The sequence below is a fragment of the Ambystoma mexicanum genome, chromosome 6q (genome assembly GCF_040938575.1).
Source record: "Ambystoma mexicanum isolate Mex_15411 chromosome 6q, UKY_AmexF1_1, whole genome shotgun sequence".
NCBI classification, from domain to species: domain Eukaryota; kingdom Metazoa; phylum Chordata; class Amphibia; order Caudata; family Ambystomatidae; genus Ambystoma; species Ambystoma mexicanum.
In genome coordinates, this window is record NC_090937.1 from 1005909493 (window position 1) to 1006486208 (window position 576716).

At 46.3% G+C, this 576716-nt stretch overlaps 2 protein-coding genes across 7 annotated transcripts; one reads left to right on the top strand and one right to left on the bottom strand.

Moving 5' to 3' along the window:
* Positions 1 to 19014: 19014 nt before the first annotated feature.
* Positions 19015 to 463703, bottom strand: FAT1 (FAT atypical cadherin 1). 6 transcript variants are annotated; one of them, XM_069631554.1, is made up of 30 exons: positions 463292 to 463698; positions 444057 to 447345; positions 340338 to 340652; positions 243535 to 243596; positions 210814 to 211143; positions 207454 to 207664; positions 196000 to 196068; positions 195479 to 195618; positions 186532 to 186807; positions 178176 to 178386; positions 153689 to 157756; positions 146188 to 146384; positions 143077 to 143230; positions 119645 to 119878; positions 118592 to 118981; positions 99654 to 99868; positions 95864 to 96001; positions 95391 to 95534; positions 84634 to 84831; positions 66739 to 67540; positions 66308 to 66439; positions 66044 to 66201; positions 53968 to 54430; positions 52543 to 52696; positions 40245 to 40355; positions 39528 to 40156; positions 31119 to 31256; positions 29255 to 29314; positions 21131 to 21166; positions 19015 to 20524 (listed from the first exon to the last, which is right to left on the bottom strand). In XM_069631554.1, the coding sequence occupies exons 2-30, from the start codon at positions 447319 to 447321 to the stop codon at positions 19896 to 19898; spliced, it is 13929 nt and encodes a 4642-aa protein (XP_069487655.1). In that variant the 5' UTR covers positions 447322 to 447345; positions 463292 to 463698; the 3' UTR covers positions 19015 to 19895. The 6 variants fall into 6 exon arrangements, 5 of the variants coding, with proteins under 5 accessions (XP_069487655.1, XP_069487651.1, XP_069487652.1 ...); XM_069631550.1 differs by lacking the exon at positions 196000 to 196068; XM_069631551.1 differs by lacking the exons at positions 196000 to 196068; positions 463292 to 463698 and adding an exon at positions 460451 to 460747.
* On the top strand, positions 401741 to 404466 carry LOC138516431 (uncharacterized). Its single transcript, XM_069631555.1, has 2 exons — positions 401741 to 403205; positions 403407 to 404466. The coding sequence occupies exons 1-2, from the start codon at positions 402388 to 402390 to the stop codon at positions 404428 to 404430; spliced, it is 1842 nt and encodes a 613-aa protein (XP_069487656.1). The 5' UTR covers positions 401741 to 402387; the 3' UTR covers positions 404431 to 404466.
* Positions 463704 to 576716: the final 113013 nt, after the last annotated feature.

The following is a 576716-nucleotide window of genomic DNA, read 5'->3' on the forward strand; positions in this document are numbered from 1 at the left end:
CCACCCAGGCCCCAGTCTGTCTGAAGGCAGGAAGCGAGGGAGGATTCCAAAACTCCATAGCCCTTTGTCATCCTCCTTGCCTGATCAGGGACAAATCCCAGTGGGTGGCTGGCTGTCCTGATTGGACAACCAGACCACCCCTGGTTGTAAAATGCAGGGAGAGAAGTTATAAGTTACTCACCGTAGTGACTAATATTCTCTTAGTCCACAGTCACCTTTCCTCCATACTGCATGGGTATCCCAAGGGACGGAAGACTGAACCTTTCACCAGAAAAAAAACACCTTCCCCTTTAAATTTAGAGGCGTGCAGGGGTGCGGCCCTGGGAGCATGCGCTGCCTTGACTCCGCCCTCTGGCGCCACACCTGAGTCCCCATTGACGCGTCGACAATAGATTTAACCTTGCCTAATGACACCAGTATTATTAGGGGGGAGGTTGGTGGGACGTATGGAGGAAAGGGGACTATGGACTAAGAGTACATTAGTCACTACGGTGAGTAATTTATAATTACTCTTATGTCCAATCCCCTTTCCTCCATACTGCATGGGTGATTACAGCTGAATGTGGCCCCAGGGTGGTGAGGAGACCCTCCTTAAGCAAATAGGTTCCTGAGAACCGCCTGTCCGAAAGCTGCATCAGATCTAGAGCTGGCATCCAAACAGTAATGCTTGCAGAAAGCTGAGGGAGTGGCCCAAGAGGCTGCCCTGCAAATGACTTGCCAAGGGACATGGCGCTGAAATGAGATGGCCGTTGCCTTGGCCCTGACTGCGTGGGTGTGCATGTTCACCAGAAGCGGCTTGTGCTGCCCCTCGTATGCTGCTTTCATGGCTGAGACCATCCAGAGTGATATGGAGGCCTGATAGCCTGGTCTTGCACCTCCGAAAGTGACAAACAGGGTGCCCGACTTGCAGAAGCCCTTGGTCCTGTCAAGGTAGAATTTCAGGGCACTCCTGACACCCAGGCAGTGCTGAAATCTCTGTGCATTGTCCTTAGGGTCAGCAAATAATGTAGGAAGAACTATTTCCTCGTTCAAATGGAAATCAGACGGCACCTTGGGCAGAAATGCTGGGTGCGACCGCAGGACTACTTTGTGTCTGTGAAAGGTAGTATATGGTACTGAGGCGACCAGCACCTGGATCTTGCCGACTCCTCGCTCCGAGGTGAGGCCTACCAGTAAGGCCGTCTTGATGGGGACCAGCCTGATGGCAGCGGAGGCCATTGGCTCGAACGGTTTGTGCGCCAGGGCACTCAAAACTATGTTCAGGTCCCATACGGGATGTGGCCTCTTGATGGGCAGGTAGAGCCTTGTGAGCCCCGCCAAATGTTCTTTTACAATCGGATTGGAGGAGAAGACCCCCTCCTATGTGTTCCTGTAAGCCCCGATGGCTGCGCGGTAAGTTCGGCAGGTGTCCACCTGCACGCCCGAGTGGGCGAGGTGCGCCAAGAAGGAGAGCATGTCATCCAGAGTACAAGCAAGGGGGTCGATTTCCTTGGAGCTGCCCAGTGGCAGAACATGGTGCATTTACTTTTATACTGGTCCCCGGTAGCCTTGCTCCTGGTGCCCTGTATGATCTCCAGATTGGCCTGAGAGAGGTTGAGGTGCCCCAGCGTTACCTAGTCAAGAACCATGCTGTGAGGGCTAGTTTCTGTGGCGCGGGGTGGCTGACCCCGTCCCCCCGCTGTGCCAGAAGATGTGCTGGGCCTGTCAGAAGGTGAATAGGTGGCATCTCCGAGTGGCTGAGCAGCTCCGAGAACCATGGCCTGGCCGGCCACCCTGGAGCTATTAGAATGATGTTGAGCTGGCAAGACTCCTTGATCTTGCAAATCACTCTGTGAATCAGCAGAGTGGGCTGAAAGACGTAAGCCGTCATGCCGTTCCACTGAATCTGAAATGCTTTGCACAGGGAGCCATGGCCCTGTCCCTGCCAGGAGGCGAACTGAGGGCACTTCCTGTTGTGCCAGGTGGCAAAGAGATCACCTAGGGGAGGCCCCATCTTCTGAAGATCTGAATAACAAGGTCGTTTAGCTGCCACTCGTAATTGTCCGTTCTCCATCTGCAGGTTGGATTCTCCCGGAAGGTGGACTGCCGTGAGGTAGATGTCATTTTCCAGGGCTTATTCCCACATGCCGATTGCCAGTCTGCAGAGTGGAGGGGATCTGGTGCCACCCTGCTTGTTGACATGGTACACGCTGGTTGAGTTGTCTGTCTGGATGAGGACAACCTTGCCCCTGAGAAGTGAAGTGGAAGGAATGCTCCGAGTGCTAGCCAGATGGCGTTCAGCTCCAACCAATTGATTTGGTATTCCTGCTCCTGTCGAGTCCAGGTGCCGTGGACCAAAAGATCATCCAGGGTGAATCCCCAGCCCTCGAGCGAGGAGTCTATGGTGATGGTGACCTGCGGGGTGGGAGGCCGGCAGGGCTTGCCCATCTGTAGGTTGCAATCTCTGGACCACCCTGTGAGATCCAGGTGGAGAGAAGGTGGAATGTTGATCATCTCGGATTGAGAGCCCCGCTCCTGGTTCCATGATGCCGCGAAGTGCAGGTGAATCCTCCTCATCCTTAGTCTCATGTGTGGGACGGCTAGTAGGACCGCTGCCAAGAGACCCAAGAGATGCTAGTAGGCCCACTGCCAAGAGACCCAAGAGATGCTGGTACCACCAGGCCCAGGTCACTTCTCTGCTGAGGAAGTGAGTGGTGGCCCTCTTGATGGTCCTGATCTTGTCCTCCGACGGAAACACTTTCCCTTGAGCACGTGTCCCAGATGAGGCCCAAGAATGTCAGATTCTACGTGGGCTGCAGCTGCGACTTCTTGAGATTGAGCGAAAAAACCCAGATCGTGCAGTGTGTTCAGAAGAGCATGGGAAGACTGGTGAATCGCTTACAGAGATGTAGCCCTGACGAGCCAGCCATCAACGTATGGGTACATGTGGAGGCCCCGAGCTGTGAAGAGGGAAGCCACAGAATTCATGAGTCTGGTAAAGACCCCGATAGAGTTGAGGCCAAAAAGGAGGACCTTGTATTGGAAAGGGTAGCCCATGATCCTCAACCATAGGAAGGAACGATGGGGCTGCCAAATCGGGACGTGCGGGTAAGCGTCCTTCAGATCCAGGGAGCACATCCAGTCTCCCTTGCACAATGTCTCCCCTATAAGAGCTGGCGCACCATCTTGAATTTTTGTAGAGGTAAGGAGAGGTCGAGGGTGGAAAGGTCCAGCACAACTCTGAAACACTTGTGTACGAGCCCGATAGAAATAAAATATCAAAACTCTGAGGCCCACACCTGGCTCTTTTTCTGAATGGTGAAAATCCTGGAGTAAAATTCCAAGCCTCGCTGGGACTTCCTCCACTGCCCGACTCTCTACGAGCGAGCGGCCTTCCGCCAGAAGAGTTGCTGTCCCAACTGGAGGGACGGGAGGAGGGAGGAGAGGCTGGGATGGGTAGGCGGTACCCCATGGATAATACAGAGAGGATCCAGGGGTCAGTGAAATTCTGTCACCAGAAATGTGCACAGAGAGCAAGCCTGCCCCCACTGTAGACACGTGGACCCGTAGGGGCGTGTCATGCCTTCTTCCCTCAGAGGATGATACGGATGAGAGACACTGGAACAAAGGAACATGTTACTTACCTTTAACTGTTGTTCTCCAGCATGGGCCTGGCATGGATTGACATGCTCATGAATATTCCCCGTCGTCAGGCTGGGAATCGTCGGTAAAGAAAAAATCAGTTTCAGTTTTGTTTCTGAACTGTCTTTCTCCTAATAACCAATCACTGGTCTCTGGGTCATACTGCCCCCAGCCAATGACTGCCCTCTACCTAAGCCACTCCTCTGGCAGCCATTTTCAGATTTGGTAGCACATAAAGTGGCAGTATTACCAAGTGAAGAGCCGCAGAGGGGAAGGAGGGAGGGTTTGCATGTGAATCCATATCAGACCCATGGTGGAGAACAACAGTTACAGGTAAGTAACTTGTTCCTTCTCCAGCATGGGGCCTGGCATGGATTCACATTCTCATGAATATAAGAATGCATAGCAGTACACATGCACAACCACGGGAGGTGGCAAAAGGCTCAACTTTAAGCATTACATACACTCTACATTAAGCTACTCTTAACTCCTCACCAGGCCCACCTTCAGGCAAACAGGTTGCGCAGCACTGCTTGGCCGACCCTGGACTCCTCCCTGGAATCCCGGTCGACGCAGTAGAATCTCGTGAAGGTGTGCGTCGACCTCCATGTAGCAGCCATGAAGATGTCCAGCAGGGGCACACCAGACAAGAACGCCGCAGTAGCAGCGATCGCTCTGATCGAATGGGCTCTCGGATGGGCGGGCAACGGTCGGTTGGCAAACTGATGACAGTGCATGATGCAGCCGGAGAGCCATCTGGAAATGGAAGCCTTCGAGAGAGCCTTCTCTTGGTTCACAGGTCCAAAGTTCACAAACAGCTGTGATGTCTTCCGAAAACTCTTTGTTCGGTCCACGTACAGCTTAAGCGCTTTAGCTACATCCAGCGAGTGCAAAGTCCTCTCCGCCGGCGACGAAGGCGACGGAAAGAAAACTGGCAACACCAAGGGCTCGTTAAGATGGAAGTCCGACGGCACCTTGGGCATGAAAGAGGGGTGCGTCCTCAGCACCACCCTCGTATCGTGAAAAGTCAAGTATGGAGGCTTACAGGATAGGGCCTGAATCTCTCCCACGCGTCGTGCAGAGTAATGGCCACAAGGAACGCTGTCTTCCACAACAGGAACTTCAACGGAGCCGAATGCAAGGGCTCAAATGGCAGCCCCATGAGCCTGGTCAGCACCACGTTGAGCTCCCACGCCGGGGCTGGAGCCTTCACCGGTGGGAACGATCCGAACAGTCCCTTCATAAATTCCTTCACCAGTCGATGAAACCACAAGGACGGCCGTCCTGTAGATCTGGTGTATCGGGAGATTGCTGCCAGATGTATCTTGATGGAAGCGTGAGCTAGTGCAGCTTTGGCCAGCGACAGTAGGAATGGTATCACTTGAGGTGCCATAATCCGTAGAGGGTTGATCTTCTGTGCACGGCACCAGACAGAGAACCTCTTCCACTTATGTCCGTAGCACTTGAGAGTTGAGGACCCCCTGGCCTTTGCAAGAACCTCTCTGCAGTCAGCCGGGATATCGTACCCTCCAAACTCTAGTGCTGCAGGAGCCAGGCCTACAAGTTCAGCGACTCCGGGTCATGATGAAGAATGGCGCCTCCCTCTCTGGAGAGAGAATCTGCATCCGTCGACAGCTTGACCTGTGGGGACGCTGAGAGGTCCAGAAGGTCCGGGAATCAGATCTGTCTCGGCCACGCTGGTGCGATGAGGATCATCCTGCACTGGGACCTCTTGAGCGGGCTGATGAGTCGAAGCAGCAGCGGCAAGGGAGGAAACGCAAACAGGAACAGGCCGTCCCAGGGGAATGAGAAAGCGTCGCCCATGCTCCTCGGCTGGGGAAACCTGCTGGCCAACCTCTGGCACTTGCAGTTCGTCGCCGTCGCGAACAGAGCGATCTGGGGTTTGCCCCATCGTTGGAAGAGCCGATCCACTTGATCCTGGTGTAGTTCCCACTCGTGGCACGAGTGCAGCTCCCTGCTGAGTGAGTCGGCGATGGTGTTTTTTTATTCCTGCCAGATGGAAGGGAACAAGAAACATCCCCTGGGCGACGGCCCAGTACCACAGATCCTGGGCCTCCTTGAATAGGGCTGGGGATCTGGTGCCACCCTGCTTCCGGATGTAGAACATTGTGGTGGTGTTTTCGGTGAAGATCCTCACGACCTTGCCCTTTAGGGACGGGAGGAACGACTTGAGCGCCAAGAACACAGCACGGAGCTCCAAGATGTTGATGTGGAGAGACCTCTCTTCCGGGAGCCAAAGGCCTCTTGCGTGGAGATCTCTGGTGTGCGCACCCCATCCCTCCAGGAATGCTTCCGTCGTCACCGTCTCCTGATGTGCCGGGGTCTGGAAGTCCGTGCCCGCCATGAGGTGTGCATGGGTGCCGCACCACTGAATCGCCCAATGGAAAACCTTGTTGAGCGGGATCTGGTCTTCAAAGCTGCCCGCCGCTTGCATCCAGCGGGCGTCGAGGAACTCCTGTAGAGGACGCATCCGTAGCCTGCACAGGCGCACTAGGTAGATGCATGAGGACATCATTCCGAGGAGGGACTTGATGGATCTCACCCTGGCCACGTCCGTGGCTAGCAGGCGCTGCACTTTGCCTAAGATGGCCTTCGTCCTTTCCTCCGACAGAGACGCCACTCGTTCCACTGTATCGAGCTTCGCTCCCAGAAACAGTGCCGCCTGCGACGGAAACCAGATGGGATTTCGGGTAGTTGATGAAGAAACCCAGCTCTGTGAGTAAGCGGACAGTCTTCGCTGTGTGCTCGTCGGCGAGTTCTCTTGTCCTTGCATGGATGAGCCAGTTGTCCAGGTAGGGGTAGATGTGGATCCCCTGCAGGAGCAGCCGCCCCGCCACTGGTGCTAGGCACTTGGTGAACACCCTGGGTGCCGACTTCAATCCGAATGGCAGAGCTCTGAATTGGTAGTGGCGTCCTTGAAATACGAATCTGAGGAACTTTCGGTGCCCTTTTAGGATGGGGAAGTAAGCATCCTCCAAGTCCAACGACGATAGGAAGTCGCCCTCCTCCAGCTGTCCCAGTGCGTGCTGGAGTGACCATCCTGAACTTCTGTGCCTTGATGTATTTGTTCAACCGACGTAGGTCCAGGATGGGGCGCCAACTGTCTATCTTCTTTCTGACGAGGAAGTATCTTGAGTATACTCCGGAGCCTCAGAGCCTCTTGGGGACGAGCTTGATGGCACCTTTTTTGAGCATTGCCTTTACCTCCAACAGCAGTTGAGGGACGTGATTTTCCATCCTGGCCACGGGAGGAATGCAGGGACACTTCTTTTGAAATTCGAGAGTGTGCCCATGGGCCAGGGCATTCAGCACCCACCGGTCGGTGGAGATGGACTCCCACACGCTGACGAACTTCACCAGCCGGCCTCCCACCGGGGTGCTTCGGTGGGGGCCCGACACTACGGCCGGTTCAATCTTGCTTGGAGGCAGCCTTGGTCTCCTCGGCGACGACGACGACGAGATCCTCTTTGTTTGCCGCAACCTCTGTAGGCCTCCTGGGACGAGGAGCGGGCCGACTGGCGGTACGTAGAGGAACCACCACCTGATCCCTTGGAGGCCCCACCGTCAGCCTCCGGTGCTCCGAAAGGGCCGTCGTTGCTGAAGGACTCCCAAGGCTCGGGCCGTCTGTCGGCCTTGATGGCCTGCAGCAACTCATCCACCGTTTTCCCAAACAGGTGGTTGCCGTGGAACGGCATGTCCAACACCCTGGTCCGCACGTCCTGACGGAAGTCTGTCGCCTTGAGCCAGCCTCGTCGTCGAAGGCAAACACAGTTGCCTAACTGGCGAAACCCAGTGTCGGCGATGTCCGTTGCCACCGTTATAGCGTGGTCTGACGCCACCTCACCTTCCTGCAGAATCTCTAGGGCCTTCACCCTCTTGTCTGGTAGGAAATCCAGTAGGGGAGCTATCTTGTACCACAGCTCCCTGTCGTAACGGGCCACAATCGCTAAGGCGTTGGCCGCTTTAATTGTCGCCGCCGAGGAGATGACGCGTCGCCCCATGGTGTCCAATTTCTTTTCCTCGCCGTCAGATGGGGAAGTGGAGGTCGAAGCCGTCACCCCCGCTGCCTTCTTGGCCGCCGCAGAGACGACTGAATCTGGCGTCGGCTGAGCCCTGAGGCACAAGGGGGCGGCGTCGGGGACCCGGTACTACTTCTCATACTGGTCCCTCTTGGCAGGCGTCGTGGACGGGTTCTTCAGGACAGCAAGTCCCTCGTCCCAGATATCATTGAGTAACAGTACCACGAGGACCATCTTTCTCTTGGCCTCTCGCCGTTGATAGAGGAAACCTTCCTTCTTCAGTTCCTCAGGGCAGAGGTGGAAGAGCTTGGACGCCCTGGCGATCATGGCGTGAAAGGAGCCAATTTCATCGGGCGGGGAAGCCCAAGGGGGTGGTGATGGAAGGTCCATCCCGTCGTCACCACCGTCGTCATCCGTCCCCGTCGTGTCCGTTGCCGTGTCATCCCTGGGATCCGGAGAGGGGGATGAAGGCTCCACGGGCCGCGAGGGCATGAAGGGCGGGGGGGATGAACTCTCCTCCGCTTTTTCGGAGGGCTTCCCGGCCAGGCCCGGTTCTGGATCGTCTGCCGGGGTTCGTGGTAATCCCGTCCTTTTCCCCATGCATAAGGTTTGGATCGCCATCAAAATGGCCACCGAGTTGTCCAAGGCTCGGTCAGTGGCTGCGACGGGAGGGCTGACCACTCCTCCACAGGGGCCTCGTCGGCGCCACCATCGCTATCTTCGACCACCTCTTCGGGATCTCTCCCGTGGGATCGTACCTTCTCGAACCTCTCGTTGAGGCTCCTCACGGCCTCCACCAGCTCCTCCTCAGAGGCTGAATCCGTGTCCATAATGGCCACTGCCCCCCCCTCTTTTTCCACCGGGGTCTTCACGGGGGTCTTGTCGATGGGCTGGAAAGAGGATTCCCTCCCCGGTGGCAGGGAAACTCTGGGCCCTGAGGTCGCCTCCACTGGTGTAGCCTCCACAGGCTTCGCCAGGGTCGCTGCGACTCCCTCGATAGAGGCCTTAGCCGGGTGAATCAAGGCCTTCACTACCTTGGGCACGCTTGCTGGGGGGGGGTCACCGCCTCGCTCCCCCTCGGCTGAATCCTTCGAGATAGACTGGGGCCTCTCCAGAAGCTTACCCGGGTTCTCGGATTTCCTCTTCCCTGAACCACAGCGTTGGCTCGTGGTTTATGGTGCTGGGGAAGGTGCACCCTGCCTGGCAGCCAAAGAGCCCGACCGTTCGGCGCTCCCGGTGCCCGCGGACTTGCGGTGCTTAGCCTTCTGTTGGGCCCCCGTCGCCGGGGCACACTCTCAGGACTTAGAAGACCTCTCCGACCTTCTCTTCTCACCTGCTGGGCCCTTCTCCAGCCAGCTGGTGAGGCGGGAACGACGATCCCTCATGGTCCGTTCCGATAGGTTCTTGCAGAACGCACAGTCCTTCTCCATGTGCGTCTTGTCCTCATGAAGGCAGTAGAGACATCTCGAATGCTCGTCCTCTTTGAAAACATTCTGTAAACCGCATCCAGGGCAGTTCCTGAACAGCTTGGATCCGGGCGTCGAGCCACCCTTGTCCTGGGCCGCGTCCATAGTAGGCCTCAGATCTTCTGGAATCCTCCAAGAAGCGTCACTCGACGAAAACTTCACCCTTGAGGGGCGTTGGAAATTCCGAAACGGGTCCCCGTTGATCGGAAGAAGAAACAGTGGAGCTAGAGGCTCGATTTAACGAAAAAAAGAGAAAATCTCCTTGAAAAAGCGTGAAAACGCAGCAAAAGCTCGAGAGCTATAGCACGAGGACTCCCAACACTTGAACGTGCGGTAAAAATCTGAAGATGGCTGCCAGAGGAGGGGCTTAGGTAGAGGGCAGTCATTGGCTGAGGGCAGTATGACCCAGAGACCAGTGATTGGTTATTATGAGAAAGACAGTTCAGAAACGAAACAAACTGAATTTTTCTTTACCGAGGATTCCCAGTCTGACGACGGGGAATATTCATGAGCATGTGAATCCATGCCAGACCCCATGCTGGAGAACCCTTACTCCCCGCCCCTGCCGCTTTTGTTGCTTGTGCCGATTTGGAGTCAGCGAGTGGTCCGGCTGCCTGGACACCAGTTCTTGGAAGCCGCAGACCCCTCCGTACGTACGCCCCTTATCAGAGCGCTGCTGTGATTGGGTGTACGATTTGGGCGTGGTCTTTGTCAGGATGGATGAAGACTTGGCTGTCGAGTTTTTCTTTTTGTCCAGATCCTCGTTCGGGGTGGAGTGCAATAGACCCCCCCCTCCCCTCGAACGGCATGTCTAATATGCATTCCTGGACATCCGGGCTGAATTTCGTTGCAGAGCCAGGCTGTCCTTCTCATGTCCATGACGATACAGATGGCACGGCCAGAGGTGTCAATGTGGGCCACGGTGGACTCCATGAGATCCTGCGCCACAAGCTTGGCCTCGGCCAGTCCCCCCTTGAAAACATGTTTGGCTCTGCGTAGTGAGTTCTGGGAGGAAGTCTGATTTCCTGCCATAACCTTTGGTTAGCAGCCGCCAGCATGGCATCAGGCTGATGAAGATGCAAGAACGCATTGGAATACAGCTTCTTCCCGTACGCCTCCAAGATCTTCTCTTTGCCTAGCAGCGCCGCAGAGGAGGTGGTTGAGGACGACTGAGGCTTGGAGTATAGTGATGCCGCAGCGATCACCAAAGAGTGGGGCGGAGGATGGGCCGATAGCAAGAGTGGCATACAGGCGTTGATTGACCGGCTGGGCAGAATGGGGCTTGAGACAAAACTTTTTTGCCCAGGGAGACTACATCGGTTTGAGTGGAATTACCGTTTTGGCAGAGGGGCGTCGCGTGAGGACCCCCCACTGCTGGTTGCTCGACCTCGGGTTGAGGCAGGCCCAGGTACTCCACCAGCCTTGCAAGACGTTTGTGGAAGGCCTTGGCTGACGAGGACATGTTCAGGTCCTCATCCTCATCTGTGTCCTGTGGGTTCCGGAGGATCCTGCGTCGGTGGAGGAGTAGCAGGAGCCGGTGGCTGCAGTACCAGGACCAGAACCGGAGGCTGTGGAGGAGGCTGGTACGGAACCACCTGAGGAATCGGCTGGGGGGCCGCAGGCAAAGGCTGCGCTGGGGCCAGGGGTGCCAGCGTACGTCCCCGATGACATCCCTGAGGATAACCCCCATCCGAGGGGACTTCATGAGATCGAGGAACCTTTCAAAGAACCTCTCTTCACAGGCTGTAGGGGTTTTAGGGGATATAGACGAGGTAGCGGGAGGCTGCTGGAGCTGCTGCATGCCCGTACAGATGCAGCGGGAACCTGCCCAGCGCAAATGACGGATAGGCTGTAGACCACGTACCTGGTTGAGGCCAGTCCCAGCTTGACACTCCTTCCTTGCCGAATTCCTGGAAAGGCGGAAGGGTGCTGATGTCTGGCACGGCTTCCATTTTGTCGAGCTGCCTGCCACGTGTCTGCGTCGTGTTGCTTGGCTTTCTGGGCCCAGCCTCCGCCAGGACTCTTGAGTGTGGATTGCGAGGTCTACCCTGCTCCTTGGGCCTAGACCCGGTGGGTGGGACACCCTCGGCCTGAGTGCCGGTAGAGCTACGTTTAGGCACCCCCTCAGATGCACCACCAATATAAGGGCGTGGACCCTTGGGTGAAGACCTGGTACAAGAACCTTCCGGTCCCTCAACACCGTCACAGGGAGGATCCGAGGATCTGGCGGCCGGTAGCTGGAGCAGCCTTGGTGCACGTGCCGGTACAAGAACCCGAGTGGTCCCTCCCACGCGGGCGAGTCCTTGGGAAGGAATGGAGAATAGAGGCCCTACCTTGGGCCTGGATCAATGTTTGACAAAGCCCTTGAGGTCCTCTGGAGGCGAATTCTGGAAGAGCTTCTTCCACCTGGCTAGTCTTCTTCAGAGATCTCGATGACAGGGCGTCTAACATTGTACAAGGGGAAGGTTTTTTTCTGGTGAAAAAGGTTCTGTCTCCCGTCCCTTGGAAGGTATGCTCATGCAGTATGGAGGAAAGGGGACAGGACGTTAAGCGTATGCAGAAGTTGTGCTGTAGTTCGTATTAAATACTGCGAACTTGGAAGCTGAAGACGAGTCGACCACTGGAACCAAAGCCGAAGAGCATGATGTAAGAAAAGCGGACAAGATGATTTCCAAAAGACCGGAGAGCCTGCTGTGTAACCAGAGCCTGCTGTAGCCCTTCGTTCTAATCGACCTGGGGATCCCGAAATGGACAACCCCAACCCAGAGCCTGGTGAGATCGACTACACTCAAGAACTGCATTTTGAGCCATCCCACGTCTTTCTGCATTACCCCTAATACCCTGGACCTTGAGCCTTCTGGCAGTGCGTGGTCTTCTGAATTACAAAACGCACTGAAACCTTGTGGGCATCCTGCTGGAACTCCAGAGACATGATTCAAGTCTGAAAAGTCCACTCACCAGAGGTCTGGGCCTTTGTAACGACGAGAATCCGACCAGCAATATTCATATCAGTGCTGTTTTAAAGGTGCTGAAACCACGAAGGGCTGCTGAATCGAAGGAATTCCGTAGCTGACTAAGTCCTCTCCTGAGTACTGCCGCAGAACGTCACCTGAAGTCCTCCCTTTTGTCCCCACAGCTGTGGCACAGGAACAAGGGTCTGCTTGGCTTAGTAAGGAGGAATCCAGCTGGAACGTTTTCTTCAAACCAGAGGTACTGTGGGTGCCCAGGGTTCTTATTGTATTGCCATAAGTCATGCTTTCTCACTTGAGGGGGTCACTTGCTTAAATTTTGGAGTAGATCTGAACTCCCCTTGCACCAGCTTAACAGCTTGTGTTCCCACTCCAGTGATTTTCCTTAACTATCTGACTTTGTGAAAGACTTTATCCAAGAAGAAGTGCATCAGAACTATTGACTTTGTTCATTTGACTTTGGCTGTCCTGGCTCCTTAAAGGCACACTTCTGACTGAATCTATTGGCTATGGCATGTCTTGTCCCCTCATAGGTTGTAATTTGTTGAACACTTTTACTGCTGAGAAAAGCTTACCAAGATTTCATTAGAGGATTCAAACTGTCTTCACATTATAATATTAAGTATGTTCTAACCTTTCGGGAAAGTATATGTAAGGTTGCTATACTTCAGAAACGTTCTGCCATTCTGAAAAGTAGATAAGGTTATTTTACTCACCTGTGAATTGGTTGCGCCTCTTCCCCAAAAGTAATGCTGTTGGCTTCACGTACCCATTTCTTTCAAATAAATGAGTAAGTTTCCCAACTGGGTTTTGCTTTCCCCGACTTGCTGTTAGCCTGTCAGAATAATTCAGCATTAGGTTTTACCTACCTAGAATAACCTTCAGCCATTTATAAAGAGTAATACTGGGTTTTGCTTTCCCTGTTCCGTTTTAGACAGACACAAAAACACTCTTAGGTTTATACCTGCCCCAATTGTTGATAGCTCCTTGAAAAAGGATATGAGTTTTACTTACCTCGAGTTAGCCGTGTGCCATTCTAAAATAAGTTAGAAGAGTTACTGCTCATCTCATATGTGTTTCACTGATCTCTAAATAACCTGTAATTGAATATTACATCCTTTAGGTTTTAATTACCTAGTACAACTGTGTGATCACAAAAATAGTTATAGGTTTTTACTGTACCTAGAAAAAGTGTTTATTCACAAAACTTACATTGTCCAGTTGACTTATGCGATTTCTTGCCGAGCATCACGGTACTAATGTTATGTTCTACTACCCTGGTATTACTGAATGTAATCTGAAAGTAACCATTGGTTTTACTCCGCAAGAGTAGGTGTGTCCTATACTGAATGTGTTTAAAAAGGTTTGACTTTCCTAGAACTACTACTAGGAGTTCCAAATAAGGTTATATGCTTTGGTCTCTGTACCTTCAAGCATTGTGTGTTTTTTTTTTAATGTGTTTATGACTTTGATCTCAGGTTTTCTATTGATTCATTTGTGCATTATAGATTCTTTGTACCGGTCTACAGCCCTCTTTCCCTCCTAAATTAAGCCTGGCTGCTCTGTCTACGCTACCACAAACTCAGGTGGTATAGCCTTATACCAAGTGTGGCGTCTTGAACTGTCTCAGTTGAATGCTTTTGATGAAGTTGGGTAGAACTTCAGAAAAACTGTCCTAACAGTAAGCAAACCTTTCCTCCAACCACGGTGTTCCCTGAGGGGATGCCCGTCGTGGTTCTTGAAGTAAATCGTCTTGCTCTTCGAGTTCTGATCCTGCAATGCAGACAAGTACTTTTCCTTCTGTGGAGGTAGAAATGGATGTACCCCTTTCTTCTATAGGTGTGGAACTTAATTTGTGTGTCTTAATATAAAACGTCCTTCGAGGAAGGTTTCACCCGACTTGAATTGGACATTTGTTATGTAATTTATTTATTTTAATTTCTAAAGCGCCCAATGGCCTAGGGGCATCGTGGCGCTGTTATAGAAAGCTTGCTTAGTTACAGTTACAAAGTATGGGAGAACAAAATAGTTGTTAAAATAATTACATTGGTTGTAGAGATTAAGGCATTACGTTGACGCAGATACAGTGGAACAGATAAACAGACATTTACAACAAATGTGATTGCAGCGGGTTCTAGGGTTACAGGAGGGGCGGATGATATTTTGTTTAGGAGACTATGACTAGTTAAAGAGCTTGGTTTTGACTGCTTTCCAGAAAGCTGATGAGGTCTCATTTCTGAGCGAGGTGGGTAGCATGTTCCAATTTTTGGGTGCAAATAACGGAAAGCTTGCCCCTCCGGCTTTGGTTTTCTTAACAGTTGGGACAAGGAGCTGGTTGGAGAGCTGGCCCCTCTTGGGTCTTGTTAGAGGTGGGCAGGTGAATGTTTTCTGCCAGGTAAGGTGGGGCTGAGAGGGAGAGGCACCGGTGAGTGATACTCAAGGTTTTATAGAGTATTCGCTCTTTGACAGGAAGCCAGTGGGCCTCATGTCTAGCCTGTGAGAAGTGCTCCCTTTTGGGAATGCTTAATGCCATTCTAAGGGCATTATTTTGGGTGATTTGAAGTTTGTTGAGGTACCTAAAAACAGAGCGTTGCAATAATCCAGCTTGGCCACTATGGTGGCTTTAGCTAAGGTGAGGCCATTTTTATAGAGGTACAGTTTGACTGTGTTTATGATTTTGGTGGCAAGTGCTGCAGAAGAGGCGAAGGAGCCGACTTGACGCATCATTGAGAGAGTGGAGTCCAGAAAGACTCCCAATGTTTTAACTGCAACTGAGGCAGTGATAACGGTATTCTAAATGTTGAATTATTTATATTTGCTGTAAGTTTGTTGAGAGTTTCCTTTGGTCCTACTATGAGGATTTCTGTTTTCTCGCTATTTAGACACAATCCATTAGCCGCCATCCATATGTTTTGATGAGTGGCCAAGTCGAGGTCATAGGAGCCAGAGAGGGGGATGAGAACTTTGGTATCATCGTCGTAGTTGGTATATGCTATGCCATGATTGTCCACGTCATTGAAGAGTGATAGTGTAAAAGGTTCCATGTCTTAAAATTGCGGCAAAAATGGCTGCGTATACTGATGATGTGGTTTTGCCGCCACAATCATGTAAAGGATGCGGGGGACACCCCCGCAACCCCCAGACCCATTATACCATGGGTATTAAATGGTATAATGGGGTACACCTTTACTGGGTCAAACCACAGCATTTTGCTGCGATTTCTTTTACCGGCGAAATTTGTGACGCAATTTTATTAGCAGATACCATGTAAAAATGTTGTATAGTGTAGGTGAGGTGCAGGAACCTTGTGGTACTCCACAGTGGATGGTGGTTGGGGCAGCGCAGGCTTGTTCAGAGAACACTCATAATTCTTCCTTCCAGGAAGGATGAGATCCAGGAAGTGGCTTCTTGTGAGAATATGGCAGGGTCCTTGAGATGCCTGCAGAGGGTCTTGTGTTCTACAAGATCAAAAGCTGCTGACAAGTCTAGGAGCAGTAGCAGCGCTGGCTTACCTTTGTCCATAATTTCTCCTAACTGGTTTTTACGGTCGAGTAGGGCCGACTCGGTTCCGTGTCGAGGACAGAAGCCCGATTGCCTCTTACCCAGGATGTTGCTGGTTTCTAGGAAATGTTGGATCTGTATGTAGGCAGTCTTGTCCAAGATTTTTAGCAAGAATGGCATGGTAGTTATGGGTCTGTAGTTATTTGGCGAGTCCGGGTCCAAAGAGGTTTTATTCAGCATAGGGAGAACCCACGATTATTTGAGGGTGGAGGGCAGAGGGAGCGACAATGCCTGAGGCAAACAAGGCATTGATGAAAGCTGGAAGGAATGAGGCAATTGAGTCTGCATTCTTTTATGAGGTTAGCAGAGCAGATATCCCCCTTGAAGAGAGAAGGCTTTCATGATGTCCAGGACTTCAGTCTCTGACTTCTCGGAAGGAGAAGCGCATTTTATCTTTGTAGTTGGGTTTTGGGAGCGGTGTCGATGATGGTGTGCTACCTTTACGAAATGCTTTGTAGTGCAAATTGATTATTTTCTGGAGGAGGTTAATTTTTTTCAGTATTGCAGATTGGATATTGGTGCACCAAGCTTCATCTTTCCTGGTTTCCTGAGTGTTGGTAGATGGGGCAGCCAATTCCTTGAATATAGCAAACAGCTCCTTAGATTCGGATTTTGCATTTGAGATTCTAGCGTTCTAGGCTACTGCTTTTGCTACCTTGATGGCTTTTTTGTATTGTGTGGCCAGTGTTTTGTATGCCTCTAACGTGGAGTGGAGAGGGGCCGCTGGCCACTTGGTAAGAGCAGAGCGTTTCTGGGAGCAAAGTTCTAGTAGTTCTGGGGTGAACCAAGAATTGCAGTGTTTATTAGATTTTGCTTTTTTTCACTCTAGCGGGGTAATGGTGTCTACTGCAGTTTTTTGGATTGTAGTGTTGTAGAGTTCTACCAGTGCTAGAGAGGTCATTGGAAAACGGGGGTTTCAGTGCCGAGGTTTCCAGTAGGGGGAGGACCCTGTCTTTAGTTAGAGGCCAAGAAGATCTGGCTATTGCGGGGGGGAGGGGGCTGGTCGCTTGGGTTTGGTATTGTTAGTGGTCGGGACGAAGAAGTAAGTTTGTGGTCAGTCCAGGGCCAAGGGTTGTTGGAACTGATATCTACTGCACAATTGTGGTTGGCTATCCAATCTATAAAAACTACCTTTTGTGTGCATCGGGTCAGTGAATCTTTGGATGAAGCTCATTTCAAGAAGTGCTTTGGGCAAGGAATTGTCATGTTTGTCTTTCGTATCATTGAAGCCAATGTTAAGGTCACCCAAAAGGATGGTTTTTGTTGAGTTTTTTTAGGTTATCTCCTAGCAGGTGTAGGAAATTTTCTTGAAAGTCAAGTAGTGGGCATGGGGGGCAGTAGACGATATGGAGGGTGATGGTACTGTTGGGTGAGCAAGAGATTTTAGCAGAGAGAGCATCTGCGTTCTCTCCTACTGAGGAGTTAATTTGTCTGATGGAGAGTGAGTCTTTAGCTACGAGGGCCACATCCCCTACTTTGCTAGTAGTTCTGACGGGGTGGAAGATGGAGTAACCTGATGGGAGTGCTAGTCATGTGGCTGGTCCTGATGCAACATTGTGCCAAGTTTCGGTGTTGCAGGTCGGTGAGGCGGTCATGAATTTCAGTGGCATGTGCCGGGAGTGAACAAGCATTGATAAGGGCAGGAGTGGAGAGGGTGCAGGTGCTACTGTATTCTTGTTCGAGGAGATGGATGATGGTCTTATAACCTTGATGAGGTTCGGTGAGGGGGTAGTGCTCCGTTTGGGGGGAGGGTGGAGTGGTTGCGCTTCATGCTTACTACTGTTGTAGGAAGGGGTAAGTGGGAGGCGAACTCCTAGAAGCTGGTTTCTCATTGGGTTGGGTCTGGGGCCGCATGGAATGAGCTGGGGATGTCCTATGCTGCCCTGTGGGCATCCTAGGCTGCCAGCTAACGGGTATGTAGGGTTGTTAGTATAGTTGGGCGTCTGGATGTGTAGGGCTGGGGGGCAAAAGGAGGGCAGGAAGGGAGTTAGGCAAATGTGTTCCAGGTTGGGCTCTTAAAAATCCAGGATGTGGATCGGACAGGAGTTGGGTTGCTGCTTTGATGCAATCGTCAAATGTTCCGATGTGTTTTTGTGCACCACCCACCATGTTCTGACGACTGACTATACTCAGGTGCCAAACTGGAGCATTCAGATGTTTTTGGTGTTGAAATCAAGCTCTCAAAACAAATGTTTTAGGTGTTTGTCCGGTTCTGTTTTTGGCTTGGTGTCTTACACTGCCTTATGTACACCAGGCGTTGTCTTCACAGCACGATCTGTTGTCGGCCCTATAGAGCTGGGGGCCGGCTGCAAGGAAACAATCAACGTTTCTTCTATACCCTGTTCTTTGGCGTCACTCTCAAAGCAGATGCCTGTTCCTTCTGCCTACAAATTTTCCGTTGTAGATTCATTCAACTTCACGCATTGCATAAGCTGCCCATCTTGTTGTACGACGTCCCTTCAGGGTCTTTGGTTTTAAAAAGCTTGCAAGCTTTGCACTGAGAGTTGTTGTGAACCTTTTGAAGACAGCTATTGCAAACTCAGTAAATGTCCTTCAAGGTAATCTGAAATTGCACCTAGGGCAGAATTGAAATGGTGTTTTCTCCATTTGGTAGCCAAGAAATGGGCAAGTTAAATGTTTAGAGTGTAGGTGACAATAGTGGGCATTCTCTAAACGGGTTTCAGTAACATTTAAATTACCCGCCCCTCAACTCATCACCTTTTCGCTGTGATCTGCCTTACGGCGTCGGAAACGTCACTGCGCTCAATGGCAATCACTTGTGGACCTCAAATAGGTCTCAACAGTTTCGACTTCATATTTGTCCAAACTTAATGGAAGAAAAAACCAATGAGTACGTTGACGCATGAAGTATCATGGGTACCCGTACATGTGGGATAAGGTTAGTGTTAGACGACCACTGTTTCAAATTCGAAAAAAAAACATGTAATACTCTGCACAAGCCACTAGATGCCCTATGCAAAGCATGTGAATCTTAGCAGATTCACAAGCCCCAGACACATTTATTAGGAGAAGGCAACTACAATAAGCAAAAGTCTATGTAAAAAGTAGCAATTATTCTTATCTGACACAGACTCAGTTGACAATTAAAAAAATAAATAAATAAAAGAAGTTGGTGTGAAAGATCAGCAACTGACATGTTCATCTGATATGTATTTCTGTACCTTTTACGGATCTGGAAGTTAGTCAGATGTTGTCACCAAGAGGATTCTTTGCACAATGTTTAAAGCAAGGAGAACATTGTAACAGTCAATATTTCACAGGGAGAGGAGCACTGCCAAAGAGAACATTCTACAGGTTAAATGAACTAGGACATGACATTTTTTAAGCACAGAGAAGCACAGTAAAAATCATATTTTATTAATAATTTATTGTCAGTAAGAAAGTGTGACTAATGGTAGTTTGCAGTAAAAATCTTTACAAGACCATTGCATCACAAATATACAGACACTATAAAAAGTTGTGTCTTGGTGGTTTTGGTTCTAAATAGATATGCAGAGGGTCCCCATTACACTTTCCATTAAGGGGAAAATGTTTACAATTCTAAAATACATCATCTTTTTTTTTTAAAAAGACATTTCCATACACCTGATCCAAAAAACTTAGATCGCTTCTTAGACTATGTACAATTTGGAACTGCAAGAACATGTTGCAATTATTATGAAATGGAAACTTCAGTGGAAAAGGGAGATCATACGGTGGAGCCCAAGTATAACGAGAGGTAAGGGTGTTTTATCAATGGCGCACTTTAAAACCACTATAGATCGAAACATAAAATTCACAAAATATCTACAAATTCTAGTTAAAATTATGAAAATCAAAACTGTACAAAAATTTACAAAAAAAAGACAAGGAATTTGAAATGAATTTTTGCATTGGGTCTTGTACAAAACACAAGTCATGCTAACATGGCCATATGGTATGGCTATCTAATTTCCCGATGACTTTGAAATGGACAATCCAAGTATAACACATGTAGGAAATGGAACAGCTAACAACCTTTATTATCTCTGCCCAAACAGAAATATCAGGGAATGGAAATGGGCAACGGACAAATGTTTAATTGGACTGCATGAAGGGGATGGCTCCATGCCAAAATGAGCTCACCGAAACAAAAGAATACACACACTGCTGCATAATAGAAATAAAAAGACAGCGTTGCACTATAGAATCTATTCTTTGACTGACGTCCAGGCACTTTTTTTTGTCAAGTTACAGTGTCAGACTTCTGTATGATGTGAGGAATCCAGAGGAGGGATCACTACATCTTCAAAGTGGCTATCATCCCCACTTTCATAGTCACTCATCATGACCTCCGACTCCATTTCCCCGCATGCTGACACATCAGAGCACGAAGCTGTAGATGTGTAAACAGACATAGACATGTTGTCCACCATAGGCTCTTCAAAGCCGCCCTCGTACCTTAATGTGTAGGAAGCATAGGGTTCTCTGTACGCACCGTTATCTCCGCTATGTGCACGTTGAGGGTCGGCCATGTCTGGAGAGTAGTGGTGATGGGGAAGGTACTGGCTCAGGTTAAATCTCTGCCTGCTTCTTGCAGAGGAACCCAAGCTACCTACAATTGGCATGTCTCTGTGCGATTCTACGACATCAAACTGATCACTGTATTCCGGCGGCAATGGTGGGAGCTCATCAGGTGCAGAAAAGTCGTCTGGTGGTGGTGGGAAGTCGCTTTCTATGTCATAGCCTCCAGGGTAATAGTCGGAATCAATGCCATTTGGATCAGTGTAAGGGGGAGCCGGATCCTCAACAACTTCATAATGTGGATATTCCTGAATGCCTGGTAACTGCACGCTCGGCATCCAGTCTGATGTGTCCCAGTGATACCCTGCAGAAACAGAAAAAATGATAAAATGACTCTCTCAAATGTTGTGTTAGAACAGAAATACTGCACAGGGCACAACAGACCTAAAACAGTTATGTGGTCATTAAAATCAGCAATTCTGGATAGCCCTCTCCCCAAACCTCATGGATTGCTTTTACAGGAATAACACCATAGCGCATACCTGCAATATTATAGTACATCAGGCACACTTGTTTAAACAAAGAGGGTTGCTCAAATAGAATTAATTACCAAAATATCGGTTTACAATTCATTAAAAGTAAAAACACATTTAGTGGATCTCTCTAGCCACCTATTTCATAACGCATTGGCTTATGCTAAAAGCAGGATGCTTAAACAATCGCATGTATTTACATTTGACATGGCCTTACTAAACGAGGATGGTTTCAAGCAAGGTAAAACATATTTTCACACATTTCCGGGGTTACAGAAAATACATGGAAGGACACACAATGCGAGGTGTAGCATGTTAATAACTTGAAGCACACTTGCTTCACAAACGGAAGGAAATCAACTTCAAGTAAGTGGCTGTGGAAACGAAAAAGCAGCGAGGGAATTTAGCATTTATAAACAATCACATGCAGAAATCACCTCTTGAATTCCTGAGGTCAGGAACAGCAAAAGACTCTTAAGAAACAGAGCGAGAAGAAAAAAGAACACATCAGAAGTTATAATTCCAACAGTAATTGACCAAAGGTAAGGGATAACAGTAATTCAGTAACAAATCAAACACACCCTCCTTCCAATAACGCATACAAAAAATGTGTTCTGCATGCATGTCATTTTCGAGGGATATGTTCAGCTGCGAGGGGGACAGCACACTTCATTCCACATTGGTGCAATGGAGAATAAGGCATGCACATGTGCCTTTTAAGCCATGCATAGATCCAGATGTTTAGTCAGAAGTGAGTTTTTGGGAACCCAGAAATGGACGTTTGCGCTCCAATTTGTCCCCACATTATTGACGAGTACTGAACTTCTTTCTAGGAGGTCATTCATAAGCTTTATTTTTTGGTTTACGGAACACGTCGGACACCCACACAGTAATGAGGTTTAGAACAGAGAGTAAGCAAAAGGGCCGACACACCAAAAGACCAGCAATCGTTTAGAGATTGTACTGCAGCTGCAGTTTTGGCAACAACACGGATAGTTGTCGATCTGCAAAATACGTATAAAGTACAAAGATACCCAGGAACCCTACATTCTCATGACACAAAGCACTTCAAGAGTCTGTCGGGTATAATTAGCACGTATAGATTCTCCCAAGTATAACTACTAAACACCCAAGTCCATCCAGTTTAAGCGGAAAGTGATGTTCTAGAAATGCCACACTTCTCATTTTATTGGAACTGAAAATGATGATTGTTCGCAAATGAGCATCAGAAAATATTTTCTTGTGGGGCCAAAAGCAAACCGCAAGGCCATAAAGCTGGGTTCATGTCTACAGTGTCTGCTAATGATAATGCACCATGTACATCTCAAAAGATCTTTAAGTAAAATTGAAAGCACTGCATTTTTGTACATATGCTTGTACAGCAAAGTTGCTGCAATCTGGAAACTGAACTGAACCTTCTGTGAACACTGGGATCATGATGGTATGATGGTACAAAGGATCATCGAGAGAAGAAAAAGACATCCAATAGCGGTGCTTGCACTTACAATGTGCCCATGTTCATTGGGACACTTTACCGGAAGGCACCCAGAGTCTGGGAATTGCCTCATTTACTACAACAGGCAGAGAGGAAAGCTGCATTGCATGCTGTGCAAGCATTACAGTAGGTCCAACAGGCACGGAACCCACATTTGGGCATACCCGTCCCACTCAGGGGGACTGCAGCAAAACAAGAGGTGATGGCTGGTAAGGCCATCATGTTTGGGAGAACTGTGGTCCGGTGTACAAGCAATGTGCCCTAGCAGTTTGGGCTCTACTGCCCCTTTTAGGGTGGGGCCATACCCAGAGCAATGCCAGATGCTAAGATTAATTCTTAACCTTCCAGCCACCACCTCTTGTTTTTTTAGCAGTGGAACATTTATAAAAACAGATTATAGAAAGCAAGTGGGGCCCCAGTCCCATGTACCAGAGTACTTCAAAAATAAATGTTCACTCTAGGTAATCAAATGCCTTTTCGGCGCCTAGAAGCACACCCACCGCTGGCACCGCCAGTTTTATTAAGTGCAGGATACTGAACAGGCGTTTCGAGCCAAAGGAAGTGGATCTTACTGGCATGAACCCAGACTGCTCAGGTTTCACCCACCTGTATTCTATTCACAATTATGTAGGACAGGATCTTGTTATTGGTGTTACGGGAAATAGGGGGGTAAGAGTGGCAGTTTCTCTCCAGGTGTAAGATGGGTTATGACAGATTGATTCATAGACCCTGGAAACTCCCTACTCAAGAGGATAAACTGAGAATATGTGGGCCCACAATTTCCGCTTATAAAATTCCATCGGTCCTGGTGCCTCCCCCGAGAGGTCCTTAGTGACCCAGTATGCCTCTTCATTGGTGGCTGTTATCTCATGCCAGGCAAGTCCGCAAAAATATATTGCAGCTAGATAGTGTGGGAATTGTTCACCAGTTTTATTGGTAGAGGAGGTATATAGGTTGAAGTAAAATATGACAAAGACATCAAGAATGTTGCCATTTCTATTGCGGGTTGCCCCATTATCGACCACGGCCACAATGCAAGTATGCTGTCTATCCTGTCCCGCCAGCTTGGCCAGGAGTCTACTACGTCCATCACCCTTGCCACAGAGCAATGCCCGATTTTGCCTTCCCAGGAACTTTACCTCCCTGCCACCCCCCACCCCTAAAAAATTGGATACACTTTTTCGTTATAATTTCCACATTTAAAAGGCAGGCATTAGAAAGCCTGATGATGAAAGAAAGTCGTACCATTAGTTGCATAGTTAGATTTTCAATAAAAATGCTATTGTCCTCTTTGCAAGAGAGTTTTGCTTCCAGCTCTTTAAGATTCCATTTGAGGCAATCCAAGTCCCTTCTAATGGTGCAAAGCACTCCTGACTCTTAAGAGGTACAGATCTCCCGGATGTGACATTTAAATGACTCCCACAGAGTCAATGTGTGCTTAGCAGAGGGCTCGTTCAGTGAAGAGTCGATTAGCGTAGCAAGGCATCTGGAGTGGACAGAGAAGGAGGAAACCTATCTGTGACACCTCCAGCAACTGGCAAATTTGAATTCACTCAAGGGGCAGAAGTGCTCATCCTGTAGGAGGGGCACCTCTATCTGATGTCTGGATAGAGTAGCACTTTCAGAGTTTTAATTGGGCGATTTAGTTCTCAAACATACCAGGTTAACAACTTAGACCCAAGACTATGGCTATGGTGCATAGTGGCACAAGTGCAAACAAAAGCGGGTAGAATCTCTCTCAGCCACTCATGCGCCTCTTAACCTGGAGCCTAGGTATTGAAGAGCCAACCCACTCCCTTCCCTCCCACCAGTTAAGCATGCCCCCGTCCCCCTGGTACGTTTGTGCAGTGTCAATATAGGAAAACAAATAAGCATTCCAGAGTAAAATAAAAGAGCGCAATAGGGCAATTTACAGCTACAATACCCCAACATAAACCAAGGGCCAGACCAAGCCCATCCTGCACGTTAATGTTGAAATAGAAGTAGGACTAAAGTAAAGGAACATATAACGTTAGTCCTACTTCTATGCCGCAGGCCCGTTGCGCAAGGCAGGGAGGGGGTGTGCTAACCTGCACACTACTCTCATTGGAGAGCGCCGGGGAGGGGAAGGAAATGGGGGCGTGAAAAGCATTTCACGCACACAATCGCGCAGGAAGTGGTGCGCCGTGACCCGATTTCGGGGTTCCGAAATCGGGTCCTGGCAAAAGGCATCTTGACCAAAACCCCGGGCGGGATTTATAAAATAAAAAAACTATCGGGACCCCGGGACATCCAGTGATTTCCCCGGACTGACCCGGGAAAACCCGGACGTCTGGTCACCCTACTTTATTGTGATGTCAAGCGACAGAGTGAAAAATCTTCGTGTCAAAACGCAAGTCCCGAGGGGCCCAAGATCCTGAAGAACCGCTGGCGGCATCCACCACGCAGACTCTAGGATGCTTGCTCCGAGGTCTGCGGCCCCAGCGTGTCAAAAAAGTTATGCACGGTTTCTAGAGAAGTGAAAACATGGACTTGCATAGAGTATTTAATATTTCACTCGGCTATCCTTGGGGCCTGCACAGAAGATGAAAAATCTGGGAAGATATGTATAGTGTCATTCTTGTAGGCCAGGGATCCCTCTCTGACCAGCAGCAGAATCGAGTGCCGGTAACGAAAGTTCAATATTCTTGCTCGGATGTGCCTAGGAGGCTCAACAGGGGTGGGTCTACCCGAGGGAACGCTATGTGTCCTTTCCACTATAAACACAGGTGAAAAGGCGTTGGGGCCAAAAACATCTTTAAGTAGCGTCTCAACAAATATCTCCACTGAGGCTGGCGCAACCTCTGTACTCACTACGGGAATACATATATTATTTGGTTGATATGTGCTTTTCAGGTATTCGTTATCGGCTGTTCGTCTTCAGCAGCACCTACGTCACAGAGACATTGTGGTACTGTGGAGGCGATCCTTTCTTTGGCAGCTTCGAGCCTGTATCCTGGTTTGTCGAGGAAGGCTTTATTTTTTTGCTTTTTATTTATTTGTACATTTAGGAAGCACGCAAAGCCCATGGACAATTAGGCACTGGTTACATGGGAGAAAAAAGCAGGAAAAGGAGGTGGGGCGATGGGAGAGGGAGGGAAAGAGTGTCAACTAAAAAAGGTTTGTTTTGGGATGTCTCCTGAAGGCGTTGTAGGAAGGTTTCTCTTGCAGGTGGGGTGGGGCTGGGGGGCTATGAGATGGTCTACTTTAGATGTTAGTGTGTCAAGTTTGGTGCTGAGGGAACCAATGCCTGCCTTCAATTAAAGGAACATTTCCATAATCTCGATGTTGCTAGTGTTGTCTTGTTCGGGATGCGCACAGAGAGCTGCATACAGTGGTCTGCACCCGTGGATTTCCTGCTAGTGGAGCTCTTGTCAAAGGAGAGCTTGCCCCATTTTAAGGTTTGTATAGATTGCGTCCCTTCCTGCTAGCTCTCAGCACCTAGGGGTCCACCCAGAACGACAAAGCATTTAATAGTATACTTTATCGTCATTGCTATAAAGATCACCCACGGCTCGGGAACATATTTGTGTTTGCTGCCATGCCCCCCCCATACCCTCTCCTCCACCATTCACGCCTCCACTCAAGGTTCCACAACGCCGTCCAAGTTACCAGCTTTCCTGCCTGAAAGCTCTCGAGAAGCAGGGTCAGCAGGTCCCAGGAGCAGGGGTGAGCTTGAACATTGAAGGAGTTGGGCCAGGTTATTCCACAACTGTGCAAATGCAGATTTTATTTGGTGAGACTCTTGCTTCACCAGCAGATTTATTTTCTCTGGTACAGTGTTGGATGTTCACGAGTCTAAAGCGGGCCTTCTGGTTTCCATTTTCCTTTCAAGGGTTTAAAAGCTTTTGAATTGTGCCACTATTTTGAAGCAAGCAGACACGGACATAACACAAAAATGGAAGTTACTTTGATTGTGTATCATACTGGTATTTAATCGCCATTTCTACAGATTACCCCTCCCCCATTGGCCTCCTTTTCTGTGGAAGAACCTTCTCGGGTGAGAAGACACTGAGGACTGGGAGGTCTATGTTGGAGGGCAAGGCCATGGAGTAGCTAGGTAATTATGAATATTTGTACTTGGCAGAATATTCTCCAAACCGCAGGATGAATATAGACTTAGTTGAGAAAAAACATATGACAATGAGTGACGCTTGGACCAAAACTACCAATGCGTGCTAACAAATTCATGCTTTTTCGAAAGTATAAATACTGAAGACCCTCACTCCTTACTAATTATTCATTCTCACCGTAGCCATCAGACAGGGATCTTGCAATATAGGACAAATATTTTGCATTGAATGAAATAAGCATAGCTTTATTATTCTAATTGGTTTAATAATCTTTCTAAAGTAACGCCCCTAGGCTAGTCACGTGCTATGTAATTCACTGGAAAATAAGGCATATAGCCCTCTCTGCTTGGAGCACAGATTTGCAGATTTCTATGGCGCCTATACAGCAAAAAGTGTTTCCGGGCGCCACAAGACAAAAGAGGGGGAGCAGAGGAGAAAAACAATGGTCCAACTATGCCTTGTGACATTCGGATCGTGCAAGTGCAGTGTAAAATTGGAAAGGGTAAGAACAGGACGAAGGGATGAGATGGGGAGAAGATGGAGAGGGAGAAGTGCTGGAGGGAGCCCAGGGCAAGTGCTAAAGGGTGCCCAGGAGGGAAAGTGCCAGGGAGAAACCATGGGGTAGGGTCAAGTGCGAGGACATGGATCGACCAGCCTCAGAAGGCTGGTCAGGGAAGGGTGCTAGAGGGCAAGTGCTGGTAGGAAGGGATGCAGGGGAAGGCTGGTTGAAGAAAGGCCCCGACCCCAGTAAGACTCATAAGGCAACACAGGCAACCAGTCGTAGTGGCAGGAGCCTAGCAGGGGAGAGGGAAGGAGGAGAAGAAAAGGAAGGTCTTGAGAAGCTTCAGGAACCCAAGGAAATCTGGCTCTAGTTGAAAAATGCAGAGAGGTCATTCCAAAGGGAGGCTCCTGCAGAAGAAAGCAGCATGATGTCATCTGCAGAGAATATCATTTTTAGAGACATGGGCAACCAAGTGTAGTGTTGGAGTCAAGTACAAACATGTTCATTCTTCAGGGAGCACCAACAATCTACTTTTAATAACACTAGGATCTATATCATTTATGAATATGGTCTCAAAAATAAAGGAAACAAATATAGAACTGTGTTCCGAACCGCAAGCATAATTCATTAGGATAACTACATTGTCTAAAGACTGTGCGTGAAACCAAAAACAGGCAAATTTAGCCATGTGTTGTAAAACATCTTTTGTATTGGCTTAATGTTGCTGATGCTGGAACATGAAGAAGTCAAGACTGACAGAAGGAGTTTGAGGTTTTACACATAAGAAAGCCAACAAGTGCAGCAAGCAGTCCTAGTCATAATGCTGGATCTGCCGAGTACAGATCGATGTGTGCACCTTGAGCGATAGGGGGCAGAGCAGATAAGGTAGTAGTGACCCTACTTGACTTTGGGCATTGAGCAAGAAAACAGGTCTAGAAAAGTGAAGAATGACACTGGAGTTAACGGGAGGGAAAGAAAAACCCAGAAGTAACAAGAACGAGGTGTATGGCTCCAGAGGACAAGCAGCATGGAAAGATGCAAATATGGTGTGAATCAGGGGTGGTGGAGAAAAGAGGAAAAATACAACACACGAAGATAAAGTACAGCATTGCTAGACAGTTCTTTATCTTGCACAAAACACACTGAATTATAGTATGTATAAAGATGGCTCCAGGAGTTGCACTAATAGCCAGCTTTTATTTATTAGAAATAAGGGCAAACTATTCAGAAAACAGCATTCAACTTGCATTCCACCGTGTATCCTGAAATCAGCCAGAAAGAACTATGCCAAGCACAAGTGGGGAAAGGCGGGAGTTCCCACTTCCGAAGTTCCTAAACTGGAGGAGCGGTACCCACAAGACAATTTAGCATGCACTAATAAGAAGTCTGGCACATGAACTCCCCAGTTGCTGGAATGGCAACGTTGCCAATCTCAAAATGAGATTTTGAAGAAGCTGGGCTCTCCGAATAAGGGCATTATTGAGAAGAACCTTTTTCCTGCAAGAAAGCGGTCATCTTTATGCTTGGCGGGGACTTAAAAGGACTTCATGTGCCTGGTCTCGACAGGTAGGCTGGACACTTAACGAGCGACAGTGAAACCAAAATGCCACAATCTATTGGGGCATACTGAACGGTTAATGTGGGTGCCGTGGAGAGTGCAAGAGAATAAGAGAGCGGGGAATGAAGATATGAGATGTGCAGGATGAGGGATTACAGACCGGGGAGTCTCCAAGAGGGACCGAATGCGAGATCTAAATGGAACCAGGTAGAAACAGACATGGAAACTGAGAACCAGAGCGACAGAAAAATTGTTGACAACCAGATTTTAGTTCCAAATCACCAAAACAAATATATCACTTAACAATGCGTATGTCACTAACCAAGATCAATGCCACTTTTCAAAGGCCTGCTTAAAAAATGTAAAAAAAATATAAAAAATAAAAAAATAGTCCTTGTAAATCACGGACACAAAATACAAAATGTGCAAACTGAGGCTTTCAATAAGCCTCAGGATTGCCAGAAATGGTCTGCACACGCGCACCATATGACTAGGCAGCTCAAACACAAAATACTATCAGAATAAAATTCAAAGTGAAGCATGGTAAGAGACGGTTAATTTTGGAGAGGACAACACAATTAAAGCATATAGGTTAATGTTACAAATAAATAAATGCAACACATACCAAAGAAAGAGCATAACAAAGTTCCCAAATGCTAATCTGGTGGAAAAACATAACCGAACTGGGCGCGTTAACACAAAGAGTAAATTACTTTCATGCAGTGTGTATTATTGTGCATGCCAGACTAGAGAACGAATTCCACTTCAGAAGAAAAAACTTGGTTTGCTTTTCAATAAATGACATGACACTTAGGATGAAAACAACAAAAGCATTTTGGAATACTATTTTGGAAATGCAAAGCTACACCACAAAACACGTATATTTAAAGCAGTATTAAAAAAATACAAATGTACCTTCTTTTCCCACCGAGTCAACAACAGCGTTGACACGGTGTATTACAGTCACAACGGAAGCTTGTGAAAGGTAGGAGAGAAGCACATAAGAAAATGAATAGAAAAACTGCATGCCAGACTGATGAAAACAGCGAAGCCAATTGACAAATTATGAATATACTTCTGCCAACGCTTATGGAAATATAAATGCATGCATCCTTATAAATGTTTCATAAACTCATCTGCCATTACTGAAGTTACTAGCAACCCAGCCACCTTCCCCATTTCCTCTCAATTCAATACTTTATGTAATGGAACAAAATGGTTGCCCAAAATTCCAAGTCATGTTTTCATTATTAGAACTGTGGAGGGGAAGAGCAAACGAACAGGTGGATTCCAAACAGCGACCCTTCCATGAAGTCTGGGCCTAATGGTCAAACCAATCTCCCGTGGATGGTAAATGCAGAAGCGAATGCGAGTGTATCGGTCATGGTTGATCCACACACCCCTCGCATTGCACACTTGGAGATGGTGATTAGGATAGACAACCTGTGCTGATGCCAGCATTACGTTTCAGTCCCAAGATAGCAGCAGTTGAACACCACACATGAGTTTGCAATGCTAGCAAGAAAGAGTAAACACGATGCATGAGACAGCGATGCACCAAATTACTTGGATGCCACATTCTGGGTCTCACTGAGAGGAAATGCAATTTTCCAATCACTCGAACCCCACACAAAAGGTTCATGTCCCTAAAGTGGTTGACAATTCCCTGTATTACAGGAACATGCTTCTGAGGACGTAAACCCCAGCAGCTTAAAGGATTGTCTTCAATGTTTTGCAAGTTATGAATACAAACACGACGAGCTGTTACAGGTTTCCCAGCAGCCAATGACAGAATGCGCTTTGCATGGGGAGGCTGGCCTGATGAAACAGCATCTACTTAACGACACATGTGAAATCAAAGTCACTTGTAGGCACATATCAAAGCAAGGAGGAACTGCTTTGAAGACAAGGTAAACAAATGCAACGTTTAACTTCGAGAGAAAACGAATTAACTTAAAACAGGCATTTTACTGCTCCAAGCTACTGAAAAACACTGCTATAAAAACAAGACCAAAAGCGTTTAAGGCAAAACACCTACAACATGAATGGAGTAATAAAGGAAGCTTAATAGAAGAAATCAAATGATGCTAAAATATCTCCACTGAGGGCTCGCAACCCATTTCAAGGTAGTTATTAGCTACATGGCCGCCAATGAGAGTTTCACAAGGCTTTTACTTGCAACAAGAAATGAAAGAAAAAAAAGAATCGGTTTTGCAAAGATCAATGGAAAAAGCTGGTGTGAATATATTTGGGTAAGAGCCCCAAGTGTGCGCGGCCACGTATAAGAATTTATAAAAGACATGAACACCATGAAATGTAAGCAATGCAGCATATAATGGGTACATCAATTCTTCCACCTCTTGCACCGCTTCCTTTATTACAATTATAGTCAAACTTACAAGTGCACCCTCCTTACACTCTGCTCTCGCTCAATGGTGATCGGATCCATATTGGAGCTGAGGCCGTAGTAAGAAGACAAAAGGAAACAAAGGATCCTTAAAACATTTGCAAGGTTTCATGCACTCTGAGGTTTAATTAAAGATTGCCACTTTTCAAAATATCTTGTCTGTTAAGTGTTTTTAACTTTCAATAAGACCATCCCTTGAATGACAAGATGGGCACAGAGGTCTGCTGCCGAGCTTATTCTTTTAAACAACAAACTTTAACTGATCCTGAACAGTACGGCTTCTTTTCAGGTCTCAAAAAAGCATTTGTGTGCATTTATAACGCAGCTAAAAGATTAAGAGAAGTAGCTCCACACTGCTGACGGTATACCTACCATTGTCATCACAGGACTCGGACTGGAAGGAGCTCAAGGACTGGATCTCGGACATACTTTCGCGAGGGTTGTATGGATAAGAAGGTTTTTCTTCCAGGGACTTCTTTGAGAGGCAAGGCTCAAGGTCGACTACTTTCGCTGTGGACAAGAGAAAAAAAACCTTACATTTACGTGCAGACAGACAAACTGGTTTGCTTGAGCTTAGGAGGTTTACATCAGTAGTTTGAAGTATAGGACAGGACTCATTATGACAAAACTGATTTTTGGTTGGCAGCGCGCAGCCAAAACTGCAAATACAACAGATCCACTTGCACACCTTTGTTTCCTTCAAGGGAATATTTTCTGCTGGCTGGCAGCTACATTTTGCTCGGACCCGCTTAGTCAGGTTTCACAATTTTTCTGCGTATTGGGTGGTGGGCCACCCTTGTAGAAAGGCTGGGTCATCGTTGGTTCAGGGTAAAAGTTCCTGAGAGACTAAATTCTGTAAATTGACGTGAAAGCAAAGATTTGTGCTCACTGGGACGTTTTTTTTCCAAATTTCAGCCCTGGTTACTTAACCTCTGGTCCCTGGGCTGGTAGGTTATTCCTCAAGCTTACCCTGTGGTCCCTGCGTCCATAGACATGGGTTTCTGCCTTCCCCCTTGTACCGCATTTTGCCATGCATTACCACGGCCCAAACACTGCTTTGCTTTTCTTCTACCAGGGGCTTCAGGGTCTCGAATCTGGAGGTGGAGCTCTTCAAGGGGGAATCCTCTGATGTCCCTTGGGGTCTGTAGCGGTCTTCTTTATGCCTATTGTGAAAAACCCAGACTTCGCCACATTTTCCCAAAACTGCGGCTCTGCCTACAGACTTTGTCCCATTATTTCCATAAGTGAAACTTTTATAGCCTTGGAAAACTCTGCCTACATTACTTTTAAGGGTACTTAATTGAACACTGGCATTTTGTTCCCATAGGGTTCCCGAGTTGCCTCACAAAAACTCAGAAATATTAGCATTCATTCCCGATTGTATCCTCATTTTTAAAGACTATGTATTACACCACTGTTCATGGAAATGCCACATGGTGGTCTGGGCTTGGGAGAGGGCATTGTGATAAATGTTAGTACACTATACCTTAGAGATATAATGGTAGGGGTGTGATGCTGGAAATGCATCGAAGGGACAGGGCCTCCGTATCCTTGTACTTTACTGCTTTTTATTATGTGTTCTGTCGTGTTTTCCGTGCAGGAGTTCATGTGGGACTCCTGGCGGTGCAGCTCTCTTTTGGTTTGGTGAACGGACCTGTGGGATACCCTTATGGCACCCATGGGTGGGGGTACAACCCTGTGCCCCTAGTGTATGTTTTTGGGCACCTGTGGGTGGCCCGCAGAGAAGGTAGGGGCTGGTGGCAGCTCCATGCTGAAATTGACAGGTGCGCGGAGTATCCTCCATTTTGGGATACCCCGGCCCTGCCATTGGGATCCGTTGATTCCTGATGGACAAAAAGATGGCCCCTGTGGCCTCTTGCTTTCGATTCCCCATTACCTTGTTTTCCCAAAGTCCTGGGAAGCCCGGACTCTGTCCCTTACCCCTGACTGACTGTTGGGTGGAAATGCCATATATGGTGTTGATGTGAAGGCCCGGCCAGACTGGCTGGAGCCTTCCCGGTGATGTATGTTGTGGGTACCTCCTGTGGGTGGGACCTGGGTGAATGGAGTGTGTGACGAATATGCATTCTGTGTTGTGGGTGTCTAGTATCTGGTGGTTGACACAATGACTGAGACACCCCTTCCCGAAACCGGTATGAATGCAGCTTGGAGTGTTGAATGGCTTGGTACTTGTCCCAATACACATAACTTGTTGTGAGTGTCTGGAGAGAAGTGAATGGCCTGTATACCTCGTGTGCCCGATTGGCTGCCTGCCTGCATGAATGCCCTTAGTCGCGATTGGATGCTTGAGTGTGACCCAGCGGAATGAATGGGAGAACAACAGTATATCTGGGGACCTCTCACTGCTAGGAATCGTGTTCAGAAGCTGAAGTCTACTACGACGAGTAACTGGAGTAACTGACGCTTGACCTTGAAGCCCTGCTTGGCGAGAAGAATTGCTGTTGCTCTCCTTCACAATCTGAAAGCTGCTGTGCCTCCAAGGACTGACCCAGGGAAGACCTGGTAAGGTGCCCTCTTCCCGAGCTACGAGGGACCATCGTGCACAGCTGATCTTTGCCAACGCTCCCTGGTAGACAGACCTTCGACAGGCTGCCAACCCGATACGGGGACTGCTGCGGAACTCCAAGGAGAAGCACTCAGACTGTTGTCCGCCACTGTCGACGACCGCCGTCGCCGACCGGAGCGGCCGTGCTCCCGTTTGCATAAGAACTTCAATTGATCATCGGACGCTCTCGTCTGCAGCGTCACCCGCTTTTCTCCCGCTGGAGAAGGCCTGACCGTCGACGCGCCGAGGATCATCCACCGGTGGGTTTCCCGCCACCTAAGGACCACAGAGACGCGAACGACTCGACGCCCCTGCTGGGGCACAGTTCTTCATCATCTCTTTGCGGTCCAGAACTATCGTCACCGAGGTGCCCCGCATGCCTCTTCCTTGCAGGACGCCAACGCTCTGTCGTCGACGAGCATCGCTAGGAACGAAGCTGCCACTTCCCTGCCGTAGTTCACCCTGTTCACCGTCGGACGCTTAACGACCCGTGACTCCTGCCTTAAAGGGAGGGCACTCAAGAAGGGCTGCTGATTCCCTGACACCTCTCGACGATCCGTGGCTTCCACCTGAAGGGGAGGCACTCAAGAAGGATTGTCGACTCATCGTCGGAGAACTCTACTCCACCAGGTACATTGGGGGGGGGGTAAAACCTTAATAGGAAGACGTAAGACTATTGAACATCATATGGACTGGGCTTGTGCTATATATCTTTATTTACAGGTTGCCCAGGTGGGGGGGGGATCTCCACACAGAACTGTGTCTAGGTAACGGGGCCAGCATTCTGCCTATTGTTTCAACCATCTTACGTTCCTGCCTATCTCTATTGTTGGTTTCCTCGTTATTGATCTGTGTGACATTTTAACTGTACAGTTGATGCACTTTAATGAGATTTGATAACACTAGTGGTACCACTTTAGAATTGTAGATATTTATCATTATTGACCTCCGAGTACAAAGTGCGTTATTGTGATCGTGTACATACCTTTGAATACTAATTATATAAAGACTGTTTTCAGTAATACAGTGTGTGGACATTCCTTTGTGGGGGTTCGGGGACTACACTGTACTTAAGAACCAGCCTGCATCACCTCCTGAGAAGCTAGGCCTTGATTGCTCGTCCATTGCTACCTTATAAAGAATCTTGGCTGGGGTCTTCTCTGCCTCTCCTCTACCATATAGAGAGCGGAAGTACATACACCCCCTGCCAGTCTTTACAAAGGGGACCTCAAGAGAAATCCCTTTCACCACCAAAAGTAAATCAAAGAACCAAAAAAGCCAGGGGAAAAAAGCAAAGAGGTTGAGAGGCCCCAGAAACCACAAAATAGGAATCCTGAGTTAACAGTCATCAACATGTTTGTGCTGTCAAATAGAAGAGATATTTACTCCCAAAGTCCATAGCACACGGTTCCTCTGTGGCACAGTGCATACATACAGTCTCCATATCCTTTCAGGTTATTGGAACCCCGATGGTGCTGTTAAAAGCATCATGCTGGTCTCCCATTGAAAAGATGGCCTATGAGAAAAGTTTGGTAAATGACAGCCCTCCGTGACCATCTGGCCTATACGCCACTGATCACACCATTCATCTCACTTGCATACTAGAAAGCTGAGGTACCACCACAAGACACTGGGGAAGAACGAGAGTAAAATAGAGGGGAAAATAAAGCGAAGGATAGTAAGATCGTAACTGCAACAAGGTATTCCCCAGACTAAAATGTTACATTTATTAAAATATTCAAACAGGACAGAGTCCTGATAAAACACAACAGGTTGGAAAATATACACTCAGAATTAGCCATTGGCTAGTGATATTGGACTCTTGGAGAGGGTGTGCGTATGTATAGAATTAAGTGGCGAGTCACTATGAATTGATAGTAGCTGCCAATGTTTGCCCCCTGAAGCTGAATATCATGACTGCTCTTTCGTAGATGTAAGCTAGAAATAGTCAGAAAGGATGAAGGTACATTTGTATTTTTTTTTAATACTGCTTTAAATGTACATGTTTTGTGGTGTAGCTTTGCATTTCATCAAAATGGCCCGGTCTTATTTCGCCATTTTCGGTTTGCAAGGTCTTCCTATGCTTTTACTCTTTGCGTGGAGCCAGGTTTGAGCCTTTTGTTCGTTGTACCTTTGGTGGGCTTCAGCCCTGAAGCCCACCTCTGGCTTCAGATTATCTGGAAGGACAGGCTGTGAGGGAGGGCCCGAAACAACCCAGTCGTTTGTGTCTAGGAATGCCTGAATGCAACCAGTTCTGATTGGCTGGCTCCCATTGTGTGATTGACAGCCTAGGCTGTGCATGAATGGGTGAAACCTGCTATAGGTCTAGGACTAGAGGCAGAGTCGACCACTGGGAGAAATACCAGATGAAGAAACCATGAACGAAGCTTACTACATCCTCCTGGATCTTTCAATTGCCCGGTGAAGCCCTACCGCTCTGCTGAAAATGCTTTTTCAATTTCGACAGATGCTTCAGAAGGGACAACTTCTTCCCTTGGGTTAGTGGGACCAACTAATCTCGAGACAAACTCCACTGGACTGTCTTCACTGACTGGCTGTGCTTCTTCGCTTCTAAAAGAACTGAGAACCAGGTGTGGAGAAAACTGTAGTAGAGTGCAATGTCTGAAATCCATCCAGAAGCTCCAGGAGTCTAAGAACCCTCCAGAAGCAGGACGACCGGAGCTCGAGTCCCCTCACCAGAGTGCAGGACCCAAAGAGTGAAGGAAGCGCAACCGGTATCAGACATCCGCGACGGTGCTGTTTACTAAGCACGAAACCGCAAAGCGCCGCTGGACAGAAAAGAGCCCATAGCTGAAGCCGACCTCTCAACTACCGCTGCAGGATCCCTCCAGACGCCCTCCCTCTTGTCCCTACAACTGAGTCTCAGGAACACGGGATCTGCTCAGCTGTAACAGGACAGAATCCAGCTGGACCACTGGGGTACTTACCGCCTCATCTTCTTAGCTGTGCTCTTCTCTGTTGGGAATTGCATCAACTTTTTAGATTTGATTCCAACTCTCCTGTCACAGGCTTAACAGCTTGTGACCCTACAAGTGATATTTCTTTGTGCGAGACTTTTATCCAAGAAGTGCCCCAGCTCCATAGACTGTTTCAAATTGACTTTGGCTGGCCTGGCTCCCTGCAGACTCTTCTAGCCCATTGACGTTGATATTGTTTGTCCCTTATAGGGAGAATTCTCAGAAATGTGCCAATTCCATCTACCTTAGAGACCCCCAGCAACTTTGCTGGATTTTGAGGACTTGATTTTGTTAACCTGGAGAGAAGATGTGTGACACAATGTAAAAGATGATGCCTATGGAGTTTGCCAGACTCTACAACCAAAAGAAACAGCTTACAAATCACATTAAAATACATGAGAGAGTGGGGAAAAAAAAAGAGTCTTACTCTCTAAAAAAAAAAAAAAAAAAAAAATCAAGTCCTCAAAATCCAGCAAAGTTGCTGGGGGTCTCTAAGGTAGAGGGAATTGGCACATTTCTGAGAATTATCCCCAACAGCGTGCCTGGTGCTGCGCTGTAAGTTTCGAAGGAAGTCCGCTGTTTCCTGCCACAACCTTGGGTTAGCGGCTGCTAGCATGGTATCTGCGTTGGCCTGACGCAGGTGCAGGGAGGCGTTGGAGTACAGCTCTTTCCCATACGTCTACAAGATCTTCTCCTCCTTGCCTAACAGCGCCGAGGACAAAGTGGCCGAGGACGACTGAGGCTTCAAATAGAGTGGTGCCGCAGCGATCACCGAAGAGTGCGGTTGGGGGTGCGTTGACAGCAAGAGTGTATCCCCCTCCATCTGCCTATACTTGGCATCGAGGTGCCGAAAGACAGGTTGGGCCGAACGTGGCTTGAGCCACCCCTTCTTGGCCAGAGCAACAACGTCCTCCTGTATCGGGATCCCCGTCCTGAAAGGGGGTTTTAGGGAGAGGACCTCTGCCATTACCCCCTCCTAAGGTTGCTCTAACTCGGGATGAGGAAGGCCCAGATATTCTGCCAAACCTGCAAGCCTGTCGTGGAAGGCCTTCGCTGACGCCGTGTCAGGGTCCTCCTCCTCGTCTGTATCCACTAGAGTGTCCGGCTGGTCCACAGCAGGAGGAGGGGTGCTGGGCTCTGTGGGCTGTGGTGTGAAGACCGGAGCCAAAGACTGCAGTGGGGGCTGGCTTGGAACTGGCAGCACTGGTGGTGGATTCGAAGGAGGCGGCAGGGCAAGCTGCACTGGGGCCTGTGGTGACAGAGCCATGGGAGGAATGACTATGGGTGCCGGTGGGGTGACCAGAGGGGTGACCGGAGGGAACAAGTCCCTGACTGCATCCCGTAGGATAGCCCCCATTTAGGGGGTTTGCATCAGCCCCAAGAACCTTTTGAAGAACCTGTCTTCGGAGGCCAAAGAGGTGACAGGATATATTGACAGAGTGGCCGGGGGCCGCTGGAGCCAGAACGCACTGTCGGGGTTGCAGGGGGACCTGCCCTGCTGATGGATAAACTGTAGGTCACATACCTGGTTGACACCAGTCCCACTTTGACACTCGTTCACCCGCCTGCTCTGTTCCTATGAGTGGCATCAGACGAGCGGCAAGTTGTCTGGCTCGACAGTCATTTTGTCAGCTGCATGCCTGGTGTCAGAGTCGTGGTGCATGGTCCAGTGGACACAACCTCGCCCAAGACTCTTGGTGTTGGAACATGAGGTCTATCCCACATCTCAGGCCTCGACCTGGAAGGCGTATCGTCCTCAGTGTTGCTGCCGGTAGTGCTGCGTGCAGGCGCCCCCTCAGCCATGGAGCCGGTATTAGGTCGTAGCCCCTCAGGTGTAGACTCGGTAGAAGAACCTTGTGGTCCCTCAGCACTGAAAACGGTAGGGTCCGGAGACCCCTTGGCCGTCAACTGGATTAACCTTGGTGCTTGTGCTGGTAACAGGACTCGAAGGGTTCCTCCCGCTTGGGCGTTTCCTTGGGAAGGAGACGCCCTTACGGGGTGCAATGGAATATAACGGCCCTCCCTTGGGCCTCGATCTCTGCTTGACAAACTTCAGATCCTCTGGAGGCGACGCCTTGAAGAGCTCCCTCCACCTAGCTAGCCTGTTCTTCAGTACGCATGGAGTCATAGCGTTACACGTGGTGCAACCTTCCCAGCCATGGTCAGGGCCAAGGCAGCGGAGCCAAAGAGCGTGAGTGTCATATGTGGGGACAGTTCCCTCGCAGGCTGGACACTTGCTGAAGTCGACATGTGCTACAGTGTAGCGTGATGTCGGAGGACCAATTACAAAGATGACAAAGACAAAAATAGAAGCGAAGAATCTGGGGAAGAGCGCGTGGAATTACATGGCACGGCCAAACCCAGGAGCGCTGGTGAAATCGGCCTGTTCCCGTCAACGCGGAAAAGGGGACTGGGGAGTTGCGCCGGTGGGCGGAGTCTGGGTAGCACATGCTCCAGGGCCGCACCCCCACACGCCCCTAAATTCAAAGGGGGAAGAAGTTTTTTCTGGTGAAAAAGGTTCCATCTCCCGTCCCTAGGAAGGGACGCTCATACAGTATGGAGGAAAGGGGACGGGACGTAAGAGTAAGGTAAGTAAATCCAATTCCACTTTACTATTCTTGGGAACTGTAGTTCCCCGAAGGAAACGTATTTAAACCATTTCTCAGTGATCCTGCACTGAAGGTGCTGTGTGTCACAATACAAAAAGTAGATGCCTATGGAGTTGGTCAGACTCCAAAAACAAAGGAAACACAGAATCCAAATCCGGTCAAAACAGATGAGTGTGAAAAGGGTCTCACTCACTTCAGGGTTAAAATTCAAAAGTCCTAAAGTCCAGCAAAAGAGCTGGGGGATCTTCAAGGTTGAAGATAATTAGCACAGAAATGTGAATTCTCCCTAACAAATACGCCAAATTCAATAGTTAAATTATGTAGCTCGGCATGGTGAAGACCACTGCAGTTGGGGAAGGAGGACTCAATCTGCATTGCCAAGGTGTACTATTAAGAGTACAAAATGGGGGTCGGGAGGACAAGTACATGGGTTTATGTAAGCAGGTCCATTTTCATATAAAATAAAACCTTTGTGGGTGAATTAAAAATCACACTGTTTAAGTATACTATATACTAACAAAAAAGTTTTTTTTTTAAAAAACAGCAAGTATCAGAGCAAAAACTACTTTCTTATCCTAGAATGACTAAATTAAACTGTACCAATGTTTTGCATAATAGAAACACTTACCATCATAGTCATAGTCCCAGCTGGGTTTCTGAATAGAATCACAGTCAGATGGAGAGTTGGATGGGGGTGGTGGAGGAAGGTTAGGCGCGACACTGCACACAGCCACTGGTTTCCGGTGTCCATGCACAGAATCAGGGTTAAAGGTGCTGAACTCTGGATGCTCTGGAATAGCTGATCCTTCAAAAGAATTTCTGTCCAGGTTGTTTCTGGAGTCACTTGGAATGCTGGGCGTATAAGAAATGGGGCGCACTGGTACTTGAGGTGGTATGTCTGAGTAAATGTTCTTGTTTAATTTTGGATCAAAAAATGGCCTTGGCAGAAACGGTGCAGTTCCAAGGTGCTTCTCTTCTTGGTTAGGATGGCGCTTTTTCTTTCTACTGACCATTTTGCGACATAGAACGAAGATCACAACAAGGGAGAAGATTCCGGCAATGAAAACAATAATACCAATTACTTCTGCTAAACCAATGTTCCAGGAGGTGGAGACATATTTATTGATGGACACTTCTGAGCAATATTTTCCTCCGAATCCTTGGCTGCAGTTGCAATGATAAGAACCATACGTGTTCTCACAGAGGGCACCATTAAGGCATGGGTTCTCAGCACATTCATCAACGTCACTCAGGCACCTGAAAATAAACATCAAAGGACAAGGTTAAATAATGCAAACATGATTGTACACATGGAAAACATAGAAACACGGAATATGCCACTAACCTTTCTCCACGGAAACCTAGTTCACATTCACAGACAGGACCGTCTAAGCTGTCAATGCATTTTCCACTGTTTTTGCAAGGATTATCTTTGCAATATGGCCCCATCTGACACCTTAAACACAATATGGAAAACTGTGTTAAGATTATAAAATCAACCCAAACAAAAGAACATTATAACTTCCAGAGTTATTTTAATACCCTTCTAGTTGCGGCATCACAACTGGAGGCTTGAACAATGTTGGGGAGTTTTACTGAAGTCCACCTATGGTAGGACTAGATGAAGACTCCCTCTTATATGTACAGAGTTCCAATTCTTAGATTTAGTCTGAACTACCCAAAAGGTTTGATAGCACTGGTGGAGCAGCCAGGTTTAATCTAGGAGGGAAGAGGGCTGTAAGAAGGCAAATCTAACTCGGATCATAGAAGGTGTATCAAGGCAACACTGACACACTAGAAGTTATGTACAAATAAAATATATTTTATATACACTAAGGTTATAGATGTAAAGCAATGCAAGTACTATTCATATTAGAATCACAGTAAAATAACAGTAGAATAAAAGGTTGTATTCTTTAAATCAGAATTGAATAAAAGGAGGCACACTTAATCAAAGTAGCGTAAAAGCAATATGAAAACTTAACAGGTTAGCAAACATTTAACTCCTGCTTAACCAGGTTTCAGAAGTTCTACCCTATGCTAGGCGAGGTCCACAGAGTCAAGGCAAGACTTTGTGATAGACTACAAACAGGCAGTTTTTGTCTTTGTCCAAGAACAGAGGAAGAGAAGGTGACCTGATCTCTAATTCAGCAATTTCTAAACGACCGTCAACTCCATCCAACTTTGCTATTCAAGCCTAGAGCACACTCAACTCGAGGCACAGGGGTAACTCTAGCTTTCATAGCAAATGTGCCCTTAGCTGCCACTTGGAGTTCAATTCTAACTTTCACCTGGCATTACTGCCTTGACACACACATTCTAAGGGTGATACACAGGAGGGACAAGCAGTGTTAAAAAAATCAATTTGCAGTGCTAACTTAAACAACCAACCTCCTTCTCCAAGTACTGGTAGCTAATCTATGCAAAGCATGTGATTCTAAGCAGATCGACACGCATCAGAAGGCATACTTTACTTACTGAAATCATATTTCTGATGCTTGTATTGGCTTAGATTCACATGCAAACACCTTTCTTCCCTTCTTGGAGTTGAAGGTTCTTGGGAAATGCATTGATATTACACACACCTCATAATCACTACCTACTCTCCACGCTTACACTTTAAACTCCCTCTTGTCAGAATCCAATAATCTGAGGGACCTCGATGTGCAAAGGATCATGGGTACTGTCGACGTCACACCAGGGATACGATTACAAACACGCCCAGTCGACATCCCCTTTCGAACTTCGAAAACTTCATATAAAATACTCTGCATCTACCACTAGATGTCAGCCTATGCAAAGCATGCGATTCTTAGCAGATCCACAATCATCAGAAATGCTTATTATCTAGTGCTCTGCACTATCACCTGCTTGTTTCATTTTTTCAGTGTGTGTTTAAGGCCTGGAATAAATATAGTATTTTTTATACATTCCTGTCTAAACTGAATTGTGTGCTTCACTGTGTAGACTCATTGTGTACCCATTACCCCACTGACTCTCTCCTGAGAATAGCCTGGACTGCTCTCCATTGTTCCTTTGACTGGGTGTTGGCTAACCTCCCAGAGTTTGTTAGGCAGAGTTTGTATGCAGTACCCTTTGGGACAACTACACAACTAGGACTAAAGGTGTAAGCAAAACCAACCTTTGGTATAAGTCTGTACTACACAGTTTTTGGCAGCAGAGCGGAGCAGCCAGGCTTATCTCAAGAGGGAGTGTGAGCTGTAAGGATTTTACACAGAGGTCTACAATCACATGTGCTCAAATACACTCTTACACTCAAGGTTTCTTGGTTAAACACTCAATTTATTCAACAGTCAGTTATAAAACATTCACTAGAAGGAGGCAGTTAAATATCATACACAAATATACTCCAGTACTATACACTTAAAGTTTCTGAGGCATTCAGACTACTTTGAAGGAGGAGCAAAATGGCATCCTGAATACTTTGAAGTAGGAGCAAAAAGGAATAGGTTATTCAGGACATGAAAGGTTACAAGTTATTCTTAGACAGTGCAAATATTTAGAGTTCACCAGAAGAGTAGATTCAATTCAATAGGTTAGGCCAAAGTAAATGGGCTAAAGTCTTGGATAGGGTAAAGCAGTTCTGGTAGTGAAACTGAAAAGTCTCGGCACAAGTTCTTAGGAGTAGTTTGTATCAAGAAGAATTATATGTTGGGTCACAAGTTTATTAGGCCTGTGAGTTGGGATTCTTTTTTTTTTATTTGATTAGTTGATAAACAACTTTACAAATATTTTTCATCAAGAAATTAGCATTTGCAGTTTATGATCAGAGAATATATATTAAAATATGTAATTAGTTATTGCAGTTCATTCAATGAATATTATTTTTTTTAGAATGTTCGTTACATTTGCAAATTTTAGAATTTCATTTCATTTTCCTTCCACTGGAATTAAAGGAATAAGAATAGCATTGTCAGTTCATTGATTAAATTACAATGATTATTTTTATAATAGCTCCAAGGTGCGATATTCTAGTGAAAAAAAAGCATCCAAAATATTCATGGTTACAATTCTGACTGAGATCTTACGTGTGGCAAATATCTCAGACCACAGTTCTTTGCTATTTCTCTCAATGTGCATTTGTGGCATACGAGCTATACGCATTAAACGTTGAGATAGAAAGGTTTTACATTCAACAATAATGTGTTCAAGTGTCTCTTTGTGCAATTCAATTTTGCAGAAGCGACAATGAGCTAATTCATCTTTCATTAGGCCTCTTCTACCTAAGATTTCATTAACTGGCCATAATTTGAGGCGAAATCTCAGAATTTTTGCTCTTCACTGGGGCGAAGGGCATTTAATGAGATAATCTGCCATGATACGCAGCTTCTTGTGACCATATAGATTTTTGTCAAAATCTTTCAGCCCAAGTCATTTTTCTTGCGTAAGCCACCAATCTATTTGATACAATCTGACCTTGGCTCTGTTTGGATTTGTAAGAAGAATGTTGATGGAGATGCTCGCATCATCCAAGGCATCTAGGATATGTGTTCACCCTTTCAGTGAGAAAGGCTGATTAGAAGTTAAGAATTAATTTGCTATGATGACAAGACTATTTCGATCTGCCAATCCCAGTAAACATTTTCGCAGAAAGGCTCACATTTTCCAAGTTACTTAGAACTCGGTCTGATTTTACAGTACCTTTACAAATGAAGAAGAAGATGCAGCTGGGGACCTCGGTTCCTGGCAGTTCCTGCAGATCTCGCTGTTCCCAGGCCTTGGGTGACTCCTACACTGCACTGGGACTTGTCAAAAAGCTGGCTACTGGCAAATCTTAATTTCCAGTAGCTGTAGTCAAGCACACAAACTGGTGTCTCCCTCCCTGGTTCTACGGTTTCCTGCAGCACTCTGAGGAAAGTCAACCAGCTCCGAGGCGAGTATCCAGGTAGCTTACGGTTCGAGTTGTCTGTTCCCACCAACTCAAAGAGAGAAGTCGTCCTTGCAGGGCTTCTCTGTCTAGAAGAACTTAGCGATTCGGACCTGCAGCAGGGCTTCACTGGGGAAACCAACGGTCCAGGAGTTGCAGCAGCCGTCCTCTTCAAGCTTGTCTTCGGTTCTTTCGTTCCAAGCCAAGAAACTTGCCTTTTATCCAGTTTCCTCCCATTCATTCCAGCCTAGCTGCCACTCGCCCAGCAGGGTGGCTGTCCTTGTCGGACAGTCAAACAGCCAATCACGACAGAGTGCATTTGGCTCTCCTAGGAGACTAAGCACAGGGAGTTTTGGACACCTCCCTCACTTCCTGCCCACCTCAGACACTCGGGCGTCAAGGGCAGACTTCGGTCCTGAAGCCCGCCAAAGGCACACAAACAAAGGGACCAAACCTGGTTTGGCGCGCTGCGACAAACACTAGAAGCACCTTTCCAAAAAGAAATGGTGAAAAAAGAAGACTGGGCCCTGTTTAAACCAAGGGGCTTGAGGCGGCATCTCGAAAAACATGGCTCCTGTGATTTTTAGCTACCAGTGTTCGCGGTCGGGAAAAATCATGGTAATTCGTTGTAAAACCACTGCCACCAGCCTTTTCAATAAGAAAGGGTAGCATTTGACTGTTACATGAGTGTTTAGACACAGGGGATACTATGTAACCCCTCCAGCACTCCATTGTAAGATGGCGTGTGCTGGGTCTATTAATTTGGAAAAGACTAGTAAAGTCAATTTCACTTTACATTCTCTGGGAAACAGTAGTTGATCCCAGAGAAGGTATTTAAACCTCCGGGAAGTCTAAAAGACATCCCTGTGTCACTGCACGGAGGGTGATGTGTAACACATGAAAAGATGATGCCTATGGGAGGTATCAAACTCCATAATCAGAGAACACAAATATAAAACACACATCAGAATACATGAAAGAGTGGGAAAAAAGGCTCACACTCTTTCCAGGTAAAAAAGTAAAGTCCTCAAAATCCAGCAAATTTGCTGGGGGTCTCTAATGTGAAGGGAATTAGCACATTTCTGAGAATTCTATGTCAAGACCGGAGGCTCCCATTATGTTTCTTTCTTTTATTCGGCAATAAAGAAAAGAGCTCAGCAGCAAGATATTTGCACCGGAATCTTTCCTCAGACAAAAGCGACCGTTTTTTCTTGCCGATTTTTCACTGCGCATATAGCAAAGATATTCTCTATTCAGCATTTAAGAACAATTACAAAGCTGAACTGAAATAACATTACTGGGCAGTGAGAGAAGGCGTTCGGAAGCCCAGAAAAGAAAAGAAAAAAAAAAGTGAGTAAGGTGCATTTATTTTATAATGGCAGAACAGTACTCGCCTCAATCAGATCAGGCTTGGTCTGAGGCTGAGGGAGATCACTGTTACATAGATGAAGTGGCAATGGCTAATAGTTTTCAGAAGGTTCTGGGATCCTCTGTGGAGACCAGTGTCAAGAAAGCTGTAACGGATATGCTCATTCCCATACTAAGTCGTCTAGATACTATGGAGGAGCATTTCAGAGGGACCTCCCATCCTGGGAGGAAGAGAACACAGAAAAGGAAGCACCTTACAGAAGGGGGATGTATACCGGCTCGCAAGAGTAAAAGCTCTACGACCCCCCCCCCCCCCGAGCCAGCCATCTAATGCCACAGCTGCCGTAACGGACGCCTTCTCAAGGCTGAAACAAGCCTTCATGAACAGGAAGGTAACCCCTTCCCATCTACCCTCTTACCCAGAGGAGGAAACCAGGGGAACTAGACCCTCAAGCCCGGAGGGACACGGACAGGGCTCGGAAGAAGAAGATCATGACAAAAACGTCTAAGAAGCTGATCTTTCTCACTCATCTTCAGATGAGGAATTTCATTTCGAGGATTCAAGACCCTCTGCATCAGGGATTGCGGTAGACCCCATCCCTAATGACACAACCGGGACCAAACCTTCTACTGAAGGTACATTTACCCCGGAAGACTTAATACACCCCAGGTCCACCGACTGGGAACCATCTTTCAAAACATCGAATTACATCCACCTTAGGCTGCGCAAGCCGCTTGATAAAGAAGTTCGTGCCAAACTATGTGCTGAATGTCCACGACCAGACATTGCGGATAAAGTAGCTCTGACTCTAGAGCCCGATTCTAAAATTACCACCTTTTTGGGTAAAAACGTTAAAGACTCCAGGAAGGGTATTGATCGCGCCTGGAAAGCCTGCCAGGGCAAAGTATTGGACATAGCAGGTCCACTAGTAAAAATCTCTGATCTTGCGAATGCAGCCATCTCCTCATGGGACCACATCAACCCAGTGATACTGTCCGGTTGGGTCCAGAGGGCTATTTGCCTCTTGGGCAATGCCAGTTGCGCCATCTCAACAGAGCGACGGAAAGGTATCCTATACAAGATAGATGCCAAATTAACCAAACTGGCAGACACAGAATACGGCCCAACGGCGCAAGGCCAGCTTTTCGGAGACCCTTTCACGAAGGAGATGACAAAATTCGTCGGGACATTCACGGCGTTAGACGAAGCACAGGCTTCAATAAAAAGAGTATTTGCAACCAAGGTTTTCTCCAGGGCCGAACGAGGAAGAGGTCGCTCTTCCGGCCGTTACTTCTTTGACAAGAGACCTCAACAATCTCGAGGTCAGCATAATTCCTGGCAAGAACGCCCCGACACTTTCTTCCCCTCGAGAGGTCGTGGTAGAGGGCGTGCCTGGAGGAGAGCGGCCAGATACCCAGCCCAGCAACAATCCACAGGTCAGTGTACTGATAACTGCGCCAGCGCCACTAACGCCTATAGGAGGGAGGTTAAGGATGTTTGCAAATGCTTGGGATACCTTATCGGGAGATGCCTGGGTCAGGGACACAGCTCGGGGTCTACACCTAGAGTTTTTTTACACAGCCCGTTCAGATATGTCGCCCCACTCCCATAGTAATGTCTATCAGACCAAACCGCCTTAGACAGCGAAATACTCAGTCTCCATCAGAAGCACGCGATTCGCCCCTGCTCAAGTCAGGGAGGCTTCTTCAGTCCCATTTTTCTGGTAGCAGGAAGCAAAAAGTGCGCCCAGTCAAACCTCAGAGCGCTCAACGAGTTCATCCTTTACTGCCATTTCAAAATGGAAGGTATACACATGCTCTGAGATCTTCTAAGCCCAAACGACTGGCTTATGCGTCTAGACTTAAGACGCTTACCTCGCAGTACCGATCCATCAAACACATCAGTTACCTCAGATTCTCCTGGAGAAACTGAGACTGGGAATTCACAAGTCTCCCATTCGGACACTCTTTGGTGCTTTGGGTATTCACCAAACTCTTAAAACCTGTAGTAGCTCGCTTAAGAGAGCAAGGTGTTCGTCTCATAATTTATCTAGACGACATTATTTTCATGGCCCAGTCACAAGAGTTCGTTCGGAAACAAACCGAACTGGCAATAAACTTGCTGCACAGCCTAGGTTTTCTTATAAACTGGGAGAAGTCATTTCTACTTCCATCCAGAAATATGGAATTTCTAGGATTCATAGTGGATACACAGAATTCGCAGCTTCGACTCCCATCAGCCAAGATTCACTCTACCAAAAGACAAACACGCAGATTCTTACAGAAGAACATGTTCTCCCTTTCGAGAACTAGCAAGAGTGATAGGGCTACTTTCATCTTCCATCCAAGCATAGCCACGGGAGGGACTTGGTCCCCACAGGAGCTGGACCTTCATATCAATTGTCTAGAGCTTCTTGCAGGTTCCTTTGCAGTGCGCTCTTTTGCCAAAGGCAAAGCGAGTTCCTGTATTTTACTAAAGATTGACAACATCTCAGCGGTAAAATACATCAACCATCTGGACGGCACCAAGTCGAGACCCCTAGCAGAATTAGCCAAAGACTTCTGGCATTTCTGTCTGGATCACCAGATTTCAGTTACAGCGGAGTACCTTCCTGGCCTCTCAAATGCAGTAGCGGACTGGTACTCACGCCACTCGACAGATTACAGCGATTGGAGAATCAACCGAGAGATTTTTCTCCACCTTCAGGAGATCTGGGGACCGATGTCCATAGACCTCTTTGCTTCCAGACTCAACTCCCAACTGCCAGCTTTCTACAGCTGGAGGCCGGACCCAGCAGCAGCTGCAACAGACGCATTCCTACAGTCATGGTCCCAGGGAATACTGTATGCCTTTCCTCCTTTCACTATGATAGCGAGGACCCTGGCGAAGGCCCGTCAGGAGCATGCAAATCTGATCCTTATAGCGCCGGTTTGGACATCTCAAATTTGGTATCTAGTTCTTCTGGAACTTTCTACGGATTCTCCAATCCTACTACCCCAGTTTCCAGATCTCCTATTAGATCCATCAGGTCAACGTCATCCTCTCCTCCTCAACAGATCTCTGACCTTAGCAGCCTGGATGATTTCAGGTCAAGATGGAGAGTTCCAGGCATGTCTGACAAAGCGATCAACCTTATCGAAGAGAGCTGGGCTCCTAGTACCCGGAAGAGATACTCCAACTCTTGGAGTATCTGGAGCTCCTGGTGTCGTGAGAAAGGATTACATCCAATTTCAGCACCTATAGAAGAGATTTTGAATTTCTTAGCATCTCTAGCGGAAAAAGGGCTCGCCTACAGGTCTGTGAACGCCTACCATTCAGCAATTTCCGCAGGTCATGACCTTATCCAAGGAGTACCAGCAGGAGAACACCACCTCGTCTGCAGGTTGCTCAAGGGTGTAAGGCTTACCGTCCCACCTCCAGCTCGCTACGACAAGCTTTGGGATGTTAATAAAGTACTGAACCTTTTTCTGGCATGGCCCAATAACAAAGAGCTATCGCGTACAGCCCTATCTGGCAAATTCACTACTCTACTCTGCTTAGTCTCCTGCAGGAGAGTCTCAGACATCCAAGCTCTAGATCTAGCAGGCAGAACCTTTTCTCCTGATGCCATTGTATTCCATATTCATAGAAGAACAAAGTGCAATTCCAAGGTGATTTCCTATCCCGCCTTTAGAGATCAACCGAAGCTCTGCTTGGTTAAATGCTTGAAAGTCTACGAAGAAAAGACGTCTCCACTCAGAACCTCCCCTAACGGGCAGCTACCGATCGCTCTGCGTAAACCACACAAAGCAGTATCAGCAACGACCTTAGCACGTTGGGTCCGGTGGACGCTAGCTCAAGCAGGGATAGACACCAAGCATTTCAGAGCCCATTCAGTTAGAGGAACCATGGCCTCTAAAGCATTTCAGGCAGGAGTTCGCCTAGAAGATATCATGAGGATGGCAGACTGGGCTAGTGAATCAGTTTTCAAACAATTCTACCTAAAGCCAGTAGATCAGCTGGCATCTATTGTGGTAAGTAAGCTTTAAACAAGCATAATGGGAGCCTCCGGTCTTCACATAGAATAAAGATTTTCCATAATAACTTACTAGAAAGTCTTAATTCTATTAAAGACTCGGAGGCGAGCATTATCCCACCCCGCGAGAAAACAACAACATGTTACCTGATGTTAATTAAAGATGTAATGAAAACATTAATGTTCTGAAATTTACATGTACCCTATCGGAATAACTCATGATTTTCTCCCACCCTGATAAGGGATCTAGGGTTGTCATATACAAGAGACTAAAATGTTCCTTTTTCTTGACAGCGACTGCAGACAAGTCCGCCTGATCTCAGCCCGACACAAGTTCCTCTTCTTCAAGTTAGCTACAATTATCTTCTACTATGGACAGCCAAGTTCGCAGCCCAGAAAGAGGAAGTGTCATCATGTTTAGGACTGTTTATGCAGGGGATCTGAACTACTATTGGTGGACTAGGTCACGTGTTGATGGCCTCAAAATGAACTGGAGCCAAGCTCCCCAGGAAATGTAGTTTCTTCAGAGACTCTTACCTTTTATGTTATGATATTACTGTTAAATTACTGTTACATTGCTATGTTTATTATATATATTTGGTGCACCTGTTTTCTGCACATTACTCATGGCACACTCCCTTTTGGTGCACAAATATCTTGCAGATGAGCTCTTTTCTTTGTCGAATAAAAGAAAGAGAAGCATAATGCTCGCCTCCGAGTCGTTAATAGAATTAAGACTTTCTAGTAAGTTATTATGGAAAATCTTTATTCTTCCTAACAGTCGACCACTGGGAAAAACACCAGACCAAGATACCATGAGCGAAGCTTGCTGCATACTCCTGGACCGTTGAATTGCCGTTGAAGCCCTGCTGCTGTGCTGAAACTCCTTTTTCTGATCGACAAGAGAAGCTCCGGAAGGGACACCTTTTTCCCTTAGTTTAGTGTGACCACCTAACCTCGAGGCAAACTCCACTGGACCATCTTCCTTGAGTGGCTGTACTTCTTTGCAGTGGCAGGGGTCGAGAAATCCATAGTCGAGAGCAATGTCTGCAATCTGGCCAGAATCTCCAGGAGTCTCCTAAGGACACTCCAGAAGCAGGACGACCAGAGCTAGAGTCTGCTCACCAGAGTGCAGGACTCGAGGAGAGAAGGAAGCCCAACCGGTATCCAAGATCTGCGGTGGTGCTGTTTACCGCGCTCTGAAAATATTAAGTGCTGCTGACCCAAAAAGAGACCAAATTGAGTCCTCCAGACGTCCTCTCTTGTTCCCACGACTGTGGCTCAGGAACACAGGATGTGCATCGCTGCAACAAAACAGAATCCAGCTGGAACACTCTTCTTCAAACTAGAGGTACTGTTCAGACTGGGGTACTTACCTTAGTGTCTTTAGCTCTGCTCTTCTCAGTTGAGACTTGCAGTGGCTACTTTTGATTGATTGATTTCAACTCTGCATTTTGTTTGCCTTCAACGATCCTGTGCAGTGCAGCAGTCCCCCGACATCCTCCCTATTGTCCCCATGACTGAGGCTCAGAACAGCAAGATCTGCAGGAACTGCCAGGAACCACGACTTCAGCATCATTTGTTTCTTCCTCAAAGGACAGCCAACCAATCAGAACTGGTTGCATTCAAAGGACAAGGGAGTTTCGGGGACCTCCCTCACTTCCTGCCCTTCCAGAAACACTGGAGCCAGAGCCGGGATTCAGGACTGAAGCCTGCCAAAGGCAAAATGAACAGAGGGCTCAAACCTAGCTTGTCGTGCAGAGTAAAACCCAAAAAAGACCTCACAAACAGAAAATGGCGAAAAAAGACGACCAGGGCCATTTTGACAGAATGGTTATTCATGGGTGCTATACTGCATCTGAGGGTTCAGCCTGCGGTAGAAAAGCACAATGGTAGGAAAATTAGACCACTGCCACCAGCCATTTAAAGTTGTGAGTGTAACATAAAACATGTTACACGATAGAGTAGGATAAGGGGCTTTTAGATAACTCCCCAGCAATCCACATAAGATGGGGTGCGCTGGACCTACAAAGAGAAAAGGTAAGTAAAGTCAATTTCACTTGACTATTCTTGGGAACAGTAGTTCGCACAAGAAAACGGTATTTAAATCTTGTGAGAAACCTAAAGGATTTTTCAGTGACACTGCACTGAAGGTGCTGTGTCACCAGGCAAAAGTAGATGCCTATGGAGTTTGTCAGATTCGAAAAGCAGTGGAAACACATAATCCAAAGCAGGTCAAAACAAGAGAGTGAGAAAAAGGTCTCAGTCACTCCAGGGTTAAAATGAAAAAGTCTTAAAGTCCAGCAAAAGAGCAGGGGGTCTCTAAGGTAGAAGAGAATTAGCATAGAAATGAGAATTCTCCCTAAGACAGTGCTACAGCCAAGCGTAGTGCCGCTCGTACCCCGTGTGGGATAAGATTAGGTGTATTCCTATATACACTAACGCAATTCATTCATGGTATCTCCTAGGGAGTCCTCTGGGTAGCTGTAAGCAAGGTACTCCTGTTTGTTAAACAGGTGGGTAACAGTATGCCTCCTGGATTAAGGTGGGTCTTTGTTTTATGTTTCTCAAAAAGAGCTGTGAGCGGAACGCCGCCACCTCCTAGGAGAAGATGCATGCTGTATTCACAGCACTTTTTGAGAAACCTGAAAGACAGACCCACCTTAATCTAAATTTCTAATCTTTTTTACTGTGTGTAATAATTAAATGGCTGATTATGATTGCACAAGTACACATCTGATAATTATGACGCACCCTTCTCATAGCAAGTTACTTGATTAAATAAACACAGTAAAACTAACAAGGAACAGAATCATTTTTTGAATGACTGATCACAGGCACTGAGCGCACACGTGTGAGGAGTCACCCTTTCATTTCTTGTACCGAACACAATAAGTCACCAGATTTACTACTATTTTCAAAGGTTGAAATGTGTACATTGAACCGCAGAAAGTCACAAAACCATCATAGTAAGAGGTTGGCAGTCTGATGCCCCTCTGAAAACTAACAGGTAACGTTAGACTAACATTTTCATGCCTGACTTGGAATCACAGTGTGCTGAGTTAATACCATATGCTCAACTTGTCCTCTGTAATGAGAAATACAGTGCCAACACAATGAAAGATTAGTTCAGCTTTACTGAAAAGCAATTAATGTCCTTATATTTGTCCAAAAGTTTAAGATTTTCTAGGCCTGATACCACAATGTGTTCAATATCCTTTGTGGATTTAAATATATTAGGATGTTCATGTGTGCATTGCTGTAAAACCATGTAAACATGTGTAGACATAACGATAGTTGCAAAAAAAAAAAATAACACTGCACGACGACAAGATGCCCCCCCAACCCCAAAAAAAGAACGGAAAACAGACCTTTGCCCAGTGTATTGTCCTCTGCATTGGCACATGAAGTCATCTTTCACCACCATGCAGGTTCCACCATAAAGGCAAGGGTTGGAGCCGCACGGGCTGGCACTCACATCACAATGTGTGCCCACGAACAGAGCAGTACACTTGCAGTAATAACCTGAAATGACCATGTCAAATCATATACTTAACAGTATAAAAAACATGTGCAACATTCATAGGCTTTTTTGAGAATTAAGTCTAAAAACGATATATTTGTTTTGTTTCTGTAAGAGAAAAAGGAGATTATAACAATCATGCAGAAGGATGGAGATGGTATAATGGCACTGTAAAGTTTCCAAACACTAAGCAGTCCTGTATTAATGTTTTCATTCCGCACTTCATGATAAAGTGCTTCTGCTTCTAAACGCTGTACTAATAGGTGTTGTGTGGGCAGAGTCAAGAGCATGACGTTTACAATGGAGAACTCCAATGTTTTGTCATAAGCTGTGCCGCAAATGGGAAAAGACGGGGGGAGCTACCAAAGAATAACAAAGGGAAAACGGATCACAGCAAAGCGATCACGAGTGGGAGAATGAAAAAGTTACAATTGATGGAAAAAGGGAGTAATCGAAAAATTGCGTGCAGCTATTTTGGTTATTCATTAGCTGATGTGAACATTTTGTAAATGCACATACTTGTGTACATTCCCAATTAAGATTGAAGCATTTGAATATAAACACACCTAGCACTAGTAAACTGTGGGTCCATTAGCAGTGCAACACAGGCACTGAAGCCTTAAACTGCTTGCAGCACTAACTGCCTTACTCCAATATGGCTGACATGCCAGCTGCTCATGTGGAGGAGAGGTTATTAGAGAGATGCCATCCCCACGAGAGGAGGGAGGGAGGCAGGGCTATTATGGTCTACAGTGCTATCTAAGCAACAATTAGCAATACAAGTGGAATACATATTAGCAACGCAAGCAGCCATTTTAGCAAACCCTAGTGGCGTATGTGTCATATAGGAAGAGAACACGTGGGGGATGTGTGTGAGAATAAACATCTGACTTTGAACAAATAAACTGTCTGAATAGTTCCCATGCATTTTGTAGGCCTTACGCAAAACTACAGAAATAAGCAAAAGCTACTAGGCCACAAGGATGCAAAGGAATTGTTAAGACTTGACCGCAAAATTGTTTTGGCAATTCTGTGATGTACTTTCCATGATGCAGTTATTTTCAATTATATATCGTATACAGTTTCAAAGAAAACAAAAGAAAAAAAAAAGAACAATGACTGCCGGCCGACAACTATCTTTCTACTAATTGGGAAACCCAATCATTAAAATCGGTCCTCTCATTGTAAATCACAAGGCTGAGATGATTTTAACATGTGCCAGCTGAATAATACACAAATTACCGCTTGGAACAGAAGAGCAACTGCAGCTTACCTCCACTGGAGGTGGGCGAGCATGTGCCCCCATTCTGGCAGGGGCTACTTGAGCAGCTGTCCATAGCAGCCAGCAGGCATCCTGGAGAGATGTCTACAGATTCTTCCATCGGCGCATAGTTTCGTGATTTGATGTTCAGGGGAAGCTCCTGCCCGTTCAGTACAATGGAATCCATGCATCCTCTGAAACCATTACTAATCTGCGGGCTCCGACCATGCCTTGTGCCCTGTTGTCGAATATGGCCACCAAAATAAACATAGTTGTCCAGATTCAAGGTCCTAAGGGTACCAGGAGCAGTGCCAGAGGCAGTGTGGACCCTGTCGAGAACAAGCCGGGCATAATTTCCATCAACCTCCAGTGACACTGTGTGCCACTGGCCATCACTGACCTGAATACTCTGAACAGAGACTATTCCAGGGCCACTGCCACAGTCAAACTTGTACTGCAGTCTCCCATTGTTAATCTAAAAAATAAAACAAAAGACATACCAGGTTTACCCTTGGAGAATAAACCGCTGCATTGCAGTGAGGATGTTTATCAAGTAGAAGTATACTAGAAAGAACAAATAGTGGACACGTACATTTTGTTTACAAAAACGCCCTCTGTAAATCATTTTCCTTGTGGGGATAAATATACCTTTCACACTTTGCCTACCCTACTTCCAACAGATAGTGGTAAAATTCAATGTTAAAAGCAGCAATACATTCTGCATTTGGATGCACCTGCCACCACTCTCGGGAAGGACTTTCCTAACCCTGTGTTCAGGTGTACCTTACCCAACAACATGCAAATAAATTCCTAAATGATCCCTGGCTCCCCTTGTGGTAGCAGAGGTCAAAGAGTCGGGCTTGTTTCTCAGGAGGGCAGTGGGTTAAACAGGAATAGAGAGTAACAGTATTACATGAATAAAGGAAAGTTCAGAGGTATTAAATCTAAAGAAAGGCATGTTTAAAGCATTGGTACAGGTTACAGGTAATTAATGTGTGTTCAGAAAGTCTACAGGGAAGTGTTCTTTGGTCTTGACCTCTTGCAAGGGTCAATCGTAAAGTCCAAATACAATTAGGACTAGCAGGTTTGATGGTTTATAATTGGTTACCTTAGGACTTGCATAAGCTCGACTGGGTGCCATCACATAAGCCATTTGCGATTAGCTGTATGTTAGGGAGATTTTTCATTTCTGTGCCAATTCCCTTTAACCTTAGACACCCCCAGCTCTTTTGCTGAACTAGGGGCTTTTTAATTTGTACTCCCGAGTGCGTGGGACTTTTCCCCCCATTCCCTCATGTGTTTTTCTGACTAGGAGTTTGTTAGGCAAGATTGTATGCAGTACCCTTTGGGTGCACTACAACAACCCTGACCTCTTGGCAATAGGAACCCAATCTTTGGTATAAGCTTGTACTACACAGGTTGGTAGCGTGTTGAGCAGCCAGGCTCATCTCAAGAGGGGTCAATGTGAGCAGTAGGGTAGTTACACAGATTCACAGTGACAAGTATTCAAATAAAAACGTACACACAAGGTTTCTTGAATACATTATAAGTTACTCACCGTAGTGACCAACGTACTCTTAGTCCATAGTCCCCTTTCCTCCATACTGAATGGGCGTCCCTCGCGAAGGACGGGAGACAGAACCTTTTTCACCAGAAAAATCTTCTTTCCCCCTAAATTTAGAGACGCGGCTCTGGAAGCATGCGCTGCCCTGACTCTGCCCTCTGGCGCACCACCTCAGTCTCCTAAGACGCATTGACAATAGATATACCATTGCCTAATGACACCAGATTATTAGGGGTGAGGATGGTGGGACGTATGGAGGAAAGGGGACTATGGACTAAGAGTACGTTAGTCACTACGGTGAGCAACTTATAATTACTCTTACGTGCCGTCCTCTTTCCTCCTTACTGCATGGGCGATTACAACTGAATGTAGCCTCAGGGTGGAGAGGAGACCCTCCTTAAGCAAACGGGTTCCGGAGAACCATCTGTCCGAAAGCCGCATCCGACCTGAAGCCGGTATCCAAACAGTAATGCTTGCAGAAAGCCAATAGGGTGGCCCATGTGGCCGCCCTGCTTATGACCTGCCAGGGGACATGGCGCAGAAAGGCGATGGCCGTTGCCTTGGCCCTGACCGAGTGGGCATGCATATTCGCCGGAAGGGGATCTATGCTGGCCCTCATACGCTTCCTTGATGGCCGAGACCATTCAGCGGGAAATGGAGGCTTTGGAGGCCTGATAGCCTCGCGCCTTCAAAAGGTGATGAATAGGGCATCTGACTTGGCAAAACCTTTGGTCCTGTCCGAATAGAATTTCAGGTCCTGTCTGACATCTAGGCAGTGCAGAACTCTGAGGCTCGTCTTTCGGGTCAGCAAAGAATGTAGGAAGGACAATCTCCTTGTTTAAGTGAAAGGCTGATGTCACCTTAAGTAGAAATGCCAGATGGGTCCGCAGGACCACCTTGTCCTTGTGAAAGGTAGTATATGGCTATGAGGCGACTAGGGCCTGGATCTCGCTGACCCTGCATGCTGAAGTGAGACCGACTAGCATAGCCGTCTTGATAGGGACCAGCCTGATGTCCGCAGACGCCATAGGCTCAAAAGGCTTGTGCGTGAGGGCACCCAAGACTAGGTTCAAATCCCACATGGGGTGTGGCTTCCTGATGGGCGGGTAGTGTCTAGCGAGTCTGGCCAAATGTCTTCTGATGATCGGGTTGGAGGAGAAGACCCCTTCCTCCGAATTCCTGTAGGCCCCAAGGGCTGAGGTGTATGTGCCAGAGTTGGCGAGGTGCGCTGAGAACGACAGCACGTCGTCCAATGAACAAGCCAGTGGGACGATATCCTTGGATTGCGCCCAGTGGCAGAACCTGGTCCATTTACTTTTATACTGGGCTCTGGTAGCCTTGCTCCTAGCCCCATGTATGATTTCCAGATTAGCTTGGGATAGGTTGAGGGGAACCACGCTGTGAGGGGCAGTTTCTGAGCGGTGGGGTGGACAACCCTGCCCCCTGCTGAGTCGGAAGATGTGCTGGGCCCGTCGGGAGGTAGATTGGAGGGACCTCCGAGAGGCTGAGCAGCTCTGAGAACCATGGCCTGGCTGGCCACCACAGGGCTATCAGAATGATGTTGAGTTGGTGAGACTTCTTGAACTTGCAAAGCACTCTGTGAATCAGTGGAGTGGGTGGGAAGGCGTATGCTGACATGCCGTTCCCCTAGATCCATAAGGCATCGTCCAGGGAGCCTAGGCGCTGCCCTTGCCAGGAGGCAAACTGAGGGCATTTCTTGTTGTGCCTGGTGGCAAAGAGATCCACCGGGGGGAGCACCCATCTGTGGAAGATCTCCTGTGCAACAAGGTTGTTCAGTTGCCACTCGTAGTTATCCGCTCCCAACCTGCTGAGCCTGTCCGCTTCCAGGTTGGATTCCCCCAGAAGGTGGACTGCTGTGAGGAAAATCTCGTTCTCCAAGGCCCATTCCCACATGTTGATCACCAGTCTGCACAAGGCAGGGGACCTGGTCCCCCCCCCCTTGCTTGTTGATGTAGTACATACTGGTCGAGTTGTCTGTCTGGATGAGGACAACCCTTCCCTTGAGACAGAGGAAGGCTTGGAGCGCTAACCAGATGGCGTTCAGTTCCAGCCAACTGATGTGTTAATCTTGTTTGTCGGGTCCACGTGCCGTGGACGGAGAGATCCTTCAAGTGGCTCCCCAGCCCTCGAGGGAGGAGTCTGTGGTAATAGTCACCTGTGGAACGGGGGGTCTGGAGGGCTTGCCTGTACGCAGGTTGCAGTCCTTGAACCACCATGTGAGGTCCAGGGGAGAGAAATAGAGATCTTGATGATTTCGGCCTGCGATCCCCTCTCCTGGTTCCACGACGCTGCAAAGGGGAGCTGAATCCTCCTCATCATGAGTCTTGTGTGGGGGGCGGCCAACAGTACTACTGCAAAAAGGCACAGATGCTGGTACCACCAGACCGAGGTAGCGCCTTGGCTGAGAAAGTGGGATGTGGCCCTCCTGATGGTCGAGATCTTGTCCTCCGAGGGGAAGACCCTCTCGGAGCGTGTCCCTGATGAGGCCCAGGAAGGTCAAAGACTGCGTGGGTTGTAGCTGCGACTTCCTGAGATTGAGAGAAAAGCCCAGGTCGTGTAGCGTGTTCATCAGTGCCTGGGAGGAGTGGTGAACTGCTTCTTGAGATGTAGCAGTGACGAGCCAGTCGTCTAGGTAGGGGTATATATGGAGGCCCTCAGCCCGGAGGAGGGCTGCCACCACATCCATGAGTCTGGTAAAGACCCTGGGGGCCGAGTTGGGGCCAAAAGGGAGGACCTTGTACTGAAAATGGCATCCCATGATCCTGAAGCGGAGGAAAGACCGATGGGGTTGCCAGATCGGGATGTGTAGATATGCGTCCTTCAGATGCAGGGAGCACATCCAGTCTCCCTTGCATAATGTCTCCGCAATAAAAGCAGGCTTCACCATCTTGAACCTCTGGAGAGGTAAGGCGAGGTTGAGGGTGGAAAGGTCCAGTACAACTCTCAGGCCAGCCTGGTTCTTTTTCTGAAAGTTGAAGCCTGATCCCCTCTCGGAGGCTGGGACTTGCTCTACGGCCTGGCTCAGGACGAGCGACCAAATCTCCGTCAAAAGAGTTGCTGTCCCAACTTGCAGAAGAGGGGGAGAGGAGGGAGGAGAGGCAGGAATAGGTAGGCAGTACCCCGAGGATACTACGGACAGGATCCAGGGGTCCACAAAGTTCTGTCGCCAGAAGTAAGTGTGAAGAGCATGTCTGCCCCCCACTGGCGACACGTGGAACCAAGTGGGTCTGTCATGACTTACCATCGGAGGCAGAGGCTGAGGAGGAGGAGGGAGACTGGAAGAAACCCTTGCCCCCTGTCCCCCTTTTTGATGTTTGCGCCAACATGGGGTCGGCAAGCATTCCGGCTGCCTAGACCTCTGTTCCTGGAAGCTGCAGAAGCCTCTAGATGAGCAACCCTTACCCGCGCGTTACTGAGACTGGGAGTACGCTTTGGGCGTGGCCTTTGTCAGAATGGATAAGACTTAGCCATCTGAGAGCTATTCTTCTTGTCCAGCTCTTCATCTGTGCTGGAGTGGAAGAGGTCACTGCCCTCAAGGGGCAGATCTAGAATACGTTCCTGGACATCCGGGTTGAACTTGGTTGCCCGAAGCCAGGCCATCCTTCTCATGTCCGTTGCAATACAGATGGCACGTCCAGAGGTACCGATGTGTGCCGGTGTGGACTCCATGATATCCTGTGCCACGAGCTTGACCTCGGCTAGCCCCGCCTTGATTGACTGTGGGTGGGGAGTTCCGGGAGGAAGTCGGCAATTTCATGCCATAATCTCTGGTTAGGGGCTGCCAGCATGGCTTCTGCATCGGCCTGTCGCAGGTGCAAGGAAGCATTGGAATACAGCTTCTTACCGTATGCCTCCAAGGTTTTCTCCTTCTTGCCTAACAGCGCCATCGATGAAGAAGCCGAGGACGACCGAGGTTTGGAGTACCGTGATGGCGCAGCGATCACCAAGGAGTGTGGCTGAGGGTGGGAGGAGAGCAAGAGTGTATCCCCCTCCATCTGCCTGTACTTGGCGTCCAGGCGGCGGTTGACTGACTGGACAGAGTGTGGTTTGAGCCAACCCTTCTTAGCGAGGGAGACTACATCGGTTGGCAGTGGAATTCCTGCAGTGCAATGGGAGGGTCACCGCTTGCAACCGGCAATCTTCAAACAAGTGGCACTTCAGTGTTTCAGCTCCTCGTGACTACCGCAAATAGCAACACAGCGGTTTTTGGCTGTCGAGATGGACTTTCCATGCTTCTGGGGTCCTGCACTTGCTTCCTGGGAGTCCGGAGTATCTTCTTGGAGGCGGTCTCTAAGGTTGAGGGGAATTGGCACATTTCTGAGAATTCTCCCTAACAGAGCTTTGGTCTCTTACTATTTAATGGAGTCTGGTAAGCTCCATAGGCATCTGCTTTTTGCATAGCGACACAGCACCTTTTGTGCAGTGCCTCTGAGAAGTCCCTTGGACTTCTAATGTTTAAATACATTCTCTTGGGTGAACTACTGTTCCCAAGAATAGTAAGATGAGTTTTGGCTTACTTTTCTTCTGTGGGTGCAGCACACACCACCCTATGTGGAGTGCTGGGGGCTACATAATAACTCCTTATCCCACTTGTCATGTAACTTTGTTACACTAACTAACTTGAATGGCAGGTGGCAGTGGTTTCTTCTTTACTACCTTTGTGCCATGCATCTGCCGGCTGATTTCTCAGCTGAAGTACAGCACCAAAGGGTGACCATTTTTCCAAAATGGCCCAGTCTTTTTTCTCTGGGGTTTTACTCTGTTTAAACCAGGTTTGAGTCTTTTGTGCATTTTGCCTTTGGCTGGCTTCTGCCCTGAAGCCCGCCTAGGCTCCAGTGTGTCTGGAAAGGCAGGAAGCGAGGGTGGGTCCCAAAACTTCCCTGTCCTTTGTCTCCAAGTGTGCCTGAGTGATTTCAGTTCTGATTAGCCTGCTGGCTGTCTGGTCAGAAAGCTCCCCTGCTGGGTGATTGACAGCCGTAGGGCTGTTAATGAATGGGAACCTGCTTAAAAGGTGAGGTTTTTGGGACTAGAGGCAGAGTGGACCACTGGAGGACAACATCCGATGAATATGTGAAGAGATGCCAGCAGAACCCCCCTGGGCTGCGAAGACTTTCTCCCTTTGCCTGGTGGCACCAACTAACCTTGAGACAAGCTTCATTTTGGAGTAACCCTCGACTTTCTGTGACTTTCCAAAGCTGCAGAATCCCCAATGCCCAGGGACCCCCCCCCCACTATCATCAAGTGCATTGTCTTTGCAAGTACGGATCTGGCCAAAACTTTGTGGGCATCTAGAGGACCCTACAAAAGCAGCAAATCTTCATCCAGAGTCCATGACTGAGGGATCAATATCTTCCAAACTGAGCTGTTCGTTCCTTGGCACGGAGAAAGAAAAAAAGGCATATAAACCACAAAAGGAGGATCCATTGCTGCAGAGTCCCTCAGCTGAGTGCGGCCGGAGTAGCCGCCAGACGTCCTCCCTTTTGTCACCATGACCAAGGAACAGCAACAAGGGCCTGCTACACTGTGACCAGAAGACATCCAGCTGGAACCAATTCTTCAATTCTGAGGTACTGTGGGGCATGGGGTATATCTACCTTTTGCCATTTGTAGTGCTTCCTAGCTTGAGGAGTACTATTTTAAACCCTTTTGAGTTGACCGCAACACACCTGCACTGCCGTCCTAACTTGTGCTTCTTCAAGGTGGCTCCTCTTGAGCTTCTGTGATTTTTCTACTGAACTAATGACTATTTTAAATCTTTTTCTAATAATAGTGCATCTGCACTTTGAACTGGCCCATTGCCTTTGGCTCTCCTGGCTCCCTAAAGCCTCCTTTTCTGAACCTATTGGCTTTTGCAGTGCTTGTTCCCTCACAGGTTTCAATGTTTGAACATTATTGTTGCTGGGATAAAAGACTGCCTGCATCCCTCTTGGAGAATCCAACTGTTTTACTACTTATCAAGTATGTTCTCATTTTTACTTTTCTTCTCTTTGAAACGCAACATTATAATGGTGATAACAAGTAGGTGACAATACTGACATCAAATGACGTCACTCAGTGTGCTGGAACATGTTTAGCATAAGAAAAATGTACTCGCCTACTTTATTGCTCTTGTCGAACTGATTCCTAACACTTGATTTAATGTTACTAGTAGTTATTTTTTTTTAACAGAGGTCTAATTATCTCTGTGTATATATAAATACATATTTACACTATAACTTTAAGTGTGTAAGAGTTTACTTGGATACCTGTATTTACTCATTTCATTGTACAGCTCTACAGCTCACATTACGTCTTTTAAGATGAGCCTGACTGTTCAGTCACTCCACCAACTTGTGTAGTACAGGCCTATATTAAAATGTAGGTTACCTAATACCAAGAGGTAAGTCTTGAAAACTCCCACACCAGTTGGGCTCTACAAATTCTTACCCAACACCCAACTCTTAATATAGGCCTGTACTAGACAAGTTAGTAGAGTGGTTGAGCAGTCAAGCTTATTTTAGGAGGAGTAATGTGAGCTGTAGATCAGTACACTAAAATCAGTAAACACAAGGATCCAAGTAAACACACAGATCGTTATATTGAAATATTTGTTTATAAATACACAAGGCAAATCAAACTAAAAAGACAGCAACTATCGACAACATTCAATGGAAAATGGATTTAAATTAATATAAGAATCAATACTGCGGGTGAGTAATTTCTTTCTATGCTACACAATTCCATCACACAAAGTGACATCAATCATGGTCAGTAATAGCACTTATATGTTTCACCTTTACACATTGAGTTTGGGAGGGAACGTTTTAGATTTAGACAGAACTGTTCCAATAGTCTTTTCTCCCAGAGGTAGTCTGTTTTTCGCGCAGAAAAAAAGTGTCACACAATTTAAAAACTATGGAAAAACCAGCACTGCCAAAGCTACAAGGGTTGAGAAGAGGAGCCTTTAGGGAACCAGGATAACCCAAGTCAAGTGGACAGTTCTAGTTCTGATGCAGTTCCTCAATGAGAATGTTCACTAAACCATCAGCAGGACTTTAAGAATCACAGGAGCTCAAGAGGAGCCTGCGTGAGGGTGCACAAGCTGCAAGGCCAGTGCAAGTGAGCTGAGGCCAACTCTGGATGGGTGAAAACAGCAGTTCCCAAGCCAGGAAGCACCAAACATGGCACAAGGTAGTTACCTCCACCCCTCCCCTGTAGCCTCTCCAAGCCGCACAGTACCTTAGAAATTAAGATGTTCAGTTGGCTTCCTGTTAGGGAGAATTCTCAAAACTGTCAATTCCCTCCACCTTAGAGACCCCCCCCAGCAACTTTGCTGGATTTTGAGGACTTGATTTTTTTTTTTGCCTGGAGAGAGTGAGGCCCTTTTTACCCGCTCATGTATTTTAATGTGATACACTATGTAATACACTGTTTCTTTTTAGTTGTGGAGTCTATCCAACTCCATAGGGATCTTCTTTACAATTGTGCCACAAAGCACCTTCATTGCAGTGCCACAGGGAAGTCTTCCAGATTTCCCAAGGTTTAAATACCTTCTCTGGGATCATCTACTGTTTCCCAGAGCGGTAAAGTGAAATTGACTTTACTTACATTTGTAACTTTCTAGACCCAGCACACACAATCTTACAATAGGGTGCTGGAGGGGTTATCATGTAAAAAATGTTATATTACTCTTTCCTCACCGAATGGCTGGTGGCAGTGGGTTAGTTACAACTACCATGGTATGCATTTACCGCAGGCTGCGTTTGAAACTGCAGTAAAGCACCCAGGGGTGCCATTTTTGTCAAAATGGCCTGGTCTTTTTCGCCATTTCTTTGTGGAAAGGTCCTTCTTGAGATTTACACTGCGTGCCAAACCAGGTTTGGTCCTATTGTGTGAAGCCTATTGTGTGAAGCCTACCTCTGGCTCCAGGGTGTCTGGGGTAGGCAGGAAGTGAGGGAGGTGCCCGAAACTCCCTGCGCTTAGTCTCCTAGGAGACCCAAATGCACTCTGTTGTGATTGTCCTTGCCGGACACCCAGCCGGCCAGCCACCCTGCTGGTGACTGACAGATAGGCTGGAATGAATAGGAGAGAAATGAATAAAAGGTGAGGCTTTTGGCTTGGAAGTTAGAGTGGACCACTGGACGAAGGAACCGAGGAACCACAGGACGCCTGCTGCAACTCCTGGACCGTTGGTTTGCCCGGGGAAGCCCTGCTGCTGTGCTGAAACTCCAAATTCGTATCGACAGAGAAGCCCCTGTAAGGACGACTTCTCCCCTTGAGTTGGTGGGACCAATCAACTCCAAAGTAAGCCACCTGGACATCCTTCTTGGAACTGGTTGAATTTTCACAGAGTTGCTGCTGGAAACCCTATAGCCCGGGAGAGGAACACCACATTGTGTGTGTTGCTTTTAACAGCGAGTCAGCAGAGTGCGGGACCCCAGACGCAAGGAAAGACGTGAGGAGCTGAAACACTGAACATCACTGATTTGAAGATTGCTGGTTGCAAGCAGTGGCCGCCCCATTGCAGTGCTGGAGTCTCCAGAAGTCCTCCCCCTTGTCCCCACAACAGAGGCCAAGGAACAGTGAGATATGCAGAGCTGCTCAGGAACAGAAGTCATATGCTCCACTTTGTCTTCAATATAAAGGTAGTGTAAAAAGTCTGATAGAACTTGCCTCTTACTGTAGAGTTGCTTGCATCTTCTACTACTCACAAGTTTAATCAGCTTGTGGCGCTACATTTGATTTGTAAGACTTAAAAGACTTTTAAAACATTGTGCAAATACTTTTCTACTTACCTACCAGAAGTGCTTTATTCTATATAAGACTTTTGCCCAGTGACTTTGGCTTAGCCTGTTTTACTGAATGACTCTTCTTGGGGGGTCCAAAAGTATTTGCCGGTTTAAGAATATTTGTGGTCTCTTGTTCTAATAAACCTTTCCTTTTACCAACTTCTAAGAGTATTCTAAATGCAAACAGTAAGATATTCAGCACCCTAGCTATTAAAGTTACCTGAGGGTGTAGGTTGTGTGTGGGCCATCCCACAAGGGTCTGGTTTGGAAACTAAGAATCTACAGTGTTGAAGTATATTTGTGTGTTACTTTCTATATTGCTCCCTTCTAAAGAAGGCTTTCTGTAACTGACCGATAAATTAATAATTGTTTTTCAAGGAACCTTGTGAGTAAGAGTTCATTTGAATACTTGTCACTGTGAACCTCTGTAACTCCGCTACATCTCACATTGACCCCTCTTGAGATGAGCCTGGCTGCTCAACACGCTACCAAAACTGTGTAGTACAAGCTCATACCAAATGTTGGGTTTCCTATACCAGTAGTTCGAATTGTGTGTAGTGCACCCAAAGAGTACTGCATACAAATGTTGCTAACACTCTAGCTTCCAAGCAAAAAGCATCGCCTTTTATGCAGGTTTCTCCCATTCATTTGCAGCCGAGCTGTCACTCACACAGCAGGGCGGCTGTCCTCCAAGGACAGCCAGCCGGCCGGCCAATCACCTTTGGATGCATTCCTGTAACCAAGGGGGATTAAGGACAGAGTTTCGGGCACCTCCCTCACTTCCTGCCCCTGCCAGACACGCTGCAGCCCACGGTAAAAACACAATGGTAGAAAAAAATAAACCACTGCCACCAGCCATTCATTGTAGAAAAGGTACCATAATAATGGTACACGAGAAACTAGACAAAGGGGATACTAAGTAACCCCTCCAGCACCCTATTGTACTCTAGTGTGTGCTCGGTCTAGAAAGTTACAAAATGCAAGTAAAGTCAATTTACCTTCACTGCTCTTGGAAACAGTAGTTTCACCAAGAGAAGGTATTTAAACCTTTGAGAAATCTAAGAGACCTCCCTGCGTCACTGCACTGAAGGTGCTGTGTGCCCCAATTTAAAGATGCCGCCTATGGAGTTTGTCAGACTCCAAAGTCAAAAGAAAGAGTCCAAATCACAGAAAAATACGAGAGAGTGGGAAAAAGGTCACACTCTCTCTATGTTAGAAATTAAAAGTCCAGCAAAAAGATCTGGCTGTCTCTAAGGTAGAGGGGAATTAGCACATTCCTGGGAATTCTGCCCAACACCTTCCACAAGAAACATTACTGCACTTGTACATGAAACCAAATCTGTTTTCACAGATGTAGCTACCATTCATCACGTTGTTATAATCTATGCAACAATAACTGACAAAATCTATATTATGGTAATTTAGCAATAACACTTTGCAATGTATGGGCTTAAGCCTTACAAGGATAGAGTATTGTGAACATGCTTAAAAACCTCTAATGCACTTTCTAAATTGCAGACGCATTGTTTGGTCATCCTAAAATGTGTCAAGAACTTTATGGAATCTAATCACTTGACATGAAGTGGCCATTTCGTTCAGTTCCAAATTATGTCAAAGGATGAAATCTTACTACTTTGATGCCCAGTTCCACATTTAAGTGCAAGGTTGAATGTTCTTCGATCATTGTGCTACTGCATGGGATGACACAGATGTGCACTTGAAAGGAGCATCTCACCTCAAGGATGCTGTAGTCTGTTCCTCTGGCATACATAACGACTGCATGAGATGAATAGGATCGTATTCTCATTGTGAGCTTCATTTCTTCTTTGTTTTCATGCTCCACTAGACGGTACTTCACATAGCTGTTTCCACTAAATGTTACAGATGAGCCAACTAATGGAATCAAAACAAATGATTGTGTAAACATTTGAACATACAAATGAAATTGTCACAATGTAAATAAAGATAAGTAAAATAGAAATTGCAGAACAAATCTCACCAGGACAAAGGCCAAGCTTGCCACCTTGGCAAACACAGGTGTATTTTGCGTCTTTTACATCTGCTATGCATTCTGACCCTTCAGGGCAGGGATTCCTCTCGCACACAGTGCTAACCAGAGGACATTTGCCACCTGAAGATAGCAGGAGAAAAAACATAATTGTACATGATGAAAAAGGAACCCTACAAGTCAAATGTTTTAAATGTCTGTTGCAAAACTATCTAGCAGTATTCCACGAATGTGTGTTAACATTGAACATCGGTGCTCAATGTTGCATAACTAGAGCAGGGACTACAGTACAGTGGCCCCCAAAATGTGTGTTTAAGATGAATGTCCAACTATGCATTTTCATGGTTTGGTTAGGAAGTCCCAAATAAAATGTGTCAATACCATTTAGCTTTGCGGGTGGTTAGGGTTTAAGCATTTCCTACCTTTGCAGAGGCAAACAGCACTCCTTTGGTGACGTGGAGTGACAAAGCTCAGTCTAGCTGTGCTGTGGGTGGACATGACGCTTTCATCGACAGTAACCTTTTCATCACAATATTTCAAGGGGCAATCCAAGCCAGCACAGATCTTATGAAAGACTTGCAGGATCCGAACACCCAACATCTCCTCAATGTCAGCGACTGAGGAGTTTATTTTGTGGACCAAAACTCTTGGTGGATGCAGCACGCTGCCAGATTTATCAACAACCAGAAGCACGTCCAGGTTTGAAGGTGGTTCAGATGCCTGCAAACTAACAATATGAATGTCATTTCTGCGCACCCCCAGAGTGTTCCTCAGGGCTCGCTGGAAGTTTCGCCAGTAATCACCAATAAACTCCTCTGGTGCCAGATTTGCAAAGCGTATTGCAATGCTCTGGTTCAGCAATTCCTGGGTAATCTGTGCAATATGGACTGTTATGTCAGCTGTTGTTGTAAATTTTCCATCGGATACAGTCACATTTAAAAGATACTGTCCCACGTCCAGCCTTTTGTGTGCAATTAATTTGCCACCTGTGCTGGACACAGAGAAAAGACTTTCCATCTTGGGATCCAAATTGTATGTTAGTGCGTCATAAACATCTTGGTCTGTTGCATGGATCTTCCCGATGACGCCACCCAAATATTCTTCTCCAAATGTTGTAATGAATATTTCAAGTGGCAGAATCGCTGGTGGATAAATGCTTTCTTCAATAACTTGAATGGCAACAAAGGTCATTGAAGACAATTGTGGTTTTCCATTGTCTTCAACCTAAAGAAGAAACAAGAAGCAGTACTTGTATTATGTATTTGATAAATAGCTTGAAAAAACATGTAGAGACACTACTGATCAAAAAAATGCTTAATGTAATAGTGAGACATTTGCAAATGTTGTTCATAGAAGAAAAGAGGGCAATACCATTGCAGTGACGTAGGATCTTGTTAGGTAAGAATTGGTACAGTCACACTGCGTGACACTACACAAGAATCATCTGCTTGGTATTGGGTAACCCACCTTTTGGTATAGGTCTGTACTACAAACGTTGGTAGTTTGACTGAGCAGCCAGGCCCATCTCAAAAGGGGTAAAAGTGAGCTGTAGAGCTGTACAAATTAAATTTGTGAATACAAATAGCTAAGTAACACTTACACTCAAAGTTTCTGTTTTAGTTATTTATCATCAATTTTTAAAGCGTTCTTTAAAAAGGCAATTCATGTAACACTGTGAATATACTTTAAAATGACTTTTCAGAATCAAAACAAGTTAGTGGATACTCTTTGGTTATGCTTCTTACACAATTCCTACACCCTGAGGTGACTTCATTCACAAGGACCATAAAAGCATTTATATATCACACTAGTTACTTCGCAGATTATGAGGTTGGAAAAAGGAAAGGTTTAAGGAAGGAAAATGTTAAACAGGTACTCAGTAGATGTGAGGGCAACTAAATCTTCCAATGAAATCTAGACAAGTCTTTCGCAGCAATAACAGTCTAAAACAAGTTACCATTTATGATGGACACAATATCAAAGTCAATGGACTAGAAGAGTCTTCAGGGAGCCAGTACAGCCAAAGTCAATTGGAGCGGAGGCACTTTTTAGATTAGAAACAGTCTTGCATAAAGTTAGAGTTTGTAGAAAATCACTTGGATGGTCACAAACTGTTAAGCCTGTGAAAAGAGTTGGAATCAACTCTAAAAGCAAGCCACTGCAATCCCCAAATGAGGAAGGTACAGCTAAAAGACAATGAGGCAAATACCCCAAGTCTAAACAGTGCCTTTGGTTTGAAGAGTGGTCCATCAGGATTCTGTCTTGCTACAGCGGTGCAGGCCTAGTGCTCCTGAGCCTCAGTCGTGGGGATAAGAGGGAGGAAGTCTGGAGAGCTCCTGCGGCGGTACTTGGGAGTTTGTCGGCAGCTACGGGCTTCTCTGTCGATGCAAAAAGAGTTTCAGCACAGCAGCAGGGCTTCACCGGGCAATTCAAAGGTCCAGGAGGATGCAGCAAGCTTCTCTCGGTTTCTTCATCGGGTGTTTCTCCCAGTGTTCGACTCTGCTCTAGTCCCAAACCCCTCGCCTTTTAAGCAGGTTTCTCCCATTAATGCACAGCCCAGGCCGTCAATCACACAGCAGGGTGGCTGTCCTGAAAGGACAGCCAGCCAGCCAATCAGGACTGGTTTCATGCAGACATACCTAGAGACAAAGGACAGGGGAGTTTTGGAAACCTCCCTCACATCCTGCCTTTCCAGACACACTGGAGCCAGAGGCGGGCTTCAGGACTGAAGCCCACCAAAGGCAAGAAAAGCAAAGGGCTCTGAGTTGCCACACAGAGTAAAACCCATGAAAGACCTCACAGAGAAAATGGCGAAAAAAGAAGACAGGGGCCATTTTGATAAAATGGCTGCCCACGGGTGCTGTTCTGCAGCTGAGGGTTCAGCCTGTGGTAGAAAAGCACACTGATAGGACAAATCCATACACTGCCACCAGCCATTTAAAGCAGTTCGGGTAACATCCAAATGTTACACGAGAATGTAGGATAAGGGGCATTAGGCAAGATTGTATGCAGTACCCTGTGGGAGACTGCACCAGCCATGTCCTCCTGGCAATAGGGAATCCAGCCTTTGGTATAAGTCTGTACTACACAGGTTGGTAGAGTGACCGAGATTTACTCTGCGTGCCAAACCAGGTTTGGTCCCATTGTCTGCTTTGCCTCTGGCGGTATTCATGAGTGAAGCCCGTCTCTGGCTCCAGGGTGTCTGGGGTAGGCAGGAAGGGAGGGAGCGAGTGAGGTGCCCGAAACTCCCTGTGCTTAGTCTCCTAGGAGACCCAAATGCACTCCTTGGTGATTGGCCGGCTGACTGTCCGGTAAGTACAGCCACCCTGCTGGGTGATCGACAGCTAGGCTGGAATTATTGGGAGAGAACTGAATAAAAGGGGAGGCTTTTGGCTTGGAAGGAAGAGTCGACCACAGGACGAAGGAACCGAAGAGCTCAAAGACGCCGCCTGCGGCAACTCCTGGACTGTTGGTTTGCCCGGTGAAGCCCTGCTGCTGTGCTCAAACTCCAAATTCGTATCAAAAGAAGCCCCTGCAAGGACGACTTCTCCGTTTGAGTTGGTGGGACCAATCAACTCCAAAAGTAAGCTACCTGGACATCCATCTCAGAGCTGGTTGAATTTCCACAGTTGCTGCTGGAAACCGAATAGCAGGGAGAGGCATGTGTCATGATGCTTACCTCCAAGGAGCCAGGTCGGACCCAGCAACCCCTGAGGCAGGCATCATTCCCCCCAGGGAAGTGCCAGCAGGCCCAAGCTGGGGCCCTTTGGACACAGTCAAAGCCACAGTTAGGCGCCAGGCTCATGTTGGACCCCTGTCCTGGCGCCTTAGGCGCCAGGCTCATAAAGCTACACATGTGTTCAAGTGTTTTAATGTGCACTTACCTGATGCAGACCATGCTGCTACATCCAGGCCCTCTTGAGGCCTGAATGGAAACTACTTTACCTGTGGGACTACTTTCCACCTGGGTGTGGTCGGGGAAGGATACATACCTGATCGGTGGAAGGATAAATACCTGGAACTTCTTCCAAAGCTATTTAAACCAAGCCCGATCAGCAACTCACGCTTCGCATTGTTCTGCTCCTCGCAGCTGGACGCTCACCGTGTCAGCTCCTGCATCTGGACTTCAGCCACGCCTGTCAGCATCCTGGGTCACCTGCAAAGGGAGATAAGAGAATTGGAGAGAAAGAAGACCTTACCTGCTAAAGCTGCATCACAGAGACATCACACCGGCGATCCTGAAAGGGAAGACATTTTTAAAAGCATTTCGCTTCGATCGCTGCAGCGCTGCATTTCACTCACCTTTCCTGGGCACCTCCATCTTCAGCAGCGATCATCCGGATCTGCAGCCACTTCCCAGTGCCTAGAGAGAAAAAGACAAGAACACAAGGTGAGAGAAGGAAGGGAATAGGAAAAGCTCAGTTTCCTTCTAAGACTTACCTGTTGGGTCATTCCCATTTCATTTCGGGTCCTGCCGCTTCCTGGCATTCCGGACCCCGGCCCCTATGGGGAAAAAAGACAAAGACATTGAATGAGCGAATGCAAAGACATTACCCGAACGCTCGTCCAGAACTTACCTGTCATTTACTGGAACTGCACTTCGGGTCGGCGCCATATCTCCGGCATTCCGAACCCCGCCCCCTAAGGGGAAAAAGACATAAGCGTTAGCGCTTGCTGCAATAAGACAATGAACATTATTATTAAGCTTGAACTTTTGAACTTGCTACAGAACTCTTACAGCGCCTTACCTGAATAGTCAAGCTTATTTGAACTCCCATCAAACCTCAATCCAGTGAAGTAACTGGGTTTCAACGTGCCCCTGCATCAGAAGCAGGATGGAGAACTCATCCTTCCAGACCCTAAGGTGAGACTTCACAAGGAATCGTGGAAGGGTATCGTGGAGGGTTGGAAGGGAGAGGGAGGCTTGAGCATTATTCCGTCAGTAGGTAATACTCCCTTTTCACGCACAGGGGAATATTCCTGTGAGCCAGAGAAGCCAGAGTAGAGGGGCCCTACCTGTCCATCCTCAGAGTCCTGCGCTTCACCATTGAAGAAGCATCAGCACTCTAAGCCAGACCTGCGCCTCCGTGGGAATCAGGTGAGCGTGACAGAACGCAAAGCCTACCCACAATTTCCCACCCGGGCGCTATGGAGACTTCAGAGACAGATCAGCTGGCCCAGCTTTTGGGGGAATTACGGGCAGAAGTGCACTCAGCCCTCCAGGAGACTAACACTCTCAAAAGAGAACTGATCCTCTCCAAGGAAAGAACAGATGACCTGGCCAAAAGGTTATTGCAGGCCCAGGAAGGGCACACTCCTTTATCTAATTCCGGAGGTACTTCCACATCAATGGGTTTGAATAACCCGGTACAAATCAATCTACCTGGACACATGCCTTTGGCCCCGCCTGAACGTTTTGCGGGGGATCCCAAGAAATATGCCGTCTTTATGAACCAATGTCGTTTACACTTTCTATGCAGACCCGGGGCCTTCCCTAACGACCAGACCAAGGTAGCCTTTATACTATCTTACCTCAGTGGCAGTGCTGCCGATTGGTCTATTCCATTGGTAAATCAGGATGATCCCATTCTCCAGAATTTTCAGGGTTTCCAGGCCAGCATGGAAAGCTTGTTTGCTCGACACTCTCAAGGACAGGCCCTTGATAACAAACTGCTATCCTTACGACAAGGTAATCAGGATCTCCTGTTCTACGTTGCCATCTTTAATAGACTGGTTGTGGAAACTGGATGGCCAGAAAACAAGAGGATCACATTGTTTCATCGAGGCCTGCGCGGAGAGCTTAAGGATGTTCTAGCTCAGATAGTAGATCCACCCCAGGTCTGCGCAGACTACATAGACTTGGTGGTTCAACTTGATCACAGACTTCAAAATAGAAAAGCAGATCGGTTCAAGTACGAAACCAGAGTACCGATCAAAACCCACGCTAACTCCAAGAGTACCGACGTATCCGAACCTATGCAAATCGGCGGTGTTAAAGGACCATTAACGCAGAAGGAACGAGAGAGAAGGCGGCAAATGCATCTTTGTCTGTATTGCGGGACTTCCGGTCACTTTCTTCGAACTTGTCTGGTTAAACCACCTAAGAAGGTGTTTGGAGCCACTGATAACGATTTATTGACACCTGATTCGGGAAACGACCTAGCCCGACAAGCGTAGGGGTCCGCTTGCCGAGCTTGAAAACAAACTCTTTGACCTCGCATTTTGTCATGCCAATGGTGCTCGTGGACCCAAAACAGCCTCAGCCGTTGCATGCAATAAAAGCATACATCGACAGTGGAGCTATTGGAAATTACATAGACCGTGAATTGGCTTCCAGGATTAAGCTCCCTCTCTGCCCGAAAGTAACCCAAGATGTCATTACTACAGTAGATGGAACCGAAATAGCCTCAGGGCCTGTAACGCATTCCACTGTTGAAATGACACTGTTGGGTCATGATGCACATCGGGAAGCAATCGTGTTTGATGTGATCAAGGCCCCACAATTTCAAGTAATTCTTGGAATTCCTTGGTTAGAAACACATATTCCCAGAATTGACTGGCGAGCAAAGAAGATAAGTTTTCCTGATTGTGAACCAACTTGTTATCCAAGAAATCCAGTTATGGGTCTAGCCTCAGCAACTTCCACCCCTGTACAGCTACTGTCAGAATACCAAGAATTCCAAGACGTTTTTCAGAAGGAACAGGCTAACACGTTACCTCCCCATCGGTCTTATGATTGCCAAATCGATCTGGTACCCAATGCTCAACTACCTTGTAGTAGGATTTATGCTCTTACGGAACCTGAGAACCTGCATTTGCGTCAGTATTTAGATCAGTACCTAGCCAATGGTTTTATCCGCCCGTCCAAGTCTTTTGTCTCCTCAGCTCTGTTCTTCGTGCCGAAAAAAGAGGGCGACCTTAGAACATGTATAGACTATCGCACCCTAAATCAAATAACGATTAAGAATCGTTATCCTCTGCCCCTGATCCCTGAGCTTATTGACCAGGTGAAAGACGCTTGTGTGTACACCAAGTTAGATCTCTGAGGAGCTTATCACCTGGTGCGTATAAAAGAAGGTGACGAATGGAAGACTGCATTCCACACCAAATTTGGGCTCTTCGAATATTAGGTGATGCCCTTCGGTTTCTGCAATGCACCTGCTGCCTTTCAGTACTTTATGAATGATGTTCTTCGGGAACTTATCGATGTCTGTGTCATTGTTTATATTGAAGACATCCTGGTGTACTCTTCTTCAGAATCCGATCACAGAAAACATGTTAGGGCAGTTCTTGAGAAATTGCGCCAGCACAGACTATTTGCAAAGCTCGAAAAATGCGTTTTTCATACCACAGAAGTTGAGTTTCTCGGATTCATCCTGACACCTCAAGGAGTCCGAATGGACTCGCGAAAGGTGGACGCCATCGTCAAATGGCCATCTCCTAGCTCGGTGAAGGGAGTTCAGAGCATGCTCGGCTTCGCCAATTTTTATCGAAGATTCATCCAGGAATTTTCCCGAACAGTCCAACCCATCACAGCTCTCCTAAAGAAAAACAAACGCTTTGAATGGAGTCTTGAGGCCGAGCAAGCCTTTCACGACCTGAAAACCAAATTCACCTCTGCACCTGTATTGAAGCACCCGCACCCAGATCTCCCTTACATTGTAGAAACCGACGCATCCAGTTCGGCCATGGGAGCTGTCCTGTCGCAAAGAGACCCAGAAACTAACCAACTACACCCTGTGGCCTTTTGGTCCAGGAAATTTTCTCCTCCTGAAATCAACTACGCAATAACCGACAAAGAGTTACTGGCTATTAAATCTGCTTTCCAGGCTTGGCGTCACTACCTTCTCGGGGCAAGACACACCATCACCGTAATTACGGACCACAGAAATTTACAGTATTTAAAGACGGCCAAAGCTCAATCTTCACGACAACTCCGATGGGCTCTATTCTTTGCGGAATTCGATTTTGTAATTACCTATCGCCATGGCTGCAAGAATGGTAAAGCAGACGCCTTATCCCGGATTGGCATGGAAGAACCCAATTCGAGTTTAGAACCTGTGCCAATCATACCTGAACAAAGAATCTTAGGCCTAACTTCATTGCAAACTATTGAGGACATCCAAACGCAAGTAAAACAACTTCTAGACTCTTCAGCCTTACTGGAATGGAGTCAAAAGGGTCCACATTACACCGTTAAGGATGATTTACCCTACTTCCAGGAGCGGTTGTTTCTGCCAAGTAAAGACATTTTAGACTCCAAGGTGTTAAAGTCAAAACTCTTCTATCTTGTTGACTGGAAGGGAGAGATCGTGGGAGCCTAGTAACCATGTTCACGCACCTCGATTAATACAAAGGTTCCACCGGCGATTTCCGAACAAGCCAAAACCCCCGGAGGGAACAACCTTGGGAGGGGCCTTGAGGGGGGGGGGGGGTACTGTCATGATGCCTACCTCCAAGGAGCCAGGTCCGACCCAGCAACCCCAGAGGCAGGCATCATTCCCCCCAGGGAAGTGCCTGCGGGCCCAAGCTGGGGCCCTTTGGACACAGTCCTGGCGCCTTAGGCGCCAGGCTCATGTTGGACCCCTGTCCTGGCGCCTTAGGCGCCAGGCTCATAAAGCTAGACATGTGTTCAAGTGTTTTAATGTGCACTTACCTGATGCAGACCATGCTGCTACATCCAGGCCCTCTTGAGGCCTGAATGGAACTACTTTACCTGTGGGACTACTTTCCACCTGGGTGTGGTCGGGGAAGGATACATACCTGATCGGTGGAAGGATACATACCTGGAACTTCTTCCAAAGCTATTTAAACCACGCCCGATCAGCAACTCACGATTCGCGTTGTTCTGCTCCTCGCAGCTGGACGCTCACCGTGTCAGCTCCTGCATCTGGACTTCAGCCACGCCCGTCAGCATCCTGGGTCACCTGCAAAGGGAGATAAGAGAGAATTGGAGAGAAAGAAGACCTTACCTGCTAAAGCTGCATCACGGAGACATCACACAGACGATCCTGAAAGGGAAGACATCATTTTTAAAAGCATTTCGCTTCGATCGCTGCAGGGCTGGATTTCACTCACCTTTCCTGGGCACCTCCATCTTCAGCAGCGATCATCCGGATCTGCAGCCACTTCCCAGAGCCTAGAGAGAAAAAGACAAGAACACAAGGTGAGCGAAGGAAGGGAATAGGAAAAGCTCTGTTTCCTTCTAAGGCTTGCCTGTTGGGTCATTCCCATTTCATTTTGGGTCCTGCCGCTTCCTGGCATTCCGGACCCCGGCCCCTATGGGGAAAAAAGACAGACATTGAATGAGCGAATGCAAAGACATTACCCGAACGCTCGTCCAGAACTTACCTGTCATTTACTGGAACTGCACGTTTCACTTCGGGTCGGCGCCATATCTCCGGCATTCCGAAACCCGGCCCCTAAGGGGAAAATGACATAAGCGTTAGCGCTTGCTGCAATAAGACAATGAACATTATTATTAAGCTTGAACTTTTAAACTTGCTACAGAACTCTTACAGCGCCTTACCTGAATAGTCAAGCTTATTTGAACTCCCATCAAACCTCAATCCAGTGAAGTAACTGGGTTTCAACGCGCCCCTGCATCAGAAGCAGGATGGAGAACTCATCCTTCCAGACCCTACGGTGAGACTTCACGGGGAATCGTGGAAGGGTATCGTGGAGGGTTGGAAGGCTTGAGCATTATTCCGTCAGTAGGTAATACTCCCTTTTCACGCACAGGGGAATATTCCTGCGAGCCAGAGAAGCCAGAGTAGAGGGGCCCTACCTGTCCATCCTCAGAGTCCTGCGCTTCACCATTGAAGAAGCATCAGCACTCGAAGCCAGACCTGCGCCTCCGTGGGAATCAGGTGAGCGTGACAGCATGCTAGATTGTGTATGTTGCTTTTAAGCAGGCCTAGAGCTTCAGAAAGATCCTCTGGACTCCCAGGAAGCAGGACTGGCTGAGCCCCTTCAACAGAGTGCGGGACCCCAGAAGCCAGGAACCGCAGCGCTGCTACTTGTGGTAGACGTGAGGAGCTGGAACACTAAACAGCCACTGATTTGAATATTGCCGGCTGCGAGCAGTGATCATCCCATTGCAGTGCAGGACTCCCCAAAAGTCCTACCTCTTGTCCCCATGACTGAGGCTCAGGAACAGAAGTCTATCTGCTGCACTTTTTTCTTCAATGCAAAAGGTACTGTAAAGTCTGAGAGAACTTACCTCTCACTGGAGAGTTGCTTGCATCTACTACTCAAAAGTAGAATCAACTTGTGGCCCTACATTTGATTCTTCTTTTCTTTAAAGACTTCTAAAACATTGTGCAAAGACTTTTCTACTTACCTACCAGAAGTGCTTTATCCTATATAAGACTTTTACCCAGTGACTTTGGTTTAGCCTGTTGAACTGAATGACTCTTCTTGGGGGATCCAAAAGTATTTGCCTGCTTAAGAATATTTGTGGTCCCTTGTTGTTCCAAGTAACCTTTTCCTTTTACTAAATTTAACAGTATTCTAAATGCCTACAGTAAGATATTAATGTCCCCAGCACCCTAGCTATTTAAGTCACCTGAGGGTGTAGGTTGTGTCTGTGGGCCATCCCAAAAGGGTCTTTACTGATTTAGAAACTAAGAGTGTAAAGTATTGAAGTGTATTTGTGTGTTACTTTTATATTGCTCCCTTCTGAAGAAGGCTTATTCTAACTGACTGATAAATTAATAATTGTTCATTCAAGAAACCTTCGGTGTAAGAGTTTATTTGAATACTTGTAACTGTAAATCTCTGTGTAACTCCACTACAGCTCACATTGACCCCTCTTGAGATAAGCCTGGCTGGTCTACACGCTACCAAAACTGTGTAGTACAAGCTTATACCAAAGGTTGCGTTTCCTATACCTGTAGTCATAGTTGTTTGAAGTGTTCCCAGAGGGTACTGCATACAAACTTTACCCAACACAAAGTTCCTTCAGCCGGCGACAAAGGCGTTGGGAAGAATACAGGGAACACCAAGGGCTTGTTTAGATGAAAGTCCGACGGCACCATGGGCATGAAGGAGGGGGTGCATCCATAGCACTACCCTCGCCTCGTGGAATGTCAAATAACGTGGTTTACAAGAGAGGGCCTGGATCTCTCCCACTCGTCGTGCAGAGGTGATGGTCACAAGAAAAGCTGTTTTCCACAACAGAAATTTTAGTGGCATCAAATGCATAGGCTCGAACGGAGGACCTATGAGCCTAGTGAGCACCGCATTGAGCTTACACGCCGGGCCTTCACCGGCGGAAACAAACGAAATAGTCCTTTGACGAACTCCTTGACCAATCGATGCGACCATAGGGATGAGCGTCCAGGAGATTTGGTGTAGCAGGAGATAGCCACCAGATGAACTTTGATGGAAGCATGGGCCAGTCCTGCCTTGGCCAACTACAACAAATACGAAGCACCTGCGGAGCAGTGACCCGTAGAGGGTCGATCTTCTTAGTACAGCACCAAACAGCGAACCTCTTCCACTTGTGCCCCTAGCATTTTAGAGTAGATGAATCTCTGGCCTTGGCAAGCACCTCCTTACAATCCGCGGGGAGATCGTAGCCCCCAAACTCTAATGCCGCAGGAGCCAGGCCTTCAGGTTCAGTGATCCTGGGTCGTGGTGCAGAATTCTTATGCAAAGTTTGAATGCAGTACCCTCTGGGAACACTGGGAACACTACAAACAACTGCAGGTATAGGCAACCCAACCTTTGGTATAAGCTTGTACTACACAGTTTTGGTAGCTAATTGAGTAGGCAGGCTTATCTCAAGAGGGTAAATGTGAGCAGTAGTGGAGTTGCACAAAAATTAACTCTTACACTCAAGGTGTGTTGCATAAACAATTATTAATGTATTTATCAGTCAGTTATAAAGCCTTGTTCAGAAGGGAGCAATGGAATAGTAACACAAATAGGTTGTATACTAATTGACCTTTTCACAATTGACCTCAGGAGAATTGACCTTGGGAGAATTTAACTAATTTAGAAGGTTAATTAGGACATTTATGCGGGGGAAAACCCCTCAACTCCCCACCCAATCCAACCCCACCCCCCGCAATCCCCTTATATTATTTATAATCCAAAACTAACCCGGTACATATATAAAATAACTAAAATAATATAAAGGTCAATTGTGCAGGTCAATTAGAACCACTATAATTAGGTAAATTGTGGAAAAGGTCAATTGTAAAAGGTCAATTTGGGTAATACCCACATACATACTTCAATACTGTACACTGAGTTTCTGAATCAGACAAGACCCTTTTGGGATGGCCCACAGACAACCTACACCCACAGGCGACTTCAATAGCCAGGGTGCTGGGGACATTAATATCTTACTGTTGGCATTTAGAGCACTCTTTAAAAGTTGATAAAAGGAAAAGGTTGTTAGAACACAAGAGAACACATTTCTTAAGCAGTGCAGATATTTTTTTTAGAGTTCACTAGAAGAGTTATTCAATTCAATAGGCTAAACCAAAGTCAATGGGCAAAAGCCTTGGATAGGATAAAGCACTTCTGGTAAGTAAATGTAAAAGTCTTCGCACAAGTTCTTAGGAGTCTTTGATGAAAAGAAGAATCAAATGTAGGGCCACGAGCTGATTAGACGAGTTGTTGAAGTTAGAAGCACTTCTACAGTAAGAGGTAAGTTCTCTTAGACTTGTTTTACAGTACCTTGGTAAAGAAGAAAAGATGCAGCTGATGACTTCTGTTCCTGTGCAGCCGTGCAGGTCTCACTGTTCCTGGGCCTCAGTCATAGGGACCAGTGGGAGGATGTCGGGGGACTCTTGCAATGCACTGGGAATGTCAAAACCCACAACCGGCAAACTTCACTTTCAGTGGCTGTTTCGCATTTCAGCTACAACAAATAGCAACAACGCAGTTCCTGGCTGTCAATGTGGATTGTCCTTGTTTCTAGGGTCCCGCACTCTGCTGAGGGGGCTCAGGCTTGGCCAGTCCGGCTTCGTGCGAGTCTGGAGGATCTTCCAAAAGCACTAGGCCAGCTTGAAAGTAACAAACACAATCTGGTGTCCCTCTCCCTGGCAATACAGTTTCTTGCACCAACTCTGAGGAAATTCAACCAGCTCCGAGATGGGTGTCCAAGTGGCTTATTCTGGAGTTGATTGGTCCCACCAACTCTAAGGGAGAAGTCATCTTTGCAGGTTCTTCTCGGTCGATACGAAGTTGGCACTGCAGCAGAGCTTCACTGGGCAAACCAACGGTCCAGGAGTTGCAGCAGGCGTCCTCTTCAAGCTCTTCTTTGGTTCCTTCGTCCAGTGTTAGACTGCCTTCCAAGCCAAAAGACTCACCTTTTATTCAGTTCTCTCCCATTAATTCCAGCTTAACTGTCACTCGCCAAGCAGGGTGGCTGTCCTTGCTGGACAGTTAGCCAGCCAATCACCACATAGTGCATTTCGGACTACTAGGAGACTAAAGGGAGTTTGGGCACCTCCGTCACTTCCTGCCTACCCCAGACACTCTGGAGCCATAGGCGGGCTTCACGCCTGCAGCCCTCCAAAAGGCGAAATTAACAAACATCAAACCTGGTTTGGCGTGCAGCAAAACTCAGAGGTCTTCAAACAGTGGCGCGCGCGCGCCCCCCCAGGGGGGCGCGGCCACATACCAGGGGGGGCGCCAGAGCCCAGCATGGAAAAAAAAAACAAACAGGAAGGGGCAGCTCCCATGGTCAGCCTGGACCATAAAACGGTCTTAGGCACCAATGAAAAAATGGCCAGCAGTTGCAAATGGAGATTCAGTCCTTTAGTCACAGACTGTTTGAATAGTACCCAAGAGGTTGTTTTTTGTTCAAATGTAAACAAATTGTGATATTAAAAGAATATTTATTCAGCGACAATGGTCAAAACTACTAGCTGCATAGTGAAGTAACTCCTCAAACTGGCCCACATTGGCCAAAAAAGTGGCCCATTTTGACTGGCCTACACCAGCATTTTGCATTTTTGGTACGGTCTTCACCCTATTATCCAATAGGCCAGTCCGAGCCTGCCGGCTCATCCATAATTGGCGAGGGGGCGTCCACCCACTGGCCACCTCACCCATTATGGAGGAGCCAAGGAGCCAGCCCAGAGAAAAAAACAGCACTCGCTCAGTTGCTTTTTCCAGCCGAGGGAGTGCTCCTGGGCTGGCTGAACTGTCAAAGGGAAACACTGTTTGCCTTTGACAGTTCAGTTCCCCAGCCACACATGATCACTGAGCCATGCAAGGCTGGGGGCGTTTTGCTTCGAAAACCTTCCGAGTCCAGCAACAATAGAAAATCCCCCTCTTCTGCTGTCCGTGCACGCGCTGAAGAGTCACCAACCGAAACTTTAAAGACTTGATGTACTTGCTCAGGCGGAGTAGGTCTAGGATGGGCCTCCAACTGCTGGTCATTTTGACGAGGAAGTAACAAGAGTACACTCCAGAGACCCAGAGCCTCTTTGGGACAAGCTCTATCGCACCCTTTTTACCATGGCCCACACCTCCAGCAGAAGCCGAGGGACGTGGTTTTCCTTCCGGGCCACTGGTGGTATATGGGGACACTTCCGTTGCAACTCCAGGGTGTGTCCGTGGGCGAGAGCATTAAGCACCCAACGGTCATGGAGATGGTCTTCCACAGACCAATGAATTTCGCCGGCCGGCCTCCCACATGGGTGCACGGGTGGGGGCGTGATGCCACAGCTGGTTCAATCCTGTTTTGACATCGAAGCGCCGCCTTGGGGACCTTGGCGACAATGACGTTGTCCTCCTGATTTGGCACAGCCCCTGTAGGTCTCTTGGGCCGACGAGCAGGGGGGTTGACGGTAGGATGAAGCACCTCCACCGAATCCTTTGGAAGAACCTTGGGATTTTCCACCGGGTGTCTGAAACGACAGCCGTCGTTGAAGCGTACCCAAGGAACGACCCGTCTCAGTGTCCGCCTTGATGGCCTCAAGAGACTGGTCCATGGTCTTCCCGAACAAATTGTCCCCGTCTAAGGGCATGTCCAACACCTTCGACTGAGCATCCTGGAGAAAATTAGTGGCCCTCAGCCAGCCCTGCCGAAGGCAAACGCTGTTGCCCATTTGACAGAACCCTGTGTCGGCGATGTCCGTGGCCACTGTAATGGCGTGGTCCGCTGCCACCTCTCGTTTTTGTAGGATCTCCAAACCTTCCGGCCTCTTGTCAGCAAGGAAGTCTAGGAAAGGGGGGATCCTGAACCAAAGCTCCCTGACGTAACGTGCCACAATGGCAAGGGCGTTGGTGGCCTTGATGGTAGTCCCTGCCGACGTGACAACTCTGGCATCCAACTTCTTCCTCTCAATGTCCGGGAGGGGAGGCCGCCGAAGAGGAGCCCGAAGATTTTCTTGGCTGCCACCGAAACCACAGTCTGGAAACTGTTGGGACCGCAAGCACTTGGGCGCAGAGGCCGGCACCCATTATTTCTTCTCATAACGGTCCCTCTTAGCCGGGGCCGAGGAAGGGTTCTTAATGAGGGACAACCCCATGTCCTAAATGTCATCCAAGAGCGGTATCGAAAGTACGGTCTTCCTCTTTGCCTCACGGCGCTGGTATAAGAAACCCTCTTCTTCTCCTCAGGGACAAGCTGGAATGGCTCCGAGGCCCTTGAGATCATGGCGTGGAATGAGCCAATCTTGTCGAGCAGTGAAGATCTGGGAGGCAGAGACGGGCGATCTCAAAACCTGCAGCAGTTATTCGTGCCAGGGCCCGTCGTCGCTGTGTCAGAATCGGTCTCATCCCTCGAGGGAGTGTTGGGGGAGAGGGAGACGAAGTGTGGCAAGGAAGCTGATGGTGGTTCCCCTGGTGGTACCGGTGCTGTGGGCGGGGCAGTCGGCGTAAGGGGCATCCTCGTCCGGATCTCTGAGCATAGGGATGCAGAGCAGCAAGAATGTCCACTGAGATATCTCCAGGTGTTTGATGAACTGGCTGTGGTGACAGAAGCGAGAGCGTTTGTGGCTTAGGCTGGTCCTCCAAGCCCTCAACGCCCTGCTGCTCATCGATCTCCTTGTCGCCATCTTCGTCGTTGTCCTCATCGGAATCCTTCCCGTAGGACCTGCTCTCGATGCATCTGGAAGATGGAAGATCTGGAGGTTGGTAAGCTCCTTCTCCGAGGAGATCTCCGTGCCCTGGAGGGCTACCATGCCCCTCCTCCTCTGCGACCAAGGGAGACTGTTTTGGTGAAATGATCCACATCATCTTCTCCGGTGTCTTTTCAATGGGCTGAAAAGAGCACTCCCTCCTAGCAGGCAGGGATACTCTTGCCTTTGGGGCCGTGCCCTGCGGATCCGCCACAGCGGTCTTCACAAGGGATACCACCACTCCGTGGATGTAAGGTTGGTATTTCGTCAGATGTACCTGGGCATCCACGGCCTTGGTCGAGCCCGCAGCCTTCACCTTAGGAGGAGGGTGTGAGCGCCGCTCCCCTTTGGCCTTCTTCGGAGGGCCTGTCTGGGTCTTCCCCCAAGAGCTTGCCCATATGGTCCGACCTCCTCTTCTTTGAAGATACTGAGCGTTGGCTCGTGATCGCAGCTGTTGGAGACGCTGTACTCGCCCTGCCCGCCTAGGAGCCTGCCACAACAGCGCTCCCAGTGACAGTGGACTACCGGTGCATAGCCTTAGGTTGGGCCCCCGTGGGAGGAGCGCATTCAAGGGTCTTAGAAGACTGCTCAACTTTCTTCTGGGCAGGGAAGGCATGCTGCTGGGACTCACCCAGAGCAGGGTCCATGGCCTGCAGCCACTCGTTGAGAAACCTGCGCCGATCGCTCAGCGTGTGGGGCACCATGCCCTGACAAAACGCAGTCATCCAACACGTGCGTCGGGGTCCTAGTGCAGGCAGTAGAGGCACAGGGAATGTCCGTCATACGAAAAGATGTTCTGCAGGACGCAGCCTGGGCAAATATTGAACAGGGACGCCGAGTTCCTCTCATCTGCCACATCCACGCAGCATAGGCCTTGAAGAAGCTTCTGGAATCCTCCAAGAAGTAAACTCAAATTTGCCCTCGGGGCACTGAAGAATCAAAAAAAAAAAACTGGTCCCCGTTAATCGGAAGGTAGATCGATGGAGCTTGAGGCTCGATTGACCGAAAAAAAAGTAGAACTCTTAGAAAAAGCGCAAAATGCAGTAAAAGCCAGAGAGCTAAGCACAAGGACTCCCAACACTTGAACGTGCGGTAAAAATCTGAAGATCGCTGCCAGAGGAGGGGCTTAGGTAGAGGGCAGTCATTGGCTGGCGGCAGTATGACCCAGAGACCAGTGATTCGTTGTTAGGAGAAAGACAGTTCAGAAATGAAAAACTTTTACCGAAGATTCCTAGCCTGACGACGGGGAATATTCATGAGCATGTGAATCCATGCCAGACCCCATGCTGGAGAATAAATATATAATTTTTATATAGTTATAAGTGTAAGTGCTTCTTTGTTGTGCCCGTCTAGCTAAGATTCAGTGTACTTACCTACAGCTCCCATGTTCCTGTTAAGATAAGTCTGACTGCTCTGCCACTTTACCAATGTCCTGAGCTAGTACAAAATGATACTAAGAGTTGGGAATCTACAAACCACTGGGATAGCCCACTAACGTCCTACTGCCAGTAGGACTCTAGGAAAACTCCCCCAACAATGGTACTTAAACAAATAGGAAATTAAAGTGTCCCTGCAGCACTCAACTGACATCAGCTTATGCTACACTAACAATATAGGTAAAAAAAAAAAGAAAAAAAAAAGAAAAAGGAGTAACCGATTTCCTGCACTGGTAGGCACGGTATAGGCCAGAGCACACCAAATGAAAGAAGCCGTTGAGTGCAGTAAAAGAGATTCACTTACCCCCATAATACCACAGTGCCAGACTATTTTCTGTTATTGTTTTCAGATGCTCTGGGTGTCTGGAACCGACAGGACCAGGTTACACCATACATGCTTGCATGCATAACCATTCAGGTAAAGTTTAAGAGAAAGCATGCATATTAGAACACTTGAAAATGGTAGACACTGTAGACTTGGGTAATGGTCTATCAAGGACATCGCTGCAAACTGAAAGGATATGCAGAAAATACATTTTTACTTTTCTACAGAAATCCAAATATCTGGTCAAATTAACTTCGAGAAACAAGTTAAAATTCCCCTTTTTCACTCTTTGCTGGCATAATTAATAAAAACACAGTGTATTACAACATTTTCCAGAAACATTAAAAGAACAAGTAGCGATCTTGTAATAATTGCACTTTCCAATATGAATAAGTGTGAAAACAGGGTCAAGCAGACTTGCCAAGTATAAAGAAACATGCACAAATAAAAAGAAAATAATCTGCAAACCTTGACGTGCAGCACATAGTGATCCTTCATTTTACGCTTCAATGCCACGGCGGATGTGATCACTCCTTGGGAGCTAATCTGGAAAGAACTATCCTCATTTCCGCTCATGAAGGTAAAGGAAAACGGTGGTCCATTGTGCGTAGAATCCTTGTCTGTCACAAGGAGCTGTAGCAAACTAAAGCCAACAGGCATGTTTTCCTTAAAAGAAGAATACATAGAAAGAAATGGAATAAGAAAAAATCCTATTGAGTCTTTTGGTTATTTGTGTAAAAAGTTATTTTACATCTTATTGTATAAGCAACTACAGATTTCCAACACTACTACCACAGAGCATGTCTTAACTAAAGCTGTTAAGCAGTGGAGAAGAAGGCATTTGTTACTTAACTTTAACTCCTATTCTCCACCATTGGTATCTTTCATAGATTCATGTGCTGTGAATATTCCCCCATCGTTAAGCTGGGAAATTAATAGTTACTCACTGTAGTGACTAACGTACTCCTAGTCCATAGTCCCCTTTCCTCCATACGGCATGGGCTTCCCTCGCTAGGGACAGGAGAGGGAACTCTTTTCACCAGAATTAAAACTCCTTCCCCTTTAAATTTAGAGGCGCACGTGAGCGTGGCCCTGGGTGTATGCGTCCCCTTGACTCCGCCCACAGGCGCCACACCTCAGTCCCCATTGATGCGTTGACAATATTAACATTGCCTAATGACACCAGTATTATCAGGGGGGTGAAGAGGATGGTGGGACGTATGGAGGAAAGGGGACTATGGACTAGGAGTATGTTAGTCCCTACGTGAGTAACTATTAATAACTCCAACGTCCCGTCCCATCCCCTTTCCTCCATACTGCATGGGCGATTACAACTGAATGTAGTCCCAGGGTGGAGAGGTGACACTAAGAAAATAAGTTCCTTAGCACTGCCTGTCCAAAAGCCGCGTCTGACTTCGATCCGGCGTCCAAACAGTAGTGCTTACAGAAAGCCAAAGGGGTGGCCCATGTGGCCGCCTTGCTGATAACCTGCCACAGAACCCGTCTCTGGAATGCGACCATCGTGGCCTTGGCTCTGACAGCGTGGGCATGCATCTTCGCTGGAAGCGTTTTGTGCTGCCCCTCAAAGCCCTCTTAATGGCAGCAACCATCCACCTTGCTACAGAGGCCTTGGATGCCTGATAACCAGGCCTTGCCCCCCCTCCCCCTCCGAAGGTGACAAATCGTGTGTCCAACTTGCGGAAGCTCTTGGTCCTGTCCAGTTAGAAGTTCAGAATGCGTCTGATATCCAGACTGTGCAAGACCCATCCAGGCCCGGCTCTAGGAATTGTCATCTGGGTGGGTTGTGATCGGGGGGGCCCACATTCCATTGGTGTGGGTCTAGGAGTACCCTCAACAAAGTGCTGCCGTTGATCCAAATTTACCAGATCCGTGATCCAGCAAAAAATGTCTTCCCAGATAAACTTTACATAGCAAAAGAGAAGCACGGAAAATAGTGTTGCAACATCAATCTACTTATGTTCCCTTCCCCATCTACTCTCCCCTTTCTGTTATATCTGATCCTCCTTCACCTTTCACCGTCCAGTCACCTTCCTTCAGCTGCCCTAACCATGTTCCCATTTACCTCCCCTCCCACCTATTCACACCAGCAGTCAGCATGATTTTCCTGGACTGGTCTGGGATAATTGAGGGTGATGCCGCCGCCTCCACCTCCTCTTCCTCCTCCGAGGGCTGAGCAGTGAGGTCCCCATTCTTTGTACCATCTCAGATGGTGTCCGCCCAACAATACCTTCCTGGGCACTGTGGCCAATCCCAGCAGTCTCCGGAGGTGATGCTTGTGGTCCCTCCATCTTGTGAAAGATAGACCCCCCACCCAGAATACTGAAGCAAGGAATAGGAGATTTTGATTCCTACAACATTACATTTTTTTCAATCTTCTTCAAATTTCAAGAACAGAACATACCATGTCCAATCAATACAGGTAGTCTTGTTGATCTTAACAATATTTTGAGCACAACAACATATCCTCCAATAACATACACATGTATACAATCCTTCCTTCACCCACCCATTCCACAACCCCCCTCCTTTCCAGCTGAACCCCTAAAGTAGTCCCACTCTGAATGTCTCCGATCAATGGTTAATGTCCAAAATTACATTTTAAACACAAAATGTTATTTTTTGTTGCATTTTTGCAGCACATTTTAATTGAGTTGAGAGTGCAAGGGAGTGCTAGGGTTGTAAGGGCTGCATCAGGAGGCAGACAGTGCTGGTTGAGGGGTTTGCGGACTCCTGGTATCACTCCTAGTGGGGCCTGCCCCTATACATCATTTTCTAGTACATACTGTTTACATACTGGTTATAATATGCAAATGTCCATGAGGACTCTTTGATGTGTTTACTTTGATTTCCTATTGAATGACACAATTGTGTTCAATAAATGTGGCCCGGCTATTTTCAAAGTTAGGTGTGTGTGTGTCCTAATCCCTGTGCTGCCCATCTATTAAACCATGAGTGAGACTTTTTGGAATAGCTTATAATGCGAACGGAATCACTTCTATGGGCACCTAATTTTAACAGATAAGGCATAGTGAAATTAAAAAATATGCCCAGGATCACACACTTTGGTCAAGTGTTAAAGCCATAATTTGAGCCCAGCTGGAAATGTAGCTACTTGAATATGTGTTGAAGTTTGGCTTTGACCACCTAACATAATACTCCATTTTATACAGATTACTTTAAAAATACACAAGTCACATGATACACCAACCTGACAATGTATTCATCATTGTAGAAACATGTTGATGAAAAGATTGGGTGGGGCATTTTGTTTTGAATCCTAAATTTCACAGATCAGAATTCTCATGTTTGCATTTTTTTTGCAAAAGGGGCCATTCATTAATTTTAATTGTTTCCACCAAGTGCTGGACGAGTAAAGAGTAAAACACAGGAGAAATTCGCCTTTGGTCTTTACTTTACCACTACGTGTCTGGAAAAGTGCAAATCACTTCCACAATTAATGACTGTGGGAGCCACCCACAATGGATTCCTTTGGACTCTGCCTGCTTTTATTCCAGGTGTAAAGGCCAGGCAGGTCCCATAGCAATCTATTGGTTTTCTGCCAACGTAAAAATACATGCTGGTGGAATACCAATCTGATTTGGTAGGGGGATCGTTTTAAGTCCAGTCTGCTCTCCAACTTCACCTGTCAAATCATACAAAATCCTTCAGCTCATAAAAAGTGGAGTTACATGCATTTAGCCCCACTTCTTATACTCCGCTTGACCTGGAAAATTATCCCCTATGACTAACTTTATTTTCCCCATCCTGAATAGAAGCCTACACGCTCCAGCATAGCAATTAATGAGAACTTACACAAATTCTCATACAGACACAAAGTGAAATGAAAGACAAGGTTATTGTTTCACAGAGCTTGTTCTGTATCCCCTTACTTACTAATCACCCAAAAATCACACTTAAATAGCTTCTTAAAAACCTATATAATTGTTTTTAAAGTGCCACAGCAATGATCACTGCCTTTTTACCTTTTCCCATCTCTAATCACTTCCTGTTGTAAATAATCGGTCTCTGAGACACGTTAAAAAGATAAGATCTCACTGGGTGGGCCTGATCAGCCCTGGCGGTTTGTAGTTGAGGGGAGAGAGTAGAGCAGGAGGAGCATTGGCATGTGTTCCCTTGTCCAAATGTTAAATCCATCTCTGATTGAATAGTTAAATACTGCTTTTAGTTATAAAAGAGGTACACTTTTTATACTTTGCCCACAACATTATAGAAAACGGTCTTTTTTTGTTATTTTACTGGTGTTCACGTTTCATTTCTGTCCCTGCCTAAACACACAGCACCCAGAATTTACATCATACTTTCCAAACAAACCCCACAACACACATTCGGTTTGCATTCAAACTCTGCAAAGTTACTCAAACAGAATGAGGTTATCAAGTCAGTTCTTATCAGTTTGAATAATTAAATGTTCAGTCAGAGTAGACTAGGCGTTCCAAACAAAGCTACATTCTTTTTAGGTCAGAGCCCCACTGGTAAGTATGCATGAGAAGATCTGAAACTGATCAATACTTTCCAACCTAGCCTTATTTTCAGGTAGGACCTTGTTGCGCCAGCTCAGTGAGGTGCAGCTCGATTCCCTAGGCATAGCAAGCAAGACACCCACATCTGGGCATATATACATTCACTTAAGGAGACAAAAGGAAGCCAACATGCATTGGCAAAGCCCACAGCTTGGGCTTTTGTTTAGGCATGGATAGGCATTTGCCAAGCACTGCCATAAGGGTACCACCTGGCCATAAGTTGGGAACAGCTGGAAAATGGTGCCAGTCACTGGGCATATGATGACATTGCCTGGCAAATGTCTGCCAATACCTATGCACATGCCAAAACTGCTGGTTGACCCCCATCATAGCTCTGGACAGCATTCCATACCATTGTTTGCATATCAGCCTTAGCCCTGTCACTAATGTCAGAAGCCATTCCCAAACTGCTAGACCACAGGGCCTAAAAATGCACGTGCTTGCTTGTGTTTCAGTGGAGAGGGAACAAGGCCTGGCAATTCAGATTGAACTGCACCTTTTGGTGGCAGCACCAAAAGTCATTTGTTAATGGCTTGTCCCCTTCTCTAATCACACAGACATACTACAGAATTATGGCATGGAATGTTGTGAAGAGCAAAGGTAGTGGAAATGTTTAATTCAAAGCCTTGCATCTATCACTTTTTGATTTTACTACACTCTCCCCTACAGAATTAAATGTTATTACTACCAACCTTATCTTTTCACTTTTACTCAAGTAGTTAATGCAGCAGAATATATTTTTTGAATGGAATTTTTGAATGAGTCAGTTGACTCACCTTCTGCAGAAATCTGTGTTCAAGCAACTTTACCTGTCATTTATTGTTTGATATAGTTAACCATTTTATTAAGCACGATGTGAAAAAACACTATATTCCCACAAAAAATAAACACTTTAAATTACAGAAACCAACATTGTGATTTTAGGTTTGACAAAATAGTTGTAGGCAGTCTGCTTGAATAATTGTGCTACCTCACTTAGAGGTGTGACTGTCCCTCCAGCTCCCTGGTCAGTTGTACTTTATTGGCTGTGGGTCATAAATCATTGTCTAGGGCAAGAAAACAAATCCTGGCTGGGCCTCCTGAAATTCAGCTTCTCAGAAAGATGTCTCCGAGGTTACTGCTGAACTTTTAGAGTGACATCACCCCCCCACTCCCTCGGTTATCAGTGGTCTATAACACCATTGACATGGCTTCCTTTCTAGGGGGAGCCAGAGGCTGGCTCTGGGGGGGGCCTGGCCCCTCTGCTGGAGCCGGGCCTGGACCCATCCAACATTGTTTTTAGGATCTGCAAAGAAGGTAGGTAGCACTATCTCTTCATTTAGATGGAAAGAAATCAACTACTCTAGGTACAAATGCGTGGTGCGTTCTCAGGACCACCTTATCCCGGTGAAAAGTAGCAGAGGGGTCTGACGCCACAAGCACCTGGATCTCGCTGACCCTACGTGCAGACGGAAGACCCACCAACAGGGCTGTTTTAATGGTAACCAAGTCTGATGTCCGCGGACACCATTGGTTCGAATGGTTTATGCGCCAGGGCACCCAACACTACATTGAGGTCCCACGCCAGCTGTGGTTTCCTGATGGGCTGGTAGAGCCTGGTGAGGCCCACCAGTTGTTGCTTAACCACTAGTTTGAAGGAGGAGACCTCCAACTCTTGTAGGCTCCTATGGCTGCCAGGTAGGTACAGCACGTGTCTATCTGCACCCCTGAGTGTGTGAGGTGTTCAGAGAAGGAAAGCACTACGTTCAATGTGCAAGTGAGGGGGTCGATCTCCTTAGAGTCCACCCAATGACAGAACTTAGTCCATTTACTCTTGTACTGGCTCCTAGTTGCCTTGTTTCTAGCGCCCTGAATGATGTCTAGGTTACGCTGTGACGGGCTCAGATGCTTCAGAGTGACCTGCTCAGGAACCACGCTGCGAGGGCCAACTTCTGTGGAGAGGGGTGGATGACCATGCCCCCCCTGCTGCGAGAGCTGGTGTGCTGGGCCCAGCGGGAGGTGAATGGGCAGCATGTCTCGGAGAACCAGGGTCTCGTCAGCCACAACTGAGCTATCAGAATGATGCAGAGGTGACAATTCTCTTATACAGATCACCCCGTGGACCAGGGGCGTGGTAGGAAATGCATATGCTGACATGCTGTTCCACTGAATCTGAAAGGCGTTGGCCAGAGAACCGGGGCCCTGCCAGGACGCAAACTGTGGGCACCTCCTGTTGGAGCAGGTGGCAATGAGATCCACCTGAAGATGTCCCCATGTGCTGAAGATCCAGAGCAGAACCTGATTGTTCAATTGCCATTCGTAACTGCCCACTCCCAGTCTGCTGATCCTGTCTGCCTCCAGGTTGGACTCCCCCAGGAAGTGGATTGCACTCAGGTAGATTTTCTCCAGGGCCAATTCCCACATGCTGACCGCTAGGCTGCACAGTGGAGGGGACCTGGTGCCACCCTGCTTGTTGATGCAATATATGCTAGTGGAGTTGTCCATCTGAATGAGAACCACCTTACCACAAATAATCGGAAGGCAAGCCTTGAGAGCGAGCCAGATAGCCTTCAGCTCCAGCCAGTATATATGAGCCAACGTAGAGCCCCAGCCTTCCAGGGAGGAGTCCGTGGTAATGGTGACTTGGGGTGTTGCCTGCCGGAAGGGGTTGCCTGTCCACAGGTTGTAGTCCCTTGACCACCAGGTGAGGTCCGCCTGGAGAGAGGGATGAATGCTGACCAGCTCCGCTTGAGAGCCCAGCTCCTGATTACATGAGGCTGCGAAGTGCAGCTGTAATCTCCTCATCTTGAGTCTTGTGTGGGGTACGGCCAGTAGGACCGCAGACATGATACCCAATAGATGCTGGTACCACCAGGCCGAGATCACTGCTCGGCTTAGGAAGTGACTTGTGTCCTCCTTGATGGCCCGGATCTTTTCCTCCAATGGGAAAATTCTCTCAGAGCTTGTGTCCCATAGGAGGCCCAGAAAGAACAGGCTTTGTGTAGGCTGCAGTTGAGACTTCACAAGCTGGGATTTTCTATCAACCTCAAGGAGTGTGAGCATAAGGGCAGATGAAGTGTGGTGCATCGCTTCCAGAGATCTTGCCCTGACGAGCCAGTCGTTCAGGTACGGTATACATGGTGGCCTTGGGCCCTAAGGAGGCATGCCACTGCATTCATAAGTCTGGTAAATACCCTGGGGGCTGAGTTGAAATTGAAGGGTAGGACCTTGTACTGGAAATGAAAGCCCAGGATCCTGAACTCAAGAAAGGAGCGATGAGGCTGCCAAATCGGGACATGTAGATATGCGCCCTTCAAATCTAGTGAGCACATCCAGTCTCCCCTGCACAGCGGCTCCGCAAAGAGTGCTCGCGGGACCATCTTGAATTTTTGAAGAGGGAGAGGTTGAGGGTGGAGCGGTCCAACACAACTCTCATGCCAGCCTGGTTCTTCTTTTGTAGGGCATAAATCCTTGAGTAGAAGCCCAAGCCTCGCTAGGAGCTGGGACTTCTTCCACTGCCTGGCTCTCGACAAGCAAACAAATTTCCGCCAACAGAGTTGTTGTCCCAATCCGTGGGAGGGGAGGAGGGAGGAATTGGTAGACTGTATCTCATGGACACTACAGAAAGGATGCAGGAGTCCGCGTACCTCTGACGCCAAGACTGTGCATGAAGGGCAAGCCTGCCCCCCACCGGAGACATATGGACCTGAAGGGGCACATCATGCCTTCTTTCCCTCTGAGGCTGGTGCACAGGAGCAGGACTGAAAGAAGCCTTTGCTTCCCCCACCCCCATTTTGCTGCTTGCGCCGGTGCTGACTCAGAGACCGGTCAGGCTGTCTAGATCTCCGTTCTTGGAAGACCCGGAACCCGCCGAAAGCCCGCTCATTGTCGGAGCATAGATGCAACTGGGTGTATGCCTTGGGCGTTGCCTTCGTGAGGAGAAATACTTTGCAGTTTGGGAACTGTTTTTTCTTTTTATCTAGTTCATCAGTGGTGGAATGAAATAGGTCGCCACCCTCGAATGGAAGGTCCAATATGCGTTTGTTAGGGAGAATTTTCATTTTAGTGTTTAATTCCTCCCTCCTTACAGAGCCCCAGCTCTTTTGCTGGACTTTGGACCCTGCTGGGTGAATGACAGCTAGGCTGAAATGAATGGGAGAGAACTGAATAAAAGGGGAGGCTTTTGGCTTCGAAGGCAGAGTCGACCACTGGTGAAAGATCTGAAGAAGAACTTTAAAAGGATGCCTGATGCAACTCCTGGACCGTTGGTTTTCCGGTGAAGCCCTGCTGCTGTGCTGAAACTCCAAATTCGTATCGACAGAGAAGCCCCTGCAAGGACGACTTCTCCCTTTGAGTTGGTGGGACCAATCAACTCCAAAGTAAGCCACCTGGACATCCTTCTCGGAGCTGGTTGAATTTCCAGAGTGTTGCTGCTGGAAACCATATAGCCAGGGAGAGGAAAACCAGATTGTGTGCGATGCTTGTAAGCTTGCCTAGAGCTCCAGGAAGATCCTCCGTCCGAGCCTGAGCCCCCTCAACAGAGTGCGGGATCCTAGAAGCAAGGAAAGTCCATCTCGACAGCCAGGAACTGCAGTGTTGCTATTTGCGGTAGACGCAAGGAGCTGAAACACTGAACAGCCACCGATTTTCAAATTGCCAGTTGCGAGCGGTGACCGTCCCATTGCAGTGCAGGAGTCTCCAGAAGTCCTCCCTCTTGTCCCCACGACTGAGGCCCAGCAACAGTGAGATCTCCAGAGCTGCTCAGGGACCGAAGTCATCTGCTGCACATTTTCTTCAATACAAAGGTAATGTAAAAGGTCTGAGAGAACTTACCTTTTGTTGTAGAGGTGCTTGCATCTTCTACCTTTCACAAGTCTAACAGCGTGTGGCCCATTTGATTCTTCTTTCTTCAAAGACATCTAACACATTGTGCAAAGACTGTCTACTTACCTGCGAAGAAGGACTTCAGCTCAGATAGACTTGTGCCTATTGACTTTGGTTTATCCTTTTTCACTGAATGACTCTTGGAGGAAATGAAAGTATGTGCCTGTTTAAGAATATTTGTGGTCTCTTGTATGCTCTAAATAACATTTTCCTTTTACTAAATTCAACAGTATTCTAAATGCCAATAGTAAGATATTAATGTCCCCAGCACCCTAGCTATTGAAGTCACCTGAGGATGTAGGTTGTGTCTGTGGGCCATCCCAAAAGGGTCTTAACTGATTTAGAAACAGATTGTACAGTATTGAAGTGTATTTGGGGGGTCACTTTCTATTGCTCCCTTCTGAAGAAGGCTTTTTCTAACAGACTGATAAATTAATAATTGATTATTCAAGAAACCTTGGGGCCGATTCACGGAATTTGTGTGCCGAAAAACAGGGATTTGTGCGCCATTCTGCTCGCAAATCCATATTTAACAAATGGGGATTTGCGGGCAGAATGGCGCACAAATCCCAGTTTTTCATGAATCAGCCCCCTTGTGTGTAAGAGTTTATTTGAATTCTTTTCACTGTGAATCTCTGTGCAACTCCCCTACAGCTCACATTGACCCCTCTTCAGATAAGCCTGGCTGCTCAACACGCTTCCAAAACTGTGCAGTGCAAGCTTATACCAAAGAGTTGTGTGCAGTGCACCCAAAGGGTACTGCATACAAACGTTGCCTAGCAATCTATGCACTCTGTCCTGGAGCCTTGCCCTGGACTGACCCAACCATCACTGGAATCCTAAAAACATGAACCTTGCAAGCCTCCTACAACAAAGCCTATGGCGAGACTCATTTCCCCCACAAATTGTGTCCCCTGTGATAAAGTCCGGTGGTCAAGAAATATGGTATCGCTATATACCAGTTGACATTTATATGGCGTAAAACACTTAAATTCACTGTGTTCATTGCTGTAGCCAGCCTTCATTGTATCCTAGGGCACTCAATCTCCAATATGTTCATCACTGCACCATAAGAATGTATAACCATGACAAGCAATAGCACTTAAAATAAATGTGTAGGACAGTTTCTCCCAGCACATTTTCAATTTCATTAATAAATTGTTGTGAATCCACTATTTTCTCACTCATTGATGGTGAAAAAAGAGCACCTCAAACAGAAGCAAAACAACTTTGTAAAATTGTAACATTTTAGAGAAAAGTCATAAAACGACATGCATCTCTGCAGCTGTAGGTTTGGTGATATCACTAAAGTAGCCCTTGCAATAAACAGCACAGTTCATAACGCAAGATTTGAGATGTGCAAAAGAAAACTCATTTAAGTGAAGCCTTCCTTTCTTTCTCGCGTCAAACAGATTTACTAAATTTACTATGTTTGGAGGTCCTGTACTACCGGCCCAATAGACCATGCTAACGACAGCCGTTGTGCTTTATAAAACCGTTAACTATTTCTTTGTTCCTTTAAAACTCTACAGCCATCTTAACATCAGGAACGTGCATGGCATAGCTGCACCTCAAAGAAAAAAAAACATTTTGAAATGTCATTATCGTATTCAAGCAAAACAGAAATAATCAACTTTCAGGTCTTTGTAACTCATCTCTAAAAAAAAAAAAAGGTCAACTGCACAAGGAATTTATTAGCCACAAATTAAAGTGTTCTATGGCTAAATTAAAAGCTCAGATATAGAACTCAATGATAAAGTAGCAAAAACAATCCCCTGCTGTATTCCTCTTTATATTTACCTGAATGATAACGCTGTAGTTCTCTTGCGAAAAAGTGGGTGGATTGTCATTTACATCCGATACGTCAATGTTGACAATGGTCATATTGGTTCGGGGAGGAGTTCCGTTGTCTGCCGCTTGAACAGTCAAGGTGTAACCTGAAATCTTATTGTAAAAGAAACCCATTCTTACTAAGATTTCTTTCAAATGAATTCACATAAAGAATCAACCATGCTAAATAGGTAAGCGTATGTTTTCCACAAATATCAGTAGTGCAGCTAAGAAATTAAAATCACTTGATGCCGGATTTAAATGTACATACTCAAAAATCTATATAACGGTTATGCACTTAAAAAAGTCTCCACATGCATTTAACTATCTTTTTAAAAACACAACATCCGTAGAGGAGAGAGTAGCGCACATAAATAAGTTTTGGGCTTTTCACTTAAGTGATCGACTGTTTAGAGGGGTGATCAGAAAGGAGCTCGACTTACTTTTTCCCTGTCCAGATGTTTTGTAACCTTGATATCACCTCTGACCGGGTCTATGATGAAGGGGTTCCCCTGGTTTCCTTCAGTAATAGAGTAGTGAATATGGTTGTACAAAGGGCCATCAGCATCATCGGACATAACCTAAGAGAAAGTGAATTCCAATTTAGAGCATTTTTAATGGACACAGACATATATACTATTATTATTGTATTTATTTTGCACGGACGCAGCTTCAAGAAGCAACAGAGCGCTGTACAGTGGTATACAACAATATAGATACACAACAGAGTGTTTTACAGAGGTGCACAGCATTACAGATGCATAACTGAGAACAGTTCAGTGGTAACATACAGCCAGGGGTGTGGGTAGGATACAAAGGCGGACATGGGAGCGGGTACAACTGTACCGGGTGCTACCGAGGAGAGGGGCGCGCATCGTCTAGCCAGTCAGGTGGCGCAAGGGGCAACGTGATGGCCTAGGTGTTGCCGAGGAGAAACTAGTTAAAGAGGTGGGTCTTGAGCCCTTTGTCCAGCACCAGTCTTGAGAGCTACTGATTATAACCAATCCTTCATCGTACAAACATCTAATACAGGGAATGGTGCAGTGTTGAGCCAAACTGGATAAGTGAGGCAGGGAACACCCCATCTGTTTCATCAGCAGAAGGCTGAAGGACCGTGAGACAAGGTGGGCAACCATATAACGTGAATGTTTTGCCATTGTGTGGTCTCTGAAGAAGTTTAGTGCCCTTATGCTCACACTCCACAAGCTGGGATTTTCTATCAACCTCAAGAAGTCTCAACTGCAGCCTACACAAAGCCTGACCTTTCTGGGCCTCCTACTTGTATGGTTCTACTTTCATTATTCAGACAGACCACCAACCCTTGAGATGGTTAATGCAGGTAAAGGGGAGAATTCTAATTTGGGCTAATTCCCTTCAACCTTAGAGAAGCCCATCTCTTTTGCTGGACATTAAGACTTAATTTCTAACCTGGAGTGAGGGAGACCATTTTCTCACATCTCATGAGTTTTGACTTGAATTGGATTATGTGTTTTTACTGTTTTTGGAAGTCTGACAAACTCTATAGGCATCTACCTTTTGTATGGTGACACATAGCACCTTCAGTGCAGTGTCACACAGAAATCCTTTTAGATCCCACATAAGGTTTAAATACCTTTTCTTGGGTAAACTACAGTTCCCAAGAATAGTAAATTGAAATTGACTTTACTTACCTTTTCTCTTTGTAGGTCCAGCCCACACCATATTATTTGAAGTGTTTTGGGGGAGTGAGGGATTACCCAACAGCCCCTTATCCTACCCTCTCATTTAATATTTCTATGTTACCAGCACTACTTTAAATGGCTGGTGGCAGTGGTTTAATCTTTCCTACCATTTTGCTTGTCTACTACAGGCTGAACCCTCAGCTGCAGTACAGCACCCATGAGTGATCATTGTGTCAAAATGGCCCGGTATTCTTTTTCACCATTTTCTGTTTGTGAGGTCTTTCTTGGGTTTTACTCTGTGTGTCGAGGCAGATTTGAGCCCTATGTTTGTGTGGCTTTTGGCGGGCTTCAAGCCCGCCTATGGTTTCAGTGTGTCTAGAAGGGCAGGATGTGAGGGAGGTTCCGGAAACTTCCCTGTCCTTTGTCTCTAGGAGTGCCTGAATGCAACCAGTCCTTAATGCAACTGCTTAAAAAGGCGAGGGTTGTGGGACTAGAGGAGGAGAGTCGACCACTGGGAGAAACACCTGACGAAGAAACCGTGAACGGAGTTTGCTGCATCCTCCTGGACCTTTAATGCCCGGTGAAGCCCGGCTGCTGTGCTGAAACACCTTTTTCAGATCGACAAGAGAAGCTCCGGAAGGGACAACTTCTTCCCTTGGATTAGTGAGACCAACTAACCCCGTGACAAACTCCACTGGACCATCTTCCTTGACTGGCTGTACTTCTTTGCTGCTGCAAGAATCGAGTACCAGGGGTTGAATAAGCCTTAGTCGAATGAAACATCTGAAATCCGGCTAGAAGCTTCAGGAGTCTCCTAAGGACCCTCCAGAAGCAGGACGACCAGAGCTTGAGTCCCCCTCACCGGAGTGCAGGATCCAAGGAGTGAAGGAAGCCCAACAGGTATCCGAGATCGGCGACAGTGCTGTTTATAAAGCGCTGAAACTGCGAAGTGTAGCTGAACCGAAAAGAGCCCGTAGCTGCAGCCGACCTCCGAAATGCTGCAGAGTCCTCCAGACGTCCTCCCTTTTGTTCCCGAGGCTGAGGCCCAGGAACCAGGATCTGTATCACTGCAACCAGACTGAAGCCACCTGGACCACTCTTCTCCTAACCAAAAGGTACTGTTCGGACTTGGGGTACTTACCTCGATGTTTTTAGCTTTGTTAGACTTGCAGTAGCTACTTTGCTAGAGTTCATTTCAGCTCTACCCTTCACAAGTGTAACAGCTTGTGACCCTACAGTGATTTCTCTTCAACCAACTCTCCAACTTGGTGCAAGACTGTTAACTAAGAGGTGCCTCAGCTCCATTGACAGTGCTCCAATTGACTTTGGCTGTCCTGGCTCCCTGCAGACTCTTCTAGTACATTTGACTTTGATATTTAGTGTCCCTAGTAGGTGACAATTTGGTTTTCATCTGGCATGTATGCCGCTACGCCCCAGCATCCCCGTTGCTCTCAGGAGGGCTCACCGTTCTCTGGCGGCATTGGTTTCTTCTCCCGCCATCAGCCGGTAAAGGGATCTCTTCCGCTTCCCTCTCTCATGGTCTGCTTTTCTTTGTTCGGCACACCTCAGTGGCTTCCAGCTGGCTACCTGCTGTTCTCTCAGCTCCAGTCAGAGGAAGACTGCTCTTCACCTTTTGAGAATGCCTCAGAGGTCTTGGCGTTCTCGCAGTGTTCCACAGCTTAGCAGTTTCTTCTTCCTCCAGTGCCGCAACACTTCGTTCCACCACACTGGTTCTGGCTTCGTGTCTCTCCACTCCGTACAGGGAGATGGAACGTTCACTTGCTAGTCGCCACAGCAGCACCCTCTCGTTCTCAGTTTGGGCTGCTTAAATCTCCAGAGCACACGTGTGTGTTTGGGAACACTAGAACGCTCATTAGGGTCAAGAGTATTTTCTATTCCACATTGCTCAATCTCTCTTCTTCCTCACCTCAGTACTTGAGGAACTCTGGGAATAGAAGTCAAATGATTGATTTAGGGATTTTGGAGGAGCAAAAAAAGGTTTTGATGGCAAGTCCTTTTTGATGGGTTGATCTGTGTAATTGAAAAAGATAATTCCTCCAGAATGGCAAAGTTGTTCCACAGATCTAATCAAAGAGGTTTCCCACCTTTCATGGCAAAGGGGATGGAAAAATAGCAAAAGGCCATTATGGTTTCAGACAAGGGAGGTTCTTCTCAAGGAAAGACGGGGAATAGCCTGCCTCTCCAGGTGAAGTCCTTTTATCTCCCTGGAGGCCGTCTCCTCTTATGTGATCCTCCCTTACATCGCAGCCGCCAGGGTCAGGATCAGGTAGTGGCTGCCGTCCCCTGTCACATGGGAGGGGAGGTTACCAACAGGCAATCAGGGATGACTCCATCGGATTCATCACATCTGGCAGTGTACACTGTCACAAAGAAGTGGATTAACAGCACTGACAGGGTCTGCTTCTTCCCCCACTTACAATCACTAATAAAAAATATGAGCAGATTTTCAGTCCAAGAAGCCAGAAATATTTGTACACATATTTAAGACAATCACATTGAACAATATATCCATTGGAAGAGAAATGCAGTTTGTTTGGAAACTAATACATACCGAAATTACTCCTTGTCCAAGTATTGCATCTTCACTGATAACTGCTGTATATGTTGCTTGGCTGAAGACTGGTGTGTTGTCATTTACATCTGTTACGTTAATGCTCACGGTTGCAACATCACTGAGGGGTGGTGTGCCTCCATCTGTCGCCTCAATGGTTAAATAATACTCATGCGAATTTTCATAATCCAGGCATTCGAGGATAAAAAGGGCACCTACAATGAATTTCAAGAATGTTACGAATTCTTTAAGAAATAAACATTTTCAAATATGTCCAGCTTAATAGCTCAAGCAACTCAAATGATCTACTTTATTTTAAAACAAAACTCAAGTCACATATGAGGCTTATGGACCTTTTGCTTGCAAGAGATAGCTGTGCCAATACATCTATTGCATCTCAAGACTGAAAAGGACTGCACTAAAGAGACCTCATGATGTGCACTAGCTCCAACTCAAGTGATATGGTATCAATGTATTAATGAGTTGTAGCTCTTAAATCTATACAGGGGTTGGACGAGGTTGGAGACAGGCCATGTGGTGTGCACAAGTATTAGAGAAGAGGCTGGACAGTTAGAATGGGACACATTAAATTGAGTATTTCAGGCAAACTAGTTCCATTGGAGGAGAATCCTAACAACCTAATTTAAGGTCACTGACTAGATACTGTGTCAGGGGGTCATCCTTTTAAGGTAGGTAAGCCGTATGGTCTTATAAAGTGCCCTTCGGCCAATAATGCTGCCATCGCTGCACATGGCTCTCTGTAAAATAACGTGGTCGGGGAGAGGGTGTTAGAGGGATAGAGGGAAGGCAGGTGCGGAAACATGTAGTGTTCATGAGTGCAGGTCAGCAGTACCTGTGTGCTGGTATGGGTTTGACTGGATTCATGGCAGGGTAGGAGTTATACACTGGGATGAGTTTGCTGTCTCAAGACAGTCTCAAGGTAAACTGTGCTAATGGGTGCATTGGAGTGGGGGTGTTATTGAATGTAAAGGTAAGGTTAAGAGTGTTAGGTAGGTTAGAACTTGTGGGTCACCTGATTGGTAAACGTGTCATAACGTTGAAAGACATTGAGGCTTTACTGAGGGCGAAGTAAAGTGGTAAGGAGAAGTGGGTCATTGCTCAGGGAAAGTCTACAGCTGTGGTGGTGGAGTCTGACCTCTGTTTCCAAGATTGTGGCCTGATGTAGTGTGTCCTAGGAGCGTTGATAAGCATCTGGACAAGGTAATGCTGGATGTTTTCTTTCCTTAAGCGGGGCGAAGTGCAGTGTTAGGGAGAATTTTCTTTTCTGTGCTAAGTCCCTTCAACCTTCGAAACCCCTGGCTCTTTTGCTGGACTTTAATTTTTATCCTGGAGTGAGCAAGACCTTTTTCCTCACTCTCATGTATCTTTGACCTGATTTGGATTATGTGTTTTCTATGTTTTTGGAGTCTGACAAATTCCATAGGCATCTACTTTTTTTATGGTGAGACACAGCACCCTCAGTGCAGTGTCACAGAGCAATCCGTTAAATTTCTCATAAGGTTTAAATACGTTTTCTTGGGTAAACTACTGTTCCCAAGAGTAGTAAAGTGAAATTGACTTTACTTACATTTTCTCTGTAGATCCAGCAAACACCATTTTATGTGGAGTGCTGGGGGGTTACTCAGTAGCCCCTTTTTCTACTTATTCCTGTACATTTATGAATTTTAGCATGCGCCACACTTAGATGGCAATCTAAACCTTAGCCTGCGTCACATCTAGACAGGATTGTGAATGTTAGCATGCGCCAAACTTAGATGGAATCGTGATCACTAGCCTGCCTCACATCTAGACAGGATATTGAAGATTAGCAAGTGCCACACTCAGATGGAATACTGTACGATAGCAAGCATCACACCTAGACAACTGCTAAGGTATTAGGATCATTGGAGAAAGGGGGTGGCTAGCTAAGGGATATTTAAAAAGGTATGGGCGGAGGTTGTCCTCATTGAGCTTCTTTGAGCTTCTCACTTGAGCTGCGGGGCAGGTGTGAGTTTAGTGGCTTTGGGTGATGGGTAGCGTGAATTCAATACAGTTGTGGTCAGTCCATGGCATGGCTCTATTGGAAATGATAGTGTCCATTATGCTTTTAATTGTTTTTCAATAAAATGGATTATGTAAACCCCCCTGGTTGGGTATAATTTGGTAAGCAACACCAACTTACCAATCCACTAACAATTTCATCCCTCTGCATACACCTCTCAAACTCTAACCAAACACAACCACAAACCTAAACACAGCAATGCACACAAACTTCACTACACTGCAAAAAAAAAAAAAATACACAGACTTGCACAACAGCACACAACGCCTACCGACCGTAAAACACCCCAAGCCCAGCCAACTGACCCACCGGGCTGAGGCTGCCAACAGCACATCACTGTTCTCTTGCACTTTTCCAGCTTATTCACACTAACTCACCCCCCACTCCTCCCCTTTTCAGAGCGGCCAGAGCGCCAGGGAACCACTCCGGTGGTGATATTGCATGGTACAAATATCCTTAACATTAACTACTTTCAATGGCCGGTGGCAGTGGTTTAATTTTCCTACCATTGTGCTTTTCTACTGCAGGCTGAACTCCCAGCTGCAGTATAGCACCCATGAGTGACCATTGTGTCAAAACGGCCCCTGTCTTCTTGTCTTGCCATTTCTGGTCAGTGAAGTCTTTGAGATTTACTCTGCGCACCAACCAGATTTAACCTCTTTGTTCGTTTTGCCTTTGGCTTCACTGCTGAAACCCGCCTACGGCTCCAGGCTGTCTGGCAGGACAGGAAGCAAGGGAGGTGACCGTAAATCCCTGTCCTTAGTCTCCTTGGTTACCTGAATGCACCCAAAGCTGATTGGCTGGCTGGCTCTCCTTGGAGGACAGCCACCCTGCTGTTTGAGTGACAGCTAGGCTGTGCCTGAATGGGAGAAACCTGCATAAAAGGCGAGGTCTCTTGAACAGAAGCCAAAGTCGACCACTGGATAAAGGAACCGAAGAAAGAAACTGTAAGAGAAGCTTGCTGCACCCTCCTGGACTGTTGGTTTGCCCAGCAAAACCCTCCTGCAGTGCTGAAGCTCCAAATTTTATATCGACTAGAGAAGCCCGGAAAGGATGACCTCTTCCCTTGGGTTGGTGGGACTAAGTGACCCCAAGACGAACTTGACTGGAACCTCTCTCCCTGCTGGCTGTACTTCTTTGCTGCTGCTGGAACCAAGGGCCAGTGGACATGAACACCAGGACCGATTGAATCTTCTTTAAGCCGGATCCAAGCTCCAGGAAGATCACGACGACCCTCCCAAAGCAGGATAACCCAAGCTCGAGTCACCTCACCAGCGTGCTGGACTCAAGGAGCAAAGAAGGTCCATCAAGTGTCCAAGATCCGCAATGGTGCCATCGACCGGTAGCTGAAACCACAAAGTGCTGCTGAACTGAAAAGAGCCCGTAGCTGAAACCGACCTCCAAACTGCTGTGCAGGAGTCCTCCAGATGTCCTCCCTCTTGTCCCCACGACTGAGGCCCAGGAACACAGGATCTGCAAGTCTGCAACCAGGAAAGAAATCAGCTGGATCCTCTTCTTCTAACCTTAAGTGCTGTTCTGAATAAGGGGTACTTACCTCTGTCTGTAGCTTGCTTGTCTCAGCTGAGATTTGGAGTAGCTGCTCTCTAGAGTTGTTTAGCTCTAACTTTACACAAGTTTGATAGCTTTTGGCCCAACCGTGATTTTCTACAAACTCATTCTCCAACTCTGTGCAAGACTTTTGTGCTATCTAAGAAGTGTCTCAGATCCATAGACTTTGCCCAAATTGACTTTGGCTGCCCTGGCTCCCTGCAGACTCTTCTGTCCCATTGACTTTTATTCTAACCGTCCCTCATAGGTGGTAACTTGTTTGAAACGGTTATTGCTGGGCACAGTTTTTATCTAGACTTCATTGGGGGATTGTAAAAGTGGTCACATGCTCTGAGAACCCGTCAACCTTTTTCCTTCCATTAACCATGCCTTTTCCACAACCTCAGAATTTTATCAAGTGCAAACGTGATATATAAATGCCAATACTGTCCTAGTAATTGAAGTCGCCTCAGGGTGTAGGAAGTGTGTATGAAGCATATCTAAATAATATCTACTTGCTTATTTTGATTCTAAGAACATGTTATGAAGTGTATTTTTATTGTTGCACATTGCTCTTTTTAAAGAAGGCTTATTTAAAACTGACCGTTTATTTTACTAGAAAACCTTGAGTGTAAGTGTTATTTGGATACTTTTCTGTTTGGATTTCGATGCTACTGCTCTACAGCTCACATTTACCCCTCTTGAGATAAGTCTGGCTGCTCAGTCACTCTACCAACTTGTGTAGTACAGAAGTATGCACTGACTGATGCCACCAGCAAAGTCTTCTCTATCCACCTTCGGTGGGACCTCAACCGTGCTATCAGGGAACTTAATCTTTTGAGTCGATTCCAGGTGGGGTTTAGAGCTGAGCTGGGAACCCCACCCAATGACTAACTGGTCACATCTCAGACATTATGTTAATCATTCCCAGGGGGGGGGGACGTCAATTTAGCTTCTCTAGATAATCCTAGGGCCTTAGATGGCGTTATAAGGTCCAGGGTCTGACACAAAATGCTTTCTTTGTCTGAGGACGGTGCTCTGCTGCCAGAAATACCTACTTGTAATGGGGTGAAACAGGGGTGCACTCTGGCACCTACGCCCTTCACCCTATACATGTGCGATGTTGAAGGACTGTGGCAGGGGCCCTCGATCACACCGGCTAGGCTGGGGAGGGTTAGACTGGAGTGGATTGCCGTTGCGGACGACTTCATACTTTTTGATAGAACTCTGCGAAGTCTTAGAGCTATGATGCAGCTTTTCTTTAGGTATGCACAGGACAATCTTTTTCCAAACGCCTCCAAGTCTAAAGTTTTGGTTCTATCAAGTAGAACTAAGCTACGGCGGTATGTCTGGACTATGGGACCGGATAATGTAGAAGAGGTCAAGACTGATCTATTTGCGCTATTTGTCAAAAAGGGTTAGTATTGAATACTGGAAAAACATCTTGGCTGATAAAGCTAAAAAAATGTACTGCTCAAATGAAGTTTTTGACAGAAAGTTTGTACATTTTCCCTGTTGCCCTTGAGGCGTTACTATCTTGCCAAATTTGAATCTATTATTCCTGTTCAGTCTCGACCTATGTTCCCATAACATGGGTACCACCTTAAAAATTCTCCAAGGAAACCTTTGGAAGGATGTACTTGGCCTTTCGATTGCCATCCCTAATGCAATCATCAGATAGGAGTTGTGTCTTGTGTCCTTGAAGGCCAGGTATGTTTGGAGACAGCTTTCCTTTTTTAGGAGAATGATCCTCCCAAGAATTCCCTTTATGATAATTTAAACAGCTATGCATGCTGGCGCTGTTCCGTCCACAGGAGTGTTCAGTGAAAGGATGAATTCAGTGCTGGCTGGCATTAATGTTCCCCGTGAAGACTTGGTGTCTAGACCAGGGCAGAATAAAAAGATCTCGTTTAGGTTGGACTGGGGCGAGAGAGTGGATTGCATTTGTTCCTATGTCAGCTAGGTGGAATACTCCCAATTTATTCATGCAAGGGAATGTCTACCGTTGTACCTTTAGACATGTCCCTGTTACAACATACGCATGAACTACATGCGCTTTAGGCTAAATCAATTACCGGTCTATGAAAAGATCAGGCACTGGAGCAAGTGGAATATTCCGGCTGCTTTGAATTATCTGAGAGTAAATGCAGGTTCTGTGGAGTTACTGAATCTCGGGAAACCCTGCAGCACTTGGTTGTTGTCTGCTCGTCCTTTGATAAGGAGCATTCCAACTGCTCCGGGGATAAGATCGCTGTCACCTCAGAAGTGTCCATGAACCTGTTTTGGTGTCGCTGTATGTGGGGAACTAGCATTTCTTTGGTCCTAGCTCTGAATCTCTTTCTTACATTTCTTAACTCTGAATTGGATAAAAAGAAATTTAGAATTGGGAATTCTTAAGGGAACAGATCCTGCTGAATAAACTGCACTGAAGGAATCTTTTTTGTTGAATTAATTTAATTTGCTTATAATGATGAATTGTGTTTCATGTGATTAATGTGTGATCCATCTAGTTTTCAGCATTTTAATTAGAACATCTATGTTCTAATATGGAAAGTTTTTTTTTTCTTTTATTGCTCATTTCATTTTAATAAGTTGTGTAAGTTTTTTTGTAAACTATTTAGGCAACAATAAAAAAAAATACATACCTATACCAATAGTTGGGTTAGCTAATACCAAGAGGACAAGTCTGGTGTAGTCTCCCTGAGGGTTACTGCGTACAATCTTGCCTAACACTGGTGGCAGGCGGTGAGGATTTGTGTAGAGTTTTTACATTGACTATTTGCTGTACTTATGCCCGTTAGCGAGAATTCTCAGAAATGTGCCAATTCCCTTCTACCTTAGAGACCTCAAGCTCTTTTGCTGGACTTCAGGACTTTTAATTTCTAACCTGGAGAGAGTGAGCCCTTTTTCTCACTATCTCATGTATTTATGTAATTTGGACTCTGTTCCTTTTAACAGTCTGACAAACTCCATAGGAATTATCTTTACATTGTGACACAGCACATTCATTGCAGTGGCACAGGGAAGTCTCTTAGATTTCCCAAAGGTTTAAATACCTTCTCTTGCTGAAACTACTGTTTCCAAGAGCAGTGAAGTGAAAATGACGTGACTTACATTTTGTAACTTTCTAGACCCAGCACACACTATCTTACCATAGGGTGCTGGAGGGGTTACTTAGTATCCCCTTTGTCTACCTTCTCATGTAACTTTTTTATGTTACCCTTTCTTCAATGAATGGCTGGTGGCAGTGGTTTACTTTTAACTACTGTGGTGTGCATTTACCGCGGGCTGTGTTCGCAGCTGCAGTAAAGCACCCAAGGGTGCAATATTTGCAAAAATGGCCCGGTCTTCTTTTTTCACCATTTCTTTGTGGAACTGTCCTTCTTGAGATTTACTCTGTGCGCCAAACCAGGCTTGGTCCCCTTTTTCGTTTTGTCTTTGGCGGGATTCACGAGTGAAGCCCGCATCTGGCTCCAGGGTGTCTGGTGGGGCAGGAAGCGAGGGAGGTGCCCAAAACTCCCTGTGCTTAGTCTCCTAGGAGACAGGAATGCACTCCTAGGCAATTGGCTAGCTGGCTGTTTGGCAAGGACAGCTGCTGGGTGACTGACAGGTAGGCTGGATTGAATGGGAGAACCGTGCATAAAAGGCAAGGCTTTTTGGCTTGGAAGGCAGAGTCGACGACGGGACGAAGGAATCCAAAGAAGAACTTGAAGACGAATGCTGCAACTCCTGGACCGTTGGTTTGCCCGGTGAAGCCCTGCTGCTGTGCTAAAACGCCAATTTCGTTTTAACTAGAGAAGCCCTGCAAGGACGACTTCTCCCCTTGAGTTGGTGGGACCAATCAACTCCAAAGTAAGCCACCCGATATCCTCTCGGAGCTGGTTGAAATTCCACTGCAGTTGTTGCTGGAACCGAATAACCAGGGAGAGGAACACCAGATCATGCGCGTTGCTTTTAAGCTGGCCAAGAGCTCCAGGAAGATCCTCCGGACTCCCAGGAAGCAGGACTGACCGAGCCTGAGCCACCTCAAGAGTGTTGGACCCCAGATGCAAGGAAAGTCCATCTCGACAGCCAGGAACCGCGGCGTTGCTATTTGCGTTAGACACAAGGAGCTGAAACAACGAAGTGCCACTTGTTTGAAGATTGCCGGTTGTGGTCGGTGACCGTCCCATTATAGTGCAGGATTCCCCAAACGCCCTCCCTCTTGTACCCATGACTGAGGCCCAGCAACACCAGGATCTGCAGAGCTGCACAGGAACAGAAGCCATCTGCTGCACTTTTCTTCAACCTAAATGTACTGTACAGTCTAAGAGAACTTACCTCTTGTAGTGTAACTGCACTTGTTCTCTGTTGGTGCGACTTGTTGTGGTAGCTCTAGTTTCTGACAGCTTCTTTACTTAACAAACCTAAACAGTGTGTGGCCTAGCTTTGATTTCTTCTTTTCTACTAAGACTTCTAAAACATTGTGCAAGACTTTTACTTAACTGCATGTGCTTCAACTCACCTAGACTTTTACCCAAATGACTTTGGTTTAGCCTGGTTCCATGAATGACTCCTTCCCTCTGACATTTGTGTTTTGTCTTCCTCCCAGGAAGGGGTGAACTAACTTTGCATTGGGGGTTACCAAAAGTACATCTGCTTCAGAATATTTAGGTGATCTCTTGTTCTGTTCTAATAATCTTTTACCTTTGACTCACTCTGAAGTCTGATTCTAAATGCAAACAGTGGTATATTAATGTCCACAGTGTCCTAGTTACTAAAGACACCTGACGGTGTAGGAAGTGTCTGTGTGCCATCCCAAAAGGGTACTTACTGATATAGAAATATTAAGAGTGTGTATTTTGGAGAGCAATTGTGTGTTACTATTATATTGCCCCCTTCTGAAGAAGGCTTACACGAACTGACTTAAATAAATTAATAATTGTTTAATGAAGACACATTGTGTGTAAATGTTTATTTTAATACTGGTCACTGTGAATCTCTGTGCAACTCCCCTACAGCTCACATTGACCCCTCTTGAGGTAAGCCTGGTTGCTCAACACGCTACAAACCTGTGTAGTGCAGACTTATACCGAAGGTTGGGTTTCTATTGCCAGGAGGTCAGGGTTGTTGTAGTGCACCCAAAGGGTACTGCATACGATCTTGGCTAACAGTCGCTGCTCTTTTTCCCTACTTAAGGAGCCCTCCAGCCGCTTGTCCTTTGCAGATGGGGTGCAGGTGAAAGTGGGCCTAGGTCACCTGGCCTAAGCACCACCCACCTTCTTACCCCTACCTCTTCCTTCCTGCTCTTAATTCTTAGATCAAGGACGTCTCTCGCCCAGGCGTCTGAAGTGAAGGGCAATTCCTGTTTGGACCTGTTCGGACCAGGAGGACCCAGAGCACGACCCCCCCTTCTCAGACAGTAGGTAAGCATGCCCAGACATGCGTTTACTCCCTCCCCCCTTCATGCACACAGGTGTTGCCTGTTTTGCTTGATTCTTCTACACTGCTCCCCCGTCCCGATACATTCTGAACTACTGGTACTTTCTGTACTCGAGTCGTCAGAGGTCAAGAATGGGACTCCATTCCTGGTCTTCTTTCGTATGAGGAAGTACCTTGAGTAAACTCTGGAGCCGCTTAGGAACCAGCTCTATCGCCCCTTTCTTTAAACATGGCCCGAACCTCCTGCGGCAGCTGAGGGATGTGTTTTTCCTGCCGGGCCACTGGTGGTATATGAGAACACTTTCGTTGGAACTCTAGTGTGTGTCCATGGGCGAGAGCATCCAGCACCCAACGGTCGGTGGAGATGGTCTCCCACACGCTGACTAAGTTCGCCAGCCGGTCTCCCACCAGGCTGCAGCGGTGGGGGCCCAATGTCTTGGCCGGTTCAGTCCTGCTTGGAGGTCAGGGCGCCATCCTGAGTGCCCGACGACGACGGCCACCTCCGAAGGTCTTGGAGCAACCCCTGTTGGCTTCCTGGGTCGACGGTAAGAGGATGAGCCCCCGCTGAAACCCTTTGAAGATCTGCCAGACTTTCCTCCAGATGAACGAAAGGACGGCCGGTGTTGCTGCAGAGTGCCTAAGGGACGGGCCGTTTCTGTGTCGGCCTTGATGGCCTGGAGTGATTTGTCGACGGTCTTCCCAAACAGGTTGTCTCCTTCGAACCGCATGTCCAGTCCCCACGCCTGGACCTCCCGTCTGACGTTGGTGGCCTTGAGCCAGCCACAACGGCGAATGGCAAACCTTCGAGATGGAGGCAGATGGAGAGGATGAGCGTGCCATGTCCGTCGCGGGACCCGCGGCAGCGGCCACCCCGGTGTAAGTGGACTTGCAGTGCTGGCCTTGTGTTGGGCCCCCTCAGATAGAGCACCCGCAAAGAACTTAGAAGCCCGCTCAGGTTGGCTGGATCCAGAGGAGGCATGCTCCTGAGAAGTGCCCGGGGTAGATGCCTTGGCTTGGAGCCACGCAGCCAACCAGACATGTAGATCCTTCATGGAGCACTTGGTGAAACCACGGCAGATCTCACAATCTTCTTTATGTGCCAGGTGTAGACAATACAGGCACTGGGAATGCTTGTCACCCGAATAAACATTCCGCAAAACCGCAGCTGAAGCACAGCTTGAAGAGGGAAGCTCTGCCCTTCTCCTCCGACACGATCCGGCGGTGTAGGCCTGAAGAACTTCTGGAAACTTCCAAGAAGAACATTCTACGATTTCTGCCCTTGAGGGGCAATGAAAGATGCCAAAAAACGGGTCCCTGTTAAATCAGACTAATAAGCAATGGAGCACAAGGGCTCAATTGACCGGAAAAATAGAAATTTCAAATTAAAAAAAGTGAAAACGCAGAGAAGCTCGAATAGCAAAACGCAAGGACTCAACACAGGAACGTGCAGTAAAAATCTGAAGATGGCTGCCAGAGGAGGGGCTGAGGTACAGGGCAGTCATTGGCTGAGGGCACTATGACCCAGAGCTCAGCGATTGGTTTAGAGGAGAAAGACAGTTTAGAAACAAAACCAAAACTTTTTTCTTTTACCAAGGATTCCCAGCCTGAAGACAGGGAATATTAATGAGCATGTGAATCTATGCCAGTCCCCATGCTGGAGAAATACCTTTTCTTGGGTGAACTACAGTTCCCAAGAATAGTAAAACTGTCTTTACTTATCTTTTCTCTTTGTAGTTCCAGCACACCCCCTCTTATGTGGAGTGGTAGCCCCTTTATCCTACGTTCTCATTTAACGTTTTTCTGTTACCCTCACTACTTTAAATGGCTGGTGGCAGCCGGTTTAATTTTTCCTTCCATTGTGCTTTTCTACCGCAGGCTGAACCCTCAGCTGCAGTACAGCACCCATGGGTGACCATTTTGTGAAAATTGCCCTGGTCTTTTTTCGCCATTTTCTGTTTGCGAGGTCTTTCTTGGCTTTTACTCTGTGCGTTGACAGATGTGCGCCCTTTGTCTTGCCTTTGGCAGGCTTCAGCCCTGAAGCCCGCCCATGGCTCCAGTGTGTCTGGAAGGACAGGATGCCAGGGAGGCTCCCAAAACTCGCCGCCAGATGAATCTTAATGGAGGCATGGGCTAGCCCAGCCTTTGCCAGCGATAGCAGGTATGGCAGCACTTGAGGGGCCGTAATCCGTAGGGGGTTGATCTTCTGTGCTCGGCACCAGATAGAGAACCTCTTCCACTTGTGACCGTAGCATTTGCGAGTCGAGGACGCCCTGGCCTTTGCAAGAACCTCTCTGCAGTCGCCCGGTATATCGTACCCTCCAAACTCTAGCGCTGCAGGAGCCAAGCCTGCAGGTTCAGCGACGCCAGGTCGTGGTGAAAGATGGCGCCTCCTTCTCTGGAGAGAAGATCCGTGTCCGCCGACAGCTTGATGGGTGGGGACGTTGACAAGTCCAGAAGGTCCGGGAACCAGATCTGCTTCGGCCACGCCGGTGCGACGAGGATCATCCTGCACCGGGACCTCTTGAGCTGGTTGATGAGTCGAAGCATCAACGGCAACAGAGGGAATGCATACAGGTATAGGCCGTCCCAGGGAAACAAGAACACATCGCCCATGCTTCTCGGCTGGGGAAACCTGCTGGCGAACTTCTGGCACTTCGAGTTTGTCGCTGTTGCGAACAGGTCGATTTGCGGTTTACCCCATCGTCGGAAGAGTTGATCCACCTGATCCTGGCGCAGCTCCCACTCGTGACACGCGCGCAGCTCCCTGCTGAGCGAGTCGGCAATGGTGTTTCTTTCTCCTCCCAGGTGGAAGGGAACCAGGAACATCCCCTGGGCGACCGCCCAGTGCCACAGATCCTGTGCCTCCTTGGATACGGCTGGGGATCTGGTGCCTCCCTGCTTCCGTATGTAAAACATTGTTGTGGTGTTGTCCGTGAAGATCCGCACCACCTTGCCCTTGAGCGACGGGAGGAACGATTTGAGAGCCCAGAACACGGCTCGGAGTTCCAGGATGTTGATGTGCAGGAGCTTCTCCTCCGGGAGCCAGAGGCCTCTTGCGTGGAGATCTCCGGTGTGGGCGCCCCAACCCTCCAGGGAAGCGTCCGTCGTCACCGTCTCCTGGTACGCCGGCGTCTGAAAGTCCTTGCCCGCCGTGAGGTGCGCTCGAACGCCCCACCATTGAATCGCCCGCCGGAACACCTCGTTGAGGGGGACCCTGTCTTCGAAGGTGCCCGTCGCCTGCATCCAACGGGCGTCGAGAAATTCTTGAAGAGGGTGCATCCGTAGTCTGCAGAGGCGCACCAGGTAGATGCAAAAGGACATCATCCCCAGGAGGGACTTGATGGACCTCACCCTGGCCATGTCCGTGGCTAGCAGGCGCTGCACTTTGCCCAGAATGGTCTTCATCCGTCCTTCCGACAGTGCCGCCAGGTGCCTCACTGTATCGAGCTTCGCTCCCAGAAACAGGTCCACCTGCGACGGCACCAGGTGGGACTTTGCGTAATTTATTGCGAATCCCAGGTCTGTGAGTAGCTGGACGGTCCTCGCAGTGTATTCAACGGCGAGTCCCTCGTCCTTGGGCGGATGAGCCAGTCGTCCAGGTAGGGGTAGACGTGAATCCCCTGCAGGCGCAGCCGTGCCGCCACAGGTGCTAGGCACCTGGTAAAGACCCTGAGGGGCAGACTTCAATCCGAACGGTAGTGCTCTGAATTGGTAGTGGCGTCCCTGGACGACGAACCGGAGGAACTTTCAGTGACTTTTGAGGATGGGAACGTGGAAGTATGCATCCTCCAGGTCCAGCGACGATAGAAAGTCGCCTTCCTCCAGCTGTCCCAGCACGTGCTGGAGGGTGACCATCCTGAACTTTTGTGACCTGATGTATTTGTTCAAACGACGAAGGTCCAGGATGGGGCGCCAGCCGCCCGTCTTCTTCCTGACGAGGAAGTACCTTGAGTACACCCCAGAGCCTCTTCGGGACGAGCTCGATGGCGCCTTTCCTGAGCATCGCCCGTACTTCCAACAGCAGTTGCGGGATGTGATTTTCCTTCCTGGCCACAGGTGGAACGTGAGGGCACTTCTTCAGGAATTCGATAGAGTGTCCTCTTGCCAGGGTATCCAGCACCCAACGGTCGGTGGAGATAGACTTCCACATGCCGACGAACTTCGTCAGCCGGCCTCCCACCGGGGTGCTTCGGTGGGGGCCCGAGGCCACGGCCAGTTCAGTCCTGCTTGGTGGTGGTGGCCTTGCCGCCCTGGCCACCTTGCCGACGAGGCGCTCCCTGCTTGCCGCGACCCCTGTAGGCCTCCTGAGACGAGGAGCGTGCCGCCTGGCGGTAGGACGACGAGCTACTGCCAGATCCCTTGGAGGCCCCCCGTCTGCCTCCGGAGCTCCGAAAGGGCCGTCGTTGCTGAAGGGCTCCTAGGGCGCGGGCTGTCTCCGTGTCCGTCTTTATGGCTTGGAGGGATTCGTCCACCGCCTTCCCGAACAAGTTGCTGCCGTCGAACGGCATGTCCAACACCCTGGTCTGGACGTCCTGGCGGAAGTCGGTCGCCCGGAGCCAACCCCGTCGTCGTAGGCAAACTCCGTTGCCCAGCTGGCGGAACCCGGTATCGGCAATATCGGTTGCCACCGTTATGGCGTGGTCCGACGCCACCTCGCCGGCTTGAAGTATTTCCAGGGCCTCGGACCTCTTGTCGTCCGGTAGGAAGTCCAATATGGGGGCCAGCTTAAACCAGAGCTCCCTGTCGTAACGGGCCACGATCGCCAGGGCGTTGGCCGCTTTGATCGTTGTCGCCGCAGACGAAATGACCCGTCGCCCCATGGCGTCCAACTTCCTTCCCTCGCCGTCCGGAGGGAAATTCGACGTTGAGGCTCCTGACCCCGCCGCTTTCTTCTTCGCCGCCGCCGAGACGACCGAGTCTGGCGTTGGCTGGGCCCTGAGGCATAGGGGAGCGGTCTCAGGGACCCGGTACCTCTTCTCGTACCAGTCCCGTTTGGCTGGTGCCGTGGAGGGGTTCTTGAGTACTGACAGACCCTCCTCCCAGATGTCATCGATTAGAGACACCGCAATGACAGTCTTCCTCTTGGCCTCCCGGCGCTGATAGAGGAAACCTTCCCTTTTCTGCTCCTCCGGGCAGAGCTGGAACAATTCGGACGCCCTGGCGATCATGGCGTGGAATGAGCTAATATCGTCGGGCGGAGAGGCCCGTGCGACGGGAGACCAGTTCCGTCGTCGTCGCCCTCACAAACCGTCGTCGAGCCCACCGCACCGTCATCTCCCGACTCGTGGGAGGATGAGGAGGGAACTGCAGGCCTTACGGGGGCGAGCAGAGGAGAGGGTTGGGTCCTCCGTCGTTTGTTCTGAGGACTTCCCGACGGGCCAGGTTGCGGGTCCTCCGGCCTGGGCCGTGGTAATCTCGTCCTTATCTCAGAGCATAAGGACTGGATTGCAAACAAAATGGCCGCCGAGCTATCCCGAGGCCTAGGTTCCGGCTGCGCCGGAAGGGAAGGCTGCTCTTCCTCGCCATCGTCGTCTTCCTCGGTTATCTCCCGAGGATCTTCCTTGCAGGATCGAACCTTCTCGAATTGGACTTCGAGATTCCTCACGAGCTCGGTTAGTTCCCCCTCCGAGGCTGACTCGGAGTTCGAGGAGGCTACCGTGCCCCCCCCCTTTTTCCATCACGGGGGCAATGACGATGGGCTGAAAAGAGGATTCCCTCCTTGGCGGCAGGGAAACTCTTGTCCCGGAGGCAGTCTCCGCTGGCGGGGTCTCTGCCGGCTTGGCCAGAGTCGCCGCGATCGCTTCGATAGAGGCCTTTGCCTGCTGGGTAGGGGCCTTCACCACCTTAGGTGCGTCCTGGGCCTTCTCCTTAGGGGGAGGGGCGACGCCTCGCTCCCCCTCTCCCGAGATCGGACGGGGCTTCTCCCGAAGCTTACCAGGGGTCTCAGACTTCCTCTTCCCCGAACCGGAGCGCTGGCTCGTGGTTGACGGTGCCGGGGAAGGTGTGCCCTGCCTGGCGACCGAAGAGCCCAACCTTTCGGCGCTCACGGAGCCAGCGGACTTGCGGCGCTTGGCCTGGTGTTGGGCCCCCGTTGCCGGGGCGCCCGCACAGGACTTAGAAGCCCGCTAGGACCCTTTCTTCTTCTTCTCACCCGTTGAGCCCTTCTCCAACCAGCTGGCGAGACGGGATCGACGGTCCCTCATGGTCCGCTCCGATCGACGGTCCCTCATGGTCCACTCCGACAAGTTCTTGCAGAACTGGCAGTCCTTCTCTACATGAGTCTTGTCCCCATGAAGACAGTAGAGGCATCGCGAATGTTCGTCGTCCTCAAACATTCTGCAGCCCGCATCCAGGGCAGCTGAGAAACAGCTTGGGTCCGGGTGACGAACTCGCGTCCTGGGCCATCTCGAAGTAGGCCGCAAATCTTCTGGAATCCTCCAAGAGGTTGATTCGACGAAATCTTCACCCTTGAGGGGCGTAGGAAAATCCTGCAACGGGTGACCGTTAACGGAAGTAGAAACGGTGGAGCTTGAGGCTTGATTAACCAAAAAAATGTGAAAATTCACCTGAAAAAGCACGAAACACGCAGCAAAAGCTCAAGAGCTAAGCACAAGGACTCCCAACACTTGAACGTGCGGTAAAAATCTGAAGATGGCTGCCAGAGGCGGGGCTTAGGGAGATGGCAGTCATTGGCTGTGGTCAGTATGACGCAGAGATCAGTGATTGGTTACTACTACGAAAGACAGATCAGAAACGAAACTGATACTGATTTTTCTTTACCGAGGATTCCCAGCCTGACGACGGGGAATATTCATGAGCATGTGAATCCATGCCAGACCCCATGCTGGAGAACCATGTGTTCAATTTTCAATGGTGCTATGGCATCTAAAGCAGATAGCATAACTTTGTTGTACTCTTCTACCAAGGTAAATGGGTCTGTATGGTCAGGGAGAGAGTTCAAAGGGGGAAGAATCAGAGGGTTGAGTTGATCAGCGGTAATATTTTTTTTTGTTTCTAGTGTGAGTGGCAGGAGCTATACTATCAATGTGTAGGGGGGTTGTCGCCTCTAGGGAGAAGGAGATCAGATGGTGGTCGGACCAGGGCAGCGGTGTTATGGAGGTGATGGATGTCTGGCAATTCTACTCTGCTATCCAGTCAAAGGTCCTACCTTTGGTATGGGTTGCCCCTGTGACCTTTTGGGTGAACCCTAATTCCTCTAGGGAGTCGTTGATCTGCATAGCGTTTGGGTCTGAAGGGTCCTTGGAAACCAAGGTTGAAGTCTCCTAAGAGAAGGCATAGAGAGGAGTTTTTGAGGTTGTCAGAAAGGATGTTGGTCAGATCTACTTGAAAGGAGCCTAGAGGACCCGGGGGTCTGTAAATGAGGTGGATAGATAAGGTCTGGGTGTCCGAAATAGTTAACTTGGCAGTGAGGGATTTGCAGGAGTCTACATTTGGTGGAGAGGCAAGTCTTAGTGCAAGGTTAGTTTTAGCAATTACGGCAAGGCCTCTGCCTCGGGAGGTGGTGCGATCTATTCTTAGAAGGGTGTAATCCTCGGGGATAGCCAACATGATCGCTGGGCCAGCTGCTGAGTGAAGCCAGGATTCAGTAATGACAAAGAAGTCTATTTTTTCTGATCTGAGTAGATCACCTATTTCTGTGGCAAGGGCTACCAGAGAGTGGACATTTATTAGAGCTTCTTTTATGCTAGTCTGTGTGGACTCCAAAGGTGGTGACTGGGTGTTGTAGTGGTGCCTTGGGTGGGTATTATGGTCTTGAGTGAATCGGCTATTAAGCTGGAGTGGGTGCTGAGTATTGGTGGCTTTATGGGAAGGGGTTGTGGTTAGGATGAGGGCCTCTTAGGTTTCCAGTGGTGTTATTAGGGAGAGGATATGAGGTTTTGGCAAACGGTTCATAGATTATGGGGAGTCTAGCGCGAAGTTTAAGGATTCTTTGGGAGGAGACTGCAAGGTCTTGTGATAAGGTCATTTTGTCTGGGGTGTTTGTTGAGGAGAGTCACATGCTCTGATAAAGGCAAAGTGAGTAGCATGGTAGGGTCTATTGTGCTAGAAAGGTATAGGACAGTGTATATTGCAGGCATATACATAGTTTGTGCGTGGGGTGGCTGGTTAGTGGCCGATGAGGCTAAAAGCGATCCATCTGGGGTAGGGTGGCAACAGTGTTTCGAAAAATACCCAAATGTCTATATGTAGTATTTCACAGTGGTCGCAGGTTAGGAACAATGTAGGCACAGGGCTAGGTTCAGAGCGTGCACAAGTAACTGGAATCAAGATGAGCATAAGTACCTAGAAGTGGTGCTATCACAATGAACACAATGGTAACAAGGCTAAGATCAGTGTGGATACAACATGGCTAGATTTAAATGATGCATAATTGTCTAGATGCAGAATAAACAGATAATATTTTGTGGGGGTCACAGGCTGGGATCAAAGTAGGTACAAAGGCTAATTTCAGAGTATGCATAGGTAACTGTATTCGAGACAAGCATAGGTGTCTAGGGGTAGGAGAGTACTGTCACAATGATTATGATGGGCACAAAGGCTGAGATCAGGTTGGACATAACATGGCTAGGTTCAAAAAAATATAAATGTCTAGAATCAGGATAAACACACAATAATACTCTTATAGGTCACAGGGCTAGGACTAGAGTAGGTACAAGGGCTATGTTTTAGAGTTTGCACAGATATCTAAATACAAGGTGAGCACAAATGACTGGATGCAATATTGTCACAGTGGTCACAGTAGTCATAGGGCTATGATTAGTATGGGCACAGCATGGCAACATTCAAGTCATTTACTGTGGCAAACGTGAGCAAGGCATAAAGGCACAAGTTGTATTGTACCGATTTCGTCAGCAGGCACCATGCGGTCGGGAAAGTCAAGTGCCGGCAGCGTTACAATGTCTTGTGGCGTGATTGCCGCGGTTGCATGGGAAGTATGCTACGCATGTAGAGGTAAGGCGTAGGATTGCAAATGAGGTAGTTTAATAGTTGGAGTTAGTTAAGCATTCGCTAGCACTGAGTGCGTGGGAAGCTAGATTGTTGCAGCGTAATGTCGCACAGGGTGGAGGGACGACTGTTTTTTAAATGGGCAACGTTGAATCAGAGCTTTGCAGGGACCAAATGCGGCACATGTTCTAGGAGCGTGGCCATACGGCCCCAGACAGGCTCACGACAGGTATGTGCCTTTGTCTGGGTGCCTTCGTGTGGGCCGGCTCAAGCCTGCCAGCTCACGATTGGTTGTTGAAAAAGGGCTGGCAACCAATGGGGTAGGCAATGGGGCCTGGTGTTGCACTTGCATTTATGGATTTCATTTGTACAGCTCACATTTACCCCTCTTGAGATAGCCTGGCTGCTCAGCCTCACTACCAACTTGTGTAGTACAGACCTATAGCAAAAGGTGGGTTAACTAATACCAAGCAGATGACTCTTATGTAGTCTTAGACAGTGTGACTAACCGGTTCTTACCCAACAGAGGCCAAAGGGGCTCCTAGCCACACTGCACAGGGTGAAGGAGCAAAACCTGGAGGAAAGCCTTTCTGCAACAGAAAGTTACAAAAAGAAATACAAGTATCCCAAAAGATAGGGTCAAGAAATGTGTGGAAAAATGACCAAACTCACTCAGGGGAACAGACCAAAAATATTTAAGTCCAGCAAAAAGTGCTGTGGGACTTCCATGTAGAGGAGATTGTGTATAACATATGAAAATCTAACCAACAGTAACAGTAGGTATTTACACAGCTCCAATCTGTCGTACAGAAACTTCAAGACACCCCATCTTTTACAATTGTCACCATTTCAAAAAGTGATAGTTTGGTAAATTCTGCATTCTCAAACTCAAAGCACACCCTCATGCTACATTTCTTCCACAATGCATTCGTTAAGTTACCTGTGACGGAATTGATGCTGAATTTTCCATGCTCATTTCCACTGACTATTAAATAGGTGATTTCTGCATTGGCTTCAATGTCCCTGCTCGTAGCATAAACCTGAAGAATTTCTGTTCCAACAGCAGTATCCTCAGAAACTGTCGTACCATATTCCCTTTGCTCAAACACTGGCGGATTGTCATTAATATCCAGAACAGATACCACAACACTCCCGAGAGAAGACAGCTTCCGTGGTGAACCTTGATCTGTGGCTTTTACAGTAAGAGTGTACACTGCCTGCGATTCCCGGTCCAAAGGCTTTTCCAGACTGATGATGCCAGATACATCATCTATGGAGAACTGCCCATCTGCAGAGCCAACCAGTGAGTAGAGAACTTGACTATTTATACCTAGAATAAAAGGAAACAAATTACTTAAATAAAAGTCATTTGACCATATGCCACAAATTTCATAAATACTTTGAAATGATGCTTAAGTAACCTGCAAAGCCTCGAGTCTAAAATGGATTACACAGACCTTTTGAGACGGTAGCACGTGCCAGAGAAACAAAACGTGTTCATTTTTGGTAGTATGTAAAATTTTATAAAGTCATGTTTAAAAAAAAAAGTACTTTTTTTCATTTTTTTTTATGTAGAATGAATTTAATTAGGCATTTTTAGCATATATCTAAAAAGCATTCAGAAAAAAGGAGATTGGTATTGCGTGGCTTCACAGGCTAAGCTCCATCACAAAAATGACTGGAAACGTCAAAAGACTTTTTGGCCACTGCTTTCCTGCCACTGAATATGGCAAAGTATCAAATTACATGCAGGGAATGAGCAGAACCCCCACCCCAGATCTTATAAATGTAACAATCATAACAAACAATTTTCGTCAAAGCAAAGTTGTGATTCGTTAAAATTCTTATCAGTAATAGAACAGAATGCCACAGTGTAAAGAAAGAGAAATGCATGCACAGTTAGACCCTTTGGTCAAAATTAAAGAGCACCAAAATATAGTAGGTCGTGTCCAGACCTCAGGAGCTAAAAGAGATAAGGTATGGTCTTCTGTACCTGCATCAGAATCTACGGCTTGTATTCTCGTGAGGAAGGTTTTGGGCTCTGTGTTTTCGAACACGGTAATGGTGTATGGATCCGCTAAAAATTCTGGAGCATTATCATTCACATCTTCTAAAGTCAGAATCACCTCCGACTGGCACGATCGTCCTCCTCCATCAGTGGCCTTGACTGTGAGATGATAAACTGCAGCTTGTTCCCGATCAAGAGGTGCTAATGTTTTTAATTCACCTGCAAGACAAGAGGCGCATTATTCATCTCTCCAAAAGAAAACTGTGCGTGATACAATACCCTTCATCATTCTCTGGTCCTTTAAAACAGATATTTTCTCCACATAATTAGGCTTGTTTACATTTCCGCTCGGTGAAAATTCAGCCCATAATTGTTTTCTATTAGTAATCACGCACAAAAAATAATCGGTACTATTCAAGTACTTCGAGAAGAATGAAAACATTTAGAATACACACAAGAACAGTTACAGCATATGGTTGAAGGGACAGCAAAAAAAAAAAAAAAATTGCATTGTGAACCAGCCCCAAATCCAGAAAGACCACAGACAGCTCCATTCTAACAGACAGGTGTATTCATTGTCTCATCCAATAAACTGTAAAATTGTAAACAAGAGTTTTGGATCCGTAACATTCCTACAGGGCTAACATACATTGCGCTATGCCTTAGTATTACATCTTGAAAACACCAACACTGCATGAGAATTTGCATAGCAGGCGCTGTAGCCAAACTGGAGTATTTTCATGATCTGCTCCTATAGATGAACGGGTCTTAAGACTAGCCTCTTATAGGGACACCAAAATAGCAAAACCAACAAATTCTTTATGATGTGATCGTTTCATGTTTAAAAGTGAGGACGCTTTCCGCTCTTTCATGTAGGGTTACCGGATAGACAATTATCATTTGGGTTGATCAACGTGCATCTTCTCTGCTACCCAGATACAAGGAGAGGATTAATGCAAGTGGCAACAATCATGTACCCTTTAGTCTTATGCTCCATTATTTAAAAAAAAATGTCTTTGTGGTCTCACAACTTCCCCTTTCTGCCTTCTGCTAGTGTCATCTTATTTTTAATATCGTCCTTTGTTCAGAAACATTTACTGTATTTCCCAATATACGCCTAGGACTAAAATATATAGCTACAAAAGGATCCTAGGGGACTCTCCTAGATCACAACAGCACATATTACAATATGAACACTACGAAATGGCCCATATGAACTGCATCATAACCAAATGTAGGTACCGTCTTAATGCTGGATATCCAGGAGCTGCCTTTAGCTCCCGATTATGCAATGCTAATTTCAATACCTGCTCAGTCACCAAAACAAACTATGCAATTACAACAATAGGTCGATCAACTGATCATAACTGTTTGGGAGAATTGTCATAAATGTGCCAATTCCTCCCACCTTCGAGCCCTCCAGCTCTTTTGCTAAACTTTGGGACTTTGAACTTTTAAATCTGTTTGTTTTCTGTCTGTTTTCTTTGGTTATGGAGTTTTAGACAACTCCATAGGCATCATCTTTTCATTTGTGTCACACAGCACCCTCACTGCAGTGGCACAGGGAAGCCCTTCAGGTTTTCCCAAGGTTACCTTCTCTGGGATAAACTACTGTTTCTCAGAGAAAGTAAAGTGAAATTGACTTTACTAGTCTTTTTAAATCCCTAGACCCAGCACACCCTATCTTACAATAGGGTGCTGGAGGGGTTACTTAGTATCCCATATGTCTAGATACTCATGTAGCAGTCCAATGCTATCCTTTCCTCTCAGAATGGCTGGTGGCAGTGGTTTTACAACGAACTACCATAATTTTTCCCAACCGCAAACTATTCGCATCTCCGGTAGCGTTAAATCGCGGGAGCCCTGTTTTTCAAGATGGGGTCTGAGCCCCCCTCTGTAAAAACAGGTCCCGGTCTCCTTTTTTCACCATTTATTTTTGGAAAAAGATCCTTCTAGAGTTTGTCTCTTCGTGCCAAACCAGGTTTGATCCCTTTGGTCCTTCGCCGGGCTTCAGGAGTGAAGACCGCCTCTGGCGCCTGAGGGGCTAGGATCGGCAGGAAGTGAGGGAGGTGACCTAAGCTCCCTGTGCTTAGTCTCCTAGGAGACCCAAATGCACTCTGTGGTGATTGGCTGGCTGACTGTCCGGCAAGGACAGCCATCCTGCTGGGTGAGTGACAGCTAGGCTGGAATTAATGGGAGAGAACTGAATAAAAAGGTGAGTCTCTTGGCTTGGAAGGCAGAGTCGACCAATGGAACGAAAGAACCGAAGACGAGCTGGAAGAGGATGGCTGCTGCAACTCCTGGACCATTGGTTTGCCTGGTGAAGCCCTGCTGCACGTCCGAATCACCAAGTTCATGTCGACAGAGAAGCCCTGCAAGGACGACTTCTCCCTTTGAGTTGGTGGGACCAATCAACTCGACCATAAGCCACCTTGACACCTTATCTCAGAGCTGGTTGTATTTTCCTCAGAGTGCTGCAGGAAACCAAATAACCAGGGAGAGGGGCACCAGCTTGTGTGCTTGATTTACAGCTACCGGAATCAAAGATTTGCCAGTTGCAGGCTTTTTGACCAGTCCCAGTGCAGTAGTCCGCTGACGTCCTCCCTCTTATCTCCACGACTGAGGCCCAGGAACAGTGAGATCTGCAGGGACTGCCAGGAACAGAAGTCATCAGCTGCTTCTTTTTCTTCATTTGTAAGGTACTGTAAAACCAGACCGAGTACTTACCTCTCGGGGTGAAAGTGCTTGAAACTTTCCCAACTCACAGTCCTAATCAGCTTGTGACCCAACATATGATTCTTCTTGCTACAAATAATTCCCAAGAACTTTTGCAGACTTTTCCGTTTAACTACCAGAACTGCTTTGTCCTATCCAAGACTTTAGCCCATTGAATTTGGCCTAGCCTATTGAATTGAATTGACTCTTCTGGTGAACTTTAAATATTTGCACGGCCTAAGAATATTGTAACCTTTCATGTTCTAATAATCTTTACCGTTTACTCCTCTGAATTGGTATTGGAGTGTATTTGTGTGTATGATATAACTGTCTCCTTCTATTGAATGTTTTATAATTGAATGGTTAATAAATTAAGTATTTTTAACCAAGAAACCTTGAGTAGAACAAGTTACTCTCTTACCTGGTAATGTTCTTTCGATGGGATAGTCCGACGATGTATTCCACATCTATGACAGTAATCACCACAGCTGTGCTGCTTCGGAAAATCTTCGGCGTCTGCGTCGATACGCCGCCCTCGAGGACCTCCTCCGACGGCCGACGTCACTGGATGTTATAAGTAGGACGCACGACGCCCGTAGCCTCACTTGTAGTTTTTTCCCAGAACGTGTGCCACCAGTCTTCTGCCAGTCTGACACACAAAGCCTTGCGGAAACATAAGCTGCAATCGAATAAGAAATTCTGTAGCGGGGAAGGCAGGGAGGGAGCGATATGGAATACGTCGTCGGACCATCCCATCGAAAGGACGTTACAGGTAAGAGAGTAACTTGTTCTTCGAGGGGATTGGGTCCTCCGACGTATTCCATATCTATGACAGACTCCCAAAGCAGTACCAATGCAAGGAGGTGGGAAAAGAATTTGAAAAACAGAAATTTAGCATGCCCAATCAAATTGCGGAGTAAAGGACCGCCTTGCCAAAGGCCAGATCCTGCCCCCGGATGGACGCGAAGGAGTAGTGACGTACAAAAGTATGTACCGAAGCCCAGGTGGCTGCATAACAGATGGTACGAATAGGAACACCCCTCTGCAGGGCAGTAGAGGCAGCCATATCCCTGGTAGAATGGGCTCGTAAGCCTACCGGTGGGCACTTATCCGCCAAGCGGTAACACTCAGATAGCCAAAATAATCCAGCGAGACAAAGTCTGTTTCGTCACAGCTTGTCCCAAACGCTTTCCAGCGTAACCAATGAAGAGTTGATCGGCCACTCTGACCTGGGACATGCGTGAAATATAAAAGCTTAACGCTCTCCTAGGATCAAGCCTGTGGAGCCTCTCCTCTTCCTTACCAGGATGTGGAGGAGGATAAAACGCTGGAAGAACAACCTTCTGGCCTAAATGAAATTCCGGCACCACCATCGGAAGAAATGAAGGATGAACTCGAAGGACAACCCTGTCCTTATGAAACACAGTGAAGGGTGGCTTAACTGAAAGTGCCTGTAACTCTCACACTCTGCGAGCAGAAGTGACCGCAACCAAAAATAGTTTTAAGAGTTAACAGTCTCAAAGGGCAGGAATGCAAAGGCTCAAACGGAGCACCCATCAGAAACTTGAGAACAAGGTTCAAATCCCAACCGGGCACCTGGAAAGGTGACGGAGGGAACATATTAGTGAGCCCTTTCAGAAATTGAGAAATTAAAGGAATTTTAAAATAGGAACTCTTCCGACGAGCGCTTAAATATGGACAGCGCCGCCAGGTAACCGATAATGGTACCCACTTGAAGGCCCCTGTGGCCCAAAGAAAGCAAAAAAGACAGAACCATGGGAATGTCGCATGCAAAAGGATCCACATTCTTAACCCTGCACCAGTCACAGAACTTACGCCAATGGTACAGGGACTTCGTTGCGGGCCGTCTAGCCGAGAGCAACACCTCCATCACGTCTTCATGGAGGTGCCAATCCTTATACCTCAACCTTTCCGAAACCAAGCGTGAAGGTTGAGGGATCTGACCTCTGGATGGAGAACCTGACCCCCCCCCTCCCGTGAGAGCAGATCGTCTCGGTAGGGAAGACGACGTGGAGGGCAGATGGACAAGTCAAGAAGGTCCGGGTACCACGTCCTCCGGGCCCACGCCGGAGCAAGGAGGATCATCCGGGAACCGAAACTCCGTAACCTCCGCAGTACTTGCGGGATGACAGGGACTGGAGGAAACGCATACAGCCGTGGGAATGACCACTCCACCACGAACGCGTCTCTTAAGGCTCCGTTTGGAGGAAATTCCCGCAAGCAGAACCTCTCGCACTTCCGGTTGACACTGGAGGCGAAGAGATCCACTTGAGGGGTCCCCCAAAGGGCGAAGATCTCCAGGAGAATCTCTTGCGCCAAGCGCCAACTCCCACTCGTGAGAGATCGCGCTCTGCCTGCTCAGAGCGTCCGCCGTCTCGTTTTCGTCTACCGCCAGATGAACTGCCGAGATCGAAACTTCCAGCTGATTTGCCCAGAACCATACCTGCATCACCTCCCTGCACAGAGAAAGTGACCCTGCCCACCCCCTTTTTGTTGAGGTAGTGCATGGCCACCGTGTTGTCTGTCAGGATCAGGACACTCTTTCCTCGCACAGACGGCAGAAAAGCCTTCAGGGCTAGCCTGACGGCCCTCAGCTCCAACAGATTGATATGGAGTTTGGACTCTGACCAACGACCGCTGACTGTCAACTTGTTGGCGTGAGCTCCCCATCCCATGAGGGATGCGTCCTTCACGATCGTCACCTCCGGCCAGGGTAGCCACAATGGAGACCCCCTCATCAGATTGCCTTTGTTGGCCCACCACAGAAGGTCCTGGGCGACCGAGGAAGGCACCTGAACAGGGACCAACATCCTGCCGGAGGACTGAGACCACTGGAGCTTGAGTGCCCATTGCAAAGATCTCATCCGCAACCTGGCCTCTGGCACCAGAAGAATGCAGGATGCCATGAGGTCGAGCAATCTCAAGAACTCGAACGCTGGGAGACTCTGGGCAAGTTGAAACTTGAGCACCATCTGCTGAATGTGAGGAGCCCTCACCCGGGGAGGAAAGCACTGCCCCAGGGACGTGTTGAGCACTGCTCCGATGTACTGGAGCCTCCGAGTTGGTGTCAAATGGGACTTCTTTAAGTTGAGGGAGAAGCCCAGCTTGTGGAGGGAGTGGCAGGTGACTGACAGATGATCCAGGACTTGCTCGGGAGAGCGCGCCCTTATCAACCAATCGTCCAGGTAGGGGTAGACGTGAATCCCCCCTTTCCTAAGGTGCGCTGCCACCACTACCATGAGCTTGGTGAAGACCCTCGGGGCAGAGGTCAATCCGAACGGCAGGACCCGAAACTGAAAGTGCGAGTCGCCATCCGCGAACCTCAGGTACTTCTTGTGCTTTGGATGTATCGAAACATGAAAATAAGCGTCCTTGAGGTCGAGAGACACCAACCAGTCCTTAAGTTGAAGGGCCTGAAGGACTTGAGAGCGAGTAACCATCTTGAACTTGTCTTTCCTGAGGAGTTTGTTCAAACCGCGCAAGTCCATGATGGGTCTCAATCCCCAGTCTTTCTTGGAAATAAAAAAATAAGGGGGATACCATCCCTTGTTCCTCTCCGCTACAGGCACCAGTTCTATGGCGCCTTTCTCCAGCAGGGATTGAATTTCCTGCGCAAGGAGCGGATCCGGACTCTTCAAAGAGAGATTCCCCGGTGGATTGTCTTGAGGCCTCTGCCAGAAAGGAAGACAGTAGCCGTGGGTTATGATCTCCAGAACCCACACATCTGAAGTAATGGCGCGCCACTCTGCAAGGTTCTGCGCCAGCCTTCCCCCAACCGGCAAACCATGGGACATGGCCTCATGACAGCTGAAGCGGCTGCGGTGTTGCCTGAGGGCAAAGAGGCAACAGCCCGAGCGGCCTTGGCACCTCGAATACCTTATTTTCCACCTCTGGCACTCCTACGGTGGCCCCTTTCACTGGCAGCTCCTCTCGCTTTACCAAAGGATGAGTAATAACGAAAGGAACCTCCCCTCCATTGCTGTCCCCTAGGACAAAAAGGCAGAGGTTGTCGAACTGCAGCGCCCAACGACTTGGCTGCAGCTTTTGAGGTCTGCAACCTCTCAAGGCTCTCGTCAGCCTTGCTGCCAAAAAAGATGTTCCCCGTCAAAGGGCATGTTGAGGAGCCGGGCCTGCACATCAGGAGCAAACCCCGACTTCTGCAAACACGCAAACCTGCGCATCATGGTGCTCGCCGCCATGGACCGGCTGACGCAATCTGCCATGTCCAAACCCGACTGAACGGCCTCACACATGGCATCCTTGCCATCCTGAACCATGGCAAGGAAACCATCCCATTCGTCCCCTTCGGGAATATGTTCAGCCGCCAAGGAAACAGTTCCAGAGTGTGCGTGAAACGTGACAAGGCACATATGCAGTTGGCCGCCTGAAGCGCCATATCCCCGGCAGAAAACACTTTCTTCGCCCAGCCGTCAAAACGCTCGTCGTCCCCATCAGGAGGGATGGTAGGATACAACACCTGCTTTGCCGGGGCTGTAGCAGCCTGCACCACCAAACTCTCCGGAGTAGGGCGCTTGGACAAGTAGCAGGGGTCGCTACTGGCTGGGCGGTATTTTCACGGCAAAGACTTGCCCACTGCCGGAAGACTCTCCGGAGCAGTCCAAGCCACCGCCACCCTCCTCTGTAGAGCCATATAAAATGGCAGTACCGGGTCAGTTGGTGGACCAAGGTCGAGGATATCCGTAAGGTCATCCTGAAGAAACTCCCCCGGGGGAGCAGACCATCCCAAGTACTCGGTGACCCTTGACATAAGGCACCGGTACGAGGAGTCAGCATGAGTGCCAGGCTCAGACCTACAAAACACATCCTCCGGAGAGGTGTCCAGCCTACTAGCATCGTGCAGGGACTGCCTCAGGTCCTCAAATTGGCTATGGCCCGAGAGAAATCTCGTCTGGCACCGTATCAGGAACCATGCCATCTTCAGAGCCCTCATCCACCACTGAAAAACTCAAGATGGCGGTAAGAAGGCACAGAACGTGAACGAAAGCCATGCTTGACCTTGGCCAGAGCCTTTCTAGGGGGTGCCACTGAGCCACGGGGTACCCCCGTCGACACAGCCTCGAAAGGCGTCGACACCGTGCATGTCCATTGACGGCGGGACACCGATGGCGTCGACGACTTCTTCGAAGGCAGGGCCTCAAAAGAGTCCGTCGACGACCTCTGCGCCACCGACGTGAAGACACCACAGGTTCACACGGTCTCGAGCACGTCGAGGACCGGGACCTGGATCGGGCATGACGAGAACGATTCCCCTTGTCCGGGCGGGACCTCTCCCGCGAATCGCGACGACCACCCGAGCCTGAAGGCGTGCGAGCAGTGTCCCTCGACTGATCACGACCGACCCCACTCGGAGGCGCGGACGGACCAGTGCCCTGCGATTCGAGAATCGCCAACATTTTCTTCCCGAAGGAAGCCCACTCCTCCGGCGTCGCATGCTTGGTGGGGTAAGCGACCCACCGAGGGACGGTGTCCTCAGATGAGGACGGGGAAGGCGACCAATGACGGCGCTTCCGGGAGTGCCTCGAAGAGGCAGAGGAGTGGCGAGACTGACTCTGGGACTGAGACCCACTGGACTTCCGACGACGAGGAGAGTCGCCCCTCGAGTCGTCCGTCGAAAGCCCCGCAGACCTCGACTTCCGGGGCTTGGACACCTTACCTACCGATAACTTCTTCTTGCGCTCCCGCAAGGCTTTAGACTTGAGCGACTGGCAGTCGACACAGTCATCCGTGTAATGGGCCTCCCCGATGCACCACAGGCAGGCGTTGTGTGAGTCCGTAACCGACATCTTGGACCCATAGTCCCCGCACTTCTTAAATCCCGGACGCGGTGTGGAAGACGAGGTAGACATCCTCATGAAGAAAGACTTCACAATACCAAACAGGTTCGAAGAACCGAGAAACAACAGAAACTCCAAAGAGTTGAGGCGCGCCGAGATTCCCGAAGCGAACACGTTCGTGGAAAAAACAGAACTGAGGCTACGGGTGTCGTGCGTCCTACTTATAACATCCAGTGACGTCGGCCGTCGGAGGAGGTCCTCGAGGATCGGCGTATCGACGTCATCGACGCAGGAGATTTTCTGAAGCAGCACAGCTGTGGTGATTACTGTCATAGATATGGAATATGTCGGAGGACCCAATACCCGCGAAAAGAGTTTATTTGAACACCTGTGATTGTAGACCTCTGTGTAACATCATTACAGCTCACATTCCCTCTTGAGATAAGCCTGGCTACTCAGCCCTGCTACCAAAACTGTGTGATACAGACTTATACCAAAGCTTGGTTTTGCCTACACCTGTAGTCATAGTTGTCTGTAGTGGTCCCAGAGGGTACTGCATTAAAACTTTGCCTAGCAATAACAAGATAGCCAAGGTAGATATACACATCTCAAAATATACCATAGCTTTATATCAGGAACTGGAAGCAGTCACCCACTTTAGGCCTTTTCCCTTTTTCTTATATAGTGAAGTGCAATCCGTGCTCTCACTTCCCCACAGCTCGCCTCCCTAACCCCCCCCCCTGACTCAGGGGTATGTTAGGGAGAATTCTCATTTCTGTGCCAATTCCCTTCAACCTTAGAGACCCCCAACTCTTTTGCTCGACTTTAGGACTTTTTAATTTTAACCCTGGAGTGGGAGCACTTTCTCTCACTCGCTTATGTGTTTGATCTGATTTGGATTCATATTTCCTTTGTTTTTGGAGTCTGACAAACTCCATAGGCATCCACTTCTTGTATGGCGACACAGCACCTTCAGTGCAGCGTCACAGAAATCCTTTAGATTGCTCTTAAGTTTTAAATACCTTTTCTTGGGTGAGCTACAGTTCCCAAGAATAGTAAAGTGAAGTTGACTTTGCTTACCTTTTCTTTGTAGGTCCACCACACCCAATCTAATTTGGAGTGCTGGGGGGGGGTTACTTAGTAGCTGCTTTTGCTACTTACTCATGTAACATTGTTAACATTACCCTCACAACTTTAAACGGCTGGTGGCAGTGGTTTAATTTTCCTACCATTGTGCTTTTCTACCGCAGGCTGAATACTCAGCTGTAGTGTACCACCTATGGGTGATCATGTCCTCAATATGGCCCCGGTCTTCACTTTTTGCCATTTCTTGTTTATTATGTCTTTCTTGGGTTTTACTCTGAGCGCCGAACCAGGTTTAAGCCCTTTGTTCGTTTTGCCTTTGGCAGGCTTCAGTAATGAAACCCGCCACTGGCTCCAGTGTGTCTGGAAGGGCAGGAGGTCAGGGAGGTGCCCCAAACTCATGTGTCCTTTGTCTCCTTGGTTACCTGAACGCTCCCAGTCCTGGCTGGCTGGCTTGCAGATCAGCCACCTTGATGTGTGAGTGACAGCTAGGCTGTGCATGAATGGGAGAAACCTGCATAAAAGGTGAGGCTTCTTGGACTGAAGACAGAGTAGACCACTGGAAGAAACATCCGACTAAGGGATCATGAAGAGATGCTTGCTGCATCCTCCTGGACCGTTGAACTGCCCGGTGAAGCCCTGCTGCTGTGCTGAAACTCCTTTTCCTAATCGACAAGAGAAGCTACGGAAGGGCCAACATCTTCCCTTGGGTTAGTGGGACCAACTAACCCTGAGACAAACTTTGGTGGAAGACCTTCCCCAATTGGCTGTACTTCTTTGCTACTGCTGGAACTGAGTGCCAGGGGTCGAGAAATCTGTAGTCTAGTGCAATATCTGTAAGCCGGCCAAACACTCCAGAGGTCTCCTTAGGACCCCCCTGAAGCAGAACGACCCAAGCGCGAGTCACATCACCAGAGTGCTGGACTCAAGGAGCGAAGGAAGCCCAACCGGTGTCCAAGAACCACAGTGGTGCTGTTGACTGAGCACTGAAACCACAAAGACTACTGCACCTTACCTTCTATTTCAATGGACCCCCAAACTTTGTGCTTTTGATCCCGACCTGTACTCTTTACAGTGCAGTGAAGCCTTAAGTTTCAATATACTGTCTTTTGCTCAACTTTTATGGGGAAACTGACATGTCCTTCAGGCTGTCAGTACTGGGAAACATGGTTTCCCTTAGTCTTGTTACTTGGTTACTACTTTTAGTAACTTACCACGTGTGGTACCTTATCATTGTAAAATGCATCGTACAATGCAGTACAATGGGGTACACATTTGCCCTAGATTAACACTCAGAGAATTTCTGGTTACTCTAGGTGCACTAAACAGACAATCTGGTGTCAGCAGTGATAATTTACCATTTTTTAATGCTTTTCATTTAGCCTTACCACGTTTGGCTACCTGGAGGGGCAGAGGTTCAGAAGGCCAACCTAGATTCTTGGAACAGGGTAACCTCTGGACAAGCCAGACAAATCAGGGTAGCTATGGCAGGTGGTCAAGACTAAGTCTCAGGAGGGGCGAGGGTGACTGAAAGACCTCAATGAGCATACAAAGCAAGGACACAAATTACTCCAGACAGGTGTTCTATTAAAAATATAGACACATGTATTACAAGGCCTTTGTAACATAGACCATAGTAAAGAATCACAGTAACACTAGATTAAACCAATACAATATATATACACACAAGACCAACGGGGTGTAAGGGGTTAAAAGCACACAATATGTTGACCACCTAGAGGGGGAGGAAAACAGGCAGTGCAAGTAATTTTTAGACCCAGTTCCACATCAAGAATACACCTAAGAGGCAGTCCAAGCCCTACGAAGAGAGGAGCCTTATGTTCAATATTACATGCACACGCTTGTGCCAATGGACAAGATAGGGTCTCTTCAAGGGTCTCTAGCAGATCAGGAAGGTGGATAAGGCGATGAAGAACAAGTTCCCACTATTCAGGCAAGACTTCCACTTGAGGGCAGAGGCAGTTTGAGAGTGCGGGATGGAGTCGCTATTTCGCAATAGCTTTGGAAAGGAAAGGGGCCCTCAGGGATCACTCGTTCGTAAAAATGGGCTCCTGCGCTAGGGGCCACCGGTTGGGGTAAGGATTACTCACCGGTCCCAGACGCAGGCAGACCCAAACTTTGCCAGTACAGTCCACTTCGGAGGCAGGTTTGAATGCGACAATCAGGGCGTCTCAACACCGTGTAGTTCCCGTGTTGCAGCGAGGATTCCCAAATGGGACAGTGGCGATTTCTCCACTGAGGGGGAGGAATCGGCCCAACGCCACTGCGGCAGGCTTCAGGGGCAAGGGGATCACAAATGCAGCGAACTTGCACAGGTCGTTGCCTCAGCAGGGCAACACCGTAACCGCGTTTACTGCAGTCCGGGCGCACTTGTCTCACTTCAGACCTGGGAATGCAAAGTGTACATTCGGTGTGAGGGTGCCGTGGACAAAGAGCTAGCAGTATACCAAGTTTCGAGGGCCTCCTCGAAACAGCGGCAGTGACAGAGCAAAGGTCCCGCATAAGCTGGTCAGCCCACTGGTTGGCCCAGGGACACTTCCGAAGAGGCTTACTTGCAGGGTTTGATGAAGGTGCAGAGAATAGTTGATCCCACTATTCCAATGGGTCGAAGTGTCTTCACAGACCTTCTAGGATGATCAGAGGCAGAGGGGTCCCACGAGACGACAGCAGGCTCAGGGTGCCAAACATACCAGCGGTTCCTTGACTCTACTTCTTGTTGCAGGATACTTGGCTCCTTATCCTTGGTTCGGTGTGAACTCAGGAGATCAACCTGGTAGTGGTGTTTTCAGCCTCCCCTTATCCAAAGTTCCCTTTGCGCCAAAACGGAGAGGACCCAATGGGAGATCTGCTCACAAACACTCACTCCATACGTGGACCAATCATGGACCACAGTGGTCCCAGGTATTCAGGACACTCCAGACTCTCTGGCACCCAGGATGTGTATTGGGAACAGACATCCCAGCCCACATCCTGGAGGCACACACACAAGGCATGCAGAAGCCCGCAAAAGCACTGGGATTCGCGGGAAGGTGTATGACCAAATAAGCACTGACCTGGTTTGACTCGACCTAGGGAAGGTGAAGGGGCAAGATGGCCAAAGGACAGGACAAAGAACCTTGTGGCATGGCCATTTTGGAGCCAGGCCACATATTCATGCCAAACGCGGTTAACATGGCGAGAAAGGGTTAAAAATAAGGGAAAACGATAGCTGCCACCAGTCCTGTCCATGACACCTGCACAGTTCATAAAAAGTCCAGCGAGAGTTTCTAGGGCCTTTGGAAATGACTAGAGACCCTAGTGTGCTGTATGGTAAGACAAATTGCACACTTGTTACATGTTGCACAAAAGCTGCAACATGTTAGGTTATGTTAGCGGTACTTGTATAGCGCACCGTCACCAACGGAATTGGTCCCCAGGCGCTCTGGCGGATCTGTAAACAGGAAGGGTGGGGTAGGGTTAGTCGGGAGGAGAGTGGGAGAAGTGGTTTACTGTTGGCAGCTTCCAGCCCGATATACACCAAGGGCTGGGCTTTGGTGCTAGTATCAGATCGGATGAAGGCCTCGAGTGCTGTGGGACAAGGTTATGTGTTGTTGATGCGGTGTGGTAAAGTGCGTGCAGATTGCTGGGAGAGAGATGGTTGTGTGGGATTAAGTATGCAGAATATTGAGGGTTGGGTTAGTGGGGTCTGTATCCTGGTTCAGGTACTTATGATTCCGTTACAGTTGTATACCTGTGGGTTCAGATGTTGCTGGTTCCTCGGGGGCCGACTCGATTTGGTGGTGTTGCGCTGATCCAACTGTATCCTATTGAGTATAGTTTGGATTGGTGGGTGCGTCTGAACCTAATCTTCAGGTGTGGGACTGGGTGGGTGATATCTATTCTCAGGTGATCTAGTGCGACCCTGGTCGGTTAAGGCTTTGAGTGGTTCAGGGTCGGGTTGTCCCAGTGGATCAGTCTTGGTGAGCGTGTGTATTCAGACATCCGTATCCTTCGGTCCTGACTGGTTATTTGATTTCCGTGGGGTGAACATCCTTGGGACTGAGGTTTAGTTGTATTTTTGTGTGGTGGGGCATTGTGCTTCCTGCTTTGTATTAGTGGACCGCGTGTAGTGATGAAAAATTCTGTTTCTCACCCATTGCATTGGGCCTGTGATGCAGTGCTTCCTTTCCCTCTCTACGTTTTGTGCTAAGCGCTGTTGACGAAGGTCATAGTTCGATCCTGGTACTCTTGATGATTCATTCTAGTCTTTCTGTCTTAGTTTGCTAGGTTTACTGCCTTTGGTCGTATTGCGACTGTCTCCCGTTTGGTCCTTTAGTATGCTGTGGGATATTTACCTCAGCCTTTCCCATTGATTGAACAGTGCGTATCGCGGTTGCTCTACATTCATTGATGTTTTTAGTTATGTCGGTGCCCCTGTGGCCAGTCTTTCTAGTTATGACGTGACGAGCCAGGTTTTGAGTAATTTCCTGAATAAATAGGTGGTTTCTTGTGTTACGTATGTACTTTGGAAGGTCATTACAGGTTTTCGGGGCTTGGTGAGAGAAGGAGGATCCTCCAAGTTTTCTTTTGTTGTAGGGCTTCGGTTCCAGGCAGATGTCCATGCTTGATCTGAGCGTTCTTGTTGCATGAGGAAAGGACTAAGGGTAAGGGAAACAAAGTCTCACAGTACTGACTATCTTAAGGGCATGTCAGTTTCCCCATAAAAAGTGAGCGAAAGCCCAGAGGAGTGCAGCTGAGGGCTGTGCTTCTCTGGCAAAGTCAGTCAATGGTGTTACAACAGCAGCAAAACGTTTGGGGGTTGACACATGGAGGGAAAATTACATACAATTATGAAATGTTTCCTAACACTGACAAAGCTTGGCCATGCCACAAGGAGTTTCGCTTGTCCTTTGGCCATCTTGTCTTTTAGCCGTCTTCCTGGCCTGTGGGGCCAGAAAAATCCTTACATGGACAGTGTCTGCGAAAAGCAAAAGCTTTTGGCGGGCTTTTTGCGTTTGCTGGCAGGATGTGGGCTGGGACTGTCTGGTCCCAAACCACAAACTGGTTTCAGTGTGTGAATGTTATGCACGAGTGTTCCCGCCCATGGTCCTAGTAGGACCACTGCAGGGGTGTGTGTGTGGGGCTAGTTCTGCTATTGGGAGTTTCTGCTATTACCTGGCTTTTAAGGATAGGAAGAGAAACCCTGCACCCACTCTGGAGAGATCCTGGAGAAACCAGAATTCTCAAAAATGTGCCAATTCCTCCCACCGTAGAGCCCTCCAGCTCTTTTGCTACACTTTGGGACTTTGAACTTTTCAATGCAATATGTCTTCTGTTTTTTTTTTTGGATTGATATTTTATTTCTTTTGCGCTCGTACACAAGTGTTTCAGAGCGTGACAAGGCAAGGGAGGGGAACAGGGGAGAACAAAACGGCGATCTTACTAGGCCCAGTGACATTGAGAACGCGCAAGTGCATGGGAGAGTGGGGAGGGGAAAAGTGCATGGAAGGGGGGGGAGAGGTGGAAAGTGCGAAGCAGAGGAGAAACAGATAAATAACAATAAATAAATAATAAAGGCAACAAACCGTGGTAATGCAGCCAGCAATTTGCAAGTGCTAGGTTTAAGGCAGCAGACAGGGTAGGTCCAATAAGTGCAGGAGAAAAAGGGGGGGCTGTATGGGTACAGATACAGACCCCAGTGCAATGGGTGGCCCGGAGGCAGTGCGGGAGGGTGGCAGGATGAGCAGGTACCTGGGCCCAAAAGACAGAGGGTGGCCAGGTGCACAGTGCCAAGAGAGAACAGATCAGCAGGGGAGAGGGGGAGCGAAGGCAGAAGAAAAGAGGAAGGTCTTGAGGTGCTTCCGGAACCGGAGATGTTCTCCTCAAGTTTTAGAGTGGCAGGGAGGCTGTTCCAGAGGGAGGCCCCAGCCGAAGACAGATCTACCCCCAGCTCGTTTCTTAGAAAAATGACTGACCCTGAGCGAGTTGGAGGTAGAGGAGCGAACAGCTCGAGAGGGGAGGTATTTGCGGAGGGATAGCTCAAGGTATTTTGGACCCAGGCCCCAGAAAGCCTTGTAGACAATGCAGAGGGTTTTGAATTTAATCCTTGCATCCACTGGGAGCCAAGGTTTATTTCTTTTGGTTATGGAGTCTGACAAACTCCATAGACATCATCGTTTACATTTGTGACACCAAGCACCTTCAGTGCAGTGGCACAGGAAAGTCTTCCAGATTTCCCAAGGTTTAAATACCTTATCTGGGATCAACTACTGTTTCCCAGAGCAGTGGAGTGAAATTGACTTCACTTATTCCTGTAAAGTTCTAGACCCAGCACACACTAGCTTAAAATAGAGTGCTGGATGGGTTACTTAGTATACCCCGTGCCTAGTTACTCATGTAGCATTTACATGTTACCCTTTTCTCTCAGAATGGCTGGTGGCAGTGGTTTTGTAATGAACTACCATGATTTACCCCAAACGCGAGCTGTTTGCAGCTCCAGTAACGTTAAATCGCGGAAGCATGTTTTGTTAAAATGGTCTCCGGTCTTCTTTTTTCGCTATTTCTTTGTGGAAAGGTCCCTCGAGTTTTTCTCTGCGCGCCAAACCAGGTTTGGTCCCTTTGTTCATTTGCCTTTAGCGAGCTTCAGGAGTGAAACCCGCCTCTGGCTCCTGAGTGTCAATTCGGACCTGCAGCAGGGATTCACTGGGCAAACCAACAGTCCAGGAGTTGCAGCAGCCATCCTCTTCCAGTTAGTCTTCGGTTCTTTTGTTCCAGTGGTCGATTGCTTTCCAGTCCAAGAGACTCGCCTTTTAAACCGTTTTCTCCCTTTCATTCCAGCCTAGCTGCCACTCACCCAGCAGGGTGGCTGTCCTTGCCGGACAGTCAGCCAGCCAATCACGCCAGAGTGCATTTGGGTCTCCTAGGAGACTAAACAGAGGGAGTTTCGGCACCTGCCCACCCCAGACACTCCGACGCCAAGGGCGGACATCAGTCCTGAAGCCCGCCAAAGGCACAAGAACAAAGGGACCAGACCAGGTTTGGTGTGAGAGAAACTCCAGAAGGACCTTTCCAAAAAGAAATGACAAAAAAAGAAGACCAGGACCGGTTTAAAGAAAGGGGCTTAAGGCGCCATCTTGAAAAACATGGCTTGTGTGATTTTTAGCTACCGGTGTTAGCGTTCGGGACAAATCATGGTAGTTTGTTGCAAAACCACTGCCACCAGCCATTTCGATAGGAAAGGGTAGCATTTGACTGCTACATGAGTTTCTAGACACAGGGGATACCCCTCCAGCACTCTGTAGAAAGATAGTGTGTGGTGGGTCTAGGAATTTAAAAAGACTAGTAAAGTCAATGTAACCTTACATTCTCAAGGAAACAGTAGTTTAACCCAGAGAAGGTATTTAAACCTTTGGGAAGTCCAAAAAGACATCCCTGTGTTACTGCACTGAGGGTGCTGTGTAAAACATGAAAATGCCTATGGAGTTATCTAAAACTCCATAATCAAAGAACACAAGAGTAAAAACACAACATACATGAAAGTGTGGGGAAAAAAAGGTTCACACTCTTTCCAGGTAAAATAATCAAGTCCTCAAAATCCAGCAAAGTTGCTGGGGGTCTCTAAGGTGGAGGGAATTAGCACATTTATGAGAATTCTCCCTAAGAGGCAGGTAGATTTAGAAAGAGGCTGTTGCAACAGTCAAACCTAGAGAGAACCAGAGCTAGGGAGACAGTGAGCATCTGGGGGAAGGAGAGGAAAGGTAGAGTCCTCTAAGGAGGTGCAGTAGAAAGTTTGACTTTGAGACATCAGCGATGTGGGCGGAGAAGGAAAGTGTGGAATCAAAGGTGACCCAGAGGTTCTTAGTCTTGCAGGTGGGGATAGGAGGGGGGCCAGGGGAGGCCGGCCAGAGAGAGGGGGAAGGATGGGGATGGTGTGCCGAAGGAGGATCTCAGTCTTGCTGGCATTCAGACAATAATAGTTGGCGGCACACCAATTCTGAATGGCAGTTAGACCATTGTAGATGAGAGAGGTAGAGGAGGTGGCCGAGAGCAGCCTGAAAATGAGTTGAGTGTCATCCGCATAGCACTAAGTTTGAGCAGAAAATGGCAATGCAGTGGGCGAGAATTGACATGTATTGGTTGAAAAGCCAGAGCGAGAGGTTTTACCCATGTGGAACACCACATGCGGAGAGGAAGATGGATGATAGGAAGGACCAAAGTTGGAACTGGGCAGGTTGATCAGAGGAAAAAGGTCAGCGAGGCCAGAACCTGATCGGCGATACCCAGGTTATCACAGAGACGGTTGAGCAGGATGGTATGGTTGACCGTGTCGAAGGTAGAGGAGAGATCGAGTAGAATGAGTACAGAGGGAATGCTAGAGTCAAGGTTGGAGAGCAGATCCTCCTCACGGATGTTCAGGGTTGCAGTTACTGTGTTTCTGCCAGCTCTGAAGCCAGACTGATGGTCATGGAGACAGCCAACAGAATCGGAATGAAGATGGCCAGCTTTTCCAGGTGTTTGCCCAGAAAGGGAGTAATGGAAATTGGGCGATAGTTGGCCGGACAAGAGGGATCAGCTATGGGTTTCTCAAGGAGTGCTTAAGAGGGGAGGGGAAGGATCCTGAGGCAAAGGAGTGGTTGCAGAAATCAGCAACGGCCGGAGCGAGGGTGTCCATGTGGTCCTTGATAGTTTTAGAGGAACAGGGATAGACCCGTTTTGACGAGGCTTTCATAGATCGGACTTGTCTAGCTACCTTATCAGGGGAGAAAAGGAAGAGAAGGAAGGTGGGGGGATGGCTAAAGGAGGGTCAGCAAGTACAGAAGGAGCGGGTAGAGGGAGTGCAGGAGAGGGTGGATAAGATGTCCTGGGTTTTTTAGATAAGATGAGAGGCAAGGGCATTGCAACGAGCATGGGAGGTAAGAGGAGGGGAAGAGACTGCAGCAGGGCTGGCCAGTTCCTTGCAGATTTTAAAGAGTTCGGCTGAGTTGTTCGACACCGCAGAGGCACAGGCTTGAATGTGGACTCTTCGTGGTACGGACAGTGTCGGTATTGCCTTTGGAGTAGGCGACAGGCCAGTTTGTCAGAGGATGAGCAGGAATCCCTCCATTTTCTCTCAGCCGCCCTACACCTATGTTTAAGTGTAGCTAGGTCAGAGTCCTACCAGGAATTGCACTTGGCTTTGGACTTCAAGCGGATCCTCATGACAAAGGCAAGAGTATCAAGAGTATCAGAAATAGAAGAGAAGAGACAGGGCTGTGTCAGGGTGGGAGTCAGCCAGAGGATGGGGGGTGGAGAGAAGGTGGCAGTAAAGGCCTCAACTGACACAAGCTTCATGGGCCGGATGTCCAAGAAGGTAGGCTTGGGGTCTGGGGAGATAAGAAGAGAGGAGGCAGTGGTCACTCAAGGAGAGAGGAGTGGACAGAGGGATAGAGAGGGGGAGGTCAGAGGCGATCAAGACATCAAGTGTATGCCCTGCAGAGTGCGTTGGGCCAGAGGGGAGGATAGGGAGGGAGAGGGACTCGCAGAGGTCGCAAAAGAGCAAAGGTAAGGGACAGGGAGAGTCGAGGTGAATGTTGAGGTCACCAAGGAGGAGGAGTTGAGTGGTTGAGGCCAGGGGGGAGGAGGAGAAGTCAGCCCACTCAAAGAGAAAATAGGTGGTTTGACCAGGGGGCGGGTAGAGAGTAACAACAGTAAGAGTGGCTAGGAGAGATTGAGAGCCTGCATACAAGGCATTCGAAAGAGGAGTACATCTGAGTGGGAAGGATAGTGGCAGGAATCCACTCAGAAAAGATCAGGGCTACACCCCCTTCAGGCCAGGTGGATCTGTGTGCGGAGAGGATCTTCTAGCCATCAGGGAGGAGTGTGTCAAAGCTTGTGACAGAGCTGGCCGTGAACCATGTGTCAGTAAAACAGGACATCGAGGTCCAGTTCTTCAAGAAGATGACAGATGTCAGAGGAGTGTTTGACAGCAGAGCGAGAGTTAAGCGTGGCAAGATGAAGAAAGTTGCCAGCCTTAAAGACCTTCCGGGGAGCGGTACAAATCAGAGGTACGCCTTGTGGAGGTGTGGAAGGAGCCCGATGTGGGGCAGAGGAGGATGGATGAGTGGGCAAGGTAGCCAAGGAGTGGGAGGAGGGGACAGACGGAGATGATAGGAAGTTGATGAGGCAAGGGAACCGCCTATCGAAGAGGTGGAGATTGGCCGGAGGACCTTGGACCATGACAGTGTCATTTAGGTAGACATTAAGGATGACTCTGGCGGAGTAGAAGGAATCCATGAAGACTTCCAAGCGAGTGCCACCATTAATGGGAGAGGAGGAGACAGGACAGAGCACAAAGATCATATGCGGGTTCCATAGATCTGGCGAGAGGATGGCAGAAAGGATGTCAGTGAGGGTCTGTCTGTAAGAGGCGCTAGAATAGTTATCAGCGATAAAGAGACCTGCGTTGGAGGCCAAGATATCCTTTTTAAACTTCTTTCCAGACTTAGTGAGAAGGGAAGGATAGTTGATAAAGAAGCAGTTGGAATAGATGGGAGAAACAGAAAGCTCCATTGGGTGTGAAAAGAGGGGGCAGAGGGAGGAGTATGCAACTGCAGCAGAAACGGAACAGTCACTGGGCTAGCAGGTTACAATCAATGCAAAATACACCCACTTTTGACTTTCAAGTTAAATGTAAGGCCAGGTAGATATGGGAACGATGTGCGAATCAAATGTTAGAGGCAAGTACAGAAAAAACATTCACTTGAGTGCATAACCGGGAGAGCTGAGAGTACAGGCAGAGAAGTGAGTACAGGAGCCAAGAAGGTAAAAAGGTTAAAATCAGAGGGAGGGAACTAACCCATGGTGAATGAGGTAGGAGAGTGATGGTAGTCCAGGGATAGCAACCTCATGGAGGGTTAGCTTGTCGAGTATGTTGAAAAATCACTGTAGGGTCACAAGCTGTTACACGCGAAGGGTAGAGCTGAGATCAACTCTAGCCAAGTAGCTACTGCAAGTCTCAACTGAGAAGAGCAAAGCTAAAGACACAGAGGCAAGTACCCGAAGTCAGAACAGTACCTTTGGTTAGAAGAAGAGTGGTTCAGCTGGCTTCTGTCTGGTTGCAGCGATGCAGATACTGGGTTCCTGGGCCTAGTCATGGGGACAAGGAGGACATCTGCAGGACTCCTGCGGCAGCAGTTCAGAGGTCGGCGGCAGCTACGGGGTCTTTTCAGGTCAGCGGCACTTGACGGTTTCAGCACGCGGTAAACAGCACCACTGCAGATCTTGGATACCGGTTGGGCTCCATCACTCCTTGAGTCCTGCGCTCTGGTGAGGGGACTCTAGCTCTGGTTGTCCTGCTTCTGGAGGGTCCTGGGGAGACTCCTGGAGCTTCTGGCCAGATCACAAGACATTGCACTTGACTACGGATTTCACGACCCCTGGCACTCTGTAAGAAGTAAAGCCAGTTGGGCAAGGTGGTCCAGTGGAGTTCGTCTCAGGGTTAGTTGGTCCCACTAACACAAGGGACAAAGTCGTCCCTTCAAGAAGCTACTCTTGTCGATTTGACAAAGGAGTTTCAGCACAGAAGCAGGGCTTCACCGGGCAATTCAAAGGTCCAGGAGGATGCAGCAAGCTTCGTTCATGGTTTCTATATCGGGTTGTTCTTCCCAGGGGTCGAATGTCTTGCGTCCCAAAACCTACGCCTTTTAAGCAGGTTTCTCCCATTCATGCACAGCCTAGCGGTCACTCAAACAGCAGGGTGGCTGCAAGGACAGACAGCCAGCCAGCCAATCAGGACTGGGTGCATTCAGGCATTCCTTAAGACAAAGGACAGGGGCGTTTTGGGAACCTCCCTCATTTCCTGCCGTTCCAGACACAATGGAGCCAGAAGCAGGTTTCATCACTGAAGCACGTTAAAGGCAAAATGAACAAAGGGCTGAAACCCCTCTTGGCACACAGAGTAAAACACAAGGAAGACCTCACAAACAGAAAACGGCAAAAAAAGAAGACCGGGGCCATTTTGACAGAATGGTCACCCATGGGTGCTGTACTGCAGCTGAGGATTCAATCTGTGGTAGAAATGCACAATGGTAGGAACATTAAACCACTGCCACCAGCCATTTAATGAAATGAGGGTAACAACATTTTTTAGACAAGTAGGCACTCCACATAAAATGGTGCGTGCTGGACCTACAGAGGGAATAGGTAAGTAAAGTCAATTTCACTTTATTATTCTTGGGAACTGTAGTTCACCCAAGAAAAGGTATTTGACCCTTAGGAGAAATCTAAAGGTTTTCTCTGTGACACTGCACTGAAGGTGCAGTGTGTCACCATTAAACAAGTAGATGCTTATAGAGTTTGCCAGATACCAAAAACAAAGGAAACATACTCCAAATCTAAGTGAGAAGAAGGTCTCACTCACTCACTCCAGGGTTAAAATTAAAAAGGCCTAAAGTCAAGAGCTGGGGGTCTCCAAGGTTGAAGGGAATTAGCACAGAACTAAGAATTATCCCTAGCAGGAAGGACGATTTAGAGTTGGAGACGAGATTGAATGTATTAAAGCAGGGTGATATCACGTTCTCTGGTGATGGCCGTCCCCAATCCCATAGGGCCATTCCTCCCGCATATGATCCTCCCTTGGTGCACCACCCCCAGGGGGACTATTGTACTGTGGATGCACCGCCCTAGCCCCATGGAAAAGGTCTCCCCCTAGTGAAGGTACGGCATCCTTAGATTCGTCACAACGGCAGCATATACCTGCAAGTTAATCCATGCCTGTAAACCATTCTTATCTACAAGCAGCTGCATTACCCTAGCGAGAGCATTAATCCTCTCGAAACTGGACTACTATAATGCACTCTATCTTGGCTCAAGTAAACAGTCTGAACAAAATTTTACAGCATAATTCCCTAAGAATTGCGCTAAGCATTCCTAGAAGACAACACATCTCAGAGGCCGACCGTAACAGTAAGTGGCTCTCAATCAAAGACAGGATACAGTTCAAAGTAGTTTCCCTTACCCACAAATGTCTAACCAATTCAGCCCCTATATACCTTATGGACAAATTTGTTGAACACACATTGGCACGTCCTATCAGGAGCCTAAACTAGTTTTGTCTGAAGGTCTCTAGATACAAGCTCAAGAAAGTAGGGGGGGAGGGGGAGAAGCAGCTTCCTGTTAAGGCAGCTCAGCTATGGAATTCCTTGCCTACTACCCTAAGAGCTGACCAGTCGTCCTTCAGCTTTAGAAAAAATACCAAAAGCTGACTCTTGGCTTAGAATCTATAACTGGCACTAGACCATCTTTGTTAGCTTCACAACACTATTTGTATATCTCTGTAAATTGATTCTTGTATATTTCTGATGCATAACTGTGTTAAATGCACTGTGTAAATGATGTATATAATTGTTTTCTAACTGTCCTATGTATCTGTTCCTACATGACTTGTAACTTGCCATTTCCAAGTAACCTGTAACACACCCAGATACCTCCGGGTTTGGAGCACTTCAATAAAGAAAAACAAACACATACAGTTGTCACATGAGCTTTCTTCTTGTAATCAAAAGGTGGTACATAAGATGTGTGTGCCTGTCGGGGGGAGCGTGATACACTGAAGTATGGGTCTGTACGTTGTGATTTGCATCATAACCAAACATTCATTCTATTGAATTTGTGTCCCTGTGAATGTGCGCCTTTTCATAATATCAGATCATATTTGTGCTTAACAGAGACACAAAGTAATTTTTTCAGCACACACACACACACACACACACACACACACACACACTTAAAAAGGTGACTTTTCTTTGAGGACAAAGAAAGGGTTACCGGTGTCTGGATTTAAGTTAAATAATTCGGCTCCATCTCCATGAAGTGTGTAGGAAATCTCAGCGTTGGAACGAATATCTGCATCAACAGCAGAAACCTGCAAGACCACTTTCCCAGCAATAGCATCTTCTGGAACAGTATCGGTGTACATAGCCTAAAGAGTTCAGAAGATTGAAAGATGAAAGCATTGTATTAAAGGTATTCAAAAATCAATTGTCAAGCGACCAAACGGAAATGCGACCCTGAGAATGATCTGACACCCAAATGCAAATTTAACAGAAAAACAGCACTGAACTCAAGTCCTTGAAAATAAAGGGCGATTGATAGTTATGCATTTGACAAATTATTCAGTGAGGAAACTATGAGCAGATAGACTTTCCCACCACTGAGAGAAGACAAGGCTGTTGAAAAATCACGCACATCTAATCCCGAAAGAAGCAATCTTTTTGTGACAACCACGCCCTAAAGTGCTTTACTTTCATAGGGATAACATATTAATGTAATCTGAAGATAAATAACAGAATTGAAAGAAACTATTTAAAATGTCTTTTAAATGTCAATCAAGCTGTATATGACGATCACACAATCAGCCTTTTTTCAAGTTTGTCCCATTTCCAAATTGCATTAATTTGTTTATACAGCACACAGCGTTTACAACAGATATGGTTTGTTGGGCAAGATTGTATGCAGTACCCTGTGGGAGACTGCAGCAGCCTTGTCCTCTTGGCAATAGTTAACCCAACCTTTGGTATGAGCATGTACTACACAAGTTGGTAGAGTGACTGAGCAGCCAGACTTATCCAAGAGGGGTCAATGTGAACTGTAGGGTTATTACACATATATTCATAGTGAAAAGTATTCAAATAAACAAGTACATTAAAGGTTTTTTGATTAAACAATTATTTATTAATTTAACAGTCAGTTGAATAAGCCTTTTTTAGAAGGCAGTGTTAGGGAGAATTCTCAGAAATGTGCCAATTCCCTGCTACCTTAGAGACCCCTAGCTGGACCTTAGGACTTTTAATTTCGAACCTAGAGAGCGAGACCTTTTTCCCGCTCTATCATATATTTTTCTGTGATTTGGACTCTGTGCTTCTTTTGACTTTGGAGTCTGACAAACTCCATAGGCATCATCTATACATTGTGACACACAGCACTGTCAGTGCAGTGGCACAGGGAAGTCTCAGATTTCCCAAAGGTTTACATACCTTCTCTTGGTGAAACTACTACTGTTTCCAAGAGCAGTGAAGTGAAATTGACTTAACTTACATGTTGTAACTTTCTAGACTCCGCAAATCTCAAGAAGGACCTTTCCTCAAAGAAATGGCAAAAAAAGAAGACCGGTGCCATTTTGACAAACATGGCACCCTTGGGTGCTTTCCTGCAGCTGCAAACGCACCCCGTGGTAAAAGCACACCACAGTAGTTAAAAGTAAACCACTGCCACCAGCCATTCATCAAGGAAAGGGTAACACAAAATTGTTACATGAGATGCTAGACAAAGGGGATACTAAGTAACCTCTCCAGCACCCTATTGTAAGATTGTGTGTGCTGGGTCTAGAAAGTTACAAATGTAAAAGTCAATTTCACTTTACTGCTCTTGGAAACAGTCGTTTATCCAAGAGAAGGTATTTAAACCTTTGGAAAATCTGAAATACTTCCCTGTGCCACTTCACTGAAGGTGCTGTGTGACACAATGTAAAAGATGGAGTTTGTCCGACTCCACAACCAAAAGAAAACCAGTGTTCAAAACTCATTAAAATACATGAGTGGGAAATAAGGGTCTCACTCTCTCCACGTTAAAAATTAAAAGTCCTATAATCAAGCAAAGTTGCTCGGGGTCTCTAAGGTAGAAAGGAATGAGCACATTTCTGAGAAAACTCCCCAGAACGGAGAATTCTCAAGAATGTGCCAATTCCCTTCTACCCTAGAGACCCCAAGCTCTTTTGCTGGACTTCAGGACTTTTAATTCCTAACCTGTAGAGAGTGAGCCCTTTTTCTCACCCTCTCAGACATTTTTATTGTGATTTGGACTCTTGACTTTAGAGAACAAAGGGACCAAACCTGGTTTGGCATGCAGCGGCCATCTCAAGAAGGACCGTTGCAACAAGAAATGGTGACAAAATAAGACCGGGCCATTTTGACAAAATGGGCACCCATGTGTGCTTTACTGCAGCTGCAATTGCAGCCCACGGTAGGAAAACGGAATGGTAGGAAAAATGGTAGGAAAAAGTAAACCACTGCCACCAGCCATTAATTGTAGAAAGGATAACATAAAAATGTTACATGAGTAAGTAGACAATGGCTACTAAGTAACCCCCCCAGCACTCTACATAAGATGGTGTGGGCTGGGTCAAGAGACAAGGGTAAGTAAGGTCAATTTTACTTTACTACTCTTGGAAACAGTAGTTTATCAAAGAGAAAGGTATTTAAGCCTTAAGAGAAATCCAAAAGGACTTCTCTGTGACACTGCACTAAAAGTGCTCTGTGTCACAATACAAAAAGGTGATGTCTATGGAGTTTGTCAGGCTCCATAATCATAGAAACAGAGTTCAAATCAGATCAAAAAACACGAGAGAGTGAGCAGAAGGTCTCACTCCGGGATAGAAAAGTTAAGTCCCAAAGTCCAGAAAAAGAGCTGGGGGTCTCTAAGGTGGGAGGATTTAAGCACTAAAATGAAAATTCTACCCAACATGGACGGAGGACAATATTCTTTTGGACTTTACAAAGACGGACCGGCACCCTTAGTTTCTTAGTTAGGAAGGGTATTCCCTCTAATGATGGGGACAGTCAGGCATTTTCATATTCGTTTGAATAAAAAGATCCTGGAACATGTCTTTCGTGTGGCAGACTCCTCCTTCCGAACCTCCACAACAGTTAAGGTAAACAAATTTTAGTTATATATTTTGCCGTTTTCAAGAAGGTTTTTCGAAAATAACAAATATGAATAAACACTATAAAGCATGTTTGCAACTAAACGAACTCCAAGTCAACATTGATTGAGGGGCATAGATGCCAAGTGGATCTAGACTGTAATTCGCCTCTTAGTTTACAGACCATTTCCAGCAGCTTTCAAAAGTGGGATTCATTAGTATACTAAATGAAATATTACCTTTTCACAAACAGGGCTATTGTCGTTTGCATCAAGAACCTTAACCTCCACCAACGCCCTGGTTGCATAACTCCCATCAGTGGCTGTGATGTTTAGAAGGTAATGGTCTTTTTCTTCCCGGTCCAGCGGCTTCCTTACATAAACTTTCCATTCGTTTTGCATGTTTTCGATGCCAAATTGCCCTAAAGAATCTCCGCCTAATAAGGAATGGAAAGAAAACGAGAATATGATCAGCACTAAAAACGTTTGATTGCATGCTCCATGCACAGGTTTTTTCACTTAAACACATCAACCTACGATATAATAATGCACACAGGTTTTAGGTTAATTGGGAACGCAACAGAGCAGTGCAAATGAAAGACACGTCTTCTCCCTTTATTGCTTGACAGTTGCTGCACAAATGTATCAAAGATTCACGAATACAGTCATAGTGAATTGCAACTTTTATTTCTGTGTTGTGTATGCGTACGTTGGGCTGTTAGGGAAAATTATTCACTTGTTTCCAAGCGTTGTGCAGGGCATTAGTCTGTTATAATGGCAGTGCATCAATTTACCCAGTCAAGCAAAACAGCAATGGCAAAATGGTATACTTACTCTGCGCCACGAAAAGAAAAAAAACGAAAACTTGAACTAGAATGGAGGAACAAAAATGACTGCGAAAAGAAATTCAAATTTCAACAACATACCCGCTCATACAAAAAGGCAATACAAAAAGCAAATACTAGGACAATTGAACCTTGAAAGCACCAAACACCCAAAAATAATAAACTAAGTAAAAAATCCAACTGGCAGCTACAGTACACCAATACCATCGAAGAAACTATGCAATGACCTTGCAGAACATTTAAAAAACAAAATCATGTCCATCCAACAGACCATACAAAACAGACCATGCGAGAAGAATATGGAACCCACCCACCCCTATGAGGAACTCCCGAACTAACTCTGAAGATTCCCCCAAATATCAGTGGAGGCATTCCTCAAACTGGTAAATCAACGCAACAAAACCGGTTCCCCCGTGGATCCCTTCCCTCTCCCACCCTCCCCCCCCCCCCCCGACATATACAAATCAATCCTCTCACAAGGAACACCCATGCAATACCAAAGGAAAGTCTTCAACCTTTCAATCTCAACAGGGAAAATGCCACAATCCTTCAAATCAGCATACATCAGGCCGCTCCTCAAAGATACAGCAGGCAACATGGAGGACCTCTCCAATTACAGACCCATCTCCAACATTCCGTACCCAGCTAAACTACTGGAAACATGCATATCGACTATTTTTATCCTGGAGTGAGACAGACATTTTTCTCACTCGCTCATGTATTTTTGATCTATTTTTGATCTGATATGAACTCTGTTTTTGGAGTCTGACAAACTCCATAGGCATCTCATTTTGTATGGCGACACACAGCACCTTCAGTGCAGTGTCACAGAGAAGTCCTTTGGATTTCTCACAAGGTTTGCATACCTTCTTCTTGGGTGAACTAGTGGTCCGCAGAATAGTAAATTAAATTGACTTTACTTACCCGTTTTCCCTATTTAGGTCCTAAACACCATGATCGACCAAAACTAAATCCTGAATACGAAAGTGACCTCTGCACCATTGGCCCCTGCACCTTGATCAACGGGACCAAGCACAGACCATTGTGTCAGATTCTGGAACAGTAGCACTGGTCTCTGGAGAAACCGGAGTAAGGGGGTTAGGTTGACACCAGTTTCTGTACCCCCTTTCCTCCATAGGGTTACATGAGCGTAGAGTCCTACCCTAAATCACTCTTTCCTGACTTTGGTCAGTGGAAGCCTGCTCAAGGATCCCTTCCCAGGACTATGGTGAGGCCTGGGATTGAAGGATTCTACTTACCCGACTTTTTGACTCAAACACTGTCATCACCAATATCTTAATAAGCCTACCTGTGAAGTATTTACTTTGGAAATGGTGATTTTTTGGCACAAGGCCCCAAACACCTTAGGGTTGGACTTTCTAAAAGCTAGGGAAGCTGTTCTATGATTATCCTGAAGTGCTCCTATTTCTACTGCATCCGAGTACTTCCTTGTGTTTCAGAGGTTATTGAATCAAATGCTCTCCTATATCTCCTAAGGGTGAATATATACATCCGTTTCACAAGGGTTTGTGTGACAATATTTAACTAGAGGTTTTTTTACTTGGTGTGCATTTTAAAAGTTCAATAAACTGTTGTATGGTCTCATACTTGTATTTTGTTTATTTGTATAGCGCACAAGGCCCGAGGGCAACCGGGCGCATTATTTAGTTACAGTCAGCTTAGAATATACAAAATATACAAGTGACATAATCGAAGGTATACAATTTACAGGATAGGGCACAATGCAATGGCAGAGACATAAAAAATAGCCCGTGGTGTCATAGAATATTGTTACAGTCAATAGTCATCCTTAGTCGAGGGTGGATAGCCAAGCTTTGGCATTACGCTTGAAGGCAGTGAAGGAAGGTTCAGCTCCGAGTGGGTTGGGTAGTGTGTTCCACATCTTGGCTGCTAGGACAGGGAACCTGCAACCTCCAGATTTTTGGAGGTTGAACCGTGGGATGACAAGGCAATTAGTGTGTGCGCTTCTGAGAGTTCTCGCAGCGGAGTGCGAGGTGAACCTGTTGGAAAGGTAGCTGGGGGCTAGGTTAGCAATACTTTATGTGCGAGTGCCAAGGCTTTAAGAGAGACTCTTTGGGTAACGGAGAGCCAGCGAAGGCTCTGTCTGTATTCGGAGATATGTGAAGTTCTAGGAATGTTCAGGGCCGCTCTAATAGCGTTGTTTTGGATGATTTGAAGTTTTCCGATATTCCGGTTAGTGCCCAGACAGAGGGCATTGCAGTAATCGATTTTGGAGAGGACAAGAGTCCTGGCTAGAGTTGTGCAATTGGCAGGAGACATGAAAGGGCGGCAAGCTGTGATAAGCTTGCATGTGTAAGATGCGGCTGAAGAGACTGCATTAGTTTGTCTGGATAGGGAGAGGGTGGAATCAAGATAAATACCTAATGTCTTGGTGTCCTTGGCCACTTTGATGGAGTTACCATTGATGCTGAAGGACTTCAATGAGGAGTCAAGTTTACTGAGTTTCTGGGGTGAACCTGAGATGAGGAGCTCCGTCTTCTCATCTTTTAAACACAGTTCATGCCGCGCCATCCAGGCCTGGATGACTTGATAAAATGGCGTGGATAGCTAAGGAGTCAATTTTGTGGTCACCCGTGATGGGAATAAGTATTTGGGTATTGTCAGCATAGTTGGTGTACGGGACGCCCATACGGTTCAGTATGTCAAATAGAGGTTTTGTGAAAACATTGTAGAGTGTCGGGGACACCACATGTGACAGGGGAAGGTTCAGCAGTGGCAGAGGGGGAGAGGACCCTCCTAGATCTATTGTCCAGGAATGATGTAATCCAAGCTGTGGCTTTCTCCAAGAAGTTAGCCGCTGATTTAAGGTGGTGGCAGAGGATTTGATGATTGACTAAATCGAATGCTGCGGAGAGGTCTAGAAGGAGTAAAGCCAGTTTTCCCTTATCTTTCAAGTCTTCTATTTGTGTTTTTAAATCTAGTAATGCAGTTTCTGTGCCATGGCGAGGACGAAAGCCTGATTGCCTAAGACCCAGAAGGTTGTTGGATTCAAGATAATCTTGGATCTGCAGGTATTCCGCTCGATCGAGAATTTTTAAAAGAAATGGCACCGTGGTGATAGGTCTGTAGTTGGTAGGAGTGTTAGCGTCCAAGGTAGGTTTTTTCGGTAAGGGAATAACCCAGGCGTCCTTGAGGTTGTCAGGGACAATCCCCGACTTGAAGGAGGAGTTTATGAGTGTAGTAATGAAAGGCGCCAGGTGCTGTGAGGCCTCTTTTATAATAGTGGCAGGGCAGGAGTCACCCTGACAGAGGGCTTAAGACTGTTAATGATGTCTTCAACTTCAGAAATAGAGAGGGGTGAGAAGCAGAACGGTTGCTGAGGTGCAGTATTTGGGTTGTAGTTAGCCTGAGGGGCAAGCTGTGCTATAAAGGAGTGTAGACGTTTTTTTTTTTCTCATCGATTTTGGTTTGGAGCATAGTAATTTTTCCCAAGAGAGCCTCTTTGATGTTTGTGCACCAAGCGCTGTCTTTGGAGCAGGTGTCTGGAGGAGTAACATTTTGAATAGCTCCTTGGTGTTGGATTGGGCCTGTTCAATACATTTACTGTATGTTTTTTTAGCAGCCAGTATGGCTTCTTTGTAGCCATGCTTGCTTTATTGGATTCCGTGGGGTGGCTTCTCCAACGAGTGTCAAGGGTCCTTTTTTCCTTACGTAGGGTTCTCAGCTGAGACGTGAACCAGGTGTTAAGGTGAGCCCGGGGTTTAGGTTTCCGTAGTTTGGAGGGAGCGATAAGATCAAGTGCCTTTAGCAGAGTCTGGTTTTAAGTGTCGACCAGGACATTAGAGTCCGAACATGCAGAGGCAAGATCATTGAGGGCGGGGAGGATGAGTGGGATAAGTTTAGCACACGCTATGTTGCGCTTGTTCCTAGTGGACGTGGCAGGTGCTAGGTTAGGGATGGGGTGAATGATTTTAGTGGGGATGCTAAATGTGATAAGGTGATGGTCCGTCCAGGCACATGGTAAGTTGGAGTTGACCTTAGGATCACAGTTAAGGTCAGCTATCCAATCTAAGATTCTGCTCTTAGAGTGAGTAGGTGCGGTGACACGTTGTGTGAAGCCTAGATTGAGTAGTAAGCTGTTGACATCATGGGCCAATGCATCGTTAGGGTCAGCGAGGCCTAAATTGAAATCACCTAGTACGAAGATTTGTGAGGTAGTCTTGGTGTTTTCAGAAAGGGTGTGGGCGAGATCCTCAGTAAAGGTAGATATGGGTCCAGGGGGCCTGTATATGTGGATGGTGATTGTCTGGTTAGGAGAGATGGCGAGCTTCGCTGTGAGGGATTCTGCTGATTTGAATTGGCAAGGAGTGGAAGGCTGGAGATTTAGCGTGGTTTTGTGGATAATAACCATACCTCCGCCTTTAGTTTGAGCAGTGTTACGGTCATTTCCGATTATTGTGTATCCTTCAGGGAATGCAAGGCATAGAAGGGGTCCTGAGGCCGCATGGAGCCAAGTTTCAATAACAGCTATGAGGTCGAGGTCATGAGTAGTGATAAGATCCACCATGTCAGGGGCATGGGCTGTGAGAGACCTGGAATTGATCAATGCTGCCTTAATGCATGTCGAGGGTTGTGTATTAACCAGTGAGGTGCATGCATCAGGGGTGGGTGCTAGCGAAGGTGTGTTCGAGGAAGGGGTGTCCATGGAGGGGATAGGCGTAAGGTAATAGGTAACTGCTGTATGCTTGATGTCAGATAGTTTGGCAGGTTGGGCCCTGCTAGAGCGGTTGTAAAAGGTGTGGGGAAGTCTGGACCCAAGTCTAGAATTTCTCAATGAGACAGAACAAGGTTGGTTGGGTGTAGGTTTCCTGGCGAAGTCATGTAGCCAAAGAGCTGGGTCATTGAGGTAAGGGTTGGTCAGAGGGCCATCCATGGTTGAGTGAAAAGGGAGTTGGTGGTGTAAGTTGACAATGGTACCCCTAGGATGTTGTATGTGCATAGTAGGGTACGTGTACAATATGTGTTGGGAGGCACAGAAGGGTGACAAAAGGACGTGTGTGTAGTTCTGTAGTGGTGCTGCTATGGGGGTGTTGCGGCTGGGTAATGCTGAGTCTGTATGTGCAATAATAGTGAACAAGAGGCAAAAGGCAAATTGGCAGAGAACAAATGCTGCACTCTGGGGATGCATAATAGCAGGGGAGAGGGCAAGAGGGTTACCAGTTACTCAGTGAACGTGCACCCGGCAAATAAAGCGTGCAGTGCCGTGCCAGTTTCAAAAAGGCAATGTAATGGGCACATACCAGTTCAGGGCAGTGGGAATACATTCAGCAGGCAAATAAGAATTCAACAAGGCAGTGCAGTAGGCATCAAAGCAGGCGACAGGCTAATCACGCTATGTACGATCTGCAAGCACATGGGCATACGCTACAGTCAAGGTGTTAAGAGGTAAAAGCCAGGCTGGTGACAAACGTTGTAGTGGGCGGGACGATCACCCAGTGTGCGATCCGCCGGAGAGTAGCGCAGTGGACCAAAATCAACAGTAAATGGCAGTGCGAGGGGTCACGTAAAGTTCTGTGCGATGGGGCATACACTCAATTGGCGTTCTGCAGGCAGGTCAAAGAACGAATACGTAACAAAGTCGGCAGCCGTGCAGAGCGGTAACAGGCCAATTAGCACAGGAGTGCCAACAATGACAGACCAAGTACCAGGCTTGAAATGATGACTTAAAGGCTGAGTACACGCGCCAAAGTAGTGGAGAGGACGTATCCGATACCATGAGGAAGGGGGCAAGGCTAATCCGCAGGGGAAAATATACACGCTAGTACATCAAGCGACGTGTTGCTAATGGACAGAGATGTGTGCCTTGTAGCCTGATAGGAGAGCGTGGCATCATAATTGATTATGTACTCGTATCGCGCAAATGATTGTAATGCTTAAGTAACAGGTTTGCACTTGGAAAAGACATTAGCGGCATGGAGTCTTACTGTCTGAAGATCGATTTGCCGGTCATGACTGTGTTAGCTCTGTGTTTCGTGGGTGAAGTGTAGACAGACATGTCAAGGCGAATTGGGCATAAGGACCTGGCGAACGGCGAGGAAGGCTGTGGACAGGCTAGGGACAGAAAGCCTTTGTGGTACTGCCTCCGTGGGAGTGCCGGCTCTCGCCTCCCGGTTTCTATTGGCCCTTACAAGCAGGGCAGCAGCCAATCAGTGGCCGCATGGAGCTCAGCACAGGAACAAAGGTGCTGGTTCTCAGAGACTTACCGGTTTATCGGTCTAACTAGAACTATTGGTGTTGCCTTGTGTGGTGGAATCATTGTAGCCATAGAGCACTCTCGCACCATTCCTGAGACTAAGAGCCTGATTCATGGAATTATTTGCGTGAAAAACGCAGATTTGCAAGCCTTTCTGCTCGAAAATCCTTGTTTGAAGTATGGGTTTTTTTGGGCAGAAATTGCATGCAAATCTGCGTTTTTCAGGCAAATAATTCCATGAATCAGGCTATAAACCTTTCCGCTATGCTACCTTCCCTTGATTGGGTTGGGCTAAACTCTACCTTCCCTGTTCACCATAACAGGGTGGCCTGCCAACATCCTCCCCAAGGCGGATTTTGGAAATCCATTTTACCACATACCTAGATACCGATTCTCCATGTTCCTCTAGAGTTTTCCGGTCCTTAAAAGGTAGAACAATACATAACCCAACCCACTTCATTCTGCACAACATGAATACAGATTGTCAGCACTCCCTTTAAATGCATTTTATTGTACACTTTCATGAAATGTGCTTCACTCCGTCCAACGAGCCAATGATATAAATAGTTCACAATGGTATACATGGAGATCAAAAATCCAACATGCAAATTATAGACTTATGTTATGAAATGTGCAGTAAGTTGTATGAAAATAAGTTTACCTGTGATGTAGTAAGTGACATGTCTGTTAATTTCTTCTGTATCTGCATCAGTAGTGCTCAAAATGGCCACAACACCACCAGGGGGATCATCTTCACTCACAGTTCCCTTGTATATTTCAGCAGTAAAGCGTGGGGGGTTATCATTTACATCTGTAATGACGACTTCCACAGTGGTAGAAGAGGAGAGCACATTATCACCGCCATCAAAAGCAACCACTGTGATGGGGTATTTATCCCGATACTCATGGTCAAGTTCTCTCAAGGTGGTAATCCAGCCAGTTTCCAGGTTAATGGTAAATAGCTCAACAATTTCTGAAAATTCCTGAGATTCTGCTAAACTATATACCACTTGTCCATTAGTTCCAGAGTCCATATCATGTGCCTTGACTTGAATGACAGATGTTCCTCTAGGCAGGTTTTCCATTATGAATGCCTCGTATGGATTGGACTCAAAGACAGGAGCATTATCATTGATATCTTTTACTTGAATGGAGACATCTACAGATGAGATGGTTTTATGCTCTCCATTGTGATTTTCTGCCAATACGGAAAACTGATACCATTTTGTTGTTTCGTGATCTAGCTTTTTCTCCAGTTTTAATCTTCCACTTTGTTTATCGATTACAAAGAATTCATCTCTATTGCTTTCAGGGGTGTTTCCTTTTATCAACGTATACTCCAAAGGCTGATTGCTATATGCTCTAATGACACCAATTTCAGTCCCAATAGGAACGTCCTCTGGAATGACTGTAGAGTAAAATGGCTCAGAAAACTTTGGTAAATGCACTTCTGGTGGCAGAATTTTTATCAATACGGAGACAACAGATTCCTTTCTTGGTGGACCACCATCCCTTGCTTTCACAAAGAAAGAATAAATCTCATCTTCTAGCCCAATCAAGCTTTCCTTTGTGGTAATGACACCAGTGAAGGAATCTATTTCCAGGTTTTCTTGGATGCTTTCCGAGTCTGCTTCAATGCTGTAAGTAATGTCAGCATTTGCACCCTCATCAGCATCGACAGCCACAATTTTTAAGACTGATGTGCCTCTGGGCACATCGGATGCAATGCTCACTTTATATTCTGTTGCACGGAATAGTGGAACATTGTCATTGACATCTGTTAGAATTACATTAATATGGCAAAATGCAACCTTTCCCCCAGCATCCTTGGCCATTAAACTAATTGAGATAACCTTCTCATTTGGATTCTCACGGTCAAGCCTCTCGGATGTAAATAGCTGCCCATTAGCTGTAATGTAAAACCTATCTTTGGCAAAATCATTTAAAATGTGGTAAGTGATGTGTCCATAGGTACCGGTGTCCTGATCTTTAGCTGTAATTTCAAGGACAAGGGTATGTACGGGTGAGTTTTCAGAAAGTTCTACTTCATATTCATTCTGGATAAACTCGGGTCTGTATAAGTTCGATCCAATTACAGTGATGTGCACTTGAGCTGAACTTCTGAAAACGCCATCAGAGACTGAGACAGTTAGGTTGTAGAATGGTTTCAAGACAGGCCGCCGTAGATTTGAGATGCTGATTACTCCAGTCATGCCATTAATGATGAAATTGGAATGCTCATTTCCCATTAAAATGGAGTAATCCAGCCTGTTGACATCAGAACTGTCGGCATCATGGGCTTTTACACAGGTTACAAAATGCTCACGTGTTGAGAGACCACTAATTTCAGCAGTGTAAACCATTTGGTTGAACAGGGGAGGGTTATCATTCAGATCAGTTACATCCACAGTGACTATGATGTCACTGCTAAGTGACGGTATACCACTATCCACAGCCCTGACGAGCAATTTGTACTGTTGAATCTTTTCATAATCTAGTGGTCCTGCCGTCATAATGAGTCCAGTCCCACTATCTATATAGAAATGATTAGAACCACTGCGGTCATTCTGCACCAGTTGGTAGGAAATGGCACTATTCGTCTCTGAATCTGCATCAGTGGCCTTCACTTGCGCGACGGACGTTCCAATTACAGATGCCTCAGACAAGGTTGCAGTGTAAGATGTAGTCAAAAATCTGGGAGGATTATCATTAACATCTTCTAAAATTACATCAACAAACAATTCAGCATGGGCGCCAGTAAGAGAGTCTGTTGCTCGAACATTCAATTTGTAAGCAGGGTGGGACTCAAAATCTAGAGGAGCCACAACATTTATAACTCCAGTGTTGAAGTTGATCATAAATTGATTGAAAGGGTCCCCATCAGTGATGCTGTAAATGACCTTAAGTCCTTCCGGGCTATTGGCAAGTATGTGCACTACAGGAGTATGCAGCTGAATGTTTTCAGCTATCTCAGCACTATAAAAAGGTTTTTCAAAAACAGGCATGGCTTTATTCATCACAGTTATTGGAACTACAGCTTCTGCAGAAAAAGGTGGATCACCTCCATCTTTTGCTACCACAGTGATGGCATAATCCTGATTGACATCATTGGGCTCAAAATGTTTCTTCAGTGCTATTTCACCAAAGGGGCCAATTTGGAAATATTCATGGTGTTCTTTGAGGTAGTAATGCACCGCTCCATTTTTTCCGATATCTTTATCAACAGCAGTCACATGTCGAATCACTTGGCCTACTTCTGCATCCACTTGAATCGCAGCATAATATGGTAAGTTAACAAAAACCGGTGCATTGTCGTTAATGTCCTCCACAGTGACCTTTATCACAACATGTGCAATTTTTAAAGGTTTGTGTTCCTCTATAACCTCTACCACCACATTGTAAATTTCCTGCTGCTCACGATCAAATGGAATACCTGTAGTAGAAAGAGCTCCAGAAGTACGACTCATTCTAAATCGAACATCTGGATTGAGAATGCGAAAGAACAGTGGTTCATTTATATGGCTCCCAACAGACGTAATGATAGCTATCATTTTAGCTTGTGTTGAGTTTTCTTGGACCACAGCATTGTAGGTGTGTTGTGTGAATTTTAGTTGGCTCTCTTTGCTTTCTTTCACATGGATTTTAACAAATGTAGTACTTGAAAATCTTCCATCAGAAGCTCTTACTGTGAGTTCATACCTGCTTCTCAATTGAGTTGTATTGCAAACGCTTATCGTCCCAGACTTAGAATCAATAGAAAACCTTTCTCCAATATTGCCATCAGTTATGGAATACAGGAGTTCCGAAAAAGCTCTTGAATCCTCATCTGTTGCATTCACGGTGATGACTTGGACACCTTTGTATGTTGGCAATAACAGTGATGTTTCATACAACTCTTGGGAGAAAACTGGGGGACAATCGTTTATGTCGATAACATAGATTGTGACATTAGCTGCATGTTCAGCAAATAAACGTGGGTTGCCCAGGTCATGAACTTGTACTGTAAAGTGGAAAATATTTGTATGTTCATAGTCTAAAGTTACCAACGTACGTATAGCACCAGTGCTAGAATCGATGGCAAAATACTGGTGGACAGATGGCTCAACAATATGATAAACCAGCAAGGCATTTGATTCTTTGTCTGCATCCATAGCTCGGATCACCAGTGGAGTATTTTTATCAGTGAGAATCACACTATTAATTGAAGCAGATTCACTGACTAGCCCAGTATAATCAGATTCCATAAATAATGGCAAGTTGTCATTCTCATCCCATAGATTTACTGAAACAGTTGCATTTGTGGATTTCCCAGCCATGTTGGTTGCTTGCACAGTAAGCGTGTATGAGGCCAAGGTTTCGAAATCAAGCAGCTTCTTGGTGACGATAACGCCAGAGTTGGGATTAATGTCGAAGGCATCTTCAATATTTCCTTCTTTTATTTCATACACGACAGATGACTGGCTATACGCGGTGATCATCACCACAAAGCTGCCAACCTTGGCACCCTCACTGATTTCAGTGGCATATGCTGGTAATGTGAATTTTGGTGCTGCATTATCAGAAATTGTAACAACAATGCGCACCGCCGTTACTTCATTCAGTGGAGGACTTCCCCGATCTGTAGCCTTTACTATCAACTTATACTCTCCTTGTTTAATTCGATCCAGTTCTTTTGCAGTTTTTACAGTACCCAGGACAGGGTCGATGTGAAAGGAATGTCCAATGTTCCCTGCAGAAGAAAAAAAAAGAATGGAGAAAAATGAGATCCAGAAATGCTGCACTGTAAAGTAGTAAGGCTTATGCCTATCCATAGTTACATCATAACATTATTTCAGGGTAATAACCAGTCCTTATCAATAGAGTCATCAATCCACTATCAAATGTAACAACATTATTAATTGTATTAAATAAAGGAAAGATTCATATTTTGTAAAACATACTGCTTCTCAATGTGTCTGGAAATAGACAAGTGAATGACCTGACCCATCGAAAAAACAGATACAAAAGAAAAACGGATAGTATAGTTCCCTTCCCACCAAACTGTTCTTAATGGGGACGTTCGGACCCCTTAAGTGCCAGGCTATTATGCAAGTCTATGCAAAAAGGACGAGCATACTCGTCCTTGGCACTTAAGTGTAAAGCAATGCATGTGCCTGCTACATTCAGAAGTACAAGAATGCTATTGGTTAACTAAGAGGTAGGAGAGACCCATGAAGATGCTGAAGGTCATCCTCTTCAATCCAAGCAGTCACTTCTTAATGGGATATCTGGCACATGAGAGTATTCCCTGCTTTCCCCGATCAGTCCTGCACCGTACCTGATGTAAATGTTCACGGCATAATTTGACAGAGAAGGAAGGTATTAATACTAAATGCAGGTAACCTAGAACAGGGAGATTCTGCACTTACGCTGTTAGATAGAAGTTAAAATGCACAAGGATCAACGGTTCTAAAATTGATGGCTTAAACCATTTTAGTTATAAACCGGACACCACGACTGTTACCACCCACGACAAGGGTTTTCTTAGCATAAAAACATTATTCAGCAACATACTTTGCTTCCATGTATTAAAGCTGCAATTAGAACACAAAATGTAAAAGGAAGCATGGAATGGTTGTGCTGTAAAGGGCTGTAATGGCCATTTTACTTAACCTATTTTACGATCTGGTTAATCCCATATAGTTCCCTACCCGAACCGGGTTAGATTGAAAATTCCTGTTGAACACAATTTTTACACAACAAGCTTGGTCCTTTTCTGAGCCTCACCTCCAAGACAAACCAGAAGTTATTTTGATGAATCCTGGGATGTCATTCCTTCTCCCCAAGAGGGAGACCCTTTCCATGAGGTCAGCGAGGGGGGCCACACCAGATAGTCCCCCCAGGGAGTGGTACCCAGCAGGTGCATCTCATGGGGAGGGATTCCCCTTCTGGGATACTGGGAGGACATCATGGGTTAACGCAGTATGATGCGCCCTCGCCCACCTTTCTTCCTTCACTTTTCCTTCCTCTGATCACACAAGTTCCCCTATGTGTTTTTTCAATAGCAATAGTACCACTAGTACTGAGACGAGGAAGATCAGGACTTACTCTGCCGAGCGGTCACCTCAAAATACTGAGACAAGGAAGACGCTCTGCAATAGAAAAAAAAACTCACAAAACCATCACACTGAGAAGTCTAGCTTTTGTGTTTCAAGGATCTTAAAAAGAGAAGAGGGACTAACATCGTCAGTCCCACCCTGGAGGTATCACGAGCAAGGCAAGCACCGCACAAACGGAAGAGCTGGACCTGCAGCTACTGACGGGGACGTTGCGGAAGGAGAGAGTGTCGATACCTGCTTGAAAGGGGCCCGAAGGCCGCAAGAGGCTGTGGCAGACAGTCCATCAGGTACGTGCCGCCGGGCTACCAGGAAGTGCGTGCGAACAGGAGACTGTGCAGAAGTAACAGTGGAAGATGGAAGGATGCCTGAAACAGTTGAGACTGGGAGCCCGTACAGAAGGTACGGGGTAGCCCGGTGACCTCAAGAACACTAAAGAAGCCAATGCAAAAGGGGTCTGGGACCCGAGAAGCCAATACAAAGGGGTTGAGGACCTGTTGGGGGCAGTTTTTCTTTAAGTCCAACTAAGGGCTTCATAAAACAATATCTAAGGCAGTGCAAAACTCCACTCTTACCACTAACACCTGAGAACATTTGGTAGCATAGACCGAGCAGCCAGGTTTATCCCAGGAGGGAGAGGGCTGTATCGCTACAAATAAATTGTATCATACATATGGTCCAAATAAACACTGAAACACTATGAATTGTAAAAATAAAAGGTTTGTTTAAATACAAGTGGGCCAAGATAAATCTTGGATAAGTACTAGAACATATCATGAACACAATTGTAAAAGCCAACTCAATACTTATGGTTTTCAAACCAAAGTATAACCTTATTTCGATTACAATTAGCAGTCAAAAGTCAGTCAAACCTTTAACTCACTCAGAATGGCAACTTAACTTGTATACTACCTACAGGCCTTAAGCTACTCAAAGGCAAGTATGGATTTAGCAAAACTAAGTTGGTCAAGTGGCACAGCGAGTAGAGCGCTCGGTTGGACATCCGTGCAGCTCCTGCTAACACAGGTTCGAATCCCGGCGGGGCCAAACTCAGCCTTTCATCCTTCCGAGGTCGATAAATAAGCACCACACACCGTGGGTAATAATAAGCAGCGCTCAGATACCTGAGCGTTCGTAGCGCTATATAAGTGCCAGATTATTATTATTATTTAAAAGTGTTTAGAACCAATTCAGGGAAAAAACAACCTAACAGGTGAGTAATTTACCATGTACTCTAACCACTCATAGTCCATAGCCCACTTTCCTCCATCCATGTGGGCATCCCCCAACATGAGGAAGGTACTGGAACCTTTGGCAGCGAAAACTGGAGCTTCCCCTTTAAATTTAGTATAGCATGCAGGGGCGTGGCCTGGTGCATAGGAACACACTGCCGAAGCCCCACCCTCTGGCACCTCACTTCAGTCACCTTTGAACACATCGGATGCTTAGATACCTGGCTACTCTTAGTACATATCAGCCCATGGTATTCTAGCGGGAAATTCTGGTGGAACGTATGGCGGAAAGGGGACTATTGACTAGGAGTACTCTAGTCACTACGGTGAGTAACTTTAAACAGTCCAGGAGTTGCAGCAGCTGTCCTCTTCCAGCTCGTCTTCGGTTCCTTCGTTCCAGTGGTCGACTGCCTTCCAAGGCAAGAGACTCGCCTTTTACCCATTTTTCTCCCATTCATTCCAGCGTAGCTGCCACTCACCAAGCAGGGTGGCTGTCCTTGCCAGCCAGTCAGCCAGCCAATCACACCAGAGTGCATTTGGGTCTCCTAGGAGACTAAACACAGGGAGTTTTGGGCACCTCCCTCACTTCCTGCCCACCCCAGACACTCAGGTGCCAGAGGCGGTCTTCAGTCCTGAAGCCCGGCAAAGGCGTAGAAACAAGGGACCAAACCTGGTTTGGCGTACAGAGACAAACTCCTGAAGGACCTTTCCAAAAAGAAAATGGTGAAAAAAGACGACCGGGACCTTTTTAAACAAAGGAGGCTCAGACACCATCTCGAAAAACATGGCTCCCGCGATTTAACGGTACCAGTGTTCGCGGTTGGGAAAAATCATGATAGTTCATTGTGAAACCACTGCCACCAGCCATTTCGATAGGAAAGGGTAGCATTTGACTGCTACATGAGTTTCTAGACAGGGGATACTAGGTAACCCCTCCAGCACTCTATTGTAAGATAGTGTGTGCTGGATCTAGGAATTTTAAAAAAAGACTAGTAAAGTAAATTAAACTTTACTTTCTCTGGGAAACAGTAGTTTATCCCAGAGAAGGTATTTAAACCTTGGGACAACCTAAAAGGCTTCCGTGTCACTGCACTGAGGGTGCTGTGTGACACATGAACAGAAGATACCTATGGAGTTGTCTAAAACCCCATAATCAAAGAACACAAGAGTAAAACACACATCAAAATACATTAGTGGGAAAAAAGGATCACACTCTCTCCAGGTAAAAAAATCAAGTCCTCAAAATCCAGCAAAGTTGCTGGGGGTCTTTGGGGTGAAGTGAATTAGCACATGAGAAATCTAACATCTACAGATATCCACTGAGCCGCAAACATTAAGTAGACATTCTGTTTTTCATTCCTCTGAAGAGCAGTGCAATTCATTCAGAATAATGAATTTAGAAACAGACTGAAAAGATATTTCAATACATGCAGGTAATGCATATCAGGTTTCCACAATACGTTTAGCAGAATAAACTTTATTTTTAAAGGCAAAACGGACTAACATTTTACAAAGTTACCAATGAAGCAGAGAAATAATTTCACAACTATTCACAACTCATTAGCGGGCATATTCCTCTCTGATTGTAATGGCTATGAACACAATGTTATTCTTGGAATAGCTATTAGTAATCCCATAAACCATTGCAAATATTTAAGGAATGTGCATACCACATGCCAAGGTCATGAACAGCTACCCAATTGCTGGCTCAGTGTCCTCCACTGCTATCAAAACAAAAGGCAAGTTTGACATTAACACCTACAGCATGTCTGGTCAGATTTTCCATGTTAAAATGCAAATTATTTTTCTGCGCTTAAAATGAGAAGCTTATTCCCATCGAGCTAAAATCAAGGTCGAACATTACTTCAAGATAAACAGATTCCTAAAACAAGGACATGTCAATGCTATCATAGTAGTAATAATTTACCAGTCACAAAAAACAATTATCTTCAACACTAATTATGCCAAAAATGCATCTCAAAATAAAGGTAAAATGTGTGACATACTGTCAAAAACTTAACAGAACCTTGCATACATTATCCAGCCCGTGTAATCTGTGGCAGAAAAAATCCTAGCAAAGCTACAATCCCAAAACTGGGCCAGACTGCATTTGTTGGCATATAGTTGCTGGTTCTACAGACAGTGGAAGCTACCCCTTATGGAGCTCCTTGCTAAGCCTCTTCATCGTCCAAAAGGGACACAGATGTAAAATAAGGTACTTACAAAGTTGTGGTTGGAATTTGAAGGCAGAAAATAGCTTCTATGCATACAGATAGAGGGATCTTTGGTGTACAAAGGAGGTAGCATCAGAAACAGTCACGAGAATGTGGTTTGCTACATTCCTCTCGTGTCCATCTCTGACGATCTAAAAAGAACTGCTGACTTGGAAGGATGTGCTGGACTCATCCTCCTCGATCTAGCGGATGCTTTTGACACCACTGACCATGACTCATGGACAGGCTTGACACTACGCATCAGCAACTCTGCTCTGCTCTAAAATGGATCTCATTCCTTTCTAATTCTTCGCAAATCATGCTCCTTCTACCTTTAATATCTACCCCTCGCCTTGTTCCAGTAAGGGTGCTCAGGGAGCAGCCTCGCTCAGGGAGCAGCCTCTCTGTCACCCCTTCTCTTCAATAAATACCTCAGTGCACTGCCGGCACTCATCCACTCTCCTAACCTTTCATGCTATAACTATGAAGATTGTACCCAGATAATTTTCAAGATCTCCAAAGTACCAACAACCCCCCACCAACCCGACTGCTCATCGTGCCTCGGCAAATGACCGCTGGATGACAAAAGGATCTATGCGATCACTTCGAATCTATAATGCTGAATCTGAAAATTTCTTTTTCCCCCAGACATTTCCCCACAATTATTTGTGGGGGGAGACTCCCCACAGCCTCCCCCATACTCATGTTTTATAAAACTATTCCCGCCCACATATAGTTGCGGGGAAATGTGCATTTCGAAATCCAGCTTTTTTGCATTCAGCATTTTCACCTTCGCAATGATGACATGGTCCCCTGTCAACCACCCTTCTCATCCCTGGCAAAACTAAAATCCTACTATGCGGCAAAACGGCACTCATCCCCCAACCGATACCCTGAACACACGCTCTAGCCCCACCTGCAGCTTCCACTTCGGTAAAAAAATCTTGGATGCACAGCGGACTCATAGCTATCACTCAGCCAACACATCAACTCAGTGGCAAAATCTTGCCACTTCTACTTATGCATCCCAAGGCATAACTTCCCTTATGTCTCATACCATCATAGCCTCTCTTCAACAATGGTCATTATTCTCTCCCGCCTAGATCTATGCCAGCTCCCTTTTTCTAGGCACATCAGCTCAGGAATCTTCATCAAATCCAACTCTAAGCGGCCAGACTCCTCCTCGCCCTTTCACCCAGAGAACAGATCACCTCCGCCCTCAGAGTACTACACTGGCTCCCCATAAGCCGAAAGGCCACCTTTAAAGCCATGTGCATCACACACCGCGCCCTCCATAATACTGGACCAGAGTTCCTACAGGACAAGATCACTCGCTACACACCCACCAGAACCCTCCGATCTGGCTCGTCACTCCTTCCCGTAATCCCCCCCTCACAACTCCACCAGAATGGGAGGAGCCGCCTTTTCTATCCAAGCCCCCACCATCTGGAACTCCCATTACACATCTGCCGCAACAAAGACTACCTCTCCTCCAGAAAGGACCTCAAAACATGTGTTCCCGGCGGCATTCTGAAACATGCAATGAAAGGGCATCCCTCCCTCTTCTCCATCACGACAGCATAACTCATCCAGCCACGGTTTATAAAAGGATTCATCACAACTACTATTCTAAATCAGGTTTATGCTTTGGCTCACATACCATAAGTATTGTGTTGGTTTTTATAATTGTGTTTATTACTTATAATAGTACTTACCTTTCTAAAGAATTCTCTTTACCTATGTATATATAAAATAACTCATTTTTGCAATACATCCTTGCATACGTGTTTCTTTGGACCAAGTGTATGCTACATGTTCTTTGTACCCATCTACAACCCTCTCTCCCTCCTAATATAAGCCTGGATTCTCTGCCATAGCTATCCCTTAACTGAGTGGTACAGGCCTGTATTAAGAGCTGGAATCCTTTATTGCACAAGGTGTAGTTTAATAAAGTCCCTATGGATGGACTTTAGAAAAACTGTCCAAACACTCTTCCCCTGACTGGAAGCAAGCTGTAGACACCGACGGAAGAGCTGGGACCACGCGGCCCACGTCAGGAAGGCAGGCCAGCGGGGAACAGCAGGTACGGAGATCCCGTAGCTGGAGTGGACCATGCTGAGATTGTGAGATGGAAGAGATAGAGTCCTGAGACCGGCCAGAGCCTGAACGGAAGCTCCCTGAAGGTAGGGACTTGACTGGGCTAGTTGGTGGGGACAGAAGGGCCTGGGAAACTACAAAGAAGGCTGGAAGTACACAAGAGAAGTGGGCTGAGAAGAAAGCCTGGGAAATAGACTTTGAACAAATAATTCCACCTGAAGTAAGGGTCTGGGACCATCTCACCAACACCCTCCCACCCCACCCAAAGTACAATAAAGAAAGTATAAGTGTTATATCGACAACAGAAGTACCTGGCAGGATAGTAAACCAGGTCTGCTATACGATCAGCACAGAAGCCTGAGAAAGATCAAGGAAGGTAGTAATTCCTGCTGCTGTTGCGAGAAGCTGGAGAAAAACCAGGGGAAAGTGGGTAATTTCCTCAGGCATTGTGAGAAGCCTGAAAAGAAGGGGGAAAAGGGGCATAACCCATGGTGCTAAAAAGACATTGGGTGTTGCGCAATAGACACCACACAGAAGGAAGTCCGAATAAGATCCAGGGGAAGAGTCCCCTGGGATAGAAGCTGAACAACTTGAGTGCGGAGACACTCTCCAAGGAACTAATAGTAAAATCAGTAATCGTGGTCCATAAGGAATGCAGATGTTTTGGGACTTTCAACTTTGAGTTGAGCCAAGAACATGTAGTCCTTCTTTAAAATGTTTTACTCAGAGCTTTGTTTGCACCTTAGAAAAGGAATTGTGACATGGTGAAGGGATCTGTTCCCTCGGGGAACAGTGCCTTCTTTTACTGGAATCAGAGTCCGCTCTCCAGAAGAAGGGAGCCATTCTTCTGCACTACGGTGACTCACCAATCCTTTAGTTTAGTTTTAAATGTAAGGGAAGGAAATCGGTTTCGAGCACAGAACAGTGAATTTTTATTTTTTCCTGGACATCCTGACAGACCCTTTAGCGTTTATGGTTGAGGCAGGGAACCCCATCTGAGAAAATAGGGAAAGTTAGTGGTTTCTCTTTCTTTTTTTAAACCAATAAAAGTCTACCATTTGTGTGTCAGTGTCCTCCTTCCACCCCCTTACAAAGGCCAGATACATTAACCATGTGTACGGCACGAAACAGACAAACTGATTAAAGCTCATCATAGAACGTGCATGCTGTAAAATTGTCAATTTGCAGTATTTACATCTATGAACAGATGGGCAGAACTGGATGTCAAATCATAGGGTCGTCGGTAAAACCAGCAGACTGCATGGATGCGCCTTCAAGGGACAGGCGGTGCTTTTCCATGGCAGGCTTGGAGCCCAATACAGGGAGCTTCAATCTGCCAGTGGGGTGGGAGTTTGAGAGGTGGGATAATAGGATTGAATAGGCAAATGTGAGAAGTAGAGCAGGGAAGAGAGGGAAAACTCATGAGGAGGACTTACAAATTAATGGTGCCAGGTGGTTTGTAGCAAGCCCTAGGTGGGGAAGAAGCTAGCCCACCGATCTGTAGACAAGAAGGAACCCAAAGAGGGAGTGGATAAGTAAGACAAACACCCCTCGCAAGGAGATTCAGAAAGATGGGTGAGGACTATGGGAGTTTGAATAAGGTATGGGTAGCTGTTAAGTATAGAAAGCCAACTTTTTACCCGAGAAGGCAAACCTTTAACAGGCTTTTATGGCTGTTCAACTTTATTTCAACTCAGAGTTTTAATTTTACACCCGACAGGGTGGGTCTCTGTTTTTATGTGATCCTTAGGACTTCAAAGTTAAGGGTACCCTCTAGTTTCTCCCTCTCTGCTAGCCTTGCAGTTTGGCAGGTACAAGCTTTTTTTAACTTGTGCATAATCGCTTTATTTGATAGAAACCATTTTACCAGGCTGGGTCATTTTTGGACACCTCCCCCTTTCATTACACAAAACACATGTGCTCTTTGAGGAAACAAATGGTGTGTGGGTGCGTGTGCACGTGCACGTATAGTAGGTCATCATTGGCCACCTGACACCGACATTCCAGACCAGGGGCTGCAGTCAGCCTGAAGCCACATCTACTTGGCATATCTCTGTCTGGGATAGTGTGCATTTACATCCGTTGTGCGAGAGCCTTTCCTGAATACAGCGTATGTTAGGTAAGCTCTTACTGTTGGAGCTAACTCTACCACACGTGAGAACCCCAGATTTTGCTGGACTGGTAATTATTTTTCACTATACCTCAGTGAGTGGGAACCTTTTTCCAAACTCGCAGATCCTTTTACTCTTTTATGGGTGTAATTTTTAAGACTCCCTAGTGTTCTTTTAAATGTATCCTTTTTGGCAACTTTTGGTATATACTCCTATTGTTACAGGGTTGCCCTGTGGGGCTCCCCTTTTACATTCTCTGGCTAACCTTGTGAGAACTACAGTTCCCAAGGTTTGAAAGGATATTTCTAGCTCTTCTACATTTTATTAGGTGAAACCAGCACACCCCAACCTTATGGGGAGTGCTGGGGAGATGCAAAGTATCCCCTTTCTCACTAGCACTGTGACAATTTTGTTACAGGGACAAGCGTACCTTAAATGGCGGGTAGCAGTGAACCTTTTTTGCCAATTCAGTGCACCTTTACTGCAGGCTGTTTGCACAGCGGCAGTAAATACACCAAAGGAGGAGTCCAAATCTCAGCAGCCCTTAGTCTTCCAGCCTGCCTGCGAGAATCTAGTTCAAACTGGGAGGCTGGCTGTCCTGAAACCACTGCCCCCCTCCCGCCCCCAAATTTGAATTTTGCAAGTCTGTTTGATTGGCTGGGTTGCTGCATAAAAGTCCAATCCTGTAAGCTGAAGAGGTAGTCGACCACAGGACCTGAATCCGGAGAGTAAGATGAAGAAACCACAGCTGCAATGATTTTCAGCGACCGGAGAGCCTGCTGTGCGTAATCGAAGTCTGCGGTTACCCTTCCTTCCAAATGACCTGGAGACTCTGAAAACAACGACCCAGAGCCTGGTGAGATTCACTGGAATCAAGACCACCTCATTTTGAGCCATCTCACGTCGTGCTGCAACCTACCCTGGGACCTCGAGCCAGTGAACAGTGAACAGTCTTCCGGATCGAGTTGAAACTTTGGCAGCATCCTGCAGGACATACAGAGATGTGTATGGAGTCTGAAAAGTCCCCTCATAGTGCTGGACCCTGCAAAGTGATGAGAATTTGAGGGGTGATATTCGGTCTTTTTCTGATTCCTGAAAGGGGCGGCAAAACAACAGCGCCACATCCAGCCGCGAAGAAACTCTTGCCTGGATCCTTCTGTCAATCCCTGCCGCAAAATACCTTCCAAAGGCCTGTCTTTTGTCTTCATGACAAAGGAATCCATCAACCAGGGTTTTGGCTGCAGATCCTGAAGTCTTGCTGCTGCAACTCCTTCAGGGCTAAGGTACCGTGTTGGTTGGGGCGTTTACTTACCGTATTCCTGTCCGATTTCTGTAAAGCTTTTTGTGGTGTTTTCTCCGATTGAGAGTCCTCTCATCCAGTTCACCCAGGCACACTGCTGGCATCCTCCTAGGAGGTCTTGTCAGAGTCCCCTGGACCCTAACTAACTCTAAAGTAAACCACTTACTTGTTTGAACAGTCTGCCACAGCAACTATGACTTTTCCTCCAACTGAACCCTATCTCACCCTGTCTACAGTTGGCACCTAGATCACTATGGTCCCTCTTCTGCCTCAGAGAACATATGCAATATAATAGGGAAGGACTGGATAATAAAAGGATTCTGCCTTGAAAAATATAACAATTGTTTAAAAGTGTACTTATGTGTGAAAGAGAGTTGGTAACGAACTGTGAGAGTAAGCAGTAACAAAAGTTCTTATTTACCTTGAATGTGTGTTGTGCTATTCTGCAAAGTATATTCAAGGTTATTTTACTCAAATGTGAATTGGTTCTGCCCCTTCCCAAAAGTAATGCAGTTGGCTTCACTTAACTATTACTTTCAGAATATTAGCGTGTAAGCTCACCAACTGTGTCTTGCTTCCCCTGACCTGCTGTATAGCCTGTCTAATCTAAGTCTGCATTGAGTTTTACCTACCCGGAATAACATTGGAGTCATTGCTTTGCCTGGTCTGTTTTATACTGATGTAAACATAGTCTTAGGTTTATACCTACCTTTAAGTGGTTGATGGCTCCTTTAAAATGTGCCTTGGGACAACATAAAATAAGTTAGAAAGTTATTGTTTACGTTAGTCTGTGTCCCACTGACCGGAAAAGCAACTGGAACAGTATATTACAACATTAGGTTTTACCTGCCTAGAATGGCTGTGTGCCATTCTTAAAAATGTTTCTGTAGGTGTAGCTCACCTTGGTCTGCCTGTTGCAATCCTAAATTAGTATGAAGAGTTCTTGGTGACCTTAGTCTGTGTTGCGCTGAGCTGAAAAACAACTGTTAATGTTTACTGCACCAAAAGGTCTAGTATAATGGTTATCCTGGTGTCTAGGGAGAATAGCTGAGGGCCAACATGCTCGCCTTGGAAGCAAGAAACACAGAGCAACACCCGTTCGATCCCCGGGTCCGCACTTATAAACCTCTGGGTATTAAGCATGTTATGAATAACCTATCATATCATAATCCCGAATGTGGTTATAGGTTTCTACTGTTCCTTGAATGAGTGTTGCTCTATTCGGATAAGTATAGGATAAGTATACTTGCAGGTTAGTTTATGAAGTGATTTCTTAACTGAGCGTCACAGTAAAACTGCTAGGGTCTACTACCCTTATATTACTGAAAGTAATCAGAAAGTAACTGATGGTTTTACTCCCCAAGAAAAGGTGTGTGTCATATACTAAATGTGTTTGATAAGGTCAGACTTGCATAGAAATACTGTTAGTTTTCTGAACAAGGTTTATGCTTTGGTCTGTGTACTTTAAAGCATTGTGTTGCGTTTTATAATGTGCTTATGACTATGACAAAGTACTTACCCCAAGCCTTAACTTGGCCTAACTGTATTTATAATATTCCTTTATAATACTTCTGGTTTTAAGTGTTTCTGTTGAACCCTTGGTATTCTACAAGTTCTTTGTACTTTCCTACAGCCCTCTCTCCCTCCTAAGATACGCCTGGCTGCTCTGTCTACGCCATCATATACTTAGGTGGTGCAGCCTTATACTAAGAGTGGAGTCTTGTACTGCCTCAGTTAAATGGTTCTACTAAGCCCTTAGTTGGACTTCAGAAAAACTGTCCTAACGTGAGCTTGGTGAGATGGCCATTGCCTTAAACCTCCACTGTTTCAAGCAAACCCCTCCTCATGCATGCCCACTCACCTTATATAGTGATTTAACTCCTGGAAGGCCTGCTGCTTCAGGACGGTCAGAAGCTCTGAACCAGCATCCTTTGAATCCAACAATGAAGCCCTGCCATTCCAAGAAAACCATAAAGAGCAAACTGTGTTGCTAATTCAGAGTGATTTAGGGGGGCTACTGGATCATAACTCCAGCTTGAAGGCCTCTCTGAAGCTCCTGGCCATGCCTTCTTTGCTGGACTCAGAAGACGGAGCTCCTTCAATGCCAGGACACCGAAGGCTATGTGCTAAACCAACACGAGTACCTTCAATCCAGGACATAATGAAAGCATTTTGGTTCTATCTCCCGGCCTTTCTTGCGCAACTGGTCACTCACCAGTCTGACGTTGCAAGAATAACTTCCATAATCGTTCTTCTCTGCGTTCTCCTCAAGCCGACCCCAGCCTCAGAAACCTGTGCCAAAGGATGACAGAGGAAACCCACACAGCAGACTGCTGAGGACTGCAGCGTCGCCACCTTTTAGCTTCTATGGCTTGGACCATTATTCGTAGAACCAACAAATCATGAATCATAATCCTTACCTGGGGTTTTCGGGCCCCTCTTGCACCAGTATTTCATAGCTGGAACATAAGGCGGATACCAAATGTGCACAATGATGGCCTGTGGAAACCGCCTGCCGACTTTTGGACTCTGGGTATTGCTTCCCTGCCTCTCCAGAGCTGCAAAGTCATTCCTTCGCTTAAATAATCTTTTCTGGGTCCCCTCTTCCTCACCAACTGTCTTCTGTTGGTTGACCTCCATGGGAATGACACACTGCTCCTTTGAACACTTTTGCAGAAGGCTCTCACAAAATATATGCCCAGATCCACACAACTGACCCCCTTCGGTTTCTTCCTATAATACCTGACCTAGATAGGAAAAGTGTTTTGCTAATCTGCGATTGCATTTTCCCTTATGAGAAAGACTCTCTACTGAACAACTTAGCAACAGTTTAAAAAGAGTTTTTAATCACATGTTACAGTGTTACATTTAGTTGAGTTTACTAATCGATTAGTGTAGTGGTTTATCTCTCTTCTATTCTAATACAAAGACTATTTTTAATAAATATATAGTGAGCACACATTCATTATTTGTGAAAATTGTACATGTTCACCACAGTATGCATCGAATCGTATAGCATCAAACACGATTCCATTTAATTATAAGCAACGAAATGGCATTCGGTCAAATGACCATTTCGTTGCATATAATTCGATGGTAGTATCGAAATGACATTACATTGGGTTAGGTTAGGGTTGGGACTAGGGTTAGATTAAGGCTTAGGTTAGGGTTTGGGGTTAGGGCTAGGGTTAGATTAGGGCCAAGGCTAGATTAAGGGTTATATTAGGGTTAGGGGCTAGGGTTAGATTAAGATTTGGGCACACCCCTCTCCCCCTATATACACAAACTTTAAAACGTTACAAGGGGCTGGCCAGTGACGAAATTTCAGCACTGGACAGCTCCATGTAACGTTTTAAAGTTCCAAAAAAAAAGCATTGAAATGCAATTTTTTTACATGTAAAATTGAATTTCCATTGAAACCAGTCCATTTATATTGGCGATGGACTGGTTTCGATGGAAATGCACTTTTCCATGTAAAAGATAGCCTGTCGAGGCTTTGGCATTCGATGAAGACCATAAACCGTTCACCACACCATGCCACATCCAGAGAGCCAGGCCGGGACTGGTCTGCCACACTACTACTTAGAATGGCTGACAAACTTGTTGGAATCACCCCTAAAGACCCTGACCACAGGTATTAAGGAACATCTCCTCAACAGACTTCCTTCAAATCCATTGAGAAAAGTTACAAACAAAAACGTTCCCGATACTGGCTGCAAATGTGCCATTTTTGGATGCCCACCACAACACCAGAATCCATGACATTTCCAGACTAGAAACTAAGCATTGGGCGAATGGCAGAACCAGAAAACAGCATTTTACCTTCCATGCATCCATAATCTGGAACATACAGACCGATACCAGATTGGTCAACACCCGTCCTCCACTTCAGGAAGGTACTGAAGGGCTAGCCAGACAAACTCTTGGGCTACTTTGTGGCAATGGCCGCTATCCAAAGCTGAAACTTGGGACTCCACGGATCCTCAGCTTATGGTGCAGATTGAGCTGCCTGAACCCTACACATCAGTTCTAGAAAAAAACCTTGCACAAGCCTTAATTTCTTTGCTTTCCACTTAAAAACGGCCATCTTTTCATAGTCCAGACATCATTGCAAATAGTATTGCATGCACATTAATAGATATGCTTTTATTCCTGAGGTTTCGGTGCAGATCAGGCAGTAAATACAAGTTATTTTATATGGCACTGCCCTTCTAGTACCCATTGATCCGAACATTTCTGTGATGCTGTGTGGGTGGAAGCAGGTTGGCAAAGTCAGATGAGTTGTTTCTTAATGCACAACTCCCTTAAACTCCACCTTTTTACTTTCAGCTAGTCTTCACCAGCCCTCAGTTCACGGATCAGGAAATTCAGACTTTATCACCATCCCAGCACAACTGGGACAAGGCTTAAAAAACATTTTATTTACCCGGTACTAGTTAGACCCTCCTCCCCTTGTTTCGTGGACTTCCTATGTCTTTGTGGGTTTGTGTAAGCGCCCTGATGCCCACAGGCTTTGGCACTCAATAAAAAAAAAACATAACATATCTGTTTGAACAGTATTCTGCATTACTTCAGAGAGATAAGTCCAGAGACACTGCAATTATGAACAGCAGTGCCAACAAAATTAGCCGGTAGAAGAAGCTTGGAGGCTTCATTCAGACCAAGACAAGGCAACACGAGAGCAATGAAACAGATATGGAGTGGATGCACAAATAGGGCACAGGAGAGGTTAGTGAGTTTTACAAAATGCCACCTTTGCTAGGACTAAAGAAGATTCACACTTGGGACACAAGGCTCAAACTAGTATAGGCTTATACCACACAAGTATGCTGGTAGCTATGGCTGAGCAGCATGCTTATCTTGGGAGGGAAAACAGGGCTGTAAGCGGTACAAAGAACTTGGAGTATACACACATGCCAAGAAAACAGACACTAGAAAAATGTTTTATTTTATATATACATACACTAAGGTAAAGGTAAGTACTATAACACACAATAAGTAACTTTAAAACAACCAATGCATTATTCACGTTAACCACTTTATAATACTTTTTAGAATGGAATTATGCAATTCAAGTAAAATCATTTTGTTTGGGGTAAGATAAATGAAACAAAACCAAAACAACATGAATAACTATTTGGCAATCATTTCACAGATGCCTAACTTTAGAAGTCCATACCTAACTAGTTATGTGTGTCTCAGTCAGTTTGGAGGGCAAAACTGGTAAGGCAGAGCTATAGAAATTGTAAAAGGTCCCTTGGTTCCAGAGGAACCAAGGGACAAGGTTAACTTTAATGGCGGGTGGCAGTGAACCTTTGAACTAATTTGGTGCACCTTTACCACAGGCTGTTTCCACAGCCCCGGTAAAGGCACCCATTGGTGCTCATTTTCCCAAAATTGCCCATGCCTTTTTTTTCTCCATCATTTCAGTGTTCCTGGTACTTTCTTGTTCCTTCCCCCTGACCTCCCGGGCAGGAAAATCCTTTGTCGATTTGATCTTCGGCGGGCGACCTCGGTCAAGCCTGCCTAGACTCTTGAGTGTCTGTGAAGGCAGGAAGCAAGGGTGGAGTCCAAATCTCCAGAGCCTATTGTCTTGCAGCCTGACTGCAAGAATCCAGTTCAAACTGGGAGGCTGGCTGTCCTAAAAGGACAACCCCCCCCCTCGTCCTGTCACCCCCCCCCTCGTTTAATGTTGCATGGGTGTTTGATTGACTGGGTTACTGCATAAAAGTCTGCTCCTGGAAGCTGAAGGGGCAGGCAACCACATGAACTAAATCCGAAGAGGGAGATGAAGAAAATGCGGCTGAGATGATTTCCAGCGACTGGAGAGCATGCTGTGTAACCGAGCTGGCGGTTACCCTTCCTTCGAATCGACCTGGGTACTCCGAAAACGATGACCAAGAGCCTGGTGAGATACTTTAGACTCAAAGACCTGCATTTGTAGCAGTGCTGTGACCTTGCGGGGCTGCAATACCCCAATACCCGGGGACCACGAGCCATTGTGCAGTGCACTGTCTTCCGAATTCCGAATCTTGCTGAAACTTTGTGGGCGTCCTGCTGGACCTTCAGCGATGTGAATCGTCTCTGAAAAGTCCCCTCACCAGTATGCTGGACCTGCAAACAACGAGAATCCGACCGGCAATAACTAACCTCGACAGTCAAACCACACTCGAACAGCGAGTGCACCGATCGGCTCAATATGCCTTTCTTGCTGGCCCTGTATCAGCAACATGATCACTGACCTAACATGTTAGCCTCAGCCCCTGACCCAGAAAACCATCTTCCTCTACACAAACATCCTTTTATTATTAATATGGTATTTATTGAGCACAGACCTAGCTTTGAGAAGCAGCTCAGCGCTTGAAAAGGTTAAACAGCAATACAGATGCATAACAGAGGAATTTTCAGAGTTAACAGAACATATATACAGCGAGGGTAGGATACAGAGGTTGATAAAGGAGAGGTACGAGTGTACACGGTGGCGGGGAGGAGAGGGGCAGATGGTGTCTAGAGAGTCAGGTGGGTTAGGGGGCAATTTGATGGCCTACGTGTTGAGGAAAGAACGGTTGTCTTGTGCTCCTGTTCTTCCTCAAACACAACTTTTAGGTATTCACTCTCACAACACCCCCAACACTCCTTGACCTGTGCACCACAAACACTTAAAAAACTGGCCAGCAACTTTATCACAATTGTCATGCAGGCCAGGAATCCACCTCTGGATGCTATACAGTTTGAAACCACTTGATCAATTATGTGGCCAAGATGATGAACTAGTTCGTGCTATGTTATACAAACCAAATTACCTATACCAAACATGTGCCAATGGGTGAAATACTGGTGTGGAAATGGCAGTCTACATGGGTGGACCACTGACAGCCTTTACCTTGGCTAGCTCTGCTTTCTCATATATGTCACGACTTAATTTCCCAATTGTATTTCTCATGTTGTAATGCATGTGACTGCACTGTATAAGACCTGTTCTTGCCTCATGCATAGGGAATCCAAGGCCCCAACCCTCTGCTCCTAAAAACTCAATTCCAGGCACAACTGCGACAGGGGCAACCTTTACTGCAGTCTGGGGGTGGGGGTCGGGGGGTGGGAGGGTGGGGTCTGTCCTTCCATCCCCTTCCTTAAGCAACCTCCTCCCCTCCTCAGTCCTTGCCTACGTTTACTGACCTGTGATACCCCCGCCCCCACCCACCTGTGATACCTCGCCCCCTTTGTCACCTTCCTCCTTGGACCCTGGGAACCACTGTGCCCATCATGGGGGTGGCGGGAGGAGGTGGTCTCTGGAGTGGGGAAGCACAGCTATGGAGAGAGGACCTGTATTTGCCTAGATGAACCACCTGCCTCCACTGTCGGTGTATAATCTGCAGCCGGGGGGGTGGGGGGGAGGGACAACTTCCTTCCCTCCCCAGTAAACCGCATCTGGTATCGCCTACACCCTGTGAACCCCACCCTTCCTCCTTGGACTCTGGGTAGAGCCGTATTCACCAGGGGTGAGAGCTCCATTACTGGACATTAATTCAGTTGCCCGGTGACACTGCAACTTCCCCCGTCCCCGAGACTCACACTTTGAAGTCATACCTAGGGTAAGTAACCCCCCCCCCGGGTTACAGTTGGGGCCACACCAGTTCTCCTTTTTTTCACCTGAATTGAAGGTAAACCTACTCTAATGCACGTATATGTTTTTTTCAGGGTCCTCCAATGACGCCCTCAAACGAGAACAGCCGAAACGTGACTCTGCTTGGGAACACTAAGTTAACATAGGCTTTACCCAAGCTCCTTGCTTTTTATGCACTCCCGTTTCACATGTGCCGACCCTAGGTAGTGGTTCAAAAGAAAAACCACTGCAATAAGAAGTCAAGCCTATGGAGACTATAAGGCAGAACTCCCCTTTATTGTTAAACGTTTGATGCACACCATTCTTTTGTGCTTCCCAGAATTCTCTTTTCACCATTGAGTTTAAGTTAGAGTGAAAGAAACCAGATGTCTCGCTTAGTAATGATCTGGACTAAAATATAGAAGGCAATACGGGACACCTCCATTATTGACCCCCCTGATCTTGTGAAGCTAATATATCTGTCCTTTTCTACTTTTCTTACCTTTCCGGTTCATTTATGTACTTTGATATTTTACCATGTGAAACGTAACATGGACATTTTTTATATTGTGTGTACTGTATGTTGATTTTCTACACATGCTTTACTCTGTACATTGTATGTTGATTTCTTTACATACCACTTGTTTCTTTTAAAACGCACACTTTGCTTTATCCCCTTTACAAAATAAAACAAACATTTGATCTTTCTCCGTGTGCATCCAGAGTGTTCTACATGTTCAATGATCGTGAAGGCATAATGAAAATTAACTCCCCAATCCAGAATAACTATATTAGAATCATTGGACAAATGGTTCCTTTCTTTACCCCAGTGGAAGGCCCTTTGACATATTTTGCCCTTGTTACCTCTGGACGAATAGGGCAATCAATCTTTGTATCACCCAGCATACTTTGTCGCCTACACCCTGTGAATCCCACCCCTTCCTCCTTGGACTCTGGGTAGAGCTGTGGTCAGCATGGGGGGGTGATCTCTAAGTTGTTGAGGGGCACCTGTCCCTGCATGTGTCACCCTAAACCCTGTGTTTCCCTGCCCCTTCCTCCTTGGATCCGGTGGACGGGCTCTGGAGGAGAGGAGGAGCCACAGCCATATAAGCGTGTTGAAAGGCTTTAGGGTCTCTTTTTTGGATGCTGGTAGTGTGTGCCGACTGTGGGGCATGGAGCACAGAGAAGCTAAGGAGGCCCTTTTACAAGGTACACTTGTTCCCTGTCTGCCTTCTCCACTCTGCCCTTTTCTCCTCCTACGCCAAAGTGCTTTATTTCTCCACCAGTAGGTGTCTTGCCCCCCCTCTCTGCCTCCCTCTCCGCGCCTCTCTCTCCCTCTGCGCCTCTCTCCCCCTCTGCGCCTCTCTCGCTGCCTCTCTCTCTCTCTCTCTCTGCCTCTCTCTCTCTCTCTCTCTGCCTCTCTCTCTCTGCCTCTCTCTCTCTGCCTCTCTCTCTCTGCCTCTCGCTCGGTGCCCCCCTCTCGCTCGGTGCCCCCCTCTCAGCCCCCAGTCTTGATCTACCCCCTTCTCCCACTGACTCCCTTCTCCTTTCCTTCTTCCCACTTGACCTTTCCCCTCCCCAACCCTGTCCTTCCTCCCTGGAGTCCCCCCCCACCCTCTGCATTCAAGGGCACTCCCCAAGCTCCTGGGTACCATGACAGTGAGTGTGCCCAGCTAGCTAGTATGCCTGCCATCAATGCCCTGCCTTGTGCCGGCAGCTCAGTGCAGACAATCATCTGTGCCCAGTGTGCCTAACTTACTCTGCTGGCAATGAGTCTGCCTGTAGTAAATCTGTTTCTGATTTTTGCAAAGACTTTAGTGGCGACATTTGTTTGCCCACTTTTCGATGTAGCTTGCCTGTTCTTGCCAGAGGGGGAGGGGCCCAGGGCAGGTGGGGGAAAATCCAGTCCGCATACACAAAGCACACTCACCTGGGTCTGTTAATTCTTTGGCCCACAACTGTGGCCCTGCCTGGGGTCTCACACACGACCTCCCCTATTTTGGCCTGCCTCCCACAGCCTTAGTGGGATGTGACCAATTTATGTATCCCCACCATTAAAATGTCTGATTGCTCCTTAAATTTCAACGGTTTATACCAAGCCAATAAAACAATAACATTCAGGTGATATACTCTTAGACATAACCTCCATCAAAGAGAGGCGTCTACTGGACAAAGGATTTCTACATGTTTTGGGATATTTAGAGCATAAAACTCACTCTACCTTATGTTTCTGCTAACTATTCTAAAACAATGGAGTGGCTGGTCCTCACATCACAATCTTAGACACAAAAGTCAACATTACTTTTGTCCAAAAGTAATGAGCATTAGTTAAGGCATTACTGCACTTCAACATGATAGAAAAGACAATTCGAGGCTAAAATGAAAAATACGGATACATTTTCTGCATAACAATCTACCACTTGATAGCAAAGTATTCACGTTCTGTCAATACATAAGTAAACAAAAGGTCTTAAAGCGAACAAACTAGAAAGCTTACCAGACTCAATGGAATAGACTATTTCAGCATTTTTTCCTTTATCCTTGTCCCGAGCTGTTACTTGGAGCACTGCTGATCCCAGAGCTGCGGACTCAAAAACTCGACCTTCATAGGATGAGCTTGTAAACCAAGGAGCATGGTCATTTGTGTCACTGACATTAACTACTACTCTTGCAAAGTTGCGCTTGACGGGAACATCTTGATCGCGTACCTGAAATAAATTAGAAATACAAGGACATTTAAACAAACTCAGTGGATTGGTGCAGTTACGGGATATATCAAGAAATCACTGTGTGTGGTATTCTGCAGCAAACAACCCATTGCAGCTAATGACCAATAACATCAATACAATACTTTGGGCTAGGTTCCAGAATTAAAGTGCCGCATTGCTAAAACAATTCAATGTTCCCCTAGGATTTCTGAAAAAGGTAAGGCTGATGGGAAAAGAAATTGTTAAACTAACCATGCACGTTCATGTACAAAGCACATCTTTTACCCCCCCCCCCCCACCCATTTACAAGGGATAGTGTAGGGACAGAAAGCCGAACCCTACCTGCTACCTTAGATGGCAACATAAAAATGGTATCCAAAACAGTTAATGGATAGATATTGCCATCTGAATACTGGTAGCACATAACGTTTTTCACTGCAGCGAGAACCTACTGTCGCTTGCTATGCTAAGCAGTATTTTTGAAGAAGCAATATTTGAGGTTGACAATTTCCAGTGAAAGGGTGGTGGAAGCAGCAGTGCCTCATACCGGACAGCATAGGTTATGATGGGAGTAGGTCTTTGGCTCTGGGATTGTCCGGCTTTACAGCCTTCAGCAATCATCAGCATCAGATATGTTGTGCTGAAACAATACACAGGAGAAAGAGTAAATGATACCTTACCTCGCTCAAGAGTTTAATGTCCAGGTTTGAAGCCCAAAAACTGGGTAGGACTGCAAGTACTCAAAGGAGGTTGGCTAGGAACCATTGCTCCTCTGGAAGCAATATCTTGGACTGGGCTGCCAGAAGGTTAGAGGCTGGTTGGATCTTTAGTTGTAATCATGGTTTGGTGTTGTGTGTTGGGACAGATTTTCATAAGTCCAACCAAAGGGACTTTATAAAACTATACATTGGGCAATACAGAAACTCCAAAAGGCTGTACCACCTGATATTATGGTAATAATGGCAGAGAAGCCAGACTTATTTTAGGAGGAAGAGGGGGCTGTAGCGAGGTAAAAGGAACTAGTAGCATACATATGGTCCAAAGAAACACATACACTGATGTAGTAAAAATAATGGTTTGTTTTATATATACATAGGTAAAAAGAATTTTTACGAAAGGTAAGTGCTATTACAAGTCATAAACACAATTATAAAAACCAACACAATACTCGTATGTGTACCAAAGTATGAACCTAACAGCGCATTGAGACTATAATAATGGTAAAAGGGTGCTATACAAACGACAAGTACAGAACAATGAATAGCAGAATGCAGTTCAAGGGGAGTAAAACCACATCAGTAGATTTTTAGAATTACTGTTTGTAATTCAAGGACAGCAGGCCCTATTGGTAATAAACTGTTACTTATTCAGTTTCAGGAATAATATATTTTGACCAACAAGTTTACAACTAAGTTATAAGTTACTCACCCTAGTGACGAACATGCTCCTAGACCATTGTCCCCTTTCCTTCATACTGCATGAGCGTCCCTCGCTAGTGACGGGAGACTCGACTTTTTTCACCAGAAGAAATCTTCCCCTTTATATTTAGAGGCGCGGCCCTGGGAGCATGCGCTCTCGTGACTGCACACCGGCGCCACTCCTCTGTCCCCATAGACACGTCGACAATATTACCACTGCTTAATGAGACCAGTTTTATTAGAGGACAGGGGGGATGGTGGGCCGTATGTAGGAAAGGGACTATGGACTAGGAGTATGTTAGTCACTAGTGCAGCTGCAAGCACCTACTTTTGAGCCTTGCTAGGGAGAATTCTCAGAAATGTGACAATTCCCTTCTACCTTAGAGACCCCCAGCTCTTTTTGCTGGACTTTAAATTTCTAACCTGGAGAGACCTTTTTTCCCACTCATGTATTTTTATGTGATTTAGACTTTGGAGCCTAACAAACTCCATAGGCATCATCTTTACATTGTGACACACAGCACCTTCAGTGCAGTGGCACAGGGAAGTCTCTTGGATTTCCCAAAGGTTTAAATACCTTCTCTTGGTAAAACTACTGTTTCCAAAAAGAGTGAAGTGACATTGACTTTACTTACATTTTGTAACTTTCTAGACCCAGCATACACTCTTACAATAGGGTGATGGAGGGGTTACTTAGTATCCCCTTTGTCTAGTTTCTCATGTAACATTTTTATGTTACCTTTTCTACAATTAATAGCTGGTGGCAGTGGTTTACTTTTTCCTACCATTATGTGTTTCTACCACGGGCTGCAATTGCAGCTGCAGTAAAGCACCTATGGGTGCCCATTTTGTCAAAATAGCCCCAGTCTTTTTTCGCATTTCTTGGTGGAAAGGTCCTTCTTGAGATTTACTCTGCGCCAAACCAGGTTTGGTCCCTTTGTTAGTTTTGTCTTTGGCGAGATTCACTGGTGAAGCCCGCCTCTGGCTTCAACGTGTCTGGCAGGGCAGGAGGTGACCTAAACTCCCTGCCCTTAGTCTCCTTGGTTACAGGAATGCGCCCAAAGGTGATTGGCTGGAGGTTGCCCTCTGAGGACAGCCACGCTGCTGTGTGATTGACACTAGGATGCAAATGAATGGGAGAAACCTGAATAAAAAGGCGAGGCTTTTTTCTTGGAAGGCAGAGACGACCACTGGACAATGGAATCCGAAAAAGAACTTGGAAGAGATGCCTTCTGCAACTCCTCGACCGTTGGTTTGCCCGGTGAAGCCTTGCTGCTGTGCTGAAGCTCCAAATTCACCTCGACTAGAGAAGCCCTGCAAAGGACGACTTCTTCCCTTGGGTTTGTGGGACCAATCAACCAAGACTAGCTCATCTGGAAATCCTCTCAGAGCTGGCTGTACTTCCACTGCAGAACTGATTGCCAGGGAGAGGAACACCAGAATCGAGCAAGTGTCTTTAAGTCTGACCCGAGCTCCAGGAAGATCCTCCGGACTCCCATGAAGCAGGACTGACGAAGCCTGAGCCACCTCAGAGTACGGAAGGAAGATGTGAGGAAAGTCCATTAAGGTATCCGAGAACCGCGGTGGTGTTATTCGCGAGAGTCACGAGAATCTGAAACCGCAAAGTGCCTCTGATCTGAAGTTTGCCCATTGCTGCCGCCAACCTTCAATTCGTAGTGCAGGAGTCCCCAGACACCGTCCCTCTTGTCCCCACGACTGAGGCCCAGGAACAGGTTCTGCAGACCTACACAGGAACAGAAGCCAGCTGGAACTAATTTCTTCTAACCAAAAGGTACTGTAAAACTAAGGGGATTTACCTCTTGTCGTGTAGCCTTGCTAGTTCTCAGGCGGGACTTGTCTTGGTTTCTCTTGTAGGGTTGCTTGCAGCTTTGCCCCTCGCAAGCCTCCCAGTATGTGGCCCTAAAGTGATTCAATTTTTATACAAATATTTTCAAAAACATTGTGCAAGACTTTTTACCTACCTGCAAGAAGTACTTCAGCTCACCTAGATTTTTGCTCAATTAACATCGACTGTCCTGGCTCCCTGAAAGACTCTTCTTACCTCCAACTTTGTGCTTTGCATTTTACCCCAGGAAAGGGTTAATTTACTTTGCATCGGAGAGTTCAAAAAGTACTTACCTGCTTAAGAATATATGTTAACATTGTTTGATTCGCTCATTCTCCTTTTGACACCTCTGTATTGCTCTAAGTTTAATATTAATGTCCACAGTGTACTAGTTATTTAAGTCACCTCAGGGTGTAGGAAGAATCTGTGTGGCATCCCAAATGGTTATTTACTGATTCAAAGAAACTGAGTGTGTATTATGAAGTATATTTTTGCGTTACATATATATTGCTCCCTTCTAAAGAAGGTTTATTCAACTGACTTAAATTAATAAACAATTGTTTAACCAAGAAACCCTGAGTGCAAGTGTTTATTTGGATACTTGTCATTGTGAATCTCCAATAACCCCACGGCTCACATTGACCCCTCTTGAGATAAGCCTGGCTGCTCAGTCACTCTACCAACTTCTGTAGTACATGCTTATACCAAAGGTTGGGTTAACTATTGGCAAGAGGTCAAGGCTGGTGCAGTCTCCCACAGGATACTGCATACAATCTTGCATAACAATCCTGCACTGACACTTTCTGATTGTATTTATGACTCGTAGCAGGAGTGGCAATGCGGGAAATGCATACAGGAAATTCCCTTCCCACAGGAAGGAGAATGCATCCCCCAGGCTCCTCAGTAGTTGAAATGTGCTGGCAAACGTCTAGCATTTGGAGTTTGCCTCTATCGCAAACATCGATCTGGGGCCTGCCCCACATGGGGAAGATGTGGTCCACCTGGTCCTGCCACAGTTCCCACTCGTGGTAGGAGTGCAATTACTTGCTGGGGGAATCCACGAATTGTGTTAGACTCCCACTAGGTGACGAGGAACATTTCTTGTCCAACGGCCCAGCGCCAGAAGTCCTGCGCTTCCCTCGAGAGCGCCAGGGCTAGCGTGCCCCTGGTTTCCTGATGTTGGACATTGTGGTGGTGTCCGTGAAGATCCTCACCACCTTGCCGTTCAGAGATTAAAGGAATTACTTGAGGGCCCAGAGCACTGCCCGTAGCTCCAGGACGCCAATATGGAGATCTTTCTCCTCCGGCAGTCACAGGCCTCCGGTGTGCAGACGTCCGGTGTGGGCTGCCCAGCGTTCCAGAAAAGCATCCGGGGTGACAGTTTCCTGGAATTCTGAAACCCCTGTGCCCTGGGTGATTTTGGAGCAGACCCCACCACCTTATTGCCCAATGGAACTCGTCATCCAGAATGATCATGTCCATGAAGTTTCCGGACATTTGTACCAAGCGAGCGTCCAGGAACTCCTGAAGAGGTCACATCTGTAACCTGCACAGCCGTATGAGGGAAATGCAGGATGCCAACAGCCGCTGCACCTTCCCCTGAATGGCTGCTACCCTCTCCTCCGAGGGTGAGGCTAGGCAGGACACTGGAGTTTGCCCCCCAGGAACAGCGGGTTCTGCAAGGACGTCAAGCAGGGCTTTAGATAATTGATGGAGAATCCCAGATCCTTCAGCAGCTTAACAGCCGCCTCCGTGTGTCTGACGGCCAACTCTTGCGAGCAGACCCGGATTAGCCAGTCGTCGAGGTATGGGTATACATGAATCCCTGTAGACGCAGAGGGGCTGCAACCGGTGCCAAGCACTTTGTGAACACTCTTGTGGCTGACTTGAAGCCAAAGGGTAGGGCCTTGAACTGCTAGTGCTTAGTGCTGTCAATGCACTATGAAGTACAGAAATGTGAACTAATGATTGTTCCACAATCGGATGCGCTGCCAGATCACTCCTTACGTCTTACAATATTCAACATAGTCATAGACAGCTCGTATACAAATCATATTTGAAGAGCATCATGAATAAGTTTGGGTATTCTTTAATTAGATTCAAAGTCCATATTCCAACATCGGCAGAGTCATATGCCAACACGTGTTTCGACAACAGGTTGGGAAGTCTTGTCGATAAATATCCACAGCTAGTCACTTGTAATGTATCATTTAAATGAAGTCCTTTGCTCTTCATCCATCTGTATCATAGTGTATTCTGAATACACTATGATACAGATGGATGAAGAGCAAAGGACTATTACGTAATGTCAATATATGGCAGGCTAATTGACAGAATGAATCAATACATTGGATGCATTTCAATAACCTAACAGTGCAGCACATTCACTTCATTTAAATGATGACCTGGCTGAGGGCCACCCTAAATTGGCAGCGAATGATGTACCGCAACGGGGGGTGGGCCTCAACCCTCCCCACCCCAAATGGAGGGACCCACCTCATGCAACCCTCCCTGGGGGCAGATATCTGCTCCTAGGAAGGGGCATCTGACCCCATGGAGGGATGCATGAGGTTGCCCCCCCCCTATCTGCCCCCAGGATGGGTTGCATGAGGTGGGGCCCTCCATTTGGGGTGGGGGGGGGGGGGGATGAGGGCCAACCCCTGTTGCAGTACTTCATTCGCTGCCAATTTAGGGTGCCCCTCAGCCCCCCCCCTAAAAAGCAGCCTATGAATTTGTATTATTTTTTTGTTCACCCAACTTCGCTTGGTGCAGATGGCCACATTACTAAAAGTAGTAACCAAGTAACAGGACTAAGAGAAACCATGTTTCTCAGTACTGACAGCCTGAAGAACATGTCAGTTTCCCCATAACAGATGTACAAAAGACAGTGTAGTGAAGCTTAAGGCTTCACTGTATTGTAAAAAGTACAGGTCCGGATCAAAAATTAAAGCAAAACATGTGGGGGTCAATTAAAATGAAGTATAGGTGCAGTAAAGAGAAATCTCTCCTAGCAACCACTTACGCCCACCCTTCTGCTGATTGGCGCTTCCAATTAGGAAGTAGCATTCTTAGCTGAGAGTTTCCAGGAAGCCTGGTCTTGGCAGCTGGCGAAGGAGACACGGTAAAGGGCACCTCCCCACCTGTTTGCCTCGGGCGCCCATACCAGGCCTCCAAAACGGTCTGCAGCAACTTGCAGGTAAGAGACAACTATTTGCTTGTAGACCCAGTGCTGTATTGGTGACCAAGTGCTAATAAGAGTTATGGCCTTGAAAAATCCAAAGCAAGTTAAACCACAATTAGACTTATTTTAAAGCTTTTATGTCACAAAACATCAAAGGGTGCCCATGGGCAGAAACAAATACTGGAGAAATCTGTTTCAGTTGATACGAGGGAGGATAGAGTTTACTGTGGGCAAAAGGCTCTAAACAAGAACATTCCCAAAATCAAAGAAAACCCCTTTTTGATTAATGCAATATGGGAGCGCAAGCTAAAAGAATCAAGTGAGACATGCAAAGGAGTGGGCTGGTTTGTTATTGCAAGGGTGAAGCAACTGGTTATTATAAAGAAGTTTTACCCTAGGACACTTAATCCTCCCACACTCTCCTGCCCATCCTCTACACCAGCTTGCTCATTATGAACCAGAGACCACTCTTTTGGTAGTATCCATTGATTATTCGGCCAGGCTCCATTTGCCCAGTGAGTTATGCCACAAAACCACTGCAAGCACCCTAGAATATCAAGCCATCCTCCACCTCTTTATACCCTACCCCTCCCTGCACTGTCCTGCCAACGTTCCTTCTCCCCACTTACACACCACTGTGTAATTTGCGCCCAGCCTACATAGACTGTACCAATATCCAAGGTCTCGAGGTTGTCATAAAAAAGCACCTCCAATTCACTGAAGGGAGTGCCACATTTTCACAGCGGAACACCACCTCCCCCATGACCGCTTCGCTTTTTCCCTACTGCAAAACAGACTGCTCATCATAGTAAATATCTGCACAATTCAGATTGTGCTTACCCGCTAAGAAATCCTGTATACAGCTGTAACACTATGCTACACATGTACATGACCTCACACCATTGTATGTTCATTATATTTAGCCCCTGTTGCATTATCACTGTATAATTTAAGTTAGACAAAGCACAATGCTCAAATATTGCAAGGGACTGGGTTTTGGGCATGCACAGTGTAGTCTTTCCTTTCAGTGCACTTAGAAAAATAAGTGGCATAACAAATTGAGAGCTCGTATAGGAAGAAGGAAAGTTTGTTTACATTCCAGTGAGTAAAGAGCTTGTATATTTGTATAGCAATCTCTGCTTAAATTATAACAAATGCTGCTCTTGTAGTGCTGGAAGGTGGAGTTCCAACTCAACAGACTCAATGCTAGATTTTGCAACAATGGCAGACAAAATAGGCCACACAGTTTAATTCATACATAAAATGAGCTATAGTAAACAAACAATGACACTATGAAAGACTGACAGAGTTAAGGTTATATTTGAAGTGGGATGAATTTAATTTGTTCGGTAATGGAGTCAAAAACATGTGCATGTAACTTTTTTATTTTTGACGATGCTCAAAGAAACTCGACGCACAAAGGACACGAAAGACCAGGACCAGTTTTGGTTACCCCTCATGGGCGTGAACAGATCTAGAGGGAAAATATATATGCTGCAAGTAGAAAATCAAATAAGGCTTCAAATATTTGACCATACTTTTAAAGATTTTATTACAATTAAAAATAATTTTCAGCGCCATGTGGACAGTTGTGAATGTTGACTAGCCTTTAACCAGTAGGAGACCAAAGACCAGCTTAACACATGTTGAAAAAGTGTATATTTTTCAATAAATATCCAACAGGTGGAATGATAGCTTACCATCACAGTGAGCACATGCTGATGCATAGTCTCATGATCCAACTTTTCAACAACATAAAGAGAGCCAGTACCAGGATCCAAACGAAACTTCTTCAGGCTGATGGGGTCGTTACTGCTCTGTAAAGAGTAGATTAATTTGTTCTTCTCGTCCTGGTCAGTTGCACTGATTTGCAAAATTTCTGTTTCTGGCACTGTGTCTTCGGGTATAAGTACCTCATATCTGGGAGCAGAGAATGCTGGCCTGTGATCGTTGATGTCAATCACTTTGATGAACACCTAACAATACAAAACAAGCACACTGTTTAAGGTAGTGTCTGTATTTAATGGGCTGGGGAAAAATGCAAATATAAAAGAATAAAACGGTAAAAATGAAAAAAGAGGAGCGTCATCGGAAATGCTTTGAAACTTCAGGTCGTTGCCTTAACAAGTATTTAAGCATAGGTACTTCTTAAGAATATTTATGAGCAAATCTTTTTATGTCGGTTAACAATTACAGATGGTGTGAATACAGATGAATGAGTCATCTATAGCTACTGCTCCTCTCGCAGACCAATACCGCACAGGTGAGAACGCTACTAAGGCAACTGTGGTGCCCATATCCCAAGCAGGTATAACAAGATGGACACGATCCAAGCTAAAGATGGCAAGAATAAACGCACTGACAATGAAACAATACACATGCATGCATTTGACACAAAGCAAACGTGTAATCATCATGAAGGACGCAAACACTAGGTAATATATGCATTATACATGAATATTAACATGGCATCCATAAGACATAAGAAGCACTAACATAAGCTGAATGCAACATCAATGACATGAAACTATAGCTAAATTACAAAGAGTCACCACAGTAATGGGCAGCCATCTTTTCTAAAATGTAAGCCGCAACACGCTTCTAAGTAAATTAAAGGCTTCAAGGCTTCACAAGAACTGAAGATGTTGAAATCACAGAAATACAGATCCGTGCAGAGCCCAGGCAGTAGCTGGTAATCAGAGACGAGGCAACTGAGAAATTAGGGAGGGTCCGAACGTTACAGCGAAGGTACGAGATAGTTACCAGGACAAGAAGAATACTCCCCGTCAAATCAAATTCTGGAAAAGCACAACCAACCATTGTGAGCGAATCATAAACCTAAGACCACCTCACAATGAATAACTCAAGAGTGTCCCCACTGATAAACGCAGGGTGAAATAATTCCAAACATGGTCACATTACATGTGATCCATAATTGAAGAACACTGCCTATTCATTAGCTAAGAATACAGATAGGACACTGCCACATTACTCTCATATTCCCAGACACAAGACGCCACACAAGGTCGAATACAAAACAAATTACCCTGGCTCATGGCCTAGGAACGAGGGAAGGCATTTTCTTTAATTGAAGGGAAAGCAGTCCAGTGACCTCTCTTCCCCTACTCCTGTCTGGTTCATGTCTTGACAATCTTCTCAGTTGCCCAGAGTTGGTCAGTAGAACGCCAACCAATCGAAATCCCCAATGTTAGGCAGCCAATTAAATACTATGCCAACTGTAGAGATGTCTTTTTACTGTTATCAATTTAGAGGTAGTCTCAGGAGGAGCCATCAGGCAAGCGTTGCCCAATCAGAACTTGAACCCTATAGTCATCTTCATTCAATCCTTGTTCCGTGTAGGTGTTGTAAACTGATATTATGTCATCACGTCACTGATGACACATTTGTAGCATTAAAGCAACAGTTTTTGATAAGTATGTTGAGAGCGACAACACGTTATGCATGTATGCTGTCCCTGCATTATTTGGATGTTAATAAAACCTGGCAACCCTGTGCATTTCTGCTTCTTACTGGAAAATAAGATGGGTCACAGCAGGCAATAAAATGGTCAAATTAAGCATACTGTATCATATAAACTCACTTTAATTATTATGTTTTGTCAGAATTCATTGTTTGAACAAACATGCAGCCTGGATGTTATCAAACTGTTACGAGAGGATGCGACATGTGCGCTTGGCATGCCACATGATCTCTAATGGCTTTATAATGAAACCCTGCATAGCTAGCTATTCTAAAATAATGCAACGGTCAATATTATGAGCAACTTTAGAACTATGACAAGGAAAACGAGCAGGCAATGAAAATCTGCTCAGAGCCCCAATAATGTCCTGTTTTCAAGCACCGGGAAGATAATCACTCAACCAAATGCATACTATTAGTTTTAAGCAGACTATCGAGAAAACATTTGTCCTTCAATAACATAAAAACAAAGGAACTAGGATGTCAACGTAGACCATCGAGGCATGCATTATATTGCAACGCTAGGACAACTATGAACATGCTCACCATGGCAATTAAGTGCATGCCAGCTAATTCATGGAATAGTAATCTTTTAGCAGTAAAAATCCCTGTAAAGTATAAAGGCCGATGTATTTTCTCACTGGTATGCCAACAAATTAGACCATTCCTGAAGCATACACCATATATGGGCTCAGCCGTGAAGGCAAAGAAAAATACATCTAAAAAAAAACATTTATGTTCAAGATGATGATAAAAAAAGTGCGAAGTGATACTATAAAACGAGAGACATCAGGTGAAGTACATTTACACAAACTACTTTCCTTACTGTGTGATGAGTATTCTAGAACCAGAAGGACTAAGAAGGAGAAAGAGCAAGAGCTGTGATGTGCTGGTGGCAGCTTCAATTTGGTTTACACTGTTCGCTGAGCTAAGGTGTGTTTTTCAGTTGGTAGCTTTCATGTGCTGTTGTGCGAGGCTATTAATGGTTTGTTTTGTTGTTGCAGTGAAGTGCGTGCGGTTTGTTGTGCTTTGGAGGTATGGCTGTGTTTAGATAAGACTTTGAGAGGTGTACGCAGAGGGAATGAGTATTTTTTTGTGTAGGGTTGGTTAGAGGCATTGGGGAGAATTCTCATTTCTGTGCCAATTCCCTTCAAACTTCCCTTCAAACTACTGCCTATTCCAAAAAGCCATAAAAATCTACCTTTTCAATATGGAGTAATCTTTTATGACCCCCTTTCAGCTCCTACTGGCTTCTTTGTTGTCTTGTCCTTGTCTCTTTGTGCGCCTTGAGGCCCACAGGCATGCGGCACGTTATAAGAATTAAAATAAATAATAAATTAGAGACCCCCAGCTCTTTTCCTGGATTTTAGGACTTTGAAATTGTTTTATTTGCATTTCCAACTTATACATACAAATATATAAAAGACCAACTCCCTTCACTCTGCCTGTGGGTTGCCTCTCGGGCCCTTGCGTCCACTGTTGATTCCTTTCGCAGTTTGGGGTCAATATTATATCCAATATTTTCACATTTTGAGGGCATCACTGTAGCATGTAATCCCCCTGAAGGTAGTCCAGTATCGAAACCCAGTATTCGCAGAATTTTTCCCTCTCCCCTGTATGCCGTAGGTCACCCATTCCATAGCCAAAATTCCCCATATCTTGTGTAGCCACTCAATGTTTGTGGGAGGCGATTTCTGTTTCCAATTCTTAGCTAGAACTAACCAGGCAGCTATTAACAGGATCATAAATGCTTTGCGTTGGGGCTTTGATTGAATCGGTACTCCAGGTCAAAGAGGCCACACATCTATTCCTTAAATGATTAAGTTAGCTGCCTGTCTAGCATTTGGCTTATTTGGTCCTTCACCTCCTTCCAAAATCCAGCCAGCACTGGTCAGTTCCACCATATATGCTTCTGGTCTCCCCTCCCTGAGCAGCCCCTCCAACATTCTTTCGTGACACCTATGTGCATTAAGTGTAGCTTCTCAGGGGCGGGGGGCGTGGCTAACTGCCATGTAGAGCGGACATGTCTCCTGTGAGCTCCGCGCCGATGTGCCTTCATAAGCTGTTTTTCATGTATTTCTGCTAATTTTTAAACGTTGCAACTTGCACCATTCGTCGCCGGATCCCATCCGCAATCGTCTGATCCGTCTTTCAGACGGCTGGGGACAACTAACGCCGTCATACGCCGAGTGAGCAGTGCCGGAGCTGATAACTAAAAAGGCGGCTCCCACGTCCTGAGTTTCGAGGGACCGGAGCGCACCTGCACCGCAGAGGACGTCGCCCACCGGAGCGCACAGGGGAGGCAGTGGGAGGCTGGAAAATTAGTTTGCACAGTATAAATAAGGGGAAATCTTACTGCGACATGTAATAGACCATTGTAGGTTGGCGACCTTGCATTGGGTGTTGGAACAATCACTGGATCATCGCGGCTGCATTTGGGCGTGGTTGGTAGGGGGTGTGGCAGGATTTGGGCAGGGGATCTGGCGTAAGCATATAGGCGACACGGGACAGGTGCCCGAATTGTGTGCCTTTGTTGGGGACCGACTAACGCCTGCCGGTGCCCCGCTATTGGTTAAGGCAGGAGGCCTGACCAATCAGGAAGCAGCACAAGAAACACTGCTGGAACAGAGGTGCGAACCTCACGGTTTTCGTGAATCCGAAAGTTAGATGGTGGCATCAAAATAATCACGATGGGGTTTTATAGATCAGCGTACTTTGCTAATGCAGGATGGAATAGAATAATGCAATGGTAAGATGGTGCTTCGGGCCTTGGAGCAGCTCTGGTGCCTTTACAGCGCTAGTAAGCTTCACAGGCTTACCTTTAGAAGAGAGGCTGAGTGGATGAAGGAAGTAGACTGCTCCTGCAGCTCTGGTGGAGAGGAGCTCCTGCTCCAGTCGGCGGCAATGTTAGGAGGAACATCTGAAGGAATTGTGAAGAGAAGCTTGCTGCATACTCCTGGACTGTTGAAATGCCCAGTGAAGCCCTGCTGTGGTGCTGAAGCTCCAATTCCTGACCGACAAGAAAAGCTTTAGAAAGGACTCCTTCCCTTGAGTTGGTGGGACCAACTAACCCAAAGACTAACTTTACTGGAGGACTTTCCCCAACTGGCTGTAATTCTTTGCTGCTGCTGGAATTGAGTGCCAGGGGGTCAAGAAATCGTAGTCTAGTGCAACGTCTTTAATCCGGACTGAAGCTCCAGGAGGATCCCGAGGACCATCCCGAAGTAGGACGACCCAAGCTCGAGTCACCTTAGAGTGCTGGATTTAAGGAGTGACGGAAGCCCACCCAGTGTCCAAGATCCACAATGGTGCCATTTGCCAGTAGCTGAAACCACAAAGTGCCACTCAACTGAAAAGAGCCCGTAGCTGCCGCCTACCTCCGAACTGCTGTGCAGGAGTCCTCCAGACGTCCTCCCTCGTGTCCACATGACTGATGCCCAGGAACACAGGATCTGCAACACTGCAACCAGGACAGAAGGCAGCTGGATCCTCTTCTTCTAACCTAAGGTACTGTTGTGACTAAGGGGTACTTGCCTATGTCTGTAGCTTGCTTGTCTCAGTTGAGATTTGCAGTAGCTGCCTTCTTGAGTCGATTATAGCTCTAACTTTTCAAAAGTGTAACGGCTTGTGACCCAACAGTGATCTTCTACAACAAACTCTCTAGCTCTGTGCAAGACTTTGTGCTATCTAAGAAGTGCCTCCGCTCCGTAGACATTGTACAAATTGACTTTGGCTGTCCTGGCTCCCTTCTAACCCATTCATCGATTCAAACTATCGCTCATAGGTGGTATATTGGTTCTTACCTAGTATTGCTGGGAAAGGTTTTATCTAGACTTTGTTGGGGGATTTAAAAGTGTTCACATGCTTTAAGAACCTGGTAACCTTTTTCCTTCCATTAACATTCCTCTTTACCAATCTCAGAATTTTACCAAGTACAAAAGGGATATATAAATGCCAAAACTGTCCTAGTAATTGAAGTTCCCTCAGGGTGTAGGAAGTGTGTATGAAGCATCTCAAAAGAGAATCTACTTGCTAAACATGATTCTGAGAAAGTATTTTGAAGTGTATTTTTATTGTTTCACATTGCCCTTTTTAAAGAATGCTCATTTAAAACGGACCGTTAAATACATAATTATTTTACTAGAAAACCCTGAGTGTAAGTGTTATTTGGATACTTGTAATTCTGGTTTTCAATGCTAGAGCTCACATATACCCCCGTTGAGATGAGTCGGGCTGCTCAGTCACTCCATCATCTTATGTAGTACAGACCTATACCAATAGGTGGGTTACCTAACACCAAGAGGACAAGGCCGGGGTAGTCTCCCACTGTGTACTACATCAAATCTTGACAAGCAACTCCTAAAACGATGACCAAGAACTTAGTGGGACCCACTAAACTCAGGAAGACTTGCATTTTGAGTCATCCCACGTCGTGCTGCGACCTTGGGGGTTGCAATAACCCAATACTGCAAGACTTCGAGCCACTGTGCGGTACATGGTCTTCTGCATTCCTAAACTTGCTGAAACTTTGTGGTCATCGTGCTGGACCTTCTGAGACGTGAATGGAGTCTGAAAAGTCCCCTCACCAGTGTGCTGGACCTTGCAAATGACGAGAATCCAACCGGCAATATTCGGTCTTCTTCTGGGCTCCTGAAAAAGGCACCAAATCCACAGAGCCGCATCCACCCACAAAGAAAACCTTGCCTAGAGCCTTCAGTGCGATGCTTTCTGCAAAATCCCTTCTAGTGTCTGGTCTACAGTCTTCTTGATGAAGGAATTCAACAACCAGGTTTTTGGCTGCTGATCCTGAAGTCGTCCTATGCTGAGGTACTGTGCTGGTTTGGGTATTTACTTACCTTAAGTCTCCCGTGATTCCTATGTAGTTTTGGGCTGTTTTCTGTGACTGGGAGTTCTCTCGTCCAGTTCACCCAGGCCCACTCTGGAATCCTCCTAGGGTGTCTTCTCTGAAGTTCCTGGACCCTCAACTAACTTTAAAGTGAAATACTTCCTTGTTTGAACAGTCTTCATCTGGAACTCTGACTTTGCCTGCAACTGAACCGACTCCGACTGTGCCTACAGCTGGCACCTCTACCACTAGGGTCCATCTACTGTCTCTGATGTACCTCTTGATATGGAATAAGGCAAGGACTGCTTAAGAAAATAGTTCTGCTTTGAAAAGAACAATGGTTCAAAAGTTACTTACAAAAAAGGTGGTTGGGAACTGAAAAGTAATGCTGTTGATTTCACTTTACTATTCTTGTTAGGATAGAGGTACGAGTGTCCCCAATTGGGTCTTGCTTCCCTCGACTTGCTGTTAGCTTGTCCAGAATAAGTCTGTCTAAGGTTATAATTACCTTCACATTGCTGATAACCCCTTTAAAAAATATATAGGTTTTACTTACCTTGGGTTAGCTGTGTCCCATTCTAAAACAAGTTAAGAGTTATTGCTTACCTCAATCTGCGTTTCACTGATCTTACAAAGCAAGTTTAATAGCATATTACAACATAAGGTCTTACCTGCCTAGAATAGCTGTGTGCCATTCGAAAAGTGTTCCTTTAGGTGTAGCTAAACTTGGTTTGCCTGGAGCATCCAAAATCTGTGTAAAGCGTTCTTGCTAATCTTACACTGTGTTCCACTGATCTGAGAAACAACTGTAATTTTATATTACACCAAAAACGCCTTACTCATCCAGTATAACTATTATCACAAAAGTAGAGGTATATACTGTTCCGTGAATCTGCGTTCCACTATTCAGAAAAGTATATTTGCAAGTTGATTGACTATGTGATTTCCTTGTTGCGTGTCACTGAACAACTGACAGGGTCTACTACCCTTGTATTACTGTAAAGTAATCTGAAAGTGACTTACGGTTTTACTCCCCAAGAATAGGTGTGCCCTATACTGAATGTATATACAAAGGTTTGACTTACCTAGAAAAACTGTTGGGTGTTCTAAATAAGGTCTGTGCTTTGACCTGTGCATTTAAAGCATGGTGTTGCATTTTTATAAATGTGTTTATATGCTTTATGATGGTACCGATTTACCCAAAAATCACTTGGTCTGCTTGTATAAAAAAATAAACCCTTAATTTTTACAAATCATAGTGTCAGTGTTTTTTTGGACCATATGTATAATAAAACATTTTTGTACTGATTCTACAGCCCTCTCTCCCTCGTAAGATAAGCCTGCCTGCTCCGTCTATGCTACCATGAACTCCAGTGGAGTGGAGTCTTGTACTGTCTCAGTTGAATGGTTTTACTAAGCCCTTTGTTGGTGTTGGGACAGATTTTCTGAAGTCCAACTAAGGATGTGATTTGCCTGGTCAATCTGCTAAGGCCCCTGCAGTCCCACACTCTGATGAGGGGGGTCTGGACGAGTTGGATTGCCGATCCTTGAGGGCTCAGCAAAGACTTGGACGGATTTGGCCTTTCCACGACGATGCAAACGAAATGAGCAGCAGGTCTCCTGGTATTGGGGTTCTGCAGCTCTGGAAACTCCCAGGACCTCAAGAGTCAAAGTTAATATTGGGACTGATTGTTCTCACCAGACAAAAAAAAAAAAGGACGGCCCCAAGTTAGTACTATTGTGCACTACCGAGGCTATGAACATAGACGGAGGTAGAAAAATCACAATAGTAGGTAGGGCACGTCCACTGCCACCAAACATACCTAGCAGATTGTCTGACTAAAAAGTAACAGGAGCAGAGAGCAGGGGGATACTAGGTATCCCTTTAGCACTCCACATAAGGTGGTGTGTGCCAATCTCTCAGTCTATAAGGTTTGAGGAGAGACTCGAGTATCTCTCTATCCTTTCCTTAAGAACTGTAGTTGCACTAGGATAAAGGAAATAATCTCAAAGGAGGACCCCCAAGATCCCCAGCAGCACTGTGTGCTGCAATAGTAAAATACAAATGCCTTTAAGAGTTATGGAGGAAGATAGATTGCATAGGACAGGTAAAATACAAAGAATAGAGTTACAAAAGGCAGCCCATGAGAATGAATGAGTGAAAAAAGGCTCCACTCATTCAGGATTTCAAAAAAAGTTCCAGAAGTCCAGCAAAAAGTGCAGGGTGCCTAAGTGGGAGAGGTGATGAAGCATAAAAATGATAAATCTCCCCAACAATCACGGTTTGAGTTTTGAAGCAAATCATTAGCAGTTCAATTTACCTGGGTGTGAATAGATCTTGTTCCATCTGTAGCCTCTACCGTCAGGTTATAATTCGATTTCTGTTCTGCATCCAGAGGTCTAGCAACAAGGATCGTTCCAGTGCCCTTGTCCACATCAAACCGGCTGTCGTAGTTGCCACCTAGCTCAAACAGGGAAAAAGTAGTAAAGAATATGATGATTAACTTCCTCAGCAGAACCTCCAGTGAGAACACTTAAAACAGAAGGAATGAAGCCTAACCAGCAATGCCACATACATTTGATAAGCAAACGTCTACAAAATATTCAAAGTCTCACTTACAAAAAACAAGCCATCAAGCAAAGCAAATATGCTAATATTTTGAATAGCCGGACCAGTCTGGAAAAACAAACAAACAAACAAACCACACACACCTTTAAGAATGTCGCCTAAAGAAAGAAGGAGTTTTAAAAGCTGAAAAAGACAGTTATCAACAGTACAATCTATGGGATTCTTTTCTAAGAAACGCCACTATGTACGACTCAAGTATTACATGGCTGATACCTTCCGCTTTACAGTTCCGGTCACAAGCCATCTGAAAGATGAAAAACGTTTCACTAGCCAGGGTGCCACCTGGCAAAGCCAACAAGGAAAGCAGAGGAAGCAAGGTACACAGAAAAACAAGATCACAGCAGGAGCTACATGTAACACTTCCAGAATACAGGTGAACATTCCACACTAACTTTGTTTTATGAAAAGGAATAGTTTTATTATCTTTATCTTGCTCATGCCTTAATTTCATATGATGTATTTAATAGTAACTGCACCTGTAGTCTGGGATGTATATTCTATTTGGGAGGGCGATTTAGGAGGAAGTAAGTATGTGTTTACTTATATTGTATATTGTACACTTGAATGAAAAAGTGATAAAAAAGAAAGAGTTAATGATCTTATCACCAAACGCTGTAAGGCATTATAGAACTCCATTTTAAATTGGTTTTCAAAAATGAATTATTCAAATCTGCAAAGTGAATGATGGATCTGGACTGAGGGTTGAAAACTGGAACAATATAAAGACCAACGGGCCTTGTCCACAGCTATGGCATGGCTGCAAACTCTTACCTATGTGGCACTCCTTGGAATTTCCTAACACCAAATCAGTGTGCTCCATTTCTGTTCAGGACACCCCAACTAAAGTATAGCACAAATGAAGGCTGTTAAGCACGATTGTATGCAGTACCCTTTGGGTGCCCTACAACAACCCTGACCTCCTGGTAATAGAAAGCCAACCTTTGGTGTAAGTCTGCACTACACAGGTTGGTAGCGTGTGGAGCCGCCAGGCTCTCAAGAGGGTTCAATGTGAGCTGTAGGGGAGTTGCAGAATCACAGTGACAAGTGTTCAAATAAACTCTTACACACAAGGTTTCTTGATAAAACAATTATTTATTTATGCATCAGTCAGTTAGAATAAGCCTTCTTCAGAAAGGAGCAATATAAAACAGCACACAAATACTTAAAAAATACACACTCTTAGTTATCTAAATCAGCAAATACCCATTTGGGATGACACACAGGGACTAACTACACCCTCAGGTGACTTTAATAGCTAGGGTGCTGTGGGCATTAATATATTACTGTTGCATTTAGAATATTCTTGGGAGTAGTGTTAAAGAGAAGAGTCAGGATGAAACAAGTATTAACACAGTTATTCTCAAGCAGGTACCTCCCATTCCAAAAAGTAACTACAAGCTATGAGAAGTGTTTAACTGCTTGTGCTGGTCTTGTACCTTCATGTTATTCCTGAAACTGAATAACTTACAAAGTTATTACTCGCCTTTGAACTGCATAAGGCCATTCTGAAAAGTAATGTTTAGGTTTTTAATTACCTTGAATTGCATACTGACATTCTAGAAGTCTTTCACGCTGTGGTTCACTGGCCAAAAGTATTGTGTTGGTTATACACGGTTTGCTGTGGAGGTGCAAACATGTTTCTTTGGATCATATGTATGCTGCTACAAGTTCTTTTTACCTTCCTACATCCCTCTCTCCCTCCTGAAATAAGCCTGGCTGCTCGGCCATTGCTACCTCTACCTTGTGTGGTACATGCCTATGTGTTGATCAGAATTTACAGTTTATGTGCTTAATATCTTTAACCTGAAATACCCCCAGCACTTTAGCTGGACTCTGGACTTTAGTGATTTTAATCTTGAGTGAGTGGAACTTTTTCCCCAGACCCATTCTTTTTCTCTGATTGTTTCAGGGAGTCTGGTAAGCTCCCTATGTTTGACACATGCATTTGCTCTTTTCTTTGTGACACTCTTCACCCTCTGTGCAGTGTCACTAGGAAGTCCCTTGGACTTCTCACAAGAAAAGATACTTAAACATAAAGAGAACTAGTTTCCAAGAATAGTAAGATAACTGTTAGGTAAGAATTGGTGCAGTCCCACTGTGTGACACTACTTAACATGTATCTGCTTGGTATTATGTTGGGGGAGATTCTCAGAAATGTGCTAATTCCCTTCTACTTTAGAGACCCCCTGCTCTTTTTGCTGGACTTTAGGACTTTTAATTTCTGAGAGAGAAAGAGATAAAGAGAGAGAGATAAAGAGAGATAGAGAGAAAGAAAGAGAAAGAAAGAGAAAGAGAGAAAGAGAAAGAGAGAGAGAAAGAGAGAAAGAGAGAAAGAGAGAGAAAGAGAGAGAAAGAGAGAAAGAGAGAGAAAGAGAGAGAAAGAGAGAGAAAGAGAGAGAAAGAGAGAGAGAGAGAAAGAGAGAGACCTTTTTTCCACGCATGTATTTTTCAGTGATTTGGACTCTGTTTCTTTTGACTTTGGAGTCTGACAAACTCCAAAGGCATCATCTTTACATTGTGACACACAGCACCTTTAATGCAGTGGCACAGGGATGTCTCTTAATTTCCCAAAGGTTTAAATACCTTCTCTTGGTGAAACTACTGTTTCTTATAGCAGTGAAGTGAAATTGACTTTACTTACATTTTGTAACTTTCTAGACCCCGTAACTTTGTAGCCCCAGCACACACTATCTTAAAATAGGGTGCTGGAGGCGTTACTTAGTATCACCTTTGTCTAGTTTCTCATGCAACATTTTTATGTTACCCTTTCTACAATTAATGGCTGGTGGCAGTGGTTTACTTGTTCCTACCATTGTGTGTTTCTACCGCGGGCTGCAATTGCAGCTGAAGTAAAGCAACCATGGGTGCTCATTTTGTCAAAATGGCCCAGTCTTCTTTTTTCGCCATTTCTTGTTGCAACGGTCCTTGCTGAGATTTACTCTGCATGCCAAACCAGGTTTAGTCCCTTTTTCTCCCGCCTCTAGCTCCAGTGTGTCTGGCAGGGCAGGAAGCGAGGGTGGTGCCCGAAACTCCCTGTGCTTAGTCTCATTGGTTACAGGAATGCACCCAAAGGTGATTGGCTGGAGGGCTGTCCTCAGAGGATAATCACCCTGCTGTGTGATTGACGGCTATGCTGCGAATGAATGGGAGAAACCTATGACCAAGTGAAGAGCCGCAGAGGGGTAGGAGGGAGGGTTCGCATGTGAATCCATGCCAGACCCATCCTGGAGAACTACAGTTATAGGTAAGTAACTTGTTCCTTCTCCAGAATGGGTACTGGCATGGATTCACATGCTCATGAATATAAGAATACATAGCAGTATACACATGCACAACCACGGCAGGTGGCAACAGGCTCAACATTAAGCAATGCACAACTCAACATTAAGCATCTCTTACCTCCTCACCAGGCTCACCTTAAGCGAACAGGTTGTGCAGCACTGCTTGGCCGACCCTAGAGTCCCGATCGACGCAGTAGAATCTTGTGAAGGTGTGCGTCGACCTCCACGTACCCGCCCTGCAGATGTCCAGCAGGGGCACACCAGACAGGAACGCTGTGGTAGCATCGATCGCTCTGGTCGAATGGGCTCTCGGACGGCCAGGCAACGGTCGGTTTGCCAACCGATGACAGTGCATGATACAGCCGGAGAGTCATCGGGAAATGGAAGCCTTCGAGAGAGCCTTCCCCTGGTTCACAGGTCCAAAGTTCACAAAAAGCTGTGACGTCTTCCGAAAACTCTTTGTGCGGTCCATGTAGAACTTCAGCGTTCTAGCCACATCTAGCAAGTGCAAAGTCCTCCAGCCGGCGACAAAGGCGACGGGAAGAAAACAGGTAACACAAAGAGCTCTTTGAGATGGAAGTCAGATGGCACCTTGGGAATGAAGGAGGGGTGCGTCCTCAGCATCACCCTCGTGTTGTGAAAAGTCAAGTGCGTAGGCTTGCAGGATAGGGCCTGGATCTCTCCCACCCGTCGTACGGAGGTGATGGCCACAAGAAATGCTGTTTTCCATGACAGGAACTTTAACAGCGCCGAATGCAGGGGTTCGAATGGTGGGACCATGAGCCTAGTCAGCACCACGTTGAGCTCCCACGCCGGGGCTGGAGCCTTCACCGGCGGGAACGATCGGAACAGTCCCTTCATAAATTCCTTCACCAGGCGAGGAGACCACAAGGACGCCCGTCCGGTGGTTCTGGTGTATCGGGAGATCGCAGCCAGATGTATTTTCATGGAGGCGTGAGCTAGACCAGCTTTGGCCAGCGACAGTAGGTACGGCAGTACTTGAGGGGTCGTAATCCATAGAGGGTTAATCTTCTGTGCACGGAACCAGACAGAGAACATCTTCCACTTTTGTCCGTAGCACGAGAGTCGAGGACGCCCTGGCCTTTGCAAGAACCTCTCTGCAGTCAGCCAGGATATCGTACCCTCCAAACTCTAGCACTGCAGGAACCAGGCCAGCAAGTTCAGCGACTCCAGATCGTGATGAAGGATGGCGCCTCCTTCCCTGGCGAGAAGATCTGCGTCCGTCTGCAATTTGAACGGTGGGGACGCTGCCAAGTCCAGAAGGTTCGGGAACCAGATCTGCCTCGGCCACGCCGGTGCGACGAGGATCATCCTGCACTGGGACCTCTTGAGCTGGTTGATGAGTCGGAGCAGCAACGGCAACGGAGGGAACGCATATAGGAACAGGCCAGGCCATCCCAGGGGAACGAGAAAGCATCTCCCATTCTCCTCGGCTGGGGAAACTTGCTGGCGAACCTATGGCACTTGGAGTTTGTCGCCGTCGCTAACAGGTTGATCTGGTGTGTGCCCCATCATCGGAAGAGTCGGCCCACTAGGTCCTGTCGTAGTTCCCACTCGTGGCACGAGCGCAGATCTCCGCTGAGTGAGTCGGCGATGGTGTTTTTGATCCCTGCCAGATGAAACGGCACCAGGAATATCCCTTGGGTAACGGCCCAATGCCACAGATCCTGGGCCTCCTTGGATAGGGCTGGGGATCTGGTCCCGCCCTGCTTCCGAATGTAGAACATTGTGGTGGTATTGTTGGTGAAGATCCTCACCACCTTGCCCTTGAGGGACAGGAGAAAGGACCTGAAAGCCCAGAACACTGCTCGAAGCTCCAGGATGTTGATATGGAGAGACTTCTCCTCCGGGAGCCAAAGGCCTCTCGCGTGAAGATCTCCGGTGTGCGCTCCCCACCCCTCCAGGGAGGCATCCGTAGTCACCGTTTCCTGATGGACTGGGGTCTGGAAGTCTGTACCCGCTGTCAGTTGCGCGCGGGTGCCCCACCACCGGATCGCTCGTCGGAAGGTCTCATTGAGGGGGCTCCTGTCCTCGAAACTGCCCGTCGCTTGGATACAGCGGGCGTCAAGGAACTCCTGCAGAGGGCGCATCCGAAGCCTGCACAATCGCACAAGATGTATGCACGAGGACATCATTCCGAGGAGGGATTTGATGGACCTCACCCTGGCCACGTCTGTGGCCAGAAGACGCTGTACCTTGGCCAGGATGGCTGCCGTCCTTTCCTCAGACGGCACGGACAGACACGCCACTGTCGAGCATGGCTCCCAGAAACATTGCGACTTGCGAGGGCACCAGTTCTACGGCGAGCTCCCTTGTACTTGCTCGGATGAGCCAATCGTCCAGGTAGGGGTAGACGTGGATCCCCTGCAGGCGCAGCCACGCCGCCACCGGTGCCAGGCACTTGGTGAAAACCCTGGGTGCCGACTTCAATACGAACGGGAGGGCTTTGAACTGGTAGTGCCGCCCTTGGACCACAAACCTGAGGAACTTTCGTGTCCTTTTACGATAGGAATGTGGAAGTATGCATCCTCCAAATCCAACGAAGACAGGAAATCGCCTTCCTCCAGCTGACCCAGCACGTGCTGGAGGGTGACCATCCGGAACTTCTGTGCCTTGATGTACTTGTTCAGTCGTCGCAGGTCCAGGATGGGACGCCATCCTCCTGTCTTCTTTACAAGGAAGTACCTGGAGTAAACCGCGGAGCCCCGAATCATCTTTGGGACGAGCTCAATGGCACCTTTCTTGAGCATCGCCCTTACTTCCAACAGTAGTTGAGGGACGTGATTTTCCTTCCTGGCCACGGGTGGAATGCGAGGGCACTTCTTTAGAAACTCGAGAGCGTGACCCTGGGCCAGGGCGTCCAGCACCCAACGGTCGGTGGAGATGGACTCCCACACGCTGACGAAATTCGCCAGCCGGCCTCCCACCGGGGCTGCTTCGGTGGGGGCCCGATGCCACGATCGGTTCAGTCTTGCTTGGAGGATGCCTTGCCCTCCCTGACAACGACGGCAGGATCCACCAGACTTGCCCCGTCCCCTGTAGGCTTCTTGCGACGAGGAGCGGGCTGCCTGACGATAAGTAGAGGAGCCGCTGCCCGATCCATTGGAGGCCCCTTGCTTGCTTCCGGAGTTCCGAAAGGACGGCCGTCGTTGCTGGAGAACTCCCAGGGCTCGGGTAGTCTCCGTGTCCGTCTTGATGGCTTGGAGGGACTCATCCACTGCTTTCCCAAACAGGTTGTTCCCCATCGAAGGGCATGTCCAACACCTTGGCTTGTATATCCTGGCGGAAATCCGGCGCCTTGAGCCATCCTCGCCGTCTAAGGCAAAAGTCGTTGCCCAACTGGCAGAAACCGGTGTCAGCAATGTCCGTCGCCACCGTTATGGCGTGGTCCGACGCCACTTCCCCTTCATGCAAGATTTCTGGGGCCTCCGCCCTTTTGTCGTCCGGTAAAAGTCCAACAGGGGGGGGCGATCTTGTACCACAACTCCCTGTTGTAGCGGGACACAATCGCCAAGGCGTTGGCCGCCTTAATCGTCGTCGCTGCCGACGAGATGACCCGTCATCCTATTGTGTCCAGCTTCTTTCCCTCGCCGTCCGGCGGGGAAGTAGATGTTGAGGCTAATGCCCCCCCCACTCCGCTTTCTTCTTGGCCGCCGCTGAGATGACCGAATCTGGGGTCAGTTGTGCCCTAAGGCACAAGGGGGCCGCATCTGGAACCCGGTACTTCTCGTACCGGTCCCTCTTCACAGACGGGTTCTTGAGAAGGGAAAGTCCCTCGTCCCAGATGTCATCCAGCAGAGGCACGGCGAGGACCGTCTTCCTCTTGGGCTTGCGCCGTTGGTAAAGGAACCTCTCCTTTTCCTCGGGGCAGAGCTGAAAAAGCTCGGATGCCCTGGCAATCATTACGTGGAAGGATCCAATCTCGTCGGGCGGGGTAGCCCGCAGAGGGGGAGACGGGAGGTCCGTCCCGTCGTCACCGCCGTCGTTATCCGTACCAGTCGTGGCCATATCCGTACCCGTGTCATCCCCGGGGACCGGGGACAGGGGCGAAGGTTGAGCAGGCCGTGAGGGTTGAAAAGGCGGTGGAGGATGTGTCCTCCTCTTCTTATGTGGAGGACTTCCCGACGGGCCTGGCTCTGGCTCCTCTCCTCCGTCGGACGTGGCTCTGGCTCCTCCGTCGGGGGTATGGGCAATCTCTAGCTCCGTGCATAAGGTTTGTACTGCCATCAAAATGGCCGCTGAGTTGTCCTGCGGCACTGGATGCGACGGGCGCGATGGTTGATCTGGAACCTCGTCGGCACTGCCGTCGCTCTCGTCATCCCCCTCGTCGGGATCCCTCCCGATGGGCTGGTCCTCCTCCATGCCCTTGTCATGGCTCTCCAAGACTTCGATCAGCTCCTCCTCGGAGGCTGTGTCTGTATCCATGATGGCCACTGCCCCCCCCCCCTTTTTCCGCCGGGGACTTCACGGGGGTCTTCTCTATGGGCTTGAAAGAGGATTCCCTCTGCGGTGGCAGGGAAACTCTGGGCCCCGAGGTCTCCTCCGCTGAGTAAATCAAAGCCTTCGTCATCTTCTGAGCGCCTGAGGCCTTCACCTTGGGGGGAGGGTCACTACCTCGTACCCCCTCTACCGGATCCTTCGAGCTCAACCGTGGCCTCTCCAGAAGATAAGCCGGGTTCTCGGATTTCCTCTTACCCGAGCCAGAGCGTTGGCTCGTGGTCAATGGCACCGGGGAGGATGCGCCCTGCCTGGCAGCCGAGGAGCCCGACCGTTTGGCGCTCCCGTTGCCCACGGACTCGCTGTGCTTAGCCTTCTGTTGGGCCCCCGTAGCTGGGGCGCCCTCACAGGACTTAGAAGACCACTCACTTCTTCCCGGGCGTCGACCTTCCTTTCTCCTGGGCCATGTCCGGGGTAGGCCACAGAAACTTCTGGACTCCTCCAAAAGGGTAACTCAACGAAATCTTCACCCTTCAGGGTCATAGAAAAATCTGAAACGGGTTCCCTTTGATCGGATGTAGAAACAGTGGAGCTTGAGGCTCTATTTAACCAAAAAATTAGGAATTCCCTTTGAAAAAGCGTGAAAACGCAGCAAAAGCTTGAAGGCTATAGCACAAGGACTCCCAACACTTGAACGTGCGGTAAAAATCTGAGGATGGCTGCCAGGGGCGGGGCTTAGGGAGAGGGCAGTCATTGGCTGGGGGCAGTATGACCCAGAGATCAGTGATTGGTTACTACTAGGATTGGTTACTACTAGGAAAGACAGATCAGAAACGAAACTGATACGGATACTGTTTTTTTCTGTACCGAGGATTCCCGGCCTGACGACGGGGAATATTCATGAGCATGTGAATCCATGCCAGACCCCATGCTGGAGAAATGCTTATACCAAAGCTTGGGTTAACTATTGTCAAAAGGTCAAGGCTGGTGCAGTCTCCCACAGGGTACTGCATACAATCTTGCCTAACTTATTAGGTAACCCCACCTTTTGGTATAGGTCTGTACTACGCAGGTTGGTAGTGTGACTGAGCAGTGAGCTCAAGAGGGGTAAATGTGAGATGTAGGGCTGTACAATTGAAATTGAAATTCGTAAATACAAGTAACCAAGTAACACTTACACTCAAGGTTTCAGTAATAAATAGTTATTTATTTAATGTGTGTTTTAAATAAGCATACTTTAAAAAAGGCAAAAGATTTTAACAATATGAATAAACTTCAAATCAAAGAAACCAGTGAATAATCTTTGGATATGCTTCATACACTTATACACCTGGAAAGGTCTTCAATCACAAGGATATTATTTGTATTTATATATTCTACTGTTACACTTTGCAGATTCAGAGTTTCAGAAAGGAAAGGTTAAGGGAAGTAAAAAGGTTAGAACAGTTTCTCAGTAAATGTGAGGACCACTAAATCCTCCAATGAAGTCTAGGTAAGCCTTTCCCAGCAGTACCAGTACACAACAAGCTACCACCTACGAGGAACAAACAATACCAAAGTCAATGGATTTAAAAGAGTCCCTTTAGGGAGCCAGGACAGCCAAAGACATTTGGAACACAGTCTATAGACCTGATGCACTTCTTGGATCAAAGTCTTGCAAAGTTAGAGAGTTCTGAAAAATCACTTGTATGGTCACAAGCTGTTAACCTAGTGGGGAGGGACTTGAAATCAACTCAAAGAAGGTAAGCCAATGCAATTCCCCAAATGAGAAGAACACGGCTAAAGGCAATAAGGTACGTACCACAAGCCTAAACAGTACCTCTGGTTGGAAGAAGAGTGGTCCAGCTGGATTCCATCTTGCTACATCGCTGCAGACGATGTCGTGGGGACAAGAGGGAGGACGTCTCAGGGGCTTCTATGGCAGAACTTGGGAGGTTGTCGGCAGCGACATGCTCCTTTCAGTTCAGCGGCTCTATGCGGTTTCAGTGCTTAGCAAACAGCAGTGATGCAGATACTGGTTCGACTCTCTTCGCTCCCTCGCTCCTGCAGTCTGGTGAGAGGACTCTGGAGGTCCTGCTTCTGGAGGGTCCTTAGGAGTCTTCTGGAGCTTCTAGCCAGATCGGTTTTGCGGCAGATGTTGCACTCGACTATGGACATTTCCGTCTGTTCTTTGGCCATATTGTAGTTTTTCCTTCTTCCGGCCTCCTCACATCAGGCAAGTCCTCATAAGATAATGCACTTGCCCTGGAAAGCTGCTCCTTTTGTGGGCTAATGAGCCTTTGTGTGCATTTGGCCAGGAAGGGGGGCTGAGACTGTCCTCCCCCCGTCCTACATAGGATATAATTGAGGATAAGTCCCTTTGTCTCCCATCTCGCCTCACCTTTGGTCGTCGAACTTGGGTTGGGTCTCCTGCCCCTGGGTTAGCCTTGTGTCTGGAAGAAAGGACAGAACTTACCTATCCTTGGGTAAATCGTTATTGAAATTTGCATTCGTTTGAAACTAATCACCACCACAAGCTGATTGCATCCAGTTTAAACAGAGCTCATATCACATTGAGTTGGACCCTGTGACATCTGGGCACAAGTCCCCATTCATCCTAGGGTTTGGACTTCTAAAGTTAGGATATTTTACTTGCGATTGGTTCCCATCATGCTATTGTATTTTTCTTACCTGCATTGCTTGATTAAGCTATTTGATAAGGTCTATTAAGTGTATATATTTGTATTATAGTGTATACCTGCTATGATTTGTCAGTGTGTTCTAAAAACCCAAATAAATGACTACTTGTATACCCGACAGGCCAAATCTAATTATTGTGTGGACTCGATGAGGGCCCCTGGCTGCACTCACTCTTCTGAGACTATGCCTTGACGGCTATAAGGCGATGCCACGTGAAGGGTCCGTTACACCCGCATTTATCCATTCAGTGTTTCCCAGCGCCTTGTTCTGCACTCCCTCAGCATGGCACACAACACCCTTGACACTGCTGTCGGTGAATTCAGAAAACGGAAAGGTGGCAACAGCAAGTAGTCTCTGCAACTCTGAAAATGGATCACATGTATAAAGTGGTACTGTACTTTGCTTTTCTAGCCAGCGTCTGGGAGCCTTGATAATTTGTATAAAACCAGCAGTTCACATTAATGATTAAATGGCTATTGCAAGGATTTGTGAGCAATGCAGCGTCACAGAAATCCAGACTCTGGGTTACAATTGGCTGAAATGCTGGTGGTTTTCAGGCAAAGCCCAATCAAGAAACCCAAGAAGCCTTTACAGGTGGCTTCCAGCTGATGAAATGATTAGCAGCCAAACAGAAGACAAAGTCCACATACCATAACAAACTGTCCTCCCACCCAGCAAAGCATACAGAGAGGACCAGGCACTATTCCAATTCACCCTATATCATCTTTGAATCCGCCTTGATGAATTACCTGAAAGAGGATTCAGCCCCAATATGTGTTCCACCTATGGATTTGACATATATTGCTCATTCTCACAGTGTTCTCCTTTGAGAACTGTGTGCCCTCCAGCTCCTTCCTACCCCTCACTGTCCTTACTTTTGGAAACACAATTAGGATAAGCCAAGAAAGATTTAAACCATGTGGAAAAGCAGTAAAACAAAATGACAATACAATTGCAATACGATATAATCCGAAACGTAGTTAATATATATTTCTTTTTAATGGAAAAAGTCATGCATGTGTTCCACGCTACTGCTTATAACCTCAGAAACAACAGACATTTTTTCTCAATGGATGGATATGAAAGTGTAACATCTGTGCTGCCAGCTTGCCTGGATTATAGCGACAATAACCAGACGAGAAGTGTGTTGTACGTCCCATCCCCATCCCCCCGATTACTTATTGGACAACTGTCCATTAAAACAATGTTTTCACTACGACTTTCAAGTCAGAAATAACTAGTTGCTTACCAGTAATCTCAAACCACGTCAGCGTGCCCAGGGGTTCAGCAGCAATGACACCGATCATATGGGCCACCGGATCACTCTCCATCACAGTGAAGGAGAAAAAGGATTCCTCAAACATTATTGGCTCCGAGGGTGGTGTTGGTTTCGGGATCCATTCTATATGCAGCCTAGTAGAGGACGACTTCTGGGGCCGGCCATTATCAACAGCTTTGATCTAGGGATTAAGAAATGCCAAATAGATTTGCAACAATATTTATAATTATCCCACCCAATATACATTGGCAAGTGCCAAATAACTGTTGCAGAGCAGAATCAAATTATTTTAGTTAACCAAGAGGGCTAAATGAGGCATCACTAAGACTCTCCAGGCAGGTATGAAATGAGAGAATGAAGCGCAGTAGTCGCTTGGGAATATTTAAAAAAAAAAAAAAAAAAGACATATGGCTAAATATATGCATCTTTGAAATCACATAATAAAAGTTCAACAGCACCCAACCCCACCCCACCAAACCCTCTACATAAAAAGTGGACACAAATGAAATAAGGGATTTGAACCCTTTATGAACTGAAACGTTACTTAAGGGAAAAGGTGATTTAGACAAATAAATCGCGCCATTTGGAGAAATCCTGTTGCCTGCAGAATGACTCTTATCTCGGATAATTACAAGACAGGAGGAAAAAATACCGACTTGCTGCTGACCCAATTACTCCTTCCCCTATTCTAATAAGCCAAGGCTGCTCGAGACACTGCAAACACGTTAATTGAATAGAATGCAGTCATCCGTCACAGACACATCTAAACCAATTACAGAAATTGCTAGTATTAGTCACAAAACGTTAAGGGCAATCATCTATTTCAATGACTGTCATACAAATGATCTACAAGTGCTATTACTGGAGGTCACTGATGGGCATGTGTGAGTATTTTGCATAGCAGCAGTGCAAAGAAATGTAGAAGTGGCAAGCTGACTCTAAACAGATCTTCCAAGCCAAAAAGATCACCGGAAACCCCTACCTAACACGACAGAGCTAAGCAAAAACGTATTCAATAGTACTGGCCAGCCCAAAAGACTAGTACTTCTCAGAGGTTACATGTCATTATATCGAATTATAAAACAAAGAATGAATTTTGAACGAACACAAATCATCTAAAAAAAGAAAAAAACGCCCACCTTTTCTTATACTTTTCCCCCACCCGAAAAACTACTATTCCCAACCACATATGTATATATATATTATTTTTAAATGTGTTCCTTTTTTTTTAATAGATGTTTTGAGTTCGTTTAAACATATGTTCGTTGTTTTCTATTCGTTAATATCACTGCATACTTTTATCAGATAGGAGTTAGTCGGGTTAAATAAAATGTTACTGTTAATGGTGCAGATTTATCCCTGCAAGGTCTGTGTATGTAGATGTAGGCCAAGTGGGCTGGCTTGAGGAATGGTAGTGAGAAAAGGAATTTGGCATTACATTTTGTTGGGGTGTCAGCGTTCCAACGCTCATTTTTGGTTTTCATGTTGTGGATCATTTTACTTCCACATGTAGAAACAGTAACATTAATAAATGTCTTGTTGCATGCCGTCTCACTCATGTTAAGTTATGTTGCTACGATTAGGGTACGTAATAGTATTGTGCTATGTTCTTATGTCAATGATATGCTGCACTACGATTATCCTATGGCTGTGTTTCATGTGTAATAGGGTTATGCTTTGCTACATTATACAATGTTCGGTATTCCAGGCAACCCTATACTATGCTTTTTGAAGTGTATTCCATCCACCCTTTACTGCGCCACATGCATGATGCAGTTTGATACAAAGCGTACACACTATTTAACGATGAAAATAACGTTTCAATCTGATGGTTGTCCAAATTGTTTTATTAATTGCCCTCTCTGATGACACGCGTTTCGGCACTTTTCTTGGGCCTTTCTCAAATCAGGGCTAATCCTTTATTTTGGTCTTTCCATCACCTGCATAGTTGCAGAATGCTTCAAGTCACAGGATTAATCCCTCCTCAAAAGATGTTCTTGTGCGTCCCGCATCGTGGTCTCGAGATTTCAGGTTGTTCTCATCCACCTATGCGACACACTTAAACATTACAAATTTGACCCTGGTCGCGGGTGTACACCAAATTGATATTGCCCAAAAAGTTCCTTGTATCTAAACTACCCTATATTATGCTATCTACAAATATTTTGTAAGGCATCTCTATGATAATCTATGCTACATTATGCTGTTTGACACACTATCCTATGTTGTACTAGTTTTCTGGGTTATGTAATTTTGCAATATGTTATTTTGACACATTATGCTGTGTTGCTTTGTCTAAGCACTCCTGGGTTTTTCGGGATATGAACCAAAGCTCACCTGCACCTCAGACTGGCAGACAGGCCACACTCAGCTTAAATATCCTTCTCACTTCGCCCCCAATTGGGAAGCACTCCACTAGTCTCATTCATGTACTGTTGAAATTGCAAATACGGAGCAGAGAACTAAAGCGATTCAATAGGAGACCTGAATTGCCACGTTGACAGTACCCACCAAAAGGCAACATGCAGCAATCCAAAAATACTAGATATTAAATTTAAGAACCACTTGGTCCATTACAAAAAGCTTTCATGCCCCCCAAGTTATGCATGCCGATTTCTGACCCAACATGGCACGCTTCCAAGCAGTAGAAAGATTTACTAAATTGCCCATAGAGATTGCATTTGCATTCACCAACCCTCATAAGTTATTCTGGATAGGAATTGCTGTTTTCCTATTTCTTCTGAGTCTTTCTCATCACAACTGGAACCTCAAACTCTACAGTTGGTTGTGTGAAGAGCATGACTCCCACAAATTCGGGTTGTCCTTTAGTCACATGTTCAGCGTTCAGCCCCTTATCAAATGCCAGTGAGGACATTTTGGGGGGTGGGGGCGGGGGAAGAGTACTTATTTATGCATAAGAAATTCAAAAGGAAACGATCAGTTTAAGGAGGGCTGCAGCGACAGAAGGAGCAGGGGCATGGACTAAGAGGCAAAACATAAAAATGTAAGCACAGTCCCACTGGAAAGCATACTTGGGACCAACTATATATCGAACACATAGAACAGGGTCTTTCTAGCGGGATGGGCCGTTTCAGGTCTTGCTAAGGACTCCTGCAAAAAGCCTGTGGTGCACTGATGCTCACTAGTTTTACTGTAAATCTGAGCCTTGCTTATTCCTGGAACTTTAACAAGATGCAGTGGTCCAACGCACTCAGGAGATGGAAGAAGGCAGAATTTCAAGTGGGGTGTAAAACAACAAAACAAGTTACCCATGTATAATAATTTGGGAAAAACAGATTTTAAACAAATAAAATGAAAATCTTGACTCACCGTAAGAATATCGTATTCTCCAGCACCTGAAAACTTCTTTGATGAAACTAGGCCCGTTTTAGGTTCAATGAAAAACTTCCCTTGCTCGTCTCCCTCTTCGATGCTGTAAGATATCTCTGCATTTGGGCCTTCATCCTTATCAACAGCTATGACTCTGTAGATGGGATCCCGCTTTGAAATTCGTTCACGCTCAGGTTTATCCCTCTCTGGAAGTCTGATCTTGTAGAATTTCTGCAGGAAGTGCGGTTTATTGTCATTTTCATCCAAGACCTTCACAATCACCCTGGCAACAGAGGACTTTGATGGAAGTCCATGGTCAGAAACAGTGACCTGTGCAAAGATGGACAAAGTTTAAGGCAAGAGTTCATCCAGACATCCAGACAGGAGTCACTTTAAGCAAACAGAAGTAAAGCAGAGCAAAAAATAAATTAATTTTAAAAAAAAGTAGACGTTCATCTTTCTGGCTCGTGTACTGTCCCTACCACCCCCCCCTGCAATCAAGCCCTCCAGACCTTTACCAGAAACACCCATTGTTTGCAGAAAGGGGGTACTGAAACCATTATATAGATTACCATGCATGCATGCTTCAAGTCCCTGGGGAATGACAAAAGACTCATGTTAGGGCCGTTTTTAAGGATTTCATAAAACCATGTGAGGCAGTAGAAACTCCACTCTTAGCATAAGACTGTACCACCGAGAATGTGGGCAGCATGGACAGAGCAGCCAGACTTATTTTCGGAGGACGAGCAGGCTATAATTTGGTACAAAGCCATCCAACTGCCAGGGTGATGCTTGTGCTACGCGCTGATCAAGGAGGCTGCCAATGAACTGGCCCCCTTCATCGCATCCTTCATTGATGCCTCAATTCTAATTCAAATCTAGTACAGTACCTAATAATTTGAAAGACGCCTGGGTAAGCCCGTTATTAAAAAAAAAAAATCATTAGACCCAAACAACCCCTCAAACTACAGACCCATCACAACAGTCACAAAATTCTGTACCGAGCAGATTATCTGCAGAAAGCGCAACATCTGGAAACCAACAATCTGCTAGGACTGAGACGATCAGGATTCAGACCCAGACATGAGACAGAAAGCACTCATTAACATGAAGACTCAAATTCAGACCTTGAAAGACAATGGAAAATTAGAGTTGCTTCTGCTACATGACCTCTCAGCGGCATTTGATTCGGTGAACCATAACATTTTATGCAAACACCTCATCTGCTGCGCACATCTCTGACCAAGCAAATTAATGGATCAAGTCCTTCCTTAGCAACAGATCCATGAGGGTCTTTGCACCTTCAGCCTCTGCCATACCCACTCCAGTCACTTGTGGGGTCCCACAAGGATCTTGTGTACCCCCTACTCTCTACAATGTGTTCACCAAGCCTCTTATTGATGAGCTTGACCATCTGGGAGTCATGTACACCAATTATGCAGATGATACCCAGAGACTCATCCCCATTACTGGTGACCACATGGTAGACAGTAAAACCCTCAACGACATCTACAGCAGTCTACAAGGCTGGATTGCAAAGCATGAGCTCCGTCTCAATGACAAAAAGACAGAGTTGGTCCTCCTAGGATCTACCGCAAAACTGAGCAAATTGGATGCACTCTTCACCTCATTCAATATCGAAGGCAACATAATTAAGGAGGCCAACACTGAAAACTCTAGGAATATACATGACTCTGCTCTCACTTTAACAAGACAAACTAGTGCCCTAGCATCATCCACAGCTTACTCTTTCTTGCAAGCTCACTGCGGCTTGCCGCCCATATCTGATCACAACTAACTATCTCAGTAGCTAGAGCATTAGTCCTTTGGAAGCTCGATTACTACAATGCGCTTTACTTGGGCACATCACAACATAACCCCAACAAAATGCAAGTCATGCAAAATAACGCTATCAGATCAGCCCTAAACATTTCCAGGAAGCATCATATCCACAGCCAGACACACTAAAATGGCTTAACATCAAATCAAAATCAAATCAAATCGAAAGAATTGACCTGAAAACACTCTCTCTCACTCATAAGTGCCTCTCTAGCCTGACACCTATTTACTTGTCTAACACTTTTGCACGTCACTCCTCCATACGACCCACTAGAACAGCTCAGTCACACTGTCTCCATTCCATGATTTAAGCAACAACGCACAGGTGGGGTTAGCTTCCCAGTCCTCGCTGCCAAGAAATGGAATGCACTCCCGGTATCCGAGAGGATACATAATTTCTCCTATTCCGCAAAAAGGTTAAAGTCTGGCTCCATGAGCAAGATTCCAATTTGATCATATAATTAACTAAGCCAACTGAATAGTCACCTCTCATATATATGTAACATTGCCTATCTTTATAATGCTCACTGATGTATATTTTGTAAATTCCTGTATGTATCATGTATGCACATCATTAATGAACTGTTTTTTTTTCCTCTAACTTGTATTAATAGCACCCAGTTGCCTCTGGGCTTGGTCGCGCTTTACAAATAAACTAAACAAAGAAATTGTAGCATACATATGGTCAAAAGAAACACTGATACTCTTATTGTAAAAATGATGCTTTATTATAAATACATGTAAGCCAAGATAATCATATAAACAATTATAAAAATCAACTTAATACCAACGGTAAACCAACCAAAGTATAACCTTGTTAAGAAGAGCAATAAGCAAATCCAGACGAGTCAAACCTCAAGTTATAGATTCAGAATGGCACTAGGCTATTCTTGGGAAAGGTTAGATAAACAAATTATGTATTGTCTTCTATTATGAATGGATAGAGTTACAAAAGCAATGCTACTTTTGAGAAAATGTTCAGAGGGAGTAACTTAACTCATACTTTTAAGAGGGGTCTTAAGCTACTCAGAGATCAGTATGAACACATGAAACTATTTTAGAAGTGCGCTAAACAATTCAGGGAAAGCACAACCTAACATTACAGCTTATTAAGAGCAACAGCTATTCAAGGTCAACCAACTTACTTACTTCTTTAATGGAGCAACCAGCAATTTAAAGCTAAGTAATAACTTCTAGACACTTTGCAACTGTATTCTATTACAGAGATACAGTTAAAACACAAACTCATTTACAAGTAAGTACTTTCAACACCGGTTATATTTAAGACAGATGCATCATCTTTTACAGTCCTTTCCTATTCTATAGCATGAGTTCTCTCAGAGGCAGGAGAGTGACCCTAGTATTTTAGGAGCCAGCTCTAGGCAAATCAGGACAGGGTTCAAAAGCAGGGAAGTGAGAATTCCAGAGGCAATCTCTTCAGACAACTAAGGATTAGCTTCACAGTTAGTTCAAATTATTCAGGGACTTTCTAGGAGACTCCCTATAGGCGTTCCAGTGTCTGGCCTGGGCAAATGGTATGGGAAAACTCTCAAGCACATGAATCACCCACTCAGCCTCATAGGATCGACACAAGACTTCAGGTTAAGCATTACCCAAGCCAACACAGTACCTTAGACATTTTTTAATTTTTTTATTTTTTTTTAAAAGCACCTCGGTGGATGGCCTCACGATGCAGCAGCACAGGACCCGGTCCCTGGTATCTCGGTCTGGTGACAATGGAGACACTATATGTGAACTTGCAACAGCAGATGTAGGAAAAGGCTTCCAACAAAGGATTCATCAAGGCTTCTCATGGCTCTGTGGATTTGGTGACCTTTTACAGGAATCAGATGTAGGACGAATATCGCTGGTTGGATACTCTTCACTCACTCAGTGCAGCACTCTGGCTGGGAACATCGGGGGTTGAATCGGGTCTCTGGATGTCCAGCAGAAGTTCACCAAATTTTCTGCAGGAATCTGACTGCGGAAGATTGTGCACCGCAAACTGGCTCAAGGTCCCTGGGTTTTGGTAGTTTGCAGCACAGCAAGACCGCTGCCCGAGGGATGGATTTAAATGCAGGTCTCCTTGAGACTAGTAGGTCTCACAAGCCTCAGGGGTAGGAATCATCTTCGGGACCCCCACACTCCCGGTCGATTGGAAGGGAGGGTTAAAAACAGGCTCCATACACAGCAGGCTCTCCTGTCACTGGAATTCATTAAAGCAACCTTCTCTTCATCTTCCTCTTCAGATTTGGTTCCAGAAGGGCTGCAGAGCACGACTTCCTCACTTTCTGCCTTGACAGACACTCTGGTGCCTCTATGGGGAATACAAAGGACTCCCGCCGAAGACAAAACTTCACTAAGATCTTTCCTGTCTAGGACGGCAGAAGACCTAAGAAACAACAAGCAAATGAGAAATGACGAAAAAAGATGAGCCCACCTTTCTAGCAGAATGGTTACCCTACTATGCATTATTGCGGCTGATTTGACAACCAGCAAGTAATAGGACTAAAAGGTCATTAAACATTGCCCTCAGCCATTCAAGATAACTTGCAATTGGAACAACAATGTTACCTGGTAAGTGAGAAAGTGGTGTGCTGGCTCACAATATAACTATAAAAAATGGAAAGCGGCTGGGAATCCCACTTTACTTCTTGGGAACACTAATTCATTCAAGACATAAGAGAAATTACAAAGGGAAACAACCCAGCCTAAGCCCAAACGTTATAGGAAACTATTCCTACTCACCTATCGACAGGGGAAAACTATCACCAAGTCCAACCAAAATGTTCTGGGGTTGACACAGGTAAAGAAGACTTATCGCCAATATGAAAATCTTACCAAACAGCATTTAATGCGAAATGGCACCGTTTGACAAAGCAGCAAACCAAAGTCACTCACTTTAACACATTTCCTCTGGCCCCTTGGTTGGCCAGTTGCATGTGACATCAATGATGCTAGCTAATCCTTTATCAACACAGTAACCAAGTTAAGACCATTGTACAGATCAGAGTGCATTCAATCTATGGTAGTTGACATTAACATTTCAAGGTAGAAGGATTACTGATGCACACACCGCAGTTTGATTACCATTCAATTTTTAAAACCAAAACATCCCTGCAATCCCCTAAAATTGCACTTTAAGTGACTTCAATGCAGCACTCCAACTAAGTCAATGCCTAGTCTGGGATGCCCAATGGAAGCACTTATTTATATATTTTTATGTCAAAGTTCTTAAATCTGGATGATGAACCCTTTATGTAACGCCCCTCTCTATGGATCTCCCCGACCTCACTGAGCCAAGAAGTAGGTTTGTTTTGCAAATTAAAAGGTTTATCTGAAGAATTAAAATATATATATATATATATATATCACACTTATGAATAAAATATTTGAATCACATACTTATGAATATGGTCGGTAATCAACAATTAGTAATATTACAAAATTAACACTCTTTAATCACTTAGGAGTATGAATATGGAGGATACTGTAGCAGAGAATACTTAATGTAATTCAAGGAAATGCAATAATGGGAAAGAATGCAACACCAAAATAGACTTGATATGATTTCAATCAAAAGATAATATGGTCACTTTTTCCCCTGTGACTACTCACTCCCTCCCTAGGCAATATGAAGAGATGGAAATGAGAGCACATAGGTTTCAAGAATACAATCAATAATGCAGTTCAATTCTAGTTCCCCGCAGCAAGTTTAGAGAGAACAGGTATGATTTTAAAACACAGGTCAAAATGCTTTTGAATGTAATTGCAAAGGATGGGAAAATATACTAAAATGCTTTTAATTCACTAAGGGATATTCAGGATAAGTGAGAGTTACTTTATATTGGTTCAGGTCAACACTAGCAATGTTTCATGAATGATTATCAAATTGGAAACAAAATTCAGCAGTGGAAAGCAAGAAGCAGATATTTTTACAAGTGGTGAAATTGAGCTAAATTGCAATTCGCGGCAATTTTTCCGTGTGCGTAAATCGCGATTACGGAAAAACTATAATGAATTGGAATGTCGTTTTGGGTTTGTTGGAAAGCTTAGGATCTTAGCTTTAAGATGACATTCGCTTCTAGGACGTGTGGTTCAAAAGATATGGATGTTTTTGTGAAGGTAGATTTTGCAGAAATAAAGTCAAGACTTCAGAAATGACAGATGGCGCTTTACAGATTTGGAATCAACAGGATGAACACAGGATTCTATAATGCAGTTCTGGATAGGTTGGACTGAATGGAAGAGGATTACTTTAAACTAAGAATTTGGTTCTGTACAGTTCTAGACTAGATACTCACTCCTAGTTTTGGAATGGAATGCGCCTCCTCAAAGATCTGGTCAATGGTTTGGCTTCACTCTCGCCACAGGACAGGTCTCGGGCCCTCTGGGTTCTGCTCTCAGCACTGCACGGCGGTCTGGGTCTCTTGAACTGGATCTGACGGGTCTGGTTACAGCACTGCTCTCTCTGGGTCTGGATCTGGATTCTAGTACAGGGTTCTTAGCTAGAAGCAAACCGCACGGCCCGGCTGTTGAATGGTTTGGCCCGGCCCCGTGGAAGTTTAGGGGTTAGAATCAGGTTGCAAAAGATTCTGAAGGCCTGCTGAGAAGGATTCAGCTTGTGGGTTAGGCCTCTCTGCTTCAAGGTTCTAGAGTTTAGTTCTAGATCTGGAATCTGGATTCTAAGTTCTGGTCTCTGGAGTCTTTCGGCAGGGTGCTGCGCAGGAATCAGTTGAGTAGTGGAAAGGTGTGTCCCCTATCTGTCCTAAGCATTCTCTATTTATCTGTTTCCAAAGTGGGTGTGAAGGCTGACTTTCTATGCCCAACCCCCTAAGGATTTGATAGGTTAGAGAATTTCCTATCGCCTGACTGGAGAAGGGAGTAGTGTGTCATCCTGTGTCATCAGGTGTCATGTTTATGGCTTAAGGAAAGAACACTCCCCTTTGCTTTTACTTAGAAAATCAATGTTTCCCCAAGAACATATTTCCCAGATACACAAGTTGTTCATAATACATACACACATCACAAATTATTTAAGGTACATCTCTGTTCAAGTCCCATGTTCCTAAGAGCTTGGGTTCAGAAATGACAACTTATGCAGCTTTTGGTGGGTTTCGCAAGATTGGTTCTGCACCAAATTTTACACAGACATACACACCCTCTCTGAGCATATTACTGTAAGTTCTTATGTTCATAACAAAAACACTACAGCTGCAATATTAATAAATCCCGGAGTTTAGTCTCAGAACATCGCACAACGTCCAGCTTAGTCTTAAATTGTGAGTGAATTTTTCATTGTAACCGTCTCAAAGTTGTACATTTTTGTCAGCTTGTTACAATATTTTAGCACCATTTTCCTTAAACATATATTTGGTGCAATGTTAAAACCACATCCCAGTCTGGTCCGCCCCCAGAGCTGGGTGAGTCAGATGGTCACATGGCCTGCCTTCCTGCTAGAGCAGTTGTTGACCAGGCACACCCAAATCAGCAAATTTTATTCAGCTGAAAGAATCTATTGTCTTTTTCCTGCCAGCAGGAGAAATCTCCTCCCCTCACAACAGTTCTAATTAACATGTCCACGCAATATCCTCTCCTGTTGGTAGGTAGGACAAGGTGTGAAGGGTTCCCAGGGACAGCAAGCCTTTTGAGGTTTTGACTGCATCAGGTTACTTTTTCATCAATTGCAACTTAGTTCCTTGTAAAAAAAAATACATTTATAAACTCACAATAAGCAACATATCTTTAAATCAAGTCTTTTTCAACAATGAAATCACTGTGTGGCACTCTATATGGCATTTTGATGGAATTCTCTTCTTTGGCATATTTAGCTTTGACACACAGCTCTCCTGTCAGAATTTAGAGATCGCCAGCACCTGTTGGAGGCGAGCAACGGTACTGCACCCATTTTTGACAGCTGTCTTTCCATCAATATCTTTAAAAAGGGGATTTTACTTTGATAGCATAGGATTCTTGCTGATATTGTACTGATGCGGATTCTTGCAGTAGAATAATGTGGAACACCCAACAAGAAGGTTGGATCTTTTTGGTGATTTGGGCACCATGATTTTAGCACATTTTGACAATCAAGAAAATGAATTCCCAAACAGCTCTGTGTTGCTTTTGGCAATCAGCATTGCTTTTTCCAAGTGGTTTCAGGCTGATTTGTGGATGGCCCCATGGTGGTTTTAGGCAGTGATCTCCTGTGCTCCCTAAGATAGGCAAAAGTGGATGGCAGCCTTTCAGATTTTTACTGCACATTTTTGGCAGGTTTTGAGCGAGCAGCATGCTCTCCAGTGGCCATTCTGATGTTTCTGCTGCCAGCAATGCACAGTACTGTTGCAGGGCTTGAATGAGTGGGTTGATGCATCCCACAGCACTAAAGAACAGTGTGAAAGGTAAAGTGAAAACAGTGGCCAATCTCCTAATCCTGGCATATGCTTGGGGGCCAGCAATCGAAGATGGCAATTAATCACTAGTTCAATTGATGAAAAGCATTTACAATTAAGTTACAGATTACTCCAACCTAGCTATCAATTTTTAGTAATGGTGGATTCATTTAATAAATTCATTCCAGCACAAAGCATTAGGTGGGTGATTACACCTTTTCCAGGATACCCAATTCATGTAGTTACAATCAATTGTCCTTAATGCAAAATACATGTCTTATTGTCTGTCTACGAATTAATACTTGACATTTTATATTTTGTAATTTTTTTTAAGGAAGAGTTGTACAGGCCGGTTTCGACTGTGGCTGCCCATTTTATACAAACATGATCTTATTCGGATTGAAAAGACCAAAGTATCAGTCACCAAATTACAATTCAACTGAAATTTAAAAATACCTTAAATGGGCATGTTCATTAAGCACTCCATTATAATTGGCCTTTATTTCCAAGTTAATGCTAAATGCTATTTAAACCGGGCAATATCACCACCGATAGTGGTCCCCTGGCACTCTGGTGGATCTGAAAGAAAGGAGGGAGGGTTATGGCGCGTTAGTAGGATCAAGTTTGGAGAGAGAGCAAGGAGATGTGATGTGCTGTTGGCAGCTTCAGTTCCGTTAACACTGTACGCTGAGCTTTTGGTGTGGTATCCAGTCGGAGTCCGTCGTGTGCTGTTGTGGGGGGGTTCTGTGTGGTGTGGTGTGTGTTTGTTGTTATTGGTGGTGAAGTGCATGCAGGTTGATGTGCTTTAAGATGTCTGATTGTGTTTAGTTAGGGTATTAGAGGTGTGTGAAGAGAGGGGATGTTTTAGTAGGGTTATTAGCATTGTTGTCTGGAGAAAACGCACATTCGTTTGTGTGTCTTTCGAGATTTAGACATTTCTTCCTTACAGTGATCTAGTTTCAGCATGACAAGGTTGTCTCATCTCTCGGTGAATATATTGCGTTAGTTAATCTCTACAATTCTAGCTTTGTTCTTACTCAGGCCAGGTCCTACATCTCAAGTCTGATTGATGCAAACTGGTCCCTGCGGAACCATCTACGTGCGACTTGTGCCCATATCCATCGCTCTGAGTGCGACGCGGTACAGTTCAGTCCTTTCCAGGAAGTCTGGATTGGTGCAAGTGAATTACCATATATATGTCTCATATGATTTTGTTGTGTGGTGGGTTAATTGTTAGGAAGTCAGTATCTCTCCTAGAAGGCTGATAGGTTATCATGTATGTCGGTCTAGTGCATTCCGTCTACTTACTAGCTTGGGTGTGGGTTTCTTAGTCTGGTGATAGTGGTCTCATATGGCTGACAGGTTAGCTTATATGGAGGGGTTGGTTTGAGGATGGTGGTCTAGTGCGTGTGAGGTAGTAGTTGGATAGTGTGGATGCACAATTGCATTGCTTTGGGGTTTATGTAAGGTACATGTAGTCATGTCTGTCAGGGGGATGCTTGGTAGTGGGTAAGGTTGATAGCTATGTCTGTTTGCGTCAGCCTTGTTAGCTATTGTTCTGTCCTGATTGGGTTGTTGCTAGTGGTTGGTTCCGCCATCATTGTCCCTTGTTCTTGTGGGTGTTCTCCTCTGTCAGTTCTAGGTATGGTCTGTACTGTCATGGGTTATGTCACCTGGTTCTCTTTGCATTTTCGTTTTTTGTTTTATTGGAGGTGTTGAAGAGCAAGGTTTTTAGTAGTTTTCTGTATTTTAGGTGGGCTTTGGTGTTTCTTATTCCTTTCAAAAGGTTGCTCCAGGTTTTTGCTGCCAGGTTGGAGAAAGAGGAGCCCCCTAGTTTTTTCCAGCCGTACGGCTTTGGTTCCAGGCGGATTTCATTGCAAGTGTCAGCTCTGCATCTTCACTGTGAAAGTCAGTCCATGATTGCACCAGTGTTAAAAAAGGAAACCTCACCAACCCATCAGGTCAACATGTCTCTGCTCAGTGTTCATTAGACCGCTGCACATGATGTGGCTCAGGCCGCAACCCTTAGTAGGGTACTGGCCGAAATCCCAAGCTACTTCCAAACACGACAGAACTGAAAGGTCCAAGCAGTGTACCAGATAAGGTCTGTAAAATAAACTTTCACGACAGTGGAAATATTCAATGCTAGCTTTAATTAAAAACAAGCGTGTCTAAATTAAATGCATCCCTTTTCTTTTCATTTCCTCTAGAGATTATAAAAATCATGTTGTACTGGTGTTACCTTTCAATATTAATATGCACAATCTGCACACATGCTTGCATATCTCATAAGGGCAAAGTACATTTAAAGCATTTAAATATTGAATCCCAATAAAATCCACTAAACAAGATCAACCGCACTGAAACCACTTATTGCAAAAGAGCTATCCTGGGTTTTCGACAAACACCAGCTGGCATCTGTAAATAATACATGAGCAATGGTCCAAAATGTAATCTGGCAATTTAATACAAACGCCATTTTCCACATTTTCCAAGGGAGGAACCACAAGCCAAATTCAGATTAACTGAATGTGGATACCACCAGTTCTTTCCAAGTATGTATTGTCTTCTACAATACTCTCGACAGAAAAGGGTATCTATGGAAGAGCAGCCAGGCCTCACTGAAGGGAGGAGGTAGGGTGGCAGTGAAATACTGCTAGTTCCAATAGTTACCCAAAGGGACTACACCAGAGGTAAACTAAAAAATATACAGCCGATTGTGAAATTACACATCTAACAACTATATGGTCAAATAAGTACTTTGGGTTAAAGATAGTGTAAGATGCAGTGTATGCATACAAACAAAGTAAGGGAACATGGGCAGACCCTATGCACTGGAAAAAAAAGTAACATGCATTTACATAGTAATGCTCAGGACCCAAAATTGCCAAACATGAAGGGTCCTAGTAATTCCCCACATCTCTTAGTTCATAGCAGAATTAAAGATCTAAGTGTCAAATATATAGTACATATAGTAGCTAGAAGAAGAAAAGGGGATTAACATTTTGCAGACAATACCCAGTGGGTCACCAGAAGTTAGAACCGGGATAGGCTCACAAAACAAGACCTGAACAGTCCCATTACACATTAGGACATATAAGGACATAACCAGCAGTTCTATATTGCAGCCTAATCCATGTCCATTGAGAGAAGGATAAAGTAAGGATTAGAAATGCATATTGAATAGGTGGTATAAGCTAAAGGTTCAGTCGCTCTTAGGGACCCAAGAATAACAGTTTAGTGAAGTACCATTACATTTGTTATTTTCCAATTTAAAAATAACTGGACAGATTTAATAGACAGAACTGTGGTTAGGTGGGAAAAGACAGGCAACTCTTTTTAACCACACAGGTGCATGAAGAAGGTGAAACCAACACCAGAGGATTACAGGTTACCCCCAACAAAGAGTTGTGGAAGGAGGAAAGAAACATGATTCAGGCAAATGTAAACCAATAGTGAAACACAGCAAAAGGGGATATATTACCCATAGTGTCGTGTAGCCCATTTTGGATTTAGTAACTACCAGCATCCACATATTTATCGTTTCTGACCAACCTTAATATTGTGATAACTTTATGCAGCCTTTTGACAAATTAATATGTTTGTTCTCATCTGTGTGGATCTCTGTTACAGACAGGTCTTTGCAGTTAACTTTATTTCACATCAACCGTACATCCGCCTTAGTCTACGCCTTGCTCATCAACCCTACTGTTATGGAGTTTGACTAAAGTCTACATGCGGTAGTACTTCAGAAGACTCACTCTTAGACGTACAGGGCTCCAACTCTTCGGTTTGGCTTGAACTACCCAAAAGCTATGGTCGACCAGCCAGGCTTAGTGTAGGAGAGAGGAAGGTTGTAGTTAAGTCCAAAGACCTTGGAGTACACTTATAGTCAAGAAAACGCTTAAACATCAGTTATATAAGAATATGATTACTTATTATATACACTCAGGCATTGTTAAATCTCAAAACGCAATTGAGGTAAGGAAGGTTTCACACATATATACAGTTGGACATTTGTTGCAGCACTACTCATTTCAATAGTAGACCATTAGATGTTATGTTAATATCATTTATACAGCGCAACATTCACCCAAAAGGTATCTTGGCGCTAGAGAGGGAGATCAACCGTAATACTACAAGGGTGGGAATAAAAAAAAAACATGCTTTGAGTGCTTTCCTGAATGACAGATGGTTAGACAATTTTGTTACCGTCATAGGGAGGTAATTCCCCATTTGTACGGCGACTACAGAGAAAGTGTGTCCTCCAATGCGAGACCTACGAAATGTAGGAACCACAAGCTGACCAGCGGAGGCAGAGCACAATGGTTGTGTGGGGAGATACCGGGTAAATTTAGACAGGAGGAACTCGGACCCCTGCCCATGCAGCGCCCAGTGTACAATGCAGAGTGCCTTAAACTTGATCTGCTGCATGACCGGGGGCCAATGAACTGCAGTAATCAAGTTTGCTCAGCACCAGGGATGCAACCACTGGGGGGGGATGAAGAGTAACCGGTAGTATAGGAAACACCTTCAAGATTTTGAGGTGATAATGGCCAGCTTTGCATACTGTCGACACTTGGTCATTCATAGAAAGAGGATGAAAGAATTACTCCCAGATTCTTCACCCTGGTCACGGGAACTGGAAGAGCGCCAAAGAACAAAGGCCAAAAAGAGGACACAGAGTGGGATCAGGAGGAGCTCCTAGCACCATCACCTCGTCTTGTCCCCATTCAACCTCAACCAATTGCAACTCATCCACTCCCCTACAGCAGTCGGGCACTGATGAAGGCACGACGACACCTCAGTCCGGTCTAACCGTATCAGGATATGGGTGTCATCAACATAAGAAGAGGTCTTGCTCGACCTCTCTGCTGCATTTGACCTGGTCGACCACCAGATTCTCACTGATCACCTAGCCTACGCAGCAGCCTTGTCCTCTAACATTTCCTCTTGGATTTAGTAATTCGTAGCCAACCACACTACCAGCGTATTCTCGCCCTCTGCATCCACAGATCCCATCCCCATTCTCTGTGGAGTTCTCTAAGGATCTTGTATATCCCAAACGTTATACCACATCTTTAAGAAGCTCTTATTCGACCGACTTGACAACTTGGGTGTCATCTACACAAATTATGCAGATGACACCCAGGTTCTCATCTCACTGTCAGGACACTACAACAATGATACCAAACTAATTAATAACATCTACCTGGAAATACAGGCATGGATGATGACGCATAGCTTCTGCCTCAATGGTGAAAAAAACAGAGCTCCTGATCGTAGGCACCGAAGCTTGTCTCAATGAACCTGACCCACAGTACACATCTTTCATCATTGATGGAACTACTATCAAAGTTGCTAAAGAAATAAAAACGCTAGGCGTCTACCTTGACTCCAACAGATCAAAAAATAAAAACGAGCGCCATTGCCTCCTCAACAGCTTACACTAACAAGCTAATCAATGCCCGTAAGTCCTATTTATCTCCCACCGGCTGCATGACAGTAGCGAGAGCCCTAGCTCTCTCCAAACTAGATTACTGCAACACGCTCTTCTTAGGAACTTCCGAACTGAATCTCAACAGACTACAAGTCTTACAAAATAACTCCTTAAGATCTGCACTAAATATCCTCAGATCTAACCACATCTCCAGCTACAGACAAAATTCCAACTGGCTCCCAGTGCGGGACAGAATCTCACTCCACTCCCTGGAAATCACACAAATTTATCTCCAACACTGCACCTAAATACCTCTCTGACAAAGTCTCCTTACACCAAGCCGCCCGACCCACCAGATCGTCTCATACAAACCTCCTTACAGTCCCCAGATTCAACATCAAAACTGCTGGCGGTACCAGCTTCCCGGTTCAAGCTGCCAACCTCTGGAACTCCCTACCACCCACTATCAGACTAGAACCGTCATTCAACACCTTCAAAACCAGTGTTAAATCCTGGCTTATAGACAAAACTATCAACTGATTAGTCCAAGCCACCCTACAGCACTACCCCACTGTTTGACTAGTAGTCCGCTGTTCTCTCATCCCATTTGTACTTACTCTGAAGGCTAGACCAATATGTAACCTCGGTCGACTTATTCGCCTTTGTATATACTATTATTTATTTCCCCACTACAACTCCCGAATCCTAAACTGCAAAAACCCGAGTAAAGAACTCCACAAAATCGTCTCCGAATTCACCAAACCAGCTTGCACCACGACTGTCTCGACCCCCTCACAATCACTGTGCGACTCACTCTCCCTCCACTTTTACACCACAGCTCTCGAAAGAACAAATACTCTAGCCACCAAACTGGCGCTCTTACATCATCCACTAGGCAATACCCCCCCCCCCCATACCGATCTGGCCAACAGCTGCAACCACTACGCAACCAACATTCGAATCCTTTAGTCCAATATCACCAGAGCAATTTCTCAAACTTCTATCTGCCCGCAAACCTTCTGGCTCTACGCTAGACCCTTGCCCAGCAACAACCCTCAAAGAAATTTTTGTTTCCACCTGCGCAGGAGAACACGCAAGATCCATCATAAATGCCTCCCTTTCCTCTGGTATCTTTCCCGACGCATTCAAAACAGTCCATGTCAAACCGCTGATTAAAAAACCTTCCCTCAACCCTCTCGAGCCCAAAAACTACCGCCCCATCTCAAACACCAGGTTCCTTGCCAAACTCATTAACCGAACCGCCTACTCCCAGCTAAATTCCTTTGTCGAAGCCAACAACCTCCTAGACCCTGCACAATCAGGTTTCAGAGCCCGTCACGGAACTGAATCCACCCTAACCTCAATCTGGGATGACCTTAAAATGACAGCAGGCTCCGCGGGATGCGCCGCACTAATCCTCCTTGACTTATCCGCCGCCTTTGACACAATCAATCACTCGATCCTCCTAGAGCGCCTCCACTCCCTAGGAATTCGAGGAACCGCTCTTAAATGGATAGCTTCATTCCTCAAAGACAGGTACCAAATAACGATACTCTCCACAAGCCCAACCGGTCGACACGGGAGTCCCACAAGGAGCATGCCTTTCCGCCCTCCTGTTCAATCTCTACTTGATCACCCTCCCACCAATAATTCGTTCACACAACATCTTATGTTAAAACTACGTCGACGACACTAAACTAATTCTAAAACTCCTGAACTCAAAACTGAACTCCCGACCTGACTTGTCCTCCTGCCTCCCTGACATAGAACTCTGGATGACCCAAAGCCACCTCTCGTCAAACCCCTCCAAAACGGAAATCATGGTTTGTGGCAACCCCAATCTTCTTCCGCACCCACTACCCTGGCCAGCCGCCATGGGCAACTCACCGACCCCCTCCAACTCAGTAAAAAAATCTTGGATGCACTCTTGACTCCGACCTAACACTCTCGCGCCAAGTCAACAACGTCTCAAAGTCCTGCCACTACCACCTTAAAACCCTTAAGCACATCTTTCCATATCTCTCCTTTCCCAACAGACTCTCCGCAGTCCAATCAATCATATCAAGACTGGACTATGCAAACCTCCTATAGCTCGGAACCCATGCCTACCAACTGAATAAACTCCAAAGGGCACAAAACACAGCAGCCAAAATGCTACTTGCGCTCGGCACAAGAGACCACATCTCCCCAGCCCTTAAGACGCTGCACTGGCTTCCTGTAGGGCAAAGGGTGACTTTCAAAACCTTATGCATTTCCCATCGAGCACTGCATAAAGCCAGACCTTTACAAACTAAAACCCTATCACCCCCCCACGCACCCTAAGATCAAGCTCAGCCGGCATCCTAGTCATACCTAAAACAAACTCAGTCAGGATAGGCAGATCATCATTCTCAGCCTTAGCCCCCACACAATGGAACTCACTCCCACCCCACATCCGCCTAACTGAGGATCTAACGTCGTTCCGCAAACTTCTGAAAACCTGGCTCTTCCCCTAAAACCAACCCAAACAAACCCTAACAGACCAACAGCATCTCAATGACACCAATCCAACAAACTACCTGATGCGAGTAACTGACAGCTAGTAAACCCCTAATATAAACTAAAAGGTCAATCAGAATTAACCGAATAAAATAGATCAAAACAATGAAGTGGTTAATAAGAATAAATCAGAAGGAAACAGTAAAGAGACTTAATCTCCTGAAATGGACACAACGCATGAAGAGTGAACAAAATGAATGGCGTGGATGAAATAGTTAGAATAGATGAAGCGTGTGAACCAGATGAATGCGCTGAGTGGGAGAATGCACGAGTGGAAGAACAGATGACTATATAATTTGAATAAGTGTATAAATCGAATGAATATGTAAACGGGATGAGTGTATAGAATAGATGATCAGGTTGAGAGCAGATGAGTGCCGGAAAGCAGATGAGGGCGGAGACTGGATGAGGGCAGAGACTGGATGAGGGCGGATGGCAGATGCGCATGGGGAGCTGGTGAGTTCGGGGGCGGGCGAGCGCGGGGAGCAAGTGATTGCGTAGGGTGGACGAATCCCTAGAGCAAATGAAGGTATGGTGCGTAGAGGGGACGAGTGCGTAGAGGGGACGAGTGCGTAGAGGGGACGAGTGCGTAGAGGGGACGAGTGCGTAGAGCCAATGAGAGTGAAACAGGTGAATGCTCAGTGCATTTGAGGGCATAAAGAACACAAGTGCCTAGAGTGAACGAGTGCCTAGAGTGGAACTGACGTGTCGGGTAGAGCGGACGAATTGCGTAGAGATACCAAATGCGTAGAATGGATGGAACGAGTGAAGTGAAGCGCGTGAGGCAGTCAAGAATACATGCGCGGGGCAGACAAGAGTGCATGCGCGCGGGGCAGACTGGAGCGCGCGGGGCAGACTGGAGTGCATGAGTGCGTCATGCAAACCGGAGTGTGTGGAGCAGATTGGGATGATTGGAGTGGATAGGAGTGCATGGAACGGACTGGAGCGCATAGAATTGCATAAAGTATATAGTATGGCTTGGAATGCAGAGAACGTCTTGAAAGAGCATATAACCCATCATATCACACCACCACGCTTACTCTCCCCTCTACACCACCACTCAACTAGAACACAGAGATACTATGACACCGTTCGGTATAACTGTTCTCATACCAACATCCACCACATACTCCACATCACTCTAAGTAAAACACTGCTGGTTACACACCCCAGCCAGGCGTTCTCCTCAGGCCTAACGCAGCCACACTCTGTCTGGATAAATCCTGCCAGAACGAACACATACATACTCCTGATCTCTCAATCACCACACCTACCGTTAAGAACCAGCTATTACACAAATATCACACCAGCTGCACACATACCCGGTGCTCACACGCACCTTTGACTCTCTCTACTCTCTCTACTGATCTGAACTTCGGTTCCCAAGGGCGTTCAACCTACCAGCGCCTTCAGACCATACCAATGGTATATAAGGCGCTATATAAATGCAAAATAACATAGCATAACATAACATTATGTATTTATGCCTTTGTCACATGTCAAGTGTCCAGCGCCGTTACCTCAGGGTTAGGTGCGCAATATAAATACAAAAATACCTGATGCCAAGGGAGCGGATGAGGCAGATCAAGGGCCAGATGCAGATGTTGAAAAGAATGAGTGACAAGGCAGAGCCCTGTGGAACCAGAGAGAAAAGAATCAAGAGAAAGCACCCGAGTGCAGTCGGCCAGGAAGGAGGAAAACCAGGCCAGCACATGGCCCGAGATGGCAATTTGGGACAGGCGAATAAGCAGGGTGGGGTGGTCTACGGTGTCAAATGCCGCTGACAGATCCAAGATAATCAGGGCACCCACCCCACCTGAATCAACCAGTCTAGCCATGTCATCAAGAACTGAAACCAATACACATTTGGTACCCCGGCCAGACCTAAAACCCCATTGGACATAGTCCAGAAGTTTCGAAGATTCCAAAATAATTGATAGAAGAGGAGAAACGTTCATTCTAAAAAGCATGGTAGGCCATGTAACTGCACTTTACTTTCTCACAGCTTTCAAAACCAAGCAAGATTTGTTCTACATTGGAAAATATAGTATTTCTGGGCAAATAAAGTGCAGCAATTTGTTAATCGAAAGCTACCAAATTAAATCCTGCAGACTTTCAAACGTGTAGTCCGATACATGATTTGCAGAAGGATGCATATTTCCACATCTCCAGGATTGATAATTTGAGACCTGTGAAACAGTAGATGTTAAAAGGGATAGATTGGAGATTAAAGGGAGCTGCGCTGTCACTTCCATAGAAAAATGTCTAAGTAAATTACACTCAATTTTCACAAAAGAAAAAAAAATATATATATATACTTGTATAATAATAATTGCACGGTAGGGGGAGGACCCTGCACCAGTGGGACCTGATATGCAAAGTAAAGTGGGAGGGGTAGTATTTATCCCTTTATTAGGAAATCATAAAACTACATTCTATTGTGGAGTGGCTGAATCCCTACATAATGTGTGTAAAGTGGGGAGAACAACATTTTTTAGTTTGCCATATGAAGTAGTTGAATACACTAGCCAATATGCAGCAAGGTAATTATGGACTTGGATTGTCTGGATTAGAAATTGCATTGTCCTATTATAAGACACTCGGAAATAACATTAATTGATCTATTATATGAATGCACGTGCACAGTTATAGTGAGATTTGCAGAGGCATGGCAATTCTTATTTCTCTTCATTACAAATGAACCAATATTTTATTTTGGTGACTTCCCCTGCATAAAGTTAGGGGGCCATATGTTAAGTGATTTTCTTTGAATATAACATTTTCATTCCCAACACGGCCCGTTTCTTGTCCCAGAATTGTGGGGCGTGACTGTATATTAGAGGGTGTTAAATTAGCGATACCCATTTAATGATGAACCGTTATAGCAAACCCCAAATTGACTTCACTTAGGAAAATATTAAAGTAGAAAAGCAATATTAAAAAGGAGTAGTCAAAAATGGAATAAAGTGAGGAAAGACATTGAGTATCAGGAAAGAAGGAACAGAATCAAGAGGAGAGAAGGATGAGCAGGAGAGGAATTTTGCAGTCTCCGTATAGAAACAAGTCTAGACGGAGAAGGTGAAATGACTCAAGTGGTAGAAGAAATCGAGGTGCACAGAATAAATATCTCATCAGTAAAGAGGAGATTAAAATCAGTGGGTGAAAGAAGAGTAAAGGGTCAAGTGAAGTAAAATGTAGGGAATAGAGCAGATAAAGATCACATGATGAATATCCACCACCTCTCCCAATGTTTCTCAGCACAAAGAGGCAAAATAGCAAGTTAACTCGGGTGTATGTTTATGAGAAGGACGAAAAGGTTGAGCAGGATAGAGAAGATCAAGGGTAGAGAGTAAGTCAGAATTAAACGTATGAACAACGGAATCAATTGAAAGCAGAAATGAGGCAGAGGTGAAAGTTGGGGATGTCAAAAGATTGAAGAATACAACAAGTAAATATTGAAGATAAACGTGAAGATTTCGGTGACTAAGGGGAAAAGGAAAGAAGTGAGTGATTAGAAGAGAAGAAGAGCAACAGTAATGGGCAAATCAATTAGATGGGAGGAGAAAATTATGTCAAGGGAGGATTCACAGGTATGAGAAGGAGGTGGGAGTACAGTATTCTGTATGGTGATACGATTGAACAAATTAAATAAAAAGGGAGAAGAAACATGATTAGGAGAGAAAGATTAAAGTCACCAAATTAAAAGACAAGAGGTAAAAGAGAAATCAATAAAGATTCATGATCATCACAAAGGGTGTCAGAGGACCAGAGGGACGGGTGATTATCAGGAAGGCAAGGAAATATGGTTTAAAATTATAAGCAAAGTGTTTTTCAAAGGAAGGAAGAGAGAGTAAAGCCAAAGGTGTGGGGGCAGAAGAGATGGAGAATTAAAGGCATGGTCTAGTAAACATTTTTATGTCCCTATGGGTCGGCCATGTTTTTTTAAGCCTAAGTGGCTCGATTTTAGAAAACTTTCCTATGGACCTTACCCGAGTTTTCGTCCATTAAACGCACACGAAAACAGGCACCAGAGAGCTGCCATTTTGTGATAATCCTATCATTTCCCCCATCGCCCTGGCAGACCTGCTTTTGCGGCACTAAATCATATCCCCCGCCCCTGAGCCTGTCATCAGCAGACTCGTACCGCCCATTTCCCAACGCCAAAGCACACCTTGTGTCAACATTCGCTGCGCTTCAGCTAATGACGTGTCGCCATGGAAATGACAGGACGCCTCTTTCCTCAATAAGTATAAACAGACCTCTTTACAACACAGAGCAGCAGATTTTCGATTCCATTCCTCTCTCTGTGTTACTTAGAGTATTTTGTGACTTGTTTCTGTGCTCTGGTCAGCTACCTTCGCCGCTTGTAGCCCGTGTGAACACCTGTACCATCTCGGTAAATTATTTTACTTTGTTTACCACACAATGGCAACAATAATGCCCTACATGTACAAGCCCGAGTATACCGAGGAGGAACTACTGGAAAGGAAAGCACGCGAAAACGATGGGGATTCGGACGGCAGTTGGCAGGACGAATCAACAGATGAAGAGCCTGGGCCTAGTCGCATGGACGGCGTCTCCACCTGGTGCACATGCAATCGGTGCAAGCTAATGCCAACCGAGGAGGAGAGCTGCTGCTGCCGAGAAAACTCGGGATGCCTGGCCTACATTTCAGAAGGCGAGCCACGACCGCAATGCATCACCGAGCTGCCAGACTTCAGGGCAGCCTGCCTCACACGGGCCGTGTTGAGAATAATGATGGTGCTAATGCACGAACTTCGCACAACTGTTCGTCCTCGTAATCCGAGTAACGAGTAAGTATACTCTGCTTGTCATGCCACTCCTATTTCATGTTCTTCTACTATATCCACAATTACATCTACATATCATTGTAACGCATGTAAGTCGTTCAATAGTGTGCATTGTCTAGATAGCATTTGTCCGTGCAGAATGCCATTAGTTACAAGAATTGTCATTGACAACAAACGTTTATTAAACTTATCTTGGTCATTTAAAAACAGTTTGTTTCATTCCTTTTCACAGGTGGTACAGGCTGGTGGCCTATCGTTCCTTTACATGGTGGCTCCACGGGAGGCTTGGACACTGCTTCGTGCCATTAGAGAAACGTTCCCGAGTGACAGCGGTCAGTACAGAGGATTTTCTCTCGCTGTGCTCCAACCTGACCTGTATAATCTTTAAAGTCTTGCATTTTTGTGTCATGAAAATAAGATACAAAATAAAACACCACATATTTTAACAACGGTTGTTTCGATTTTTTAAATGAATCAAGTGTGTCTCCATTCAAGGATGGACGTCAGACATCTGTGCTCCGAATGGGTGAAGGTCTGGTCGCTGTGAAGCAGGGTGGTCACTATCTATCTAAGCTAACATAACATTCTCGATAATGCATGCACTAAATAACACTTGTTCAAAGTCTTTCAGTAGGTTATGTCTCTATAAAAGTCACACATATATCTATACTAACAATTACCATTGGATTATACAGGCCCTAGGGTCTTGACCACTATAATACACCGGTTGAAGTGTGGGTCTGTGCTCACAAGAATCTCCGGTATGTGGCATTTGTTATTGATAAGCAACGATATACTATCAAAGGCGGTTCGCGCCAGTGGATGAGCGCTGGCATGGGGGGCTGTCAGGGGCGCGAAATCCACGCCAAGGGGCCATCGGTCACATGGCCTCAGACCCTGTGTCTCCAGCCAGGCCTCCCCTTGAAGCAGGCCGCCCCCCTGCAATCCACATAAGTGTGTCTCCATTCAGCAGTCTTCCTGTGCCTTATCTGCACGTCCCAGGCCCATCCATCCCACCCCCTCTATCAAAGGCGGTTCGCACCCGGGGATGCGCGCTGTCAGGGGCACGCGCGCTGTCAGGGGCACGAAAGGCCAAGGTGCCAAACTGCATGTACACTTCAAAAGGTATACCATGCCAAGGGGCCATCGGTCATCCTCAGACCCCGTGTCTCCAGCCAGGCCTCCCCTTCAAGCACGCCGCCCCCCTAAGACCACGACATACATACGTCATTCATTCATTCACAAACACACCCCTGTTTCTAATACTTTATAAACCACTTGATATGTCTCATGAGAACATCTTTGTGCTTTGCAAGTCAACTCCTGAACGTGCTACCTGGCAACCACTGAGATCTACGCTAATCTGCTTGTCGTGGTGCTATCCATGAACTTCTGTGACCGCTTAGAGCAAACCCATCAGTGTGCTACCTGTGGCCACCCACCTATTCTCCTGCAACATACTGCTCTGCTTGCTGAATCCAATGTTTGTTGGTCCAGGTAAGGCCATGTATCCTAGTCATATTTCGCAGATTTTTAAATTTCTATCTATTTGCGAGTAGAGTACACAATAGTGCTATGTTCATTGGTCTCATTGCTATTGACTTGAGTTTCCATTTCTATGCTATCAATAGATCTATTTATTTTCAGCTGTGTCTATTGTCATCGAATTGCATCCTTCGGGGGTCGAGTCTATAATGTAAGCATGTTTCCTTCTCGTGCAAGACAGAACATCTAAGGGACGAGTCACATGTTCAGATTTTAGTCACATCATTTATACATTTCTGCAACTTATGCAAATACTAAGCCGCACATAATGAACTGGTATAGTTTCTGCGACCAAAACAAACCTTGCATTGATCATTGTATGATTCATTTACTTTTGTATCAAATCTTTATTCTTGAAGATTGTATAATAATGTCGATATTTACTTTAGATCAACAATGCCTGCCTGTTCGATTAGCGGTTGCCCTTCGCAGACCCATGCGAAATCTGAAGGCACTACAATGCATGTATTCCCGAAAACTGTTGATCGAATAAGAGAATGGGTCAGGCATTGCGGATATCCACTGGATGAGCTAGAAAGTAGAGTCCAACAAGTCTTACAGGACAAGAGGGGTGATCGATACCGCATCTGCAGCCGGCACTTTTCCTTGGCCATGTACACAACATCTTGGGTAACAAAGAAGAATAAACGGCGAACGACACGGAAATTGCTTGAAAACGCTATTCCCACTCTATTCGTCCACATTCCGCCACCGGTGAGTCAAGTGTCCGGATTTAGCTTTATGCCTTGCGGTAGTGTGTAGGTAGCCGAATGGATTACTTGATATTGTAGGTGTTCTATCCCTTGTAATAATTTCGATATTGATATGAGTGTATAGTTTTTTGAATAATGACATTTATCAATATATTATTTTTCGATTTCATAACCCACAAAGAGCATTTTTCAAGCATTCTGTCGCCTTACATGGCTATTTTTAATATTGGCATTTCATTATCAATCATTAATTTACCTTTACAACTTCTTGACTATCCCTTGAATCTGAAGCAAGAACATTCTACATCCTTGACGTGGTTGCAGTTATCAACCACTTCTAGCGCGTATCAGGTAATCTTACTAGGCTAATCTGCTACATACTTGTTTTATGCATGTCAAGTAATAGTTTTATTCTATCGTGTAATTATTTTACCGAATGTTTGGTTATTGCTTTCCAATTGATATACACCTTAGTTATCGTCCACTGGTGTTTGTTTTCAGTTATAATTAGTGTTATCCATACTAATGCAAGTACTGTCTTTCAGGGAGATGCTGAAGCGTCCGCCACATCTACAACATTTCTAGATGTTCTTCACCAGCAGGAGGTATGGATACTGACAGCTCCATCGAGCGTCATCATCAGAGCTGGAATACTTGTCGTTTGATTGTTCTACACAATGTTTCATTTGTGGTTAGCCGTTGATATGTACCTGTGCTGTCGACCCCAGGTGTGTGTTATGTTTTCACTATTGTAATCCTTACTAATGCAAGTACTATGTTTCAGGCAGTTGATGGAGCGTCAACCCCTGCACTTGATGCGGAGCCTGACATTCAAGTAATTCCAGGGGGAAGTGGAAGCAGGACCATGGGTATACGAATCGGCGCAACAGCTTTCGGAAGTGCGCACTACATTTGCAACATCCATAGATATTCTTCAGCAGCACGAGGTATGGATACTGACAGCTCCATCATGCGTGATCATATAACGTGATCCCATTTGCTATACTTTCTTCGCTATTAACGCAAGTGCTGTGTTTCAGGGAGACGACAAAGCTTCCACTACAATCACAACATCCAATTTAGATATTTAGATTTTCCTTGATTCTTTTAGACAATGCATCATTTGTGGTTATCTCTTTATATGTACCTGTGCGTTCGACCCCAAGTGTGTGTTATGTTTCCAATATTGAAAACCATACTAATGCAAGTACTGTGTTTCAGGGAGATGCGGATGCCTCCTCTCCAATACAACCATTCATGGCAGTCCATGCAGAGCCAGAGGTATGGATACTGACAGCTCCATCGAAATAGATCATCACTGGTCGAATACTTGTCGTTTGATTGTTGCACACAATGTTTAAATCGCGTTTGGCTATTGAGATGTACCCGTGTGCTCATTGTCACGTGTGTTTTATGCTAACAATATTTTGATACATAGAAATGAAAGTACTATGTTTCAGGGAGATGATGGAGCCTCATTCCGTGCTGTCTATGCGGATACAGAAAATATAGTCGTTGCAGCGCAAGAGGAAGGGAGGACATGCAGAAACTAATCGGAGCTACAGCGTGCAGATGTTGAAGGTCGAGTCAAAAAAGTTGCAAAGAAAAAAAAAACAAAAAAGGTTAGTTACAAACAGTTCATAACTTTAAAAAAATGTTTGTGCTGGGGACTATTTTATGTTTTTTTCCAGTCAATTGGACTACACTTTATCTTGTGTTTAAACTGAACATCCCTTTTCCAATCTCTCCTCCAGTTACCCGTGGGTGTCAGAACTAGACATACACAGACAGTGAAGCGAATGAGAGATGTTGCTTGCCAGACCATGTACACTATGGAGGAACTATTAATTGAGGCGAGGCGTGTTCAGGCTAGGGATGTAATGGTATAACGGTATACTGTTAAAGATACCGTGAACCACTTAATTGAACAATAATAACCGTCACATTGTTTATACCAGTATACCGTTTACATCGTTAAGTGTGCTTTTCAATCTGATTTGGACAGGCTGCAGTAAGCAAGTGCTGCGAAGTCTTGGCCTTGCACTGTTGGATGTGCCGTCTGCAAAGTAGTTTCAGTTGGAGCAGTTTTAAATGCCATTCCATAAACCACACGTGCCTGACACAATATCAATATGTTAGCAATAGAAAGAATACATAAAGTGCCAAGAAGGAAAAGGGTTTACTTTGGGTTGGCGGCTTTGGGGTTTATATATTTATAATGGATGTTTGCTAAACATATGACAATGGAGGATTTCCCTGGTTCTATCTTTGAATTTACATATAATAAGTCACACTGCGAAATTCACTCATCTCTGTGGGTATTCCCTGATGCCATACCAAAGGGTAACATGTCCGTGATTACTGAACACCTTTTGGCCCGTAAGTAAACTAAAGGCTGTAACAAAGAGAGAGTGTGTGTGTGTGTGTATGCGCACAAGTGTATACTACCATCAGCCTCCATTGATCTGTGGCATGCAGGTTATCAAGATGGCAACATGTTCATCTTCACCAGTAGCCAGTGGGGGAGCTAAAAGCCTAAATGACCACTTAAGAAAAAAGCTATTCAGTTTGCTTTGCCAGTCGCAGCAGGGCTTCCTCCCCACCCTCCTCCTCTCCACACGTGTGTTTGTGTTTGGTGGAAGCAAGGGATGGCATTTCAGTGGAAAGTTGGGGTCGAAAGTTGAAAAGCCCAATTCTGGCCCTGGGTGCCTGGTTTTGTTTGCGATGATAAATCTGACAATTTATGACCTTTTAGAAAATATTTGTTAAGATTAGTTAACTCCACCTGCTATAATGCGATAACCACGATATACCGTCATTTGGCAAGAAGGTTATCGTACCGTCATAAAACTAATACCGTGACACCCCTAGTTCAGGCTCGAGATGCTCATGTCCAATGGCCAGAACATGAATTAACTGTGTTTGGAGACTACAGCAAAGTTGCATTGGACCATTGCTACTGTGCGACCGCACCACCACAAGAAGATGTTATTGAATGTATTGAAGATAGCTCTGAAGTAGTTGCAGATCAATTCACACAATCTACACCCGCCAAAAATTTGCCACCCAAAAACCTGTCGACATTGTTGTGTTCTCCCATCAATGTTGAAGTAATAGATGTCGAAATGACAGAGAATGAACTAGCCGCAGCATCCATAGACGCATCAGAACTTGATATCAGCGATATTACTTTCCAATGTGTTGAAATCTCCACAACGTCACAGGCCGAAACAACGTTGACGCAGGATGACAGTCTAATGAAAGAGAGCAAATACATTGTATTCGACAGTTGTTTGATGGAAATTTAAGTATGCTGAAATGTGGGCATTCAGTTAGAGGGAAAGTATGTGGGAAGCCATTGATTAATGTAACTCATCAAATAAAAGGCAGTAACATCAAAATAAATGCCTCCTGTCGATTAAATCATAGGTTCTCATGGTCTGCACGAACAATGCTGGGGAAAATGCCAGCAGGCAATCTACTGTGTGCAGCTGCATCACTTTTTAGTGGCTCCAGTTTTAGAAAGTTACAGGCTTTCTTTCAGTTTGTGGGACTCCATTTCATTTCTAAATCGCTGTACTACATATACCAACGTGATTATCTGTTTCTGGCCATTAGTGATGCTTGGAAAATTGAACAATTGTCTCTAGCAAGTACATTCGAAGGGAAACGTTTCAGGCTAGCCGGCGATGGACAGTGCAACAGCCCTGGATTTTCTGCCAAGTAATGCACCTACCACTTTCATGACATGGATAGTAAGAAAATTGTGAGTTCGGTGGTCGTGCAGGTAACACAATGTACATCGTCAGTGGCCATGGAGAAACTAGGATTTATAAAATCAGTGGAATATCTACAATCAAGGGGAATGCACATCGACCTCATAGCCACTGACAGACACGTTTCAATTGCCAAGACAATGAGAGAGCAGTTCCCACATATTAATCATCAATTTGACGTATGGCATCTTGCTAAATCAATCAGTAAGAAAATCTCGGCTGCAGGAAAAAAAAAAGGTTTTGAAAGTATTTTGCAGTGGTTCCATTCTATCACCAACCATCTTTGGTGGAGCTCAAAAACTTGCGAATGGTCAGTGGAAATACTACTTGAAAAATGGCGGTCACTGATGCACCACTGTACCAACGTTCACTGCTGGACAGCAAATCAACATTTCCACCAATGTGAACATGTCCCTTTGTCCCCATAGGAGGCACGGAAGAAGAAGTGGTTGATTCCATCTTCACCGACACACAAAGCCATTGAGAAGATTGTTTGACAAAACTCTCAAGAGATTTGAGAGGACTGACAGAATTCTGTCACACAGGAGATTTGGAGGTGTTCCACAATATGTGCCTAAAGTACAGGCCAAAGCGCTTGCATTTTAGCTTTTGGGGCATGAAACATCGCACTCTACTAGCGGTCTTGGCCCATAACAGCAATGTCGGAGGTGAACAATCTAGGACTAGGGGTAAAGTAAGGATGCCTCGCTACACTAAGGTGTTTTCAAAACGAAGTAAGCAATGGGTGATCAAACCAGTCTATGATGAAATGCAGTTCGACTTTGTGAAAGGCCTTATTGTTCTGTGTTAGAGAAGCAGATATGGAAATTGACGTTTCTGTGCAGAGCAGTGATCCATTGCCACCGAACATTGCGACTGTGCCATGCCCACCCTAAGCACAGCTGGTTGTGAAGTACAAATCCCGGTTTAAATAATTGCAATACCATTGTCTTTGTAAATAAATGTTATTGTACAGTGTACCTGTAAACCTAACCCCTACCTTCACCATCATGGGTGGCGAACAAGCTGGGTGTCATCTTTGAATTCTCTATATTCACCTCATATATGTGTATGTATATATTTTTCTCATGTCTCATCTCATGTAAATGTAAATGCTGCGCACTGTTAACGGAGGGGAGGCTTGCGTATTGCAAATAATAAAACAAACAAACAATAAATCTCACTTTTAACTCAACTCATGTGGTACTTTATACTTTCCCTGAGCTTCCGCCAAAAATTAAATGTCTCAATTTGGGCTGCAAAGCTCGCAGACAACGGGGACAAAATTGGGGCACTTAGAACGTGCCAAGTGGGCCGTGGCATTTGGGAGAGAAGCCAGTTCGCATTTGCACATTGAGGCGCACTACATAGAGGGATTCTAAACTTCAAGTTCTCAAAGATGCCTATACTACGTGATGTTGCAAATAAAGAATGCGAAGGACAGCGGCTTTGATTTTCAGCTCGCGCCCAGATGAGGCCCACAAGTCGCACTGGAAGTATAAGGGTCTATTGTTTTTTGACCTTGAGACAGGGACCGTGCCGAAAGAACTACATTTGAAGGGAGGGCGCAATAACGTAAGAGACGATAAGGCAGAAAATTCAGAAACTAGACCGAGTTTCATTTTAGTTCAGTATACGAAAAATCGTTGTCAAGAGCACGGTCTGTTTTACAGACTGCATTACTAAGAGACACAATGGAAATTTCAAATATAATGTAAGTAAATCTTTACACGCTTTTATACCAGAATGAAGATTTAATGAATGGATGCATGAATAAATAAATGAATGAATGAAGAGCTAGGAAAAGCAAGGAGAACGTGTTCGTAGTGGGCACATGGGCATGCAGGTCCACTGGTCTCACCGATCTCGGTCCTTGGCTGCACTACGGGACTGTCTCTGTATCCTTCAGCCCCTTCTCCTGGCATTTACCTTGCACTTGCCACCAGCTGGCCCTATTATTTAATTTGTATTCAACTAACCATGTACAGCACTTTTACCCCCCCTCCCCCTTCCCCATGCGCGATCAGAAAGACACCTGGCCTAGTAGGATCGTTGTCTGTCTGCCCTTGTTCCCCACCTGCCTCGTCGCGCCTTGAAACACTTGAGTATAGGCGCGTTACAAATGCCATATCATATCATTCCTCACGCATGTAGACTTACTGTCGTTTATCATTGTGTGTTGGCCTTGATTTATTTCGTTACTTTTCGCATTGATTTTAGAGCCGAACATACTCCATTGAACTATCCTTGCAAGCAAATAGTTTCTGATCGGCTGTAATAAATAAAATGAGTAATATTAATGAAGATCGGCTGGCGAGACCAATTATATTTTTTTTGTTTTCATAACAGGTATTTGCTCCCCTTCTGCTACTGCCATCGGTTTGAGACACCAGCAGATGGCTTTTACAGTAGACACCTGCAGCTTCGTGTGAACAACTGGAGCACACTGACAATTTTATGGGACGATCGCCAAGGGCCCACATGCCCTTACGCTGTACTAGTGGCTAGAAGCAACATATCAACCTTTACGATGGACTATTGCCTAGTTGATGGAACAGCCTTGCGGTTCACCGTGCTTCCAAAGTGCTTCTTTTAACGAAAAGCAACACCCTGTGTACCATGGCGGATACAGATAAAAGAAAATAAATGGCTTTCGGAGTTCATATGGCAATTCCTGAATATTCTCTAAACATTTAATGTCAAATAAATGTACTTTACCAAATGTACCGTGTTGCTGTTTGATTTTAAAGTACAGTTTCATATTCCGAATTGTGGCGCGCTGTGTTGTGAGATGGTCTGTGTTGGTTTCCAGGTTCTGTGTGGAGTCGCTTAGAAGACGACTGGGCGCGTTTGCCTACGCAGCACAGTAACGTCACGGAGAGAGGCAGGGAATATGAATGTTTGGATAATGTCAGGCTCAGGGGCGGGGGAATTGATTTAGTGCCGCAGAAGCAGGTCAGCCAGGGCGATGCGGCAAGTGATAGGATTATCACAAAATGGCAGCTCCCTGGTGCCTGTTTTCGTGTGCGTTTAATGGACGAAAACTCGGCTAAGGGTCCATAGGAAAGTTTTCTAAAATCGAGCCACTTAGGCTTAAAAAAACATGGCCGACCCGTAGGGACAATAAAAATGTTTACTAGACCATGCCTTTAAGTGTGTAGCAGAAGGCCAGTCCCGCTGCCCCTACCTGTGAAACGAGGAGAGTGATTCAAGGTAAGTGAAGCAGGAGCAGTAGTATCTGAAGATGGGATCCACATCCCAGCTAAGCATAGAAAATATAGTTAACACCAAAAAAACGAGAGACAGAGGAGTAAGGAAAAGAAATAAGAACAGCAGGATTGCGAATATGGTGTATAATGAGAAAGGATAAAATCAGGCATGTGAAGCAATGGAGAGGGAGTAAGAAAGATATCTGGCAAAAAATGAAAATGTATGCCGCAGGATGTTGCGAGATATGCCTAAAGCCTGAATGATAGTTGGCAGGCTGCAGCAACAAAGAAATGAAACCTGGATGTAAATGTTTGGATACACGATATTGGAAACAAGTAGGAAAGAGACCAATAAGTACTAGAAAGCCATCCCAAAAAGTCAAACACCAGATCAAACGGGGTTGAAAGAAGCCCTTGGAATCAGCGCTCTTAGATTGAAGAGATAACAGAACACCCTGAATATCTTCAGATGCATAGAAATGTTTGAAAGAAAGCAGACGTCGTTTCAATCTGATCTAAACAGAGCTTATGGCTGCAGGGTTCAAAATTAAGTTTCAGTGAGCAGGTGCTAAAACCAGCTACTGGGTGTCAGGCATCACCCAGGAGGCAGGAGCTACTTGCTGGGGAACCAGGAGCATGTAGCCAACGCACCGCAAATCTCACTTCCAAATGAGATTTTCCATTTTGTAAGATTCATTACGCTTAATAGTGTACTAGATGTGCCCTAATTCTTCTTTAGAAGCATTCTCAAATACCCGACGTTAATGTCACATATGCATGTTTGTAAGGCACCAACTGGCGTGGGGAGCAAAATGTTGCTCCTGGTAGCTGTTTGTTTCAAGCTAACCAGGCTCTTTTAGGCTAGAAGCAGGTGCTAAAAAGCTCCCAGCTCCCCTTCATTTCGAACACTGCGGTTGTCCTCTCATGACACTGCGTGCATGATAATTGAGCTCTATCCCCACTTGTAGATCTCATGCCACACCATTCAGGCTCTGATGGTTAAATCTTTTGGTATGCTCTCTTTGGACACAAGCCAGTTCGTCTAATTACTGTCTTTTGAGCTCACACAACACACACCCACTGTGCCGCCATTGGTGCAAAGCTCAACTACAAACAATGTATTTGGGACCCCAATCATTAATCATCATTTCCAGTACTCAAATGAAATGTACTGATTGTCTGTGGGAGCATGTATTGTGTTTTAAGTCTGTGCCCCTGTTGGGGCCAGTCTCTAACTGAACAAGTGCATTAAAAAAATGGTACACTGCGACAAGGTCCTTATATAACAAATTTAAAAAAAGGGCAAAGGGTTCAGGCATGCCTGCGTGAGGGTAAGCTCACAGCAGAAGTCAATGATCAGAGTTACAGGTAGGTGGCCACTGGAGGTCAATGACCACAGTATTTCAGACAGGTCCCCAAACGCAGCCGCAACACTAACGGAAATGTTCCAGCAACAGAAGGCGACAGCAGCAATATGTGTCATGGTCAAGAAAGTTGCAGGCCAGACCCCACTGAGCTGTGGTGTGGTGTTGGATGCCCATCACCAAAGACAGAGGCAGTACAGGGTCACAGAAACACTCCAGGAGAAGCTCCTAATTTGGCAAGACGTTTCCGCATCAGCGGGCAGATGTAATGGTAGATTAATTGTGCTGGCAGAAGAGAGGAGCTTGCCAGGCCACAGATGGCATCAACAGGGCCAGAAGAGAAAAAGGTTTCCCAAAAAATAAAATGGAAAAATAAAAAAAGGACAGGAAAGTGAGATGGGGCGCTAGAGGGAGATTGAGGTGCAGGAAGGAGGTGGAGAGAAGCATGTGGGCGCACCTGGCAAGCTCCCATCTTTGCTGCTCATTATATTTAACTATATGGTCCGGTTCCATTTCGTATTAATCTTTTGATGAAATCAATGGTTCAGGTGGCACAAGCTCGATGAAAAACAATGTGTCCGGTGGCAGAATCGGGCTTTCCATACCATATTCTAACTGTACATCTCACGAGAAACAATCTTCCAGGGTTTGGCACCCACCAGCCACAAACGTCTAGTAGGCACATGAAATAAATTGGAGGATCATTTCTAGAAAGTAAAATGAAAACACTTTTCCTTAACAACCGATTTCTTTCCATCTGTGAATGTATTAGCAATAGTTACTTCCACTCATTCTTACTTTGTATATAGAAATGTTCTCAAAGGTTTTGCCAACTTTGCTGTGACATCACCACTGACGGAAAGCTATGGGAGGCATGTTTAGAGCAGATTGGAAAGGACTTTAAACAGGGCTTTCGAAGGCATGAGTCAACCATAATCGATAAAAGAATTGATAATGTGTTGTACAAAGAAGTCTCACAGGAGTGCGCTCTACAGGGGTGGTACACGTGTGAATAATATCAAATACAAAAACCAAAAATTCAATACTACTGCTTTTTCCAGAGATACAAAAAATATTTGCAAAAAAGGACCACATACCTCTAAAATGTGCTCTGCCTGTTGCTCCCGGTCTAATTTTCTTGATGTGGTTGTAATGAAACCTACAAATAAAGATAACATAAATATCAGTCCTTTAATGATATGGACACTTTGGAATGGACAGTTGGCAGAAGATTATGGGAATTACTTCTGGGATCACTTGTATTGAATCAACAAAAAATACCAAGATTGTGCTGTACCTTCACATTGATGTTCATCCAATGATGTTATGGGCTACTACGGTCACAATCAACTTCTGTGGCAAATGGTGTTAAGTAGCATAGCAGATGTATGAATATTAAGGGGAGCTATAGCTTAGAACATCTTTCACTGTAATTACTTATTGTTTTGCAGTTCACGCTTGTCAACCATTGTCTCTGTGCTGCAAGAGACAACCTCCTAGAACAAGGCAGACAAAACAAAATCAAGCTCCATCTTCGGTCAAGAAACAATGCCGTTTTGGTTTAAAACACTGCCTAGAGAGGTTCTTTCAAATTGTTGGGGGCAACCCAGAAGGAAAGTCTTGAGGTTGTGGAGTATTGGGGAAGGGATTTACAGAAGTTTCACACTAATGGGAAAGGCTCTTGTGAGGCAAGAATAATGGCCACAATTGTTGGATAATCATCCTAGATCATTGAGTAAAGGGCATTTTCACCAGGTTTACTGCACAGTGTTGCAGACAGTCTGTTTAATTACATGGCACTTCTGGCCAACTTCATAATTGTCCTAGAAAGTGTGATGCATCTGCGTGTTCTCCAGTTGTGGAGCCAATTTAATTATTTGGGAAACACCTCGCATGTTTTTATTCTGCACCCTAAAACATGCCTTGAAAAGAATTATTTTGCTTAGTTCAAAAATTGCATCTGCAGAAGGGACCATACAAATTCTTCTACAGAATCGATTCTTGTTCTTACAAATGTGGGCCATGAGTATTATGAAAGTGTTTTAGATTTCCTTGGGTTCGTGAAAACCTCATGTTGGTGGTCATTCTTTACAACAGATTTCCGTAAATGTAAAACTTAGCTGGCTGTATTCATGCATTTACCATTTTGCTTTTTCTAAGCTACTTATGATTCTGTTTATTTTTTTGAAGCTATATGCATGCATTTCCTGAACAGAGGAGGAACACTCCAGGGGGCCATGTCTGAGACCAGGTAAATTTGAAGGTTCACTCCAACTTATCTGAATCTCATTAACTTGGCTTACAAAATAATTCAGAACAGGAGCAGTTCTAATACTGCCAGCTTTACCCTCCAGAGGAAGTGCCTTAAGATAAAAGCTGCACCAATATCTTACTGAGAAATGACATATTGAATATTCCTTTTATGTATTGGTATTACTAAATGTATGATGCCATTTCAAAGCACTATCATTCATGCCCCGGGAGGACTCTCCATCTGCAGACTCAGTCCTGGAGGGGCTCAAATTCCAAACACCAAAAAAGACTGGCCGCCTTACTCTGTCCTCGTCACCTCCATGCTTCAGTCAAGCAGTGAATGATTGGGCACGGGCATAGTAGATTCGTTTTGACCATATAGGCAATCTTGCTGGCGATTACAATGACGCGCTGGGATGTTTGAAACTTATTTGACAGTTACTTCAAACAAGCTTTCTTGACAGTAAATGCCAAATAAAAGGTGTCCCTGTGAGTGGCAGCAGGTGTGCTTATGGTGACATACACCATTTTACAGAAAGTGCTGTTAAGGTTTGCGTCACCCGTTGCCATGGGTTGAATGCACTTCTCGTAGGTCAAGTAGGTAAACTATGTTTCTTGACATGCAGGTCTAGTGGGGATTTAAAGAATCTGAGAGGCCTGAGACCGCATAGGTACGCGACCTCTTTCTCCAAGAGCTGCCCCTAGGCTTCGTCTCACCTCAGCTACTCTGGGCTGCTCTGACATGGTTCACATCGGCTTGGCACTTTAAGCCTGGTGAGGCTGCAGGCCCAACCCCTTATCAGCCCAGCCATGCAAGTTAACCACCTCTCTTTGGTTCTTGCTTGATACTCAATGTCTTACCTTCCATCTAGCGCTGAACTCTGTTCCCTGGTGCACCCCTTTGTTCAGGTGAAGCAATGTGAAATTACATGCTACTAGCCAAGCATAAAGTGTCCTTTGTCCCCTCAATTTGCCACAGAGTATGCAATTTCTTACTTGCCAAGAATACATTTTCACGAGCAAATGACTACTGCACATTTTGAGGCCTGCCTTACTTCCCACATCTGTTGCGTAATTCAAGTCCTTGGGCCTCATTACAACCCTGGTGGCAGGGTGTTAACAGGGCCGGTAGAGCTGCCAGCCCTGTTAACCCACTACTGCCTCATTATGAGGTCTGCTCACGGGACCCGCTAAGGACGCCTGGTAGAAGCAGGCGTCCTTAGCGGGTCCCGTGAGCATACCAGGATGCTAACAACTGGCCCGTCATTAACGGTCCCGTTGTTAACATCATCACCTTTCCCATTGAGCCCTACGAGGGCTGAAATGGAAATGGGGATGTACCAGGTCCAGATTCCTCGAATGGGGAAATACCGGGCCCTCCAAGGTCGGAATGGCCCGGTATTTCCCCATTCAGGGAACCTAGACCCGGTACCCGGAATGGGGGTAGCCATGCCGCAAAAAGCACCATGGTTACCTCCAGGGTCGTAATGAGGCCCAGTGTATCTTTTTGGGAACTTTAAAATAATTCAGAGCTAAAATTCTGACCTGTTCATGCTGGTGCAATGAAAATATTATCTCTCGATTATATACAGAAAATCAACAAACTGTCCGAAAAGCACTATTGGCATGTTCTCATGGCCACCCAAAAATTATATTTCTTGGTATCTTGGCCAAACGAATAGCTAGCCTTGCCTTCAACCTCTGGAATATTCCACCATCTTGATTCTCTGCTATCAATTGACCATGTCAAGGCTCCCTTTTTCACAAAAGTCTTCACAGACTTATACCCAGTTGACTGCATTGACAGAGCAGACAAGAAAAATCTCAGTGTTCTCAGATGTAAACGTAGTCTGCCTGTTTTATATAGTGCACTCTCTGCATGCCCCAGTAACCTGCCAGTCTCGCATGCTAAGTTTTCCAGCACAGGGTCAGTCGATATCAATGGTGGCTCAGTGTGGGTCAATAAGCATGCTTTAACCATCTCTCCTGCCTTACAAAGTCTTCACTGGCTCCCGGTGGCTTCACAGATTAAATTCAAATCCCGCTGTATCATCCACCTCCCCCTCCCCATCCGCCCCCGAGTGTAAAGTGTAAATGAAATGTGGAAAACAGAGTTAATTCAACAATGGCAGGTGTGGCGACAAGGGACAACTGAACTGAAAAGGTGCACATAAAGCTGCACACCACACTGGTACAGTGTTTGAATCATATGCAATGAAATGGTCAGAGGGGGATTTGAAGCACTCAATGTTTGGGAATTCAAAATATAAATTTAAAGTTATTGACCAAATATAGCTGAGAAAAGTGGGAAATGGTGGTATTAAGATGGATTTTCAAAATAAGCTCTGGTCGGAGGACACCCTATTCGAGGTGCGCCAGAGCATCTATTTTCACTGAGCAAATGCAACATGGACTTGTTTTTGATGGTGGGAATACCTGCACATTTTGCATACATCCAACACGATTCTCTTCTTACCTGGCCAATACTGAAATATATAGTGAACACAGACAACGAGTGCTAAACAATTTCAATGATGACATTGTGGGTGCAAGAATACAACATGTTTTACAGTGAGATTACACCATATATTGTGGGCAAAGGTATCAAGTGTGTTTTACAGTGACAATGCTGCCAATTATTGGGGCACAGCAGGCATTTTAAACATCCTTTACAGTGGTGGTGTTGGCATATGTTACAGGCCATGGAGCATGAATGTGTGTTTTACTGTGCCAAGAGCATATTTGTTTGGGTACGGGCATCAGGAATGAGTTAAGTCCCTCTGCTGTTGGTATCCTGGCATAGATTGGATTTTTAAATACAGAACAGTTTTTACAAACGTTGTGGATATAAAATGCATTGTAACTAATTTTAAAAACGTTCATTGAGGGATAACCCACCTGGACCATTGCTCAATTACTTGCGCACATTCAGGGGCAATATTATTTCTCCTCCACTCAGAAACCACTCACCACTACTCCCACTAGGTCTATAATGCTTGCTCCCTATTCATAAAGCTATGTAGGTGTGCACATATAGTTCACCGTCTCATAATCCAAATGTCAATGATTTAATAGAAGTGGATATCCCACCCTTGCAAAAATCATCCTCTGGTGTCTTGAAGGCAAGTGCATTTGAACGAATTCCAGTTGACTTTTTCCAAATGGATCCAGGATGTTCTACATCTGATTGGTGTCACAAAGATTCCAGGGATGATTTCATTTTCAACATGACAAAGGTATGCGACAGGGCCTAAATAAATATCAATGCAGGCATAAATCCCTGCAGACGTTGCACGTGACCTCATATTGAAGTAGGCGGGCTGGAACCAGCTTATAGCACTAGCTGCCATGGAGCGCTTCCAACCAACAGTCCTATCACACATCTGTGGTGTGCAGTCAGGGATTATTGGTCTTCTGTATAAAACAACTTTTTTGGCTCATTTGGGTGGAATAAGTGTTACCTGTATGAAACCCAAATGCACTGTCTCGATGGAGAGGGTTGACATGTAGGAGGCAGCTCCTTTGTGTACTCCTCGATTCTCTGAGCAGCCCTTTTACTGTTGGACCTATATCCATTATTATTATTAGCCTGGACTTATTGGAATCTTGTAATACAATGGGATGTTAATGAAAAGGTCCCCTTCCCTGCTTGTAAAACCATACCTCAAAACCTCTGCCACACACTACTTACCCAATCAACATCACCTCACCACTTTACCTCACCCAATCTCCCACTACCTCCTCACTACATGACACCGTACAACATCCCTCCATCTCACTCAACACTTCAAACCCCACAATCACCCCCTATCTCAACTTCACCCACAGGTCATCATACCGCATCACAAACATTGAAAATAGCACGCCTCTTCACCCAACCAACCCCACAACACCGAACAAAGCTCATCCAAGCACCCCATCCAACCTAGATCGCCCAGTTAAAGCTCCACCCACTATCCCACCCAGAGTGGCTAAATCCAGCACAACACCCAACCACATCAGCTCCCCTATATAACCCTGCATCGAAGCCTAGCTCACCAAAGCAAACTCCGACCACCAATCCTAGGTTATCCCATCCACAACAAGCTAACTCGACAACTCACAAAAGGACCAACTCAGCAATGTCACCCATTGCAACTAAGCCCATGATCTACCACCCACCCTTTATCAAACAGACTGACGTGAGAAGGCAACAGCCGGCAAGTAGGTTAGGTGCAGGAGCAAATGAAGTCATCGGTTATCAACCCTAGGGCAAATGCACAGGTAATGCCCAAGTAAGAGGCAAAACGTAGCCTTGCCAACGCTGGTTTTCGTGGCTTACAGCACTTGCACAAAACATCCCCCACTGTAAAGGGCGCGATAAAAATAAGTTCTAAAAATGCGCCTACGTTTTAAGCTCCAGCAGTTCAGCTATACAAAGCAGGCTTTGAAAACACGATACGACTTGTCTGGCTCCGCAAACAGCATTCTTTCGCCCCGATGAAAAGCGAGTCAGGGACGCGAACACAAGTCAAATGCCTCCCTTATCGGCCCTAGAACGAAGTACAAAGCGGCGACACTAGCCACACCCAGCCGGTGTCCTGGAAAACAAAGTTCATTCATAAACCAATGCTCCAGGCCGCTTCCCCTTCCCTGACCCCGGGCTCCTGTCAATTCTTCTCAACTCCAGGTGACAAATGGGTTTGCTTTTATATTCGCCCCACGGGCACCCGTTTTTGTTCCATGCCTACACTCGCTCGGCAGTTCCCAGTATTCCTACTAGCAAAATGCGGATGAAAACTACCCAATATCCTATTCACGCTAGCATTTATAAATAGAATATCCAAGAGCTCAGGTTTTTGTTTTTAGCTCTGCCGAATGCGCGCTTGAGTAATGCAAACCTAGGCAGTCTATTGACAGCCGACAGCACTAGCGCCAAGGCAGTTTGCAATGCAATTCCAGACTGCAAAACTCGGCAAACTAATCATGTATTATAAAAGCAGCCTTTTTTATCTGACTACATCACAAATCATCCCCTTGGATACAACGAGAAGGGGCCCTCCCAGGGGAAAAAAGCAAGAGGATGAAACTGTCCACAACCTCATGGGTCTTTTAATGCATTTTAACACCAACGCCTCCATGTAATTAAACCAAACATTAGTTCAACTCGGAGGTTAAATGATTTGCAACATTTTCTTGATTACATTGGAGGAAAAAAAGTGCTCGCCACAACACATCTTTTGAACAGGCAAAGCAGACTTGCGAGCGTGTATGGAGTCCGTGCAGTGCTGTACAAAAGCCTGTGTAGTGTAATCCTGACGTTTTGCTGAGGAATCGGAGTGGGCTAGGCCAGCATTCCAATTTTTGCGAACTGCAACGACTAACCTTTTTGATCCATTAATCAGGAAATTGGTTTTAAACAATCGCAGTTCTACTTAATGTCCCCTACCGCGGGCACTTCCATTGCAAACATTACGGGTGCGCCCACTGACAACGATACAAAAAGAGTAGTCAAGCGGCGCTGTCAAAAACTGCTAAATTATTTTTATTGTTGCAACATATTTCAGCAGATACGATTCCGAGGAGCTCGGCAATTCACCACGTGTCCAAACTGCTTATCCCGATGGAGCAGTAAGTGTAATCAATTGAATTATATCATAGTCAAATGAGCGATGGTCCAGCCATGGGAGCCAGCGCTAACACATGGCGACTGATCCCGTGCCTGGCCATCCACGACTTAGCTATCGAAATATTTGAGACCAGTTCCTCTCCTTTTTCCTTCAGCACTCAGATGATTAATTTCCGAATCATTTCAGCTTGACGGGCGATAGAACGTCTTTTCCTTGGTACAGAAAACGGAACACTCCGGTCAGGTGAATTTAAACAAAGACACATCTCAGTAATGTGACTCAAACTTAGTCTTTATTTACGTGTTTTACAGATACTCACTCTATTTACACCTGATGAAGGGCTCAGCCCGAAACACGTAGTGTATCTATAGGAGTAATACTGGACTGTACAGATCTCCTCCAGTACTACAGACTCCTTTAATAGTGCTTTACACATATTGACTTTTTCTTTAAGCAAGTGTCACATAAATGACGTACCGATTGTCATTCACCTTGTTCTATTTAAAATACTTTATTTTAAATGTACTGTGATGAAAAAGGGTATTATTGAGAAAAACTGTACAATTTGAAGCGATCATATGCAAAGAATATGCATTATGCTTTTATTTACGTGGTATTATTTACTATGTTGATTCAATAATTATGCACAAGAAATTAGCTACTTTTGACTTTGAACAAACAATTGCATTCTTAGCTTTAAGAGTGCCCTGTAGTTGTCTCCCATTTTTTAGAAGACCCCTTTTCTTTTTGCCATTTACCAATGATCTTGTAGCCAAGATCCACTCGGGAGCACCCGAAATATATTTTGACCTTAAATCAAACCTTTTGAATTCCAGTTAAAAGTTAAAAATTATTTAACTGAGTGCACCTCTACTCCCATTGAGCTGGTCTTTAAACAGGCGAAGCATCAGAACATTTTTGCAATCAAGCTCCGGTCAAAGATTAACGCTTAGTTTTATTTAAGAATGCCGACTCAGTCCTGCAAAGAAGAAAGCAGAAATAATGTGGGCCTCAGTTCGATGCTCTACTTTTTTTTTTAAATAAAATGCTGTTATTTTCATCCCAGCTGGACTGCTCTCCATTTACAGTTTTCAGTTACATAGAATACAGAAAATAGCTCTTTTGGGCCTTTACCTCTTACTATATAATACTCTTTTTATTGTCAATGGACTGTAGAGTTTTTCTCTTCATCCTCATCTTTTAATTACCTCACAACATGGTCTTTCTCTATTGTACGGTCACGCAAGGCTGAAAAGCATGTTCTGGAAGGTTGCCAAGAGCAATGGCAGTGATTCGGATTTTATCCAAACTTCAGTTATCGATTAAAACAGACCCATCGAATCGAGCAACTGGTCTGCCGAGTTACAGTAGGACTGCCTGCATCCCTGTGCAAACTTCATGTCTTCCAATATTTCTTTTGAAGTTCTTGCCTCCACTTTTTTTTTTTTTTTTACAAACGTGTCCATACCAGTTTCTGTGAATACATATTTTCCAATGCCAAGTCGGTTAATTAATAAGCATCACACATCTCTAAATGAAGAGACATTTTTACCTGATACGGTTTTGCTTTCGTGAAATCATCGTGAACAAGTTGACAGGCAAAATAAATAGAAATTTCTGAATACAAAGAGCATAAGGATGGGCACTACCGTCAGAAAACACACAACAGTCAAACCATTTCTCAAAAAAGGGCCAGTGCAATAATTGAATAGAAGATTAAGATATCAACTGGTTGTGGCTCCAAAACAGCTATAAGCTCCTGTGTTACACACATCTTCATGTTATTTCTGCCCTCATTCCCTAATAACGAAATTGTACTACTGCAGTAGCACAGCCCTAGGAGGGGACCTGCTGCTCAAAATGAGGCCGAACTATTTCCAATAGAACGAGGGAAGCCTTCATTGGCAATCAATTGATGCTAAGACAGATAGAAGCAACATTTTTCAATTAAGGAAGCTAAACATTCTAGCACATAGGAATTGTAATTAACCTCCTCTCAGCCAATCAGATTGTTGAGAGAGCAGTCAATAACTACTAGTATTGACTGCGTTCTGAACATTCTGTCTTCAGAAGCGGACGGAAACAACAATGCAATTTCCAGGCAAGATTTTCTTTGAACATGACGCTTCATATCTGGTAGGACCTTTTATTTTTCTGCAACTACCAACACAAAAGAGAAAACTAAAACATTTAAAGGAGAGTTCCGGGACTTTTTTTTTATTGTCCCTACGGGTCGGCCATGTGTTTGTAAGCATAAATCGGTAGATCGTAGGAAACTTTCCTATGGACCTTACCCGACTTTTCGCCCCTTATCGCACTCGAAATCAGCCTCCATTTTGTGATAATCCTATCATTCCGCCGCATCGACCTGGCTCACCTGCCTTTGCGGCACTAAATCAAATCCCCCGCCCCTGAAACAGACTTTATCAAAACATTCATATTCCCCGCCTCTATCCGTGACGTGACTGAGCTGCGTAGGCAAACGCGCCCAGGCGTCTTCTACGCGACTCCACACAGACCCCGGAAATCAACACAGATCAGCTCACAACACAGCGCGCCACAATTCGGAATATGAAACTGTACTTTGAAATCAAACCGCAAGATTGTACATTTGGCAAAGTACGTTTATTGGACATCAAATGTTTAGAGAATATTCAGCGATTTGCATTTTTATTTGCTCACGTTCCAAAAAGTTCGTATTGAGGAACGCGATGGTCCTTTGCTGTACACAGGGTCTTAGAGCATCTCACAATACAGCGCCACAATTCGGAATGTGAAACCGTGGTTTAAAAGCAAACGGCAAGATTGTACATTTGGCAAAGTACGTTTATTGGACATCAAATGTTTAGAGAATATTCAGCGATTTGCATTTTTCTTTGCTCTCGATCCAAATTAGTTCGTCTTGAGGGAAGCGATGTTCGTGTGCAGTACACAGGGTGTTGGTTTACGATAAAAATAAGCTCTTCGGTCGCACTGATAATCGCATGGCTGTTCCAACAACGAGGCACTAGGCCACCACAACGGTAGGTATGTTGCATCTAACCGTTAGTACCGCATAAGGGCATACTTGTACTTGGCGATCGTCCCATAAAATGGTCAGGGTGGTAACGTTGTTCACGCGGAGAAGCAACTGGCGGCTGTAGAAGCCGTCCGCCGGTGTCTGGTACTCGTGACACAGACAGTAGTGAATGATGTACCTAAAAACATAAAAAATGAAATTAGTCTCACCATCAGATCCTTATTAAAATTATTCATTTCATAGCGAGGACAGCGCTACTGGGTGTACACAAGTGTTTAAAGGCGTGGCGAGGCATGGAGGGGGGGGGGAGTGGAGTACAAGGTAAGTAGCATAAAATAATAAATAAATAGGGCCAGCTGGTGGCAAGTGCAAGGTAAGTGCAGAACAAGTGCTGGGAAGGGGGGGCTGTAGGATACTGAGACAGTCCCCCAGTGCAGGGGTTGACAGGGAGGCAGTGCAGGTGGAGAGTGGAAGGGCCCAGGACTGAGGTCGCAGACAGTGGACCAGTTGTAGCAGGGGAGAGGGAGAGAGAAAGCAGAAGCAAAGAGGAAGGTTTTGAGGTGCTTCAGTAAAAGCAGATGTTTCTCCTCAAGATAGTGCGCGGTAGAAAACAATATGCCACATAGAACGAACAAGTACAACTGAACCCGTCTTTAAAGCCACTGTATAGTAATGAAATTGCGGTATAAACTCATCAAAAGTTACTTACATTATATTTGCATTTTCCATTGTGTCTCTGTGTAGGGCAGACCCGAAACACCACTCCTTCTTTGCCGACGTTACTTCTTCTAATGAACGTGGCTCATCGTTTCGTTTCTGAAATTTTATTCATTATCTTTTCTTAGTCTTTCAGGATGGTCCCGGCCTGTCAAGGTCAAATCACAATAGAACCTTATATTGGGTCGTGGGCCGTTCCGCCACCCGAGCAAAACATCAAAGCAGCTGACCTTCACTTTGAGCGAGCACACATTTCTAGTTAGCTGCAGTTAGTTTTAGGGACATCTTGTCTGCGTGCCTTTTTTTTTATTGTCCCTATGGGTCGGCCATGTTTTTGCAATACGGAAACATTCTATAATTTTTGTAAAAATGATTTATATTACTGTTTGGTTTAATTGCAATGGGCCTGCAACATGAGGAGACTCGAGAGAACAGACAATCAAATTACAATCATTTAAACCGTGATGTGTATTTCTCAATGAGCTCTGCTTTAGGTGGACATGGAACAGAGGCAATGTTGGGTGGCAATGCAGTTGTCCCCTGCATAGGTTCGTTCACCACTCCATGTATGTGCCTATCGAGGACATCTACGATAAGTCTCTCAATAAACTCATATTGCATATCCTCAAACACTGGTTTGATCACCCATTGTTTACTTCTTTTAGTGAAGGCCTTATTGTAGCGAAGCGTCCCTAAAGTTCCGGTCGTCCTACTTTGTTGACGGCCAACATTATGGTTATGTGCCAAGACCGCTAGAAGAGTCCGATTTTTCATGCCTTCCATGCCAAAATGCAATCTTTTGGGCCTGTACTTTAGGCACATATTGTGGAACACCTCCAAATCTCCTGTGTGGCAGAATTCCGTGAGTCCCCTCAAATCTCTTGTTATAGTTTTATCAAATACAATCTTTTCAATGGCCTTGTGAGTGGGTGATGAAGGAATCAACCACTTCTTCTTCCGTGCCTCCTCTGTGGACAAATGGCCATGTTCACATTTGTGGAAATGCTCATTTGTCGACCATCGATGTACGTTGCTACAGTGCAACATTACTGACCGCCATTTTTCCAGTAGAATTTCCAACGACCCTTCACATGTTTTTGAGCTCCACCAAAGATGGTTGCTGATTGACTTGGACCACTGTGAAATACCTTGCATATCTTTTTTTTTTCCTGCAGCCGACAATTTTTTATTGATTGTTTTTGCAAGATGCCATACGTCAAATTGGTGATTTATATTTTTGTACTCTTCTCTCATTGTCTTGGCAATTGAAACGTGTCTGTCCGTGGCTATCAGGTCGATCACCATTCCCCGCGATTGTAGTTCTTGCAATGATGCTACAAAGCCAACTTTCTCCATGGCCACTGAGGATGTACTTTGTGACACCTGCACGACCACCGAACTCACAATTTTCTTACTTTCCATGTCCTGAAAGTGGTAGGTGCAGTACTTGGCTGAAAATCCTGGGCTGTCGCACTGTCCATCACCGGCTAGCCTGAAGCGTTTGCCCGCGAATGTACTTTCCATTGACATTTTTTCCATTCTCCAAGCTTCGCTGATGGCTGGAAATAGATAATCGGTTTGGTATTTGTAGAACTGACTTTTCGCAATGAAATGGATTCCCACAAACTGAAAGAAATACTGTAACTTTTAAAAACTTGAACCACTAAAAAGTGCGGCCGCTGCACAAAGTAGATTGCCTGCTGGCAGTTGCCCCAGCATGGGTTGTGCAGACCATGCGAACGGATGATATTGTGTACAGGTGGCATGTATTTTAAGGTTAGTGCCTCGAATTGCACGAGTCACATTAATCAATGGCTCCCCACATACTTCCCCACCAACCGAATGCCCACATTTCATCATCATAATAATATCCATCAAACAGCTATCGAATACAATGAATTTGGCCTCTTTCCTTATACTGTCACTCTGCATCCCAGCTGGTTCGGCCTGTAACGTTGAGGACATGTCACTCGCATGAAAGGTACAATCTCTGATATCGTCTTCCGCTATGCTGAGTGATATTGATGGTGTTTCATTGTCGTCCACGTCATTCTCTTCCATTGCAACATCTGTTCCTTGTCCGGAGATGGGAGAAAAAAACAATGTCTTCAACTTTCGCGCGCTCTTATTTTTTGCGGGTGTGGATTCTGTGAATTGATCTCCGACTGCATCCAAACTACCAGGAGGACATTCACTATCAATGGCTGGTGGTGGTATAGCTCCGTTGTCAATCACTTCATATTCTTCCCATTGGCACGATGCATCTCCAGTCTCAAGTCCCTGCCAAAAGGTTTGACAAGCAACATCTCTCGTTCGCTTCACTGTCTGTGTAGATCTAGTTCTTACACCCACTCGCAACTAGAGGACAGATTAGAAAAGGGATGTTCAGTTTAAACACAACTTACAGTATTGAACTATTGACAGTGAAAGACAACATAATATAGTGAACAGGACACTAACCTTCTTTTGCTTTCTTTTCTTTGAAACTTTCTTGCCTCGAACTTCAACATCTGGACGCTGTTGCTCCGACTCGTGTGTGCATGTCTCCACTTCCTCTCGCGCTGCAACGACTATATTTTCATGATAAGCACATCCATCACTCACTGAGGCTCCATCGACTCCCTGAAACATAGAACTTTCATTAGTATGTATAATAATATTGAAAACACAAAATGTACTTGGGGACCAATACCCATACGTACATCTCAATAGCAAAACACGAATGAACGCATTGTGTAGAACATTCAAACGACAATAGTTCACGCATTGTTGATCTAGTTAGATTGAACTGTCAAGATCCATACCTCGGGCTCCGCATAGACTTCCATTGATGATATTATTGAAGATGACGCTTCAGCAACTCCCTGAAACACAGTAATTGCATTAGTATGCTTTTCTATTTTGTTAAAAAGAACATAAACTTTGAGCAGGCGTCAACGGCTCATCTAAATAGACCTGCACAAATGATCAGTTGTCTAAAATAAATAATGGATATGTAAATATGATTCGATTTGCTCGATCGTTGGAAGTGTCACCACCCAGAGATCTGCATCAACTACTAGGGGTGATGTTCTTGTAGAAGAAGCTCCGTCATCTCCCTGAAACATAGTACTTGCGTTAATAAAGAAGGAAGTATAGCGGATGTAATCACGTCATATGATTTCGCTTGATCGAGCTGTCAGTATCCATACCTCGAAATGCATAAGAACATCAAGGGACGATGTAACTGCGGTGCACACTTCTCCAAGCTGTTGCGCCGACCCGTAACTGCATGCTCCCCCTTCTACTTGGACTAATGCTCCATCGACTCCCTGAAACATAGGACTTTCATTAGTAATGAACACAATATTGAAAAAAGAAGACAAATAGGAGGGCGACGACAGAAGGACATATCAATGGCTAAAAACGAAAGAAACATTGTGTGTAACAATCACGCTACAAGAATGCAAGATCTGATGATCTCCATCGATGGAACTGTCCGGAAACGTACCTCGAGCATCTGAGTGACATCTACGGTTGTCGTCAATGCGTTGGACTCCTCAGCATCTCCCTGAAAGACAGTACTTGCATTATTTTGGATAACAATAATTATAACTGAAAACAAAGACTAGAGGACGAGTACAAGGGTGTACCATTAGGTAAAATAATTACACGATCAATTAAAACTATTGATTTACATGCCTAAAACAAGTCAGTGTCAGAATAGCTAAGTAAGATTACCCGATAGGCGCTTGAAGTGGCTGATGACTGCAATAACGACACGGATGGAGAATCTTCCGCCTTCATATTGAGTGGATACATAAATGGGGAAATTATTGTTAGCTAATGCTACACACTACCGCAAGGCCGAGAGATAAATACGTAAACTTGACTCACCAGTGGAGGGATGTGGACGAATAGAGTGGGAATAGCGGTTGAGAGCAATTTTCGCCTCGCTCGCGGTGTTTTCTTCTTTATTAGCAATGATGTGGAGTACATGTCTGGGCTAAAGTGCCTGCTGCAGATGCGGTATCGATCACCCCTCTTGTCCGCAAAGACTTCTAGGACTCTACTTTCTAGCTCAGAGGCTGGATATCCGCAATATCGGACCCATTCTCTTATCTGATCTATTGTCTTAGGGAAAACATGCATTATAGTACCTTCAGATTTGTTATGGGTCTTCGAAGGGCAACCGCCAATGGAACAGGCAGGCATTATGGAAAGTTCTGAAAAGTAAAGATCAACAATTCTCTATGAATACCAATGTGTTAAAACAGTAAATGACACATAAAAGGTTCAATGCAAGGTCCGTTTTGGTTCTTGGAACTATACACGTTATTCACATGCGGATAAGTATTTCAATAACTTTCAAAAAATAGAAAAAGTAATTTGACTAAACTCAGAACATGTGACTAGTTCCTTGCATGTACTGTCGTGAACGAAAAGAAAACATGGATGCAATTTGATGACTACTAGCAAATAGATATAAATTAAAAAATTGGACGCAAAATGATTATGGTACATGGACTTACCTTGACGAACAAACAGTTAGATGCAGGGATCAGAGTAGTTTCTTGTCGTAGAACAGGGAGCAGTTCACAGGTTGCAAACTGACGAGTTTGCTCAAAGTGGTCACGGAAGTTCACAGAGACGAAGAGCAGATAACCAGCACCTTCACGGGTTGACTAGCAAAGCGCAAAGAAGTTCTCATTAGAAATATGAAGTGGGTTATAAAGAATTCGAACCAGGGGTGTGTTTGTGAATGAATGACGTGTATATGTCGTGGCATTATGTGGATTGCAGGGGGCCGTCCAGCGTGAGGGGGATGCTTGGCAGGAGACACGGGGTCTGGAGGTAGACATGGGAACAACAAACCCATGCTCTATAGACCACTTTGAAGTGTACATGGTCTTTGGTACCTCTTGGCCTTTATCGCTCCCTGACAGCTCCACTTGCCAGCAGCTCAAGTACCCCGGTGCGAACTGCCTTTGATAGGGCGGGGGGTGGATCGGGGCGGTGGTCGTGCAGACAAGACACAGGAAGACTCGTGAATGGAGACACACTTATGTGGATTGCAGGGGGCCGTCCAGCGTGAGGGGGATGCTTGGCAGGAGACACGGGGTCTGGAGGTAGACATGGGAACAACAAACCCATGCTCTATAGACCACTTTGAAGTGTACATGGTCTTTGGCACCTCTTGGCCTTTATCGCTCCCTGACAGCTCCACTTGCCAGCAGCTCAAGTACCCCGGTGCGAACTGCCTTTGATAAGGCGGGGGGTGGATCGGGGCGGTGGTCGTGCAGACAAGACCCGTTTGCCGCAGGGCCTCACCAAGGAGAGGCCATCTAACTGAATGTAAGAGGATGGCTGCAGGATCTACTACATGGAAGGCAGGGGGGTGAGTTTATAAATACCTCACCCTCCCAGGAGAATATACACTAGATTCATTTAAAAAATCAAAACAACCATTGTTAAAATATATGTTGGGCTTTATTTTAGATTTTAATTAAACATAAATAATAAACATTACACATTGTAAAGTTGAGGTTGCAGCACATCGAGGGAAAATCCGCGGTATTGTCCACTGTCACTGGGGAAATGTTGTCTAATGGCAAGTACCGCACAGGCAGGTATTACTCTCCGAACGCGGTGTCCGAGCCTCCCGTGAAGCCACCAAGTGAAGCAACGATAGGCCACCAGCCTGTACCACCTGTGAAAAAAAAAGATGCAAACTGTATTAAACTGACCAAACTTTCTTATCAATGTCGATTCAGGTAACACATGTCATTTTCCTTAGAAAAAAATTATATCTAGAAAATGCACTATATGGAACCAATTTACATGCGTTCCAATGATATGTAAATGTAATTTTATATGTGGGAGACGACCATGAAATAGTGGTGGCATCACTGACATCACAAACAGAGTATACTTACTCGTTACTCGGATTACGCGGACGAACAGTGCCACGAAGTTCGTGCATAAGCACCATCATCATCCTCAACACTGTCCGTGAGAGGCAGGCTTCCCTGAACTCTGGCAGCTCGGTGATGCATTGCGGACTTTGCTCGCCTTCCTGCTGACTTTGCTCGCTTTCCGAAATGTAGGCCAAGCACCCGGAATTTTCACGGCAGCAGCAGTTCTCCTCCTCAGTTGGCATTAGCTCGCACCGATTGCACGTGCACCAGGTGGAGACGCCGTCCATGCGACATGGTCCAGGCTCTTCATCCGTTGACTGGTCCTCCCAACTGCCGTCCGAATCCCCATCGTTTTCCCGTGCTTGCCTTTCCAGTAGTTCTTCCTCGGTGTACTCGGGCTCGTACATATACGGCATTATTGTGGCCATTGTGCGGTAAAGATAGTAAAATAATTTATAGCGGTGGTACTGGTATCTGTTCACACGGGCTACAAGCGGCGAAGGTAGCTGACCAGAGCACTGAAACGAGTCACAGAATACTCAAAGTAACACAGAGAGAGGAATGGAATCGAAAATCTGCTGCTGTATGTTGTGAAACGGTCTGTTTATACTTATTGGGGAAAGAGGCGTCCTGCCATTTCCATGGCAACACGTCAATAGCTGAGGCGCAGCGATTGTTGACACGAGACGTGCTTGAAATGGGCAGTACGCGTCTGCTGATGTCAGGCTCAGGGGCGGGGGATTTGATTTAGTGCCGCAAAGGCAGGTGAGCCAGCTCGATGCGGCGGAATGATAGGATTATCACAAAATGGAGGCTGATTTCGAGTGCGATAAGGGGCGAAAAGTCGGGTAAGGTCCATAGGAAAGTTTCCTACGATCTACCGATTTATGCTTACAAACACATGGCCGACCCGTAGGGACAATAAAAAAAAAGTCCCGGAACTCTCCTTTAAACATGCTTTCACTTTTTCTTATAGGGAAACTTACTTTTACATGACACCTAATGCACGCGCACGTTAAACATGTTCCATTTAAATTGCAATTAAAATGGTTAATTTATGAAAACTATTTAAATACTACAAAATAAAAACACATGTCCATTTACTTTACCGACTCTTAAGGCACCATTTGTTACTTTAATTAAAAAAATTAAAAAAAACACAACAACATGTACTGCTGCTACCACTATATGCTAAACGTCTTATATACCACGGGAGGCGTCATTATCGCTTGCGATAATGGCCTTTCCATATCTTATGGCCAGAGGTGAATGGCGGGTTAATAATCCCGTGATAATGCTCCCAGCCAGTCTAGAAGGTCACTCACATTAAAACCAATCTCAAGTACTGAGCAAGTTAATTGTGAAAAATACTGGAGAAAGGTTTTCATCCAATAACTGGTTCATGTTTTGCAATTTGACAAACAAAAGTAATCTTGCCAACTACTCGAAATATGTTGCATGCACCCGTTGCATGCAATGCTTTATATATATATATATCCCAACATAATATGTTGTTAGAAATACACAGATCCAATTCCAATCAAAAGTGAAAATCAATATGGCCGCCCGCAGAGCACTGCATTTCAACTATTTGCAGGACTTGATGAAAATCAGCCCACGGTGCATATTAACTTCTATGTTGCATAGGGTCACTTAAACGCTATAAATGTGAAAATTATAATTAAACACACTGCTCTTGTATTGCACACAGGCAAAATACGTCACACAACCACGAAGGCTTAATGATTCAAAGCCTGCGAGACATATCAAGATACCACGTCTACGTGGAGACAAAAAACAAACATTAATTTGCAGTCTCATTTTATTTTGCGGTGCGCGTTTTCACGGTAATAAACGCGTACGGTCTCAATTTCAAACATGTGAAGTTCCTACGCAGCTACATTGCAACCGCTGTCCGTCCTGTACAGCAAAGTCTTGTCACGTGCCTCGTGGCTTGCAGGGTCCGGCCCTTGAGAGTTCCTGCCAAAGCAATCGGCGCATGACCAGGTTATCACAGAGGCGACAGGAAGTTGTTCACTGCAGCAGCCATTTCCTATAGCTTCCTTTCACCCCCGCATCCACTGCTGGAACCGGTTTATTGGCGAGGAGTGTGCATGGGATACAACTCTGGCAAGCTGGTGTAAGATTATAATAAAGCAGACAAGCTACTACATAGGCTGCTGGAGTTCCCACCCTGCTGCCCTGGGAAGGAGCATAATAGAACTGTTTTTTGTTCATGCTGCACTGCCTCCGGTAGACTTATTTGTATAGATCTATGAACAAAGCCGCATTATCAAATTCCTCATGCAACAATACATCTTTATCCAATGTACCAAGCTTTTATTTCAGAGCCCCCATTTTGTTGAAAAAAAAAATCTACTTAGAGGAAGAAGACTAAAGGCGTTGCTGGGGCTGGGGGGGCTGAGGGGGCTATAGCCCCAGGTCTTTTGATTGTAGTCCTGGATAGACGCTCAGGGGCTACAACCAAAAAGGCTAGCTAACCCAGAGTCCCCGAAAGTCCTTCCATTAGTGTAGCCCCAGATCTTTTACAAACCTAGCAACACCCCTGAAGAAGAATAAAGATAGTTTATGATTTAACATGGCAATGTTTTGGAGCCTCATTTACCAGTTAACTAGTCAGGCGTACATCTATTTACGGCCAAGAACGCACAGTGGTATAAAGAGATCTCAAATAATTATTATAAGCATCAACTCAAACAATATAATAAAAGGCCAGATGTATGTTTGTCCAACGCAATAGCTTTGCCCATTGTCACCACTAGAGGGAGCTGCTGCCTTAGGATGTATCATGGTCCTACTGTGTCAATGTAAACCAGCACTTCGGTCCATACACACGGGCTTCTACACTAGTCACCAATATTTGTTGAAAAGTGCTTCATATGGCATGGTGCACTAACGCTGCACACGAAAGAGAGACAATTAAAAGGTAATGGTGACTCCATTTAGTGCAGGAATAGGGCTGGATTTCCCAGCATCCGGAATCGAGCAAATCAGTGTCTCCATGGATCCTGGAAAACAAACAAAATCCTTGGCCTGTGTCATTGTCCCCCGTACAAAATAGAGCTGTGGAAACTGACAATGCACCCAGTAATGATTGGGGAGCAGCTCAGAATCTGTGAAACGAAGACTATCGGGGGTCGGCACTGGAGTGGCCCCATTTTGAGTAGGCAACTCAAGAAGATACGGTGTGCAAAACAAATGATGGATATGCAGCGCTCTCCTCTACACCACCAATAATTGCTTTAGCTAGCAAGCTGGTGCACTGTCGGCGAGACGGCAACTGTCACAGGCACAGAATCATCTGTTCCCAGCACTTGAGGGCCAACATCCAAGCTCAGAAGAACGTTCCTCCTGTTGGTTTGTTTCCTTTGCATACAATCACATAAAAGACACGGCGCAACAGAGGCCTTTGCTGGCACCGTCTGTCAAATTACCTTTTAACTATTCTCTGTTGCATTTAAAAACAAGGAACATTATATTGCTGCAAACACAGCAATAATAGGCAATTTGGAGTGGCCATTATCTGTGGCATGACCCTTAAGAGGTACGCATGTTGAACGAGTAGACATCTAAGGAGGAGCACAAAGCGGCATGCTCTCCGAACCAACTACCAGCAGGGGAATTTAGCATGTATTTGCCTTCATTGCGTTTGAAGGTCGATAGTGTGGTTGTAAAACTCAGAAGGTTCGGGGGAGGTTTTCTTTTTTTTAACACACATTTTATTGAGCCATAACAATGTGAACAGTCTCACAATAATTTAATCCGAAAGTCGGGACCCAGCCCGACAAAAACAATGGCATAGCAAAAGCACAGATGGGGTGCCACCAGAACCCTACAATAAGTTAATTCAGAACCAAGTGCTAGACTATTCTGCCCAAAGGCCCTTTGTAAAATACTGAAGTAGTAAAACAAAAAGGTGGACAAAGGACAGTGACAGCCAAATACAGAGACAATATACAACAAAACAAACCGACCAATAAGTATAAAAGTTTCTTAAAAACATTCCAGATTCTGTGACATTTGTCCAGATCCTGTGACTTAGCATACCGCGCCTTTTACTTTGACAATGTCCTGGACCCCGAATGAGGGTTTAGATGAAGACTTCGTATATTTTAAGATTCCTTTTTTGGCCATGTAGAAGCACTGTACACAAGATTGACAATGGGTCATGGGCAAGCTGTTTCCAGAGATTAGGTCAACGGATGCCAAAGTGTAAAGGAGCAGATGAATATGCAGGTGCCCCCAAATGCTCCAACTCAGATAAATATGCAAGTACCAAGCCCTGCCCTGTTCCTTCACCAGTATCGCACATGTGGGAAACGATACCAGCTGAGGCAGCCTTACCGTCCACGAGTCTAGGTGTAAGAGACGAGCCACTAAAACAGGTTCAATTAAAAACAGGTTCATAAAGACATTATTAAGGTTGTGAGACACAACTAGGGATTGCAGTCAGATAGCCGAGCGCAAGTCGTGTACTGTAAATAGCATAGAAATTAGAAGGATTCCAGGAAAAGAGGGACTCGCTACACTGGTAGGACAGATGGAAATGTAGGCAGTGGTAGATGCAGAATACACAGGCACCGAACTCAACGTATGGCAGATGCACATGGTGAATATAAAGTGAATAGTCGACTAGCGGTCAAAAACATGGATGCGAAAAGCGCACAAGTACAGCCATTTTCCTAGCACAGACACCGCAACAGGCCCAGAAGTGAGCTAAAACCCTAGAAAAGTTGCTAACACATTTAAGAAGCCTCAAAGCTGCCCAGACAGTAGATTCATAGCAAGTGCCAAGGTCAGCGGCAAGAAAGGGCGTAGCAGACATGCCTGAGCAAGATAACTTCCCAGGATGAGAAGCATTAGACTCCCAAGCTAATTAAATTATAAGAGCGCAAACAGCAATTGATGTCCAGGTGCATGATATCAGTATTGCAACAGACTTTATCGTGGATAGATGAAGCACGTCTAGTCGCCAGAAAGAGCACAACATGCACATTAGAATTAGCTAAAATCCCAGTAAATAGGAAGAAATGAATTCTCAGATATGTATTAAGGCACCGTAAGGCCATGAAGAACACTAGTTAATCATTATGAGCCAAACACAGAGAGGATACCTGCTGAACTCCTTAGTGCACACGCAGACACAGGACGACACATAAGGCTAAGTACAACGGAATAAATGGGCCACATGGCTTTGGGAATGAGTATTTTAAATTGGAAATCATGGAGACCATGGACTTCGCTCTCCCACTAACTACCCTATGTGTCTCTTAAATCTTGACATCCCGTCAAAGTACCCAAGGTTGGTAATAACCTGCCAAAACATTGGAATCCCTCTCGCCACACCGCCCATGATAGGTAGCACTGATCAATTAGTGGCTAGAATGGTGATGTAGTCAAACCACTAACTGTAAGGGGCTGTGCCAGGTGGAGCCATCATATATGTTTAACCCAATCATAGAACACCTATGTATTCTTTATGTAGCCTAGGCTACTAACCAATTATTCCCACTCATTGAATTTGTAATCAATATGTGTGACGTCATTGATGATGTGTTAAGATAAAAGCAGCTCACACCTATTGTAACACGAGAGCTGTTTGAATGCTATCCCTGTCATTTTGTGTTTTTGAATAGAGCTGGGTTTTGCCACACACTTTGAGTACTCCATTTTTGAGTATTGTTTATGTTAATGCAGTAAACTGGTACCGCCTCAACAAGAACATCAGAGCAAAAGCTGCTTAGTCGATTGCACACCAAAACATAGGTAAATAAACTCCACGGTCAAGCAGATAGTATCAAAAGATATGAATATCTAAGTTTGCATTAAAATTCTGTACTGTACTAGTGCAATTGATTAATTTATGTGAAGTGAAGCACAAGCCAAGACTTCTTTCATGTCACACAAGCATGGACACACCTTGGACCAGAACTCGAATGGTCACTGCTATGACATCCTTTTGGAGTGGCATGGCTGACTCGTTGCTTGTGTGAGCGGATAGCACCCCTGCCACGATGCAAGTCTTAACGAGACAGCATTCAGGTCTGGGAATGTCCAAAAACTCAGGAAACTTTATCCCCAATGGACAGCCTTGGTTTAAGAGAGCAATTCCTATTTCTGCTCAACTCCAGTGTGCCCAAGTCCTCGGATTTAGAGGGAGAACCAAGTAGCGATGGAGACCATGGCTCTGTTTCAGAGGAAGTGCTGGAGCAGAAGATGGCAGCCCCGGGAGTACGGACATACTGGCCAGAATCGTAGGAAAAATACGACACTTGTCACATGTGGGGCAAACAAGGTGGCCAGAGGAAACAACAGGGTTGCTGGCTGAGTGATCAACATCTCCCAGATGACAGCCTGGAAGTAAACCCTTTTATCTGGAAACTGCATGATCTGCTGGAATTTAGCTAAATTTCTGTTCTTCTGGCGAAGGCTGGGTTGATCTGGACCAAGAGAACTGACAAGCTGGACCCATAATGGGTCTCTGCTGCCTGACATCCACAGGTCTGAAAACGTGAGGCATAGATGAAGAGGAGAGGTCAACAGTCAGCAGAGGGGAAATAGGGTTCCAAGTGATTTAAACCACTGAAATAACAGAATGAATTAATAACAAACCTATAACAAAAAATAGATTTTTTTTTCAGATCCCCCAAACCTGTTTTCCTATGTTTGAAAGCCCACCCCAAACCCCTTAACACCCACCACATATTTTTTTAGCAAAATATGTGTTCTTTTTCGTTGTTCTGGATTCGTTATGAATTCATTTGTTATTTTGGATTTGTTTAGATCACTTTATACTGGCAAATACTGGTTGGAGCAGACCACTGCACTCTCGGCCAAATGGATCCGCAATCGAAAAGGAAGGGGCCACTGTTGAAAGCCAGGTCAGAAGGCCCAGGCATCTCGTATGTCAAAGGTGCCTCTGACATAGTGGCCACCATTTCCTGACATTTCTCGTCTTCCGCCATCTTGTGTGAGCATCTGGCATGCTTGTGGGTCTTATAGGGAATTTCAGACTTTCAGGAATGCTTGTCTGCCGCAACTCCCTTGAACAAGCCGTATGACTTGGGCCCTTTTAACAGACGTTCACAGCGACCACCCCCCCTTGGAAGAGTCTGATGATTTGGTTTTAGACTTAGCCCCCTTGGGTGTACCCTCAGGCGTCTGCCCAGACACAACCCCCGAATGGGGTTCCTTGGATCTTTCAGTAGGCAAAGGATCACTAAGACACTTCTTGAGCACAGAGGATCTTGGGAAAGCGTCTCCAGGGCAAGGTTCTCTAAAGGAAGGGCAATAACTCAGCTCTTGCTGCTTCTCCCTCCTCCGGGAACTCAAAGATATTTTGCCGGTCCTCTAGAGAAGATCTCCATGTGTGGAGGCTAGCGAGTGCAATAGAATTGAAAAGGACTTGCAGTACCAGCAGCACTCTGAGGTTCCAGGCCCAAGCTGCTCCTCGAAACATGAACATACTGCAAAACCGGCTTTACCCAAAATGGGAGAGAAAACCTGAAGCAGCCCGACGAATGTGCAGCTAACTTATGCCTCCAGGTTCAGTGCACTATATAAAAATGTCAAAATAAATAAAATAGTAAACATTGTAAAAATGAAGGGAAAGCGAGGAAAACCATAAAGTGTTAGGGAGAATTCTCAGAAATGTGCCAATTCCCCTCTACCTTAGAGACCCCCAGCAACTTTGCTGGATTTTGAGGACTTGATTTTTTAACCCGGAGAGAGTGAACCCCTTTTTCCCACTCTATCGCGTATTTTAATGTGATTTCTGAGCTCTGTTTCTTTTGGTTGTGGGGGCTGACAAACTCCATAGGCATCATCTTTTACATTGTGGCACACAGCATCTTTAGTGCAGTGACACGGGGAAGTCTTTCAGGTTTCCCCAAGGTTTAAATACCCTCTCTGGGATAAACTCCCGTTTCCCAGAGCAGTAAAGTGAAATTGACTTTACTTACATTTATAACTTTCTAGACCCAGCATACACGATCTTACAATAGGGTGCTGGAGGGGTTACCTAATATCCCCTTTTGTCTAGCTTCTCACATAACATTTTTATGTTACCCTTTCCTCACTGCATGGCTGCAGTGGTTTTGGTTTTACTACTGTGGTGTGCATTTACCGCGGGCTGCGTTCGCGGCTGCATTAAAGCACCCAAGGGTGCCATTTTTGTCAAAATGGCTCTGGTCTTCTTTTTTCACCATATCTTTGTGGAAAGGTCCTGCTTGAGATTTACTCTGCGTGCCAAACCAAGTTGGGTCCCTTTGTTCTTTTGGTCTTTGGTGGGATTCACAAGTAAAGCCTGCCTCTGGCTCGAGGGGGTCTGGGGTAGGCAGGAAGTGAGGGAGGTGCCCGAAATCCCCTGTGCTTAGTCTCCTAGGAGACTCAAATGCACTCTGATGATTGGCTGGCTGACTTTCCGGCAAGAACAGCCACCCTGCTGGGTGACTGACAGCTGGGCTGGAATGAAAGGGCGAGAACTGCATAAAAGGTGAGTCTTTTGGCTTGGAAGGAAGAGTTGATCACTGGACAAAGGAACCGAAGAAGAACTTGAAGAGGACGTCTGCTGCAACTCCTGGACTGTTGGTTTGCATGGTGAAGCCTTGCTGCTGTGCAGAAACGCCAAATTTGCATCAACAGAGAAGCCCCTGCAAGGACGACTTCTCCCCTTCAGTTGGTGGGACCAATATACTCCAAAGTAAGCCACCTGGACATCCTTCTCGGAGCTGGTTGAATTTCCACAGAGTTGCAGCTGGAAACCGTAGAGCCAGGGAGAGGACACCAGTTTGTCTGTGTTGCTTTTAAGTTGGCCAAGAGCTCCAGGAAGATCCTCCTGACTCCCAGGACTCTACCATTTACCATTACAGGTGCGCCTAAGCCCTGTGCTGACAATTACCTGTATGCCATGCAATGACTAACATGTCTTTGCCATGTGTTGCCTATACTGCAAGTCTGCCATATGATTCTACTGCTCTACCTATGCCTTGTGCTGCCAATACCACCAGAGTGCCTTGTAATGTTACTGATTTACTTATGCCCTGTGCTGACACCATCACTAGTCTGCCCTGTAATGTTACTGATGTACCTATGCCCTGTAATGTGCCCTGTAGATGTACCAATGCCTTCTGTGCCCCCCTCCTACCCCCACTCCATTCCTCCTGGCAGCTGTCCCATTGAAATGAGCCTTGATCAACTCTCGCTCCCTACCAGCTCATGCCCTGGATGTGCACGACGGGATCAGCAGTAACAACCATGACCTACTATTCCTCAGCGAAACATGGCTGACTGACACATCCGGCCCTGTACTTACCCTCCCCATCCCAGCTGGCTAAACAAGACAGCTCCTCCCACAGAGGTGGTGGGGTAGCTGTCACCGTCAAAGAAAATCTTGCAATCAGGAGGATTCAGGGGAAGCTTTATCAGAACACAGACTATCTTCTGCTCAAGCTTTCGCATAACTACACCTTTGCCTTTCACCTCGTCTACCACCCCCCTGGCGCCTCCAATGAATTTCAGGATGCCCTGACCCACTCACTTTTCCGATAACTTAAAAGAAATCTTCAAAAATCCTGCTCCTGTACAATCTTAACCTTGGCCTGAACGACCCTAACGACTCCAACGCCAATGCCCTTCATAAAGCACTCTCCACGCTTGGCTTCTCCCAAGCCACCTATAGCACTACCCATTCTAAAGGCCGCACCCAAGATTGGGTGTCCCACCACAACTGCTCCGTCACTCTCCCAGAGATCACTCCTGTACCGTGGTCTGACCACTATTGCATTCAATTTAACATCCTCACCGCTACAGGACCCTCCAAACCCACCATCTCTCTACCAGCCGCACTCTCACAAAGCTCCCGGCAACGTACACATGACAATCTCTCACAGCACCTCTTGGTGGCCCGCCCTACTGCCCCCTTTCTCCAATGACCCTGAGACATTGGCCTGGGTGATGATCCTTTTGAAGTCAATGGCCATTGTCACTGTGGCCCCACTCACCGTTAAAGCCAAAAAAGTGAAGCACACCAATGCCAGGTTCACCCAGGATCTCCTGCAGCTATGCGCCAAAAGAAATAAAAGGACTGCTCACCACCTGGACAAATCACCCCACAGAAACTACCAAAGCTGCATTCAAAGTCATATTTAAACAATACAAAACCACCATTACCAATGCAAAAGCCTCATCCTTCAACACCAGGATAGCGAATGCCAAATCAGGGACAAGAGAAATTGTCTCCATCTTCAGAGAGCTGGAGACCCCTACCACCTCCCCCCCTCCTTCCCTCCTCAAGGATAAAGCCTGGTGTAATACAATCCAGTCTGCCATGTTGAATAAGCTGGACACCCTGGTGGCCAAAATCCTTTACCGCCAGCGGGCACTCACCAACCTAATAGCCAAGAATCACAGCAGCCCACCACTGACAACCAACTCCAGTCGTTCCCCCCTGTTCGACTTTAAATACATGAACGAACCGGAAGTCACGTTCCATTAAACAATCTAACTGTAAAGGGGATGCCTGTCCGGTACAGGTCATCAAGGACTGTGCACCCTCCCTAGCCCCCATCATCATAGCATTTATTAACATCTCCTTCCGGTCTTGCCATGTCCCTGTGGGACTAAAGGAAGCGTGGGTTTGTCCGCTCCTTATAAAACCCACCTTGGATCCATCTATCTGGGGAAACTACAGGCCTATTACCACCGTCCCCTTCTTACTAAAAATCCTGGACAAAGCAGCTTACCTTCAAGTTCAGAAATTCCTGGAGGACAACCATCTTCTTGGACTACGGCAATCAGGGTTCAGGCCACGTCATGGCACCGAAACAGCACTCCTTGACATAAAAAACCAGAGGGATGACCTCAGACGCAGGCAAACCTGCGCTCCTCCTGCTCCAAGACCTCTCTGCTGCCTTTGATCTTGTCGATCATAAGACCCTCTGCCATCATCTCCCCACAACAGCCAACTTCTCCATGAATGCCTGTAATTGGATAACCTTGTTCAGACCTTCCAGGATTTTGCGGCATAAAATGGCAAATTTTGCGGCACAAACCTTTATTTATTGCAGCATTTTTGAGGGACATTTTGTATTATCTGGAGGGTGTTAGACTGCCACATTGTAGGAAAGATGCGGAATGCAAGGCTAAAAGAGAGTCAGGGTGTCATTATTATGTATCTTTTGTATTAATTTAATAGGAAGAATCCCGGATGTCTCTGGCTTAGCAGAACAGTTTTTCAATTTTGCCGCAAATAGATTTGCACTTCAGCCAAACAACCCAAAATGTACCTTTCACCACAAACCCGCCCCCTCCCCTAGTTAACTGCTTGGTCGCTGCCGCTCCCCCTCCAACCCTGCGGTGTCAGATCAGTCCCTCTAACGCAGGACGGCTCCGACGCAGCAGGGTCCCTTTTTAGTTTTTTTGTTTTTGTTTTCAGTCCCCCCACCTCCAATTTTGAGAAAGCGGGGGACACCCCTGCGAACCCCAAGGCCGAAATACTGAACATAAGGGGCGGGTGACACCCCAGCAACCCCTGCTCCACATGTTCGGTATTTATAAAAATCGATCGAATGGTACTGGCGAAATAGGCCCAATTGTACCATTCGATCGATTTTTGCCAGTCAAAATGGGTAGTACCTTGAATAGAAGCGCTCTCCGGACAGTGTTCTGCAAGCTCCCAGCGCATCCACTGTAAAATGCGACCCAAAGAAACGCATTTCTATCCTGTTTGAGGACCAGAAATGCAAGCAACATAGCAGCGGTTCATATACCATAAAAGAAATGCATGACCGGGTCAAGAAAGACCCTGGGGGTCATTATGAGTTTGCCGGTCCGGAAACAATGGTACCGGTAAACTTGCCGCTACCGTTGTTTCCGGACCAGCAAACTACGAGTTCTGCGAGCGGGTGCCTTTCAGCCCGGCAGGTCTGACCTGGCGGGCGGAAAGGCACCCGCTCTCAGAACTTGACGGATGCACCAGCACTGTTGCACACAGTGCCGGTACATCTGTCCTCACCATTCCCATCGAGTCCAATGGAACTCAATGGGAATTTCTTTTTTCCAGCATCTGGCCGGAGGGACGGGCAGAAAAAAATGATTCCGGTGCCAGCCATTCCGTTTGTACTGGCACGGCTACCGCCGGACTTGTAATGAGGCCCCCTATCATGCAGTGGCACCCCCAGCTCCCGTGCGCGTAGCGTTGCCTACAATTTTTGCACATTTAAAAGTGCATCTTGTGTGGAAATTTAGGATGCACTTTTAAATTGTCAGAAACGCCCCCTGATTTACTCAGAGGTGAAAAAGGCGATCTGAATGGGCGTGCATATAAAATCCACAAGGGACACCTCAATGTGCACGCATTTGGGCTGCTCTTTTTTTGGGCGCAAGTGATGATGTGTGTTTGCGCATTTCATTTCTTGCATTGATACGTTTTGAGAATCTGGGACCCTGAGGATTTTTTTTAATTGTAGTTTTTGCTGGGTTTTTCTGCAAAAACAGCAGTTTTTGCACAAAACGGCTGTTTTTGCTGCATTTTTGCGGGATCGCAAAATCGCTATAAGCTGGATGGTCTGCTTGCTCCTGCAAAACAGAGCAATGAAGGTCTTCTCCCACTGCTCCTGTGCCAACTCTAGCACCATCAAATTTGGGTTCCCGTAGGGTTCATGCATTGCTCCCACCCTCTACAACCTCTTCACAAGGCCTCTGTTCAAAATCCTGGTTGTCCTGGGTTTCTCTTATACGAACTATGCTGACGACACCCAGTTGCTCATCCCCCTCTCGGGTGATTACCAGTCCGACTTGAACACTCTCAACTCCATCTACTCAACAATCCAAACCTGGAAGGCAGATAACTGGCTATGTCTCAACAGCGAGAAAACCGGATTTCTGCTGATTGGATCCCCATCCACTTTGAGCAAGCTGGACCAACAATACTCCTCCTATACTATTGATTATATACCCATCACCGTCTCACAATCGATTAAAACCATGTGTGTGTATTTGGAACCTAACCTGTCCATGAATAGGCAGGTCAATGCCATAGCCTCTACCTAAGCATACTCCTCCAAACTTATCAATACAGTGAGACCCTTGTCCCAACAGAACTGCCTCACCATTGCCAGAGCTATCATTGGATCCAAACTGGACTATTGTAATGCCCTCCCAGTAGGAACCTCATGCAAAAATCTTGCAAAACTACAACTTGTGCAAAACAAAGCTCTCAGGGCCACCAATGGCCTCTGGCGTAGGGATCATATCTCAGAGCTTAGAAGAAAGGTTCACTGGCTATCAGTCAAGGAGAGGATCATCTTTAAAACCCTTGCCCTTACGCAAAAGTGTCTTCACGGCCAGGCCCCGCCGTACCTCGTCCTAAGGATCTCCAAACCCATTGCCTCCAGAACCCCCTACTCCAACATGATACCTGGTCCCAGGACACGCAAAGCCTGTGCCAGCGGCACCAGTTTCCCCAACAATGGCGGCCACCCACTGGAACGCCCTCCCTCCTCACATCAGGATTATTGACTCCGAGGCGGCCTTCCACAAGGTCATCAAAAGTAGACTCTTTGTATGAGCCAGCCTGTTCTCACCCACTCCTCTCTGTACCTGTAACCTAGTAACATGAGGTTTGTACCATGCGCTAAATCTATTTTCGTTGGGTGGCTTCATTGTAACCCAGAATCAAGCCTTCCTAAGCACCATTATAGCAATTCGATGCCTGCGGGCTGTAGTGCACTCTACAAATAAGTAAGTAGGACTGACCGAGCCTGAGCCCCCTCAAGAGAGTGCGGGACCCCAGAAGCAAGGAAAGTCCATCTCGACAGTCAGGAACCGCAGTGTTGTCATTTGCGGTAGACGCGTGGAGCTGAAACGCTGAACAGCCACTGAAAGTTTTGACCATCCAAGTGCAGTGCAGGAGTCCCCCGACGTCCTCCCTCTTGTCCCCACAACTGAGGCCCAGGAACAGTGATACCTGCAGAGCTGCACAGGAGTCATCTGCTGCATCGGTTATTCATTTTTATAAAAGGTACTGTACAAAGTCTTACCTCTTGAGAGAACTTATCTCTTGCTGTAGATTTGCTTGCATCTTCTACTACTCACAAGTCTAACAGCTTGTGGCCCTACATTGATTCATTTTTTTCTTCAAAGACTTCTGAAACACAGACTTTTCTACTTACCTTCAAAGAAGTGCTTCAGCCCATATAGACTCTTGCCTATTGACTTTGGCTTAGCCTGTTTCACTGAATGACTCTTATTGGGAGATCTGAAAGTATTTGCCTGCTTAAATATTTGTGGTATCATGTTTGCTCTAATAATCTTTTCTTTTGACTTGCTCTTAACCCAGTTTTGAATGCCAACAGTAATACCTTAATATCAACAGCACCCTAGCAATTGAAGTCACCTGTGGGTGTAGGTCTCTGCTGTATGCCATCCCAAATGGGCATTTACTGATTCTGAACAAGAGAGTGTATAGTTTTGAAGTATATTTGTGTGGTGTTTTACAGTGCTCCCTTCTGAAGAAGGCTTACATTAACTGACTGGTAAATAAAATAATAATTGTTTTATCAAGAAACCCAGTGTGTAAGTGTTTGCTTGAATACTTGAATCTCTGTGTAACACCCGTACAGCTCACATTGACCCCTCTTGAGAGAAGCCTGGCTACTCGCCCACACTACCAACCTGTGTGGTACAGACTTATACCAAAAGTTGGGTTGCTATTGTCAGGTCAGGGTTGTTGTAGTGCACCCTAAGGTTACTGCATACAATCTTGCCTAACAAAGAGCATAGAGAGCACATCACACAAGCTCCATCCCTTCCGGCGCAGAGAAAAGGAATGGAGGGGCAAGGCTGCGGGCGGTGCCTGAAGCGATATAGACGCTTACAAACACAAATGACCAATCAGAGTTAAGGCACCAACATTGTCCAGCCCCGCTCCAAGTATGGAGGGCGGGGAACGTGGCTTAGGAGTATGTTCTACATTTCATGTAGGTTGAGACTATGGTCTACTGAAGGACCCTTCAGCCACAGCGCTTCAAACCCATAACAATGGCAGTAAGGCACTATAAAAATGACATTCTTTTTATGGACGGGGACAGTTATATTTAATAAGTATGTTTAAAACAAAATCAGAGTTTCAAAACACTAACCTTGAATTGTACAACAAATGAAGAAGGGCGGAACACATCCATAACCCAATACGCTGGCTACCAGCAGAAGAGAAAGATGCACAATGCACTCCACCCATTGGTGCTCTCGCGCTACAGCTCCACATCCAATTGAGATCTGAGAGTTATGCATGTATGTATGCAAGTTGACCATGAATGTACAAACCTAACCAGTGAGCAACAGAACACTGTATGCAATGGCATCACAAGGAACACATCACTCCCATATATATATAGAAGGGCGTTATGTTAATGGCATTTGCAGGGATTAAAATTAATATTTGTTGACCAGGAGAAACAAAACAAAAAAAGCAGCACCTGGGCATTAGGCAATCCCCATTGGGCAGGAGCTACCTCTAGGGAGCCAGGATCTAGTGCATAGCAAATCTAACATTTGTGTAATATGCAAACTCAACCTTTTGCCCATTATATATTATTTCAATGTTCCTTAGGTGTGTCCTTTAATCTCTTTTATACACATTCCCAGACCTACACAGTTAATATCACATAACTATTTTTGCATGTCACCACTTGCCTGGGGAGTCAAAAGTAGCCCCTGGCAGCTGTTGGTTTCAAGCTAAACAGGCTATCCTGGCTGTTACTAGGAGCTAAATAGCTTCCAGCTTCTGGCAATTTCGAACCCTGCTTTGTATAGCGCCTGCCATTGGTATGGACTTGAAGCACTGTGGGGATGAACGCCCTTTGGAGGACCTTGGTCCGAGATGTGAAGGAAGGATTCTAAATGCATGTGTTCATTCTTAGCCAGCATTTAGGTAGGTGGGGAGTGGCTAGGTCCTTACTAGCAGCCCACAAAACTCTGCAGCATTCAATTGGAAGTAGTGATGTGTGTTAGGTGGGTGAAGTCGTGCATTGTTTATTTCAGGTGTATGGGGTGAGTGGCCGTGACCCGGGAGGGGTACAGCCATGTTTCATTGAGTGCTAGATGCTACAGAGAAGCAAGTTTGAGACCTAGTTGGATCGATGCCTTGCAGGGTTTCTCATAAGGCCCGACTGAAAAAATAAATCGAGGGGGGGATTAAGTTCCACCTTGTTGACGCCTCAGGTGCCCATGTATTCCTGTCAGAGGTGGTAATGGTTCACCTAGGAGATGGACTGGGTCTGATCGGAAGTTGATAGGAAAAGGCAGTTTTGAGGGCCTTTCTGATCCTCAATGCTGCAAATGGCAAATGGGGTTGAGTTCCAGATGGAGGGACAGAATCACAAAAGGTGGGTATGGAGGGCAAAAATCTGAAACAAACCAATGCTAAGTTGGAAGATGCGGTCCACATTTCAAAATAGCCAAAGCACAGAAAACACTACAAATTATAGTTCCATAAAACAGACATGGGATGTGTGGAATTCTTAAAGATTTTGTATCAATGCACCAACAAGTTGCAAAGCAAACACTCAAAATATGAGCCCTCATTAGAGCAGAAGGTACTTCCCAAGAAACATCCTTGTTAATGTATATCCCAAGCACCTATGAACACGTCTGCTGTGTACGGAGCAACACATTCCTGAGCGAGCTACAGTTCACATTAGGAATGGAAGTAAACCGATAGGTTTTCTGTGAATACAGAACTGAAAACTCCCAAAGATATTACAGGAGGCATGGCAAAGGGAAGACCAGATAAGCCCGGGTGTTCTGTTTTGATAAGGTTTCTCTTTGTTTTTTTAATCCAATGTCAGTAAGGGTAAAATATGCATAGAGCGTAAATCACTCTGATATGATCTCTAAGAGAAGAAAAAAGGGACCGGAGAAGATATAGATCGCCAGCAAACACAAGCCTTGGCAAAACAAACAGTGTTGGCTCCTCTACAGGTGTCAGATCGGCATTTGCAAGAGACTGACGCCATGTGCCCATTCGCCAGCTGTCGTCATATGGTTTGGCTAGCTACCACAATCATTTGCCAGACACTGCCACGTGAGGTCTTGCGCTAATTGAGCGGGCGCGCAACAACATCTGTCACCAAATGGTGCAAGTTGGCAAAACACTGCAATCGTTAACAAATGTGAGAGTACCTGGGCATATGATCACTATATAGAAGGCTTACAACATACGCAAGATACTCACATCACATGCGAAGTGCAACATCAAGTGCCTCAATGCCATCATATGACTAATAGTCACACAACTCAAATATCCCCTTCATGACCAGAAGCTTCAATAACATACAAGCGAAGGCTCAGGTGCCACAATAACACCAACGCGTTACTGGAATAATCACTTTATGTGAAGGTACAACAGTCCATGCACATTTGCTCCCATGTCGTGCCAAATGCAGCTTCAAATACCAAACAAAGCTATCAAATACATGGTCAAGTCACCATATAAAAGATATAACCCTACTTGGCTAGGTGCTCCCATCGTTTAGCCATCCATCCGATTAGCCTTCTTCCGAATTTTTGACAATAGAGTGGTGTCAGGATTAGCTAATCAAAGGGTCAGTCTCACTTGAATGATAATGACCATTTCTATAGTGCAAACCCAAGAAAAAAGGCTATGTTCACTTAATCCTTTGACCAATCCAAGAAGCACAAGATGGATATGCACTTCACATTCTAAACTTGATGACCACTTTTCCCATTCCTTGGACTAGTCCTTTGAGGGCATTCACATACAGTGCGTTGAGGTCATACCAATCTGATAAAGGCGCTATACAAATGAAAAATGACATTACATTTACATCTGTGAGATGAACATGGTGAATCTATGCTGCTCTAAGAAAAAAACAAGCGGGCTATATATGGTATGCTGGGTTGGGCAATATAGGTCTACAACCCCTGGTAGGCTATCTACAATCTCAAATTGATAGCACCAGCTAGCACACCTGGCAGCGGGGAGATTGTACTTCCATGCTTGATTATATCTTTGTTGACGACTACCTATGCAATAGATGCTCGCTGTTTGAAATCCATATGAATAACTGGAGCGATCATGGTATTCTAACGGCCATCTTTAAGTTAAACTATCTTCATGGGACCCTATAGACTCAGCTACAGGTTATACCTAATTCATCTGGCACCGCTGTCCGTTGGACTCCAAAGAATATTGATACCCTGAACCTTAATTTGAGGGCTAAGCTAAAACTACATACAACTGGAAAATGGCCACCTTTAATCCTGTGGCTGTCATGTCCCTTGTAAAGGCAGCGTTAGATGAACTGGGGAAACGATCTGTCTGTTATGCACCTGTTGATCGGCATACTCATTGCTACAACCCAGATTTAGCGTTGGCCAAAACTACCAGGAACAAAGTCCTTAGGAGACTCAATCGAATCTCGATGGGACTATACGATCTGGCCTCATTAGAAAGACCAAACAAGTGTACAAAAAACCTTTGTAAATCAGTTAAGAATCAGATCTTACAACAGGATGCCGAATTAATGCTTCAGGTCCTCATTAAGGCGAATGTGGGCACATTTTGAGCTATTGTTAATGGACAAGACACCGACCCGGCTATTGCCTTATTAAATCCGATCTTGGAACAAGGCTGGCTGGATTTCTATGCCAATAGATTTGCCCTTAAACCATTGCAGGGGGGACAATAATTGTATAGACTGTACACCTATAAGCCCCTTCCGTAAATGGGAGCCCCCCCATTGAGATTGACACTGTCTTGGGCTTAATTAAAAAATGCAAAAGATCTGGAGCACCAGGCCTTAATGGGCTAACCAACAACACATAAAGGCTGACCCTAATTTATGGGCCAATTTCCTATGCCTTGAGCTTAGAGACATCCTCCAATCACGAGTCTGCCCAAATTCATGGTCACTAGCAAATGTCATTCCGATCTTTAAGTGTGGCAGCAGGTCCGACCCAAAATATTATCGGCCCATTGCGTCGATAGACGCAGATTGTAAAATCTTCTCTGCCTTACTCCTTTCACATTTTAAGGACTGGATAAAAAACTGTCATCCTCCGAGTCCGTTCCAAACTAGTTTCTGTAAATTCAGATTCCACTAACATCAACGGAATTGTGGACTAATGCATTCAGGATGCTGCCTGGAATAGTGGCAGGGCCCCTATCTTTGAGGCCTCCGTCGACCTCTCCTCAGCCTTTGTCTGCGTCGACCGCGAAAGGCTGTGGCGCAAACTAGCATCTTGGGGCCTGCCAAGGGGATTATTGAGTCTTTTGGAGGGGATCTATAACACTGGTGTTAGAATACGCTTAAACCAAAAGGGGGATATGTCAGCCGTGGTTCGTACTTTGTGGTGATAGATAGGGGTGTGTCCTAGCCCCATGGGTGTTCAACCAGTACGTTTCTGATGCAGCTGAACACTTACATAAGGAGGGCTTAATAGCTCCAAGACTGGGTTCCACTAAGATTGTAAGGTTGGCTTATGCGGATGACTTATTTGATTCAACTAAGGTGGGACTCCAGCATCTTCTGGATGTTTTTGCCAACTATGCCGAGATAAATGGCTTGACCATCAAGCCCTCCAAAACTAAAATCCTTGCTCTATAAAGGATCTCATAGGATTCCTGGAATCTGGGTGTGGCGAGAGTATCCACTTCCAACAGCTTCATCTATCTTGGCTACTATGTTGGCGCAAGTAGGGGCTCAAGAGGGCAGATAGATCTGCTTCTAAATAAAGCTAAGGCACTGGAAAACCAGATCCTAAAAATCGACCGCAAATACGGTCGATTCACGATTAAACCAGCCATCCTCTTCTTTGAAGGGAAAATATCCCCTAAACTGACATACGGCTTGGAGTCATGTACGGTGTTAACCGTCTCTAAACTTGATGCGATCGAAGGTGCCATTTGGAGACAGGTTCTTCTACCAAATGCGGTCCCTTTGGCTGCAATTCAGTATGTATTAGGCTATGTCTCTCTAAAGTCTTGTGTCCATTGGAGGATGCTCACGCTCTATGCAAAACTTAAGGTCCCACTTAACACCTTATATGAACTTGTTGGAAAGAATATTGAACATTCTGGCTTCTTAACTAATTCTGCAACTCGTGTGAAATAATTCTTCATAACATTGATTCTGATCTAGAACAACTAAAAGCCAATCCAATGAAAACAAAAAAAATTGCAGGACTATGATTGGTGTTTCACCATTGACTGTTTTCACTCATAATTCTTTGATCCATCTATCACACGAACATAAGAAAAGAGGGTCTCTCTCTGAGATACTCACCATTTTCCCAAATCAAAATCACTGACATGCAGTGCTAAGATTGCGTTGGAATATTCTTCCAACCCTGGACATTGAATTGCGTCAAAAACAAATCAAGGTGGAAGATAGCCTTTGCAGATTTTGCCAGTTAGTCCCTGAAACAGCTAAAGGTCTGGTCTTGTTTTGTACGCAACTCAATACTCTAAGAGTCTCTTGTTTGAGTGCACTGAAGGTTTTGTATCTGGGCCTACCTACCGAGTTGGTATGGCAACGTTGCCTATGTATTCAAAATACGCGAGAGGGATTGGTATTGTCCAGCTTTATATGAAACCTTCAATCGGACCACTCTAGATAAACTGCTTGGTCATGTATATACAAAGGTCATTCTTGCCATTAGTTGCCCGTTCTGTTCTTCTGCTCGTTTTTCTCTCTGCTGTTTTACTGGTCTGCTTAAAATAAGCCATTGTTTCATCTCTATATGATGACTGCTATACTACTGATATCTTGCCTTGTTGTACATTTTTACTGTGTATGAACTATGTGTATATATTGTAAATCTTCTATTTTTAATACTTTTTGTAAAGGTTTAATAAAACCATATACAAATAAAAAAAATAATACATTACATTTACTTGTCCCGTGTGAAGCCTATCTGGCCCTTTACTTTTTCATTTCAATCAGGGTCCTCCAGTCCTGCAATTGTACATGTAAAGGAACAAGCTACTTACCTATACCTTTTCTCCAGCATGGGTCTGGCATGGATTCACATGCTCATGAATATTCCCTGTCATCCGGCTGGGAATCCTCGGTAAAGAAAAAAAATCAGTTTCAGTTTCATTTCTGAACTGTCTTTCTCCTAATAACCAATCGCTGGTCTCTGGGTCATACTGCCCCCAGCCAATGACTGCCCTCTACCTAAGCCCCTCCACTGGCAGCCATCTTCAGATTTGGTAGTATGTAAAGTGGCAGTAGGACCAAGAGAAGAGCCTCAGAGGGGTAGGAGGGAGGGTTCGCATGTGATTCCATGCCAGACCCATGCTGGAGAACAACAGTTACAGGTAAGTAACTTGTTCGTTCTCCAGCATGGGGTCTGGCATGGATTCACATGCTCATGAATACAAGAATACATAGCAGTACACATGCACAACCACAGGAGGTGGCAAGGCTCAACATTAAGCATCTCTTACCTCCTCACCAGGCCCACCTTCAGACAAACAGGATGTGCAGCACTGCCTGGCCGACTCTGGACTCTTCCCTGGAATCCCGGTCGACGCAGTAGAATCTCGTGAAGGTGTGCGTCGACCGGGACACCAGGCGATGGGACCACACAGATGATCGCCCCGGAGTTCTGGTGTAGCGGGAGATAGCCGCCAGATGGATGGGAGGCATGAGCCAGCCCCGCCTTGGCCAGCAACAGCAAGTACGGCAGCACTTGATGGGCCGTAATCCACAGAGGGTTAATCTTCTGTGCGCGGCACCAGACACAGAACCTCTTCCATTTGTGCCCATAGCACTTGAGTGCCGAGGACGCCCTGGCCTTTGCAAGCAGCTCCTTGCAGTCCGCCGGGATATCGTACCCTACGAACTCTAGTGCTGCAGGAGCCAGGTCTGCAGGTTCAGCAACCCCGTGTTGTGGTGGAGGATGGTGCCTCCTTCTCTGGCAAGAAGATTCGCGTCCGTCGGCAGTTTGACGGGCGGGGGAGGTGTGGTGGTGGGGGGGTAGTGTTGGTGTGGGGGGGGGGGACACCGACATGTCCAGAAGGTCCGGGAACCAAATCTGCCTCGGCCACGCCGGTGCGATGAGGATCATCCTGCATTGGGACCGTCTGTGTCTGATGAGTTGCAGTAGCAACGGTGGGACCGCATACAGGAATAGGCCGTCCCAAGGGAATGAGAAGGCATCGCCCATGCTCCCCAGCTGGGGAAACCTGCTGGCGAACCTCCGGCACTTGGCGTTTGTCACCGTCGTGAATAGGTCGATCTGGGGATTGCTCCATCGTCGGAATAGGAGATCCACTTGATCCTGCTGCAGCTCCCACTCGTGGCACGAGCGCAGCTCCCTGCTGAGTGAGTCGGCAATGGTGTTCTTTATTCCTGCGAGATGGAAGGGTACCAGAAACATCCCTTGGGCGTCGGCCCAGTGCCACAGATCTTGTGCTTCCTTGGATAGGGCTGGGGAACTGGTGCCCCCCTGCTTCTGGATGTAGAACATCGTGGTGGTGTTGTCGGTGAAGACCCTCACCACCTTGCCCTTGAGGGACGGAAGGACCGACCCGAGGGCCCAGAACACGGCTCGGAGCTCCAGGACATTGATGTGTAGTGACCTCTCCTCCGGGAGCCAAAGGCCTCTTGTGTGGAGATCTCCGGTGTGTGCTCCCCATCCCTCCAGGGAGGTGTCTGTCATCACCGTTTCCTGATGTGCCGGGGTCTGGAAGTCCACGACCGCTGCAAGATGCGCGCGGTTGCCCCACCACCGGATTGCTTGGTGGAAAGTCTCGTTGAGTGGGATCCGGTCTTCAAAACTGCCCACCGCTTGCATCAAACGGGCGTCGAGGAACTCTTGCAGTGGTCGCATCCGCAGCCTACAAAGGCGCACGAGTTAGATGCACAATGACATCATGCCGAGCAGAGACTTGATGGACCTCACCCTGGCCGCGTCCATGTCAACAGCCTTTGTACCTTGCCCAGAATGGCCTTCATCCTTTCCTCCTTTCCTCCGACGGTGATGCCAATCACGCCAGTTTGTCGAGTCTGGCTCCCAGGAACAGGGCGACTTGCGACGGTACCTTGTGGGATTTTGCGAAGTTGATCGAGAATCCTAGATCCGTGAGCAGTTGGGCGGTCTTCACTGTGATCGACAGAGAGTTCCCTTGACTTTGCTCGGATGAGCAAATCGTCCAGGTAGGAGTAGACATGGATCCCATGCAGGCGCAGCCGCGCCGCCCCTGGTGCCAGGCACTTGGTGAACACCCTGGGCGCCGACTTCAATCCGAAGGGAAGGGCCTTGAACTGATAGTGCCGCCCTTGGACCACGAATCGTAGGCATTTGCAATGTCTCTTTAGAATGGGGATGTGGAAGTAGGCATCCTTCAAGTCAAGCGACGATAGGAAATCGCCATCCTAAAGCGGTCCCAGCACGTGCTGGAGGGTGACCATCTGGAATTTCTGAGACTTGATGTACTAGTTTAGATGACGGAGGTCCAGGATGGGCCGCCGCCGCCGGTCTTCTTCTGGACAAGAAAGTACCGCGAGTACACGGAGCCCCGGAGCTTTTTTGGGACGAGTTCTATGGCTCCCTTTCTTAGCATCACTCGTAACTCCAGAAGTAGTTGTGGAAAGTGGTTTTCCTTCCTGGCCACAGGTGGTATGCGGGGGCACCTTATCTGAAATTCCAGGGTGTGCCCGCGGGCCAGGGCATCCAGCACCGAACGGTTGGTGGAGATGGACTCCGACACACTGACAAATTTCACCAGCCGGCTTCCCACTAGGGTGCTCGGCCCGATGCCACGGCGGGTTCAGTCCCGTTTCGTTGCGGATCCTCCGGTCTTTACGCATCCTCTGTAGGCTTTCTGTGACGAGGAGCGGGCCGCTTGGCGCTACGACGAGGAACTGCCGCCGAATCCTTTGGAGGCACCTTGCTTGCCTCCGGAGTTCCGAAAGGACGGCCATCGTTGTTGAACACCCAAGGCCCGCGCCGTCTCAGTGTCCGCCTTGATTGCCTGCAGTGACTCGTCCACTGTCTTGCCGAACAGGTTGTTTCCGTCAAAGGGCATGTCCAGAACCCTGGTCTGCACGTCCTGGCGGAAGTCGGTGGCCTTAAGCCAACCGTGCTGGCAAACGCTGTTGCCCATCTGACGAAAGCCAGTGTCGGCGATGTCCATGGTCACCGTAATGGCGTGGTCTGAAGCTATCTTGCCTTCCTGTAGGATCTCTAGGGTCTCAGCCCTCTTGTCGTCTGGAAGGAAGTCCAGCAGGGGAGCGATCTTGAATCACAGTTCCCTGTCGTAGCGTGCCACGATCTCTAGGACGTTGGCCGCTTTAATAGTAGTCGCTGTCGACGAGATGACATGTCGTCCCATGGTGTCCAGCTTCTTCCCCTCGCCGTCCGGCGGGGATGTCGAACGTCCCAGATGTCATCCAGTAATGGGTTCTTCGGGGCAGAGCTGGAAGAACTCAGATGCCCTGGAGATCATTGCGTGGAAAGAGCCAATCTCGTCGGGGGGGGGAGGGGGAGCCCGCAGAGGTGGTGAAGGGAGGTCCATTCTGTCGTCACCACCATCGTTGCCATCTCCGTTCCCATCTCATCCCTCGGTGGAGGAGAAGGAGGTGAAGGCTGAGAAGGCAGGAAGGGAGGAGGGGGATGGGTTTGCCTCCGCTTGCTCAGTGAGCTCCCCGATGGTCCAGGCCCTGCTGAATCTTCCGCTGCGGGTAAGGGCAACCTTGTCCTTATCTCCATACACAAGGCCTGAATAGCCATCAAGATCACTCCTGAGTTGTCTTGTGGCATAGGCACCGGTTGCGACAGGAGCGACATTTGGGGAGTAGGCTCATCTTCAGAGGTGGTATCTGTGTCCATAAGGTCTACCGTGCCGCCCCCTTTCTCCGCCCTGGGTTTCACAGGGGTCTTATCTATAGACTGAAGATTCCCTCCGTGGCGGCAGGGAAACTCTAGGCCCGGAGGTAGTCTCCACTGGGATAGCCTCCGCAGGTTGCGCCAGGGCCACCATGACTCCCTCGATCGAGGCCTTAGCCGGGTGAATCAGGGCCTTCACGACTTTGGGCACGCCTGAGGCCTCCATCTTTGGGGGGGCTCGGGTTGCTGCCTCGCTCCCCCTCGGCTGCTGCCGTCTGGATCAACCGGGACCTCACCCAAAGCTTACCTGGTTTCTCCGACTTCCTTTCCCCCCCGAGCCAAAGCGTTGGCTCGTGGTTGATGGCGTCGGTGACATCGCACCCTGCCTGGCAGCCAAAGAGCCCGACCCATCGGCGCTCCTGGTGCCCGCGGTGCTTTGCCTTCAGTTGGGCCCCCGTCGCCGGAGCGCCCTCAAAGGTCTTAGAAGACCGCTCAGACTTCTTCTCACCTGCTGCTGGGCTTTTCCCCTCCAGCCAGTTGGTGAGTCGAGTACGACGATCTCTCATTGTCCGTTCAGACATATTCTTACAAAACGCAGTCCTTTTCCACGTGCGATTTGTCATTGTGAAGGCAGTAAAGGCACCGAGTGCTCATCTTCCTTGAAAACATTTTGTAATCCACATCCGGGGCATACTGAAAAACCTGGATCCAGGTGTCGTGTTTCCTTTGCCCTGGGCCATAGATCTTCTGGAATCCTCCAAGAAGTGAAACTCGACGAAAACTCACCCTTGGGGGGGCATAAGAAAATCTGAAATGGGTCCCCGTTGATCGGAAGTACAAAACTGTGGCGCTTGAGGCTCGATTGACTGAAAAAATTTGAGTAAACTCTTTGAAAAAAACCCCACAAAACGCAGTAAAAGCTCGAGAGCTATAGCACGAGGACTCCCAACACTTGAACATGCGGTAAAAATCTGAAGATGGCTGCCAGAGGAGGGGCTTAGGTAGAGGGCAGTCATTGGCTGGGGGCAGTATGACCCAGAGACCAGTGATTGGTTATTAGGAGAAAGACAGTTCAGAAACGAAATTGAAATTGATTTTTCTTTACCGAGGATTCCCAGCCTGACGACGGGGAATATTCATGAGCATGTGAATCCATGCCAGACCCCATGCTGGAGAAACATAGACGCCTCTGAATGCAAAGAAAGGCAGATCTGGATGGGCTAAATACCTCTGACGAAGTAGTTGACAAATTTGCATCAATGTAAAAAAGAACTAGCACAATAGATACTGTAATTGCACTTATAGTGTTAGAGATTCTTCGGAATAGAGAGGCCATTGGGTCAGGCTGTGAAAGTCTGCATTCCAGCTGGCCGCTCTATTTACCATATTCAAACCCCACCAACAAGTTGTGGGTCCATTCCTCCTATCAGTCTCACCCTCTATCTATTCCCACACGTCAATAGTTTAATCACACTCCGACCCCCGGTGGACAAAACTAAACAAGCATTGCGAATACCAACAGTTCTGGCTTTTGGATAGGCATTGGAAAAACATTTTCCAGGCACTGCTGCAGTGGTATTGTACCCGGGCATATAGTAGCAGTGCTCGACAAATACCCAACACACACAAGCCAAAACAGATGGCTTTGCCAAGGTTTGTTTTTAAAGGACTTTAGTGAAGGACACGCAGAGTGCTTATAAATGGTGGGGCTCAAGGCAGACCTGGTTAAGACAATTGTATTACACCCATAATACGTTTACATCTCCAATTAAGTCAGAAGAATGCTTTGAAAGAACATTAGCAGACATTTAGAGCACAGAGTTTAATGGTAAGGCCTGAGAGGTCAAAGATCGCATGAAGATTGTTTTGGGCGGGAAGGGTAGAATGTGTGGGAATGGGATTAGCATGGGCAGACGCCAATGGGTGCGTAAATAGCCAAACACCTACAAGCTTTGCCACCCTACTCTTATGCCATTTCTCACTAGCTGTACTCTAATGCAATAGTTTTGGCTTACAAGTGGCACTCTAGTACCTAAAACTAAAACTAGAAAGTTTTAGGTACTAAATAGCTAAAACTAACAAGAATGTGGCAGAGGAAAACACAGAAGAACATGAAAATTGAAATGCCACAAAAGTCATTGGGTAAACTCATGCAAACTTTAATGTATTCAGCAGATTCAGAATGTGCACTTCTAAAATGTTCGTTTTGGCTTGGAGAATCATTTTACTGTCAAGACACTCTCCCAAAGTTCAGCCACTATAACTGAAGGATGAGGTATTACATTTGTAGACCTGTGTAGTTCTTTTCATCGTATATGTCGTGAGCGTGTGTTCAAGTCATCACCATATATTATGAGAAATTACAAAATAAAAGCCCCATTAGACTTTGGTTCATGTGTTCTTAAAACCAGTGTTTACATTAACAGGCTGAAAGATCATGATTTGCTGCAGAGGTAATTGTATGTGTCAGCAACCAACAATAGTAATCTCACCACCTACTGGGTGATGCTCCGAATAAAAAGAATTTTGACACCATTATCTGCAGTGATGATTCAGTATGAAATAATCCCCCGCTCGCCACCCCATCAACTAAAAGAAATAATTGACTAAATGGTCAAAGAAAATGAAAGCCTCGTCTGCACACCTGCTATTTAACCCGACAGCTTAAATCACCGCCATCATTGCATCTTCGGCTTATGTATTGATCTAGCTCGCCACTGAAGGGCATTGGACGTTTTAATGAATAAGACACCGACTGCAATTTAGCAACAAAGACGCAAGTTCCAAATGAATGGATCAGTAAAAGTCAACAAACCGACAAACCTTTGCAGCGCAGAGAATGTGTCACCTCTCCATCCTATTAAAATGAACCCGTTCCCTTTTCCAGTTGAGAAATCAGAGCCCCAAGAATAATTCCGATATGTATGTTATGGTCTCGAAAAACGATACCTTTTCCACCACAACAGGCCCGACGGAGCCCACCTGTTAGAAACATCAATGACCATCTCCCATCAAATTGTTCTATAACGGCTTTTATTTTCATGCCATCTAAACTGGCCAGTTTGATGGCAATCTTCAGGTAAATTGGACTTCTGCAATCCCTCGAAATTGTGACGAAGACCCTCAGCTGGGCGGTGTGGATCCAGAGGTCGTGCTAGATCTAAGCAGGTCAAGCTGCAGCCCGAGAGTGTCGAGCAGCTAGACAAGGGGCATGTTCCAGGGGGTCACAAGTACCTCCTCTGTGGCGTCCATCACGGTACTGGTGGCCGCCTGTGTGAATCTCCATTCCTCGCATTGCCCAGCCATTAGACTACGTCAGCTGAGTAAAATGATTGCAGAAACGGGTCTTTGCGTAATTGATCACTCCTGCAGAGGAAACGCTGCAAAATAAAAAAATTCAGCTGCTGGTTGACCGGGTCAGCCTAATTTAGACACCGTCAAAGAAACAATTCTCAATCGGTACCGCAAGGGAATAGTAAGTACACCACTTTGAGAAGGCTTATGACCAAAGCTTCTGCTGTAACTAGATTCAGTGTACCATGAATAGGCAAGGGTGCTCTACAATAAACACCACACAGACCCCCACACAACGGACACTGAACAGAATACCACACCAATATGCTCGGCGAATGGTGTTAACCGAACTGAAGCTGCCAACAGTTCTTTGCAGCTTCCTTGCTCTTCTCCGAACGGTGTCCTACTAACACGCCTAACCTAGCCCCCCCCTTTTGTTTCAGATCCACCAGATTGCCAGGGCACCACTCCAGTGGTGATGGTGTACGGTACACATATCCTTTTACATTAACATTCCTAGAAGAACCTAGAGGTTTGAGCCGAGAAGGTACTTTGCCATCGAACTACAGTCTGCTTCTTTGCGTCATCAAGCGGGCATCCGTTTTTAATATTATTTACAGCATTTAGTGGTGCTATGGCTGCATTGATCCTGGTGCTTTTTTCCCTGTACAGATTGGCATCTTGTGTGGTTCATGGGGATTTCACCTGTTGTGCATCTCTGTTCCAGTCAATTGTCTTGGTAGCGCAGCTCTCTGTGTCCGGTGCTCCCCATAGCTGGCGAGGGCATATGGTTGGGCGAGTTCCAAAAGAAGGAGTAGCCCTATTCATCTGGATCGGTGGATGCTGGCTTTGGGTTGGCCATGATTTTAAGGGTGCAGTTGTCTGCAGATGCGATTTTGGATTGGATGTAGCTATCCAGTTGTAGTCCACCACCACCATACAAACAGCAGAACCATACACTGGAGGCATCACATGTGAATGAATAAAATGGTCCTGGGACTGTCAAACTGAATGCTTTCTTATTTTTTTTTTTCAAACTGGCCTAGATTTTCTTAAGGAGATTATTTGCAATATGACTTTTCAACAATGTATCTACTTTGCATAAGTAAACACCTCAAGAGTAACAATTAATGGATTTACTAAAAACATATGTACATTTTCACAAAGTTATTGAAACCTGCTGCACAGATAAGTAAAATGAATAATGCTGGACACTATTTTTCGACAATGTCCAAAATAGCAACAATGTAATCGTGGAACAATAATGTTTTGTGGGAAATATGAACCCCCAATATGTCTCCCTTATTTCACAGAACTACTTGGAACAGCGGAAAGAAGCCACTTTCCCAGGGACAGTGACTGCCAGCTATACAACAAGTTGTAAACATGGATGATGATAGTTAAGATGTTCACAAAACTGGTTAATCTTCTTGATGCGGGGTCAACCCCAGAACTTTTGGCTTTACTAGTGGGATGGATATTTTTCTCTTTTACTCTTTTTATGGGTGTCATTTTTTTGACTCTCCATAATAACAAAACAAAAAAAAAAAAAAAGACACAACTTATTGGCAATAAGTGCCAGTTGTTGCTGGGTTGCCCTATGGGCTCCCCTTTTAACTTTCTTTTGCTAAACTTGAGAGAACTACAGTTCCCAAGGGTAGAAAGGATCTTGGTTTACCTTTCACATTGTATTCTGTGAATCCAGCACACCCCACCTTATGTGGAGTGCTGGGGAGATACAATGTATCCCCTTTCACATTAAAATTGTAACAATTATTCTCTGTTACAGGGACGAGATCATCTTCAATGGCTGGTGGCAGTGATAACCTCTATTCATTTGGTGCACCTTTACCGCAGGCTGTGTTCACAGATGCAGTAAAGGCATCTAAGGGTGCTAATTTTACCAAAATGGCCCCAGTCTTCTTTGTCCACCATTTTAGTGTTTGTTGTCCTTTCTTGTTCCTTCCCCTGACATCCAGGGTGGGAAATATCTTTGTGTGATTTTCATCTTCGGCGGGGGTCCCCTGGAATCCCTGCCCAGGCTCCAGTCTGTCTGCGAGGGCAGAAAGCGAGGGAGGAGTCCAAACCTCCACAGCCCTTTGTCTTCCCCCTTACTTGAATGGAGACACATCCCAGTGGGGGGCTGGCTGTATTGATTGGATAACCAGACAGCCCCTCCTTGTAAAATGCGGGGAGAGAATGACGAGGTTGTGCTGTAGATCCTGTTAAATACTGCAAACCTGGAAACAGAAGAGTAGTCGACCACTGGAACCACAGCCAAAGAGGATGATGAAGGAAAAGCGGCAGAAACGATTTCCAGAGACCGGAGAGCCTGCTGTGTAACCAGAGCCTGCTGTAGCACTTACTTCCAATCAACCTGGGGACTCAGAAAACAATGACCCTGACACAGAGCCAGGTGAGACCCACTAGACTCAAGAAAACCTGCATTTACTGCTGGATCTTTGTAACAACGAAAATTCAACCGCGATTTTCTGTCTTCTGTGCTCCTTGAAAAGGTGCCAAATCCGCAGAACCACATTCAGCCACGAGGAAAACTTGCTTCAAGCCTTCATCATCGATCCCTGCTGCAAAGTCCCTTCCAAGGTTCCGTTTTCAGTCACAAAAACAAGGAATCCACTGACTGGGTTTTTGCTGCGGATCCTGAAGTAGTCCTGCTGCAAAATCTTCAATGCTGAGGTACTGTGTTGGTTTGGGTATGTACTTACCTTAAGTCTGTTAGGATTTTAGTGTAACTGTGGGTTGTTTTCTGTGATGGGGAGGCCTCTCATCCAGTGCACCCAAACCCACTGCTAGAATCCTGCTAGGGTGTCTTCTGTAAAGCCCTTGGACCCTCTTCTAACTCGTACTCACCTGTTTGCACAGTCCCCCTAAGGAACCCTGACTTTTGATACTAAAGAACCTATCCTGACACTGCCTATTGGTCACAAGATCCCAGTGAACCCCCACTTCTGCCACTCAGAACACTCATGCTCCAAGAATACAGGAAATACTTAAGGGATTGGGACTGTAAGTGTTTAAAAGTTACTTACTTGTAAAGAGTTGGTTGGTAACTGTAACTCTAAGAGTGAACAGTTACAAAAGTTCTTATCTAGGATGTGTGAGGCACTATTCTTAAAATGATGGTTAACATATTTTCTTCCTTAGATACAGTTTTGCCAGTCTAATAGAAAGTAGATGTGAAGGTATACCTCTCCTGTGATTAGGCTGGCCTCTTCAAAAGTAAAGTGTTGGTTTTACAAGATTATTCCTGCAGGATAATTGTAGAAGTGTCCTCCAACTGGTGGTAGCACCAGATTAGTCCTTGGAGGACAATTGTATGAGTGTCCCCGAACTGGGTCTTGCTCCCCCCTACCTGCCCCCCCACCCCCGACTTGCTGCTAGGTTGTTGCCTACCTAAAATAACTATTCAGTAAAGCGTAACATTGGGTTTTACTTTCCCTGTGCAATCTAACCTAGAATCTGTGGTTCTTCTGCCCCTGATCATTCATACTTCAGTTATCCTTAGAGCTGGAAAAGATCTAACCTGGACTGCTTGCGAGATAAACACAATTATATGGGTTTTACTTACCTGGAGTTAGCGGTGTGCCTTCCCAAAAATAAGTTACAAGAGTTATTGCTGACCTCAATCTGTGGTTCACTGATCTCAAAAGCACCTGTAATTGAATATTACTTCCTTAGGTTTTACTCAACTAGTAGAACTGTGTTTGATCACAAAAGTATTTATAGGTTTTCACTGTACCTAGAATGAGACTATTCACAAAAAGTATATTGTCCAGTTGACTGATTATGTGATTTCTACAGAGAGTCACTATCCAACTGTTAGGGTCTACTGCCCTTGCGTTACTGAATGCATTTGTGAAAGTAACCATTGTTTTTTACCACAAGAATAGGCGTGACCTATACTGACTGTTTATGAAAAGGTTTTGGACTTCCCTAGAACTACCGTCAGGGGTTCCAAATAAGGTTTATACTTTGGTCTGTGTACCTTCATATATAGTGTGGTGTTTTAACAACTGTGATTTCATATTGTTAGTACTTATTTACACCTAGATTTGACAGGTGTTTCGAGGAGGCTTTGTGTAGAAAAGCCAACCGTGGCCACTTTCCCTGATCGATTCAATAAAACGGGGTAACATGACGCAGCAATGGTTATGTTGAAAAACATTTGGTGCATACTAGGCAGTAGCTGAAGGAATGAACATGGCAGGCCTTCATCACGCGCTGTTGCCCAATGAAACAGCAGGTTTGATGCGCACACTGAACTACTCCGGCTTCTTAGGAAGTGTGTAAATGCAGCATCATCTCAGGCGGTAATCCGCTGCGGTGTGGAGATGGCCAACTAAAATCACTCACCAGCTTGCCTTCTCCTCGCCATTTGCCTGCCAGAGGAGTGGAGTAAACGCAAGGAAATACGCGTGTAGGATTGCACATTCCAGTGCCTGGCTCAAAGGAGCTGGTCAATGTCATAACTGGAAAGAAGATTCTTTTTCTTCACAAGCTTTCAGCATTCGAGGGTTTGGCTAACAAGTTTCTGGCAACACTTTAGACCCATTTACTTTTAGTAACCCAAAACTAATGGGCTTTGGTCACATTTCCTAGATTTCCAGAGTAAGAAATCTAATTATTACTTAAAATTGGCAGATGTGCACTCACCAGCGGTGAACTTGGCGGTCTTCCGAAGCCGCTGGCTCAAAACCACCTGCTTAAGAATTCCAAGACACGGGATTCATGTGCCCTTGTGGAATCCAAAGTTTAGTTTGTCAAAGCGTGCCCATTCATTCAAATGTTCCAATGAAAATACACATTGTGCAGGAAAGAACATTCTTTGCACAGCATGAGGGAGATCGATTGCCTCCACATCCCTCTTCATCGTCCCAGTACTTACCTATGAGGCTCCGTATCCCATCCAGGAACGTTTTTTTTCCTGTGGAGTTATATATAGCTCCCACTCACCCACAATCCACAGTTCTTTTTCTCCGGTCTCCAACAGGGATGGCTTTTTCCATGAGCAGGGCTCTGTGGAGCATCGTTCTTCCTGCAGTGTTGTCTCCCGTGGGGCGGTGGCATACTCATGTTAAGATGTTGAATCCCTGCGGGGCTTGGGGTCCAGTTGAGCTCACAGATCTGCCCCAGACCCCCTGCAGGCATTGGGTCTGGTTGGGCTTTGAGGTCTGCCTTGGACCCCGGATGGGCTTGGGGTCCAGTGGCGTGGCTGTTTTTCCCCTGCAGGGCTTGGTTCTGACCGGCTGTGGTGTGCTGACGGGAATGTGTCCCTCCCTGCTTTCTGTTAACTGTTGCCGGGGGTCTTGTGCGACAACTACAGTGCTGGTGTGGATTGAAGGGCACGGATGTTGTTCCTTTGTACGGGATCTCACCCTCCTTTTGGGTCGTTGCCCGATTGAGGGCGAGGCCTCTCCTCGTTTCCTGCAGAGCAGGGCATGCCTGGATTGCCACTTTCCACCCGACCTTCGGTGGAGGGCCGGACTGCTCGTCTGGTCGGGTTGGCTGGCTCTCCTTTTTGTTCCCGCTCCTTTCTGTTGCTGGGAGACGGGCTTGCAGGCTGGTGGGTCTTCGCCAACAGCTTGCCGAACCGGGAAGCATAACCAAAGCACCAGCATTTGGACTCTTGGGGGGCGTAGGTTCTTCTTTTACTGGCCTTTGCACATGCCTGGAGGGGGCCTATGCCTGCGTTGGCATTCAAGTTTTCTGTCCAGGTGGGGGATTAAGGATCTTCTGAGGCCAGGCTTTTTGGGGCTTGTCGGTGCCTGGAGCAGGCACTACTGTCGGTCTGGCCCTTCCTCAGTCGTGGTCCCCCTCTCACTCCACCCTCGCGTTTCTGCCCTTTGGGGTGGGGGAGGGGAGGTAGAGGTGCATTTCTCCTGGTCTCAGAGTGTGCACACGTGTGCATTTCCATGCCTCGCTTTGGGCTGCCGTTCTCTGTTGGAAGGGGCGGTGGACTTCCTTCAGGGGCAGTAAATGTGGCTTATGTTTGGCCTGTTTGATGTGCCTTCCTCAGTGGCTGCGTTGGATGCAGCTCTTCGGCGGCTCCCTCTGGTTCGGTCTAGGGGTGCCTGGCACTGGGCATCTCTTCAGTGCTTTCCTACTGCCTGCCATCCTCCCTTCTTCGGTTTTCCACTGTCCATGTAGCAGGCTTCTTCTGACCTGCGGTTCTTTGTGGGACTATTGAGGGTGGCTCCGTTGCTGCTCTGTTTTTGTGTGTCCTGTGCTGCAGCTGGATCTTCTTGTTGGAGGGGCCTGGCGGTTTGTGAGGTGATGTGTGTCTGCTAGCCATTGCTGGTGCAGGTTTCCCCCATTTACTCAGCTCTGTCAAATGTTGGTTGGCCTGTTTTTGGTTTGCTACTGGCCATGGGGAATTCTCTGCGTCTGTCCTGACCGGCCGTGGGTGCACGGGTGCGCCTGCCCGGCTTTTGACCTCACGCCCTGCGGTCTCTGTGCTGCTGGTTAGTTCAGTGGTGCGTTTCCATTTGCCACTGTAGTCTGGGCTTTGTGGTGGAATGTGCGGGCTCTGCTGTCTTGGTGGCAGGGTTTGCCGCCTCCTGTCTCGTTTTGCTTCCTGCATCTGGCTGTCCTCCCGGCTTTAGGGTTTCCAGTGGGGACCCAGTGGCTCATTGGTGGAGCGTGGATCACCCAGCAGCTTAGAGCTGGGTTCTAGGCCCGTCCCCAGCACCTGGAAGCACTGCGTCAACGTGGACGCAGGGACCGTGGCAGGGAAAGGTGTGGATGTGTTTGATTAATTGTGCCTTTCCAGGATGCTGATTGCATGGCCCTTGCTCTGTTGCTTGTGTGCTGCTGCCTTTGGTGCATCTACGGATGTCTGCCTGTTCCACTATTCCGGTTGCATACACACCCCTGCATCTTTCCGTGCTCGGATCTGTGTGCTGTGGCTTTGTCTTCAGTGTCAGTGCCGTTCTCCTTTGGGTGGGCTCCAGCCAATGGGCCCCTCTCCTTTAGGGGACCTGCAACAGCAGATCTGAATTGAGCAAGGAAGGAAACATGTTGGGAGATTATTTGCGAGGGGGCCCCCATCCTTTTGACTGCCTGGGGCCTCCACAGGGTTTGGTCCGGTACTGCCCCCCCATATTGTTTGCAGTGGCTGTTGATGGTTCTGGTTCCTCTGGCCTCCCCGTTCAGGTCTGGCTGGTGGGTTCTGTTCTAGGTTGTGTGTCGTTGCCTGGCCCTCGTGCTCATCTGTTGTGTTCGGGTCCTGTTGTGGTGGCTTGACCTCTGGCTTGCGCAATTCCTGTTGCTACCCTGCTCTCCTTGTGTTCCTCAGTGTCAGTATCACTGCGTGCATCTGCAGGAGTTGCTGCTGCGTCGTCCTCTTGGTCTCCCGGTTTGTGGTTCTGCGATATCTATTCCTCTAGTTCCGTTGGGTGCTTGCATGGCGTTACTGGTTCTCCAGGTCGCTTTTTACCTTGGGGCACTACTCCCCCTTCTGGGCCGCTTTTTTGGTTGGCTGTGGGACTTGCGGATTTCGGTTCTGGGTTTCTCCCTCTGGGTTTCATCCGCTCCTCAGGGTGTTTCCTGTGATTCTGGCTTCCTGGAGGCTCTTCTTCTCCTGCTGGGTGTTCTGTTGTCATCTGCTGGTCTATGGGGCCTGGCGGGGGTTGGTCCTGGCTGGTCTACGTCGGGGCTGTGGGTGCCATGTTCTCTCTGCGCTTGTGCATGCATATCTGGAACTGGCCGTGCTTCCTCCCCAGCAGGCCACTTGTCCTCAGCTTCTAGCCCCGGGCGAGGCTTTTTGGCAATAACCTTTCATTATTGCCGTAGGTTTCACACTGGGTGCCTCGGATCCCTATGCGTCTCTTCCTCCTTCCCATGGAGATGGGGGTGTTTGGTTCTAGGTCCTCCTTGGAGGTCCATTGACTCCGGGGGGGTGTCTGCGTTCTGGCTGCTAGCGGTTTCTCTGCCCTTTTGGAGGTCTGTGGTTCCCAATTCTTGGCCCCTTATGTTTGTGGCAATCTTTGGGTATGCTGTCTCGTTTCCCCTGTTCTGGTCCTTTGCAATCTCTTGGAGTGGTTTCCTGTTCTCTGGTCCGGCCCTTATCTTGGGTTTGGGTGTTGCTCTGACCTGGTGTCCGTCGTCCTCCCCTGGCTGCGGCCGCTCCTCTCCTGGGAGTCTTCTCTGGGGTCTTCTGGCATCTCTGGTCTTGGGCGCTAGCGCTTCTGGGGAAGGGTGGGGGGAGGGAGGCGCATGGCCTCAACCGGTTCCTGGTGGTCTTATATTGGTTCCTGGTTTGGTTGCAACTCGCCTGGGGTCCTTCGCTGCGCTTCCCGATGCCTGGTGGTTCTCTTCCTACTTTCAGGGTCGAGCGGTGAGGCTCCGGTCCTTCACTCTGCCATGGCTGTGGACTGTATTTGGGTTTGGGGCCCTGTTGACCATGGGCCTCATGTCTATGGTTGACCCTGTGGTTGGTATGCCCTGGCAGGGGTTAGCATGATCCCTGCTGGCTGGTGGAGTCTGTCTGGTGGCTTTGGGGGTCTGTGGGAGCCTGGCATTCTGGTGGGTCCTCCTGGCTCCCTCGCCTAGTTTTTGTTCCCCCACTTTGGTACTCAGGGTGGTTACCTCCTGGTCCCCTCCTTTTGGACTCTGCCAGATCGTACCATCTGTCACCACTCAGTGGGGGTATGCTGGTGTACCCTGCCCAGTGGCACCTTGCCTTGCCTCTCTGTGGATGGATGGGGGCTCTATTTATTGTGCTGGTCAGCCTTCCTTTTGGCGGTGTGTTTTGTTGACCTGCGGTCTCTCTCCTGGGGGGCGCTTCCGGTTTGCCGCTGGGTGGCCTTATTTATTTATTTGCATTTGTTAAGCACGCGAACAGCCCGGAGGCATCGTGGCACTAGTTAGACAGTTTACTTAGTTACAGATGTGTGAACAATTGCATACATATTTACAGGAATGAAGATGCAGCCTTGCGTTCTGCTCTTCGCTTGGCGAGTTCCGCATTCTTCTGCGGGTGCTGGTGGGCCTTCTCGTTGTGGCCTTGGTTCACTCCTGGCCTTGCCAGGGTTGGGTTTTCCTCTTTGGGGCCTGCCCTTTGGTTTTCGATTGTACTTGTACTGTCAGCTTTTCTTGTGCTTTTTTGTCCAGTTGAGTGCACTCCCTGTTGCTTTTCCTTCCTTCGGCATGGGTTGGGGGCGGGAGGCAGGGGTTGATGGGGTGCCGTTCCATTTTTGTAGATCTTCGATTTGTGCCTACTGTTCCTTCCCCCATTTGTCTCAGAGTTGGCCCTCTTCGGACACTGCGCTTTCTTGGCTGGACGGCTTCCTAGGCAGTTCTCTGGCCTTTGTGTCTACCAGCTCTTTGTTAGTTTCCCATTGTTAGTTTACCTGGGGTGGGGGTGCCTCAGTGGTGCTCCTGTGCCTGCCTGTCAGGTGTTAGTTTGCTCCCTTGGAACCTTCCACTTCTTTAGGTTTGGCATTCCTCATAGGGAAGTACTGTGACGAGGAAGAGGGACCTGGAGGTACTGCTACGATCACTTACCAGTAATCTTCATTACTCATAGTCCTACTATTTCTCGTCACAGAACTGCCGACCCTCCGCACCCTCCTGTGGTGTGGACGTTCCCATGGTCTGCCTGGGCTTGCTATGAACTGGGAATTGTGGGTAAGTGGGTATTCTATATACCTCCACAGAAAGAAAAGAAAAAAGTTCCTGGATGGGAGTCAGAGTGTCATTGGTAAGTACTGTGACGAATAAGTAGGACTAGGAGTAATGAATATTACAGGTAAGTAATCATAGTATTGTATGCTGTGTTATTCTTAAAAGAATTCGTTTTCCAGTGAAGTATTGCAATGATATTACCTGCCTATGAAGGATACCTAAGACTGTGCAATTCTATGAAATGCAAGGGTAGCGTAGGTGCACAGCGTCCTTGCTCCTCAACTTGCCACTCCCCTTGCCAATCTACCATAACACTGCCCCAAATCCCTTCGTTTTGATGATCTGCGGTTATTCATCTGGTTCATTGCAAACAGAGCGCCGTATGAAGCGGGAGTATTTTAGTCCTATTTTTGGTAACTTTTTTTCTGGAGTAAAAAATGAAGCCCCATTTACAATAATAGCATTTTAGAAGCTGGTGAAAATGTGTAAAACAGAAATGTTTTTGTAATAAATATTTCTTATCTTCTAGCTATTCATGCACATTAAATGATACATTTTTACATCTTCACGTCGGGAAGATGCGTACATAACGATGGAGCTATGTGGGTGTAAAGTCGGGGACATGCTCGTGCGTCGGTTTCCTACTTTTTTTGACGAGGGTAGTTTTTTGGGAGTTATTTGACTATTTTTAATAGCCGATAGACCCCTTAGATGCCTTTTAAAAAATATATTATATATATATATTTTGATTGCTTAAAGCGCTGACTGAGCTCAAGATCAGCAGAATGCCGTACAGAGTGTGGGTAGCTGGCATTTGGGCTGGCATCTTTTGAAAGTAGTGCAGTACTGCCAGGTATGTGCGGCCATCAGGATTAGTACTTGGTCAGGTGTTGTTGAAAGTGCCATGCTTTGAGAAATTTGTGAAACTGGAGAATTATGGGGGCATTTAGAGACGACACCGGGATAGAGTTCCAGAGGGTGGGTGCCTAGACCTAGACCTTCCAAATACATTGCGAGTACAGCTAGGACGGTGTGAAACCAAATCTCTTAGTTTCTAGTGATATAATTCAATCTATTTAATCTAAGTAGAACTGCCTCCTAACTGTCACTTGTCAATTCTGCAGCCGCATAGCTGTCACCTGTCATTTTTAAAAGCGGTCACCTGTCAATTTGAGTTACTTTAAATTTGAAAAACGACCTTTACAAAATCGTTCATATCTCTGGAACCGTTTGGGCTAGAAACTTGGTTTAACTTTTGCTGTACTCGCGATTCACGCATTTGCGAATTTTGCCGCGATTTGCGATTTCAGCTGATTTCTCTCACGTGTGAAAAGCGGCAGCTTCCTTGCTTTACTTTGCCAAAAACTCGTTTAACCTGCTAGTTACTCGTAGAGCATTGTTAAAGTGATCCTGAACTCATAAAGTAGCTATCACTCACCCTGAACCTCCTAAAGGGAATTAAAACCATTTTTAGCATATTCCTCACTTCATTGCCACCTCTCAAAGCACTTTTGCCTGTATTTTAAACTCATACCTGTTTTCTCTAAGCTTGCTGGGGTGAACTGAATTACATTTGATTGCATTTCTGAGAACTGTGTGCTTTCCTTCCATTTCCTTGCATTGCATAAAGGGGGGGGTGAATTGCCAGAGAAAAGTGATTACATTGTTTTGTTGAAATCATAGAGTATTTTCTGTACTGCATTTTCATTCAACATTGCATCCATCTGAACTTATATAAAGCATTCTCTACCACCTTATTCTTCTGTTCCTATTCCCAAGTGTGCTACCTCATCCTTTATACTACTCCTGAGTAACCAAATCAGTTTACTAGTAGGACATTATTCATTGTTGATCACTGCTCATGTTCTTAAGTATGATATTAATTATTAATTTATCATAAAAGTGTGGTATATATATTTTGTTTAATTTTTCTCAAATAAACCTTTTAAACTTGCAAAACAGAACTACTTCTTGGCTCAGTGGGGTCAGGGGGATTCTAAGAGAGGGGTGTTATATAGGGGTAGTCGTCCAGATTTCATGAACTGGACATAAAGATATATCAATAAGGGTTTCCATTCTGTACCCCAGACTAGGCATTGACTTAGCTGTAGTATTTAATTGGATCTTCTTACAAATTGGGGGCTCGAGCCGGACGTCTGGGTTAGATCTATCACTTGTGCAGCTTAATACAGTGTGCTAACTGATGGGATACATACATCCAGTCGGATCACCACGCTGCATTGCGCTGTAAAGCACTCCTCAAAAGGGACACTCTAAGGAAAAGGTCTGTTTTGCAAAAATAAAATACTAATTTCTGTAAGTCAGGATAGAGACCAATCTCTAGAATGACGACCTTAGTAGACATGAAAATAGCCAGAGAGCACTTCTTACAGAAGTTATCTGTGAGAGGTGAGTGGACTCACCAGGACCAAACGGTCTGGTTGCAGGCCATCACGCAACAGGTCACTGAAACAGGGTCAGATATATGGAGAGATCAGGGTGGTCCCTTACATGTGGCCCTGAGTGAACTATACATGGCTCCTAAAGCTAAGAATGAACAAGACAAGATGGTTAGGATAGCGGCATATTTGTATCTGTATATGGGAGCCATGCAAGACAGATGTGCTGAAGGCCACGACCTGGCAAATAGGCAACAGATGGCGTTAGAAAAGGTCCAATCTGACCTGGTCTCTTCTGAGCAGAGGCTGCAGAGGAGCCAGGAGGCAGAAAATGATAGTAGGCAGTATATCATTAAAATAAAAGAGGACATGGATATACTGCAACAGGAAAAGGCTGACCAGGATACCAGAATTCTGGCCTTGCAGAAGGAACGCCAAGACAGCTTGGACTCCCTACTGCAGAGCCAGAAAAAGCTGGAGCAACAGATCAATTTCAACAGGGCATGCACAGAGCAGGTAGCCACCCTGCAAATCCAACTAGACAGAGAGAAAGAGGAGAGCAATAAACTGATCCTGAAAGACCTGGATACCCAGGCAGAGTTTGATCAGGAGCGCCAGAAAGCTGGTGCCTTCCAAAGGCAAAGGGACGACCTGACGGCACAGATGCAGACTCTTAGTCAGCAAAGGGACACCTTAGGCCAGGAAGTCTGCCACTTAAAAAGAAAAATGGAAGAAAATCACCTGGCCCACCAGGGACTGGGTGACCTCCAAAAAGAACACCAGGACTTGCTAGAGCACACCAGGAGGGTGGAGGAGGCTCTGGCAAGACAGGAGCAGGCCAGTAGGGATGGGACTCAGGAGGTAACCCTCCTGCAGCAAAGACTGGCCCAGTGCTCCAGGACCAATCAGGAAACGCAGAGAGAATGAGGCTCTCTGCCAGCACAATGATAGGCTCCAACAACAGGTAGCGATGCAGGAGAGACTGATAGAGTCTAGTAAGGCCTTAACTGAGGAACTGAAGGCGCAGGCTCTTGCATTGCAACAGGGAGCAGGGGCGGATAGAGATCAGGTTCGCTGGGAAAGGGAAACTCCTGAGCATAACCTCAGGAGCCCTAGTACCAGAGGCCTTTATATCTCTCAGTCCCTGGACTCTGCCACCCCCATGGCTCCTGGCGCACATGAGCACCGGGCCACAGGGATGGCAGATTACTATCCAGCCAGAAGCATGGGGCTCATAGGCCAGTACCTCCCAGGAATGGATGGGCGGGCATCCGGGTATGGGCACCCAAGCACAGTGCAATTTAGTGGGGAACCCCAGGAGAATAGGCCCATTAAGGGCATCCTGAAAACTTCTGCCCAATTAGGTCAGTGGGGGGGGGCTACCCATCAAATCCTGGCAGCAAGGAGGAATCTGAATACTCCTCTGAACGGCGCAGGATACAGGAGACCAGGTCCCCACATTCTGCCAGCCATTCCCAGGCTCGCAGAATCCGGGAAAACCTGGAAGATCAGACAGGAACCTCTGGGAGCAGTGCCTCTGAGTCAGAGGATGAATGGACCAGGGTTACCCGAACCAAAAAGGCCAATAAGGCAAAAAGGGCCTTGCTTAAGGACCCATTGAAACAGATTAAGGCAATCAGGAGTGTCATCACGCCTTATCATAAGAACGCCAAGTACTCTGTTTGGGAACACTTGGAGCTCTATGAGCAAATGATGGAGACTTTCCATTTGAAGGACAGCAGTAGCTGCATCCAGTACGTCAAATGGACATTCTCCCCAGAATACTCCAGTTTCTTTGCGGGGCTGGAGGACCAAAATCATTTAAGATGGTCCACCTATAAGGCGGCCATCTTGAAACATTTTTCTGTTCACAAAAATCCTCAAGAGGCTCGCAAGGCAGCCTACAATTTGCAATGTGGGGAGGATCAGGCCCCACAAGAGTTTGTGCAAGAATTAAAGCGTGCTTTTGCGCAGACCACCAGAAAGGTGCGCACAGACAGCAAAGAGTTTGTCAATACATTTTTCCATGCTCTCCCTAAATATATAATGACCCAGCTCGTGAGAGATTTTCATGAGAAAAGATCTTTAGACTGGGTCATCGAACAGGCTACCCGGATCTATGAGGTGCAGAAGCCTATCGAAAATAAAAATAAACGCGCCGAAAAACCCCAAAACCAACAGCACCCCTGCTGCTGCCAAGGTGGCAGAGGTAAAGGTTGCCCCAGTTTTAGATTTGGAGATGGGGGGGCCTAAAAACCTGCCTGCACCAAATAACTCACAGCCGAGAAGGCCCTCGGGCCAGGCACAGATAGGGAGTCCAGGAGGTAGTCCCACAAATGGGGTCCCCCGCTCCCCTGACTATGTAAGTCCCCGCTACAAGGGAAACCAACCAATCCTGGGTTATGTGTGAACTCCTCCAGCCCAAGGGGGGGATCCAGCCAAGCACCTAACCCAGGGAACTTCCCTCCCAACTTCCCACAGGAGGGCAGAAATTCTCCAAATCCTGGGCAGAACTTTTTCCCCAGGTATCCACCCAATTTCCAGCCCCAAAATCGTCCATCCTTCTTTCCCCAATTCCCTGAGCCCAGACAACCTAATTCGGGAGAGGGGAGGCCAAGGGTGGAGGGGTACCAAAATCTTCCCAACCCGGGGTACTACCAGAGAAGGGATAGCTACCCTTCCCGGGATCAGCCCAGGGGAGAAAATAGAGCCCCGTATCAGCTTGAGCGGGTTTCCCAGTTAGAGCGCCAGGTCCAAAATATGGCACAGGATCTGGGTCACATACTGAGGGCTCAACAGAACCCTCAGATGAGCATGCCACCGCCGAATGCCCCAAACTCTGGACCTGGTGCTCCAGAACAATGACGGGGGCAGCACCCCGACAAACCACCGGTTCCCAGGGAGGAGGCACGAGGGGAAGGGGGGTGTAAAGCCTTGGAGGAAGCCTCCTTCCCCACTTGTAAACAGCCCCTGGAAACCCAGGAACCAGAAACAGAATCTCATGCCCCTGAAAGTCTGCCTCCTAAGGAGCAGAGAGGGGGTAGGAGAAACAAAACACCCAAACAGACCCACTTCGTGGAGGAGGTACAGATCTTCCAATTTGAGGGAGAGGGATCCTCAGAGGATCCTGGGAAAAGGATCTTCTACTTCAGGGATGGGGGGGAACTCCTCCCAAAGAAAAATGGGTCCCTAGGGATGCTAATCCAGACTGGGGAGATGTGGAGACTGAGCTACCGCCGCCCACCATCTCATCCCAGAACCAACAGCAACAAAATCCCCTGGTTCATACCCATCCTGGTGACTGCCTCCAAAAAGGGGGGGGCGGCCCAGAACCGGAACCAGGGGAACCCACAATGGCTCTGATCTCCAGTTGCTAACTTTTTCTTTCAGATTTCCAAGGCTCTCTACAGAATTCTGCCCAAATCTCTTCGCTATCAATGTCCAAAACCAGAAAGTTAGCCCACCAGTTGTCCAAAAATGTGCATTATCTGTGCCCCCTTGAGGAGAAGGCGGGAAGATACTATGCCCCGGTACAAGTACAGGGGCAGGGTACAATTTTGGCACTGGTGGACACTGGATCCCAAGCTACCCTTCTGTCCAAAAGGGCCTTTGAGGGACTAAATGCCGGAAGGGGGGAGAATTACTGTATTCCTCTCACCTCTCTTCCTGGACAACTGCAGAACTTTGACGGGAAGGAAATTCCCGTTGAGGGGACTGCAGACTTGGACATTAAAATTGGGCGACACAAGTTGAAACACCCGGTCATAGTAGTGACTCCAGAGGGCACCCCTTGTTTACTAGGGAATGACCTCCTGAGAAGGTTGTCACCCCTAATAGATTGTGTAAACAAGGTCCTCTGGACCCAGACTAGCCGACCAATAAAATTAAAACAGAGTGTCAACCATGTTAGTTTAAACGGCACGTGCCACATGGTTGAACAAAAATCTGACCAAGTAGAATTTCACTTCCAGAACAACCAGATTCCAGACGTGACAGTAATAGCAGTAGGACAACTGACTGGTGATGGGGGGTCCTCTCCATTTCTGAAAATCAACCTTCCTTCCAGTTTAAGGTGGTATTCCACACTGGAAGGAAACACCCTGAAATTCTTTACTAATCCACAATCAGACACTCCCACAGTCCAGAAAGATGTGAAATCAGCTCAGAGCCTGGCTGATATTCAGCAAATTGGAGAGCAGTTGTTCATCCCTGTTCAGTTAAATGATGGGAAGGACTCTGTTCTCGCTCGAGTGTGCGTGAACAACGGTAAGAGCTTCATCAGCGAAGCCATGTTCCGCCAACTCCCAAAAGATCCAGCCATTCCCACATTCAAACTGATAGACAAATGGGAAATGGACCTGGAAGCACCTAATTCCAAACATCTCCTGCCAAGCAAGCAGGTGTATGCTCAAAATCTCCATTGGCAACAAGAGCATAGTCCATAATTGTTGGGTCGTGCGAGACGTCACTGCCGCCTTTTACTTAGGCAGTGACATTCTCAATCGCTTTGCCATTAGTTTGGACCTAATACACTTCAAAGCTTGGTCCCGATTAGCGGATAATCCCATGGGCTTTGATGATCCAGAAAAAGCATTTAGGTCAGCTCAATTGCTACCTTATGCAGTTGAAATTCAGATCAAAGAGGAAGACACCATCCCAGAAAGGACCCGACAATTCTCCCTGGAAGTGAAAGTTAAGAGGACAAAAATTGCAAAACCCTGATGCTTATATACATCTAAATGCTTCTCTCCAACAGCAAGGGTTGGGGGTAAACCCAACTCCATTAATCCACATAGAACAGGACACCATTCCAATAGAGGTGGATAACAGCGACTTAAAGAGTATCACTCTAGCCGCAGGCACCATTATTGGAATGGCGGTTGATGACCGACATTTCTCCATTGATTTAGGAAATGAACTGTTAGGACCGATCCCCAAGGACTGTTTTGACAGTGACAGTGAGGACAATACAACACCAGACAGGATTTTCACCCGGCATGGGGGGGAACTTCCTGGTGTACACTTCTTGCCCTTATGGTAAGGAAGATGTGACTTGTGACTTCAGGAGGGATGAAGTGATTTTCCAGGTCCATGAGGGTTGCCTTTCCCACCTGAGGCCTCCAGTCCAAATCAGCACTCTGACCAGGGACTTCTCCACCCAGCTGGAGGAGGCCGCTGAGATAGCCAAACCAGAAGTCTTTCCAGGCTTCAGGCAGATGGTGGAAGAGAGAGAGTCAACCTAGCTGATGCTTGTGTGATTCGGGAACAGAAGCAAAAGTTGAAACAAGTTTTCTTGGATTTCCAAGATCTCTTTGCGGTAGACTCATGACTGTGGTCCCACCGACATCCACACCACAACAATTCCCACGGACCCTGGAATGACTCCAGTGTTTGTGAAGCAATATCGCTTGCCTCTCGCATCCATGGAGTCGCTTACTGAAATAATTAAGAACCTTGAGTCCCGGGGAATAATTCGTCCAATACATAGCACCTTCAATAATCCGGTGCTGGGAATATTGAAGCCAAACGGCCAGTGGAGACTCTGCGCCGACCTTAGGGAGCTCAACAAACTGGTCCATACTTCCCGATGGCCTCTGCCCTACATTGACCAAGGGCTGGCCCAGATCCAGGGGTCACAGGTATTCACTGCAATAGACCTGACCAATGGATACTGGACTGTGCCTGTCAGTAGGGAGGACCAATACAAGCTGGCTTTTACCTTTGGGGGCCAGCAGTACACATGGACCCGGACTCCCTTCGGATACCTCAACTCCGGCAATGAATTCAACATTTTCCTACAAAAGGCCATGCCCGACCTGGGTGCGAGGGGTAACCTGGCTTATGTAGATGATGTCCTCATCAAAGGTTCATCTGTGGAGGAACACATAGCGGAGATCCGTTATGTTCTGACACAGTTGAGGGCCGCCGGAGCAAAACTTTCCTTTCAGAAAGCACAGTGGTGTAGAACCCGTGATAATTTCTTGGGGCATGAGATTACTCCTCAGGGTCTCTGTCCCCAGGAAAAGAAAGTGGAAGCACTTCAGAAACTGAAAGACCCCACAACTCTGCGGGAACTAATGAGCCTCCTTGAACTGACTAATTACAGCAGAAAGTTCATTGAGGGCTACGCAGAGATCACCAGACCCCTAATTCATCTCCTCAAGGGGGGGCTCAAGTGGGAATGGGGTCCAGAACAAGCCGAGGCAGTAAGACAACTCAAAAGAAGCCTCTCACAAGTGCCTTGCCTAGCTTAGCCTGTCAGAAACGAGGAGTTCTTCCTGGAGACGGGGTTCTCTAATACGTGCTTGACGGCAGTATTATACCAAAAGCATGACAAGGTCAATAAAGTAATCTCCTATGCGAGCAAAACTTTATCCTCTGTGGAGGAAAAATTCAACGATTGTGAGAAGGCACTCCTGGCAACGGTGTGGGCATTGAAGAATTACCGCCCGTTTATCCAGGGGGAACACATCATAGTGGAGACTCCACACCAGCCTCTGCAATATCTCCAGTGTGACAGAATCCGGGCCGGAAATGTGAGTAATTCCCGAATTACTTCCTGGATTCTGTCAATACAAGGCTTTCCTGTGGAGGTCAGGTATGGCCAAAACAAGAAGAGTCCCCTCGCGCAAGGTCTGGCTGACTTGCATGATTGTGCCAGAGAAAACTGTCTCGAGGACGAAAGTCTAAAAATCAAGGACAACACGGAGGCATACCTTAATTCCCCACACAAAGTCTTTGAAGAAGACAAGTGTGAGGGAATGCCCACTGTCTATGTGGATGGATGCTCGTACCATGTTGACAACGATGGGGAGAAAGAACTGGTGGCTGGCGTAGGGAATGCATGGGTGAAGGAGTTCCCAGAACCCTCCGCTGGATACAAAATTGGTCCCCGAAGTAGTCAGGTGGCAGAATTAATGGCTGTGTATCAGGCCATCCTCACTGCTGTCCAACATCAACTCCACGAACTGGTCATAATCACTGGTTCGGATTATGTACGGAACGGGTTCGTGGAACACCTGGTTAATTGGAAAACCAGAGGCATGTTATATGCTAATAAACCCTTGAAACATGGGAAGTTAATCCAAAACATTGATGATCTGGTCACATCGAAGGGGGTGACCATCTACTGGAAAAAGATCAAGGGTCATTCCAAAGTAGAGGGACCAGACAAAACTGGAAAGGACTTAGCTGATCAGCTGGCCAAAACCGGGGCCATCCAAGGGGATCTAATCGAAATAGAGTCCCTGTTGGGGGAAATCCAGGTCACTGCTATCACTAGGTCCCAGACAAATGCTCACAATGATCTTTCAACTGCCCAATGGAGCAAAGAGACCCCTGATGCTGATTTGATTACAGCTAAGAAGGGGGATCCAATTATTGGTAAGTTTTACCAACACCTTGAGGACCCTGAGAATTTTCCCCTGACGGATACCGATTACATTGGGAAAGAGGACCCAAGAGTGTTGATGAAATGTCCAAAAATGTTCCGAATCCAAGACGGTTTGCTGGTAAGGAAATCCAAAGCTGGCCACGATCAGTGGGTGGTTCCTACCTCATTCCGAAGCCTGATGTTAAGTCACGCCCATGATGCGGCCACTGCCGGTCATAGGGGGTTTCACACAACACTGGAAATCTTAAGAGAGGTTGCATACTGGCCACACATGGGGCAGGACCTTGACCAATACTTGAAGGGGTGTCTTGTGTGTGCACAATTTCAGCCATCATCCCTCACGCACCGTGCACCCCTCCAAAAGAGGGGGATGACACGGCCATGGTCAGATTTGCAAATCGACTTCGTAGGCCCTGTAATCCGCTCGTCTAGAGGAAACAAGTACATGTTGACCGTTACATGCTTGTTTACCAAGTGGGTGGAATGTCTCCCAGCCCCAAACTGCAAGGCAGAAACAGCAGCTGCCCTGATGATTAACCACATCTTTTCCCGTTTTGGTCTACCTCAAAGGATTGAGTCAGACAAGGGTAGCCGCTTCACCAGTGAAGTAATGACAAAGATGTGGGAGATACTGGGGGTCAAAAGGAAGTTACATATTGCTTACCGGCCAGCTTCTTCTGGGGCAGTAGAGATATAACCGAACCATTGTGAGCATATTAAAGAAGTTTGTGGCAGATTCTGGGCCAAGTTGGGATATCCGATTACCTCTGGTCCTAATGGCCATCAGATCTACCCCGTCATCTGCAACCAAAATGTCACCATTCGAGTTGATGACTGGACGCAAGATGGTGCTTCCGCAGCATTTGCTCTACAGGACCCAAGAGCAGACACTAATAAATGCCTCGACAACTCACGAGTATGTGGAGAATTTAAGGAAACACCTTCAACATGCTTTTGCTTATGCTCAGCGGAATCTAGAAAGATCAGCTGATAGCATGAAGACCCACTATGACCTGAAAACTTCCAGGAAGGAGTATCAGGTGGGGGACCGGGTCTATTTATAGAACTTCCCAAGAAACCAGGCAAAACACCGAAAATGTTTGCCTACATGGAAGGGACCCTATGAGATTATAGACAAGATCTGCCCTGTGGCCTACAAGATCTACATCCCCAAAGGCGGTTTGGCAGAGGGGGAAGACAAGTGGGTCCACATTAACCAGTTGAAGTGTTGCCATCCCAGGCACACTCTGCAACAACTGGAGGAATCCTCTGGAATCCCAGGGGGTACTGTCTCAGATTAATTCAGTTCTAACTTAAAATATCCTACATATAACCTATCAAATTCGGTGTTTCTCCATGTGGGGGCCTTGTTTCTTAACTTAAAAAGATGTGCATGTTCATATCTGTTGAGTGATAAAAATGTATATGCCACCCCACTATATCAATGGTGGGGGAAAAATGTCTATGAATAGGTATTGCCGCTCTTCCTTTGTCGTCCTAGGAGAAAGAAAACCTTGAGACTGGCCAAGGAGAACGATCTGGAGACCGGGAGCAAAGATCCAAGGGGCCCGGGGTACCGCCCAATATTCCCATCAGGACCGGCGAGGAGAACCGATCGATCAATACCGGATGGAGGATAAGATGCTGAACTGTGCCATTTGCAGAATTGGAAGAAGATTATGCGGACATACCAGTGCGTTGGTCAAGACCTTTTTGCACCCGACTCCCCATCGACTCAAATTCAAAGTGCAGTCGCGTGGGGGGGCCTTGTTGGGTGTCCTGACCAACGTTTGAGCTATCATGCTGCAACATTTGGTGCTGTGGGCTTAGAAAATCCAAGATGGCCAAAAAGCCCACATGTGCGCCAAAATCCAGGAGAACCACGCACTTTGTGCACACTAAAATGGTTGCCTAACTTGCCACCCACCAGTGCGAGCGGGATGGGCCCGGGTGCCATGAGTGAAATGTGTGCCAAAGGAAAAACCGCACTTTAAAATCACCTTTTGTTTCCCAGAATGCCAGCTCAAAATGCCTATTTCAAACATTGCAACATATCCGAAAATCTCACTGAACACATCTGGCAGAATGAAGTATGTGTGCATACAAAATCTGGGAAGTTGAAGAGCCCCAAAACAATGTTCATAACAAGACTGGCTGAGCTCTGCAGGTCTGCAGCAGCCTAACTGAAACTGGATTTAAAACTACCAAAAATCGAAAATGTTTAAATTAACCGAGTGACCTACTTTTGAGTGTCACATAGTTTGTCACTGTTGAAATGACATAGTTTAGAACTTAGAATCAGTGTTTTAGCTGCATGTGTAAAAATTGTATGTTTGATTTAAACTGGGAACAAAAAGTGACATGTTAGCTAAATTCTGGCTTAAAGGAACTGAATTCTGCCTGACAACTTCCCCCAACTGGAGTGAAACGGGATCCACAGCAGTTCCCAGACCTAGCTGCCTTCTGCTGCCCACACTAAAAGGATATGCCATCTCTCGGATAATTGGATTAGGGGTGGAGCACCTACAGACTGCAGGAGGTTGAACAAAGCCCTTCCTTGACTCAGGCAGATGGTTTATTGGGGGGGCCGTAAAATAGCTTCCTCTTGGCAGAAGCTGGGAGGGGCAGGGTCTCTGAGCTTGGCAGAAAATGGATAAACTGGTTTCTACACCATGTGACCTGAAAAGACACACCCCTGTTGGCCAGAACATGATTCTAAGAAAAATGTATAACTCACAGTGCGGACTTGTCAAAATTATTTAAATGATACCATAATTCTTGTGATTTTTCTGTGCACGTTTTAAGATGCATTGGGAATTTGTGTGATGTTCTGGGGCAAAACCCTGCTATTTATTGACACCACATACTCTGTGTTTAAGCTAGCGACCTGGAAAGTTACTAAGATATGTGTGGGAGGGGGGTGTATATGTGTATAAATCTGGAGAAAAATCCGATGTTGCAAAACCCACTAAAAAGCACAAAATGTTTCCATTTCTGAATGCAAGCCCCCAGGAAGAGCAGAGTTTGAACAGAGTATACCTCATGTGATATGTGATGGGTGCATGTAATTTTAAACAAATGTGTACCTGTACAAATATGTATTTGGGTCAAATATAGAGTGTGCAATTTGACAGGGGAGTATCCTTCCTGCAGACCATAAAACAGCATCACCATGACACACATTTCCTTCCCCCAATCAAAGCAGTGCGGAAAGCTTGACCAATGGGCAGTCGAGAGAGGGGCTGGCTAGTGATGCTGCGCACACACACCCACTTTCAAAAGACATAAAAAGAGCCACTCGAAGCTAGAGAGGACATTCAAATCCAGTTGCTGCAACGCGCTCTGCCGGACCACACAACATCCAGAAGATACCAGATCCAACACTTAGACTTTAAAACTCCAAAGAACTTGATTCAGAACTCAAAGCAAGGGCCTAAACCCAGAAACTGAGAACTCTTCTCAGCAGGCCTCAGCATCCAGCAAACCTAACAGCGGTAGCAGCATCCAGGAGCCGTGCAGATCAGCGCTGTGTCCAGAGAAAGCTGTGCAGAAAGATCCAGGAGCTGTGCACAGACGCTGTACCCAGAGATCCAGGAGCCGGGCCAGGAGCAGTGTCAGACCAGACCAGCAGAGCAGAGACCAGACGCTGTGCGCAGAGACCGTCTGGGGCGAAACCAGAACCAAAGCCATCTTGACCCGATCCGTGAGACCTAGACCTTCCAAATACATTGCGAGTACAGCTAGGACGGTGTGAAACCAAATCTCTTAGTTTCCAGTGATATAATTCAATCTATTTAATCTAAGTAGAACTGCCTCCTAACTGTCACTTGTCAATTCTGCAGCCGCATAGCCGTCACCTGTCATTTTTAAAAGCTGTCACCTGTCAATTTGAGTTACTTTAAATTCGAAAAACGACCTTTACAAAATCGTTCATATCTCTGGAACCGTTTGGGCTAGACACTTGGTTTGACTTTCCTCTGAAAGCTTAGAATCTCAGCTTTTCAACGAATTTAAAACCGCTTGCTACTCCTTATGATTTTGCCGTAATCGCGATTCACGCATTCGCAAATTTTGCCGCAATTTGCGATTTCAGCTGATTTCTCTCACGTGTGAAAAGCGGCAGCTTCCTTGCTTTACTTTGCCAAAAACTAGTTTCACCTGCTAGTTACTCCTAGAGCATTGTTAAAGTGATCCTGAACTCAAAGTAGCTCTCACTCACCCTGAACCTCCTAAAGGGAATTAAAACCATTTTTAGCATATTCCTCACTTCATTGCCACCTCACAAAGCACTTTTGCCTGTATTTGAAACTCGTACCCGTTTTCTCTACGCTTGCTGGGGTGAACTGAATTACATTTGATTGCATTTCTGAGAACTGTGCGCTTTCCTTCCATTTCCTTGCATTGCATAAAGGGGGGGGTGAATTGCCAGAGAAAAGTGATTACATTGTTTTGTTGAAATCATAGAGTATTTTCTGTACTGCATTTTCATTCAACATTGCATCCATCTGAACTTATATAAAGCATTCTCTACCACCTTATTCTTCTGTTCCTATTCCCAAGTGTGCTACCTCATCCTTTATACTACTCCTGAGTAACCAAATCAGTTTACTAGTAGGACATTATTCATTGTTGATCACTGCTCATGTTCTTAAGTATGTTATTAATTATTAATTTATCATAAAAGTGTGAAATATATATTTTGTTTAATTTTTCTCAAATAAACCTTTTAAACTTGCAAAACAGAACTACTTCTTGGCTCAGTGGGGTCAAGGGGATTCTAAGAGAGGGGTGTTATATAGGGGTAGTCGTCCAGATTTCATGAACTGGACATAAATATATATCAATAAGGGTTTCCATTCCATACCCCAGACTAGGCATGGACTTAGCTGTAGTATTTAATTGGATCTTCTTACAATCTAGGTGCTCTACCCCACAAGCACAGTCGAGGCAATGTTGCTGGGACAATACCAGGCAGGAACAAGTCCTGAATCCACTTGATCTTGCATGTAGGTGTCGATTATCCAGGGAGGTAGTGTGATTGCAGTCCCTCCTGCACGGAATGAAGCACAACGTTTGCCATGAGTAATACAGTATAGGCAGTGAATGGTGAAGAGAGCAGAAAAACAGAGTTAGACCATGTCACCAGGAGTTCAACTATTATCTTTACTTCAGGATAATGCCAGTAAATGATCATTGGGTGTGAGACGGGTGAGATGGGTATGTGCCTGCAGACACTGCCATAGAAGAATTGAACAGCTTTACTAGAACCTCTGCCCAGGTTTCCCTTTCATTATGCACACTGCTTTACCCAACCTATTTTCTAAGTCTGCCACCAACCTTTAACCCCAAAGTATGTTCCAACCTCAGCCTCTCTTCCACCACTCTTTGCTACACCTTCCCTGCGTAGCCTTGGGCAAACCATGTACATACCTACCTCAAATGAACAATGCTCAACAACCTTTCCCAACGTTGACTTCAACATTAACCATTCAAGATCGCCATCTCTGGCAGGAATCTATCTTTTTTTCTTCTTTCAGATAAGCTATTGGCAGCACAGAACCACTGCGTTTATGATTGACACGGTATGAAAGTCTCTTAACATAAAAAAAAATACACGTATTGTGCCTGATCATTTTCTTCTAAATGATGCAGTGTTAAATAGTTATAAGAAACGCAGAACATTTTAGGAACAACTTTGTGAAAAATAGTACGTAGCCAGTCTACTTAAATATGTTCAGACACTCAAACAGTAAGCCAGACAGCACAGCATCTGCCAGCTCAACAGAGATTCCAGTATATATGTTGTTTATATTTCACGAAGTAGAATTCATTTTCTAACTAATTCTAGCATGAAAGCTAGTGTTCCCCTTCTAAAATCGCAATTCCATTTTCCATCCAAATAAGTTTTCACATGTGCTCCTTGCAAGATATTTATACTCTGCAAGAGCATAAGCATCTAATCACTTGACAAATCTCAGAAAGGCCGACTGGTGCAGACAGCAATGCGGTCTACAGATCTTACTGTAGTCTGCTGACAGTCACATTGCAACAATATGTGCGTCTACAAAACATCATTCACCCCGAACTCTTCAAATACTGTTCTGATAAAACTGTGGTCTGGCAGGAAAAGTGAGTGCGCAATGTGTCCTGGATGCGGCTTAGAATTCTATGCCAGCATAATGTCAGCTGTGTGGGTCACAGATGCTCTCTCTGCAACGCAAGAGGACGGGACATGGGTTCACATGCGATTTAAACAAAGTGGGGATAAACACCTGTTCCAGTGTCCCCACATCTCTAGCTCATTCACACATACATGCATGCATACATACATGCATATCCTCCCCACAATAAAACGTGTATAGCTTAAAAGGCACAAGTAAAGCGAGCCCACGCATAATGTCAGTTTTAAATCCCTGTAGGAAAGAAATCGTTTTTTTCATCATTCGAAGTTGAGCAATAAAACATTTATTTGCAGTACAAAACTGATCTACATGAACAAATACAAAATGAAAACAATTTATTTCAGTAAGTTTTAATAGTTTGTGTGTATTTTAACCAGAGAATAATTGAAATTCGTTTTTTATATTAATAATACTAGGGGTTTTGTGGACAGACATGATAACACTCATCAATTATTGAAAAACAATGCTCCTGTAGGTCGCTGTTCCGATTCGCTTGCTGTGCCTTGCTCTCTGAAGTAAACTGCACTGAGAATGGGTGTGTGTGGCTGGCTGGCATCAAGGAATAAATCAGTTTTCAAAAACTGATTAGCAGAGTTTACCAATTAAAATGTACTTGATTAACAAACAAACCTATATGATTAGCGCTGATGTACTAATATTTTGTGTCTCCAGATGTCATTTGTACCCAAGACATAACATGAGCAATAATAGAGCAGTTTTGTGTATCATTGAAGTATATTGGCGAGATGTGTGAGGCCTTGCAAATTCATTAAAATTCAACTAGACCTGCAGGTCGACTAGCTTATTTTACCTACTTAACCGAAGAGAATGTACTCAACCAATGGCAACACATTTAAACGTGCTGGTCAAAGTCACCACAGACCCACTTTATGTTTGGCACACTGTTGCAGCCCAAACCTATTTGACATTTGCTCAAGACAATGTAAATGTTAAATAAAAGTTCTGCTGCAAATGGTACACACACCCTCCATAAAATCTACTGGACTATGCAAGTGGGAGCAAAGATTTTCTGATCGCTGGATGTGTAAAATGTGAAAGGTTAGATGCATGAATTGACACAAATAAATACATGTGATAAAAAAGCTTTGCAAACTGTATGGCCATCTCTCACCGGCAGGTGTTAATATATAATGCAATCATATTAAAGCAAAGCAAGATCTGGAGGCTGTATGGTACTGCAGTAGATCTGCAGATATAGTGACTGGGTGAAACTATTGATCACTACTTTGCATAAACATCTAGTTAGCTTTGTGTATTCATTATGTAAGAGCAAAGAAAGTAAGACTAAGCAAAATGGATGGCATAGTAGGTAGAGAACTGGGTTTAACTAGCTGCAATATTGTAGTTTGTGGCCATCTCAATTTCAGGGCACCTGGTATAAAGCAGGAGGCTCATAAGATAGCATGTCAGGGAGTATGGGATCCTCTCTTGGGTAGTGCACCAGTTGCATGATGTATGTGACCAGCAGGTTACAGAACTAGGTTTGCCAGCAAAAGCATTTCACTGTTTCAAAGCGTTCACTCATCAATATGATGCATCTTGGTCATCAAAATGAAATCTAGTACATTTTTAGGAATGGAATTGCAGGACTGTCTTTAAAAACAATTAAGTTAGCACATACTGGTCTTTGCCAGACAGGATAAAGCCATCTTAATAAAAACTATTAGCCCAATTACTTCTGGTTTGCAATTATTTGAAAAAGAAAAAACAATCTTGTCTAGCTCTCCCACACAGGTCTTTGGCACTTAAAGGATAGTTCCGGGACTTTTTTTTTTATTGTCCCTACGGTTCGGCCATGTGTTTTTAAGCATAAATCGGTAGATCGTAGAAAACTTTCCTATTGACCATACCCGACTTTTCGTCCATTAACGCACTCGAAATCAGCTGCCATTTTCTGATAATCCTATCACTTGCCGCATCGCCCTGGCTCACCTGCTTTTGCGGCACTAAATGAAATCCCCCGCCCCTGAGCCTGACATCAGCAGACGCGTACCGCCCATTTCCCAACGCCAAAGCACGTTTCGTGTCAACAATCGCTGCGCCTCAGCTAATGACGTGTCGCCATGGAAATGGCAGGACGCCTCTTTCCTCAATAAGTATAAACACACCGTTTCACAACACACAGCAGCCGATTTTCGATTCCATTCCTCTCTCTGTGTTACTTTGAGTATTCTGTGACTCGTTTCTGTGCTCTGGTCAGCTACCTTCGCCGCTTCTAGGCCTTGTGAACACCTGTACCATCTCTGTAAATTATTTTACTTTCTTTACCACACAATGGCTACAATAATGCCGTATATGTACGAGCCCGAGTACACCGAGGAGGAACTACTGGAAAGGCAAGCACGCGAAAACGATGGGGATTCGGGCGGCAGTTGGGAGGACCAGTCAACGGATGAAGAGCCTGGACCATGTCGCATGGACGGCGTCTTCACCTGGTGCACGTGCAATCGGTGCGAGCTAATGCCAACTGAGGAGGAGAATTGCTGCTGCCGTGAAAATTCCAGGTGCTTGGCCTACATTTCGGAAGGCGAGGCAAGTCCGCCATGCATCACCGAGCTGCCAGTGTTCAGGCAAGCCTGCCTCTCACGGACCGTGTTGAGGATGATGATGGTGCTTATGCACGAACTTCGCGGCACTGTTCGTCCGCGTAATCCGAGTAACGAGTAAGTATACTCTGGTTTTGATGTCAGTGATGCCACTACTAGGTCATGGTCGTCTCCCACATATAAAATTACATCTACATATCATTCGAATGCATGTAAATTGGGTCCATATTGTGCATTTTCTAGATAGAATTTTTTTCAAAGCAGAATGATAAGAAAGTTTTGTCATTTTAATACAGTTTGCATCTTTCATTTTCACAGGTGGTACAGGCTGGTGGCCTATCGTTGCTTCACTTGGTGGCTTCACGGGAGGCTCGGACACCGCGTTCGGAGAGTAATACCTGCCTGTGCGGTACTTGCCATTAGACAACATTTCCCAAGCGACAGTGGACAATACCGCAGATTTTCCCTGGATGTGCTGCAACCGGAACTTTACAATGTGTAATGTTTATTATTTATGTTCAATTGAAATTAAGATCTAAAATAAAACCCAACATATATTTTAACAATGGTTGTTTTCATTTTTTAAATGAATCTAGTGTGTCTCCATTGAATAGTCTTCCTGTGCCTTGTCTTGTCACACCACATGTCTCCGGCCAGCATCCTCCCTCACGCTGGCCGCCCACCTTCAATCCACATAACCTTTGAACCCATATGCAGCAGACATACATATGTTATTTTGCGGGTTGGCATCAAGCCTCCCGGCCTTGCCTCCTCCCCCAAAAATACTTACCACACCACTTTGTTCAAGCGTTGGCAATAAAAGGACGTTGGATTTTATTGATACAAAACATGGTTATAGGTAAATAATCAACATGGTTGATCATAATAAATCATCCTTTTGGGCACCGGGTACAGAGATGACCCCCTCTGGCCCGTGCCGCCTTGCCACCACAGGCCAGCCTGCTGCTGACTAACTGCCTAGGCATCCTGGGTCTCCAGGGTGAACTGCACCCATATATTCTCCTGGGAGGCTGAGGTATTTATAAACTCACCCCCCTGCCTTCCATGTACTAGATCCTTCAGCCTGCCTCTTACATGCAGTTAGATGGCCTCTCCTTGTTGAGGACCTGCAGCAAACGAGTCTTGTCTGCACAACCAGCGCCCTAATCCACACCCCGCCCTATCAAAGGCAGTTCGCAACGGGGTACTTGTGCTGGCAAGTGGAGCTGTCGGGGAGCGATAAAGGCCAAGAGGTGCCAAAGACCATGTACACTTCAAAGTGGTCTATAGAGCATGGGTTGTTGTTCCCATGTCTACCTCCAGACCCCGTGTCTCCTGCCAAGCATCCCCCCTCACGCTGGACGGCCCCCTGCAATCCACATAATGCCACGACATATAGACGTCATTCATTCACAAACACACCCCTGTTTCGAATTCTTTATAACCCACTTCATATTTCTAATGAGCACTTCTTTGCGCTTTGCTAGTCAACCCGTGAGGGTGCTGGTTATCTGCTCTTCGTCTCTGTGAACTTCCGTGACCACTCCGAGGAAACTCCTCAGTTTGCAACCGGTGAACTGCTCCCTGTTGTATGACAAGAAAGTACTCTGATCCCTGCATCTAACTGTTTGTTCGTCAAGGTAAGGCCATGTACCATAATCATTTTGCGTCCAATTTCTTTTCGTTCAAGACAGTACATGCAAGGAACTAGTCACATGTTCTGAGTTTACATTGGTATTCATAGAGAATTGTTGATCTTTACTTTTCAGAACTTTCCACAATGCCTGCCTGTTCCATTGGCGGTTGCCCTTCGAAGACCCATAATAAATCTGAAGGTACTATAATGCATGTTTTCCCTAAGACAATAGATCAGATAAGAGAATGGGTCCGATATTGCGGATATCCACCGTCTGAGCTTGAAAGTAGAGTCCTAGAAGTCTTTGCGGACAAGAGGGGTGATCGATACCGCATCTGCAGCAGGCACTTTAGCTCAGACATGTACTCCACATCATTGCTAATAAAGAACACACCGCGAGCGAGGCGAAAATTGCTCTCAACCGCTATTCCCACTCTATTCGTCCACATCCCTCCACTGGTGAGTCAAGTTTACGTATTTATCTCTCGGCCTTGCGGTAGTGTGTAGCATTAGCTAACAATTTCCCCATTTATGTATCCACTCAATATGAAGGCGGAAGATTCTCCATCCGTGTCGTTATTGCAGTCATCAGCCACTTCAAGCGCCTATCGGGTAATCTTACTTGGCTATTCTGCCACTGACTTGTTTTAGGCATGTAAATCAATAGTTTTAATTTATCGTGTAATTATTTTACCTAATGGTACACCCTTGTACTCGTCCTCTAGTCTTTGTTTTCAGTTATAATTATTGTTATCCAAAATAATGCAAGTACTGTCTTTCAGGGAGATGCTGAGGAGTCCAACGTATTGACAACAACCGTTGTCACTCAGATGCTCGAGGTACGTTTCCGGACAGTTCCATCGATGGAGATCATCAGATCTTGCATTCTTGTAGCGTGATTGTTACACACAATGTTTCTTTCGTTTTTAGCCATTGATATGTCCTTCTGTCGTCGCCCTCCTATGTGTCTTCTTTTTTCAATATTGTGTTCATTACTAATGAAAGTCCTATGTTTCAGGGAGTCGATGGAGCATTAGTCCAAGAAGAAGGGGGAGCATGCAGTTACGGGTCGGCGCAACAGCTTGCAGAAGTGTGCACCGCAGTTACATCGTCCCTTGATGTTCTTATGCATTTCGAGGTATGGATACTGACAGTTCGATCAAGCAAAATCATATGACGTGATTACATCCGCTATACTTCCATCTTTATTAACGCAAGTACTATGTTTCAGGGAGATGACGGAGCTTCTTCTACAAGAACATCACCCCTAGTAGTTGATGCAGATCTCTGGGTGGTGACACTTCCAACGATCGAGCAAATCGAATCATATTTACATATCCATTATTTATTTTAGACAACTGATCATTTGTGCAGGTCTATTTAGATGAGCCGTTGACGCCTGCACAAAGTTTATGTTCTTTTTAACAAAATAGAAAACCATACTAATGCAATTACTGTGTTTCAGGGAGCTGCTGAAGCATCATCTTCAATAATATCATCAATGGAAGTCTATGAGGAGCCCGAGGTATGGATCTTGACAGTTCCATCTAACTAGATCAACAATGTGTGAATAATTGTCGTTTGAATGTTCTACACAAAGCGTTCATTCGTGTTTTGCTATTGAGATGTACGTGGGTATTGGTCCCCAAGTACATTGTGTTTTCGATATTATTATACATACTAATGAAAGTTCTATGTTTCAGGGAGTCGATGGAGCGTCAGTGCGTGATGGATGTGCTTATCATGAAAATATAGTCGTTGCAGCGCAAGAGGAAGTGGAGACATGCACACACGAGTCGGAGCAACAGCGTCCTGATGTTGAAGTTCGAGGCAAGAAAGTTTCAAAGAAAAGAAAGCAAAAGAAGGTTAGTGTCCTGGTCACTATATTATGTTGTTTTTCACTGTTAATAGTTCAATACTGTAAGTTGTGTTTAAACTGAACATCCCTTTTCCAATCTGTCCTCTAGTTGCGAGTGGGTGTACGAACTAGATCTACACAGACAGTGAAGCGAACGAGAGATGTTGCTTGTCAAACCTTTTGGCAGGGACTTGAGACTGGAGATGCATTGTGCCAATGGGAAGAATATGAAGTGATTGACAACGGAGCTATACCACATCCAGCCATTGATAGGGAATGTCCTCCTGGTAGTTCGGATGCAGTCGGAGATCAGTTCACAGAATCCACACCCGCAAAAACTAAGACCGCGAGAAAGTTGAAGAAATTGTCTTATTCACCCATCGCCGGAGAAGGAACAGATGTTGCAATGGAAGAGAATGAAGTGGACGACAATGAAACACCATCAATATCACTGAACATAGCGGAAGACGATATCAGAGATTCTACCTTTCATGTGAGTGACATGTCCTCAACGTTACAGGCCGAACCAGCTGGGATGCAGAGTGAGAGTATAAGGAAAGAGGCCAAATTCATTGTATTCGATAGTTGTTTGATTGATATTATTATTCGGATGAAATGTGGGCATTCGGTTGGTGGGGAAGTATGTGGGGAGCCATTGATTAATGTGACTCGTGCAATTCGAGGCACTAACCTTAAAATACATGCCACCTGTACAAAATATCATCCTTTCTCATGGTCTGCACAACCCATGCTGGGGCAACTGCCAGCAGGCAATCTACTTTGTGCAGCAGCTGCACTTTTTAGTGGTTCAAGTTTTAAAAAGTTAGAGTCTTTCTTTCAGTTTGTGGGAATCCATTTCATTGCGAAAACTCAGTTCTACAAATACCAAACCGATTATCTATTTCCAGCCATTAGCGAAGCTTGGAGAATGGAAAAAATGTCTATTGATAGTACATTCGCGGGCAAACGGTTCAGGCTAGCCGGTGATGGACAGTGCGACAGCCCAGGATTTTCAGCCAAGTACTGCACCTACCACTTTCAGGACATGGAAAGTAAGAAAATTGTGAGTTCGGTGGTCGTGCAGGTGTCACAAAGTACATCCTCAGTGGCCATGGAGAAAGTTGGCTTTGTAGCATCATTGCAAGAACTACAATCGCGGGGAATGGTGATCGACCTGATAGCCACGGACAGACACGTTTCAATTGCCAAGACAATGAGAGAAGAGTACAAAAATATAAATCACCAATTTGACGTTTGGCATCTTGCAAAAACAATCAATAAAAAAATGTCGGCTGCAGCTAAAAAAAAAAAGATATGCAAGGTATTTCACAGTGGTCCAAGTCAATCAGCAACCATCTTTGGTGGAGCTCAAAAACATGTGGAGGGTCGTTGGAAATTCTACTGGAAAAATGGCGGTCAGTAATCCTACACTGTAGCAACGTCCACCGCTGGAACACAAACCAACATTTCCACAATTGTGAACATGGCCATTTGTCCACAGAGGAGGCACGGAAGAAGTGGTTGATTCCTTCATCACCCACACAAAGCCATTGAAAAGATTGTATTTGATAAAACTATAACAAGAGATTTGAGGGGACTCACGGAATTCTGCCACACAGGAGATTTGGAGGTGTTCCACAATATGTGCCTAAAGTACAGGCCAAAACGATTGCATTTTGGCATGGAGGGCATGATAAATCGGACTCTTCTAGCGGTCTTGGCACATAACCATAATGTTGGCCGTCAACAAAGTAGGACAAGCGGAACTTTAGGGACGCTTCGCTACAATAAGGCCTTCACTAAAAGAAGTAAACAATGGGTGATCAAACCAGTGTTTGAGGATATGCAATATGAGTTTATTGAGAGACTTATTGTTGACGTCCTAGATAGGCACATAAATGGAGTTGTGAACGAACCTGTGCAGGGGACAACTGCATTGCCACCCAACATTGCCTCTGTTCCATGTCCACCTAAAGAAGAGCTCATTGAGAAATACACATCACGGTTTAAATGATTGTAATTTGATTGTCTGTTCTCTCGAGTCTCCTCATGTCGCAGGCCCATTGAATATGTGTATCTATGTAATGTGTAAATAAAAGTGATTGCTCAGTGTACATGCAATGTGTCTATCCAACCTTGTTCATCTGCGCATTAAATTAAACCAAACAGTATTATAAATCATTTTTCAAAAAATATAGAATGTCTCCGTATTTATGGTTCTCTGGGGCTGCAAAGCACGCAGACAAAATGCAAAGATGGAGTGTAAATTTCAAGTCCTGTGAGATGGCCTTACACTGAATGTAGCTAACTAGGAATGTGCGCTCGTTCAAAGTGAAGGTCAGCTGCTTTGATTTTTTGCTCGGGTGCCGGAATGGCCCACGACTCAGTATAAGGTTCTATTGTTATTTGACCTTGACAGGCCGGGACCATCCCGAAAGACTTCTTTTTGGGGGTGTGGGGCAATAACGTAAGAAACGATAATGAAGCCATTTCATGTTCGTTCATTAGAAGAAATAACGTCGGCATAGAAGGAGTGGTATTTCGGGGCTGCCTTACGCACAGACACAATGGAAAATGCAAATATAATGTAAGTAACTCTTTAGATGAGTTTATACCGCAATTTAATTACTATACAGTAGCTTTAAAGACGGGTTAAGTTGTACTTGTTCGTTCTATGTGGCATATTGTTTTGTACCGCCACTATCTTGAGGAGAACCATCTCCTTTTACGGAAGCACCTCAAAACCTTCCTCTTTGCTTCTGCTTTCTCTCTCCCTCTCCCCTGCTACAACTTGTCCACTGTCTGCGACCTTAGTCCTGGGCCCTTCCACTCTCCGCTTGCACTGCCTCCCTGTCAACGCCTGCACTGGGGGACTGTCTCAGTATCCTACAGCCCCCCCTTGACTTATATTACCCAGTTGCACTGTCCTAGCTATGAAATAATTTCCCGACCTAATATATAAAATGAATAATTTTAATAAAGATCTGATGGTGAGACTAATTTCATTTTTTATGTTTTTCAAACAGGTAAATCATCCATTACTGCATGTGTCACGAGTACCAGACACCAGCGGGTGGTTTATTTAACCGCCAGTTGCTTCTCCGCGTGAACAACGTTACCACCCTGACCATTTTATGGGACGATCGCCAAGTACAAGTATGCCCTTACGCGGTACTAACGGCTAGATGCAACATACAGACCATTGTGGTGGCCTAGTGCCTCGTTGTTGGAACAGCCATGCGATTATCAGTGCGACCGAAGAGCTTATTTTATCGTAAACCAACACCCTGTGTACTGCACACGAACATCGCTTGCCTCAAGACGAACTATTTTGGATCGAGAGCAAAGAAAAATGCAAATCGCAGAATATTCTCTAAACATTTGATGTCGAATAAATGTACTTTGCCAAATGTACAATCTTGCCGTTTGCTTTTAAACCACAGTTTCATATTCCGAATTGTGGCGCTGTATTGTGAGATGATCTAAGACCCTGTGTACAGCAAAGGAACATCGCGTGCCTCAAAACGAACTTTTTGGAACGTGAGCAAATAAAAATGCAAATCGCAGAATATTCTCAAAACATTTGATGTCAAATAAATGTACTTTACCAAATTTACAATCTTGAAGTTTAATTTAAAAGTACAGTTTCATATTCCCGATTGTGGCGCGCTGTGTTGTGTGAGCTCATCTGTGTTGATTTCCGGGTTCTGTGTGGAGTCGCGTAGAAGACGCCTGGGCGCGTTTGCCTACGCAGCTCAGTCACGTCACGGATAGAGGCGGGGAATATGAATGTTTTGATAAAGTCTGTTTCAGGGGCGGGGGATTTCATTTAGTGCCGCAAAAGCAGGTGAGCCAGGGCGATGCGGCAAGTGATAGGATTATCAGAAAATGGCGGCTGATTTCGAGTGCGTTAATGGACGAAAGGTCGGGTATGGTCCATAGGAAAGTTTTCTACGATCTACCGATTTATGCTTAAAAACACATGGCCGAACCGTAGGGACAATAAAAAAAAAAGTCCTGGAACTATCCTTTAAGAGAAAAGTATTACAGCTGCACTCTTTCTCCATTATCCCCTTTGAACTCGCAGTGAACAGAGAAAAGAGGGTAATAAGAACTCTGACTGAAAGAGAGAAATGCATGGCAAGCTGTGCTTTCATGGAACAGGGCAAATTAAATAGCTAGCTTTGCTACATAAGTGCCAATTTAATTAGCAAACCTACCTAATTGTATAGCAAATTGCTATGCAACACTGTTCATTTCATGCCTTGGAGATAGCCCGGAGCAGACTTTGGGGGAAGGCAAGCGTTGGTGTGCTGCTGCATATTGGCACCCACTCTGCTCACTCCCCACCTGTTGCCTCACCCTGGCGTGGTGCAGTTCGTTGCAGTGCAAGTGTCCCAGAAACCGTGCATTATAGGTTTGAGGACTGGCCCTACTACGACCACATTGATGTTTCACCGATTTCAGACAGCCGTCTCATGCGTGCAGGTGCTTAAATTCCAGGGAAATGGGTGCCAACTCCAAATGTCATGTAGCCACTAATGTCCAGAGGGGTCCCAACCGGTACCCATGCAAATTTTGGTGCATATTGGTGAAACAATGTGAAATTGTACAAGGAACAACCCTTTGCCACAAACCCACACATTTTCCCCTTTTATAAATATTGATTGTTCAAAGTAACTTTATCAATTAAAGTTATTGAAAATGTGAAGATTTTTTATTTTGTTAATCCGATTCCTAGTTAAACGAAGGGAAGACACCAGAAGATCACAGAGAACTTAACATTCTCCTGTTTCAACTTAGTAACAATGCACAAAAAAGTAAGGAACCTTCGGGTTTGGATGGTTGCAAAACCCTTTCATAAACACGTTATGCACTTCAAACACTTTTGTCTAGATGCCAAGGACACAAACTGGGATTGGCAGTTGTGAATGTTACATGCCTTCGATGCCACAACCTGCATATTTTGGAACATATTTATACTAATGCTGCTTGTATCTTTTGGACTATTGGCTAACTGAAGGTCCTGCACTTTCAGCATATCCCTTAACCCTTATAAATCATGGACCCATAGCCATCGGTTGTGGTGGATGCAAAAAGGGTGGTGCCTCAATGTTCAAGACACCTGACAAAGTTACTCACTGTAGTGACTGTCTTACACCTAGTCCACAGTCCCCTATCCTCCATACCTGTTGGACATTCCGTCCTTCAGGGTGGGACCAGAGCACTTTTGTTAAAAAGCATCAAAAATGTAATTTGTCGTCCTTTTATTTTTACGCAGGGCCATCGCACGTGACCGTAACCACGCCTTCCTGAGCTCCGCATGCGCCATCGCCCTTCAGTCCTTTTCTATCGCCAGGTCTACAACCATTTAAGCAATAATAGAGGATACTTTTTAGAGGGGACGGCGGGCGGGCGTTTGAAGGAGGGGAGACTTTGGACTAGGAGTAAGGTATTCACTACCGTGAGGAACTGTCATACTCCTACGTCCCGTTCCCTTTGTTCCATATTTGTTGGAGATTCCCAAGCACCGACCATAGTATCACTGGTGGATGGAAATGTCTCTTATTGGAATACATTCTTGAGAACTACCTGGCCGAATTGGACATCAGCCCGGGAGCTCAAGTCTGGACAGTAATGCTTGCAAAAGGCCGATGGGGCGGCCCACATAGCTGCCTTGGCAATGGACTCCCAAGGGACATACTTTTGGAAGGCTACAGCAGCCGTTTTGCTACGGACCAGATGTGCATAAATGCCTTTAGGTGGTTGAAGGCCTTGAACCTTGTAGGCCTCAGGAACACATGAAGCAACCCAGCAGGAGATGGATGCTTTTGGAGGCAGGTTTCCCTTTTGGGTGACCAAATGTAACAGACAGTTGGGAAGAGCTTCTGAGTTTGCCAGTCCTCTTGAGGTAGAACTTCAACCCCGTCTGATTTCCAGGTTGTGTAAAACCCTTTCAGCAACAGAGACCGGGTTTCAGGAAGAACACCTGTAGAGATATAGACTGGTTTAAATGGAATTCCGAAACCACTTTAGGAAGGAAGGGTGTGCGTGAATCACCACCTTATCCTTAGGGAAAGTTGGGAATGGGCGTTGCACAGAAAGAGCCTGAAGCTCACTTATCCGCCTTGCAGATGTTAATGCAATCATAAAAGTCACCTTCCAGGACAGGTACTTAAGTTCAGTAGTAGCCATGGGTGCAAAAGGCTTATGACATTACACGCTATGGACCACATTCAGATCCCATTTGGAATGAGGGGCCGGAACCAGTGGAAAAAGATGGGAGTCCTGCAAACTGTCTCTTGATGACTGGATTATAGTCAATGGAAAGGAACAGCGGTCTGTAGACAGGCAGCATAGGTGGACGAATACGTCCTGCATGACAAGACATGCATGCCAGAGGCTGCAAGGTCAGATACAAAGGACAGAACAGGGTCGATGGAAGCATGCCTGGGGTCGAGCTCTTTGGCTAGACACCAATAGCAAAACCGGAGCCATTTGCTCCTGTATTGAGCCCTTGAAGACGGCTTCCTGGCCTCTTGATTTATATGCAGGTTGTCATCCGACAGGTTGAACTGCGCTAAAGATCGGAACTCCGGCACCAGGCTACCAATCTGAACGATTGTGCGGAGGCGAGGTGGGAGGTTTTTGGGGGGGGGGAATGCCACAGCTGGCGATTGCTCTGGTGAAGAAGGTTGGGAATCCGCGTCACAGGTGTAAGTGAGGCCGTGGTCACCACAGGGGAGTCAGGGGTCTTATGTGCCATCTTAGGAACCTCAGCAGAGCCAGTGCTAGCATAGAGTGTTTCTGGGACACCCTAGGGACTGCTGATAAGTAAGCCCTGAGTAGGGGAGCCTTGGCAGAGCCGGTACTAGAACACTTATGGTGCGTGACCGACTTCTGTGCCCCCTCAGCAGGACTGGTTCCACCACAGGTCTTCGTGTGGGAAAGCTTGGAGTCACCCCCTCGAAGCCAGTACCCTAAAAGGGTCCCCCTCAATCTTGCTGGTTTTGGAAATCGCCCCGAGAAGGGGGAACGTCAGGATTAACCTGGTACTTTAAGTAGCCTTGAAAGGGAACCTTGAGCCTAGACCCGTCACACTTCGAAGAGTGGAAACCTCAGGGTTGACCCCGGTGACAATAGCGCCAGAATAACTGGGCCCCAACTTTAGCCCCCAAAGGGGAAACCTCAGACCAAGATCTGGTCGTGGCGGCCCCTTTACAGGGGTCCTTGGAGGATACTCTGGTGCGCTCGTTAGATCCCTTGCGGGACACCTCAGCGATATCCCCTGGTAATCCAGCCGCTTAAGCCCCTCCCGGACCCAGAAGACTCCGGGAAGTAGTCCCCCGGCCGTGGTGCCCTGAAAGGTAACAAATTTACCAGTAGTCATCTTTTTTCTTCAATGAAGAGCTGTAAATGTGGAGAAGGAACAGGTTGAAAAAAAAAATCCTCCCACCCGACGGAGTGTCCATACGGAGACAGAGTTTCAGTTGAAGCACGAGTCCCAACGGTGTTCCGGGCCTAGGCACTCCAGGCAAAGAGTGCAGATCCGCCCTCGCAAAGCGATGTTCGCAGGATGAACAGGACACGAATCCCATACGCACCGGCATAGACTTAAGAAGAGATGACTGTGAAACCAGAGCACGATGAAAAGGACTGAAGGGCGACGCACCGGACAGAGCTCAGGAAGGCGGGGTTATCTTCATTTGTGGTGGCCCCGCGTAAAAATGAAATTAGGACAAAAACTTTTTGATGCTTTTTAACAAAAGTGCTCCAGTCCCGTCCCAAAGGACGGAATGTCCAAAAAGTATGAAGGGAAAGGGACAGGATTTAGGAGTATACAGTATTGCTTTCAGACAAATCTAAGGGGATAAGTAGCACTATATGTGCTTGAGGATTTGGAAAGTTTATTGGACTGATAGGAGCATTACTCCCAGAAATTACTAAAATGGCAGCATGTGCACTGTGAAACGAGGGCACAGAGTGTGGTTTGGGTGAACCCAATTAACAAGAGGTCAACAATCCTTTTATTTCTGGCTAGAATTCACAGACGGCATAAGCTGGCAGCAGTTAAAATGTCAAGTTGCAAACTACTAGTCGGGCACAAAAAGATAAATCTCCTGCTGTCATAAAGGCCAGTTCTCCACATGCAAGAAATACTTCAAAATAGTAAGTTAACACTCGGCTAAAGCAATTCATCCAAAGAACAAAATCAACATACTTTGCTTGTTCAAATGCTTGGAAGGTTACCTGGAAAAGTGATCTTATGAGCTCAAAAAGACAGGCGTAAAAGAGATTTTGCACCAATGCATGAAGTGCAGGATTAGGAAAAAAACTCAAATGGGGTAATTGTGGATGTACGATTAAGAGAGAACAATATTACGGGCCGACTTCCTCAGTCACCAAGTCAAGCAAACATTTTCCAGCGTGATGTAATAACAAACATTTTAGAAAGCCATGCAGTGATGCAACGTGGTCACTGTTTTTCTTTTCACTTTGATATTTTAGAGTTTAAAATCACACTGTACCTCACTACCGCAGTCTTGCACTGCACTAGGACTGCATCCATTCCACCTTCCAAGTAACCAACCCTCTGCAGGAGCAGAAGAAGTTATCATCAAAAGTTATCAATTTGTATGGAATGTTTTTGCCTGTGGGGCAGCATGTTAAAAAGGAAGAGGTCCAACACCAGGTTTTCCAATGATATGCTCCACCATCTATACATGAGAAACATTTAGCTTGTAATAGTCTGTGTGGTTTATACCTGCTTAGAATCACATGGCAACATCTAATGGTTGGTGCCTTGTATTGTTTTTAAATTCAAAAAGGCGTAGACAGTCGCCTTCCTATATCAATAACCCTAACCTACCAGTTACCCATGATACTTCACACAACAAATTCATGGTTATTTTTGTGCCCTGAAGTAGGAGACCAGTTTTCTAAAATGTATTTATTGAGCTGTGCATATAGCTCCCATGAGGTGGAAGATTAGCGAGCGCATGCGATTGTATGCAGATACAAGTCACAAAGACTATTACAGGGCAAGTAATGTTTGCTTTCAGGGGCTTGCGTATCTGCTTAGGTTTGCACGCCATGCTTCGATTACCAAGCAATACTTGAAGATGGTGGGGAAGCTGAAGCGACAAATGCAAATAAATATTTTAAAACTACTTGTTCCTCCTGTGAATCGGTTTCTGCTAGAGTATCCACACAATGATGCTGTGTGAAATGTGCGCATGGTGCTCTATGTAGCCGCGTTATCCGTGAAGACCTGCTCTCCAACCTTGACTCTAACATTCCCTCTTTACTTATCCTACTTGATCTCTCCTCTGCTTTCGACACGGTCAACCATAGCACCCCAAGGCATAAATTAGTTTTCAAAAATTGATTAGCAGAGTTTGCTCATTATATTTTTCTTGATTAGCAAACAAACCCATTTGATTAGCAATTTTGTACTAATGTTTTTAATGTCACCAGAAGATACTTGTACCCAAGATATAAAATGAGCAACAATACGGCAGTTTTGTATACTGCTGAAGTAAGACATTAGTGACATAAGTACGCCTTGCAAATTCTTTCTGTAAAACGATGCATGTCACCGCAAACCCACTTTAGTTTGGCACACTGCTGCCACCCAGAGGTCAGCCATGCACAGTGAAACTTGTATTTAACATTTACTGCAAACAAAGTAAAGTTTAAATAAAAGTTTCCAACCTCCCCAGCAAATGGTACTGGCCCTTCTTAAAATCTACTCTACTATGCGAGTGGGCGAAAATACTTTGCAAGCCCTGGATGAGTGCCTGTAAAAAGGTTAGCTGAATGAACGGACACACATAAATTGATATGATAAAAAGGCTCTTAAAACCGCTTGGCCGGCTCTCTCTACTGCAAATATATAATGCAATCATAGAGCAAAGTGAGCTCTGGAGGCCAACTACAGTGTACAGTTTTGCAGTAGGTCTGTAGATGTAGAAACTGGATGAAACTATTGATCACTACTTTAAGTAAATATAAATTTGGCTTTGTGTATCTATTTTGTAAAAGACTAAGAGTGGATGGCATAGCAGGCAGAGAACTTGGCAGACAAGGCAGAAAATTGTAGTTTTTTGGCCATCTCACTTTCAGGGTAGCGAGTATAAACCAACATGGTAAGATAGGATGTCAAAGAGTACGGGATCAGCTCATGGGTTAAGTTGCAAGCTGTATGTAACCAGCAAGCCACAGGACTAGGTTTGACATCAAAGCATTTGGCTGCGTGGTCATTTGCAAAGGTGTCCACTCGTCAATATGATGAGTCTTCCCCAGCAAAATGAAATCTAGTTGACACTGAGATTTAGATACACTTCACTGTAAAGCATGGAGACAATGTAGTGTTTTACAGTAGCAATACTTTAATTATGCCTTATGTAACCTAATACATTTTTAGAAAAGGAAGTGAAAGCCTTTTTAAAAGAAATAACATACTGGTCTTTGGCAGACAGGATACAGTTAGCTTAATAATATTATCCCGATTATTTCTGGTTTGCAATTATTTGAAAAATAAAAATAAAATGTGCACAGCACTCCCACAGGCCTTTTTTGCGCATGAGTGAAGGGGAGGATTACTGCTGCACTCTCTCTCCATTAGCCCCTTTGAACTTGCAGTGAACCGAGAAAAGAGGGCGGAGAAAGCCCTGAAGGCAAGAGAGGAATGCAGAGTGAGCTGTGCTTTCATTGAACAGGGCACCTTAAATAGCTAACTTTGCTACACAAGTGACCATTTAATTAGAAAACCTACAGAATTGCATAGCAAATTGCTCCGCGACACTGCTTATTTTATGCCTTGCACCCTGCTCAATAGTCTCCATGACAACCTGGGTATCAACGATCAGGCTCTGGCCTGGCTGACCTCTTTCCTCTCTGATCGACTCTCCCAGGTACAACTTGGCTCTTTCCTATCTTCTATCTCCCACTCTACCTGTGGTGTTCCCCATGGGGTCTAACCTCTCGCCCTGGCTTTTCAACCAATACCTGGCAACTCTCGCCTACTGCATTTCCTTTTTCTGCTCAAATTTCCAGTGCTATGCTGATGACACCCAACTTATGTTCCGGCTTCCTTCAGCCACCCCCTCTCCTTCCCTCATCTCCGACTACCTAACCGCCATTCAAAATCGGTGTGCCACCAATGACCTTTGCTTAAATGCCAACAAGACAGAGGTCCTCCTCAATGGTACTCCACCATCCTTTCCCCTCACTCTCTGGCCAGCCTTCCTTGGCCCTCCGCCTGCCCCTAGCTTCGAGGCTTAGAAACTCAGGGTCATCTTTGACTCCACACTTTCCTTCTCCGCACACATCTCTGATGTCTCTAAAAAGTCAAACTACTTACTGAACCTCCTTAGAGGTACTCAGCCTTTCCTCTCCTTCCCTCAGAAGTGCTCTGTCTCCCAAGCTCTGATTCTCTCTAGGTTGAACTACTGTAACAGCCTCTTTCTAAATCTACCTGCTTCCACTCTCCGCCCTTTACAACTAATCCATAACAGAACTATGAGACTTGTCCTTGGCCTCAAGCCCCGGGAATCGCATCTCTCCAGCCCCAAAATCCCTTCAGTGGCTCCCATTGGATGCAAGGATTAAAATGAAAACCCTCTGCATTGTCCACAAGGCTTTCTGGGGCATGGCCCAACATATCTTCAACTATCCCTCCATAAATAACACCCCTCTCGAGCCCTTTGCTCCTCTACTTCCAACTCTCTCAGGGTCAGTCGTTTTTCAAAGAAACGAGCTGGGGTAGATCCCCATCTTCGGCTGGGGCCTCCCTGTGGAACAGCCTCCCTGCCACCTTGAAACTTGAGGAGAACCATCTACGGTTCCGGAAGCACCTCAAAACCTTCCTCTTCACCTCTGACTTTGCTCCTCTTCGCCCCTGCTGATTTGCTTTCTCTCTCGGCACTGTGCACCTGGCCACCCTCTGTCCTTCAGGCCCAGGTACCCGCTCACCCTGCCAACCGTCTGCACTGCCTCCGGGCCACCCCTTGCACTGGGGCCTGTAGCTGTACTCATACAGTCCCCCCACCCACGCCTTTTCTGCACTTATCATATACACCCTATCTGACTTACCTAGCACTTTGCGGCTGCACTACTACTGTGTATCACATGTATTTATTCCTATTTGACTTATTACTATTTATTTTTCTCTCACCTATGTTCATCACTTTCCAATTCTCCCCCCTCCTTCCATGCATTTTCCGACTTTTTCCCTTCCCCATGCACTTGCACGTACTCAATGTCACTGGGCCTGTTCTCCCAGTTTCCCCTGCCTTTGCCTGGTCACGCTCTTAAACACTTGTGTACGAGAGCAATATAAATCAAATATCATATCATAACACCCGCGAGATTCCCCTTTACACAAGTTATTTACTGATGACAAGAGATCGAGCCCTAGGATGTTTTACCATGGTTTGACTAGTACTAATGCCCAACGGCACCATGACACGATTGTACACTGCCGGAGTTTCAATGCAGATAATTGACTCTGCAACACGTTCGAGGGGCATGTGCACATATGAATTTACATTATTTGGGAGCGTACAGCCCATTTAACTTTTTCGTGACGAAAATATCCAGCAGCTTATTTATCTAATTGAGCATTGCAACGAAGGACGACTGCCTTGAAAACAACCTTTGTCGAAACGCATGTCGGCTGACATCCTGTGGAATAAAGACATTGATATTATTATACTCAAAACCCTATGAATTCTATTTTTCATTGTTTTAGAACGATTAGAGGGCATGAGCGTGACGCGCCTGTTACACAACAATAGTACAACCTGAAGGTGCTGATCGGTGCACCCACTTTGGGACATTGGCAACGCAGTTCGGCCCCATTCAATATTTTAAGAGTGAGCATAACGCACATCCCATGGTCCTTAACCCATACCTTAGTTTTGTGTTTCCTCTTTACTAGCACTGTCAGGGGTGGAGAGAAGTATGAGGGGAAATATGGACATTAACTACACTTATTTTCCCCACATTCTATCAGATTATAGAAGTCTTAAAGTAAAACAAGACAAGAGTAGCTCTGGATCATCCACGGACAAACGCAAGAATTGCAGTGAAAAAGGGCAAGATATGCCTGTGTGTGTCAACCAAGGAGAAACAGCGCATAAAGCAACATGGACCATAAGAAAATCTGAAAAATAAAATTAATCACTACCAGAGACAATTGAACATGTTATGTATTTACTGTTGCATGATTTGTCCAACTAGTCATAGTAATAAGGTTGTATGGACTATGTACTACATAAAAACTCCTTAGCCTCTAGACAAGAAACCAATACCTTGTATGCTGCCAGCACACCTCCACCTCCCTTGTGTACTTTGTACCCCCTACCCAGTACCGAACATAAAACAGCATACCTGGTATAACGTTGCCCTCTCCAAACTCCCTTTTGCTATCCCTCACCCTTTTCCCCCCCCAACAAATGAAAATCAGATATACCTGGCATCTTGCCACCGACTCAGCTCCCTTCGTCAACTGGAGGCTCTCTTCCACCCTCCCCAACCTCCGGCACCACCAACACACCCATCCCTTCCTGCAAGCGTAGCACCATGCGAGAGCAGTTGTACTTCCAAGAGGTAAGCAGAGCTGTGGCTCCGGCACTGACAAAGGCTGCTCTGCCACGCGGCTCTTGCTTTGACACAGCTTGTGTATACTCTGTCTTTTTTCCTTGTGCCCCGAGAAGGAATTGGAGCAAAATGCTGTTATCTCCTTGCCATATCATCTCAGCAGTTGATTATTAATCCAACAATTCTCTGCTGTGATGTCCCAGTAAGAGGGAACATCATTATGAAAGAATGGTTGCTAATGGCTTCCTGTGAAAGCGTAAGCGATCAGCAATGCAGTCTACATACATAATCCCAGAAAACAAAATCTACATTATTGGTGAAGTCCACGATTGTTCCATCATGATAGGACCATTTGCGCAAAGAATTGCATGCGCTCCCCCTTGAACCAAGATATGTAGGTGCTCTCCCTACGATTTTCTTTCCTTAATGCAATCTCTTATCAAAAGTCAAAATGAGCATCATTTTGGTCCTAAAATCAATATGATGAGGAAAAACAAGGTCAACGGTACAGCAGAAAATTAAAAAACAACAATCATAAAAACGACTGTCACTAAAACATATTATGGTATATTATAAATTAATTTGAAATCAACACTCATAATAAAAGACATATGACCAAAAATAAAGATAAACCTTGCACCATACATTTGCAAGCCCACAAATTCAACCCCGACAGCATATAAAAGTATTCCTCTTCTGCCAGGCCCTACCTGGAGACAGCATCAAAGATCACAAAAGTATGATCAATTAATCTCAAGTGGCCTTCTGCACCAGCCCTTTTCCTCACGTCAAAATTACAAAAGCCAATGTATGCAATCTTTATAGTATAAGGGGAAGTACTAAGAAAATGCTGACGTCTTCATTCTCAGCACAACACAGTGTACATGTGCTCAAGCCCATTTGCTTGCAACGGCTGCAATATGTAAATGTGCCTATGTAAAGTTTCACATGCTACGTTTTGGCTCTAAAAGATTCTATAGGATCCAGGAATGTTTTTCCCCACTAAAATGATTTATGGGGGAGATGGTCCCAAACCAGTCTCCCCCTCCCAGCAGTACTCATTGGGCATAAACATGTTTGGTGGTAGCATCACTAGAACTTGGGTTGGTACATGCATTGGGTTTATGCAGGGCATCTTAACAGGACTTTGTAGAAGCCAACCATAGCAGATCAGTTCTGTGCAAGTGGAGAATACCCTATACCAGGGGTCTCCAACCTTTTTGTTGGCAATATCTACTTGTAGTTAATGGCCAACAGGCGGGAGCTACTTGTGAGAGAGCTACTGGGGTGGTGATGTCCATGAGTATAGGAATTTGTACCAAGATTATTTTGTTCCATTTATTTGCTCTTTATATGAAGGCTGACACTGCTTGCTATTCACCAGTACACAGTAATTTGGTGTGCAGCTTGAAACCGCACAGCCCTCCGATGCTGTCAAACGGGATCAAGGTTTTGATTTCAGGAAGTTCATCTGAAAAGGGCAGATTAGCAGAGCAAGACAATCACAGTGCCGATACCCTACTTGCCATAATGTTAGCCCCTAATTGGTTTTTAGTTTTTTACAACATTCTGTCACTGGAGTTACTGCATCCGACACAATTGCACCATCTGTAAAAGTACATTTGTTTTTCATCAAATAATTAGCAACTTTGAAGGATGCCTCTGTAGCAGAATGTGTACTGCAGCATTTAGTTCACCATCTTTTTAGGATGGCAGACAGCTTCCTGGAAAAAATGTCATAGTTTGTATGTATTATTGTAAAACCTCTATCAAAAAAATGCCTATCAGAAAATGTACATGTGGAAACCATGTGATCCAGTTATATGCAAAAAGTGTAAATCACAGGGCTAAAATAACATTCAGTTTTATAGCGATGACTTGAAACCTGCACAAATCATGTAACAACCCAACCAGACAAAACACAAATCATTACATAAACATTTTGAGCAAAGAGTATAGTTGTAGGGAGGGGTAACTTATTCATAATGGGTAGCAACCGGACACCCATATGCCCTTTATGTAGGAGGCATTAACACAGAACAGTTCACAGGATCACCTCCGGTCCATGCAGGAAACATGTATGTTGTTCTGGTGCATGACCAATGGGCCATGTCTGGATTGCACGTGCAGCTCCCTCAGACATGGGAATTTCCTATGTGTTCGAGAATTACTTGTAAAATGGATTGCGATTTGCCCAATTTTTTTGGAAAAACACTGCTCATAAATTGCACCATTATAACCCAGTATTGAAAGGCTGAAAACCTCCCACCAGAAATTGAAAATATTCATGTAGGTTCCTCACAGAGCTGTGTAGTGTAGCCCCATTTCTGTACACAGCCAAATGAGATCAACCCTATTAATTGTTCTCCCATCCCATGGCTCACCTCAGTATTCGCTCCCTGTATTCACCAGACTTGTCTTGTACATTGATCTGTTACTTAGTAACTAGGTTTAAGCTATATTAATCCTATACATATCAAAGTATATGCACACAAACCACTGCTCACTTTTCTCACCCAGTTACTTCATTTGTATTCTTGAAAGGTAGGACTAAAAAAAAAAAAGGGGGGTGCTTTGAAGGGGGGAACCCCCCACCCAAAACAACAAAAAAGAAAGTAGTTATTTTGGTATTAGTTTTTTATTTGTTTAAACTTCATTAGCTGTTTTTTCATTCGATGAAATTACATGCAACTTTGTTATTGATGTGCAACCCCTTGTTGTGACACTGCCCGTGCCCTCTGAGCCCCGATGCAGCCCCTCCTCTCACCGTGCACATAGCTTTTGACTGTTTGCTTTGCAAGGAGAGGAGATCGGAGTGGTATCGCGAAGAGGCCCAGGGACTTCAGACACCAAAATAAACTCACAATGCTCATTTTGGTGCCTGATGCAAAGAGCTACTGGGAAGCACCAAGAGAGCTATAAGTAGCTCACAATCTACTGGTTGGAGACCCTGGCCCTGTACTCTAATCCCAACAAAGGGCGCATCTCCATCTGACCATGCTTGAAACTAGCCAAATGCAAACTTAGGAAAAACACTGGGTGTAGATTTCAGAAGTTCCAAAATGTTCAAGAAAGTTAATTTCAAGTATGTTCAACTTCCTACAATTTGAGTGGACCACCGGGCCCAACAGGTAACGACTTCACCGCTTTTGTCTTACACACTTTCATATTTAGGGAAATAGCACTCCCAGCTATTTGTTTAGGGCAGCTTTAAGTAGTCCTGTTGTATCCGACTTGTGTTATTCTACACTTTGCTAACTGGTCCATCAATTTCCTCATCTGGTCTTATACTTGCACCTATGGAATCAAAATACTCTACAGGTTCAATTACACTACCTGACATAACTATTTTGAGCTGAATCCGACATGTGCTATATCCTGGTTGGCCAACTATTATAAGTTTAGTTTTAATGGCATGGAATACCATCACTGTTGCCTTACAAAGTACCCAAAATCTAGTCGCCAACTTTCACAAGCCAATAGGGAACTTCAAAATAATCACCATCGAACCAAAGTTCTCTCCATTTTGACCACCGCCTCATTGAGGTACAGGCAAAAAGAGAGGGTCAAGAAACACCCATGCCTGGCCCGCTTTCTCCACTGGGAATGTGTTTGAAGTCTCTTTACCTTCACCCCAGCGACTGAAGCTCCATTCCCACCATAAAGGGGCTGAATAAGTGACACCATATATACTGGCACATAGAACGCTGCAAGAGTCCTCCATATATAACATACGGGGACATTATTAAATGCCAATTTTAAACCAAAGAACAAGAGATTGATTCTACCAAGATCTACATATTTCTGGAGCAATGCAGATAGTCAAAATACTTAATGTAATACTCGCGCCCTTTTGACTCTGCCCGAGTATGATCAAATAAACTATTGTCAGCAAACCGCTCCTTGAGTCGAAGCAGTCTTTGCAAATATCTTATCTAGAAAGTTAATGGGCCAATTATTTCCTGGTAAGTCCTTACCCACCCATGTTTATACAGAGGTACAATTGTGGCATCCCTCCAGGAGCTGGGGACTATCCCCCACCACCACCCCATCTTCAAGATTGCATTCAATCTTGATTGCTTGTTAGGCAACCCAGAGAACTAGCTCTTTTACAAAAGGATCAGCTACAGGGTTTATTGGGACCTGCAGCTTTTAGTTTATTCTTTATTTAGTAGGGAAATTATGACTTCCGATTATGTGGAGAGGGACAGAGTTTGCTTGATTTGAGCAGCCATTCCCATGCTGGAGTATCCAGGGAAGGAAGCACTGGTCTGTCTTTGCATAGTTTTGAAAGAGAAACTACCCACTCAGTTTCAGAAATCCAAATGTCGACTGGGAACGGTTTTGGTCTTCTCCACATTATTTTCTGCAATACCATGCTCATATTTTTGGAGCCAACTGCCTCACGTATATCAACTAAAAGCATTTTAATAGCAGCTCTTTTCCTCGACTTTCGGAATAGTCCGCAAGTGAACAGCAAAAAAGGTTGCTCTTGGTATAATGTGTACATTAGGTTACATATTTAAAAGTAACTTTCCAAGTTGTGTGACAGTTTAGATTGAGGTTTACAGATTTTTTTTTTTTTTGTTTTTTTTTTTTTTAAACGAAATAGAGAGAAGCAAAGGTGATGGAAAAACAGGGCCCAGGTACTTAGTACCACAGAAGATTGCCTGCTTCTCAATCCTTCTGAATCAAAAAGGTTTACTTTCAGGAAATCGCATTTTACATATAATTTGGTTGGGGGACCAGCTTCAGGTTAACGACTTTAAATCTAGTTTTGAATTTAGTTGCAGGATTCCTTCATGTTAACAGAAATCCGATGACAAGAACCCCAAGCCTCTGTCCACCACTTTAAATATGTCAGGAATGAGCAATGGAGGCACCCTGCAACATGACAAAATTACCAGTATCCCAGATGGTGTCAAAATGCACAAAAACACTTTGAGGGATCTAGGTTCCGCCCACAATATGAGATGTTTCATACAAGAAAAGGTTATTTGAGCACAGAAAGAATATCCTGCATTTGCAATTTGTTCCATAGGAACATTGATTTAATTCTGTTGCATAGGTGCCTAACAAATGCTGAAGGGTGTTTCGAGGCGCCACAAGGCAAAGTGGGGAAGGAACAGGCGAGTAAATAACAGTGAAATATACAATCGTGGGCTTACTAGGCTTTGTGACATTCGGACATGCAAGTGCAGAGATGCAAAGTGCGGGAGATAAGGAAGGGGGAATGGTGGGGGGGGCAGGGTAAGGACAAGTACAGGTGGGAGCCCGGGCGGCAAGTGCCAAGGGGAGTCAAGGGAGCCCACCACTGGCTAAGTGTTAGGGTGGAAAAATCCCATGGGTGGGATGCGCAGCCGCCAGGCAGGGTGCCCGCAAGGGTAGTGCTGTGGGTGGGAGGGCTAGTGCCGATGTCAACTGGGTAGAGGGCCTGGTAACCTGTGAGATTCATGAAGGACCAGGCCGCCAGTCTCATCGGCAGTGGGGTGATTAGCCGGGAAGGGAAAGAAGGAAGAAGAGGTGGAGAAAAGCAGAGTTTTGAAAAGTTTCCGGAACTTAGAGGTCCAGCTCAAGTCCGAGAGGGGCAGGGAGGCAGTTCTAAAGAGGCACCACCCGAAAAGAGACCTGCCCCGCACTCTCTGCTTGAAGAAGCATTTGACAAGCAGAGAGCTGGAGTTAGAGGAGCAGAGGGCTCTAGCAGGGAAATATTTAGGGAGGGAAAGTTGGAGATCGCGTGGTCCCAGGCCCCAAAATTTTTGTGGATGATGTAGAGGGTCTTGGATTTGATCATCACACCCACCGGGAGACAGTGGAGAGATGTTAGGGCTGGAGAGATACGGTCCCTGGGCATGAGGCCAAGGATAAGGCTTGCAGCCCTATTCTGGATTATCTGAAGGGGGCGTAGGGAGGAAAGGGGGAGATGGAGGCTGTTGCAGTACTACAGCCTAGAGAGGATGAGAGCACTGGAGACGTTGAGCTTCAGGGGAAAGGTGAGGAAAGGGAGAATGCCTCTAGGTCCAAGATGTGAGACGTGAAGGAGAGAGCAGGGTCAAAGATGACCAAGGAGGGGAAACAAGGTGCACGTGTCCCAATGAGAAGGATTTCCGACTTACGAGCATTAAGATATATCATTAGCAGCAAACCATGCCTGGATGGCGGTCAGGCGATCAGGGATGAGAGAGGAGGCGGTGGTACAGGGAAGTTTGAAGGAAAGCTATGTGTCATCAGCATAGCATGATCGTTTTACCAACAGTACTTTAAAACATTAACAAAAATTGCTTATGATGAGGACCAGTTTAAAATTACGATCATCCCTGCACCTATCAGGCCTGCCTATGGATTTCGACACTTGGGTATGCACAGTAAATGAAAGGAGTGTTGGCAGGCATAATAGAGGAAAACTACTCGGTGTGCCATCCAGTACCATCTGCATAATTCCTACTATTACAGGTGGTGCCTGGACCATGAACATGTGGTGTGTGCGTTAGATCTGCAATATGAACTGAACTCGGGTCCTCCTTAATAACTACGACCTAAATTGACGCACAATAAAAATGAAGAGTCTACTAAACACACCAACTACAATTCCAACCACTCCCCATTTAAGCTGGCAATTGAACCCATCACTGTGCACCTCAATAAACTAGTTTGGCTCTTTGAACCAGCACATGACAAACGTGTTCCACTACCTTCAAAAGGCTTCAATCAACATTTTCATACTAACAGTACTTTGAGAATTCTCTTTGCTTGCCTCTGAACGTATTAGCAGACTCTTTAGAAATTATCATTTTATGGAGCAGAAAATGATTTTTCCAAGCAAATCTCCGGTCAGTGTGTTGCAGCATTGACGCTTCAAAAATACAGCAGCTATGCATTTGCTGTGACATAAAACACTTCCTTCACGCATCATTGCAAATTCATAGCTACATTCAAACGTAACTTACCAGTCTTCGGGTTGATGGAAAAGAATCCTTGGGGATTTCCACTAGATATCTTATAAGACAACTTGTCACTGGAGCTGGAATCAGGATCAAATGCCTCAATCCGAACAACAGAGGCATCTTTAGGTGTATTTTCCATAACTTCAGGAAAATATACCGGCTGCGTTGTCTGAGGAGCATTGTCGTTAACATCTTCCACCTCGATGTAGATTTCAACAAAAGAGGAGCGCGGCACGACACCTTGATCTGTAGCATATACGGTAAGCCAGTAATGGGACGTTGTCTCGCGGTCCAGGCGATCATTGGTGACTATGAGACCTGACAACGGCAAAGACAATTTGTTACGGTCATTAAAAAGAGCTCTTGCAGACAATGAAGCACGTGTGTTTCTTTTCTGCAACAACCCATCAGAATGTCGTCAGCAGTGTGGCAATTCAATAATCTCAAACACATTTTATATGAAAGGAAAGCATGCTTAATGTGTAAAGTAAATATCACTACTGGAAAATAAGGACACGTTGATTTTTGTAGAACTTCGGGTTCTGGGATACAACAAACAATTGGCAAGTAATAAAACAAAATAGAAACGTTAAATCCTATGTATTAGTTTATGCAGGACATTTCAATTCACTTAAGCAAAATGCTATTTGAGATACTGCACATATAGCAACGTCTTTTCGTGAATGAACACGAGTCTGCAATGAAGCATGACCCAAGTAGGTGTGCTCATCGAGGAATGACTGCTAGATGGCAGTAAGAGACCGTTAAGAGTGCATGGATTTCACCATCCATCTATTTTATTCCTAAAGGAAGAAACAAACCTTTAAAGAAACACTTCCTCTAGCAAACACAACCCACTGTCGAAAGAACGACTGCATTTTAAGCAGTACCCCCATATTCGCAGCTTGACCAGAAATGGTATCTGAAATGTGCATGGTACAAGAATGGTGAGATGGGGTTACCAAAATTCGTTGTGGGCAACCGGAACTGGGGGACCAGAGAATTGTGTTTTTTATGCTTTTGGAGAAAAAGGCAAAATACAGAATCTGGTGCATTGGAAAAGCAGCACATAATCAAAAAAGGGTCCCTGAAACAACAAATGTAGTTGTGGTCCAAACACACATTCCATTTTAAAACCCTTGGTACTGGCAGGGTGGGGGCTGCACAGTTACAGAAGGCTGTAAATGCAGCACCCTGGCATTCAAACCCTCATAGGAATCTTTGCTCCTAGATAGTAGATAGATAGTAGCGAAAACCACGCCCCAGCACAGTGGCTGCTGGGCCTGGTTGCCATGGCCAGTGTGCCCTGCAGGTAGAAAGGATCACAGGCAGACTCAATGCCCATCCCGCGTAGACTAAAAGGAACCTCTAAGTATGTTCATGGTGGTAGCAACCCCCATGACGAACACTTCACATTCACTGCTCCAGAAGTCGCACATGACCATCACAAATGAGATCTTGATGGCCCATCAGTGTGATTACACACCATGGGTACTAAGCAAAGAGCCTACCATACAACCATACCACATGCACAATACCTATAACCAAAGGGCAGAAACAGCTGGACGTCAGTGCCACATGGTTTGAAGGGGTGGTTGTTTTAACATAGTTAATTCCATTACCATAATAGAGAACCATAATTTTCCATTAATGGTGGGGAAATTGAAGTTACTCACCGTAGTGACTAGAGTACTCATAGTTCATAGTCCTCTTTCCTCCAGCCTTGTAGGCGTCCCCGACCCCCCCCCCCCCCCCCCAACATGGGGGTGGTACCGGAACCTTTGGCAGTGAAAAATTGAGCTTTTCCTTTAAATTTAGTACACCCCGCAGGGGCGCAGCCTCGCGAACACCCCGCCGATGCACAGCCCTCTGGCGCTTCACCTCAGTCCCCTTGGAACACATCGGACACTTAAATACCCGGCTACACTTAATACATATTAGACATTGTACACAAGCGGGGGGAGGGACATATGGAGGAAAGGGGACTATGGACTAGGAGTACTCTAGTGACTACAGTGAGTAACTTTAATTACTCATACGTCCCATCCCCTTTCCTCCATCCTTGTGGGCGATTCCACCAAACAAGGCCATAGGGTGGAGCCGTGACAGCCTGCCTCATCGCAGACCCGCCTGACCAAACTCAGCATTGTGACTGGAGCTGGTGTCGAAGGAATAGTGCTTGCAGAAAGCCAACAAAGTGGCCCAGGAGCTGCCCTGCTGATGACATCCCCAAGAAGCAGGTCGCGTAAACATGACTGCCATGGCCTTTGTCCTAACCTCATAAGGATGGCCTTCTAAGTCTCTGAAACAGCCTGAATCATCCAACAGGTGATAGAAGCCTTAGAAGCCTGAGAGCTGGGGGAGGAGCCCCCAAAAGTGATGAACAATGCCTGGGACTTCCTGAAGGAGTTCGTCAGAGAGATAAAACTTGAATCCTCTTGCGGTCCAAGGAATGTAGGGCCCTCCCCGCCTCAAACTGTGCGTTCAGAAAGAACACCGGCAGGCAGAGCTCTTGGTTCAGATGATATGGAGAGACCACCTTGGGCCACAAGTTTGGGTGAGTGCACAAGATGACCTTGTCATTGTGTAATGTGGTCAAGGACTCGCACAAAGACGATGCCTGCAGCTCGCTGACCCTGCACGCAGAAGGTGAGAGCCTCCAGCAGAACTGTCTTTAGCGTTACCAGCTGGATTTCCACATAGGCCATTGGCTCGAAAGGTTTGTGCTGCAAAGCTGGAAGAACCACATTGAGGTCCAAGACCGCATGCAGCCCATGCACTGGATAAACAAGCCTAGACAACCCTTTGAGGTGGGCCTTAATCACCTGGTTGGCCGCTGAAAATTAATGCTCCAGGGAATTCTCGTAAGCCCCCAATGGCCACCAAATAAGTGCAACAAGTATCCCCCTGAACTCCAGAACTAGCCAGATGCGCTGAAAAATCCAGTACATCGTCCAGAGGACATTTGACAGGGTCATGAGCCCAATGGCAGAACCTAAACTGTTCGCTCTTATACTGGGACCAAGTAGAGGGTCTCCTGGCCTGTTGAATGATGTCCCAGTTGTGATAGAAAAATTGAGCATACTGTAGCCAGCACCAGCCTGACCGGGTCTGGATGGTCCACTGCCTCGCCCTGCTGCGTCAGGAAGCCCCTGTTGGGGAATCGGAAGGTGGACAGTCCCCTGGGAGCACAACTGCAGCAGATCCGAAAACCAGGCACTAAGGCCATTGGGGGGCAATTGCTCTGAAGCCCAGAACTTGCGGAGGGACCGCTGGAGCAGAGGGTGGGGGGTGGGGGCTGGGGGGTGGGGATGCATGGTACCAGCAGGCATGCTATCAGCTCTGGAAGGCATCTCCCAGAGACCCCTGACCCTGTATGCCCACAAAGCAAACTGGGGCACTCGAAATTCAGGGGAGATGCGTACAAGTCCAGGTCCACGAACCCCCAACGTTGGAACAGAGGTAACAAGGAGTTGGTGCGCAACTTCCACTCGTAGGGTGTTTAACCCCAGGCGGCTCAGCTGGTCCGCTTCTGCATTGCTGTCCCCCAGGAGGTGGATTGCTGAAATCCAAATCCCCTCCATCAGGGCCCATTCCCAGATCGATACTGCCTTAATACAGACAAGGGTGGGGTACATGGAGGTATAGGGGTGACACCCTGCTTGTTCAGGTCAAACACTAAAACGATTGTCCACCCTAACCAGAACAGACCTGTCCCTAATGAGGGGCAGAAACTCCTTGAGGGCCAGGCCCACTGCCCGGAGCTCTAGCAGATGGATATGCAGGAGGGCTTCCGCCCTGGGCCATGTGCCATAAATCGCATAGCCCCCTAACCCGAAAGAGGAGTCAATCGTCTCCACCGGATAGGCTCTGGTCAGGTGAAGGGGGCTCCCATGGAAACATTGCCATCCATCAACCACCAGCGAAGATCGGGCAGGAGGAGTGGGGGTATTGGGATCCTTTCCGACAGAGACCCCATCTCCTGATCCCAAGTGGCCACCAGGTGTAGCTGGATGTGCCTCATCTTGAGGTGAGTGTGCCGCACAGTGAGCACGCAAGAGGCCATCAGCCCCAGAAGGTGCTAGAACCGCCATGCCAAGGTGGCCGAGTTGGCCAGAAAGTGCCCTTCACCTTGCGAAGGGAGTGGAGCCTCTTGGGCACGGGGGGGGGGGGGGAGGCATGGGTATGCGTTGGAACACCAGATCCTGGGAAGGGGACAACTGACGTCCTCCGGTTGAAGGAGAACCCCAGCTGATGAAGCATATTGGCCAATCTCTGGCAGTAGTTACCACTCACTTGGGTGAACCCGCCCTCATCAGCCAGTCGTCCAGATAAGGGTATAGGTGACAGCCCTCCAAACGGAGGAGAACCGCCATGGCGTTCATCAACTTCGTGAAGACACAAGGGGCCGAGTTCAGGCAGAAAGGCAGCACCTTGTACTGAAAGTGGTATGACAATCGTGAACCGCAGAAACTTCAGCTGCAGCTGGTAGATGGGACATGCAGGTACGCATCCTTGAGGTCTAGAGAACACATCCAGTCCCCTACACACAGACTATGCTATGTGCGCAAGACTAATCATCATGAAGTGTTCAAGCGGTAAAGACAGATTGAGAAATGACAGGTCAAGGACTACTTCAGGCCAGCCTGGTTCTTGTTACCACAAATGTCCTGGAGTAGAAACCAGAGCCCCCGTCTGACTGAGGAACTGGTTCCACTGCCTGCATCTCCAAGAGCGAAAGGACATCCTGTAAAAGAGCCATGGACCCAATGTGACGAAGAGTAGGGATGGTAGAGGAAAAAGAAGAGGAAGACTCAAACCTGTGGAGACTATAGATCGGATCCAAGGGTTCTTGAAAAGATGCCTTCAGATGTCCTGGAAAAGAGCCTGTCAACCCCCTACAGGGGAGCTGTGCTCCCCGACTGTGACGTCACTGGTTCTTGGCAGGAACACAGCAGGGGAGCAGAAAAACCTGTGCAAAGTCCTCCGCTGTTTCCTCCGCTTGTCGCTAGACAACCCTGTCAGGGCCTCGCGCACTGCTGTCCTGAAACCCCTCCAAGACTGTGAAAGCGCAGGTATGAATTTGGTCCTGCCCTGGCTTCGTCAGGCTGGCCAAGAATTTGGCGGTTTGAGTGGAGGTTTTCTTCTGTCAACTTGTCAACGGTTGATGAATGAAAGGTCAAAACCCTCAAAAGTCAGATCTAGGATCCGCTCTTGCATGGTAGATGAAAATTAGTGGCGTGCATCCACGCCGTCCTAATCTTGACACCCAGGCAGAGCCCTCTGCTGGCTGCGTCGATGACCGGCCTTGAAGGAGGCTTGCTTCTCCAGAGGGAGTTCAGGCAAAAACTTGCTGCGCTCCCGCCACAGCTTCTGGTTAGCCGTGGCTAAAAGAGTATTGGCATTGGCCTGCCGCAGAAGCAGTTCTGATCTGGCAGAACTGCTTTTGCCCATAGACTCCTTGGAAGGGCAACTGGATTTGGCTCCAGAGGAGGAAGATGATGCTTTAGAATAGAGGTAGGCTGAAGATGGGAGACCAGGAGCATTGGCTCCCCGTCCTGAATCTGCTGTCCAACTTCTTGTTCACCTGGGCGTAGGCCGAGAGCTTCTCCCTGACCTCTCTCGCCACCTGCAGGACACGCTTCTGGAGAGATGCCAGACCGGATCGTGGTGCACTTGCCCAAAACCTCTGCTAGCATTTCCGACTTCCTCTGGCAGAGGGACACCTAGGAAATCCACCAAGCCCTGAAGGCGGGCATGAAAGGCCTTAACGGATGCTGAGGGTTCATTGTCCTGGGCATCGTCATGGTAATCGTTCCTTCCCTCACCCCACTTTTTACAGACCGAGGGCAGTCAGAGCGCTGGGAAACAGGTGCTGGTGGGGTGCCCCCCCTACCGTAAGTCCGGAGCCGAAGACAGGTCCAACGGCTGTTGAGGGGGTGGCATTGATGGTACAGGATGAGGTGTCTGAACAACCGGTAGGTCTGTACCGAGGAGGGAGGAGGGACAGGCAGAGGACCCAGAGGAGAGGGACCGGGAGGCATCAATTGTGGCATGACCACCTTCACTATAACCTTCAGCTCAGTCGTCTTGAGGGTAAACGCACGAGGAGGAGGAAGTGCTTCAAGAAGCGATCCTCGTTAGTTGCCGGATCCCTAGGGGCCCAGCCCACCAAAGCGCTGGGCCGCCGTTCCTAGTCAAAGTGCTGAGGTGCTCAAAGCGTGTAGCCGTAAGGCTACAATGAGTAAATGTACCCCTGAGGAGACCAGAAGTATGTACCATACAGTCCTCCGCCGCTTGCAGAGGGAAGGGAACTGGGACCTTCTTGTAAGGGCCAAGCACGGACGTGCCCGTATTCGAATCTATAATTACCGCCGACCTAGCAGGCTCTGCCACGTGCCTATACACCATTTTGAGGCCTTGCACCATGTGCCCTGGGTGTGAGGGTGTGAAGGCTCGAGCCACGTGCAGGCCCCAAGCCACATGCAGGTTCAGATATGGGAGGACACTTCCTGGGTCCCAACCCCAAAACATCAGCAACAACCTCAGACCACTCGGTAGGCACTGGGCTGAAACGCCCCGACTCCAGTAGGCTGTGCGTCCTTGGCCCGGTAGTCGTGCTGAGGACTGACTCTTGGTGGTAGCATCGGACGATCCCTTACTGCTTGGGGAGCGATGGGGGGTGGAAAATATGGGGAGGGGGGGTCGAAGAAGGACAAACTTGTTTGCCTTTCCGAGGACAGCCCTGAGCCCCCCAGCTTTGGAGCTGGTAGTCCTGCCGGCCTCAGGTCTTTCCCTGGAACACCTGGAATAGCACTGGGCCCGCGGCTTGGGAGCAGGTCGCCTTGGAGGCATTGGGCCTGCCAGATCCTGAATCCAAGGAACGCTTGCCCGGGGAAACCCCTGGGAAGGCGTCGCCACGCTGAGGAGCCGTGCTGAACAGAGGGTCTACCTTGTCTCGACGAGTGGTCCTGGAGACAAAGTCCTTAAGGTGTTGCGGAGGAGAAGTGTGGAGGATCTCCCTCCAATGCAACAACTGATTCTTCAAAGCCCTGTGACCACGAGCGATGAAAGTCGCGCACACGTCCCAGCAGTGGTCAGGTCCCAGGCACTCAAGACAGAGTGCATGAGGGTCCAAGGCCGGGAACGAGCGGTCGCATAAGGCATATCTCGTGAATCCTCTTTCCGCTGACATGCGCCAGGGGAGACGAGGCACCGAAGGGAAGTTACATAGATTGAAAAACAAATAACAGGGAGTAAGCAGAAAGTTAAAATCTCTTCGCTGGCTTCAAGGTCGGACACTGACTTTGCAGAAAAAGCGACTGAGGGCGCGATAGACTACATTTAAAGGGAAAGCTCAAGTTTTCGCTGCCAGAGGTTCCAGTACCGTCCCCATGTTGGGGGACGCCCTCAAGGACAGAGGAAACGTGACGGGATGCATGAGTATTCGGCATGGAAGTGAGGGTGAGAAGTGTGACTATGAAAGGGTCCCGACTCCAGAACAACAGGGCATTCTAACCAGAGTCGTATGATACTGGAGGTAGGTCAGGATGGGAGTCAGAGACCTCCCCCCCTCCTAGTCCATGCCCCATTGGCACCACTGAGAATGCCGCCTACCTAAGCTATGCACCCCATACTCCTGAGGTCCCACATTCCAAATGTACACAAGGTCCATGATGGATGATCTCTTATGGCAGAGATAAGAGCAATCTTAGGGGTTCATAAAGCCTGGACTCGCTATGGAAAGGTCTACGTTGGCTGCACACACAGAGTGCAATCTTAAGTCTCAAGGTCTGATGTGCCCATAGGAACCCTTGCAGACATCAGGAGAGTGACTTGGACAACTACATTAACAAGAAATAACCCAGTGCAAAAGTGCACAGCCCATATGCCAGATTGGGCCCTCACAAAGTTCAACCAGTGATGGATGAGGTGGCCGGATGCTGTATGCCAGTGGGTAAACACAGGACAGCTTGGTAGCAAATGTTTAACCGAGAGAAAAGCTTTAGAAATGAAGAAACCACTGAGGAGCCAGGATCAAAAAGGTGGGACTGGGATTCAAAGATGGCCACCAGGCTCCAATAGCCTCAGGGATCACATGGATTCTTAGATAAACTGGGGAAAATATGTGCCTCTTCAGTGGAGGAAATAGAGTTTTACCCTGGTTAAGTGCATCTAAAAGTACAAACATATTGTACCTGAGGATGTGAAAATAAACACAATGGGGGTTGGAAGAGTTCTGGAATTACCCTAGGCTTTTCTACTATGTTGGGGACACCAGCTTGTCCAACAGAGCTCTGAAAATTTCTTGCAAAGCAATCCATCCATATACACTCCTAAAAATCTGCAAATGGCATAACAACAAATGACACTGTAGTCATTTGTAAGGATGTGTGTTCAGGTGTTCAGGTGTCCAGGAGCCAGAGCCAGATCATCAACTGTCAATAGCCAATAACGGGTAAAACAAAAGCAGATTATAGTGAGTTATTGGTTGAGATTGTTTCAGGCAGTGCTTGAGCTGGTATGGCAGGAAATATAAAAAGGTAGAGCACACAACAATCGGTACCCTTTGAAGGTGCCAAACTACTGATACGTTGATTGTAGGTGTGGTCCTTCATATGGAAAATAAAAATGACAAATTTGCATTATTTTGTATTTATGGGCAAGACTATGCAATCCGTACAAAGTGACTCTCAAAGTGACTCACAAGGATACCCCCCTGAGCAAATAGAAGTACATGTTCTTGTTATTCCAGAAACCGACTGAGTAATCAAAACTGCATTTGGCATCATCGCAAGTGGGAAAACTGCTTTGAAGGCAGAGAGCAGTGCAGAGGGAATTGGTGGCAAAGAAGTGGGGGGCGGGGGAGAAAAAGTCAATTTATTCTAAAGCATGCGGAATAATATGAGGACCTCGTTCAGGGTTCAGATGTGTTTTTAAGTCACAATCCAGAGAAATGTTCATGCTGCTTAATGATGGAACACAATCTGCTGCTCCCTAATGAATAGGGGCCCTTTATGTGAAAAAGTAAAAGAATTCCAAACAAACGGGAAAGGTGGGCACTACCACAAAGTTCTGTTGCAAATTTCTTATAAGACATCCAATCATATTTGGTGGAGCGACCAAGCTATGTAATGGTTCTTTGACACCTGGATCCAAACGTTGCAAACCTATCCAAGAAAGAAGCTGGATGAAATTACCCAGCTAAGTCTGGTGCTCTCACAGTTGATCAATCTGAGCTTTGCGTTTCTTAAACCAAGTGTGTGGTGTAATTCAGTTATATTAATGAAAATTTCACCAAAATCATGTCAATTGTTAAATCAAAAATGTAATTTATATTGTTCTTTTGTAGTTTCTCATATTTTTCCCCAGTAGCGGAAGAGCATCAGAGAACCAGTGAATCTAGGCCTAAATGACACGTTGGGAAAATCAGATAGTTTGGACCCTTAGTGGCACCTCAGGAAAGGCCTTGGCTTCGATTACACGGCACATCTTTAGATAGCGTGAAGAACATGAGCAGGGTTCATAACCACCGCTTCCAGAACCATTCCCAGTTTGTTAGGACTGACTTGAAATAATACAATCTGATCAGTTAGGTAGACCCTACAAACAGAATTTCATCCCACGTTTTTTCTGAGCTACAAGTTTCCAGAATGACAAACCTAAAATCAAAAGGGCAACCAAACAGTCTTTTTGGGACGACATTCTTGGGATTCCAGCACTGAAGACAGTTGCTGTTTTCATAATTTTACTGCATGGTCCATCAGTGCAGTCAGTGGTCAGCAGAGGAAACGGAGGACCGGTAAAAAAATAAACTGTATTGAAAATTAGCCACAAACAGTGGAATGGAGGAGGAAACTGGTGAAAGCAGAAGGTAGCACAGGCAGGAGGATCATGCTTGCATGCTGGGCTCCCAAGTGTCAATTTTTCTGCCCCCAGCCGTGGTATCCCGGAGTGTGGAGAAAAGTGTCCGGGTGCACCAATGCACTTAGCGCCACTTCCTGTGCCCAGGTACCATTTTCTTCCCTTTTACACAACGCATTTCACCAACCATCACAAGGGTCCCAACCACCCAGGAGATCAATTTCCCACTAAGCTTCTTCGTCTTTCTTTCACCTGCTGGTGTCTTTCCTCAGAGCAAGGCCACTCCCCATCAGTTCACTTCTGGGGTGGGTCCGATAGTAGGCCCATGTTGGCTGCAATGGAGTGGACATGCAGGTTCCTCCCACCCAATCGATCTGTGCACATGGGAAGAGGGGCACTGGTAACAAGGAGGAAGTTGAAAGGGTACTAAACAAGGTTGCAAGGTGGATCCGGGTACAGAACGCATCGTGCTTCATCCTTATGGGACTGGGGAATACAGGGGAAGGTGCCCAACCAACTGCAAGTCTGCACTTTTCGGCTTCCACGCCCATATTCTGATGGTTCATTACCCGCTGCAGTGAAAGGCAAGGCACTCTGAATCATTTTATTTCTATTACCACAAAACATAGATAAGTCAGGAATGATCTCCACTGTGCATGCACAGTGCAGCGATCGGCAATGGTGCCCTGAATTATGACGGCCACCATCGCACCACTCATTTCCAAGGACTGTGTCTGCAGAACTCATGCCAGTACACTGGGATGAGAAAATGGATAGCCGATTACGAGCAGGATTTGGTGCATAGTGCTGTATGTGGAAACTTTGATTCAAGCACTACATGGCAATTTATCTGCACCCTTAACAGATGTGATGGTCAGGGTAAGGACCCAGTCAAAGGGGGAAGACAGAAAAAGTGGGTGAGGGAGATGGTGGGACCCCAGTCTCCAACCCCCATTAGAACGCAGTGTACACAACTGCTGTTTCCCCTGTCACTTTCACCATTTGCACACCCCTACCACAGTGAACTGTGTGCACCCACAGACCAGGTCCTCATATAGAGGTCATATTACAATAGCCACACTGTTATTGCCATGCTGGTATTATTATTATTATTAGAAAACTATCTTTACTGTGGAAATTGAATCTAGGCACAGCATGAAAGTGACTTCCACCTTCTACTGTTAAAATTGCAACTAGCTGACAGCATGAAGTAATTGCTGCTTACTAAGACACTTGAAACTTACCCGCACCATGGAAAGTGAACTTGGCTGCCCTTGAAGCCAGTCCCTCCTACAACAAATTGAACTGTCCACTGTGACCAACTAACCTGCCCAATAGCAGTAGAAATCAGAAGATCCAGACCTTCCTACTCACACTTGGTCTCCTCAACATCATGGCCTTTGCTACTACCAGAAGAAGCCCATCCAAGGACAGAAACATGAGACTTTTAGGTCAAGACTGCCCTGCCTCTATGAACCAAAAAGAAACGACACAAACAGCTCCACCAGACACTTCATTACCCAACCTTATGATCCTCTGCCTAAGCGAGCACAGGCAACCAAATTAAATACCCTAAACTCTACTCATGCTCGTACCTCCATAAAGAATCACATGAGCCAGAATACCCCTACAACTAAACTTCCACCCATACCCAAACCTAGTAGCACCTTGATGCTAACCGGGTCGCTCATCAACGATAGAACAATGGTAGCCCACGCTACTGAAATTGCGGACATTCTAAACAAGGATAGCCTGGACCTGGGTGCCATAACTGAGACCTGGCTCCACGAGGCAGCAGGACCAACCCTTACGATAGCTGTACCCAACAGCCACCAGATACTCAGAGCAGATAGGCCTAATGCCAGAGGTGGTGGCCTAGCCATCATCTCCAAAACCACCCTTGCCATTAGACTTGCCACCTCACCACCTTGCTCATCTTGTGAAATATTCACAGCCAAACTGCCGTTATCCAATAACCGTACACTAACTATACAGCTTGTATACAGGCCCCCGGGACCACTAGGTACTTTCGAAGATGACCCAACTAGTCTCATAGCTAATAATACTAAATAACACTCACAAACCCTGCTGATGGGCGACTTTAATCTGGGCTTTAATGATATAGCTAACAAACACGCCCAATCAATAGCAGCCTTACTAAAGGATCACGGACTAACTCAAAAGGTCCTCTCTCCTACCCACATTGAAGGAAGGATCCTCGATTGGGTATCCGATCTAAACTGAAATATCGCCATATCTGATATTGTCCCGCAACTCTGGACGGATCACTACTTAATAACCTTCTCTGCTACATTAGATCTCCTCAGCCCTAAAACCATTAGCATGGCACCTCCCCTCCCTACCAGAAATAACAAGGACATTACTGCGGAAAAACTCATCCCCCCTCCTCCTAAATGGACTGGAAAGTAATGCTGATCCCATCACACTAGTAAATACCTTCAACAACGCCATGATTAAGGCACTGGACACTATCGCACCAGCTAAACTGCGCAAAGGCAGGCAGGAAGCGCATTTGAATGCCTGGTTCATGCCCCAAAAAGATCTAAGACTACAAAAAAAGAAAGCTCCAATCTATCTGGCACAGCTCTCCTACCGATGCTAACAAAGACAAATTAACTGAAGTTTCCAAACTCTACAAAAAACAAATAATCAATACGAAAAATAATATTTTCAATGACAGAATAGCAAAAGCCAAACCTAACACTTAGGACACTAACTCCATAGTTCGTGAAATGGTATCCCCAATCCAACCGATAGACAATGTCCCCAAGGTCAAGATATGGTGCACCAACATACAAAATGCTCTATCGGATAACATTTCCTCTCTCCAACTTCAAATAGCTAACAAAAAGGCCACACTGCCCCTCTGATCAACAACTATCTGCATTCTTGTATTGCGCCACTAACCCATAGGCCTCAGGGCGCACACAGAAGGAGAAGGGACGGCAGACAACAGAAAACAATGTCAGACAGGAAAAACAAAGAGACAGGGAGACTGGGGAAACCCAAACCTCACGAGACCAAAAGAGAAAGGAAATATGGCGGAAAACTGAATTCAGTACCGAGAGAGCTATGCTAAAGAAATAGAAAAATCCTATCCTTTGTCAAACAGGAAGGTCTTCAGTTGCTTTTTGAAGATAGGCAGAGACTCACTATTAACAAGATATTTAGGGGGGGCATTCCAAAGAGCCGGGGCCCAAGAGTCAAAGCTATTGCCCCCAAATCTTTTCAGAATAGATGGGGGTTGAACCAGGGCTGTATTGCTACTTGAGCGCAGGGAACGGATGACAGGTTTCTTTTTAATCCTTGTAGTAAGGTAAGATGGAGCTTGACCGTGAAGGCATTTAAACACGGTGGTTAGGCCTTTATGGTGTAAACGCGGTTTCACTGGTAGCCAATGAAGGCTGCGCCTGGCGTCAGATACGTGCATGTTTCGCTTAAGGCCCATTACAGCGCGTACAGCGTTATTCTGTATAATCTGCAACGTTTTAATGTTGGCCTGGGAAGTACCAATCATTAAACTGTTACAATAATCCAGCTTGCAGTTTACAATTGCAGCTGCAATCAGTACAAGGTTCTCTTTGGACAAATAGGGACGAATCTGCCATAAAAGCTGAATAGAATAGTGACACGAGGATTTGAGATAGTTGACCTGGCGGGTGAAGGATAGCTGCGGGTCAAAATGGACTCCCAAGGTTTTTATGGATTTAAATACAGGAATGATATGTTGACCAATCAAAAAGTTGTCATATTTTGTGTCAAGTTTCTTCAGTTTTTGCTGGGTACCCAAAATCAGCAGCTCTGTTTAGCATTGTTAAGGGCCAAGGAGTTTAGCGCCATCCACTTCTGGATTTCAATGAAGATTGAGTTAATGTACTCTACATCTTTTAAATACTCGCCAATGAGTTTAATGACAACCTGCGTGTCGTCAGCCACTACCACAACTCACTGAGACCAGAACAATTCCACACTTCAGCTTTAAGACAATCTCCATTATTGACACAAAGAGTCATACTTTCCCTCAAACCTTCAAACTGCAAGGGTGACGGCTGCCCAGCGCAAATAATAAAGCATGCAGCTAGAGAACTAGCCCCCTTTATCTCAAAGCTCATAAACTCCTCCTTTAAATCAAATACAGTGCCTACCAATCTGAAAGAATCCTGGGGACTTCCCCTACTTAAAAAACAAACCCTTGATCACACCCTCCCAACCAACTAGAGACCTATCACCACCGTGCCTTTCCTTCTTAAAAATTGATAGAGTTGCCTACCTACAAATTCAGGATTATCTGGAAGCCAATCACCTGCTAGGCTCACGGCAATCTGGCTTCCGCCCCCTCCATGGCACTGAAACAGCCCCGTTAGACCTCAAGACACAAAATCGAGTAGCTGAAGGATAATGGAAAAACAGCTTTGCTACTTCTACTGGACTTGTCGGCAGCCTTCGACCTGGTAGATCATGCAGTCTTATGCAACCATCTCAGGCTTGCCGCCAACTTCACAGGGGAGGCCATAGCCTGGGTCCAATCCTTTCTAGCTAACCGCACTACGAGAGTCTTCTCCACTTCAGCCTCCGCTGATCCCATCCAAATAACTTGCAGAGTCCCACAGGGGTCCTGTGTCTCACCTACCATGTACAACATTTTCACCAAAATGTTGTTCGCCAAGCTGGAAAGACTGGGCGTCACCTACACTAACTATGCAGATGACACCCAGATCCTCATACCCCTTTCGGGCAACTTCGACATTCAACATTGATAACAATATTATCAAGGCGATGCCTGTGGTTAAAACTTTAGGAATCTGGATTCCTCTCTCACCCTCAAGAAGCAAGTTAATTCCCTTGCCTCCACACAACAGCCTATACCTGCAAACTTAGAGCCTCTAGACCGTTGCTTTCTAGTGCTAGCTGTATTACCCTGGCCAACGCTCTCATAATGTCCAGATTAGATTATTGCAACGTCCTGTATTCGGGAGCCAACAAGTATGTCACAGACAAAATGCAAACACTGCAAAACAACGCCTTGAGAGCAGCGTTGAATATCCCCTACAGAGAGCACATCACTAAATTCAGAAAAGGGGCTCACTGGTTAAAAATAAAGGACAATCTTCCTCAAAACAGTTTCTTTCACCTCCAAAATGTTTGACCAAACTATACTCGTCAGAAAAAAGAAAAAGAAAATCACTAGAACAGCCACCCGCCCCACAAGATCTGCCAATACATCTATGCTCGAGATTCCCAGATTCATGCGCTCTACGGCTGGCGGAACCAGCTTCCCAGTTAAAACTGCGCAATCTTGAAATATGCTCCCACCTGACCTCAGACTAGAACAACCTTACCCCAAATTTAGATATAATGTACTCAAATGGATCCACACTGATGACTCATAACCGGATCCACCTTATCCCCAACTGCTACTTGCCCCTACCAGACACGACTACCGCATCCATTGCCCCCGACCATACATTACTTAATATGTAAGCCCTGCCACCACTATACTGCAACCGATGGGGTCAGTGGCATACATTCCCTGGATGCATGTATGCCCATAAAAGCATATGCAATAATATGCACTGTACTGTATGTATGTACATGTATGTGTTCCTTGAGATGCAAATGATATGAACTGTATTGTTATGTATGTATATTCTTGTGATATGCACTGTAACTAAGCTTTAAAACTACTTGTACTGTTGCGCCCAGCTACCCAAGGGTTTGGTGCGCATTATCAAATGAATAAACAAACAATACCGGTCAGTCTCTCTTCTGGTCAGAGTACTCTTGTCTTTTTCAGAACTGCAACTCCCAAAAGGCACCTGGGCTCAACCAGGACAACCGAGACTAGAACCAGGGGACTGGAAACAAAAAGGAATGCAATGGCCTAGGATTTCCTTGCCCAACTGAGAGAAGACACCAAACACCCAACATACCAACCCCAGAACAACCCGAGAGGAATGGTGGTGCTCCACTGCTTTCCTGCATATGAAGACTGAAAAAGGGGGCCTTCAAGAGTAAGTGTTATCCCTCAGAGGGATACCTTAGCCACACATTGGCCAGGGGGAGTGTGGGGCCAGGAGTGTTGGAAGGGGGAATGCTGGGCTATAAAAGCCAAGCCAGCACAGGAGGAGAGAGAAAGGTGTTCAGGCGAGATCAATTGGAGCAAGAGACCAGGGCAGGACGGACCAGTGCTTAAGAAACTGGCAGTCTTTTGTAAAAGTACAGGCAAGGTATTGTGTAAAAAGGAGAGTGCTAGTTTGGTGGAGGGGTTTAAAAAAGGTGTGAAAGGACAGTGAAAGATGGAGGGAGGGAGAGAAAACATAATGGTATTAGACTGGCAGAGTGCATGGAAGGGGTGAGCAGGGAGTTCAGGTCAGTAATGGTGAGGGCAGAGTGAAGCAGCAGGGTGTGTGTAGGTGGAAGAGGTAGGCAAAGAGTAGGATAAGATCGGGACACAGGCGTAGAAAGGGGATTGAGAGGGAGAGGGGGGTAAAGAAGTGTGAAGGGTGCAGAGAGGGAGAAGGGATTGGAGAGTCGAGAAGGAGAGAAGATGGAGGAGTGCACTTAAAGAGGAGAGAAGAAGGAACAAGTTACTTACCTGTAACTGTTCTCCAGCATGGGTCTGGCATGGATTCACATGCTCATGAATATTCCCGGTCGTCGGGCTGGGAATCCTCGGTAAAGAAAAAAATCAGTATCAGTTTCGTTTCTGATCGGTCCTTCTTAGTAGTAACCAATCACTGGTCTCTGGGTCATACTGCCCCCAGCCAATGACTGCCCTCTCCCTAAGACCCGCCCCTGGCAGCCATGCTCAGATTTGGTAGCACCAAAAGTGGCAGTATGACCAAGTGAAGAGCCGCAGAGGAGTAGGAGGGAGGGTTCGCATGTGCATCCATGCCAGACCCACGATGGAGAACAACAGTTACAGGTAAGTAACTTGTTCCTTCTCCAACATGGGGTCTGGCATGGATTCACATGCTCATGAATATAAGAATACATAGCAGTAAGCACATGCACAACCACGGGAGGTGGCAAAGGCTCAACATTAAGCATCACATAAACTCAACATTAAGCAACTCTTTTACCTCCTCACCAGGTCCACCTTCAGGCGAACAGGTTGTGCAGCACTGCTTGGCCGACTCTGGACTCCTCCCTGGTATCCGGTCGACGCAGTAGAATCTCGTGAAGGTGTGCGTCGACCTCCACGTAGCAGCCCTGCAGATGTCCAGCAGGGGCACACCAGACAAGAATGCTGCGGTAGCAGCGATAGCTCTGGTCGAATAGGCACTCGGACGGCTGGGCAACAGTCGGTTTGCCAACCGGTGACATTGCATGATGCAGCCGGAGAGCCATCTGGAAATGGAAGCCTTCGAGAGGACCTTCCCTTGGTTCACAGGTCCAAAGTTCACAAACCGCTGTGACGTCTTCCGAAAAGTCTTTGCGGTCCACGCAGAACTTCAGCGCTCTAGCTACATCCAGCGAGTGCAAAATCCTCTCGGCCGGCAAAGAAGGCGACGGGAAGAAACCTGGTAACACAAAGGGCTTCTTGAGATGGAAGTCCGACGGCACCTTGGGGATAAAGGAGGAGTGCGTCCTCAGAACCACACTCGTGAAAAGTCAAGTATGGAGGCTTGCAGGATAGGGCCTGGATCTCTCCCACTCGTGTGGAGGTGACGGCCACAAGAAATGCTGTCTTCCACGACAGGAACTTCAATGGTGCTGAACGCAGAGGCTCGAATGGCGGCCCCATGAGCCTGGTCAGCACCACGTTGAGCTCCCACGCCGGGGCCGGAGCCTTCACCGGCGGAAACGAATGGAACAGTCCTTTCATAAATTCCTTCACCAGGCGATGAGACCACAGGGATGGCCGTCCTGTAGTTCTGGTGTATCGGGAAATCGCTGCCAGGTGTATCTTGATGGGAGCATGCGCTAGTCCCACCTTGGCTAGCGACAGTAGGTTCGGTAGCACCTGAGGGGCCGTAATTCATAGAGGGTTAATCTTCTGTGCACGGCACCAGACAAAGAACCTCTTCCACTTGTGTCCATAGCACTTGAGTGTTGAGGACGCCCTGGCCTTTGCAAGAACCTCCTCGCAGTCTGCCGGGATATCGTACCCTCCAAACTCTAGTGCTGCAGGAGCCAGGCCTGCAAGTTCAGCGACTCCGGGTCGTGATGAAGGATGGCGCCTCCCTCTCTGGAGAGAAGATCTGCGTTCGTCGACAATTTGACTGGTGGGGACGCTGGCAAGTCCAGAATGTCCGGGAACCAAATAGTCTCGGCCACGCCGGTGCGATGAGGATCATCCTGCACCGGGACCTCTTGAGTTGGTTGACGAGTCGGAGCAGCAACGGCAACGAAGGGAACGCATACAGGAACAGGCCGTCCCAGGGGAACGAGAAAGAAATCGCCCATGCTCCTCGGCTGGAGAACCTGGTGGCGAACCTCTGGCACTTGGAGTTTGTCGCCGTCTTGAACAGGTCGATCTGGGGTTTGCCCCATCGCTGGAAGAGCAGATCCACTTGATCCTGGCATAGTTCCCACTCATGGCACGAGCGCAGCTCCCTGCTGAGTGAGTCAGCAATGGTGTTTTTTATCCCTGCTAGATGAAAGGGCACCAGAAACCTCCCCTGGGCAACGGCCCAATGCCACAGATCCTGGGCTTCCTTGGATAGGGCTGGGGATCTGGTTACTACCTGCTTCCGGATGTAGAACAACATATTGGTGTTGTCGGTGAAGATCCTCACCACTTTGTCCTTGAGGGACAGGAGTAACAACCTGAGGGCCCAGAACACTGCTCGGAGCTCCAGTATGTTGATATGGAGCGGCCTCTCCTCTGGGAGCCAAAGGCCTCTCGCGTGAAGATCTCCGGTGTGCGCTCCCCACCCCACAAGGGAGACATCCGTCGTCACCTGGTGTGCTGGGGTCTGAAAGTCTGTGCCCGCCGAGAGATGCGCGGGGTGCCCCAACACTGAATTGCTTGGCGGAAAGCCTCGTTCAGCGAGATCCTTTCCTCGAAGCTGCCAGCCGCTTGCATCCAAAGGGCGTCGAGGAACTCCTGTAGGGGACGCATCTGAAGCCTGCACAGGCGCACCAGATAGATGCACGAGGACATCATCTCGAGAAGGGACTTCATGGACCTCACCCTGGCCACGTCCGTGGCCAGCAGACGCTGCACCTTGCCCAGGATGGCCTTCATCCTTTCCTCCGACGGCGAGGCCAATCGCGCTACTGTGCCGAGCTTGCCTCCCAGAAACAGTGTGACCTGCGACGGGACCAGGTAGGATTTGGGGGAAGTTGATGGAGAATCCCAGGTCTGTGAGCAGCCGGACGGTCTTCGCTGTGTGTTCGACGGCGAGTTCCCTTGTCCTTGCTCGGATGAGCCAATCGTCCAGGTAGGGGTAGACGTGGAACCGATGCAGGCGCAGCTGCGCCACCACCGGAGCTAGGCACTTGGTGAATAACCTGGGTGCCGACTTAAATCCGAATGGGAGGGCCTTGAACTGGTAGTGCCGTCCTTGGACTACAAACCTGAGAAACTTCGGTGTCCTTTTAGAATGGGGATGTGGAAGTACGCATCAACGACGATAGGAAGTCGGCTTCCTCCAGCTGGCCCAGCACGTGCTGGAGGGTGACCATCCGGAACTTCTGTGACTTGATGTATTTGTTTAGTCGACGCAGGTCCAGGATGGGATGCCATCCTCCTGCCTTCTTTCTGATGAGGAAGTATCTTTAGTATACTCCGGAGCCCCGGAGCCTCTTTGGGACGAGCTTGATGGCTCCTTTCTTGAGCATCGCCCTTACCTCTAACAGCAGTTGAGGGACATGGTTTTCCTTCCTGGCCACGGGAGGAATGCAGGGGCACTTCCTTAGAAATTCGAGAGTGTGCCCGTGGTCCAGCACCCAACAGTCGGTGGAGATGGACTCCCATGCGCTGCCGAACTTCGTCAGCCGGCCTCCCACTGGGGTGCTCCGGTGGGGGCCCGACGCTACGGCCGGTTCAATCTTGCTTGGCAGCGGCCTTGAACTCCCTGGTGACGACGGCGAGATCCAACTGACTTGCCTCATCCCCTGTAGGCTTCCTGCGATGAGGAGAGGGCCACCTGACGGTATGTCGAGGAGCCGCCCCCGAATCCTTTGGAGGCACCTTGCTTGCCTCCGGAGTTCCGAAAGGGTGGCAGTCGTTGCTGCAGAACTCCCAAGGCCCAAGCCGTCTCCGTGTCGGTCGTGATGGCCTGCAGTGACTCATCCACTGTCTTCCCAAACAAATTGTTCCCGTCGAAGGGCATGTCCAAAACCTTGGCTTGCACGTCTTGGCGGAAATCCGTCGCCTTGAGCCACCCCCGCCGTCGAAGGCAAACGCTGTTGCCCAACTGGCAGAAACCAGTGTCGGCAATGTCCGTGGCTACCGTTATGGCGTGGTCCGACGCCACCTCACCTTCCTGTACGATCGCCAGGGCCTCTGCCCTCTTGTCGTCGGGTAGGAAGTCCAACAGGGGGGGCGATCTTATACCACAACTCCCTGTCGTAGCAGGCTACAATCGCTACGGCATTGGCCGCCTTAATAGTCGTCGCCGCCGACGAGATGACTCGTCATCCCAAGGCGTCCAGTTTCTTTCCCTAGCCGTCTGGTGGGGAAGTCGAAGTTGAGGCCGACACCCCCCTGCTTTCTTCTTGGCTGCCGCCGAGACGACCGAATCCAGGGTCGGTTGTGACCTAAGGCACAAAGGGGCAGCCCCGGGGACCCGGTACTTCTTCTCATACCGGTCCCTCTTGGCAGGTGTCATGGACGGGTTCTTCAGAAGAAAAAGGTCCCTCGTCCCAGATGTCATCCAGCAACGGCACCGCGAGGACCGTCTTCCTTTTGGCCTTGCGCCGTTGGTAGAGGAATCCTTCCTTCTTTTGTTCTTCAGGGCAGAGCTGGAAAAGCTTGGACGCCCTGGCAATCATGGCGTGGTAGGAGCCAATTTCGTCGGGCGGGGAGGCCCAAGGTGGTGGGAAGATTTGTCCCGTCGTCACCACCATCGTCATCCGTCCCCGTCGTGGTGGTATCTGTTCCAGTGTCATCCCCAGGGATAGGGGAAGGAGACAACGGCCGCGAGGGCTGGAATGGCGGGGGTGGATGAACTCTCCTCTTGTTTGGAGGGCTTCCTGACGGGCACAGTTCTGCTGGGTTGTCCGTTGAGAGTAGGGGCAATCTGGTCATCTCCGTGCATAAGGTTTGGATTGCCATCAAAATGGCCACGAGTTGTCCTGTGGCTCGGGTTGCGACGGGCGCGATGGTTGCTCCTGCATGCGAGCCTCATCGGCGCCACCGTCACTTTCTTCATCCCCCTCGTTGGGATTCCTCCTGTGGGACGGGGCCTCCCCAAACTTCCTGTTGAGGCCCTCCACGACTTCCACCAACTCCTCCTCGGAGGCTGTGTCCGTAACGGCCACCACCCTCCCCCCTCTTTTTCCACCGGGGTCTTCTCGATGGGCTGAAAAGAGGATTGCCTCCGCGGTGGCAGGGAAACTCTGGGCCCCGAGGTCGCCTCCACAGGCTTCTCCAGGGCCATCGTGACTACCTCGGTAGAGGCGTTAGCTGGGTGAATCAAGGCCTTCACCACCTTGGGTGCGCTGGAGGCCTTCACCTTGGGGGGGGGCATCACTGCCTCGCTCCCCCTCGGCTGGTTCGTTCGAGATCGACCGGGGCCTCTGCAGAAGCTTAGCCGGGATCTCAGACTTTCTCTTCCCCGAGCCAGAGCGTTGGCTCGTGGTTGATAGCGCCGGTGAAGGTGAGTCCTGCCTGGCAGCCGAGGAACCCGACCGTTCAGCGCTCCCGGTGCCCGCGGACTTGCAGTGCTTTGCCTGCTGTTGGGCCCCCGTCGCAGGAGCACCCTCACAGGACTTAGAAGACCGCTCAGACTTCTTCTCACCTGCTGGGCTCTTTCCTTCTAGCCAGCTGGAGAGATGGGTCCGACGATCCCTCATAGTCTGATCCGTCATGTTCATGCAAAACGCACAGTCCTCGTCCACGTGCGTTATGTCTCCGTGAAGGCAGTAGAGGCATGTCAAATGCTCGTCCTCCTTGAACACATTCTGTAATCTGCATCCAGGGCAGTTCCTAAACAGCTTGGATCTGGGTGTCGAGCTTCCTTTCTCCTGGGCCATGTCCACGAGGTAGGCCTCAGAAACTTCTGAAATCCTCCGAGAAGCGTAACTCGACGAAACTTCGCCCTTGAGAGGTGTAGAAAATTCCAAAACGGGTCCCAGTTGATCGGAAGTAGAAACGGTGGGGCTTGAGGCTCGATTGACCAAAAAAATGAGATAAATCTCTTGGAAAAAAAGAAAAAAAGAAAAAGAAAAAGCGCAAAACGCAGTAAAAGTTGGAGAGCTATAGCACGACGACTCCCAACACTTCAACATGCTGTAAAAATCTGAGGATGGCTGCCAGGGGCGGGGCTTAGGGAGAGGGCAGTCATTGGCTGGGGGCAGTATGACCCAGAGACCAGTGATTGGTTACTACTAAGAAGGACAGATCAGAAACGAAACTGATACTGATTTTTTCTTTACCGAGGATTCCCAGCCTGACGACGGGGAATATTCATGAGCATGTGAATCCATGCAAGACCCCATGCTGGAGAATATGAGGATCCCAGAGGAAGGAGAGGGGAGATGGATATAGATAGGGAAACCGAGGCAGAAAAGAGTGACAGGGAGACAGAGGAGGGGGGTTGTGGGGGGGGGGGGGGGAGACTGGTGGTGAAAGACTTAGGGTAATTTAGAAAACTCCCAGGGGGAGGTAGATTAGAATACCTAAACAGTAGGCTTTCCATGCCTTAGAATATGTTGGGGACATTTTGGGGACTAGGGTGGAGGGAGCTCACTCGGAGGCCGAGAGAGAGAGCGAGTCATAGGGACATCCTTTGTTATGGCCGTCCCAGCCTTAACAGACCAGTGGTTTAAAGGTTTAATAATGCACCATAAAACTACTGTCTGGATTTTTGATGCCATCTGTGACGCTTAATACAGCAGCCAATGAGAAATTAATTTCTGTGTTTTTTCCACCAAGTCCGTCCTATACAAATAACAGTTTGGCGGGAGAGCTCCTAGAAAATGAGCATTATTAATTTGTAAACAAACACATTTCTGGTACTATATAGACTGTCTCTAAACAAAAACACTGTTCACCACACAGAACGGGTGAATATAGACGCTTCTCGAAAAAGGCAGCCAATTAAGAAACTTACTAGTGTGGCCCAATGAAATCACAATGAAAAACGTATACATAATGACCATGTAAATGCTGCTCTATGGACTAACACAATATATTGGAGCACCATTTTAACAGAGCACACCATTTGGGCACATTTCTGTTACCGTAGGTAATACTGGTGCATGTTGCTGGCAGGTATGAGAGGACTTCAGGTAGCAGCTTGCAAATTAAATAAAGAAATGAAAGTTGTGGCCTGGTTACTACCTAGCAAGCATGTGACCCAAAGACCTGGTATACTACTAAAAAAAAAAAATATATATAATAATTGAAATTAAACACAAAGCCCAGAAGCCGAATGTGGAAGAGAACTGAGAAGTGTGATCAGGTCGTCGAATGTGACCACTAAAACCTATGTTGAAGCAAGTTGTTTTACATAGTTTTACATACTACTGAATCTCTATTTTCAGTCAATTTAAATCAACCACTTTGCTGGTGGCACAAGGACGAGCGTAAATGTTTGTACACAAGGGATTGCTCCACGTTTGTTGACATTCATTAGAAAGTCAAGGCAAATGACTTCTCTCTGGCTAGCACAGTACAATTTGTACCCGGTTCACTTCTGTCCGAAAATAGTGCACTATCACACTTGTTGAGACAAAGAAATATTAAAAAGAGACCTCAATAGGGCATGCAATTGGAGTTTCTTGGGTCGTTTACAATATAGGGAGTGCTCAGTGCAAGCATGAAAAGAAACGCGGATGAGAGAAACGATGAATGGAATCAACCCAGTTCATTCTCTACCCCGTTACTACTTGTGGATACATTTTTAGGGGTAGAATCCCGGAAAAGCATTATGTGGGTTTAGGGATAACTATTTCAAAATCCAAACAAAAAAACATCATCCATTAGGCTTGAACAAACATCGTTTAGACTCCAACTCAGAAGACAAAGGTATGAACCTGTGAGATGGATTCAGTGAGAGGGAGCGAGATCTGCCAATGAAACGGGAAACAACAAAAAGTCCATTAACCCCCTTCCCCCACCAAAGGATGCATCCTAAAGTAGGATCTATAACATCGGAAGCACTGCCAACTATTCCAATCCAAACGTGCAGACACATTGCTTTACATGTAACATTACGCTACTGACGGGGATTGCATTCATCACTGCTCAAGTATTCAAGAGGTTGATCTTCAGCCACAGTCTACATTTATTCACACTCTACCAATGCTTTTTGGAAATCTGTGTTTGCAAGAGTGTAAGCAATTGGGACATTTTAGTTTGGTGGAGCAACTAAGTAGATACAGCTAGTAAAGTGAATGGACTGACCAATTCAAGACATCTTGAAATAGCATTCTTAAGCTCAGCAACGCTGACATTCTCTGGCAAGTGAATGGCGCTCACTTGCCCTTTGCAGTTAAGCTCACTGGAAGCAGGACAAGGAACAAGTTACTTACCTGTAACCGTTGTTCTCCAGCATGGGTCTGGCATGGATTCACATGCTCATGAATATTCCCCGTCGTCAGGCTGGGAATCCTCGGTAAAGAAAAAACCAGTATCAGTTTTGTTTCTGATCTGTCTTTCGTAGTAGTAACCAATCACTGATCTCTGCGTCATACTGACCACAGCCAATGACTGCCCTCTACCTAAGCCCCGCCTCTGGCAGCCATCTTCAGATTTGGTAGCACGTGAAGTGGCAGTATGACCAAGTGAAGAGCCGCAGAGGGGTAGGCGGGAGGGTTCGCATGTGAATCCATGCCAGACCCATGCTGGAGAACAACAGTTACAGGTAAGTAACTTGTTCCTTCTCCAGCATGGGGTATGGCATGGATTCACATGCTCATGAATAAAGAATACATAGCAGTACACACATGCACAAACACGGGAGGTGGGAAAGGCTCAACATTAAGCATTACATCAAACTCAACATTAAGCAAATCTTACCTCCTCACCAGGCTCACCTTAGGCGAACAGGTTGCGCAGCACTGCTTGGCCGACCCTGGACTCCTCCCTGGAATCCCGATCGACGCAGTAGAATTTCGTGAAGGTGTGCGTCGACCTCCACGTAGCAGCCCTGCAGATGTCCAGCAAGGGCACACCAGATAGGAACGCTGTGGTAGCTGCGATTGCTCTGGTGGAATGGGCTCTCGGACGGCCAGGCAGCAGTCGGTTTGCCAACCGATGACAGTACATGATACAGCCGGAGAGCCATCTGGAAATGGAAGCCTTCGAGAGAGCCTTCCCCTGATTGACAGGTCCAAAGTTCACAAAGAGTTGTGACGTCTTCCGAAAATACTTTGTGCGGTCCACGTAGAACTTTAGCGCTCTAGCCACATCCAGCGAGTGCAAAGTCCTTTCAGCCGGCGACAAAGGCGACGGGAAGAAAACAGGCAACACCAAGGGTTCGTTGAGGTGGAAGTCCGACGGCACCTTGGGCATGAAGGAGGGGTGCGTCCTGAGCACCACCCTCGTGTCGTGAAAAGTCAAGTACGGGGCCTTGCAGGAAAGGGCCTGGATCTCTCCCACCCGTCGTGCGGAGGTGATGGCCACAAGAAACGCTGTTTTCCACGACAAGAACTTCAACGGAGCCGAGTGCAGAGGCTCGAACGGAGGTCCCATGAGCTTGGTCAGCACCACGTTGAGCTCCCACGCCGGGGCCGGAGCCTTCCCTGGCGGGAACGATCTGAACAGTCCCTTCATGAACTCTTTCACCAGATGATGAGACCACAAGGACGTCCGCCCCGTGGTTCTGGTGTATCGGGAGATCGCAGCAAGATGAATCTTGATGGACGCGTGCGCCAGTCCAGCTTTGGCCAGCGTCAGTAGGTACGGCAGTACTTGGGGAGCCGTAATCCGTAGAGGGTTAATCTTCTGTGCGTGGCACCAGACAGAGAACCTCTTCCATTTGTGTCCGTAGCATTTAAGAGTTGAGGACGCCCTGGCCTTTGCAAGAACCTCTCTGCAGTCGGCCGGTATGTCGTATCCTCCAAACTCTAACGCTGCAGGAGCCAGGCCTGCAAGTTCAGCGACTTCGGGTCGTGATGGAGGATGGCGCCTCCTTCCCTGGAGAGAAGATCCGCGTCCCCTGGCAGCTTGATTGACGGGGACGCTGACAAGTTTAGAAGGTACGGGAACCATATCTGCCTCGGCCACGCAGGTGCGACGAGGATCATCCTGCACCGTGATCTCTTGAGCTGGTTGATGAGCTGGATCAGCAATGGCAATGGAGGGAACGCGTATAGAAACAGGCCCTCCCAGGGGAACGAGAAAGCATCGCCCATGCTCCTCGGCTGGGGAAACCTGCTGGCGAACCTCCGGCACTTTCGTCGCCATCGCGAACAGATCGATCTGGGGTGTGCCCCACCGTCAGAAGAGGCGGTCCACTAGATCCTGCCGTAGTTCCCACTCGTGGCACGAGCGCAGCTCCCTGCTGAGTGAGTCGGCCATGGTGTTTTTTATCCCTGCCAGATGAAACGGCACCAGAAACATCCCTTGGGCGACGGCCCAATGCCACAGATCCTGCGCCTCCCTGGACAGGGCTGGGGACCTGGTTCCGCCCTGTTTCCTGATGTAGAACATGGTGGTGGTGCTGTCGGTGAAGATCCTCACCACCTTGCCCTTGAGGGACGGAAGGAAGGACCTGAGGGCCCAAAACACTGCACGGAGCTCCAGGACGTTGATATGGCGGGACTTCTCCGTCGGGAGCCAAAGGCCTCTCGCGTGCAGATTTTCGGTGTGCGCTCCCCACCCTTCCAGGGAGGCATCCGTGGTCACTGTCTCCTGGTGGCCGGGGGTCTGGAAGTCCATGCCCGCCGTCAGATGCGTGCGGGTGCCCCACCACCGGATCGCTCGTCGGAAACTCTTGTAGAGTGTGATCCTCTCCTCGAAGCTGCCCGTAGTCTGGATCCAGCGCGCGTCCAGGAACTCCTGCAACGGGCGCATCCGGAGCCTGCACAGGGAGATGAGGTAAATGCAAGACAACATCATTCCGAGGAGGGACTTGATGGACCTCACTCTGGCCGCGTCCGCAACCAGCATCCGCTGCACCTTGCCCAGAACGGCCCTCGTCCTTTCCTCCGACGGATAGGCCAGGAGCGACACTGTGTCGAGCTTCGCTCCCAGAAACAGTGCGTCTTGCGCGGGCACCAGGTGGGACTTGGCGTAGTTTATGGAGAATCCCAGGTCCGTGAGAAGTTAGACGGTCCTTGCCGTGTGCTCCACGGCGAGCTCCTTTGTCTTCGCTCGGATGAGCCAGTCGTCCAGGTAGGGGTAGACGTGGATCCCCTCTCGGTGCAGCTGCGCCGCCACCGGTGCGAGGCACTTGGTGAACACCCTGGGTGCTGACCTTAGTCCGAAGGGAAGGGCTCTGAACTGATAGTGACGCCCTTGGACCACGAACCTGAGAAACTTTCGGTGTCCCTTTAGGATGGGAATATGGAAGTAGGCATCCTCCAAATCCAACGACGACAGGAAATCGCCCTCCTCCAGCTGACCCAGGACGTGTTGGAGGGTGACCATCCGGAACTTCTGTGCCTTGATGAATTTGTTCAGTCGTCGTAGGTCCAGGATGGGACGCCATCCTCCAGTCTTCTTCACGAGGAAGAATCTTGAGTAAACTCCGGAGCCCCGAAGCCTCTTTGGGACGAGCTTGATGGCGCCCTTCCTGAGCATCGCCTTTACCTCCAAGAGAAGTTGAGGGACGTGAAGTTCTTTCCTGGCCACAGGGGGGACGCGCGGGCACCTTCTTTGAAACTCGAGCGCGTGACCCTGGGCTAGGGCGTCCAGCATCCAACGGTCGGTGGAGATGGACTCCCACATGCTGATGAAGCTCGCCAGCCGGCCTCCCACCGGGGTGCTTCGGTGGGGGCCCGACCCCACGGCCGGTTCAGTCCTGCTTCGACGAGGCTTTGCCGCCTTGGCGACAACAGCGGGGTCCGCCTGACTTGCCTCATCCCCTGTAAACTTCCTGCGACGACGAACGGGCCGCTTGACAGTAGGTGGAAAATCCGCCGCCGGAACCTTTGGAGGCACCCTTGCCTCTGCCGCTCCGAAAGGGCGGCCGCCGTTGCTGGAGAACCCCAAGAGCCCGGGCCGTCTCTGTGTCTGCTTTGATGGCTTGAAGGGAATCGTCCACCGTTTTCCCAAACAGGTTGTTTCCATCGAACGGCATGTCCAAGACTCTGGTCTGCACGCCTTGACTGAAGTCAGTAGCCTTGAGACATCCATGCCGCCTAAGGCACACGCCGTTGCCCAACTGGCGAAATCCAGTGTCGGCGATGTCCGTCGCAATCGTAATGGCGTGGTCCGACGCCACCTCACCTTCCTGCAAGATCTCTAGGGCATCCGCCCTCTTGTCATCTGGTAGGAAGTCCAGCAGGGGGGCCAGTTTTTACCACAGCTCCCTGTCGTAGCGGGCTACGATAGCCAAGGCGTTGGCCGCCTTAATCGTCGTCGCTGCAGACGAGATGCCCCTGCGTCCCATCGTATCTAATTTCTTTCCCTCGCCATCCGGCGGGGAAGTCGACGTGGAGGCCGCACCCCCCCCCCCGCTTTCTTCCTGGCCGCCGCGGAGACGACGGAGTGCGGGGTCGGCTGTGCCCGGAGGCACAAGGGGGCCGCGTCCGGGACCCGGTACTTCTTCTCGTACCGATCCCTTCTAGCCGGTGGCGTGGATGGGTTCTTGAGGAGGGCGAGACCCTCATCCCAAATATCGTCCAGTAGAGGCACGGAGAGGACCGTCTTCCTCTTGGCCTTGCGCCGTTGATAAAGGAAACCTTCCTTCTTCTTCTCCTCCGGGCAGAGCTGGAAGAGCTCGGATGCCCTGGCGATCATGGAGTGAAACAATCCAATCTCGTCGGGCGGGGAAGCCCGGGTGGGAGGTGACGACGGCAGATCCTCATCGTAAACCTCGTCGTCCGTACCCGTCGTGGCCGTGTCAGTCCCCGTATCATCCCCACGAGTCGTGGCCGGGAAGGAGGGCTGAACAGGGCGCGATGGCTGAAAAGGAGGTGGAGGATGAATCCTTCTTCTCTTAGGGGGGGGCTCCCAGAAGGGCCTGGCTCCGGGTCCCCCGTCGGCAGCAGTTCCTCCGCTGGTGGTAACGGCAGTCTCGTCCTTATCTCCGAGCATAAGGACTGTATAGCCAACAAAATGGCCGCCGAGTTGTCTTGCGGTGCTGGTTGAGGGGAGTCCGACGGGCGGTCAGGGGCCCCGTCGGCACCCTTGACGTTATCGTCGTCTCCTACGTCGGGATCCCTCCCGACGGGTTGGTCTTCTTCCACGCCAACGCCGTGGCTTAAGACTTCGATCAGCTCTTCCTCAGAGGTTGAGGCCGAATCCACGACAACCTCCTGCCCCCCCTTTTTCTTCTCCGGAGGTTTCACAGGGGTCCTGTCGATGGGCATAAAAGAGGACTCCCTCCGCGGTGGCAGGGAGACTCTGAGCCCCGAGGTCGCCACCACTGGTGTAGCCTCCACAGGCTGAGCCAGGGCCGCCGCGACTGTCTCGATAGAGGCCTTGGCCGGATGTATTAAGGCTTTCACCACCTTAGGTGCGCTCACCGCCTTTTCCTTGGGGGGAGGGACACTGCCTCGCTCTCCCTCCGATGGGGCGTTCGAGCTCGACCGGGGCCTCTCCAGGAGCTTCGCCGGGTGCTCGGCCTTCCTCTTACCCGAACCAGAGCGTTGGCTCGTGGTTGATGGTGCCGGGGAGGATGCGCCCTGCCTGGCGCCCGTAGAGCCCGACCGTTCGGCGCTCCCGGTGCCAGCGGACTCGCGGTGCTTGGCCTTGTGTTGGACCTCCGTCGCCGGGGCGTCCTCAAAGGTCTTAGAAGACCGCTCGGATTTCTTCTTCTTCTCGCCTGACGGGCTCTTCCCTTCCAGCAAGTTGGCGAGACGTTGATGGCGGTCCTTCATGGTCCGCTCCGACATATTGCCGCAAAACGCACAGTCCTTCTCCACGTGCGTCTTGTCCTCATGTAGGCAGTAAAGACAAAAGGAGTGTTCGTCCTCCTTAAAGACATTCTTAAGCTGGCATCCAGGGCAGACCCTGAACAGCTTTCCGGGCGTCGAGCTTCCCTTCTCCTGGGCCATGTCCGAGATGGGCCTGAGAAACTTCTGGAGTCCTCCAAAAGCGTGGCTCGACGGAATCTTCACCCTTGAGGGGCGTAGACGAATCCGACACGGTCCCCGTTGATCGGATGAAGAAACGGTGGAGCTTGAGGCTCTTTTTGACCGAAAAATCGAAGTTTTTTGAGAAAAAACGTGAAAAATAGCACTAACGCTCGAGAGCAATAGCGCGAGGATCCCAACACTTGAACGTGCGGTAAAAATCTGAAGATGGCTGCCAGAGGCGGGGCTTAGGTAGAGGGCAGTCATTGGCTGTGGTCAGTATGACGCAGAGATCAGTGATTGGTTACTACTACGAAGGACAGATCAGAAACGAAACTGATACTGTTTTTTTCTTTACCGAGGATTCCCAGCCTGACGACGGGGAATATTCATGAGCATGTGAATCCATGCCAGACCCCATGCTGGAGAACTATCCCTTCACATTCCTAAATACAATCTTCTGAAGGATATTAAACCATTTTTTCGTAATTGGTGTAAAAGCAAGATGATCCATGGGGGAGAGGGGAAGGCGATGTCATGAGCATTCTGGATGTTAAAGAAGCACTTGCAAACCGGTCCCCTATCGCTCTACAACCGTACACTCCGTCAACCAGAACTGTTAATGTGTTATCCACCCTCATGGTATTCACTGGGCCTGTCCCTTTTTTGAAAGATCACACTTAATTGTTCCAGGTAGGACCCTGCAGATGAGATTTCACCAGCCATACCCATACTTCTGGGTTTGTGTCCTCTTTCCCTTGTTTTTTTTCCTTCTTTTTCTCTGCATGGAGCACTGAAGATCTAGATGCTATATTGAGCCTCTCCATACAACTATTATGGCAACAATGTACAATATCATCTTTATATATGGCAAAGATAGCAAGCCCGAGAGTCTTCCCTGTTTGACAGAGGGCTGGGCGTCTAATTTTGTTAAAACTAATTCGTGCAAAAACTGGATAGGTTTCGGTATCTTCCTTTCAACTTGTTTTTTGTATTCAGGATTGCTTGCTTATCAGTTCTTTTCTTTAGATCTCACCCATGCTTTGGGGAGCTGGGAGCTATTTGGTTCCTGCTTGTAGACTAGAAGAGCCTGGTTAGCTTGATAAAGTGCAAGGAGCTACCTTTGGCTCCTCAAGCCAACTGAAACAGAAAAAAAACGCACCTCTGAATTTAGAATTTATAAATAAACACTACATTAAAGCATAAGAGGTTATTGTTAAAAAAAAAAAAAAAGACACATATGTTTGCATATTATGTGGAAGTTAGATTTGTGCAACGCTGCGTACTAGCTCCTTGTTCCCAAAGGAAAGCTCCTGGTAAGTGCTGGATATGTAGGAGCTGCGTGTTGCTCCCGCTTTGCAAATCTTCATTTCGAACCGTGCCTTGGGTTCAAAATCCTATTCTAAATCCTTGGGCTTTCGCCGACTCAAATGTAACTTTCAAGTTCATCCTGTTCAGATGATATCCTACACATTACTTTTATTTGTATCCCTCTTCACTTTTTACCTATTCACATGCGTACATTTGTTAAGATCGGTTGCATCACCTACACTCAGGCTGAGTTGGGTCAATATGCTTTTCGAGCAGCTAAGATGCAGGTATGGCTGTCTTCTACGGAGCCGCTGCTTCGCTAGTCTAAGATTAAATACTACTTGTCATTTCCACTTCTAAAGACTTGCGGCTTCCTATTCCCTTGTCTTCTTCCCTATTTAGTTGCATTTTTAAAATAATAAAGAACTATTTTGTTTATGTTAAACAGCATCTTTCTGCTTCCATATCGTTAGTCCATCTTTTTGCTGTTTTGCGCGATCATGTTGAATGATTTGAAATGGATGTACAATGCCCAGGAATCCTCTGTTCATGGCTGCGACTTAGGGATTTTAAAATAAAATGATTAGTAGCTGGCAAATCCAGCAAGAGCCAATTCGGGCAGCAGGGATATCCATTTCTCATGGCAGCAGAAGATACCCTATAATAAAGGAAAAAGTATATGGCATTAACTACTAGTTATTTTGATAGTATGGCAACTATGAACTGGGGAGGAAGTCAAGAGTCAGCAATAAAAAAGATAAATGTGGATTGGGAAGTGAAAACGATTGAGCAGGAGCTTAAATATAAACTCAGAGGAACGTAATCTTAAAACACTGCGGTTCTTTTCTTTTTTAGTGGTGGCTTTGTTTAATGTGCGCTTCATAAGAAATTCCCCTGCCGCACGAGCGCCTCTGCATTTTGGTTGAGGGTTGAAGGCAAGGACCTTAAAGCACGGGTATTGCCTGCGCAAGTCACACGGACTATTTTGTAGCGCACTTTCCTCTTTTCTGAAATTCATGGTTACATGGTTATGTCTTTATTCATCAAAGAACTCAACACAAGCCATACTTGCTACTCCACATTCTCGGGTTAACGTTCACATCAAATTAAAAGATGAAACAATTGCACAGAAAGGAAATCCAGCGGAAGGCGAGATGAAAATAGACGAGTTCATTGCAGCGGATAATAGAGGAGAAGTATTGTCCGTGATCACAAATAAACCCTCTCTCAGTAGTGGTTCAGGCCCATGCCCATGCAAGCTATGTCTGGGGCATGACCAGCTCTGGGTACCAGTTTGCTTCCACAAGGACAAAAATCGAACCACACTTCCAGGCACAAAGTGGCAAAGAACACTTTTCTTGCGTGGAGAAAAAAAAAGATGCACCGGCTCTCCCTTCTGTGGTGAAATTCTTAATGACCCCACACATGAAAGTGTCGAGTTTGATTGATGGCTGCGACCATTTCTTTGATACAAACTATGGAAGGAGCGAGAGTTGTCAAAGTAGCCTGCGGCTCAGCACATTTTTGCACCGCGCATTCTAATCTAAACAGCACCACCATGTATGCCTTCATTTACGGAACAACTTCTAAAAAGAAAGCGTTTTCAAAAGCACTGCCAAATTCACAAAGAACATCAAACAGCACAGCACAACATATTTTTGTATGCATTCATCGTAGACATCCTAAATGCCTCGCTGAAATATTATTCTGTGGGCTCGTGGACAAAGCCCTACTTTGTTCTTGTGAGGGAGTGAACTAATTAAATGTTTTCTTAAGGAACTTGATACACTCCCTCTTGCAAAGTAATTAAACATTGCAAAAAATAAAATTAGTTCTCCAGCTGTTGCATTTGCACAAACATGGGATTTTTGGATGCTACATTTGAAAAATGTGTAGTTACTCACCGTAGTGACTAACATAATCCTACTCCATAGTCCCCTTTCCTCCATACTGCATGGGCGTCCCTCGCTAGGGACGGGAGAGGGAACCTTTTTCACCAGAAAAAAAAAAGTATTTCCCCTTTATATTAAAAAGGTGCATGTTGCGCGGCCCTGGGACCATGCGCTCCACTGACTCCACCCACCAGCAACACTCCTCAGTCCCCACCGACGTGTCAACAATATTAACACTGCCTAATGACACCAGTATTATTAGGGGGGAGGATGGTGGGACGTATGGAGGAAAGGGGACTAGGAGCACATTAGTCACTATGGTGAGTAACTATTACTCCTACGTCCCGTCCCCTTTCCTCCATACTGCATGGGCAATTACAACTGAATGTAGACCTGGGGTGGAGAGGAGACCCTCATTAAGCAAAAAAGTTCCTTAGAACCGCCTGTCCGAAAGCCGCGTCTGATTTAGAGCTGGCGTTCAAACAGTAGTGCTTACAGAAAGCCGAAGGGGTGGCCCAAGGGGCTGCCCTGCTGATGACCTGCCACAGAACCTGCCGCTGGAATAAAACGGCCATGGCCTTAGCTCCGACAACGTGGGCATGCAGGTTAGCTGGAAGTGGTTTGTGCTGCCCCTCATAGGCCTCCTTGATGGCCGAAACCATCCACCTTGTTAAAGAGTCCTTGGATGCCTGATCACCCAGCCTTGACCCTACGAAGGTGACAGACGGAGAATCCGACATGTGGAAGCTCTTTGTCCTGTCCAGATAGAATTTCAGAGCGCGTCTAGACAGTGTTAAGACCCTCTGAGCATCGTCTTTAGGATCGGCAAAAAATACAGGTAAAACTATCTCGTTTAGATGGAAAGGGGAGAGAACCTTTAGGTAGGAACGCGGGGTGTGTTCTCAGGACCACCTTATCTTTGTGAAAAGAAGTATAGGGTTCTGATGACACCAGAGCCTGGATCTCACCGACTCTGCGAGCAGAGGCGAGACCCACCAACAAAGCGGTTTTAATTGTGACCAATCTGATGTCCGTGGACGCCATTGGTTCGAAAGGTTTGTGCGCCAGGGTTGCCACCACTACATTGCTTGTTGATGGACAGGTAGAGCCTTGTGAGTCCAATGTGCAAGTAAGAGGGCGCAGGAGGGGAGGGTTAGGGGGTCGATCTCCTTAGAGTCCGCCCATTGACAGAACCTGGTCCATTTACTCTTGTACTGGCTCCTAGTAGCACTGCTCCTAGCGCCCTGAATGATGTCCAGGTTAGCCTGAGAGAGACTCAGCTGCTTCAGTTTGACCTATTCAGGAACTATGCTACAAGGGCCAATTTCTGTGGAGCGGGGTAGATGACCCTGCCACCCTGCTGCGAGAGGCGGTGGGCTGGGCTCAGCGGCAGGTGAATGGGTGGCCTGTCCAAGAGGCTGAGGAGCTCTGAGAATCACGGTCTTGCTGGCCACCACGGAGCTATCAGAATGATGCAGCGGTGACACGATTCTATCTTGCAGATCACCCTGTGGATCAGGGGTGTGGGAGGCAATGCATGCGCTGTCATGCCATTCCACTGTATGAGGTTGATAGAAAATCCCAGCTTGTGGAGAAAGTGTGGGGTACCGCTTCCAGACATCTCGCTCGGACGAGCCAGTCGTCCAGGTATGGGTAAACATGGTGGCCCTAAGGAGCCTCGCTGGGAGGCTTGGACTTCCACTGCCTGGCTCTCAACGAACGACCACATTTCTGCCAACAGAGTTGCTGTCCCAATCTGTGGGCGTGGAGGGCACTAAGGGTAGGATCCAGGAGCCTGCGAACTTCTTACACCAAAACTGTGCGTGAAGGGCAAGCCTGCCCCGACCAGAGACAAGTGGACCCCGAAGGGGCACGTCATGCCTTCTTTACCCTCTGAGGCTGTTGCAGAGGAGGGGGACTGAAAGAAGACCTTGCACCCCCCCCTTTTATTGTTTGTGCCTGCCTAGACCTCCGTTCTTGGAAACCTGGGAACCCGCTGGAAGCCCACCCCTTATTGGAGTGCTGATGCAACTGGGTGTACGTCTTGGGCGTGGCCTTCTTAAGGATAAATGGATATGGTCCAGCCAGAGGTGTCAGTGTGGGCCACAGTGGACTCCATAATGTTTTGTGCCACCAGTTTAGCCTCCACCAGTCCCGCCTTGAAACGTGCCTGGCTCTGCACCAGAAGTCGTCTATTTCCCACCAAAGCCTCTGGTTAACGGCTGCCAGCATGGCATCTATGTTGGATTGACAAAAGTGCAGTGAGGCGTTGGAATAAAGCTTCTTTCCATAAGCCTCCAAGATCTTCTCCTTGCCTAACAGCACAGAGGACGAGGTGGCCGAGGACGACTGAGGCTTTGAGAACGAAGAGTGCGGTTGAGGGTGTACCGACCATGAGAGTGGATCCCGCTCCATTTGCCTATAATTGGCATCGAGGCACAGATGGACAGGATAGGCTGAGTGGGGTTTCAGCCACCCCTTTTTGGCTAAGGCGACAACGTCCTTCTGAATGGGGATCCCGTTCTAGTCACGGGCATAGAGTGAGGACCTTGGCCAGGACCCCCGCCTCCGGTTGTTCAACCTCGAGTTGAGGAAGCCCCAAGTACTCTGCCAAACCTGCGAGCCGTGGAAGGCCTTAGCTGAACAGCGGCGTGTCAGGGTCCTCTTCCTCGTCAGTGTCCACCAGGGTGTCCGGCTGGTCCGGAGCGGGTGGAGGAGTGCTGGCCGCCAAGGGCTGCGGTGTGGTGACTGTAGCCAGAGGCTGCAGCGGAGGCTGGTGTGGAACCGCCTGAACTGTCTGACGCAGGGGAGCCCGAATCGTTGGAGCCGACGAGTGCAGCAGGGGCTGCACCTGGGCCTGTGCGCTGGACCCATAGGAGGAATTACTACAGGCGCAGGATGAGTGGCTGGAGGGAGCATGTCCCTGATCACATCCCAAAGGATGGCCCCCATCTGAGGAGATCTCATGAGAGTGAGGAACTTTCCATAGAACCTGTCCTCATAGGCCGGTGGAGTTGCAGGTGATGTTGACGGGGTAAGTGGCGGATGCCGGGGCCTGTGCGCACCGTCTAGCCGGTTGTGGGTTAAGCCTGCCCTGCAATGCTGATGGATAAGCTGTAGGCCATGTACCTGGTCGACATCAGCCCCATCTTGTAACTCGGTCTCCCACCTGCTCCGTTCCAAGAGGCGGTAACGGACGAGCTGTCATATTGTCGAGCTGCATGCCATGTGCCAAAGTCGTGGTGCTTGGCTCACTGGGCCTGGCCTCCTCCAGGACTCTTGGCGGTGGAGCATGAGACCAACCCTACACCTCAGGACGAGGCCTGGTAGGCATGTTTCCACCATCAGTATCGCTGGTAGTGCTGCGTGCAGGCACCCCCTCGGACATTTGGCCAGTACTCTGGCATAGCCCCTTGGGTGAAAACCTGGTAAAAGAACCTTGCAGTCCCTCAGCACTGTCTCCGGAAGGCTCCAATGACCCCTCGGCCTGACAGCCGGTAGCTGACATAGCCGCAGTACCAGTGCGAGAACCTAAAAAGGTTCCTCCCGCTCGGGTGTTTCTTTGGGAAGGAATCGCCCTTGCAGGGTGTGATGGAAAAAAAAGTGGCCCTACCTTGGGCTTTGACTTATGTCTGACAAGGTCCTTCAAGTCCTCTGAGGCGACTTCTCGAAGAGCTCCCTCCACCGAGCTAGCCTGTTCTTCAGAGCACACGATGTAAGCGCGTTGCACGCAGTACAACCCTCCCAGCTGTGGTTGGGGCCAAGGCAATGGAGTCTAAGAGCGTGGGGAATCGGACGTAGGGAAGAGCCCTTCGCAGGCTGAACACCTGCTGAAGCACGCGGACGTCGACATGCGCCGGGAGGAGTGTGGTGCCAGAGGACCAAGTACTGATGATAAAAAAAAAAGACAAAGCCAAACCCAGGAGCACTGGTGAACCCATTCCAGTCGACACAGAAAAGGGGACCTGGGAGTGGTGTTGGTTGGCTGAGCCAGGGCCGCGCACCTTTAAACTTAAAGGGGAAGAAGGTTATTCTGGTGAAAAAGGATCTGTCTCCCGTCCCTAGCGAGGGACGCCCATGCAGTATGGAGGAACGGGGACGGGACGTAGGCATACTGTGACGCTTCTTCTGGTGAAAGGCATCATGGAAGCAGCAGTCAGGGCACTATATGACTTGTGTCCTCCTTCCTTACTGTCAGAGAATTGTACATGAGCGCAATGCAGGGATGTGGCACTGCCTAAAAGTATGAGTCATGCTGTGTATGCCATGTCTTGGACCAAAAGCACAGGGAAAGGATATTGAAGAAATGGGGATGGCGCGGCCAGAAAAGGAGGTGACATGCTAGAATGTTGGATGTTAATACCAGGGACTGAAGGATACCCCCAAACTGGTCAATTCATAATACGGCCATACTGTCCCGGGTCAGACAGTGCCCCATGTTGTCTGCGGTCCCAACAGTCTTTACACACAGATTCTTCGGGTTCTTCTCCAGCCGCTTAAAAGCTACCTCGAGGTACAGTATGCCATAAACTATTGTGAAGTGACCACTTTCACGGAGAAAGCAGTCAAACCAGAGAAAATTCTGAACATAATTTTTAAGAGTACGCTCCCAAAGAGGACATTTCCCAAAGGTGGCTTTCCTAGCCAGCATCCTTTCTGGGCTTAGTATGCCATTTTTTTCCCTGGCTCCATGATCTCCAAAGAGGTAGTTTTCAATCTCCCACCATCGGTGTAACCCTCTTGTTTGCATCTCTTTCATTACTACCTTGTGAAGTAGATTCTTCTGAAATGACAGATGTGTCCAGTCTCGAGTCTGATGACAGATGTGTCCAGTCTCGAGTCTGCTAACTTGTGAGCCCCCTCTCTCTACTATTCTACTACACAAGCCAGTTGTCCTTTTCCTCCTAAGACTAAGGATGGGAGACCCCAAACTAGCTTATCATACTTTGATAAATAAGGGAAAAAACAGCCTCTATAGGATCATATTCTCTGAATATCTTGAAGGAAATGTCTTAAGTTTTTCACTCTGAACAAATAAAATAATATATCAGCTAAATGTAAAATATTTTTCATGATTGTTTAAAATATGCAAAGTAGACACATGTAGATATTTATGCACAGATACTTCGCAAGTCAATTATTCACATATCCTAGCATCCTTATTCGGGAGGTGGGAATAGGATTGTTGCATGCAAATGTCAGAAGTAAAAGCAATAATATGTTACACACACATCTTATATCGTGCCGAGGTGAAAATTGTTCTCTCTCAGTCGAGTCAAATAATGCAATCTGGGAAACTAATTAGTAATGTAATCACACGCGAGGAACGTACGGTGTTAGACAATCACAATAGTTTAATGTACAACATTCTAAGATACATCACATCAACTGGGAGGGGAACTGGGTTTAGATGTTACTCCCATTCAACTGCTCTCTTCATTAATATGCCAATGGGTACGAAGAGGATGGTTTAGTGTAGTGTCACTTTTGGAACACTGCCCAATCACATGGCCTAACCAATCATATTAGGGAAGTTATACACAACTCTAAAGGGAGTGGTTTCTGATCTAACAAACAGAGCAAATAAGTCCAAAAGTGACAGTGGGTTACAGGGGGTGGGGGCGGTGGAAGGGGGAGGCACAATATGCACATCCAAACGAAAAGTGCCTCCGATGAAAAAAACACCTACATTCGATTATATACAAAGGCACACTAAACACATGAAACTACAAGTGGATGAAGATGTAATATCAAGTAGAAATGAAAAATAGCTGAGCTGCCTGCTCCCAAATAAATCTGTCTTTATGATCATGCATTTGCCCGTGAAAGTTACTACTTCCACAGGCTACTGCATGCCATGTGTGTATGGGCCCAGGAAGTAGGTTGGGACTATCTGGTCCCAATCCATAAACTGGTGCCAGTGAGCCTAGTTTGCATGCATGAGTCCGACCCACAGTGGTCCCTGATTGGACCACTTCTGGTGTGCATGTGTGGGGCAGATCTTTCTATTGGGGGCCAAGTTTGATCACTCACCTGAATTTAGAATAAGAAAGAGCCCTGCAGCCATTCTAGCAGAAGATGAGCCAAGTATCATGTGCAGCTGTGTAGACGACGAAAAGCCAGAGGAGGAATCCTAAAGAGGACTTGTGACCATTCTTTCTGTGGCCCTGCTGGACTAGCTAGTCTCAGAAGAGCCTTGCTGGTGCTTCAACCATTCGGTTGGACTTAAAGTAAGGGCTCCAGCGGACTGTTTTTTCCAATTGCTTAACTACCTCCTTTGACCTCCAGGTGCATGGTATGCCCAGCTATAACCAAATGTCACTGTATACGTGTTGTGTGATTATTACCCGCTTGATTCCTTTTGTTAGTGTGTTTTTGGGCCTGTAATAAGAGTATTTGTGTGCTTATGTCTATGTAATCATTGTATATTTCACTGTGTGGACTCATTGTAGACCCCTGACCCCACTCGCCTTTCCTAAGACTTAGCCTTGACCACGCTTTGCCTTGATTGGTTTGGCTAAACTCAGAGTCCCCCTGTTCACTATAACTAGGGTGGTCTCCAAAAATCTGTCCACCACGCCAGATTTTAGAAATCCATCTGAACAGCTTCCACCTCTTCACAAAATCAGCATTACGGTTCCACCACCAATGACATTTTCTCCCCGTTTTGTACTCACAAGGAGTGTGGGGTTTCATTCCCATGTTAGTTTTGTACAAAGGGAAGAAAAATTGGGTGGATTTTTCTGAACTGTGATGGGTTTGTACGGCATCCCGAGAAATGGGGTGCTGCTCTTTTCGATTTGCGCTATATTTGCGCAACCGCATGAGAAACTTAGCACTGCTCTCTTCGATACGCAGGGATGACGGAACAGCGGATTCCAGTGAAACAGAATGAAATCTTAAAAATGACACTTCTGTGGCTGGCGGACGAAATTTCACATGCAGCCTACACAGGCTGTATGATTATGGTCTTCCATTTTTTTTTTTAATCAGATATCACTTAAGCTCTGGAGAACCGTTCCATTATGCATTAAAATACAGTTTCCACTTGTTTTTATTTATTTAATTGATCATTTGTAAGGCGCTTTATACAACAGGATTATGTTTCAAAACGCCACAAGGCTAGGGAACAGGGGAAATCATAACAGTGGCAAGACAAAACAAAGCAACAAGAATATATATATACACAGTCGTAGTCCTACTAGGCCTAGTTGCATTCGGCCGTGCAAGTGCATTGATGAGAAGCGGAGGGTAATGGAAAGGGGGAGCAGAGGAGTGGACAGGTGCTGGAGGAGGGCCCAAGAGAGAAGTGCTAAGGGGAGTCAGGAGGAGCACCTCAGGCTAAGTGCTAAAAAATGGAGACCCTGCTCCAAAAGAACCAACACAGGTCAAAATACTTTCCACTGCAACACAGGCTTTCTACGACCCTGTGGCAGTGTACCAAAGAAATGACAAATTACGCAGGGAACAGGCAGTGAACCTCAATTTAGACTCAGTCTCCACACATGGAGGAGGAGCGCTGGGAGAGGTCAGACGTCGAGACTTCAGCCTTCATTAGGCCATCATAGTCTTAGCTTTTCTATGCAGAGCAGGGAGGGGAGGGGCTAGTGTGTGGTGCACTGGTCATATCTGCTAGTAAGCAAATAAGCAGGAAGGTACAATACACTATCAAATTGCAGCTTCAAAGGATTGCATCTCCATCTAAAACATGGGGCTAGCCCCCATGGGGTGGGGGAGGCACAGGTTGCCCAAAGGGGGGGGGGGCGGCACGAGGCTCTTCCAAAAGTAAGTACGGTGACTGATTCTAATAGAAAAGATAAGCAGAAATGACATCTAGGGAGGGCCCAGCAGCAATATTTGTACTCAAAGCGGGGGGAGGGGGGCGAGGGGCTTGCCAACAGTTTTACTCAAGGGGGGGCTCAGCATAAAAGGTTAATATACTACTGATCAAGAATGTCAAATAATTTAGAACATATTTAAATGAAATGAAATATTTATTTAAATCGTGTTCTTACACAAGTGTTTAAGAGCGCGACCAGGCAAAGTGAGGGGAACAGGGGAGAACAAAAACAACGATCTTACTAGGCCGATGACATTCAGAACGTGCAAGTGCATGGGAACGTTAAAAGGGGGGAAATGCATGGAATGGTGGGAGAGGTGGCAAGTGCAGTCTGGGGTACATTTACCCACCCAGCAGAATTCCCCTCCATCACCAATCTGTACCAGCAGAATGGCGGTGCTAGCGTGGTTGAGCGCCATTCCCTTGCATCAAAACTGCTTTTGCAAGTGACAAAGATAACGTCTGCGCTGTCTTTGCCAAGCACATATGGGGCAAGATGGAACCATGAATCCACCAAGAAAGGCTGCCAGTGCGTATCCTGATGTGCATCAAATAAGAGTTGAAAAGCAGCGCTGCTTTGCTGCTGGCTCAGAATTTCCGATAGAATAAGGAAATATTTTACATTTAAAATGATGCTGCCATGATGCTCTTTTTCATCTGTTCAACAATAAAGTTCTGATCCAGTAAGGCCCAGCTATGCCCAGCCATATTCAAGCTGTGCTCCAGCAAAAGAAAGCATTTCTCACTGAATGACAGGCTGTGTCAGGAAAAATCTGCAAAATCACAAACTACTTTACTCCAACCGTACAGAAAAATGCTTGATGTTTTGCTACAAAATATCCCAGATATACTCTTCAAAAGAAACCCCATCTCTCTGTGCATATGTCAGTTTCAAGTGATCTTTATTTGGACAGATGTTTGTGCATTAGAAACATGACTGGGGCTTTGGAAAGATTCAGAAAATGGATGCAAGAAGGTCGCATTTGAAAGTTGACATCCCAGCAGAATTAATGTGTAAAAATTGTTGCTTTTGCAAACAAGGAGAATGTCTGTTTAAAAGGGTAATGGTTAATAAGGCCCTGTCCTGGCCTAGAAAAATGTAAGGGGGGGGGGGGGGGGTCTCTTGAAACATATGGGATGTTTTATTTCAACAGACTTGCTTCTAATTCAGAAATAAATAAATGCATTTGCTGTACTGGGGAACCAGCAAAACAGGTTTTCCTGCTTGGCTTCAAATGACATTTGTTTGCTGGGAACAGGAGTTGCCTTCCCCCAAAGGGGCCATTCTGTTGGAAACTCTGAATGGACCAATCACACGCTTGTCAGACTTTGTGTCTGGGCCCACTACAATACATTCCAGGACACTTAACACCTCCCCTCAACTTCAACTGGGGGTCTTCAAAGCCAAATCCAGAGCAGGTTTGGAAGTTATACCCTTATTTAGGAGACAATGCTGGCCATCTGGCTCAAAAGACTATTTGTATTTATAAACTTTAAGACTTTTATCTCTGCAACCGGACCACGCAGGCATGTTAATGTTTTACAGTTGAAATGCAATTTTAGTGGCTTTAAATTAAGACGTGGTAGCCTTCACTAGCATATTGGGAACAGAAATGACGGCAAATTCTATATTCTGAGGAAAGTGTATATGATGCCACTTTGAAATTCAATACTAACATGCCTTATGATAATGTGTACACATGTATAAAGTTATAGAATTTTAAGTAAAATATATCTCACTAAAAATTATGAAAAATGATTAGGACAAAACAAACTTTGCATATTCCACACAAAGTATAATATTCCAATTTGCCTGTATGATTTGTGAAAGCGCCACAACTGTAAAAAGGTGCAATTTATGTCAGAACTGGTCTTTGGTAAAAATGACTGGGGTGGGGTGGCTCTGTACCTCATAAAAACACACCCCATTAAACTCAGTCCCCTCCGTCAGTTAAATCTGCCCCTAAGGAGGAGGCAACATAACATCCAATTCTTAGGGGTAGGTCTAGCTTTGTTCTGCCAAACAATAAATCCTGTGATGTCACACGCCTTATAAAAAGTGGGAGCTCACAGAGACAAAGGAAGACACTCTTCAGAATTTTTCAGCTCTTGCGCATCCTGCGTGCCCAAACAATCCAGATTGGATACGCAGATTCCAGACTCCACTGCCAGAAAAGGTATAGTTGATCCAGGCAGAACCACCCTTCAGAACTAAACCCCATACCAAAATCCCACTAACTCAGGGAGAAAGGGGGAAAAGCTGTGCTACCCTTTTTGAGAGTACCCTGTGACCAGACCAGCTTTTTGCCCTACTACCTGCATGCTGCTGTGCCGTGACCAGACCTTTGCCCAGCTGTTTTCTGTTAGGAGAGCGCGCTGCTGTGACCAGTGACCAGCTATTGCCTCTCTCTCCAGAAACTCAGTTGGCTGTCCCAAAATCCCAACCTCAAGCACTGATTGTATTACCCCACACAATAGCAACACAGAGTATACCCCAACCTAATGTCTGGTCTTTGTTCCACCTTTAAGTAATCCCATCCATACCCTGATAACTTATTGAAGATGGTCTGAATCCTCAGTGTATTCTGTTCCTTGATTTCCTAGTGTTAGCGCAATTCTTCCATTCATTTCTGTCTTGCACAAGTCCTTCGTCATATTTTGAATAATTGAATTAATTCCCACATAGAAATGAACACGCGGTGAAAATGTTAACCTTGCAAATTAACCTTGGAATGTACTGTGTCTTTCTTTAACAATCCAGCCACTGAATCTAGTTTATGTGAATCTTGTCCTTTCCTTTTTCTCTTTTAACGACTTTTATTTTTAAAACCGAATTTTGTTTCACCCTGAAAATCTCATCCAGTTCTTCAGCTAGAGTCACTCTTCACTTTCCCATTATCTCTGTGATGTGCATTTATTATCCAGCCTAAAAACCGCATTCCGATTTAGTCCATTTCACCCGTTTTTCAACCCATTTTTGACACTTAAACCGGTTTGATTTAGCAAATGCAAATTCGGTGCATGTGATTCTGGCTGCACTGTTTTGTCACTTCAAAGTTGATTTTTGATTTGTATGCCCTTTGTTGGTACCTTGCTTTGTGGTTGCTGGTGTTATTACACCCCCGATACTGTGAAAACTCATATTTACCTCATTTATTCAACCGCACATTTAAATTAATTATTTACCAATTCCGAGTGTCATTTACACATTGCAAAGGTTTTCAAACCCGATTTTGGGAAGGTCAGATTTTAATTCCGTTTGCTGCCTAGTATCATTGACTCCTTGGTGCTCCTTTCTATCCACTCAAAATTCGTGCCATCTACCCAAACAGTAAAATTGTTCCTATTCACCTGTGCTGAAGGTCATGTGTGAAGGTCAACCAAGTGCATTTCATCAGTTTACATTATAATTATCACCCCATTGGTGATTGCTGCCCAATATTAAAATTGGGCGATTTTCTTTGAATTTAAAATAAATATTGTATTCCCACCAACCGGCCTGGTTCATGGTCCATTGTGATCCGGAGTATTTGTAAAAGGGTGTGTGAGACGGGTTGGGTGCCAGCTCAATCTGAATTCTAGGAAATAAAGAAAAAGTATTCTACTTGAGCGCAACATCCTAGGCTAAGGGCAAGGGTCCTGGTCCGGTGTGTGACGCCCGATTAGAATCCTTAACAGAGGCGAGAACAGAATGAATAAGTTAAAATAAATAAAAATATACGTCAAACAAGAAATAAATACTAAAATCTAAAACTATGGTTAAGGAAAAACCGCATGCTTGGTGGTCTCAGAAGCTAAAAGGCCAGCTTTGAAATGGTTCATTTCTGGGGAAATACCTGTGGCACACAGTTCAACGACTAGATGTAGTTTACTCTGCCATTTTCCCAAGCGATACGTCACAACCCTTAGAGCATGGAGCCCTGCATCGTACGTTTTTATATGAATCAGGGAAAATGTATAATTGGCAAGTTTGAAAGATGCCCAGCCAGAACCATCCCAGATTTACACACCTGGATGCTCATTTGTCAGAAATGTCAACATTGAACTTCATGGCAGAAAACTCCAGATAAGAACTTGAAATGCAGGAAAATCATAAAAAGCATTAAAACATGTTAGCCTAGGCATTGTTCTATTCCATGCCAACATTTTTAAATGAACACACGCTAATAAACACATCACAGAGAAAGCAAAATACAAAACCATTACCACAACGTGCTCCCATTGTATGGAAACTATGAGGGGATAGGATATAATTTCCGCCAGAAGTGCACAAAAAAGCATGGACATCCCATTACTTACAGGCCCAAACACTCGGCAAACTTTGGACATGCAGAAGAATAGGTAAAAAAAAGCTCCTGGAAACATCCAGATATGGTTTTAGGCAGGGACGTCATGGGTGTGGGGGGGTCGGGGGGAGGAAGAGTTTGCAGCTGCGCCCCGGATGTCTCCCTTGCTACCACTAACAAATGTTATTTTTTTAAAAACTTTTTTTTAGTTTAAGCCCCTGGGCTGTAGACGGCACCATGTGGCTTTGTTTCTGGGTTGGCTGGATTTCTTATTCAAGTAAAAACTTTTTTTTTTTTTTTAAAGAAGAGGGTTTAACACGAGTCTAACACTTTGAGCAGTGACCCTAAATAAGAAAGAATAGGAATAACAATTTGTCTTTCTGGAATTCTATACAATAATTGCTAGACACATTAAATGTTTATTTCAGGCCCACTTGAAGGAGGGGTGGTGGGGGTGTGGGGGGGGGGGTTGAGTCTCTGATTTAGTCTGTTCCTAAACACCTCAATTTAGCCTTTCATCCTTCTAAGGTCGACAAATGAGTACCAACACAGGTTGGGTGATATTGAATGTATATTTGTTCTATATAAAGCACTTAAGCCTAAGTGCTATATAACACATCATTTGGCCTTGGACGTCTGCTTGCATTCACAGTAATTAGGTTATATGGGCCTAAACACACTGATATTAACGATACATATGGTGATCCATTCTTGTATGAAATGTATACCACATTATAGTGATATTGCAACCACATTTTTCGTAGTGTACTTAGCAGCAATGCTATGTGATGCCACTTCCTGTTTTGTCAAGGGGTGAAAGTTTGTGTTGCATCGCTTCCTGTGATGTCACTTCGGGGTAGGGGTGGTATATGCCTTTCATGGGTTTTCCCTAAGGCTTTAGGACCATCACCCGAGTAAATCAAGATTATGGGGAATGCTCGCATTGCTGGGAGACGCGTTCCCAGTTTATATGTGGCGCACTGAAACGTACTTCTACGGGATTTTTGATGTATTGGACATCTGAGTTGAATTTTAAGAGCAGTATGTGGCAGAATCTCAAATTTGCTTCTAAAATAGGGGAATGTCGTGTGCGTCTCGCCCCCCCACCCACACTTTTTTTAAAGTGTATTTTAGATCCTGCTAGTTTGCAACGAAGGATACATCACTGTAGTCGAGCCTGGAGATTTTTTGCATTCTTTTTTGGATTTTATTTCTGAAATAAAGCTGCACTTTGGGTCACTTCAGGGAATCGGTTTCTGCCATTCAGAATACACAGTTATTACATTTATGCAATTGTGTCTTGAAAGAATTAATTATTCTCCTCCTGTGGCTAAAAAGTGTTACTTCAGCATAGCACGTAAGTATGCTCAAGTCCAGCTGGCATTGGCCTGGTAAGAATAACAAAGTAGTTAATATAAAAACACAAAAAAACACTACCACAGAACACGTGAACAGCAATAGCAGCAGCTATCCGGTGACTAATTTTGTCCAATATCGAGGCCAGTCTAGAAATGAACGTTCAAAGTGCGACCAGACATTCACAGAGCGGGGCGAGGACAGAGGATGCACAACAAAGCAGCCGCCAATTTCAGCGCATTACTCCCAGCTCAGAAAACCTATTGGGGGGGGGGGGGAGATGATGCCAACCACGCTCATTGTTCTTTCGCATGCAGGGTTATTGTGCAAGCGCGGCCTTATTTCCGTCTGCCAGACAGATTGCTGGGTGCGCAGTTATGTTGTATGCCTAGCGCTAATCCAGCCCCTAGAATCTGCGCTAGAAAAACCTCAAGCGATGGTAATGGGCTCTGGAATGCTGTGGGAGTGAGCTGGGAGAGCACTGGACACCGAAACACACCATATTGCACGAGCGTACATTCCTCTTAGCCCAAATAAAGATGCAAAGGTGAGGGGTGCACACTAAACTATCTGAACCTCGCCTCTAAAATTAGAGGAAAGATCCCCCCGACCCCACTGGTTCGCAATAAGTGGCATATGGGTTTGTGCCGGGTGGGTTTAATGACCGCTACTAGGGATGCATTTGCTGCTACAAAGACCGTTCTCCCTGCACAGAACCCTTCAATTCCACTCCTATTTTCTCCGGTTACATAAAGCTTCCCGAGCATTGCAGCTCGTTGGTCATGTTCATCCCACCGTTGTCATGACAATGTCATAAGACTCAGACACACAACTCTGCACCTAATTTTTCCAGAATTCTAACAGCTCCAAAAAGGAACCAATCGGTCCTCCGCTGTGCGAGCAGGGAACGGATGGACGAGGTCCATTGTGATACCGGGGCCGTGCTGTGGCTCCATAGAAATCAGGCTTTGCAAGCGGAGTATTTCTGAAAAATGAAGCCGTTGTCCATACTACCTCTTCCCAAGACCGCTCCGGCATGCATGCAGGGACAAGAGGACTGTGACGATGAAGCACAAGACTAAAATTATCGGTATTACTGGTATAAAGCCTGGCAGAGACCCAAGACATCCAACACTTGCTACAACAATAAAAAGCAGGATGCATGCTGGGAGGAGGCGTCTATTAAATAAGGAGGTAAGAAGAGGGAGAACTACAATTGATGGTAGGACATTCCTTGGAGTCGCGAGGAGAAGGGCGGGAAAGAGGCGCGTCGGAAGGCGTGTGGGAGCAGCGTGTGAGGAGATAAACGCTTTGGCACTCTGGAAGTGGGCGGACCCAGGCAGGGCAGAGCAGTGTCTGGGTGCAGGGTGCTGGGATTGAGGAAACAGAGCGACCTCTCTAGAAGGGTGCAGGGGGAAGAGTGTGCTCGAAGGAGGCGGTAACAAAGGGAAAGGGGGGTGGAAAGGCTGAAAAGAAGGGAGGGGTGGAGGAAGGGGAGAAAAGGGGGAGGACGCTGACTGTGAAGTCTACATCTGTGGAGGGGGGGGAGGGGGAAATGAGGGGCATAATCGCAGCAGGTCTCCACAAAGGGATGATGGAGGGGGGACGGATCGGGGTATCTCAGGGTCGGGGACCCAGGAAAAGTGTAATTTGGAGGGGCTGGGGGCCTCAGGGAGCGGTGTGACTGGGGAGGAGCAGATGCAGTTTGACAGTGTGTGGAAGGTGGTGTTGAAGCCAGATAGCCGTGGGAAAACGTTTCAAGGGGAGAATCCGATGGCGATTGCTGGATGGATGAAAGAGGCTGTGGGGAATGTCACTCGGGTGCAAGTGGTGACTGGGGGGTCGGTTGTTGGTGGAGGGAACGGGTGCTGATAGTAAGGCTAAGATACTGGAGGTGGGTTGTCTGGGTAGGCGAATGGTGCGAGTGTTTGATCAGAGTGGTGTGTCGTGTAAGGGGGTGTTGTATGGGGTACCGTTGACTGTGAATATGTCTGAGGTGGAGGAGCAGCTGGTAGAGGTGGGGGTAGTGGAGGCTGGGGAGGAGAGATACACATGGGGATGTGTTGTCTACAACTGTGGCAGTGAGGTTTGCGAGAGCGGAGTGTCCAGAGGTGGTGGAGTTGGGATATCAGAGGTTTCGTGTGAAAGCTTATGTACCCTTACCTTTGAGATGTTATAAGTGTCAGCAGTTTGGACATGTGGCGAGAGTATGCAGGAATGAGAGGCACTGTGGGAGGTGTGGTGGAGATCATGATATTAAAGAATGTAAGGTGGAAACTCCGGAGAAGTATACAAATTGTGGGGGGGAGCACTCTACTGCGTTTAGGGGGTGTGAGAGTCAAAGGGTGGCGAGAGAGGTGGTGCAGGTGAGGGCAGCGGAAGGTTTATCTTATGCGGAGGCTGTGGCAAAGGTGAAACTGGTTTGAGTAGCGAGTGAGATGTGTAGGAGAGAGCCAGTGGTGGATGAGGCTACGGGAAGGAAGGGAGTGGTGAGAGGTGAAAGGCGTAGAAATGGTGGTTGTCCCGAAAACTGAGTTTATGTGTTTTATAATAAATGTGCTGGAGCTGGTTTCAAGGGAATTTGTCAGTCAGTGTGTCAAATCTTACGAAAGAAGTGGTGGAAGCAGGGAGGAGGTTTTTGAATGTTGTAGATGTGTCGAAAGATGTGTTCAAGAAGGTTACTAAAGTGCGGAAACAGAGTGGGGTGTCGGCCTGAGAATTTTGCAGTGGAATGCGAGCAGCTTGTTGAGTAATGGGCAGGAGTTGAAAGTGGTGTTGTGTGGGGAATTGAATGTTGATGTGGTTTGTATTAAGGAAACGTGGTTAAAGGGTGATCTGAGGTTTGCGATTCCGGGTTTTGAGTTGTTTCGTAAGGATAGGACGGAGGGGAGGTTGGGGGGGTGTAGCTCTGGCAGTTCGGAAGGGGTTGGTTGCCAGGGAGATTGTGGTAGATGGAGCAGTGGAGGTTATCGGGGCGGGGATTCGGGTAGGGGGATCAGAAGTCTTAGTGTTGAATTATTATAATCCGTGTGAGGTGGATGTGCTGTCTGAAGTGATAAGGGGACATGGTGATTTCAACAGTGCCAATACGTTGTGGGGCAGTGATCGGACGGATGCAAATGGGGAACTGTTGGAGGGTATGGCAGATGAATTGAGTCTGTTTTTGCTGAATGACGGTTCGGGCACACGATTGGATGTGAGGACTGGGAAGTTGTCGTGTTTGGATCTGACCTGGGTGTCTGGGGCGATTGCAGGTGAATGTGACTGGATGGTGCGTGAGGATGGGGATATGGGGAGTGATCACTCTGGCATTTTAGTGACTGAGGGGTGAGGTAGGGGTCAGATCCCGGATGCTTGGGAGTCGGTTGAATTTAAGAAGGCTGATTGGGAGTTGTATAAAAGATTGTGTCAGGAATTGATTGTTTCTCGGGATAGGGATGGGCGGGTGGATGAATGAAATGAGCATTTGGTGCAGGGAATGAGAGCAGCGTCGGTAGCAGCAGTTCGAGGTAGAGAAGGGGAAAGTGGGGGGGGGGGGGTTGAGGTTCCTTGGTGGTCGGTGGAATGTTCACAGGCTGTGGCAGCGCGTAAGAAGGCGAGGGCCAGGGCGGTGAGAACGGGAATGTTGGAGGATGTGTTGGCATATAAGAAGGCGAAGGCGGTGGTGCAGAGGGTGATTAGGGAAAGAAAGCGCATATATTGGAGGGGCTATTGTGGGTCTCTGGGGAGTAATTCTGACGTGGGTGAGGTTTGGAAGCAGTTCAAGCGGATGTCAGGGTTGATGATGCCGCAGGGTGGCAGGTCTGTGTTGTTGAAAGGGGTGAAGGTGGTCAGTGAAGATGGGGAGAAGGCGAATTTGCTGGGGGAGCATTTTGCGGGAGTGCACAGTTCAGAGAACTTCCCGGAGGCAGTGAGACTAAGTATGGGAGTGGTTGAGGAGGAGATGCGGGAGTTGTTGGCGAATGTTGGACCTTGGGAAGAGCAGTATGAGGCTCCGCTTTCTATGGCGGAGTTGGATGGGGCGATTCTGAAGGGGAAGTGGTCAAGTCCAGGGGTGGATGGGGTCATGTATGTATTTTTGGAGAAGTTGTCTGTGGAATGTAAGTTGGAGGTGTTATGAGATCTGGAAGAGTGGAGTTTTACCGAGGTTGTGGAAGAGAGCGATTGTGGTAGCGATTTTGAAGAGTGGCAAGGTCCCGACGGAAGTCATATAGGCCGATTGCGCTGACTGTCGTGTTGTGCAAGGTTATGGAACGGATGGTTGTTGAGCGCTTAGGGTTCTATTTGGAGTCGAATGGGTGTCTGAGCGATTTTCAGAATGGGTTCAGGAAGAATCGGTCAGTGGCAGATCCGTTAGTGAGGTTGGTGACTGGAGTGGAGGAGGCGTTGTGTGATGGGGAGATGGTGGGGGCGTTCTTTTTGGATTTGGAGAAGGCGTATGATATGCTGTGGAAGAATGGGTTGCTGGTGAGACTGTTGGAGATGGGTGTGAAGGGGAGGATGTTTCGGTGGATTAAGGCGTTTTTGGCTGACAGGACCTTTCAGGTGAGAGTGAGGGGGGTGTTGTCTGAGGTTTGGAAGATGGAGAATGGGACACCGCAGGGGAGTGCGATTAGTGCGATGCTGTTTAATGTGATGGTGGACGGGTTGATTTGAGCCTTGGAGGGTTTCGGGTGTCAGGTGGATTTCTTTGCAGATGATGGTGTGGTATGGGTAAGAGGGCAGAGTTTTTTGTTGGTGCAGAATCGGTTGCAAGCTGCGATAGTGCGTATGGAGGAGTGGTGTGGGAAATGGGGCTTTTCGATGTCTGTGGATAAAAGCGTGAGTATGGTTTTCTCAAGGAGAACAGTGCAACAAGGGATGGACTTGGTTTTGAAAGGTGAGAGGGTGAAAAGCGTGGAAGAGTTTCGGTTCTTGGGGTTGACACTGGAATTTGCAGGTGAATGGAATGGTGGATAAGAGCAAACAAAGGTTGAATTTGTTGCGGGTGGTGACTGGGAAAGAGTGGGGGTGCTCAGCAGAAGTGTCTACGAATGTTGTATAAGGGGTTGATTTGGAGTGTGATGGATTTTGGATGTCAGGTATCAGTGGGTTTCACGGCGAGTCAGAAGTTGCGGTTGGACAGGGTTCAGGCAAGGGCATTGAGGGTGTGTTCGGGTGTGATGAGGTCCTCTCCAGCGAATGCGGTCCAGGTGCTTGTGGGGGAGATGCCGTTGGGGTTGAGGAGGGATGCGTTGAATATGAGATGGTGGGTGAAGTGCAGTGCGAAGAGTGTGGCTCATCCGGTGCGTGAATGTTTGAAGTATAATTGGAGGTTTGATTATTATAGGGATCGGTGGAGGAGGAAGGGGGGCACTTTTGGGTTTCACATGTGGGAAAGGTGAGCGCAGTGGGGTGTGGGCAATTTGATGACTGACAGATACGGATTTGGAGAGATGGCCGAGGTGGATTGGAGTTAGCAAATGTGGTGTCAAGAAGAGAGGATTGCAGGGCGAGATCAAAGCTTTGGGTCAGGCATATGTGGCAGGAAAGGAAGGATGCAAGGTGTTTACGGATGGTTCGAAGGATCCTGAGTCTGGGAGAGTGGGTATGGCGTATTATCTGGAAAGCACTGGGGTGTATAAAGTGGGACAATTGACGAATGATGTATCAATTTGTACGGCTGAGTTGGTGGCGATTGCATTGGCGATTGATAGGGTGTGCGAGTTGGGGTTAGAGAAGGTGGTGATATTTTCAGATTCATTGAGTGGGTTGCAGGCGATTGTGGCGGGGGATGGCGATAGGAAGGACGTGATTATGGACATCAGGAGGAAGATTGATCGGTGCGTGCACGGGGGAATGGATTTGGAGTTGGCGTGGGTCCCCAGTCACAGTGGCATTTTGGGTAATGAGTTAGTGGATCTGGCGGTGGGTGAGGGTATTAGAAGGGGAGCGGTTGATGTGAGATTACCTTTGAGTGTGGATGAGGTGAAGGCGGTGGTGGTGAGACGGGTCATGGATGAGTGGCAGGAGAGGTGGGTGAGTGGGGTGAAAGGCAGGTGGATGTTTGGTGTTCGTGGGAAAGTGTCGGTGAAGGTGGATGCAGGGAGTCTGGAATGGAGGAGGGGGGGGAGGTGATGCTGAATCGGGTGAGGATAGGACATGCAGGACTGAATGATTGTCTGTTTCAAGTGGGGAAACGTGAGTCGAGGGATTGTGCGGTGTGTGGGGTGCCTGAGACTGTGGGACATTTTCTGCTTAGGTGTGAGAGGCATGTTGAGGAGAGAGAATTGATGAGGGTTCGATTGTCTGCGCTGGGTGTGGCTGAGCTGAGTGGGAAGATTTTGCTGGGAGGTGACGGGGAGAGAGGCAGGAGGAGGAATAGTGTGATGTTGGATTTTGTGAGGCAAACGGGGCGGTGGGAGAAGTTGTGAGTGTATGTAAGCTAGGTATTGATTGGTGGGTCTGGTGCACATCATCCTTTAGGATGGGGAAGCGCCTGCGTGGGTCCGCCCATGCATCCGATAATTAAGAAGAAGGACATTCCTTCAGCGGGGGGGCAGAAGGTTCACCTCATGTAGGATGGATAGGACAATGAGGAATGTGGGGCAACACAGAATTCTCTTGCCGGCAACCCGATGCAATTTATTAACTACCCAGTACATACAACATATGGGAGTTCTCCCTGTGTTGGCTGCCAGTGGATTACAGGACCCACATTTGTATTCCGGCATGCAAATAACTGGCAGCGGAACGTGTAAAGACCGGTTTGCATATGCCACAACCCCATATCCCAAACACGCATTGCAGACATCTGTAAAGATTATGCAGTAGTCTTTTGCATTTTGCCTATGGACAGATTGAGTCGTGAACACGGTAGACAAGGATGTAACAGAAGACTTCAAACCCACACAGTGAAAGGAAATCCTACAGGAGCAGAGCATTCACTACATGAAGATTGTCAAGTCTCCAGCCTTACTTTAAACTTGTAACTTTCTGGCAGACAAGTTGCTAAAAATTACTTTAGAAAGTATGTCCTAATCTAAGCAAAATGTTGCTAAAATTATGAAAAGCCTTGTTCGATTGCTATGGCAAGGCGACCACACAACCACGAATTCAAAAAAGGTACCCCATGAAATCACTCGCAGGAGGAGTGAACTAATGCATCAACGACAGAAGCCCCTTCAAAAACCTACCGATAGCAAAATCTAGCCTGTTATTTTCTTTCAATACAGGCTTTATGAAACGTGTTACTTACGGTTCTAATGCATAGCGACTGCATTATGAAAGGCGCCTGAAGCCGTTTGTGTGGGCTACACTGAACAACTCTGCCCAAGTAAACGGGATTGCTGGTCATTTTTTAAAGTGAATTGGAAGACTAGAAATGGGTTACCACTTCCTGATCATTAAAAACGAAAAATAAATCAATCACTTGCCCAGCTGTGCATCGCGAGGTCGGTATACACAAAGAGGGCAAAGGTCAATTTACCCAGCCAATGGGCACTCCAGCTAGCACTAATGCCGTTATTGCGTGGAGGGTGGTGGTGCTTGGGAGCAGATGGCAGCAGTTTCCTGTGATGGCTGCAGCTGCTCTACTACTGACAGGTGGTGAAGAGTGTGGTGGGAACTGGAAGCAATGCCTCCGAATCGCATGTTCCCGGGTCTCACGATCAATGTAAACATCAGTTCATCAAGATGATAAAATGCAAAGGAGAGTGCTGGCAAAATTGCAGTACTCCGTTTAGCTAGCATCCACACTTTGAGATTCCCCGCCCCACCCGTCATTTTCTTCAGAAGTTGAGGCAGGGGGTAGCAACTTAAAAAAAGAAATAAATACACAAACATCTAAAGCACAGACGCACACAGAAAGCAATTTCCCGATTTTCACTTCAACAACTGGATGAAAATGCTGTGCCTCCATTTTTACATTTGAAGTCCCCTCAATGTACTCAAATACATACGTGTAAAAACGTGATTATATTTGATGGGAAAGTGCCCTGTGTTTTTCGCAGAGGCTGGGATTTTTCAGGGCATGGTCAGATTGTAGTTCTCAAACTACAAGCGTGTTCTGGCTCCTCTTGTTGTAGTGGGGTGATGTGTAACCTACTAAGGACTCCTTTGAGCGCGCTTCATACCCAGTAGACAGTTTTAGCTACTACCTTGCAATGGCATGGAGAGGAGAACGAGAGGGCCAATGGTCCTGGCAGGGATTAGTATGGCATTATTAGTTGCAATGGTCAGCTTTTTGGAGGACAACTGGTGAGGGATGGAGAGTTGGACCATTGGTCCTCGCAGCTTGCTGGGGGGTGCACAGTCCAGTGTAGATGAGAAAAAAAAGGCAGGTGGCTGAAACACAGCATGCACTGGAGACTGCAGAGATTGTATCCCAGTTAAGCCCAATAGGGTAGACTAAGGGCCCAGGCTGGGCCAGATGCAGAATCTGTAGTGCTCTGCACAGGCTAATAGTTGTCGAGGGGAGCCTGAAGAAGGGGCACGGGAAGGCTCGAGCATGCTCCCAAACTAGCAGCGTGAGCAGAGGGAAAAGTGGCAATGGGTAGTCAAGGCGTGCAATCCACAGCAGAGGTTAGTCAACAGCTTTAAGTGTATATTGGAAAAACATGGGTGCTTGGTAGAGCAGACAGGCCCTGTGCCAAACAAAGGGAAAGGGGCAGGAGCAGGGGTCAAGGAAGAGAATTTGCAGTGGAACAATGGGGCCGACAGGCAACCTTTTTTCCCCCCCAGGGATATCTGATGGGGGTGTGGGGTGAGGAGTCTTTGCAAACAGTTTGGCCAGTTCCCTCCCACAGGTGCTAATACATAAGGCAATCATAATCAGAGTAAATTGAGCTCTGGAAGCCAACAACTAGTGTGTGTGCTATTGCAGTAGATGTGTCGATTTACAGTCTGAATGGAACTATTGATCATTCTTTTTCTTAAACATCTAGTTAGCTTTGTGTATTCATTATGTAAGAGGAAAGAAAGTAAAAGACTAATCAGAGTTGATTGCATAGCAGGCAGAGAACTGCTCAAACTAGGTTTAATATTGTAGTTTGCTGCCATCTCACTTTCAAGATAACTGGTATAACACTGCTCAAGCGTTGAGCACCAGTTGCACAGATCAATGCAACCAGCAGGTCACAGCAGGTCACAGAACTAGATTTTCCATTAAAAGCAGTTGGACGGATTATCATCTTCAAAAGCGTTCAACTCAATGTGATGCAACTCCCCCCCCCCCAAAAAATAAAGAAATCTAGTTACTAGTTGCCGCTATGAGATTTATATACGCTAACCTAAACCATGGAGACAATGCAGTGTTTTACAGAAGCACTACTGTAGTTCTGCATTATGCAACAACTTAAATTGATAGGAATGGAATTGCAGGACTGTTTTTAATACATACTGGTGTTTGCCAAAGATAATATGTATTTGCCAAAGAGGATATAGTTCATTCAATAAAAGTATCATCTAGATTACTTCTGGCTTTCAATTGTTTGAAAAAGAAACAAAATCTTGCCTAGCACTCAACACAGGCGTTTGGCACTTAAGAGTGAAGGAGAGGATTACTATTGCACTCTCTCCCTCCATTAGCCTCTTTGAACTTGCAGTGAACAGAGAAGAGGGTGGGGAGAGCCTTGAGAGCCAGAGAGGAATTCAGAGTGAGTGGTTCTTTTATTGAACTTGATTAGCTAACTTTGCCACACAAGTTTAGTTAGCAAACCTATGGAATTGCATAGAAAATTGCTATGTGACGCTGCTTATTTTAGGCAGCTAACATGGAGGTGTGGGATTTAGATGTTTGTTAGGCGGAAACCTGTGCAGTTCCCTCTGGGACCACTGCAAAAGATTTAGGACTACAGGCGTTGGCGGTGAACCCACTTGGTAGCAGACTGTACCACACAGATTCACTTGGTAGCTGTGGCTGAGCAGTCAGACTTCTCTCAAGAAAAGTTGTGGAGTATACAACATAGGGCAATTCTTCACAGTAAGACAAGCAAACACGCAACGAGGCTTAGTGTAAAGATAGTAAGGTATTTATTTATAACACAACATCAATGGAAAACACTAAAGCAAATCACGGCAAACAAATCAAACACAATTAATCTACGAAGTAGAAAACGATCAATCCCCCTAGCAAAATATCAACAACTCTAGGTTCTACCAGTACCACTTATTTCCAGACAGAGGTGTATACCTCAACCTAGATGACACTCGAATATTAGTTAGGAAGGGAGAGAAAAAGATAGGCAGGTTATGAAATCAAAACAGTTCAATCCTATGCGCATAAAATGCAAGGCAGGAAGGCAAGAATCGCAATAGATCGTAAAGTTCAGAGGCCAGGCCCACTCGGAGAGGCAAGGCGCGATGTCCCAAAAAGTCTCTAGTGGAGATGCATTCAAGTCTTTATAGCAAATTGTTATCGGCAGATTGAACCAGTTCAGAACAAAGAATGAGCAAAGCTTGGAGGCGACCCAGCGGAACAGAGAGGATTAAGACACCTCACTCGGGCCGAACGAAAGGGAAGCCAGGCGGACACGGTACCTTGTTGTGGAGGGCAGCGCCGGCGGAGGCAGTTGTTCCTGGTGGTGGATGCACATCGGGTCTTGGCCAAGAGTCGAGATGATCTCGTCGTCGAAGGAAAGTGAAGTCCGGTGCACCACCAGGGAAGAGACCAGCCGCGGAGTGCTCCGTCACAAGGCACCACCTTTTGGTCGCGGTATAGGGGTAGTGGCTATCCGGTTGCCGAGGTGCTCTGCACGGGCAATTCGACCACTGCGTCCTGAGGCGAATAAAAAGCAAAGGGGACTGGTTGTTCCCACCAGCCAGGGGAAGAGACTCTCCGGCAGGGAGATCTCCTCGGTCGTCGGGAAGTGGTGAGTCGGTTCCGCAGGGCTCCACCGGAGGTGTCGTCGTGCAGGTCGGCTCAGCGTTACCCTCGTCGGATTCTTAGGTCCTGTGGCGACTTCTGAAGATCCAGTCCCAAAAGCCCTGCTTTTATGCAGAAGACCACCATTCATTCAGCCTAGCTGTCAATCAACACATGCTAAGTGGTGAGCGGGAAGGCTCACCACCTGGGCCAATCACTCCAGAGTGCGACCTGAGTTGGCAAGGCAACTCGGTCCAGGGTGCCTAAACCCCCTCCCACACCCCTGAGGTAACCCAGACAGAATGGCACCACTTTGGAGGGTCTCTGTACAGAAGCCCGCCAAAAGTGGAACAAAGGGCTCAACCTTTGGTTTAGGAGTCACAGAGACGAGCACAGACGCCATTTTAAAACCGAGTTCTGGCAGAAAATACCACTCGATAAACTTATTTAAGATAAGTAGATCGTTGGTACGTCAGAGATAAATGAGAAAAAGTATCAATCTCCAACAATGGGACGAATCCCATAGGGTTATGTTCGGGATCGAACATAACAAGTAGTTTCCACTGCCACCAGCCAAAACTCGACGAGGGGGGACGGGACCAACTCCAGAAATCCAGCAAAGCTGCTTGGGGACTCACTAGGTTAGGAAACGCAGCCTAAACAGAGAATTCTCCCTAACAATGTTCACCGTGGCAGAAGCCCATGTTAAGGGGGGGGGAGTGTTTATATGGCAGATGGGATGCCTGAGACAAGGCAGAGTAAATGGTGCTGCCATATTGCAACATAAGGGATGATGCAAAAAACGGTCCTCACCCTTCAGCATAGGCCAAGGAGTATGAGAACGGATTGTTTGTGATCAGAATGTGGGCACGGGTCTGGAGTAAGTGCAGTTAGAAGGATGGATATAGGCACAGTGGGTATGGGACTATTGTTAAGGTGGTGTACATTGAAGTCCACATCGTGTAGCCTTGGGATGCACAGAGTTGGGGTGGAAGTGGTCACAGGAGGAGCAAAAGAAAAAAGAAGTTAACAGAGGGGAAGTAAACAAATTATGTATCTGGATGAACAAAAGGGAAGAAAGGAATCAAATAAAGTGGCACAACCAAATCTCTCAGGACACACTTGATGCTGGCTAGAAAAGATTTGGAAAGAGGACTAGGTATAGGTTTTCAATTGACTGCACAGGAAGGTGAGATAAAAGGGTGGCTCCAAGGAGGAGACCTCATCGAGTTAGTGAGAGTGGGGTAGGTGGAGGTTCAGTGGATTTCCAGGAGCACACTTATCCCGCCCATCAATAGTACATGGATTCTCAAACTACTATTGTGTTACTTTATATTACAGAACAGAGTTTAAACCAGAGTTCAAACCATCAGGCATTGACAGGACTACATGTGATGAAATGACAACTTCCATGCAGGAGTACAGGTATGCGGATTGGCCAAACCGCCTACTCAGCCCCACACTATTACTAAAGCAGCAGAGATCTCATTTCACCATTCTGATTGGGAAAAGCGGAACGGTATCCCTCGTTTGGCTCTTTGTGTGGCGCATGCAAGGGGCTGGCTGTATCTGCTGCAAGGGTAGGAGCGGAGCGTTTAACAGTACCAACCCAACAAACTCAAGTGCCTTAGTCAAAAATAAAAATGTCCAATGAAAGGTTCGGCAAATATATAGAGTTTTAATCAAACAATAAAATGCCAACAAACTAATCAGCTGGGCTGTCCTTGTGGGTTGGACCAGACTGACATGCATATGGATATTTCTCCTCTGTGTACGGTTCAGTGAGCTAAAACGTGGTTGTAGACCCTCTCGAGAGGGAGAAATTTCATGGAACAGGCTATTTGACCCATGTTGGTTCTCACTTGTATAATGACTTCTATTTAGTGTATTGCGCCACCAGAGTGACCAAGGCATGCAATTACTATAATTTAGTAACAGGGGTGAAGAAAATTAAAAAGCAACCTTGGACTATAGGAACCTTATGTTCCAGCAGCAGTTCAGAATCCATGTGTGACCTTTAAACATGCTCTGTGAAATGCAGCATGGTGCTGTAGAGGTCAGGAGACTGGTTTCAGCAAAAGCACATGCACGCACTGCAATTTTGGCATGGAGTATTTATGAAAAGGGGTCTTATAAAACATATTTACCTGCATCATTTTCAGGTCAATAAAAAGCATCACCAGATAGCATTCTGTTATAGTATAAGGTTTTGCAAATACATGGAAGAAATATCGCAGCCTTCCAAAGTAGGCTACGACAGCAGTTAACGGTCCCACATGGGTGCGAGGCCTTTAACACGGTCTCTCCAGTGCATTGAACAGCCTTCTAGCTTGCTTGGCTGGACTAGAAGTCAATTACCACAGCCCATACCTGCTTCCTCCCATTGGTGCCAATTATTGCATCCACAACCAAAATGATACCTGGCACAACACAGAATGGAATGCGCAACCTGGCAACTGGGCAGAGCAAACCAGAATAGGAAATAGAGAAACGGGACCGCCTTGAAGCAGGCAAAACCTGAGAGTGCAGACACACCCAACTGCACCCTCAACAAGAAAAAAAACAAAAACAGGAGCTCAGAAGTTAGGTTATCCCGCCTATCTTTTGCAGCGGCTTCCAGTTTTGCAGAATTCTGCTGCCAGAGTAGCCACCTCTTCGCCTAGACGTGCGCATATCTCCCCGGTTTCACGCCAGCTCCATTGGCTTCCTGTGACTAAGTGGGCGTATCCAGTTTAAGGCCCTCCTTTTGGTCCACCATGCCTTTTATGGTTCGGAGTTTCTCCAGTCCCAATTTCGTCCTTTCATTCCGGCCCGAACTCTCTGCTCGGCAGACGCCTGCCTAGTCTGTCGATCGTTTTAAATCCGCCCTCATCTGTGGCCATTGTTTCTCTGTAGCTGCTGCTCAGCTGTGGAATCCTAGTCCTCCCAGAGTGCTTCGGGCTTCCGAGAACCATATTTGCTTCAGAGCCGAGCATGCGCAGGTTTACAACATGTAAGGCAGGAGAAGCAGCTTAGTGGGAAACGGGGATAGCGCGTCGCGAGCTGCAGCTAGATGAAAACTCCACCGCAATACCACTGGTTAATACCCAGTTTACAGTCAATATGATTTGTGAAGCTGCACCTCCGGCGGTCAATATAGAAGAACTTCTCCGAGTTGTACTCAAAAATAAAAATTTAGGCGGCGGATGAAGAGCAACTCAAATACAAATTACATTTTATTCATGGGATTACTAGATTCCGGCAGTTGGCAGCAGCTTGCTGTAACGAGAAGGGGGGCCCCGGGGGGAACGCAAAGCGTTTCCCCCCGGGGAGTTTTTGGCGATGCACATGGCCAGCGAGTGGCCGTGGGGCAGAGCGCCTCCTGGGGGGGTATTTAAGGGCTCAGGGAAGGTTCGGGAGGCAGGCGACAGTTAGGACTTGATGATTGTCAGGTCCTGTTGCCTGCTCCCGAGCCTTCCCTGTAGCGTCTGGGGCCTAGGTGGAACACTTAGAGCAGGTGAGGAGGGGAGTAGCGGGAAGGAGGGAGTTTAAGTTTCAAAAAAAAAAAAAAAAAGAAGATAAGTGGTTTACTTTCGGTTTACTTAGGAGGGGTGCCGTAGATAAGACACCCCTCACATCTTACCTTATCTTAGGGCCGCCGCGCTTTCAGTCAGGTTTATCCCGTGGGCGGGGGGGGGGGGGGTGTGGGCAATCTGTGCCGCGAGCGTATTTCGAGTTGGCTTCAGGCCAAGGAATCAGCAGAGCGGCGGCGGCTTCTCCGCGGCTCTTTACGTGGGTGTGCCCGCTGTGAGCGAGCGTTTGTCTCGGTCTGGTGGGCCGGGCAGCGGGCTTAAAGGGGCCGTGTCCTGCTCCCTTAGTGAAGTGCGGTGCTTTCTGGGCACCGCCAGGGGGCAGCGCTTCGCGACAGGGAGCAAGCACTAATTAGTGCTGTTTTCTTTATAGTGTGTTTCTGTTCCCCCCTTTTCCCGGGGTTTTGCTAGGAGTAGGGAGGGAGGGGCTGTATAAGAAAGTGTGGTAATTAAAAAAAAAAAAAAAAAATAAATAAAAAAATTTAAATTTTCAAATTAGTGTAAGGAAAGCAGCATAGCGGCAACCCTGGTAATAATTGGTAGTTAGGTAGGATAATTGGGTTAATTTTTCTCTCATTAATTTTAAATTTAAGGAGGTTATTTTCGGGTACTCACTCGGGTGGTGTTTTTGTTTTGGGGGCTGGTTGTTTTTGCGTTAGGTTTTCGCAGGGCCAGGGTGTTTTCCTCGGGTAGGTACCGGCTCGGGGGCGTAGAGTAAGTAGTTTTAGTAAAAGGGGCATATTTTTGGGCACACGCGTTTAGTGTGCACTATGACAGGCCGGGGGGCGAGCAAGAAGGGGCTGGTGGACGCCGGGGCCTTGAGGAAGGCCCTGGAAATCATTAGCAGGGCAACTAATGCCCAATTGGAAGAGGCGGTAGGGGAAGTTACGGGAGAGGAGGAGAGCGGTGGGGGCCGGCCGCAGCGCAGAGCGGCGTCAGACGGTGCATTGGCGGCTGTGGTGGCTTGCACCCCTACGGCAGGGAGAGGGGAGATTTGGGAAGCTAGGGGCAGGAAGATGAGGAGGGAGATAGACAGGAGGGCAGAAGGGGGTTTAATGAGTTCAGGGGGTCAGCCAGAAAGGGAGGAAGGGTATGAGAGCTCCAGGGTAGAGGGGAGTTCTCGAGTGGGTAGAGACCGAGGGAACAATAGTGGGGGCAGGGGTGGAGGGCAGGTGGGTGTGGCAGGGCAGAGAGGAAGAGGGGGAAAATACTTGCAGAAGAGCGCAGGTGGGAGAAGGAGGGAGAGGTCCCCGTCAATGGAGGAGGGTAGGGTGGGGCGCGGAACGGCCCCCCCGGATAGGAGGAGTGGGGGCGGAGGGCGCTGCGCAGCCCCCGCTGTGCAGGTGGAGGGTGAGGGTTTTGGTACGGCCCCTCCTCGGTTAGCGCAAGGAGAGCCTAGAGGGCACAGCACAGCCCCTAGCAACGAGGACGTCAGGGTGGAGGTCGGAACGCCTCGCCCAAGAGAAGGGGACCAGGCAGAGGTTCCCACAGCCCCGCCGAGAAGACGTCAGAGGGGTGGCGGGGCGGACGCCCCGGGCTCGGAGGAAGATCAGCAAATCATCTCGGGCAGGAGCCCGCATCCTCAATGGTATTTAAGGGGTGATGAAGTTGGTTGGGAGGAATACGGGGGGCAATGGGAACTTGAGGATTACAGGACGGAAATGGAAAGGGCGGAGGAGAGAAGAAGTTCAAGGTGGGACGGGGAAAGGGAAGTACAAGGGGGTTGGGGCGAAGCGGGTCGAGGAAATTATTGGCTGGGCGATTGTGCTGACATGTTTTGTCCCCGCAGCAGGAGCCCTCTAAGAATGGAGAGGAGGAACACCGGTGTGGAGGCCAGGCCGCAGATGGCAGGCGTGGAAAGAGGTGAGAGGGAAAGGGAATGGTCATCTGCATGGCAGAGAGGGGTCACAAATAGGGGGTTGGGGGATGACCAGGGTGATCTACAAGGTGTGATGAAGGAAGTAGGGGTGCAGGTTTTTGGAGCTGAAGGGGTTGGAAAGAACATTTGCTCAGTGGAGGTCCAAACGGACAAAGTGGTGGAGCCATTGGGGCTCGAGGTGCAGGCGGGAAAAGATAAAGAGGTGGAGGTAAAGGGAAAGGAGAAGAAATTGCCATACATGGGGATAACAAAGCCATTGGGGGCACATTTGATGGCAGCGACCAGGGAGAAGATACAGGGAGGTGAATTTGTGGATGTCTTCAAGTTGCTGCATAGGGAGGTGAGAGCGAAAGAGGGGTCTAAGGAGGAAGAGAGAGAGCTGGCTTCACGCCCGAGGGTCCCGGTGACCATGGAGAATTGGACGTCGGCGTTTATCATTTACGCCAGCGTGTATTGCGAAAAATTCCCGGAGCGTTGTGTGGCCCTGCTTAAATACATGGATGTAATAAGGAAGGCTTTCACGAGCTTTGGGGGCTTTGCTTGGGTAAGGTATGATGAGGAATTTAGAGCGAGAATGGCGGAGGACAGTCAGGCGGTCTGGGGGGAGATAGATATGGATCTTTGGCTGCAATGGATGGCCCCAACGAGGCCAGCCCCGACATTGCACACAGCGAGTGGGCTGCCTGTGCCTTACCGGCCCTTTCTTGGTCGCCCCGCCCATGAGGGGGTGGGGGGAGGAGGCGGAGGACAGCCCTCAACTGCATGTTGGGCGTTCAATAAAGAAGGCTGCACGAGGTGGATGTGCAAATTTAAACACGAGTGCAGCAGGTGTGCGGGTCGGCATCCGGTTACAGAGTGTTTTCAGGCAGGGGATAGTGGGTCAGGGCGAGGAGCGGGGCAAGGAAGTGGGGGGGAAGGACCGCATACCAGGTAAAATGGGGTGTGCTGGTAGGTCGGGCTCAGTTTAATGTAAAAGTAGGGGGGGGCACAAGGTTTGATGAAAGATGGTTGGGGGCAACTGAGAGGGGGGCAGAAGAAGGGTGAGGAGGAAGACGCGTAGGTAGGGGAGGGCCGCGGGGGGGATGTAACGGTGGTAATTGTTAAGGGGAGGTAGCTGGCGTTTGGAAGGCATGGACGACGGGGGTGAAGCTCTCACGCTTGCCGCACGACAAGGTGAGTAGGCTTCAGGCTGCATGGACGGAGGTGCGGGAGCGCCTCTGGTGCAGCAGGGGGAAGTGAGGATTTGGGTCTGCATGGACGGGGGTGCACTAGGGCCCCTGGTGCAGCTAAAATAAAAAATACAAAAATAAAAAAGTGGAGCAGAGAAGCGAGGTGCCGGAAGAGGAATTTATGTGGAATGGTCTGCATGGACGGGGGCGCAGGTTTGGCCCCTGGTGCAGCGGTGGAGAGGAGTAAAGGAAAAAAAAAAAAAAAAAAAAAAAAAAGGGGGCCTGCATGGACGGGGGTGCACTAGGCCCCCTGGTGCAGGTGGGAAACAGGTGGTAATGGACGCAAGTAGCTTGAAGATGGTGATATGGAAGGAACTGCATGGACGGGGGTGCATTAGGGCTCCTGGTGCAGGCGGGGAAGAAAAAAAAAAAAAAAAAAAAAGGTGGTAATGGATGCGAGGAGCTCGAAGAGTTATAGGGAAGGGACTGCATGGACGGGGATGCAGGTTTGGGCCCCTTGGTGCAATGGCGAGAGGAGGAATAAACTAAAGGTCCTGCATGGACGGGGGTGCACGTAGGCCCCCGGTGCAGGGGGGACAATGCAGGAATGGAAAGGAATAAACTGGGCACAACAAGTGGAACAAATAGTTATTGCTTGTAGGGGAGCTGTCTGCGACTTGTTTTTACGGGGTTATTGTTTGAGGGCTTTCAGGGTTTTTTGAGTTGGTCGGGGGAAAAGGGGGGGTAGTGGGACTGTAGGGGGAAGATGTTCAAATTACAGAAGAAGGTTTAGACATCAAGATTAAAAGGTCTAAGACGGATAAGAAGGGAAGGGGCTCGTGGTCTCGGCTGGGTCGTGGGAGCAAGGTCTTATGCCCAGTTCCAGGTGTTCAGGGGTATCGCGGAAGGAGTGGGAGGCAGTGGGAGAAAAGGAAGAGGATTTCGGGACTCATTATTTAGGAGGGGCGCAGCATCTGTGGGTACCGGGCTGGGTTTTTTCAGAAGACAAGGTGAAAAGATTGGGACGTTGTAGGTCTGGGAAATATAGGGGGTACGGCAGGGAGTTTGATAATGGGGTTGTTGAAAAGGTGGTTAGGACTTGGTGGGCCAACTGTTGTGGAAATATTTTTGACTTGTCAGTGATTTTGTATTTTCTTTTTCAGATGCTGCGCGAAAGGAAGGGGAGTTGGAGCTAGTTTTGATTTGTTGGCCATTGAATTGTTAAGTGGGTTGGGAAGGAAGTAGGGAAAAGGGGTTTGGAAGGTGACGGGGGTGCAGTTACAAGGAAGTGGGGGTGAGACGGCACGGGTTGGGGGGCCTGCGGGGGGATAAGCTGCCTCCTATATTGGCAGGGTTGAGTGAACGCTTGGGGTTACAGAGGTGGTGATTTGGCAGGCAGGGGAGAATGACCTGGTGAGGTATACGGGTGGCTCTTCTTAGTTCCTGGGCTGGGAGACTGGGTAAAAAGTTTGAGGTAGAAAAGTTTGGGGGGGGGGTGGGGCAGAAAGAACTCCTCGGGGGAGGGTTTTTCTGGTGCCGGGGGCATGGCCCCTTTTGATGTGGGGGGAGGCAAGCACAATGGGGGAATGACACGGGAAAGGATGGGGTGGTGCTGTTTGCACAAGCAGGTCACCCCGGGGGAACAGGTATTGAGCCTGGAGGGGCATGGCCCCTGGGAGAAAGCGGGACGCCTGGAAAAGGGGCAAGGAGACGGTAGGATCCAAGGGATCATTAGGGAGGAATTAGGTTATTTAATTATTTAATTGTTGGGGGAAAATGAAAATGTTAATTTATTTAAGTGGTGGTTAAAATATTCCTTTAGTTTGTTAGGCCATGGAGCCAGTTAAGCGTTTGATTGTAAGCTTTGGCCTGTCACATTAAAGCGACCTTTTCCACTTTTAAACGAGTCTGGGTTTTTGTGCATTAAGCCAAAATGTCGCCAGGAGAGCGGCACGCTCTGCAGTGGCCGTTAATGTTGTGGAACTGCCATGACTATAAAACACTGACTGAGACGCCAACTACACAGCTATAAAACTCGAGTCAGGAATCTGACGTCCCCACACGAATAAATACTGTCCACGTTGCACAAGAATTTTTCACGATAGCAACAGAGCACCAAAACAAAAGTCAAATAGAAACCAAAACGTGGCCGTTTACTTAGCAGTGACTTTTCCACTCGGAAAAAAAGGGGGCTGGGTGTTAACTGTGCCTCATATGCCGCAGTTAGTCAGCGTGTTGTCTCCGCTGGAAACGGGGCCTTTAGCCAAGCTACATTTTTCTGCAGAGCAATTAACATTCCTCATGCAAATGACCTGGCAATCGTAAATGTTTAACCGTTTGAACAATCGGGCCTGTGCACATTAGGTCTCCCTCCTCAATACAGCCAAAGCACAGGGGCATAAAAGGAACCGGAGATTTACTGGCCCAAGAGGAAGTGTGCTTCACATTGGCCTTTCTGCATTCAGTTTCCTTTTCATTTGCTTGAGATTCCGACCCCTGAAACTTGGGCAACTCTCTGAAAAGAAGGCCCTGCTAAACAGTGGATCCTTGGCGAGGTTAATAAAAATGCATGCAACAAGATATGCGCCATTTAATAAAAGAGGTGGGGGGTGGGAGGTCATGAGTGCGGATAAAAGTCTAGCACGGGTAACCCCAGCCATGGAGTAGGTAAGTCAGCATAACACCTCCCCGACTCATTCTTAAGAGGTGTGGGCAAAATGCCCCAGTACTCCACTACAGTTCATATAGGGCTGCGGCGAAAATTGGAGAGAATTCACATTGTTCCCACAGTGAAAGGCCAGCTATGAAATCGCTTCTGTTGCAGCAATTAAGAAGGTCCCCCACCCTTTCAGTGGCCATCCACCAATGTCAGTATGCTGCAATCTCTAGATTGCAGCATGTGGAAGAAAACTACAGGACCCAGCTATAATCCCACTGGACTACACCAAGAGGAGCAAACAGAGGCCAGCTCTCAACAGTGAAGCGGGTCCATCCAGCTCATGTGTAATGCCTAGATTCAATCTCACCCTATCCAAGGCAAACGCCATCATTCACAGCTTGCATTTAGCAGGGCTAGCCCTTGTCGAGCAAAACAAAAAACATTACAAATGCTTCATCGTCCATTACCTCAGAGTGCATGCCTTAGAACAGTGGTATTCCTAACTTTTAATCCCGGGCCCCGTCTAGAAAAATGGTACTGTTGCAAGATACCAAATATGCTTTGAATTTTCTATCAACAGCAGTCACCAAGTTCCCTTTTTCACAAGCCTCGCCCACTCCCCCGCCCCCCTCCCCACCCCTGCACATCCTTTGAGCTCCCTTAGGGGGCCAGCTACACAGTGACCATTGCCTTCGAACAAAGTTGGTTCAGCAGAGAAACCATAGCAAAGCAGCCCACCATTGACTAGTCTATGATGCCACCGTAGCGGCTCTGCCCAGTTACAATTCCAAACTGGATGCGGCTAAACCATCTTCCAAGATGAATGACCGATAGGTTAACGGGTGCAAATGAGATGGACACGATTCGGCTGTCCCAAAATGAAGCAGTTTAGAGCCCAAATGCGAGAATTTAAAAACATTGGGGTCGATATGAGCATGACCCTCGAAACACTGCTGTAGTCCCAAGTATCAATTTTCTGGTCCATAGGTGCGAAGCATAATTGCTTCTCCTGGTGATAGAGGGTGAGCAGAAAGAGCAGTAGCAGCAGGTATCCCAGACGTGTCCCGATGCGCAGAAGGGTAGAGTTGAACCTATGGTGTATGGCATTGAAATAACATCATAACATGACACAATGCTATTTGGACGATATGATAAACCCGGTACAAGTCGTTCTGGACCTTGGAACCACAAAATACCAAGGCAGCCGCCTCACTGTGTAGCCCCCGCCACTCAACATTTCTGGTCACAAATTATGTACTGGCAAAAGGGGATAGGTGTCAGAATCTGTACCCATAGCCAAAACAATCGGAAAAGACCAATGGGTTAATTTTCGAACGCATGCTTCAGGACCCTTTCAGAGATGATAATCACGCCTGCAGCGTTTGGATTTTATGGATGCAATATAATCAAAGTGCTCAAGGTTTTAATTAAGGCTGCAACAGCCAAGGACTGTACAATGCTGAACAAGACTTCTCTAAATAAGATGAAATTTGCAGTCTAAACTTAGGAGTAATCGGTATTCATTCACATGGACCCTTCTGTAAACACATTCCTGTGTGCTTCAGGGCGAACAACTGTTGCATACCAAGGCTCGCTCCAGCAAAGCGTATTTACCAATGTACTACAGACCTCGGGTTTCCATTATTTCGAAAATGGTGTGCAACGAAATGGACGCTCCAGAGAAAATATAGCATAGGCATTTGGGCCCACGTTTAGCCTTTTAAGTTTCAGTAGAAATATCACGCTCCTTCCCGTTTACATGCATTTAACTACACATTTTTCACCGATTTGATTCCAGCAAAGCCAACAACCCATCCTGCCTTATCCAACCGCATCCCTGCATTTTGCGACATAAAAATAAAATCGGTGACTTTTCGGCGATAAAAAGACTGAACACACTGCCTGCGGATTTGCCTTTCGTTTCAAGATTTACGTTTCATCGGGGAGCCGTTGTGCAATTGCCCAATCACCATCTAACCGTTTTCTGACGTCACCTGCAGTTGCCAAATAGCTGTCCCCCTTGTTCAACCTACTGTAAGGAGGTAACCTGCGCTAATGGAAGCGAGGCTGCAGGTACTGTCGCTGGAAGACGCGGCTTCCATTTGCTGGAAAAGTCCCATCCTGGAGAAAGAAGCAGGAAGGGCGGACATTAACAAGCCATGCTGTAAGAGAGTAACAGAAAATTACCCAAAGCCAGCCCAGCCCCCTTCCAGGATCAGGGCGAGGGCAGCTCGGGGAGACCTCCACTGGATGGCCGTGGGCGGGGCTGGCCTGGGGGTAGGAACAAAGCCCACTGTGCTTAAATAGTTTGTCTACGGCCCCACTTCACTCAGCAGGATATTGCAGCAGTCAGATAAGCAGATTCCCGGCTAGAAACAAAACAAACACGTCTGCTCAACACCAATTCACATTCTTGGGCCTATATTTCTGGGTTCCTAGTCGATGCCACCTAGACGAGTGCAAGTTGGCAGCAAGAGCAACCCATTATCACGAGACTTGTGTTTCTCGCTGATCTAAACAAATGAAAATGCCACAAAATTCACTACAAACTTCCACTGAAAGCGCCTGAGAGAGCCCCTTCCGGGTGACTGCACGGAATAGGGGCCACAATAAACAGTCCGCAGCAAAGAAACAAAAAGCAAAAGCGAATCCCGAGCATGAGGAAATGCCAAATTCAGATCTGGAACCAAAAAGCTAACAATAAAAGTAATTTTTTTTTTATTGGTCTAATTGCATAGCAATTTTTACAATGGGCATGTTTAAAGTGGATGCTCAAGACCACTTGTCCCTCCATTTCTCCTGGTGTACACAGTTGAATTGAGTTAGGATTTGTTCATCTCTCCCGATGGATCTTCAGTGTTCAAGTCTAAATGTCTTAAAAACTGGATGACAACAATCACACATCTGGCTTCTTCCCCGCTTGAGAGCAGTGCCCAAAGTTCGTTTTCGTCCAAAGTAGAGTAATTTGTTAAAGTTCTTGCTAGGTATTTTGACCTGACCTCTTTTAGGGAGTTGCATTCCAACAGCAAATGGCGGCTGGTTTCCACCCGGTCTTTCTTGGAACAGAATCGACAGGTTGCAGAGTCAGATATTCGCTCCATCATTTAACAGATTACATTTCCATAAAAGGGTGATTGAGAATGGAGGTCTGTAAATATTTCCTGCAATAAAAGCTGCTATAAAAAAAATGTGGCACGATAAACTATTTCCAAATTCAGGTCAATAGATGCCAAATAGGATTGTTCTCTTTCAACACAAGTGGGACGAAAAGTATGCAATAATCTTTCTTTGGAACCCTTCAATGGTGCCACAAGGCCATGCAACAAGCTGAGGTGCGCTATACCAATCCCACCATGAGGGTTTGATGCTTGGGCATCTCAGTTCTACAGTCTTACAGGCAACTGGTGTATGGCGGATGATCCTGGAGGTATTTGCTCTGGCGCACACAAGCAATAACACTTGAAATCCACTACCAGGGATGTGACCAATCGAGCTGGCAGAAAGAACCATGGATATCTTTGCTCACATCTGCCCAAGTAACGACTTTGCCCCTTCTTTAACAAACTACGTCACCGACCAATTCTTTGGTCCAAGTAGAGCAATGGGTAAATGTCTGGCGATTCATTAGCAATGTTACAGATGAAGACCACACGAATGGCCCAGCCTGCATTCGCACGTGCATAGTTATCTACAACAAATTGTGTGCTCGAACCACACGGACAGGAAGGATATTTTATTAGGGAGTTCCTTTTATAGCAACTTGCAGTCACAATTAACATATCACTTGTCAGTTCAGTAGGTAATATAAACCCGATGCACCATTCTGCAACAATCGGGCCACAGACCTCCAGTGCTACCAACAGCTGAAGCATCTTAACCCGTTGTGAAAGACACACACCCAAAGGGCTTCCTTATTTAATGTTTGCTGTACAGACTGGCAAAATTGCTACTACTCCCACTACCATAGGTATTACGCAACAAAGCGAGAAGCCTGACTTGTCCAGAGGGGCGTGCACCCTTTCAGCCAAAAGTGGGAGACCCAGGGAGAAACCCAGAGCTAGTCCCAACCCCGGGGACCATTGCTACTAGGAGGTCTCCAAATCTGCCCGCCTCCTTATTGTACCAGCATTTCTTTTGCAGTCCACACCGAAACTCAGAACATGCCGCCCATATCAGATGCTTGACAGCATTTCTCTTTAAACGGCCCCAGCAACACCGCAAACATCGTATACAGGGAATACTTAATCAGTGAACCCTCGAGATGAAACCCGACTTAAAGCATTCAAGAAACCAAAGATATTGCAAGGAAAGAACAGAGGAAACTGCAGGATCAATATTCACCTTTGCAGCGATACAGACAGTTTGAGCATGCTACTTTCTCCAGACACTGGACCCCCACTGCACTCAGCTGTAATCCGATTCTGAAGATTGAATCATTTATGCAGAGCTCCTTACAAACTAGACAAGATACCTTCCTAAATGCAGTGACCCGCGGGCTGGATACTTTTTGTTCTGCCGCGTACGCAGGTTTCCATAGCTAGCTGTTAACGTTCAGCCCCAGAGCGCAACGAGCACCCTTGCCTGCCTAGTGCACCCGGTGCGAGCATGCTCCGTGGCGTCCGCAGTCTGGCGGTTACCACAACAATGAATAAATAGGATTCTCTCATGGCTCTCGGCATCCCTGTTACGACGCCAGAGCGCTTCTCTGCTCATACGAAGCAGCACAGCCCGGTAAACACAGCACAGGCCCCCCTTTCCCCGATTTTACATAGATCTTTGCTGCAAACTCAGACGCGGTTCCCAAATGTATTTCGTGGTCTCTCCCCACTCCTTGCAATTTTTTAACAGGATAATCAATACATCCAGCTGACAGAAGAATACCCTGCAGCTCAGCACCTTGTGAGACAGCAACAAACGCTAGCCGACACGGGTACACAGGCTCAAGTAAGACAGCCTTTTACACATATCCACTGAGGAAAGTAACTAAGGCAGAATGATTATAAGCATGGGGACTACGCTTATGCCCTCCATGCAGCCGCCTCTTCAGAGATTTTGAGATCAGAGATTTTGAGATCACGCAGAGGACTCTCCCAGGTCAGTGGTGCCAACATAGGCATTAGGACAGTAAAAATAGGCCTGAACAATTTGCCTCAGAAAGAACCCCCCCACACCCCCTATAAACCAAATTCCCTTGGTTCCTTAGTCCTGTTGTCTATTTCAAGCCGGCCCTCCCCCTTACCCTACTTTTCTGTGTTTCTCCTTCTTGTAGACACGCATCCATAGGCCCAGAAGAAGGCAGCCTCCATTGCCTGCAGAAACGTCTTTGGATATGCACCCCCCACGCAGCCCATACTACACCACCAGGAAGTAATGTTCCGACGTTTCCCTTTGGATTGGTCTTTACTTATCCATGTGACAGACCTTTGGATTGGCTTTTATCTACCCATGTGACTATGAACTGGCCACACTTTACTCCAGGATACACTGTATGAACTGGTCTAGAGCCTAGGATCCAACTCATAACAGTCAATAACAGTGGCATTGGGGCTTTGACTACACTTGGCTCTAACTCTATGGGTTATCCAGTTGTCACAAATCTAGGTATGAGTCAACTGCGTCATTTTGAATTTGCATGTAAATTGTCAGTTGAATACATGAATTTCTTCGTACGACATGTATATTTGTATGTTTTATGTTCAGAAATGCACTTCGCATTGTAAAATGTGTACTCTCATCCCCAATATGTTTTATTATTGCTGGTTGAAGTTTTGTTCTTCAGAAGCCTTTTTGATAATACAGCAAATAGCAGCTACTAAGACAACCGCTGATTCATATTAACACATGGGGAATGTTTCATATATGTGTGATAGTAGAGTGCGAGTTGATTGATTTGGCACTGCCTTGCCATTTGACTTGAACCTCCAGGACTGTGGCGGGGTTCCTCAATTGTTTAGGCTAAGAGTTTTTCAAATTTTGTATGGGAAGAGCATACCCTCTCAGTTTCCCAGCTGGAACAGAGACAGAGGCCTCGGTTTTAGACGCCTGCATAAAAAAAGAGTACATGTAACCACCAGCGATACAGCGCAAGCATGAACAGTTCACCTCGACTATCAGCAAAGAAAATGATCCCTGAATCCTCACCCCCCTCCATTGACTGTACCTTGAACACTGTCCTAGGAAACTAGAAAAACATTGCCCTACACAGGCCACCATTTTGCAGAGGAGCCACGTGGAAGAAGTGTGTGGGGCATGTCCCCGTTTGAAGGATTTACTGCACCATACATCACTAGTGGAGGGGGGCAGGGCCAGATCGGCCAAGGAAAGGGATGCGTGGGATACTCGGGTGATGTCAGGAGGTGGATGACCAACAGACCAGCAAGAGGGAGGAAGGAATGACTTGAGTGTGGAGGCAATTTTGAGACAGATGAGGTATTGCTTATTGAGTGGAAGTGGTACTGCAGTGAGAGGGCGGGTTTTTGGCGAGAGTAGTTAGTGTAAGGAGTGTCTGAAGTGAATTGGTACTGAGTGGAGGGAGGACATCCGAGTAGTAACCGTAGTAGTGTGGAGAAGAGGGAGTACTAGCAGGGAGAAAGGAACCGTAGTGGGCAGAAGGGAGAATCAACATCAAAGCAGAGGTAGTAAAATCACAGGGTGGAGGCGAGTGACCGACATCTGAGGGACAAGAATAGGAGGGAAGATAGCAAGAACGCAGGAGAGGGAGTGATAAATTCCAACCAAAAGTCTGAAAACACAATTCCTGTGTCTCTATGGAACACTAACAACTGGTTATAGTGGGGGCATTTCGATCCTCATAAGCTTGTAGATAGGATTCAATATTCTGTAGAACTAACCATTGGGTTAAGGATGCCTGGGTTATAGAGGAGGTTCGCAACAAGATGAGGGAGAGGGTCGGACTGCCCCAGGGCCCATTGAAGAAACAATAAAAGCCTTTGAACCACCTGGAGTGAAGCTTGTGCCACCTGTGATAGGACATCCTAATTTCGATGACTGCCATAACCAGAGCGTATATCCATGCCAGCCAGTATCCTCGCCGATAAATGCCCCTTAAGAGGAAAAAGAAAAATTTGGAGCATCTTTTCCCGAACCAAAGATTTAGGTCCGCTGCAACAAGTTTGACTGAAATCCTGAATGTATGTACTAAACGGTTAGCTGTGAAACATGCAAGCTTTAAAAACACACACACATATGCTACTGCACTTGCACTAGGTCATCTCCAAACTTTTCCCTTACTCTCTCTGCTTCCCCCCACCCTACAAAACCATTGCACTCAAGTGTCTTTTGCTCCATGAAGAATAAAAAAATACTCGTAAATAATAAAAATCCCCAAAGTCCAGAGTGCTGCTCAACTGAGACTATAGTCCTTTCCATCATTTGATGACCAATGAAAGCTCCCTTGATGCAATTTAAAATCTTTCTTACATAATACATACAACCTGTGAGGGTTTTGTCAGCTTCACATCCGAACAAGGCCGCATAATCAAAGAGAAACTTTGTAACTTTCTAGCACATATAATTTCCCTCTGTAGATGTTAAGAGGTGAGAATTTTGGGAACCGAAAAGTAGAGAGGAGATGTATTAAAAAAAACACCATTATCGCCCTCCTCCCCATTTCCCTACACACTGAGCCAGAATCATGGAATAATTGCCCGGATCAAAGTGACTTTGCACTGCCGACACAAACCCGGATTCATGGAACTGTGCAAAGTGTATTTTTGCCGTGCAAAGTACTGCCAAAATGACAATGCACGGACTTTGCACAGCAAACATACACTTTGCACAGTTCCATGAATCAGGGTTTGTGTCGGCAGCGCACATTCACTTTGAACCAGGCAAATATTACATGAATCGGGCCCAGAGTGTACTCGACTGAACGTGCTGCAACCTGTCCACTCCCCAATTCCGATCAAGCGGTGCAATCCCCCCCACACACACACACACACGGCCATACCTTAAAATGCCAGCTATTGCTCCTCTCCCCATTTTACTACACTACTCTGCAGATCACGCTTTCTTCCACTGCTGGCATGCATTCCACTAGCCTCCGTCTGGATCTTTTTTTGCACCATGCCATTTTTTCTACCTAGTGCCATTAGGTGGCACCTTAGAGCCACCCATGAGCCTAAATGATTGCACGAGAGTACAGCTAGCCAGAAATGGCATGAGAAAGGACACAAAGCTTATAGGCGTTAGGTTATTTGCCCACCCATGGCCATGCTAATCCCCATGGCCATTCCCACCCAGTTCCTGCACCACACGACCCAAAACACCTCATGGGAACTTTTTAGTTTGCTTTAATCAAGCGTTACCATCAAACTTTGCATTCAAAGTGCCTGCCAGTGTCAAAGCAGTCGTCTGAGAGTTGATGAATTAATTTGAGTTGTAAACCCACTACTTTCGTTATAAACAATAGTTTTACCAGGGCTAGATACAGCCACTATTTCTAAAAACACTTTGCATGTCCTTCATTGAAGTCCTGTTAAAAACAAGCATTGGCAAAGCCAGCAGTTTTGGCTTGTATACAAGAATTAGGCATTTACCAGGCACCGCTATTTGATGCCAATTTACTCGCACAATTTTTTACCTGCTACCATTATAAGCCAGTTAATACCTCTACAGCAGTGCCTTACAAGTGCCTTTCCCATGACTACACAAATGCCCAAACTGTTGGCATTGCCAATACTTGTTTAAATCCCCTGTGTCTCTAGTCTGTGGACTATTTCTAAGCAAACAACTACCAACTAGAGACAATTGAACCAAACACATCACAACTCTGAAAAACCTAAGTGTGCCACAGGATCACGATTTACAGCAGCTTTCTTTTCAGACAATTTACGAAAAAAATAAATATAATAGTACCCCCCGCCCCTTTTTAAAATGCTTTTAGAAAAATGGCATGGCAGATCAATATCAGAAAATAGGAGTAGATGCATCAGTTCAAGAGCAGTTACCATGTTTTAATCGTGGTAATTTTTCACCATGGTTATTCTCGCCCCAGATGTTTTTGGGAGATTTAAAAAAATGTGTTGGGTGGTGAGGGATTTTTGGAGCGGGGGGGGGGGGGGGGGGTAGGGAACATCCCAGCTCCATAAAAAAAACTAAAGCAAATAACGGCTGGAGCGAACACACCTCACTTCGAAAAGGTACAGCGAAACGTTGCCACGATTTAAACACGCAAAACAAGAAAAATAAATAAAGCAAAACACCCACCAGAAGGAGAATGTTCCAACAATTTTTTGTAAATGATGTAAACACAAATTAAGTAGCAACACCATACCCTCGACTTCCATGGCAACAGTGCAACAAAAACACCTACTAGTCATCCTTATCAATCTGTAAAGTTGAACACACCCACTTCAAAGGGCAAAGTCAAAACACATTAAAAGATTAGCAGACAAACTCCATCTACACGAGAGGCAACAGTCAGGCCTACCGGGCATCAGAACAGCAGTCTATCACACGATGGTGCACACGGGTAAGAGACGAACATCAATCAATAGAACACTGAAAACGACACGGAAAAACGGAAGACTGGTCGCTGGACCGCATCAGGCAATACTTGAGTAGAGACTGAAGTTATAATTTTAAATGTGTAAACTATCATTTTGATGCACACTTGCCACGAACTCGGAAGTGAACTTGTAATTTCTACTTGAACACGCTGTTCTCAAATTGGGCTTGGTCCAATGTCCCAAGCAGGTCAGGATTGGTTATCCGATTTCCGGAGTTACCTCATGCATTAGGTCATTAAACACACAACTATGCAAATAGCAGTGTCCCCGGGTGGGTCCTCATTGCAAGAGCTCTGCTGACCTAGGTCCGCTGAACAACAAGACAAAGCCAATAATCTGGAGCCGTGTTTTGCAAGAAAAAGAATACGAGACACGCAGCAGGTTGCGCTTCACATTAAGGTAGGAATGTTCCCAAGAAAATTCGGCACTGCCACTTTCGCATAGGTTTTTAAAGAATACAAAGGTGTACAATAAAACAAATGTAAAAGAAACTGGCTCATAAACTAGTTGAAAGGAATTAACAATGTATTATGCTAAGGAAGATCACACTGGGGTAATGTCATCTGCAAGGGTTAAATAGCCAGAGATTTTTGATTTGCATTGATAAAATGATGGCAATTCTGTTTCTGAAAGGGAGGCCTGCTAATCAGACCCACTCCCACTCCCTTTTCATAATGATCCAGGCCAAAAACCTAGTTCCCCAATGTACCTTCACTGTGACAGTCTCCTGACATCCCCAGCAATGCCCTGTACAGGGCAGGGCCAGAGTTCAGCTCTGAGAACAGATGCTCCAACAGGCAGGGGTGGATTTTTATTAGTCACCCCTTTTTCAAAAGCTCAATTTTGTTCCTCAGCTGCCTGGTGGCATGTTAAACTAAAAACATAAGCCATGTCTAGTTATGACATGGCCTCTACTGCGTTCACATAGTCATACAGCCACAAGCATTTGGATGTCATTGTGGTCAGCTTGGAGAGGCGATTCACTCATGAAAGAGCTGGATGTGTCTTAGTGTTGTGATTGGGTAACCACGACAACCACTGGACCCTGCCCTGGATGTTACCACTTTGAATCTCCCTCGGAACCTGTGCTTCAAAGACCTTCCTGACATGATAAATGTCCTTGCACACCACAGTGCTAATTTTTGGATTCCTTCTGAAGTAGAAGACTGAGGAAGGAGGTAGAGTTTGAGCAGCTCAGAAGAGGTTTAGTCCAGGGATGACCTCCACCATCTTAGATTTTGCTGCAGCTACCCAACCTTCCTGCATTTAAAAGGCACGGACCTCAGAATGCAATGGACAACGGTTGTAACGTCTACTCTTCAATGGGAATGATATGACATGGAATCTTTAACGCATGAGTTGCGCGACTGCAGTAAAGCACCAAGAAGCCTTCCTAGAAGCTGTCGAGACACAAAGACAAGAAGGCAAAAGGTATTTGAAGAGCCCCTATTCTCCTGGCCTGCCTTAATGGACCTTAGTGACGTATAAGCCCCCCCCTCCCTTTCTTTGGCATGATAGAACCTCAAAAACCGACAGAGCTGCCGAGTCTTTTGCCTGAACACCCCTGCATAGGAACCCAGGGTGCCCTTTTATTCTAAAGTCCGCTTTCTGTGTGTTCCTTTACAGGGGTGTGCCAATAGTCTATTAGTTGTGCGCATTTTTGTTAGTTTAATTAAAGAATCAATTGTTCTCGAGCCTTGGTTCCATTTTTATTTTGGTACCTTACTATTGTTTGGATTGCTTCGGTACCAGGTCACACCCATCGTGGACAGTATAGCCTGCATATACTACACCACTGAAAGAGTCGAAGAGATATCCCGTCCAGGCTATGCCTGGTTTAGTAGCAGCACAGGGAAGAGTAGGCAGTTTAGCCACTGCTCATTCCATTACTTAAGCAGCAGGACTCGTGGTCACCCTGTCAATATGCTGCATAATAGTGGTTGCTACTCGTTTCAACATGCGGCTACCAAAGGATTTTGGGACACCAAAAGCAGTAGATGTGCCAGAGAAGCAATGTTTTCAATACTACAATAGCAATCGACTGCCCTCATGAGGCGAGGTTGGCCAACTCTTTTGGGACTCTAGCAATGAGTAAATAGAATACACTGCAAATGGGATGCAGGACAAGAAAGATGCCTAGGGTGATGTTAGTGGGCAAATGCCAACATTTAAAAAATATGGGATGGGATTAAAAGGCGTCCCAAAGCTATTGGGAGTAAAAAGAGCACAAACTCATTTGCTTTTGCCAGTAGCAAAAAATCTCAATTTATCAATCTGTATTTTGCATGAAGATGATAGGCAAAGTATATGTAGTACACCAGTAAGGAAACATTTAACCTCTTGATGACAGATCACGTCTAAAAGGTTTTTAAAGATGCTAGACAAGGTTCAAAATTGGGGGAGCTGGGAGCTATTTTGCTCCTGCTTGTTGCCAAGAAGAGCCTGGTTATCTTGACACCAACAGCAGCCAGAAGCTACATTTGGCTCCCCAGGCCACTGATGCCAAACACGTATATGAACTTGAATCTAAATCAATCTATACATTGTCGACAAAATCATATGTTTGCATCTTAAATGGAAGTTAGATTTGTGAAACTTCATGTACTAGCACCTCCTTCCCCAGTGAGAGCTCCCGGCCCCTGGGTATTCTGGATACCCAGGAGCTGCTTTTAGCTCCTGCTTATTCATTCTTAATTTCGATCCCTGATAGGTCACAATACATTTTGGAAAAAGACTTTTTTCATCAATAACTGAATGAGGTCGACTGTCATCGAGATGCAGGAAGGAAAGAAATAGGTCTTCCAACACTCCATGTATTTTTTACAACATGCAATAACAAAGTGTGTAGAAATATGTATTGCCTTTATTTATGAATTCTGCTAGGGTGACATGCCCAATCGCATGTCCCATGTATACAGTCCCACCCCACAATTCTGGGAAATGAACAGATCTTGTATTTTCAAAACTAGAAATATATTCAGAAGGAGTACATCGCTTACCTGTAACTCCCATTCTCCAGCATTGGTATCTTTCTTAGATTCACATGCTGTGAAAAATTCCCCAGCATCAAAGATGGAATCCTCGGTTACACTTTTGTTTAACTTTTCCAAAGAAAAACTTTGGTCAATTTTGTATGACATCACCCAACTTATGGGTGCTTTAGGCCCCATCGAATGGGAGATCTAGTAGTAAGCCCCTCCTCTACCGCCCATCCTCATATTCTGACCAGTCATGCTGGCTAGCTATATGTTGAGCTACAAGGCTTTTACCTTCTCGGGATGGAAGGAGGGCGCATGTGAATCTATGAAGGATAATAATGCTGGAGAACAGGAGTTGCAGGTAAGCAACGTACTCCTTCTCCAATATTGTATCTTTCATAGATTCACGTGTTGTGAATAGAATGTAGCAGTAGAATAACTGGTGTTGGAGGCAGGTAAAACTCCTACCTTATTTTAACAGACGCTGCAGGAAGGCTCTCCCTGTCTGAACGTCTCGTGCGTACTGTCTATCCAGGCAGCAGTGCCTTGTAAACGTGTAAGGAACACATTGTGTAGTGACAGTAGTAAGGATTTATTTATTTTCTTTTGACAAAACCGACATTAAAGACACAGGGCGCAAATTGCACCAGCCAGGCAATTTGTGGCCTTCAAACATGGTCATTTCTGGATTAAGTTTTAACCAATAGTTTTTGTATGTGAAAAAGGGAATCGTTTATGGGAGAAATAAGGCCATAGTGTTCGTAAACTATGTTGTAGGACTGGAATTCATGCTACTTCAATACAGTTAGATAGGAACGATGCAAACAACCCATGCTCCAAAGTGCCAGCAACATGCAGGCAGCAGACAGACGCCATCGACAGATTTTACAAATGTACTCACGATTTTACAAATGTACTCAATCAGGGAATTAATGTGGGAAAGGAGTCCGTTTTGTAGGAAGACATTAAATATATCTTGAGCAAATCACAAGACAAATGTAGTATGGCCATCAAACAGTTTAACAGAAAGAACCAACGATGGAAGCAATGTGGTGCAGTAAACACAGAGTTATGAGGAAAAAAAAAAGCATTTACACTGTGACCAACCCCACTCTAGTGATTTAATTGGGTTGATTATTGGCCGAAAAGGTGGCGTATTCCGCATACAACAAAAATTCAGTGAATTGTAAATTTGTATTAAGACACTTTTTGATTAATAAAATGGCTTTTACAGAAGGATTACGTACAATTAAAGTACCCAACATGCAAAACGATTTTTAATTATTCTCCAGCTCAAGTGTCAGGAAATGGGAGGATTTTTAAAGCTAAAGAGTTTTTTCAAAATGCAACCATTCACATAACTGCTCCTCATTACATTAACAAAACGTACAGCACATGTAGATAAACCATGCCGACCTCCGTTCTCTACAAATTAAAAAAAACAAATCACAAAACAAAATTGCGAGTAGTTCCAAAATTATAATCAATGCAAACTCGTTTAAATTCAAAAAGGTAAACTGCATTTTTAGGAAAAAGCCATACATCACAATTCGTAGGTCACTATTGCTTTATAAATAATACAAGAATATTTAAATCTTTGAAACACACAACTCTTCCCAGAGAAATTAGCCCAAGCACCTTAGTCTCCCAGCGATGCCGAAGTTGAGGTTGGTTTTCAGGCCTGCAGGGGACTTAACCTGGTAGCTTGTCGACTGGGGAGCAAAGCAGCATTGCCAGTCTGAAACCATCCCCTTGATCCTGCCCTCTGACCTCCAAGTGAGATCTATTCCAAATTAGCTTTTTGCTGTAGTCAAATCTGTGCTTCCTAAGATTTCAAACCCATTTACCTCTGCAAATACCAGTTTCTTTAACCTATATAACTTTAAAGACATCAAGTAACTTTTGCTTTCCTCCAAACTCCATTACTTATCCAGGTTATGGATTCCTTTGCACTCGAAAGTTGTTGCAAGGGGACACATGCGGCACTATGCAAAACACCATAAACAAATTCAACCGTGTCAGCAAAGAGGTGATGCTGCTGGAGCAGATTTCTGAATTCTTATCATGGGAGTGATTCATCGGGATCAGGTCTTCACGAAATCCAATATTTTAAACAAACATTTGACATGCAACAAATTCCAGAAGGACGTAACACAAAACACACACACACACACACACACACACACACACCCGAACCCCCCCCCCACAGAAACCATGACTTGCTGGCAAAAGGGGCAACATACAACAATCTACAAAGAATATGAACAAAATGATTATGAACACACCCAGAGTATCCTCGACAGATAATGAACATTGCATCAGTTTGACGCGTAAAACCTGTGTCTCATTGTCTTTTAAATTTCAATAAATACCTTTACCAAAATATCCAAATCCTACCTCAACATGTCCGGAAAGGGATTCCACAACTCAAACCTTTGTGGTTTGAATTTCTGCTCGATAGGGCTCAAAGCCACAAAATGCTCAGGAGTCCAGCAAATCCCATCATACATTTGTCACACAGTAAACACGGTTAACAGCGGCAAACATCTGCCTTTTTTTTATTTTTATTTTTTTTAACTTGGACATCATATTGTGACTTGGATCTGGGGGTGAACCTCCAGCCAGGGCTACTAGGTGGCACTGTGGGAGGTGGGACGTTCCTAAAAGAGACTGTTCTACTTTGACATGTAAATATTGAATGGCAATTTCTATTGTCATTATATCACGAGATGGAAGTAGGGAAGGATGAGGCAACAATAAAAATGCTCTTTATCCAGTGAAGCCTATTTTGGGGTTTCCTTTGAGGGCGGCTCAAACCAATGCCAAGTGAAGAGCGAAAGGGGACCTAAGAGGAAGCAGTTTGTGTTTTAGATGTTTGACATTTTCCTAAAGCACACGGGAAAAAACGTAAAACACAGACTTCGCATTTGTGCATGTTCTCGTGGTGCCCGATAAGTAATTTTTCAAAAATATCCCAGAAATGAAAAGGTGTATTCCTTTACAATCAGTTAATTACTTCCCCAAATCTTTAGGTTTCTCACCTTGATATTTTCATTGTAGATGTAAAAGAGCTAGCTAGCACCTTGCAAATTCATTAAGACAGATCACTTAGTAAAATCAGATTCCCGTTTACATTCATTCCCACCCAATTGTCACGCAACCCATTAAGACAGGGGACAAGCTGCACTTGCTTCAATTGACCCGCCATACTCCTCATTTATCATCAGCATCTGCACAGATGGTCAATTCATACTCATAGTAGCCGAGTGCATCCTCCTTTAACCCCTCTGCGAGTCTGATCGCCAGTAAGAAACCCATTTCAGTAGATTTGTCGGTGAACCTGTATCTTACAAAGCGACAGTTCCATTTGTCCCCAATATTAATGTTACCAAGTACTAATTATGGGAATTGTAAAGTTATGGCTTCAAAGGCCTTCCCCAGCAGTGGTCTCAAAGGAAAGCAGGTGGAAACCTGCTTCTTGGGACCAGACTTTAGGTCTAACAGCGTGTGTATAGGGGGGTTGGGGGGAGAGAGACTGTGGCCTTCTTAATTTTGTATTTAGTTTATTTGTATTGCGCACCTGGCCCAAGGGCATCTGGGCACATAATTAATGCCAGATTCGGTATTAATAACCCCTTCAAATAATATTTCCTAAGTATGGAGACATTTCTTATGAATTTTAAGTATTTATACGAATTGGTGATATGGGATTTTCATTACTGTAACTTTAATGGGATTTTCATTACTGTAACTTTAATGTCCCAACAGGTTTTTTTTGTATTTCTAGGTTTCGGGAAATATTACTCAAGGGCAACGCATTGAAAAATATACGATAAAAGGGAATTATTTCAACTCAGTATTATACAACAGCAACTTTTGGACAAGGTCTCGGTGCCTTAAAACTGCTAATGTGGTCACTTGTGAAATATAAAAGCTCAAATAAGGCACAGTTTGAAGAAATTAATAGGATTGAAGATGCCCATTTCTGAGCATCCCAAATGGGCAGAGGACTATTATCTGTAAAACGGCGTTTGTAATACTTTGTATTGGAACTATAAATTAGCTCCAGGTTGTAAGCGAACCAGGCTCTTTCAAAGCTAAAATCAGCAGCCCATTAGCTCATACCTCTCAGTATTTAGATAATACACAAGGGGACTAGCATAGTTTTTTAAAAGCCCAATTATAAATGCGATTAGAATGGGAATCCCAGGTGGGCTATGCAGGTGTACCGATAAATTTGTATATATGCATGGCACTAGTTGTCATGGGGTCAAAAAGGAGCTCCACACAGTGGTTTGTCTGGTTAGCATAAGCCCAACAGCTACTCTCACTTCAACACGTCCACTCCAGATACGCCTAGGTGACTTCAACTCTGTGGGAAATGTGCATAGTAGTGGGCATTAAGAGTCCCTTGGACACATTAAGAGCAGCCCTACACTTACCAATGCCAAGTGATGATGCACTCTTGGCGACTGAGAAATTGTGCATGTCTAGGGAACTATGGGGGCAAGTGGCTTTAGGCCTCACTAGTAGCTTAGAATTAGAAAAGGTTCACCCCTGCTCAAAGCATAGTGGGGCATATGTTTTCTCTTCATCCCTGCCACACTTTCTTTGCCAAAATATCTTCATCACTTAAAACGACATCTTGCTGAACCCAAAGGGTATGCGCTGTAAACCACCAGATCCAGACACACACGACTGCATCTGCTTTTCCGCCGGCACCTTGAAGGGTGGACACAGGCCCGCAGACCGGAGAGGACCACACCAGATTGACCAAGTGATTCCGGGGACATTTCGACTGGACAGCCTTCCTAAGTGCAGGCTTTCACCCCTGGACCATTCCATAGTTGGAGACGATTTTTGCACCACTTGGGATGTATTTCCAGCCACCTTCCCAGGCCCTTCCATATGAACTAAAGCCTGGACCTCGAATCAGAGACAAGCGTCACCATAATTAGGAAAGGGATTCTGGACCACCTATTTCAGAACTTTGGGAATATTGAGGTGTAACTGCAGCCGCGCACTAGGTTGAGGGATGGCTCAAAACTCCAGACCAGACACGACCCAAGACTTGGGATGATATGATCGGCAGGGTCTTCAAATAAGACGCCCTGATGAAGTCGCAAGAACAACAAAGTTGAAGGACCGCCGAAACGTGGAAAGCTAGGTTCAGAACCAAGCCCCACGTAGGCAAAGAATTCTTTTACTATACAAGATCCAGATATACGGCTAAATTCAAGCCCCAGAACAAAGAATATTTTTCTTTTTTGGAACTAGCACTAACTTTGGCCTCATTTTCCGTACAGAGTAGTTACAGGGAGCCTTTCTCTAGACACCCACTATAGGGGGTCATATTAGGGCATTTAATAATAAGTTTTCCCTTTCAAAATTCATTTTTAAATATCACACTTTGAAATTTTAATTATTGTCAGATTGTTGAATGTCTTTTGTGATGAAGCATGAAGATAAATGCTTCTCGTTTGATTACGATATGTTTATTATGGAATACATTTTGGATGAACACTGAGTAATCTTTGTTTTAATGTTCTTTATTTTTTTGAACAACATGAATTAAAAAGCACATGTTATTTGAAAATGTTTTCTCTCTCCAACCAGCCCAATTATTCTAAGATGTTCAGAAGTAATTCAATTAGATGATTGGTGCTATTTAAAGGTCACCTGGAAAATAACAACCGAGTGATCACCTCGAAATTTGTTTCCATGGAGATTAGTTTTGATGCAGGGTGGGATATATCTTTATGTTTACATGCGAGTCCAAGACCTACCATTTTGGCAATCCGGAATCTGGGCAAAAGCAATGATGTGGCCAGTCATGCTGGAAGCAGTACATCAATGGATGTCCTCCACTGTCCTGTCTAGTAATCGCCCTCTGGCTAGCGAGTCAGTGATCCTGCAGTAGCTTGCTTATTATTATTATCACAGATAGACCGAAGTTAAACAAGCACTGTCAAATTTGTGCTACAGTTTGGTCCCAGCAAATTTGTGCTGCAAAAATCGTTAAGAATGTGTGCAGATTACTCCAAGTCTACGACTCAAACAAGTTACAGCAGAAGGCAGCTGCTGGCTACGGGAGGAAGGGAGGGAAAGAGGGAGGGAGGGAACGGGGGCATGTTGATGTAAATGTCTTAACACTGACCGATTCAAGCAGATCACAAGCATTCTTCAAAATCTTCACGGACCCACACTACAACTCTATGACAAGGTTGGCTTCCAACAAACATTCCAAAGTGTCCGCTTGACACAGCTATTGAAAAGGAGTAGAGCCTCCAAACACACACCAGAAAAATAGAGGTCCATTACCCTCAGAATCCGTAAACAGTGTACTCTACACCAAATACTACAGGCAAACCTGGATATGCCTAGTTATGTGTGGCATTAGCGATATTAAAGAATGGTTGAGCAAATAGACTGATTAATATAATGGCACAGGATTTAACAAAACCATCAGAATTGGCTCTACTGTAAAGCAGAGCTGTAGAACGGTTTCTCCATTAGGTTTTGTGAAAATACAACTTAAAAAAAAAACGGAAGTACTTCCATTTCCTAGTACATGGGTCCGGATCGCCTTCTACGAGACACATACAGATAAGACACCATCCACATTTGTCTGGACTATTGAAGCATTCCACAAATGTATTTGGTGCTCAATTGTAGATCTTGAAGAATATTAGACAAGTGGTAGAGGTTGTGTGCCTACCTGAACAATATACAACAGGTATTGCAAGGAAACTATGAAAGCGTGGCATTCACCCGAAGGCATCTTGGTGCTCTTCGTGGGGTGGGAGGAAGAATTTAGAAGAGCAGTCTCTTCGGGGCCTTACGGAAGGCAGAGTGGTTGACCGTGACTCAGAGGGTGCGGCAGGGAGTTCCAGAGACTAGCGGTCACCACTGAAAAGGAGGTGGGGCTTGAAAGTCGGGAACAACATAACGAACAAAAGTGGATAACTCATCTTTACAAGTATGTTAATGACTCGCCCATTTGAAATACTTGAAAAACGATTAATTGGAACATGTAGGAGGTATGTCCACTGCAAGGCTTTTTGTTTTTGTTGAGCCAGAGCGGGTTCGAGCGGTCGCCCGTAGCCCCATGTGGCCTGCTGCTGAGGCTGCCTTCCTAGCCCCGTTGGGCTCCAGTAAGCCTCCTTCTGTTTTCTTTGTTTTTCTTTTGCCTACGCTCCGTGCGCGTTTGTGCTGCCCCCTGCCCCCTCCCTCCTCCTCACTTCCTGGTCCTCCTTCCCCTCTCCCTTCCCGCCTCCCTGCCCGCCCACACCTCCTCCCCTTCCTCTCCCCCTGCCTTATATCCCACCCCCCCTGGGTAGCCGCCCTGCCCGGCAGCCCCCTCGGCTAAGGGCCCCTTAGGCAAAGGGCGGATCCTACAGCTGCGGCTCCCTGTGTGTCTGCAGGTGTCCGCAGGGGACGCCAGGCGCCAGTTTCGCCTTCTGTCTCCAGCTTCTTCCGGCCCACCCCACCTACACCTGTTCACCTCATGGTGCCTTCACCTCACTGTCTTCCACAGTTGTGGCTACCTCGCAGGTTTCTCAAACTTAGGTGGCCTCTCCACTGGGTGTACCTAATACGCATTTACTGTTGTTCTCTAAAATGTGGTAAACTAGGGTTTTTCTCCCCTTGCAGGTTTCTCAAAATTAGGTGGCCTCTCCACTGGGTGTACCTAATACGCATTTACTGTTGTTCTCTAAAATGTGGTAAACTAGGGTTTATCTCCCCTCGCAGGTTTCTCAAACTTAGGTGGCCTCTCCACTGGGTGTACCTAATACGCATTTATAGTTGTTTTTCTGTAAAGTGGTAAACTTGGCCTTGAGGCTTTCGCTCCCCCCTCCCCCTTCGGCTGACTCCCACCCTGACACAGCCCTCTCCACACTCCACTCTGCTATATCTGATAGTCTTGATATCCTTGCCCCTGTCATGAGAATCCGCTTGAAGCCCAAAGCCAAATGCAACTCCTGGTATGACTCGGATCTCGTCACCCTAAAACGCAAGTGCAGGGTGGCAGAGAGGAAATGGCGTGCTTCATGTACATCCTCTGACAAACTGGCCTGCCGCCTGCTCCAAAGGCAATACCGTCTCTCCGTTCTCACCAAGAAGAGAGCCCTTATCCAAGCCCGCATCTCTGCTGCATCTAACAACTCGGCCGAACTCTTTAAAATCTGCAAGGAGCTTGCCAACCCCGCTGCAGTCTCTACCTCTCCTGTCCCCTCCCAGGCCCTCTGCACTGCACTGGCCTCTCACTTCATCTCTAAAACTCAGGACATCCTGTCCACACTCTCCTCCTATCACCTCCCTCCATCTCTTCCTGGCTCTTCCTCTGGCCCTACTGCAGCCACCCCTCCTCCCTCCTTCTCTGCCTTTCCCCTTTTTTCTGCAGACGAGGTTTCCAGACAAGTCCGATCTATGAAATCTTGTCTAAACAGGTTTACCCCTGCTTCTCCAAAACTATCAAGGACCACATCGACTCCCTGGCTCCTGCCCTGGCTGACTTTTGCAACCACTCCTTCGCCTCTGGAGTCTTCCCATCCCCCCTTAAGCACTCCCTGGCACACCCTCTTCTTAAGAAACCCTCTTCCGACCCCGCCTGCCCATCGCCCAATCTCCATCACTCCCTTCCTGGGCAAGCTCCTGGAGAAACTGGCCATCTCCCAGCTCAACCTACATGCTGAATCTGTTGGTAGTCTTCATGACCATGAATCTGGCTTCAGAGCTGCCAGAAGCACGGAAACGGCTCTCCTGAACATCCGTGAGGACCTGCTCTCGAACCTCGACTCCAACACTCCGTGTGTTCTCATTCTGCTCGATCTCTCTTCTGCCTTTGACACCGTCACCCATGCCATCCTGCTCAACCGTCTCCGTGATAACCTGGGTATCACTGGTCAGGGTCTGGCGTGGCTGACCTCTTTCCTTTCCAATCTACCCTCCCAGGTCCAACTGGGGTCCTTCCTCTCTGACATCTTCTCTACCTGTGGTGTCCCCCAGGGATCTAATCTCTCTCCCTGGCTGTTCAACCAGTATCTGGCACTCCTTGCCCACCACATCGCCACTCTCTGCCCCACCTTTCAGTGCTATGCGGACGATACCCAGCTCATTTTCATTCTACCCTCGGCCCCCTCCTCTCCTCATCTCCGACTGTCTGCTATCCAGGAATGGTGTGCCGCCAATGACCTCTGCCTTAATGCCAGTAAGACTGAGATTCTACTCATCAGCACACCCACTCCCTCCTTCCCTGCAGCGCTCAGGCCAGCCTCTTGGCCCGCTTCCTGCTCCTACTTGCAAGGCAAAAAACCTCGGGGTCATCTTCGACTCCACACTCTCCTTCTCTCCTCATATCTAACGTCTCTAAGAAGTCACACTACCAGCTGCACCTCCTCAGAGGTATTCTTCCCTTCCTCTCCTTCCCCCAGAAGCTCACGGTCTCCAGAGCCCTGGTTCTCTCGAAGCTGGACTACTGTAACAGCCTCTAACTTAATCTGCCTGCCTCCACTCTCCGCCCTCTGCAACTCATCCAGAACAGGACTGGGAGACTTGTCCTTGACCTCAAGCCCAGGGACCGTATCTCTCCAGGACTGAAATCTCTACACTGGCTCCCTGTGGCTGCGAGGATTAAGTTCAAAACCCTCTGCATTGTCCACAAGGCCTTCTGGGGCCTAAATACCTTAAACTCTCTCTTCCTAAATATCTTCCTTCCCGAGCCCTTCGCTCATCTGTCTCCAACTCCCTCAGGGTCAGCCGCTTCTCGAAGCAACGAGCTGGGGGTAGATCGCTCTCTGCGGCAGGGGCCTCCCTCTGGAACAGCCTTCCTGCCTCCCTGAAACTTGAGGAGAACCATCTTCGGTTCCGGAAGCACCTTAAAACCTTCCTCTTTGCTTCTGCCTTCTCTCTCCCCTGCTAAATTCTTCATTGAAACTGCACTGAACCTGCACCTGGGCCACTCTCACCGACCTCGGTCCTTGGCCCAGCCACTCTCCACTGTCTCCCTGGCAACCATTGCACTGTGGGACTGTCTCTGCATCCCTACAGCCCCCCCTCCCAGCACTTGTCTGCACTTACCTTGCACTTTTCTTTTCTACTTACCCTGTTCAGCACTTCCCCCCCCCCCCCTCCCCTTCCCCCCTTACCCCCTACCCCTGCACTTGCGGGATCTGAATGACACCTGGCCTAGTAGGATCGTTGTCAGTCTTTCCCCCCTGTTCCTCCCGTTGCGCCTTGAAACACATGTGTATAGGCGCGTTACAAATGCCATATCATATATCATATCAAGGCACAAGGAGTCAACTTTGGGGCATCCAAGGTACAAATATCAAAGTAAATGTTCAAATCTAATGTATGAAAGGTTTTCCCAACCAAAAAGGTGCACACAAAAAATACAAGAGAACAAGCAGTGGCCTCAGCAAAAAGTAGGGTAATAACAATTATACCATTGTGAAACTTTTAGAACCACAACTGTTAATAACCCACAACTCTACGCGTCACCTTGGCCACTTGCCACCTAAATTCTACACAGAACACCATTTCTTACTCGACAAGAGTCAATTATCACTAGCTAAGGGCTAGTGGTGAAATGAACATTCTGTACCCGACTTACACTAGAACATCCAACCTGATGCACCATTCTTGAGCACATTCTGGCCGTCTATAAATGAGAAAACATTTTTGTAACTCAACAGAAGCCGTTCTACGTCTCAGCCTGCACTCCAAGCCACCTACAAACGCTACTTCACTGGACTTGTAAAACACTAATCCGATGCCAAGTAACATTAAACTGTATGCTTGAAGATAAAATATCTCCATTGAAGGATCCAAGATTTCAGGTTAATGGTCTTAATTTATTGTCGGCCAACAGTGCTCATTCAAAAACACATAAAACGCATTAATTCACAGGCATAAATCATTAAATTACAGCAAAACTAAAAAAAACAGATCCAAGGCCTAAGTCCATAACAATTTTAAGATCGAAGAGTACCACAATAAAACATGCTAAAAGGTGTACTTCACCTCCAGGATAATATATTCCAGATAAAACAACCAACATCACCTAAAATTGTAATCCGCAACCCCAAATAATCCTTGAATATGCAAGAGCGTATAAAGTGTTGAAGTGCTGCAATGTTCAAAAATAAATTGCTACACTAGGTTATCCTACTCCTAGGACAGACAACATATGCTCACTTGCGCAATACATTAGTTAATAACGTTTTTGAGTATATTCATAAAAAGAGGATCAATGCAAATACATTTTTAAAAAAATGTTGAGCAACAATTCATCTAATTGTTGTATTGTACAACATGCCCAAAAAAAATGTATTCTTGCAACGTGACAACTGTTGGCCATCTTCAAAATTTAACAGTTCAAAAAAGCCAAATGCTAGAAGAGAAAACGCATTAAGCACCAATAGGTCCAAGATCTTCATCAGAAGCATAAATAGCGAAGGAAAATAAAAATATATTTTAATACACAAACCAATCACTTTACTGCCCAACAGTAGGCAAATGCCCCCACCCACCCCAAAAAATTAGGGAATACAAATATTCCAAACAAAAGCCTGTGCTCTGCCTTCCCCAAGATTACACCCACGCAGCTCTGCGGATATGTTCAGATCAGTGATACTGGAAGAGCAGGGCCACAGGAAGGTGCTCTGATATTACTGGGCGATCTATAGACGCTTGAATGAAAGATTAACCTTTTAAATAAGTACAAAATACTACGGTCAAAGTGCAGACAAAAAAAAAAAAGTATAAAAAAATAAGTTATTTTGCAAGTCTTTTTACTGGGCAACAAACTATTCCCGTTGAGAATTTTAATTACTTGTTTTACTCCATTAAAAACACTTATTTGTTACACGTATCAGAATAGCCATTCTGGAGTGTCTGAAAGAGGGTTGAACTTGCTTTTTTCCAAACTGTAGCACGCACTCACAAATGTTGAAGCTAAAAACTCTTCTTCTTTATAGGATTACCATGTTGCTCCAACTTTCACTCCAATGCTGAGTTTTTCTCTTGAATCCTCGGTCCCTCCTTTACCCTTTTTTTCCCTTGCTTTTATTTCCCCTTTCACGTTTTTAAATTAGGAGTAGATGAGCAGGAGCTGAAACCAGCTCCTGGCTGTCTGACATCACCCTTTAGGTAGGAGCTTCTCCTGGGTAACCAGGACCATCTACAAAGTGCACTGCAATTCTAACTTACACACGAGACGCAGGTGTGCCTGTTTTGATCGATTCTTCTACCCTGCACCCCCTCCAACCTACTTCTGCAGGAGTCTGTCCTGATACATCCTTGTTTCACAATCACCGTCTTGTGGCCAATGCTGGATTTGACTTTTATGGACTTAATTGATTCACAGTGTGTCACCCTTTCTCATGGTGGCCCTGAATCATGCTGTTCCCATCTTCATCTTGTATCCAGACTTGCAACGTTATGTGTTACTACTGACTTCAGCAATTGGATTTGTTCTCCCCTTTTGCTTCTCCACTCTTTCTGACTGCTTACCCTCTGTTCTCTCCTCCTCCCTTCCTCCCACTACTTTCTTCTATGCACTTTATCAGAATTGTCCCTGGGCCTAGTATGATAACAACCTCGTCTGTCTCCTCCCCCTTCCTCTATTCTCCCCCCCCCCTTCCAGCACTATCTGAAATGTCATCAGGCCTAGTACCATAGTCACTTGCTTTGTTCCTCTCTTTCTGCACCACTCTCCCTCGCCATTTTTTCCCTCCGGCTCTACCAGAAATGTTGTGAGGCCTGGTATGGTAATCACCTGTCTGTTGCCATTTCCTTCCCAATCTCCCCCTCCCTTCCTCATCTATGTCTTAGCTCTTGCACTATCTGAAATGTCGTCAGGCAGAGTATGATAGTTCATTTTGCATCCTTACGGTTCATGGCCTGTAAAAATGTAATTGTATTTTCCCTTGTTCCCTCCCTTGCCTTGAAGCACTTTGAAACACATTGTGTATAGGTGCAGCGCTATATAAATAAAATATCATATCTTTCTGGACTCAGGATTTCTTGCCCTCTACTCTTGGCCCTTCGCGTCACTCGTTACCTTAGTGAAAGACTTGGGCATTAAAATCTCAGCCTCCCTGTCTAGGTGAGAAGTGGCATCAGTTTGCTAAACTGCCCATTTTAAGTGGAGGACCCTTCATAAGGTCCTTCCGTATATTCCCCCTCTAGCGATGAGCGGTATTGACTAGTGCAACACATTCTATCTGGGACAACCAGCCCAGTTGACCCTCCAGCTTCAAAATTTGCAGAACATAGCGATACGTGCAGTGCTCCATCCTCCCTATGGCTCCCATGCAACATCCATTTTACGCCAGTTACACTGGCTTCCTGTTTAGAAGCGGGTTTTGTTTAAATATCTGTGTATTATACACAAAGCTTTCTATAAGCTGGGTGCTGAATTCCTGCAGACAAAAATGGTGTCCCATATTTCATTAAGAGCACTTTGCACTCTATCCTCCCTAACCATTCAAGTTCCCTTTATACGCTATTTTCGTGTAGGCGGGTGTGCTTTTTCAGTTGCTGCTGCGAGGGCTCGGAATGCTCTCCCTTTTGTCCTCCGTGTAATGGAGAACCATCTGTCTTTCCGTCACTCCCTGAAAACCTTTCTGTTCTAAATTGGCATGCTATGGTTTATAGCGCCATGATGCCTTCGGGTGGTTGCTGCGCTTTATAGGTTTTCATAACATTTGTGCATAAATTGTTCTTTATTTGCATTCTCAAACACCCAGAGTTAATGTTAAATAATCATGTTTGTAAGGCACCAGTTATCCTAGGGAGACAAAAGTAGCTCCTGGCAACTGTTGGTTTTAAGCTAACGAGGCGCTCCTGGGGTAGAAGCAGGCGCTTCCCAGCAATTTTGAAGCCGGTCTTTACATTGCTTTCCTGTCAGTTATATTGTCTTGCTGCTAACCTTCCATTTAGTAATTTCCTATTTTTTCTGCGGCATATCTTTGCTGCCAAATCTATAACTCTGCCATTTCATCTGTTACTGTATCGATCTCCGTCACTTACAGCCACAATATTTTTATCTCTGCTACCAACAATTTTTATGTGGCGTCACTTTGCTCACGCTTTCTCTCATTGCTGCATTAGTAATGAAAATATTTTGTGCTACAAATTTAACTTCTGGATTAGATGCAAGCTATAACTGTGTCCAGTGCATAGAAGCCTTACTTATTTAAATGTCTTCTGGAGGTTTAAACCGAGGAAACGTCAGCTGGGTAGATTTGTGTAGCACCAGTATGACTGGGAAGATAAAAAGTAGCTCCTGGAGCAGTTGGTGTCAAACTAACCAGGATCTTCTACAGCTAAATAGCTCCCAAATCCCAGCAATTTCTAACACGGCAGGCACACTCCATATTCGCATGGTGCCCAATTAATTGCAATGGCGTTAACCTTACATTTACAGATTTCATCGTCTGGTATCAAAACTGCAATCTTTTTAACCCAACTGGGAAGGAGGAGGAGAATGGCCCTATCGGCAATCAATATAGCTGCATAAGTTTTCCATGGATGCGGGGTGGAAGCTGGTCAACATTTTCTAGGAGTAATAATGCAACAAGCATTGGCAATGCCAACTAATTTGGCCTTTGTATTGGCCATGCACTTCCATAAGTGGCCATTAAAGGTAGCCGCTATAAAATGGTGCAAATAAATGGGCACAGAATCACAATGCCTGGCAAATGTCCATCTAATACATATACACAAACCAAAACGTTTTGCTTTGCCAATACTGTTTTTTAACACGTCTTCAGTGAAGGACATGCATACTGCTAATAAATGCAGCAGTTGAAGGCATACTGGACAACAGTATTAGTACGCAGCTCCAATTAGGCCATTAACTCTCAAGAATGCTGTATAATAACAGACAGGCACTTACAGCACGCAGTTTGATGTTGCAACTTTATATAGCCAGCTCAAAGAAATCCCAGAACGATATATATGATATGGCATTTATAACACGCCTATACACAAGTGTTTCAAGGCGCGACGAGGCAAGGGAGGGGAGGGGAAACAGAGGGAAGACCGACAATGATCCTACTAGGCCGGGTAACACTGAGATTGCGAAAGTGCAAGGGAGGGGAGGAAGGGGAAAAGTGCCAGGGGAGGGGGCAGTGCAGTACATAGGATAACAGTGAAAATAAAAAAGACAATAAATAAAAGGGTGGCCAGCTGGTGGCAAGTGCAAGGGTAAGTGCAGACAACAGGGGTCAAGTGCTAGTAATGGCTGTAGGGAAACAAACAGTCCGAGTGGTCGTTTGCACAGGAAATGGGTGGGAATGGCCATAGGGACTGGCATAGTCATGGGCAGTCCATGGGTGAGTAAATAACTAAACAAAAATGACAAGCTTTACACCACTCCTCATATGTCATCTTGCTAGCTATATGCCATATGTCATCTTGCTAGCTATATGCCAAAGCAACAGTTTTGGCTTATATGCGGTGCTTACGCGCCACCTAAAAGTAAAAACGAAAAACAGAGCCAATACACAGCCCTTATTCAGACCCCGATGTTGCAGCTACAGGTTTATCCCAGACCAAGACCAACCATTAAAATGGAGCTCCTTCTCTCGCGTGAGCATAGTGTGTCTTCAAATCACACAGAATCCAAATCAAAAGCTAAAGAATAATCCACAAACAGGATTATCAAGGGGATTTCCTTTGCTAAGAGCTTGGTGACAAAATAAGGCTAACGATCCACCCATAAACGCTCGTGGGCAGTCACTAAAACCATTTATTTCGGATGTTGAATCTTCCAATTGGATAAGACGCCAACCACCATCCGTTAAAAAAAAAAAAAAAACGACGACCCAATGATGGCCCAGAGAAAGGACCCATTTGGAGAACTTGCCAATAGTAGCAATATTTGATGAGAATCTTAGCAAATATTGGGCAATGTTCTGCATGCAACATCCAGCCATCTATATAATGCAATTCATTTGATCATGAACGTACTCTGCATAAACTGACAGGGCACGGAAGCATGACCAACTCACGAAATAAGGCATCACATCAAGGGCGAATCAGGATCTGCACATGGAAAGAACTCCATGGCATCTGCGTTTTTTTTACGCGTCCAATATTAATAACACTATTTGCACGGTCTTAAGCGGATTTGTGACCTTGAGCAAATAGACCCCAGATACAGTTTTCTTGGGATGTACAACACAAAAATCGAGTTGAATGCAAGAAATGCCAATGATGCAGGACTCACCATCAAAGCATTATTTATTTCTCCAAGAAACACAAACAATATGTGCATTCCTTTTCCAAAACTAAAATACGATTGACGATGCAAACCCTTTTGAACTGCTGCTTCATAGGTCTTTAATACATCTGAGGCCGAAGAGTGAGACATTTATAAAATAACCGGAGGAGTTTGTACCAAAGCACATTGAAGCGTAAAGCACAACAGATTGTGTTTAAAATAGAAGTAGGTATCAAATAACCAAATAGTGACTTGGTCGGATTTCTATCCCTTGCTTCAAGAACCGAGCTGTGTTACTCAACCTTGTACCTTAATCATCACTTGGATTAAAGAGGCTGCCACGAGATTATCTGGGGAGTCAAAATAGAGTCGTTTCTCACCTCCATTTAGATGCCTGCTCCCTAGGAGACCAATTAGTCAAGTATTTATAAAAAGTTCAACTAGTTGGCCACTTCCAGAACGAAAAGGAAAGGTCCTCTTCAATCGAACAAAACTATGGAGAAAACGCAGATTACAGAAAAATTAAAAATGCAACCACAAAAATAAAACACATGCAAATTTGAAGAAACAGAACATAGTTGTATGTAATGGCAGCCTTATTAAAAGAAATGGCATTGCCGTGTTCATTCGGCACACAGTGCAAATGTTACTAGGCTCCGACTGGTCATTCTCCGATGTGGGCACAGGGCACTTGAATTCCCAGGATGCCGCTTAGCAGAATCCCTTCTGTGGAAATGTGAAGCCGTTTATAGAATACCTAAACCACGGCCCTATAAAGGAGCATGTCCCAAGAGCAGATTCAAAAACAATACAGATCTCAAGCTAAAGAGGGACCCACACCACACTGCGCAGTACAGCTACATTCCTATATGTTCGACTGCATCAACAGATGGAAGCAATCCACGCATGACATCTCATGTCTGGGTAGGATCGTTATTGCTGAGCTTTACAATCACCGCGTTACTGGCACTAATTAAAGTGCACTAAGAACAAACACAACAAAGGAAAATCCCCAGAATCACATTGGGAGAACTTGGAGGACAAAAATAAATAAATAACTCAGCCCCTCACTTTTAATCCCACTCTTGGGCCTACCAGCCTCCACGTAAACCCACAGACCGCCTACCTTCATATTCTGGTCTGAAGCCCCATCTTCAATTCTTGCAGTGAAAAGTCATCCTTTTCCACCTGTGGTCCTTTAAACAAACCGGTCAACTCAACTGCTAGCACGTCTGCCACTTATTTTTAGGACAGCTGCTACTTTAACTGCCTAAAAGAGTCGGATACTCCCAGCAAAATAACATAGTAAAAATAATCCAACCAAAATTTAGAAAACATCAGGAATCTGCTCACTGGTTCCACCCACACACATCCACAAATATATTCTGACGTGACCAGAAGAGGGAGTTGATATAAGGCAGAGTTTGAAATGCTGGGAGCCATTTAGCTCCTGCGTGTAGCCTGGAAGAACCCGATAAGATTGATGCCAATGGGTACCAAGAACTAGTGTCACCCTAGGACAACTGGTGCCATGCAAACAAACACATCTGACAATAGCGGTGTTTTAGCCTGCGGAAGGGCTGATGCTGGATCATCGGGAGCCGTTTTTAGCTCTGGCTCACCGTTTAAAATTGCAGATGTTAATTTGGATGCTTTACAAAAAGATATACCTTTCAAGAGTGAAATTACAAAGTTCCCTACAAACACAATAAAATGCGCCCTTCCCAATAATAGCTGCTAAATCACAAACTAGTGTGCCCTGAAGGCCGTTCCAACATCCTTCTCCCTTTCCTGCTTTACTGATGCCCTATGTCGATGCATTGCAAAAAAGCAGGGGTAGAAGTTGAAAGTTACTAGCTGGCCGCAAGTCACTCGCCACCTCAGTTCAATAAAGCGCACACCATTTCTTACTAGCCAGTGACTCAATTATCACTAGTCAATGACGAGTGCAAATTGTGCGTGCGGCACAAAGTCCTGTCCTATTAACTAGCAGTGTTGCTCATCCCTATCCCAGGAACAGACTTGCACACCAACTCCTGTCCCCAGTGTGGCAACCTGCTGCATTCTCCATGCTCTAGCATCACGACCTAACCATTTGAACTCTTCCTGTCTCCAACTAGGTCTACTCCTTACCCAGAATATCCTATCCAACATTTCTCAACCAACTGCCTGTATCCTATCCAACATTTCTCAACCAACTGCCTGTATCCTATCCAACATTTCTCAACCAACTGCCAGGTCAATTCTCAATCCACTCTACAAATCCCTTTTTTTCCAGGCTTAGCCTGAATGTATCTGTGCTTTCCAGCCCAGTTTGACGTTTCCCTGCTCAGCTGCCATCCATTGGTCTGCCCTACCAGCACGCAAAAAACTGCATTACTTCATTCCAGCAACGGAACCACATTATGGCCAATGTTCCGTTAGTCTCCCATGACGGCAGCAGTGTGCTTACCCACCTCACGTCATCCTTCAGATCCTTTCTAAGCTCTAGCGGGCTGTAACCTCGTACATTCTTGCCACACAGTCTAGAGAAGCACCTCAATGTTCTGCTGAGCATCCAGAGTGCCCCCCTGTGCCCTATAGAGGAAGCTCAAGGCATCTTTATGTGCATCATCCATACCAGTAGATCCACTCCATTTTCCATTAAATTCCTTCTTGGCCTCCTTAACAGGTCCATGTGAATGGCTGGCATGGAAATATATAGCAATTAGCGTACAGGAAAGACTGGATTTCTCAACTCACCATCATTTATGATGGACTAGGGCTTGGCTTTCTGCTGCCCTATTCTTCCTGCAACTCCTGCAAGAATACATATTTTGCCTAATTTAAATGGCATTAAACGTTTCAATCTCAAAAGGGACTTTGTTCACCCAGCTGGGACTTAAACCCATGTATCCTGGAAGATGAACACACATCTTAAACAGGAAGTTATAAATTATTGATATTTGGAGGTTGTTACCCACTCCGTGCTCATGGTCGCATTCACACAAAGCCAACTAAATCCCCATACATCTGTGCAATCACCCTGCAAGCGCACCTTCATCATTCTCCATAAACATTGTTAATCTTAATTGCAAACCATCCAATGTTACTCTCTTTAAGGTCTTACAATAGTCGAGAACATCTGTCATCTCACCCTCACTAGGAGATCACCTCCTTGGACTGAAGATCTAACATAATGAAATATCCCTTAGACACGTCACTGAAAGGGAAGTGAAAGAACACACTATAGGAGGTATGACGTTCTAAAGCAGAATGAAGCTTGGAAAAAGTGATGACTACTGATAGTCAAGACACAGAACACCGCCATGGTCAATGCATGTCGATCAACGAACACTGCTTTTTCAGTCACGTGCATCAAGAGCAGTAAACAATACAAGGCAGGGATGTAGATGCAACCGTAGTTCATGAAGAATATCAGAAATCACACTGAATCCAGATTGGTAAGAACACAGCCGGTGTGCGTTTTGGAGACTTGGGCTTTTAGCTGCATGGCAACTTGTGTGCAAATACCTTGCCCAGAAAAGAGGTTTGATACAGTTCTTGATTGAGGTATTTAGTATGGGGAGACATGTATGATTTTAGCAAAACAATGAGGGGTCTGGGAATCTCTCTACCAGCACGAACACAGCCCAATGACCTGTTCTTGGGTGAATAACCCTGAGAGAGAGACTACCAAGTCTTTAGCTCAATGTCCCTTTCACAGAGAAGAAATGTCCCCGCATATCAGCCTTTGTCCTGCCCAGGGGCAGTCCAGCGCCGAAATGCTAGGCAATTCTCATCTGAACAAGAGTACCATCAGTAACCCCATACACGTGTTTCAGCCTGTATGTATGGGGTTGCTGTGGTACTCTTGTTCAGAGGAGAATTGCCTAGCATTTCCGTACTGGACTGCCCCTTGGGCAGGACAAAGACTGATATGCGGGGAAATGTCTTCTCTGTGAAAAGAACAGGGAGCTAAAGACTTGGTTGAGACTCTCCCAGGGGCTGTCCACCCAAGAACAAGTCAACGGCCTGTGTTCGTGCTGGTGGAGAGTTTCCCAGACGCCCCCCTGGTTTTGCATAAATTAACTTAGGGTCCAACCTTAAGTTACCAGGGCGAGCCAGACGTGGACCCCTTGCTCATTGTTCTTAGAGAGGAGCAGCTTTACCTCACTGATGATGCCCAACAAGGCTGAAACACGTGTATGGGGTTGCTGTGGTACTCTTGTTCAGAGGAGAATTGCCTAGCATTTCCGTACTGGACTGCCCCCTGGGCAGGACAAAGACTGATATGCGGGGAAATGTCTTCTCTGTGAAAAGAACAGGGAGATAAAGACTTGGTTGAGACTCTCCCAGGGGCCATCCACCCAAGAACAAGTCAGAGGGCTGTGTTCGTGCTGGTAGAGAGTTTCTCAGACCCCCGCCTTGTTATGTATGATTTTAGCAGTGATGGAAGCTACGCACTCAGCCAGTTCTAACAGTTTTGCTGCTACAGCATCAGCGAAGGAGGGTTCCAAAACCATGATAGATGATCAGGTATTGAGAAGGGAGAGAAGATTATCATGGCAGCCAATGGCATTTGGGATAAAGGTATTTATGTATGGCTCAATAGCAGTAGTCCTACAGCTTTTGTAGTCTAGACAAAGGGTTTAGGAACCAGGGTTCAGAGGCCATACTCCTCTTCCCATAGAAAAGAAACCTAGTGACACCATGGCGTTTCTTTGGGATTCTAGCAGGGTATTTTCCCTCAACACCAAAAGGAACCAATTCCAAAAATGAATGATGTCCTTTCAGGCAGTCCTTTATTGTGGAGGAAATCTAGAGTCCAAAGGATTTACCAACTCCAAAAATAAACCATCCAGAACCAAAGTGTGGAAAACGTGCCTGAAGTCTATTACAATAGTTAATTGTGAATTGGAAAGTCCCTAAGCATGCCGTTTAGAGACACAGTAACTTAACAGTTCAGGAAGCTACTTCTTCAGACAAAATGAGCTCTGAAAGAGGCAACAAAGGGCTCATGGGGACCTTAGTTTCATCAAGTTGACCTTTTGTTCCTGTGCATAATCCTCATGGTCAAGCTGGTAATATCTAGATTGGACTGTGCAGACATTGTCTATACAGACCAACCAGAGAAAGCACAAAACGGCCCATCTAGACTTGCAGGAAGACTGGATAGATGGAAATACACTGCCAAAGCACTACGCTTCACGGGATTCCTGTCGAAGACAACATTCAATTATAAACCTCCTCATGGAAGAGGCCCAGATATAAGTGAGATATTCACCCCACATGTCTAGGGCAAGACCCTACAAACAAGTTAAGATGCCTTAGTGACGGTTTCCAGGTGCAACAGGATTTTGGAATGCCGTGCCCACACAACTTCGCATGTAGAAGGACCACAGGACCTTTAGGGAACCATTAAAAGCCTTATTTCCAAACCACAAGAAGGAATATAAAATCGGAGACACACCGCACATGAAACAGACATGTACTTAAAGCTCAGGCACCCTCTCGTACACAAACTATTGGCATCCAGTGAACATCATTGAGAAAACTGAACAACATAACGTGCACATGCCCAGACAATCTACCTAAAATAGTTGGAATCTAGATATCAAACCTGTCCTCCCAGCAAGAAGGAATGGGGCATACGCAAATAATAAGCACAAATGCCTTTTTGGTCCAGGATATTACCCTTAAACGTAGACTTGAAACAAAATGTATGCCAATGAAACAAATACCTGTAAGGCAAAAGTAAAACAAGATTGGTACAGCTTACTCAATAGGCCAGGCAACAAGACATCACTGTGAAACTTGGATGAAACCCAAATTCGGACATCCAACAAATAGGTCCTGTACAACGAATCCAACACCCACTACCCTTCCAGAAATACAGAATTGCAGACATCCAAATAGAAATAAACAAATAATCAGAGATCCTATGGTAGTGCCTATTCAACTAGACCAGCAAAAAAAAAAAAACACACACACACACACACACACACACACACAAAAATGGAAAGGGACTACATCATTTTGATGGTAACTGACAGAATGCAGGAACGGACCTTAGACCCGATGTACTGTCCAAGATCCCAAGGAACCTGCCACCCCAGAAATGGCTGTGAATATTTAGCTTCCCCGCCACTGCTCTCTTCTACCAAAGAGACACACTGCAGCAGCTCACAACCCTCATATGCAGTACAACAACTTTCCATCTGTTCCATCATCTCGCCACATTACATCCCCAAACCTACTCATGCCCATAGGTCAAATTAACACACATTGCCAATATGGGGATATAAGAGTTAAACTCACCTAAATCAATAGCAGTCCAACACCATTTACTCCTGAACTGCATGTATCAACAAGTCAAGATTTACAGCTTGCCATTACCTCCATTTTCAAAAAAAGATGTTCTATTAATGAAATGGTAAGTACACCTTTACCAAAACGTGTATATCTTACATAACTTGCATTTGATAGCTGCACGGATAGATTATGGACACTTGAGAAATGGTTTTGAGGAATGGTGGGAACAAAACATTGCCTAGACCGTTGGTCGCTAAATGAAGCCAGTCTCTGCCCAGAACTACAAAGAGCTCCAGTGACAATTTAAGACCAACCAGACCCTAAATGTTAAATAAAGCACAACAAATATCAAATCAAGACATTTTATAATAAATAAAGAGGCCTCTCTACTTTAAGTTTCTCACAGAAGTATTACATGTTTCGTAATTGCCAGGAACCATTTAGCTCCTGCTTGTAGCACAGAAGAGCCCAGTGATCTCGACACCAAATGCTACCAGGAACCTCTGTGTACTCCACCAGGTCAACTGGGGCCATACAAACCAGAAGTAATTTAAAGCAACATGGTTCATGTTATGAACAGACACTAAATTATAGTGTACCTCTCATGCAGAAGTTGTTGGGGGGGGGGGGCATACATACACATGTGGCATTTTTAATTGGTACAACAAATGTGCCAATTATGTAACTACTGCTGTTGTAGCACTAGTTTACAGCAGCGCCCAAGACTAGTGAAAGAAACTAAGGATATTCTCTAAAACAAATAAAAAAAAACAATATATAAAAAAAATATCTATTTAATACAGAGTAGCTATGCCTCAAACAAAGCCATGCACACGGGGTAGAGTGACCTTCTCTGGTATTTGGTCGCACTGGAACTATTGAGGCTTGTAAAATCCAAGTTGAGTGTGGGTGGGCACCTACGAGCCCATTACTATTGAGAATTCTGTCCAACGTTTGCCCTTGTAAACAAGGCAGAATTGGAATTGCCTAGCTATAATGTATAAGCCACGGGTGAGCCATCAAATCTGGGTTTATGTAAACCATGCCCAGTACTGGTAAGGCAAAGTCATACTGAAAACGAGGTCTTCACGACAAACAGAAAGAAAACGAAATCCGAATGACTGTTACAGATGTTAACTGTAGAAGCATTTCCTAAATTTTAGCATAGAAAATCACGGCATCAAATATAAGCAAAACCGTATTGCTTCCCCGCCAATCTTTTGGTACAGAGGGGCAACACACCCATGTTAACATAACATGAAACGGACGGAGCAGAAATAAAGTATGTCCATCTCAATTATCAGATCATATGTGAACATGATGAGCATCAATGTGCGACAGCAATTGTGAACCAGACAGAAAGCAAAACAGGCATGATAAAATTGCAGAAGCACCTTAAATCCCGACTAGTCACTGCATGCAACTCAACAGTTCTAATTATTTAATCCCTTCAAACTATCAAGTGCACAAGCCTTCAGACTCAAGATGCCAAATTCACTCAAATGTACAAAACATCTGCGCCTTGATTGAATTTTTCAAATGCATTAGAGCATGAACACTACACCTCAGAAAGATAAAGAATTCGCGAAATGTATACTGCAAGCGAGATGCTTTTCAAGCACTTCAAGAATATAAAGAAACACTTGAGGTCAGAAGGTCACAAAATAGAACAGGCAAAAAAGTACAATGTTCTTACCTTTTTGTTCATCTATGCTGAAAATGCCAACACCCGTTCCATCTCGTATTGAATAGTGAATTACTCCATCACGGCCCATATCTTCATCACGGGCAGATATAACCATGACAGGAGTTCCAATGGAGACATCTTCTTTTACAGAAACTTTTTCGACAAAGTTGGAGAACAGTGGAGGGTGCAAGTTCTCATTGATATCCCCAATTTCAACTTCAACATAGCAAGTGGAAGACAATGAAATAGGCTTTCCTCGGTCCTTTGCACGCACAGTTAGGTTGTACATTTGTTTCTCTTCGAAGTCCAGTTCTTGCACAATTCGTACTGCTCCAGTTAGCTTATCTACGTCAAAGTGCCCTTCACCAGACTCTAGCAGGCTGTACCGTACTTGACCAGACTGACCCAAGTCAGGATCATGGGCTTCTAACCACATAATAACGGTTCCCACTGGAAGATCTTCTCTGACTTTTGCATGGTAATTTAATGGAATACATTTTGGGGGATTATCATTGACATCATCTAGTAGCACTTTTAAAACCACTGAGGAAAACAACTGGGGATCCTCGGCCGCCTGGTCTCGAGCCTCAATTTTCAGATAGTGGACAGCCTGCACTTCTCGATCCAAGGGCTGTATAACTTTGACAATTCCGGTTATGCTGTCAATCGAAAATACGGATGTATCAGTAAGTATAGCGTAGCGCACTTCCCCATTTGGACCTAAATCCTTATCAACAGCTTCAATTTGGATAATTTCACTATTTACCTCTATGTTTTCACTAACAGTAATGAAATAGCTTTCCTGCAAGAACTCTGGCTGGTTATCATTGGCATCCTGAACCTGAACCGCTACGAGATGCCAAGCTGATTTTTGAGGGATTCCAAGATCATACACTGTAATGTTCAACAAGTACTGATCCTTCAGTTCTCTATCAAGAGGAGACAGAATTTTAAGCCACCCAGTGTCCATATCAATAGTGAAACTGCTATCATTGTTGCCTTCAGAAATAACATACACCAGTTTCCCATTAAAGCCACTGTCATGATCTGTAGCATTCAACAGTACAACGTTGGAGCCCACAGACAGGTCTTCCTTTACTTTAACAGAGCTGGCAACTGAGCTTTTAAACTGTGGTGCATGCTTGTTCACAGAGTATGTGTCAAAGAAAGCTTCTTCAGCCTCTCCACCATGCTGAAGTTTATTTGCATGCAGGAGTTTTTCAGCAAGCATTTTAGCAACACCGGTCTCTTCACAGTGAATGCTGGTAGGTTTGCGACTGGTGACCACAGTTATGTTGATGTACAACGGAACTGCCATGTTTTCTCCATCAGTAGCAACAATTTTCAGACTGACAAAGGGCACTTTAGCGCCAGGGCCATCTGAAAGAGACTGCATCAGTGAAAGCACCCCAGAGGTGGGATTTAAACTGAATAATTCAAGTTCATTTCCAGATTCAATTTCATATTTCACCAACTGGAGCTCGTCTGCATCAATAGCAGACACGGTAGTAATTTGCTCTCCCACTGCAAGCTCTTTGGGGACTGTCCCTTCACAGTTGATCTTTTCAAATAAGGGTGTATTGTCATTTAAATTGTTTAAAACTATTGTGACAGGAATCTCAACCTCCCTACGGTATGGCAATCCCCAATCCGAAGCTCGTACCCTTAGCGTGTACACCCGAGGCATTAATTCATAATCCAGATCCTCAGAGGTGCGGATGGTGCCAGAGAAATGGTCTATTTCAAAAGGCGACTGATTTAGGGTAGCAATGCTGTAACTCACGTAACCATTCTCGCCTTCATCAACGTCTACAGCACTTATAGTCATGACACTGGTTCCAATTGGGACATGCTCATCCACTGTAGATTTGTAGGAGGTCTGTGTGAATTCTGGGGCATTACTATTCATATTTTTCACTTTAATCAGGACCTTTGTGATGGCTTTCCGATCGCTCGTCATAATATCCAGTTCATAGTGCGCTACATCTCGGGCATGAATTGGTTCCAAGGTGGTAATGAGACCGGTAAGCGGATTTAAGCTAAATCTGCTCTTGTCTGCGGTGTGCTTGAAGACATATTTTATGCTAGAGTAACTTGGTATTGCCTTAACCATTAGGACTGGTGTTGACGGAGGTGCAAATTCACTTATTTCTGCTCTGTACACATCCTTTTCAAATCTAATAGGGCCAGGCTTGAAGCGCGGGGAACTTATATGTACAACCTTTACAGAAGAGAACTGCGGTGGATTTCCTTTGTCTTTAGCTTGCAAAGTTAAATTATATCCATAGGGATGACTATCCCAATCAATAATGCTAGCAGCTTTGATCTTATATTCTTTACTTCCAGGAGACGTTCGAATGGCTTTGAACTGCTGCAAGGAATCCCCGGCTACAATGCTTAACGAAGCAATTTCTCCATTTAACCCTTGATCACTGTCATCGACCGTTACAATTGCATACGTAGAGTCTTTATCAGTTTCAGAAGGAGACAGCGCGACAGCTGTAATAACAGGAGCATGCTCATTGGACTGTTCTATGTGGACAACCAATCTTGCCATACTGCTGATGCCACTGCTGCCGTACAATTTTAACCCGCGATCAATGGCAAGAATTTCCAGCTCATATAATTTGGTTTCCGAATAGTCTAGTTTACCAGTTAAAATGATCACTCCACGGGTTGGATGTATGGCAAACATATCAGTCCTCTCTTTGAAGCTGTAGTAGAACTCCCCATTGGTTCCGATATCTGCATCCGTGGCACTAACTCGTGCAACGCTGGTCCTTATTGCTGTGTTTTCAGGCAAAGAAACGCTGTAGGAGGTGGGAGAAAAGAGAGGTCTCAAATCATTTGTATCAAGCACCTGCACCCTGATCAATGCACGTGCCTCAGAATTGGTATTTTTTTCGACTGCTTTCACAGTGATCAAGTAATGGTCCTTCACCTCCCTGTTGAGAATAGCTGCATTTCCTCCCTTGGTCCGTATTCTCAAAAAACAAAAATCTCCAAGAGTGTACTCTTCCGCTTTAAACAAGTTTTCATTGTCACCAGAAACAATCTTGTACTTCACGTCCCACAGAGGGTTTGTGATGTAAATTCCCATTTTTACAGGATGCTCTACGTAAGTCTTGGCAGCCGAGTTCTCGTATATAGTGGCATTGTACTGGAGTTCGGTGAACTGCAGTAGAGCAGGACTGGGTGTTCTGTGGCTTCCTCCGCAGTCATCAAAGTGCTGCACCAGCAGCAGCAGAAACAACATGGCTGAGTATCTCCACATGATGGCCGATTATTTCCGAGACTCCTGAGGGGGGGGGGGGGGGAGAAAAGGGAAAAAGATGAGAACACTTCAAAACATGTAGGTTTTTCATTTCGCATTTTTCACTTTTTTGCCCCAGTGCTGTACTAGCTTCTACCCAACCAACACATTTGTTGCATTACAAACGATACACGCCAGATGTTAGTAAATCCTCTTTGCTTCATGCTTAATTTGTGCATATTTTTTATACAACACAAAAAGTAGGTTCTTAGACCACATTTCGCGTGTCTTACCAGGAAAGTACTAAAATAGTAACCTACCCGTCAACAACCACAACCACAATGAATTCCAGCAATGGTGTACACAAGCACACTGGTGTTCCCAGGTTTGCATTCTACTTGCACACCTCAATCAATTTCTCAAATCTCTATGAGAGACTAAGCCAGGAAGAGTGCCTCAGAGCGGTGGCACCAATCCCAACTTATGTTTGGCATAGCTCTGGAGCAGAAGAAAACAGCAAATTTGTTCCGGCAGCAATTGCGCTCATCCCTAGAATATTTTTTTTTTTAAATGCATGCTGAAAACTCTTCCGAGGACATTTGCTGCACTGCCAAGTAGGCTTCTGACCAACTCATGGTGGCTATGAAGTGGCAGCACAGCCCTTCCCTGGTTGGAGTAAGGAAGCTCTATGCTGGCTGCTTGGTTTACTTTTGCTAACAGACTGACCTAAAGAGGAAGCATTTCATGCCACAGTGTTTTCTCATGCCGTAACCATCAGAGACTAGTTCCCGGTGCCAACCATACATCAGCCAACTTTAGATCAGCTGCACAAACTTAAGGAATTATTTGCATTTATTTTTTGCTTTGGGGAGAGCACTAAATGTCGTTCCCTGCCTGTTGCAACTTAGCTTTTGTATGAGAGTCTGTGCTTGGACCTCAACGTGACAGAGTTTGCTTAATACCATAAAAGCCTGTTTAATAAAATAGATAAAGAAAATCTGTGATCATTATACAGACGGCATTGCTGCCAGCGTTAAATATTTGCCAATCTGGTAGCATATTAACGTTGTGCCAAGATGCAAAACAACATATTTAATAAAGAAACGAGTGAAAAACCTGTCACGGAACAGATGTCATTTTGTCTGCTCCTCAGACTGCATTTAGATCGAAACGGATTATACTTGAATTCGTGAAACACTTCATGCAGCCGCCTGGTATTCTTGGAACACCTCGGAAATGTGTGGACTGTCATTTCATCACTGCCAATTTTACATTCATTGTGGGGCATGGTATTTTTAGCGTGCTTTGCTCAGTTACAGCTTGCTTCGAGGAGCACAAGTATGTCCTTTCTCAGACCAGCCATTACATTACAAGTGCATGGCTAGCCATCAGAAAGACAGCAAAGCTGTAAATAGCTGCGACCCCCGAGAGGCAACAGGCCCAAGGGGTGGAAAGCACTTACCCAGGGCCGGCTAAAGATTTGTCACGGTTTGGGGGGCCGAGTTTACATTTCGATATGATGTTTGGTAGCCCCCTTCTCTACAGTTCGGGAAAAAAAGTCCCGAGTAACCCGTGGTGTGCTTAAATAATAATGGATACCAAAAGGAATGCAGCAGCGATGTTAATTGCTGCAGATTAACACGAGACAAGTAGTCAGCGGGGAGCTGAAAGATTGAAATGACCACTGCAAAGCTAGTAATTGTTCTTTGTCATAAAAGTGCTTGTGTAGACGGAACGGGAGTCCAAGGCAACGAGGTAATAATGCTGCAGGATGCTGTGCACCAGCAAAAGGTAGCCTGTAATGTGTGCACATATATACCGTCAATCATGGAACTGTGCAAAGTGTATTTTTAAATTACCAATTGCCCAGTTACACGAATCAGTGTTATGAATTACAGAAACATGTTGCTGTGTAGTAAGACTGACAACATGGGGGCAGCTGTTCATTCAACTGAAAAATTTGAAAGGCCCTCCTGTTGACCCTGCAATTACCCAAACAGAACAACTGGGAACGTCAAAAAACAAGCAGTTCTAATAGTTATAGAACACTTGAAAAAAAGTATTGCATGCCATTTCTTCGATCATTTTCATAACCTAAGATTTCTCGCTGTATATGCACACTGCAGTAGGCTACTTCGGATTGTCGATTATGATTTTCCTAATTGGCATGTATTGTATTTATGTAGGTCACCCCGATTTTATATCGCAAATGCCGGTATTAAGTAAGTATATATGTCCTCTATCAAGAGCACTGGCGCAAACTGCTCAGCTAATATTCTCAAAGAAAAAACGCATGCGGGCACATACATTCCAAGCCCTTAACTATAATGGGGATCAAAACGAGGGTAGGACACAGGTGCACAAGATAAGCACACTAATGGAGAATCCCCCCCCCCCCATTGGTCTGAAGGTGGCAGGCCATTGTAAGCAATTTGCAGGTAGTAAATGCAGCAGCAGGGTAATAAGGAAAGCAGGGATCAATGGAGGGGAACCCAATTCAGTCCATGAAAAAACATAAATGTATACCCCTTAAGGGACAGGACACAGATGCCACAAAGAGGACCATCTGGCAAGGACCCAGGAGACATTCAATGCTACACGGGTGTACTTATTTGCAGTGTGCAAGGTCAAAATACTGGACCCACAAAAAGGTCCTGCTGAATAAGCACTTGTCCATCACAGGCATCTGGTAGAGAGAAATCAAAGGTGGGCGTGGTCTTTCAGCCACAACTAACAAGACGGTCAGCAGAAGCACAACGCACTTGCTGGCTTTTCCATTGTTCAAGGATGCTGCGTGCGGCAGACCCAATGCAGGATTCTCCTGAATGCTTACAGCGATTTCGCTTAAACAGATAATCTGTCCTCCCATGCCCATGTGTACTCCCCTTAAAGATTCATATAGAACCATCAATTTGTTGGTTACACGCATAAAGCAGCAAGCAAAATTGTATGCCGCAGTCTCTGGGGAGGAACTGGTAACAGAGTTCACGTGCCCATTGTTAATGGTCTGATTTTCACAACAATCCCAATTGTTTTAGGTTTATGGGGACATTGGGGCGGGGGAGGGCTTGTGAATCAGACTTGTGGGTGAATAACAGTAGAACAGAGGCAGTCTCCAGCTGCAAGTTACAGGGACATTTGCCCCGGTTAACATCCAAAACAATTTTTTGGGATAACGTGCACGTTGAGCTGCAAGCCTTTTTTTGATGTTAAATCACATTCACAGTGACAAAGTCTTTCAGGGAGGGACCTTAAGAGTTTCAGGTTAGTGTCCTGGAAGAGAAAAAGCAGGTGCCCTGTTGAAGTATTCATAGAAATACTTGGGATCGCGTTTAGGATAATGGGCACAGTTCCCAAAAACTGCATGTTCTGTTCTGGTGAGTATACTTCATTCAATCCAGGATTTATGGAACTTTAAATAATTCCAATACACCAAGCACCTTTTACAGAGAGCCGTAATACCTGAAATCCATGGGCCCTTTCTAAAATTATATCTTTTTTTCTGTCTCGATAGCACCATACAGTTGTTAGGACCCCGGTTTCTCACACTGGGACTACATCTCTCTGAGGGATTAAGGGGTGACGCCGACCAGATGGCTCCATTACAAGAACTTCGACCCCTACCGCAAACGTCGATATTCAAGCTTGCTCGGCGACATCTTCTCACAGTACATTCATAACGGGTAGAAAGCGTGGGCTTTTTCGTGAGTGACCAGCGCGCCTTTGAAAACAAACTTTCAGAATGTTAACTGGTCTCCTTTTTGAGCCTTGCGTTAAGATGGCGTGCCTCCCCTGTATAAATAGTTCAGCTTACATAGAAAACCGCCTTCTCGATCTCTACACAAAACAGAAGTGAATCCGACTGCTCTTCGGAGAACACACCCACTGCTACTTTGGGCTCAGTTACATTGATTGGCCGTACAGTAAAATCCTAGAGGAGGATTTAAAGCCAACGAGGACACAGTCGGAGAACCTCTTGCCTGGTTAAGACTCATTAAGCAAATGCCAGACAAACTCTTCGAGACGACATTTTCTTACACATCCCTATTCCACCAGTCTCTCCTGTGCACATGACCCACACATTTGGGAAGTTCGCAAGCCTACGTACGTTGACGTATTTTTCGAATGCGTCATCTAATGAGTTGAGCACCAACTCGGCCCTTCGGCTCCAATGCTTGCTGTTGGTGCATTTGACAATCTGCCTTTAACCACCTCCTAGAGTTGGGAGCCGAATCGTGCTTTTCCCCAAAGAGACACCTCACAGGTTGACGTCACTAGGTCTACTTCATCACTAATGAGAAAGAGTCTGATCCGAATCTTAACTGCTGTTTTTGGTATAGAAATGCCCACAATAAGGGAGGACTTTTCGGACCACTAACCAACCAAATTGACACATGCATTTTTTGAAGGAAAAAAAAATGGGGCCAACGTTCCCATGGCCTGTGAGCATTGTATGGGTGCAAGATAAATGTCAGGAAAACAAAATAATCAGAATCCTTAGTTTACAGAAGTCTGTGGACAGAGGTTTGGGGACACTCAACTAACAAACGTGTCCGTGTAATTGGAACAACTTTACCAAAAGGAAAATCCAAACAACATTTGCTTTCATCAAGCAGCACAAGAGAAGCAGATCGGGTACTAGGTTTACCCAAGTGTCTCTAGTAAGTCAAAAACAAAATGGAGGGCTACCGCTTGTAGCCTAGTAGAATCTTGTTACCCTGACAGCTACTTTTGACACCCTAGGCCAATCAGTGCCATACAATCACACCCATGTGACGTTAACTTTGGGTATTTGGGAATGTGTCTAAAGGAGCATTACAATACACCTACAAGGCATTTAAACCACAATGGGCCACATATAAAAAGGGATAAAAGCACATAGGTGGCTTCTCAAGTGGAAGTATCAAGGCATAAAATAAGCTGTGTCGCATAGCAATTTGCTAAGCAATTCTGTAGGTTTGCCGATTAAATGGACACTTCTGTAGCAGTTAGTCAGTTAAATTACCTGGTGCAATGAAAGCACAACTCACGCTGCATTCCTGTTGGGGCTCTCTCCACAATCTTTTCTGTGCAAGTTCAAAGGGGCCAACAACAGAGTGCAGCAGAAATCATCTCCTCCACTCTAAAAACTGCATGGGAGTGCTAGGCCAGAAAAGGTATTTATTTTTCACATTATTGCAAACCAGAAGTAATCTTATTAAGCCAACAATAAATTCTTTGAGAAAGACCAGTATGCGTATAACTTATATTTATTTCTTAAAGACAGTCCTGCAATTCCATTGCTAAAAACGTAACCAGATACATAATGTTTAATGACAGTATTGCTACTGTAAAACATTGGATGGTCTCTAGTAAAGTTTACGTTTTTGTGAATCTCACATCGTCAACTATATTTCATTTTGTTGGGGGAAGTGCATCATATTGATGGGTGAATTCTATTGAAAATGTACATGATTACACGGCCAAATACTTTTGATGGAAAAACTAGTTCTGTGACCTGCTGGGTGCATGCATCTATGCAACTGGTGCTCGACCCATGAGCTGATCCCAAACACCTTGACATTCTATCTTATTAACATGTTGCTTTATACCAGCTATCCTGAAAGCGAGATGGCTGCAAACTACAATATTCCACCTAGCATGCCTTGTGCTCTACCTGCTACGCCACCCACTCTGCTTGGTCTCTTACTTTCTTTCTTCTTACATAATGAATACACAAAGCTAAGCAGATTTTTATGCAGAGTAGTGATCAATAGTTGCCTCAAGTTTGTGCAGCTAGACATCTACTGCAACACCATGCACTGTAGTTAGCCTCCAGAGCTCGCTTTGCTCTACAATTATGATTGCATTATATATTGCTACCAGCGGGAGAGGCCAGGAACACAAGCGCAATCTGCAAGTAGCAGCCCATATTTCATGCCAGCCCGCTGCGCCTTTACCGCTGTCCTCGAGGCAGTGTCCCAGAACAAGTCTCCACCGAGTGCCATTCCTCCACACCCCTGCACCTCCTGACTCACATCCAGCACTTGGAAATAGTTCTGTGTGTAATTTCTTTTTACGGGAAGCATAATTGCAAAAAGCCTGGTTCCCTTAAAAACAAAATGATCAGCTCCCCAGATGAGACTGACTGCTCATAGTGATTGGCTACTGCTTTCATGGGTATGCAGGACTGAAATTCTGTGCTTGGGTCCACCCGGCACCTTTAGGGGGTACGGCTCTCCCCCGAAAGTGGTTTTTAACTGTAATATCAATGACAGGTAAGCGCCATCTTGCCCACCTGAAGTTTACAATTACTCTAGCTGCCGCAACTCCATACTACATACTTCGCCTCGGGCTATGACTTTCCATTAGCATTGCAAACTTTTGGATTTACAGAACACCTGAACTTCTTGCACTAAAAATGATGGGTCAAAGATACAATATATGGCACAGTGCCCTGTGCCACATTGACTGCACTCAGTTGCACAGAGCCTTGCACCGAAAAATGTTTTCAGAATCTTGTTATATCTATTTATGTGTCCGTCCATGCAGCTAAGCTTCGCATTTTACAGACATTCACCTCACTAATGTTAGTCTTCAGCAGTACACAAAAATGCTGTATTGTTGGTCATGTTATGTCTTCGGTACAAATAACATCTGGTGACATTAAAAATATCCATACAAAATTCCTAATCAAATACATTTGTTCGTTAATCAAGAGTACTTTAATTAGCAAACTCTGCTAATCAATTTTTGAAAACTAATGTATGCATTGAAGTGTTTTGCAACCCGATATGCATTAGCTCCCAATTCTGCAGATGTCCTGCTTGGCACGTAATGCCAAATACTGAGTTGCTGCTTTTATCTCCTTCTCAACAAATGTTATTTCGATCACAGTGACTTTATTTGAGCAATTAATGTAAAGAGAGGAAATTTGGGTGCTGGCCCGAACATTCGAGTCGTATTTGATAAATGAGTTTGGCGATTTGTCCTGCTGGTCAAGTGTAAGGGTTTCCTTTTAGGCAAATGTTTTTGCCAGAATCATCATTTTTTGGTTCACCCATAACTTTACAAATAAAGGAGTTATTGGCTACACATATGTGTGGACACCCAAATGTGTTTATTTATATTTTATGGCCAAGCAGAATGTGTATTCCAAGCACATTTTATAGCACCCAACGACAGAAGTCCTAAAGCGCTCTGCTGCATACCTCCAAGACTGAATGTGCATTAAAAGTCCGGTCACAATAATGGAGTTCACAAGTAGGAAAATTAATCAGATTGGTGTGAAATCCATTGCATCCGAGGTTGTCCAAGACATCTTTGGCACAGTATGGTACAGGTGTCTGCGACCTTTGGTTAGCTAGATGTTTTTGACTAGAACTGCTAGTCAGCACAGTCAACAGTGAGGGATCATGCGAGTCGTACTCTAAAACATCTGGAGAGCATCAGGTTGCAGACTGCTTCATTATAGCACAAAAACGCCCATCTTCTCTAGAGTATAATAATGTACATCTATATCAGCAAGTCAGTGGGTATTAAGCCGTTAATAAATTAAGGAATACAATTAATGCAAACCGCTGGAAAATAAACTAAAGAACAGTCTCCAAATGGAGACTAAAGCATCTTTGAACCACCCACAGCCTTCAATACCTGCCAGACTGTCTGTACAGCAGAAATGCTACAACTTAATTCATATGGCACTTTCTCCCCCCAAAAAATACAGTATCCGTAAAACTGGAAATCGATCTGCCAAATGGATAAGCCATTACATTGGTGTTGTACAGAAAGCATGATTAAATATAAATAAAATAAGCACGCACACACAGACAACAATGTTACATGGATGGGAAGGCACAGAAAGTGCGACGAAATGCCTGAACATTCTTGCACTTAGTGTACATGCTAGGTCTGCTTACCTTCATCCAACCCTTTTGAGTGGGTACAGGGAAAATCTTAGCCATCACACTGCATCTTTTATCAAAAGTTTTTAAATGTGTAAGCAACATTACAACGTATCCACTTAACTCTAGCTTCAGTACGTACACTTGAAGGCATGAATTCTGCTCGGAAGGAGAGACCTTCTCAAGACCCTCTCTTTATGGTGGTCTCGCCCTTTTAACTCTAGACGACTTCAACTTCTCCCGTTTTACAAATTCCAGTGTGCCAAACAGCCACAATCCCATAGGTCTGCATAACGGGGCCGCTCCACTAAAAACATAGTGCAATGCAAAAGACCTAGCACTGACGAGCAACTATTTTGTCTATGCACATCTCCAGAGAGGTATTTCCGGTTAAACGGTATTTGGACTGGAAACACTAAAATATTGCAGCCCCCAACCTCCCAGAAGCGTAACCCTTTTGTTAACTTAAAAATCAGCAGAAAGGGAGCTCCCATGGCACGGTCCTTTGCAGACGTACCTGCCAATTTCGAGCTGGAAAAAGTTCTTCCGGTGCTGGCCCCTCACACATGGTGTGGGAGGGGTAGATTCCTTTAGGTACCAAACAGAAAACCAGGAAGGAAACAAAGAGATAATCTCCAGCTTTATTTGCAGAGATCGTATCAACGCACTTCTAGCGGTTTCCCAAGGTAACTAAAAAGCACGCCATGTTCTTGTGAGGTGTGCAGACTCATTTGATTAGGAGGTACTGGAGTTTTTAGAAGAGGCTCCCAACTTCAGATGCCCACAGGGCAGTGGACAGTGCTTTAACTGGGCCGGCACTTATCAGTCCAGGCTACCTGCACTTCGGTTATTTCATATATCGTACCGACGCTTCTCAGCCAGAAGCCAATACTTGGAGATGTACTGGCACTCCTCAACAGCAAGCAGGAAGTCAGATAGCGAGTACCACTTGAGTGTCTGCACTTTAGTATTCATTCAAGCACTGGGCCTCTAGATGCCTAAAGTACCTTGGGAAAACGTTGCCCAATGTAGCTCTAAACCGAGGGTGGCTTTATTTTATTTAATCTGGGTGCCAATTATACCCATTTAACTGGAATCAGTTAACCAATCAGCCCAGCCTCCAAACAAAGTGTCTGTATCCTGAAAGGGGCTAACCCCATATAAATGCAACACAGAAGCCAATGGAGGATCCAGAGTTCCAGATAACACTTCCACTGACCAGGGTCCCCAGCAGTCCTTCCAACACTGTCCCCAATTAAACCAACCTTCCCAAGTCCCCAAAAGCATTTCTTTTTTCGGTGAACATCCCAGACAAAACATGACATCATTCTTCTTGCATGGCTGACAAATCCCCTAGTTTCTACTGTTCCCATACTTTACTGAGCTAGAGAAATATGGTCATCAAAACAGCATTACGAGAGCGGAGGACTTGGTTAATGAGGCCAGGCATACGATTGGTACGCGTAGCTTCTTGGGGTATTAAAAGCCATGCGTTAGGTTACGAGCCATTTAACCTAGTTGGACGACGATCTACCTCTATTCACAGAAGTCTCAGCACCTGGCCCAGTAGTAACGCCATACTTAATATCCCTCTATGCCTTACTCCAGGTCAACCCAAGTTGTGGAGCGGGCCATCGCAAGTTATGAGTTCTGAGAAAGGTGATCCATTGTATCCCGATTCATCTGCTTATGGGTGGGAACGCTGGATTATTTTAATTCCACACTATTTGCACAGCCAAAATTCTTGAACCACTGTGTACAAGTACTGCAGAATTCCGCTGCACGCTTGGCTGTGGGCCTGCCAAAACGTGCCCATGTGTCCTCGGTACTACAGAGCCTACATTTGCTGCCAGTGGAAGCACGAATCGGCTTTAAGTCACCCTGTATGGTCCGCCGGACCTACTGTGGCACCGGGGTATCTCCATGACAAATATGCTCCATCATGGTGATTGCACTGGGCTAGTCAACGGCTGCTAGCGGTACCCTGTCGGAGGCAGGGCCTTTTCGGTGGTCGCTCTCACTTTGTGGAATTGGCTGCTACACTTTCTGCATGCCATTCCTGACCATCTCATATTTAGGAAGGCACTAAAGACTTGTCTTTTCCCCGGTGATTGGCAATTCTTGCCTCCTTTAGGCATCTCTGGTTTCCTATGTCTCTCACCGTGTACCCCCCACTTAGCTCCAAGATACCTCCAGGTCTAAGCTGCGCTTTATAAATTCCAATTTCACTCATTAATATCGACTCAAGTGCCACGGGGGGTTTGGGTTTGTAAATTTATGAAAATCAAAAAAAAAGTTCGACAATTTTTTTTTAACAATGTGGAGCAAACCAAAACACACTCAGTAACGCTAATAATGTTTTTGTGGTGGGGGGGGGGGGGGGAGGTGCCATTGATCAAGCCACCTTACTTTATCTCTACGGCTAATTTTTCTCCCAAAAGTACAGCAATTTGGGAAAGAAAATGATGAACAGTAAAGACAATGAACAGCATGGATCGCAGTGATGGAGATTGCAGCTAAATAATGAAGGCATTTGCTAAACCTTAGGGACATACTCGCTGAAATCCTGACCACTTTCAAGCGTCACGGACAAGTTTCTGCAAATGCATTAGCCCATTGGGCTACACGTAGGTGTGCATCACTGCATAAAGGAATTTCAAATTAACTTTAAGAAAGAAAGAAAAAAGTTACTCGAGTTACAAAAGTTGTGCTCTTTTAACCACACTGGCATGACAAAAATAGAGCCTGCCGCTCACACTGACAAGAGCAATTAAGAAGCCAAAAAGGCATGTGGCAATAAGCTTAGAGTTGCTTCCTGGCCTTTGTTTAATCACTTCCTGAGAGTAATAAATCCCCAAACATTAGATCTTGGGCGTTCGTGAGCTGGCAGTTCCACAAGCCTGTTTCCTCCGAGGTTTACAGCAAATGCCAACCCGCCCAGGTCAAGTGCACAGCCAGAGCTGTTAGGACAAGTCATGAGTGCGGTATGTGGGCCCCGGGGGAGGCTCGGCAAGCGGAGCGCACATCTGGGCGTGCAGCAGAGGAAAAAGCCGATTACAAGTGTGCGAAACCAACGGGCAGCTCGGAGCACTACACAAGAGCGTTCCCAGCAAAAAGCACGGGTGCCAATGTCAAGCGCCAGGGAGACGAGTATTGTGGCCGTTGGCCTCGCTTCCGGATTAGTGGCATCATAGTTTGCAGAACGCAGACAAATGCTGCTCGCTCAAGGGCTGCCTGTCCCATAAGGAAACTGGGAAGAGTGGGGACAGTCGCGCCGATAGTGGCAGCATTTTATTTTTTTAACTGCGCTATATATTTTTATTTTATGTAATATTCATCATCCCATAAGGACAACAAAGTAAAATGTAAATGTAGACCTTAGGGTGCACCACAATGAGATAGCACGAACCTAGCAAAGAAACATTGCTGGACATCCTAGTGAGGTGACAGGGTTACCATTTTAGTAGCGCTGGATGTTTCAGCCATGGGGGCGGGGCGGGGTGCGATGCAGAAATGCCAAGAGCCTAGCTATCGAGTAAGGTCTGAAGCGCCTTACTGCACGGCAGGGGCATTGGTCTGGTCTGGATTGCCACCGCGATGGTGTTCCTGGAGGCAGGTGGGTAGCAAGAGGGTGGTTTCCTGCTTTTAGCATATCCTAGCAACGGGCTAGCCCCTGCAGCAGTGCTAGCCACCTGAGGCGTTCACGCAAGCAGCCTAGAAGCCCCAGAAGACAGCACTATGGATACCTACACCCAAGTCTTAAAGGGATGCAGAGCACTCTATGGAGACAGCCAAAGACAGTCCAATACAATAATGTGATGTAGAGCTTAATGTGCATACAGCCAGGTTCACAACGTGGCAGTAGGTTGACGAGCACTGGGATACAAGTGCGATATGGGGGCACAAGAATACAGAGCCAATGGGGGTGTGGTGGGGGCAGTTTATTTGCAGCTGGGATCAATGGACCACCACAGCAATTCTACCCTACCCGGATACATTGCGCTATGTGGGGGAGGAGACCGCCGGGACTCAGAAATAGGAATGCTAGAACACGGAAGCCATGGGCCCTGGCACATATATATAAGCATGGTACAACAGACAGGATGCCAAGCATATGGTGTTACACCTTAGGGCACATTAAAGGCTCGAAGATCTGTCACTGATCTCACTTCCTGCTAAGTAGTTCGTAGAGAAGCAGATCTGGGCTCTGCATTCTGTAGAATCCTTATTCTGCAGTCCCTTTAGGAATTCAAATCTCAATCATTGTCCACCTGGAACACACTGATGCATGAACCCTATGTTTCAATGCCTCCCCATGTTCCCTACTCACCAAGAACCAAACTGGGAAACCAGGCAGAGATATCAGCCCACACAAGGATGCCTCACAGGAGCACCACACTCAGCCACAAAGACAGGGAAACATTGTTTGGACAATCTAAATATCGTACCGGGACCTATACTAACCTTTGTGCACTAAAATGCACATCTTCTAGGTTGAAATGCAATGTATGTAGATCAACAAGGCCCCACACACACACAAAATGCAATAAAAAAAGTGCCCCTCCCAAAAGACAGAAAGACATAAAAAGAAAAACCTATCTGCAAGTCACTTACATACCACAACCCCGACCAATGCATCCAGGTACCAGGGACATACACTCTCCAGACACTAACAATACAGCACACATAGAAACAGCCCTGCACGTAGAGCTCTGGGCACATCCAGCCTGCAAGCATCAAACCAAAAGCAAAACCTTTCTTGCATTTAACCTCCAACATAAACCAGCCCCATAGAGAACCGCAGCACTGCCACAATGCCATGCAAACTGCAGAGTGCAATATAAATCCCAATCAGAAACATACATGTGCATCAATAGCTAGAACATGGAGTACAGCCTGAGGGTACAACCATGGGAGACTAGCACAGCAGGAACGTGAAAGTAAGGTGAGCACACGGGGGCAGTACGCAGCTTAGCATACTAGCACACCGCGGGGTTACAATAAAAGGAGAGCAACATCAAAGGCTAAGAAGTGACTACAGGCCACACAGGAACCAGCATGCAGAGAATGGAAGGGGGTTGGGGAGGGACGATTGTTGGGAATGCATTCCAAAAGACCACCACAAACGTAAACACCACAGTTGAGGTAGGCGGCACGACGGTAAATAGATCCAGTAAAATATCGAGAGCGTGGGACACAAACAAGCAAACAATAGGGGCGGGGGGGAGGGGGCAGTGGGGCGAGGAAAGAAAAAAAAAACTACTTACCATGCCACACTTCATCTACAGCGTTAAAATTTTATGTGCGTGGTGCCGAAGGTACTCTGCATTCCAAAAGAACCATGCACCTCAGTCAAATCTTGATATAAACAGCAGCGGTCGGGGTCCGGGAGGTAGAAACTCTTGACACACTGCTTTAGAGAGCTCGAACGCTGCCCAGTAGATAAGAAATGGGCTCCAACAGAAAAAGTAGATCACCACCTGAATCTTGGCTGGCAGCCGTACCCCGAACCCCTTCCTTCACCTGGACACAGTTCCCGTAATAGGCTGCAACCCGCGATGATTCCTCCGCTCCCAGCACCGCTGGACTACTTTTCCATCCGCATGTAAAAGTGACGGAGCGCCTGGAACAGCAACCACAGGGGTCAAAGCACAGAACAATGTCAAACCGAGCTCGAGAGTGACATTAGTTCCCACAGTAGTGTAAGAACGTGCCAGCGAAAAACAGGGTCACACAAACTATTTGGAGGGCGACAGTTCTAGGTTCAAAGGAATTTGGGATTGACGTGCCCCGTTTGGGTATTACATGGTGAAAAACAAGCCACCTTCCAACTGGCCCTTTTGCTTACAGGGGTGTTATTTTGTTTCCCCCTTCTAATTAACGCTCCATTTATCGCGGGTGCACATGCCCGTTAACATGTGTATAGACTACCACAGAAACTGTGCATGCCCCTCCCTCTCAAAACACTCCACATTTCACCAAGATAAGAGTCATTTCCAGCGACAACATTAAAGCAGGAAAGGGTGGGCGGGTGCATGCCCCCATTTTGCTGTGGATCGTGCATCGCTTTAAATGGGTGCCCCCGAGTTCAGAGACATCTGCCCCTGTTGGCTATTTTGCGGCTACGCCTCTGTCGGGTAAACACAGTATGTTTGGGGAAGGTGCATAATTTGGAACAAACAGCCCCGAGTGGCCCATCCATGGCAAGGAAAGCCCACGGAAGTATCCGTCTGGTAAAATCGAACAACGTGCCCCCCCCCCTCACAGGAGGCCCACATCTGCTGGTGGCGGGGGCCCAGGAACACTATAAGCGGCCTGCAGTGCCCATGCACGCCTCTGGAAAACCCGCGCCTGCGAGGCCGGCTGCTGTGGAGAGAAACCCGAAACCGCAGGCGTCAAGCGGCCGACTCCAAACTGCAGGGCGGGATTCAGCCGGAGCGGCTCGGGAGCCTCCACCGGGCTCCCTCAGAAGTTCCCCGCCGAAGCACGCCGGCCCTTCCTCACAGATCCGCTCTTCTCTGGCGGTAAACAAAAGGGCAAATCCACTTCACAAGGCAGCCCACCTTACCTCCCCCCCTAGTCCAAGGGGCACGAAGGCATTTTAGAATCCGCGCACTTTATGAAAAGCAAAGCGCACAGAAAACGAAAAGCTCGCGTGTAGATTATCAGTTTTATTTTAAAACTAAGGAGGTGCATATTGCAATCCTGGCACGTTCCAAAGTGCATATTGAAAGCCTTCTCACGAGTAGTTCTATAAATACACAACACAGAACCCCACCGTCCAAGTGTTTCCTTTAACACTTTGTACAATGACCCCCACGCCCGCACCGGTGCCCCAACGGCGGGCTGCAGGCCCGGCAATGGTTTGTTCACAGGCGACAGGGAGGTGTGGAAAAGCTCCATTAGGCTCCCGTTCTTGCAGGCATGTGCGCGTGCTGATGCTCACGATATTTCCCCCATCACCTTGGCTCTGCTCTAAGCCATCGCTGTGCAACAACGATAAATCCCCCCCCAACCAATTAATTCCCAGACATCCCTGGCATCTGTAGCAGTCACACGCCGTTACTTAAAACCCAACAACTTGCGGACTAGTGCCTTACAAAGAGAGGGTCAGCTTCATTCCCTAAATCTCTTGTGCCACAAGAAAAATCCTCAACTACATCAGCTGGCCATGTGACTATTTATGCTTTTGTTTCAATCACTGGTTTCAACTTTAATTCCGGTTTTTAACAAAATAGTTCAATTTCCGGTGTACAGACGTGGATTTACTTCCCGGTCGGCTGCTAAGAACAATTATCCAGCACGACCGACGCAACCATGAAACAACCGACCGTGCAACCTATATTTAAGAGACACAAATCGGCCAACACACTGCGCTTCCCCGAGAAGTGCTTCGCCTCATGTCTAGCAAGATCATGTGGCACAGGGTCGATTTTATCACAGAGCCTGGCTCCCTGCGACCAAATCACAGGGACCGTGTAAGAAGACTACGGTGCACCCGCTGCCGCCTGCCGGAGATATTCAGTCTCCCCACCAGCCTGTTCCTGGAAGGCAGGCATGCACATGCAGGCTATTTCTCAGTCAAAAACGCGCTAGCGCCCCCGCAGATTGCGAGAATGTGTGAGCTCCGGCTTCTCTGACCTGTCGTTAATTGCATACCTTCTGGCAACCATACGAAACATTGTGGGTTCAGATTAGAAAAAGCGTGCACATTGGGAGAAGACTGGTCCTGTTGCCTGGTCTGATCGGGAGCTTTCAACTCTCCCGATATGTTCACTGAAAGGCCCCGTTTGCTTTTAGTTAAGGCCCCCCAGGGGGCGCTGCAATACCATGCGTCCGATCGCCTACATCGCATTTTTTCTGTATGCAAAGCAAGTTTGCACTACAATGGAAAACCCACGGATACGGTTTCAACTGGATTTTGATTTTAAATAGGTTGTTCTGAACATTATGACCCCATGGATACGATGTTACCCAATTCCCTAACGCATAGCAGCTTACATGTTTCCCTGAGGAAACCGCACTGTGCGCGCGCGCAACTACTGCGGCGTGGTCAACTTTCCGACACAGAGAAGCAACAAAGAACCAATAAAGTTGGGTAAACTCACCAGGCCAGCTGGATTCAGTGCGGGCCCCACTCAGCGCCGCCCTCCTCGCCGTGCAGCCGTCGCCACACGGGCTCCGTCCAGAACACCCCTCTCTAAACACATCCACCCCTGGGATCCGGCGCTACGCATGTTAAGCAGCCCCACGGCACGGCGGGCAGGTGAAGGCGGGCTGAAAAGAGGTCCCTGGAGAACGGCGAGCGGGGGAGGAGGAGCCCAGGTCCAAGTTTCACAACATGTCCGGGCGGCGCGCCGGATGAGTGAGGCGCTGGCGGTGTGCGTGGCTCTCCTCCTACCTCTCCCTCCTTCCCTCTCTCCTCTCGGCTTTCCTCTGGATTGGGGGAGGGGGGGTTCTCAAGAGTGCGTCAGACCCCTTCGCCCGCCTCCTCGGCTCGGGTTTACCAGCTGCAGGCAGGCGCTCTCCTCCTCCTCCCGTCCACCCCTTTCCTTCCACTTGTTTCTGGAGCAGCGGAATACACCTTTACCCTCCGAGAGAGGGAGGCGCCTCGGGGAACATGAGAGGAGGAGGTCCGGAGTGATGAACCACCACGGCGGCTCCTTTCACGTTGTGCATCACACAGAGGAGGGAGCCAACTCCATGCTGCTTATCTTGCCCGGGAGCTCCAGAGTCCAGTATAGATGGTCTCTGTGAGTAAAGAATTCCCAAGCCAAACACCAGTCCCAACCACCACTGAATGGTTAAAGAGCCTATGCTTTTCAGCAGCACACGATGTCGTTACATTCCTAACTTTTGGTAACACGACAATGCGTTTGTTACGTCCTTCAAGTAACCCCGTATACCCTAGTCCACCATACTTCCGTGACTGACTGTGCGGCCACAAAAGCGGAGGACTCGAGGGTCATTCAAGATTTTTTATGTTCTAAACATGCCCGCTTTATATTTTAATGGTTTGTGATTTACTTTACGAATGAGGAAGTAACAGGCATAGCAGGGCCATCACCCACGGTGCCCCCCTCTTCCCCCCTCTTCCCCCAGGATCCAAGGCATGGATGCAATGGTTACCCTTTCACTCGCAATAACTGTTGTGGCCCGCGCTCTGGTAGCGTAGACATGGCAGGGAGCTACCTGTGGGTTCTGGATCACCGGAACAGGACATTGTGGCTGGGGGCACCCAAGCTGGGGCGGCAACCATAGCAGTGATCACACTGCAGCACAAAGATAGTGGGACAGTGTTGGCCGGCAGGGGCACTGTCCAGATGCAGGGCCCCTCCAATGGGGCTTCTGCATGCGGTGTGGCTCCAGCATGGTGCTTCCAACAAACACATCTGAGTCAGTTCTTGGTCGACTGACGAGCCGGAAACAGTTTGTCACATGGTTAACACCATGTGACCATTAAACAAGTCCTGGGAGGTACCATGCTCCCAGCAGGGGTGACATACAACAATAACCACAGAAACTATTGTATATTTTTTTGGAAAACAAAAGACCACATTTTATTGGAGAAAACAAATTGGGGTGGGCCCAGCCACGTAAGCAAAGCAATGTCCTTAGCAACTTCTAAGGTAGCCCAACGGTTGTCCGCGCTTCCAACACGATTTGCCACGGGTGACACGTGTCGCTTCTGGTTCGCAAAATAGCTGACGTCCACCTCTGTTTATCAACTGCCAGGCAGTATAGATCCGGGACCACTGTATTCAGTTGACGAGGAGTCTCAAATGTCCCTAAGGGGGAGTCAGTGCCCGTTGTCCGAATTTGGCTCGAGTGCGGCCATTCCAGAAACACTTGCAGCCGTAACCGCCGTATCAAAAGCTCCTCCACAGCTAGGACCGTCCCGTTACTCTGCCACACTTTGCGTGTCGCTGCCCCCAACACCCCCAAAACAGTAATTCATACTCGCCAAGGAACCTATCTGCAACTTGCCCTTCTCACCGCCTCCTGAATTGCTGTGAGAAAGAAGTCCGTTCCCATGTCAGATAAATACACCCCATCGTCCTCAAAATGGGACGGGAGCAAATTCAAACAACAATGCCCAATAAATCCCAGGCCATTCGCTTTAGTACATTTTTCTATGCTCCTGTTCAAACTCTTTCTAGAATTTTCCAACTCTGTGAAGCAGGGTCCACGCCACTGTTGCCTCAGCATTATTTCAGACCAAAAATGTCTGTGCCAGGTAACACATGTGGCAAGATCCGCAGAGCCACCTGTATCTGAGCCAACACGTTACCCCTCCCCAATTTGGAAAGATAATTCCCGCCTAAGTGTATGACCATGAAAAAGGGGGGTGGCCACCATTTCAGCTGCCAATGCATTGCGGGCAACAAGCAATGCCATCTCATACCAGACATGCCCAGCCAGACCACCTTTGTTTTGCAAAATCCTACATTGGCACCTATAATCCATTTCTGTACTTTCTTCTCAGCCCAAACTATAAATGAATGCCCATAATCCATACAGCGTCATCTATTGATGCAAGACAATTGTGTCATAAAATATAAAACAAAGGATAACAACTGCACATAACTTCCTCCTGGGTTGGAGCACCAGTCAGTTCTGGGGCATAGAATTATTTACAATATGGACTGGCAGTCCTTCTGTTCTGTTTTACAAGGGTGGATTGGATCGCCCTGTAGTCTCACATATATTCGGTAGCGGCCGGACTCCCATTTGACTATTCTCATAATTGAGGTGCGGTCATCCCTTGTAAAAAGGCTGTGGTGGCGGCCCTATCCTAAAACTGTGTGAGGACCGGCCCTTTCCGTGTATTCCCAAGGAGGCTGAAAGATCTTACAGAATCGATAAATGGTCAGGAGGGCTCCACCAGCATGCATCAGTAGCACCCCCCGTGTGACCTTTGTGCCAGGAACAACCTTTGCCAGGAACAACATCAAACGGTGGACAGGGCAGCTTCTCAACCCCTCGCCTGTGCCTTTGCTGACAAAGAAAACATCTCCCACTACGAGGGCCTTCCCAGACTGGTCCTCTTTGCTGGCAGAGATTAGTTCGCTGACCTGGAAAGCCCTGAAAAATGCCAATGCAAACGCCACCCTAAAAATGACACCTCATAGGCATCGAAGCATATGCCTGGCAAGGCTTTAAGCAGTAACTCAAAATCAACAGGTTTTCACGCATCCTGCTTGGGCCCCTCTATTCAGCCCCATCCTTTCAACACCATGCGCACTAGAAAACCTCTAATAGGGTAACCTTTCCCCAGTAATTTGCTGTAGAAGGCTATTGCTGCCAAGTTCCCTGCTGCCCAGCTCCTGTTCTTTCCTTGCCTGCCTGTCCACACTACAAAAGCATGCACCTGCTCTTCCAGTGCACACTCTGTGCTTTCCAATGCACGCAACACACTTAAAAATGTACATAGCCCTGCTGGTACCTGGATCTAATGCCTGGTGTGAGCATTCGCTCCCCTAAGTCGCAGAGCGCCTTGTCCACGAAACCAGCTGCCACCACTCGCTCAGGAACTGCACCTCTTCTGCCTGGCTGCAGGATGGGCTTTCCAAAACTTGCTCCACTGAAAACAAGAAAGTGCGTCAGCAGCCATATCCACAACACCCTGTAAATGCAGAGACCTGAACTCAATATTCCTGTACAAGCATATCTCCACCAATTTCCTCAAGAGGCCCAGCACGGCCAGGCAAAATGCTGAATGTAAGTTCATGGCCTGAACCACTGCCTTATTGTCAGACCAAAACACACCCTTTTGTTCCCCAACTCCTTTGGCCATGACACGAGTGCTACCACGATGGGGAAGAGCTCTAGTGCCATTATCGTCTTGGTCCTACCCTGTCTGTTGCCACTGGGATGGCAATTTCTGTGCACACCATTCTTGCCCTAGGAAGACCCCAAACCTTCATTCCCTGATGCCTCTGAATACATCAGTAGCTTCCCACTTGTTTCCCACAGGGTTCTCCATAACTGCACCCCATTAAACCCTTGCCGGAATTATAGCCACATTATCAAGTTCTCTTTCAAGCCTGAGCCAAGCCGGATATGGTGGTGTTTCTGCGTAACCCCTGCTGTTGCCCTCGCCAACCTTTGTGCCAACACCAGGCATGCAGGGATAACTTTGGAAGCAAAATTCAATCTGTCCAACAGCTGTTGGACCTTTTCCAAAGTGGTCCCATCCTTGGATTGCTCTCTGTCTCAGAAATCAGTCCCTGCTCTTTATCTTGGGGAAACCCGCAAGTGCCCTTCTTCATATCTATTTGGATGCCCAAAAATGTTAACTTCTTAGGGCCTTGTGTTTTTTTGGGTGCCAGCGGGATGTCCATCCTGGCCATCAAGGTCAGAACGGAAGACAGCGCATGAGCACAGTCTGCCGATCCTTCCTGCCTATGAAAAGGAAATCATCTAAGTAGTGGATTATGCTTCCCCACTGTTCCTTCCTGCATGCAGTGGATTCCAAGATAGTGCTGACAGCTTCAAATAGTATGCAAGACACAGAGCAACCCATTGGCATACATTTGTCAATGTAAAACCAGCCCTCCCACTGAAATCCTAAAAGGTGGAAACTGCCTGGGCGCACTTGTAATAGGCAGAATGCAGATTCTATGTTCACTTTGGCCAGACAAGCCCTCTGGCCCATGTTGTCCACCAAAGCTATGGCCTGGGCAAAGGCGGCATTGTGCACTGATCAGTGCTCAGGTTAGAGCCAGTCATTGACCAAATCCCCTTTGTACATTACAGTGTTATACTTAATCTGCAGACACTTCTCTCCCCTTGCATGCCACAGTAAAACCTCTGTTATCTTTAGTCATACACGGCAAACTTTACCAATAATTCTCGGTTCTTCCTTTGTACCGTGACTGACCCTCTGCCTCTATGCCAAAACACGTTAAAATAAAAGTAGACTACTTTGCACCAAAGCCCTCCAGCCTTGGCGGCACAGTGATCACCCTGCGCACATCAGAATCATCAGGCACCACACCACAGTATTGCACACTGCCCCCAAAACAAAAGCCAATGGCACAGCGTCTGCCCAAGGCACCACATAACAGCAGTTCGCATCAATAACATTGCGAAATGTACTCAGCGGCACGGCGACCGACCAAGGGACATACAGCAGCAATTAAACAAACCCACTGGTACAGCGCCCAGACAGTGTTATGACATTTATGGGAATAATTGAAACAATAACTCTCGCTCAGCTGTCAAACACTCCTCTGACATCTGCTGCCTCCTGGAAGAACTTGATCTCAATGTCCTTGCTCTCACTGAGACATGGTTCAAGCCCAGCTCGGACACGTGTTCTGACACTCTCCTCCCTGATGGCTACAAGATCCTCTCCGTGCCCAGATACAAACATTCCGGAGGGGGTTTAGCCTTGTTCTTCCCGTAGTGGATTCCTGCCTCTGTCATTCCTATGCAGGCCTAGTCCTCTTTCGAATGCCTTGTCTGCAGGCTCTCTCTCTCTCTCTCCTGGCCACTCTCTTACTGTGGCTACTATCTATCGGCCACTTGGTCAGATCGCCTCCATCGTATCTGAGTGGGCGGACCTCTCCTCCCTCCTGGCCTTGACCACTCAACTCCTCCTTCTTGGAGAAACATCCACCTGGATGCTTCCTGTCCCTCCTCTGGACTCTTTCGCGACCTCTGCGACTCTCTCTCTTTTTCTATTATTCTCCCCTCTGGCCCGACTCACTATGCAGGGCACACTCTGGATGTTCTGATATCCTCAGACCTCCCCCTCACCACTCCTCTCTCCTGGAGTGATCACTTTCTACTTTTCCTCCATTCTCTCCCGCTCTACCCCTCAGGCGAAGCCAACTCCAGCTCTGCCACCAACCTTATCGGTCATCTGACCCATGGAGCGTGTGTCAGTTGAGGCTTTCGCCGCTACTTTCTCTCATCCTCCTCTGGCTGACTCGCATCCTGACACAGCCCTTCCAAGCTCAACTCTTATAGCTCTGATACTCTTGATTTTCATGCCCCTGTCATGAAGATCCGCTTGGAACCCAAAGCCAAATGCAACTCCTGGTATGACTCTGACCTCGTCACCCTTAAATGCAAGTGCAGGGTGGCTGAGAGGAAATGGCTAGCTTCTTGCGCATCCTCTGACAAACGGCCAGCCACCTGCTCCAAAGGCAATACCGGCTTTCTGTCCGCACAATGAAGAGAGCCAACATCCAAGCCCGCGTCTCTGTGGCATCTAACAAATCAGCAAACTCTCTAAAATCTGAAAGGAGCTGGCCAATCCTGCTGCCGTCTCTTCCTCTCCTGTGCCCTCCCAGGCTCTCTGCATGGCACTGGCTTCTAATTTCTTCTCTAAAACCCCACGTCCAACCCTCTCGTTTTCTCCTCCTCTTCCCTCTAGTCTCTCCTCTACCTCCAGCCCCCCTGTGGTCGCCTCTCCTCCCTCTTTCTCTTCCTTTGCTTTATTCTCCCCTGACAAGGTTTCTAGACAAGTCCGATCTATGAAAGTCTTGTCAAAACAGGTTCTTCCCTGTTCTTCCAAAACCATCAAGGACCACATTGACACCCTTGCTCCTGCCCTGGCTGACTTCTGCAACCACTCCTTCGCCACTGGAGCCTTCCCATCCCACCTGAAGCACTCTCTTGTGCACCCTATTCTCAAGAAACCCTCACCCAACCCCTCCTGCCCAGCTAACTATCGCCCGATCTCCATCACTCCTTTCCTGGGCAAGCTCCTGGAAAAGCTGGCCATCTCCCAGCTTGATCCTCACACTGAATCTGTTGGTTGTCTCCATGACCGTCAGTCTGGCTTCAGAGCAGCCAGAAGCAAGGAAACTCCTTTCCTGAACATCTGTGTAGACCTGCTCTCTTACCTTGATTCTAATCTCCCCTCTGTCCTCATCTTACTCAATCTCTCTTCTGCCTTTGACACGGTCAACCATGCCATCCTGCTCAATCATCTCCATGATAACCTGGGTATCACCGATCAGGCCCTGGCCCGGCTGACTTCATTCCTCTCTGATCGACCCTCCGAGGTCCAACTTGAGTCCTTCCTTTCCTCTATTTCACGCTGTACCTCTGGTGTTCCCCAGTGGTCTAACCTCTCCCCCTGGATGTTCAACCAATACCTGGCACCTCTCACCCACCGCATTGCCGCTCTCTGCTCCAACTTTCACTGCTATGCGTATGACCCTCAGCTCATTTTCAGGCATCTCTTCTCCTTCTCTCATCTCTGACTCTTTGTCTGCTATCCAGGAGTGGTGTGCCGCCAACGATCTCTGCCTTAATGCCAGAAAGATGGAGATTCTCCTCATCAGCACACCTGCGCTCTCCTTTCCTGTCACTATCTGGCTGGTCTACCTTGGCCCTCTTCCTGCTCCCACCTGTGAGGCTAAGAAACTCAGGGCCATCTACGACTCCATACTCTCCTGGGTCCTCAATACCTCCAACTCTCTCTTTGTAAATACTTTCCTACTCGCCCTCTTTACTCCTCCACCTCCAACTCCCTTAGGGTCAGTCGCTTCTCCAAGCAACGAGTTGGTGGTAGATCTGTCTTCGGCTGTGGCTTCGCCTCTGGAACATCATCCCTGCCCCTCTGAAACTTGGTGAAAACCATCTCTGGTTCCGGAAGCACCTCAAGACCTTCCTCTGTGCTTCTTCAGAAATGTAGTGAAATTTAACTAAATTTGGGACCACAAACGACAACTACTAACAACCAGTGAATCCTAACTGGTCTGTCGGAGGCATTGAGGTGAGGGAACTCGCAACAACCTTCACAAATTCAGTGAAATTCAATTGAATCAAACAACCAGTGAATATTAACTGGACTGCCAAAGGCATTATCTTTAGACCAGTGACATTCAACTGATATTCCACTATTGTCATTATTTTTTCTTTGGACATGAAATAAATAATAAATACTTTTGATGAAATACACAACAACGATTGTTCTTGTATTCTTTAAGAAAAGTGCAACCAAGGACTTTGGACTTTTTCTTTGTGTCATAGCTCAGGCCAGCCTCTGAGCAAGCCTAGGTCGCAGTTTTCTTTTCAATATAAAATCTTGCTTTATTGGAGTGCGCCAACACCGTTCTAAAGGCTGGCCACAATTTCTTCCTCTTTGCTTCTGCCTTCTCTCTTCCTCTCCCCTGCTGAATTCCTGTCTGATACTGCACTGGTCACCTGGATACCCTCTGATTCGTGCACAGGTCCCTGCCCGCCCAGTTGCACACTCGCACTGCCCCCCGGCAACCTTTGCACTTGGGTCTGTATCTGTAACCTTACAGTCCCCCGACCTGCACTTTAGGACACCTGCTGTCTGCACTTACCCTTGCACCTGCCACCTGCTGGCTGCACTTCCTCTTATTGTTTTGATCCCATGTACAGCACTACCCTTTCCCCTGTCGCAGGCCATCATAGCCACTTTAGGCTCATATTTTTCACCTTTGTATTCTGGGACCTATAGTTTTGCTAAAGTTCAAATGGGAAAGAAAAGCTTCACGTCTCGGGATTCAAAGTAAAAGACAGGACTGGAAGCCCTTCTCACCCATGGCCGCAGGAACATTGAAAGCTCTAGTTGAATACACCAACCCAAAATCACTGGTCAAAATGATCACCTGTTTCCAACTGTCACAATGTTTACTCCATGCGCCTTCAGTTAAAAGGTCATTTTTCCAGCTGCAGCTCTGGTTTATGTAGTTCAGGGCAGACCAATGCAATGTTGGAGCCTCATACATGTGATTTACAGCTCCTCTCAGGGCTTATGCAGTGCCACGTGTTGGTGACACATGGTACAGCATGTCATGGTCTCAATAAAAGGGGCGCACGGCTTCTCATGCACCAATTATCACAGCATCTCAAAGGCTCCTGTGTGTGACTTCTGAGAGCATGCAGGTGGGGTTCTGGCCCTAGCCAGCCCCATAGTACTGGCGAAGAAGGTGGGATAACCCACGTGCAGCCCAGCCATGTTGGAGCACGCTACTCATCAGAGACAGAGTATGGCCTGACAGGGCAAGGCCCACCTAAAATCTGTAAATGGCCACTCAGAGGGGCTATGTGGGCATTTACAGATGTTAATGTCACTGCAGTTGGCCCAACTGCATTAGCGTCATGCCCCACTTGTTAAACACGCCTGGCTACGCCTCTGGCACTACTGTGAGCACTCGCCATGCAGAGATCACAACTTCTGTCGGATCTTGGCCGAGGATCGTTGGCTTACGCCGATGAGGTCCCGTGTAATGTGGGCTCTTGCTCCCAAAGTCCCCTGCACGTGCTGGGAGAGTGCCAATGCTATGACTCATGTCGGTGCCCCTGTGAGGTTGGGCTCGACCCAATGACTGTCGACCATGCCGGCGACATCCCGTTTTGATGGGCTGATGCTGCCGGAGTGCCGGAGCGTTCTACCATTCTTTTGGGTCCGGACTCCTGCTTGGGGTTAGAGCTACATGACGCGGCCAACGCCGCTACCTTCAATGTTGCACACCCTATCCCTACCATGATCTGGAGAGTACCGTGGCTCGGGGGAGGCATGGCAGACATGCTGCCTCTGCCCACGCAAGGCTCCTACCTGGGGGAGAGGTTTGGTGTGGCATCTACCGCCGGAACCAAGATACAAAAGACTCCAGCCTTGAATGCCACAGGACTGCCACCGCCTAGGGGATAGAAGAGGCCTGCCTGTGACGTGGCTTAGCCTGACTCCACATCAATGAAATAATCTCCCGACCAGGAGAGAGAGTGGGAACAAGGCAACGCTGCTGGCACACTGGTTATTGTAAATCTTCCAATGGGGGTTGTGGGGTGGAGTGAGCAGCAGTGAGCTACCGCCCCTGCATTAGGAGAAGTCCTCCTGCCTGAAGGTAAGGAAGTGGCAGGGCCGGACCCATTATTAGAAATAGGTGGAAAAGAAAAGAGGAAGTATAATAACTCCTCCCTGGGCGGAAATTGAGGAAGGTTTCCTGCAGCCGCCTTCATGGGAAAGACCACCCGACGGGGGGAGTGAGGCGGTGATTGAAGCAACTCCCGTCCGGGGAAGCTGGAATATGGCGTGGCCCAGACCGCAGCCTGCAGGTTTTTCTCCAACATGCTGCTAGCGGTCGCCTACTGCCCCACATCCGCCTCAGAGAGGATGGCGAGCAACCCCCTCCCTTCCTGGTCTGGACTAACAAAAATGGATCTGCCCAAGTGTGTTTACTCAAAAACCCCCATGACCTAAGAAACTGTAGCCGATGTTCCCCCCCCCATATCTTTGGGTACGGTTGTGCAAATGTCCTCTTAATCCTTCTGTACTAATAACCATTTTTTTCCCCAAGAGTATTCACCCAAGGTTCCCCATGAACGGTACATCATATTGAAGCTGAGTGCTGGCATATGAGTGGCATGCTAAAAGTTGGACACAGTGATGGGTCGGCCTGGAGCTGTGATCCTGTAAAAAAAAAAGTGCATGCCATTGGTGCCAATGTCCCTGGACTAAGAAAATTGTTTCTTGTGTGTTATGTCCAAAGCCCACAGCCTGAAGTTTGCCTTATGATGTGTTTGCCACCCTATGATCAACTGCACGATTAAATTGTGTCTATAATTGCATGTGGTTAACGGAACAATTTTTAATGCAGGTGTTTTGTGCTGTGTCTCATGTTGCATCATTTCATTGTTTTAACATTATACCCTTGGCATGAGATGTTGTGAGTTACAGCCCCTCCCAGGGCTCATGCAGTGTCACGTGTTGGTGACACGTGGTACACTATGTCATCATCTCCATAAAAGGGGTGCAGGGCTGTGGACGATGTTGCAGTCATTCAGCGAAAAGGAAGTGGCAAAGAACCTGCAAGCTTCATTGGATACCTTCTCGAAGTGGTACAGCGGCTGGCGCATAGAACTCCACACCAGCAAGACAACTGCAAAGCTGTTCACCAGAAAGATCAAGGAGCACCCGCACATCAGCCTCAACGGGGAGACCATCAAATGGAGAGCAGCAGCCGCTACCTCGGGGTGACCCTGGACAGCAAACTCAACTGCAAAAGCCACATCGAGAATACTCAGCAGAAGGCACTCATGAAGACCAAGTCCATGCACCTCTGGACAACAATCAACGTCTACAAGGCGATCATCAGACCAACCCTGACGTATGCCTCCCCAGCATGACTGACCTGCCATGAGCGACACCGAAAGAGTCTTCAGATAGTCCAGAACAAGGCCCTGCGGATATCGTCTGGAGCTCCAATCTTCATAAGGATAGCAGAACTTCGCATAGACCTGGACATCGAGATGTTGGGTGACCATCTAGTGAAGCTGAGTAAGAACTTCTGCCAAGGACTCGATCAGAAACTCAGCCCTCTGATCAGAAGACTCACTGCCACCACTGCAAACCCCTTCGACCACTACCCATGACCTATCACGGCAAAGACCCTGCGAAACCAGCCCTACTGTGACAAGTCCACACAGACCAAGAAGAAACCAAACCCAAAACTATACATTCAAACCAAGAAGATGGAGTGATGAGGCTCAAGCCTCGGTATCCAAAAATCAATGCTGATGGATAAAATCTAGCAGCAAGAAGAAGAAGAAGCGCCGTGCGCCAGTTATCACAGCCCCTCAAATGTTCCTGTGTGGGACTCCAGACAGAATGCAGGAGGGGGTCCGGCTCTACCCGGCCCCATAATAATACACTCTTGGAAGGATTTCTGCCAGGAATAATGCAGTGCTTTGAATGACAGAGAAGCATTGTGACTTTTTATTATTGTTAAACACATACAGTACCTTTACAAAAAAACGTAATTTTCCAAATTCTTCGTAGACGGTATTCTCATAAATCTCACAAGTGCTAAGGAAAGAGAAACCTGCCGACCAATCATAAAACACTCCCAAAAAGTGTGAATTGACTGTAAATGGGTTCTGTACACAATTTTTGGTAAAATAACGTGTCTTCTATTAGCTAACACCTCACACTCTTTTTACCCAGTGCTTCAGGTTCTCACACCCACCTTCCACTTTACAAAATTACTTTGAGGTGGCTATTTGCTTTCTAGAACCCAGCACCACCTTTTCTATTAAGTGTATGTTCCATGACAAAGTTTATCGAGAGAGATTGTTTTAAGTAAGACATGCTATTACCATATCTGGGAAGAGAGTGCATATTTTCCTCTGCTATCCTAGGTTTATATTCCATTCCCAATAGGCAGCCTTCCTATCCATTACAACATATGGATGGTGGTGGAGGGGGCGGGTGCATATCGCCTTCAGGTGTTAATATAGTGTGTCCTAAATTACCCCAGTTATGTCAAGATTATGACTTTAATGCGGGGAGCTGCAAAGTCCTGGCACATATGCAATATTGATGCATGCAGTGCTTCTGCTGACCACCCTCATAGTGAGGCAGATGTGCATGTTGTACACACTGCTGTCCCATGAAAACGAATGCATGGTAGGGTTACTAAAACCTTCCATGCATCTCCATTCATAAGGGAGGTGGGGATGGGAAATCACCTCGGCTCACACTCCCACCACCCATATGAACCCCCTGGAAGATCTTGGCGCAAAAATTAAGTGAGCTACTTGATAACTTATTGTTAAAAATCGTGAGTATTCATAACACAAACGGATTTTTTGTGGTTGCCTGAGCGCTTCTATTTTTTATATAACCGGTATGGGTAAGGATAGCCAATTTCGGGTGCAAACAACATACATCACGATGCATGCATTAGTGGTCCGCAAAGTTCGCAACTGGTAACCTTACCGATGCTGGTACTGATGAGGATTTTGAGTGGTAAGGGTGTGAATGGAATTTTTATTCTGGTTAATGTATAGTTGGAGTATCTTAAAACACTGTATTTATTACCTGTAATGTGCACCAGATTGTGGCCAGCCCCTTTCTGGACCTGTCGAGCAGTCCCGTTTCTTTCCGATGACCGTTCAGTGTTTTGGTATTGCAAATACGTCTTGTTTCTTTGCATTTTACAGCTAGACTCCGAATCTGCCCCTTAATGTCGGGGATGCACGAAAGGACCATTTCAAGCATTTGGTGCTAACAGTTAATTATGCATATGGCAGTATTTGAAAAAACAGTCATGCTTTTCAATCCCATCTGTTAAAAAAAAAAATTTAAAAAATGGTCCAATCTTACTCGCTGAGCTTTTGCAATCACAGTTGGGGTTTTCCCGCTGTAATTTTACTTCCTCCCAAAAGTTGGAGCAACAATTATTACCCGGCACGTCCAAGCTCGAAAAAACCTTGACACTCAACACGTTAAGGGAAGCACCAGTGTGTATCTTCAACTTGCAGACAACAATATACAACAGTTTCACAAAGAATGTGAGACTTTCGGATTGACACCCACTGTTTGCATGGCGATGCACAGAAAAACATTGCAGACCCGCGTGTGCATCTCCTTTTCACAGGTCCTGCTGCTGTCCCCTGTGCAGCTGTATCCCTTTCACTTGGATGGAAATGCATGATCAATCATAAAAAAACAAATCCTGGCACATAGCATACTGCCTCGTGTATCTCATGACTGGCAGGATGTTATGGCTCTAGCCATGGTGGTTATGAACGGCTTGGTGCTAATTAAAATTCCACTTGCAGTATTTATGAAGTGAATATTGCAACAGACATAATGAGGTTGTAACGACATGACTTCTGCCCTGAAGGAGTAGAATTATGTGTAGTGGCTAAATCTCCTGCTCAGCCCTCACTCTTATACAAAAAAAGACTGATCCCAATCATAAAGGCAAAACAGACTCTGTTAAGACATTTACCTACCTCCTTTACCTTTTCTGGTAGCGTGGTAATATGAAAGTGTATACTCTGAAGAGAGGTGTGAATGTGATTCAGCAGAAACCCAAACCGCAAAGTATAACGGTCCAAAATAAGGGAATGTACAATCAAGTTTCTATAAAAAAATAGATTTTAAAAGTTATTATTCTGTGTGATAATAGTTACATACATAAATATATAGTAAACCCACAATATGCAATACGTGCAAGAAAATTGACATACAATTCATACAAACATAAAAGCTGCATACAAAAAATAATTACATTTTCCACCACATAACAGTCTGAAAGAGCGCATACAACCACTACCTTCCAACTTAAGTGCGATTTATCATGGCAGTGGAGCAATCAGAAAAACAATAGGCCCAAAATTGGTCCAAACTCATTCACTCCATGTAAATCCCAAACATCCCTCAAAATTTCCAGCGCTATTCATTCAAAAATGGGCAAATTATTAATAAATGCATTATGCTTCCAGAACCAGAGGCTCTTTGTGCAGCCTGCATATCCTCTGATCTCCAGGTGTGCTCATCCTAGCACCAGTTATGAGGACAGCAGGTTAAATCTTAGTATTTTTGTATTTTGTATTTATTTGGCATTTACAGAGAACTTAACTCCAAAGAGCTGAACAAAAAGATCCAGTACAATAAAAATGAAGATTGGTTCAATTACAAACATTTTCAATGGAGAGAATTAGGACTTGAGAAGATAGTTCCTAAGTACGGAATGAAGAATAAGAGTAATAAGTATTAGAACAGAGAGGCGAAGGGAGAGGATTCCAGTGGTGCGAGGCAACAAGAGAAAAGAAAAGGAATCGGATTGGGCTCATGGAGGGCAAGGGACAGATAGTAGAAATTAGTAACATTAAAAATCTACAAAGTTGTGGACTTGCGAAGATTCTTAAATATCTCTGAGGTTTAAATATAGGGAAAGACTCTGTAGCAAATTCAGCATATAATTTTGTCTTTGCCAAATAAAGCAGACTCCGCCGCCAGTCCCATAAATGTATCTTAGTCTTCAACACTCTCTACAACAGACCATAGACCTTTGGACCAGACCAGATGCCAATTAAACTTATCAAATAATGTAGTACATAGCCCTGTGATTTCTCTGAGCAGCTTTTTGTACGGAACGTAGAACCAAGCCTACCGATCAAGGAATCATACTGGGTATACATTCTAAGATAAAATGTCCCCATGGGCAAGTCAAATGGCACCTCCGAGGACATTATACCTAGTTTCAATATAATGCACTAGATAGACTTGCATTGTGTAACGCCCAAAAGAGGACTAAAAGAATATACCTTCCAGTTTATCCAACCAATCTGGTTTCTAAAAAAACACGTTTCTAGTCCATGACTAGGCAGCAGGGATGATTTGCTGTGTATATATCTGTATATACACCTCCAAACAATAGCCTAGATACTGGCTCATAAACAGTCTATTGCTAGCTTGCTGTGAAAGGTTCTTATTTTAGGTAATAAATAGGTGGAGTACATTTATCCATATTAATGTCGCTCAGTGTTACTCCTAAATAAACTTGTTAATTTAAGACATTTTATTGCCATCGATATCTCAATTGATTACTTTCAGCTTCCACCTAGTAAACCACACAATTTTGGTTTTAGGGAAATTAATGCTTAATGAGTTTGACCGTGCATCTTAATTTTTTTTCTAGGGAACATCTTGACCCAATAGGGGTTTGATCAATGAGAACAAAATCATGGGCGTACACTAGCCAAGAAATCCGAACTCCAGCAACCCTTGGGGGAAAATGAATAGCCTTATACAAAGATTCTGCCCCAAATTATGGATCTGTCAACCGTGTTGAAGGCAACACAGAAGTCTACAAAGGCCATAAACGAGGGCTTTTTGTAACCTGCGCCTACTGTGACAAACCAGAAGGTGTCTCGCCCACTAGTCCCTACAGATCTCTTTCTCAGGTGGCTAGGGCACAGCTATCACCTTTGGATGCAGACCCTGGGGTGGGCTAGTGCTGGTAGTGCTGGATGATCACCTGGGTGAGGGGTCCTCTGGGAGGGGAGTGGGATACCGGATGGTGAGACGCGGTATCCCTCTTTTTCCTGTAACACCTTTACCCTATCCTATGAAATAGGATAAGTAGGAACTCTACCCCCCCCCCCCCTTTTCCTGCACGAACACTTTCACATGGACAGCCTGCTCTGGAAGAAAACAGACTTAACTCCCGAGCAGTATACCTGACGTGTCCCAATATAATGGTCAAGCGAGGTCAGGCAATTACTGACCATCACTCACACCTGACTTCCATTAAGCTTCCCCACATGGATAAAAGGCAGAGCACGAAAGCACACTCTGAGTAAGGCAAAGCACACGAGGAAACAGCAGTTTCGAGACGGCAGCTGAACGAAAGAAGAAAGATGGCAAAACAGAAGGGGGTCACAATGAGGGAAGTTCCCTTGACCTTCCTGAGAAGGAACCATTACTTTTAAGAGCCCTCAAGTTCAGAAAGCATAAGACCAGGAAACCAGGCTGAAGAATCCTGTATTGTGAGTCGGAGATACGAGGTGTCCTCCTGCATCAGAAATTAAGGCGGGCGAAGGAGCAGCCGCCGTGGTACTGTCCCTGGCTCCAAGAACAAAGCAGAGTCAGTGAAGTCAACACAGCCGGTGAGTTGGGGAGACCAATACAAGACTGGTCTGTGTTGAAGCCAAGGTTGCAAGCAGCAACATTGTATGGAGAGCGCTGGAATGAACATTGTTAAAACACATGTGATAAAAGACGCAAGTAAAGTCGAACTGCTGATGAGTGTTTGAACTTTAAAAATCAAAATACGATACCCTGGGCATAGTGGTCCAGCACTGCATGGGTGCTCAATCGAAGGTCTCTATAAGGTAGCCAGCTGAGAAGCGGAGAAAGGAAAGTTAAAGAGTTATATTAGGAAGAGAACAAAGAATTGTGAATCAAAGTGGTCCTGCGACGGGTCAAGCACAATCCTGCACACAGTCGAAAGTCTTCGATTTTAATACAGTATGAAAGTTGGAAAAATGAGATAAATTTGGTCCAACCCCTGGTGGAGGGAGACCAATTAAAGGTTTTGTGTTAAAGTGTATTTGAGCGCAGCAGAGGGCGACCCATGGTGAACAGTGACTCACCAGAGAAGTTGTGCATATGAGAATCCTGAGGTGAAAGAAACTTTGAATGTTTTGTTTGTCGCAGCAGGCCCTCTAAGAAAGTTTGAATGGCAAAGAGACTTTGGCACAGAAAGTCTGCTAGAAAAATGTGCTAAGCTCGAGTGTGGCGCTTTGCTCTGTGCTGAAAACGTGGGTTAGGGAAGCTAACGTCTCAACTTTCTTGTCATATCATTTCTTGAACACTTTTCTATTGTATAGCATTGTTTCCGACACCATTTGTATTTAGAAGTAAGGATTGGCAATAGGGTTATTAGCATAGGCACTTTTATTTTGACAAGACACCACTAGGACTGCGTTATTATTATTTGATGGTCGTAGCTTGCTCCCATCTTTAGATTTAGGATTACCTGGGCATTTTCCAAACCCAATTGAAGTTCATAAAACACCCTTGAACTGTGGTCACTTGTGTCTGTCTTACTGTTTGATACGATGCCATCTTTACTTGTGGTGACAGGAGTGTGATGCAACTCAATTGAGACAAATTGGGGGACCCTAATATTCCAGAAGCTTAGTCGCCTCAGATCCCTCTATTGCCACAAAAGAATCCATAGGATTTGATATCTGTAGTAGCAGAGAAGCTACTATCCTTCGAGGGAAAAGAGGGATGATTCCCACGACCTTATCCCTAATACGCCCAGCGGGGCGTTATATAACATTGACCCCAAAATCTGGCCAAAGTTCGGGCTGCATGTCCTAGCTGGTGTCATAGATCCCGACTTCCGGAGTTAGACATAAATGTTCTCCTACAGAACAATGGCGAAACTCCTTTTGAAGTACATCGTGGGGACAGAATTGCACAGGGAATTCTTGAAAGGACTCTATTTCCCCGTTTTGAAGAAAGTGAGCCAGAAGAAACTGAGAGAGGTAATATAGGCTTTGGAGAAGCTGATGAAGCATCTACCACTGAAGCCAAGTGCGAAGAAGAACCTACCATCCTTCCTGATCTAGCATTCACCCAGCAAAATGATGCAGTACCCACAGTGGATTTTTACAGGTGATTCCTGAAGGGGAAGGATTAGATAAGGGAAGCCCTTTTTTCTTCCTAAAACAAGGATTACTGTATAGAAAGGAAACCTCCAGAGAAGGCCTAAGTAAAACTCAGTAATCCCCAAAACCCATCGGAAGATCGTACTAGAGATTGCACATTCTCATTTGACAGGGGGACATTTAGGACAATCTATGACCCAAGCTCACATCAGTTGGAAGTTCTAAAGGCCAGGTATCCATGCTGACATAAAGAACTTCATTCAGACATGTGAAATATGCCAGAAAACCAGTGTGCATATTCCCTTCGCTGACCCTCTGAACCCCTTACCTATAATAGAAGTCCCTTTATACCGAATTGGGATGGATATCATTGGACCGTTGGAAACCTCTAGACTGGATAACAAATACGTCCTCGTAATCCTTGATTACGCTACCCGAAACCTGGATGTGTTCCCCATGCGGAACAACACAACCCAACAAATCTTAAAACACCTAATACCATTTTCGTATAGGGTTGGTTTCCTCAAGGACATTTTTATGGATCAGGGATCCAATTTTGTGCCAGAACCCGATCCTAAAGGTGGTTGACTTTTCAAAAGAGTTTGTGTTACAAACTGGCTCATCTCTCTCAGGGTTAGGAGCAGTTTTATTGCACATTTGTGATGGATTAGAACACCCTATCCTATTCACTAGTTGGAAAATCTTCCCACGTGAAAATAATTACTCCGTATCGGAATTAGAGGCCCCTGCCATCCAATGGGCCCTCACCAATCTGAGATACTATCTCCTTGGATGGAAGTGCACCGTTGTCACCGACCATTCTCCTTTAGTATGGATAAGCCAATGAAAGGACTCTAACCCTTGAGTCATGCGATGGCTCTTAGACCTGCAAACCCTACTGTTTCACTGTGGAGCACGAAAAGGTAAAGACCAGGGGGAACGTTGATTTCCTTTCTCGGTTTCCCAGTGAAGTCAAGGAATTACTAAATATTTCCATCTTAAGAACCTCAGTTTACCACCCCGAAATGGTCAGATTGGTAGAGAGATTTAACAGGACCCTGAAGATCCTACTAAAGTTGGTAGATAAGGATGAGAAAGACTGGGATTGCATGATTCCCTGGGCCCTATATGCATTAAAAAATGACCCTCAGGCTTCCACCGGATTCTCTCCTTTTGCACTACTTTATGGAAGAGAACCAAGAGATGTCCTAGACATGCTCCAGGAGACCTGGGAAGAGAGAGAAGAGGCACCTTTACCCTTCTCACAAACAGCTACCCAACTGCGAGAGCATATGAAACTAGTTCGAAATCTAGTCTATACTCAAATGGAAAAAGCCCGAGCACAACAAAAGTCTACCTTTGACAAGAAGGTAAACTTAAGAACATTTTCAGAAGGATCAAAGGTATTAGTCCACTTACCTACCTATGAAAATAAACTTGTCTCAAAGTGGAATGGGCCATATGAGATACTAGAGCAAACAGGGACCTGTACCTATAAATAGCCCAACCTGATAGGAAACAAAAGACCCACCTTTACCACGTGAATCTCTTAAAGGAGTGGAAAGAAAATCCTTCCGCGGCCACTGCCTCGATACTGTTGTGTTTGGTACCGGAGGAAATAAATCATTTTGAGCTGATTCCCCAAGAGCTAAATAAACAAAAGCAAGAAGACTTCAACGATCTGGTCACGACATTCCCCAATGTATTTTGCGTGAAACCAGGGAGAGTATACGGCCCATATAGACTCCCGGAATCCCGAAGACAGATAGTGGTTGAGGAAGTGAATAAAATGCTGAGGGCAAACATTATCGCACCCTCTTCAAGCCCATTGTCCTTCCCTATTATGTCAGTCACTAAACCTGATCCTTCCTTGACGTTTTGCATAGACTTCGGGCAGGTCAATACCATCTCCGACTTTGATGTCTATCCTATGCCACGCATCATCAAATTGACCGATAAACCTGGAAATGCCATATTCCTATCAACCCTATACTTGACCAAAGGGTATTGGCAGGTTGCGGTACATGGACCTGATAAGGAAAAGACGGCTTTCTCGACCCCCTGGGACTATTCCATTTCAAAGTCCTTCCTTTTGGCCTACACAGGGCTCCTGCTACTTTCTAAAGGCTTATGGACAGGATATTACAACCCTAACCCGATTTCTATGGCTATGTGAAGCTTATATTGATGACATAGTCATTTATTGTGAGACTTGGAGAGACCATCTTTTCCATCTCTTTATTAACATAATAGTCCTCAGAGAAGCCTGCTTAACTGCCAATCCATCCAAATGTAAGCTGGCTCAATCAACTGTGAAATACCTTGGCTTATTTATAGGGAATAGCAGTCCCCAGCCTCAATGAGAAAAAGTGAAAGCCATCCAAGATATCCCCACGCTGAAGACCAAGAGAGACCTCAGGGCATCCTTAGGGTTAATTGGTTATTACCGTAGGTTTATCCCTAATTTCTCAGACAGAACAGCTAGGTTTACAGACAAATTTAAGAACGCTGAACCCCAGAAGATTCATTGGACTGATGAGGACGATGTATGTTAGAGCTATTCAAAACAAACCTTCTGCCAGAACCCAATCCCAAAGGTGGAAGACTTTTCAAAAGAGTTTGTGTTACAAACTAGCGCCTCTCTCACAGGGTTAGAGCAGTTTTATCACAAATGTTTGATGGATAAGAATACCCTATCCTGTTCACTAGTCGGAAACTCTTCCCACATGAAAAAAAATGACTCTGTGTTGGAATTAGAAGCCCTTGCCATCAAATGGGCCATCACCAATATTAAATACTATCTCCTAGGATGGAAGTTCACCCTTGTCATTGACCATTCTCCTTTAGTATGGATAAGCCAACAAAAGGACTCTAGCTCTCGAGTCGTGCAATGGTTCTTACAACTTTAACCCTACTGTTTCACTGTATAGCACCGAAAAGGCAAAGACCAGGAGAACGTTGATTTCCTTTCTCAGTTTCCCTGTGAAACAGATGTGGCTACATCACATAGAGGGAGGGCATGCGAGAAACCAGAAGGTGTCTCACCCATTAGTCCTCGCGGATCTCTCCCTCACGTGGCCAGGACACGGCCTTGACCTTTGGACCCAGACCCTGGGGGTGGACCAGTGCGGGAGGATCACCTGGGTGAGGGGCCCCGTGGGAGTGGCATACCGGATGATGCGACATAGTATCCCTCTCTTTCCTGTAACACCTTTACCCCATCCTATCAGATAGGATACGTAGGAACTTTATCCCCCAAGCCCCCCCACCTGATCCTCCCCCTTTCCTGCGCAAACACTTTCACATGGACAGCTCGCTCTGGGAAAAAAAAAAGCGAACACCCGAGCAGTATACCTGAGGTGTTCCAATACAATGGTCAGGCTAGGTCAGGCAATTACTGTCCATCACTCATACCTAACTTCCATTAAGCTTCCCCACATGGATAAAAGGAGCATGAAAGCACACTCTGAGCGAGGCAAAGCACATGAGCAGTTTCGAGACGGCATCTGACTGAGGACAAGGAACCATTACTTTCAAGAGCCCTCGAGATCAGAAAGCATAAGACCAGGAAACCAGGCTGAAGAATCCTGTATTGTGTGTTGGAGATACCCGGGGCCCTCCCACGTCAGTAATCAAGGCGGGGAGAAGCAGCAGCCGTTGTGGTACTGTCCTTGGCTCCAAGAACAAAGCAGCATCAGTGAAATCAACACAGCCGATGAGTTGGGGAGTTGGGGAAACCGATACAAGACCGGTCTGTGTTGAAGCAAAGGTTGCAAGCAGCAACATTGTATGGAGAGCGTTGCAATGAACATTGTTAAAACGCAAGTGATAAAAGACGCAGGTAAATTTGAACTGCTGATGAGTGTTTGAACTTTGAAAAGCAATGTACAATACCTTTTGGCAGAGTGATCCGGCACCGCATGGGTGCTCAATCGAAGGTCTTTGTAAGGTAATCAGTTTAGAAGTGGAAGAAGTGAAAGTTAAAGGGTTATATTAAGCAGAGAACAAAGAATTGTGATTCAAAGTGGTCCTGAAATGAGTCAAGAAAAATCCTGCGCACAATCGAAATTCTTCGATTTTAATACAGTAAAGAAAGTTTGGAAAATGAGATAAATTTGGTCAGAGCCTGGCGGAGGGAGACCATTTGAAGGTTTTGTGTTAAAGTGGATCTGAGCCCAGCGGAGAAAGGAACTTTGAATGTTTGTTTGTCGCATCAAGCCCTCTGAAAAAAGATTCTTTGAATGGCAAAGAGACTTTGGCACTGAAGGTTCTGATACTGAGATTTTGAACTGCATCCTCGTGCTAGAAAAGCCAGAGTATGTACAAAGCCCGAGTGTCCCGCCTTGTCCTGCACTGAAAACGTGGTGAATGGAAGCTTACGGCTCAACTATCCTGGCATATCATTTCTTGAACATGTTTATTTTATATAACATAATTTCCCACACCATTTGTATTTAGAAGTTTATTAGCATAGGCCCTTTTATTTTGACAAGAAACCACCAGGACTGCGTAATTATTTGATAGTCGAAGCTTGCTCCCATCTTTAGATTTAGGATTAGATAGGCATTTTCAAACCCAATTGAAGTTCAAAAACACCCTTGAACTGTGGTCACTTGTGTCTGTTTTACCGTTTGATACCATTCCTTCCTTACACTACCTTATCAAAAAGTGCACAACCCTCATATTTGTGATCATTGAAGAGCCTTTACGGAAACCAGTTCAGTACTGAGATAATATCCCATTTGCAGTGGACCATGTATTCAACTCATCCAATGTATTTGTAGATAAAACCGTACTACTATTGTCCAACATTACCAACAGGTGGTAAGTCGTAGGGTCTGCACAGTCTTCTTTTTTTATGCACTGGGATTAATATGGAGTTACACCAAGTTATAGGTATCTCATTGCACTGTGTAATCTTCATAAAGAGCCGGTGCAGCAGGTTCCCACACAATATCCGGATTGTGCCCTAAAACCATCGTACAGAACCCATCAGGACAGAGGGCCCGCTATGGATGCATCCTCTTGATGGTATTTATAACATCTTCCGTTTCCCACCTGTAGCAATACTCTGCTGTCAATACCTGAGTGTACTTCTACCCAAGGCCCGAGGAATGATTGCACCTTCCCTGTAAATGAGTAGGCCACTCCGCCTCTGAGATAGGGCTAAGTAAATATTTCATGGATCCCGGTCTAAATTTATTTACACGGTACCAGCATTTTTTGCTGTCACCACTCCTGATGGTGCCTAGCAACACGTGCCAAAGTACCATATTAATAGAGGATTTATATTGTTTTGACAAGTTAATGTATTGAGTCTTAGTATTACTGATTAATAACTTTGCATCCTCAGTGTCAACGCCATACTCTCTAATCAAGTACCAGATCATCCTAGGATTCCCCCTTTTATGTTCAGCAATTTAGGCATCATAAACCTCACTATTTTCATCAGACATGGCATTAGACATTGGCGCCAAACTTGATTCAGTTATTGCAGACCGGGTTGGTTCACACTCTCTCAAGGGTGGCTATGTTACTGCAGACAATGGTAGCAATATTGTGGCAGCCCTGAACCAGGCCGAGATACCACACATTCCATGTTTAGCACATGTGATTTAACCTTAGTGCCACACAGTTCCTAAAAGACCCCAACCTTGCCGAAATGCTGCTGTTTGCTCGCAAGATATGTGCACACTTCAGCCGTGCCCATACCCGCGCAATGCATTGGCCTGCTTCCAGGACACACACCATCTGCCACACCACTAGATGAAGTTGGTGTTATCACTCACTGGCATTCTACCTGTTACATGTTGGAATGCCTCCTAGCCCAGTCATTGAGTAGTGCATGGCACAACGGCAAGGCAAGGCACTGGGTGGCACTGCAATGGTCAGCAAGCCAGTGGCACTTGATTGGCATTGTCTGCAAGGTACCCGAGCCATTTAAGTAAGCACATGTGAGGGTGAGTTGCCAGGAAGATGGCCTGCCTGAAATCTTGGCACTCATTGTTCTTCTTGAAAGTGTCTGGGGAGCAGGCTGTGTGGGTGAACCATGCAAGAGGATACAGATGGTGAGAAAATGGGGACACTGTGCAGGAAGATGTTGATGTGCTTGTGGGCAGAACCAAGGATCATTGTCATTTGAAGAATTTACTTATACATAACTGCTATGTTTTTGGACCCACTTGCCGGGAGCTTGTCTGTTCTTTTACCTAAAGAGCAGCCTAGCTCTGTAATTTGCAGGTGTAGAAAAACACTTGAGTGCAAATTAAAGGAAGTCTTCCACAACATAGGCAGTTGAGTGTAATGGAAGATCTCCTTGTGGGGATGGATACAGCATTCTTTTGTTGTATTACCACCTATTAAGTGTGGTGCTCTTTGCTGATTTGTCTCATGTTGAGGAGGACAGCCATTGTGCCTGCGCATCAGACACTGTAGAAGAATATGTGCTAGATAAATCTGCACCCCAGGCCAACACCCTACAATACTGGAAGGAAAAGGATGTTTGGCCCGAATTGGAACAAGTGGCTGCTGAAGTTCTTAGCATTCCCCCCAGAAAGTTTCAATTTGGAGCGTGTTTTCAGTGCTGCTGGGGGGATAGTGACACACAAGAAGACATGCCTGTCTACAGCCAATATTCAGAGACTGACATTTCTAAAAATGAAGAAGACACACACATCCAAAGCCCCTTTTCTTCCACCAAACCCCCCTTCAAGATGGGTTGGAGTGTTGATTAATATGACTGTATTCGGTTTTGAATTCCCTTCTTCACTTCAATAGAACACTACAGTGTTCTATTAAAAAGTCGAATTTTGAAGTGACAGTCTATATATAGTAGTGTGGATTTCTATTTACTTACTTGTCTTTTTGCATGCTAATAGCAACACAAACAAAGTAGTAGTTGGATAGTGTGCATGTATGTGTTAAAGACAAAGAGAGAGAGTACACAAATCGTCAAGACTAGCTACTTATTCTTTCCTGGAGTGCTGGTTTGACAGCTTGCTTGCCTTCTGATGGGGCTCCAATACCTCCCCTTGCCCCGCCAATGCTCCCTTGCAACAGTCCTGTGGAGAAAGCAAAAATAAAAGAGGTGGTTATTTAGGAAAGTGTGTGTATTTATTTGCCTAGGCATCATCCAGTTCGTAATGGTCCTGCCCTTCCCCTCTGCCCTGCTGAGTGTCAGCTAAGGCTCTTTCTATTTCCTCTGATGGTTGGTACGGCAATGAGTTTTGTATGGTGAAAAAAGATGATATTGAGTTAACCAAGAGTGAGGCAACATGTGACACTCTTGCACTTTAATCCAGTAGGGCCCATTATAAGGGCTTACTCAAAACCAAAATAATTGACTATGGCAATGAAGTCTGGCATGGGATGTTGGAACCGGCAAGTAGGAAAGACAGCTCTGAGTTCTGGAGATGCGTTTCCCTGACAAGAAGTGATGGTATTGATCAGATTAATTGCTGTGAGAATTAATGGGCCCAATACCTCTCCAATCTTTATGCTGCCTCCAATGGTAGTAGCTCCCAAGCCGAGAAGGTCTTACAATTTTGGAGGCCAATAGACAACCCTACCCTGCCCTTTAGATTGTTGGAGATCAGGAAGGCAGTAGAGTTGTAGAAATCGGGTAAGGTGCCTGGACCCTATATGGTTCCCATTTACTTATTTAAGAGGGACCTTGATATTTGGGTATCTGGGCTCCAGTATCTTGGACACATGCTTAAATCATTCTGTTGTACAAAAAAGGTGGGCATGAACTTCCTGGGAACTATAGGCCAATTTCACGCCTCAATGTTTCAGGTAAAATATATGTCAGGGCCTTGTTGTTACATATGGAGGATTGGGTGAGGGAACAGAATATTATTAGTCATCTTCAGGCTGGCTTTCAACCTGGTCTGAGCACAATAGAACAGGCATTCAGACTTCATTTGTTAATACAGAATATGTCCATTTAAGTAAGATGCATTTGTACGCTACCTTTATTGATTTAAAATGTGCTTTTGATTGCGTTCCAAGGTTGTAGCTGTGGAAGGTCCTACACGATCTTAATGTCCCCCTGCAGCTCCTCAATGGAATCCAGAGCTTATATGATGGCATCTCCGCCAGCGTTAGATGGAAGCAAGCAGGTGACCTAACAGCCCCAATTAGCATAGAGCAAGGAGGCACGTTCTCACACCAAACCTATTTTGTTTGTTTATCAATAAGATTAATAGGCACACAGATATTCTAAAAGATATTTGCAAATTGGGTGCAGTCAAAGTTCCACTTTTATTATTTGCAGATGATGCTGTCTTGCTTTCCATGACACTTGTTGAACTCCGCAAGCAGACGGACAGTTTTTATGATGTGCTAGAACAGTGGGCTGATTATTAATTATGAGATGACAAAGTCCATGGTCTTCCATACTCCTGCTCAAATCCCAATGAGCAGGTGGACACTATTGTGTATCTGGGCATTAATCCCTCAGTCAATGGCATCTGGGAAGACCAGGTGGACAGGGCTATGCTTTCCCTTAAGAGACAAAGTAATGCCATATTGAAGTTTTGCCAGAACTATAGCAATGGTGCCTATTTTCCAGTCTTACAGCTGTATAATCTACAGGCTAGGGCTTCTGCCATCTTTGGTGCAAAGATATTGGTCAATTCCCCCATGTCTACGGTGGATACAATTAAGAATAAGTTCCTCAAAAAGGGGCTGTGTCTTCCCTCTCCAACCCCTAATGTTATCTTATGGATGGAACTCAATCAGAGTTTTATCTCTGACATAATTACAATTTCTCCAGTCTGTTATTATTTGTGTTTATAGTCCTCGCCTCATTCGGGCAAACATATCGAGGCAATGGTAGATTGCTGGGCGTGGTGGACAGGAGTTGAAATGGCGTTCCTCTTTATTGCAGGAGTTGGTAGTCCATAAAATACTTGGCACCTGTTCTAGACCTGTCCGAAAAAATGATGGACTCTTTTTTATCAGCGCCATTCCCTGTGGTAGCTTGCTGTTCTCGATTGTAATCCAATAGGTGAGACTTATGAAAAATACTAATTCATCGTCTGAATTCTCTTCTCTGAATAACTCCTCATCTGTCAAGTCTGTTAGTCTATACCAGGCTTGTCCAACCTCTTTGAATGTGGGGACAAAGCATTAACATTTTGTCACCCGGGGGGCTGGCGAGCCAAAAGTCCACAACCTCACCCAAAGCAGTATATTAAAAAGCGATTCTGTGTGACCTTTGACACAATAGCATCAGAGGCAGTGATAGCCATGCAGTCCCAAAGATAGCTTTTGGTGTCCGGGGCAGTGATCAAAGGTTAGTTTCTTGTGATTTCTTCCATCCAGTGTGTATGTGTTGATAATTTTCTGAATGAGTGGGGGCGACCGAGCGTAGTGAGGGAGCTATAAGGATCTAGGAAGGGTTGGAGGGGGGTCCCCACCCAAGATTCTTTTTCCAAATATGGGACTGAAATGGTGCATTTTACAGCCGGAAAAGTGACCAAAAAGCAATACGTTTGCAATCGGTTATAAAGGGGAACCTGTACATTCCATGGTACCAACAGCAGACAAGAACATTTTAGAACACAACACATTTTAATGATCACTGTGTTCACAGTGTAAAATGGCACTGTCACTGATGTAACACATTGGCATGCTGGTTGTGCCCAAAGTACAAAATATGCCTCTGTAACAACAGGTCTATGCTGGATGTTCCCAATTTAGGCCAGCATTGTCCTGTCCAAAGCATAATTGATGCTGTCTGAGCATGTGCCCAATACATATGCCAGCTTATCTCTGTAATACACATTCATTACGTCTGTGTTAATGGTGAAATGGTGACGCCACTGCTGCCACGAACCGGTTAATGTATTTATTTCTGCAATGTTTGTCGGGTACCTGTATCTGACCAACATTGCAGAAATAAATACATTAATCGGTTGGGCCTCCCCACAGGGATCTGGGCTGAACAGAATTACTCAAGTCCGCCCTTTGAAGCACATTGGGCCTGTAGTGCTGGCGAAAGGGCGAAAAGGTCTGAAGGTAAAACCTGGCAGAGGCAACTGTGAATCCTCCACATTTCCCAACTCTAGAAGATGTGGCCAGCACCCAGTAATGCAAGACTCCACGAAGCTGGCCTACCGCCCAGTAAGAGGTATGGCCAGCCTCTGCTTAACCGACACCATTTAGGGTCAGGGTCCACATGCCTAGCCTCCACGTGGCGAGGAAAGGGCATGGGTAAGTTTGCAGCAAACCGTGTTTGCAGTGTTCCCTTTTGGGATCTTTACCACAACAGGCCATCTCCTTCCTCTACCCATGTAACGCGGAGTGACAAACTTGGCATAGTGTGTGGTTCACGATGGCTCCTCGCAGCTGACACGTGGGAGTCAGGCACAAGACAAGGGCCCGACAAATATTGCCAATATAAATAAATAAAACAGGCCGTGGGTGAGGCCTGTAACTGCCTATGGTGCCCCCTTGCGGGGGTCTACAGAGGCAGTAACAGTCCTCCCCACGTCCTTCTCCTCTGCCACAACCCGGTTAATATATTTATTTCTGCAATGTTGGTTGGGTACCTGTATCCGACCAACATTGCAGAAATAAATGAATTAATCGGGTCCACGGACCTGACAAACTTTTCCCAAATAAATAAATAAACCGAGCCGTGGCTGAGGCCTGTAATTGCCTCTGGTGCCCCCTACCAGGCATACCTGCCTACATTTGAAAATCAAAAACCCTGAGATGTATGCCCCGCCCACAGTCACACAAGACTCTGCTCATTTGCATATGGCCCCGCCTGCATATCAAAAAGGAAAACTCTGTTGCAATGTGATGTGATGTCAGAAATTTGCAATTCAAATTGAAATATGCATATTTCATTAAATTGGATTTTCACAACCACCCAAATTGCATAGGACAAAAGGCATTCACCTTCCATAAAATCTACACATGTAAACTCCAAAACTCAGAACCAATACAAAGGTTTTCCCTGAATTCTGCAGTACCGAAATTGGATATTTCACCGTAGGCGTTTTTCATCAAGTTATTTAGTGCAGTGGTGAGTTCCACCCTCTTAAAAATGTGTGTGGACTCAGTCCACCCACATACCCTCGATTTGAGCCCTGGTAATCTGAGCAAAAATAATGAAAGCAAAATAAACACGAGTTCGCATTGAAACTCGGCAAAAAAGAATGAAAGGGAAGCAATTTGCTGTAAGTGTTACAGTCATTACTGCAGAGACAAAGACCCACTCGGCCACGGACCCGACAAACACTGCTCAAGTAAATGAAGAAACCGTGCCATGGCCAGAGGCCTGTAACTGCCTCTGGTGCCCCATTGAAAGGAGTCACCAGAGGCAGTAACAGTCCTCCCCATGTCCCACTCCTCTGTCATGGCCCGGTTTATTTATTTATTTGGGCAATGTTTGTTGGGTCCATGGACCCTATTAATTTATTTATTTCTGCAATGCGTGGCTGAGGCCTGTAACTGCCTCTGGTTCCCCCTTTTAGGGGTCACCAGAGGCAGTGACAGTCCTCCCCAGGTCCCGCTCCTCTGCCACGGGCCAGTTGATTTATTTATTTCTGCAATGTTGGTTGGATCACCATTGCAGAAATAAAAAAATTAATCGGGTCCACAGACTCTCTTGAGCCCCGCGGGCCACATCAAATGGCTTGGAGGGCCGCATTGTTGCCCGCGGGCCGTATGTTGGACAACCTTGGTCTTCATCAAGAGCCATTACTGTTTTCCATGCTCTGCCTTCATTGCCTGTTCCATGAATAATCACTCTGTCCTCCCTTACTGTTGCTTCTTCTAGTTCTATCGGAAGAACCATTTAATACATTACTCAAAACACCCTAATCCATACATATAAACCATCATCACTGAAATATCTCCCAACATCTTAAGATAAATCCAAAGGTAGACATGTGGAATGGCGTTGCCCTAAAAGGCAGACATTTGACAAGACAAGAATATAACTGCGTTTTGCTTTAATGTAATGTAATATAATGTGGTGTATGAAATGTAAAGTGGTCTTATATAGCGCCCTTCTACCAATAATATTGACCTTGCTGCACATGGCTCAGTAAGAAAGGAAGGCAGGGTGTGTTAGTTGGATAGCGGGAAGAGAGATGCAATAGCCTTTGGTGTTGATGGATGCAGGTCGGAAGTGCCTGTTGCCTGTGTGTCGATATGAACATCTCTGTGTTGTTTGTGGTTGGTACCGACCGGGCAGGTTAGCCATGTGGGCATCCCCTGGATTTTGGAGTGCAAAAATGAACACCATGGTAGTTGATGAAAAATTGAGAGGGTCTGAATCTGTTAAGTACACTAGGCCTAGGAGGGTCATCTGTAGGAGTGTGGGAGGTGCCAGGATGCAACATTTTAGTAGTAAGGAGTTAGTTGAGGGATGAAGCATGGGGGTGAGAGTGTTGTCACTTCATAGCTGCTGGTAGTAGATTTCACTGAGATTAAAAGGTGCTGACCAGTGCCTCAAAGGAGAGGTTCCATGAGTCACCTTGGTTTACCGCAGCTGTTAGTGCCAAGAGATTTGAAAAATGCTTGTTGTAATTTAGCCTGGTGCACAGTTTTTAGTTGGTTGCTATTATTATTTCAAAGTGTTGGTTGAAAGCCGTTTCCTGAAGTCAGGTGGTTATCCTGCAGGCAGAGAGGCTTCGGTAGGGTGTTCCCCCTTTTTGCGACCAGAACTGAAAAAGAGGATCCTCATTGGTGTTTTTTGTTAAAGTTGCGGAATATTACTAGTGCAGTATTGCTGGACCTAAGTGTTCTGGAAGGAGTGTAGTTTTCAAACGTTTCTGAAAGAGGAAGGGCCCCCTCTGTGGGATGAATGATGGGTGATGCACAATGTTTTGAAATTGACCTTTTTTTGTTCAGTAGTCTGAAGGCATCATGAAGCAAGACACAGACAACGGACATAAAATTCAAAATAAGATTCTTTCTCAAATTACACAGGATGGTAGAAGGCCTAACTTGCCCTATACTAAGGTGGGATTTCCCTACCTGAATGAAATTAAGGAAAGTCTAAGTCTAAGAGTTCAACTTAAAAGTCTGTCCAAAACCTATACTTGCCCTCGCAACTAAAGCTGACCAATGTGTAGGGATGTTGGCATCAAAAGAAAGTGTTCAACTTAAAGTTATGAGCTTCTTCCAGCACGTAGCATTCTTTCAGCTCCCCTTCCCCAAGTATGAGAAAGTTGCACAAAAAAGTCTCAAGATTACCTTTCTTCAGTTCGAGGTGATACAGTTCCAAACCAATTCTCGGAGGGTCCCTTCCCTAAGTTCCAAGCACCACAGTTCGTAGAATATAAAAGGGTCGTGGGGCTTTGTTCTGAAGACCACACAATGTAGCTCCTCAAGTCTCAGGGTTCCCCACCCCAAGACTTTATCTTTATGATCACAATGTCTTTAAGTTTCCAATATGTAGGGGTCACTGGTCGAGGTGCAGTTGTCAGACCAAACGGTACACCCATCACAAGTCACGCAACCAGGATCCCTGACTCTTGGCCTCTTGGCTCCGATGTGTACTTCTTACAATCTTTTAGCTTTATTTTATCGGCCTCTTGGGTCTGCCATCAGTTGTCATACATCCTTTCCAGTCCTTTGGCCTTGTCACTCTGCATTTCTTCACAAAGGTTCTGTTAAGGGTGTTTTACTCACACACCCACCGTTTTATGAGTCTCTGGCACACTTGTGCCATTTTCTGTAATTGTTTTTCTCCTGGGCATTGGGAATATTCATTTGGTTTACTTGGTTTATTCCATTCAACACTTAGAATGCTTACTTTCAGTGCTTCAGTCAATTCAGTGTTCAGTAAACACTTGTGCCGTTTAATTAAAAAGTTCTATTCAATGCGGTATTCAATATGCATTGGTTTTGCTGTTTTTAAACTTCCATTCACTTCAATATTCAATAAGTATTGGTTTTGCTTGAGTTTTAAAGTTCCATTCAATTAGATATTCAATGAACATTAGGTTTGTGTGATTGTGAAAGTTTCAGTCAATTTGGTAATCAATAAGCATTGTTTTGCTTGATTTTTAAAGTTCCATTTAATTCGGTATGCAGTAAGCATTATTTTCAAGTAATTGTAAAGTTCCATTAATTCGGTATTCAATATGTGCTTGTAGGAGCTCCCTAGCTTACATGTGTCCTCCCCGACACTCACCTGCTTGTGGCTTCTTCGTTTGGTGGCACCCTCTCCTTCTCCATCACTGAGTGGGAAATACACCCTTTCACACCCTTTCATGCTCTGCGCGCCTGTTACGTGTCTCTCTTCACATGCTGGTGACGAGAATGCTGCTTTCTAGATGCGGACGGCGTCCTCTTTAATGTGTGCTCTCTAGCAGCTCCGGTGACAGAGGCTCACACACTAAGAACGCTTACAGTGCCCACTGGGTTATGGGCTGTGTAAGGCCTCTGGGGAGTTTGCCCGTGTCCTGGCTCCTCATCCGGTCCCACCATAACTGCCTCCTCTGGAGCTCTGTCCCCTGCTGGTTTTTTCCATCCAGGCCTCCCTCTTCCTCCCTGCTCTTCTCTACCAGCCTCTGTTTATACACCTGCATTACCTTGACAGGCTGCAGGAGTGGGTCTCCAATGGGATTTACCTGACCATAATTACAGGGACTTACCTGTCCCTTATAGCTCCCTGCAGGCCTCCTCCTCGTCCCAGCACCAAAGTGAAAAAGGTGAAAGTGTGTGGTGTTCATTACTCTTAGTTGCCTCTTCTTCTTCTCAGTACTTTTAAGTGTTATATGTGGGAAGATGAGGGGAACAACTTTTCAATAACCTATAAGGGTCTGGGAAGGGTTTGATTGAGGCTCAACAGGATAAGGGGGACACCATGTATCTCCTGTTTTATTCTTTCCCTTTCTTTTCCTTATCCTTCTTTTGGTACTTCTAGAGTAATACCATCTTTGGGTAATTTCCGGGTCAGTGGGACAGGGATAACAACACCCCACAACTACCTCTGGGACATGGGGTTCTACTGAAATGGAAATGTGGAATACCATGTCTCCCCTGAGGACATCTCATTCCCACTCCCCACACATGTGATCCTCCCTGGCTACTTCACCCCCTGGGTCGGGATTCGAGAGCAAAGGTTTTCCATTGCCACTTGAGAAGGGGATCCAAGAGGATTGCATGTGAGGACGCCCTCAGGTTTCTCACAGTAGCCAATGGAGAGTATGTAATGCTGGGTTGATATGTTAAAATTGCTACATTCTGAGAAGTAGCCTTGCCACTGCAGCATTTATTCTTTGAAGTTTCCTCTTTAGGTAATCAGGGAGTAAGAGGTAGAGGCTGTTTGCATAATCTAGTTTAAGTCCTGTAGTCCTGTATTGTGGCACTACGAATGTTTAGAGCTATATTCTTACTCACCCCTTAATTTTTTACCATCCAGACAGGTCCATTGTTAGTTTACCAAGTTATTAAAACTATGTTGAAAAGAAAAAAATAAAGTAGAGTAAAATATAAAGAAAAAAAGAAACAGCATTTACAGTGTAATGAATACTAACTCCAGGACTCGGCGCCAATAAATATATATATGCTTGGTTTTAATGGTCAATCAAACAAAAAATGCCCTCTTCATGTTGATTACACGTGTTTCGGCTTGCCTTGCCTGAGCCTTTATCAAATCAGGGCTATTAGTATACACAAAAATATATAAAATTGACAAAGTAATCTATGAAACACATAGGAAAAAGGAAAAACAATTCATGTAGATAATGATCAATTGACAAATCATTGTACCATCATACCCCAAATTGTGGCAGTAATAAAAACAGTAAGATGGAAGACAGAAAAATGAGGGTTGGCGAAGGGGAGGATTGGAAGGGATCAAGAAAACAAATCCAATAATATTCCAATACGAAATCACAGGAGAAAGAACATGAAAAAACCATTAGTTCAATTGTTGATGTGTACGGTTCTCAAATCTATGCACAGCATAACGTATGCAAAAAGACCCGCAGGTTTGCTTACCCAAAAGTAACATGAGAAATCTGTATGACTGTTGTCAGGTAAGTAATAACAGGGTAAGATCCCCAAGTCCAATAATCTGTAATGAAAACATTTAGCAAATTCCTATATTAATAGATGTCCCTAGATACCCTATTGATGTACTCAATGTGATCTGTAGATCTAAAGTGTTGATAACTTGCTATTTTCAAAATAGATGTGTTATTTCACAAATGTCCATATAGAAAAATCATCCAGTACTTAGCAGGGTGTAAAGGACTTTCGACCAGCTAATAATCAGAAAGCATGCTATTATAATGCACACTCACTGCGTGTGGTCCGTGTGTGCATCTAAATCTTAAATATACTGCGGATCGCCATTCTCCGTCAAAGAATATAGTACAAAGCTATGTTTAGCTGTTCCAATCATACCTAATTACTGTATGAAATACACGCTTGAGTTACTAATAGAATGAGCAAACTTACCCTTCTGTTTTAGATCACATGCACCGGCTGAACACGAGTTTTCGTCAGCAGACACCATTTTAGAATGTGGGTTGATATATGGTCACCATGGCAACGTGGTCACGCGCTGCCATGCTGTACACAAACATCAAAGCAACCAGTTACTGACTCAAATGGCCGCCATTACTGAATGGTGACTATGCCATTCTGATCTAATACATGCACTCATATTATTCAATGCACCAGTTTCACTGTGAGCGCTTAAATGATTAATTTTCTAGTATTCCAAACTCAAGCATAATAAAAGGGACTATTGTAGTGTTGAAATAAAATTATTTAGATAACAGCGCATTTGCGTTTAGGTGTCCTCTAACTAATCCTATTCAGCCGCTCGTACTCGTAATAGCAACGGTGCGTGAACACTAATTAATCACGGTACAGGAGTAAATTATATTGTGTTCTGCTATCATAGCAACATAGCTCTCCAACCATATATCTCAATGCATGATCGTATGTACATTGTCCATGTAAATTAGTAATGGACCTCAGTAGTAATATGTGTACTAATTGAAAATAAATTAGTCTCAACCCTCAATCAAGTTAGATAGATGACTCCAAACATTGAAACAGCATGTCTCTCATGGCATGTATGGTTATTGGTGAGAATTGTACTTATCTAGTGCTCAGAAATTCTTGCACCCTGCATCATTAGAATATGAAAAATAAATTCAGTCGAGCTGTTTTTCCACCAGAGCTCTCGTTCAAAAACCCTGCATGAAAATTGAAACTGCTCAATCCACATAAGGAAATATAATAGTTGAATGCACCCTAGTGTATGATTGATCAGCCAGGAGGTTAATTTAATGCATGTTTTTAATAAAATGCGTATTAATCAGAAGGCTGTGGTTGACTACCCCTACAGGAATGACACCCTCTCATAATCGCTATTGAGACCTGTTACAGTTGCATTGAAAAAGCATATAGCTCATGCTTCGGCCTGTCTTAATGCTTTTAACCTGTCACCTCCTCTTTTGTTGAGAGTGACATGTTGGAGACCTATAAATCTCATCTCAGATTTATTATGCATTTGGTGGAAGGTTTGCCAATCTTCAGCCAGTGGCAAAGATGGATCCTGACTGCCAATCCTGGCCAGAAGTTCACGTATTCTTACTCTTAATTCTCTTTTAGTGCTGCCAATGTAAACCTTTTTGCATACACAAATAATACCATAAATAACAAATTTAGTTCTGCAATTGAGTCCCTGTTTTACTGTTCAAAGTTTCCCATTTCCATCTTTGAATTCTGTGGTTTTCTCATATGCATATTTGCATTGGGAGCACCTGCCACATTTTCTGAAACCACCTTCTTTCTTATGGAGCCAAGTAGTCTGACTCCCACTTTTGATATCAGGTAATAAAGATGGACTAAGTATTGTTTTCAGTGTTCCTGCTCTCTTGTAGATCATACGTGGGTAATCTCCTACATATTGATTAATGTCCTCATCAAGTTTCAGTAATTACCAATGTCTCTTAAGTGTTCTTTGGATTCTCTGGTGATCTGTACAGTATTGTGTTATGAAACAAGGCCCCATGGGTCTGTCTGAAGTTTTATCAGGTTTGTGTTGTAAAGTATCATGTTGGTTCATTAGCTTTGTCTTCTTATATGCAGACTTGACATATTTTTGTGAGTATCCTCTGTTCTTAAAACGCTGTTGCAATAATGAGCATTCCTCTTCAAACTTAGCCTCTTCTTGGCAATTGCATCTAGCTCTGATGTACTCACCCACTGGTATGTTGTGAATTGTTGGATGGTGGTGGCAACTGCTTGCATGGAGCGTGGAATTCACTCCTGTCTGCTTCCAGAATGTCCAAGTTTGTAGTTTATGACCATCTGAATGTATAATGAGATCCAAGAAATTGATCATATGGGCAACGCATTTCCCTACAAATTGGATATCATAACAGTTATTGTTCAATGCTTTCACAAAATCCTGAAAGTCCTCTGTGCTACCATCAATGATACAGAAAACATCATCGATGTAGCGGGTCCACATTTTAATTCTATTCTGAAAAAAAGGGTCTATATAGACAACATTATCTTCCAGCATGCCCATAAAGAGATTGGCCAGGGCAGGAGCATATTTGGTGCCCATGGCCACCCCTTTGGTCTGCTGGTATATACAGTTGTCGAAAGTAAATAGATTAAGGTCCAAAGTTAGTTGCGACATTTCTTTGAGCATTTGAATTTGGTTGTAATACGATGCAAAGTCATTCCTGAAAGTATAGTAAATTGTAATAGTTGCCCATTTATGTTGAATAGAGGGGCAAAGGGCCTTAACAGCTAAAGTGGCTAGGAAGAATGTGTCATGCCATGTAAAGTTGTGTAGTCTCTGTATAAGGTTTGTTGAATCCTGCAAATATGATTTCAATAGGCTAGCCCTTGGCTTGAGGATGGAGTCTAATAGTCAGATATATTCTCTGTAACCCACCCAATCCCATTCATGATTGGGCGACCTTCTGGTATGGTATCGTAAGTTTTACGTATTTTTGGTAGAAAATACATAGTCGGGGTACTGGTTCGTTCACTGATAAATATGCACGTTCATCATCTGTAATTAAGCCTTTTCTATGCCAAATGAGAATATTTTCTTCAACCTGTTTCAAAGCATCTTGTTTGTAATTGTCAGTTCATATTTTGATCCTATTCAGCTGCTCGTACTTGTAATAGCAACGGTGACTGAACACTAATTTAGCGGAATTATAAGGGAAAGACATATTTCAGTCCACTTCCATCCTAATTCATGAAGGAGGGCTAGCTCACAGTTAATCCATCTCCTTATGACATGTTAAAATTCAGTGGGCCAATCGAAGCTGAGGGGAGGATCCAAGAGAGTGCATTTGAAGTGACCTCACACAGACTCTGTCCAATACAAAATTGCGGCATCAAAGTATGCTGCATGGGTAGAGTTTAGTGAATTATTAAATGTACGCCCACAGGAAGGGAGAATATTTGGTTATACAGCAAAGGAACAAAGCCTGCCCAACCTGATAAAAGTGGATTGGGTTCTAACTGGAAGTAGCTGGTCAAAAGTCACCTTAAGAAGGCCTTTCTCTAGAGGAAATAGATTGCAGAGGCCTTTCCCGTGGCAGAACCAGATTGCTCGAGCGATTTGGGTGCAGGTGGGCAGACTGAAAGGAAGAGCTTGCCTGATGGAGTTGTCGAGTGCTGATGGATGGCCCTACTTCCCTTTGGCCTTTGAAAGACAAATCAGCAGAAACTAAAGTTATTCTTGAGTATTTATACAAATGTCCCAATAATTAAAACCCAGATAGCAATTAAGAGTATTTTGAGGGAGCTCTATTTATGATCTATGCTGAAGTGAGAGCGAATATAGCACAAGGTGTATGTGCGATGCGATTGATAGTTAATATTGAAATGCTGGGCAGTTTCACTTTAAGGCTTTTTTTACAGAAACCTGGATCTCTGTAGGACTTGGACATCCTGGGTTGAAATGTGGAATGACTAGTTTTTTGTATCTAATCTAGTAAATAAAGTAATTGAAATCATTTCCATAATCAACGTATAGAACTGGGGTGTGGAGATCATGAACCTGACTGCTAGATAGTAGTCTGGGAGATAGGCATTACTCTCCTACTATTAAAAATACATACCATGTCTGAATCCAAGCCTTCTGAATAATTCTATCCAAATCAACACCACACAATGTTCTTGTATTTATGTTCAAGCTAGAAACCAATAGTGTACCACAGATAATGTCCATTCTCCAGCATGGGGCTGGCATGGATTGACATCCTCATGAATATTCCCCATTGTTAGGCTGTGAATCCTCAGTAAAGAAAAAATCTGTTTCAGTTTCGTTTCTGAACTGTCTTTCTCCTAATAACTAACCACTGGTCTCTGGATCATACTGCCCCATGCCAATGACTGTCCTCTACCCAAGCCCCTCCTCTGACAGCCATCTTCAGATTTGGTAGCACGTAAAGTGGCAATAGGACCAAGAGAAGAGCCTCAGAGGGGTAGGCAGGAGGGTTTGCATGTTAATCCATGCAAGACCCATGCTGGAGAACAACAGTTACAGGTAAGTAACTTGTTCCTTCTCCAGCATGGGGTCTGGCATGGATTCACATGCTCATGAATACAAGAATAGATAGCAGTACACACATGCACAACCACAGGAGGTGGCAAGGCTAAACTTTAAGCATTTCAACAACTCAACATTAAGCATCTCTTACCTCTTCACCAGGCTCACCTTCAAGCGAACAGGTTGCGCAGCACTGCTTGGCCGACTCTGGACTCCTCCCTGGAATCCCGGTCGACGCAGTAGAATTTCGTGAAGGTGTGCGTTGACCTCGACGTAGCCGCCCTGCAGATGTCCAGCAGGGGCACACCAGACAGGAACGCCATAGTTGCCGTGATCCCCCTGGTCGAATGGGCTCTCGGACTGCCAGGCAATGGTCAGTTTGCCAACCGGTGACAGTGCGTGATGCAGCCGGAAAGCCACCTGGAAATGGAGGCCTTGGAGAGGGCCTTCCCCTGGTTCACAGGGCCAAAGTTCACAAACTGCTGTGACATTTTCTGAAAACTCTGGTGACAAAGGCGACGGGAAGAAAACAGGTAACACCATGGGCTCGTTGAGATGGAAGTCTGATGGCACCTTGGGCATGAAGGAGGGGTGCGTCCTCAGCATGACCTTTGTTGCGTGGAAAGTCAAGAACAGAGGCTTACAGGAGAGGGCCTGGATCTCTCCCACTCGTCGGGCGGAGGTGATGGCCACCAGGAACGCCGTCTTCCACGACAGGAATTTCAGAGGCGCTGAATGCAGAGGTTCGAATGGCAGACCCATGAGCCTAGTCAGCACCACTTTGAGTTCCCACTCCAGGGCCGGAGCCTTTACCAGCGGGAACGAGCGGAAAAGTCCTTTCATGAACTCCTTCACTAGGCGGTGAGACCACAGCGACGACCGCCCCGGAGTTCTGGTACAGCGGAAGATAGCCGCCAGATGAATTTTGATGGAGGCATGCGACAGCCCCGCCTTTGCAAATGACAGCAAGTACGGCAGCACTTGAGGGGTCGTAATCCATAGAGGGTTGATCTTCTGTGCACGGCACCAGATGGTGAACCTCTTCCATTTATGTCCATAGAAATTAAGAGTCGAGGAAGCCCTGGCCTTGGCAAGTACCTCCTTGCAGTCTGCCGGGATATCACAGACTCCGAACTCTAGTGTCGCAGGAGCCAGGCCTGCAGGTTCAGCGACCTTGGGTCGTGGTGCAGGATCGCGCCTCCTTCCCTGGCAAGAAGATCTGCATCTGTCGGCAGCTTGACTGGAGAGGACGCTGACATGTCCAGAAGGTCCGGGTACCATATCTGCCTCAGCCACACCGGTGCGACGAGGATCATCCTGCACCGGGACCGCCTGAGTTGACTGATGAGTCGCAGAAGCAACGCCAACAGTGGGAACGGATAGAGTCCATGCCGTCCAAGGAGAAGAAGAATGCATTCCCCATGCTCCCCGGCTGTGTATCTGATACCAACACTTTCCGTGAATTGTTTTGCTTAAAGTTTTATGCTAAGTATAGCTTTGTCTTTTTTAATGAAATAGCTGGTGCCAGTTTGTATGTTTATTTTGGAGAGGGAGTTATTCTTTTTCCTAGAATACTGCATATTTGTGTTTAGAAGCATATATGATTATGTGTATTGTGAATGGAAACATAAGTTTGACAACAGCAGGCATGTTGTGTGTTTTACTGCGTAGACAATCTGTATTTATGTAGCAAACTGTGGCCAATTTCCCCAGCATTTAAAGTTAGGGGACCAGTTTTCAGTTAATGATTTATTATTTTAAATAAAACATAATAATCAGATTAAAAACAGCCTGTAACTTGTCCCTAGATTGTGGCTGGGATTTCCCTAGATTGTGGCTGGGATTGCAATGATGGGGATATTAGGTCAGGGATATTTCCCCATAAAGGAATCAATTACATAGAGTTAACATACAGAAGTCATTGCAGATGTTTTTTCTGTGTGCTGAATTTAATCCTTATTTTTTTCTAATTGGATCATGTGTTGTGTGGTATGTTTATTCAATATATTATGTTAAGATTGTTTCCTTATATCTTTTTTTATACAAGGGTGTAAGTTGTGGTTGCGTGAGTGGTTGGCATGTGCATGAGAGAGCGTGATGTCTTGTATCATTGTGTACATTGTACAGTATATCTCTTTCGCATCAACCCAACTGCACATGCTTTCTGTGGGCTGGTTTTGTATAATTAGGAGTGTTAGGCAATATCTATTTAATTTAATTGGACATCTGTATCTACTGCACATATATATTGATACTGACACTTTTCATGGCCTTAAAAGTGAAAGTCTTGACTGATCCGTTTATCAATTCAAATGTGAGTACAAGAAACATTTTTTATTCAGCAATCAATTTGGGTATGAAAACATTGTTAGTACTTCATCACATTTGGCATGTGTGTTCAGATTTGGCCAGGTCGGTACAAGCCAACATATATGGACACAAACCAAAAGTTGCATTTTCCTATGTGGTGTCCTGTAACCTCATCTTCAGAGTCATTTTTTTTAACACTTTTTCTTATTTTATAAACAACACACCAAACTTCACCAACATAATGGACATTCACGTATATGCTTCACATCATTATTTTCACACGTTTGCATCGCAGTCCCCCCCCTCCCACCCCCTTAACTCGAGCCCCTACTTCAATACCTCAAATTTCTTCCTTAGGGATTGTCTCCCTTATTGTTACCAAGCGTGTCATCTTCACTGAGTTCAGCGTGGGGAAGTTCCACCATCATGGCCACCGGTAGTCTCCACGCTATCAGGGGTCCCGCTTCATCCTCCCCTCCCCTACTGATTGCTTCATACCAGGCTGCCGTCTCCGCTTCTGCCCACTTCAAGAGGTCAGTCCACCACACCTCTATTCTAGGTCTGGGGGCTGCTTTCCAGCCGATTGCAATTCTCTGTTTGCCCAGGATGTAGGCCAGGTCTTTCATCTTACTAGTGTGCTTCAGGTTGCGTGGTCTGGCAAAATCCCCCAGCATGCATGCCCACACTGACTCCACCTCTAGCTTATTCCCCTTTTATGTACAGTTGTAGTTTAACCTCTGTCCAGAATCTGCCCACCTCCGGGCACGCCCAGAACAGGTGTATCATCTCGGCATCCACCTCCCCGTACCTGGTGCATTTCTGTATCACTGGGCCTCCGAACCTTGCGATTTTGCTAGGGGTCATATATGCTCTGTGGGTAACATATAACTGGATCTGCTGTAGCTTTGCATTTCGGGACACCTTCTTATGGTATCTCTGAGCCCTGTCCCATTGTCCATCTTGCATGAGTTCTCCCACCTCTTCCTCCCAGTCCCGCCTCAGTTGGAGCAACTCCCTGCCCACCCTGGACATCAATAGTTCATAAATTTGGGATATTTCATGCCCACCCTCTGAGATATCGTACATCGTTTCAATGACTGTATCGGGTTGTTCCGCTAGTACTGCCTCAGACCACCTCCCTCGCACTCGTTTGACAATTCTTGTATAAGTGATGTATTGTCCTTTATGTACCCCAGTGTCCTCCATTATTCTCTGGAAGTCTAGGACCTCCCCCTCTTGTCATATATCTCTGAGGGTCGCGAGGCCCATCGGTTCCCAGTATTTGCGGATCCCTTTCATCATTTGCGTGTCCTCCCCGCATAGCGGCACTAGTGGCACCTGCGGAGAACATCGGGTCGGGATTCCCACTATTTGGCATGCTTTGTTCCATATTTTCCAACCCAGTTCCAACAATCCCGCCCTTCCTTGTATCTCTGGTTTAGATAGCCATACCAGTTCTCTTAGAAAAAATGGGGCAGAATCCTTGCTCAGTAGTCTGGCTTCGGCCGTTTCTTCTTTTGGACAACCATCTGGCCACATACAGGAGCTGTCCCGCCAGGTAGTATATCTCGAAGTTCGGTAGGTTTATGTCCCCCTTATCACACGAGTTCTGCAACTTCCAAAGGGCCACCCTGTTCCTGGAATTATGCCATATGAACCCCCTGCATAAACTGTGGAGTTTCATGAAAAAGCGTTTGGGGAGCAAGTATGGGATGTTTGTGAAGAAGTGTAACAGCCTGGGCAGAACCACCATCTTAATCAAAGCCGCCCTTCCCACCATCGCCAGGGGGAGCTTTGCCCAGAACCCCATGCTATTCTTGATGCCTTCCACTACCCTTTCCGTATTGTATTCGTCCGCAGCCCTATGGTATATATTAATCCCCAAGTATGGAAATGTCCTGGTCTGCCAGGGTATCAGCAAAACCGTTAGGTTCCCATGCGGGGCCTCTCTATACCTCCCCAGAGGGAACATGCTTGACTTCTTAGGGTTCACCGCTTTGCCCGAAAGGGTCACATAGCATTCCATCACCTCCAGGACATACTGTAGGTTTTCTTCTGGGAAGTGTAGGTATAGCAGCATATCATCGGCGTACAATGATATCAGGTGCGGTCCCCCTTTCGTGTGGATTCCTATCTCCCCGTACTGTTGTCTGAGGCAGATTGCCAGTGGTTCTAATGCAAGAATGTAAAGCATGAGTGACCAGGGGCAGCCCTGTCTAGTGCCCCTACTAAGTTGCCATCTATCTGAGATCATCGCGCCCATTCTAACCCTGGCCACTGGGGAGCTGTATACCATCTTGATCCACCTCAAGTACCCTGGACCCACCCCCTATTTGTTTCAGGGCCGCCAACAACCACGGCCAGCGCACAGAGTCGAAGGCTTTTATTGCGTCCAGCGAAACTATTGCCATTTCGCTGGGGTCCTTCTCTTTCTGTTCTGTAATGTGGTGGAGTCTCCTGTGGTTGTCGGTTATATTCCTGCCTGGAAGGTAGCCTGTTTGATCAGGGTGTATATGTTTGCCAATTACCCTTTTGAGTCTGTTTGCCTACACTTCTGTGAGAATTTTGCAATCTTGGTTCAACATAGATAGGGGTCTGTATGACCTACAATCCGTGATTGGCTTACCTGGTTTTAGGAGTGGAATAATCACCGCCTCCCTCAGAGACTCCGGCAACCTTCCCCTCTCAAATGCTTCATTTAACATGGCTAACAGCGGGGGGAGTACTTCCTGCTTATATATTTTATAAAATTCACTAGGGAGCCCGTCTGACCCCGGGGCCTTGCATGTGGGTAGGTGCTGGACCACTATCTCTAGTTCCTCTATCATAATTGGGGCATCCAGGTTCTCCCGTACTTCATTGTTTAATTTGGGTAATCTTATATCTTCTGAATCTCCCGACCCATCTCCTCCACCGTGTCCTCATAGAGGCGTTTGTAGAATCTAAGGAAGCCCTCATTTACTCCCTCTTGGGTGTCCCAGGTCTGACCTTCTTCTCCCTTTATCTCTCTGACAACCGGTCTCGGAGTCTCATTTTTATATAGCCATGTTAGGAGCCTTCCCGGTTTGTCACCCCCTGCGTGTTGTCTTTCGATATATTTTTTTATAGTTTAATTTACATAGTCTTTCCCAGTGCTCCCTGCTGGTTTGTTGTAGTAAATTCACTAGTTCAGCGCCCCCCTTTTGCATCATCTCTTCCAGTTTCTTCTCTGACTCCTGTAGCTCACGCTCTATGCCCCTTGGAGTCCTCTGGATTTGGATATGGCCGCACCTCGTACTACCACTTTAAACGCCTCCCATAAGGTTCCCTCTAACTGCACACTCCCTGTGTTGATTTCAAGGTACTCGATAATCTCCTCCTTTAAATCCTCTCGGAATACCGAACCCTGCAAGGCCTCGGCTCTGAGCCTCCATGTCGGGATTTTCGCCCTAGGGGGCTGGTGTCTCCACTCCAAGACCAGAGGGGAGTGGTCCGATAATATTCTTGCCTTGTATTCTGAGCCTACCATTTCCCCTACAAGTTCTGAGGTAGCAAACATATAATCCAATCTTGTTTACAGGTTATGTGGGGAAGCGTGGTGCGAATAATGTCTGTCCTTCGGGTGTTGCTGTCTCCAGATATCCTCTAGTCCAAAATCTCTCAGCAGGGCCTCTAATGCCTTTGCGGCAGGGGTGGGTTTACTATCTGACCTGTCCATTTTGGGGTCTAGCGTACAGTTAAAATTCCCTCCCCATATAATCGCGCCTCCCAGTAGGGGGCTTATTTTACCAAATAAACTCGTGAAATAGGCGCTGTGTCTTGGTTTGGGGCATATGTATTTATAATACTCAATTCTCTGTTTTCCAGCAGCCCTCGCATCAATAACATTCTCACATCTGGTTCCACCATGGCCTGAAGCATCTGAAACGGTACATGAGGTGCCACCCAGGTAACCACCCCCCTAACATAAACTGGATATGTCGCTCCCATGGTGGTCCCTCTCCATTTTTTTTTAACCACCTCTACTTTTTTTTTCTTTAGTAAGGTGGGTTTCCTGTAGTAATGCTATGTCCACTCTCATCCTTCTCAAGTACATCATTACTTTGTTCCTCTTCAGGTAACTATTGAGGCCTCTCACGTTCCAAGTTACTATTCTGAGACTTCCCATTGCCATCCTCCCTCCCTCTTAGTTCTTCCCTCCAGTCTTGTTTGGCATGAATGTGGGCTCGTACCCCTTCTAATTTCAACATTAACTCCCCAACTAACCCCCCTCCCCTTCTACCCCAACTCCCCAACTAGCCCTCCCCTCCCCATCTTCCCCAACTATATTCACCACACGCTTTCCCTCCTTCCTGCCCGTCCCCAACTGCTGCCCGGCTCCATCCCTGGATCTCAGGCTCCCCCGCATTTGGCCCTGTCTCGGTGTGCCGAAATCAGGAGCCCAGCAGGGTGTTACCGGTCTAACGGTAACCTAACTAATCTATTCCGGGGGTATGAGGACATTTTCCATGAGACTCCTTCAGTTTTCGTACTATATCATTGTGCTTGAGCTTTGTATTTATCCTGCATATATAACGTGTCTCCCCACTGTCTCTGCCATATGTTATATTCTAGTCCCAGTGTTCGAGTCTGCCACACCCTGGGTACTGCAGCCTCTGTTTTACTTATCTGCACCGTCTTCCTTCTGGGTGCCAGTTTCCAATTGGCTGTTCTGTGAGTCCAGCCACTCAGATGCCTCCTCCGGGGTGTCGAAAAACAATGCTCTATTTCCATGGTACACCTTCAGTTTGGCTGGGTATATTAACATGTACTTGTAGCTTGCTTCCTGCAATCTTCTTTTCACTGCGCCGTAGTTCATACGACGTCTTTGTACCAACAGTGTGTAGTTTGGGTATGCCGTGATGTTCGCCGATGCCCTTTGTATCGTGCCTCCTTTCCGGAAGTGTTCTAAGATTTTTTCCCTATATCGATAGTTCAGGATTTTGGCGATTATTGGTCTCGGGGGGGGGGGGGGCACCTGGTGGTGGCCTCCTTGTCTGGGGCCTATGTGCTCGTTCCACTGCAAATCCTTGGGTTAGCGCCCCTCCTGTTATTTCTTGCAGCAGCATCGTTTCGATATACTCCGTGGGGTTCAGGCCCTCCGTTCCTTCCGGAAGTCCGAAGTCCCACGATGCGTATGTTGTTTCTCCGGGCGCGTCCCTCCGCTTCTTCTGACCTATTTCCATGTTGCTCACACGTTGTTCCAGTATATAAATTTCCAATTTGTGCGGCACACATGCCGCTGTGTTCGGGGCCATTTCCTTTTCCAGTTCACCTGTGCGTTCTGCTAGTGTTCTGACGTCTTGCCTAAGGAGATTCACCTCTTCCTGTACAGCACCAACTTTGAGTTGCAGCGCCGCCTTTATTCCGACCATAGTCGATTCTAATTTGGTTTCCCACGCTAGTTTCAAGTCCGCAATCGTTTCCAGGATCTGTTGGGCTTTGCTTGCTGTACCGGTGTCTGGTGCGGCGGTCTTCTCCTTGTTCCTGGCCCCTTCCGCCATTTGCGGCATCCTCTTCCAGAGTAGGTTGTGTGCCCTTTGCCTTGGCCTGTTTCTTTGCCATCTTGGAGTTGCTGTATGCTTCCCTTCTGGCTCGCACTAGTGTGATCCCAGGTGCTTCAAAGCTAGTCCGTTCGCCAATGTGGCGCTTAAGAGGAGCTGTAGTGGAAGCGTTCGTGTTTCAGTGGTTCTATTTCACGAATGGGTTTTGTCCTCCAACGTCCACGGCTGCTACTGTTTCTGATTGTCTTTGCGTCCCGGCTTTTATTGGGTCTTGTCACCCCCTGCGCACCCGGGGGTCCATGGGCCAGTGTTTAGTGCTGTGGTGGGTTTTCGTGTGGCCTGCGGGTTGAATTTATGACTTCAAGTGGCCTGCGATGCCGCTTCAGCTCTACTTCGGTGCTCTGTAACACCAAGGCTATCTGAGCCGCTCCTGCCGCTGCCCCTCTTGTGTGCACCCTTAGCTTGCAACCCCCTCCGTGCCCAGCTCATGTGTCCAGGCGTGCAGCGCTTCAGCGTGTCCTCTGCTGCTTCCCTCGGGGTACAGTCTTGATTGCCATATTTACATTGTGTTATCTGCACTACAAAGCATTTTTGCCGAGCTTACCGGCGTGGTTTACTTGTCCGGGCCCAATCCGCTAATATTGGTGGGTGCCAACCTCAGGTAATGTGCCGTTGGGTAGCTTGTTGTGGTGTATTGTGCACACGGGTTCAGTCCGGTGGCTTGCTCTCACCGGCTCTGCTAGCTGCTCGGTATTAGTAGGTGTTGTAGTGTCCCTACCTCCAGTGCTGTCAGGCCATCCACATGAGGCACTATGGGTCTTATTTTGTTAGGCAATCCGGCTCTGTATCTTGTATTGCTCCTCCTATGATTGCTATCGTTGATCTCCCCTCTGAGCCGTGTGTCTCCGCTGCCGAGGTATACTGGCAGTGTCATCCCAGCATGTCTGTAATACAACCAAATGTCTTTTTCGCGGCTCACTTGTTTCCCAAACCGCTTCTTTTCTGGTGTGGCTTCCGACGGTTTAAAGTGTGGGGCCCACCGTCCGTCCCCCTCTGCAGACTGCCGAGCGCTCCGCTTACCCATTAGGCGTTCGTTGTCTACTCCGGCAGCCTCTGAAGGTGGGCTGGAGGTGCCGCGCGCTCGGTCTGCCAGGCAAGCGGTGCCTCGCATGAGCGCCGTGCTGGCTGCAACAGCACATTGCGGTCTGTCTCGGTGTTTACTGGTGGGGGTCAAGCGAACAGCCGGATCTCCGGGCCCTCCACCGCCCGTTCTATGCTCCACTCGATACCGCTGACAGTGTTCCGGTCATTACACAGCCGCGAGCCCACGCTTCATCTTAGGGTCACGTCTGTGCTTCCACTGCTCTGCTTCTCTTCCTGCCCCATTTCTCCACGTCGCGGGCCCAAAACTGTTGGTTCTCATCAGACCCTTTTGGTCTCCCTAGATGTCTGCCATTTTGGGTCCAGACATCGCCGGCCACCGCAATCATGACAATCCTCAGTGCAGCAACACCGTTGCGTTCCATAGGTTTCTAGCATTCTTGGAAGGGGCTCCTTGCATTCTTGTGCCTGCTCCTGTATTTTTATCCACCGCAGTCTTCTGCATTTGCACTTTAATTATGGATCAATGTTGCCACGTCCGGAGTTCCTCTGGAAACATGACCGCCTCTCATCTTCAGAGTCATGATTGTAATCTATTATGTGTGTTTGTGTATATAATATATATATGTATCCAATTCTACTGGTGTGAACACACAGGTTTAGATGAGTCGCACTCTCAGTTAGAGAATAATATTTGCATAGTAGTTCTCGGTCCCAGGGAATCACCAGGGTCCACAAAAGATGAGTTTTTAAATATCCTCTGTATTCTGAAATAACAATGTTGAAATTCTCCCGTTCATGTCCTGACAGTGAAGCGAGGCAGCGGCAAAAAAATGACGCATTCTGCAAAACACCGAGTTGCTTGGTCACATGATTTTGCCCTCTCTTCTCCACCCATTTTGTACACACAAATTTTTTCGGAATAATAGACATGGAAGGTCTGCCTTTCACTCTAAGAAGGCTTAGTCCTCTGTTTTTGTTTATTCTATGCAAACCTTCACCCATTGGTTTTAATGTCAGTTTGTGAACCTTAGTGTTCCACGATGTGTGCTGAAAAGTTCCACCATAATGAATTGTATTGCATTTCAACAAAAAGACCTGGAGTTGGTTCGTTTATGGCATCGGTGCCATACGCACTACAGATCTTTGTAATTAATTATAAGCACCATAAAATATGACGGCCCTCATTACGAGCATGGTGGTCTCGGAAGTACCATACCGTACTTCCCGGACTGTCATACTACAGGCTTTGCTCGCAGGAACTGTTTCACCCACCAGGATTTTCTTGGCGGGTGTAACGGCACCCGCGAGCAGAGCACGTCAGATGCACCGGCACATGTAGATTTGTGCCGGTGCATCCGACATCCCCATCCCCATTCAGTCGTATGGGGCAGAATGGGGACGAGGAGGCCCTTGATTCCGGCACCCGCAAATGGGCAAGTACTGGGTCCGCCTAACTCGCCATGACCTGGTTCTTGCCCATTCACGGGTGCCGAAAAAAAGGCAACTCCGGCAGCAGCCGTGCTGTTTTTAATGCCACGGCTACCGCCAGAGTTGTAATGAGGCCCGACGTATTCTTGTGCCTTATCTGTCATTCGTGAAATGCTGTCTATTTAGACGATGTTTAACTCTATGGATTACACACACACTTGATACTGCATCTGGGATATAGCTAGTGCATTTTCTTGATTGTGCACTGATGGCTCGCATACAAAAGTTACGCTAGTGTACATCATGCTATTCAGGTTTAGACTATCGAACCCCGCATTTGGGCTCTCTATATTCTCGTTTCTCAATGTAGGCGTAATGCTTCTACAATATGCATTTTGCCCTGCTTTCTATAACATTTCGTAAAGGATGCACGCAGGAACCATCCACCACCTGTGCACTGACAGAAAACGAATAAAACCTGCAACACTTACACAATAGCATAACCAGTTCATTAACAGCATCACATAGTTCAATTTAAATTGACAATATATTTTCGTTCAGCTTTTGATTTTTTTCTCTGCTACATTGTGATACCAGGCAACCTCTCATGGACAGGTATATTATCTGGGCAATACTGCTGCTTCAACGGAAAGCGAAGGCTTTCATTTACACAGGGGCATGAGACCCACGTTGGAGGTCCTGATTCTTGCTGTGCCACATTCATGGGCATGGATGAGCTCCAGACATCAGGCTTCAAGGAGGAAGGAACTGACCATGACCTTTACCTGCAGCATCGCCACGGTCCATGTAGGATTCACCTGCTTGATTTTCCCAATACGCTTCTGTCTGGAAATCTGTGATATGCTACAGTAAGCCTCTAAATTGAGCGTGACATAAGTAACGCGTGCAGGAAATTGCCATGCCTGCCCTTGAACAGCATGACAAAATCCACAGGCAGCTGGCACACCTGAGTTCACAGAAGGTCCACTAAAATCCTCTTATGTGGATAGAAAAGGAAACGGGTAACCCGCTTCATGGTTGTGCAGTGGCACACCCAGGGAGCCTTGCTGTGTATGTACCTGTACTATAAGTGGTTGAGGATATATGCATGTTTCATCCAATTAGTCAGCTATAACTTGCTAGGAGGCTGTAGGCTGATTCCCTCTCAAAAGCAGGGAATATGAAATATGTTATACTCTGTGCTTCAGCTAAGAGAATTTTAGGAGTTGAGTTTAAGTCAAGAAAAAGCCAAAACACGCAAACATGGATCAGCATGTCCATGACCTAAGATTGCACAATGTTTAAAATATGTCTATCAGTTGTGTTGCCTTAGCAGTATTCTTAAACATGCTGATATTTATTTGAATGCTCCACTCACTGTAGAAAGATGGGGATTTAAAAAAAAAATGCTACATTGACTTATCTTTTGTTCTCATTCGAATTCTACCTGCCTTTATTTATCTAACAATTGTCTTTCATTCCCTCATTATAGGTTTGCTGGTATCCTGGTGGTAACACCGCTAGGAAACTGGCAAATGGTAATAACGTTACTGGCACCTGATCTGCCGGAATTACCGGCAGATTACAGGTGCCGGCAACGGAAGGTTTATCCCCATTCCATGGAGTTCATAGGACTCCATGAGGGGATTACCAGCAGTACCGGCACCATTAATACTGGCAGTATTTTGCCAGTGGGGGCCTGACTTACCTCCAGCTCGTGGCTGGAGGTAAATCCGGGCACCCCACCGGCAAACTTGTAGTTTGGCGTTGTGGGAACAGTGGTGGTAACGGAATTACTGCCACTTTTTTCCTGCACTGCCAAGCTTGTAATGAGCACGATTAACTCCTTGATATTTGAAGCATAGAAGTATTTTGACGAATGGATCGAATGGCTCTAACATGTTTAGGCTTTCACTTCCAAATGTTTAAATATTCATATAATTTAGAGGGAATTGTACTCCAAGCTGAAGACATAAATGAATGATGATTACAGGCATCATGTTCCCCATTCTCTAGCAGTGCTTCTAGCCCAGATCAGCATCCACACGCAGGGAGTACGTTTAAGTGCAAGGAGGTCACACATTGTATGACATTCATTCATTTGTTCATTTATTTAGAATCTATATCCAATTAATAAAAAGTTGATTTTACATGGACTTGCGCACTCAAATGCTGTACGTAGTGAATTGTTATGCCTCCTCAATGCTATCCACATTTTCCACCCAGTGAAGTATTAAATGCTGAGCCTTCCAGTATTCAAACATTTGACCCAGAGTTTTATACATTACACGGACACGGTTAAGTTGCTGTTTCCATAGGAAGAGCACTTTTTGGGCGGCCTATAACTCCGCTCCCCCTGGACGAATTCTCTCCAGACTTTGCAAAAAAAGTATATGGGCCACTCTGAATTTTTTTGCACAGTTTGGTGATGTTTGGTCCAGGGAGGGGAAAAGATAAAAGGGGGGGCTCCAAAACGTCTTTTTTTCCCATAGACTGAAAGGGGGAAAAACTTTGCGCACGCCTACAGGCCAAACCGCTGGATGGATTTTCACCAAATTTGCGGCAGGGGCAGAGGCTTGGGCCCAAAAGCGTGCTTTTGTAAACTTAGTGACAATCCGTCAAGTAGTTTTCGTTAAAACGACTAAAAGGTAGGTGTCAAAAAATTTGTGATATCTATTTCTGCTCCGCGGTCACACTTCCCTGTTCGCTCTGCGGACAAGATACCGATTGGCTAAGGGGCTGGCGTCATGACCGCGGACATGCAACGTCTCCGCCGATTGGCTGCAGTGAGCCGTGATGTGCGTCAGATTGTTTGGATGCGCCCGACTTATGCTGGAAATGCATCGGAGGGACAGGGCCTCCGTATCCTTGTCCTTTACTGCTTTTCATCGTGTGTTCTGTCGTGTTTTCCGCGCAGGAGTTCATGTGGGACTCCTGGCAGTGCAGCTCTCTTTCTTTTGGTTTGGTGAACGGACCGGTGGGATACCCTTATGGCACCCATGGGTGGGGGTACAACCTTGTGCCCCTAGTGTATGTTTTTGGACACCTGTGGGTGGCCCACAGAGCAGGGTATGGGCTGGTGGCAGCTCCATGCTGAATGTGACAGGTGCGCGGCGTATCCTCCATTTTGGGATACCCTGGCCCTGCCATTGGGATACGTTGATTCCTGATGGAAAACAAGATGGCCCCGGTGGCCTTGTGCTTTCTATTACCCATTACCTTGTTTTCCCAAAGTCATGGGAAGCCCTGACTCTGTCCCTTCCCCCTGACTGGCTGTTGGGTGGAAGTGCCATATATGGTGTTGTTGTGAAGGCCCGGTCAGACTAGCTGGAGCCTTCCCGGTGATGTATGTTGTGGGTACCTCCTGTGGGTGGGACCTGGGTGAATAGAGTGTGTGACGAATATCCATTCTGTGTTGTGGGTGTCTAGTACCTGGTGGTTGACACAATGATTGAGACAACCCTGCCCGAAACCGGTATGAATGCAGCTTGGAGTGTTGAATGGCTCGGTACTTGTCCCAATACACATAACTTGTTGTGAGTGTCTGGAGAGAAGTGAATGGCCTGAATACCTCATGTGCCTGATTGGCCGCCTGCCTGCATGAATGCCCGTAGTCGTGATTGGATGCTTGAGTGTGACCCAGCGGAATAAATGGGAGATCAACAGTATATCTGGGGACCTCTCACTGCTAGGAATCGTGTTCAGAAGCTGAAGTCCACTACGACGAGTAACTGGATTAACAGACGCTTGACCTTGAAGCCCTGCTGGACGAGAAGAATTGCTGTTGCTCTCCTTCACAATCTGAAAGCTGCTGTGCCTCCAAGGACTGACCCAGAGAGGACCTGGTAAGGCACCCTCTTCCCGAGCTACGAGGGACCATCGTGCACAGCTGATCTTTGCCAACGCTCCCTGGTAGACAGACCTTCGACAGGCTGCCGACCCGATACGGGGACTGCTGCAGAACTCCAAGGAGAAGCACTCGGACTGTTGTCCGCCACTGTCGACGACCGCCGTCGCCGACCGGAGCCGCCGTGCTCCCGTTTGCCTAAGAACTCCAATTGATCATCGGACGCTCTCGTCTGCATCGGCATCCGCTTGTCTCCCGCTGGAGAAGGCCCGACCGTCGATGCACCGAGGAGCATCCACCGGTGGGTTTCCCGCCACCTACACACCGCAGAGATGCCGACGACTTGATGCCCTTGCTGGGCCACAGTTCTTCATCATCTCTTTGCGGTCCAGAACTATCGTCACCGAGGTGCCCCGCACGCCTCTTCCTTGCAGGACACTGACGCTCTGTCATCGACGAGCACCGCTAGGAACGAAGCTGTCACTTCCCTGTCATAGTTCACCCTGTTCACCGTCGGACGTTCGACGACCCGTGTCTCCCGCCTTAAAGGGAGGATACTCAAGAAGGGCCGTCGATTCCCCCGACACCGAACGCCAAGTTCCTCGACACCTCTCGGCGATCCGTGGCTCCCGCCTGAAAAGGAGGCACTCAAGAAGGATCGGTCGGCGCATTGTCGGAGAACTCTACTCCACCAGGTACATTGGGTGGGGTAAAACCTTAATAGGAAGAAGTAAGACTATCGAACATTATATGGACTGGGCTTGTGCTATATATCTTTATTTACAGGTTGCCCAGGTGGGGGGATCTCCACACAGAACTGTGCCTCGTGGTAGGGGTCAGCATTCTGCCTATTGTTTCAACCATCTTACGTTCCTGCCTATTACTCGTTATTAATCTGTGTGACATTTTAACCGTACAGTTGATGCACTTTAAGGAGATTCGATAACACTAGTGGTACCACTTTAGAATTGTATATATTTATCATTATTGACTTCCAAGTACAAAGTGCGTTATTGTGATCGTGTACATACCTTTGAATATTAATTATATAAAGACTGTGTTTTCAGTAATACAGTGTGTGGACATTCCTTTGTGGGGGTTCGGGGACTACACTGTACTTAAGAACCAGCATGCATCACCTCCTGAGAAGCTAGGCCTTGATTGCTCGTCCACGTACCAATAATAGAGAATCTTGGCTGGGGTCCTCTGTGCCTCTCCTCTACCATATAGAGAGCGGAAGTACAGACACCCCCTACCAGTCTTTACACCGACATCTTGGATCCGCCGACAGCGTGGCGCCGACCGAAGGCGAAATGCTGTTTCGGAAACTCTTTTGGTGTGTCAGAATGCTTGGGGAGGTTCAGCGAGTAAGAAATGGGTGAAATACTGTATTTGTTTAGGCGGTAGTTGTTAATGATGTATTCCATATGCCAAAGGCCATGCACCCAAGACCAAAGTCGGAAGCACTGCAGTAATAAGGCACCATGATTTTTATATAGTGAGGTGGTTGTGGCCAGGACTTAGAGTTTTGGGTGCATGGCTGCAGCCCGTAGGCCATACACCCAAGAGTGTAGACCCTGCCCACAACCACTGCAGCATATCACATTCATACATCACACCCATACAATCGATTATGTTTCTGGTAGGTGTGGGCAGGACCTAGAGTCCTGGGGGCAAATTGAGTACATGCTACAGTTAAAATGTTTCATTCTATGTGTGTGCTAATGATTTATAAGTCACCATGGGTGTAATATGCTGCAGAGGTTGTGGCCAGGGCCTAGAGTCTTGGGTGCATGGCCGTAGGCTGTAGGTCGTAGGCCATACTTCCAAGACGCTAGGCCCTGGCCACAACCACTGCAGCATATCGCAGCTATAAATACTCCCATAGTATCGCATATTGATCAGGTGGTTGTGGGGAGGACCTAGAGTCTTGGTTGCATGGCCAAAGGCCAAAGGCCATGCACCCAAGATCAAATTTATACGTAGAGAAATTATAAGCCACAATGGGTGCGATATGCTGTGGTAGTTGTGGCCAGTACGTTGAGTCTTGGGTGTATGGCCAGAGGCCATGCAGCCAAGATCAAAGTTGTAAGCATGGCAGTTATAAGTCACCATGGGTTTTATATAGTGCGGTGGTTGTGGCCAGGACGTAGAGTTTTGGGTGCATGGCTGAAGGCCGTAGGACATACACCCAAAAGAGTAGACCCTGCCCGCAACCACTGCAGAATATCACATTCATACATCACACCCATACAATTGATTATGTATCTGGTAGGTCTGGGCAGGGCCTAGAGTCCTGGGTGCAAATTGAGTACATGCTAGAGTTAAAATGTTTTATTTTATGGGTGTGCTAATGATTTATAAGCCACCATGGGTGTAATATTCTGCGGTGGTTGTGGCCAGGGCCCAGAGTCTTGGGTGCATGGCCATAGGCCATACTCCCAGGACTCTAGGCCCTGGCCACAACCACTGCAGCATATGACAGCAATAGATACACCAATAGTATCGCATATCGATCAGGTGGTTGTGGGGAGGGCCTAGAGTCTTGGGTCCATGGCCAAAGGCCATGCACCCAAGACCAAATGTATACGTAGTGACGATTTAAGCCACAATGGGTGTGATATGTTGCAGTGGTTGTGGGCAGGACCTAGAGTCTTGGGTGCATGACCAAAGGCCATGCACCCAAGACTGAAGTTATAAGCACTGAGGTTATAAGTCAGCATGAGTGTGCTGTGGTGCGGTGGTTGTGTGCACGACCTACAGTCTTAGGTGCATGGCCGCAGACCATGCACCCAAGACCAAAGTTATAAGCAATGACGTTATAAGCCACCATGGTTTTGATATGCTGCGATGGTTGTGGGTAGGACCTACAGTCTTGATTGCTTGGCCGCAGGGTGTAGGTGGTAGGTTATACATCGAAGACTCCAGGCCCTGCCTACAGCCACTGCACCATATTACTGCCATACATCAGACGTGTAGATTCCAATATGTATGTGTGAAATTATACTTGCTGTTTACTTTGTTGAGATTCCATATATTTGTTACATGACTTTAGTACTTGGCGGAAAGATCCTTTTAAAATTTCTGTGATAAAAGAAAAGAGCATGTTAGCGTTTGTATGTTATAAAGACTTATTACATTGTACAATAGACATTTTAGGTTTTTTGTTGACCCTCATATTTACTTTACAAACCAGTGTTTGTTTTGCAAATCCTTGGGTCTGGGGGAAATAAAATCCTTGTCGGATTAAAAAAACCCTTTCATTGCTATGCTACAAACTATTTCTTTGTTTCCTTTAAGTGTTTACTTGTTGTTTCCGATTAATGTTATGTATGTTGGCTTGTTGCAGATTTTTTAAACAGTTAGATACCTGTTGGCGTATTCTAACTGTGTATTTTTTGTGTATTTTTGTTACGGATCTGTGGTACCCAGCTCATTTTCAGGCTACCCTCAGCCTCCCCCTCTCCTTCCCTCATCTCTGACTGTCTGTCTGCTATCCAAGAATGGTGTGCCGCCAATGACCTCTGCCTTAATGCCAGTAAGACTGAGATTCTACTCATCGGTACTCCCACTCCCTCCTTCCCTCCAGCTCTCTGGCCTGCCTCCCTTGGCCCCCTCCCTGCTCCTACCTGCAAGGCAAAAAACCTTTGGGTCATCTTCAACTCCACACTCTCCTTCTCTCCCCATATTTCTGACGTCGCCAAGAGGTCACACTACCAACTGCACCTCCTCAGAGGTATTCTTCCCTTCCTCTCCTTCCCCCAGAAGCTCACTGTCTCCCGAGCCCTGGTTCTCTCGAAGCTGGATTACTGTAACAGCCTCTGTCTTAATCTGCCTGCCTCCACTCTCCGCCCTCTGCAACTCATCCAGAACAGAACTGCGAGACTTGTCCTTGGCCTCAAGCCCAGGGACCGTATCTCTCCAGGACTGAAATCTCTACACTGGCTCCCAGTGGCTGCGAGGATAAAGTTCAAAACCCTCTGCATTGTCCACAAGGCCTTCTGGGGCCTGGGTCCTAAATACCTTCAACTCTCTCTTCCCAAATATCTTCCTCCCCGAGCCCTTCGCTCATCCGCCTCCAACTCCCTCATGGTCAGCCGTTTCTCGAAGCAACGAGCTGGGGGTAGATCTCTCTCCGCGGCAGGGGCCTCCCTCTGGAACAGCCTTCCTGCCTCCCTGAAACTTGAGGAGAACCACCTCCGGTTCCGGAAGCACCTCAAAACCTTCCTCTTTGCTTCTGCTTTCTCTATCCCTCTCCCCTGCTGAACAGCTAATTAATTCTTCACTAAACTGCACTGATCCTGCAACTGGACCACTCTAAACGGCCTTCGGTCCTGGGCCCAGCCACTGATACCCTGGAACCCCTCTGCACTGCGGGACTGTCTCTGTATCCCTACAGCGCCCTCCCCCTTCCCCAGCACTTGTTCTGCACTTACCTTGCACTTGCCACCAGCTGGCCCTTTTTTTATTTATTACTTTACGCCACTTACCTTACTGCACTTCCCCCCCTCCCCTTCCCCTTGCACTTTTTCCCCCTCCCCCACCCCTGCACTTGCGCGATCTGAATGACACCTGGCCTAGTAGGATTGTTTGTTATGTCTCCCCTTGTTCCTCCCCTCCCTGCCTCGTCGCGCCTTGAAACACCTGTGTATAGGCGCGTTACAAATACCATATCATATCATATCATATCATATCATTTATCTGTGTGGTTGTTATACACTCTTGGGCAGTTAGATACCTGTTGGCGTATTCTAACTGCTTATAGTCTTTTACTTGAACTTTTTGTTAATGGTGAAGTACACATTAGTTATTAAATTATGGCTTTAAGAAGATTAAATACGCATTTGTAAGATTAGCTGGCAATCTCTGCTTTAGAGTAATGGTACTATCATTACATTCGGACCATCCACATTTCTTTTTAATATATGCAGTGTAGTGATCTGCATTGGTTGTGGCTCCTGCGTGGTAGATTATACCTATTGTTGTAAAGGTTTTCTTACCAAGTGACACTTGACCGTGTGTGAATCCAGTCAGCTTGCAGTTGTTTTTGGTACCATCTGCATTGTACCGTAGAAGCATACGTATTATGTAGTTACTATGTGTTTGTATCAGTAAGGTGGAGCGATTATCTGAATTGCACATAGTACATAATCTGCCAGGGTTTGCATTCTGTAGAAGTTGCTGAAATTGAATGGATTCACAATTAGGTATGGATACATACACAAACCGCTCATTTGAGATTTGTTCCTGTGTCACATTGTTACAGAGAGTGCATGTATGTTTCCACATGTATGAAATCTGGAAGATTTCATTTATAGGTATGTTTTTGTTTTCCAGTCTTTTAGTAAGTACATTAGAAATTCTTGTGGATCTTCTTGTGAGTTTATAGTGAATCTCAACATTCCAGCACAGTAGTCCAATTCTTGTCTTATTCCATGAACACTATACGTGTTGTCAGGATTGTGTGTTGCGTTTCTATGAAGGACTAACATTTGCAAACACAACTGGTCTGTACTGTGTAAGTAAATATTGTTAACAATTGGTGGCAATTGAAATAGAATATTAATTGCTACATTTGCATAGCAATTTACACCAGTTTCATTTGAAAATTTTAATGGACCAGCTAGTTCTATCTCTGAGTGATTTCTTCAGAGTTTCTGTTCCTTCTTTGCAGAAGTATCTGCTTTACTTTCCCTAATAGATTCTTCTTTGCTTGTAGTAATTGATGACATTTTAGTTTCTTTTGCTTTCTTTGAAGGATTTGCCGTCAGATTCTGTTACATTTCTGTTTGAATTACTTTTCTTTTACCCCGTTTTCCTTTTTCTGGAACAGGATATGATTTCAGATGGGGGGTGTACAGTGAACGCAGTCTATTGTATTCTAAAATGCAAGGATCAGTGTTAAGTTTACTTGCATCAAAGTTGATTAGAAATAGACCGTCAAGTGTACGTAAGCGTGATAGTGCTACGTAGCTCATGCCTTCTTTAAAGACTGTGTTTCCTATATCTATCAATGCTTTGTCTAGGGTAAGACCTTGGGATTTATGAATGGTGACTGCATATGCAAGAGTTAGAGAAAATTGTTCTCTACGTACATACATGTCTTTGAAGAGAAGGAATCAAGCAGTTGAGCGCCCTATCCTTTTCACTTCTGAAAGTTTGTCAAAGCGAATATTGACAAACTGAATGTTGTTGTCACATGGGTATGTTTGAAAGCCAACAACTGTACCCAGTGCTCCATTAAATAGCCCTTGCTCCATGTCAAGGTTACGTTTAAGTATTACTCTACAATTTAAGGATAATTTTAATATTTTGTCCAACCCAGCTATGTTGGAGATTGAATTTTCTAAGGTATTTAGTCTTGCTGTGGCTTGCTCACGCATTGGTAGTGTCATACCATGTATGTCTAGTTTGTCTGTGGAGCAAATTTCCATTATTGGTTGAATTTCTTTTTTTTAACATTGTTTCATTGAATTTGAAACAGCTTGCAAGAGTTGGCATTAAGGCCATATAATTGACATTTTTGTGCGCTAATTGTTCCATAACATCAGTAGCACATGTGTTATTGCCATAAAGTGCATGAATGTGCCGGTTTTTCAATATTGCTTGTGCTTCTTGAGATAGTACACCAACTATAATACTTTGTAAAATGTTGGTGTAAGTGAGATCTGCAGATGGATGCATGTTTTGTGTTAATTCTCTGTATTGGAAATGTTGCCAAAGGTTCACATTTCCTATGCTGCCAACAGTTTTACGGCAGAGTTTTTGTCCTACGTTTTTAAAAATAGGTTCACCTTTCACTGGTGACAATTGTAGAAGATCTCCAAAAACGATAATGTGTTTCCCTGCAAAGAGTTCTTCATAGTTTGTTTTAAGTACTTCTTGCAATCTGAGGTGAATCAAAGCCAACATTAGGTTGGAGACCATGCTCACTTCATCTATTAGTAGCATTTTCATTTGTTTTAATACTCTGCATAGTTCCATTGCAGCTTCTGCAGAAAGTTTGCAATAGTCTCATTTGTTTTGGTGTTCTACTGGAAGGAGTAGTAATCGGTGTAAAGTGACACCGCCTATGTTGTAGGCAGCTAAACCTGTGGGGGCAGTTACAACAGCGGACAGTTTGTTGTTTGTCAATTTTTGAAGGAACTTGCTGATGATTTTGATTAAGAATGTTTTTCCTGACCCAGCTTCACCACTGACGTACAGCAGTATCGGTTTGTAATTTTGGCAGGTACATTCTTTATTTTCGTGTTGTACACCATGTGCAATTTCTTTTGTTACTTCTTCAAAAATGGTGCGTTGATCTTTGTTATGTTTTGCTTGTAGTACAGTTAAGTCTTCTGTAGCTTCTTCATACTGACACATGGTGTTTTCAACTTCTGTCATAGTTAATTCTGCATCATTTGCTAGTAGTGGCTGTCCTAGTGGTTCTTGACTTCCTGTTACAGAAGGTTGACTACAGTCGGAAGTGTCCTTATCTAATTGGGAATGAAGTTCTTCTTCGTGTTGCTGTTCATTGTCCAACATTGTTTTGTACTGTGTAAAGTTCACAACGGTAATAGTGCTTTCATTTGCTTTGAAGGCATCTTCATAGTAGTCATAGTTATCTAGTATCTCTTCCTCTTTTCTCCATGGTTTAAAAAGTTGTAGCAGGGACATGTAATGTAGTTCTTTCTGTTGAGGAGTTTTTAATGACAATTTGACATGATTAATTAAGCTTCGTTTGGTAAGTTTCACTAAGCTGCCTTGACAATCTGTCACTCTATATCTACCTTTGCCTTCATCGGGTTTTATATTATATTTGTATGCAAAGTTTTGAGCTATGTGGTATAGACACATGGTTTCCAAAGTGGTACTCCTGTTCGGATAGTATGTGTCGAGTAAATTGTTTTTTTAAAATGTCTTGGCTGTTGGGATCATTTCTGGCAATTGTTTCTATGTCCTCATATGATTTCAGAACTCTTTTTCTAGATTTAGCAGGACCAAGACCTAGCCATAATATTTTTTCTGATTTTCCATACAAAGCAGTACCGGTTAAACGATCTGCCACTTCAGAGATAGTGAGATAGTGTTTTGTCTGATGATATATCATTCCAGAGGTCCTGAAGCTCTGTTTTTTCTGCTTTTGTTAAGTAGGCTGTAACATATTGTACAACTGCAGTGGAATTGTCTGCAATGTATTGCACATCTATGTTTGCATTCCATAAGAGGGCAATGATTGCATTGTAATCATTGATATATTTTGATTCTTCTGTTTTTTTATGTAATATATGTTCTTAGGTGATTTGCCTTTAACACTATGGGCCTCATTACGACCCAGGCGGTAAGTTACCGCCTGGGTCGTACCTTTACCACCATGGCGTAAACTACGTTTACGCCATGGTGGTTGGCGGACTTACCGCCCCATTCCGAGGTGAGTGGGGCGGTAAGTCCCCATTAACCCATTTACCCTTCCCCATTCCCATTTTTGCCCCATAGGGCATAATGGGAGTGGGGAAGGCGTTAATTACGCCACCGTAAATTACGGTGGCGTAATTAACAACAAGGCCCCTTAGCGCCATGGATTTTAACACCTGCTAAAAGCAGGTGTTAAAACCTCCATGGCGCTAAGGGACCTCGGAATCAGGCGGTAAGGGTCGGCGCTGTTTACGCCGCCGTAAACCCCTTACCGCCTGGGTCCTAATGAGGCCCTATGTCAAACTGAAGACATGAAGTTGTTCACTTCACCTCTTTCTGTAACTGGTCTAGGGAAACCAAAGTGGTATTTGGTGTAGTAATTTTCCTTCCATGTGGCAACCACTAAACTTTTTGGTGTTGTTTTTCACCTTGTTCTCGACTTTGCCAGAGAAGTGCAGCCTTCTGCCGCACTCCTCTGGGCTTTCGCTCCATTCTTACGGGGAAACTGACATGCCCTTAAGACAGTCAGTACCGGGAATCGCTGTTTTCCGTAGTTTCTTTTATCAGGTTGCAGCTTTCGTGCAACTTGACACAAGAGGGCACTGTAAGATAAGTTACTGCTCTCTTGGGTCTCTAGCCTTCTACAGGCCCTAGATACTCTTTTAGGATTGTAACTGATCGGTGCAAGTGATTCACGGACGGGAATTGTGGCAGCGATCGTTTCTTGTGTTTTGAGCTCCTTTTGGCGTTTTAAGCATGTTTCTCGCGCTTAGCCCAAAATGGTGGCCTGGCTCCCAAAATGGCCAGGCCACGAGGCTCCTTTGTCCTGTCCGCTGACCGTCTTGCTCCCTTCGCCTTCCCCAGGTCGAGCCGACCCGGGGCCTTCCTTATTTGGGCATGTACTTTCCCGCGAAACACGGATGCTTTCTCGGGCTTCTACATGCCTGGTGTGTGCCTCCAGGATGTGGGCTGGGATGTCTGGTCCCAATACACATCCTGGGTGACAGAGAGTCTAGGGTGGTGTGAATGCCTGGGACCACCGTGGTCCGTGATAGGTCCACGAATGGTGTGAGTGTTGATGAGCGGATCTCCCATTGGGTCCCCTCCGTTTTGGCGCGAAGGGAACCGTGGATAAGAGGGGGCTGGAAACACCACTACCATGTCGATCTCCTGAGTTCTCACGAACGAAGGAATACAGGAGCCAAGTATCCTGCAACCAAGAGGCAGAACCGAGGAATCGCTGGTGACCCGCTGAAGGACTGCTCCTCTGCACTGCTGTCGCCTTGTGAAACCCTTTTCACCTTTGATCGAACCAGAAGGCATGTACTGGTACTTCGACCCTTGGAATAGCGGGGACAGCTATTCTCGGCATCTTCACCATCTCCTGCTAGTAAGCCTTCGGAAGCGTCTCTGGGCCATCCAGCAGACTGACCAGCCTACACAGAAGTCTTGCTCTGTAACCGCCGCCAGGTTGTGTAGTATTTCGAGTCCTTGTCACTCTCACACGATTCGTACACTTGGCGTTCCCAGGTCTGAAGTGAGTAGTGTACATTTGGCTCAGATACACACGGCCACTCCGTTGCCCTGCTGTGGTAACAAACTGTGCGGGTTCCTTCGTTTGGGACGTCTTTTACTCAACTCTGCTGCTGCAGACTCAACACGACGACGAGACGTCCCCTGCTCTTCTGAACCTGCCAGCGACTGAAACTGACGCGGAGAAGCCTGGGTCTGCTTGCATCGGGGACCGGTGAGTAGCATAGCTAGGAACTGGTCGCCCTCCTGCAGGAGCCCATAGCTTTTCCCCGCTGTGTCAAAACAGCACGCCTTTCCGTACTCGCGCTCTGCTTCTGCCCACAGTGGAGGCTGCGCTTGAGTCGCGGAACACTGTTCTTCTTCATTTGTGCACTAAACTGAACTGCCTGATTTCCCTTGAAGAGACTCCCCTTTTGCCCATTGGCACCAGCGTGTGCAGGTACTTTTGAGCACAAGGCTCCACTCTTCGTAGGGCTGGAACTTCCTTTTAGTTAGGTGCCTTTGAAGGTGGACTGGGTCTAAGCATTATTTCGCACTGCCTGTTTTCCTTCCCTTTTAGGTAGACTACACATTTCGTGCATCTAACGCTTGAGACTTGTTTGTATTTGTATATATATTGTATTGGTATGGTATGTGTTGGTTTACTAGAGTTGTATTGTGATTTCTCGCTACAGTCGTTGTTTTAAAGGCCTTGGAATAAATGTGTATATATTTTTAATATAACACCTGTTTGGAGTAGTTTGTAAGTGTCCTTGCTTTGTGTGCTCATTGCGGGCTTTCAGTCACCCTCACCCCTCTTGAGACCTAGTCTTGACCGCCGCGATCGCTACCCTGATTGGTCTGGCTTGTCCAGAGGTTACCCTGTTCCAAGTAATTAGGTTGGCCTTCTGAACTTCTGCGCCGCCAGGACAGAGTTCAGAAATCCGTCTTAACAAATTGGTGTACAGCGGTGGGATACGACTGAAGGTATCCAGTGTTGCGCACGAACTAAGGCATTTCAAGTTATTCCTACCAGGACACGTAGTGAATTGTTATAGTATAACTTTAAAAAGGCCATAGTCCTATCTAACAGTATGGAAACAAATACCTTGTTAACTTTAAATGCTTCCAAATCAGAAACATTGAAAAAGATGTGTGCGGAGAGAGGTGTTTCCTCTCAATGCACGAAATTGGATATGATCCAAAGAATCGTGGCGTGGCAAGAAGCGCAGCTTGACGCTATAACTTCTGAGGACAGTGCGGAAGGAGGTGGGGCTGCTCTCACTGGTAGAACCGACGGTTCTGCCGCTGCACTGATCCACCGCGACAACGAGGACAGGGAGGATGAGATGTCTAATGTTTCCTCTGCTAGTGCTGATGGGGAGGCTATGCTTGAATTCAAGAAGCAAGAGCTGCGGTTTAGGCAGAAGAAGCTTGAATTCAGCATAGCCAAACTAAAAATCGAACAGGCAGAAAAACAGAAAGACAGGGATCACCAGTTGGAACTGGCCAAGCTTCAGGTTGCAAATGGGTCCAAGGGTCCTGGACATGGGTCTGGGGCCTCCTCTCATCCACGGTTTCCGAAAGATCTGCTCAGTGTGTATGAGGAAAGGAATGACATTATGGACTGGCTGAATGCATTTGAGTATGCATGCGAAGTTCAACAAGTTGACAATGCTGATAAGATTGCCTGGTTACTCAGCAGACTGCCCCATTCTGGCTGTAGTGCCATTATGGAAATGTCGAAGGCTGAGCGAGCTGATTTCGCAATGTTAAAGCAAACTCTCATTTTAAAGTTTGGGAAGACTCCGGCCCAATATTTGAAACGATTCATAGAGTATAAGAAAAAGGAAGGTGGTACTTGGGTATCTTATGTCACCGAATCCTTGAAAAACTTAACTGGCTGGGTCGAAGGTTATAAGGTTTCTACCTTCGAAGGCATGATAAATCTTGTCATGCTGGAACACATTTTTGCATCTTCTTCCCCGGAGCTTAAGCAGCATTTGGCCGATTCGAAGGAGATAGATCCTAAGAAGCTAGCCATTGCAGCAGACTTATGGGTGTCACATCGAGTGTCCCATAAGGACAAAACTCATCCTGGTAAGCAGGAGGAAGGGAAAACGTCCAAAGAGAAGGAGGGTGGAGAATCTGATAAATCTTCTTCTCAAAAGGGCCACAAAAAAATAAAAAAAGGGTAAGACACAAGAGAACTCACAGGGTAGTGGAGGTCAGCCTCTGAAACAGAACTCTGGTTACAATAAGCCTCCCTATGTAAACAGACCCAATGGATCTTGTTTTGCTTGTGGAGCAGCTGACCACATGAAGGGGTATCCCCAGTGTAAGGTTAGACCTTTGGGGGTCCACTCTGCTAATCTGGCCTTCTCCTCCTACGAGGAAGAAGAGATTACAGGAGCATCCTTCTCCTCAGACTCATTTCCTAGCGGGATAGAAGCTGAAGTAGTTTTAATTTCCCTGGGTTCCTGGGAGCCTAAAGTCGCAGAGGCTTATGCTAGGATTCCAGATAATACCAAGCACTACTTTAAAGACAGTGTGCTGATCAATGGAGTAGATACTCCAGCTCTTAGGGATAGTGGGTGCAGTCGAACTGTAGTGGATTCTACCTTGGTAGACTCAGAGGAAGTTGCCAGAGCTACTCTGATGCCCACTAAATTGGCTGACGGCCCACTCCGTATGTTCCCAGTAATACCTGTAAATCTTACTTTAAATGGTACAGCAGTCCGGATTCCAGTGAGCATTCAGAGAAACGTCCCAGGAAAGGTCTTAGGGCTCGTAGGAGACACTGCCGAAAGACCCTACACACGGTCTCAAGCACGGGCAGCATTGGCCAAGACCAATACGCCGCCCCAGCCAAAGGGGAAACCCAAGGCGAAAGGAGTAAACAAGTCAAGACGAGGGAAAGAGAATATTCCCCCGAGCTCGCCTACCACTGCGGTGGAGGAAGTTGGTCAATCGCCTGACGAGGAGGTGGCGATGCCTGAAGTATTTGACCCCAACGACCATCCTGAACTAAAAGACTTGTTAGTTGAAGGAGGTCCTGATAGGGACGAATTCAGTAAAGGCCAACGTGAGTGCCCATCTCTGGAAGGCCTAAGGAGACAGGCCTGCTCCCAGCTTGAGGGTGAACCTCCTGGGACGCATAGGATTTATTGGGAAGGTGGACTCCTGTATAGTGAGCCCACAGAGTCTACAGAAGGAGACCATAGGAGGTTGGTGGTTCCCCTTGCTGTTAGGCCCTTCCTCCTGCAGTTGGCGCATGAAGTGCCCCTTGCTGGTCACCTTGGTATTAAGAGGACCAAGCAAAGGTTATCCATGCACTTCTACTGGCCCAAGATGGGGGTGCAAGTAGAAAGTCACTGCAGGAGTTGTGCCTGCTGCCAGTTATCTGGTAAGGTTTGCTCGACAATCCAAGCTCCATTGGTACCACTCCTAGTTGTGGGGGTACCATTTGAAAGGGTAGGGATCGACATCGTTGGTCCCCTTGACCCGCAAACATCCTCGGGCAATAGGTTTATCCTGGTGCTGGTCGACCATGCAACCAGATATCCTGAGGCCATCCCATTGAAAACTGTAACTGCCAAGTCAGTTGCAAAAGCTTTACTTGGCATATTTACTAGGATTGGCTTCACTAAAGAAGTTGTGTCGGATTGTGGCAGCAACTTTATGTCGAAGTATATGCAGGCTATGTGGAAAGAATGTGGGGTCACCTACAAGTTCTCTTCGGCATACCACCCCCAGACCAATGGTCTGGTGGAACGTTTCAACAGAACGTTAAAGAGCATGATTGGGGCTTTGGAAGAACCTCAGAGAAGAAAATGGGATCTTCTTTTACCATGCTTACTGTTTGCCTACCGAGAGGTACCACAGGAGGGTGTTGGCTTCAGCCCCTTCAAACTTCTGTTCGGTCATCCTGTACGGGGACCCTTAGCCATAGTCAAAGAGGGATGGGAGATGCCCACTCCCCCTGTTACTACCAACGTAGTTGATTATGTGCTAGGGCTCAGAAAACGGATGGTACTTCTGATGGGCTTGGCTAGTGATAAATTGAAGGCAGGACAACAGCTGGTGAAACATTGGTACGACCAGAAAGCTTCCCTCATCAACTTTACACCTGGTCAGCAAGTCCTGATCATGAATCCCATAAGGCCTCGAGCTTTACAGGACAAATGGTCAGGCCCTTACACAGTGGTGGAGCCCCTGGGTGAGGTTAACTATTTAGTGGACCTTGGAAGGCCTGGACAGGCTCCAAAAGTGTTCCACGTAAATAGGCTGAAGGCTTTCGTACCAAGAGTCGAAATCGCAGCACTGCTACTGGCTTCAGATGTTGAGGAAGTGTAGTCGGAACCTCTCCCCGACCTGTTCCAAAGCGGTCCTTCAGATAGCTCCTTTGAGGGTGTCCGAGTGACCCCTCACCTGACTTCTGATCAGCAGGCTGAGGTGAAAAGTTTGCTTAGGCAGTTTTTCCCCCTGTTTTCACAGTCACCTGGTTTGACACCTTGGTGCAAACATAACATAGACACAGGAGACAGTGTACCTACCAAAAGTAGGGGATACAGGATGTCAGACAAAGTACGGTCTTATATTAAGACTGAGGTCAACAAGATGTTAGACCTTGGGGTGATTGAACCCTCTAGTAGTCCTTAGTCCAGCCCTGTGGTTTTGGTTCCAAAGGCAGGCACTTCTGAATTGAGGTTCTGCATGGACTACAGGGCTCTGAATGCTGTCACCAAGACAGATGCACACCCCTTGCCACGAACAGATGAGCTGGTGGATACTTTGGGTGCCTCCAAGTACCTCAGCACGTTTGACCTCACTGCTGGCTATTGGCAAATAGCTTTAGCAGAACATGCCAAGGAGAAGACAGCGTTTTCTACTCCAGACGGCCTTTACCAATTCCGGGTAATGCCGTTCGGGTTGAAGAATGCACCTGCCACTTTCCAGAGGCTTGTGAATCATGTTTTGAATGGGTTGGACGAATTCTGTCTTGCATATCTGGACGATATAGCAGTTTTCAGTGCCACCTGGGAAGACCATGTGAAACACCTCAGGATTGTGCTCCAGGCTCTTCAGAAAGCACACTTGACCATAAAGGCTAGTAAAGGCCAGATTGGACAAGGCTCAGTGGTTTACCTTGGACATGAAGTAGGTGGAGGGAGGATATAGCCTCTACCCAGTAAAGTACAAGCAGTACAAGACTGGCCTACCCCCACTACACAAACCCAAGTGAGAGCCTTCTTAGGACTCACGGGGTATTACCGAAACTTCATGGCAGACTATGGCACCATAGCTGCCCCTCTGACTGCCCTCACCACTCCGAAGAAACCCAAGAAGGTAACTTGGACCGACGAGTGTGAGAAGGCCTTCAATGGCTTAAAAGACTCCTTGTGCCAGGCCCCTGTCCTCAGGGCTCCTGATTATCAAAGACCTTTTATCGTGCAGACGGACGCCTCTGACACTGGGATAGGAGCTGTACTATCACAAGTAGATGAGAAGGGTAAGGAACACCCTATTGGTTTTATTAGTCGCCAGTTTAAGGACAGAGAGCTCAGATGGTCCACGGTAGAGAAATAATGTTTCTCTGTTGTGTGGGCCCTAAGGAAGCTGAGGCCCTACCTCTATGGGACCCACTTCACTGTGCAAACTGACCATAAGCCCTTAAAGTGGCTAATGAACATGAAGGGGGAGAATCCAAAGTTGCTTAGGTGGTCCATAAGTCTACAAGGCTTCGACTTCACTATTGAGCATAGGCCAGGTGTCCAACATAGCAATGCTGATGGGTTGTCCAGAATGTTTAACCAACCTGAACAAGAGACTCATCCAGTGGTGGATTAGTTCCCCCTGTCCATAGTCTGGGAGGGGCGAGTGTTAGGAAAGATTTCGTAATTGTAGGTAATTTTCCTTCCATGTGGCAACCCCTAAACTTTTTGCTGTTGTTTTTCACCTTGTTCTCGACTTTGCCAGAGAAGTGCAGCCTTCTGCCGCACTCCTCTGGGCTTTCGCTCCATTCTTACGGGGAAACTGACATGCCCTTAAGACAGTCAGTACCGGGAAACGCTGTTTTCCGTAGTTTCTTTGATCAGGTTGCGGCTTTCGTGCAACATGACACAAGAGGGCACTGTAAGCTAAGTTACTGCTCTCTTGGGTCTCTAGCCTTCTACAGGCCCTAGATACTCTTTTAGGATTGTAACTGATCGGTGCAAGTGATTCACGGACGGGAATGGTGGCAGCGATCGTTTCTTGTGTTTTGAGCTCCTTTTGGCATTTTAAGCGCGTTTCTCGCGCTTAGCCCAAAATGGTGGCCTGGCTCCCAAAATGGCCAGACCACGAGGCTCCTTTGTCCTGTCCGCTGACCGTCTTGCTCCCTTCGCCTTCCCCAGGTCGAGCCGACCCGGGGCCTTCCTTATTTGGGCATGTACTTTCCCACGAAACACGGATGCTTTCGCGGGCTTCTACATGCCTGGTGTGTGCCTACAGGATGTGGGCTGGGATGTCTGGTCCCAATACACATCCTGGGTGCCAGAGAGTCTAGGGTGGTGTGAATGCCTGGGACCACTGTGGTCCGTGATAGGTCCACGAATGGTGTGAGTGTTGATGAGCGGATCTCCCATTGGGTCCCCTCCGTTTTGGCGCGAAGGGAACCGTGGATAAGAGGGGGCTGGAAACACCACTACCATGTCGATCTCCTGAGTTCTCACGAACGAAGGAATACAGGAGCCAAGTATCCTGCAACCAAGAGGCTGAACTGAGGAATCGCTGGTGACCCGCTGAAGGACTGCTCCTCTGCACTGCTGTCGCCTTGTGAAACCCTTTTCACCTTTGATCGAACCAGAAGGCCTGTACTGGTACTTCGACCCTTGGAATAGCGGGGACAGCTATTCCCGGCATCTTCACCATCTCCTGCTAGTAAGCCTTTGGAAGCGTCTCTGGGCCATCCAGCAGACTGACCAGCCTACACAGGAGTCTTGCTCTGTAACCGCCGCCAGGTTGTGTAGTGTTTCGAGTCCTTGTCACTCTCACACGATTCGTACACTTGGCGTTCCCAAGTCTGAAGTGAGTAGTGTACATTTGGCTCAGATACACACGGCCGCTCCGTTGCCCTGCTGTGGTAACAAACTGTGCGGGTTCCTTCGTTTGGGACGTCTTTTACTCAACTCTGCTGCTGCAGACTCAACACGACGACGAGACGTCCCCTGCTCTTCTGAACCTGTCAGCGACTGAAACTGACGCGGAGAAGCCTGGGTCTGCTTGCATCGGGGACCGGTGAGTAGCATAGCTAGGAACTGGTCGCCCTCCTGCAGGAGCCCATAGCTTTTCCCCGCTGTGTCAAAACAGCACGCCTTTCCGTACTCGCGCTCTGCTTCTGCCCACAGTGGAGGCTGCGCTTGAGTCGCGGAACACTGTTCTTCTTCATTTGTGCACTAAACTGAACTGCCTGATTTCCCTTGAAGAGACTCCCCTTTTGCCCGTTGGCACCAGCGTGTGCAGGTACTTTTGAGCACAAGGCTCCACTCCTCGTAGGGCTCAGACTTCCTTTTAGTTAGGTGCCTCTGAAGGCGGACTGGGTCTAAGCATTATTTCGCGCTGCCTGTTTTCCTTCCCTTTTAGGTGGACTACACATTTCGTGCATCTAACGCTTGAGACTTGTTTGTATTTGTATATATATTGTATTGGTATGGTATGTGTTGGTTTACTAGAGTTGTATTGTGATTTCCCGCTGCAGTCATTGTTTTAAAGGCCTTGGAATAAATGTGTATATATTTTTAATATAACACCTGTTTGGAGTAGTTTGTAAGTGTCCTTGCTTTGTGAGCTCATTGCGGGCTTTCAGTCACCCTCACCCCTCTTGAGACCTAGTCTTGACCGCCGCGATCGCTACCCTGATTGGTCTGGCTTGTCCAGAGTTTACCCTGTTCCAAGTAATTAGGTTGGCCTTCTGAACTTCTGCGCTGCCAGGACAGAGTTCAGAAATCCGTCTTAACACTGTCCATGAACGTCACTATGTGTCCGTTGTGAAGGGATTTCACAAGTGACATATTTTTGGATGAACTGCAAAACAGTGGCATCACTGTCCTGACCAAATTTAGGTGCACCTTTGATCCATAAATGCATGTGAGTATGTGGTGCTCCTCTGGCTTGGTATTCTTTTCTCCAAAAGAAGTGTTGTACTTCTCTGAGGGGAGGAACAGTTTTATTACAAATAAAGTGTAGCATAGCAATGAAACGATGATGGAAATATCTTGACACATTAACAGGATCTAGAGAGCAAAGTTCTCCAGGTGTTAGTATATCTATGTAGGTTTTGTTGTTGTTTGATGTGCGTAGGAACTCATGTAAATCAGTATATCTATGTAGGTTTTGTTGTTGTTTGATATGCGTAGGAACTCATGTAAATCTTCCCATGCATACTCTGCACAACTTAATGTAATAAACCAAGTGGGTGGTCCAAGGTTTCTGATCATACAAAGTACATCTCCGTGCCGTCGGAACCAGTATTCTTTTGTACCACGCATTTTTGCAAACAGATTTGTTATACTTGATTGTTAAACCCCATCTTTTTCTTGCACTTTTTGTATTAATTGTGTAGCTGACATATTTTGAAAGTGGGTTCCATATTTAAGTATGTGTGCAACTCCATAACATAGGGTTGCTAGTTCCCTTTCAAAGAGTAGGTGGAATATCTATTCCACATTTTGGGCCTCATCACGACTTGGGCGGTAACGCCGGCGGTATTACTGCTGGCGGTATTAGCCCTACCGCCGAACTCCCCGGCGCTAATAGTGCCGGATCGCTAGTTTGGCAGTAATGTTAATCCCAATTCACCATTGAGCTCATTCAGGAATGCCCCAATCCCCATTGGACTCAATGGGGAAATGTTGCGCTAATACCGCCAGCGGATTCCCGCCGGCGGTATGAGCGCAAATTTTCGCCGGATTTCCCCCCAGCTAAGAGCTGGGGCAAAATCTGCCAAAGTCCTGATTTGGCGGACCCTTAAATCCGGCAGTAATAGCGCTACTGCCGGATTTAAGGGTTACCGCCAAAGTCGTGATGAGGCCCTTTGTCTAAATCTGGGATCTTCAGAATACATTCATAATGAGCGGTATTCTGATGCCGTAATCTGAGTGGGTCTATCATCGTATCTTCCGCCTCTGTCAGTAGGAAATAGCAGTGGAAAAGCACGTGCTTCTATACTTTTTTCCCATATGCTCATTGGTGACCCTTTGGTTTGTCGCATTTGGTAAGGTTCTAGTGCATCATCTATGCTCTCATTAGAAATGCAATGGATGAATTGTGTAATGGTCCAAAAGAGTGGATACTGCAGCAGGATTCAGAAGTTCAAATTGACCAGTTTCTGATGTCTCTCGAATTATTTCAGTTGTTTCCCTTAGGCTTTCTTCAATATTTATTTCTTTATAGTATTTGTTATTGCAAGGCTTGTCTAACTTTATGTAAATCCACCAGTTGTTGACAAATTCTTTTAATCTTTTGTTAGCACACCATTAACTAATACAATTAAAGAATGCTCTATTGGACGTTGCACTCCTAGAGTGTGCACATTTTCTGTCAGATCTAATGGCAAATAAACTACTTTGCCACAAATGCCTTTCACCAACTCAGAAGGAGGTAATTTTGCTGTTTTTGGTTGAAGGTGTATTATTGCTTGAAATGGGTGAACTGTTTGAATTATGATGCTCTCATACAAATTTAGTTGTTGCAGGGGTTTTGGTAGTGGGAATAATTCCAAATTATTTGTGATAGCACGTGAAGGAGTTTGGTTGTTGTCCAGTTTTGTAGTGCAGTAACTGCAACATATTAGGGGCTAACCTATTTGGTATTTGTTTTCTACTAAAAGGTAGAGAGCTTATTCAAACCATTTGGAATCTTCATTGTCTTCTATTTTGTATGTTACGTCTATAGTTTTTGTGTTCCTTTTGTAAAACGTTCTGCGGCAAAACACACACACACATGGTTTGGTACTTCAGCCGATGTACTTTTAAATTTTAGTATTTCTTTTTTGTATGTGTGTAATAGAAGGTTGCTATGTGCAGAATTGTTGCTACTTTGTTCTGAAACTATTGCTTTTTGTAAGTGGCTTTCACTTCCAAAATATTTTCTTTGGATACGGTCGATTTCTTTTTGTAGGTATTTGGGTGTACCATGTAGAAGAGTGTTATTTAAATTGGCGATTTCTAAAGCTAGACTTTTAGCATAGTATAGTTTATACACTAGATTTCTAACACTTGAATGATGTATTGCTATTCTTTTGATATCATGGAAGGTGTTTTTGCAAATAGGTCCTGAAATGCAGGCTAATGAATGTCCTTGTAGTCCTGTTTATTTGCGCACTGGACAGATATCCATATTTTGCAGCACTTTCATTTTGATTTTGTCTTTACCTTTCACATACTGTTTAAGGAACTGACGTAAAGATTTGAAAGATTTGTTAGGAATGGTACACATTGATGTGCACGGCCATTTGTATACTGGACGGTCTGGGTCAGTCGAATGGAGAGGTAATTCTGAGTTTTCAGGGGATACTTTTGTAAGCAGTATTTCTTGTTCCATGATGGTATTATTGATTTTTTCATACCCTTGTCCACTGCTGTGGATGGCAATTATGTTTGTTTGTTTTTGTTTGTATGCTTCTTCATTAGAATATGGTTCTGTGGTTGTTGTGTGACTCCATTCACCTCCACAAATATTTAAGAAGTTATTTTTGTTGACATTCCGTTTATTGGGAAGTTTCTTTTGTAGTTTAGTACTTAGTTTTGTTAGTGGTTTCATCCTATTTAACACTAAAATAAATAACTTCCTTTTGAGAAGGATTGCACTGTCTACGAGAGCTTGTAGGATTAATTTTGTACGGTAGGTTTTAAGGGTTGAGGATGATTTCCCTCCTCTTCTTATTAGATTCTGAAGGACTCTGTGATGAAACATTTTTGCTAAAATACTTTTTTTTACTATGGGTTCTTGTTACTATATCATGATTCATAGGAGCATTGTTAGCAGTACTGGTAGCCAATTTTTTGTAAAGCGTTTTCTGTTTCGTGCCACATTTTGATAGAGGAGCCAAAGTTTCAGTAGTTGAAGCTTCCTTTTTTTTCGCTAAATGACTGTATTAGCTGTTTTGTTCCAACGTTCTCTACAAAATCTGCTAGAGATGGATGCTTACTTTGGACACTTTTACTTTCATTTGTTCTATTTCTGCATTCCTTTCTACGGACTTGCTTTTTGGTAGGCATTCTTTGGAGTCTGTTGCAAAGAAAGAGGACATGGTTTGGTCTGTTGTACAATGTATGTGTGCTGTGTGCATGCATGCATGAGTTTTAGGCAGAAACTCTTTGTGGTGGTGTGTGAATATGCATCTGCAATTACAATGATTTGGGAAGGCTATTTTCCTGTTTGTATATTAGTATACTGGGCTTTAGATGAGAGTAGAAAGTGAGCTAGTGGTGAGCAGAAGCATTAATAGTAAATGTAATGGTATAAAATTAAAACAACGATTTGTTTTGTAGTACTAACATTCTAAGGCTTCTGTATGTTATTTGTGTTCCAAAAGCACAGAGATTTGTGTGTCATTCTGCCTGTTATTTTTTGTTTAATAAATGGGGATTTGTGGGTAGAATGGTTCAGAAATCAATGTTTTTTTTGGTGTGCAAATTACATAAATAACCCCCACAGTCTCTTTGAGGAACAGGAAGAATATAAAGGTAGTACAGTACTTACTTTTTTTGCGGCGGAATGACCAGGTTTCTTTGGATATGTTGTTTGCAGTGTAGATGCTGTTGATTTTCAGGAGAGTAGTCTTCACTGCAATTGTAAAAGGAAGACGTTAGTAACTTTGTGTGTTTAAAGCAGTAATGTTAATGTACACATTCATTTTGCATCTTTCGTCGGAGTATTCACTTTTGATATCTCAACACAGTGCATTTCACTATGTGTAGCCTGTATATGTTATTTGCAGTATGTTAGTTGAACCTGCTTGGGAAATGAGTACAATTTTCAGTTCATGAAAATCGCTTGTATTTTTTAAGCTGTGTTGTCCATAGCAGAGAGGTTTGTAAGTGATAGGTCATTATAGTAGATGGGAAAAATTTGACTACTTTCATATTATAAGTACGAATGCGAAAAATCGGGAGAACCTCAGAGGGAGATGTCACCACAGCAATCGGGAACGTTTATTTTTCTCATACGATCGCATTGGAAGTAGCATTGATTTAGGCGGTAGACAGTAAAAAATTGTGACATTTTCTAATGGAAAATCGAGTTTCGCGCCTAAATCGGGAGGGTTGTTACGTATGTATAGGTTATGCGGGAAACAGTAAGAAGTAGTGCGGTTTGTCAATGAGAAATCAGAAGTCTTCCACTTAAAGGGGGAGCCTTGGTATGTATTGGCTATGCAGATTTAGTGGCATTAATTTGTTTAAATGAAATCATAAGGGTTGCACATGTCCTCTGAATAAAATATGCATACCTGTACTTTGTACTCATGCATGTGCGTATGCATGGAGCTGTAAGTAGAAATCCACGACACTTGCACAGTAATTTTTGAAGTAGGTGCTTTGCAATGATATGAGACTTGCATTCAGAGTGATCAACAGTACATTTGAAGTGCGGGACTCTGATGACGGAGTTAGATGTAGAGATCTTGAATGTCATTGGTGGATGGTTGTGTGACTGCTTAGCTGTGACCAATGAGGGAATGGGAGGTGTATCATCAATAGTGGCATGCAAATGAGAATGTGTTTAGCTAGGGATTGGTCAGTAAAGTTCAGTGGGTGTGTTCTGAACACAGAGATTTAGTGAGAGCGTCTTTTTCCTGACAGGAGACCAGATAGCTATGGCTCTGTCTGCTCGAAAACAGATTATCTGGATGTTGGGAGACTCATGGATACATTGGTTGAAGGTGCATGCAGAAAGTTGTGGTAAATCTGCAGATCTTGGATTTTCTCATGTGGAAGTGCACTGGCATGGAGTGCGTGAAATGAAGTGGCTAGATTTGCTACCTCTCTTTGCTACTTTACAGACAGAGAATCATCCTCACATAATTATCATTCATTGTGGAGGAAACAGTTTAGGGCATGTCTCTGGAATTTCTTTGCAATGTGCAATAAAGGAAGGACTTGCGAAGGTCATGGACATGTTTCCAAATTGTCAAGTAGTTTTTTCCCGTATTGCACAAAGACAAATGTGGCTGCGTTCTTCTGCATTTGGTCCACAAATGGAGAAGGCGAGGCACAATGTCAATAAGGCTGTTTGTGCCTTTCTAAGAGATGTTGGCATGTTCTCATTCCACAATGAAAATATTTAGTTTCGGAGCACTTTCATTTTTCGCAGAGATGGAGTCCATCTCACATATGCTGGCAATCAGATTTTTCTTCAAAATGTTCAAAATGCATTGCAACCTTTTCTGGATTCATAGTCACCTTTTCAGAGCCACCACTTACTCCCAGCGAAAAGTGCATTGGTTTTGATCCGCTTGCACCCTGCATTTTTGTCCGTCCGATGACTGTCCGCTGACTTTTTGAAAAATGCGCGGGGGCCTACACCACTCACTTGATAGTTCCATTGTTAAAATGAGAAAGGCGGCTCTGAAAAGAGCCTTTTTTGTAATTTTTGTTGTTTTCCATTTTTTTATTTTTTTAACACATAACACACTAGGAGAGGAGGGTGAAGGAGGGTAAGGAAGGGACACCAACCACGTGGATAAGAAAGGGCAGGTGGAGAGAGAATGATGTAGGGTGGGCTTTACTTAGGTATGGAGCAGTTCTTCTGGTGCTCCGTGACCGTAGTCTCAAAAGCACTTCGAAGACTCTCCCCCCTGCAGAGTACTGCATCGTATTACATACACAATATTGTGACCCTTGCAAGGTAAGGGTCAACAGCATCGCAAATGGCCTGTAAGGCAGCTGGCGGGATGCACTCTCCCACAGGAGTGTCTCTTGTGGTGAGAGGATCGGACACAGAGGATGCTGCAGAGGAACTCAACCTACTACGTTCTTCACATGGTACCACCTTGCGAATGGGGTTTTTCAGTTTTACTTTGAACCATAATGTCACTTTTAGAAAGTTGTTTTTGGTGAAGTTCACAGGCTTTTAGTAGCGCAACTTAACCATAACGTCCCCTTAACAAAGTTTTTTTTAGTGAATATAAATATAAATAGTTATTGTTAAATTGCTAAACCCATAGGAAGAGCACTTATTGGGTGGCTTATAACTTCGCTCCCCCTGGACGAATCCACACCAAACTTTGCAACAAAAGTATATGGCCCACTCTGAATTTTGGTGAGGTTTCGTCCAGGGGGGGAAAAGTTATATGGGGGGTCCCAAAATTTCTCTTTTTCCCATAGACTGAATGCGGAAAAAACTTTGCCCACGCCTACAGCCCAAACCGCTGGACGGATTTTCACCAAATGTGCGGCAGGAGCAGCGGCTTGGTCTCAAAAGCGTACTTTTGTAAATTTGGTGAAAATCCATCCAGTAGTTTTTTTAAAACAGACAAAAAGTAGGTCACAAAAAATTAGTGATATATATGTCCGCTCCGTGGACACACTTCCATGTTCGCTCCGCGGACAGGACACCGATTGGTTAATCGGCTTACGTCATGTCCGCGGAAATGCAACGTGTTCACTGATTGGATGGTGAAGAGCGTAAAGTGCGTCAGATTTTTGGAAATGCCCGCCATCTTGGATTAGCGGACTTCGCCGCTGTCCACGGACATCGCAGTAAAAACATATAAAAAACACAACATTGCACTTGTCAAACTTATCAAATAATCTCTGGGGAGGTGAGGGGTGATGAGGATGGGATGGGATATGGCTGCAAGAAGCAAAAAAACTGGAGTTTTTTGCTGCAAAAGTCAGCGAACAGCTCGGATGTTTGCGAACAGTCATGAAAAGTTCACAGACACCTCAGCATTACAGGGTTGTTGAAATGCAGTTTTTGGATGGCTTATAACTTTGGCGCCACTTAATGGAACTGCAATAAACTTTGCATGTATATTTCTGAGCTGATTCTGAGTGAGTATGCAATGATTGGTGGGATTCTGTCATGAGGGAGCAAAATTAGAGGGGGGTCCCAAAATAATGTAAAGGCTTATAAATGAGGTGCCATTTGACGAATCTACACTTCATTTGGCAAACTGACAATAGATCAAGATATACATGTTTTTGCAAAGTTTGGTGGGATTCTGTCAAGAGGGAGCAAAATTAGAGGGAGGTACCATAATATTTTAAAGGCTTATAAATGTGGTGCCATTTGACAAATCTACACAAAGGTTTGCAAAAAGATTATAGATCTAGATATAGATGTTTTTGTAAAGTCTGAATGGATTTTGTCAAGAGGGGGTTAGGTTATATGACAATACTATGTGCATACATTTGACACTTTTGAAAAAATAAACATGGGTGGATTTCCAGCAAACGTTCATAAGGAGCATTGGCAAGGACCTACAAGCATGGTTTTGCAAATGTGCCAGTGTTTTATTATTTGACAAGTGTAATAATGTAGCTACAAATAATATACCTTTAGTGACTGAGGGGTAGCCTGTGGCCATGGGCAATGGCCAGATTGTCCGTGTCATGGAATAAGGTCATGATCCGGACAATGTGGCTACTGGCCATGACCACAAGGGACAAAACATAGGATTAAAGTGGCCATGTCCACCTGGGACTGGCTTTGTGGTAAAGTTATTCGAAATTAGGATAGATCTGAAAGGGAAGAACAATGTGCTTGTGGTAATATGGTAATAGAGTTCTCTTTATGCCTTCTGCAAGCTGCCATGGAAAGTGAAGAGGGCCCTGTATGGAACCGTCGCCTTCCCTTTCCATGGTGGCCATCTTGGAAAAGGATTTTCCTTCCTACACCGGGACGCCTCAGGCGTCCACTTGTAGGAAGAAAAATCCTCTTTTTTAGCACCCCGGGTTCCCGCTTTGGGAACCTAGGTTGCTAATGGCCTTCATCCCACATTTCATGGGCTGGAATGGGGGGATAATGGTCCAGAGACCTCGTTATCCACCCTCGCTTTGCTTGGGCTGATAACTTGGGCTGCTGGGCCGGTATCCACCGTTCCAGTCCCTGTACATTTAGTTTCCATGTTAAAGTTCCAATACTTTCAAAGGTCATTGGTTTTAGGATTCAGCCTGCCATTGTTTTTCACTTTAAAGTTTAACATACAGTGGTGTTAAAGTTTACTCTCATTCAGTTCTGTAGTCAATAAAGGTGGGTTGCACTTATTGAACAACGGGTTTAACTAAAACTGTTGTAACATTTCTGGTAGAGTTTTTTTCAGTTTGGTATTCAATAAAAGTGAGTTTTGCTTATGGCTCATTTGTGCTTTATCTGTTGTTTCATATGCGTTTGTTTCACTTTAATTGAATTGCCCAGTGTTAGGAGACCTTCATAAATGTGTTTCTTGACGCATGCAACCACTCCGATGCAAAGTATTCTCAGCTCTTCCCAGCTCTTCAGTAAATGACAATGAAGGTTCAGAGACCTTCGAAAATGTACTAATTCGATGCACGCAACACTCTGATACAAAATATTCAACAAATAATAAAGTTCATACACTCGCGCACCGGGTTTCCCATTCATTAGAAACTCACTGGTCGCTTTCACAGTTCTTGCTGCAGTGCGGCTCACACAGCCTTCTGTTTTCAGTGTCAGGGCTCCAGCTCCTGCCTCTCAGACACTCCTGTGTTTGTCCTCCAGTACAGGGGAATGAGCACTTAGAGCAAAAGGGAAAGGGGCAACCAGCTTCCTTCACCTTATTCAGCCTGCTCCAAGGAGTCCCAGCTCCCACGCCACGCTTCTATGGACCGTATCTCTCCTTAGTTCCCAGTGTCTCGTCGTCCTGCTCCAGCTTCTTGCACCACCCTCCTTGCTGCTTCTCCTGTCGCTCTCTTTGCTGCTGGGCTGGTCTCCTTTTATACACCTGAAGCCCCTTATAGGCTGCAGGTGTGGATGTCCAATCAGACCTGCCTGACCACAATTAGAGGGACATGCTTGACCTTATCTGCTCTTAGCGGGCATCTGCCACGTCCCAGTACCAGAGTGGTAAAAGAGCATAGTCTTCATTGCTCTTAGTTGCCCCTTATTCGTCCCAGTACTGTCAAGTGTCAATTGTGGAGAAATGAGGGGAACTGGCTTATAACAGCCTAACAAGGTTTGGAAAAGGTTGGGTTAGTTGTTAACAGGGAAAGTGGGATACCATGGCTCCCCCAAGGACACACCATTCCCAGTGCCCAAGGCCCCTCACCCGAGTGTTTCTCCCTCGCTTCTCCGCCCCCAGGGTCGATATCCAAGAGCGAAGGCCTTTCCCTGTGCACCTGTGCAGATGATCCAAGGGGTCTAGGAGTGAGAATAGCTTCAGGTTTCTCACAATGCCAAGTAAAATGTGATTAACACACAAGATTGAGTAATTCACTGAAAAGAAACCCAAGAAAAATTATTTAACATTTGTTTTTCTAAAACTCAAAGAGATCATCACTTAAGTTAGATCCCTACTCGGCGCAATGCTAACCAATGGAAACCCTGACAAAATAAGTTTGACCTAATTCTCCATACAGATTGTTTCTAGGAACAAACAGCTGGCTCATGTGGGCCAGCGATAACAGGACTCATGTTGTCAGTCAAATACCCTTTATTTGTACAGGATATTTCTCTTCTCTGCTGAAGGAAGTAAGTACAGGTTACTTCTCCCCTTCTCGTCTCTGTCTCTGGGCCATCACTTTTTTACTACCATTCCTTATCATTACTTCTCTTTGTTCCTAGGAAATCACTAATCCCACACCACCGAGGATGCTTTCACCGGGCCGTCTTCTTCCTAAAGTGAATGAAGGAACAGTCGGTATGTGCGAGGACTGGGCTCCATTTATACACACCTCTGACCAATCCCTATGAGCTCTCCCTCATCCAGAGGGTCGACTCTGTCCCGTTGGGCCCCGCCCCTCTTCCAGGCGAGCTGGGCTGGTATCCTATGTGGCTTAGGAACCTCCACGTTCACTCTTCCAGAGGCTCCTCCCCCAAAGGAAAGGCATGTTTTCCTTGGTGTTCACATGGTATTGTCCATGTTTTCTCCCCTACAGACAGTTGCCACATCTCTCGTCTCTGTTTGGCAGTGTGGACTAAGACCCTGCCATCCGTGAGGAGCCACCGATGGGGGGAATGGAATCCTTCTGCATCCTTTCCAGAGAACCGACTCCACTGTGGGACTTGCCACCGATGCTTCAGCCGTCGAGTTCATACCATGGCTCGGGCTTCCCCAGGTAAGTGAATTCCCTGTGTCTAGCTGCCGTGTCCGTGTGGCTCAAAACCCGAAAACACCAGTAGTTGGATACAGCCATTGGGGTGAAGATAAGTATCTCCGAGGAGGGTACAGACACCCCCCACTCCCAACTGCTTCAGTGGAACATTTGAAGTGACCTGGCACTTTGAAATTCTGCTTGCTGCTGGTACACTGGTAGGCAGGACTGAAGTCGCGAACCTGCAACTGTTCCTGGCAACCTTCCTCGTTGGGAAGGGCAGAAGAAGGACTTACAATGTCCTCAGAAACCTTGCACAGGGCCCGACAGTACCCTAGGATCAAAGGAAACTGCCTCTGGAATTCCACATGACACTTTGAGGGCTACAAAGCTCTTTGAGCCACTGCAAGTACCCCAGGAAGTTGCTTTTGGCATCTTCAAACTGCTTTCTACATTTAGGAGCTGCAGATGCAACATCACCTGCCTAGTCCCCAGCTTCCTCAGCAGATTTTTCCTGCATAATTACATTGGGTAATTGGACTCAGTTGATTTGAGCCAGTGGCCTCACTTGAACCAGTGGCGAGCCTTCAAACCATCCAGATCTGCGCTTCCCTGCTTGTACCAAGCTTCTTTAAGCTGTTGTAGAGTTTCCTGCATTGCGGTAACATTTCTAATCAGCTTGATCAATTTAACTCATTGGAAAATGCCCAGAAACCCTGCTTGATACTGTTGAGCCCCTGATAGATTAATAAAGGTATACAACAGTTGTTTTGTTCTGCTGGCCTTGTTCCAAAGCAGCCGCTGACGCCCTTTTTGCTAAGCAAGGCCTTTCGGTGTCTGCCACTTCCCTTGGCTACCATCAACGAATGCATTGCCGTGCAGACTCCTTCCAGGACACATGGAGCAAAGGACCAAAGTTCTAACAATATTGATCCCAACATAAACCACTCACATATTGAAGTCAGCATAAACATGTGTGAAACATTAAAATCCATGCCTCGGTCTTTAACTCCCTCCATTTCCAAATCATCAAACCTACTCATTGGAGTGGGGGTGCCAAATATACTTAAGGTCACGGCTACTGTACACAGTGAACCTAAACTAAAATCGGAACCTGTTCACTCTAATGGTCCATATGACCTAAATCAGAGCTCCAATATTGGAGCCGAAACATCTTGTGATTTGCAAATCGAGCTGCAAAATGAAGAGGTCTCTAATCCACAGGCTAACAAAGTTTCCCCCAAAGAAAACTAAGAGCTAAACATGGCCACAGACATCAACCAACTGATTACTACGAACTCAAACACCTCTTTGGAACTGCATTTCTCTAGAATGCAGTGCTTGAAAGCCACCCACAAAAAAAGGCAAAGTCAACTAGACACACCAATCTGGTGAAAAACAATTCAGGAACACGCCCTGCCCCCGACAGCGGGAAAAAATCCTCAAATGGTTCCAATTTGCATACAAGGAAACCAGGAGGCATGAAAGCAAAGTTTCTTCTGACGCTGTTACTCTCAAAAGCACTAAAAAAAAAATCAAAAACAATGTAAGATAAAATTAGATTCCTCTTCAGAACTCTCTGATAGTGAAATTTTAGATGCTATACAAGACTTACCATCCCCCAAAGAGCGGATAGTCGAAATGTCACCATCGAGGAAGGTCCACACTCTGTCATTGTCTGACTCTCCACCTTCCCTGGCATGCATGCCAAGTATATCAGATGTTAGCACGTGCGCCCTGGATCAATTAACTAATAGAGTAACGGCAGAAAACTTGTTCCGTTCGGACCACAAAAAGTCTCTTCCGGCTTCTAAGAGGAGGTCAGGTTCACTGGATGAGCAAATCCCAGCACGCTCTATACATGAGAACCCCCATCCACCGACGAGGGCTTCCTTGAGTAAAGACGAAGGGCGGTTACCTACGCACAGGCAACACACCCCATTGCAAAGCCTGCAATTGCAGAGGTCACCTGTTACACTAACCGTACCATCAAGGAAAAAAGAACAGATGGCCCAGGAAGAAGTAGACCTGAGCAAAGAAATCCTGAACCTTCCTTGATTCGGAGTTCAGATGCTACTTCCAAGAGATCGTCCATTCAAGGGAGATCTACTAGTATAGTACCTTCAGACTTTGCTCTCAGCTCACCTCCTCATCGGTCCTTTTGTGGCCTTAGTCCTAAAATCAACAGAAGGATGAGCGACACACAAAGTGCAACTCCCAGAGCGACTCCAACAAAGAAACCTAATCTTTTGACGATAATGGCAATGGTAACAGTCAACACTCACTGCGATGACACACTCAAAGCTGATCTTTTTGGAGGGCTACATCACCGCCATGGAGTCAAAATCAAAAGAACATCAGGCTGCACTTGAACTCCAAATGCAGACTCCAAAAAATGCTTGCAACACCACATCCCATCAGAGCCAGTCAACTAAAGGCACGCAATGTAATTTGAGCTTATCTGTGGAGGATTCTGTTGGGCATGCTCCATCTACAATCCCTAAAACCCAGCATCATAGCATTATGCCAACATTTTCTTCCAACTCATCATCCATCGCCTCGCTTCTAACTCATACACCAGAAGAAGGATCCTCCAAAACCTTGCCTACAGGTCCCATGCCATCTATCGACCTAACTGCTGGCTATTAAATTTTTGGAAATCCTCAAACTAAAACAAAAAAGCCCAATGCCAACAAGAGGCAAGTGGTCTTGCAATTATCAACAAAGCAACTCAGAGGTCCTGAAAGGGCACCACGCGACCAAGAGCCATCAAAGCCGTCACACAAATCCAATACCGAAATTTGGCGAGGTCAGCACAGCAGCGCTGTCCCCGGGCTCACCGCGGGAGTACCTCCTTCCCCCCCTGTTACAGTAAATGATTTCATGCAAGACAAAGACTCGATGGATTTAACCATACATTTGGATCCTGACGAAAGTCCCCGAAAAGAAAAAATGTCGACATCACCGGCAACGAAAGCCAAAAAACCATACGGGCAGGACTTCGATAAGCGAACAAAATCAGATTCAAGTCCAGCAGTAAACCATAAAGACATAGCTTTGCCTCTAATGGACAAGGACATTGGTCTTACCATTTGTGGACTCTGTGACTCTATTCCGGACCAACCCCGAAGGACACGCCTGCATTCCTCAGTGAGCATTGCTCAGAGGGAAAGACAGAGATCCTCTTCGAGAGAGCAAAGCTGGGAAAAGACGACTGCAGGCTTGGAACTTTCAAAGGACGGAACACAAAAGTCTGACCGCCATCAAACAAAAGTTACCGGAAAACGACCTTAAATCCGGATCCCAGCAACAGCTCTACGAGGAAAATTGAGACTCGGCTCTTTAAGCTAGAGCAAACCTCAAAGGAGGATCTGATCCTTAACAGGCGGACAATTCTACATCTGCTCTCAAAAACAACTAAGATGAAGACCCTGAAAATTGAAGACTTTTGTTCTAATAGAACCCTATCATCGGGAAGGGTTGGCTAAGGCTTACTTACACATAAAATCTTTGTCTCTCAAGGATTTACAGTCAGACGTCCACTGGGATCTTGAGAGAAGAAGCTTCCGGCTTACCGAATTAGAAAATCAACGCACCAACAAGATGTCCCGTAGAGCCAGTAGCAGCAAGGGCAGCAAAAACAATCGATATGTCTCTAAGACAGAAGAACTGTACAAAAACTCAAGATGGGGAAGACAACCGAGAGAGCTTACAGAAATAAATAAAGAATCCTTGAGCCACAACCGGCAACAATATAATCAAACTTTCGTAGATCGACTGATAGAGATCACTCAGGATTGCGTGGCATACATTTGCTGCATGGAAAATATAAGGAGTGGGACGAAACTTCTAACCTCAGATCACCACGACGGAACTTGAGCCCGACGACGGGAAGAAGAACTAACAGGGCACCAGACCCAAATCCACTGAATCCAAACCTGCTGAAAACCGACGAGGGGCCAGTCCGAGGAAAGGAATATGGGCATGGCTGCCGAAATCTTTTGATCCAACAAGTAAGAGATAGCAATGATTACAGCTTCAGCAAGCATCCTCCATAAACCCCGATAACTCGAGCAACCAGCCTAGAGTCTCAACCATAAAGTTGGGATCGTGGAACACCATAGGCCATCAGCATCTTACTAAACCTGGAGGAATTGACTTAGGTGCCTTTGATATACTATGCCTCCAAGAAACTTGGCTGGAAGAGACTCTGCTTCTAGGCGGCTTTACGGTAATTGCATCCCCTGCTACCAGAGGCCTTTTGGGCAGACCCTCCTCAGGCCTCCTTTTGGCAATTCGAATGGCTCGGGAGTGAACCTTATAAAAAATATCAGAATCCTACAGCCATCTAGCTGCCATCCTAACCTGGGACTTTTGTGATACTTTAAAACCGACCCCGAGGAAAATCAAATTGGCAACAATCACTCTCTACTGGAATCCCCAGAGAACCACTACCCAAGCATTTTGTGTAACAGTGGAGAAGTGATTGACACATTTTTGGTGGTCCAACAACTGTCCAACATTCTTATTTGTGGTGACTTGAACGCTAAATTCCTGAACTCAAACAAACCGACAACCTCGAAAATGCCGAGGTCTTCAACCGACGAGGGAGGTCTGGAGTGGCAAGCGCTCATGAATTCAAGAAACCTGCACAATGCCTCGTCCATCAGCCATGCAGACCACCTCTTTCCAACATGGGAAAGAGCCTCATCAACAGCGACCCTTGACTATATTTTTGTCTCCTCTCACTTACTGGCACAACTTGCGACCTTCAAAGTTCTGAGGACCGACAAAAGTGGCCACAACCTTTTGGCCACAAGTTGGACTACCAGCCGGACCCTAAATCATACATGGAATGCAAACATCGAACCAAATCAACAACAAACCTGGCTTAAGCAAACATCTACAAACACAGCTGAAATAGCAAAAAAATACAGTGAACAACGAGAAGCAAATGATGGTGAAGGGAACGAATCCGCTCTCAACTACCAAACTCTTCTTTTAACATATCGCTTACCCTCCAAAACCAACTCAGTGAAAGGACTCCACACATACAGCATAGCTCTCATCGATCTAAGACGCAAGCTAAGAATCCTCAAAAGATCTACCTTAAAACAAAACTCTCATGAAGCATGGTCTCTACTGCAGATTGAAAATAAGAAATACAGATCATGGTTAAGAACGCACAGAATGAATCTATACCGCAAGATTCTGAGAGAATGCTTCAGATTGTGGCCTTAAAAAAAACAAAGGATTTCTGGGCATTAATTAGACCTTCATCCACCCAAGTGAATGAAATCCTAACTAATTCTGTAAGCAAAGAGAAATGGGTAGACCACTTCAAGGTCCTTTCCGCCTCTATTCAAGACACCACCAGGATGAGAAAGGTCATTTCTTCTGCTCCTTGGGAAGATCTCACAGATAAGGACGACATCATCAGAAAGATCAAGAAGCTGAAAGCTTCCAGAGCTCCGGGCCCGGACGCTCTTACCAACTTTTATTTGAAGCAACATCCTGAAGAATGGGCGCATTTGATCAGCCAAATTTTTGCACGCTGCAAAGATTTCAAAGCCATTCCCGTATCTTGGACATCGGCGGTGTTGGTCCCCATTTTCAAGAAAGGTCCCAGAGAAGACCCATCTAACTATCGTCTGATAGTGTTATTAGACACCATCGTCAAGGTCTTCGCATCGCTACTTCTTGAAAATTTCCAACAATGGGCCAAGTCATCTGCCTGCGTGGACCCTTTTCAAACCGGCTTTCTGAAAACGCCAACACAGCAGCAACTATCTTGCTTCTTAACATCTTAAAAAGCAAGGTTAGAGCAGGTGCCCCTAAAGTGTATCTAGCTTTTGTGGATCTAACCCAAGCATTCGACCGTGTGAATAGAAACAAGCTTTGGGCGAAACTATCTATCTGGAAATGCCCTCAAACTATCTTGACCCCTATTTGAGCCCTCCTCACTGACACACAAATGCGTGTACGATTAAACTGCCAAGGCCTGCGTTCTTCAGAGATACCCTCTTTTAGAGGGGTCAAACAGGACTGCCCTTTGGCTCCAGCCCTCTTTATCGCCTTCCTCTGCGACTACAAGGAGTCTGCAGCAAATGTCTGGGCTTCTCCTCCAAAATAGGCACCAAGAAGGTTCCACATCTATTATATGCAGACGACATGGTTTTGGTTGACCAAACCCTGGTAGGGCTCCAAAGAAAGCTAGACTACCTGTTGTCATATTTATCTCTCAACAATCTAGAGATTAACAAAAGCAAAACCAAAATACTGACCATGGAAAAAGCTCCAATGAGAAAAGTGAAACCAACGTGGTTTTTGGAAGGAACCAAGATAGTCAGTCGACTATTTCAAATACTTGGGCGTTACCTTTGAGTGTTCAAAAAACTAGGCCCACATGCAGCGAGTCCTCTGGTCCAAGATTCGTAATCTTACTGCTCAGACAAAAATGATCGATAGACAATACGGAAGGTTCTCGCTGTTGCCGGCAATCCAATTTTATAAAACAAAAGTCATCCCGTCAATGGTGTACGGCATGGACGCATGCCTGGCAATGCCAGCATGGATTTGGCCTAAATTGGGGGGATTCCTTTGGCGTTCAGTCTTGAATATTCCCAAGTCTACATCTATCGCAGCCATCCGGCGTGAACTTGGCTTGCTCTCACTATCCGCTATGATAGACAACAGTAGAATACAACTCTTCAGAAAAGTCCTGCTTCCTGATAGTCCGTGCATATACAAACTGATCGAAGAGGAAGCCACCAAAGGGACTTGTGCACAGCTAAATGCCTGGTTTGAAAAGAACAAAGCCCAGTTAAAAACTATAGCCTGTACAGAAGAGGACTTGATGAATAACCCTCAGAGGATAAAAACCAAGATGGAAGCCCTAGACTGGATTAAGACCCTAGACCAGGTGTCTTCGAACAAATTATTGACTCATCTTCCCGTAATAGTGTGCAAAAGAAAAGTGGTAGCAGCATACATAAAGAAATTTCCCAACAAAGCCTTCAGAGGGACATTTCTCAGAGCAAGGCTCAACCTTCTGCCCACCCGGGAAATCCTGAAAATTAGATCACAATCAACTACGAGTGATTGTAGACTGTGCCAGGAAACCAACCAGCCGGAAACCATGAGACATCTAATGATGAAATGTCCTGCCACACAAAACCTCAGAAAGGTGTACCTCTCACCACTATTCTTGGATTGTGGCTTCAGGGAAGAAGACCTTTGGTGGGCACATCTTCTTTCCGGCGATAACAATAGATGGACCATCACTGCAGCCCAAATCTTGAAACTGACAATGGACAAAATCTCAAACCTGTAATGTCCGTGTTAGATTTCGCGGATTCTACACTACATTTTTATTTCGACACTTTTCTACAAAAGTTTTCTCGCTGTTGTAAATTGGGCTATAAACAAGTAATATATATATATATTTTTTTAATTGCCTTTTCTCTCTGTCTCTTTACCCAGAGTGCTGTATCTTGCATATTCTGTGTTCTTTCTACAGGGGTGAGTTTTTGTAGTGTTTTCTATTTAGTTATTATTTCATATGGTGTGTTTATTTAAAATATATTTTTTAAAGAACCTTAATTGGATATTCCTTTATTTTGGACTGTTATACTTCATTTTTTGGGTTACTACAGTCTCATATTCACATCCCTCTCAAGAGTATAGCCTTCCCTGGGATTAGTTACCACAAAAGGCAAAGGGGGCATATCTCTTAACTTCGCGTGTTTTACCTTTATGATTGGGTTGGCAATTGGTTTGTGGAAGTGTGAGGGCTGAGTAGGTGCGTTAGCCTCTAATCATCCTTGTTCTCCTGCAGGGCTGAAGTCATTTTTCAGTCACCTTTATGATTGAGATCGCTGCTGGTTTGGTAGCACTTTTGGGCTGAGTATGAGCATAGGAGCCATCACTCATCTCTGTATTCCTGAATGGCAGTAATCCTTCCTTTTGTCACATGGTGCAGAGGGGGAGCAGGTGCAAGTGGATCTTGGTCAACTGGCCTAAGCCCCGCCTACCTGGTGCCTTCCTGATTGCCGCTCTTTTTCCCTACTTAGCAATCCCCGCCCACCTGGTGCCCACCTGGTTGCTGCTTTTTTCCCCACTTAGCAAGCCCCGCCCACCTGTGCCTTCCTGGTTGCTGCTCTTTTTCCCTACTTAATGAGCCCTCCAGCCTCTTTTCCTTTGAAGATGGGGAGCAGGTGCAAATAGATCTAGGTCACCTGGCCTAAGCACCACCCACCTTCTTAGCCCTGCCTCTTCCTTCCTGCTCTTACCTCTTAGATCAAGGGTGTCTCTCGCCCGTGTGTCCGAAACAAAGGGCAGACAAAGAAAAGGGCAATTTCTGTTTGGACCTGTTCGGACCAGAAGGATCCAGGGTCCGAACCCCTGCTCAGACAGTAGGTAAGCATGCACCAACATGTGTTTACTCCCTCTGTCCCCACAGGCCATCCCCACCCCTCTGGTCCCCCTGTGATGTTCCCTTGTGCCCCCCTCTTCTCGCACATGGGTGTTGCCTGTTTTGCTTGATCCTTCTACTCTGCTCCCCCTAACCTCCTCCAGCCTCCTTCTGCAGACGTCTGTCCCGATACATTCGGTTTTTCACCATCACCATCTTGTGGCCAATGCTGGATTTGACTTCCATGGACTTCATTGATTCATGGTGTGTCACCCTTTCTCATGCTGGCCCTGAATCATGCTGTCCCCATCATCATCTTCTATCCAGGCTTGCAACATTATGTGTTACTACTGACTTCTGCAATTGTATTCACTCTCCCCTTTTCCTTCTCAGCTCTTTCTGACTGCTTACTCTCTGTTCTCTCCTCCTCCCCCTTTCTCCCTTTTTCGTATCTCCTCCCCTCCTCCGCTTACTTTCTTATATGCACTTACTCTATCAGAATTGTCCCCGGACTTAGTATGATAGCAACCTCATCTGTCTCCTCCCCGCTCACTTTACTTGTCCTCCCCCAATCCAGCACAATCTGAAATGTCGTCAGGCCTAGTACGATTTGTAAGAGGATTCAATTCAACACTACAGCTAAGTCAATGCCTAGTCTGGGATACTGAATGGAAACCCTTATTGATATATCTTTATGTCCAGTTCATGCGTTCTGGATGACTACCCCTATATAACACCCCTCTCTTAGAATCCCCCTGACCCCCCTGAGCCAAGAAGTAGTTCTGTTTTGCAAGTTAAAAGGTTTATTTGATAATTTAAACAATATATATATATATATATATATCACGCTTTATAATAAATTAATAATTGAATATCACACTGAATCTGAGCAGTAATCAATAATGGATAGTCTGGCACTAGCACACTTGTGAATAGGAACAGAAGAATAAGGTGGTAGAGAATACTTTATATAAGTTCAGATGGATGTAATGTTGAATGAAATGCAATACAGAAAATACTCAATATGATTTCAACAAAACAATGTAATCACTTTTCTCTGGCAATCCACTCCCCCCTTTATGCAATGCAAGGAAATGGAAGGAAAGCACGCAGTTCTCAGAAATGCAATCAACTGTAATTCAGTTCACCCCAGCAAGCTTAGACTACAGAAGTTGGAAACACAGGCCCAAAATGCTTTTATATGTGCTGGCAATGAAGTGAAAAATATGCTAAAATGTTTTTAATTCCCTCTAGAGGTTAAGGGTGAGTGGTATCAAGTTAATATTAGTCCAGGCTTACCTTAGCAAGGATCTAGGAGTAACTAGCAGGTTAAACGAATTTTTGGCAACTGAAAGCAAGAAAACTGCTGTTTTCACACGTTGGGAAATTTGCAAATCGCGGCAAATTCGCGAGTGCGTTTTTCGCGATTGCGGCAAAAGTATCGGGGGTAGGAATGCGGTTCTAGGTTCGTAGAAAAGCCACGATTCCCAGCTTTCAGAGGAAAGTTACTGCAAGTCTCTAAGCCAAACGGTCACGGAGATATGAGCGATATGGTAAAGGTCGTTTTTCAGATTTGAAATGTTAAAGTTCAAAAAGACAAGTGACAGCTAGCAACTAGAAAATGACAGGTGACAGCTTTGCAAATGACAGGTGACAGTTGGGAGGCAGTTCTACTTAGATTAAAATAGATTGGATTAGATTATTTTAACTAAGAGATTGGTTCTGCACAGTCTGCTAGGTACTCACAATATATTTCTGAAATAAATGGGCCTCGCCACGGATCTGGTCAGGTTTTAGACTGGACTCTGATCTGGTCTCTGCACTTCACAGTGATCTGGGTCAGCTCTCTCTCTCTCTGGATTCTGGAGATTGATGGATTTGAAGTCTGGATCTTTCTGCACAGCTTTCTCTAGAGATTGATGGAGGTAAAGTATGGATTTTCCCGGCAGAGCGTCCCGCAGCAAATGGATTTGAAGGTCCCTATCTGTCCTGACTGTCTGCTTTTATGTGTTTTGAAAATGGGTGTGTGTGCAGCATCACTAGGCTCTACCCCTCTCCACTTGTCATTGGCCACTTCATCCTCTTCCCCTTGATTGGGGGAATGAAATGAAGTGTCATCATGATGAGGTCTGTTTATGATACAGAGAACCCACCCCTGTCAACTTTACACACAATCTATATTTGATCCAAAAGACATATTTGCACAGGTACACATTTGTTTAAAATTACATGCACCCATCACATATCACGGGAGGTATACCCTGTCCAAATCCGCTCTTCCTGGGAGCTTGCATTCAGAAATGGCGACATTTGCACTTTTTAACTGGTTTCGCAATATCGGACATTAACCCAAATTTACACACATGTGCGCAAGGAGTATGGACATTAATTGATGAAGTGTCAGATTTTTAACATGCATACATTTTAAGTAATACCCTCTTAACTGCTAGCTTGCCCCCAGATCATGCCACCGGTTCTAAAAACCTCTTAAAATGTGGGCAGAAAAATCACAAGAATTATGGTATCATTTAAATAATTATGACAAGTCCGTACTATGAGTTATTCATCTTTTTCTAAAACCATATTCTGGCTACAGGGGTGTGGTTTCCCCCCAGCACAAGGTTGAATTTCTGGTTTTTCCAGTTCTGCCAAGCCAGCTTGCTCTCACAGGCAGTGCACCTCCCCTTTACTTCCAGGAGGAAGCCACTTTTTACGGCCCCCATAATAAAACATTTGCCTGAGTCAGGACAGGGCTTTGTTCAATTTCCTGCAGAGCCCAGGTAATTCAATCAGGGAAGTGTCATATCCCTTTTGGTGGGAGCAGCAAAAGGGCAGCTAGGCCTGGGAACACAGCTGTTGTGCAAGTCTCATCTCCTGTCGGGGGTAGCTGGTGGGCAGAATTCAGTTCCTTAAGCCAGGCCCCAGCTAATGTCACTTTTGTTCCCCAGTTTAAGTCAAGACAATTTTTTTTACATATGCAGCTAGGATGCTGATTCTAAGTTTAAAACTATGACATTTAAACAATTGCAACCTATGTGACACTCAAAAGTAGGTCACTCATTTCTTTTAAACATTTAGGTTTTTAGTGTCTTTCAGTCCAAATTTACTTAAACTGCTGAAATCCACAGCTCAGCCAGTCTTGTTATAAACCTTCAAGTCACTTCAGAATATAACTTTAGATTGTATCCACCTCTCAGTAAGTCTTTCTTTGGCTTGCCTTGGGTTCATTTATTCAGTTTTAAACAAAATCTGGTGGTTTTAAAACGCCGGCTTTCTGATAGTGGTGAGTACTGGTACTGCACCCCTTTTTGGGATTTAAGAAAATGAATTCCCCACAATTCTAGGTTGCTTTTGGCAGTCAGCATTGCCATTCCCAATGGTTTCAGACTACTGTGTGGGTAGTCCAATGGTGGTTTTAGGCAGTGCTCTTCTGTGCCCATAACATCGGCAAAAATGAGTGGCAGCCTATTCTTCATGCATTTCCCTGTGCATTTTCTGGGAAGCTCTGGCCATCATGATGTTTTCCATGTCAGTACTGCACAGTTTTGAGGTAGGGCTTGGATGCGTGGATAAAAACATCCCACAAGCCCCCCTCTTGCGATGGCCATTCTGTTTCACTGATGGGACTCGCAAGACCTGGGATGTTTCCTCATCTTCTTCCAATAGATGGCACAGTTCAGCATCTTTTCCTCCATCCGGTACTGATCGGTCGGTTCTCCTCGCCGGTCCTGATGGGAATATTGGGCGGTACACTGGGCCCCTTGCGTTTCTGCTCCCAGTCTCCGGATCATCCTCCTTGGCCAGTCTACAGGTTTTCTTTTCTCCTAGGACGACAAAGGAAGAGCGGCAATACCTATTCATAGACATTTTTCCCCCACCATTGATATAGTGGGGTGGCATATAAATTTATAGTCAAAACATATGAACATGCACATTTCTTCTTGCATTCAAAAACGAAAACACCCACATTGAGAAACTCAGAATTTGATTGGCGATATGTCGGATATTTTAAGTTAGAACTGAATTAATCTGAGACCGTACCCTCTAGGATTCCAGAGGATTCCTCCAGTTGTTGCAGAGTGTGCCTGGGATGGCAACACTTCAACTGGTTAATGTGGACCCACTTGTCTTCCCCCTCTGCCAAACCGCCTTTGGGGATGCGGATCTTGTAGGCCACAGGGGAGATTTTGTCTATAATCTCATAGGGTCCCTTCCATGTAGGCAAAAATGTTCGCTGTTTGGCCTGGTTCCTTTGGAAATTGTATAGATAGACCCGGTCCCCCACCTGATATTCCTTCCTGGAAGTCTTCAGGTCGTAGTGGGTCTTCATGCTATCAGCTGATCTTTCTAGATTCCGCTGAGCATAAGCAAAAGCATGTTGAAGGTGTTTCCTTAAATTCTCCACATACTCATGAGTTGTGGAGGCATTTATTAGTGTCTGCTCTTGGGTCCTGTAGAGCAAATGCTGAGGAAGCACCATCTTGCGCCCAGTCATCAACTCAAATGGTGACATTTTGGTTGCAGATGAAGGGGTAGATCTGATGGCCATTAGGACCAGAGGTAATCGGATATCCCAACTTGGCCCAGAATCTGCCACAAACTTTTTTAATATGCTCACAATGGTTCGGTTATATCTCTCTACTGCCCCAGAAGAAGCTGGCCGGTAAGCAATATGCAACTTCCTTTTGACCCCCAGTATCTCCCACATCTTTGTCATCACTTCACTGGTGAAGTGGCTACCTCTGTCTGACTCAATCCTTTGATGTAGACCAAAACGGGAAAAGATGTGGTTAATCATCAGGGCAGCAGCAGTTTCTGCCTTGCAATTTGGGGCTGGGAGACATTCCACCCACTTGGTAAACAAGCATGTCACAGTCAACATGTACTTATTCCCCCGAGCAGAGCGAATCACGGGGCCTACGAAGTCGATTTGTAAATCTGACCATGGCAGTGTCATCCCCCTCTTTTGGAGAGGCGCACGGTGCGTGAGGGATGATGGCTGAAATTGTGCACACACAAGACACCCCTTCAAGTATTGCTCGAGGTCCTGCCCCACGTGTGGCCAGTATGCAACCTCTCTTAAGATTTCCAATGTTGTGTGAAACCCCCTATTCGGAATGAGGTAGGAACCACCCACTGATCGTGGCCCGCTTTGGATTTCCTTACCAGCAAACCGTCTTGGATTCGGAACATTTTTGGACATTTCATCAACACTCTTAGGTCCTCTTTCCCAATGTAATCGGTATCCGTCAGGGGAAAGTTCTCAGGGTCCTCAAGGTTCTGGTAAAACTTACCAATAATTGGATCCCCCTTCTGAGCTGTAATCAAATCAGCATCAGGGGTCTCCTTACTCCATTGTGCAATTGAAAGGTCGTGGTGAGCATTTGTCTGGGACCTAGTGATAGCAGTGACCTGGATTTCCCCCAACAGGGACTCAATCTCAATTAGATCCCCTTGGATGGCCCTGGTTTTGGCCAGCTGATCAGCTAAGTCATTTCCAGTCTTGTCTGGTCCCTCTACTTTGGAATGACCCTTGATCTTTTTCCAATAGATGGTCATCTCATTCGAGGTGACCAGATCATCAATGTTTTGGATCAACTTCCCATGTTTCAAGGGTTTGTTGTTAGCACATAACATGCCTCTGGTTTTCCAATTAACCAGGTGCTCCACGAACCCGTTCCGTACATAATCCGAATCTGTGATTATGACCAGTTCGTGGAGTTGATGCTGGAAAGCAGTGAGGATGGCCTGATGCACAGCCATCAATTCTGCCACCTGACTACTTCGGGGAACAATTTTGTATCCAGCGGAGGGTTCTGGGGACTCATTCACCCAGGCATTCCCTACGCCGGCCACCAGTTCTTTCTCCCCGTTGTTGTCAACATGGTAAGAGCATCCATCCACATAGACAGTGGGCATTCCCTCACACTTGTCCTCTTCAAAGACTTTGTGTGGGGAATTAAGGTATGCCTCCGTGTTGTCCTTGATTTTTAGACTTTCGTCCTCGAGACAGTTTTCTCTGGCACAATCATGCAAGTCAGCCAGACCTTGCGCGAGGGGACTCTTCTTGTTTTGGCCATATCTGACCTCCACAGGAAAGCCTTGCATTGACAGAATCCAGGAAGTAATTCGGGAATTACTCACATTTCCGGCCCGGATTCTATCACTTTGGAGATATTGCAGAGGCTGGTGTGGAGTCTCCACTATGATGTGTTCCCCCTGGATAAACGGGCGGTAATTCTTCAATGCCCACACCGTTGCCAGGAGTGCCTTCTCACAATCGTTGAATTTTTCCTCCACAGAGGATAACGTTTTGCTCGCATAGGAGATTACTTTATTGACCTTGTCATGCTTTTGGTATAATACCGCCGTCAAGCACGTATTAGAGAACCCCGTCTCCAGGAAGAACTCCTTGTTTCTGACAGGGTAAGCTAGGCAAGGCGCTTGTGAGAGGCTTCTTTTGAGTTGTTTTACTGCCTCGGATTGTTCTGGACCCCATTCCCACTTGACCCCCCCCCCTTCAGGAGATGAATCAGGGGTCTGGTGATCTCTGCGTAGCCCTCAATGAACTTTCTGCTGTAATTAGTCAGTCCAAGGAGGCTCCTTAGTTCCCGCAGAGTTGTGGGGTCTTTCAGTTTCTGAAGTGCTTCCACTTTCTTTTCCTGGGGACAGAGACCCTGAGGAGTAATCTCATGCCCCAAGAAATTAACACGGGTTCTACACCACTGTGCTTTCTGAAAGGAAAGTTTTGCTCCGGCGGCCCTCAACTGGGTCAGAACATAACGGATCTCCGCTATGTGTTCCTTCACAGATGAACTTTTGATGAGGACATCATCTACATAAACCAGGTTACCCCTCGCACCCAGGTCGGGCATGGCCTTATGTAGGAAAATGTTGAATTCATTGCCGGAGTTGAGGTATCTGAAGGGAGTCCGGTTCCATGTGTACTGCTGGCCCCCAAAGGTAAAAGCCAGCTTGTATTGGTCCTCCCTACTGACCGGCACGGTCCAGTATCCATTGGTCAGGTCTATTGCAGTGAATACCTGTGACCCCTGGATCTGGGCCAGCCCTTGGTCAATGTAGGGCAGAGGCCATCGGGAAGTATGGACCCGTTTGTTGAGCTCCCTGAGGTCGGCGCAGAATCTCCACTGGCCGTTTGGCTTCAATATTCCCAGCACCGGATTATTGAAGGTGCTGTGAACTGGACGGATTATTCCCCGGGACTCAAGGTTCTTAATTATTTCAGTAAGGGACTCCATTGATGCGAGAGGCAAGCAATATTGCTTCACAAACACAGGAGTCATGCCAGGGTCCGTGGGGATTGTTGTTGTGTGGATGTCAGTGCGACCACAGTCATATGAGTCTACCGCAAAGAGATCTTGGAAATCCAAGAAAACTTGTTTCAACTTTTGCTTTTGTTCCAGAGTCACACAGGCATCAGCTAGGTTGACTCTCTCTTCCACCATCTGCCTGAAGCCTGGAAAGACTTCTGGTTTGGCTATCTCAGCGGCCTCCTCCAGCTGGGTGGAGAAGTCCCTGGTCAGAGTGCTGATTTGGACTGGAGGCTTCAGGTGGGAAAGGCAGCCCTCATGGACCTGGAAAATCACCTCATCCCTTCTGAAGTCACAAGTCACATCTTCCTTACCATAAGGGCAAGAAGTGTACACCAGGAAGTTCCCCCCATGCCGGGTAAAAATCCTGTCTGGTGTTGTATTGTCATCACTGTCACTGTCAAAGCAGTCCTTGGGGATTGGCCCTAACAGTTCATTACCTAAATCTATGGAAAAATGTCGGTCATCAACCGCCATTCCAATAATGGTGCCTGCGGCTAGAGTAATACTCTTTAAGTCGCTGTTATCCACCTCTATTGGAATGGTGTCATGTTCTATTTTGACTAATGGTGTTGGGTTTACCCCTAACCCTTGCTGTTGGAGAGAAGCATTTAGATGTATGTAAGCATCAGGGTTTTGCAAATATTGTCCTCTTTTAACTTTCACTTCCAGGGAGAATTGTCGGGTCCTTTCTGGGATGGTGACTTCCTCTCTAATCTGAATTTCAACTGCATAAGGTAGCAATTGAGCTGACCTAAATGCTTTTTCTGGATCATCAAAGCCCATGGGATTATCCGCTAATCGGGACCAAGCTTTGAAGTTTATTAGGTCCAAACTAATGGCAAAGCGATTGAGAATGTCACTGCCTAAGTAAAAGGCGGCAGGGACGTCTCGCACGACCCAACAATTGTGGACTATGCTCTTGTTGCCAATGGAGATTTTGAGCATACACCTGCTTGGCAGGAGATGTTTGGAATTAGGCGCTTCCAGGTCCATTTCCCATTTGTCTATCAGTTTGAATGTGGGAATAGCTGGATCTTTTGGGAGTTGGCGGAACATGGCTTCGCTGATGAAGCTCTTACCGTTGTTCACACACACTCGAGCGAGAACAGAGTCCTTCCCACCATTTAACTGAACAGGGATGAACAACTGCTCTCCAATTTGCTGAATATCAGCCAGGCTCTGAGCTGATTTCACATCTTTCTGGACTATAGGAGTGGGAGTTTCTGATTGTGGATTGGTAAAGAATTTCAGGGTGTTTCCTTCCAGTGTGGAATACCACCTTAAACTGGAAGGAAGGTTGATTTTCAGAAATAGAGAGGACCCTCCATCACCAGTCTGTTGTCCTACTGCTATTACTGTCACGTCTGGAATTTGGCTATTCTGGAAGTGAAATTCTACTTGGTCAGGTTTTTGTTCAACCATGTGGCAGGTGCCGTTTAAACTAACATGGTTGACACTCTGTTTTAATTTTATTGGTCGGCTAGTCTGGGTCCAGAGGACCTTGTTTACGCAATCTATTAAGGGTGACAACCTCCTCAGGAGGTCATTCCCCAGTAAACAAGGGGTGCCCTCTGGAGTCACAACTATGACTGGGTGTTTCAACTTGTGTCGCCCAATTTTAATGTCCAAGTCTGCCGTCCCCTCGACGGGAATTTCCTTCCCGTCAAAGTTCTGGAGTTGTCCAGGAAGTGAGGTGAGAGGAATTTGGTAATTCCCTCCCCTTCCTGCATTCAGTTCATCAAAGGCCCTTCTGGACAGAAAGGTAGCTTGAGATCCAGTGTCCACCAGTGCCAAAATTGTACCCTGCCCCTGTACTTGTACAGGGGCATAATATCTTCCCTCCTTCTCCTCAAGGGGGCACAGATAATGCACATTTTTGGACAACTGGTGGGCTAACTTTCTGGTTTTGGACATTACAAGAGAAGAAATTTGGGCAGACTCCTGTGGAGAGCCTTGGGAATCTGAAAGAAAAAGTTGGCAACTGGAGACCAGAGCCATTGTGGGTTCCCCTGGCTCCGGTTCCGGGCCGCCCCCCCCCTTTTTGGAGGCAGTCACCAGGATGGGCTTGAACCAGGGGATTTTCTTGCTGTTGGTTCTGGGATGAGATGGTGGGCGGCAGTAGCTCAGTCTCCACATCTCCCCAGTCTGGATTTGCATCCCTAGGGACCCATTTTTCTTTGGGAGGAGTTCCCCCCTCTCTGAAGGAGAAGATCCTTTTCCCAGGATCCTCTGAGGATCCCTCTCCCTCAAATTGGAAGATCTGTACCTCCTCCTCAAACTGAGTCTGTTTGGGTCTTTTGTTTCTCCTACCCCGCCTCTGCTCCTTAGGAGGCAGGCTTTCAGGGGCAAGAGATTTTGTTTCCGGTTCCTGGGTTTCCAGGGGCTGTTTACAAGTGAGGAAGGAAGCTTCCTCCAAGGCTTTACACCCCCCTTCCCTTTGTGCCTCCTCCCTGGGGACCGGTGAGCTATCGGGGTGCTGCCCCCGTCATTGTTCTGGGGCACCAGGTCCAGAGTTGGGTGCGTTCTGCGCCGGCATGCCGATCTGAGGGTTCTGCTGAGCCCTCAGTATGTGACCCAGATCCCGCGCCATGTTTTGCACCTGGCGCTCTAACTGGGAAACCCGCTCAGGCTGATACGGGGCCCTGTTTTCTCCTCTGGGCTGATCCCGGGAAGGGTAGCTATCCCTTCTTTGGTAGTACCCCTGGTTGGGAAGATTTGGATACCCCTCCACCCTTAGCCTCCCCTCTCCCAGATTAGGTTATCTGGGCTCAGGGAATTGGGGAAAGAAGGGTGGAGGATTTTGGGGCTGGAAATTGGGTGGATACCTGGGGAAAAAGTTCTGCCCAGGATTTGGTGAGTTTCTGCCCTCCGGTGGGAAGTTAGGAGGGAAGTTCCCTGGGTTAGGTGCTTGACTGGATCCCCCCCCTTGGGCTGGAGGAGTCCACACATAACCCAGGATGGGTCGATTTCCCTTGTAACGGGGACTTACATAATCAGGAGAGCGAGGGACCCCATTTGTGGGGCTGCCTCCTTGGCTCCCTGTCTGTGACTGGCCCGAGGACCTTCTGGGCCTAGCATTATTAGGTGCAGGTAGGTTTTTAGGCCCCCCCATCTCCAAATCCAAAACGGGGGTGACCTTTACCTCTGCCACCTTGGCAGCAGCAGGGGTGTTGTTGGCTTTGGGGTTTTTGGGCGCATTATTTTTATTTTCTATTGGCTTCTGCACCTCATAGATCCGGGTCGCCTGTTCAATGACCCAGTCTAAAGATCTTTTCTCGTGAAAATCCCTCACAAGCTGGGTCATTATGTATTTGGGCAAGGCATGGAAAAACGTATTAATAAATTCTCTGCTATCCGTGCGCACCCTTCTTGTGGTCTGTGCAAAAACACGCTTTAACTCCTGCACAAACTCTTGTGGGGCCTGATCCTCCCCACATTGTAAATTGTAGGCTGCCTTGCGAGCCTCTTGAGGATTTCTATGAGTAGAAAAATGTTTCAAGATGGCCGCCTTATAGGTGGACCATCTTAAATGATTTTGGTCCTCCAGCCCCGCAAAGAAACTGGAGTATTCCGGGGAGAAGGTCCACTTTACATATTGAATACAGCTTTGGCTGTCTTTCAAATGGAAAGTCTCCATCATTTGCTCAAACAACTCTAAGTGCTCCCAAACAGAATACTTGGTGTTCTTATGATAAGGCGTGATGACGCTCCTGATTGCCTTAATCTGCTTTAAGGGGTCCTTAAGCAAGGCCCTTTTTGTCTTATTGGCCCTTTTGGTCCGGGTAACCCTGGTCCATTCATCTTCTGACTCAGAGGCACTGCTCCCAGAGGTTCCCGTCTGTTCTTCCAGGTTTTCCCGGATTCTGCGAGCCTGGGAATGGCTGGCAGAATGTGGGGACCTGGTCTGATGTCCTGTACCGCTCAGAGGAGTCTTCAGATCCCTCCTTGCTGCCAGGATTTGATGGGTACCCCCCCACTGACCTAACTGGGCAGAGGTTTTCAGGATGCCCTTAATGGGCCTACTCACCTGGGGTTCCCCATCAAATTGCACTGTGCTTGGGTGCCCATACCCGGAGGCCCGCCCCTCCATTCCTGGGTGGTACTGGCCTATGAGCCCCATGCTTCTGGCTGGATAGTAATCTGCCATCCCTGTGGCCCTGTGCTCATGTGTGCCAGGGGACATGGGGGTGGCAGAGTCCAGGGACTGAGAGAAATAAAGGCCTCTGGTACTAGGGCTCCTGGGGTTATGCTCAGGAGTTTCTCTTTCCCAGCGAACCTCATCTCTATCCGCCCCTGCTCCCTGTTGCAGTGCAAGAGCCTGCGCCTTCAGTTCCTCAGTTAAGGCCTTAGTAGACTCTATCAGTCTCTCCTGCATCGCTACCTGTTGTTGGAGTCTATCATTGTGCTGGCAGAGAGCCTCATTCTCTCTCTGCGTTTCCTGATTGGTCCTGGAGCCCTGGGCCAGTCTTTGCTGCAGGAGGGTTACCTCCTGAGCTGTGTCCCTATTGGCCTGCTCCTGTCTTGCCAGAGCCTCCTCCACCCTCCTGGTGTGCTCTAGCAAGTCCTGGTGTTCTTTTTGGAGGTCACCCAGTCCCTGGTGGGCCAGGTGATTTTCTTCCATTTTTCTCCTTAAGTGGCAGACTTCCTGGCCTAAGGTGCCCCTTTCCTGACCAAGAGCTTGAATTTGTGACGCCAGGTCGTCCCTTTGCCTTTGGAAGGCACCAGCTTTCTGGCGCTCCTGATCAAACTCTGCCTGGGTATCCAGGTCTTTCAGAATCAGCTTGTTGCTCTCTGCCTTCACTCTATCTAGATGACTTTGCAGGGTGGCTACCTGCTCCGTGCATGCCCTGTTAAAGTCTAATTGTTGCTCCAGCTTTTTCTGGCTCTGCAGTAGGGAGTCCAAACCTTCTTGGTACTCCTTCTGCAAGGCCAGAAATCTGGTATCCTGGTCAGCCTTTTCCTGTTGCAGGATGTCCATATCCCTCTTTATTTTAATGATGTGCTGTCTACTCACATTTTCTGACTCCTGGCTCCCCTGCAGCCTCTGCTCAGAAGAGACCAGGTCAGATTGGACCTTCTCTAACGCCATCTGTCGCTTATTCGCCAGATCTTGGCTTTCAGTACATTTATCCTGCATGCCTCCCATATATAGGTACAGGTATGCGGCTATCCTAACCATCTTGTCTTGTTCATCCTTAGCTTTAGGAGCCATGTATAGTTCACTCAGGGCCACATGTAGGGGACTCTGATCTCCTCATATATCTGACCCTGTTTCAGTGACCTGTTGCGTGATGGCCTGCAGCCAGACCGTGCGGTCCTGGTGAGTCCACTCACCTCTCACAAATAACTTATGTAAGAAGTGCTCTCTGGCTATTTTCATGTCTACTAAGGTCGTCATTCTAGAGATTGGTCTCTGTCCTGACTTACAGAAGTTTGCATTTTATTTTTGCAAAACAGACCTTTTCCTTAGAGCGTTCCTTTGAGGAGTGCTTTACAGCGTAACACAGCGTGTGATCCGACCGGATATGTGTATCTGGTCAGCTGGCACGCTGTATTAATCTGCGCAAGTGATGAATCAAATCCAAACATCCCGGACGAGCCCCCAATTTGTAAGAGGATTCAATTCAACACTACAGCTAAGTCAATGCCTAGTCTGGGATACTGAATGGAAACCCTTATTGATATATCTTTATGTCCAGTTCATGCGTTCTGGATGACTACCCCTATATAACACCCCTCTCTTAGAATCCCCCTGAGCCCCCTGAGCCAAGAAGTAGTTCTGTTTTGCAAGTTAAAAGGTTTATTTGATAATTTAAACAATATATATATATATATATATCACGCTTTATAATAAATTAATAATTGAATATCACACTGAATCTGAGCAGTAATCAATAATGGATAGTCTGGCACTAGCACACTTGTGAATAGGAACAGAAGAATAAGGTGGTAGAGAATACTTTATATAAGTTCAGATGGATGTAATGTTGAATGAAATGCAATACAGAAAATACTCAATATGATTTCAACAAAACAATGTAATCACTTTTCTCTGGCAATCCCCTCCCCCCTTTATGCAATGCAAGGAAATGGAAGGAAAGCACACAGTTCTCAGAAATGCAATCAACTGTAATTCAGTTCACCCCAGCAAGCTTAGACTACAGAAGTTGGAAACACAGGCCCAAAATGCTTTTATATGTGCTGGCAATGAAGTGAAAAATATGCTAAAATGTTTTTAATTCCCTCTAGAGGTTCAGGGTGAGTGGTATCAAGTTAATATTAGTCCAGGCTTACCTTCGCAAGGATCTAGGAGTAACTAGCAGGTTTAACGAATTTTTGGCGACTGAAAGCAAGAAAACTGCTGTTTTCACACGTTGAGAAATGTGCAAATCGCGGCAAATTCGCGAGTGCATTTTTCGCGATTGCGGCAAAAGTATCGGGGTTAGGAATGCAGTTCTAGGTTCGTAGAAAAGCCACGATTCCCAGCTTTCGGAGGAAAGTTACTGCAAGTCTCTAAGCCAAACGGTCACGGAGATATGAGCGATATGGTAAAGGTCGTTTTTCAGATTTGAAATGTTAAAGTTCAAAAAGACAAGTGACAGCTAGCAACTAGAAAATGACAGGTGACAGCTTTGCAAATGACAGGTGACAGTTGGGAGGCAGTTCTACTTAGATTAAAATAGATTGGATTAGATTATTTTAACTAAGAGATTGGTTCTGCACAGTCTGCTAGGTACTCACAATATATTTCTGAAATAAATGGGCCTCACCACGGATCTGGTCAGGTTTTAGACTGGACTCTGGTCTGGTCTCTGCACTTCACAGTGATCTGGGTCAGCTCTCTCTCTCTCTGGATTCTGGAGATTGATGGATTTGAAGTCTGGATCTTTCTGCACAGCTTTCTCTAGAGATTGATGGAGGTAAAGTATGGATTTTCCCGGCAGAGCGTCCCGCAGCAAATGGATTTGAAGGTTCCTATCTGTCCTGACTGTCTGCTTTTATGTGTTTTGAAAATGGGTGTGTGTGCAGCATCACTAGGCTCTACCCCTCTCCACTTGTCATTGGCCACTTCATCCTCTTCCCCTTGATTGGGGGAATGAAATGAAGTGTCATCATGATGAGGTCTGTTTATGATACAGAGAACTCACCCCTGTCAACTTTACACACAATCTATATTTGATCCAAAAGACATATTTGCACAGGTACACATTTGTTTAAAATTACATGCACCCATCACATATCACGGGAGGTATACCCTGTCCAAATCTGCTCTTCCTGGGAGCTTGCATTCAGAAATGGCGACATTTGCACTTTTTAACTGGTTTCGCAATATCGGACATTAACCCAAATTTACACACATGTGCGCAAGGAGTATGGACATTAATTGATGAAGTGTCAGATTTTTAACATGCATACATTTTAAGTAATACCCTCTTAACTGCTAGCTTGCCCCCAGATCATGCCACCGGTTCTAAAAACCTCTTAAAATGTGGGCAGAAAAATCACAAGAATTATGGTATCATTTAAATAATTATGACAAGTCCGTACTATGAGTTATTCATCTTTTTCTAAAACCATATTCTGGCTACAGGGGTGTGGTTTCCCCCCAGCACAAAGTTGAATTTCTGGTTTTTCCAGTTCTGCCAAGCCAGCTTGCTCTCACAGGCAGTGCTCCTCCCCTTTACTTCCAGGAGGAAGCCACTTTTTACGGCCCCCATAATAAAACATTTGCCTGAGTCAGGACAGGGCTTTGTTCAATTTCCTGCAGAGCCCAGGTAATTCAATCAGGGAAGTGTCATATCCCTTTTGGTGGGAGCAGCAAAAGGGCAGCTAGGCCTGGGAACACAGCTGTTGTGCAAGTCTCATCTCCTGTCGGGGGTAGCTGGTGGGCAGAATTCAGTTCCTTAAGCCAGGCCCCAGCTAATGTCACTTTTGTTCCCCAGTTTAAGTCAAGACAATTTTTTTACATATGCAGCTAGGATGCTGATTCTAAGTTTAAAACTATGACATTTAAACAATTGCAACCTATGTGACACTCAAAAGTAGGTCACTCATTTCTTTTAAACATTTAGGTTTTTAGTGTCTTTCAGTCCAAATTTACTTAAACTGCTGAAATCCACAGCTCAGCCAGTCTTGTTATAAACTTTCAAGTCACTTCAGAATATAACTTTAGATTGTATCCACCTCTCAGTAAGTCCTTCTTTGGCTTGCCTTGGGTTCATTTATTCAGTTTTAAACAAAATCTGGTGGTTTTAAAACGCCGGCTTTCTGATAGTGGTGAGTACTGGTACTGCACCCCTTTTTGGGATTTAAGAAAATGAATTCCCCACAATTCTAGGTTGCTTTTGGCAGTCAGCATTGCCATTCCCAATGGTTTCAGACTACTGTGTGGGTAGTCCAATGGTGGTTTTAGGCAGTGCCCTTCTGTGCCCATAACATCGGCAAAAATGAGTGGCAGCCTATTCTTCATGCATTTCCCTGTGCATTTTCTGGGAAGCTCTGGCCATCATGATGTTTTCCATGTCAGTACTGCACAGTTTTGAGGTAGGGCTTGGATGCGTGGATAAAAATATCCCACAGATAGTCGCTTGTTTTGTTCCTCCCCTCCCTTTCTGCACCCCTCTCCCTCTCCTTTTGTTTTCTCCGGCTCTACCAGAAATGTCGTCAGGCCTAGTACTGTAGTCGCCTGTCTGTTTCCATTTCCTTCCCACTCTCCCCCTCCCTTCCTCACTATGTCTTAGCTCTTGCACTATCTGAAATGTCGTGAGGCTGAGTACGATAGTTAATTTCACATCCTTACTGTTCATGGCCTGTAAGAATTTCATTGTATTCCCTGCCTTGCCTTGAAGCGCATTGAAACACATTGTGTATAGGCGCTATATAAGTGAACTATCATATCATATATCATCAAGGGTGAGAATGACGTTGGTCATTCTGTCTGATAGTGGTTATTGTTGAATATGTGTGCACACATGCCTATACAACACAGCAAACTGCACCCACTTCACTAAACCGCAACAACAAAACAATCCACACATAGCCTTGCACAACTGCACATAACAATTACCTATCGACCGAAAATTCCCACCTAGTCTCAGTGAACGGTGTAAACCGAACTGATACTGCCTACAGCACATCAAAGCTCTCTTCCGATTTTCCCACTTCAGTTCCCACTCACCTTACCCTCCTTTCTTTCCAGATCCGCCAGAGCGTCAAGGGACCACTACGATGGTGGCACAGTATAAATGTCCTTTAACATAACATAACAATATAGCTTGTGCATTCCTGTGATGATTCCCGTCTACTTCTGTGTTTTTTCCAAATTGAAATTGGAAAAGTGCAAACATGGCTATATATGGAAAACAAGCATTGGCAAAGCCCACATTTCTAGCCTTGTAAATGTAGAGGGTAAGGTGTTTTTTTTGTATAAAGTCTACACTCTACAGGACAAAATAATAAGGCCTTCCACATTTACAAAACCAGTCTATTGGGTTTGACACTGTTTGTTTAAAATAGTACCCCCCCACCCCATCACACCATCACTAATGACAACAACACATATAGTTATGAGGTTGCAACAGTGCAGTGCATTATTTACTCGTTAATGGAGAAGCCACATCATTCCTGAGAAATGTCTGTCTTTGAGGAGCACAAACGGGAGCAGGGAGTAAATATGAGTTTGCCCTTCGACTGATGTCAATAAGAGGCCAACATTCCCCTTGCAAATTGCTTGAACAGCAAGCTACAGCGGAAGGATTACTGGGGGTGCATTGCTGCGTTTGAACTAGAACACAGTGTTCTTGGTTTCCTTAACGTTTTCACAGGTGAGTAAAAGCTGAATGGTGCACACTACGAAATGAATAGATCGATTTTTGGCATTTATACAAAATTTCATGTGGCCACGGACTGGGATTTTTTAAGTCACAAATGCAACAGTGACCCGATGTATCCTATCGTGCTGTGCTTTTTCCATTTGACCCAGCCATGAACTATCCCACCTTTGTTAGTCTGGTATAGCATGAGCAATGACAGCGCATGCGTAACGCTGGATGCTCTTCTGCTTTTCCACAGCTCTAATGCTGTGCCGAGAAGCCGTTCACATTCACTGTGCTGTGAGAACCGCTTTAGTAAACAAGCACTGACAAAGACATCAGTTTGGGCTTTTGGGTAGGCCTGGCATAGGCATTAGCTTTGCACCGATATTTTTGACAGGATTTCAGGTCATGCAAGAAATATAAATCAAGTAGATAAAGGCCAATCGTTCAGACATTTTGATTACACCCGTAGCCATTTACAGCTGAAAGTAAGCCATTAGCTCTCACCAGACTACTTAGGAAAAACACTGGCATGTTAAGGTTCGCTGATATTGCTTGATAGAGCGAGCTTAAAGCGATCCCAAGAGGATGTCATGAGGGCGGGGAGGGGCCGGTAGTGGGTGGGTATGGGCATAGGTATTAGCAGGGCAACGGCCATCAATTTGTGGGTAAATAACCAAATAACACCCACTTGCCATGTGCTCCTCCTCATATGTCATCTCTCCCCTACCTGTACTCCAATGCAATAGTGTCTGCTTATAGGTATAGCCCAAACTAAACATGTTTTAAAGCTTGCCCAGGGAGAATATGCATGGGATGTTCACTTTTGTCCCCTCTATAGAGAAAAAAAAAACATTTTTTACGATATTGTACACAACAAAAGTGAAAACGGAATTGAATGATGAAACAATTATCTGTAACAACATACTAACGCTAGGATTTGCAAACCAGGTCAACTACAGCCTGCTAAGGAGATGCTGGAGGTATTGACAGCATCACAGAGGGAGTGGGGGTTCGGGGGTTTGGGGAGGGGCACCTTCGAGAAAATAAACAGTCGTGTTTCAACTTCCATGCTTTGTTTATTTCCTTCGTGGGTGGAATCCGCCCTTCACTGCTTAGGCGGGCGGTGAACACTGTGGCATGAGGCCTGCTGCTATTGGGGGAAACAAGCATTGGCAAAGCACACAGTTTTGGCGTTTGTGTGGGCATAGGATTTGTATTTGCCAGGTCTGCCATAAAGACAATATCTGGCCATGGGACGGCAACAGGTGGACAACTGTGTGAGTACCTGGGTATATCATGTCGATGCCGGGCAAATGCTTTCTAAATAGCTATACAGAAGCCAAAACTGTTCACTTTGGCAATGTTTTTTTTTTTTAACAGGACTTCAGATGCAAAGACAGACACACTTTTATAAATCAAGTGACTGAAGGCACACTTGGTTAAGACATTTTTTATTGCACCAGTCACACATTTAGAGATGCAAGTGAGCTTTGACGTAACACTGGCAGGCAATTTACAGAACACATTTTGATGTTGCTGCTGGCTAGAGCTAACTCACAGAGATCCCAGGAGGATGCGGTTTGAATGGGGATGGCCATTGGGATTAGCATGATCATGGCCAATCCATGGGTGGTTAAATAATCCAACACCACCCACAAACTATGTACCCTTCTTCACATACTATCTCCCTCCCATCTGTACTCCAGTGCAATAGTTGCAGCCTTTTGGCGACGCTTTAGCATCACCTAAAGGGAAATACACAGAACGGATTGTGCAAGCAGGGGATGGATATGAAGGGCAGAGTGAAAAGGCATGAGAATGTGAGAGAGAAATTGAAGGATAGGCATGGGAGAGCAAAAGAGACAGATTGCGGGGAGATAGGGAAGAGACAATAGGGAAGGGAGGGAGGAATAACGGAGGGAGAGGGATGGCACAGAATAGAGCAGAGAAGGAATACATGTGAGAACGTAAATAAAGGTCAAGAGTTAGAGCTACAAGATGGAGAGATGAGACAGAACAATACAAAGGGAGCACAAGGAGAGAAAATGTGGTGCGAGAGGCAAGTGGCAGAATGAGAGGGAAAAGAGGGAATAGGAGTGAAGGAACGGAAAGTGTGGATTAGTGAAGAAATGACCCAGTCCAAAAATGATTGAAGGAGACAACGTAAGAGAGAGTGCCAGAACAGAAGACGGAGCAAGAAAATATACTCAATTAAGGGGAGAACAGAGAGAGGGAGGGTGAGAGAGCAGTAACCAAAAGCGATGGAAAAAGACGACTGAAAGAAAAGGTACCAGCAAACTGAGAGGACAGACAAGGGGAGAGAGAGAGAGAGCAAGAGCGAGAAGGAAGAGTAAGAGAGATGGACCTCAACGAGAGATCGAAAAAAGAAGAGCCAGCAAAAAAATGAGGGAGAATAGTGAGTGTGAGTGAAAGAGAAAATCGGGCAGTTAGAAAAGAGGATGCTAGTGAGGGAAAGACGCAAACAAGTTATTAGCAAAAATGACATAAAAGGCATTAGAGAAAGAGACTATACTTAACTAGAGAGAATACCGAGAGAGATATTGAGAGAGGTCTAGAGAGCAGAGACAAAACAAGAAGGGGAAAACAAAGGAGAAGCTGATGAAAGTAGAAAAGGCGTGGAAGGAAGCTCAAGATAAGCGAGAGAGTGAAATGGGAAGTAGCAGGCAGTGCAAGAGTGTAGGTGAGAGAACACAGAAGGAAAGGCAAAAGAGGTAGTTTGAGGAACAGATGAGAGAGAAAAATATAAAATTGAGAAAGAACAAGTCATGGGCATGAAGAAGAGAACGTAAAAACAGTGAATGGATATTGAGAAATTGAGGTATCGTTGCAAGGGGGAGAAAGAGGAGGGGAGAGAGAGATTAAAGATAGGAGGGATAGACAAGGACACTGACAGCAATACAGCCAAGCCATACAAACAACACAAGGTTGTGGGGAGCTTTGCTTACACTACGCTGTGAAAGCTCCATCTTTGGGAACCATCATTTTGAGGTGGTCAGGTTGGGATCTATGCTGCCTCCATTCTTCCTACCAAGAAATGATTTGGGGTGTGATGCTCCTGACCCAGCTTCCTGCTTTCAACCTCTCACCACATAAGCATACCCAAGGGAAGGAATTGGGCTGGACCAAAACAGATCAGCGCTTTGGCAAAAATAGTCTTGCCGGAGCGCCGTTCCATGTAGACCCGAGGACCAAACTCCTCTCTAAGTTGAGGATGCTCTCTGCACTGACTGCGCGAATCTCCTTAACGTTGTGCATTACTGCCTCAGAAAGTGGTCATTTGCTCACTAAGATAGCCCAAACTCAAGTAATGAAACGTTCCAACGCTGGATTTATGTCTCATGCTTGGAACACATTTTACTGTCAACGTGACTATTCAGACAGATTGAATGAGCACCATACCTAGTGTGCATTGCATGCTCAGAAGGAATGCACGATTCAATCACTATTGCAGACGTAACTGAGAAATTGGTGGTCATTCTTATGTTCCCAAAATGCACTTGGCATTTATACAAAGCATCCAGCATCCTATGTTGAGGGCACTCTCATTATTCAATACCTAGCTCCGCCCCTCAGTCCCGCCCACACCCCGGACAATCTGTTCCCCCACCCCTACCTACTAACCCCTACCCTGTGCGCAAAGGGGAGGGGTGTTATCCAGTCAATGTTGGCCATTTCCAGCACTGAGCATACCTCTCAAATTCCCCTGGTTTGGATTGTGTCACACTGTTTGGAACAGAGTTTAACCCTACCAACAATACAAAGAAACCACATATTGATTCCATTTTGGTCACCCAGCCTGACTTGATACCCCGATGTTTAGAGGTGTGTAGGAATGTGGGGGCAGGTAGCCTCTTTTTCGCTTCCATGAACAGAAACAGGGGTAGCTCCGGTCAAACTTCTAATCCAATATTCTCCTACCCTCAATCCACGCCCCCTGGCCAGCCATCAGACAACATTTTGCTCAAGGGGGACTTGGTATAAAAAACTTTGGCGACCAAGTTAATATGTTCGTGAAAGAGCTCTGGCAGAGGGCAAGCTCTCTCTAACCAAACCAAAGAAGGACTTCTGCTTATTGATGACGGCTAATCGGACAAGAACTAATGGACCACCATGAAGAAAATAGCCTGGGGTATCTAGTTTCTGCCTCCCACAGACTCTATGCAAAGCGTACACACTATGAGTTCTCTCTCACAGTCTTCAAGACTAAGTATGGTCATATTCCAAACCAAGCTAACACCATTAAGGCCGCTTGCCCAATAAATTCGAAACATGTGTATGCGGTTCTTTGATTTTAATTCGGATTAAATAACTTCTGTAAAACGCACGTTCCAAGTGCAGAACTCGAATAAGTGTCTCTGCACAAGGATTCAGCAACCGAGTGAACCTTTGATGTCATGAGGCATTTCTGTAGCGAGGAGTCTTAATTGTTAATGACACCAGCTCCATGTACTGCAGAAGGCCATTGTTAAACGGGGAAACAACACGTGGTGACACAGAGTCGTCCTGAAATTAGGACGCGGGTTCCAGTGGAATGCTGTGGTGACAGCGCCGTGACAGCGAGATCCAAGCCAGGGGCCGCGTGACGGATGGGGCCCTTCCTACGGAGCAGGTGCGCTTTGGGCCACTCAGCACAGCTCTTCACAGAAAGAAAGGCAAGAATTCAGACCCGCTGGAGACACACAGCCATTTCAGGACTGGGCGTGCCGGGGAGGAGAGGGAGATACAGAGGGAGAGGTCATAGAAGGCGGAATGGAAACGATAGACAGCGAGAGAGAGGGGTGAAAAGGGCAGAGAGAAAGCCAGAGACATAGTCATATATAGAAAAGGAGGGAAACTTTAGCTGCAGGGAGGAGAAATAGACAGCAAGAGGAGATAAACAATCGGATAAGTGGCAACAGAGGCGAGAGAGAACATAAAATAAAAAAATAAAAAAGAGGGTGGAGAGAGTAAGAGATGGAGAGAGGGGCAAATATAGCACTGACTAGAGAAAGGGAGGGACGAGTAAGAGAGGCAGGGAGAGGAAATACTTTTAAATATTGCACTGCTAAGATACACATACTTATTAGTATGCATTTTTTCGGCACGTGCGTGGTCTTGCCTCTCACTGCCATAAAGGCTGCCAGTGACGTGTATCTTTTGGAGTGACCCTGAGAATGAAACGTCAAATCATAAGCAGCTGGTTACACTTTAGTACTTGCAAGTGTTCCTCAAACCACGTTTAAGGCATTTAATTGGGTTTTAATTATATCAATATAATTTATTTGATAGTTTTCAGAACTCTCTCGTTTATTAGGACGCTGTATAACGGCTTTAAAATATGAAAATCCCTGTTTAAGGCATTTAATGGTGTTTTAATGATATCAATATTATTTATTTGATAGTTTTTCGGAATTCTCTCCGTTTATTAGGACGCTCGATAACGGCTTTAAAATATGAAAAATTGCTCAAAAAGTGCATTCATCTAATCATTAGAAATGCGGGTTTGGATAGAGCCTGCTTATTCCGGCAAAGCTTCTGGGGTATTTCAGGAGCACAGATTGGGAACAGGCCAACAGTAACATGGTGTGAAGGCCCTGCAAAGCCAATGGAATTCTATGATGTCATCAGCAGAGGAGCTTTGCCAACAACCGGTCACGAGAAAGCACATAGTTTTGTGTGTTGTATTGCGTAGCTGGGAGGCAGCACTTACTTGTGCTATCTTGGGTGCCTAGGCCATGTCTGCCTTGGGTGTATGCGCAGGAATGTATTAGTGGAATGACTAATGGAACATGGAATGTGGGGCTCGCGACATTCCAGGGGTGATGGTTGGAAGGAACTTCAGGATGGGAGATGATATCTGGTGGATGCTAATACCCTGCTCTCCTGCATAACCACTTACCTTGTTGTAACGTGCACAGCCACATGTTGGGGCCACGTGTGCAGACATGTGGGCCGCACAAATAAAGGTGCTGAGCAGTCTCCCACTTGGCAGTTCCAGTAGCAGACTAAAGATGTGTCTGTGTCTTTATTTTGGCGCTATGTGCCTGCGTGCCATGGGCCCCCCGGGCCGCCCCACATTGAGGGGCACAACCATCCTGATGGGGGCCGGAGACGACTGCACCCCTTAACATCCTGCAACGAGGATGGGATTGGCTATATGCCAATCCCTAGAAGAACCCAGCCTGTGCCCCACACTGCTGCTGTGCAGGGAGCACAGCCGGACACCTAGGGCCGGCGAGCCCTGTCGGCTTGGCCTGCAGAGGCCCCGCCACGGATGGGGAGGCCTGCCTCCCCAAGGCTTCTAACTGGTGGAGCCTCAACACGGTGGGGGAGAGGCCACTGCCTGTCGCTGCTCTGAGGGACAGAGAGTGCAGTCACGGTGTAGAGAAGGTCCCAGACATGGCCTGAACCCCTGCCCCTTATTTCGAAGCACCAGTAAAGTACTCGCCAAGGTACGTGACGTATGAGGAGCAGATGAACCAACAAAGAGCTGCACTGGGACTGTGCCCAGTGTACATTAGAAGAGCTGTACCTGTTGAAAGCGCCCATAACCAGACAGCCCTGGGCAGCAAGGTACCCCATCAGACAAACATACCAGCCACTGATACGAAACGATGAGTATTTACAGTCTGTACATGAAGAGACACAACAAACCCTGATGGAAGGCCAATGGTAATGAGACGAGGGCCCGGATAGACTCGCACATGGAAAAGGTAACACGCCAGTGCGAGCAGCCATTAAAATGGATACAAGAGACACGAAAGTGAAACGATGCAGAAAACTTGAAAGAATCATAGCTATGAACCCAGATGGAAGAATCAAAACAGCTAATGTGTGTAAATAGGCTTGAAACGCAAGATGCTAAGAAATTGATACTGCTTGCAATGCTTACTAGAAGAGTAGAGCGGCAAGCGCCAACTATATATCTACCTCAATAAAGCACAATGTACACGTGCGACTCCATTTTGTAAAAGCAGAAGTACGGCCAAGGCCTAACTGGTCGGGTTTCATATCCAAGCCCAAGCCAGGGGACAGAGCGGAATCGAAACTCAACAAAGGACGGCTCAGGCCTGGGAAATCGAGGTCAACCCAAGAAAGGGAGTGAGCATCAGCTAAGGAGAATCGAAACTTTAGAGCATACCAGCCTGCCATGTGAAGGTCAAGA

Excerpts from the sequence above, each read along its gene's own strand:
- LOC138516431 (XM_069631555.1), top strand. The coding sequence starts at position 402,388 with ATGACAGGCCGGGGGGCGAGCAAGAAGGGGCTGGTGGACGCCGGGGCC. Across the intron at positions 403,206-403,406 it reads AGGAGCCCGCATCCTCAATG|CAGGAGCCCTCTAAGAATGG; the intron begins GTATTTAAGGGG and ends TTGTCCCCGCAG.
- FAT1 (XM_069631554.1), bottom strand. The coding sequence starts at position 447,321 with ATGTGGAGATACTCAGCCATGTTGTTTCTGCTGCTGCTGGTGCAGCAC. Across the intron at positions 340,653-444,056 it reads CAGCATAGATGAACAAAAAG|GTCTCATAGTCACCAATGAT; the intron begins GTAAGAACATTG and ends TGCCGTTGTCAG. Across the intron at positions 207,665-210,813 it reads GAGAATACGATATTCTTACG|ATCAAAGCTGTTGATAATGG; the intron begins GTGAGTCAAGAT and ends CTTAATCCCTAG.